General features: G+C 46.2%; 1 protein-coding gene across 1 annotated transcript; it reads right to left on the reverse strand.

The window, feature by feature from the left end:
• Window positions 1-69,482: 69,482 nt before the first annotated feature.
• On the reverse strand, window positions 69,483-406,847 carry atrn (attractin; the record flags this gene model as incomplete). Its single annotated transcript, XM_085967067.1, has 28 exons — window positions 69,483-76,179; window positions 85,194-85,308; window positions 140,646-140,753; window positions 217,318-217,396; window positions 233,191-233,252; window positions 259,367-259,524; window positions 276,049-276,127; window positions 276,778-276,872; window positions 281,192-281,244; window positions 285,243-285,336; window positions 294,883-295,020; window positions 295,174-295,395; window positions 301,832-302,017; window positions 308,387-308,606; window positions 324,110-324,291; window positions 325,600-325,738; window positions 328,997-329,118; window positions 330,463-330,683; window positions 332,531-332,615; window positions 346,292-346,446; window positions 352,666-352,849; window positions 361,587-361,830; window positions 362,568-362,658; window positions 363,936-364,098; window positions 369,924-370,129; window positions 383,397-383,525; window positions 395,278-395,391; window positions 406,759-406,847. Coding segments are annotated over 28 exons (3,858 nt in total), but the record flags the coding sequence as incomplete, so codon positions are not given.
• Between the last annotated feature and the right edge of the window lie 77,086 nt (window positions 406,848-483,933).

Consider the following 483,933-nt stretch of genomic DNA (forward strand, 5'->3'; position numbering starts at 1 on the left):
GTTTATCCAGTCATTGCTGTTTGTGGGACCTTGTGTGGCTACATTACAGCAGTGACTATATTACAAAAGTACTTCATTAGATGTAAAGTGCTTTGGGATGTCCTGAGGTCGAGAAAGGCGCTGTATAAATGCAAGTTCTTTACCACCGCTCTGGCTGAAACCACAACAGGGCTCGGGGATCAGCCCTGTGACCTTCCTGGTCTGTCTGACTCTGGACAACTTACCAACCTAGCCATCAGAGGAGCCACCTCTTTTATTTTTCCTACAATGTATCTTGCATTGGGTCACTTTCACCCTCATCCCCAACATAATTGACCACAAAGCTTTGTCCTTAATCTGTTTAAGCACTGATTGTTAACTCTATAGTAGTCTTTTGCTAATGGTCAACCGAATAGGTTTTGGACCAAATTGATAAACTGAATGCTGGGTCAAAATCCTGGAACTCACTACCTAACAGTATTGTGGGAGCACTTTCACCACATGGGCTGCAGCAATTAAGAAGGCGGCTTACCACCACCTTCTCAAGGGCAACAAAGGCTCGCCTTGCCAGTGATGCCAAAGTCCCAAGAATGAATTTTTTAAATCCACAATTAGTTACAAATACAGAGGTAATTTCTGTTTTAATAATGTCAGCCATTGAAGTAGAGATAAACATTGAACCTTGCACAGTGCAGAAGCATAACTATCTGCTACTAGCAGTGAAAACCAGGGTACAGAAACATAGAAGATAGGAGCAGGAGTAGGCCATTCGGCCCCTTGAGCCTGCTCCGCCATTTAATGAGATCATGGTTGATCATCCAAATTCAGTACCCTGTTCCTGCTTTCTCCTCATGTCCTTTGATCCCTTTAGCCTTAAGAAATATATCTAACTCCTTCTTGAATATATTTAATGAATTGGCCTCAACTGCCTTGTGTGGTAGAGAATTCCACAGGTTCACCACTCTCTGGGTGAAGAAATTCCTCCTCATCTCTGTCCTAAATGGCTTACCCCTTATCCTTAGACTGTGACCTCTGGTTCTGGACTCCCCTGCCATCAGGAACATCCTTCATGCATCCAGTCTGTCCAGTCCTGTTAGAATTTTATAAGCTTCAACAAGGTGGAATGGCAGTGCCTCGTGCTGGTACCACTCCCTGATGTCCACAATGAAGGTGGGCCGGGCCCCAAAGCATATTTTTTCGGTGAGTACGGACAGGTGCGGCCATCTTGAACCTTGTACAGATTTCAGAATTTAGGGATGGATCTGGATCTTCTTGTGGAGTGCAAACGTTAGCAACTGTCAGCAAAAACTTACACTCGCGTAGCACCTTTTTAAAGTGGTGGAACATTCCAGTGTTCTTCAGAAAGGGGTAGACTGGGCACCAAGGAATAAAGGGAAGGCTGGTGGAGGTGACCGAAGACACGGTCAAATAGGTAGGTTCTGAGAATGCATTTCAAAGTGGGGAGCGATGTAGCAAGGCAGTGGAGTTTCGGAAAAGAATTCCAGAGTAGTGTAGTGGTTCGTGTAGATCGCCACTAAATAAGAGAGTTTGACTTCGACGAACTATTAACAAGTTGTTTATTTACAGGAACAGACTAATTACATCAGGTAAGATGGCTGACTGTAGGAGCACCGTGGTATAGGTCTTGTCCCAGCGGGGACTCCACGAGGACTGAGTTCGCAGTCCTGTGGGGAGCGTGATGATGTCATCACGTTCGCGTTTCCCGCGCTTAGGGCGTCACGTGATGCGCGTCGCTGGCCGGGCTGTGCCGGTGCTTGCCGCGGGAGCGGAAGATCGCGTTGCTCCCGTCGGCTGGCCGTTGAGGCCGAAGTTGCGAGGGTGCATCTTAAAGGGGCAACGGCCCCAACAAGTAAGTTAAAGGGGCAACAGCCCCAAAAGGTAAGTTAAAGGGAATTATGTGACTTTATGTAAGGTACAACCGATGGTACCGCCACAGTAGAGGATTATGATGAGTGAGCTCTGCCACTGATGTTGACACAAAAGAGGAGAAAGTGCCAGCTGGGATGTAGGGCTGGAGGACGTCGTGCGGTGAAGGAAGGTTATGGAGCAAGTTCTAAATGAGGATAAGGAAACTGACCTCAGGCTATTTCCTCAGTAGAAAGAAAGCGATCTTTCTGGGCACTGCGACTAAGTGCTCCCCTGAGCTGTTGGGAGAGGGCCTTTGAAGCGGAAAGCAGATGCAGTGGGCAACAACTTTCTCTCGACCATTGGTGACATTTACCTTCGACAAACCAGTGAACCTGTTAATCTGACTCCAACTGGACCCACAGCGGAATGCTTCGGTCCTGACTAGCTGTGGCTTGCATCGCTGAACGGACTGGCTGTGGATGAATTGGTGGCAATTGGTCTCTTTTGAAGCCAGTGAGAGCCGATGTTGAAGCACGAGCACCGAAACTGGTTAAAAAAGGAGCCTTTGCTCCAGGAAGACCCCTTTGGCCAAATGTCTGGCTGGTCCGAAGTCTTGGGGAAAGGATTATTGGAGATCTGGCTTGTTCCCTTCATACTTGGCCATTGGTGGTGGCCCCCAACATATTTAACTGGGTATGTGGCACATATCAAGATCATTGGCACCTCAGAAGGGATGAAATTGGTCAACTGCAGTCGCGCAAAATGGGGCCGGTAGCAAATCAGCAGCCTGTTTCACCCCGCACTCAATTGACTTCAATGGAAAAGAAAACAGGGCGGGGTGCAAAATGGGCTGCTGCTTTCGCTAGCGGCACTACTGGTGTTAATATCCCCCCTCCCCTGCCCCATGGAGAACTGGAAAAAAAAACTAAAGGCTATCATTGGTGGAGGCCCTTTTTCAGAATGTGGGCCTGTCAAGGCTCATAGCATCTTATAGCAGTCACATGAACCCAAAACTAGCTCTTAAAGGCACAGGCGCCCATCTGGTTTGGCCCACTTCAACCACAGTGTAAGGAGTAAATAAAATGATACTGGGATTCAAATAGTTAATTAGGGTTAAATTATAAACAAATTTTAAAAAAGATTTTAATACTGCACTGTAAAAGGGAAAGGCTAGGAGAACATAAATCAATATTACACAGTCGTTGCACACAGCGCTTCAAACTAAACGCGCCGAGCATGGGAATAATCTTGTGTAATACATATGGTAATTCTTTTTCACCTGATATGCACCACTTGCATTGATGGTCCCAAGCCCCATCTGTGATGTTACATGTGGTAATGTCTACATATGGGGACTATTATGTTGTACGTGAGTTCATGGTAAATGCAAAAAGAAAACCTGCAGTCTAGGAGTCTTCTAACCCAACAAAAAAAGATGTTGACCCTGAAATGCTGGGTTCTCCCTGTCTCCTCTCTCAACCCCAGAGGGAAACTGGTGGAACACCCAAAAAATGGCAGAAAACCGGGTTAAGCTGTGTTTCCTCTGATCTCCCCCCGGCTTTATGGGACTGGGAGAAGGGTCGGTGACCAGGGGACACAGATTTAAGGTAATTGGCAAAAGAACCCGAGGCGACATGAAAAAAAATTTACGAAGCAAGTTGTTACAATCTGGAATGTACTGACTGAAAAGCAAATTCAATAATAACTTTCAAAAAGGGAATTGGATAATTACTTGAAAAGGAAAAAATTGCAGGGCTATGGGTGAGTGGGACTATAGCAAAATACTGCAGATGTTGGAAATCCGAAATAACAACAGAAAATGCTGGAAAAACTCAGCAGGTCAGGCAACATCCGTGGAGAGAAACTTGAGTTGACGTTTCGGGTGGAACCCTTCTTCAAAACTGGAAAGAAAAGAAAACAGATCGAAGGCAGGGCTGCGATTGGACAAAAGAAGTGAAAGAAACAAAAGAAGTAAAAGAGCTAGACGAGATGGTAATAGGCTGAGATTAGGTGTGACGTGTACTGGCAGGGCAAGAGATAACTGCCAGGTGTGAGAGAGAAACAAAAGGAAAGTGGGGGGGGGGGGGTGGACTAATTGGATAGCTCTTTCAAAGAGCCGACACAAGCATGATGGGCTGAAAGACCTCCTGCGCCGCATCATTCTGTGATTCTATGAATTCCCACAGAATTTCACAACCATCTTTTCCTTAGCAAAAGCACTTTGCACAAGTAAAACCCTGGTCTGTTGCCACAATTGTGAACTCCCTCCCCGACTGTCATACAACGTTGAAGAGCATCATTTTGTCAGCCATAAACACTGAGGTAATGGAGGTGTCCCTTGCAATAGCAAAACTCCCAACACAAAAGCTCAGTGAAGCAAATGGAGGATAGTATTTCTTGGAATAATGAAGAATCATTTGCACGGCGCTGATGGCTATCTTGGTTTAGGATATAACCTGAATCAATCATCTATTTCTCTCTCAGTAATGAATGTGAGTGTTAGTTGTCACAGTGAATATTAAAAAAATTAAATTATATTTTCCTACAATCCCATGCCTGACCTCCAGCACAAACACACGCACATCCTCACAGACACTAGATTCCAGCTTAAAATTTATTGAAGTATTCAAGGTTGTATTTTTACACAAAGTATATGGCCAATTCTTTGCAGTTGGAGTGTTTAATTATTTTATGTTCGGATTTGCATTTGTACTTTTTTTAAAATTAATTCCTGGGATGTGGATGGCGCTGGCGAGGCCAGCATTTATTGCCCATACCTAGTTGCCCCTTGAGAAGGTGGTGGTGAGCCGCCGCCTTGAACCGCTGCAGTCCGCGTGGTGAAGGTACTCCCACAGTGCTGTTAGGAGGGAGTTCCAGGATTTTGACCCAGCGACGATGAAGGAATGGCGATATATCTCCAAGTCAGGATGGTGTGTGACTTGGAGGGGGGTGGTGTTCCCATGCGCCTACTGTCCTTATCCTTCGAGGTGGTAGAGGTCGCGGGTTTGGGAGGTGCTGCCGAAGAAGCCCAAGCCTCTTTGAACTACGGTCTGTGTAAGCTTAACAAAGGAGGGAAACAAGTGGCTCATCTTGTCAGAAATTCTCTTTTTTTTTTCTTGGAGCACTGTTCTTCCAGCTGGCGGACGTGGGCTAGAATCCACCCAGACTAATGGGATGATAGTCTCCTTTTTCCAAGATACACAATGAGTGGTAGGACCCTAGGAAGTACAGAGGGTCAGAGGGACCTTGGTGTACATGTACATAGATCCCTGAAGGCAGCGGAACAGGTAGATAAGGTGGTTAAAAAGGCATATGGGATACTTGCCTTCATTAGCCGAGGCATAGAATATAAGAGCAGGGAGGTTATGATGGAGCTGTACAAAACGCTGGTGAGGCCACAGCTGGAGTACTGTGTGCAGTTCTGGTCGCCTCACTATAGGAAGGATGTGATTGCTTTGGAGAGGGTGCAGAGAAGATTCACCAGGATGTTACCTGGGATGGAGCGCCTCAGCTATGAAGAAAGACTAAACAGGCTGGGGTTGTTTTCCTTGGAGCAAAGAAGGCTGAGGGGGGACCTGATTGAGGTGTACAAAATGATGAGGGGCATAGATAGGGTAGACAAAGAGGAACTTTTCCCCTTAGTAGGGGGGTCAATAACAAGGGGGCATAGATTCAGGGTAAGGGGCAGGAGATTTAGAGGGGATTTGAGGAGGAACTTTTTCACCCAGAGGGTGGTTGGAATGTGGAACTCTCTGCCTGAAAGGGTGGTAGAGGCAGGAACCCTCACAACATTCAAGAAGCATTTGGATGAGCACTTGAAATGCCATTGCATACAAGGCTATGGACCAAATGCTGGAAAATGGGATTAGACTGGACAGGGATGGATGGGCGGCGCAGACACGATGGGCCGAAGGGCCTCTTTCTGTGCTGTAAAACTCTATGACTCTATGACTCTATAAGCAAAGGCCACAAGTGGAATGTGTTTTGGACAGTCGCAACCCAATGCCTCGTGGGTATGAATTCATAGCACCAAACAGGCCAGAACAAAATTCAGTCAGGAGGCAGGGATGGTTGCTGTGGGAACATAAAAACATCACATAGGTACTCTTCAGAGGTTGGTAGCAAGACCCATTGGGGTATAAATCTGTTCTGGGCGGTAGCCCAAAGCAACTGATAGCGAATCGACAGTCCGTTTGGCACTCCACCCGATTAACATGAACGGTAAAGTAAACCGGCTGGAGTGCAAAATGGGCTGCCGATTCACTCTCGGCTGCTTTGCGATACCGCCCAGGACTAACTTCTACCCCATGGCTGAAGCAAAGTAGAGGGAGTTTTATGTTGCATTTAGGTCATGCTGTACCTGATCTGGGAGCACTTCATCCTGACACTGGATGCAAAACGGGGAAACTTTTTAAAATGCCCAATAGGGTCATCCCTCACCTCAACCAGCACAAACTTACTCTTCCCCACCCCCCCCATAGAACCTTCTCCTTCTGCTTTCAAAGATCCCAAGTGAAATTAGCCTTAAACCAGTTCCCAATGACAATCGATAATAGAAACTTAATTCTAAAACAATCAAATTGAGCAGTTTCACTTAGCTGAGCAAAACGACAATGATTGTGTGTGATGTAGTGGGAGGATTCGCAGGCTGATTAACAGTCTGACGTTAATGCTCCTTCCATGACCGTGACCATAACCATCTTTATATCACCCCATAGGGTACTTAGAACTAGAGGGTTTTATCAGCTTCCAGAGCCCATACAGTGAGGGGGAGACACCCACACCCACCGGGCACAAATATCCCGCTGGATGTCAACTCAGAATTCAAAGCCAGAACTGTCTGGATCAAGGTTTGTACCCCCTGCATCTCCTGACTCCGAGGCGGGGATTGCTACCACTGGTTGGAGACACCTTATTGGTGCAGTGCAGAGAGAGCTCGGAACTATCGCCTTGGCCTGCCTTCAGTTGTTAATTGGTACAATGTTGAAAGTGACCCATTTGTTGAAGTGCTCTCTCACACAAATATTACAGAAATTGAGGCGCTGGGTTGGGAAAGGGACATTGACCTGTGAAGCCTTGTAGCAGTGCCTACTGAGACCTCCCCCCCTGACACAGCTTGTCCTGCAAGGGCCACAGGCTAGCGGCATTGCGGCAGTTTATGAAACATTATCAAACATATTTTCTAAAATTCTAGATTTTTCTGTGCAGAAGGTCTTAAAAACAAGCTGATTTCCTGAGGATATATGTGACCACCTTCTATGACGCAAGCAGGTGTATATGTTAATAATGTTCCTGGTTGGTTTTGTCACTGATGATATAGGGGTGGGAAACTGAAAGGGTTAACATTGCAATTTAATGTATTACCATTCCTCTCACGCAATACTTTTTCTTTTTCCTTTAAATGTCAGTGTACTGATTTGGAATCTGGATGTCCAGTTATGTGGTGTATAATGTCTATTCTGGAAAATCTCTCTTCACCCCCACTCCCCCCTCCCCCCCCCCCCCCCCCACCGTGCAAAACCATTTTCTCCACACTCGTGTTCTCGTTATGGCAACAAGTCCTCGTTGTTAGAAAGCTATGTATGAATTTTGTTTTTGATTGTTATGAGTGATTTTTATTATCCATATTAAAATGTAAACAAATGAGGTTTTGTGTGTCCTTTGTTCACATTACATGGCCCTGTAAACACATATAAACAGAGAAGATAGGAGCAGGAGTAGGCCATTCGGCCCCTCGAGCCAGCTCTGCCATTCAATGAGATCATGGCTGATCATCCAAATTCAGTACCCTGTCCCTGCCTTCTCCCCATACCCCTTGATCCCTTTAGCCTTAAGAAATATATCCAACTCCTTCTTGAATATATTTAATGAATTGGCCTCAGCTGCCTTCTGTGGTGGAGAATTCCACAGGTTCACCATTCTCTGGGTGAAGAAATTCCTCCTCATCTCTGTCTTAAATGGCTTACCCCTTGTCCTTAGACTGTGACCCCTGGTTCTGGACTCTCCGACCATCGGGAACATCCTTCCTGCACCTAGTCTGTCTAGTCCTGTTAGAATTTTATAAGTTTCAATGAGTAAGAGCCTAGAGGTTGGAATGACAAAAATCCATCAGTCCTGTTCTTTCTGCAGTCAATGCATGACGACCTCATTTATGATTCCCCACCTCCCAAGATATTTCTCCTCACTTCCTAATCCCCATGTGAATCAAACCAATCTATTAATAGCTCCATAGTCCTCGCTCCCCTCTTCCCCATTGGGATTGATCCAAGTTCTTTTTTTAAAAGTTCCAATTGACTGAGTGAACTACTTTTCCATGCTGTGTTCCACACACCCATTATCTTGGTGTGGGGAGGGGAAACAAAATAATCTGCTGATCATGCACAAGGTTTGTGAATTTTGTAATTGTGTCCTCAAATTCTGTGCTCATTGCCCCAAGTTAAATGGCCACCTAACTTTAGCTATACCTTTCGTTATTCTAAAGACATGCATCCTTTTATTTGTGAGCCTCGTCATTGAATCTCAGCAGGCTCTTTGACCATATCTCTGTAACCTCCTCCAGCCCTACAACTCTCCGAGAACTCTGCATTCCAAGCACTGTTCCCCCTCATTTTTTTTGGGTGCGAGGTCCCTTTAAGGAGCTGCGCAGCCCATTCAGAGTTTCACGCATGCGAGAAATTTCACATTTGAAAAGCCAGTCCTGGGCTGCGCGGGTCCGGCAGACAGCTACGTGACCGCACAGCTTAGAGGGAACGTTGATTCCAAGAACACTGCCCTCTTGCGCATCCACCACACCCTATGCCCCACCATTGGCAGCCATGCATTCAGCCATTAAGCCCCTAACCTATGGCATGTCCTCCCTAACCCTCACCATCTCTTCTCCTTTAAGACCCTTCTTAAAACCAGCTTGTGACCAAGCTTCTAGTCACTGCCTAATATCACCTTCTTTGGCTAGATGTCAATTTTTGTCTGTTTAAGATGCTGTAAAGCCCCTTGGGACGTTTTCCTATGGTACTATATAAATGCAAGTTATTATAGGCAGCATCATCGTTGAATCAATCGTGACCTTGTTTGTTACACTTTTTATCAAGCATCATTGGATAGCAATCAGGAGCAGGAACTTTGGCCTTTATTTCTCCCACCCTGTGACACTCAGGATAATAATGTTCCCAACACTGCTTTAGCCCAGGTTAGCTAGCTCCGCACTGATCTGGGATCTAGCCTGTGTGGCCCATTCGCATTTATTTACTAAATCACCAGCAGGTGCTGAAAATAGATGAAGACCGTCTGCTCCACCCGTCAGCTTTACTGACTCCAACCTTGAAGTTTTTCACTATGTTTTTCGACTAGCGATTGTCCCTGTTGTTAAACTTGACAGTGAGTGGCAACAGCCTATGGAGAGCATCACAACCGAGTCACCTTGCCCTCAACCGACACTCCCTGGCATGCAGATTCCAGCAGGAGATACTGGAAAGTGATGATGGGTCGGAACATTTCTCTCTCTCTCTCTCTCAAGGACTAAAATGTTGAAGGTGGCAGGGCAGGTTGAGAAAGCAGGCTTACGGGATCCTGGGCACAAAAGTGTGGCAATTATGATGAACTGGTTCGGCCCCAACTGGAGTATTGTGTCCAATTCTGGGCACCGCACTTTAGGAAGGGTGTGAAGGCCTTAGAGAGGGTGCAGAAAAGATTTACGAGAATGATTCCAGGGATGAGGGACTTCAGTTATGTGGATAGACTGGAGAAGCTGGGGTTGTTCTCCTTGGAGCAGAGAAAGATTGAGAGGAGATTTGATAGAGGTGTTCAAAATCATGAGGGGTCTGGACAGTGTAGATAGAGAGGAAGGCAGCAGCAGCCAACTTCCTGGCACCAGGGGTGGCTCTGCTGCACAGAATGGGAGGAAAAAGAGGGGTAGAGCTATAGCAATAGGGGATTCAATTGTAAGGGGAATAGATAGGCGTTTCTGCGGCCGCAAACGAGACTCCAGGATGGTGTGTTGCCTTCCTGGTGCAAGGGTCAAGGATCAGAGCATCAGACCTGTGAAGGGGCATCAGACCGATCAGAGCATCAGAGCATCGGACCTGTGAAGGGGCAGTGACCGGCGGCAGTTAAAAGCGGCGGCAGATTCAAATCGGCGGCAGTGCGAGGTGAGGCCCGATCAGAGCATCGGACCTGTGAAGGGGCAGTGACCGGCGGCAGTTAAAAGCGGCGGCAGATTCAAATCGGCGGCAGTGCGAGGTGAGGCCCGATCAGAGCATCGGACCTGTGAAGGGGCAGTGACCGGCGGCAGTTAAAAGCGGCGGCAGATTCAAATCGGCGGCAGTGCGAGGTGAGGCCCGATCAGAGCATCGGACCTGTGAAGGGGCAGTGACCGGCGGCAGTTAAAAGCGGCGGCAGATTCAAATCGGCGGCAGTGCGAGGTGAGGCCCGATCAGAGCATCGGACCTGTGAAGGGGCAGTGACCGGCGGCAGTTAAAAGCGGCGGCAGATTCAAATCGGCGGCAGTGCGAGGTGAGGCCCGATCAGAACATCGGACCTGTGAAGGGGCAGTGACCGGCGGCAGTTAAAAGCGGCGGCAGATTCAAATCGGCGGCAGTGCGAGGTGAGGCCCGATCAGAGCATCGGACCTGTGAAGGGGCAGTGACCGGCGGCAGTTAAAAGCGGCGGCAGATTCAAATCGGCGGCAGTGCGAGGTGAGGCCCGATCAGAGCATCGGACCTGTGAAGGGGCAGTGACCGGCGGCAGTTAAAAGCGGCGGCAGATTCAAATCGGCGGCAGTGCGAGGTGAGGCCCGATCAGAGCATCGGACCTGTGAAGGGGCAGTGACCGGCGGCAGTTAAAAGCGGCGGCAGATTCAAATCGGCGGCAGTGCGAGGTGAGGCCCGATCAGAGCATCGGACCTGTGAAGGGGCAGTGACCAGCGGCAGTTAAAAGCGGCGGCAGATTCAAATCGGCGGCAGTGCGAGGTGAGGCCCGATCAGAGCATCGGACCTGTGAAGGGGCAGTGACCGGCGGCAGTTAAAAGCGGCGGCAGATTCAAATCGGCGGCAGTGCGAGGTGAGGCACACCAAATCAACAGCAGAGGAGAGAGGTAAAAAGTAATCAGAGTGTGACGTCACCAGGGAGCAGGTAAGTGATTGGTTGGTGAGTATTTCTCTTTTTTAAACTTTAACTCTGTAGTTTATAGTTACTAGGGTCTTTTCTGATCTAGCAGGGACTGTTGGTAGACTATACAAGCGCCTTAGAGATATTTTTAATTGGTGGTAGTAAATTAATTTAAATTAAGTAAAGGGAAGCTCATGCCAGGTGAGCCCAGCCCCGTGATATGCTCCTCTTGCTCTATGTGGGAATTCAGGGACCCCGGTGCCCCTGATGACCACGTGTGCCAGAGATGCATCCATCTGCAGCTACTAGCAGACCACATTGAGGCGCTGGAGCTGCGGGTGGATGGGTTGTTGAGCATTCACGATGCTGAGAGGGTTGTGGATAGCACGTTTAGTGAGTTGGTCACACCGCAGGGAAGGGCTGCACAGGAAGACAGGAAATGGGTGACCACCAGGCGGAGCAATAGAAGCAGGCAGGTAGTGCAGGAGACCCCTGTGACCATTCCCCTCTCAAACAAGTATACCGCTTTGGATACTGTTGGGGGGGATGACTCACCAGGGGAAGGCAGCAGCAGCCAACTTCCTGGCACTGGGGGTGCTCCTGCTGCCCAGGAAGGGGGGAAAAAGAGTGGGAGAGCAATAGTGGTAGGGGATTCTATAGTAAGGGGAACAGATAGGCGTTTCTGTGGCCGTAGACGTGAATCCAGGATGGTTTGTTGCCTCCCTGGTGCCAGGGTCAAGGATATCACTGAGCGGCTGCAGGGCATTCTGGAGGGGGAGGGTGAACAGCCAGAGGTCGTGGTCCACATTGGTACCAACGACATAGGTAAAAAGAGGGATGAGGTCCTGCAGCAAGAATTTAAGGAGCTAGGTGAAGGATTAAAGAGCAGGACCTCAAAGGTTGTAATCTCTGGATTACTCCCGGTGCCACGTGCTAGTGGGTATAGGAATAGGAAGATAGAACAGATGAATGCGTGGCTAAAGGGATGGTGCAGGGGGGAGGGCTTCAGTTTCCTGGATCACTGGGTCTGCTTCTGGGAAAGGTGGGACTTGTACAAGTCGGACGGTTTACACCTGAACCAGAGGGGAACCAATATCCTTGCGGGGAGGTTTGCTAGCACTGCTGGGGGGGGGTTAAACTAACTTGGCAGGGGGATGGGGTACAGAGTGGAGCTATAGTAGGGGGTGATTTACAGCCAAATACAGAGGAAAAAACAAGTCAGCTGGGAAGGCAGAGCAAATATGTGAAGGCAAAAGGGAATATGGCAGGGCTGGAAGGCATTTATTTTAATGCAAGGAGTCTTGCAAATAAGGTGGATGAACTGAAGTTGTTGTTGAACACATGGGAGTACGATATTGTTGCTTTCACGGAGACATGGTTGAGGGAGGGTCAGGACTGGCAGCTCAATATTCCGGGGTATAGAATCTTCAGGCGAGACAGAGGGGGGTGTAAAAGGGGAGGGGGTGTTGCAATATTAATTAAGGAGTCAATTACTGCTGTAAGGAGGGATGATATATTAGCGGGGTCCTCTAATGAGGCCATATGGGTAGAACTTAAAAACAAAAAGGGGGCAAGCACTTTGCTGGGAGTGTACTATAGGCCCCCAAACAGTCAGGGGGAGATAGAGGAACAGATATGTAGGCAAATCTCAGAGAAGTGCGAAAATAATAGGGCAATAATAGTGGGGGATTTCAACTTCCCCAATATAAATTGGGATAGTCAGAGTGTGAAAGGCTTAGAGGGTGCAGAATTCTTAAAGTGCATCCAGGAGAGCTTTTTGAGCCAACATGTAGAAAGTCCTACAAGAGAGGGGGTGGTACTGGACCTAATTCTGGGGAATGTTGCCGGGCAAGTGGTGGAAGTATCAGTAGGAGAGCATTTTGGCGACAGTGACCATAATTCGGTGAGATTTAAGGTGGTCATGGAAATAAGGGTTCTAAATTGGGGGAAGGCCGATTTTAATATGATAAGGCAGGATCTGGCCAAAGTGGACTGGGAGCAGCTACTTATAGGAAAATCCACATCAAAACAGTGGGAGACTTTCAGAAGGGAAATAGAGAGAGTACAGCGCCAACATGTTCCTGAAAAGGTCAAGGGTGGGACCAACAAGCAAAGGGAACCTTGGATGACAAGGGATATACAAAAATGCATTAGAAATAAAAGGGGGGCTTTTGGCAGTTACAAAAGACTAAAGACGGAAGAAGCCTTAGAGGAGTATAAAAAGTGCAGGGGCATACTTAAAAAAGAAATTAGGAGGGCGAGGAGGGGCCATGAAATAACACTGGCGAGCAAAATAAAGGAAAATCCTAAGATGTTTTATAAGTATATTAAGGGCAAGAGGATAACCAGGGAAAGGGTAGGGCCCATTAGGGACCAAAGTGGCAATCTGTGTGTAGAGCCAGATGATGTAGGCGGGGTTTTAAATGAATTTTTTGCATCTGTGTTCACTATGGAGAAAGACGATGCAGACATAGAAATCGGGCAAGGGGACTGTGACATACTTGAACATATTAGCATCGAGAGGGAGGAGGTGCTAGCGGTTTTAGCAGGCCAAAAAGTGGATAAATCCCCAGGCCTGGACGAGATGTATCCCAGGCTGCTGCGGGAGGCAAAGGAGGAGATTGCAGGGGCTCTGACACAAATTTTCAGAACCTCTCTGGCCACAGGGGATGTACCAGAGGACTGGAGAACAGCTAATGTAGTACCATTATACAAGAAGGGTAGCAGGGATAAACCAGGGAATTACAGGCCAGTGAGCCTAACATCTGTGGTAGGGAAATTATTGGAAAAAATTCTGAGGGACAAAATTAGTCTCCACTTGGAGAGGCAAGGATTAATCGGGGATAGTCAGCATGGCTTTGTCAAGGGTAAATCATGTCTGACAAATCTGATTGAATTTTTCGAGGGGGTGACTAGGGGGGTGGATGAGGGAAATGCTGTGGATGTGGTCTACATGGACTTCAGTAAAGCCTTTGACAAAGTCCTGCATAGGAGACTGGTCAAGAAGGTAAGAGCCCATGGGATCCAGGGTGCCTTGGCGCGTTGGATCCTAAACTGGCTGAGTGGCAGGAGGCAGAGGGTGATGGTCGAAGGTTGCTTTTGTGACTGGAAGCCTGTGTCCAGTGGGGTACCTCAGGGATCGGTGCTGGGTCACTTGTTGTTTGTGATCTACATAAATGATTTGGATGAGAATGTAAAAGGTATGATCAGCAAGTTCGCAGATGACACGAAAATTGGTTGGGTGGTCAATTGCGAGGAGGAAAGCCTCAGGCTACAGGACGATATAAACGGGTTGGTCAGATGGGCGGAAAAGTGGCAAATGGAATTTAACCCTGAAAAGTGCGAGGTGATGCATTTTGGACGGACAAATAAGGCAAGGGAATACACAATGAGTGGTAGGACCCTAGGAAGTACAGAGGGTCAGAGGGACCTTGGTGTACATGTACATAGATCCCTGAAGGCAGCGGAACAGGTAGATAAGGTGGTTAAAAAGGCATATGGGATACTTGCCTTCATTAGCCGAGGCATAGAATATAAGAGCAGGGAGGTTATGATGGAGCTGTACAAAACGCTGGTGAGGCCACAGCTGGAGTACTGTGTGCAGTTCTGGTCGCCTCACTATAGGAAGGATGTGATTGCTTTGGAGAGGGTGCAGAGAAGATTCACCAGGATGTTACCTGGGATGGAGCGCCTCAGCTATGAAGAAAGACTAAACAGGCTGGGGTTGTTTTCCTTGGAGCAAAGAAGGCTGAGGGGGGACCTGATTGAGGTATACAAAATGATGAGGGGCATAGATAGGGTAGACAAAGAGGAACTTTTCCCCTTAGTAGGGGGGTCAATAACAAGGGGGCATAGATTCAGGGTAAGGGGCAGGAGATTTAGAGGGGATTTGAGGAGGAACTTTTTCACCCAGATGGTGGTTGGAATGTGGAACTCAATGCCCAAAAGGGTGGTAGAGGCAGGAACCCTCACAACATTCAAGAAGCATTTGGATGAGCACTTGGAATGCCATTGCATACAAGGCTATGGACCAAATGCTGGAAAATGGGATTAGACTGGACAGGGATGGATGGGCGGCGCAGACACGATGGGCCGAAGGGCCTCTTTCTGTGCTGTAAAACTCTATGACTATGACTCTATGACTCTATGTCTCCGAGCGACTCCAGAACATCTTGGAAGGGGAGGGTGAACAGCCAGTTGTCGTGGTGCATATAGGCACCAACGATATAGGTAAAAAGCGGGATGAGGTCCTAAAAGCGGAGTATAGGGAGTTAGGAGATAAATTAAAAAACAGGTCCTCAACGGTAGTAATCTCAGGATTGCTACCAGTGCCACGTGCTAGTCAGAGTAGAAATAGAAGGATACTTCAGATGAATACGTGGCTAGAGGAATGGTGCCAGGGGGAGCGATTCAAGTTCCTGGGACATTGGAAATGGTTCTGGGGGAGGTGGGACCAGTTCAAACCGGACGGTTTGCACCTGGGCAGGGCTGGAACCAACGTCCTAGGGGGAGTGTTTGCTAGTGCTGTGGGGGAGGGTTTAAACTAAAATGGCAGGGGGTTGGGAACCTGAGCAGGGAGACAGAGGAAAGGGAAACAAGGATAAATGCAAAAGATAGCAAGGAGAAAAACAAAAGTGGCAGTCAGAGAAATCAACGGTTTAAATCAAACATGGCCACAGTAAATAAAAATTCTAATAGGTCTAAGAGCGTTAAAAAAACAAGCCTGAAGGCTTTGTGTCTTAATGCGAGGAGCATTTGTAATAAGGTGGATGAATTGGCTGCACAAATAGAAGTAAACAAATATGATTTGGTTGGGATTACGGAAACGTGGCTCAAGGAAGGCCAGGACTGGGAACTCAACATCCAGGGGTATTCGATATTCAGGAAAGATAGGCAAAAAGGAAAGAGAGGTGGGGTAGCATTACTGGTTAAAGAAGGGATTAACACAATTGTAATGAAGGATATTAGCTCTGATGAGGTGGAATCTGTATGGGTAGAATTGAGAAATACTAAGGGGAGAAAAACGTTAGTGGGAGTGGTTTATAGACCTCCAAACAGTAAGGCGGGGGTTGGGGATGGCATTAAAAGAGAAATTAAAGAAGCGTGCAATAAGGGCACAGCAGTCATCATGGGTGACTTTAATCTACATATAGATTGGGCCAACCAAATGAGTAACAATACTGTGGAGGAGGAATTCCTGGAGTGTTTACGGGATGGTTTCCTGGACCAATATGTCGAGGAACCAACCAGAGATCAGGCCATCTTAGACTGGGTATTATGTAACGAGAAAGGATTAATTAGCAATCTTGTTGTAAGAGGCCCCTTGGGTCGGAGCGATCATAATATGATCGAATTCTTCATTAAGACGGAGAATGAAGTAGTTGACTCGGAGACTAGGGTCCTCAATTTAAATAAAGGAAACTATGATGGTCTGAGGAACGAGTTGGGTAGGATTGATTGGGGAATGGCACGCAAAGGGTTGACGGTGGATAGGCAATGGCAAACATTCAAAGACCGAATGGATGAACTACAGAATTTGTTCATCCCAGTTTGGCATAAAAATAAAACAAAAAAGGTGACCCAACCGTGGCTAACAAGGGAAATTAGGGATAGCATAAAGTCCAAGGAGAGGGCATATAAATTGGCCAGAAAAAGCAATAATCCTGAGGATTGGGAGCAGTTTAGGATTCAACAAAGGAGGACAAAGGGATTAATTAAGAAAGGGAAAATAGAATATGAGAGTAAGCTTGCAGAGAACATAAAAACTGACTGTAAAAGCTTTTATAGATATGCGAAGAGAAAAAGATTGGTGAAGTCAAGCGTAGGTCCCTTGCAGTCAGAATCGGGGGAATTTATAATGGGGAACAAAGAAATGGCAGACCAACTAAATACATATTTTGGTTCTGTCTTCACAAAGGAGGACACAAATAACCTCCCAGAGATGCCGGGGAACATAGGGTCTGATGAAAGGGTGGAACTGAAAGAAATCAGTATTTGTAGGGAAATGGTGTTAGGAAAATTGATGGGACTGAAGGCCGATAAATCCCCAGGGCCTGATAATCTACATCCCAGGGTACTTAAGGAAGTGGCCCTAGAAATAGTAGATGCATTGCTGGTCATCTTCCAGAACTCGATAGACTCTGGAACGGTACCCATGGATTGGCGGGTAGCTAATGTTACCCCACTATTCAAAAAAGGTGGTAGAGAAAAGGCGGGGAATTATAGACTGGTAAGCTTGACATCGGTAGTGGGGAAAATGCTAGAGTCCATTATAAAAGATGTAATGGCAGAGCACTTGGAAAGCAGTGACTGGATCGGACAAAGTCAACATGGATTTACAAAAGGTAAATCATGCTTGACTAATCTACTGGAATTTTTTTAGGATGTAACTGGTAGAATAGATAAGGGAGAACCAGTGGATGTGGTGTATTTGGACTTTCAGAAGGCTTTTGATAAGGTCCCGCATAAGAGATTAGCGTGCAAAATTAAGGCATATGGGATTGGGGGCAAGGTACTGACTTGGATAGAGAACTGGTTGGCGGACAGAAAGCAAAGAGTTGGAATAAACGGGTCGTTTTCCGAGTGGCAGGCAGTGACTAGTGGGGTACCGCAAGGATCGGTCCTAGGACCCCAGCTGTTCACAATATATATTAATGATCTGGACGAGGGAATTGGATGTAATATCTCCAAATTTGCAGACGACACAAAGCTGGGGGGGAGGGTATGCTGTGAGGAGGATGTCGTGAAACTCCAGCACGACTTGGACAGGTTGGGTGATTGGGCAGAAATATGGCAAATGCACTATAATGTGGATAAATGTGAGGTTATCCACTTTGGTGGCAAAAACAGGAAGGCAGATTATTATTTGAATGGTAATAGATTGGGAGAAGGGGAAGTGCAAAGAGACCTGGGTGCTCTTGTACACCAGTCGCTGAAGGTAAGCATGCAGGTGCAGCAGGCGGTTAAGCAGGCAAATGGTATGTTGGCCTTCGTAGCAAGAGGGTTCGAGTACAAGAACAAGGATGTCTTGCTGCAGTTGTACAGGGCCTTGGTGAGACCACACCTTGAGTATTGTGTGCAGTTTTGGTCACCTTACCTGAGGAAAGACATTCTTGCCATGGAAGGAGTGCAGCGAAGATTCACCAGGCTGATACCTGGGATGGCAGGAATGACATATGAGGAGAGATTGTGTCGATTGGGCTTATACTCACTGGAGTTTAGAAGATTGAGAGGGGATCTCATCGAAACCTATAAAATTCTGTCAGGCCTGGACAGACTAGATGCAGGAAGGATGTTTCTGATGGCCGGGGAGTCCAGAACCAGGGGTCATAGTCTAAGGATAAGGGGTAAGCCATTTAGGGCTGAAATGAGGAGGAATTTCTTCACCCAGAGAGTGGTGAACCTGTGGAATTCTCTGCCACAGAGCGCGGTGGAGGCCAGTTCATTAAGTATATTCAAGAAAGAGTTGGATATATTTCTTAAGGCTAAAGGGATCAAGGGATATGGGGAGAAGGCAGGGACCGGGTACTGAATTTGGATGATCAGCCATGATCTCATTGAATGGCGGAGCAGGCTTGAAGGGCCGAATGGCCTACTCCTGCTCCTATCTTCTATGTATCTATGTAAACTGTTCCCCTTGGCAGAAGGGTCGAGAACCAGAGGACACAGATTTAAGGTGATTGGCAGAAGAACCAAAGGCAACGTAAGAAAAAACTCTTTTACGCAGCGAGTGGTTAGGATCTGGAATGCACTGCCTGAAAGGGGGGTGGTGGCAGACTCAATTTTATCTTTCAAAAGGGAGTTGGATAAGTACAGGAAGGAAAAAAAATTGCAGGGCCACGGGGAAAGGGCAGGAGAGTGGAACTGGCTTCGAGTCGGTATGGGCCGAATGGCCTTCTTCCGTGCTGTAACCATTCTATGATTCGAAGGACACTGGGGCTAAATTGCAGCATCCACCTGCTGCACAAGCCCAGGATTGGCAACCTACTGATTGGCGCGGAACTACACTGGGAGGTGCTTCAAAGTCGGCGGGGGGTGGGGGGGGGGCGGGGCGGGAGAGATTGATTGTAAATACTTGGATCTGTGGAGGTTGGAGACTGATCCTGGGGGCGTACCACTACCATTAATCACTATCATTTGTTTCTAATGATTTAGCTAATTTATTATCCAATTCACAACAATTCTCCTTCATCCTAGCAATTTTCAGTTTTAGTCACAGGTCTCTTGTGAGGGACCCTTATCGAATTAAAAAGACAACAATGTCTAATAAGCACCAGACCTGTAAATCTGCAAGGCCCAAAGTAGCTTTTATTAATCACGTTGGCTTTGAATTGTTGTCTTTAATCTTTTTTTAATGCACTTGAATCACAGACTTTATAATTGACTCCTTTATACAGGCCTGGAATTCCCAGGATTGTATTTGACCTTTTTCTTTTGAAAATTGGAGCATTAGCTATTTTCCAAGCTGCTGACACTTTCCTGTATTTAATGAGGCCTTTCTCTGATCCCATGTGTAAACACTACAACTGATAATGACTATTCTCCAACAACCTGCACTGAGTTCAGACTTTGTATCGACGTGTCTTGATTGCAAACCTTGGCATTTGTTGGTGCAGGATGTGCAATGATGCATTTCTGTTGCTTGTAAATGCTCGGTGCTTTTTCTCTGATGGTTAACTTCTAAGTGAGGCTAAAGACATGTAAATGGGCACAAGCCTCCACCATAATATCGGTCAGGGGTCCTGCTCTTCCTGTTACACAGGAACAGGAGGAGGCACCTCGAGCATGTTCCGCCATTCAATTAGATCATGGCTGATCTGTACGTTAACTCCATTTGCCTGCCTTTGTTCCACATCCCTCAATACCCCAACTATAGAAATATCTATCAATCTCAGTTTCAAAATTTTCAATTGCCCTCCCCCCCCCCCCACCGTCCCCCCTACCCCCCACTCATGAGTCTCAACAGTTATGTGGGGGGAGAAAGTTCCAGATTTTCAAATCGTGTTTAACTAACTTGATCGAGTTTTTTGATGAGGGTAATAGAGAGGGTTGATGAGGGCAATGCGGTTGACGTGGTGCACATGGACTTCCACAAGGTGTTTGATAAAGTGCCACATAATAGGTTTGCCAGCAAAGTTAAAGCCCATGGAATAAAAGGGACAGTGGCAGGGTAAGTGACAGGAAACAGAGAGTAGTGGTGAACGGTTGTATTTCAGACTGGAGGAAGGTATACAGTGGTGTGCCCCGGGGGTCGGTACAAGGACCACTGCTTTTCTTGATATATATTAATGACTTGGACTTGGGCACAATTTCAAAATTTGCAGATGACACAAAACTTGGAAGTATAGTGAACAGGGAAGCGGATAGTGATGAACTTCACGAGGACATAGACAGGCTGGTGGAATGGGCAGACACGTGGCAGATGAAATTTAACCCAGAAAAGTACAAAGTGATACATTTTGGTAGGAAGAACAAGGAGAGGCAATATAAACTAAAGGGTACAATTCTAAAGGGGGTACATGAACAGAGAGACCTGGGGGTGTATGTGCACAATCGTTGAAGGTGGCAGGGCAGGTTGAGAAAGCGGTTAAAAAAGCCTATGGGATCCTGGGCTTCATAAATAGAGGCATAGAGTACAAAAGCACGGAAGTTATGATGAACCTTTATAAAACATTGGTTTGGCCTCAACTGAAGTATTGTATCCAATTCTGGGGACCGCACTTTAGGAAGGATGTGAAGGCGTTAGAGAGGGTGCAGAAAAGATTTACGAGAATGATTCCAGGAATGAGGGGCTTCAGTTACGTTGATAGACTGGAGAAGCTGGAGTTGTTCTCCTTAGAGCAGAGAAGATCGAGAGGAGATTTGATAGAGGTGTTCAAAATCATGAGGGGTCTGGACAGAGTAATTAGAGAGAAACTGTTCCCATTGGCGGAAAGGTCGAGAACCAGAGGACAGAGATTTAAGGTGATCGGCAGAAGGATCAAAGGCCTGGAACGCACTGCCTGAAAGGGAGGTGGAGCAGATTCAATCGGGGCTTTCAAAAGGGAGTTGGATAAGTACCTGAAGGAAATAAATTCTGCAGGGCTACGGGGAAAGGGCGGGGGAATGGGACTAGCTGAGGTGCTCTTGCAGAGTGCCGGCACGGGCTCGATGGGCCGAATGGCCTCCTGTGCTGTAACCATTCCGTGATTCTCACTACCCTTTGTGTGAACAAGTGCTGCTTCTTGACATCACCCCTGAACAGCCTAGCTCTCATTTTAAGGTCAGGCTCCCTTGTTCCAGACTTCTCCACCAGAGGAAATAGTTTGGGCAAGAAATTCGTCTTGGGTGGTGACGCAAAACGGGCGGTATCGGACTGGCCGCCCGTTATACGCAGCGCCTGATATTCAGTTCCACAGCAGTCAGCTGTGTATAACGTCGGGCAGACGTCGACGACGAAGTCCAACACCGCCTTCAGTGTGCCAGTGCAGCCTTCAGTCGCCTGAGGAAGAGAATGTTTGAAGTCCAGGACCTCAAACCCAGCACTAAGCTCATGGTCTACAGAGCAGTAGTGATACCCGCCCTCCTGTATGCCTCAGAGACATGGACCATGTACAGCAGGCACCTCAAAGCACTGGAGAGGTACCACCAACGCTGCCTCCGCAAGATCCTGCAAATCCATTGGCAGGATAGGTGCACCAACGTCAGTGTTCTTGCTCAGACCAACATCCACAGCATCGAAGCTTTGACCACGCTCAATCAGCTCCGATGGACGGGTCACATTGTCCGCATGCCCGATACGAGACTCCCAAAACAAGTGCTCTACTCAGAGCTCCAGCACGGCAAGACAGCCCCAGGTGAGCAGAGGAAATGCTTCAAGAACACCCTCAAAGCCTCCTTGAAAAAGTGTAACATCCCCACCGACACCTGGGAATCCCTGGCCCAAGACTGTACAAAGTGGAGGAGAAGCATCCGGGAAGGCGCCGAACACCTCGAGTCTCTTCGCCGGGAGCAAGCGGAAGCCAAGCGCAGGCAGCGCAAGGAGCGCACGTCAACCCAAGCACCCCACCCACCCGCCCCTTCAACCACCGTCTGCCCCACCTGTGACAGAGACTGTAGGTCCCGCATTGGACTCATCAGTCACCTGCAAACTCATTTTTAATGTGGAAGCAAGTCATCCTCGGTTCCGAGGGACTGCCTAAGAAGATAAGGGATGGCCGATTCGATACCGCCTGTTTTGAACCATCGCCCGAGATTAATTTCTAGGTTTTAATCTCTATGTACCCCATCAAAGCCTTCAACCATCTTAAACATCTCAATTAGTTAACTGCTTAATCTTCTATACTCCAGGGAATACAAAGCTAGTCAATGCAACCTATCCTCATAATTTAACCCTTCTAGCCTCGGTATAATCTGCACTGCACCCCCTCCAAGGCCAGTATATCCTTCCTGAGGTAGGGTACTTAGGACTGAACTCAGTACTCTGCATGCGGTCTAACCAGAGCCTTATACTACTCTAGCATAACATCCACCCCTTTGTATTCCAAAGTGGTGCTTGAGGATGGTCGTGTGGGGCTGGGTCTTGGGTGTGAGGCTCTTTGTGATCTAATAGCTCGCCGTCACTGACCGTTTAGGCTAACGCGTGAAGAATAGCCACTTGGGTGAGGTACCAGCGGTCTGCTAGATCAGGAACTCCGCCCCCCTCCGCCCCTGGAGAGGAGATAGCAGTTGGAGGGAAAAACAACAGATTACCCTTGGTAGCAATCAACTATTTTCACGGTGCTTTGCTGTCAGCTGTATTCAGTCAATGACACGAAGCGATTGGTGCTGCCTACCTACTGTGTGACACAACAATTACTGCCAGACTCGAAAAGGACTTGAATCCTTTGTTGTAAGCTCATCCCTTCACCACAATGCACTTTGTTCCCCCACAAAACGCACGGAAGCTGCTAATCTGATACTTGGCTGTAAAGTTGCCCGCCCTCCTGCTGTCAACTTCAGACGATTCCAAACATTACTGAAGTTACTTGGTCTTACTACCAAAAAAAAGCTGAGTAAAGAGGGAGGAGGGCGCTGCGCTGGAGACCATATCCATAGACGGGTCTTCAGGGAGAACTTCTCCTACCTTACCTTACCTTCACTGAGCAATGTGTCAGACGCCTTTCACTTCACCAAGGAGAATATCACTGAGCCATGTCACCTTCGATAACCGCAACTGGAGTCTCGGGCCAGGGTATCCATAGAACTCTCTGCGGCCGTGGCCATTACCTTTTATGCCACATGGGGCATTCCAGGCTGCATCAGCCACATCTCCTGGTTTGTTAACCCTTGTATCAAGGAGGTCACCGAGGCTCTCTATGCCAGGAGGAAGTTGCATTACTTACCCAATGGACAGAGTGAAGCAAGGTGAAACATAGAAACATAGAAAAATAGGAGCAGGAGTAGGGCATTCGGCCCTTCGAGCCTGCTCCGCCATTCAATATGATCATGGCTGATCCTCTATCTCAATAAGGTGAGAGAGCACGAGGCTTCCCCCGCATTACGAGCTTCCCCAGGGTGCAAGGTGCCATAGCTTTGATACTCCCCATCACCGGCCTGGCATCTTTCTGAATAGAAAGGAATTCCGTTCCCTCAACGTCTAGCTGGCAGTGCATCCTGTAGGTCTTTGCCCGGTTGAAGAGTCATAACGGCACAGAAGGAGGCCATTTGGCCTATCGAGTCCGCGCCGGCTCTCTGTAGAGCAATCCAGTCAGTCCCACTCCCCCGCTCTATCCCCGTAGCCCTGCAAGTTCATTTCCCTCAAGTGCCTATCCAGTCTCCCCTTGAAAACATTGAGTGTCTCCGCTTCCACCACTTCCGTCAGCAGCGAGTTCCAGGTCCTCACCACTTGCTGCGTAAAAACGTTTTTCCTCACATCCCCCCTGTATCTCTTGCCTAAAACCTTAAATCTGTGTCCCCCAGTCCTTGTACCATCAACTAGTGGGAACAGCCTTTCCCCATCTAGCCTATCCAAACCCGTCATAATCTTGTACACCTCTATCAAATCACCCCTCAACCTCCTTTGCTCGAATGAAAACAAATCCAGCTTCTCCAACCTGTCCTTGTAGCTAAGACACCCCATTCTCGGAACCATTCTGGTAAATCTCCTCTGCACCCTCTCAAGTGCCTTCACATCCTTCCTAAAGTGTGGCGACCAGAACTGGACACAATACTCCAGTTGTGGCCTAACCAGTGCTTTATAAAGGTTCAGCATAACTTCTCTATTTTTGTACTCAATACCTCTATTTATGAAGCCCAAGATCCCATATGCTTTGCTAACCCACTCTCTCAATATGTCCCAGCACCTTCAGGGACCTATGCACATTAACATGATTTTTTGTACTCAAGTCTCTTGGAGTGGAACATGAACCCAGAACCTTCCTGACTCAGAGGTGAGAGTGCTACCCACTGAGCCACAGCTGACACCAAAACAGGAGCCCGCCAGCACTAGACAAGACAAGACAGCACCTCACAGCATCCTGTGTCTCTCTCACAGCAACGCTTGCGAACACGAACAAGGCTGCACACATCCCTTACGTGGCCCATTCTGCTAGCCTTTCTATGTCCTGTTGCAGTCGATTGGTATCATTCTCACTGTTTGCCACACCCCCAAGTTTAGTATCATCGGCAAATTTAGAAATTCTACTCTGTATTCCAATATCCAGGTCATTTATATATATCAAAAAAAGCAGTGGCCCCAGCACTGACCCTTGGGGAACACCACTGTCTACCATCCTCCAGTCTGAAAAACAACAATTTACCACAACTCGCTGTTTTCTGTCCTTAAGCCAATTCCTTATCCAAGCTGCCACTGACCCACCTATTCAATGAGTCTCAATTTTGTTAACCAGCCTTCTATGTGATACTTTGTCAAATGCCTTCCTAAAATCCATGTAGACAACATCCATTGCATTCCCTTCATCAATCCTCCCTGTTACTTCGACAAAAAATTCAATTAGATTAGTCAAACCCGTGTTGGCTCTCTTTAATTAGCTTAAACCTCTCCAAGTGCCCGTTAATTTTTTCCTTGATTATTGTTTCTAAAACTTTACCCACCACTGATGTTAAACTGACCGGCGTGTAGTTACTAGGATTGTCTTTACACCCTTTCTTGAACAATGGTGTCACATTTGCCATTTTCCAATCCTCAGGCCCCTCCCCCGCATCTAGGGAAGATTGGAAAATTATGGCAAGCCCTAATTGAGTTTTTTAGTATGCTTTTGAACATAGGGAGAGTTATGAAGGCAAAGTGCTTTTGGAAGAAAGTTCCAAAAGGCAGGAGGCAATAGCTGGAATGATTACCCTCTGATGCTGGAGTGGAGAGAGTTGGGAACAAGCAGTGTGAGGAATGGTGAAGATCAGGAGACCAGGGAATAGATAATTTGAGCAATTGATCTACATGGCGATGAAGGCATGGGTGAATTTTTCAGCAGCGGTGGGGGGTGAGGTAGATGTGTGAGTGAGCAATGTTCTTGGGGGCAAGGTACTGACTTGGATAGAGAACTGGTTGGCAGACAGGAAGCAAAGAGTTGGAATAAACGGGTCTTTTTCCAAATGGCAGGTAGTGACTAGTGGGGTACCGCAGGGATCGGTCCTAGGACCCCAGCTATTCACAATATATATTAATGATCTAGACGAGGGAACTAGATGTAATATTTCCAAGTTTGCAGACGACACAAAGCTGGGTGGGCGAGTGTGCTGTGAGGAGGATGCCGAGAAACTCCAGTATGATTTGGACAGGTTGGGGGATTGGGCAGATGCATGGCAGATGCAGTATAATGTGGATAAATGCGAGGTTATCCACTTCGGTGGCAAAAACAGGAAGGCAGATTATCTGAACGACAATAGATTGGGAGAAGGGGAAGAGCAACGAGACCTGGGTGTCCTTGTGCACCAGTCGCTGAAGGTAAGCATGCAGGTGCAGCAGGCGGTTAAGAAGGCAAATGGTATGTTGGCCTTCATAGCGAGAGGATTCGAGTACAGGAGCAAGGATGTCTTGCTGCAGTTGTACAGGGCCTTGGTGAGACCACACCTTGAGTATTGTGTGCAGTTTTGGTCGCCTTATCTGAGGAAAGATGTTCTTGCCATGGAGGGAGTGCAGCGAAGATTCACCAGACTGATACCTGGGATGGGAGGAATGACGTATGAGGAGAGATTGGGTCGATTAGGCTTATATTCACTAGAGTTTAGAAGAATGAGAGGGGATCGCATTGAAACTTATAAAATTCTAACAGGACTAGACAGGCTAGATGTAGGAAGGATGTTCCCGATGGCGGGGGAGTCCAGAACCAGGGGTCACAGTCTAAGGATAAGGGGTAAGCCATTTAGGACTGAGATGAGGAGGAATTTCTTCACCCAGAGAGTGGTGAACCTGTGGAATTCTTTACCACACAAGGCAGTTGAGGCCAATTCATTAAATATATTCAAGAAGGAGTTAGATATATTTCTTAAGGCTAAAGGGATCAAGGGATATGGGGAGAAAGCAGGGACAGGGTACTGAGTTTGGATGATCAGCCATGATCGCATTGAATGGCAGAACGGCTCGAGGGGCCGAATGGCCTACTCCTGCTCCTATCTTCTATGTTTCTATATGTTTCTGAAGGTGGGAGGAGGCATTGTTGATGACAGGCTTGACGTGGAGCTTACAGGTCAACTCATGGTTGAATAGAATGCCAAGTTTAGTCAGCCAGGGAGGCTGATAGAATCAGAACCCAAGCTGAGTGAGAGCCAACTGCTGGCTTCAGTCTTGTCATTGTTGAGCTGTAGGGAATTTCAGCTCATCTGGGACTGACTCAATAGGTTGTTAATTCATGGAGCAACATCCCTAGAGTTAATGACGGTTGGGGTGGGCCAGAGACGGGTGTGATTGCTTTCGTGTGCCAGCTGACTCCAATGTCGCCTGGATAGACCAAGCCAAGCTATTTCACCTTGTCCAGAACAGTAGAAGCGGAGGACACGACCTCCAGTGGGTGGACCCAGCTTAAAACGTACTTTGCCAGGGTCCTTGGATTGAATTTTCAAGGGGACCTGTGCCAGCTCCTTCAGCGGGTGGCCATTCACAGGCCCCAGCGTCAGTATGGAAAATTAATAGAACGAAAGATCTTCTTTAGGTAGCTGGGCGGTTGCTATCTTTTCCAGTGGGGCAGGCTCCTGAGGCTCTGCCCCCACCTCCCCGAGCTTAGTGTAAACCCCCCATTGAAGGCTAGGGAAGCCCACCTCTCATTGTGAACGACCCTGGGGCCAGAACCACAGCCAAGATCAGGGGGCAATTCTGAGGCGGGCAGAAATTACACCCCACTGGAGATCCACTCAGCCATCTGAAAATCCAAGCCCATGTATTTACAGGAAATATGTGACTTCCTTTTAACAGATTGAAAATGCCATAGATGATTTGTCTTGTGTCTGAAGTTTAGGAAGCCGATAAATAACTGTGCTTTCTAACAAAGCCCTCTGGGCATATCAGTGTCGTGGATCTTACCTTACTGGGCTCCAATCCAAGTTTCATCTCAAAGGGATCCTACTTGCTGCACAGACTGTCTTCGTCGAAAGATTTTATGACAATCTGTGTCATCGCATCTCGCATCAGTCCATTGAAAAACCAAATGACCAGCTTACACATTGATGGTGCTGAATGTCGAACTTCCCTCCCCCCCCCCCCTGAACTGGACCATCCGGCTGGGGGCACATGGCCCTCCCAATAACAAGGAGGCTGTCAAGGGCAATTGAGACCCTCCTTTACACCTTTTTGACTTTCTATAGTGACACTCGACCCCTCAGTGCCACTCGACCTCTCAGTGACACTCGACCCCTCTGACACTTGACCCCTCAGTGACACTCCAGCTCCACCCCTCAGTGGCAGATGAAAGGTCATCGACCTGAAACCTTAACTCTGTTTCGCTCTCCACAGGTGCTGCCGGACCTGTTGAGTGTTTCCAGCATTTTCTGTTTTTATTTCTACATTTTTAATATTTTGTCCTGGGAGTGTGAAACATGGCTTGTATAGTGACCACTTTAAATAAGTTACTGAATAGCTGAGAACAGCCAGTCTAATTTTATTTGGACTAGGACCCTAACCTATTACTTTTTAGGAAACTACATGCGACTACAGAGTAGTTACGTGAGGGTAAGGTATCTCACCTTACTGTTCAAAAGTAGTTGCCATGGTGTCAGCCTTTCGCGCAGTTGGTAGTACATGCACCTCAGTCAGAAGGTTTGTGGGTTCAGATGCCACTCTATAGACTTAAGCACATAATCTCAGCTGACACTCCCAGTGCAGTGCTGAGGGAGCGCTGCACTGTCGGAGGTGCCGCCTTTCGGATGAGACGTTAAATCGAGGCCCCGTCTGCTCTCTTACCTGAATGAAAAAGATCGCAAGGGCACTGTTTAAAGAAGAGCAAGACAGGTGTCCTGGCCAACATTTATCCCTCAACCAACACCACCAAAAACAGATTATCTGATCATTTATCTCATTGCTGTTTGTGGGAGCTTGCTGTGTGCAAATTGGCTGCCATGTTTCCCTATATTACAACAGTGACTACACTACAAAAGTAATTTTTTGGCTCTGAAGTGATTTGGGAGAGAGAACAACACACTGGGGAGGAAGAGAGTCACAAACTGGAGGAGGGAGAGAGAGCAACACAAACCGGAGGAGGGAGAGAGAAACAAACTGGGGAGGGAGAGAGTCACAAACTGGGGAGGGAGAGAGTCACAAACTGGGGAGGGAGAGAGTCACAAACTGGGGAGGGAGAGAGTTGATGTGCCTCAATAATTCCGAGACTCGAAGGTAGCAGAACAAAACAAGGCTTTTATTAACTTAGAATGAAACACGTAAGCGAGAGAGATGTCGTCCTTCTGGAGATTGGGGCTAGACTGAAGCTAGCTTACAAACGGGGCCAGGTATGGGCGGAGCCCTACACACAGCACATTCCAGTATACAATACAGCACATTCCAGTACACAATACAATGAGGTCTGGGGGAAGGGAAATGACACTGAAACCGATCTCAGTCACAGGCAGTGATGAATGGAAATATTTCATCACATTCACCCCTTCTATAGATTTAGTCTGTTCGGGGGTTTGATAGTCCTCTGCGACCGACGTGGCTGTTGCGGTGCCGCGGGTGTCGGCTGGGTGTCCCCGGTAGCCTCCTGGGTCTCTGCCGGGGGTGCCGCCAGGGTTGTTGAAGGGGTAGTTGGTGGGGGTGCCGTTGGTCGGTGTTCTTCCGGGGGTGATGAAAGAGTAGTGGGTGGGTAAGAGTTGCTGTGATCGTCGTTGCCGCTATTGCCGTGGTTGTTGTCGATGCCGGCTGGGGCGACGTCTTTTATGGACACGGTGTCCTCCCTTCCGTCGGCGTGCCGGACATATGCGTATTGGGGGTTGGCGTGGAGTAGGTGTACTGGCTCCACGAGAGGGTCCGTCTTGTGGCCCCTCACATGCCTTCGCACGAGTACCGGACCTGGGGTGGAGAGCCATGACGGCATGGATACGCCTGAGGTGGATTTCCGGGGAAAGACAAACATTCGTTCATGAGGCGTGGTATTAGTGGCCGTACACAATAGCGACCGTATCGAATGGAGCACATCCGAGAGGACTTCCTGCCAGCGGGAGATAGGGAGGCCCTTGGTCCTTAGAGCTAGAGTGACTGCTTTCCATACTGTCCCGTTCTCCCGCTCCACTTGGCCGTTACCCCGGGGGTTGTAGCTGGTGGTACGGCTCGTGGCGATCCCCCTGGACAGCATGTACTGGCGTAGCTCTTCACTCATGAAGGACGCCCCCCTATCCGTATGGATGTAGCTCGGCATACCGAACAGGCAGAACAGGCTGTTGAGGCATTTAATGACCGTGGCGCTGGTCATGTCTGGGCAGGGGAAGGCGAATGGGAACCGGGAGTATTCGTCCACAATGTTCAGGAAGTAAACATTGCGGTCGACGGACGGGAGGGGGCCCTTGAAATCTAAGCTGAGCCGCTCAAAGGGCCGTGTAGCTTTGATTAAGTGGGCTCTATCTGGGCGGTAGAACCGAGGCTTGCACTCAGCGCAAGTGCAGCAGTTCCTGGTCAGAGACCGAACTTCCTCAATCGAGTAGGGTAAGTTACGGGACTTTATGAAGTGGAACAGCCGCGTGACCCCTGGGTGGCAGAGGTCGTTGTGGAGGGTCTGTAGCCGATCCCCGGTGGCGCTGGCACACATCCCTCGTGAGAGGGCGTCAGGGGATTCGTTAAGGGCCCCTGGCCGGTAAATGATGTCGTACTCGAAGGTGGAGAGCTCGATCCGCCACCTAAGAATCTTATCATTTTTAATCTTCCCCCTCTGTTTATTATTGAACATAAACGCTACCGACCGCTGGTCGGTAAGTAGGGTGAAGCGTTTGCCGGCTAGGTAGTGGCGCCAGTGGCGCACTGCCTCCACGATGGCTTGGGCCTCCTTTTCCACGGAGGAGTGTCTGATCTCGGGCCCTTGGAGGGTCCTCGAGAAGAAAGCTACGGGCCGCCCCGCCTGGTTGAGGGTGGCCGCCAAGGCGAAGTCAGACGCATCACTTTCCACTTGAAATGGAGTGTTCTCGTCCACTGCCTGTAGCGTGGCCCGCTCAATATCCTGCTTAATGCTTTTGAAGGTGGCGTGGGCCTCAGCAGAGAGCGGGAAAGAGGATGCTTTCAAGAGGGGGCGGGCTTTGTCGGAGTAGTTGGGGACCCATTGGGAATAATAAGAAAATAACCCCAGGCATCTTTTCAGGGCTTTGGGAGTGTTGGGCAGGGGCAGCTCCCGTAGGGGGCGCAATCGGTCGGGGTCTGGTCCGATTTCCCCATTCTCCACCACGCTGCCTAGTATGCAGAGGCGCGTGGTGTTGTAAACGCACTTGTCCTCGTTGTAGGTGAGGTTGAGTTTTTGTGCGGTTTTCAGGAACCTCTCGAGGTTCGAGTCGTGATCCTGCTGGTTGTGACCGCAGATGGTGACGTTGTCGAGGTAGGGGAAGGTTGCCTGCAAGTGGTGGTCATCGACCATGCGGTCCATCTCCCTCTGGAAGACCGAGACCCCATTCGTCACCCCAAAGGGGACTCTGAGGAATTGGTAGAGGCGTCCGTTCACCTCGAAGGCGGTGTACGGGCGGTCCTCTGGTCTGATAGGGAGCTGGTGGTACGCTGACTTGAGGTCGATGGTGGAGAACACCCGGTATTGGGCGATTTGGTTCACCATTTCTGATATGCGGGGTAGCGGGTAGGCGTCTAGTAGGGTGTACCTGTTGATCGTTTGACTATAGTCGATCACCATCCGTTTCTTCTCGCTACCCCTTACCACTACCACTTGGGCGCGCCACGGGCTGTTGCTGCGTTCAATAATGCGCTCTTTCACGAGCCTGTCTACCTCGGTCGCGATAAACCGCCTGTCCTCCCAGCTGTACCTCCTGCTTTTGGTCGCTATTGGCCGGCAGTTAGGGGTAAGGTTCGCGAATAGCGAAGGCGGCTTTACCTTCAGGGTAGCCAGACCGCACACTGTGAGGGGCGGCTGGGACCCACCGTACTTGAGCGTGATGCTTTGGTGGTTGCACTGGAAATCCAGGCCCAAGATCACGCTCGCACATAGGTTCTTCATGATTAATACTTTAAAATTATCATATACAGTTCCGTTAACGCACAATTGTACCGTGCAGTAACCCAGAATGGTCGATGTCTGGGTTTTGTCAGCCATAGAGATGGTACCCTGAGTAGGGACCACCTTTAGGGAGAGTTGTTGTGCCAGTTCTGGGTGGATAAAGCTCTCCGTGCTTCCACTGTCAATTAAGCATTTAACCCGGCACCCGTTTACCTCGATGTCCACCATTGATCTGGATAGCGGGTGCGGCCTGGTCTGGTCCACTGTGACCGATGCCACTGTAGGGCCCTGATCGATACAAGATGGCGTCCACGCTGTCTGCTCACAAGATGGCGGACCCCACGAGGTCGGGCAAGATGGCGTCCAAGATGGCCGCTCCCACGGCGCACACGCGGCGGTGGCGGGTTTTCCGGCGGTTGGTTTTCCGGCGGGGTTCCCTCTGCACACCTTCCCGAAGTGCCCCTTCTTACCGCACTTAAAGCAGGTGGTGCCTTTCGCCGGGCACAGGTTTCTGGTGTGCTTTGGCTGCCCGCAGAAGTAGCAGTTGGGTCCCTGACGCGTCGCGGCTGTCGTAGGGCTTCTGGGGGGAGAGCGGGGCCCAGCCGGTGTCGGGCTGTCGGGCGGGGAAGATGCCTTCCAAGATGGCGGCGCCCTCGGTGCACACGTGGCGGCGTGGACGGCGCGGGCTGAAGAGTAGGCGTCCGAGTTTCTCTGGGCCACATCCAGGGATCGCGCGGTGTCCGCAGCCTGTTTCAGGTCCAACCCCGTTTTTTCCAGCAGTCTTTGCCGGATGTAAGTGGAGCTGAGGCCTGTGATGAAGGCATCGCGAACAAGCTCGTCAGTGTACACCGCGGCTTTTACATCTCGGCACTTGCAGTCTTTGCCAAGCATTTTCAGGGTGCTTAGGAACTCCTCCACCGATTCCCCAGGCCGCTGTGCGCGGGTGGCGAGCAGGTGCCTAGCATACACCTCATTCGTAGGCTGCTGGTGATGCGCCTTTAAGATGTCGCAGGCGGCCAGGTACGTCTCGGCGTCTTGGATGAGGGGGTAAACCCGGTGGCTTACCCAATTCCGCAGAATTCCGAGTCTCATCCTTGCAGCGTCCGTAGCGTCTTTGACGGCTGCGGAATTGTCCAGGAAGAATTCCATACACTCAAACCAGTGTCCGAAGCGTGCTGATGCGTCCGGAGCATGTTGATCCAAATCCAAACGTTCGGGTTTCAGGAGTTGATCCATAGTGTTGAAAAAATAAGTTAATAAAATTGATGTGCCTCAATAATTCCGAGACTCGAAGGTAGCAGAACAAAACAAGGCTTTTATTAACTTAGAACGAAACACGTAAGCGAGAGAGATGTCATCCTTCTGGAGATTGGGGCTAGACTGAAGCTAGCTTACAAACGGGGCCAGGTATGGGCGGAGCCCTACACACAGCACATTCCAGCACATTCCAGTATACAATACAGCACATTCCAGTACACAATACAATGAGGTCTGGGGGAAGGGAAATGACACTGAAACCGATCTCAGTCACAGGCAGTGATGAATGGAAATATTTCATCACAAGAGTCACAAACTGGAGGAGGGAGAGAGTCACAAACTGGGGAGGGAGAGAAACATACTGGAGGAGGAAGAGAGAAACAAACTGTGTTGCGTTTGCGAAGATAATCCAGAGGCCGTATGCAGAGCTCAGTTCATGTTGCATTTAATGGCTGATCCAAACACACACTACAGGGAAAAGCAATCGAATACCTATATCCAATGTCAGACACAATACAACAATAACAGCACTATCAAACTCCATGTGCTCAGGCCAAGGCAATCGAGTACCTATCACCAATGTCAGAAATAACATTTCCTCCCCCCTCACAGAATTTCAAACATGAAATGTAGTGACAAAGTCCTGTAGGTGGCCAGGGCGAGAACGTGTACAAACAGGCTGAGGTGCGGACTGGTGAAGAGCAGGCCGAAGTGGGGACTGGTGAGGAGCAGGCCGAGGTGGGGACTGGTGAGGTTTTGGCTGAGGCACAATATCTGCTTGAGAGTTGGCTGGCTGAGCCACATGTGCATCCCGCCACTCTGGGGGTAAAGCTTGGGGATTAGGTTCGTATAATCCCGCATCAGGGGGTGCTGGCACCTTCCGAAGGCAGCTGGCATGCCACCGAGAGCCGTCAGTGAGGCAGAAAGTGGCTGGTCCAAGTTGGCGGCTGATTTGGAGAGGGGAGGACCAGAATGAGGCCATCTTATCGTTGCGGTGAGGCCTGCGGACTCTGACCCAATCGGAGACTGAGATGTTGGGCGCCTTGGCCCTCTTTGACGAGTCGAAGCGGAGTTTCATCTTCTCCTGCTGTCTAGCGACTGTGGCTTGAGCCCGTGGAGCAGGGCTCTGAGCTAGCGAGGGGCGGAGCCTGCCAAGGAGCAGCATGAGCTCACGGCCTAGCATGAGGGATGCGGGTGAGACCCCTGTAGTGGAATGCTGGGAGGCTCTGTAATGCAGCAGTGTGTGGAGGAGGGCCTTGTCAAACGCAAACCCCTGGGATAGGTGTGCTCTGAGGCCATTTTTCAGTGTCTGGTTAAAACGCTCCACCCCCCCCCCCATTTAACTCAGGGTGGTAGTACGCTGTGCGTATGTGACGGATGCCCTTGCTCTCAAGGTAAGAGGAGAGTTCCGAAGAGACCATTTGGGTACCATTGTCTGTGGTGATGGCCTTTGGATGCCCCCAGCGGGAGAAGAGGGACTCAAGGATATCGATGATGACCCGAGAGGTGACGGAGCCCACGGCAGTTACCTCTGGCCATTTTGAGTGCAGGTCATAGGTCACCACTAGGAACCGTTGATGGTGGGGGACACCATGGATCTCCCCGCAGACGTCCAGCTGCAGGTGCTCCCAGGGCTGAGATGGCCAGGCAAGGGGTTGCAGGGGTGGGGGAGATTGGTGGCCAGTCTTGCCACTTACAAGGCAGGCTGCACAGTCCTTGACCAGGGCCTCGATTTCCCTGTCGATACCCGGCCACCACACTAGGTCTCGGCATCGTTGTTTGAGCTTCACTATGCCCAAGTGGCCCTCGTGCGCCATGGATAAAACACGCGCACGAAGGGCACTTGGGACCACAGTGCAGAGCCCACGTGCAACACAGGAGTCATTCCAGCAGGAGAGCTCCTCTTTAACTCTGGAGTAGGCAGACAGTTCCTCAGGCACCTTGCGAGGCCAGCCATCTCTGATGAAGGTGCACAGCTGGGAGAGGGCCGGATCCTGTTCAGAGGCCTCTTTGAGCTCCTGGAGAGAGACTGTGGTTTGGAGAGGCGTGTGCAACATCTGGACGATATCCTGTTCCACATGTTCAGACCCGACGAGTGGGGCTGGGGCAGAGACAGTGCGGGAAAGCAGATCTGCGACAACATTGTCACGTCCTGGTGTGAACTGGAGACTGAAATTGTATTGGCGGAGGCGGTCAGGCCAGTGGTGTAGACGCAGTGGTCTGTGGCCCGTGCCGGATGTCGACAGCAGGGCAGTGAGAGCCTGGTGATCGGTTCGCAGGGTGAAGGCACGGCCATACGTGTACAGGTGCCACCGCTCACATGCCCAGACGCACACCAGCGCCTCACGCTCGCCTACTGAGTACTTCTGTTCAGTGGGGCTAAGGGCTCGGGAGGCAAAGGCGATTGGTTTCTCCACTCCATTCTGTATCTGAGATAACACTGCCCCCACAGCTGCAGCGGACGCGTCGCAGGTGACGAGGGTGGGGCTGGCGACGTCAAAGTGAGCCAACACTGGAGGCGACGTGAGCTGCGATTTGAGGAGGCGAACAGCTTCCGTACAGGCTTGTGACCACACCCAGGGCTCATCCTTTCGCAGGAGCTGGCGCAGTAGGGCTGTGGTGGCTGAGTACTGGGGCAAAAACTTCAGGTAGTACCCAGTCATGTCAAGGAAGGAGGCAACCTGTGCTGCAGAGCTGGGTTCTGGGATGCTGTGAATGGCATCCATGTTTGACTGTAGTGGGGATATACCATCAGCCGACAACCGAAACCCCACAAATTCAATCTCTGAAACAGCAAAGACTCACTTTTCACCATTCAGTGTGAGCTTGTGTTTTGCTAGAGCCGTGAAAACTCTGTGAAGGCGTTCGTCGTGAGTGGAGGTCGAGGGCCCATGCACGACGATGTCATCCAGGTAGACGGCCACCCCAGAAATGCCCGCGAGCACAGAGGACATCACCTTGTGGAAGCAGCTGGGTGCAGAGCTAAGTCCAAATGGCATCCTGGTGTACCGAAAGACGCCAGCATGTGTCACAAAAGCAGTGAGGTCCCTGCTGCTGGGGTGGAGGGGAACCTGTAGATAGCCCTGTCGAAGGTCCAGTTTCGAGAACAGGATGGAACCATAGAACTGCGCTGTGAGTTCCTCTGACGTGGCCAGTGGATATTTGTCAGGGATTACGGCCTTATTCACTGCTCAAAGATTGACACAGACGCGTAGACCACCTGACTTTTTCATTGCGACCACCAGGTTGGAGATCCCTGGGGAGGCATCAACTGGTTCGATGATGCCAGCTTCCAGTAGCTGCTTTCGTTCAGCTGTGACCTCGTCACGGAGAGCAAGCAGGATGCGGAGCAGTGGCTGAATGACAGGGGTAACGGTGGAGTCAGCCATGGGCTGGTGGGTGAAGGCAGTCAGGCAGCCCAGACCCTCGAAGAGTGCTGGCCATGTTTGGCGCCACGGTGAGGCGACGTGCAGAATCGCAGACCCGCCGGTGTCCAAGAGAGAAAAACCCAGGTCAGTGAAAAGATCCAGTCCCATCAGGTTAGCTCCTTGGCGTGCCACATGAAAACAAAAATCTGGCAAAACTTTTGTTCCATAGCGTACAGTGAGGTTGACTGAGCCCACTAGTCCAATTTTCGAATTACCATACCCGCAAAGGGCAGTGGAGGGTGCAGAGTGTGGCAGGGAGCTGAAAAAACGTTTGAATGTGTCCACATTCAGCAGTGAGACGCTGGCGTCGGTATCCAACAACAGAGGGATGCACACATCATTCAGGTTAATTGTGCATGACTTGAAAGCCACTACTGGCCCAGAGCTCACGTTGTGAATTATAGTGCTTGAGGACTGAGAGTGTTCATTTGTAGCAACCGGGGCAGAGCGGCAGACATTGGCAAAGTGATTTTGTTTTCCACAATTGCGACAGGCTTGGCCGCGCGCGGAGCAATTCTGCGCTCTGGTAGCATGTGAACGAGATCCACAGTTTCCACACTGTTGCCGCGGTAGCGCGCGTTGCTGCCATCGCGCGAGCATTACAGTGTCAGAGCTGTCGGGGCCGAGGGCGCCGTCACTGGGTGTGTGTGCTAGTTTCGCTGCACATTCAGCTGCAGACTCCACTTGAAAGGCAATGTTAACTGCCTGTGACAACGACAGATCGTCGGACTCGAGTAACAGTCTTTCACGCACTCTCACGTTGTTGGTGTGCTCTATTAGTTGATCACGCACCATCTCGTCTTGTAGTGCACTGAACTTGCACGAGCTAGCTAACCCCCTCAAATTCGCCACGTATTGATGCACAGACTCGCCGGGAAGTTGGTGACACTGTCTAAAAATGACTCGCCGCAGGAGGGCATTTTGTGGGGCAGAGAAGTGTGTGCTTAACAGAGCCACAGCCACATCATATGTTTGAATTGAGTCTGCTGTGCCTAATGTCCCAAGAACACGCTGGCCCTCCACTCCCAAGCAATGGGATAACAGTGCCTTTTTCCGTGCTGTACTCACATTTTCTAGTCCGAGAGCGGTGAGGTAGGTTTCAAAGGACTGTAACCAGCGAACCCATGGGATCGGGGGCTCACCGGGTAGTGCGAGGAAGGGAGGAGGTGGTGGAAGAGAGATTTCAGCCATCCTCGTCGCCAAATGTTGCATTTGCGAAGATAATCCAGAGGCCGTATGCAGAGCTCAGTTCATGTTGCTTTTAATGGCTGAGCCAAACACACTCTACAGGGAAAAGCAATCGAATACCTATATCCAATGTCAGACACAATACAACGATAACAGCACTATCAAACTCCATGTGCTCAGACCAAGGCAATCGAGTACCTATCACCAATGTCAGACATAACAAACTGGAGGAGGGAGAGAGAAACAAACTGGAGGAGGGAGAGAGAAACAATCTGAGGGAGGGAGAGAGAAACACAAAGTGGGGAGGTCCCACAAACAGCAATATGATAATGACCAGCTAATCTGTTTTAGGAATGTCGTTTAAAGGCTAAATATTGGCCAGGACACTGGGGAGAACTTTAATTCGAAACAGTGCCATGGGATCTTTAGCGTCCAACCGAGAGGGCAGACGGGGCCTCGGTTTAACGTCACATCTGAAAGAATGCCACCTTCAATAGTGCAGCACTCCCTCGGTACTGCACTGGAGTGCCAGCCTGAACTGTGTGCTCAAGTCTCTGGAGTGGGACTTGAACCCAGAACCTCCTAACTCAGAGGCGAGAGCGCTACCCACTGAACCAACATTCATAGAAAGCGCAGAAAGTCAATCACATGACAGTATTTCTTAAAAAAGTGTGACTGTGAACATCATTCTGGCTACTGCAAACAGTAACCATATTCAGTATAAAACTATTAAAATTCAAAGTAGAACAAAATCCTTTCAACTTAAAGAGTACACTTCAAAGTACTGTATGACCATGGCTGTGCACTGCCAGCATATTGGGCCAGTAATTCCGGTCCCAACGCGTGAGTACGGACGGGGTACTCACGCGTGGGCCCGTTGGAAGTGCCGGATTTCAGCATGCACAGCGCATGCGCGGGAAACCGGCATTTCCTCCAAGGGTTTCAGAGGTCCAACGCGTGCACGCAGGACTCGGCGCGCACGAGTTGAACTTCCTTCTTTTTGACAGGTTTGCCCGTGTGCAAGGGCCTGAACTTTTTACACATATAAAAAGGAGGTGTAAGGACTGGATTCTTGAAGGTAAGTGGTCTATTATTTAAAATTATAACATTTTTTCCACAGCTTTATTGTTTTTAAGGACTTTACAGTAAGGTAAGTTTATTTTTAGACCCAATTTCTTAAAAAAATATTTTTTGCAAAAATTTGATTAATTGTTTAAAATAGTTTTTTAAACTTATTTATAGTTTATTTAATTATTGGGATGTTTTTTAAAATTTTATTTAAAGTTAAACTAGTGTTTTGGGCGCCCGTACTTTTCATGAGTTTGACAGTTCTTGCTATCAAACTCATGAATGAAGTTTCCCCTCCCCTGATTGGCTGCACAGTGCTCACCTGATCCCAGCCGGCACATCGCACTAACTACGCCGCTGGATCAGGTAAGCACATCGCGCCGACATCTGAACCGGGCCAGTGACAGGAATTCCAAGCAGGCCCAGGCTTCAGATGTCGGCGCGCAGGGTGAGTGCACATCGGGGGCTTGCACGCGCGGCAAGCACCCAATCCTAATTTCTGGCCCATTGTGTTTTAGTTCGTATGTTGTTTATATTTCCAGTTTGAATACATTTGTTTTACAGCATTTTTCTCTTTGGTGTGGTGGTTGACACAGGGGTAGCTTGTCCCCAACTAGCTCAACACCAACACTAACAAAGAATCTGATGACAGCAAGTCACTTATGGTATTTGTCATAACAACAGAAAATGCTGGAAATACTCAGCAGGCCAGGCAGCATCCGTGGAGAGAGAAACAGAGTTAACGTTTCAGGTCTGGGACCCTTCATCAGAACTGGAAAAAGCTGGAAATGTAACAGATACTAAGCAGGTGCAGAGACAGGGGGGGGTGGCGGGGGGAGAGCGGTTTAGGTGGGGAGGAAGGAATTGAAAGAACATACTGTGAAAATGTTGCAAAAGGGAATGGCAAAATCATACAGCATGAAAAATGGGGGCAGGGATTATTATCTGAAATTGTTGAACTCAATGTTGAGTCCGGAAGGCTGTAAAATGCCTAATCAAAAGATGAGGTGCTGTTCCTCGCGCTTACGTTGAGCTTCATTGGAACAATGTAATAGGCCAAGGACGGAGAGATCAGAGTGGGAGTGAAGCGGTGAATTAAAGTGACAGGCGACCGGAAGCTCAGGGTCACCCTTACGGACACCCTTAACGTAAGCTCGAGGAACAGCACCTCATCTTTCGATTAGGCACTTTACAGCCTTCTGGACTCAACATCGAGTTCAACAATTTCAGATCATAATCCCTGCCCCCATTTTTCATGCTGTATGATTTTGCCATTCCCATTTGCAACATTTTCACAGTACTGTATATTCTTTCAATTCCTTCCTCCCCTCCTAAACGCCCCCCCCCCCCACCCCCCCCCACCGCCGTCTCTGCACCTGCTTAATATCTGTTACATCTCCAGCTTTTTCCAGTTCTGATGAAGGGCCCCAGACCTGAAACATTGACTCTGTTTCTCTCTCCACGGATGCTGCCTGGCCTGCTGAGTATTTCCAGCATTTTCTATTATTTCAGATTTCCAGCATCCGCAGTATTTTGCTATTGTATGGTATTTGTCACCTGCCCGAACATCTCCTTATGTGGCTCGGTGTCAAACGTTGTTTTTTTTTTAAAACACTCCTGTTGAAGCGCCTTGAGCCGTTCTATTACGTTAAAGGTGCTATATAAAGAAAAAAAAGACTTGCATTTATATAGCGCCTTTCACGACCACCGGTTGCCTCAAAGCGCTTTACAGCCAATGAAGTACTTCTGGAGTGTAGTCACTGTTGTAATGTGGGAAATGCGGTAGGCAATTTGCGCACAGCAAGGTCCCACAAACAGCAATGTGATAATGACCAGATAATCTGTTTTAGTGATGTTGATTGAGGGGTGAATATTGGCCCAGGACACCGGGGAGAACTCCCCTTCTCCTCTTCGGAATAGTGCCGTGGGATCTTTTACATCCACTTGAGAGAGCAGACTTGGTTTAACATCTCATCCAAAAGACAGCACCTCCGACAGTGCAGCACTCCCTCAGCACTGCACTGGAGTGTCAGCCTAGATTTATGTGCTCAAGTTCCTGGAGTGGGACTTTGAACCCACAACCTGTTGTGTATGTACCTTTAAGAGAATAACTGGTTTCAGACTGCAGTACCGGCAGTGACCACCCCTGTATAAAAGGCGCTAGTGAGTCTCTGTTGTTTCAGTTTCACTATTGACTTCCATCAGTAAAGACGTGTTTTGTTCAACTCCTGCTGTCCGTGTCTCAATCATTCACGGACGTAATACTGGCGACGAGCAGATACGAACCTACCTACAGTCTGCACCACCTCCTGGGACCCATTCCTACAGCGAAGTGAGCAGAGGTCGAGGCCAGAAAGAAAAGAAAGTAAGAGGCAGTAGAAACGGGCGTCGACCGTGGGCATCCGCCCCTGTGTTTGCGGAGTTGAAGACTGCTGGAGAAGCTGTCAGAAGCGGGGCCTGGGTCCTGTCGACGGTGCTTCAGCTAATCGGGCTGGTGGCAGGTAGTGCACTGATCCTTCCTGGGCTGCGGCGGTCGCGAACTCGAGCGGGTGGCTTGCAACGGGGCCGAGCAGTGTTGTCGGGAAGAAGAGAGAGCGAGGGTGGAGCACACAGGGCGCGGCCGGTGCTACGAAGCCGGGCTGCGTATAGACCCGCGAAGAGGGAGGCAAGAGTCCCACAGGGTTGTTCCACGACGGGAAGATAATAAAAAAATATATATATATATTAAACGCGCAAGAAACCGCGAGGAGCTGCAGGTTGCAACGGGAACCGCGGAAAGCAGCGCTAACAACAGCGGGGAAGAAGGCAAAGCGTGGGAGGCGCCATTTTAATCAGCGGGGAAGAAGGCAAAGCGCGGGAGGCACCATTTTGTTAAATCGGAGAAGAAGGCAAAGCGCGGGAGGCGCCATTTTAGATTTGCAAGATGCCGAAGACTGGCTGTATCACTGCTTTTGATAATACAATAGAGGACTGGACCATGTATGTGGAAAGAGTCGAGGTATATTTCGAGGCAAACGAAATAGCGGAGGAGAAAAAGGCATCGATATTGCTAAACTTAATGAGCGCTAGAACGTACGGCCTATTGCGGGACCTGATTAATCCAGCCAAACTGAAGGCGAAGAGTTTTAACGAAATTGTTGCTGTCCTACAGGAACACCTAAACCCTGCACCGCTGTTGATAGCAGAAAGATTTAAATTCCACAGGAGAACTCAGCATAAAGATGAGAGCAATGCTGAGTACCTTACGGAACTATGCAAGCTATCAAAGCACTGCCAGTTCGGAGCAGGACTGGCAGATACCCTACCGGACAAATTTGTCTGTGGACTCCTGAGTGAAGGAACACAGAAGAAGTTACTCTCAGAGAAAGAGCTGACGCTAGATAAAGCTTTCAGCGTGGCAGTATCGTATGAAGCAGCAGCCAGGGGAGCTGCAGAAATTCAACAAAAACCGCAGGAATACGGCACCCACGAAATGACACGGGGATTTGAAAATGTTATCGAACTAACCATGACCAGAAGGGCTGCTGGTCCAAAGACAAAATATGCAGGCAATGCGGGAAGATGGGACACATTGCACGAGTTTGCAGGTCTGGGAAGAAGACCAGCGACAACAAAAAGGCTACTAAGGAACCGTACAAGAAAGTACAAAAGATGACGGACAGTAGTTCCGAAGACCAGATGAGCGATAGTGAATCCGGGAACAGGAGACTAAGCTGTCTCAAACTTCACAATGTAATCGCAAAAGAGGATCACCGAACCATTTGGGTCACCCTCACGATAGCAGGATCCCAAGTTAAAATGGAATTGGATACAGGATCAGCGCTAACCGTCATGAATCGACAAGACTACGAGCGGCTATTTTCACACATACCCTTGAGAGAGACATCCATCGTCTTGACGACGTATACGGGGCAAAAAGTATACCCCAGAGGAAAAATAAGGGTGCCTGTCGAATACAACGGCAAGAAAATACGGAAATTGTATCTCTACATACTGCCAAACGGTGGACCACCGTTATTGGGACGGGAATGGATCAGGAAGATAAACTTAGATTGGCACTCCATTCATGCAATGACGGTGGACGGTAAAAAAGATGAAGACATCACTCCTGGACGATTGTCAACAATCTTAGCTAACGCCAAAGAGGTATTTCAACAAGAACTGGGCACGCTTAAAGGCGTAACCGCCTCGATAAAAATAGAAGAGAATGCAGTTCCCAAGTTTTTCAAAGCAAGACCGGTACCATATGCAATTCGCCCAGCCGTCGCGGCAGAGCTGGAGAATCTGGAGAAGGCAGGCGTGTTGTCTAAGGTCGACTGGAGCGAGTGGGTGACACCCATCGTTCCTGTCATGAAGGAAACGTTAAGCAATAAGTCCGGGGAGCCAAGGAAGATTCGCATCTGTGGGGATTTCAAGGTGACGGTGAACCCAGTCCTTCACACAGTACAATATCCTCTTCCAAGGATAGAAGACATCTTCGCCTCACTGTCGGGAGGGAAGCGTTTTACAAAAATTGACCTAGCACAAGCATATTTGCAGATGGAGGTGGAAGAGTCCTCTAGGAAGTATCTCACGATAAACACTCACAAAGGCCTTTACCAGTATCATCGATTGGTATTCGGAGTAGCATCGGCTCCGGCGATATGGCAAAGAGCGATGGAACAAGTCCTGCAAGGGATTCCGGGGACTCAGTGTTACTTGGACGACATCCTTGTGACAGGTGAAGATGACAGTGAACACCTTAACAACCTAGAACAGGTGCTCACTAGATTCCGGGAACATGGGCTGCGAGCCAACCGCCCCAAGTGCGAATTTTTTAAGAAACAGATATCGTATTGTGGCCACGTGATTGATGAAGAAGGGTTACATAAGTCCCCTGACAAAATTGAAGCGGTTGTTAAGGCCCCAGCGCCTGAAAATGTGTCGCAACTGAGGTCATTCCTCGGATTGGTGAATTACTACCATAAGTTTTTGCCGAATTTGTCGACAATTCTGCACCCACTGAACGCCCTGCTACGAACGGGGGTAGCATGGAAATGGAGCGATGATTGTAAGCGGGCCTTTCAGAAGCGTAAGGACTTAATCACTTCAAGGGAAGTATTGGCTCATTACAACCCAGCACTGCCGATCAGACTGGCATGTGATGCGTCTCCTTACGGCATTGGGGCGGTACTGTCACATAAATTCCTTGATGGTTTAGAGAGGCCAATAGTTTTTGCGTCACGCTCGTTAACTTCTGCCGAGCGTGACTACGCCCAGATTGACAGAGAGGCCCTCAGCCTAGTGTGGGGGGTGAAGAAGTTCAATCACTACCTGCACGGTCAAAAATTTACTCTACGAACCGATCATCAACCTCTTGTCTCCATTTTCAACCCTCAGAAGGGCGTACCGATAATAAGAACATAAGAACATAAGAAATAGGAGCAGGAGTAGGCCAATCGGCCCCTCGAGCCTGCTTCGCCATTCAATAAGATCATGGCTGATCTGATCCTAACTGCCAATCCACTATCACAGAACCATCTCCTGCACCTAACAGAATTAGACACACGAAATAGGAGCAGGATCAGGCTACACGGCCCCTGGGCCCGCTCCGCTACCCACAGGGCCATGACCGATCCAAACCTAGACTCATGTCCAAATTCCTGCCCGCTCCCCGTAACCCTTAATTCCCTTTACTTCTAGGAAACTGTCTATTTCTGTTTTAAATTTATGTAATGATGTAGCTTCTACAGTTTTTTGGGGCAGCATATTCCATGGACCTACCACCCTCTGAGTGAAGTAGTTCCTCCTCATCTCAGTTTTGAAAGAGCAGCCCCTTATTCTAAGACTATGCCCCCTAGTTCTAGTTTCACCCATCATCGGGAACATCTTCCCTGCATCCGCCCGATCCAACCCCTTCACAATCTTATATGTTTCAATAAGATCGCCTCTCATTCTTCTGAACTCCAATGAGTAGAGTCCCAATCTACTCAACCTCTCCTCATACGTCCATCCCCTCATCCCCGGGATTAACCGAGTGAACCTTCTTTGTACTGACTCGAGAGCAAGTATGTCCTTTCTTAAGTATGGACACCAAAACTGTACGCAGTATTCCAGGTGCGGTCTCACCAATACCTTGTACAACTGAAGCAATACCTCCCTATTTTTATATTCTATCCCCCTAGCAATGAAAGCCAACATTCCATTGGCCTTCTTAATCACTTGCTGCACCTGCATACTAACCTTTTGAGTTTCGTGCACCAGGACCCCCAGATCCCTTTGTACTTCAGTACTTTCCAGTTTCTTGCCATTAAGATAATAACTTGCTCTACGATTTTTCCTGCCAAAGTGCATAACCTCACACTTTCCAGTATTGTATTCCATCTGCCAAATCTCTGCCCACTTACTTAGCCTGTCTATGTCCCCTTGAAGGTTTTTTATGTCCTCCTCACTCACTACTTGCCCCCCCATCTTAGTATCATCTGCAAACTTTGATATGTTACACTCGGTCCCCTCCTCCAAATCGTTAATATAGATTGTAAAGAGTTGGGGACCCAGCACTGACCCCTGCGGAACACCACTAGTTACTGATTGCCAGTCTGAGAATGAACCATTTATCCCAACTCTCTGCCTTCTGTTAGATAGCCAATCCTCTATCCATGCCAGAATATTACCCCCAATCCCGTGATTTTTTATCTTAAGCAATAATCTTTTGTGTGGCACCTTGTCAAATGCCTTTTGGAAGTCTAAATACACTACGTCCACTGGTTCCCCTTTATCCACCCTATATGTTACTTCCTCAAAGAACTCCAGCAAATTTGTCAAACATGACTTGCCCGTCATAAAACCATGCTGACTTTGTCCTATTAAATTATGATTATCCAAATGTCCTGTTACTGTCTCCTTAATAATGGACTCCAAAATTTTACCTACCACAGATGTTAGGCTAACCGGTCTATAGTTTCCAGCCTTCTGTCTACTACCCTTTTTAAATAAGGGTGTTACATTAGCAGTTTTCCAGTCTGCCGGGACCATTGCCGAGTCCAGGGAGTTTTGGAAAATTATTACCAATGCATCCACAATCCCTACCGCCACTTCCCTCAAGACCCTAGGATGTAAGCCATCAGGTCCAGGTGATTTATCCGCCTTGAGTCCCATTATTTTACCGAGTACCACTTCCTTAGTGATTTTGATCGTGTTTAGCTCCTCCCCCCCTTTAGCCCCCTGTTTGTCCAGTGTTGGGATATTCTTAGTGTCTTCTACTGTAAAGACTGATGTAAAATATTCATTCAGTGTTTTTGCCATCTCCATATTTCCCACCATTAATTTCCTGGTCTCATCCTCTAAGGGACCAACATTTACTTTAGCCACCCTTTTTCTTTTTATATAACTATAGAAACTCTTACTATCTGTTTTTATATTTTTGCTAATTTACTTTCATAATCTATCTTCCCTTTCTTAATCAATCTTTTTGTTATTTTTTGCTGTCTTTTAAAGTTTTCCCAATCCTCTATCCTCCCACTAGATTTGGCTACCTTATATGCCCTTCTTTTTAGTCGAATACTATCCTTAATTTCTTTACTTAGCCACGGATGGCTGTCTTTTCTTTTACACCCTTTTCTTCTCAGTGGAATATATATTTTTTGGAAGTTGTAAAATAACTCCTTAAATGTACACCACTGATCATGTATCGTCTTACCCTTTAATCTATTTTCCCAATCCACTCTACTCAATTCCGCTCTCATACCTTCATAGTCTCCTTTATTCCAGTTTAGCACGCTTGTTTGAGATCCAACCTTCTCACCCTCTAATTGAATATGGAATTCAACCATGTTATGGTCACTCATTCCAAGGGGATCCTTTACTAGGACATTTTTAATTAATCCTGTCTCGTTACACAGGACCAGATCTAAGGTTGCCTGCCCCCTGGTCGGTTCAGTTACATACTGCTCAAGAAACCCATCCCTAATACACTCAATGAACTCATCCTCAAGGCAGCCCTGCCCAATTTGATTTGTCCAATTAATATGATAGTTAAAATCCCCCATAATTATAGATGTTCCCTTATTACAAGCCTCAACTATTTCCTGATTGATACTCCGTCCAACCGAGTTGCCACAGTTCGGAGGCCTATAGACTACGCCCACTAGTGTTTTTTTCCCCTTATTATTCCTTACCTCCACCCAAACTGTTTCATTGTCCTGATCTTTTGACCCAATATCATTTCTCTGTATTACAGTGATTCCTTCCTTTATTAACATAGCCACCCCACCTCCCCTTCCTTCCTGCCTGTCCTTCCTGATCGTTAAATAACCTGGTATGTTTAATTCCCAGGCATTGTCACCCTGCAGCCATGTTTCTGTAATGGCCAGAAGATCATACCCATATGTAGTTATTTGTGCCATTAACTCATCTATTTTGTTACGAATGCTACATGCATTCAGATAGAGAACTTTCAAAGATGTTTTGTGACACTTAGTTCCTGCTTTTGCCCTTTTTATTACTTTACCTTTTACTCCATACCTTCTGCCCCTTCCTGACATGCTCTGGTTTTTAATTTCCCCACTGCTACCTAAGTCTATGACCTTCTCTGTTGTCATTTGTATTATTTGCTCTCTAGGAACCTCCCCCCCACTAGTTAGTTTAAAGCCCTCTCTACAGCCCTAGTTACATGATCCACCAGGACTCTAGTCCCAGCACTGGCCAAGTGAAGCCCGTCCCAACGGAACAGCTCCCTCCTGCCCCAGTACTGGTGCCAGTGCCCCAGGAAGCAAAACCCATTTCTCCCACACCAGTCTTTGAGCCACGCATTTAACTCTCTAATTTTATTTGTCCTAGCCAAATGACAGCACAACGGCTGCAGAGGTGGTCCCTTTTCCTAGGGGCACACCAATATGACATCGAGTACAAAGGAACTAAACAGCATGGAAATGCTGATGGATTGTCATGCCTACCGTTGCCGACGGTGGAAGAAGAAGACCTTGCAGTGGATCCAATGGAGTTATTCCACTCGACCATAGTCGAATGTCTCCCTGTGACGAATGCAAACATAGAAAAGGAAACACGGAATGACCCGACACTATCACGGGTCTATGATTTAACGGTGAAGGGATGGCCAGCACATGGCGAACCACTGCTGCCAGCATTCTCGCCGAGAAGAGAACAGTTGTCAGTGTGCAGAGGAACCTTGATGTGTGGATCCAGAGTCGTAATTCCACCTAAGTTGACGGATAGAGTGCTCAATGAGCTTCATGAGGGTCATCTGGGTGGGGTAAAAATGAAGAACTTAGCCAGAGCGTTTGTGTGGTGGCCGGGAATCGATAGAGAAATCGAAGAGATGACCAAGAGCTGTGCAGGGTGCCAGAAGGTTCAAAATGCCCCACCACAAGCTCCTCTGCATCCATGGGAGTGGCCCTCATCTCCATGGCAAAAGGTGCACATTGATTTTGCTGGTCCCTTCATGGACTCGATGTTGCGGTGGATGCACATTCAAAGTGGCCAGAGGTAATAAAAATGTCCTCAACCACCACGGAAAAAACTATCACAGTTTTACAAACCATATTCGCCAGGAATGGGCTGCCTGAACAGATTTGCTCTGACAATGGACCACAGTTTGTGTCTGAAGAGTTCCGGAGGTTCTTAAAGAACAATGGTGTTAAGCATTACACATCTGCCCCATATCATCCAGCCACTAATGGATTGGCCGAGAGGTTTGTCCAAACATTCAAGAAGGCTATCAAGGCAATGTGTAATGAAGATATACCCCTACAACACAAGGTGGACAACTTCTTGTTTGCCTACCGGAATGCGACACATGCGGTTACCAACCAAACTCCAGCCATGATGTTCTTCAATCGAAGACTACGATGCCGCTTGGATTTGGTTAAGCCAAACGTCCGAAGAGATGTGGAGAACAGGCAGTTTCAGAATATGAATGAAAGGCCGACCAGGAGTTTTAAGATAGGTCAACCAGTTTTGGCCCGGGACTACCGCACTGAGAAATGGCAGCCAGGGACAATTTGTACATGACAAGGAGCTCTCATGTATACCGTGGACGTTGGGGAGAGCATTGTAAGATGCCATGCTGACCAGATTCTAGAGTCACTGGAAAACGTCAACTCCACACCACGATCTGATACACCTGGTAATGAAATCGACGTTCCAATTGCAGCTACCGCAGAACCGGTAATATTGGAAGCAGATGAACCAAACAACGACATTGATCCCGACTCAACATTGCCAGAAGAACCTGATACCCCAAAGAGGCGTTATCCAGACAGAATCAGGAAGCCTCCTCAAAGACTGAACTTATAATTGCTTAAACTTAACCAATGTATCTAGCAACCGTAATTGTGATTGTAATTAGTTATCATTTAGTTGTTAAATGAATGTTATGTACTGTTTATCTAAAAGGGGAGGAATTGTTGTGTATGTACCTTTAAGAGAATAACTGGTCTCAGACTGCAGTACCGGCAGTGACCACCCCTGTATAAAAGGCACTAGTGAGCCTCTGTTGTTTCAGTTTCACTATTGACTTCCATCAGTAAAGACTTGTTTTGTTCAACTCCTGCTGTCCGTGTCTCAATCATTCACGGACGTAATACAACCTTCTGACTCAGAGGCGAGTGTGCTACCAACTGAGTCACAATTAACACATAAATATAAGTTGTCGTTGTTGTTGACACCGACTTGAGTGTTCTTGAGCACCATGCAGACTGATGCACGGGTAGTGCACAGTATATCTATTTTCACAAGGTATCCGCAATTCACAAGGGAAAGTGCTCCCTTGAAAATTGGCACAAATTGGCTCCAGTGTGTGAGAGATGATTGGCACTTTCCTCACTGATGCACAGACAGCTCTCAGTCTAATGAGAAGGAATCACTTACCACAAAGCAAGGGGCAAACACCCCCCCCCCCCCAACTAGCACAAGAGTGAAAGGCACTTGAACAGATTCACAGCTTCATCAGCTAAAAGTCACAGTGTTTGCAGGCATGTCACATGGTATACATTGTAAATATAATTTCTCCCTTAAATGCCACAATTGGCACCTATCATGTCAAAAGCAGTTTGATTTCGTAGCAAATATCGAGTTATATGTTGCAATAGGACACCGCCCAATCACTGACTAAACTGACTGAGGGACCCGAATTCTGCTGTGTTGTAGGAACGGAGGTTCCTATCTGAATAAGGTATTCGACTCGATGAATCAAATCAACAGGTTTTAATGAACAACGAAGTTAACAGGGAAACTACAGGAGAAACGGTACACAGGTCTATTCAGCTTGCTGGGCACTCGACGACTACTGGAAGATTCTGGAAGCTGACGTCATGACATCATCGTGTTCTTTGCGCCACTGGTGGTCACGTGATCGGCGTCATGACGTCATCACGTGGAGTGCAGGAAAACACAATACAGTACAGTTAACAGGCAGTTTAAAGGTGCAGTCCGCGCACTGTAGTTAAAGGGATTATTACCAATTGTTCTGAGACCCTTGGTGGCTCCGCCACAGGCGCCCCCCCAGAATCCACTTTAACGGACATTGTCAACCGAGTAGGAGGCTTAATGATCCTGGCCGAACGGCGACGAAATTCAGGCAGCGGAAACGGGGCATGAGTAGAAGGACCAGTGCCGGATTGCGGCAGAAGCGGCGTCTCGGGCGAGGCAGAAACGGTAGTCAAAGGTGCAGGCGCGTCAGAGGCCGAATCGGGCTGTTTGATGGTGGGCTGGTGCACGGCTGGTCTGGCGGCTAACGGCGGTCGGCCGCGACAAGGCGGTTGGGCAGCCACGACAGGCTCACTCCAATCCAGGTGGGCTGGTTTGAGCCGGTCGATAGAGACGGTATCAGACTTTCCACCGACTTCGATTGTGAAAAACTTTTCCCCTGATGTGATGACACGAAAAGGTCCGGTATACGGTGGCTTGAGTGGGTCTCTGTGACCGTCCTGTCGAATAAAGACATAGTCCAAACTCATGAGCTCTGTCGGGACGTGAGGCCTCTGCAGGTCATGGTGCGAGGTTGGGATGGGCAGGAAATTCCGAGCCGCCTCCTGATGAAGTAGGAGCTGTTGAGCTGCAGACCATGGTTCGGTGTGTGGAGGGAGAAAGTCACCTGGTACTCTGAGTGTCTGGCCATAAACCAGCTCAGCCGATGAAGACTGAAGATCCTCCTTTGGTGCTGTCCGGAGGCCTAGCATCACCCATGGGAGCCTGTCCACCCAGTTGGGTCCCCTCAAGCTGGCACGGAGGGACGCTTTGAGAGACCGATGGAACCTTTCGCACAGGCCATTCGCCTGCGGATGGTACGCGGTGGTACGGTGCAGCTTGGTACCCAGGCCTTGTGCCACTGCGTTCCACAGCTCTGATGTGAATTGCGGACCGCGGTCCGAGGAGATGTCCGATGGCACCCCGAACCGAGCCACCCATGACGAAAGAAACGCCCTGGCGACGTCTGCTGCGGTGGTAGCGGCCAAGGGAATCGCCTCTGGCCACCTGGTGGTCCGGTCTACCACCGTCAGGAGGTGTGTGAATCCACACGACCCGGGAAGGGGACCTACTAAATCCACGTGAACGTGGTCGAAACGGCGCTCAGGCACTGGGAAGTTGGCCACCGGAGCCTTGACGTGACGGTGGACTTTAGCTTTTTGGCAGTCGACGCAATTGTTTGTCCAGTCCCGGATGTCCAAATGCATGCCTTTCCAAACGAATTTGCGGGACAGTAGCCGTTGAGAAGCCCGCATCCCCGGGTGAGATAACCCGTGGATTGCCTGGAATACTTTCTTGCGCCATTCGACCGGCACAATGGGCCGGGGCACTCCCATGGATGTGTCACACAAGAGCGTGATTCCTGCCGCTTGAAATGGTACGTCTGCAACCTGCCAACTGGAAGGCGTGGTCCTAAACGCTTGTACCTCTGGGTCTGCCAGTTGATCCTCTGCCAGTCCGACGAAATCGATGCCCAGGTGGACTGCCTGGACTGGAACCCGGGAAAGGCAATCTGCCATGAGATTATCCTTGCCTGACACGTGCCGCAAATCCGTGGTGAATTCGGATATAAACGTGAGGTGGCGCTGCTGCCGAGCTGACCAAGGTTCCGCCGTTTTGGCCATGGCAAAGGTGAGCGGCTTGTGGTCCACGAATGCAGTGAACGGACGGCCTTCTAGCAGGAAACGGAAATGCCGGATGGCCAAAAACAGGGCTAGCAACTCTCTGTCAAAAGTGCTGTACTTTCGCTCGTTCTTGCGCAGTTGGTGGCTGAAAAAGGCTAACGGCTGCCAACCCCCGTTGACCCACTGCTCTTGAACCGCTCTGATGGCATAGTCAGAGGCATCCGTTGTGAGGGCAACAGTCGCGCCCGGGAGTGGGTGTGCTAGCATAGTTGCATCTGCCAACGCCGCCTTGGTATCGCGGAATGCTTGTCCATTTGCGGTGTCCAAGTGAGAACATCCTTGCCCGACTTCCCTTTTAGTGCTTCGTACAGAGGTTGCATTAACCGGGCCGCCTTGGGGACAAAACGATGATAAAAATTTACCATCCCCAAGAACTCTTGTAGGGGTTTGACCGTGTGAGGCCGCGGGAATGCGGTAACTGCCTCTACCTTGGTGGCTAGCGGGACGGCGCCCTCTGGGGTAATCCTGTGTCCCAGGAAATCAATGCTGGATACTCCAAATGTGCATTTAGCCAGATTGACAATAAGGCCGTGTTGGCTGAGTCGGGCGAAAAGTGTACGTAAATGGGCCATGTGAGCTGTCGTATCCTTGCTGGCTATTAGGATGTCGTCCAAATATCCGAAAATGAAGGGCAGGTCCCGTAAGACAGAGTCCATCAACCGTTGGAATGCTTGCGCTGCGTTTTTCAGACCGAAAGGCATGCGGAGAAACTCAAAAAGGCCGAACGGAGTGATGACTGCCGTTTTGGGGATGTCTGGAGGGTGCACCGGAACTTGGTGATATCCACGAACGAGATCCACTTTAGAAAATATAGCGGTGCCAGCCAGATGTGCCGAAAAATCTTGGATGTGGGGAATAGGGTACCTGTCCGGTGTCGTGGCGTCGTTTAAACGTCGGTAATCCCCGCAAGGTCGCCATCCGCCACCTGGTTTGGGTACTATATGGAGTGGGGAGGACCAAGGGCTGTCCGAACGCCGGATGATCCCGAGGCGCTCCATGGTCTGGAACTCAGCCTTTACGGCTGCCAGCTTGCCGGCTTCTAATCGCCGCGCCCGAGCGTAAACGGGTGCTCCGGTCGTGGAGATATGGTGCTCCACCCCGTGCCATGTGCTTGCAGCCGAAAAAGTAGGCCTGGTGAGCTCCGGGAATTCGCCGAGCAGGCGCGTAAACCCGTCTTGTGGCGGAACCGCACAGGCCACCGACCAGGACACGGCGGTGCTGCGGTGGCAGGGCACTGCGTGGAAAGTGGACGCATTAATGAGTCGGCAGTGTCGGACGTCGACCAGCAGACCGTTTGCACAGAAAAAATCAGCACCCAGGATGGCCTGTGAGACCTTAGCTGTAATGAAGTCGCAGGCAAAACGCTGACCGGCGAAGGTTAAGTTTACCGTCCGTTTCCCGAACATACGCATGGCAGCGCCATTTACTGCCACGAGGGAAGGCCCCTGGCCGCCGGATAGTAGGTCCAGCTTTGAAGCTGGGAGGATGCTGCACTGGGAACCAGTGTCGCACAGGAATCGTCGGCCTGTAACGGAATCCGTAACGTAAATGAGTTTGCCCGCTGAGCCCGCCGCCATAGCTAACTCGCTGTGCTTTTTAGACCTTGTCGTCCGTCCGGTAGGACGCGGGCTTGTTGGAGTTTTTTTTTCTTGAGGGAAACTGCAAGGAGGCCGGCAGCATCAAGCTTTGGCAGCCAAAACGGGCGTGGTACGCGCACCATCCTGCTGGGGGAGGGCTGGGCTTCGCTCGCGTGGGGGAAAGGCGCCTCGTGGCTGCACAACATTGCTGAGTAACAGTAAATATCTTGTCTGCCTCTGCAGCGAGTTCAGCACCGTCTGTGATGGCAGTATTGGCCAATGCCGCCTGAACCGGTTCGGGTAGCTGGCAGAGGAAAAGCTCACGGAATAAAAAGCATTGGGGTTCCGCGCCCAACAGCGTGAGCATTTGACTCATCAGCTCTGACGGTTTTGAGTCCCCGAGGCCGGGCATGGAAATAAGCTTGCGTGCCCGCTCCGACTTATTAAGATCAAATACCTGTAGCAAACGGGCTTTAAGCGCTTCGTACTTGCCCTCCTCAGGTGGGCTTCCAAGGATGCTGACGACCCGCGAGGCCGTGGCACTGTCGAGAGCGGCAACCACGTAATAATAACGGGTCGCATCCGCTGTGACCTCCCGGAGAGCGAACTGTGCTTCTGCCTGGAAAAACCATGCTGCTGGCTGCTGTTCCCAGAACTGCGGCAGTTTAAGGGCGACGGCGTTCGTGTTCATCCTCGACGAAAGTTGTCCGACGAGATCGGGGTCACCAATGTAGGAACGGAGGTTCCTATCTGAATAAGGTATTCGACTCGATGAATCAAATCAACAGGTTTTAATGAACAACGAAGTTAACAGGGAAACTACAGGAGAAACGGTACACAGGTCTATTCAGCTTGCTGGGCACTCGACGACTACTGGAAGATTCTGGAAGCTGACGTCATCGCGTTCTTCGCGCCACTGGTGGTCACGTGATTGGCATCATGACATCATCACGTGGAGTGCAGGAAAACACAATACAGTACAGTTAACAGGCAGTTTAAAGGTGCAGTCCGCGGTTGTACTACACTGTAGTTAAAGGGATTATTACCAATTGTTCTGAGACCCTTGGTGGCTCCGCTACAGTGTCGCAGTTTACACGTTGAATAAATATTATTTCACCAGTGGTCACATCAAGTTGGCTAACATGCTGTTTCATGACGACAGGAATGCCATGCCGTGTAGTACGCGTATTTTGTGAAGCCGTGTTTAGGCGGGCAGTCCCTTTAAGCCCCAATTGCTGCAAATCCTGTGGTCACTTTAGTGGTTAATTGTTGTGGGTGAGGGAAATTTGCAGATCAAGAAATGGTTGGTAATTTAACATGGCATCTCTTTGTGGATACCAATGATCGATCATCTCTTGTCGTGTATAGGTAGCATCTGTGCTGTGTAACTTTTGTGTGTTTTCACAAGTACGAAGGAGCTAAACTCACTCCCTACCATCACCACAAGCTGCATATCTTACCCTGAAAATTGCAACTAAAATATGGTGAAATGATGAATGAATTTATGCGCTTGACAAAACAGATTTTATTGGGATCTAATCTGGAACATCTAGATTTGTGGCAATTCCATTACGTTTGATCCATTATATAGTTTTGTATTTCCATAATTGTCTTCCTCAACACACAATTTTTTCTTGGTCAAGCGGGTGTCCGATGAACACAGAATCCCATCACGTTTAAGAGTCTCCAAAATCCCTACTCAGATGGACAGGTCTATCTCTTCAGATTCCATTATTGAGCCAGGTAATCATCAACAGTGCCCTGGAATACTGTCGATCTGCCTGACTGAGGTACTGGATTACCAAGTCAGCCAAGAAGATTCATTTAGTTCATAACTTCCATCTTGGAGTCACCTTGACTCCCCCCAAAGTGGTTCCATTTACCTGTTCCCAAGGAAGACTGTCACTAGCTGGTCATTAGACAGCGACAAAGAACCTCTAATTAGACAGCACTTTGTCACAGCCTCAGGGCATCTGGAACTGCTTCACAACCAATTAATCGCTTCACAATCAATCAATCGCGACACAATCAATTAATTGCCTCACAACCAATCAATTGTAAAAATAAGTTTGCGCCCTCACTGAGTGCAGGTCCTCACTTGAGTGGCACGGTGAGCAGTGTAATTGAACATAAAACATGTGAGTGGGCTAGAAGGTCTTTCATTGCATGCCCTCGGAGACCATGTGGATATGTAATATATGCCACAAACATAACCTGCAAAGAAAGGTGAGAAAGAGATAAATGTCCTTAATTTGATGGGAAGATTTAAGGGACATAGTCAAGGTTCCCGCTTGCGCCATGCAAAGCCATCTCACACCACCACATCTCCACAGCTCAGTAGCGCCTACATAAAAAGGAGTGCTACGGTACTTAGTGACAATACCGGAACAGATAAATGAGGCTGTTCCTTACGATGCCATCCAAAACATCATTGAAGACGACTCTGGGCCAGATTTTGCTGTGGCGGGGTAGTTAACGGCATTTGCCCGCAGACAGACTTGCCCTTGCACGTTTAGGCTTTTAAATTTTTTGCGTGGCAAGTTGCTGAAAGTACCAGCTGATTGCGGCGCAGAGAGGGAAATGGAGCATCTGGGACCTGAGTGAACTAGAGCAACCAACAGAGTACCTCCTCAGATAGCGCTTTATCACAGCTTCAGATTAAAGGATTGGGAAATAAACAGCGGAAAGACTGAGGAGGAAGTGTAAATTAGAGGGGGTGAATTCAATGTCAAATCAGGTACAGAAAGAAAAATAAAGAGGGAAATAAAGATTGGATAATGAAAGAGAAAAAAAGACAAAGGAAATGTAAATATAAAAAAAATTAAATATTACACTTTGTTTAAATCTGCAACAATTAATACCAGAAGGAATGAGACGCCACACTTCTAATAGTTTTTTTTCTGTGCCAGAGGTTGATTGGGAGTAATTAACAATTATCACATCGTTAAAAGTGTACTTACAATTGAAATGACAAGACTTAACCTTCTGTGGTGAGTTTAGTCCATATCTATCATGCAAATACAGCATCTTCACGCCACTCAATGCATTTCAAAGGTGAGGCAGACAGCAATCTGCCATTTTCGCAAAGCTAATGGTGGAGCAGCGCAACTCAGACAGCGGCATTTGGATATTCGCATTTAACCACGCATCTGCCCCTCGCCTGAAGTTGCCGTACCATTTACACATAAATAATGGCGAGAGCCATTAGCCTCACTGTTATTTTGACAGCACATTCTGGCCCATTGGGTGGTAGTGGAGAATTTTGCCATACTCTTGCTTTTGAGAGAGACAGCTCTCCTCTAACATTATGTGGATCTTGGAGCTGGGGTACAGATCCTGGATAAGATCCAAGATTTGGCCATGTAGTTCCAACGCTTCCAGCTGATTAACAAAGCCCCCATGAAGCATTAAGTCAACTCATGCAAATTGATCAGTGACATAAGTGGGTTTCCTCTGAGCCATCCAACATTCTGCAATCCTGTATAAAGCCACAACCTACACATTTCTCACCAGGACGGACTCATCCTGCTCCTTTCTGAATACTCCACAGGCTTCAATAGCCAATGTGTATGCCGAAGAATCACCACCTTGAGTGCCAAGGATACCAGTGAGATCTCTTGCTAGATTTCAGGCTGGAAACCATAATGTGCATTCTGATACACCGAGGGAATGCGTGGCTCAATTCACCAGCTTCAGAAGGGCAAGGAGTTGGTTCCTGGCCTACTCTCCTAGACCTTTGCCATTCATCCAGCTTTTACCTAGAGCAGCTTTTACAAATTGAGCGGGAACACTGTAGTGTATGTACCCGTCTACCTTTAAGAGAACTATTGTATGTAACCGTTCACCTTTAAGAGAACTATTTTAGGTGTGGCACTACTTCGTTTGGCTTCTGTATACGGTAATACCGACGGTGACCACACCAGTATATAAGTGTTGTGCCAGGAGTTATTGGGCAGATTCGCCCTGACCTTCGAATAGTAAAGTCCTGTTTTAAGTTACTCTTGGAGTCTGTGTATTAATTAACTAAACAACCCACAGACTTTACAGTGGCGACGAGTCCGATCGTACCCTGCGGCAACAATAATTCCGAAGCAGTTAACGAGCGTCGAGAAGAGGCAACCGCCCTCGTCATTCTGCTGGGAGAAAACTCGAGTCTGCAGAGCTGGAAAGGAGGAAGAATTCAGAGACAAAGACTTCCATCAGCAACAGGCACTGACTGTCCCTTCTGCCACGGTGAGGAGTGAGCCGATCAGCACGAGAAGCAAGGCGGCCACGGTGACTGTAAGGGAAAAGTAAAAAGAATAACCGGAGGATAAGGGCGGTGCACTCGACCACGGTCGAGGGGGAAAGGAGCCGGACAGAAGTCGGGCCCAGAGGCGCTGAGACTGGGGCAGCGTGGAGCAAGGAAGCCGCGGTACAGACAGGCTGGGGACGCAACGGCATCGTGAGACAGCTAGACCGCGACCGGCGAAAAAGGCCGGGCAGCGACCGAAGCCACGAAGCGCTGCGACCGGGAGCGTAGGCGCGGGAAGATATAAAAACTCAGCCGCAGCCGGGGAGGGAAGCACCGGACTGCGAGACGGCTGGGAGAGGCGTTTGGGAGCCGAGCGAGCGGGAGAGGCAGAGCCGACCAAGGGAGACTGCGCGAGAGCCAGTCCAGCGGCTGAAACTGTTCTCTGTCAACGGGGTGTACCCAGCGCCGGTAGAGCCGAGCGAGCGGGAGAGGCAGAGCGGACCAAGGGAGACTGCGCGAGAGCCAGTCCAGCGGCTGAAACTTTCTCCGTCAATGGGGTGTACCCAGCGCCGGTAGAGCCGAGAGAGCGGGAGAGAGACCGAGCCCGAGCAAGGGGAACTGAGCGAGAGCCAGCCCAGCGGCTGAACCTGTTTGCTGTCAACGGGGTGTACCCAGCGCCGGTTGCCTTGCCGAGAAAAGGGAAAGCACTGAAGCCGACGCGCAGGCTGTGAATCTGAAAGCCAGCGGCCGTCGCCTGTGGGGGAAAGTGTACCCCTCCCGCTAGGGAAGAAACGCGGGAAGCCGCCATTAGGGGGGGAAGAAGACAGAAGCGGGAAACCGCCATTGAAGTGGGCAGGGAGAGAAGATAAGCGCGGGAAACCGCCATTTTCGCGGGAAAACCGCCATCTTAGAGAAAAAAAAAATAAGTTAAAGAAATAATTCGGGGTGTTATCAGAAAGAGAGGAAGATGCCTATGCGTGGTAACATCAACGATTTTAATGCCGAGGTAGAAGACTGGGCCACGTACGTGGAACGCATCGAGATCTATTGTGAGGCCAATAAAATAGAAGAAGATGACAAAGCTATAACCTTGCTAAACTCGATGGGCGCGAAGACATACGGGCTCTTGAAGCATCTACTATCACCAGCTAAACCGGCGGATCAGACTTTCAATGATATTGTGGCTGTTCTGAAGGATCACTTGAACCCCACACCGTTGATGTTGGCGGAACGATTCAAATTCTATGCAAGAACGCAACGGAAAGACGAAAGCAACGCAGAATACTTGGTCGAACTGCGTAGACTAGCGTAATACTGCCAGTTTGGAGGGAATCTGACAGAGGCATTGCGAGACAAGTTTGTGTGCGGGTTGGCAAAGGAAGGAACGCAAAAGCGACTACTCGAAGAGAACGACCTTACACTTGACAGGGCTGTCCTTATTGCAGCATCGCACGAAGCCGCAGCGAAGGGAACTGCGGAAATGCAGCTAAAGACAGCAGCACTAAGTGTGGATCAAATTACCTCGACAACAACAAAATGCTATCGTTGTGGGAAGACAACACACGACCAGAACCAATGCTGGTTTAAGAACCAGGAATGTAGGAAATGTGGCAAACTGGGTCACATAGCTAAGGTATGCCGGTCAGGGAAGAAGACCAACAACCAAAGGACCAACAACCAAAGGAAGCCATCACAGGAAAAGTACAACAAGGTACACAAGGTGGCTGAGAAGAGTTCAGACGAACAGAATTCAGACTCAGACCCAAACGGCCAGGAGCTGGGTAGTCTGAGAATTCACAATGTGAGTAAGGAAGCTGACCTACAAACTATCTGGGTCATGCTAAAAATAGCTGGAATCCAAGTGAAAATGGAGTTGGACACTGGATCAGCTCTATCAGTCATAAATCGAAGGGATTACCACCGGCTATTCTCACATATACCCTTAAGAGATACCAAGTTTGTATTGCAGACATACACGGGGCATAAAGTATACCCCATGGGAAAGATAAGAGTCAAAGTGAGAGATAGGGGTAAAGAACACCCAAGAATGAACTTATACGTACTACATGAGGGAGGACCACCACTTCTAGGATGGGAGTGGATCAAGAAAATAGACATGGAATGGCACTATCTAAAAGCCATAACGAGTGAGGACTCGGTGCAGACAATCAGCTCAGATTCTGAAACGGATGACGATAAGACCAACCCAAATATGAAAGACAAGGCTGAAATGGACTTGCCGACGAAGGTTGGAAAAACGAAGGCATGCATAAAGGCTTATGCTCCAGAGAAGAACAAAGTTTCAGAGCAGAACTCCACCGAACGACGACAACCTAGTTTGACAGAAAATTCTGAGCCTGTTCAAGTTACGGACATATCCATGACGGAAGAACACCGAGCTCGGACTCAAACTTATTTCAAATTACGACAACAATTAGAACAATTGAGTTACCGTCTCGTACAAGAGATGAAAACAATGAAAAAGTTCTATGACACCGAATGGGAGAATCTGGAAAGACAACAGAAGCAGCTAGCTCAAGCAGAGAGCGACCATAGAGCCATCGTGACCAATTACCGATCACATCTCCCTTATGCTGTTCAGGAGTTAGAATATTTGCAGGAAGAAGCAAATGAAGAGGAATCTTCAGGAAGCCAGGATTTTATTCCAGTTCTTCTCTACGACTCCTTACAAGCAGAGTGTGAGAAGTTGAAAGAACAGTATGAACAGGCCCAGGCTACAATTCTGGAAGGGGTTAACTCGGCAACCTCCGAAAAGCTAGTTTCAGTGGAAGCATATGAGCAACTGAAGGTTGAACATGAGCAAGAAGTCCAAAGGCTGCAGGAAATTCTTGATGAGCTCAAGGCCAAGACAGACTCATCGGTAGAAGTTCCATCCATAGATGAGAAATTAGAGGTGAAAGACATGGCAGAACATGAAAGACAAGATGTACAAGAACTCATAAAAATATTAAAGGAAACCCAAGACAAATATGGGGCGGCAATGACCGAGATTCAACAACTTGAAGAACAGATTCAACTGGGAATCCGTTCAGTGGAAGAAAAGGGAACTGTAAGAAACACAGAGACTGTAAGAATGGCCTCTGAACATGAGCTAGAGAGCATCAAGGCGCAACTTCTCCGAGCGCTGGAAGCCAAAGTACAAGAGGAAAAGAAGGTGAAAGCATTGGAGGAAAAGGTGGATGAAATGGAGAAGACTCTGACCCACAGTGTTCCCGTGGAAGAGTTAACGGTCAGCCAACTCCTTCATATGCTGAAGGACAAGACTCTACAATGGGAACAATCTGAACACGAGCTTCAATCTTCAAAGGGAAGGAGTTCGGAGCTCTCAAAAGTTATGGAAATAGCTGAGGTTGCAACACAGATTTTACAGGGATGCCAAAAGTACACTGAATCACGTCAATGTGAACAGCAGAATGTTGAAACAGCTGCTCCAGTAGAAGGATTGAATAGCCTGATCAATCAATCCCCGAGGGAAGGGGAAGTATTGAAATCACAAATGAGGTAATTAGTGAAGGATTTGCAGGAAACCCAGGAAGAGCGGGATGAATATGAACGCATGAAGAAGTCTCTTCAGGAAAGATGTCTAGGGAGGGAACAACAGTCGGCTAACGTCCAGTTGGGTACGGAAGAAGTAGCAGGCCCTCTCGCTAGACTAGCTCAGGACGACACCGAATATTACCATGACCTGTTGAGTGACACGGAATATTACGATGACTTGGTCTGCCCAGCTTGTGATGAAAACTCCCAAAGTGCAGAAATCAGGACGAAGCACTTAAAGTCTAAGGAACATAGGGAGATGGTGGCGCTACAGCTGGCAGCGGATAAGGGAGCCCCGAGAGTCTCCAAGAAGCAGAAAAGAAAAAGACGAAGCAGAAGACGATAACCATCTAAATCATTATCACTTCTATCAGATCATGCACGTGGGCCCACGAAGGGGGCCAGATCAGTTGGAAAGTAGGAAAAATTACCAAGGCAGTTCAGCTGTTTGTAAAAGTCAGCACTGCTGGTTCAGCAGGACGGAAGTTCAAGCTGTTAAGCCAAGGGAAAGACTATTGGATGAGTCACGCTAGAAATGTGAACCGGCTACACCACAGAGATGTTGTTCGGACCGAGTCAAGACCAGAGACTGAATCTGTGAACTGTTCCCGCAGAGACTGAATCTGTGAACTGTTTCCCGCAGAGACTATATCTGTGAATTGTTTTACATGAAGTTGATTATATGTTATGTTTAATGGGGAATAAGTATGTTGTAAGCTAAAAAGGGAGGATTGTAGTGTATGTACCCGTCTACCTTTAAGAGAACTATTGTATGTAACCGTTCACCTTTAAGAGAACTATTTTAGGTGTGGCACTACTTTGTTTGGCTTCTGTATACGGTAATACCGACGGTGACCACACCGGTATATAAGTGTTGTGCCAGGAGTTATTGGTCAGATTCGCCCTGACCTTCGAATAGTAAAGTCCTGTTTTAAGTTACTCTTGGAGTCTGTGTATTAATTAACTAAACAACCCACAGACTTTACAAACACTGTCCAAGTAAGCCACACTGCCGTTAGTTGGGTGACAGTGTGGAATCCATTGCCTCCCACTGAACTGGCTCATTAATCTCCATTCAGAGCAGCGCACGCCAGCAGATTTTTTGAAGTTCATGAAATGGGTCCCAAATATAGCATGTTGTCAGCGATGCCAGCTTAATGTAATGCTCTCTCCAGACCCCGTGATGCCTTCAGCCATTTGTTGGAGAGCACCCAACTGCTCACTGGCACTGGCCCAGAAAAACCGCTGTAGGATACAGGATTGTTTTGGGTCATTTAATTGTCATGAACCTTTGACTCTTTGTCTACTGGAAAACCCAGGCTGCAAGTTAACCACAAACTACAGCCTCTTGTCTAATGCTGAGGAAAACAACAGAAAACAGGAAAGGTCGTGACTTTGGACACTGCAACAAAAAAATAACGAGGAAAGTTTATGGGAGTCGGCAACAATAAGAGTAAGCTTCAATAAAACTGTATAAAAAGGAGAGGCAATCATCAAGAAGGGGCAATGAGGAAAAGAAAGGACAAAGACAAGGAAGAATCGCTTCGTTAGACACTCTCGGCCTCTCCTCCAGAACACGGGTCAGGTTAATCTGCGTTCTGAACCATGCTCGCAGTTTGGAGTGTTGTTTAGAACTGTTACTTGTTTGGCAATTGAATAAAGTGTTTAGTAATCTTAGTACAGAAAACTCTTTGGTATCCGGCACCGACGGGACCGGGATGGTGCCGGTTGATTAAAAATTCTGGATGACGGAGAGGGTTATCTACCGAGGCTATTTTTAACAAACAAAAATAAAAAAATCAAGAAATGGGCAGTATACAGTAATTGGGTACTCACCTGCAGAATGTTGTGTTAAAGAGACTACCGGCAGCGTGGGAGAGTCAGACTCCCGTTATTGAGGTGTTCGGACTTCCGACAGCGCCAAGAAGCCGAGTAGTGGCAGTTTGGAGAACTACCCCCACTGACTAACTCGGCCACTGCGGGAGACTCGGACTCGGCAACATTGCCGGTTATTGAGGTGTTGTTTTCGGAATATGAATTTTGCCGGTTAGTAGAGAATTCCGGATATTTAGGTGCCGTTAAACGAGAGTTTCCTGTACTAGTTTCTGTGGTTGTTGTCTCCACCGTGATTAGAACTCGTAATAGGGTTATTTCCCCATAGAAACAAATTAATAATAATCCGACACACCTTTGCCCATAAATAACATAACACAGTTTTCATACAAATTCAAACCACTGAGGCAGCTTCATCTTTCTAATGACCCTCTTTGACCTCACGACACGCTGCTATTCTGTACCTCGATTGCTCAAAAGGGGGTTTCAGGTCATTCTTTAAAAACTCTCTGCTTTCACCTAACCGTTCTCCTTCTCTTTGAGGTTACCTCAACAGGCTGATGCTTAGTGGATGGGCAGCTGGCTGGCAGGCTGCTAGCTTCGAGTTTATTTGTAACTTCAGCTGCAGAGGCAAGGACCTCATCAGCTGCCAACAGACCTAGGCCAGTCTTCACAGTGAGCAAGATCCTCCTCCTCCTAGCCGAGCACGCTGGCCCAATCGACACATGGCAGATGAAATTTATACGCAGAGAAGTGATCTCGGAAAGCACAGAAGCCATCAGCCACCCCGAACTGTTTGTCGAGCTTTGTCTCCAGATAGCCAAGTGCTGCCCTTTTAACTGAGGCAAATTGGAACAAACATTGCAGGTAAAGATTTTCTTTAATTGATATCCTTCTAACCAGTAATGAAGACATTCAAAGCCTGCAGTCGAATCATTATAAATTAGAAAGGAACTCAAACTGAACTTGTGCTCGACCCCAAAGTCAGCACCATAATTTCCCATGGATCATAGAATCTGACAGCAGAGGAAGCAGCCATTCAGCCCATGGTGCGTGTGCTGGCTCTATGAAAGAACTGTCCAATTAGTCCCACTCCTTCCCCATAGCCCTGCAAATGTTTCCTTTTTAACAGTAAATCCAATTTCTGTTTGAAAGTTCCTATTGAATCTGCTCCCACCACCCTCTCTGGCACTGCATTCCTTCTCCTCGTGGAGGTGCGGATAATTGTAACATCACTTCAGCAGAGTACCAGGATTATCCCCTAACTTGATGCATATGGGGACATTGTCAGCAAGCTCCCTGAAAGGCATTTCAGTTTAGTAATTTGACATACAAGCTGCATGCGCTTGCACTTTGGCCTTCTGCACGGCCCTCTGCTTTCTGCTCCAATTTTCTGTCCTCCCCATCTCTCCCGATTTATGCACAGTACAACTCTAAAACCCGCCAGCAACTGGCTCAAGTATTTATTCATTGCCTCAGACTAAGGGGTCAGTCATTTAGGACTGAGATGAGGAGAAATTTCTTCACTCAAAGGGTTGCGTCTTTGGAATTCTCTACCCCAGAGGACTGTGGAGGCTCAGTCGTTGAGTATATTCAAGATAGAGATCAATAGATTTTTGGATACGAAGGGAATCAAGGGATATGGAGACAGTGCGGGAAAGTGGAGTTGAAGTAAAAAAAACCTTGCATTTATAGCGCCTTTCACTGGACATCCCAAAGCGCTTTACAGCCAATGAAGTACTTTTGAAGTGTAGTCACTCTTGTAATGTGGGAAATGCAGCAGCCAATTTGTGCACAGCAAGCTCCCACAAACAGTAATGTGATAATGACCAGATCATGTTTTTGTTATGTTGATTGAGGGATAAATATTGGCCAGGTTACTGGGGATAACTCCCCTGCTCTTCTTCGAAAGTGTGCCCTGGGATCTTTTACGTCCACCCGAGAGAGCAGACGTCCTCTCAGATGGTCGTTTAATGTCACATGCGAAAGACGGCGCCTCCGCCAGCCTAGATTTATGCGCTCAAGTCCCTGGAGTGGGACTTGAAGCCACAACCTTCTGACTCGGAGGCGAGGGTGCTACCCACTGAGCCACAGCTGGCACTCTAAGGTTATGGAATGGGAACGTAACATTCCTGGCTATAATGTAATCAGAAGGAGTAGGGAAGAAATAAAAGTGGGTGAGTGGCGGGGGGGGGGGGGGGAGGCAGCCGTATTGATCAAAGATACTGTTACAGCTCTGGAAAGGGATGATGTGCTTGAGCGTTCAAAGCCAGAATCTATTTGATTCGAGTTAAGGAACAGAAGAGGAACAGTTACGCTGCTGGGTGTTTGCTATAGACCAATAAATAGTAGGAAGGAGATGGAGGAGCAAACCTGCAAGCAAATTTCAGAAAGATGTAAAAATAGAGTAGTGAGAATCAGGGACTTCAATTCTCCTAATATAGACTGGGAAAGAAGAGTGTAAAGGGTTAGGAGGGGAAGGAATTTCCTGAAATATGTCCAGTAGGACTTTCTTGAGCCGTATGTTTCCAGCCCAGAAGAAGGAAGCTGTGCTGGATCTAGTTTTGGGGAATGAAGTAGGCCAAGTGGAGCATGTTTCAGTGAAGGTACTGTAGGATTCGCAAAATTGAACTTTATATTATAAAGGGTCGAATGGCAGAAGAGGCCATGATTTTAAAGACTGTTTTAAAAGAAGCCTAGGAAAAAGGGGCATTCAAAGTGGCCGCCAGACCCCGTGACCAACTTATTGGGACACTTTAAAATGATTCCTACAGTCCTCAGACAGCTTTGTGGATTCAGCCCACAGTAAGTTCTGGAAGCCGTTTCTGAGAGAACGAAACCAGACACCCACATCTATCTATATATATAAACGGATACTTCTTTCTGTCTGTCTATCTGTCTGTCCTCACATGTGCGTCTGTCCGGCTATGCGCTCGAAAGTTATAGAGCGTACCTATGCGCGCGTTACCTCCGAAGAAAGCTTACGCTTCCGGGACGCTCGTAAGCGTATTTACTTTTCGGTTGGATGAAAATTGTTCGCGCCTTATGCAAAAAACCTTCAAAATTAAACTCATTATCTGCTACTTAGCATTGATTGACTGACGTCAAGGTTCGACCAATCCTGTGCCGTCACGATTGACCAATCCTACAGTACAGTCCCCTGATGGTTGGCCAATCGGTGTGTGTGTGTGTGGGCGGGACTAATCGTTTTCATCTCAGGGATCTGGCAGCCATTGTTTCACTGCCATTACTTCAGCTTCCAGCTCAAACTACTTTGATCATCCAGCTTTGAAAAAGTTAGTATCTCTTTTAAAAATAACATAAGATTTACCAAAAACGTTTTATAAGTACTTTCACTTTCATCTTTCAAGGTATTAAAAGGTAGAAATGTTGCCCGGCAGAAGATTCACAAAGGGACACAGACAGGGCCCAAAAGCCTGGGACTCGATTTAAAATGTTGCCCGGCACCAGATTCACAGAGGGACACAGAGAGGCCCCAAAGCCTGGCACTCGATTTAAACCGCCCGGCCCAAAACAGCCCTGGCAAAGCCGGGCTCCCCCCAGCTAGTATTTATATATATAAAACAGTATGTCTCTCTGTCTGTCTGTCTCTCTGTCCAGCTATACAATCAAAGGTTATAGAGCGTACCTACACATATGTTATATCAAAAGAAAGCTCATCATTAGGGGACTCTTGTAGGCATATTTACTTTTTGGTCAGGCAAAAATTGTGCCGACGGTATCCAAAAAACGTTCAAAATTCCGCTCATTAACATCGAGTGACGTGAAGGTTGACCAATCGTACAGTCGAGCGACTCAACGGTCGACCAATCGCTGTGTCACGGGGGCGGGTTCATTGCGTGTGCGGGCGGGCCATCCTACAGTCGAGTGACTGGACGATTGACCAATCCTACACTTCAGTGACCTGACGGTTGACCAATCGGTGCGTGTGTGGGCGGGCCTAATCATTCTGAACTGAGGTGAGTGGCTGCCATCTTGATTCCAAACTCTTCATTTCTTTTTCCCGCTTTCTGCGTGTTTCTTTTCAAATCTACATTTCCAGCAAAAAAAAAAGTTGCTTTTAAAACACAAATTGTTTTAAAAAAAAGTTAATTCATTTGTAAATCTTTTCTCTAACCTCTATAATTTTCCTACCTTTCACCGTTTTTGCAGGCCTCGAAGCCTGGGCCTCTGTTGCCCAGCCACGCCCAAGCTACGCACCAGCCATCCCGCTGGGCCCGATTCCGAACCAGTGGCCAGCCATCTTGGTAAAGGCTGGCTGGGCGCACGGCTGGGCTCACTGCAAGCTGCTCGCACTTGATTCGCGCTTGCGCTACAGGGCCCACAGAGCGCAGGCAGAGGGAAGCGAGGTTACCGGGGGGGGGCGGGGCTCGGGAGGGGGAGGGGGGTAGCGGGAGGGGGTAGCAGAGAGGGTTACCCCAGCAACCGGGCTCGGCCAGCCGCAATCGGCAGTCTCAAGCCGCTCAGGCCTGGAGATCGGGAGGGCGGAGAGGGGAGGAGGGTTACCCCGGCAACCGGGCCCGGCCAGCCGCAATCGGCCGTCTCAAGCCGCCTCAGGCCCGGCCTCGGGAGGGCGGGGCTCGGGCTGACCGGGGCACTGCGCTCGGCTGGGCCATGTCAGTGCGTGGGGTGGCACGGAGCTCTGTGGAGCCATCGTCGGCAGAGGGGAGAGGGTCTGCTGGCTCCCCCCCTCCCTTCCCCCCCCACACCTTCCCCCCCCCCCACACACCCCCTCCCCCCGCCTCCCTCCACCTCCTGATAAGTATATCTGGGAACCCAGAGGTAGAAAGTATGCATCGTGGAAAACGGGAGGAAGCCATAAATGGAGCGGCCATCAGAGGGGAAGAAGACGACGGTTCGAGCCGCCGTCCCGCCCCGGGGTAAAACATCGGGAGATCATCGACCAACCCCAGGCCGTTGACGAAACGAGAGGCCATCGACCCGCTCCGGCTCGGGAGAAGAGATAAGAAAAAACTACAGAAAAGATGATGGGGACCAGCCCAAGGCTCCTCTGACCGGGGTCGAGCAAACGATCCCCAACCCCGCCGACATCCAGACCAGCCGGTGTCCAGCCGTCCCCGTCCCCGACCTCAGGAGAGAGGTGTGGCGCAGTTCGCTGGGGCTCCAACAACCACATGGAGACAGGACGCCTGAAAGGATCAAATGCAGACCTGTTTCAAAACCTTGCACTTCCTAGTTGGATTGGTGAGCGTGTTTCTGGCCCTTCATAATCAGATCTAGATAGGTTTAAGGGGGTGGACATTTAAGGGTATAATTAACATGAGTTGTCCCTCGATGTTCCGTGTGTTTCCCCCATTTCATGATGATCTTTGTAGAGTATAATATGCCTGTATTTGCCTGTTAGTACTGTGTCGTTATGATTTGTTTGTGTTTTCCCCTCCCACGTACTCTCTTATTTGCTTGCATTTGATTTGTTTTAGATTATGCAATAAAATTCCATTTTGTTTCATCAAACTTGGTCGATAAGAGTTTTCTCCACATTGTAGTTCCTGCCCCAAAGTCCAGAGTACAGAATCTACGGGGCGAGTGGGTCGAACCACTCACGGTTTTACTGTGTGAGAGAGAGAGGCCTCTAGAGAGAGAAACCACTGCAATCTTAAAACCCCTTCCAGTACTCCACTGGAGGAGGGCTAATTTCGGTGAGTTGAAAAGAGATCTGGCCCAGGTGGATTGGAAACAAAGACTGGCAGGTAAAACAATCGGAAAGAAAGAACATGCATTTATATAGCACCTTTCCCGACCTCCCAAAGCACTTTATATCCAATGAAGTACTTTTTGAAGTGGAGCCACTGTTGTAATGTGGGAAATGCAGCAGCCAATTTGCACACAGCAAGCTCCCACAAACAGCAATGTGATAATGACCAGAGCATCTGTTTTTGTTATGTTGATTGAGGGATAAATATTGGCCAGGACACCGGGATTAACTCCCCTGCTCCTCTTCGAAATAGTCCCGTGGGATCTTTTACGTCCACCCGAGAGAGCAGACGTTCTCTCAGGTGGTCGTTTAACGTCTCATCCGAAAGTTGGCACCTCCGCCAGCCTAGATTTATGCGCTCAAGTCCCTGGAGTGGGACTTGAACCCACAACCTTCGGACTCGGAGGCGAGGGTGCTCCCCACTGAGCCACAGCTGACAGCTAGTCAGCCATGATCTTATTGAACAGCAGAACAGGTTCGAAGGGCTGAATGGCCTCCTCCTATTTCTTGCATTCTTCACCGGCTAGTCTCCAGTATTGGAATGCTGCTCAACCAGGACAGTCATCATAGTCCAGCCTGATCCTGACCTCTTCTGAAGTCGTGTCTTACCACATGAGAATAGTGTGAAATTAAGTGAATTTGCCTGGGGATGTAACAAGTGGTATGATGATGCAATTTACCTCTTTCTGCGAGTGTAAACCAAAAAAGGGCGTGCTATCGCCAACACACATTTTAAAACACGAGCCTTTTGTGACAAGGAACACAAAGAAAGGAGCTGCTTTTACATGGAGCTTTTCATGACCTCCAGACAGCCCAATGTCCGGTACAGCCAATTAAATACTTCTGTGAAGTGTAGTTACTGTTGCAATGTAGGAAATCACCTTCGTATTCAGAGCACCACAATCGGAACTGGTTTTATTTCAGTGAGATTTCATCCTTTATTTACACGTGTAGTACAGGCCTCCCCACCCCACCCCCATGTTGAAGTCTTTCATTATTTTCATTTCTATTCAAATTTCAACCATTAAATTAGCTGTTATTTTACAATACAAAATTTTTTCGAAAAAGTACAATCTAAATGTCCTCCCCCGCCCGCAATCCCCCTCGCAGTGAAACAGTTTACAATACTTACTCAATATTTACATACCAGTGCAATCGATGCTAAATTATACATATTAACAATCTACTAATTTTATGCACATGGAAAGAAGAGTACAGGAAGAACATTCTGGAAGCAGTAAGTTAAGACTTTACAGAAAAATCAGCCGCTGGCTTCGACGGTGCCTTTTTTTTTAATTGTGCGTTTTCACAATTCATGGTTCCGGGTGAACACCTATTCAGGGATCAGGGAAATGGTACATCAGAAAAGAGTAGTGAGCAACTGGGCCCAAGCTTGCACTACAAGTGTTCTGCTGTATGCCTCTGTGAAGACAGGGTAGGTTTTACAGGATTTTAAAAAAGGGGAGGAGTGAGGAAGAGGGAACTGGGCACTATTTGCTGATGACAGTAATTTGGAAGGACTCGGTATCTTTGCCATCATCATTGGAACAGCAGCAGCCCCGTATCCATTATAAGCAAGGGCCACTGGTTTTCCATTTACAGAAAAAAAAGGGACAGAATCCCCAAAACATTGGTGTTATTTCCAGAAACCCAAAATGGAATCTGACTTATTCAGTCACCATAAGCCCCGAGATGCCAGTGACCTACTGATATATATATATTTTTTGCAATGCGGTACATGTGTTAAACATGGTTGAATTACGCCAGAAACTACCTCCACTCCTTCCCCCCCCACCCCACCCCCAAAAGGCTGCTTTTCACACTGCTGAATTCTCCTCTCTGGATTCCCCAAGATAGTACTGTAGTTTTCCAAGTACAGGCCCAATGTTTGTACTGATTTGTCACTTTTTATTGAAAAAAAAAGTTTTAGCTATTCTTTTCCGTAAGATTAGAATTGGGTTCAGGAAGACCAGACCAAGTAAAAACACAGGACCAGGTGGGTTCCAGAATGATGTTCCACTTGTCTTTGCTTTTCAACATAGCCCATTTGACTAAACTCGGCGATTGTACAAAGCGAAGATAACTGCATCATCCAAAAGACAACAATGCGTACACTTTCAGTCGTGCACAACAGGTGGAATTGTGTGGGCATTTCAATAAAATGTGCTGTTCATGAAGCATCATTGTTCAGTCTTTTTACAGTGATGCCACGAGAACTAACCAACACCCCCAAGCTTTCCTTGAATCACATCTCACGATAATTTAGTCTGCATTCGAGTGACTAACCGGGCTAACCCCGTTCAACAAGCAGACGAAGATGAAGGAGATTTTTGTGGGGGAGAATTACGTGCAGCCTATGATGAAAATCTGAAATAAAAACACAAGATTGCTGGAAATACTCAGCAGGTCCCATCAGCATCTGGAAAGAAAGGCGACGGGTTAACGGTTTTTCAGAAGTCCCAATTAGCTGACTCGTCTTTTCTCTCCCCACCTGCTGAGGTCGGACCCGCTGTGTATTTCTAACGTGTTACTGCCAGGTGCTACGCTTCCATATCAGTCATTTAAAATAAACCCCCAAACTTACTGCTTTCTCAGCAGTGCAAGCACATTATAGGACTGCAGGACCTTACGATCCCGACAAGAGTTTTCTATGGCAACCCTCCCCAGCTAATAGGAAAAAAAAGCGAGAGATCACTGCTTTTACATATTATATAAATGATGCACCCTGCAACATACTCTGAGGCACATTTTCAGCGATGTCACCTCAATCACTTGCTGTTAAAACACACTGCAACACACAACAGGCTGCACATTCTTCTATACGTGTTAAGAAAGGGGTTTTCCCAAAGCAGAGCTTATTGGCTCCCAGAAAAAATCTCATTCAAAAGAAATGACACACTAAAAATGTACAGTTCCGAGCTCTGGTATCTGCAACTCATCGGCGCTCAGACTTCAAGGTTCGATCCAAATTAGTAATTTAAAAAAATCTCATGTCTAATTTTACTTGATTGCTACAGTTAATTAGAATATTTTAAACCGTTAGTAAAAGACCTGACAGCACACTCTCTGAACTCCCCTCTCAAGGAGTTTAAAGTATTTACATTTCCAATTCTAATAATTATCTCTCTCCAATGTGTTTTTAAAAAGTATAAATTCCCAGTTAGCTCAACATACTGCACCCAATTAGCATAATTACAATTCTCACTATTGCTTTGAAGGTGACCTGTGGGGTTTCTTTAGAAAAGGGACCGCTACAAGGTAACAGGAATCGAGTGACTAACTGGATGAGTAAAAGGTGACACTTGTTCGAAAGGTTAACAAGTCGCACAGTGCATTCTTCATATATGGTTCTGTAAAATGTTTAATGCTTCTTTTGAAAATACAAACCATTTGTTAATGACATAATCCTCTTGCTTATTTTACATTTATATATAACAAATAAGATTGGATTAAAAAAAGAAAGTTGAATAGGTTGATTATCTTCATTCTGGAAAATTCAGTGTTTTAAAACTTGGGTTACCCACTAAACCCAAAAGGAAAGCACCCGCTAATTTAAGGTAGAAACTCCTTTTACTGGCCGATACAGCATGTAAATTCAAAATGCTGAGATCAGGTACTGAAAGGGTGAAACATGCCAATAGTCTATGTGTCAACTGAAAATGAGTCTCATTGGCAGTGTATGGGGGGGGGGGGGGGTTGGAAGGGAAGAAAGAAACAGGGACTGGAAGAAAAAAAAATTAGCAGTCGAGCTGCCCATCAAAAAAGTTTTCAATTACAGCCAAAAAGTGGGGTTCATGGAGTCATTCTGTCCTGCAAAGAAACTTCCACTGTGGCTAATTTCAACTAGTTCTGACTGCCAGTTATGTCAAACATTCAGCCCTGCCCAATCTCTCCAAGGCCCTGCCCTGCAGTACTGGAGAAAGAAGCTTTATCAGCTGAATAATTATTTTTAAAAGTTCTTGAATTTTAGGAAGAAATAAATCAGAGGCAATAAAATGTTAGTATGGGCAAGGAGCGAATCTCTAGGGTGGGAGGAGGGGCAGCTGGTGGCCTTAAAGGGTCAGATATAGAAGGAAAAAATAAGAGAGGAAACCATCATCAGCAATGGCCGGATAAATGCACTGATGATACTTGCGAGCTAGCCAATTGCAAAAAGTCCCTCTCTTCTTGGCTCCCATGATATTGTCCAGCCAGAAGCCCCGAGAGGTTCCGGTGCGTTGACTCCTCTCCAGGCCTAATGCCGTTTACTAGAAAAAAAATGAATCTGCATTTACATAGCACCTCATCACATCCCAACGTGCTTTACAATCAATGGGTTGCTTTCGAAGTGCAGTCAATGTAGGGACGTACAGCAGCCACTTTGCGCATGGCAAGATTCCACAAACTACTAATGACTGAAAGACCGACCTGTTAATCTATATCTGGTGGGGAGGGAAATGTTGGTCAGCACACTGGGAGAACTCTCTGCTCCTCTTTTACGTCTCCCCGAGCAGGCAGACAGGGCCTTGGTTTAACGTCTAATTTAAAAGGTGGAACATCTACAATTTTATCCCTCCAAAAGCGAACCAGGAGCTGCTCACCGTTCTCTTTACTGCAGCCGCATCGTTGCCTCTACACATTTGGATATTAAAGAATTTCTTTTTTTTTTTTAGCTTTGACTGAGGAAATGGAACCTCAGCATCTAGCGAAGTAGAGTTGAGTCTTGGTGAGAGTACAGATTTCATTTATTTCAGCTGGGACCTGTAAAAACATACCAAGTTTCAGATCTGAACAGGAAGGTGCTGTTTTCTCTAGTGTAAATTGGTACTTGCGTCAGGTTCAGTGCAGCCAAGGTTACAGCTCAGCATCCTCGGCTGATTCAAATGTGCCCACAGAGGCACGTTAAAGAACAATGCCATCGCCATGCAGGCTTACATCATCGAGGTAAAGGAAAGTTTGAATGAAGCAATGAAGTGTGTTACTGTGGGATAAGAGGATGCATTGCATTGAACTAACACCTGGTGGCACAGCATTAAGGAATGCAGGCTGATTCCCCAGAGACTTGAGTTGATAAGAGACAATCAGAGCACAGTTTGACATGGTCAGTTAAAGAGTACCCCAAGCTGTCTTGTCCTCACTCCCGCCCCCGTATGTATAAATAGGAACAAAAGTCACCTATACGACAAACTGGCTTCCCTGGTGCCAAATATTCAAGTTTTTCCACAGTGTACATGAATTTCTGGAGTACACGGTTTGGGCACTGGCCTTGGCAGGAACTCTGGGTTGAACGGCTGAGATGAATGGTGCCAGTACATAGACAGTGCACTGTTGACACTGTTGCAAAATGTTTAAGTATTCTGAGTTTTTGCAACAGGTCAACTTTCTTGCACGGTTTGTGACAATTATGAATCATTACAATTTACACAGCTTTAGAAGCGACCGAGCCTTGTCTGTACTTTTTAAATCCATTTTTAGTCAGTTCTGAAAGTACCTACTTTTAAAACGAGTCTCTGTCCACCTTTGTATCACTGAGTCGGATAGCAATCAGCAGCAGTCGTAATTATATTTCTGGGTCACTCGAATCCCATGAATTAAATTTCTGATAATTGAGTCTTGGAATGGGTGAATTCAATACTTTAATCATGTGCTTACGTTGCTTTTTAGGTTAGTCAATTGCGAGATCGACAGTTCAGCGGGGGAAAACGAAGATGGAGAGATTCGGAGATAGCTGCAAATTCTGAATTTTTTTTTTATTATCAGGAAATGTCGGGAGCACACTGCAGGCTTTTCGGCATCTGAAAGAGAAATGGAAGGTTAACATTTTTAGCTGTAACTTATCGTCAGGACCAGTTCTGATGAAGGGTTACACCTAAATCATTAACCTATCTATCTTTTTAAGATACTGGTCAAACTGAAGTGATGGTCAGTTCGACAGGAGAACCAGGCCTGAATCACCGACCTATCCGCACTCTCCGCAGCTGCCGACTGACTTGCTGTGTGTTTCCAGCATTCTCCATTTTTCCACTGAGATGTCCACCATTTGCAGTTTTAAAATGTGCAATTACAACATTAATGGCTCAGCAGAATTGACCAGGTGGTTCAGTTGCTCAGCAGCAAAGAATGACCTACAACATCAACGACTTAGCAAGCATTCAGGTCTCGCTACCAACTAGCGCTGGACCATCAGAGTTTGTATATCAAGGTTTCCTGTAAAACAGCAAAGTGTGGCAAGATTTCCCCCCCCCCCCCCCGGCCCCCAACATCCAGTAAAGAAACAGTTTTCACAATGGTACAGAAAGGCAGAGAACGGCATTCTGTTCAACACAGTCTTGCAGGGGGGGGGTTGGCTGGAAGTGTTTTAAAGACATGATGTACAGCGCAGAGCCCCCAAATCACAGAGCGACCAGCCCACTACGGACGATATCATGTTTTATTTCTGTCCCTCAAAAGTTCCTGCTCAAGCCTTGGTTTTGACCCAAGCTCCGCGAGACATGCAAACCACTTTCACAGGTGAACGACTCCTTTATGTGCAAACAAGACGGCGTCACGAGGATCAAGCGCCAAATCGAAACAGACCATTTCTCTTACTCCAAGGTCCTTGCTAACTTTCATTGTTTAGGGTGAAGGTATAAAATTCACTGCCGAGTTTCCTTCATTAAAAACAATGCAGATCACCTTCCCTCCCCATTTTGATTCTCTTACCAAATTATCCTGTGGAATAAATATGCACGTGGCTGTCTGCTCGCCTGGACACAACTACAGAGGAAAGAATGAAAATCAGCAAGTAGTGTTATTCAAGAATAAGTTGTGTTTTGTAGCTTGGAAGATTCTTGGATGTTATTAAAGTTGTGATGTAGCAATTTTGAATGACTATTGTATTTTTATATATATAAGCTGAGGTATGTTATAAGTGTCCCTGTGTAGATGTGATCTGAGATCATTCTGAAACAAGCCAAAGATGGTATCCCGGGCAACTTGGGACAGACAGTACTCCCATCCCCCCTCCCAACAAGCGAGCTGCACTTTGTTACAATGGTCAAAACCATGTAACGTCACATCCATTAACGTCACACCACATTTTTTTTTATATATACATCATGAAATTTATAAAGTCCGCTCTGGCCCCCTCTCTCGCCTGAAGTGCCGAGGGAGGAATAAAAAAGGTTTAAAAACCAGATATTGCCTTTGATGATCGTTTCCTGTTTCTCTGAACAATGTGATCTTTACTGGTTTTCACTAAGTGAATGCAAAAGAAAAAAGAGGTGTGACATGATGAGAAACTCTGCCTCAGAAATATAGACACTAGCACATAATCTTCAGCGAGCAAATCTCACACATGCACAGTAGAGGGGGCAGATGGAGAGATCTGTGTTTCTCAAAATATTCTTAGTCTCTTTTGGCCACAGTCTCCGAACGGAAGTGGACCGGCACTGCAAGCTAAGTTTTTAAAAAAAAAATCCTTCAGGATCGACAAAATGAGGTCTTGCAGCGTCAAATGCAGGTGCCTGGCTGTGCAGGGGGGAGGTGTTTCCGATTCCTCACGGCTCCGGACTTTTCTTTGTGATCCATTGACTTTTGTTGGGAAATGTCAACTAACGCGCTGGCGACAGCAAGACCTAATGAAAGGACAAAGCAAAACAACACAAATTTAGCACATCAAAAGCTATGACATGGCTCGTGACAAGCTAACACGATGAGCGTGGCCGGCATGGTGTCGCATTAAGTGCGGGCAGGACATGGGTTTGCAGGTGCGGTTTCCCACACAGGGAGTTCCTACTCTCAGATAGGCCGTTGAGGGTGAGGTGCGAGAAGGGGGGGGGTCAAGTACTCCCCCCCCAACCCCCCCAACCCCCCGCCGGTGGAGCGAAGAATCTAAGAACATAGGAGTAGGCCACTGAGCCCCTCGAGCCTGTTCTGCCATTCGTTGAGATCATGGCTGATCTGCGACCTAACTCCATATACCCATCTTCACCCCATATCCCTCAACAAAAAGCTATCAATCTCAGATTTAAAATTAATTGATCTAGCATCAATTACTGTTTGCGGAAGAGAGTTCCAAACTTCTACCACCTTTTGTGTGTAGAAGTGTTTCCTAATTTCACTCCTGAAAGGTCTGGCTCTAATTTTTAGACTAGTCCTAGAATCCCCAACCAGCAGAAATAGTTTCCCCCATCTGTTTCCCTTAATATCTTTGATCAGATCGCCCCTTAACCGTCTAAATTCTAGGGAATCTTGCGGGGGGGGGGGGGGGGGGGGGGAAAGAGAGAAAGAAAGAGAAGCGGGTGCCACCTTCACACACCTACAGCAGGTACATCGAGGGGTATCTGTAGTCTCCTATCAATACCCTGCGGCAGACATGGCTCCCCCACCCAGAAAAGATCCCTGGGAAGAAGGATTTTTCTCTCTCCAAACAATGGGTTTTAGGGCTGTGGGAAACCACTGTTTGTATTCCTGTTTGTCCTGTTTGTATTCCACTGTGTACATGCCTGGACATGCCTCGGCTGACTCCTCCTACAGGTCCCAGTATAAAGGTGACTGCTCCCCAGCCCTTTGTATCCTGGACCGGTCGACCACGCGAGGCAGACCTCCATTCTGTTGTTAATAAAAGCCTTTAGTTACTCTTCTAACTCTCAGTCTTTTATGAGTAATTGATAGCGCATCAAGGGCACAGAATACTTTACCATGAGTAGCTTTTCCGTCAATCATGACACTTAAACATTAGGAAAAAGGTGCTGAAAGGTATGAGGAGAGAACAGGGAAATGGAATTAGAGTAGAGCGTTCAAGCGAGGGACAAAGACACAGGTACAGTGGGCCAAATGGCCTACTTCTCTACTGATATTTCGAAGATCCAAAAAGGGGAGAAAATAGGGCTCATATTTTAAAACGCCTAAAATTTCTATTTGCATAAAATGAATTTAGTGTTTCACTTTTCAAAACAACCTCTGCTGGACTTGTAATAAGCCTCATGGGTAGACTTATTCTGGGTCATTTTGGTCAATAGTGAACAATACTGTAGTTGATTTTTTGGGGGAGGAAAATGATTTCTAGATGCCAGTCAGTGAAAGAAGGGGAGTGATTCTCAGGCCTGCATACCTACATCCCCTGTTCCTGAAAAGTAGACTTAATTTGGGGAGAAAATTGAGAGGGAGATATAAACACTGTTGTAGCAAGGGATATCAAAAATTAACGAAAAAAAACAGGAAAAATGGGAAGCACGACTCATAGAATGATAGCACAGGAGGAGACCATTCGGCACTCTGCCGGCTCTTCGAAAGAGCTATCCAATTAGTCCCACTCCCCTGCTCGTTCCCCAAAGCCCTGGAAATGTTTTCTCCATTTATCTAATTCTCTTTTGAAAGTTACGATTGAATCTGCTTCCACCGCCCTTTCAGGCAGCGCATTCCAGATCACAACAACTCGCTGCGTAAAAATATTTTTCCTCATCTCCCCTCTGGTGCTTTTGCCAATCACCTTAAATCTGTGTCCTCTGGTTACTGACCGCCACTGGAAACAGTTTCTCTTTATTTACTCTTTGAACACCTCCATCAAATCTCCTCTTAACCTTCTCTGCTCTAAAGTAGAACAACCCCAGCTTCTCCACGTAACTGAAGTCCCTCATCCCTGGAAGCATTCGAGCAAATCTCTTCTGCACCCTCTCTAAGGCCTTGGCATCTTTCACTAAGTGTGGTGCCCAGAATTGAACACAATATTCCAGCTGAGGCCTACCATAACTTCTGTACACTATGCCTCTATTAATAAGGCGAATGATCCCATATGCTTTTTTATTTAAACAAAAAAATCCTTCCCAACTTGTCCTGCCACCTTCAAAGACTGTTCCAAAAAATTGGACCGGTTTGTATGTGAAGGCACAAAGCATCCAAAACACAACTGGAAAATTTGAAGCATCAAAAACTTGAGGGAGAAGATCTAGTTGCTGTAATGGAGACACAGCTTACGTTTGGACAGGCTTTGGAACTTAATATTCCTGGTTAGAACATTTTCAGGAGAGAACGGGAGGGGAAAGGTGGGATGGTCGTGTTAGTGAAGGATTCAGTCACAGTGCCAGAACATAAAGATGTCCTAGGGGGATTATGTTAAGACAGGATCCATATGGAGAGTCAAGAAATAGAGAGGGTTCTTGGTGTGTATTACAGGCCACTAAACAGTGGAGATGAAACAGAGGCAGGAGATCTGCAAACAGTTGTGGAAAAAAGAGGGTAATACCTTTGGATGATTTTTAACTATCCCAAGATAGACTGGAATAAAGGTAATGCATGACATCAAAGTGGGGGACACTTTTTAAAATGCATGCAGCAGTGCTTCTTAGATCAGCATGCTTCTAGTCCAACAAAGGTATAAGCATTGCATGATTTATTTAGAGGAACTTTAGTGCAAATAACGGATGGAGCAGAGAACAATTGGGAAATAGTGACCACAACATAGTTAGGTTCAATGCAAGAATATAAAATGGTAATGAAGAGACAAAGGTAAGGATGCTGAACTGGAAAAAGGCAAAGTTCAGAGAGTTTAAAAGGGAGCTGGCCCAAAATAACATGGCAGAGAAATAGGAGTTTAACAGTGGGGAATCTTTAAATATGACATGCACAGTGTCAAAAATAAATATATTGGTATAAGGCAAAACGCATGAGTACAAGGTGCCAAGTATAGAGTTCTGTGGACAAAGATTCAAACTAAACAACTTTCATTTATACAGTGCCGTTAACATGGTAAAATGTCCCAAGGCGCTTCACAGGAGCGTTATCAAACAAAATTCGACACCGAGCCACACAAGGAGATATTTGGACAGGTGACCAAAAGCTTGGTTAAAGAGGTAGGTTTTAAGGAGCGACTTAAAAGGAGGAAAGGGGCGCAGAGGTTTAAAGAGGGAATTCCAGAGCTTAGGCAGCTGAAGGCACGGCCACCAATGGTGGAGCGATTAAAATAGCGGATACACAAGAGGCCAAAACTTAAATGGCAGGTTTATGATAACAATACTGGAGCATGGAATGTTTTGAGGCAGAGACCATTCCACTTTTAAAAGGAAAATATGTAAATATTTATGAAGTGGAGGAAGATGCAGGGATATTGAAGGACAGCAGGGTAGTGAGGTTAATTTTCAATTGCTCTTGGCCATAAAGGAGTGAAATCAGGAAGCACTTTTTCCACACACAATAGAAGAAATTTGGAACTCTCTCCCCCAAAAGGCTGTGGATGCTGGAACAATTGAAGCCTTCAAAACGGAGATCGATAGATGTTTATTAGGCAAGGGGATCAAGGGACATGGTGATATACCTATCAATTCAGTTCATGAAAAGCGACGAGTTAAGTTAGTAACTATAGGTTTTTATTGGCTAAATAACAGAGCCCACCCTCGTGGGTGATCGGATCCAACAAGGAGGAATACCAGCCAGTCGACCACCTTTATACCTGGGCAAGCAGGCGGAGCCATGGGGCGGAGTCAGCTGTGGTCAGCCCAGGTATAACAGCGTGACAAGAGGTGACCTCGTGTAGTGATACAACAGTGTAAACAGTGATAACCATAGTGTAACGATAGTGAACGATAAAAGTGGTTTACCACATTCACCCCTTGTTTAAATTTGAGTCCGGCGGGGTGAAGTGTACTACCAGTTCGGGTATGTCAGTCTGTCCGGAGGCCTCGTAAGCCTTTCTGATTGGCGCAGCAGCGGCGGCGGTGATGCAGTATCCGATGTTAATGCTGGTGTCTGCGTGGTCGGCGAAGGCTCGTGGGGTTCCGGCATGCCGTCTACCTGGGCTGGATTTGGGGGGGGTGGGGGGGGGGGGGGGGTAACGGTGGTGTCTCAGGGATGCCCGAGGGTGCGAGGTCTCGTAAGGAGACTGTGTCCTCCCGCCCGTCTGGGTATGCCACATAGGCGTACTGGGGGTTGGCATGCAGGAGGTCCACCCTCTCGACCAGGGGGTCCGTTTTATGGGCCCTCACGTGCTTTCGCAGCAAGACGGGCCCCGGAGAAGTCAGCCATGTTGGTAGCGAGGTTCCCGTAGTCGACTTCCTGGGGAAAACAAACATTCGTTCATGGGGGGTGGCGTTAATGGCCGTGCACAGCAGTGACCGGATGGAATGCAGCGCTACCGGGAGGACTTCCTGCCAGCGAGAGGTTGGGAGGCCCTTAGACTTTAAGGCTAAGAGAACGGCCTTCCAGACAGTCGCGTTCTCTCTTTCCACCTGGCCGTTCCCTCGGGGGTTGTCGCTGGTGGTCCTGCTTGCAGCAATACCTCTCGCTAGTAGGAACTGGCGAAGTTCCTCGCTCATGAAGGATGAGCCCCGGTCGCTATGTATATAGTTTGGGAACCCGAACAAGGCGAAGAGGTCGTTCAGGCATTTGATGACCGTGGCACTGGTCATGTCTGGGCAGGGGAAGGCAAAGGGGAAACGGGAGTACTCATCAATAAATGTTGAGGAAGCACACATTACGGTCAGAGGACGGGAGGGGCCCCTTAAAATCGATGCTCAAGCGCTCGAAGGGGCGGGTGGCCTTGATCAGGCTTGCTCTGTCCGGCCTAAAGAAATGCGGTTTGCATTCGGCACAGGTTTGGCAGTTCCTGGTCATGGTCCTGACCTCCTCGATGGAGTAGGGCAGGTTGCGGGCCTTAATGAAGTGGTAAAGTCTGGTGACCCCGGGGTGGCAGAGGTCGTTGTGGAGGGTCTGCAGTCTATCAATTTGCGCGTTGGCGCATGTACTTCGTGATAGAGCATCTGGGGGTTCGTTCAGTTTACCAGGCCGGTACAAGATATCATAATCATAGGTGGAGAGCTCGATTCTCCACCTCAAGATCTTGTCATTCTTGATTTTGCCCCTCAGCTTGTTATTAAACATGAAAACGACCGAGCGCTGGTCGGTGAGGAGGGTAAATCGTTTGCCTGCCAGGTAATGCCTCCAGCGTCGTACTGCCTCCACGATCGCCTGGGCCTCCTTCTCGACCGAAGAGTGTCGGATCTCAGGGCCCTGGAGGGTCCTTGAGAAGAAGGCCACAGGTCTCCCCTCCTGGTTAAGGGTTGCAGCTAGGGCGAAGTCGGATGCATCGCTCTCCACTTGGAAAGGGATAGACTCATCCACCGCGTGCATTGTGGCCTTAGCAATGTCTCCCTTTATGAGGGAGAAGGCAGCGCATGCTTCTGCCGTCAGGGGGAAGGAGGTGGACTTCATGAGGGGTCTGGCTTTGTCCGCATAATTGGGCACCCATTGGGCATAGTAGGCGAAGAGCCCCAGGGTTCTCTTCAGCGCCTTGGGACAGTGGGGGAGGGGAAGCTCCATGAGGGGGCGCATTCTTTCGGGGTCGGGGCCGATGACTCCGTTCTCTACTACGCAGCCGAGGATGGCAAGACGCGAGGTGTTAAACACACATTTCTCCTTATTGTAGGTGAGGTTCAGCTGTTGGGCCGTACGGAGGAATCTCTCCAGATTAACATCGTGGTCCTGCCGGTCGCGGCCGCAGATGGTGGCGTTATCTAGATAAGGGAACGTGGCATGCAGCCCGTTCTGGTCAACCATCCGGTCCATCTCCCTTTGGAAGACCGAAACCCCGTTGGTGACGCCGAAGGGAACCCTAAGGAAGTGGTAGAGGCGGCCATTCGCCTCGAAGGCGGTATACTGGCGGCCCTCAGGGCGGATAGGGAGTTGGTGGTAGGCCGACTTAAGGTCGATGGTAGAGAATACCCGGTACTGTGCAATCTGATTGACCATATCAGATATGCGGGGAAGGGGGTATGCGCGTCCAGCTGGGTTTACCGGTTTATGGTTTGGCTGTAGTCGATGACCAGGCGGTTTTTATCACCGGTCTTAACGACTACGACCTGGGCACGCCAGGGGCTGTTGCTCCTCTCGATGATGCCCTCCTTCAGGAGACGCTGCACCTCAGAGCTAATAAAAGCTCTGTCCCCGGCGCTGTACCGCCTGCTCTTGGTAGCGACGGGTTTACAGTCGCAGGTGAGGTTGGCGAACAGGGAGGGGGGCGGGACCTTGAGGGTGGATAGGCCGCAGGTGCTACGTGGTGGGCGGTTTAAAAGCTGCTGGTTGTCGACTGAGTGGGGGGAGGGGTCCACCGTATGCCAAAGTGACACTTTGAAGGTGGGATTGGAAGTCCAGCCCTAGTAGGACGGCAGCGCAGAGCTGGGGCAGGACGAGAAGTTTAACATTTTTATACTCCGTGCCCCTAACCGACAGGGTCACAACACAGTAGCCGCTGATGTCTGTAGAATGGGACCTCGACGCCATCGAGATCCGGTTGCGCGTTGGCCGGACAGTGAGGGTGTAGTGGCTCACCGTGTCTGGATGGATGAAACTCTCCGTGCTTCCGCTGTCGAACAAGCAGGTCGTGGCGTGGCCGTTTACTTTGATGTCCATCATGGACTTGACCAAGCTCGCCCGCATCACCTGTCCAAGTGTGACGGAGGCTAGTGTATGGCTGAGCGAGCTGCTGTAGTCTGCGGGTGAGGCGGTGGTCGGGTCTGGAGACAAGGTGGCGGTCGAGTGTGGTGAACAAAATGGCGGTGCCCACGACGTTGAATAAAATGGCGGAGAAGATGGCCGCCCCCACAACTCACGAGGCACGGCCGGCGTCGGTGGCCTTGATCAAAGATGGCCGCCCCCACGACTCACACGAGGGGATACTGGCATCTGTGGCCTTGATGAAAGATGGCCGCCCCCACAACTCGCATGAGGCACTGCTGGCGTCTGTGGCTTTCCCCCTGCAGGCCTTCGCGAAGTGGCCTTTCTTGTGGCAGTCGGAGCAGGTCGCGTTTCTTGCAGGGCAGCGCGCCCTCGGGTGTTTCGCCTGGCCACAGAAGAAGCAGCCGGCGGCCCGATCGCGGGGCTCCGATGTCGCAGCCGGTACCGGGGGTGGCGGTCCCGATCGGTTCCGGGACGCCGACGCTGAGGTAGGTCCCAGAGGCGGCGGTGTGAGGGGTATTGCGGCCGGGGTCGGGCCAGAGTCCCAGGGTCGCGCAGCACAGTATCTGGAGTACGCCTCGAGGTCCCGATGGGCCACTTCCAGAGAGCGAGCGAGGGCTGCAGTTGTATTCAAGTCGAGGTCCTTTGATTCGAGCAGTCTTTGCCGTGAGTAGTCGGACCGAAGGCCTTTCACGAAGGCATCGCGGATATTCCCTTCAGTATTTTCTGCAGCCGTTACAGCTTCAAAGTCACAGTCCCTGCCGAGTGTTTGTAGCGCCCGTAAAAATTCATCTACAGACTCTCCTGGCTGTTGCGAGCGGGATCTTAGGAGATGTCTGGCATACATAGAATTTACAGGGCTCCGGTACTGCTCTTTCAGCAGGTTGAGGGCGTCCTCGTATGTAGCAAGGTCCCGGATGAATGCAAATACCTTAGGGCTCACCTGGGCGGTCAGAACTCTTAGTTTGGATCCCGGAGGCACGCCGGATTCTCCCAGGTAGGATTCGAAACAGCTCAGCCAGTGTTCGAAGTCGAGGGCTGAGTTCGCTGCCTGTGGGTTTAGATCCAGGTACGGCGGTCGGAGGGCTCGCAGCCAGGCCGGCTGCTGTGGCTATTGTAGATGGCCGTTTGGCTGAGGCTGTACGTCTGACTGGTCGTTTGGCTGCTCCGTTGAAGACATTTCAAAATTTAGCCAATAAAATTGATATACCTATCAATTCAGTTCATGAAAAGCGACGAGTTAAGTTAGTAACTATAGGTTTTTATTGGCTAAATAACAGAGCCCACCCTCGTGGGTGATCGGATCCAACAAGGAGGAATACCAGCCAGTCGACCACCTTTATACCTGGGCAAGCAGGCGGAGCCATGGGGCGGAGTCAGCTGTGGTCAGCCCAGGTATAACAGCGTGACAAGAGGTGACCTTGTGTAGTGATACAACAGTGTAAACAGTGATAACCATAGTGTAACGATATAAACAGTGATAACCATAGTGTAACGATAGTGAACGATAAAAGTGGTTTACCACACATGGATCAAAGGCGGGTAAAATGAAGTTGAGGTACAAGTCAGCCATGATCTAATTGAACAACAGAACAGGCTTGAGGGGCTGAATGGCCTACTCCGGTTCCTATCTTCCAGCAAACAGCCGGCACAGGTACGATGGGCACAACACCTTCTGTGCTGTAAGCTTCTATGGTTCGAACTTGTCATTTACATTCCTACACAGGATTTAGATTTAGTTGTTCACACAGCTTCCAATATTGTATGCACAGCTTAAAACGTATGGAAAGGATATTCTTTAATTGAAAGCAGGATTCCATTTGGAAGCAAAGAGCACATTAGTATTAAATGTCAGAACGCCCCACTGGTGCACATGTAGTCCTCCCCTCAGAGGGAAAAACTTCACATATAGGCCATACAGCAAACCAAACTTTATTTCTGCATTTTTTTTTTGAACAAGCGCTGTCTCTATGCAATTTAATACAGTCACCACTAATCCTCACTCCTACCCTAGTCAAAGTGTCCATGCATCAAGACAACACGACCCTTTCCCGTACCCTCACACCGTAAAAAAGGTCATTTGGGGCCCGCACACCACTAAGATTTTACATAAGAACTGTTTGGCAATGGGTAGAATTGAACATTTAAAATATATCCAGGAGCTAAAGGTCTTTGTAAATTAGGCAGGGGGAGTGTCACTGACCTGACTGTCCTGGTGGTGGGATTCCTCCCAATCCTCTCGGTAATCGTACAAATATTGATAGGATAGCTGCTTTATTGCCAAAGCACGGCTCTAATGCGATGGGTTTAGGGATACTCTGCAAGAGAAAAAAGGAATAAAATATTTACTTCATTATACAAGAAAGATAGACTTGCATTTCTGTAGCGCCTTTCACGACCTCAGGACGTCCCAAAGCGCTTTACAGCCAATGAAGTACCTTTGAAGTGCAGTCAGTGTTGTAATGTAGGAAATGTGGCAGCCAATTTGTGCACAGCAAGCTCCCACAAACAGCAATGTGACAATGACGGGTCATTTTTTTTTGTGATGGTGATTGAAAGATAAATATTGATCAGGAGAACTCCCCCACTCTTCTTCAAAATAGTGCCACGGGATCTTTTATGTCCACTTGAGAGAGCAGATGGGGAGTAGAGAGCACTTTAAAACTGGTGGTGGGGTTTGAGGGAGCAGAGACGTAAATTGGATTGGAAATAATTAATCTTTACGTGACTGACTTACCCAGACTAAAGTCTAAAACAAATGATTTAATAGCAGCTGTTTGGCACTGGATTGAGTTTATTATTGAGGAGAAACAGGTTTACATTCAGCACCACTTATTATTAGCCTTTTCTTGAACAAAACGTTAGAGAAAGCAGTAGCCCAGTGAATACTGTTGAAATAGATTGTGCACAAATAAATCTGTAAACAAAACTCGGAAAGCAATCTTCCTGGAAAAATCGTGCCTGTTCACCTAATAAACCATCTTCTTTTTGCAAAAGTGAGATGTAATGCCTTGTCAGTGCTGAGACCCACTGCTGTAAATTTGGCTCAGCAGCTTGATTTACACAGATGGGTTGGCGGGGCTGCCTGTTTACATTGGCAGCTGCTCTGTGAAGTGATTTGTACAGCTTCTAAATTAAGCTGCATATGCACACATATAGGCACTTGTTAATGTTCTCCCATAGTGGCAAGGAGTCAGCAGTGAGCACAGGAGGCAATAAGCAATGAATGGGAGGAGGTGGAATGAATAGACCCCTGTCTGCTTCTGTCTACTGACTGTAAGATAGACTTTTTGCCTCCCACCCCTTCTAATGGAATCAACTCCTTGTTGGGTTTTGATTCTACGTGTGCTGCTAGCCCTCTGGTACCTTATCCAAGTGACTTTCCGCCCCCCCCCCCCCACCCCACCCCCCCGTGTGATCAGATGATGATTGTCAGCAGGATATTCGACTGCAGGAGTCATCATGCCTAAGCCCGATTCTGCCCTCAAGCGACACATGCACACTTCCAGTGGGGGGTTGCTAAATAGTGATCGGGAACAGGAACCCCAAGTCAATTTCTCTCTCAATCGAGGGGCTTGGAGGTCAATTGTAGGACTCGAGTCATAATTTTCAGAATTATGTGCTAGATATTTGCTCAGGTTCAGGGTCATTAGACACTCCTATAAGCAGACCTCATATTCCCGATGATCCGGAGTACATCCTTTCTGCTCAACATCTAGACAAATGGATAGCACAATCCAGGGATTGCAACAGAGAACCATTACTTCATACACCGATAACACATGTTGCTGCTGCATAAACACAGACCACTCTGTCTTAGCAAGAAAGAGAGACAGCCTCTCTGTGAACCCTCACGTTTAAGTCAAGGAGGTGGGTATCAATCACATTCAATAGCCTTTAATATAGTAAGAAGCTCCTGTTAGGCCCTCCACTGTGCCAATGGAACACAACACCTTGACTCTCAAGTGTCGCAAGGAGCCATCTTCTCACAACAGCTGGACATGTTGGACATTTTCCGTAAGGATTCTCTGAGTAACTAACTAAAGCTTCAAATCCCGATTGTAACCAGTCTGATTCCACACAGTTAGATGAAATACAATACTGAATCAAACATTACATGAATATTGTAAGTAAAAAAATAATTTCAGTCAACATAGGTAAAGTCCAATTTGCCACATACCCCAGCACAGCCTTAGCTAGATCAGCTTACATGGGACCGTCCTGGTCTGTACAGCTCAGCTACTTATTGGATCAACTCACTGAGCAAACATAAAATACTGCTATCAGTAGGTTAGAGGAGGAGGCAGGTTAGAAAGCATTGGATGTTTCAATAACATGGAAGCAAACATCCTGAAAGCTGTCACACAGCGTTTTTTAAAATTCGTTTGTGGGATGTGTGCATCGCTGGCAAGGCCAGCATTTATTGCCCATCCCTAGTTGCCCTTGAGAAGCTGGTGGTGAGCCGCTTCCTTGAACCGCTGCAGTCCGTGTGGTGAAGGTGCTCCCACAGTGCTGTTAGGGAGGGAGTTCCAGGATTTTGACCCAGCGATGATGAAGGAACGGCGATACATTTCCAAGTCAGGATGGTGTGTGACTTGGAGGTGATGGTGTTCCCATTGTGCCTGCTGCCCTTGTCCTTCTAGATGGAAGAGGTCGCGGGTTTGGGAGGTGCTGCCGAAGAAGCCTTGGCGAGTTGCTGCAGTGCATCTTGTAGAGGGTACACACTGCAGCCACACCAAAGTAAACTCAGTTAAAGTTTCCAAATCACACTGGCTGACAGCTAAATGAAAGAGAAGATGTTGAAGAATCGCCACCTAACGATGGTTGAGGAACAACGAAGCACACTCTTTTTGTGCCATATCCTAAGGCAGTGCTTTTCTGACCCTGTGTGTTTGTTATTACCCTCCTGGGTAATGCACATCCTGCTGCTTATTAAGCAAAGTAGATAGTTTGCTTCCAAGTCGACATTACTCTTGGTACCACTGGCAATTTTTTTCTTTCCCTCTTAAGCAGCAGCAATATGGTGCTTTCTGTTTTGCCTGCAGCGACATGGCCAAGAATGGGACTCAGTGGAGCAGGAGAATGCCGAGGAAAATTTCCAATATCCTGACTGCGCCTTAATGATAAAATGAAGGTTATTACTAGAAGTATACTCGGTTAAAAAAAATACTAACACCATCTTTTCCAAAACGAGAAACATTTTGGAATCAGGACTGAAGCCAGCGTATCTAGACTCTTTTGCGTCTTAAAACTCACATACTGTATAGTTGCTGCAAAATTGATTCTGCTGTTGCAAAGTACATTAGCAAACATTCCAGCAATTCGTTCAGTTGAAAACGACCCAGAGGCTATTTAGTGACATATAACTCTTCACATGTGTGCTGATTATATCACAGATTCCTTGAAGGAATTGCTGAGGTTGGTAATGTGAGGCAGCTGAACTACCAGACAATTGAAGCCAAAGTAGATCCCCTCGCTGGGTTTACGATTAATCTCTTGTTCATGTGATGTGAAATACATAAGAGGTCACAACTCGGAAACAGGCCATTCGGTCCACTAGACTGTGCCAGTGTTTACCCTCCATGAGAACAAACTGTTCCAAGCGCAGACACACCTGGGGGTTCAAATACATAATTCCTACTTGGTTTCCACATCCCTTGAAACCCTTCTCCTTCATCCACCTATCCAATCTAATCTTCAATGCTGACAATTTCTGCCTCTACCAACAATAATTGCACAATTAAAAAAAAAATTGTATAATTTATTCAACTTATAAAATAAGGACATAAGGATGTTGAGGAACAGGAAAAGGGCAGTTAAGTCCAACAAGTCCATCCTTTTTGATTACTTCCAAGCTCGCCTTCATAACATTTTTTTCTCTCTCAAAATGCATCCAAGTGCCGACAAAACCCATTGAAAGTATCAACATCAATGTTCAAACGTGGTCATTTATTCTATGATCATATTACTCAATGTGTTAAAATAAAAAGTCGTCTAATTTTTAGGCGGAAGGGTCGGTAACCAGAGGACACGGATTTAAGGTGACTGGCAAAAGAGCCAGAGGCGACATGAGGAAACTTTTTTTTTTAAACGTAGAGTTGTTGTGATCTGGAATGCACTTCCTGAAAGGGTGATGGAATCAGATTCAATAATAACTTTCAAAAGGGAATTGGATAAATACTTGAAGGGGAAAGATTTGCAGGGCTATGGGGAAAGGGACTAATTGGATCGCTCTTTCAAAGAGCTGGCACAGGCATGATGGGCCGAATGGCAGCCTCCTGTGCTGCATCATTCCATTAATCTATTTATCTTGTTGCTTCTGGTATTTAAACCCCTCATCACAGGGAACAATTTGCATGGATCAACTCTGTCAAATTGTGAAAAAGGTCAATGATGGCACCTGGAAATCTGCACTTTTCCCCCCCGAAGAGATCAAGCTGAGCTTCCGTAATCGCTACTCATAACTGAAATTCTCAGAGTCGTCAAAGTTTACAGTGCAGAAAGAAGCCATTCAGTGCATCATGTCTGTGCCATCTTTATACTAGAATAACCCAAAACAAATCGTCCCGCTCCGCTCTCTCGCCATTGTCTGCTTCCTCTGCTTCATTCAAATTTCCCTGAAAGGATGCAATGGTCCCTGTTGCAAACAGTTTCATGCTCCAACAATGCTCTGTGCAAAGAAATTTCTCCCAGCTGCTCTCCCCGTTCTGAACATTTTAAATTCACGACCCCTTGTCAGGATCTCCCCAAACCAGAGCAAACTATTCATAATTTTTAAAACCTCCATTAGATCTCGTAGCCTTTCACTAAAATGCAATGGTCAGGTACAAAAACAAAATGGTTAATGGAATGTTAGCCTTTATAACTAGAGGGCTAGAATATACAGCGGAGGAAGTTTTGCCACAGCTATACAAAGCCCTGGTGAGACCACACCTGGAGCACTGTGTACAGTTCTGGGCACCGTACCTTAGAAAGGATATATTGGCCTTGGAAGGAGTGCAGCGCAGAGTCACCAGAATATTACCAGAGCTCCAAGGGTTAGATTATGAGGGGAGATTATATAAACTAGGCTTGTAGTCCCTGGAATAGAGAAGGTTGAGGAGTGATTTGATTGAGGTTTTCTCGGATTTTAGAAGGAATTGATTGGGTAGATAGAGAGAAACTTTATCCGCTGGTGGGGAAGTCATTCAGGCGAGAAGTTAGTAAACACTTCTTCACACAAAGGGTGGTCGGAGGGTGGAACCCTCTCCCACAAAAGGCAGGCGATGCGAGCTCAGTTAATAATTTTAAATCTGAGTGAGAGACTTTTACTAGCCAAGGGGAGTAAGGGATATGGAACCAAGGCAGATGGATGGAGTTAGGATACAGATCAGCCATGAGAGGGGCTGAATGGCCTACTTATGTTCCTATGTCCTCTGCTCCAGCGGAAATAGTCCAAGTATCTCAAGTCTCTCCTCATAAGTATAGCTGCCATCTCTGGCATCACCTTGATGAATCTATGTTATACACTCTCTAGGGCTTTAATGTCCTTTCCATAATGGAGTTCCCGAGACTGCACACAGTACTCTGTGATCTAACCAATGTTTTTGCATAAATTCATCATTACAACAGTGACTACACTTCAAAAATACTTCATTGGCTGTAAAGCGCTTTGAGACGTCCGGTGGTCGTGAAAGGCGCGACATAAGTGCAAGTCTTTTTAAAATTACTTCTTTACACTTGTACTTTATGCTATTTGCCTTTTATGGCTTTATCTACCTGCGCTCATACTCCCAAGGAATTATTTGAGTCCCTAGTTCTGTTCATCCACACCTTTCAGTGTCTTTCCAACAACTTGCATTTATTGAACACCATTAATTCTGAAAAACATCTCCAAGTGCTTCATGCACAGAATTTGATTTATTTCAGTTGGTATAAACCGATATTCCCAATTACAAACACAGAATCACTGAATACAACAATCCCCACAAAGCTGGTTAAAAATCCCAGAATCACATTGAATAGAAACTGAATTTGGTTTAGTCACCATAAATCAGTGCCCTCAATCATGGCTGACTGCGTGCCAGCTTGGGAGTAAATTAGAATAGGTTGAAATGTTGTCCATTTCACCTCTGGAACCTGGGTGAAGGGACTGTTTCCATAATGAAAACAGGCCATCAGCCTGCCGGCTTCAAAGGATGAGGGGTTTGCGCGACAACTCAAATAATGACAGCACTGAAGCCCTCGGGGTTGCTTTGCTAAGCAACTGTAGCATTTGTGTTATGTGTTGTGTTGCATATACACAACCAAAATGTTCCCCACACTGTCGACTTTAAAAGAGGGAATGCTCTTCAGGGGCTTGAGATTTTCTTGTAACATTGATTGGAAGAGTGGGGAAATTAAAATGAAACTTAAAAAAAGCCTGCAACAAATCTGGGGTTAATAATACAAAAGAAAATAAAGCCGAATATAGAAAGCAAGAAAAGTGGAAGCAACCAAGATTAGAAAGGTGAGTCTGTTTTGGGACCGCTTGTTTAATATCTTCATAAATGATCTGCAGCTAGGAGTCACAAGCACAATGGCTAAACCTGCAGATGGTACAAAGCTAACGCAGGTGGAAAGACTCCAAAGCTGAACAGGATAAGCTACAGGAGGAACTGAATATACTTGGGAATTAAGCAGACAAGTGGCAGATGAAATGCAAAGCGCTTCACAAGGGGACAAAATAATCGAGGAAGGGACGATTACTAAAACAGAAAGAAAATAATGTGCACAGAAAAATGGAAAATCTGGGGGACCAGATTGTCAATAAATCGAAGTTATTGCAACAATGCTCGGCAGCAGCGAGTAAAGCGAATCAGATTTTGGGATGTATTAAAAGATCACCATTGAGCCGAAATAGCAAGGTGGTCCTACAGAAGAGAGCAAGCTCAATAATTGAGGGGGATGAAGGAATTGAAATATGAGGAGTGATTATCCAAATTGGGCATGCTCCAATTGAATCATAGAATGGTTACAGCACAGAAAGAGACCATTCTGCCCATCGCGTCTGTGCCGGCTCTCTGCCCGAGCACTTCAGCTAGTCCCACTCCCCCGCCCTTTCCCCGTAGTCCTGCATTTTTTTCCCCCTTCAGGTACTTATCCAACTCCCTTTTGAAAGCCACGATTGAATCTGCCTCCACCACCCTTTCAGGAAGTGCATTCCAGATCCTAACCACTGGCTGCCTAAAAAAGTTTTCCCTCACGTCGCCTTTGGTTCTTCTGCCAATCACCTTAAATCTGTGTGCTCTGGTTTTTGACCCTTCTGCCAATGGGAACAGTTTCCCTCCATCTACTCTGTCTAGAACGCTCATGATTTTGAACACCTCGATCAAATCTCCTCTCAACCTTCTCTGCTCTGAGGCGGACAACCCCAGCTTCTCCAGTCTATCCATGTAACTGAAGTCCCTCATCCCTGGAACCATTCTTGTAAATCTTTTCTGCATCCTCTCTAAGGCCTTCACATCCTTCCTAAAGTGCGGTGCCCAGAACTGGAAAAGAGAAGGTAGAGAGGTGACATGATTGCTGCTTTTAGGATTCTAAAAGGACTAGACAATGTAGGCCAGGACAAGCTGTTCACCTTGCCCAGAACAGTAGAATCAGAGGACACGGCCTGCGCCTGAAGGGGGTAAATTCAAAACTAAGCTGTGGAAACATTGGGGGGAACTTTGCCAGCCCTGGGGAGGCAAGTTTGGAAGCAGGACTGCCGGGAAAATGACAGAATCTGGGAGCGGGCACTGAACCCGCCCCCAACCTGCCTCCGCGCCATCTTCCCGGGAGGCGGATCACTGACTCATGCTGGAACCTGTCTCCTGGAGGCGGGAATGGGATTACAGCCGCTTAACTGCCTGTGAACAGGTAGTTAACAGGCAGTTAAGAGGCTTATCCCCATTTTACCAACAGAAGTGTGGGCTTCCCGATGTCCGGAAACCCAGCCAGGGTTAGCGAGGCGAGCAGTGGGTCTGCAGGGGTCAGAGGGGTCGAAAAGTGTGCTGTGGAGGTGAGTGATGGGTGCAAGTGTGGAGAGGTAAGTATGTGAGGCGAGTGAAAAGTGTCAGAAAAAGTTTCCTTACCTTTGTTTCTTCCTGCAGGCTTCAACCCTTGGGGATCCGGAGGCTCCTCATCTCCACAGCAGAGATGACAGAATGGTTGCTGCATTCTCCGATGCAACAGCCATCTGATTTCTGCTCAGGAAAGAGGTTTGGTGAGTGTCGAGTACAAAGACACACCAAAGAACAGAGATTGCCAGTGTTTGACAGCTTCTCAAAGCTGTCAAAAGATGACAATTCATCTGTCAAAAGACAGATGAAACGTCATACGCTGACGTACTCTGTCACTGGCTTTCCCTTAATTGGCCTGCTAAGCCCACAGGGTGGGCTTAACAAGGTCAATCAAGGGAAAATAGCCTGGGTTGGCCGGACGTCGTTGGGGGCAGGACTGAAACCCGACAAGCGGCAGTCCCGCCCCCAACGCGCCGCCATTGATAAAATTCCCCCATTGTTTCAGTGAGCAAGTGGTCCAATCTATGGAACAGACTCACAAGGGAGCAGATAGTGCTGATTCATTCAAGTTAGACAGATTCCTTTTAGAAACGATTATATTTTGGGATTGAGTAATCTGAGACATGACAAATGGAAAGTGCAGCATGCTTGGGACGAACAGATGACTTTGGGCCTATGGTTCCCAAAGCTCTCCACCCCAGGTGGTTTTTCTCACCTCGTGTCTGGCTCTATTGTAGCCTGCTGTAGATTTATTTTAATCAACAGTCCATTATCATTATATCATGCAACTACCAGGATGGCAAAAGGCAAACTAGATGGACCGTGGTCTGTTTTCATCCGGCAGTTCCTATGCGCCAGTATTAAAAGAACAGGGAAGTTGGTTTTTCAGGTATGAATCCTTCATTTAAACAGAGCCGTTATATTGGCACAATGCAGAGAACGTTTCCAACATTTCCCGTAACTCTGCCAATGTAAAACCTCTGTTCAAAAAGAGAGAAAGGGATACACAGTAACTATATACCAGTTAGCCATATGTCAGTAATATGTACAATTAATATTCACTCAGAAATGATTTAATTAAAGACAGCCAGCATGGATTTGCTTGACAAATTTAATTGAGTTCTTTGAGGAAATAATGGAGTGTATTAATAAAGGAAATTAAATTGATGTTGTGCATATGGATTTTCAATCCATGTATGATAAGGTACCTCATAGGAGAACTGTTAACGTAATTAGGGCAGGCACGATTAAAAGGAATGTTTGAGCATGGATAGGAAGTTGGCTAAAGGACAGAAAAAATGAGCTCGCTGTGGCTGATGGATGTTTTTTGGACTGGAGAGATGGAAACAGTGATGTCCCCACAGGAATCAATGTTGGAAGCATTGTTCTACTAATAATCTGGACTCGGATGTTGAGGGGGTCGGGGTGGGAGGGGGGCAGTTAAAAAAAAAAAATGGAGAACATGGCTAACTGTGAAGAGGACTAAGCAACTTCAGAAGAAAAGAGAGAGAGACTGGGCAAATAGAGGTCACATGACATTCCATACAGAGAAATGTAAGGGAGGAAGAATTAGGAGAAAATGTAAACTAAATAGAAGAACTTTAAGAAGAATAGAAGAGCAGAAAGATTTAAAAACACAATTCGTTTAAAAAAAAAAAAGCATCTGGGATTTTCGGTTTTATGAACTGAATATAAAAGCAATGGAGTAATGCTAAACCTATACAGATTATTTGTTAAGGCTGCAGTTAAATGGCCGTGCCCAATTTTGGACACTTTATTTTGAGAAGATATCAAGGCCATGGAGATGGTACAGAAGAAATTTACTCGGATGATACTAGGGATGAGATTTATGATGAGAGTAACCAGTCATTTCTTCACTAGAACCGAGTGGTTATAAGGAGATCAGAGGGGTGCTCAAACTTGAGGTTTTTTTTTTTTTTAATATTAAAAGGTTATACAACTCTTTCCACTGGTCAGTGAGTTGGTAACTAAATGGCATACATTCAAGATCACAATAAGAATGAAAGGAGAGGTGAGGAGAACATTTTCTGGAGCAGATGCTTATCATCACATGGAATGCCCTACCAGAAAATGTGATGGAAGCAGAATCCATAGTAGGTTTTTTTTTAATAAAGAGAATGGTTAAAACATTTTAAAAAAAAGGAACCGGTGCCATTGGCAGAATGCCCTCCTTCCCACTGTAAGATTCTGAGATAGTTTATTGTTGTCACGTGGTACTCCCAAACATCAACATACAATATATCCTTCTGAAGGTGTGGTGCCCCGAACTGAATGCAGTACTTCAGATGGAGTCTGGCCAAGGCTCAATACAACTGAAGCATAACTTGCTCCCCTTTGCATTCCAGCCTCCTCGAGATAAAGGCCAACGAACATAAGAACCTAAGAACTAGGAGCAGCAGCAGGCCATTCGGCCCCTCGAGCCTGCGCCGCCATTCAATGAGATCATGGCTGATCATCCAAATTCAGTACACTGTCCCTGCATTCTCCCCATATCCCTTTAGCCTTAAGAAATATATCTAACTCCTTCTTAAATATATTTAACTAGCTGAAGTGCCCGGCGGTGCCGAGGCTTTTTCGAGGGCATGTTGTTGTTGGAAGAGAGAGAGAGAGCGCGCGCGACTGGGGGGGGGGGGGGGGGAGAGAGAGAGAGCGACTCGAGGGGAAGGGAGGGGGGAAGGGAGGGCGAGGGGGGGGAGAAGGGAGGGCGAGGGGGGAAGAAGGGAGGGCGAGGGGGGAAGAAGGGAGGGCGAGGGGGGAAGAAGGGAGGGCGAGGGGGGAAGAAGGGAGGGCGAGGGGGGAAGGGAGGGAGGGCGAGGGGGGAAGAAGGGAGGGCGAGGGGGGAAGAAGGGAGGGCGAGGGGGGAAGAAGGGAGGGCGAGGGGGGAAGAAGGGAGGGCGAGGGGGGAAGAAGGGAGGGCGAGGGGGGAAGAAGGGAGGGCGAGGGGGGAAGAAGGGAGGGCGAGGGGGGAAGAAGGGAGGGCGAGGGGGGAAGAAGGGAGGGCGAGGGGGGAAGAAGGGAGGGCGAGGGGGGAAGAAGGGAGGGCGAGGGGGGAAGAAGGGAGGGCGAGGGGGGAAGAAGGGAGGGCGAGGGGGGAAGAAGGGAGGGCGAGGGGGGAAGAAGGGAGGGCGAGGGGGGAAGAAGGGAGGGCGAGGGGGGAAGAAGGGAGGGCGAGGGGGGAAGAAGGGAGGGCGAGGGGGGAAGAAGGGAGGGCGAGGGGGGAAGAAGGGAGGGCGAGGGGGGAAGAAGGGAGGGCGAGGGGGGAAGAAGGGAGGGCGAGGGGGGAAGAAGGGAGGGCGAGGGGGGAAGAAGGGAGGGCGAGGGGGGGAAGAAGGGAGGGCGAGGGGGGGAAGAAGGGAGGGCGAGGGGGGGAAGAAGGGAGGGCGAGGGGGGGAGAAGGGAGGGCGAGGGGGGGAAGAAGGGAGGGCGAGGGGGGGAAGAAGGGAGGGCGAGGGGGGGAGAAGGGAGGGCGAGGGGGGGAGAAGGGAGGGCGAGGGGGGGAGAAGGGAGGGCGAGGGGGGGGAGAAGGGAGGGCGAGGGGGGGAGAAGGGAGGGCGAGGGGGGGAGAAGGGAGGGCGAGGGGGGGAGAAGGGAGGGCGAGGGGGGGAGAAGGGAGGGCGAGGGGGGGAGAAGGGAGGGCGAGGGGGGGAGAAGGGAGGGCGAGGGGGGGAGAAGGGAGGGCGAGGGGGGGAGAAGGGAGGGCGAGGGGTGGAGAAGGGAGGGCGAGGGGGGAGAAGGGAGGGCGAGGGGGGAGAAGGGAGGGCGAGGGGGGAGAAGGGAGGGCGAGGGGGGGAGAAGGGAGGGCGAGGGGGGGAGAAGGGAGGGCGAGGGGGGGAGAAGGGAGGGCGAGGGGGGGAGAAGGGAGGGCGAGGGGGGGAGAAGGGAGGGCGAGGGGGGGAGAAGGGAGGGCGAGGGGGGGAGAAGGGAGGGCGAGGGGGGGAGAAGGGAGGGCGAGGGGGGGAGAAGGGAGGGCGAGGGGGGGAGAAGGGAGGGCGAGGGGGGGAGAAGGGAGGGCGAGGGGGGGAGAAGGGAGGGCGAGGGGGGGAGAAGGGAGGGCGAGGGGGGGAGAAGGGAGGGCGAGGGGGGGAGAAGGGAGGGCGAGGGGGGGAGAAGGGAGGGCGAGGGGGGGAGAAGGGAGGGCGAGGGGGGGGAGAAGGGAGGGCGAGGGGGGGAGAAGGGAGGGCGAGGGGGGGAGAAGGGAGGGCGAGGGGGGGAGAAGGGAGGGCGAGGGGGGGAGAAGGGAGGGCGAGGGGGGGAGAAGGGAGGGCGAGGGGGGGAGAAGGGAGGGCGAGGGGGGGAGAAGGGAGGGCGAGGGGGGAGAAGGGAGGGCGAGGGGGGAGAAGGGAGGGCGAGGGGGGGAGAAGGGAGGGCGAGGGGGGGAGAAGGGAGGGCGAGGGGGGGAGAAGGGAGGGCGAGGGGGGGAGAAGGGAGGGCGAGGGGGGGAGAAGGGAGGGCGAGGGGGGGAGAAGGGAGGGCGAGGGGGGGAGAAGGGAGGGCGAGGGGGGGAGAAGGGAGGGCGAGGGGGGGAGAAGGGAGGGCGAGGGGGGGGAGAAGGGAGGGCGAGGGGGGGAGAAGGGAGGGCGAGGGGGGGAGAAGGGAGGGCGAGGGGGGAGAAGGGAGGGCGAGGGGGGGAGAAGGGAGGGCGAGGGGGGGAGAAGGGAGGGCGAGGGGGGGAGAAGGGAGGGCGAGGGGGGGAGAAGGGAGGGCGAGGGGGGGAGAAGGGAGGGCGAGGGGGGGAGAAGGGAGGGCGAGGGGGGGAGAAGGGAGGGCGAGGGGGGGAGAAGGGAGGGCGAGGGGGGGAGAAGGGAGGGCGAGGGGGGGAGAAGGGAGGGCGAGGGGGGGAGAAGGGAGGGCGAGGGGGGGAGAAGGGAGGGCGAGGGGGGGAGAAGGGAGGGCGAGGGGGGGAGAAGGGAGGGCGAGGGGGGGAGAAGGGAGGGCGAGGGGGGGAGAAGGGAGGGCGAGGGGGGGAGAAGGGAGGGCGAGGGGGGGAGAAGGGAGGGCGAGGGGGGGAGAAGGGAGGGCGAGGGGGGGAGAAGGGAGGGCGAGGGGGGGAGAAGGGAGGGCGAGGGGGGGAGAAGGGAGGGCGAGGGGGGGAGAAGGGAGGGCGAGGGGGGGAGAAGGGAGGGCGAGGGGGGGAGAAGGGAGGGCGAGGGGGGGAGAAGGGAGGGTGGGGGGGAAAGGGAGGGGGGGAGAAGGGAGTGGGGGGAGAAGGGAGGGCAAGGCGGGGGGAAGGGAGGGGGGAAGGGAGGGGGGGGAGGGGGGGGGAAGGGAGGGCGGCCCCCCCCCCTCCCCCCCGAGGGTCGCGCCCCCCCCCCGAGGTGAAGACCGCCGATTGTGCGCGCAGCAGGAGCGGAGACGCGGCGTCTCTCTCTGGCTCGGCCGGCGGGCCCGGTTGCCAGGGTAACCGTGACGCTGACCAAGCCCCGCCCCCCGGCCGAGCCAGAGAGAGAGACGCCGCGTCTCAGCTCCTGCTGCGCGCGCACCCTAGCGGCGCTGGGCTGAGGCTCGGCCCTCCAGCCTTCGAGTGGGGCCGGGAGGTGCCTAGCTCGGGCGTGGGTGCGAAGGAGAAGCCAAGGCTTCGAGGCCTACCTGGAAAAACGGGGAAAGGTAGGAAAATTAATGAGATTAGATAAGTTAATTCGTTTCTAAATCATTTTTTTTTTAAATATGTGTTTTAAAAGCAACGTTTTTTTTAAAGACGCAGAAAGCGGGAAAAAGAAAGGAAAAGTTTGGAATCAAGATGGCGGCGACTCACCTCGGTTCAGAACGATAAGGCCCGGCAACACACGCACCGATTGGCCCGGCCGCATGCGGAAGCAAGCCGCCGTACGATTGGTCGAGCTCGAGGTCACTCTGTCGCTAATGAGCGGAAAGTGAGATGCTAATGAGTGGAATGTTAAGGTTTTTCGGATACCGCGGGCGCGGTTTTAGCCCGGCCGAAACGCAAATACGCTTAAAACCGTCTCGGAAGCGTAAGCTTTCTTTGGAGGTAACGCGCGCTTAGGTACGCCCTGTAACTTTCGAGCGCATACCCGACAGACGCACACGCGATGACAGACAGACAGACAGAAGTACCGATATATATATATAAATATAATATAAGATGAATTGGCCTCAACTGCCTTCTGTGGTAGAGAATTCCACAGGTTCACCACTCTGGGTGAAGAAATTCCTCCTCAACAGTCCTAAATGGCTTACCCCTTATCTTTAGACTGTGATCCCTGGTTCTGGACTCCCCCGCCATCAGGAACATCCTTCCTGCATCTAGTCTGTCTAGTCCTGTTAGAATTTTACAAGTTTCAATGAGATCCCCTCATTGTTCTGAACTCCAGTGAGTATAAGCCCAATCTCTCCTCATATGTCATTCCTGCCATCCCAGGTGTCAGTCTGGTGAATCTTCGCTGCACTCCCTCCATGGCAAGAACATCTATCGATCTCAGTCTTGAATATACTCAAGGATTCAGCATCCACAGCCCTCTGGGGTAGAGAATTCCAAAGATTCACAACCCTCTGAGTGAAGAAATTCCTTCTCATCTCAGTCCTAAATGGCCGACCCCTTATCCTGAGACTGTGACCCCTGGTTCTAGACTCTCCAGCCAGGGGAAACAATCTCTCAGCATCTACCCTGTCAATCCCCCTCAGAATCTTCCATTAGCCTGTTTGATTGCTTCTGTACCTTTTAATGATTTGTATACATGGGCACCCAAATCTCTCTGCTCCTCCGCAGTTCCAAGTTTCTCACCATTTAAAAATTCAACTAGATTAGTCAGCTGTGGTCTACCCTTCACAAATCCATGCTGACTCTCTTCGATCAGCTCAGACTTGTTGAAATACTCAGCCAATCGGTCAGTCCCTGATGACAGATTACAGTAACTTTCCTACAACTGACATAAACTGAGGGCTGTAGTTTCGCCCTCCCGCCCCTCTTAAGTAACGAGTAACATTTGAAATTTTTACATCCAAAAGCACAATTTTCAGAATCTAGAGAGCTTTAGTAAATTATGACTAATGCATCTGCAATTTCCTTACCTATTTCTTTTAACACCTTGGGGTGGGAACCATCAAGTTTTGGAGATTTGTCTATCTGAAGTCCCATTATTCTCTCCATTACCATTTAAAAAAAACAACTTGTATTAAATTCACTAAGTTCCTTCCCTTGAATTATTTCTCTCCAGTAAAATCAGATATAAAATACTAATTTAACAAGTCTGCCATTTCTTACTATCCATTATAGTTTTGCCAGTATCTATCTTTAATAAGGTCCACATTTCCCGTCACCCTTCTCTTTGTCTTAATATATTTATAATAATTTTCACTGTTCGCTTTGCTAGCCCTTGCAAGTTTTTTTGTTGTTGCATATTCCCTTTTTGCACCTCTTCGAGCTTTCTTTGTATCAGGGGTGCTGTTCTGACCATGGGGATAGGGCACACTGCTTTGGCAGAATACAAAGAGCTTTACGCCTGTGCCAGATTTTGAGCGAGTGAGACCAAACCGATCTCTCTGTGCTGCTCTTCCATATTTACACTATATTCTATGCTTGCTCAGAAGATCTGTTCTCCATTTTCCCTATCCACCTCCAATTGGCTTATCGGAGAGTAGAGGCACAGGATTGTTTCAACGATTTGAGTCCTCTTTCGAATTGAAGAAAAAATACATTTCTGTAATGAAAGGAACCTGGGGGACTGGCTGGAAACAGGCACTGAGCCAATTGTGTGTTGCAGCACAAGCACCCTGATGCACTGAATTGTTTTCAGGGAGTTTAGAAGAGCACAAGAGGAGGTCATTTGCTGGGGCAGCGAATCATAGACCCATGAACGAGTGCACCTCGATGACCTCTACCAGAACAAGGTATGTTAGGCGATTCTTAGCCGAGTGGAGCCGACAGTGTTAGAACTGTGCATTGGCCGTTGAATACACAAGTCCCTTTCATACTAGTGCTTGTTTAATTTGGATCCCGGAGGCAAAATAGTAGGTCCACAACTGGGGGTGTGCGGAGCCAGATTTAGCAGCGTATATGTAGAGTACTGGCTCATTGGTGCCAGACTCCCACAATCCCAGCTAAAGTGAGTGCCAGTAAAAAAGCAGCACGAGAGATAGCGCTTTGCTTCTGATGACTTCGGCATGATCACCTGACACAGATGTCAAGTTTTCCTATTCTTCACTCAGCTTAAACATGAAAATTCACACAGAAAAATAAAGAGGCATTTACATTGTATATGCTGCAAATTCTACATTTTTTTTTGGAAGGCTGTTGTAATAGCAATGAGGGAGCATAGGGAAACTATAACACAGCTTTTGGACAACAGAGATAAAATGAATGATGATGCAGAAAAATCGAAACCAGAAAAGCTGACAGCACAGTAGATGGATCAGTGCCTGAAACAGAAAGACAGATTAACATTATGGCGAAAAGTTCTGACAAATGGTTTTACCTGAAACTTTAAGCTGTCTTCACTTTCAGACACTGAGTGAGCATTTTATGTGAATTATGTTATTCTGTATTTTCTGTTATTCAATGGCTCAATATATAACCGCTACATCAAGAGTGCCCTGCGAGCCTTGCGAGATGGGTCATTTACATGGCTATAACAATGTAGGCTGAGTCTGCGACCCTTGCTCCATTCCTTGGGCGGCTCCGTGCAGAGCCTTGTAAAACATGCAGATCAACTCCATGTTCCCATTAATTTGCATAAATCTTAAATTGCTGACACGAACATGTGCTCATTAAGGATTTATTCCACCAACAGTGCTGAAGACGATCCTTCCCAAACCGGCAGGCCCATCACATTTAACCAGCACAAACCAGCAAATAGATACAAGAAAGAATGAACAAGTCCCAAAGCGTTTCAATCAATTAGGTACTTCTGAAGTGTAAGCACTGTTGTAAAATAGGGAAACAAACTTGCAAACAGCAAAGTCCTGCACTCGGCAGGAGATAAATAAACAGATAATCTGTTTCAACACCATGAGATCTTGTCCGTCCACCCGAGAGGGCAGCACCCCCTACAGTGCAACACACTCAGTACCACACTGAACCGTCAGCCGAGATTACGTGCTCAAGTTGGTGGAAGTGGGGCTTGAACCCACCGCGTTCGGACCTCGAGATGAGAATGCTACCACTGAGCCCGTGAGGTTGCACGCTCACCTGAGTCAGAAGGTCGTTGGTTCAACAGTAAATAGGGCCGACTCCCCTGGGTTAGTGAGGGGCAGTTTGCCAGGACGCTCAAGCTGCATGCAGCCCAGGAGCTTAGTTTGAACACTTGCTGCTCAGTATGTCTTTCTGCAGAACAGTTGAGCATACCCCTATTAGAGATATTCCACATTGAAAAAAGTGCAAAGTATCGCGTGTAAATACATCAATCTTTGTTACAATGAAATATCCACCTGCTTGTAATGAAATTCCACGTCTTAATCATCTATTATTTAGCCCATCTAAACAGGTGCAGAATAAACTCCTCAATAAATGAAGTGTGATTCCTTCAGTCAGCATGTGCTCCATCTCGGTCAACACACTGACTGAATCTCTCAAGAAGACCCTTTTTAAAGCGGTCATTTCGATTCAACTGGCGCGAACTGGCCATCTCGGGGGGGGGGGGTGCAGTGAAACCCCTTTGATGAAGTACGCAGTCAGTTTCAGGTTACAATCTTGATGAGAAATTGACTACATATTTCATCAAAAAGTTGCAACCCCAAGACTGCCTGTTTACTGTAATTAAACTTGAAGCTTTCACTATTCCATCAACCTGTCAGTAAGCAAGGCTCAGTCATTCAAGCTTGTGAGATGCTGAAATGTTGTTGTGGATAAAACTTAATGACAAAATGGGCGGTGGGGAGGCGGGTGGACTCGAGCTGCAAAATAAATTGGACTCACAAACACTTGCTGTGCTGGGGAGCCAGAGCCGGCCGCTGGATTGGTTCATTATTATGGCAAAAAGATAATAATGGCATAATTTCAATATCTAGCAAATCAAGTGAGATGCTGTGCAGGCCACAGAACTGTGAGTAATCATCTGCAAACATGGTCAACAGTATAATCAGTTCTCAGTGTACAAAATTTACAGCATTAGTGACAGAAAACTGAATCTTCTGATGTTGCACATGAAATGTTTCAAATTTTACGTGCCGCGCGGTTTTCTGAAATTACAATTGGATTACCAAAGGTTTTAATAAGCTGCGAAAATTGCATACACCCACCCCCCCCAACAACTCAATCCACCCGACAGCAATGTCACCTAGACTGGTCACATCAACAACTGCACCTTCTATCACTCATCCGTCTGCAGCAGAGAATGCGATAACACTTGCCCCAGGAGACACATAAATCTGTCTCTGTTGAAGATGACGTCTAAGACAGCAGAAAGTTCCTAAGGCATTCAATATGTACGCTTGACTGCACTAGCTAGCCTTTCCTGACGTGATAGGAACAGCGAGAGGGAGTCAAGAAGACACAGCGTACTTCAGAGTGTAAACTTCTGACAAAGCAGAAAGCAAAGTTTGCACAATTCAATAGAAAGTTAGGAATATACACATACAAAATTTATAAGGACCAGATGCTTTCACTCCTCTGCAAGTTAACGTGGCCTTAAAAGTCACACTTCAAAATAAAATCTATATCGCAGTTTATTTATTGTTGTGTAGGCAACTCAACAGTGAAGTCAATTGGTCTATTTTACTTCAGTAACCTGCAATTATGAATTAAAAAATACCCCTGTAATGATGTAACAAATGGTAAATTGCCTTTGGAACTCCGTAATAGCTGATCATCATTTTTCTAAAACTACTTACAAAGTAAAGGAACTTGGAGTCAGTGTTCATCAAATACTTATTGTTTGTACACTGCACACGTGGACAAGGTTTTACAGTCATTCAGTGGCTTCATCTGGTTAACTTTGGCTTCATCTGGTTAACTTATCATTTCCAAAGTGAACACAACTGGTCACACGGTGCTTTATCAGTTCTGCAGAGTTGCAATTAAATTGCATGAAACTGCTCGTGCTGCAGCTAATCACAACCACAAACACTCGATCCCTCCAGAAAATAAATATTGGTTTCAGTTAGTTTTTAACATAAGAACATAGGAAATAGGAGCAGGGGTCGGCCATTTGGCCCCCCGAGCCTGCTCCGCCATTCAATAAGATCATGGCTGATCTGCGACCTCAACTTCACTTTCCTGAACTATCCCCATATCGCTTGATTCCCATAATATTCAAAAATCTATCGATCTCTGTCTTGAATATACTCAGAGTCATACAGCACAGAAAGAGGCCCTTCGGCCCATCGTGTCCGCGCCGGCCATCAAGCCCTGTCTAATCTAATCCCATTTTCCAGCACTTGGTCCGTAGCCTTGTATGCTACGGCATTTCAAGTGCTCATCTAAATGCTTCTTGAATGTTGTGAGGGTTCCTGCCTCTACCACCCTTTCAGGCAGAGTTCCAGGTTCCAACCACCCTCTGGGTGAAAAAGTTTTTCCTCAAATCACCTCTAACTCCTGCCCCTTACCTTGAAACTATGCCCCCTGGTTATTGACCCCTCTACTAAGGGGAAAAGTTCCTTTCTATCTACCCTATCTGTGCCTCTCATAATTTTGTACACCTCAATCAGGTCCCCCCCTCAGCCTTCTCTGCTCTAAGTCTCTCTTCATAGCGGAAGCGCACCAGCCCAGGTAACATCCTGGTGAATCTCCTCTGCACCCTCTCCAACACAATCACATCTCTCCTATAGTGTGGCGACCAGAACTGCACACAGCATTCCAGCTGTGGCCTAACTAGCGTTTTGTACAGCTCCATCATAACCTCCCTGCTCTTATATTCTATGCCTCAGCTAATGAAGGCAAGTATCCCATATGCCTTTTTAACCACCTTATCTACCTGTCCTGCTGCCTTCAGGGATCTATGTACATGCACACCAAGGTCCCTCTGATCCTCTGTCCTTCCTAGGGTCCTACCATTCATTGTGTACTCCCTTGCCTTGTTAGTCCTCCCAAAATGCATCACCTCACACTTTTCAGGGTTAAATTCCATTTGCCACTGTTCTACCCATCTATATTGTCCTGTAGCCTGAGGCTTCCTTCCTCGCTATTTACCACTCCACCAATTTGAGAGTCATCTGCGAACTTACTGATCATACCTCCTACATTCACATCTAAATCATTAATGTACACTACAAACAGCAAAGGACCCAGCACTGATCCCTGCGGTACACCACTGGACACAGGCTTCCAGTCACAAAAACAACCTTCGACCATCACCCTCTGCCTCCTGCCACTAAGCCAATTTTGGATCCAATGTGCCAAATTGCCTTGGATCCCATACTCAACAACTGAGCCTCCACAGCTCACTGCGGTAGAGAATTCCAAAGATTCACCACCCTGAGTGAAGAAATTTCTCCTCATCTCAGTCCTAAATGATCGACCCCTTATTTAAAGACTGAGACTCCTGGTTCTAGACTCCCCAACCAGGGGAAACATCCTCCCTGCATCTACCCTGTCAAGCCCTGTAAGAATTTTATATGTTTCAATTAGATCACCTCCCATTCTTCTAAACTCCAGAGAATATAGGTCTAGTCTACTCAATCTCTCCTCATAGGACAATCCCCCCATCTCAGGAATCAGTCTGGTGAACCTCTATGGCAAGTATATCCTTCCTTAGGTAAGGAGACCAAAACTATACACAATACTCCAGGTGTGGTCTCACCAGGGCCCTATATAATTGCAGTAAGACGTCTACTCTTATACTCAAATCCTCTTGTAATAAAGGTCAACATACCATTTGCTTTCCTAATTGCTTGTTGTATGTTAACTTTCAGTGATTCGTGTACAAGGACGCCCGGGTCCCTCTGAACACCAACATTTCCCAACCTCTCATCATTTAAAAAATACTCTGCTTTTCTATTTTTCCTACCAGTGAATAACTTCACATTTCTCCACATTATATTCCATTTGCCATGTTCTTGCCCACTCACTTAGCCTGTCTATATCCCCTCGAAGCCTCCTTGCATCCTCCTCACAACTTTCATTCCCACCCAGCTTTGTATCATCAGCAAACTTGGATATACAGGAAACTCTCGATTTACTGGCACCTAAATAACCGGAAATCTCTGTTAACCGGCAAAATTCAGGAGTAAGTTCAGGTAAGTTTAACTTCATTAGTGGCCGTTCCTGGATCTGTGGCTGTGTAACCGGGGTTCCTGCACCTGTTGCTAAACAACAGGGACAGCTGGAACTTGTGGCCGGGGTTCCTGCAACTGTTGCTAAGCAACAGGGATGCCTGGATCTTGTGGCCGGGGTGCCTGCACCTGTTGCTAAGCAACAGGGAAGCCTGGATCTATTGCTGTGTACGGGGTTCTCGTACCTTTTACTATACCTCTCTGTAATCCGGACTTTTTGATAAACCGGCACCATGCCGGTCCCGTTGGTGCCGGATAAAAAAAAAGAGTTTCCTGTATTACATTTGGTCCCCTCATCCAAATCATCGATGTAGAATGTGAATAACTGAGGCCCAAGAACTGATCCTTGCGGTACCTCACTAGTTGCAGCCTGCCAACCCGAAAATGACCTGTTTATTCCTACTCTCTGTTTTCTGTCCGTTAACCAATCCTCAATTCATGCTAGTATATTAACCCCAATCCCATGAGCTCTAATTTTGTTTAATAACCTCTTGTGCGGCACCTTATCAAATGCCGTCTGAAAATTCAAATATACCACATCCACTGGTTCCCCTTTATTTATCTATTCTACTAGTTAAAACTGCAAAAAACTCAACAGATTTGTCAAACACGATTTCCCTTTCATAAATCAAACTCAAAGAGGATAAAACCCCTGGTCCGGATGGATTGCATCCACGCATTTTAAAAGAATCTAGGGGAGAGATAGCAGAGGCATTACTACGCATATTTAATAGTTTGTTAGAAAGAGGTATAGTGCCAGAGGACTGGCGGATAGCTAACGTAATACCGATATTTAAGAAGGGATATTCATGCACTGGATGTCCAAGTGCATGAATCGCAAAAGGTTAGTATGCAGGTACAGCAAGTAATTAGGAAAGCTAATAGAATGTTATCGTTTATTGTGAGGGGAATTGAATACAAATGTTATACAGGGCATTGGTGAGTCCACAGCTGGAGTACTGTGTACAGTATTGGTCACCTTATTTAAGGATGGATGTAAATGCGCTGGAAGCAGTTCAGAGAAGGTTTACTAGGCTAATACCTGGAATGGGCAGGTTGTCTTATGAGGAAAGGTTGGACAGGCTAGGCTTGTATCCGTTGGAGTTTAGAAGAGTAAGAGGTGACTTGATTGAAACATATAAGGTCCTGAGGGGTCTGGACAGGGTGGATGTGGAGAGGATGTTTCCTCTTGTGGGAGAATCTAGAACTAGGGGGGGGGTCATTGTTTAAAAATCAGGGGTCGCCCATTTAAGACAGAGATGAGAAATTTTTTCACAGAGGGTCGTGAGTCTTTGGGACTCTCTTCCTCAGAGGGCGGTGGAAGCAGAGTCTTTGAATATTTTTAAGGCAGAGGTAGATAGATTCTTGATAAGCAAAGGGGTGAAAGGTTATCGGGGGTAGGCGGGAATGTGTAGTAATCAGATCAGTCATGATCTCATTGAATGGCGGAGCAGGCTGGAGGGGCCGAGTGGCCTACTCCTGCTCCTAATTCGTATGTTCGTATTGATATAGAACATGTCCAAGGAATTATAGACCAGTCAGCTTAACATCGGTGGTAGGAAAAATAATGGAATTCCTACTAAAGGAGAAAATAGAACATCTAGAAACCAAAAATATAATAATGAATACTCAACATGGATTTCAAAAGGGAAAGTCTTGCTTGACCAACCTTATTGAATTTTTTGAAGAGGTAACAGAGAGAGTAGACAAGGGTAGTGCAGTAGATGTAATTTATCTGGATTTTCAATAGGCCTTCGATAAGGTACCCCATAATAGACTGCTGAACAAGGTCAGAGAATGCGGAGTCAGGAGACAAGTAGCAGAATGGATTGCTGGCTGGTTTCAGGACAGAAAGCAGAGTAGGGGTAAAGGGTAACTATTCACAGAGGCAGAAGGTGGGTAGTGGTGTTCCACAAGGATCAGTGCTGGGACCACTGCTGTTCACAATTTAGACTTTGGAATCAAAAACACAATTTCTAAATTTGCAGATGACACCAAATTCAGGGGGATAGTCATAACTGAGGAGGACTGCAACAAGTTACAGGAAGACATTAATAAACTTGCAGAATGGGCATATAATTGGCAAATGAAGTTCAACACAGATAAATGTGAGGTATTACATTTTGGTAGGAAGAATAGGGAGGTCACTTATCACTTGGAGGGTGAGTGTCTCGGCAGGGTAGAGGAACAAAGGGATCTCGGAGTACAAATACACAAATCACTTACAGTTGTGACGCAGGTTAGCAAGGCCATAAAAAAAGCAAACCAAGCACTAAGATTTATTTCTAGAGGAATAGAATTGAAAAGTAGGGAAGTTATGCTAAACTTGACCTAATAGAGGTCTTTAAAATTATGAAAAATTTTGAGAGTGGATACAGAAAGAATGTTTCCACTTGTGGGGAAGAGCATAACTAGAGGCCATTAATATAAGATAGTCACCAAGAAATCCAATAGGGAATTCAGAAGAAACTTCTTTACCCAGAGAGTGGTGAGAATGTGGAACTCGCTACCACAGGGAGTGGCTGAAGCGAATAGTATAGATGCATTTAAGGGGAGGCTGGACAAGCATATGAGGGAGAAGGGAATAGAGGGTTACGCTGATAAGAGTTAGATGAAGAAAGACGGGAGGAGGCTCGTGTGGAGCATAAACACCGGCATGGACTGGTTGGGCCGAATGGCCTGTTTCTGTGCCATATATCCTATGTAAATCAGTGTTAACTCTGTCCAATCCTATTATTATTTTCTAACGTCCTTAATAATAGATTCTAGCATTTTCCCTACTACTGATGTCAGGCTAACTGGTCTGTAGTTCCCAGTTTTCTCTCTCCCTCCTTTCTTAAATAGTGGGGTTATATTTGCATCAACATCTGACGTAAATGGAAGACGGTTAAATAGCAGTATTTCAAATTCTAAAGAGTCAGTGCTTTGTCATGGAAACCTATGGGAATACAGAAATTCAAACCAAGCTATCAATTCTCCTTGGAAATGATCAGCTTAACTCCATTACCTGGTTTGTTCGACTGACAGGCTTGTAGTCAAAGATGCCACATAAAAGTGGTCAGATACGCAGCTGGGCTACTATTCTAATCAGCTATTTTTCTCTGCTCTAGTTTCTCCTTAGACTTTTCTGTAAGATGTGACTGGTATTGGGGGTACAGTTCTGCTGGGGGTTACAGCTATGCAGTTCTTCACTCAGGACGCTGTTCTGCATGTGTAGCCGTACAGTCTGCTGTCCACATACATGCCTGCAAGCACAATTCCAGCAACCGCCACAAGGATCTCTGGCTGAGGTTCTCTCCTCTGGCCCAATAACAGCAAGGCAAGCTGCAGAATGCAGCGCCACCAACTGGGAATGGGCAACTCCAAACAGACCAGAAGCTGAGACATTGCTTAGTCTGTAGGCTCAGTGTAAGAAACAGCTATTAGATTTATAGATGAGTTTGACTCTTAGAACAGAAATTAAAACTGAAGGGGGAGGGTTAGTAAGGCCAGTTAACAAACACCAAAATGATAATGTGGTCATAAAATGCAAGGAAACAGGGAGGATAGCACCTCCTAGATAATAAGGAGCCACGAAGCCATAACATGCCCTTGAAGAAACTTGACAAAACATTCCTCAGAAAGACAAGAGGAAAGGGCTCGGCAGCCATGTAGAAAGAGACAGTGAGAGATGTTTTCCCGCATCACACTTGGGATAAAGATTAGTATTGGTGATTGACATTAAATAAATCACAGCCCACCGAAATAACTATAAATATAGTGGGCTGAGAGCAGAAGTCAGACAGGAAGGGGCGAAGGCTTCTTTGAGGTGGAAAATCAATGCTGGGTTAGGCCTAACACCTCCAACAACCAGGGGGATGAATCAACAGAGGCGACTGCTGTTGCTGACTGCAGAGACTTGCTGACCCAAGACCTCCACGCTGCCTCATCAGACATCCAACCAACCATCCGTCCGGTTGTGGCATTCCGCTTCGCGAGTCGTAGATCGCTTCCTATTGTCGCGGGTTATATGTCTGTTATACTCAGCTTAAACCATATGTAATATCTGATTATGCTTTAAAACTGTAGCTCTTTAATAAAAGCCTTACAACTTCTAAAGCCCTGTTAGGTAATCTGTGTGTGAGCCTGTGATCCTAATCTTACATCAGAGCCACATCGTGCTGGCCAAGCAGTCATCTTGATTGAGGTGGGGTGGGAGGGGAGGACATATGAAGCAGCATTCTCTTCGATCAAGTGTGCATGTTACATATGATGTCCTAATTATTCAGTTGATGATGGGAAAGAAAACATGGACACAGCTCTCAGGACTTTTGAGTTGTCCCAAGTTGAGTTGATTTCTAGGTGAAGACAAACAATTAGAGATATCCTAACCAGTTTGTAATAAGTACGGGAGTGTTACGAAACTTCTGAAAAAACTAAATACCTGTTTAAGAAAGATTTATTCTGTTATCTTACCCTGTACAAAACTTGGCTTAACATCAGGATTGTGAAACACGGCCCCCTTTATGAAAAAAATGACTAGCGATCTCCAGTGGTGTTACTCACTAATTAAGACAGGACTGTTCTCAATAGAGCAGCTGCTGTTTCTTAATTTGTGCAACGAGGCTTCGGTTTCCCCTTCTGCACTGGCTCAAAGAAAGGCCTGTCCTCCCAATTCCGGACCCATTCACAAGAGCCGTGCAGTTCAAGCAGAGCAGTCAACCAAATCCTGCAGCCACAATGAAAACAGTAACAACTTGATCGAGGTTTTTTGTGTCCTCCCCTCAGTTCTCCCTGGTCCTAGCACTGCCCAAATATACTTCCATACACTGGCCAGACCCAAGCTCTCCCCTCAACAGGGTCTCTCTCTTCATCATTCCACTAATGGTACCATAATGCACCTTCTCCCCCCGCCCCAATTCTTCTCCACCCAATCCCGAATGCTAAAGAGTCTAGATTTTGCAGTCATACAAAAGTGCAGTGAGCACAACCCTTGCCAACTCCATGCCACGTTGATTCCAAACTCAAAAGAATTGGCAGCGTATGTCACAGTGGTCTTCTGCACAATATATCCAATTCACTAGGTTCCGAGGGACCTTCACAGAACTAAATGTATAGAAAAATGACAAAGGTCACACAATATCACAATTCATGAATACAATGAAAACTAAACTGACAGTTTTAGTGCTTCAGGAGTGTGTTGACTGTACGACTGTCCTGGCAGCACATGAAGAATGGTCACTTCAGCAAGGTACAAGGTGGTTTCTGGTGCTGGTGGCACCATAACCCAGCACCTTCAGGAGACAACGATAGACTTTTTTTTTGGGGGGGGGGGGGGGGGGGGGGTGGGGAGGCATATGGAATTAGCCTCAAGAAAGCTCCAATCTGTACCTTTGTATGGGCAATCAAAATAATGTTGAAGTATTAAAGTATGCCTCTAGGCTTACACAAATCAGAATGAGACTACAGTAGAGAGACTGGACTCTGGCTGACGCTTCAGTGCATAGCTAATGACTGCATCCGAATGTGACCTTGCAGGTTCTGACAGGTCAAGCTTGTATTGCACAGGACAGTATAAATGCCAGCTGCAGCAGTGAATATTAACTCTTCATTCATGTTATTAGGAGAAGATCCACTGCATTGACAATGAGCTGGAAATTATCAGCATTGCCCAGTACAGTTACCATAGTGAAATGAATATAGCATCAAATGTTCTCCGATTCTTCCTCTGTCAACTCACAGAAGCATCAAAAGTGAAAATTTAATACCCCGGGCAACTTTGTTTGAACATTTGTATCTCTAACGTTACATGAATTCCAGCTAGCAAAGCGAGGCAGCTTAGGTTGCAGTTTATGCAATCTCAACATTTTCTCAGGTTAGGGATTTACCGACATAAAAACTGCTGCTTTTAGACACTTTTCCCCCCCAAACGTGTTGAGGCTCCTACGTCAGTCAGAGACATAAAGCTGGCAGGGTAACTTTTGAAGAATGTCTGTTAGATTTTCTAAGCTTCAGGGATCACCTGAAGAAGTTGCAGACTATCACAACATTAAACTCAAAAGAAAGAACCTGAAATTCCCAACAGCTGCCTTGGACACGGGTAATTTCAACAGTGATATTAGAATTTATTCAGCAAGTCACTTTCCCTAAATTCAAGGTTAGCATTTGCCTCAGTCATAACAGGACAGAAGGTGGCCACTCGGCCCATCGAGTCCTTGCCAGCTCTCTGTACAGCAATCCAGTTAATCCCATTCCCCCGCTCTATCCCCGTAGCCCTGCAAGTTTATTTCCCTCCAGTGCCTATCCAGTCTCCCCTTGAAAACATTGAGTGTCTCCGCTTCCACCACTTCCGTCGGCAGCGAGTTCCAGGTCCTCACCACTCGCTGCGTAAAAAGTTTTTCCTCACCCCGCCCTGTATCTCTTGCTCAAAACCTTAAATCTGTGTCCCCTAGTCCTTGTACCATTGAAATGAAGAATAGATTTGCCTTTCTAATCTAGGCTTTATTAACTTAAAAATCCTGTAGCACATCTTTCAACACCCAGTCCCAACTAAAGGCTGGAAAGAAATGAATTTAAGATGGCCACCACAAATCACATGACATCAACTACCAATGAGATTACAGCATATATCCCAAGGCAGGAAACAAACAACCAACCAATCACAATACTTCTTACTAAACATAAAGAATAATCACCACATTCACCCCTCCTTTTAAAATATACTCCAACCTAAATAACCTATACAATTTATAATTAATTATTTACACCTAAAACTATGCACAGACAAAATAAAACTATTCAACATGACACAATACTAAGTGAGCAACAACAAATAGTAACATTGCACATAAGTATTAAGTATCTCTCAACTAAAACAATATAATATAATATTTCAACAATTTTAAAACATTACTATCAATTTAAAAGTCCATTTTCAATCGGTCGACTGGATATCTTGTTCGTGTCGACCTTCTTAACCTTGGTGAAATTCCTTGCCCTCCCACACCATAGAGTCATAGAGTTAGAGTCATAGAGTTTTACAGCACAGAAAGAGGCCCTTCGGCCCATCGTGTCTGCGCCGCCCATCCATCCCTGTCCAGTCTAATCCCATTTTCCAGCATTTGGTCCATAGCCTTGTATGCAATGGCATTTCAAGTGCTCATCCAAATGCTTCTTGAATGTTGTGAGGGTTCCTGCCTCCACCACCCTTTCAGGCATTGAGTTCCACATTCCAACCACCCTCTGGGTGAAAAAGTTCCTCCTCAAATCCCCTCTAAATCTCCTGCCCCTTACCCTGAATCTATGCCCCCTTGTTATTGACCCCCCCACTAAGGGGAAAAGTTCCTCTTTATCTACCCTATCTATGCCCCTCATTATTTTGTACACCTCAATCAGGTCCCCCCTCAGCCGTCTCTGCTCCAAGGAAAACAACTCCAGCCTGTCCAGCCTCTCTTCATAGCTGAGGCGCTCCATCCCAGGTAACATCCTGGTGAATCTTCTCTGCACCCTCTCCAAAGCAATCACATCCTTCCTATAGTGAGGCGACCAGAACTGCACACAGTACTCCAGCTGTGGCCTCACCAGCGTTTTGTACAGCTCCATCATAACCTCCCTGCTCTTATATTCTATGCCTCGGCTAATACATAGATACATAGATACATAGAAGATAGGAGCAGGAGTAGGCCATTCGGCCCTTCGTGCCTGCTCCGCCATTTAATGAAGGCAAGTATCCCATATGCCTTTTTAACCACCTTATCTACCTGCTCCGCTGCCTTCAGGGATCTATGTACATGTACACCAAGGTCCCTCTGACCCTCTGTACTTCCTAGGGTCCTACCACTCATTGTGTATTCCCTTGCCTTATTTGTCCGTCCAAAATGCATCACCTCGCACTTTTCAGGGTTAAATTCCATTTGCCACTTTTCCGCCCATCTGACCAACCCGTTTATATCGTCCTGTAGCCGGAGGCTTTCCTCCTCGCAATTTACCACCCCACCAATTTTCGTGTCATCTGCGAACTTACTGATCATACCTTTTACATTCTCATCCAAATCATTTATGTAGATCACAAACAATAAGGGACCCAGCACCGATCCCTGAGGTACCCCACTGGACACAGGCTTCCAGTCACAAAAGCAACCTTCGACCATCACCCTCTGCCTCCTGCCACTCAGCCAGTTTAGGATCCAACGCGCCAAGGCACCCTGGATCCCATGGGCTCTTACCTTCTTGACCAGTCTCCTATGCGGGACTTTGTCAAAAGCTTTACTGAAGTCCATGTAAACCACATCCACAGCATTTCCCTCATCCACCCCACTAGTCACCCCCTCGAAAAATTCGATCAGATTTGTTAGACATGATTTACCCTTGACAAAGCCATGCTGACTATCCCCGATTAATCCTTGCCTCTCCAAGTGGAGATTAATTTTGTCCCTCAGAATTTTTTCCAATAATTTCCCCACCACAGATGTTAGACTCACTGGCCTGTAATTCCCTGGTTTATCCCTGCTACCCTTCTTGAATAATGGTACTACGTTAGCTGTTCTCCAGTCCTCTGGTACATCCCGTGGCCAGAGAGGTTCTGAAAATTAGTTTTCAGAAAACCAGGAGACACAGAAGTATCTTCTGCAGGAAGGCTATCCATATCCCGATTTTCAACGGTTTCCGGATTAGAAATCCCATCAGGAGGTAAACTGGGACGGTCATGAACATCCATCGAGGGCTGACTAATAGAAGTATAATTATCTGCAGTCGGATTGGAAATATTCCTAGTATCTGTAACAGCATCCACATTATCTGAATCATGACTATTGTTAATATCCTCAGAAGAGGGCTGGCCACCACAAGGAGCCAAGTCTTTAATTGAAACGGTACTTTCTTTCCCATCTTGGAATCGAATATGAGCATATTGGGAATTTGCCTCCAACAGCTCCACCTCCTCCACTAAAGGATCATATTTTGACAATCTAACATGGCGTCGAAGCAGCACAGGTCCCTGCATAGTAAGCCATGAAGGTACCGAATATCCCGTAGTAGATCTCCGCGGATAGTTAAAGAGCCTTTCATGGGGGGTCACATTAGTAGCCGTTGAAAGCAATGATCTAATGGAATGCAGGGCATCAGGCAGTACCATTTCCCACTGTGTATTCTTAAGGTTCCGGGATGTCAAAGCCAACATAACTGCCTTCCAGATCACCCCATTGTATCGTTCGCACTGTCCATTACCCTGGGGATTACACGGGGTAGTTCTGCTAGTAGAAATTCCCCGACTCTGAAGGTATTCCTTCAACTGGGAAGACATAAAAGAACTTCCCTGATCCGAATGGATATACGCAGGCATCCCAAAGATGACAAAAAGTTGAGTCAGACATTTGATAACTGTAGCAGCTGATACATCTGCGCAAGGAAAAGCAAAAGAGAACCTTGAAAACTCATCCACAACAGTAAATATATATCGGTTTTGAGTAGTTGAAGGAAGAGGCCCCTTAAAATCGACGCTCAAACGTTCAAAAGGAGAAGTAGCCTTTATAAGATGAGCTCGTTGAGGCTTAAAGAAATTCGGTTTACACCGAGCACAGATAGAACATGATGAAGTCATCCGCTTGACGTCTTCAACTGAAAAGGGCAAATTCTTACTGCGTACGAAGTGTATCATCCTCGTAACCCCAGGATGGCATAAGGCATTGTGAAGATTAATAAGCGTATCTCCGTGAATCACAGAACAATAAGCCCTCGACAGCGCATCAGCAGCAACATTATCCTTCCCCGGATGATAAACTATATCAAAATGGTAACATGCCAACTCAATCCTCCACCTCATTATTTTATCATTCTTAATCTTTCCAAAATGTTTGACATCAAACATAAAGGACACAGACTTTTGATCAGTTACCAACGTAAAATGTCGCCCCGATAAATAATGTCTCCATTTACGCAGTGCTTCTACTATTGCATACGCCTCTTTCTCTATTGAAGAATGCCTTTTTTCACTATTGTTCAAGGTACGTGAGAAAAAGGCCACAGGTCTTCCATTTTGGTTCAGAGTAGCCCCAATTGCAAAATCAGAAGCGTCCGTCTCAATCACAAAAGGAACCTGCTCATCAATAGAATGCACAACTGCTCCTTTTTAAAATTATCAAAACACGTCCTGGCCTCCCATGATAGAGGATATGTCGTAACCCGAATAAGAGGCCGGATCTTCTGTGAAAAATTTGCAATCCAATTAGAATAGTAAGAAAACAGTCCAACAACTCGTTGCAAAGCCTTAGAATTAGTAGGACAAGGTAAATCAATCAATGGTCGCAGACGTTCTGGGTCTGGTTTAATCTTGTTTCCCGAGATAATGTACCCCAGTAGATTTACCTCAGTGGTCGAAAAGGTACACTTCTCTTTATTGAAAGTTAAACCAACTTTTTCCGCAGCTTGAAGGAATCTTTCTAAATTAGAATCATGCTCCACCCTTGATTTGCCACACACCGTGATGTCATCCAAGTATGAAAAGGTGTCAGAGAGAGAGTTATCACTTATAAAAGCATCCATTGCCCATTGAAAACAAGCAACACCATTAGTAACACCAAATGGTATTCGGCAAAACTGATACAGCTTTCCACCAGCCTCAAAGGCCGTATATGGTTGATCCTTCTTAACAATAGGAATCTGATGATAAGCACTCTTTAGGTCAATAGTGCTAAAAACCTTATACTGAGATACTTTATTGATAAGCTCATCAATCTTAGGCAAAGGGTACGCATCTAATTGAGTATACCTATTAATAGTTTGGGAATAGTCTATCACCATTCGTTTCTTATGTCTCTCGTTAGTCGTGACAACTACCTGTGCCCGCCAAGGCGAACAACTAGGTTCAATGATTCCTTCCAATAAGAGACGTTGAACTTCAGAATTAATAAATTCTCTATCCTGACTGCTATACCTTCTTGACTTGGTAGCAATTGGCTTACAATCCGGCATGAAATTGGAAAAAAGTGATAATGGAGAAATGGATAAAGAGGTTAATCCACAAATAGATAAAGATGGCTTAGTCCCTCCAAATGAAAGACTGAGAGACTCGCGTAACTGAAGCACATCATGACCAATCAAAATATCCGCACAGAGATTAGGTAAAACAGATAGGCGTATATCAGTATACGTATTACCTAGAAGAATCAATTTCACAAGGCAACAACCAGCTACTTGTGAAGTGAGAGTCGTCTGAGCCATACACACATGATAGGAAACAGGCGAAATTTTCAAATGCTTCTCCTTTGCAAACTGAAGACTTATAAAACTCTCGGTACTGCCCGTATCTATAAGGGCCTTCACTTCCAACCCATTAACTTGGGCCGTAACTATAGCTTTGTTTAGGCCATGAGCAAATGCAGCAGAAATTGATGCAATAAACGCCCTATCTACAGGCTGAATAGTCACAGAGGAGGTAATTAAACCTGATGATTTACACACACGTGCGTAATGACCTCTCTTGCTGCATTTACTACACACAGCCTCCCGAGCAGGACACTTCAGACGAGGGTGCCGGACGTTCCCACAAAAATAACACTTCTGAATCCCAGAGGCAACAGCCGCTGAAGTAGAAACTGTTTCAGAATCTAGTAAACCACTCCTATTAAGTCCACATAATTCCTTTTCATCCGGAACTGCCAAAACCACAGTCACAGGCCGATTAAAAAGAGCATAAGAATCCGAACTTCTCTGAGCCACATCCAATGTATAAGCTTGCTCAAAAGCACTCTTAAGATCCAAAGTCTTATTTTCTAACAACCGCTGACGAATTGATCTAGACAGTAATCCATTAATAAAAGCATCCCGTACCGATTCTTCCTTATATTCTTCAGCCGTCACGGCCTTATAATTACAGTTAACACTAAGGCACCGAAGTGCTTGCAAATAAGTATCCAAAGATTCTCCCACCTGCTGCCTACGGGCAGATAGAAGGTGACGTGCAAATACCTCATTCTTTGGTTTAACAAAAATCTTTTCCAATGTAGAAATAGCCACTTCGTAAGTTTTACAGTCCAAAATATACTTATACACATCCGGAGCAATGTAGTTGATCAGCATATTCAGCTTATTTAGAGACTCTTGATCCAACACGCCCAAAAAGTTTTTAAATGTACAATACCAGTGTTTCCATTTATCATCCACTCCGGCAGAATTAGGGTCAGCATTGAATCGTTCTGGTTGAAGATATCGCTCCATTCTGACATAAAGTTAATAAATTGAAATGAAGAATATAGATTTGCCTTTCTAATCTAGGCTTTATTAACTTAAAAATCCTGTAGCACATCTTTCAACACCCAGTCCCAACTAAAGGCTGGAAAGAACTGAATTTAAGATGGCCACCACAAATCACATGACATCAACTACCAATGAAATTACAGCATATATCCCAAGGCAGGAAACAAACAACCAATCACAATACTTCTTACAAAACATAAAGAATAATCACCACAGCCATCAACTAGTGGGAACAGCCTTTCCCCGTCTAGCCTATCCAATCCCTCTCCTCTTATTTCCTCTCGATCTCCTAAACCATGCCAAAAAAAAATTGCAAGGAGGAAGGTGGGGAAGCTGTACCCAGTATCCCCACCAATCCCTCTCTGAACTGGCAGAAGCATGGCCCTCCTGTGGCTAACAGCTTGCTTTAGGGGTCAGCCTTGGCTCAGTGGTCACACTCTCAAGAGTTATACAGCACAGAAAGAGGCCCTTCGGCCCATCGTGTCCGCGCCGGCCATCAAGCCCCGTCTATTCTAATCCCATTTTCCAGCACTTGGTCCGTAGCCTTGTATGCTATGGCATTTTAAGTGCTCATCTAAATGCTTCTTGAATGTTGAGGGTTCCTGCCTCTACCACCCTTTCAGGCAGTGAGTTCCAGATTCCAACCACCCTCTGCGTGAAAACGTTATTCCTCAAATCCCCTCTAAACCTCCTGCCCCTTACAGAATCACAGAAACCCCACAGTGCAGATAGAGGCCATTTCGGCCCATCGAGCCTGCACCGACACATATCCCACCCGATCCCCGTAACCCCTACACCAACACATATCCCACTCTATCCCCGTAACCCCACGTATTTAATCCCCCTAACACTAAGGGTCAATTTATCATAGCCAATCAACCTAACCCGCACATCTTTGGACTTACCTTGAAACGATGCCCCCTGGTTATTGACCCCTCAACTAAGGGGAAAAGTTTCTTTCTATCTACCCTATCCTGCCCCTCAGAATTTTGTACACCTCAATCAGGTCCTCCCTCAGCCTTCTCTGTTCTAAGGAAAACAACCCTAGCCTGTCCAGTCTCTCTTCATAGCGGAAGCGCTCCAGCCCAGGTAACATCCTGGTAAAGCTCCTCTGCACCCTCTCCAATGCAATCACATCCTTCCTATAGTGTGGCAACCAGAACTGCACACAGTATTCCAAATATGGCCCAATTAGCGTTTTGTACAGATCCATCAAAACCTCCCTGCTCTTGTATTCTATGCCTCGGCTAATAAAGGCAAGTATCCCATATGCCTTTTTACCTTATCTACCTGTCCTGCTGCCTTCAGGGATCTATGTGCATGCACACCAAGGTCCCTCTGATCCTCTGTCCTTCCTAGGATCCTACCATTCATTGTGTATTCCCTTGCCTTGTTAGTCCTCCCAAAATGCATCACCTCACACTTTTCAGGGTTAAATTCCATTTGCCACTGTTCGGCCCATTTAACCATCCCGTCTATATCGTCCTGTAGCCTGAGGCTTCCCTCCTCACTATTTACCACGCCACCAATTTTCGTGTCATCTGCAAACTTACTGATCATACCTCCTACATTCATATCTAAATCATTAATGTACACTACAAACAGCAAAGGACCCAGCACCGATCCCTGCTGTACACCACTGGACACAGGCTTCCAGTCACAAAAACAATCTTCGACCATCACCTTCTGCTTCCTGCCACTAAGCCAATTTTGGATCCCATGGGCTCTTACCTTCTTGACCAGTCTCCCATGTGGGAGATTGTCAAACGCCTCACTGAAGTCCTTGTAGACTACATCAACTGCACTACCCTCATCCACACACCTTGTCACCCCCTCGAAAAATTCAATCAAATTGGTTAGACATGATCTCCCCTTGACAAAGCCATGCTGGCTATCCTTGATTAATCCTTGCCTCTCCAAGTGGAGACTAATTCTGTCCCTCAGAATTTTTTCCAATAATTTCCCTACCACTGATGCTAGGCTCACTGGCCTGTAATTCCCTGGTTTATCCCTACTACCCTTCTTGAATAATGGTACTACGTTAGCTGTTCTCCAGTCCTCTGGCACCTCCTCCGAGGCCAGAAAGGTTCTGAAAATTTGTGTCAGAGCCCCTGCAATCTCCTCCCTTGCCTCACACAGCAAGCCTGGGGGATACATCTCGTCTGGGCCTGGGGATTTATCCACTTTTAAGCCCGCTAAAACCGCTAGTGCCTCCTCCCTCTCAATAGTAATTTGTTCAAGTATATCACAATCCCCCTGCCTGATTTCTATGCCTATATCGTCCTTCTCCATAGTGAACACAGATGCAAAATATTCATTTAAAACCTCACCTACATCTTCCGGCTCTACACACAGATTGCCACTTTGGTCCCTAATGGGCCCTACTCTTTCCCTGGTTATCCTCTTGCCTTTAATATACTTATAAAACACCTTGGGATTTCCCTTTATTTTGCCCGCCAGTGTTTTTTCATGCCCCCTCTTCCCTCTCCTAATTTCTTTTTTTAAGTACCCCCCTGCACTTTCTATACTCCTCTAGGGCTTCCACTGTTTTTAGTCCTTTGTATCTGCCAAAAGCCACCCTTTTTTTCCTAATCCATTCTTGTATATCCCTTGACATCCAGGGTTCCCTGGGCTTGTTGGTCCCACCCTTGCCCTTTACGGGAACATGTTGGCGCTGTACTCTCTCTATTTCCTTTCTGAAAGACTCCCATTGCTCCGATGTGGATTTTCCTACAAGTAGCTGATCCCAGTCCACTTTGGCCAGGTCCTGCCTTATCATATTAAAATAGGCCTTCCCCCAATTTAGAACCATTATTTCCAGTCCATCTTTGTCTTTTTCCATGACTACCTTAAATCTCACCGAATTATGGTCACTGTCACCAACATACTCTCCTACCACTTGCCCGGCTACATTTCCTAGAATTAGGTCCAGTACCGCCCCCTCTCTTGTAGGACTTTCTACATGTTGGCTCAAAAAGCTCTCCTGGATGCACTTTAAGAATTCTGCACCCTCTCAGCCTTTCACACTCTGACTATCCCAGTTAATATTGGGGAAGTTGAAATCCCCTACTATTATTACACTATTATTTCTACACTTTTCTGAGATTTGCCTACATATCTGTTCCTCCATCTCCCCCTGACTGTTTGGGGGCCTATAGTACACTCCCAGCATGCCCCCTTTTTGTTTTTAAGTTCTACCCATATGGCCTCATTAGAGGAACCTACTAAAATATCATCCCTCCTTACAGCAGTAATTGACTCGATTAATAACGCGACACCCCCATCTCTTTTACAACCCCTCTGTCTTGCATGAAGATTCTATACCCCAGAATATTGAGCTGCCAGTCCTGCCCCTCCCGCAACCATGTCTCTGTGATAGCAACAATATCATACTCCCATGTGTTCATCAACACATTCAATTCATCTGCCTTACTCGCAAGACTCCTTGCATTAAAATAAATGCCATCCAGCCTTGCCATACTCCTTTGTGCCATTACATATTTGCTCTGCCTTCCAGGCTGAGTTGTTTTTTCCTCTATTTGACTGTGCATCACCCCCTACTATAGCTCCACTCTGTATCCCATCCCCCTGCCAAGTTAGTTTAACCCCCCACCCCCCAACAGTACTAGCAAACCTCCCCACAAGGATTTTGGTCCCGTTCAGGTGCAACCCGTCCGACTTGTACAGGTCCCACCTTCCCCAGAAGCAGACCCAGTGATCCAGGAAACTAAAGCCCTCCCTCCTGCACCAACTCTTTAGCCACGCATTCATCTACTCTATCCTCCTATTCCTATACTCACTAGCACGTGGCATTGGGAGTAATCCAGAGATTACAACCTTTGAGGTCCTGCTTTTTAATCTGCTACCTAGCACCTTAAATTCTTGTTGCAGGACCTCATCCCTCTTTCTACCCATGTCGTTGGTACCGATGTGAACCATGACCTCTGACTGTTCACCCTCCCCCTTCAGAATGCCCTGCAGCCGTTCGGTGACATCCTTGACCCTGGCACTAGGGAGGCAACATACCATCCTGGAGTCACGTCTGCGGCCACAGAAACGTCTTATCTGTTCCCCTTACGATAGAATCCCCCATCACTATTGCTCTCCCACTCTTCTTCCTCCCCTCCTGTGCAGCTGAGCCACTCCTAGTGCCACTCTCACCTGAGCCAGAAGGATGTGGGTTCAAGCAGGGGAGAAGTCCAGGCTAACATTCATCCCTCTATTTATGCCACCAACGTCACTAAGACAGATGATCTGGTCATCATCTCGTGATTTGTGGGACCTTGCTGTGTGCAAAATGACTGCCGCTGCATTTCCCTACATTATAATATAGTGAGTACATTTCAAAAATACTTCATTAGGTTTGAAATGCTTTGGCATGTCCTGAGGTCATGAAAGACATTATATAAATGGCGCTTTCAAGCAGCAACATATTAAAGATTAGAAACATAGTGGACTGAGGCATAACAGAAATAAACTCATCTATCACTGCATAATGCCACCCAACAAGCCAGTATTTTGATAACTTGTCGTAAGTTTAGGTACTGAAAGTCCCTAAGAAAGCATCAAACTACAGACAGAATCACAAATTTCACAAACTATGAAATGAAATTCAAGAAACTAAGCTCATTTTAGGCTTTAATGCTATTTTATATTTCAAAAGAATAAATCCAAGCTTACAATATAAATGGCTGGAAGAACATTTTTTTTTTTAACATATTAATCATTTATAGCATTTTATGTTTCATTACAAAAAAAAATCAATTACACAAAAAGGAACATTAAATGTGCCAAGTCTATCTTTATTGAAATTGGATGGTGCTTGTATTTTACATTTGGACACCCAATTGGCATGATGTGGTATTGCAAATTACAACTTCTCTGACCGGGTACGGAGGTAGGAATGAATTAGCAAAAACATGTTGCTAGTGTTCCTCTCACAAGGCGGACTCATAAGACGGACAAGCAGGTACCAAGAGCTCCTCAGGAGGAACCTGGCAAGCCAGGCACTCAATACAATGTGTCCGCATACCGCTGTGCACCTGACCACGGCACGGACACATACTATACTCCACTGGCTGACACTGGGAGAATTTCTAATAGACTAATAGCATCGTTTACAGCCACCTGACCAGACAAATGGGATCCTGGTTTAACACCCCATTTGCAAAACGGCACTGTGAAGAGTGTAAAGCTCCTTCAGTACTCCACTGGCATGGCAACTTCGACAAAAATCAACTGTGGGAACAGATGCTTCTTGCATCCCCCCACTGGCACCTTTGAGAACCCTCATGAGCCAAGCAAAGACATAATGCCATAATTGGGGGCACTCATTAATTATCATAGATCACAGAATGTTACAGCGCAGGAACAGGCCATTTAGCCTGCGTCAGTGTTTTTCTCCTTCAGCCAGCTAGTCTATTTACACGCTGATGCGCTATCAATTACTCATAAAAGACTGAGTTAGAAGAGTAACTGAAGGCTTTTATTAACAACAGAATGGAGGTCTGCCTCGAGTGGTCGACCGGTCCAGGATACCAAGGGCTGGGGAGCAGTCACCTTTATACTAGGACCTGTGGGAGGAGTCAGCCGAGGCATGTCCAGGCATGTACACAGTGGAATACAAACAGGAATACAAACAGTGGTTTACCACATTCACCCCTTGTTTAAAATTGAGTCCGGCGGGGTGAAGTGTATTAAAAGTTAGTGTATTGGAGTCTCTCCGGAGGTCTTGTCTGCCGCTGTGATCGGCGTGGCGACGGCAGGGGTAGTGAAGCTTCCGGCGTCGAGTCCAGCGCAGGCTGTGGCACAGGCGTGTCGTCCTTGTAGATGTCGAGCGGGTCGCGGGGCCCAGGCCTGCCGTCTGCTGGGGCTGGATATCGGATCGTGGGGGGGGGTGGTAGTGGGTAGTGGGTTACTGTGGTCCCCGAGGGTGCAAGGTCTCTTATGGAGACTGTGTCCTCCCGCCCGTCCGGGTATGCGATGTAAGCATACTGGGGGTTGGCGTGGAGGAGGTCGACCCTCTCGACCAGGGGGTCCGTTTTATGGGTCCTCACGTGTCTTCTCAGTAGGACCGGCCCTGGGGACGTCAGCCATGGCGGTAGCGATGTCCCTGATGTGGACTTCCTTGGGAAGACAAACATTTTCTCATGAGGGGTGGCGTTAGTGGCAGTGCAGAGCAGTGACCGAATAGAGTGGAGCGCATCGGGGAGCACATCCTGCCAGCGGGAGGTTGGAAGGCCCCTAGACTTTAAGGCTAGCAGGACGGCCTTCCAAACTGTCGCATTTTCTCTTTCCACCTGTCCGTTCCCCCGGGGGTTGTAACTGGTGGTCCTGCTTGTGGCAATACCCCTAGTTAGCAGGTACTGATGGAGTTCGTCGCTCATAAACGATGAGCCCCGGTCGCTATGGATATAGCTGGGGAAGCCGAACAGGGTGAAGAGGTTGTTCAGACATTTAATGACCGTGGCACTGGTCATGTCCGGGCAGGGGAAGGCGAACGGGAAACGGGAGTACTCATCAATAATATTGAGGAAGTACACATTGCGGTCGGAGGAGGGGAGAGGCCCTTTAAAATCAACGCTCAGGCGCTCGAAGGGGCGAGTGGCTTTTATCAGGTGGGCCCTGTCTGGTCTATAAAAGTGTGGTTTGCACTCAGCGCAGACTTGGCAGTTCCTGGTCATGGTCCTGACCTCCTCAATAGAGTAAGGCAGGTTGCGGGCCTTGATGAGGTGGAAGAACCTGGTGACCCCCGGGTGGCAGAGGTCATTGTGGAGGACCCGTAGTCTATCGATCTGCGCGCTGGCGCAGGTGCCACGCGATAGCGCATCCGGGGGTTCATTTAGCTTCCCGGGCCGGTACAAGATCTCGTAGTTGTAGGTGGAAAGTTCGATTCTCCACCTCAAGATCTTGTCATTTTTGATTTTGCCCCTCTGCTTGTTGTTAAACATAAAAGCAACTGAACGCTGGTCAGTGAGCAGGGTAAATCGTTTTCCGGCCAGGTAGTGCCTCCAATGACGCACAGCCTCCACAATCGCCTGGGCCTCCTTCTCAACAGCGGAGTGTCTGGTCTCCGGGCCTTGGAGGGTTCGTGAAAAGAAGGCCACGGGTCTCCTCGCCTGATTGAGGGTAGCGGCCAGGGCAAAGTCGGACGCGTCGCTTTCCACCTGGAAGGGGATGGATTCGTCCACTGCGTGCATGGTGGCTTTGGCAATGTCCTCCTTGATACGGTGGAAGGCTAAGCGGGCCTCTGCCGTCAAGGGAAAAGAGGTGGACTTGATCAGCGGACGGGCCTTGTCCGCATAGTAGGGGACCCACTGGGCGTAATAGGAGAAAAACCCTAGGCACCTCTTCAGGGCCTTGAGGCAGTGGGGCAGTGGAAGTTCCATAAGGGGACGCATCCGGTCGGGGTCGGGGCCGATGACTCCGTGTTCCACAACACAGCCAAGGATGGCGAGGCGGTTTGTGCGGAATATGCACTTCTCCTTGTTATATGTCAGGTTTAGGAGTTGGGCGGTGCGGAGGAATTTTGAGAGGTTTGCGTCATGGTCCTGCAAGTCACGGCCGCAGATGGTCACATTGTCCAGATATGGGAAAGTGGCCTGCAACGCATTTTGATCTACCATCCGGTCCATCTCCCTTTGGAAGATGGAGACCCCGTTGGTGACGCCAAAGGGAACCCTAAGGAAGTGATAGAGGCGGCCGTTTGCCTCAAAGGCAGTGTACTGGCGGTCCTCAGGGCGGATGGGGAGCTGGTGGTATGCTGATTTCAGGTCAATGGTCGAGAAGACGCGGTACTGTGCGATCTGGTTGACCATATCAGCTATACGGGGGAGTGGGTAGGCGTCCAGCAGGGTGTAGCGATTTATTGTCTGGCTGTAGTCGATGACCAGGCGCTGCTTCTCGCTGGTCTTAACGACCACAACCTGGGCTCGCCAGGGGCTGGTGCTGCCCTCAATAATCCCTTCTTTCAGGAGCCGCTCCACTTCGGTTTTAATGAAAACCCTGTCCCCGGCACTGTATCGCCTGCTCTTTGTGGCGATGGGCTTACAGTCGGGGGTGAGGTTAGCAAACAGTGGTGGGGGGGTGACTCTGAGTGTGGAGAGGTTGCACCTGGTGCGCGGCGGGCAATTTGGAAGCTGCTGGCTGCGGACTGTGAGTGGGGGTAGGGGTCCACCGTACGCCATCGTAACACTTTTAAGGTGGCACTGAAAATCTAACCCCAGCAGGACGGCAGCGCAGAGGTCAGGCAGGACCAGAAGTTTAAAATGATCGTACACGGTCCCGTTTACTACGAGTGTCACCACGCAGTAGCCGCCGATGTCCGCCGACTGGGACTCGGAGGCCATAGAAATCCGCTGTTGCGCAGGCAGGACTGGGAGAGAGCAACGCCGCACCGTGTCGGGGTGGATGAAGCTCTCCGTGCTCCCAGAGTCAAAAAGGCAGATTGTATCGTGACCATTTACCTTAATGTCCATTGTGGAACTGGCCAGTTGGTGCGGTCTCGCTTGGTCCAGTGTAACGGATGCCAGCGTAGGGGTCGGTGTGTCGCTGCGGGTATCAGATGAGGCGGTGTCGGGGGCCTGCTGCGTCCCGGCTGTCGTCCAAGATGGCGGCGTCCATGATCCCCATGTGGCTGGAGGCGTCCAAAATGGCTGCTGTACCGGTGATTCGCACACGGCCGGGGAGGTCCAAAATGGCGGCCCGCATGGCCCACACGCGGCGCTGCTGGGGTTCGGGGTGGCTTTGGCCCTGCAGACGCTAGCGTAGTGTCCCTTCTTCCCGCAGCCCGAGCAGATCGCGTTTTTCGCCGGGCAGCGCGCTCTGGGGTGTTTTGCCTGGCCACAGAAGTAGCATTTCTGGCCTTGGGGCACTGCTGTCTGGCCTTGGGACACTGCTGCGGTAGTTGGGCCGTTGTTGGGGTGTGGCTGGGGTGGCACGGCGCTATGAGGCGGTCCTACCGTGTCCCAGGCTGTCATTCCCCGCGGCGTCCACGGTGCAGAGGAGTAGGCATCCATGCCCTGGTAGGCTGCATCCAACGATAGTGCGAGTTCAGAGGCCTTGTTGAGGTCGAGGTTACTCTGCTCCAACAGTCGCTGTCGTGTGTAATTGGATCTGTGGCCCGCTACAAAAGCGTCCCGGATAAGTTCCTCTGTGTACACGGCGGCCTTTACATCCTTACAACCACAGGCCCGGCCAAGCACAGACAGTGCCTGAAGGTATTCCACGGTCGATTCCCCAGGTTGTTGTTTACGACTCCCCAGGAGGTGCCTGGCGTACACTTCGTTCACTGGGCGCGTGTACTGGTCCTTGAGGAGCTTGATAGCATCCGCGTACGAGGTCGCGTCTTGGATGACCGAGTACACTCGGTGGTTCACTTTGGAGGTCAGGACATCCAGTTTGTCCTCGTCCGATTTGATTGCTTCGGAGGCGGTCAGGAATTTTTCGAAACACTTAAGCCAGTGAGTAAACTTGGTGGATGCGTCCGCCTCCCGATGATCTAAGTCCAGGCATGCTGGTGTGAGGATCTTCTCCATTATAAAAATGTTGTTAATAAAATTGATGCGCTATCAATTACTCATAAAAGACTGAGAGTTAGAAGAGTAACTGAAGGCTTTTATTAACAACAGAATGGAGGTCTGCCTCGAGTGGTCGACCGGTCCAGGATACCAAGGGCTGGGGAGCAGTCACCTTTATACTAGGACCTGTGGGAGGAGTCAGCCGAGGCATGTCCAGGCATGTACACAGTGGAATACAAACAGGACAAACAGGAATACAAACAGTGGTTTACCACACACGCTCCCGCTTTACTCTCCCAAACATAGACTCTGCTTCAACAGCAGTCGTGGCAGGGAATTCCAAATTCTAGCCACCCTCTGTTAAAAAATAAAAATCCTAATTTCCCATTTAATGAACTGTGTGATTAGTTTAAGTTTGTACCTTTTTGTTACTGCCTTGTTGACCGATGAAAACAATCATAACCAATGTTCCTGCTAAGCTACACGGCCGCGCAGTCGTCAGAGAGGTCCCGCGCAGGCTGCTCACCGGCTTTCACACCGGGGGAGGCAGGCAGGCCGCACAGGAGGCAGTGCGGCTTACGGGGGACGTGGATCATAAACCTTCATAACATTGAAGGCCTCCATCAGGTACCCCATTCATTCTCTTCTCAAGTCTAGTGAAGAGAGAAATCCTCATACTTGGCTGCGTTTCAATGAATCTACACAGTACTTTTTCCATACTTCCTATAATGGAATACCTAAAACTGCACACAATACTCCAACTGCAGCCTAAATAAGGTCTTGTGCAAGTTCAAAATCAAGGATTCCATTTGCCCTTTTCATGGCCATGTCCACTTGCGTTACCATCTGTCATAACCTCGGGATCTGAACACCGAGGTTCTTCCAATCCATTTAAAATTTCACCATTTACAGCAGTTTCGCTTTCCGCATTCCTCATTCCAAAAGGTGCGATCACATTGAACGGCATCGACCAACCACCTGCCCATCCCATAAGCCTATGTCCTCCTGCAGTCTTTCACAATTTGCGTCACAATTTGTTGTATCCCCCGACGTAAGAAAAGTACTAAGCACTTGGTTTGAGTATAAAACAAGGCTTTCATCAACTGTTTCACAACCATCAGCTCTAGTTACATCACTAGTTCCTGGTTACAAAAACGTCCTGAACAAGCTGGGCCCACGCCCGAGTATTTATACTTTCCTTGGACGGCGCCACCAGCTGGCCGCCCAGTGTTATCTCATGAGTCATTTCTACATGAATGGCAAGATTCATGACATCCCCTCCGCCCCCAATCTTTATCATCACAAACTACTGTTCTTTCAATTCCGAAGATCTGATCATTTATATAGAAAGGAAATATAAGATTGGTCCCAATACACACCTCTTTGGACCACCAATCGCATGACTTCCCTGTCCGAGAAACTTGCTTTTACCCATACCCGTTTGGTTTTTTCCCCATCTAACCATGTGGCTCGCTACCCAAGGGGCCAAATATTCACCTCAGCCCATTCTTCAACTGCAGCTTGAATTTACATCACGTCTTTAATGTAGAAAACACCTCAAAGGTGTTAAAAAATGTCCCACGGCACTAAAAGTACTGGGTAGCGTGCGCTAGAACCCCTTTTTTCTGATGCCGCTAACCTCATGTAGCCACGCAGGAACTACCTATTCTTCATGCGTGAGCCTTGACTCGGAGTGTCCACTGGCTATTCAATTCATCTACACAGCTCAGCCTGATCCTGTTCAGCCAATGTCCACAAATTCACACTTCGCAGTGGTGGGGAGGGTCACCGCAAAGAGAGATGGAATGGCTGTTAGAATCCTTGGCTCGGGGGCAGGGAACAAAGAGCAACTGTACACGAGAACTACACATTAGCCACATAATTCTTGGAAAATGTGAAAGCTGGCAAGGCTTTGCTTTTACCTGAACTCTCAAACTTACCAAGAAAAAAAACCCAAAGACTACACCAAAACACAGTAGTGTTGCTTGCAGCAAACCCTGTCAAGCAAAGAGGAATAAAACTGCTGTTAACATTTTTCTAAAAATAATAAATCTGGCAGGTTAACACATGGGACTCAATTAAATGTCCACATCAATGATTTTTCTGTGCATTATAAAAATGTGCAACACTAACAAAAATACAAATACCAGCGTGAACAGAGATGAGGCATGTTTCACAAACCACTTCTATTTGTCCAGTGGAAGGTTTTAGTCGGTGAAAGTATTTGATGACTGACAGAAAGCAAACTGTAGAAATTTTGGACACTACCCTTTTTCATATATTGTAAAATCTGTGTTAAACAACCACTGGCATAAAGCAGCCGTAGAATCTCATCCCATTGAGTGATCAAAATTCTCCATGAGGATCAAGCTGGACGATAGTGACCACCTACCCCGGCGACAGCCCAAACTCTGACTTACTTCTGTCCCCATGGCATTTCTCCACCCATTCTGAGCAGTTGAGAGTGATTACATGGGACACAGGAACAGGAATAGGCCATTCAGCCCCTCGAACCTGTTCCACCATTCATGGCTTATCTGTGATCCATAGCCCTCCATACCCCTACCTAATAAAAAGCTGTCACTCAGTTTTGAAAATTTCAATTGACCCAGCATTTACAGCCCTTTGGTGGTTGGGGGGGGGGGGTGGTAAAGAGAGAGATAATTCCAGATTTTTACTACCCTTTATAGCCAAGTACTTCCTGATTTCACTCCTAAATGGGCAAGCTCTAATTTTCCCTCAGGAGGAAATAGTTTCTCTTTTATCTACCCTATCAAATCCTTTTATAATGTTAAATACCTCAATTCGATCACCCCATAACGATTAAAACGCAAGGGAATACTAGTCAGGTTTCTGCAACCTGTCCTCATAATTTAACCCTTTGAGCCCTCGTATAATTCTGGTGAATCTGCACAGCACCACCTCCAAGGCCAATATATCCTTGGGTGTTTCTGAAAACTGTTGGGGTCTGACCGCGGCTCTGTACAACTGAAGTACAAGTTCCTTCCAAAGTGGAAGTCAGAGAAATCAAGGGTGTAAATCAAACATGGCCGCAGTAAACAATAATTCTAAAATGTCTAAGAGTGTTAAAAAAAAACAAGCCTGAAGGCTTTGTGTCTTAATGCGAGGAGCATTCGTAATAAGGTGGATGAATTAGCTGCGCAAATAGATGTAAACGGATATCATATAATTGGGATTAAGGAGACATGGCTCCAGGGTGACCAAGGCTGGGAATTTAACATCCAGGGGTATTCCAATATTCAGGAAGGACAGGCAAAAAGGAAAAAGGCGGTGGGGCAGCATTGCTGGTTAAAGAGATTAACACAATAGTAAGGAAGGATATTAGCTCTGATGATGTGGAATCTGTATGGGTAGAGCTGAGAAATACCAAGGGGCAGAAAACGTTAGTGGGAGTTGTATACAGACCCCCAAACAGTAATGCCGAGGTTGGGGATGGCATTAAACGGGAAATTAGAGACACGTGCAATAAGGGCACAGCAGTTATCATGGGTGACTTTAATCTACATATAGATTGGTCTAACCAAATTAGTAACAATACTGTGGAAGAGGAATTTCTAGAGTGCATACGGGATGGTTTCCTGGACCAATATGTCGAGGAACCAACTAGAGATCAGACCATCTCAGACTGGGCATTATGCAATGAGAAAAGATTAATTAGCAATCTTGTTGTGCGAGGCCCCTTGGGTAGGAGCGATCATAATATGATAGAATTCTTCATTAAGATGGAAAGTGAAGTAGCTGACTCAGAGATTTGGGTACTGAATTTAAATAAAGGAAACTATGATGGTATAAGGCGCGAGTTGGCTAGGATGGATTGGGGAATGTTACTTAAAGGGTTGACGGTGAATAGGCAATGGCAAACATTTAAAGATCGCATGCATGAACTACAGAATTTGTTCATCCCGGTTTGCCATAAAAATAAAACAAAAAAGGTGACTCAACATTGGCAAACAAGGGAAATTAGGGATAGCATAAGATCCAAGGAGAGGACACATAAATTGGCCAGAAAGAGCAGCAAACCTGAGGATTGGGAGCAGTTTAGGATTCAGCAAAGGAGGACAAAGGGATTAATTAAGAGGGGGAAAATAGATTGAGAGTAAGCTTGCAGGGAACATAAAAACGGACTGTAAAAGCTTTTATAGATATGTGAAGAGAAAAAGATTGGTGAAGTCAAGCGTAGGTCCCTTGCAGTCAGAATCAGGGAAATTTATAATGGGGAACAAAGACATGGCAGACCAATTAAATACATACTTTGGTTCTGTTCACAAAGGAGGACACAAATAACCTCCCAGAGATGTCGGGGAACATAGGGTCTACTGAGAGGGGGGTCTACTGAGAGGGAGGAACTGAATGAAATCAGTATTTGTAGGGAAATGGTGTTAGGGAAATTGACGGGATTGAAGGCCGATAAATCCCCAGGGCCTGATAATCTATATCCTAGGGTACTTAGGGAAGTGGCCCTAGAAATAGTAGATGCATTGCTGGTCATCTTCCAAAATTCGATAGACTCTGGAACAGTACCCATGGATTGGAGGGGAGCTAATGTTACCCCACTATTCAAAAAAGGTGGTAGAGAGAAAGCGGGGAATTATAGACCGGTAAGCCTGACATCGGAAGTGGGGAAAATGCTAGAGTCCATTATAAAAGATGTAATAGCAGAGCACTTGGAAAGCAGTGACAGGATCGGACAAAGTCAACATGGATTTACAAAAGGTAAATCGTGCTTGACTAATCTACTGGAATTTTTTTGAGGATGTAACTGGTAGAATAGATAAGGGAGAACCAGTAGATGTGGTGTATTTGGATGTTCAGAAGGCTTTTGATAAGGTCCCGCATAAGAGACTAGCGTGCAAAGTGAAAGCACATGGGATTGGAGGTAAGGTACTGACTTGGACAGAAAACTGGTTGGCAGACAGGAAGCAAAGAGTTGGAATAAACTGGTCTTTTTCCGAATGGAAGGCAGTGACTAGTGGGGTACCGCAGGGATCGGTGCTAGGACCCCAGCTATTCACAATATATATTAATGATCTAGACGAGGGAACTACATGTAATATCTCCAAGTTTGTAGACGACACAAAGCTGGGTAGGCGTGTGTGCTGTGAAGAGGAGGCCGAGAAACTCCAGTACGATTTGGACAGGTTGGGCAATTGGGCAGATGCAGTATAATGTGGATAAATGCGAGGTTATCCACTTTAGTGGCAAAAACAGGAAGGCAGATTATCTGAACGGCTATAGATTGGGAAAAGGGGAAGTGCAGAGAGACCTGGGTGCCCTTGTGCACCATTCGCTGAAGGTAAGCATGCAGGTGGTTAAGAAGCCAAATGGCATGGTGGCCTTCATAGCGAGAGGATTCGAGTACAGGAGCAAGGATGTCTTGCTGCAGTTGTACAGGGCCTTGGTGGGACCACACCTCGAGTATTGTGTGCAGTTTTGGTAGCCTTATCTGAGGAAGGATGTTCTTGCCATGGAGGGAGTGCAGCGAAGATTCACCAGACTGATACCTGGGATGGCAGGAATGACGTACGAGGAGAGATTGGGTCGATTGGGCTTATATTCACTAGAGTTTAGAAGAATGAGAGGGGATCTCATTGAAACTTATAAAATTCTGACAGGACTGGACAGACTAGATGCAGGAAGGCTGTTCCCGATGGCGGGGGAGTCCAGAACCAGGGGTCACAGTCTAAGGATAAGGGGTAAGCCATTTAGGACTGAGATGAGGAGGAATTTCTTCACCCAGAGAGTGGTGAACCTGTGGAATTCTCTACCACAGAAGACAGTTGAGGCCAATTCATTAAATATATTCAAGAAGGAGTTAGATATATTTCTTAAGGCTAAGGGGATCAAGGGATATGGGGAGAAAAAAGGGACAGGGTACTGAATTTGGATGATAAGCCATGACCGCATTAAATGGCGGAGCAGGCTCGAGGGGCCGAATGGCCTACTCCTGCTCCTATCTTCTATGTTTCTATGTATTACAGGCCTCTTGAGATAAAGATTTCATTCGCCCTTTTGATTATATTTTGTACCTGTTCACTGTATTTTAGTGGCTTGTGTGCATTGATAACCAAATCTCTTTGATCCTCCACAGTTCCTAGTTGCTTACCATTAAGAAAATAGGTATCTTTCTTGGATCCAAAGTGGATGACCCACATTGAACTCCACCTGCCATAGTTTTGCCCACTCGCTTAATCCGTCTATGTCCCGTTGTAACTTCCTGCCCCCATCTGCACAACTTACTGTGCCTCCCAACTTGGTACGCAGGAGTTAACGTGTGCCTAGTAACACAAACGGAAAGTGTGCGTGCAAAAGAAGCTTCTCCCCAGTGGATTTCTGCACACGACAGGTAGAGATACTGAGGCACTTGCACAGAAAACAAGTGCCACAAACAGGGCAACACGAATGAGCTAATTACTGAGAAAATATAAACAATGTGCAAAACAGAAACAGTCGAGTTAAGTTAAATATCCCATAAATGTTGGTAATGTTGCAAATGTTTCGATGCCATCTGCCCGAACCCCCATGCCCCCTCTGAGCTTATCTTGTCCATGAGACCCACTTCCTCGCCACTCAATCCCATTCCCACTAATTTGCTGGCCACCCAACTTCCCTTCCTGGCTCCCATGCGAGTTAAGATAACTTGCCAAGGCCGCTATCACCCATTCTCCTCAAAATAAGACAAACACGCATGCCCGTGGAAACTACCATTCCACCTCCAACCTCCTTTCCGTATCAATGGGTTGTTGCCTCTCAGATCCATGCCCAGCTATCCCGCAACTCCCAGTTTGAATCCCTCCAATCAGGTTTCCACCCCATCACAGCGACGACAGAGCCCGAACCAAAGCAACGAGCAACATTGTGACTATGGTGCATTATCTGCCCTTGCCCTCTCTGCAGCTTTAGACACAGTTAACCAACTATCCTCCTCTAACATCTCTCCTCCACTGTCCAGCTCAGTGGGACTGCCCTTGCTTGTTTCAGCTCTAACCTAGCATTCTTAGCCAGAGCACCTTTATCAATGGTACCATCTAACTTCAAGAGCACCTCCCCCCCGCAACCTCGGTGCCCTCCTCTTCTGCATCCACATGCTGCTCCTGAGCAACATCATCCACAGACATGGGCTCAGCTTCCATATATGCTGATAACAACCAGCTAAACCTTTGCACCAACTCTCTTGACCCCTCCACTGGCTTTTGTTCCCGGACAGCTTGTCTGACATGCAGTCTTGAATGAGCTGCAATTTCGTTCTGCTAAACAACAGGAAGAGACCAAAGCCATTATATTTGGCCCCCACCACAAACATCGTACTGTCAACACCGACTTCATCCTCCACTGTCTCAGACTGAATCAGGCTGGTCATAACCATTGCATCCTTAACTTATCCCAAGCCTATGGCCCTGATATGGCCTATGGACCAGTTGGTCCATTCATGCTCTTCATTTCTGTATGCTTACATGTCAAGAACTTATTACTGGATGTCATGGTAACCAAAGGTAAGTTGGCCAATTTGGTCTCCTTTTCAGAGGCAAGAAAGCAGGGAGAAATCTGAGAGAGATGGCGGATCCCCAAACCTCTGTGCTCTCTTCCACTGAGGAGGAAATGCTCTGAATCATAGGGAGGGAGGCCAGAGAGATGGGAAGTAGTACTTTTGAGTTCATGATGACATTCTGCATCTTTTCTGACATACTATTGTACCTTACCTGAAAGGTCACTGAACTAGATCATGAAAACCCTTTGATCATTCCTTTCACTTAAAGTAACATGAGCTCCGCTCTTCAGGAAACCATTTTATGGTCACTTCCTTTTCTTCTACATAAGAACATAAGAAATAGGAGCAGGAGTAGGACATTCGGCCCTGCTCCGCCATTCAATAAGATCATGGCTGATCTTCCACCTCAAATCCACTTTCCTGAACTATCCCCATATTCCTCGATTCCCTTAATATTCAACAATCTATTGATCTCTGTTGTGAATATACTCAATGACTGAGCCTCCACAGCCCTCTGGGGTAGAGAATTCCAAAGATTCACCACCATGAGTGAAGACATTTCTCCTCATCTCAGTCCTAAATGGCCGACCCCTGGTTCTAGACTCCCCAGCCAGGGGAAACATCCTCCCTGCATCTTCTCTGCCAATCTCTTCCAGGGGTAGGAGCCTAGCCCTAATGAATCAGTAAAGCCAACATTTTACAGCACCATCGGCTACTCGATCCCATGCAGATGGGGATGGAGGCAGGCAATGTTATGGCTTACCAATCTCCGAGCTCAGAGGGAGGGAGAGAGAAGAGTAAAAAGTAATCGAAGTGTGACGTCACCAGAAAGTAGGTAAGTGATTGGTTGGTGAGTATTTCTCTCTCTCTCCTTTTTTCCAAACTTAAATTTTGTGGTTTATAGTTTATAGGGTGTCTGTGGTGTAGCGGGGACTGTTGGTAAACCAGGGCCCTTAAGTATATCATTTAATTGTAGTGTAATTGGTGGGATTGATTTGATTTAATTTAATTTGAATTAATTAAAGGGTAAGTCATGGCAGGAGAGCTCGGCCCCGTGGTATGCTCCTTCTGCGCTGTGGGCAATCAGGGACGCTTCCTGTATTCCTGACGACCATGTGTGCAGGAAGTGTATCCAGCTGCAGCTACTGACAGACCGCACTGCGGCGCTGGAGCTGCGAGTGGATACATACTGGAGCATTCGCGATGCTGAGGAGGTCGTGGATAACATGTTCAGGGAGTTGGTCACACCACAGGTAAAGGCTGCACAGGCAGGAAGAGAATGGGTGACCATCAGGCAGAGTAGTAGGCGCAGGCAGGTAGTGCAGGGGTCCTCTGTGGCTATCCCTCTCTCAAACAGATATACCGCTTTGGATGTTGGTGAGGGAGATGGCTTATCAGGGGACGGCAGCAGCAGCCAACTTCCTGGCACCATGGGTGGTTCTGCTGCACAGGACGGGAGGAAAAAGAGGGGCAGAGCTATAGTAATAGGGGATTCTATTGTAAGGGGAATAGATAGGCGTTTCTGCGGCCGCAAACGAGACTCCAGGATGGCATGTTGCCTCCCTCGTGCAAGGGTCAAGGATGTCTCAGAACGGCTGTAGAACATTTTGGAAGGGGAGGGTAAACAGCCAGTTGTCGTGGTGCATATAGGTACCAACGATATAAAAAAAACGGGATAGGTCCTAAAATCTGAATATAGGGAGTTAGGAGGTAAATTAAAAAATAGGACCTCAAAAGGTAGTAATCACAGGATTGCTACCAGTGCCACGTGCTAGTCAGAGTGGAAATAGAAGGATGAATACGTGGCTAGAGGAATGGTGCAAGGGGGAGGGATTCAAATTCCTGGGACATTGGAACCAGTTCTGGGGGAGGTGGGACCAGTACAGACCGGACAGTTTGCAACTGGGCAGGACTGGGACCGATGTCCTCGGGGGAGTGTTTGCTAGTGCTCTGGGGGAGGGTTTAAACTAAAATGGCAGGGGGTTGGGAACCTGAGCAGGGAGACAGAGGAAAGGGAAACAAGGATAGAAGCAAAAGAAAGGAAGGAGAAAAACAAAAGGTGGCAGTCAGAGAAATCAAGGGTTTAAATCAAACATTGCCACAGTAAATAATAATTTTAAAAGGTGTAAGAGTGTTAAAAAAACAAGCCTGAAGGCCTTGTGTCTTAATGCGAGAAGCATTCATAATAACGTGGATGAATTAGCTGCGCAAATAGAGGTAGACGGATATATGATATGATTGGGATTACAGAAACATGGCTCCAGGGTGACCAAGGCTGGGAACTCAACATCCAGGAGTATTCAATATTCAGGAAAGATAGGCAAAAAGGAAAAGGTGGTGGGGTAGCATTGCTGGTTAAAGAGGGGATTAACACAATTGAAAGGAAGGATAGCTCTGATGATGTGGAATCTGTATGGGTAGAACTGAGAAATACCATGGGGCAGAAAACGTTAGTGGGAGTGGTATACAGACCTCCAAAAAGTACTGCGGAGGTTGGGGATGGCATTAAACGGGAAATTAGGGACGCGTGCAATAAGGGCACAGCACTTATCATGGGTGACTTTAATCTACATATAGATTGGGCTAACCAAATTAGTAACAATACTGTGGAGGAGGAATTCCTGGAGTGTATACGAGATGGTTTCCTGGACCAATATGTCGAGGAACCAACTAGAGATCAGGCCATCTTAGACTGGGTATTATGTAATGAGAAAGGATTAATTAGCAATCTTGTGTGAGGCCCCTTGGGTCAGAGCAATCATAATATGATAGAATTCTTCATTAAGATGGAGAGTGAAGTAGTTGACTCAGAGATTAGGGTCTTGAATTTAAATAAAGGAAACTACGATGGTATGAGGCGCGAGTTGGGTAGGATTGATTGGGGAATGCTACTCAAAGGGTTGACGGTGGATAGGCAATGGAAAACATTTAAAGATCGCATGGATGAACTACAGAATTTGTTCATCCCTGTTTGGCATAAAAATAAATCAAAAAAGGTGACTCAAACGTGGCTAACAAGGGAAATTAGGGATAGCATAAGATCCAAGGAGAAGACATATAAATTGGCCAGAAAAAGCAGGAAACCTGAGGATTGGGAGCAGTTTAGGATTCAGCAAAGGAGGACAAAGGGATTAATTAAGAAGGGGAAAATAGAATATGAGAGTAAGCTTTCAGGGAACATAAAAACTGACTGTAAAAGCTTTTATAGATATGTGAAGAGAAAAAGATTGGTGAAGTCAAGCGTAGGTCCCTTGCAGTCAGAATCAAGGGAATTTATAATGGGGAACAAAGAAATGGCAGACCAATTAAATACATACTTGGGTTCTGTCTTCACAAAGGAGGACACAAATAACCTCCCAGAGATGTTGGGGAACATAGGGTCTAAATGAGAGGGAGGAACTAAAAGAAAGCAGTATTTGTAGGGAAATCATGTTAGGGAAATTGATGGGACTGAAAGCCAATAAATCCCCAAGGTCTGACAATCAACATCCTAGGGTACTTAAGGAAGTGGCCCTAGAAATAGTAGATGCATTGCTGGTCATCTTCCAAAATTCGATAGACTCTGGAACAGTTCCCATGGATTGGAGGGTAGCTAATGTTACCCCACTATTCAAAAAAGGTGGTCGAGAGAAAACAGGGAATTATAGACCGGTAAGCCTGACATCGGAAGTGGGGAAAATGCTAGAATCCATTATAAAAGATGTAATAGCAGAGCACTTGGAATACAGTGGCAGGATCGGACAAAGTCAACATGGATTTCCAAAAGGTAAATCGTGCTTGACTAATCTACTGGAATTTTTTGAGGATGTAACTGGTAGAATAGATAAGGGAGAACCAGTGGATGTGGTGTATTTGGACTTTCAGAAGGCTTTTGATAAGGTCCCGCATAAGAGATTAGCGTGTAAAGTTAAGGCACATGGGACTGGGGGCAAGGTACCGACTTGGATAAAGAATTGGTTGGCAGACAGAAAGCAAAGAGTTGGAAGAAATTGCTCTTTTTCCGAGTGGCAGGCAGTGACTAGTGGGGTACTGCAGGGATCGGTCCTAGGACCCCAGCTATTCACAATATATATAAAATGATCTAAACAAGGGAACTAGATGTAATATCCCCAAGTTTGCAGATGACACAAAGCTGGGTGGGCGTGTGTGCTGTGAGGAGGATGTCGAGAAACTCCAGTATGATTTGGACAGGTTGGGTGATTGGGCAGAAGCAGTATAATGTGGATAAATGCGAGATTATCCACTTTGGTGGGAAAAACAGGAAGGCAGATTATCTGAACGGCAATAGATTGGGAGAAGGGGAAGTGCAACGAGACCTGGGTGTCCGTGTGTAACAGTCGCTGAAGGTAAGCATGCAGGTGCAGCAGGCGGTTAAGAAGGTAAATGGTATGTTGGCCTTCGTAGCAAGAAGGTTCGAGTACAAGAACAAGGATGTCTTGCTGCAGTTGTACAGGGCCTTGGTGAGACCACACCTTGAGTATTGTGTGCAGTTTTGGTAGCCTTATCTGAGGAAGGATGTTCTTGCCATGGAGGGAGTGCAGCGAAGATTCACCAGGCTGATACCTGGGATGGCAGGAATGACGTATGAGGAGCGATTGGGTCGATTGGGCTTATACTCGCTGGAGTTTAGAAGAATGAGAGGGGATCTCATTGAAGCTTATAAAATTCTAACAGGACTGGACAGACTGGATGCAGGAAGGATGTTCCCGATGGCCGGGGAGTCCAGAACCAGGGATCACAGTCTAAGGATAAGGGGTAAGCCATTTAGGACTGAGATGAGGAGGAATTTCTTCACCCAGAGAGTGGTGAACCTGTGGAATTCTCTACCACAGAAGGCAGTGGAGGCCAATTCATTAAATATATTCAAGAAGGAGTTAGATATATTTCTTAAAGCTAAAGGGATCAAGGGATATGGGGAGAAAGCAGGGACAAGGTACTGAATTTGGATGATCAGCCATGATCTCATTGAATGGCGGAGCAGGCTCGAGGGGCCGAATGGCCTACTCCTATCTTCTATGTTTCTATAAGTTAGTCAAATATAGTACAGCTCAGCACCACAACTCAAACACTTGGGTACAACTGGCCATTTTGTAAATAGAACAAAAGCAGCAAAACAAACACCAGCTAGACAAGTAGAGATTTATCAACGGTTCCCTTCCTTTTTAACACAACAGGTAAACAAAGCCACTACTGGTTACCTTGATGCTTCCTCCAATGAGATCAGGCGGCTCCTCTTCTGTCTCCAAGGCAACATTGATGGTGGCAAAAGGGCGACTGGCCATCTGCTGCATCTCTCGTAGAAGTTGCTAGGAGACACAAGTAGACACAGAAGGTTTACTGAAGGTAAACAGCAAAGCCCGCAGTACTATTCTTAACGATGCACCATGCTTCTCTAACAACCATCACTCTGGCTTCCCAATGACATTACAGCTCGTTTAGCACAGCAAGTATATTATCAGCTCTGCTTCGCACACCCAAACTTATATTCCTTTGTAGCTGCTGTGATTTCTTTGTAGAAGTGGGGGAGGGGTAGACAGAGAGGGGTGCAGCAGTGACTGCCGACGCTGTATATATATTATGCTAATTTGTTTCACGTGCACTTCATTTTTCAAGAAAAAAGGGCTGTTCCTCACCAGTGTTCCCTGTGAGCTGCGCTTTGTTCTGCGCGGTATTCACGATGTAAAAGCCGGTGAGCAGCCTGCGTGGGGCCTTGCAGATTACTGTGCGCGCATCTTAGCGGGAGCCTTGTTCCGAACACATCTTTCAAATATTTAAGGCTACTCCACATATCGGAAAAGTGACTGATCCTAATTGCAATAATAGGCCAGATTTTGCTGTAGCAGGGCGCCTGCCGTTAGACTTACTCCTGCGCCCTTTGGCTCAAAATGGTTTTTGCACACTAAGTTGCTGAAAGTGCGAGCTGATAGCGGCGAGGGAAACAGGGCATCTGAGTGAATAGGGCAACCGACAGGGTATCTCCTGAACCAATCAGATTGAAGGATTGAGAAATAAACAAGGGTTGAGAAGGAAGTGTAAATTAGAGGGGGTGAATTCAATGTCAAATCAGGTACAGAAAGAGAAATAGTGAAGGAAAGAAAAATTGGACTGAGAGATAGAGAAAAAAAGATGGAAAAGAAAAGTAAGCTTTTAAAAAAATTTGACATTTAAAATTAAACAATGAGACAAGGAATGAGACTTCAACTTGTAATAGTTAATTTTCAGTACCAGGGAGGTCGATTGGCAGTAATTAACAGTTATCACTTCATTAAAACTTGAAATGAGAAGGCTTAACTTTTCTGTGGTGACTTTAGTTCGTATCTACCGCGCAAATACAGCAACTTCACGCCACTCAACGAGTGTCAATGACGAGACAGTGAAAAGGCATCTTCGCGAAAATGGCAGAGCGACGCATCTCAGACAGCAATGTCTGGATATTCGTATTTAACCGCACATCTGCCCCTCACATGAAGTTGCTGTACTATTTACGCACAAATCGCAGCGAGCGCCATTTGCCTCGTCGCTATTTTGACTGCAAAATCTGGCCCAATGTTTCTCCATTTAAAAAATTTAGAAAACAAATTTAAAAAAGAGTGGTAGAAATTTTTCAGAATCCATTGTACATTTGACACAAGGCAGAGGAATCTGACCAACTGGATAGCGCTCTCGGAGATAAAAACAGAAAATGCTGGAAATACTCAGCCGGTCAGGCAGCGTCTGTCGAGAGAGAAACAGAGTTAACGTTTCAGGTCGATGACCCTTCGTCAGAACTGGAAAAAGTAGGCGATGTAAAAGTTTTTTAAGCAAGTGTAGGGGCAGGGAGAGGGGGGAGGGGAGGAAAGAACAAAAGGGAAGGTCTGTGATTGGATGGAAGGCGGGAGAGATTAAGAGACAAAAGGGATGATGGTGCAAGGCAAAAGGAGATGGTAATGGGACAAGTTAAGAAACAAAAGATGACTCTAGATGAAGTGTCAATGGCAATGGCAGGATCATCAACAGCTGCCATGTGAGAAAAAAATATGGGGGCCGAGGTTATAGCCTGAAATTGTTGAACTCAATGTCGAGTCCAGAAGGCTGTAAAGTGCCTAATCGAAAGATGAGGTGCTGTTCCTCGAGCTTATGTTGAGCTTCATTGGAACAGTGTAAGAGGCCGAGGACAGAGAGGTCAGAGTGGGAGTGGAGCGGAGAATTAAAGTGACAGGCGACCGGAAGCTCGGGGTCACACCCTTACAGACTGAACGGAGGCGTTCCGCAAAGCGGTCACCCAATCTGCGTTTGGTCTTCCCAATGTAGAGGAGACCGCATCGTAAGCAGCGAACACAGTCTACTAAATTGCAAGAAGTACAAGTAAATCTCGGAGAAACGGTGCAGCTATGCTGGGCCAAATGGCCCCCCTTGTGTGTTGTAAAATTCTATGCTTCATATGGACCTAAAGGTCAAGCAGGCTTCATCCAAAAATATAAAGGCTTGCACATTTCCAAATGTAGACTTCAAGGCGATCCAAAGCTGGATAAGTCCTGGGAAACTCTATGGACAATTTTTCAAACTGTCTACTACATAGTCTGTATGCACTGTGTATATGCTGCACCCAAGCGTCAACCCTCACACCAGGAAAAATGATTCACACATGGGTTAAACTATTATTTGAAATTGGCCAACGCATGAGTCAAATACTAATTGGAGTGGACGGAGAGAGAGAGAGAGAGAGGGAGAGAGAGAGAGAGAGAGAGAGACAGACCATAACCAAATAAATGTGTACCTTAAACTTTCTGCCCAAACTACAGACACAAAAAAGGAACACAGTAAGCTACATAAAATAAACCAGACATACAGATGGGCCCCAGACAGTGGAGATAAATTCATCACAGCACTAAATTCACCTGATCTCACAAGTAAAATTTCAAAATTTAAAGAAAATCTATATGAGATCACCAGAGATGGTGTAAACACGGCCATAGAGGATATAAATATGATCTTCCATGAGGCAGCTGTAAAAGCCGACCTCGTGAAACAGAAGAGGAAGCATCACAAAAGACAAAATAAAAATATGAAATGGTTTGACCACGAATGCAAAAATGCCAGAAAAGACCTGAGAAAAATATCAAACCAAAAGCATCGGCAACCAAACAATCCGGACCTACGTACTAGATACAATGAAACCCTCAAAAGATATAAACACACCATTAGGAACAAAACACAAAACTATACCCACAAAATACTCGAAGAAATTGAAAACTCCACCAATCCAAAACAATTCTGGGAAATGTGGAATAACCTGAGTACAACACAATTGCAAGCATTACCAATCCAAGATGGCGACATCTGGAGAACACATTTTGAAAACCTCTACAAAGACATCCCAAAAAACAAAACAAACCCAAGTCAACATCAGGTCACAGAAAAACTCCACACATTAGAAGCAACAATTAAAGACAACCAAAACCCTCTAGACTCCCCAATCACATGGAAAGAACTGGCCACAAAAACAAAATCTCTCCACCTAAAGAAAGCCTGTGGCCCAGACAACATCAAAAATGAAATGCTAAAGTTCAGCAATATGGAGATGCAGGGTGCGATACTCAAACTATTCAACATCATATTACGCTCAGGCTGTTTTCCCGATATCTGGTGCCAAGGACTAATCTCCCCCATATATAAAAGTGGAAACAAATCAGACCCAAATAACTACCGCGGCATCTGTGTCAACAGTTGTCTAGGGAAGTTATTCTGCAGTATTCTAAATAGTAGATTACTTGATTTTCTTAACAAACATAATATCCTCAGAAAAAACCAAATAGGCTTTCTTCCAAAACACCGCACCGCCGACCATATCTATACCCTTCACACCCTCATTGAAAAACATAAACACCAAACAAAAAATGGGAAAATATTCGCCTGTTTCATCGACTTCAAGAAAGCCTTTGACTCTATATGGCACGAAGGGCTCTATTATAAACTTCTTCAGTGTGGAATAGGGGGCAAAGTCTATGACCTTATTAAATCAATGTATCTGAAAAACAAATGCGGGGTCAAAATTGGAGACAAACGCACCGATTTCTTCACCCAGAGAAGAGGCGTCCGGCAGGGCTGCAATTTGAGCCCGACCCTGTTCAACATATACATAAATGAATTAGCAGACATGCTGGAGCAAAGCGAGTCACCAGGTCTCCGTCTCCTGGATGGAGAAGTGAAGTCCCTGTTCTATGCGGACGACCTGGTTCTGCTGTCTCCCACAGAACAGGGATTACAGCAACAACTAGACCTACTCGACAAATACTGCCAAAATTGGGCTCTAACAGTAAATCTAAAGAAAACCAACATCATGATTTTTCAGAAAAGACCCAGATGTCAGGAAAACAAATACCAGTTTACCCTCAGTGATACCACTATAGGACACACTATGAGCTACACCTACCTTGGTCTAACTATTACAGCATCAGGGAGCTTCAGCATAGCAGTGAATGCACTAAAAGAAAAAGCCCGAAGAGCCCTATATGCAATAAAAAGAAAATTCTACAACATCCAAATCCCAATCAAAATCTGGCTCAAAATTTTTGACAGCATAATCCTGCCCATTGCACTGTACGGTAGTGAAGTATGGGGCCCGCTAAATCACCAAAGCTACACTAAATGGGAAAAACACACAATAGAAGCCCTACATGCAGAATTCTGCCGAAGCATACTTCGCACCCAAAGAAAAACGCCAACAAATGCATGCAGAGCCGAACTAGGCAGATACCCACTGATAATAAACATCCAAAAACGAGCACTAAACTTCCTAAATCACCTCAAATCTAGCTCCCCAGACACCCTTCATTTCAAAGCCTTTCAGACCCAAGAGCTAAACCCAGAAAAGAGTCCCCTGAGTCAGCTGCTACTGAAACTAAGTACTCAGCCGGACCCTGACCAGCCCCAGACCAACACAGCCGTCCAAACACCAATCCGAGTGAACCAAATCATTAAAAAATGCAAAGAAACCTACCTGGAACATTGGAACAAAATAACCGAAAGCCAAAGCAGATTAGAATGTTACCGGGCCCTAAAAAGAGAATATAAACTGGCAGACTACCTCACGACCATCAGAGACACAAAACAGAGACAGACCCTCACCAGGTACAGACTAAGCGACCACCAACTGGAAATTGAAAAAGGCAGATACAAGAAATCCTGGCAGCCTAGAGAGAATAGAATATGCGATCAATGTCTGGCTGGCGAGGTTGAAACAGAAATGCATTTCCTCCTAAAATGCGAAAAATTCAACACATCAAGAAACATATTATTCAACAAGCTAAGCCAAACAACCCCAGATTTCAAGGAATTGGATGATCTGTCAAAATTGAGATTAGTCCTAGGAGGAGACAGACCATACCTTGGGACTAAATATGTAACAACATGTCACAACCTGAGGACTGTTTAAAAGTAAGACTGTTTAAAATTAATATTGAACGTACCAAATGAAGTAGAAAGACTGTTTAAAATTAATATTGTTTAAAAGAAATATTGTATATACCCAACAAATGTCAAATCGATTGACACCTACAGAATGTTGGAAAACTGTACCTTTTTGCTATGTAAGCTTTGGCAATATGGTTCTCTGTAAACTTTCATGCCAATAAAGCATTTGAACTGAACTGAAACTGAGAGAGAGAGAGAGAGAGAGAGAGGGGGAGAGAAAAAAGTAAAGCAAATGCTGCTCCATCAAGATTAGCAACAAAAAAAAATTCCTTTGGCTAGAAATTTTGAATCTCAAGAGCCTCCTGGAATTAAAAGGCAGAAATCAAGAGCAGGAGCCCTGGGATGATTTTTGCTCTCTCTCTCCACAAGGACATTGCTGCCCAGACGGAGACTAAATAAATCAGGAGAGAGCAGGGATCATACTTGAAAGCTGTCTGGTCTGTCTCAGTACCACCCACAGGGGGCCCGATCCACTGAGCAGCCACCATAACTGGGCGCCGATATTTTAAATCCAAGTTAAAGGCATCAAATAATCAAAGCTATAGATAACATGAAATCCTATTACAGTACTGTAGTTGGATTTTTACGGTAATATTGTTCCACATCTCACTTGAGTTTTTCCTTTTCCTTTAAAAGATTCTTTATACCTCACCACTGACATGGAGCCAGGAAACCAGTGTGTGCTGTCTCTCCCTCTAACTTAACCTTACTGTATGTACATAACCTACTTATATATGTATAACTTACCTGTTAGGGCCGTTCCCCTTTAACTCACCTTTTAGGGCCATTGCCCCTTTAAGACGCGCCTTAGCGCGCTGACGTCACGCCACGTACGACGTGACGTGCGTGAGGCGGCTGCCGGCCCGACTCGGCTCAGCCCGGCCTAGCGTCTTCGGCCGCATTGATCAGCCGCCGGGAGCGCCGCTGTCTTCCGCTCCCGCGGCAAGCACCGGCCCAGCCTGGCCTCCAGCCCCGCTCCCGACTTAGGCCCCAACGGCCAGCAACGCAACGACCGGCAAACGTGACGACGTCACAACCCCGAGCGTGATGAGGTCATCACGCTCCCCATGGGACTGCGAGCTCATTCCTCGTGGAGCCGCCGCCGGAACAGGACCAGCAGCACAGGCTCCGGGCAGTTGTATCATCCCCATGCTTGAGTCTTGGAAATTGTTTGTCTGTAAGTATTTTAGAATGCTATAGATGATTAGTGTACACTGTATGTTGTAGAAAATGTTTAGTTGTAACTTTTCTCTGTCTAGCTGGTTAACTAGTAGCTGTATTTTGATACACTATGTACAGGGCTAATTTAAAGAGAATGCCTCCCAGTTTGCTAAATGTATATTCATTGCTAAATGTACTGTGTTGCTCAGGTGTACCTAAAATTGTGTATACATATCAGTTATGCGTTTGTATACTAATGTGTGCTTCCATTTCTGTGTTGTATTTCAGTTTTACAATAAGAATCTTTCAGTAAAGTTTTACCAGAAAAGTCAAGCCTTGTGATTTTTATGGGAAGATATCAAGTTGTTCGCTATCTGTCTAGCTCTGCATAGGATCGCGTTGCGAGGGCAGAATACAGTGAAATAATGCTTTTCACACGGTTTACTTGGCACAGATGTATTTTCTAAATCCAGCTTTAAAAGTTGCTTTTTCTGACAATTTGTTGAAATCCAGTGCATTCATTTCTTGGATTTTAATAAACTAGAATAACTGCTTTATCTCTTTCCAATTAAGTAGAATTGTAGTGTGCCTGATTTTGTACAACTGGGTTTCAAACAGCAACATTCAAACTCCATTGGAACCTCGACTATTGCCAAGAATTTGAGGCAGTCAGTTCATCAGTGGGAGTCAGGGCTCCAGCAAGTCAGGAAAAAGACTTGCATTTCTATAGCGCCTTTCACGACCACCGGACATCTCAAAGCGCTTTACAGCCAATGAAGTACTTTTGAAGTGGTATCACTGTTGTAATGTGGGAAACGCGGCAGCCAATTTGCGCACAGCAAGGTCCCACAAACAGCAATGTGATAACAAAAACAGATTATCTGGACCTTCCACTCTCTGACCCTGAACGATCAGTCCTCAGCAAAGGCCTGAGCTTCATCCCCTTACGCCCCCACCTCAATGAATTTCGAGCTCGGCACGATGTTGAGCTCTTTTTCCGCCGCCTTCGTCTCCGTGCCCACTTCTCTGGCCAGGAGTCTTCCCCCCCGCACAACTGACCCTTTCTCCCGCTTGCAGAATTCCCGTTCTACCTGGACCCCTCCCCCTGGCCTCTTACCCTCTCTAGATCTTTTCATCGCTAACTGCCGCCGTGACATCGGCCGTCTCCATTTCTCTGCTCCCCTCACTCACTCCAACCTACCTCCCTCTGAACTTGCAGCACTCCATTCTCTTAGATCCAACCCTGACATTGTCATTAAACCCGCTAACAAGGGTGGTGCTGTTGTTGTTTGGCGCAGACCTCTATCTAGCGGAAGCTGAACGCCAACTCTCCGACACCTCCTCCTACCTCCCCCCTCCCCCTGGACCATGACCCCACTACCGAACATCAAACCACCGTTTCCAAGACTGTCACTGACCTCATCTCCTCTGGAGATCTTCCCCCCGCTGCCACCAACCTCATAGTTCCCCAACCCCGCACAGCCCGCTTCTACCTCCTTCCCAAGATCCACAAACAGGACTGCCCTGGTAGACCCATCGTTTCAGCCTGTTCTTGCCCCACGGAACTTATCTCTTCCTATCTTGACTCCATCTTTTCTCCTTGTCCAGTCTCTTCCCACCTACATCCGCGACTCTTCGGACGCCCTCCGCCACTTTAACAGTTTCCAGTTTCCTGGCCCCAACCGCTTCCTTTTCACCATGGATGTACAATCCCTCTACACCTCCATCCCCCACCCGGATGGCCTGAGGGCGCTCCGCTTCTTCCTTGAACAGAGGCCCGACCAGTCCCCATCCACCACCACTGTCCTCCGCCTGGCTGAACTTGTTCTCACATTGAACAACTTCTCCTTTAACTCCACTCATTTCCTCCAAATCAAAGGTGTTGCCATGGGTACCCGCATGGGTCCTAGCTATGCCTGCCTTTTCGTGGGCTATGTGGAACAATCTTTGTTCCAGTCCGACTCGGGTCCCCTCCCTCACCTCTTTTTCCGATACATTGATGACTGTATCGGTGCAGTTTCCTGCTCTCGTCCCGAACTTGACAATTTCATTCACTTTGCCTCCAATTTCCACCCTTCCCTCACCTTCACATGTTCCATCTCAGACTCTTCCCTTCCCTTCCTCAGCTTCTCCGTCTCCATCTCTGGGGATAGGTTATCGACCAATATTCACTACAAGCCCACTGACTCCCACAGCTACCTGGACTACACTTCCTCCCACCCCGCTTCCTGTAAGGACTCTATTCCATTCTCCCAGTTTCTCCGTCTCCGCCGTATCTGCTCCGACGATGCCACCTTCCACACCAGTGCTTCAGACATGTCTTCCTTTTTCCGTAACCGAGGATTCCCCTCTACCGTGATTGACACTGCCCTCGACCGTGTCAGTTCTTTCTCCCACACTTCTGCCCTCACCCCTGCCCCTCCCTCCCGGAACCACGATAGGGTTCCCCTTGTCCTCACCTTTCACCCCACCAGCCTTCACATTCAACGGATCATCCTCCGGCATTTCCGCTACCTCCAAAGTGATCCCACCACCAAACGTATCTTCCCCTCCCCTCCCAGCATTCCGCAGGGACCGCTCCCTCCGAGACACCCTAGTCCACTCCTTTATCACCCCAAACAGCCCGTCCCCTTCGCCTGGAACCTTCCCGTGCAAGCGGAGGAGATGTAACACCTGCCCCTATACCTCCCCCCTTCCTACTGTCCAGGGCCCCAAACACCCCTTCCAGGTGAAACAGCAATTTACTTGTACTTCTCGCAATCTAATATACTGTATTCGCTGCTCACGATGCGGTCTCCTCTACATTGGGGAGCCCAAACGCAGATTGGGTGACCGCTTTGCGGAACACCTCCGTTCAGTCCGTAAGGGTGACCCCGAGCTTCCGGTCGCCTGTCATTTTAATTCACCGCTCCATTCCCACTCGGACCTCACCGTCCTTGGCCTCTTGTATTGTTCCACGGAAGCTCAACGTAAACTCGAGGAACAGCACCTCATCTTCCGATTAGGCACTCTGCAGCCTTCCGGACTCAATATCGAGTTCAACAATTTCAGATCATAACCTCGGCCCCTATTTCATTTTTTCTTGTAATTTTTCCACTCCTTTCCACCCCCCCCCCTTTTCCTTTTGTTTCGCTCTCACACCTGGCAGCTATCCCTTGCCCTGCCAGTACACTTTACACCTAATCTCAGCCTATTACCATCTCGTCTAGCTTCTAACACCTTTCATTGTCTCTTTTTTACTGCTTTTGTTTCTTTTATCCTATCGCAGCCCTGCCTCCGATCTATCTTTTCTTTCCAGTTTTGAAGAAGGGGTCGACCCGAAACGTCAACTCAAATTTCTGTCCATGGATGTTGCCTGACCTGCTGAGTTTTTCCAGCATTTTCTGTTGTTATATCTGGTCATTAAGTTGGTTGAGGGATAAATATCAGCCAGGACACCGGGGATAACTCCCCTGCTGCTCTTCGAAATAGTGGCCGTGGGATCTTTTACGTCCACCTGAGAGAGCAGACGGGGGCCTCGGTTTAACGTCTCATCCGAAAGACGGCACCTCCGACAGTGCAGCGCTCCCTCACACTGCACTGGAGTGTCAGCCTTGATTTTTGTGCTCACGTCTCTCGAGTGGGACTTGAACCCACGACCTTCTGACTCGGAGGCGAGAGTGCTCCCCACTGAGCCACGGCTGACAATAGAGCTGTAGCTTTGGGCCCGGGAAGAAACGGTGATCAATTCTAACCGACCTTGTTGCTTTCTGCATTTCATAAAACTGTTGGTTATTGATAAGTAACTGAAGGAAAAACATTTGCAGGCTACGGGGAAAGGGTGGGGGAGTGGGACTAGCTGAAGAGCTCTTGCAAAGAGCCGGCACGGGCTCGACGGGCCTCCTTCTGTGCTGTAACCATTCTACGATGCTCGAGCCACCAGCTCCCCAGTGTGTGTACGGCACTGTTGTTGTGCCGAGAAGGAATTGATTCAGGTAAAAACAATCCAAAAATCAAGCCCTCCAATGTTAAAAACTCCATAATAATGACAGGGTGCTGGCAAATTGAACTGACTTCGGCTGGCAAGGGTTCCATGGAGCTGACATACATCATCTCCAACAGCAAGCAACTTCTCAGGCGAATAAGAAGCCGAGACACGTAGTGCGGGAAGTCACGGAGATAGAGGGGGAGAAGTGCACAAACAGAGGTAACACAACTCCCTCTTAAAATGCCGAGTTCTATGGGTGACGAGGAAAGTATCACTTTGCCAGCTGACCCAGGCTGCACTGAGCAGAAACCGACAGAAGGAAAACCTTGGGTAATTTTATTCCACTTCCTGCATGGCAGTTTTATGGTTGACTGTACAGAGGGCCAGTGAGAGTGCTTAGCCGGAGACAGGGGTGTATGCTCAAGCCAGTCAAATGGAGTCACACTAACCACAAAATGGGCCAGTGTTCATCTGCCCATTAATTAAAATTTCTTTTGAGATTACATTTCCTGCACTGGGAGAAATTTCAATGCAGAAGATTCTTCAGTTGCTATCCAAATTTGTCCTGCTAACCTACTGTAATATATATTTCCAGAGAATGTCACGTGAGGCGTGCACCTTTTAACTCCTGTGCCATAATGATGCCTCACCTTTTCAGATTTATTACTGTACTCTATCCACTGACTGCATAACGGTTTAAAATATCAACTATTATACACATCAGAGGGGAGCTTAGAATAATGCGATCTGGCTGCTCGCTTGACGTTCAAATGGCTCACTTTGCTCACAGTTCACACCGTTATAAGCGGTGCTTATTTATAAAAAAAATATATATAAAACAGACAAAAGAAAAGTGCCAGTAATTCACTCTTGAAGAGCGAATATGATTTTGCCACTTGCGCTATCATATTTTATCTTAACAGCTGGCTTTCTGGTTGTGATGCTGTCAGGAAAAAGCACTTAAGAGTCGCTTTAGGGAATAATTACACTAAAGAATGAAGCAATCTGCTCATCACACTCATACTTTGTCGTCATTTCAACAAAAAAAACACAGGGGGTACAGCCCACGGACTCGAAGCACTAGAGAAAGGGGGGGGGGGGGGAAGACGGACAGACATGTGACAAACCACCAAGGGGCTTTTGTCTGAAAGGTCAAAACGTCACACTCAATAATTCAGCTGGAGCTTACATTACATTGAGAAAGGCACGGTGGCCCATCAATATCCGTTACTCTTCAACATCTGAAATACCCGTGCGAATGCATCAGTTCAAGCATGTGCAGCATATGCCAGGACTCATGAACTCACAAATGGTTGAAGGGAACTGGGGGGGAAACTAAATACAGGAAACTTTCTGGTATCCGGCACAGATGGGACCGACCTGGTGCCGGTCCATCAACAACGCCGGATAACCGAACGCTATAGTAAAAGATACGGAGCTCAGAGCTCCATATAAAGCAACAAACCCTAACAGCTTCAAAACAATCGGCACAAGTTGCAAGCGTCTCTGTAGCTTAGCAACAGCTTCAGCTGCACGCTTGCACAGCCACAAATGGAGTAAAAAAAGTAACTAAAAGTTAAAAAAAAAGTTATCTGAACCGACTCCTGAATTTTGCCGGTGGATAGAGCGTTCTGGTTATTTAGTGGCCGGCTAATCGAAAGTTTCCTGTATTAACCTGATGCACGGCATCAAGCAGCAACAAAATCTTGCCGAGTCCCAATGATGTTGCAGCAAGCCAAATTTATGACGTACTTACTATACAGTTGCGGGGCATTATTGATCACAATACCATCTTTTTTTTTTAAAAAGCCGTTAGTTCACAAAAGACACTTTCACACTTAACTGCAAATTGTTCCCATTGAAGGAAACTTAGCTCTGTGCTCTGCTGTTCTCTGTTCACCTTTCCTAAACATGTGAATTCTATAATTTAGGGTCTCCTGTAATGGTTCACTACTGGGATGGTGCAAGGAAACAAATATTGGCTGCCGCAGTCGAACAGTTTAAGTAATAAATGCTTGTAGTGGTGAAAATGAACTGGATAATGTATCTACTCCAGACTATATAAAATCATTAATACAAAAAGAAAATACTGCAGATGCTGGAAATCTGAAATAAAAACAGAAAATGCTGGAGATATTCAGCAGGTCAGGCAGCATCTGACAAAAGGTCATCAACCTGAAACGTTAACTCTGTTTCTCTCTTCACAGATGCTGCCTGACCTGCTGAGTAGCTCCAGCATTTTCTGTTTTTATTTTATATTGTATATAAAATCATACCTGGCTGCTTTTTTGGGAAGGGTGCGGTGGGGGGGGGGAAGAAGGTATGGGGAGGGGAAACAGAAGAAAATCAAGCAGGACAATTAAAAGTTACTCTCACATCTTGAGGGTGTGAACACTACAGTCCTAGTGGCTGCACAATCACTGAAGACTTGGTGCTTCCTTTAGATCTACCATTTCTATGATTTACCTTGATTGTTGCAGAATTTATTTCTCACAGTTTAAGCTCATTGCCCAGAGACTTCAACGCTCTCGTCGAATGATTGGAACAAAAACCTGAGGCAGTCTGGGTACAAAAGCTAAAATGCCCCTTGTAACACGAACAAAAGGCCATAATACAAATCCCCCACCATCAACATGGCGGGGTCACCATTGACCAGAAACTTAACTGGACCAGCCACATAAATACTGTGGCTACTAGAGCAGGTCAGAGGCTGGGTATTCTGTGGCTTTCACTCCCTCCACCAACTGGCACACTGTGGCTGCAGTGTGCACCATCTACAGGATGCAATGCAGCAACTCGCCAAGGCTTCTTCGACAGCACCTCCCAAACCTGCGACCTCTACCACCTGGAAGGACAAAGGCAGCAGGCGCATGGGAACAACACCACCTCCAAGTCACATACCATCCTAACTTGGAAATATATTGCCGTTCCTTCAGCGTTGTTGGGTCAAAATCCTGAAACTCCCTTCACCTCATGAATTGCAGTGGTTCAAGGCGGCGGCTCACCACCACCTTCTCGAGGGCAATTAGAGATGGGCAATAAATGTCGGCCTTGCCAGCGACGCCCACATCCCATGAATGAATAAAAAAAACCACAGTATAATGTAAGACTTGTCCACTGGATAATTACATTCGGTTGAACTACCCTCTCCCAACATTACCCCTGTATTTTGGTAACTATCACACTGGAATATAACAAAGTGGGGCTAGTATGCTGTTCAAGCAATGTGGCTGCTCGCTTTGTTTCCCACATAATGACCTTTGGTTTTAACGTGCAATTAAAAGGAAATAACCAGTTCAATGAATATTTAATTTCCCATAACCTTTATCGGGGGGTGGGGGGGTTAACAGGCACAATCAGATGTACTGAGATGAGTTGAAAATACTACAATAATGTAACGGAGCGCGAGCTGACCCAGGCAGAGGTTAAGACTTCAGAGGAACAAGGGTGTTATAACATCTCCTTTTGCATCTTCTCCCAGTCCTGACGAATACCAAAAATTCCAACAGGAAAGAAACTGCATTTTTTGTTTGCCTGTGTTGTGCGCTTTCAAGGCCATTTTTGTAAACTTTACAGAAATAGTCATCCTGCACTGTGAGCCTTCCTTCTAAAGAGCGAGGGCCGACACAAACACCAGCCATCTGTCAGTAAAACACCAGCATGTCCAGACATGAACTTTCTGTAACAACTTGCTAAGCTAGTCAGTTTATGGGTTATTTTTAAAATTGTTTATGGGATGTGAGCGTCGCTTGCAAGGCCAGCATTTATTGCCCATCCCTAATTGCCCTTGAGAAGGTGGTGGTGAGCCACCTTCTTGAGCTGCTGCAGTCCGTGTGGTGAAGGTACTCCCACAGTGCTGTTAGGGAGGGAGTTCCAGGATTTTGACCCAGTGACGATGCAATCTATCTATATATATATATACCTGTCTGTCTGTCCACTATACACTCAAAAGTTATAGCGTGTACCTACACACGTTATATCAAAAGAAGGCTTATCATTAGGGGAGTCTAATAGGCGTATTTACTTTTTGGTCAGACAAAAATTGTTCGGACACTATACAAAAAACGTTCAAAAATCCTCTCATTAGCGGTTGACCAATCCTACCGCTCATTAGCGTTGAGTGACGTGATGGTTCACCAATCCTACAGTTCAGTGACCTGATGGTTGACCAATCCGCCGTCTGTGGGCGGGCCTAATCCTGCAGCCTGCCGAAACTTCGCCGCCATTTTTTTCATCCCCACAGCGACAGCACCAGCCAAACAAACCCCCACATTGCGGCTCCGGGAGCGGGAGGCAAGTTGGAGTCACTCGGGCCGGGCCTCACAACCGCTCGGCCCGAGACACAGAGCAGGCGGGGGAGCGTCAGCAGCCGTCCATAAACCGCGCAACCCGCGGCGCGGCTGCCGGGCGCACCAGGTAATCAGCTGGGGTCTGTCTCGGCCCTGGAGCCCGGCCGGGCCTCAACCGCTAGGCCCCGCACGGCCTGGCTCAATTTTCAAAGCCCTTCCCCGGGTGCCAAAAGACGGGGAGGGAGGGAGATCAGAGGGGGAGAGGGGACATACATGGGCAGGGAGAGAGAGAGAGAGGGGGGGGGGGGAGAGAAAGAGAGAGAGGGGGCAAGGAGAGAAAGGGGCAGGGAGAGAGAGGGGGACGGACAGAGAGGGGGTCAGGGAGGGAAAGAGTGACAGAGCACAGGAGCGACAGTGCCCAGCCGTAAACCGCGCGGCCCAAAAAAGCCCTGGCAACGCCGGGCACCCCCAGCTAATATACTTATAAGTCAGGATGGCATGTGACTTGGAGGGGAACTTGGTGGTGGTGGTGGTGTTCCCATGCGCCTGCTGCCCTTGTCCTTCTAGGTGGTAGAGGTCACGGGTTTGGGAGGTGCTACTGAAGAAACCTTGGCGAGTTGCTGCGGTGTATCTTGTAGATGGTACACTGCAGCCATGGTGTGCCGGTGGTGGAGGGAGTGAATGTTTAAGGTGGTGGATGGGGTGCCAATCAAGCGGGCTGCTTTGTCCTGTATGGTGTCGAGCTTCTTGACTGTTGTTGGAGCTGCACTCATCCAGGCAAGTGGAGAGAATTCCATCAGACTCCTGACTTGTGCCTTGCAGATGGTAGAAAGGTTGTGGGGAGTCAGGAGCTGAAACACTCGCCACAGAATACCCAGCCTCTGACCTGCTCTTGTTGCCACAGTATTTCTGTGGCTGGTCCAGTTAAATTTCTGGTCAATGGTGACCCCCAGGATGTTGAAGGTGGGGGATACGCCGATGGTAATGCCACTGAATGTCAAGGAGCGGTGGTTAGACTCTCGCTTGTTGGAGATAGTCATTGCTTGGCACTTCTGTGACACAAATGTTACCTGCCACTTATCAGCACAAGCCTGAACGCCGTCCAGGCCTTGTTGCTTACAGGCATGGACTGCTTCATTTTCTGAGGAGTTGTGAATGGCACTCAACACTGTGCAGTCATCAGCAAACATCTCCATTTCTGACCTTATGTTGAAGGTCATTGATGAAGCAGCTGAAGATGGTTGGGCCTAGGACACTGCCCTGAGGAACTCCTGCAGCGATGTCCTGGGGCTGTGATGATTGACCTTCAATCACAACAACCATCTTCCTTTGTGCTAGGTATGACTCCAGCCAGTAGAATGTTTCCCCGCCGATTCCCATTGACTTCAGTTTTACTAGGGCTCCTGGATGCCACACTCGGTCAAATGCTGCCTTGATGTCAAGGGCAGTCACTCTCACCTCACCTCTGGAATTCAGCACCTTTGTCCATGTTTGGACTGAGACTGTAGTGAGGTCAGGAGCAGAGTGGTCTTGGCGGAACCCAAACTGGGCATCAGTGAGCAGGTTACTGGTGACTAAGTGTCGCTTGATAGCACCGTCAATGACAACTTCCATCACTTTGCTGATGATTGAGAGTAGACTGAGGGGCGGCAATTGTCCGTTTTGGATTTGTCCTGCTTTTTGTGGACAGGACATACCTGGGCAGTTTTCCACATTGTCGGATAGATGCCAGTGTTGTAGCTGTACTGAAACAGCTTGTCTCGAGGCATGGCTAATTCTGGAGCACAAGTCTTCAGCACGATAGCTGTCAGGGCCCACAGCCTTTGCTGTATCCAATGCGCTGAGCCATTTCTTGATATCAGGTGGTGTGAATCGAATTGGCTGAAGATTGGCTTCTGTGATGTTGGGGACCTCAGGAGGAGGCCAATATGGATCATCCACTCGGCCCTTCTGGCTGAAGGTGATTGCAAACGCTTCAGCCTTGTCTTTTGCACTCACGTGCTGGGCTCCACCATCATTGAGGATGGGGGTATTCATGGAGCCTGCTCCTCCTGTTAACTGTTTAATGGTCCACCACCATTCACGACTGGATGTGGCAGGACTGCAGAGCTTTGATCTGATCCGTTGATTGTGGGATCGCTTAGCCCTGTCTATAGCATGCTGCTTCCACTTTTTAACATATATGTAGTCCTGTGTTGCAGCTTCCCCAGGTTGGCACCTCTTTTTAGGTCCGCCTGGTGCTGCTCCTGACATGCTCTTTTACACTCCTTATTGAACCAGGGTTGGTCCCCTGGCTTGATGGTAATGGAAGAGTGAGGGATATGCCAGGCCATGAGGTTACAGATTGTGGTGTAATACAATTCTGCTGCTGCTGATGACCCACAGCGCTTCATGGATGCCCAGTTTTGAGCTGCTAGATCTGTTCTGAATTCATCACATTTAGCAAGATGGTAGCACCACACAACACGATGGAGGGTGTCCTCAGTGTGAAGACGGGACTTCGTCTCCACAAGGACTGTGCGGTGGTCACTGCTACCAATACCATCATGGACAGATGCATCTGCAACAGGTAGATTGGTGAGAACGAGGTCAAGTAGGTTTTTCCCTCGTGTTAGTTCTCTCACCACCTTTTGCAGGCCCAGGCTGGCAGTTATGTCCTTCAGGACTCAGCCAGCAGTGATGCTACCAAGTCACTCTTGGTGATGGGCATTGAAGTCCCCCACGCAGAGTACATTTTGTGCCCTTGCTACTCTCAGTGCTTCTTCCAAGTGGTGTTCAACATGGCGGAGTACTGATTCATCAGCTGGGGGGGGCGCAGTAGGTGGTAATCAGCAGGAGGTTTCCTTGCCCATGCTTGATCTGAAGCCATGAGACTTCATGGGGTCCGGAGTCAATGTTGAGGACTCCCAAGGCTACTCCTTCCCGACTGTGTACCACTGTGCCACCAGCCCTGGTGGGTCTGTCCCGACAGTGGGACAGGACATACCCAGGGATGGGGATGGAGGAGTTTGGGACATTGGCTGAAAGGTATGATTCTGTGAGTGTGTCTAAGTCAATTTTGGCATAAGTCCCCAGATGTTGGTGAGCAGGACTTTGCAGCTGTGCTGTGTCCGTAACCGGGTGGTCCGTCTGCTTTATTTTTTATTATTTTGTTTCATAGCGGTTTGTTACAACTGAGTGACTTGCTGGGCCATTTCAGAGGGCGGTTGAGAGTCAACCACATTGCTGTGGGTCTGGAGTCACATATAGGCCAGACCGGGTAAGGACGGCAGATTTCCTTCCCTAAAGGACATTAGTGAACCAGATGGGTTTTTACGACAATCCGATAGTTTCATGGTTACCATTACTCATGGTAGCTTTTTATTCCAGATTTATTTCATTAACTGAATTTAAATTCCCCAGCTGCCGTGGTAGGATTTGAACTCACGTCTCTGGATCATTAGTCCAGGCCTCTGGATTACTAGCCCAGTGACATTACCACTATGCTACCGTTCCCATGCTGGGACATTTAACATTTCTGGAGGGGGGGAAAAAAAGAGAAAGATCCATATTTGGTTAAGTGCCAAAAGAGAAAGAAATGAATTGCACACCAACAAGAAAAAAAAGTGAAAAATATATTTTTTCCTAAGGATGTTTTTGTGCGCAAGATATCCTTGGAGTTGGCAGGGTAGAGTGCTATTCACGTGCTTTTACATTGCAGTGGGGATTTAGGGAAAGCAGTGCCGTACTGCTTAGCCTTGTTGCCGAGAGATTTCAGCTTTCTTGTTTGAGCAACAAGCCTGAAGAAGACGGAGGACACAAGTCAAAATGCCCATTATAGAACAAAAGCCGTAATACATATCCTGTACATCGAGCAATTACATATCATTCCAGTCGTTCAACAGCCCCTCACCCTCAATACCCCACATTGTAACTATTGTGGAGCATCATAAAATAGGGTTAATCTGCAGTTTGTGCAGTGTGTTGTGGCTGGTTGATTTGCTTCCAATTACTTTGGGTAGGCAGCCTCCTGTTCCAATACATTCATGTATTCCTCTCAGTATTCCTTCAAAAAATAAACTATCATTTTCCTTTTCCCCCAGTCCATGGAACCGCAGAGGTTTAAAGCACAAAAGGAGGCCATTCGGGCCAGTGTGTCTGTGCTGGCTCTTTGCTCGAGCAATCCACAACTAATCTCATCACCTCACACTCTCCCCATCACCCTGAATCTGTCTCTGCTTCAAATATTTATCCAACTTTTCCTTTAAAAGATCCCTCGTAGCAAAGCATTCCATGCTTCAAAAATCCTCTACGTAAAGAAATTTCTCCTCACTCCCTCACTGATGATTTTAAATTGATGACCCCACATCACCGACTTCCCCAACCAAAGGAAATTGTATTTCCCAACAGCAAAATCCTGAATTTTGTTTAAAATTTCTTAAATTTCCTCTTGGCCTTCTCTGCTCCAGTGGAAATAGTCCCAATATCGCAAGTTTCTCCTCAATTATAGTTCCCCATACTTGCTATCATACGGGTGGGATCTACGCTGTCCTATATCCATGGATTTTATGTCCTTTCTATTGTTTGATGTCCTTATCTCAATTTTCCTCACTTTTACTTCTGCTTGCTTCATTTGTTGTTCTTATGTTCTTATCAGGCCCTTGAGTGAAATGAACTTAAGAATTAAGAGCAGGAGTAGGCCATTTGGCCCTTCGAGCCTGCTCCTCCATTCAATATCATGGCTGATCTTCTACCTCATCTCCACTTCCCTGCACTATCCCCATATTCCCTTGATTCCCTTAATATTCAAAAATCTATCGATCTCTGTCTTGAATATACTCAACAACTGAGCCTCTACTGCCCTCTGGGGTAGAGAATTCCAAAGATTCACCACCCTCTGAGTGAAGAAATTTCTCCTCATCTCAGTCCTAAATGGCCGACCCCTTATTGAGATGGTGACCCCTAATTCTAGACTCCCCAGCCAGGGGAAAAAATCCTCCCTGCACCTACCCTGTCAAGCCCTGTAAGAATTTTGTATGTTTCAATGAGATCACCTCTCATTCTTCTAAACTCCAAAGAATATAGGCCTCTTGCGAGGCGTCTTTGGGTTCAACTGAGGTAACTGGAGCCAGCAGATACCGGTGCAATATGTGACACTTGCAAAAGGTTGGGTCTCTCTGCTGATGACATTACAGGACAAGCAAGGCAGTTTATCATAGGACAAGCCAGTATGTATTTATACTGCAGCTGACGATGTGTCCAAGTCATTGCTGGCTGCAGTAAATGGCTTTAAACACCAACACTTAGCCCCTTTTGATAGTGCTCCAGCTGCTAACTCAATCCCACGCTTCTATTTTTGTTGCCTGAAGTCTGATCTTGCTGCTTTTGCTTATGAAGGGACTTTTAAAAAAAAAAAATGAATCTCTTTGTAATTGGAGTAGTGATAATTTACTGCAATGAATGGCTTTAATTACACTGCCGTGGATAATGCAGAGCAGTGAAATATGCAGACCCTGTGGAATAGGAGATGTCTGTAAACACCACAGACAAGTGAAAAGGATGCTATCTCAATGGAGGAGATTACACTTGTTCTCTCTCTACCTGCTGCTTCATTAACTATTTGTAATACTCCACAACCTCATCCTGCGCATGAGTAATTAGAATGAATTTCAAAGGGTGGGTTTTCACTCTCATCCTGGTATTGAGTAAGATTACAGGATCACTCTGGGTACCAATGTAGGGTGAGCAAAGTTAAAAACAGAAAATGATGGAAATACTCAGGAGATTGGGCAGAGTTAATGGGCAGGATTTTCATTGGGCCATGGAGGCGGGATTGGAGGCATGTGGGGGGTTAAAATCCCGAAATCGGGGGTCCAGGCACCATCCCGCCCCCAACCCGCCTCCATGCCAGTTTCAAAGGAGGCGGGTACCCGCCCCGCACTGGGACCCGCCTCCGAGGCGGGAAGGGGATTAGTGCCAGTTAACAGGCAGTTAACAGGCAGTTAACAGGCAGTTTTTAGCCTAATCCCTATTTTTAAGGTTGAAGTGTGGGATTCCCGACAGCTCCAAACCACGCCAAGTTAGAGGAGGCGGACCGTCGGGATGAAGGGGTCGAGACATCCGGTGTTCAGCTGAGTGATGGGTGCATGAGGTGCTTGGTGTGTGTAAAGTGTTTAAATAAGTTTTACATACCTTTACTTACTTTTACAGCTTTCCTTCCTTCAGGTCTCGGGAGTCCCTCATCTCACCGGCACAGAAAGCAGAATGGCCGCGAGCTGTCAAAAATTGCAGCATTCAGCTTTCTGTTCTGGAGAGATCTCTAAATCAGCCTGAGAGGAAGGAATTAACGGAGTACAGATTGTCAGTGTTTGACAGCTTCAAACAGCTGTGAAACGCTGATATTTCATCTGTCAAAAGGTCTTGACAGATGAAATTTCAATCTGTGACGTCACCTGTTGCCGGTGGCCCTTAACTGGCCTGCTGAGCCCGCTGGGCGGGCTCAACAAGGTCAATCAAGTGAAAATCGCGTGGGTTGGCTAGAACTCTATGGAGGCGGGACTACAACCCCGAAAGTTGTAGTCCTGCCTCCAACCCGACTCCTCAATGAAAATCCAGCCCAATGTTTCAGGTCGGTGACTTTTCATCAGACGTCAGGACATCAACCTGAAATGTTCACTCCGTTTCGTTCTCCGCAGGTGCCACCTGACCTACTTAGTATTTCCGGCATTTTCTGTTTTTATTTCAGGTTTTGAGCATTCATAGTATTTTGCTTTCGTATTGGTCTGAGCAGAACCTGGTTTTAGGGTCAGTGAAAATTTGGGATCTAAAAAGCCTGGGGAAAGCAAGACCTAAACTTCCCTTGTAGGGCCTGTATGAGCACACCTGCTTCTCCTGGCCCCGAAAGAAAAGTTTAAAAAAAAAGGTTTGCGATTGGGGTTCTTCTGGCTCCTCTTCCCGCTGGCTTAACCTGGTGGGAAAGCCACAATGCCTTTCCCGCTCAGGCCACCAGTTAAAATTGCAATTGGGCCTGAAGACATCGTCAGACCCCAATCTGCATATTAGAAGAAGGACCCTACCGGTTTCCGTTGGGTGACGTTGGCTTCTGACCAGAAGGCCAGATTGAAATAGAAGACAGCGGGAACTGAACAAGAGGATTCGAATACAGGAGCAAGGATGTCTTGCTGCAGTTGTACAGGGCCTTGGTGAGACCACACCTTGAGTATTGTGTGCAGTTTTGGTCACCTTATCTGAGGAAGGATGTTCTTGCCATGGAGAGTGTGCAGCGACGATTCACCAGACTGATACCTGGGATGGCAGGAATGACGTATGAAGAGAGATTGGGTCGATTAGGCTTATAGTCGCTAGAGTTTAGAAGAATGAGAGGGGATCTCATTGAAACTTATAAAATTCTAACAGGACTAGATGCAGGAAGGATGTTCCCGGTGGCGGGGGAGTCCAGAACCAGCGGTCAGTCTAAAGATAAGGGGTAAGCCATTTAGGGCAGAGATGAGGAGGAATTTCTTCACCCAGAGTGGTGAACCTGTGGAATTCTCTACCACAGAAGGCAGTTGAGGCCAATTCATTAAATATATTCAAGGAGGAATTAGATATATTTCTTAAGGCTAATGGGATCAAGGGATATGGGGAGAAAGCAGGGACAGGGTACTGAATTTTGGATGATCAGCCATGATCTCGTTAAATGGCGGAACAGGCTCGAGGGGCCGAATGGCCTACTCCTGCTCCTATCTTCCATGTTTCTATGATACATTGACAGGCAAGTCTTCGGGCAGATTGGAACTGCCCACCAGCTTGGGTAAAACTGAAATCGCCCCTTGAGTTTCCGTTTTAAAAGCTGACAGATTGTTGGAGGAAGAGGGGACAAGGACCTGTAGGGAATGAAACCTGCGGTCCTTATATGTGACTCCAGTCCCACACCAACGTGGTTGAATGTTAACTACCCTTAGAAGTGGCCTAAGCAAGCCGCTCAGTTGGCCCACCACCACCTTCACTGGCCAACCAGAAACGGGCAATAAATGCCCATCTTGCTGGCAACGCCAACATCTCAAGAATGAATAGAAAAGAAACATGAAGAGGCAGGCTGTTAGCTTCAATTATGTATAGGTTAGCTCCTTCACACAACCAGGCTCAACTCCGACTTCAAACCAGTTGCACAATGACATGAATACTTGCTAGTAGAAACAGAAATATGCAAAAGATTGGCAAAAAGTGGTTGCTTTTTGTTTGAAGCGGTCACAAATGACACTTTCATGCTTGAAATAGCAGATTGTAACTTCAGCCTGAAGCAGTTTTAGGCTTGGTGCGGTGATACTGTGTACGACTGCAGAAAGAAGATAATAAAGCAGTAAAGAAAAATCTTGCATTTATATGCCACCTTATCACGTGTCAGAAATGTCCCGTAGCAGTTCGCATACAATGTGTAGTTATTGTTACGGGTTGTTTTCATTAGAACAGAGAAGATTAAAGGGTGATTTGACAGAGTTGTTTAAAATTGTGAAGGGATGCGACAGAGTAGATAGAAACAGTGATTGAGGGGTCTATAACAAAGGGATATAGATTAAATGAGACACGTTTAGGATAGAGAGATTTTTTTTTATACACACACACAATTGTGAAGCTGTCGAAGGTTCTGTCAGAGTGAGTGATTGAAGTAGAGACCATGTCAACATTTAAGAATAGCTTAGGTAGGTGGTTGAAGGAAAGGGGAAGAGATATATAGGAACAGGGCGAGCACATAATAATAGGACTACTACTTGTGTGTAGGATAAAAACCAACACAGATGGGTTGGGCCAAACGGCCTGTTCCTGTGTTGTAATTCCTCTGCAAAAGTAGCAGCTATTCTGCGCAGCAAAGTCCCACAATCAGCTATGAGATGAATGGCCAGTTATTCATTTTTTGGTGGTGTTGGCTGTTGGAAGAATGTTAATTAAGGAAGTGGGAGAACTCCCCGTTCCTCTTCAAATAGTGCTGCCGGACGGACATTAAACATTCAGTTGATGCACCAGAACAGGCAGAGTCTTGTTTCAAGGACAGCCTCTCCGGCAACGCAGCCCTCAACGGTCAACTGAGATTGACTTCCAATTCTGGAGTGGGGCTTAAACGCACCAGCTTCTCATTCAGAAGCAACAACACTGCCAATTTAGTCAGGCTGGCACCTTGCTTGGTAATAAGGGAGCCGAGATACATTTTGGATGCATAAAAAGGAGCAGCTTAGCATTGCCACCTCCCTGTGGGCTGTTCATGGAGCACCACAGACAGGGAACAGTCAGCTAACACTCAATCTGCTGAATATAATCCAGTGTGTTTGGAGGAGCAAACTGGGATTGACTTCCACCTTAATTTTTTTTTCCCCAACCTGTTCAGATGGTTATTAAAGATCTCATGGCACTTTCTAAAGAACAAGCAGCTCTCCTGATAACCTGGCAACATTCCTCCCTCAACAACAACTTGTCTTTCTATAGCGCCGTTAACATAGAAACATAGAAGATAGGAGCAGGAGTACGCCATTCAGCCCCTCGAGCCTGCTCCGCCATTCAATGCGATCATGGCTGATCATCCAAATTCAGTACCCGGTCCCTGCTTTCTCCCCATATCCCTTGATCCCTTTAGCCTTAAGAAATATATCCAACTCCTTCTTGAATATATTTAATGAATTGGCCTCTACTGCCTTCTGTGGTAGAGAATTCCACAGGTTCCCCACTCTCTGGGTGAAGAAATTCCTCATCTCTGTCCTAAATGGCTTACCCCTTATCCTTAGACTGTGACCCCTGGTTCTGGACTCCCTGACCATCGGGAACATCCTTCCTGCATCTAGTCTGTCTAGTCCTGTTAGAATTTTATAAGTTTTAATGAGATCCCCTCTCATTCTTCTAAACCCCAGTGAGTATAAGCCCAATCGACCTAATCTCTCCTCATACGTCATTCCTGCCATCCCAGGTATCAGCCTGGTGAATCTTCGCTGCACTCCCTCCATGGCAAGAACATCCTTCCTCGGATAAGGTGATCAAAACTGCACACAATACTCAAGATGTGGTCTCACCAAGGCCCTGTACAACTGCAGCAAGACATCCTTGTTCCTGTACTCAAACCCTCTCGCTACGAAGGCCAACATACCATTTGCCTTCTTAACCGCCTGCTGCACCTGCATGCTTACCTTCAGCGACTGGTGCACAAGGACATCCAGGTCTCATTGCACTTGCCCTTCTCCCAATCTATTGCCACTCAGATAATAATCTGCCTTCTTGTTTTTGACACCAAAGTGGATAACCTCGCATTTATCTACGTTATATTGCATCTGCCATGCTTCTGCCCAATCACCCAACCTGTCCAAATCATCCTGGAGTTTCTCGGCATCCTCCTCACAGCACACATGCCCACCCAGCTTTGTGTCGTCTGCAAACTTGGAAATATTCACTCGGGCCTCACCGTCCTTGGCCTCTTGTATTGTTCCACGGAAGCTCAACGTAAACTCGAGGAACAGCACCTCATCTTCCGATTAGGCACTCTGCAGCCTTCCGGACTCAATATCGAGTTCAACAATTTCAGATCATAAGCTCGGCCCCTATTTCATTTTTTCTTGTAATTTTTCCACTCCTTTCCGCCCCCCCCCCCCTTTCCTTTTGTTTCTCTCTCACACCTGGCAGCTATCTCTTGCCCTGCCAGTACACTTTACACCTAGTCTCAGCCTATTACCATCTCGTCTAGCTTCTAATCTCTTTTACTTCTTTTGTTTCTTTTATTCTTTTGTCCGATCACAGCCTGCCTTCGATCTAGTTTCTTTTCTTTCCAGTTTTGAAGAACGGTTCGACCCGAAACGTCAACTCAAATTTCTCTCCACGGATGTTGCCTGACCTGCTGAGTTTTTCCAGCATTTTCTGTTGTTATTTTGGAGATATTACATCTAGTTCCCTTGTCCAGATCATTAATATATATTGTGAATAGCTGGGGTCCTAGGACCGATCCCTGCGGTACCCCACTAGTCACTACCTGCCAGTAACGTAATAAAACATCCCAAGGCGCTTCACAGGAGTATCATAAGACAAAAAATGACACCGAGCCACATAAGGAGAAATTAGGGCAGGTGATCAAAAGCTTAGTCAAAGAGGTAGGTTTTAAAGGAGGAATGAGGAGGAGGAGAGGTTTAGGCAGGGAATTCCAAAGCTTAGGCAACAGAAGGCATGGCCACCAATGGTTGAGCGATTCTGCTAAAGAGGGTAGAATTAGAGGAGCACAGATATCCGGGGGGGGGGAAAGAGGGGGGCTGAAGGAGATTACAGAGATAGGGAAGTGCGAGGCCATGGACAGATTTAAAAACAAGGATGAGAATTTTGAAATCGAGGCGTTGCTTAACCTGGAGCCAATGTAGGTCAGCGAGCACAGGGGTGATGGGTGAACGGGACTTGGTGCAAGTTAGGATAAAGGCAGCCGAGTTTTGGATGACCTCAAGTTTACGTAGGGTGGAATGTGGGAGGCCAGCCAGGAGTGCGTTGGAATAGTCAAGTCCAGTCTAGAGGTAACAAAGGCATGGATGAGGGTTTCAGCAGTGGATGAGCTGAGGCAAGGGCAGAGACGGGCGATGTTACAGAGGTGGAAGTAGGCGGTCTTAGTTATGCTGCGGATGTGGTCAGAAGCTCATTTCAGGGTCAAATATAACACCAAGGTAGCAAACAGTGCGGTTCAGCCTCAGACAGATGTTAGGGAGAGGGATGGAGTCAGTGGCTAGGGAACGGAGTTTGTGGCGGGGACCGAAAACAATGGCTTCGGTTTTCCCAATATTTAATTGGAGAAAGTTTCTGCTCATCCAGAACTGTATGTCGGACAAGTAGTCTGACAATTTAGACACCGTGGAGGGGTGGTGAGGTAGAACTGGGTGTCGTCAGCGTACATGTGGAAACTGATGCTGTGTTTTCAGGTGATGTCGCTGAGGACCAGCATGTAGTTGAGAAATAGGAGGGGGCCAAGGATAGATCCTTGGGAGCTCCTAGAGGTAACGATGTGGGAGCGGGAAGAGAAGCTGTTGCAGGTGATTCTCTGGCTACGATTAGATAGATAAGAATGGAACCAGGCGAGTGCAGTCCCACCCAGCTGGACGATGGTGGAGAAGCGTTGGAGAAGGATGAAGTGGTCAACCGTGTCCAAGGCTGCAGACAAGTCAAGATGGACGAGGAGGTATAGTTTACCTTGGTCACGGTCACAAAGGATGTCATTTGTGACATTGAGAGCAGCTGTTTCAGTACTGTGGCGGGGCGGAAACCTGATTGGAGGGATTCAAACATGGCGTTGCGGGAAAGATGGGCACGGATTTGGGCGGCGACAACATGTTCAAGGACTTGAGAGGAAAGGGGGGGCGGTAGTTTGCAAGGATGGAAGGAGCAAAGGTTGTTTTTTTGATGAGAGGGCGATGACGGCAGATTTGAGGAAGAGGGGGACAGTACCCGAGGAGAGAGAACCGTTAACAATATCAGCCAACATAGGAGTCAGAAAAGGAAGTTGGGTGGTCAGCAGTTTGGTGGGAATAGGGTCGAGGGAGCAGGAGGTGGGTCTCACGGACAAGATGAGCGCAGAGAGGTCATGAGGGGAGATCGGAGAGAAACTGTAGAAAGATGTGAGTTCAGGGCTAGGGCAGGGGGTAACCTTAGAGGAAGTTTGGCCCGGTGGGCTAGGGGAAGGAAGGGAAGTGGCAGAGGCAGCTGAACGGATGGTCTCAATCTTAGAGACAAAGAAATCTAGATAGATTTCTAGACGCAAAAGGCGTCAAGGGATATGGGGAGAGCGGGAATATGTTATTGAGATAGAGGATCAGCCATGATCATATTGAATGGCAGAGCAGGCTCAAGGGGCCGAATGGCCTACTCCTGCTCCTATTTTCTAAGTCCATGAGCTCCTCACACTTGTTGGAGTTGAGGGTGGAGACGGGGGAGGGGAGGGGTTTAAGAAGACGGTTAGCAGCGGTGAATAGGAGCCAGGGTTTCTCTTTGCATTCCAGAATGGTTTTGGAATAGTGAGCAATTTTGGCAGACGAGAGTAGGACCCGATAATGCTTTATACGGTCCAGCTAAATCTGGCGGTGAATGGCTAAACCAGTTATCCGCCATATTCATTCAAGTCTGTGTCCCTTGAAAGAAAAAGACTTGCATTTATATAGCACCTTTCACGACCACCGGATGTCTCAAAGCGCTTTACAGCCAATGAAGTATTTTTGAAGTGCAGTCACTGTTGTAATGTGGGAAATGCGGCAGCCAATTTGCACACAGCAAGCTCCCACAAACAGCAATGTGCTCATGACCTGATGATTTGTTTTTGTTATGTTGGTTGAGGGATAAATATTGGCCAGGACACCGGGGAGAACTCCCCTGCTCTTCTTTGAAATAGTGCCATGGGATCTTTTACGTCCACCTGAGAGCAGACGGGACCTCAGTTTAACGTCTCATCCGAAAGACGGCACCTCCAACAATGCAGCACTCCCACAGTACTGCACTGGAGTGTCAGCCTAGCTTTTTTTTTTTTGTGTGCTCAAGTCCCTGGAGTGGGACTTGAACCCACAACCTTCTGACTCAGAGGTGAGGGTGCTACCCACTGAGCTACAGCTGGACTTAAGGGAGTGACGAGGAGGGCCGTACCAGGGGGAACGGCCAGAGTGAGAGAGAGTGTAATTGTTTTTAATAAGGACTGGGGCATCAAAGGTGGTGGTGCGGCTGTGGTTAAGCAGATCAGTAGCTGCAGAAATGTTCTGGTGAATGGAGGGCCAAAGGATGGACAGCTGGGATTTCGTAAGTGCAGTTGGGAGAGTTTTTTTTCCAGGGGCGGACAGTAGGGTTAGGTGGAGGGAAGGGGGATGTGGGTGTAGAGCGATTACGAGTGGTCAGAGAGGACACGATGGGAGTAGCGAGGCCACGAGAGATGGCAAGGTCGAGGGGATGGCCGTGAATTTGGGTTGGGGAGTTTACCTGGAGGGAGAGATTAAGGGAGGATAGGAGGCTAGTGAACTCAGGAGAGAGAGAGAGAGAGAGAGAGCGCATGATGAATTGAGATGGAGGTTGAAATCACCGAGGATGAGAAGTCGCTCGGTGCAGAGGCTGAGGGAGGAAAGCAGTGAAGATATCTCGGTAATAAAATTTTTACGGTACTTGGGTGGGCGGTAGAGAACGAGAATTTTAAATGAGAGGTGAGAGGGGTGGAATAAGGCAAGATGTTCAAAGAAGCAGAAAGTTCCGGAAGAGTGGGGGGACAGACCCAGGTGTGATTTGGTGACGAGAGCCACACCGCCACCACGGCGGACTGGGCGGGGCAAGTGGTGGAAGGTATAGACAGGCAGGGAAGCTTCATTTAAGGGTAAGGTGTCATCACCCCTCAACCAAGTTGAAGGATAAATATTAGCCAGGAAACTAGGGATAGCGCCCCTGCTCTTCTTTGAAATAGTGCCGCGGGATCTCTTACATCCACCCGAGAGGGCAGACGAGGACTCGGTTTAACGTCTCAACCAAAAGCCGACACCTCCGACAGTGCAGCGCTCCCTCAGCACTGCACTGGAGCGTCAGCCTAGATTTTTGTGCTCAGATCTCTGGAGTGGGACTTGAACCCACAACCTTCTAACTCAGAGGCTAGAATCAAATACTCATCAGTAACAACATGATGATGCAAGGTGCTATTCGAGTGTCAATCTATCGTTCTTTTTCAGATGCAGACTGTCCACTGTCCTTTTCCTGTTTCTACTACAGAAGCATAAAAGAATCATGAAATAAAAATAAATTCTGGAAAAACACAGCATGCCCATCAACACTGGAAAGGAGATGTTGACCGCTTATTTGTAACATTGTGTGTTTTTATTTCCGATGAACAGTGTTACAAATTTTCTTTTTTATCTTTGCATTAAGAGTTCAGTATTCTTCAAAGATGCGATTTGGATTTTCTATTTGTTGAAATTGAACAGCACAAAAAAGCAAGAAAAGTGGTAACTTAATTCCTATTGCCACAAACTAGCGATATCTTAATTTCCCCACCTCCTGTTATATTCCATTAACTCAAGGGAACTTTTTAAGTCTCTAAATAACTTAGTGAGCAGATCGTTCATGGCTCCAGTTTTATCCGGGGAATTAAAATCATGTTTCAAAGACAATGCTCACCATGCTCTGAGCGCACCCATTACCTGCGTTAGCATTCAGCACCATATGCCACAGTGGCTGATCAACACTGGAATCTAAAGACTTCATACTCTTGTGCACCTCAAGTCATTAACACTTAAAAGTTGCTCCACCAGGAAAAAAAACTATTGTCTGGCAAAGACAGGCACAGCCCGCCCACTACACCATAATCTCTCCAAATCTCTTACTCGCTGGAAACACGTATTTTATGTTTTGACCAGGTAGAGTATTACAGTACATCTATCGATATATATATATATATATATAAAAAAGGATACTTCTGTCTGTCTTGAATTAACTTGAAAGTTAGAGCGTACCTACACATGCGTTATGTCGAAAGAAAGCTGACTATTCCAGAACCGTCCTAAGCGTATTTAAGTTTCGGCCGGACAAAAATTGTTCACGCGTTATGCAAAAAACCTTCAAAATTAAACTCGTTATCTGCTAAGTAGCATTGATTGACTGGCGTCAAGGTCGACCAATCCTGTGCCGGCACGATTGACCAATCCTACAGTTCAGTCGCCTGATGGTTGGCCAATCGCTGCGTCTGTGGGCGGGACTAATCGTTTTCATCAGGGATCTGGCAGCCATTGCCTCAAGCTAAACACCCCATTTACTTCCAGCTCAAAATCTGCTAATCCAGCTTCGAAAAAGTTAGTATCTCTTTTAAAAATAACAAGATTTACCAAAAACTTTTTATAAGTACTTTCACTTTCAAGGTATTAAAAAGGTAGAAATGTTGCCCGGCAGCAGATTGAGAGGGGGACACAGACAGGGCCCAAAAGCCTGGGACTCAATTTAAAATGTTGCCCGGCAGCAGATTCACAGAGAGACAGAGAGAGGCCCCAAAGCCTGGGACTCGATTTAAACCGCCCGGCCCAAAACAGCCCTGGCAAAGCCGGGCTCCCCCAGCTAGTAGTTTATAAGGCGGCCTCGGGCCGTAATCCAGGCTCTGTATTCAAATTAACTGTCTCTAAACTATAAAGCAGTTTCATGAACTGAAGGGGTGGGTGGGTGGGTGGTCGGTCGGTAGGATGGGCTGCTTCGCCCTTCTGCCACGTTCACCATGCCTTGGGTTTACCAAAGATGTTATTCTGTCACGCCACATTTAGAATCATAGAATCTTTGTCATCCCAGTGTACCTTCACCGGTCTCTGAAAGAGCAATCCACTCAACCCTTCCCCTCCCATATCCTTTAAACATTCTCCCCGCCCCCCCCACAAGTATTTACCCCTTCACCTTTAAAAGCTATAATGAATTCTGTTTCCACCACTGTTCGTTAGGGGAACAGTCCTCTGCCTAAAGAGGTGCGGGCTGGTGCTTGGGTTGGGCATCCCACGACCAGCGGGGTGATCCGCATCCCTGGGGTCTGCATAACTATCGCTTCCACATTCCTGGGACACGGTAGTCTTGTTCTTTTCGCTAGATTTTTCATGCTTCCATCCCCCTCTGCTATTCTGCTGTAGCCATTTACACCTCCTCTGAACCCATCCTTTCATTTCTTTACTTGTCCCATTATCACCCCCTTTTGCCTTGCACCATCATCCCTTTGTCATTTGAGCACTCCACCCAATCACAGACCTTCCCACTTCTGTTCTTTTCCCACCGGCTCTGTACTTGCTTAAGAGCTGTTAATCTCCAACATCTTCCAGTTCTGACGAAAGGTCACCGACCTGAAACGTTAACTCCGTTTCTCTCTCCACAGATGCTGCCTGACCTGCTGAGAGTGTTTTCCAGCATTTCCTGTTTTTATTTCAGATTTCCAGCATCCGCAGTATTTTGCTTTTGGAGTACTGAGGGAGTGCTGTATGATCAGAACAAAGAACTGCCTAAGAAGAAGTATGATCAGGGGTGCTGTCTTTTGGTCGCGATGTTAAACCAAGCTCCTGGTCAGGTGTATCTGAAAAGATGCCACGGCACTTTTCAAATAGCAGGCTGCGTACTCGGTCTACTTGGCCAACATTTATTCCTTAATCAACATCACCAAAAAAGATTAACTGGTCATGCATTAATTTATTGTTTGTGGAACCTTGATGTGCACAAACTGGCTACTACATTTGCCTACATAACAGCAACTATATTTCAAAAGTAATGCATTAGTCCCGAGGACATGATAAGGGACTGTACAAATGCAAGACCGACCATTATTACTCTATTTGTAGAAGTCATTTTGTTCACAATTTTTGCTGAAGTTTAAATCTTCATTCAGAGATTTGTGGCACAATAAGGCCCATGTAGCACACACACAAGTCATGCTAATCAGTGTGAAAAGTGAAGAGATTTACATTATTAAAATTATTAGACAAGAACAACAAAAAAAAATCCACTCCCAGTTCGAGGATTACATGAAAAACAAGCTTCTGATTTGCAGGTTTAGCACCAAACCCATGATTAATGTGTCCCCAAATCTCATTTTGTGTCAGACAAGAAAAGCTAAATTTCGTTCATGCATTTATTTTTTTTTACAGAAAGAGCCTTGTGCCAGGGGTGAGTGGACCATACAGTGAAGACTGTCAGTAACAAGCAGCGAGCTTTTGATGGATGGCCATCTTAATGGCACTGGAAAATGCAAGACAGCAACCTGCTTGTTCTGTAAATGACATTCCTACATCAAAAAAACACCAGGCTACAAAAGACCTATGTTTAAAAATATTTTTTCCCCCCAATGATTGCTTCATGAAGATTTAAGTTGAAGGAAGTAGAACTCTCAAATCTCCTTTCGGTGGACGATTTGGTTTGTTCAAACCACACAAAAGTCAGAGTGATTTGCACCCTGCTGCTCTTCTCATACAAACATTCTAAGATAAGGGCACTCCCCGCCCTCCAACCCTTTGGATGCAGAAGTGTTCTGTGACTTAAACTGGCAGGGATTTTTTGAGCTACATGCCTCATTTTTCTCTTCTCTCTCAACTTCTTGAATGACAGATTGTCAGATAGAGGGCAAGAACAGAGGAAGTGCTTGTGGTAAATTAATCACTTTTTTCCCCCCCCCCGGATTGCGGAGAGATACAGGATGAATAAAAGATGAACTGCTATAACTTTGCTGGATTGCTAAACGCCGGTCTTCGAACTCAATTCACGGGCACATGTCTCCGATCCAAGATTCACACAACTGCAAGGTGTTTATGGAAATTAAAAAATATGAAATCAGAACTGAAGGCAACATGATATTAAAAAAAAAAACTGGTTAGCAATTTGCACCAAGGTCTGCTGCAGAAATCTCTGTTGCAGCAGTTTAGAAATCGTAGAGTATTTATCAAATAAGTGTTGCAAGCTTACCATCAGAAAAATAACTTTTGCTGTCAGAGTAATAAGTCGTCGCTGGCAAGTAATTTCATATCAAAACATCAACATCAAGCAGAGTCAGTCAGTTATTTATTTGTTCTGATCTGCGGCACACATTTCTTCTGTGAGCAGAACTAGAAAGAGTAACTAAAAATATAATAAAGACAATTATATATTTGTCCTCCACAGTTGTGTTGTCAGGAGAGACTAGTTTGAGTGGGAGACACGAGCATGAAATATTTCTAAAGCGAATTGTACAGTGGAATTAAAATGTTAAAATCAAGGAGAAAACACTGGAAATGCACAGCCGTTCCATCAAGACAGATGATGAACATTTCTGACGAAGGGTATCTACCAATGTTCCAGTTAAGCTGTGCGGCCGTCCAGAGGTCCCGCGCAGGCTGTTTAACAATGGAAAAACCGCGCATGCGTGGAAATTTGAAGGGGCCATGTACCCAAAAAAAAGTTAAGAGGTAACATTGGTACCTACCCAAAACTTTAACCTGTCTTCTCTTTGCAGATGCTGATGGACTTGCTGTGCGTTTCTAGCATTTCCTGTTGTTTGCAGCATTAGCGGGTGGCTTTACTTGATAACCCATTGGCCCCCGAGTCAGATGGTTATAGGTTCAAGTCCCATTCCAGGTGGGACAATCGTACATAAAAAATCTCTTCACACACGTGAGGCTCAAATGCCTTAGCTCCTCAATTTGTTTGTGGCTTATTTCTCTCTAATCAAGCGGATTCATCTAATTTCTCTGCAGTGCCTCATGGCCCACTGATGCCACAGAAGCATTGAATCTTACAGCACAGGAGGCGGACATTTGGCCCATCGGCTCTTTGACACAGGTATCCAATTAGTCCCATTCCCTTGCTCTCGCCCCAAAGCCCTGCAAATCTTTCCTTTAAAAGTATATATCTATTGCCTTTTTGAAAGTTACTATTTGACGTGGGGAAAGAGTTAAAATAACATCGCTGGCAGCTCACCGAATGGTGTAAGAAAAGACAGTTGCTGACATGAAAGACCACATCCATAAGGTGTGGTCAAGATAACTGACCGTTGAGACTAAAAACAACTCAGTTGAGACATGATGTCTAGCACTTCAGCTGCCCTGAGGGTTTTGTTATCTGGGTCACAATGCTTCCAAGTTATCTTTTAATCAGCATTCAGCAGTTTGGGCTAATAATTGAGTATGCAGCTTAGACATGTTTACCTTATCACATGTAACCCAATCCGTGAGGGTGCATGCGGGCCAAAATCCAATCAGGTTGCGGGAATGAATTGTGCATGAGGCCACCATGCTTATTTGAATGTATAAAAATGTAGGGCTTGCTGTAACAATTTGGAGAAGTCTGGCTAAAGACAGAGCAGATTGTCTCCCCACCAGAGTAATAAAGACAACTTGGCCATCAATCTGAAAACCTTGTGTCAAGTGTTGGTTTAAAATACCTCACGTCACTATTGATTTTGCTTCCACCATCCTTTCAGCTAGTGCATTCCAGATCATCATAACTTTGCTGCATAAAAAAATTCTCATCTGGTCATGCTGATCAGAATTTTATGCAGTACCCCAGGTTCAGCCTGATGAGAGCACTGTGCAGCATGACTTCTCAGGGATTTGAATTAAATTTTGCATTGGTTACCTTTCAATGCAATCAAAAACTAGCCCAGTCATTACGTGGATGGAAATTATTGGTCCAATGTCCAATTTTAAAACAAAATACTATCATCCTGTCATGTGATTTATCTTGTGTTTATGTGTCCCAATTAATACAAACTAAACTACGCATGTTCCATTTTCTTAGCACCACCATGACACCAGAAATGGTGTCAAGTGCCACAGAAGTCAACAAGGCCCAGTTAAGATGCTTTTTATTGCAGTCTCCTGAGGAAACTATGACCTCAGCAGCAATATAATTTGGGAAGCATCCATCTTTTTTAAAACTCAAAAATGATTTCTTTTAGCAAAGATACTATTCTCAAAATGGCCTTGCAAAAAATGGCAAGCTAGGAGACTGGCTTTTGTTCTTGTAACTCTGTTCGAAGTATATTATCAGCAAGATGCAGGTCAAGCAAATACTAAAGATTACTCTGTGCCAATACTGTGTTATGGAGCAGAAAGAGAGTCACAAAATACAATCACAGATTACGTTGCACAAATGTCTTGCTTCAAGTCATCAGTACAAGCTTTTCTACGGGAACTGACTTTTGTTTCGGGCATGAGAAAAAGAATAGGTGGGTTGAATAAAGGAGTAAACACGATGGGTACATGGGGTTAAGACTCCGGCTCGTGTGGAGGATAAACACCAACGGCCCATTTCAGTGATGTGATTTCAATATAATTCTAGTGTTGGAGGTGATGAGGTAGAGACACTGGAATCGTAGCAACCACCTCAATCTGCATCCACTACAAATGATGAAATCTATATTTTACGCTCGAGTCTACCACTCAAAATGGACTCTCCAAATAAAACTTTGGAAGGAAAAAAATATAATACACAATACGAGAAGTTCACCAGTCACCATTGCATTTAATTGACTTGTAGAGCTAGAAAAACAAAGGTGTGGTTACACAAAAATTCCACAGGGCCACAATTATTGCTCCACTGAATTCCTATTAACATTGACTGACAGACTTCTAATTTGTTTATGGGATGTGGGTGTCGCTGTCAAGACCAGCATTTATTGCCCATCCCTAATTGCCCTCGAGAAGGTGGCGGTGAGCCGCCACCTTAAACCGCTGCAGTCCCTGTGGTGAAGGTACTTGCAGTGCTGCTAGGGAGGGAGTTCCAGGATTTTGACCCAGCGACGATGAAGCGTCAGCCGATACACTTCCTAGTCTGGACCGTGTGGGACTTGGAGGTGGTGGTGTTCCCATGTGCCTGTTGCCCTTGTCCTTCGAGGTGGTAGAGCTCGCAGGTTTGGGAAGTGCTGCCGAAGAAGCCTTGGCGAGTTACTACAGTGCATCTTGTAAATGGTACACGCTGCAGCCACGGTACTCCAGCGGTGGAGAGAGTGAATGTTTAAGATGTTGGATGGAGTGCCAATTCTACTGCAGATATATCTTGCTTTCCTAAAACAGGACTAGGTAAGTTTACTAAATTGACTTGGGATACCGAGTCGTACATCAATAATACCCTGATCATTTTTTATTCTATTGCTAGGTTGTCCAATTCACGTAGCTTAAATGTCTGTGTTTAATTGGAAGATCAACCATTCACTGGATTGCAGGGCACACAACCAAGATTTAACATGAAAGAGCTCTTGTTGGACAGCAGTTAGTATATTAGTACCAATATACCAAAGTGGGCAAGAAAAATCATTCAAACCAATATACTTCAATATTGTATTTTATGATTCTTGAGAGAGTCTAAATACATCAGCACGGTGGCATAGTGGTTAGCACTGTTGCCTCACAGCGCCAGGGACCCGGGTTCGAATCCGGCCTCGGGCGACTGTCTGTGTGGAGTTTGCACATTCTCCCCGTGTTTGCGTGGGTTTCCTCCGGGTGCTCCGGTTTCCTCCCACAGTCCAAAGATGTGCGGGTTAGGTTGATTGGCCATGATAAAAAAAAAATTGACCCTTAGTGTTAGGGGGATTAAATACGTGGGGTTACGGGGATAGGGTGGGGTTGGTGTAGGGGTTACGGGGATCGGGTGGGATATGTGTCGGTGCAGGCTCGATGGGCCGAAATGGCCTCTATCTGCACTGTGGAGTTTCTGTGATTTCTGTGATCACCTCAAATAGCTTCCAACACTAGAATAGAGAAAACAGAACAGGCTGTTTGGCCCAACCAGTATGCGTTAGTGTTTATCCTCCACACAAGCAGTAGTCCTAACCTCATGTGCCCACCATGTTTCTTTACCCCTTTGTTCCCCATTCCTTCAACAACCGATCTAACCTCTCTTAAATTTTTGACATGGTCTGTTACCAACTCCGGTAGTGTTAGCACAGCCTCACAACCTTGTGTAAAAAAAAAAAGTCTCTGTCCTAAATCCCGTACATTTAATCTTATATCGACGTCCCCTCATTCGAGATCCCTCTAATTTGTCCCATACTGTTATAATTTTCAACACCTCTATCAAATGAATCTCCCTTGTTTTAATGAAAACAGTCCCAATTTTTCATGTCTTTATTTGTACTCTCTCACAGCAGACAGCAGCCGAGTGAATCGGCGCTATTGCTTTCCAGTAGTATGGAGACCAAAAGCAAAACCTATGGCATGGGTACATAGTGAGAAAGTACAAGTCTGAAAATGACTCTGCCTGGTCCGAAAAACTAGTATTGTACCTATCTAGCAGCTATTCCCTCAATATCGATCTAATTCTCCTTTAAATTTTTCCACACTAGCCTCACTTCTCTGCACCAATGTCTCCTTCAACAGTCCATTCCACGCATTCATCATCTGGGATTTGTGCTCTATCCCTCTGGCTATCTTCTGTTTCTGCACACTGCTGTTGCTTTTAGTGAGCTATCCAATAACCTAGATCGCCATCCTGTATGTTTTAATTTGCATCGCCACTGTTGATGTTCCTTCCCTAGTTTAATTACTGTACATTTATCCACATTAAATGCAATTTGCCACTCACCAGCCCATCTTCCAAACCTGAGCACACACTTTTTTATTTGGTTTGCTGGTCCCTATTGTATGAAACTTAACCAACTTTTGTCTGTCTACAACTCCAAATTGTTCACAAACTGGAAACAGTAATGGTCGACACGACAAGGGGTCACCTGCTAGTGAAACATGGTCAAGTTGACATACCTCCTTACCCAAGTACCTTTCACTTTCTCTGATTTAGCCCATTTCCAAACCACATACGGCCTTCTATTCCATGCTTTTCTATTCTGTGGCTGAATTACTTTGTGGTATGGTAAAAAAAAAGCCTTTTTGAAACCGAAATTAAATTGCATTCACAGAACTTCTGTTGACAAGCTCTGTAATTTCTTTGAATGAAGCACTTTCAAAATATAAATCACTTGTAAACATGGAAGCCAATTTTCACTCAGGAACGTCTCACAAACAGCAATGAAATAATTGACCATATATACCTTTAGTGGTGTTGGTTGAGGGATAAATATTGGCCAGGACACCAGCAAAACTCCCGTTCTTCTTCAAATAGTGTCATGGGATCTTTTATGTACATCTAAGCTCGGTTTAACATCTCATTTGAAAGATGGCACCTCTGCTGCTACAGGAAACTTTTTTTTTTATCCGGCACGGACGGGACCGACGTGGTGCCGGTTCATCAAAAATTCCGGATAACCGAAAGCTATAGTGAAAGATACGGAGCCGAGAGCTCCGTATAAAGCAACAAAGTTCAGAACAATGGCCACAAGTTCCAAGCGTCTCTGTAGCTTAGCAACAGCTGCAGCCACACCCTTGCACAGCAACAGATGGAGGAAGGTAAGTAATAAAAGTTACCTGAACCGACTCCTGAATTTTGCCAGTTAACCGAGATTTCCGGTTATTTAGGTGCCGGTAAATCGAAAGTTTCCTGTAGAATGTTCTCTCAGTACTACCATGAAGTATTCAGCCTCCATCATGTGTTCAAGCCTCAAATTTTTATGCCAAGACCTTCCTCCCATAAATGCATGGCAACTCCCTTTTACATTACCATACCTGTCCAAGCATTTCATTATCTCCTCTGTCAGGATGCTTTCATGTACTTTACCCACAACACTGGCCTACAGTTTTCTGGGTCTTCCCTAAGGCCTTTTTAAAAGATTACAATAGCAAAATACTGCGGATGCTGGGAATCTGAAACAACAACAGAAAATGCTGGAATTTGGATGATCAGCCATGATCTCATTGAATGGCGGAGCAGGCTCGAGGGGCCGAATGGCCGACTCCTGCTCCTATCTTCTATGTTTCTATGAAATACTCAGCAGGCCAGGCAGCATCCATGGAGAGAGAAACAGAGTTAACGTTTGAGGTCTGGGACCCTTCATCAGATGAAGGGTCCCAGACCTGAAACGTTAACTCGGTTTCTCTCTCCACGGATGCTGCCTGGCCTGCTGAGTATTTCCAGCATTTTCTGTTATTTCTTTTTAAAAGATTGTTGCAGGTAGCTATTTTCCAATTCTAGGATATTACTCTAGTTTCTAATGACCCTGTTAGTGACAAAGGTATTTACAAATTTGCTAGCCACTCCTCAAAGTACCCTTGAGTAAATTCCATTTAGAGCTGGTGCCTCGTCTTCCTTCAACTTCTTCAGTCTACCTAGGCTGACACTCCAGTGCAGCACTGAGGGAGTGCTGCACTGTCGGAGGTGCCGTCTTTCTGACGAAATGCTAAACCGATGAGACCGAGGTCCCATCTGCTCTCTCAGGTGGATGTAAAAGATCCCATGACACTATTTCGAAGAAGAGCAGGGGAGTTATCCCCGGCGTCCTGGCCAATATTTATCCCCCAATCAACATCACAAAAACAGATCATCCGGTCATTATCACACTGCTGTTTGTGGGAGCTTGCTGTGCGCCAATTGGCTGCGGCGTTTCCTACATTACAACAGCAACTACACGTCAAAGTACTTCATTGGCTGTAAAGCGCTTTGAGATGCCCGGTGGTCTTGAAAGGCGCTATAAAAATGCAAGTCTTTTGTTTAACACTGACTGTTTATCTGAAACTTCTATTTCTTTCAGTACTTTCAACACCCTTCCAGAAATTCAACTTCTTTGCTGAGGAGACTGCACCATGGGGCCCCCTGCCTGAACACATAAGAGTAATTCATTTAGTATGTTTGCTGTACCTTGCTCGCTTGTAACCTTGGGTATATTTCAATGGCCCCACGGTTATTTTTTTGTTAACCTGGTTGCTGCAAATATATTGAGACACATGCCTGGAATTTATTCGAAATATTCCCCACCAGCTTGACCTCATTTTCTGTTTTAGCTTTTGTGAGCAGTTACTTAGCTTCTTGTACCTCAATTTTAAAATTGTGTCGGTCCACTGTGCCACCAAAAGCTTTGTACTTTAGAAACAAGCTTCTGCTTTTGTTCCCTGCATTACTTCCATTGTTGCCCACATCAGTCATTTCTCTCAGTTACCCTTCTTCCCTATTGGTATATATTGGTTCTGTATGGTATTTTTAAACATGGTCCACTTTCCTTGAATGCTTTTCTCCTCAAACCATTCAGTCCAGTTTTCTTAACTCTTTCTAATCCCTTCAAAATCTACCTTTGTAAAATTGGTGGTTTCTATTGCATTCATACTTATTTTCCCTCATAGTAATTCTCCAAGAATAAAGCTGCACTGCAGGCCTATCTTATTTTTTAATTTAAAATGTTGTTCCTCAATATGTCAATAGTAATTGACCCAACAACTCCTTATACTGTCTTAATTGTGCAAATTTATCTAAATCAGGCAGAGATTAAAAGGCCATTTGTCATAATCCTACTTCAGGATACCATGAAACAATACCCTCCATTTAAGAAAATGAAAATCAACCACTAATGAGATGTAGATCAACCACTGCGGTTGGTTTATTAGCATTCAAATACAGCCCACACAATTATGTAGGAGAGATCTGTTATTGAAGTGCAAAGATGTGGAAAATTCTCAGTCATTTCAGATACAATCATTTTGAACTGCTGCATGCTCAATTACCCTTTGTTTGTGAATACGTTGGTGAATGCAGTGGAACACAGAGGAGTCGCATCCTGATATTTCCCCCTCTTTACCATTATATTTAAGTTTGCTTATGGATTCCTTAAAGCCAACGTGTTGGGAAATATCAGAGACCGTGACACTGACACACAAAAGCATGAGACACAGATTTCAGGTAGAATTATTGGAGTCTAGGAGGGCAGAAGAGATTTCCCCCCCTGGTTGGTTTGGGGGGGGGGGGGGGGGGGGGGGCCGGAATCTGGTGCGTAACTCCGTTCTGCTCAGATTCAACACTGTTTGCAGTAGCCCTCTGAAATTCCGGTCAGGGGATGCTATGCTCTCCACACCCAAGTGCGCTGGTTACCGCTGGGATAGCCCAGTGAGTTCCACTCATTCCGCCCTCATTTCCACAGGGAAATTCATGCTAGCCGAGAGCTGACAAAAGGGCCTGAAAAAAATCCCAATCTCCAATGAGAAAACATTTTTTTTTTTTTTTTTTTTTTTTAATTCATCCATGGGATGTGGGCGTTGCTAGCAAGGCCAGCATTTATTACCCATCCCTAATTGCCCTCAAGAAGGTGGCGGTGAGCCACCTTCTTGAACCGCTGCAGTCCGCAAGATGATGGTACTCCGATAGTGCTGTTAGGGAGGGAGTTCCAGTATTTTGGCCCAGTGACGATGAAGGAATGGCGATATATTTCCAAGTCAGGATGACGTATTACTTGGAGGTGGCGGTGTTCCCATGCGCCTGCTGCCCTTGTTCTTCTAGGTGGTGGAGGTCGTGGGTTTGGGAGATGCTGTCAAAGAAGCCTTGGCGAGTTGCTGCAGTGCATCTTGTAGATGGCGTTGGAGGAAGTGAATGTTTAATGCTATGCAGCAAAGCCCCTTGGTGGGCCCTTACATGGCTTCTTCTAACCACCAGAGTGGCATGGTGATGTTTAAATATTCTAACCGCTGGTTTGAGGCAGGCACTGCCGACGTACCTGCCTCAGCCATGCAAAGGACCCCGGTCCTGTAATCTGCAACATCAGGCACAAGAGATTCCATGTAGGTTCGAATCTCAATGGCGCAGGAGCAACGGGCCAATTGATTTCCACTGTGCTGTAATTTTATGATTCTATTAGAGGCATGAGATACTTGACAGTCAGTTAATAGGCTTACTAAAAATCTTGAGCGATTTCAAGGCAATCATTTAACAGCCAGATGCTGCAATGGAGGGGGTGGGGGGGACTGTCTGCTCTTTCTGCTAAGGTAAGGCAGGATGGGCTGAATGGTCTTCCTTAATGATCTTGTAAAAGTAACAGGTGGAGAAAGCAAGAGGCGCACCTCCACAGAATTTTCCCACAGCCTCCAATGATTTTAATTTCTAATAATTTATGTATTTTGCCAGAAAGGTGAAGATCCTCAGTTCTGCTGTGTGCAATTTTATTTCTCCTTTTGGTCCAGTGTCAGGGTCAAATAAAGCACAATTCAGATGTGGAACACAGGTTCTTCCAACTCTGCCCTCACCGGTCTTAACCCCAATCTGACAGGTGCAACCTGGACTGCAGCAGTATGCCATTCCCACTTCTCACGTCAGCCACACTTGTAGGTTCTGAATAAGGCCAACAATTCAGTGCTGAACATGTCCAGTTTTGTACGGTGATCGAGGTCGAGACAGCCCCACACTATTTCCCCGCAGTTATTTTTAGCCAGCAGAGAAACGAGACTTCCAGCCATCAGCCCGACTCAGATTTAAACAGATCCTAGAGCACAAATCTACAGTTCACGGTGGCTGTAAAAAAGCCTTACGATAGATAGCCAAAGTACAGTCACAGGTAAACAAATCTATTCAATAAAATATTAGATTTGAGCCTTGCCCTGAGCGCACTGGTCGTCTCAACAATTTTTGCTACCAGTGTTAATAAATTATGCACTTTACTTCAGAGATGAGTTACTTCAAGGTCTTGAATAGCATGTCATTTTAGTTAATGCCCCACTGTCAGCAGCCATCCCAGGAAAGGCTCCTCTGGATAATAAAGCACTTTATATAAAATTAATCGCAATTATCATAGAAACTGCAGCACAGAAGGAAGCCGTTCGGCCCATCGTGCCTGCACCAGAGATGAATCTTCAACTGGAGCTATCTAGTCTAATCCCATTTCAATGCTTGTTCCCTGTAATGAAAGCTCATTACCTTTCCTCTCTACAAGGGAACACAACTCATCAGTTTTGTAAAGGCGATGCCACGTTCCAAACCAAGAAACCTCCTTGTACGAGACAGGTACTTTAGGCCACCACATCACGTGCCAAACCAATTAAATTAAAACAGCAGCAGTGTATAATTATGGCAAGACTACTTACCAGTGACAAATTTTAATGCATGTTTTAATAGATTTCAAGTCACAACTAAAATCTTATCACACAATCGGATGACTAATAAAAGCAGCAGGTTTCAACTGGCCTCCAGTATATTACAAGCACTAATGTCGTGGGAGATGCAGTTTTCCCCCTGCTGTCACCTATGCTCCACTCGCATTGCAAGACAGCACAGTTCGCAGAGGATGGTGAGACATTTGTATGTGTGAACATGCCAATGCTTTCTGACAGTGCTATTATCTGTTTACCCAAATGGTTTACATTAGTCTTTTGGGTACTGGAGTTTCTGAATATACACACACACACAACATATAAAGCAGTGTTTACCACACAGCAAGTTTTGTTCAACCACTGGAATGCTGATCACGTCGAGTACATCATCTGCGCATCATTTGCTGAACGATCAACTTCGTTTTTTAGAAAACAGATTTCTACCCTAACCTGAAGACATTGACGCCTGCTGGAATATTGTTTCGTCAGCACAGCCAGATCCTTTCGCAACTTGCCCAATCTTTCGCACAGAAAACAGAGAGTCGGGATAAATGGGTCATTTTCAGGTTGGCAAACTGTAACTAGCGGGGTGCCGCAGGGATCAGTGCTGGGGCCCTCAACTATTTACAATCTATATTAATGACTTGGATGAAGGGACTGAGTGTAATGTAGCCAAATTTGCTGATGATAAAGATAGGTGGGAAAGCAAATTGTGTGGAGGATGCAAAGAATCTCCAAAGGGGTATAGATAGGCTAAGTGAGTGGGCAAAAATCTGGCAGATGGAGTTTAATGTGGGAAAATATGAGGTTATCCACTTTGGAAGGAAAAATAAAAAAGGAAATTATTATTATTATTTTTTTTTTTTTTTAAAGTGGGGAGAGATTACAAAATGCTGAGGTACAGAGGGATCCGGGGGTCCTTGTACATGAAGCACAAAAAGTTAGCAAGTAATTAGGAAGGCAAATGGAGTGTTGGTCTTTATTGCAAGGGGGATGGTGTTTTAAAGTAGGGAAGTCCTGTTACATAGAAACATAGAAGATAGGAGCAGGAGTAGGCCATTCGGCCCCTTGAGCCTGCTCCGCCATTCAATGTGATCATGGCTGATCATCCAAATTCAGTACACGGTCCCTGCTTTCTCCCCATACCCCTTGATCCCTTTAGCCGTAAGAAATATATCCAACTCCTTCTTGAATATATTTAATGAATTGGCCTCTACTGCCTTCTGTGGTAGAGAATTCCACAGGTTCACCACTCCCTGGGTGAAGAAATTCCTCCTCATTTCTGTCCTAAATGGCCTACCCCTTATCCTTAGACTGTGACCCCTGGTTCTGGACTCCCCGACCATCGGGAACATCCTTCCTGCATCTAGTCTGTCCAGTCCTGTCAGAATTTTATAAGTTTCAATGAGATCCCCTCTCATTCTTCTAAACTCCAGCGAGTACAAGCCCAATCGACCCAATCTCTCCTCATATGTCATTCCTGCCATCCCAGGTGTGAGCCTGGTGAATCTTCGCTGAACTCCTTCCATGGCAAGAACATCCTTCCTACAGTTACAACTGTACAGGGGGTTGGTGAGACCACACCTGGAGTACTGCGTACAGTTTTGGTCTCCTTATTTAAGGAGGGATATACTTGCTTTGGAGGCAGTGCAGAGAAGGTTCACGAGGTTGATTCTGGAGATGAAGGGGTTGCCTTATGAAGAAGGGTTGGGCCTATACTCATTGGAGTTAAGAAGAATGAGAGGGGACCTTATTGAAACATAAAAGATTCTGAAGGGACTTGACAGGGTAGATGCAGAGAGGATGTTTCCCCTCGTGGGGGAATCTAGAACTAGGGGGCATAATGTCAGAATAAGGGGAAAGCCTTTTAAACCGGAAGCGAGGAGGAATTTCTTCTCTGAGGGTCGTGAATCTTTGGAATTCTCTTACCCAGAGAGCTGTGGAGGCGGAGTCATTGAATATATTTAAGGTGGAGATAGACAGATTTTTGAACGATAAGGGAGTCAAGGGTTGTGGGGGATCGGGCGGGAAAGTGGAGTTGAGGCCAAGATCAGATCAGCCATGATCTTACTGAATGGCGGAGCAGGATCCGAGGGGGCAAATGACCTACTCCTGCTCCTACGTCTTATGTTATGTGCCAGTCTAACCCTAGAGGGGAGACAGGCCATTTTTAAAAAATTCGTCCATGGGATGTGGGCGTCGCTGGCAAGGCCAGCATTTATTGCCCATCCCTAATTGCCCTCGAGATGGTGGTGAGCCGCCTTCTTGAACCGCTGCAGTCCGTGTGGTGAAGGTGCTCCCACAGTGCTGTTAGGGAGGGAGTTCCGGGATTTTGACCCAGCGACGATTAAGGAATGGCATCACAGTTGAGTTATTTGCACTCAAAACGTATGCGCGGAAACATTTTCCAACATTGGTCACCAGATAGCAATCAGGAGTGGGAAGTCTGGCTTTTTGGCACTCTTGCCCCGCATCCCCACCAGGGCGCACCGAGGTCTCAACCTGTACCTCAAGTGCTGCGTCGGCTGAGATTAGCTAACTCAGGCAGCGGAGGATTATATCTCAGCTTTATGCCAGCTGTGACCAGAGTACTTCCTTTATTCAGTCTTGCCTTCGCCTGCAGCCTCTTGAAGCCCAAGCATGGCGTCATCAATTCATTATTACTACACTGAGCTAATCTTCCCTCCTACCTACCCTTCTAAATCTGAGTGATAGCCTGCATGATTGGCCCTGGGTTCATTGCAGTTGAAGTATGAAACTGAAGGCACAAACCAAAAAAGAGAGTACTTCATAACTGAACTTGGTGGTGCAGACCTCAACCATCCAGAAGGACAAGGGCAGCAGGCACATGGGAACACCACCGTCTCCAAATTCCCTTCCAAGTCACACACCATTCTGACTAGGAAATATATCACTGTTCCTTCATCGTTGCTGGGTCAAAATCCTGTAACTCTCTCCCTAACAGCACTGTGGGAGTACCTTCACCACAGACTGCAGTGGTTCAAGGCGGCGGCTCACCACCACCTTCTTAAGGGCAACTATGGCAATAAATGCTGGCCTTGCCAGCGACGCCCATACCCCAGGAACGAAGAAAGAAAATAATGGAGAAAAAAAACGGAAATCCGCACACTCAACAGTAAAAGTAGGCAATGTTATTCATTGAAGCAGCTCAAAGAAATAATGACTCAATCCTCCAATTTTATATAAAACATGACTTTCTCTGCCAGATTACCAATACCCATTACAAATCCATTTGCAGGATTAGCAACAAGAACAATTTATGGGTAGACTCACGCAGCAAGTCTAAAATGTGTCAACAAAACAGCAACATCACGATACAAATGAATAGTTCAAGTGGCAAGATTAAACAAAAGCAGCATCACTGTTCGCAACAAATACACGGCCCACTTAATGTCAGCAGATTAGCCAGGACTATTGAATGCAGTGCACCATTAGGGGTGAAAATTGAGAACATTTTCAACAACTGTAAAACTTCCCTTAAAATTCCACCCCCCACCCACCCCACAAATATTTAGTCACCAACAGAACTTGTGCTTCAGCACAAGCTGCACCAGGAACAAGGCCCATCGAGAATAAGGTTTCAGGAACTGAAGCCGCAAGAAATTCCTTGAAGGGAGACGCTATCCCTTTATAAATTCGAAGTAGGAGAACACTAATTCCAGAATGCAGAACCTCAGCAGATTTGAGAGAATGGTACCAAGGATGAGGGACTTGTGTTATGTGGAGAGACTAGAGAAGCTGGGATTGTTCTCCTTAGAGCAGAGAAGGTTAAGGGGAGATGCAATAATGGCAGTCAAAATCATGAACGGTTTGGACAGAGTAAATAACGGAGAAGCTGTTTCCACTGGCAGGAGGCTCGGTAACCAGGGGACACAGGTTTAAGATAACTGGCAACAGAGCCAGAGGAGAGATGAGGAGACCAGGCAGCATCCGGATGTTGCCTGTCCTGCTGAGTATTTCCAGCATTTTCTGTTGTTATTTCAAATTTCCAGCATCCGCAGTATTTTGCTATCGAGAGATGAGGAGAAGTGTTTTTACGCAGTGAGTTTTATGATCTGGAATGCACTGCCTGAAAAGGTTAATGGAAGCAGATTCAATATTAACTTTCAAAAGGGAATTGGATAAATACTTGAGGGTGAGAAAAATGCAGGGCTATGGGGAAAGAGTGAGTGAGTGGACCTAACTGGGTAGTTCTTTCAAAGAACCAGCACCGGCACAATGGGTCAAATGGCCCCCTTCTGTGCTGTAAGATTCTATGATGTTATTCTGTGCTCGGAGTGCATCTATATTCAGCCCAATTCTCCAGAAGCACCTTCAAAGTCTAGAAAATGGTTTTGGTTTGAATGTTTCGGGGCACAAAAGCATTGGTGAGTCATTACCATTGGGAATATAAGTTCTTGTGTAACTTGAAATTATTACGAAGTGCTCATTTACTGTTAAGGGTTTAATTTTTATAGCCAGCTTCAAGCAACCAGTCCTTGCAGATAATACCACTCTAATCTGCACTTGGGTACAGTATCTGAGGAGCAAGTAATTTTGTCTGAACACAGAAAAGCATGATATCCATTTCAGATTTCTCCAAGCAGCACAGCTTCCCCAGTTCTCGATAATAATTATCATTTGACAAAAATCACCATGAATGGTGGCATCACAGGCCTGTCATTCATTTTTGCTTCAAGTATTAAATTTTTGTTGCTGTTAATCCAAGCAGTACAGGGGAAGTTTTTTCGGGGAAAAGTATTTAAAGTATAGAAAGGACTTGCAATATGGTTGAAGGGCGAGAACATTCCCATTCCAAGAACATCTCTAAAATATCCCAATATGTTTCAGATACCAATGAATTACTTCAAAATGCAGAAAACACATAAGAACATAAGAATTAGGAGCAGGAGTCGGCCATCCGGCCCTTCGAGCCTGCTCCGTCATTCAGAAAGATCATGGCTGGTCTTCGACCTCAACTCAACTTTCCCGCCCGATCTCCATATCCCTTGATTCCCCTAGACTCCAAAAATCTATCGATCTCAGCCTTGAATATACTCAAGGACTCAGCATCCACAGCCCTCTGGGGCAGAGAATTCCAAAGATTCACAACCCTCAGTGAAGAAATTCCTCATCTCAGTCTTAAATGGTCTACACCTTATCCTGAGACTATGCCCCCTGAAGAGCTCCCTGCTCTTCTTCAAATAGTGCCAGGAGATCATGAACGACCTAAACCCCTAGAACAAGCAGAGAGCACCATGGTTCAATGTCTCTTCCCAAGAACAGTACTTCTAGCAATGTAGTCCCTCAATACCGCAGTGAACCGTTAACCTGGATGATGTGCTCAAATCCCAGCTGGCTAAATTTCACACAGTATTCTGACTCGGAAAAGGGAGCGTTATCAACTGAGCCAAGCTGATATTTCGTAGTTTAAAATGAGCTCCTATGAAGTCCTATTTGAAATGAGTTTGAATAGTCTTGATCGGATTCTTCAGGTGCATGTGTTCAAGTACTAAACTACTGTTATTTCAGCACTAACTGGTTCTAAATTGGCAATCTCGCACAGAGCTGCCACAGCATGGCTAATACGGAGAACAGTAAACTGGCATATTGGTGCAGTTGCGACCTAGGAGGCTGATGCACAGCACAGGAAGCTTTACTGCACCTACACCTGACCCGGGAGTGCTTGATACAGACAACAAATGCTCTAAAATAGAAAAATGTTCCATTCTCCAGCACCAAGAACCCACAACATGAGCACAAGTTTCCCAAAGAAAAGTTGCATCTTTGGTTACAGTGACTTTTTGCATCTTTTCTAACCTTCTTGCTCTAAATTATTTTGGCTTTCATATCTTAGATCACACGCACAAACGAGTCTCAACCAGCCACGCCGTCGAGAGCCAATCCTTGCCTTGCGATATGGGTAAGCTTTTGCTAACACATCCAGATAAATGGGACTGCCAACAATATTTGGTAACTGCTTGTAGATACCAGACTATCTTATTCCTCCATGAGATTCCATTTCACTCTTCAAAAGTGGTACGGCAACAAATTAGGCCTGAAGCAAATATATTATACAATCAGAATAGTACAGCACAGAAGGAGGCCATTCGGCCCATTGAGTCTGCGCCGGCGCTTTTGAAGAGCAATCCAGTTAGTCCCACTCCCCGCCCTTTCATGTGAATAATAAACAGGCAAATACTATGACGGCGATGGCTTACCTAACTTAGAATCGTAGAATGGTTACAGCACAGGAGGGGGGCATTCGGCCCGTCGCGCCCGTGCCGGCTCTCTGCAAGAGCGCTTCAGCTAGTCCCACTCCTCTGCCCTGCAAATTTTCTTCCTTCAGGTACTTATCCAACTCCCTTTTGAAAGCTGTAACTGAGTCTGCCTCCACCACCCTTTCAGGCAGTGCATTTTGAGTAGACAAAATAATAAAAATCACAACTCTGAGAATTAAACTAATCTTTTGCAAATTATTTAAAGAGACAGTTTTTATCCCGTCCTTCATGAATATCAACGTGTCTCTTCAGAGATTTTCCAACAGGCTCTTGACTTCTGGGATTTCTGTTCTCCCATTGGATTTTTTTTTTAGCTAATTTTAACAGTACAGATTGTTTTTATATCCTGGAAAAGTGTTGCCGGCACTTCCTGGATTTTGAATACCTGACCCCTCAAATTTACGAATGAACTGTCAAGTATAAAGTGAACCAATCATGAAATCTGTATATATTTGAAAATTACTTTCCCACAAAACGTGCAACACGGTGTTGCAGTAAGCTTGGTGCAAACATTGGAATAGCAGTCAGAATATATCGCTTGAAAAGGGTTCCTTCCCTACATGAAGTGGTAAGTGGAGAGGAGCAATTGGACTTTTGGGGAAACCTAGCTCGCTTTAGGAAAGTCAAGGGACTGGGAAAACTGTGCTGCAGTTCTCGTTACAATGACATTGTGCGCAAGCAACAGAACAAAGAGCTTCTGCAAAGTTTTACTCAGAGCACTGTGCTTTTGTGAGCTGAATAATATTCCCACAAATATTTTGTCCCTTTAAAGCATTCAAAAACCATTCACAAAAAGGGACAATGTGTCACCCTACCTAGAGATGCAACTTGGTTTCGGTCAATTGACCGATTGTTACTTTTCAATCACATTGCCAACCCCATATAAAGATCTCAAGGTCAGCAAATGAAAATTGCGAGACAAAATAAAATCCATCTCCAGTTGCGACTCATTATAATAAACACTTAAATGATATATTAAGAGCAAAGGCACCCATTGATGGCTGTTAACTACCACAGGGGGGATTAATTAAATCAGTTGCTGTGAAGGCACATTTGTATGTAAAGTAAAATCAAGGGCTGCACATTGGCTTACGGCCTTAATTAAAATCAATAATGCTACAAAACACTTAACAAGCTGGTTTTGCAAGGGAGCATTTACTGATTTTTAAAAAAAAACTTGCATCACTATTTACCTTCCTTCAACTTTGGAACTCAGTGAACTGTAAAAGGCAACAAATTCACAAAGCTTCAATCAACCGGAATAAAGTTCCTTCAATTTTAGCAGCAGTGTTCAAACTCTTAAAAATTCATACATTATGCACTGTAAAAATAACTTGGTTAAAACAAACATTAGAAAGATTAAATAAATTGACACGCACAGTACAGCTTTCACTGACGTATGCAAAGCAGATAAATGCCACTTTGACGTCCAAGCCAACAAGACAGATAAGGAGTTTTATTGTCTCTGGACAGCCACGTGCCAAATTATTAGCGAAGTTCAAAATGCATCAAAACAGATTCAGTTCACATCTGTCGAAAACACTAACTTGCATTTATATACAGTATTGGCTTTGACGTAAAAAAAATATTCCAAGGCACTTCACAGAAGCCCAATGAAACAAAAAATCAACAGAGCCAAAAGAGGGAGATATTAAGGAATGGTAACTAAAATATTCGTCGAAAAGGTGGGATTGATGGAGGGTTCTTTAAACCTCTCCACCTCAGAGTGAATTCCGTAACAGGGCTTCAGGCATCGACAGGCACGGCCGCCAATGGTAGAGCGAGGAGCTGCACGAGCCAGAGTTGGAGGAACGAGAGTTCTCGGGGGTTACACGGTGGAGAACTTTAGAGATTAGGTAGGGATGAAGTCATGAAGGCATTTAAAATTTTAAATTTGAAGGGTCGGGGACTTGACACGGGATAAGGTAAGGGCAGCAGAGTTTTGGATGAGCTCAAGTTCATGGGGAAGGGAAAGGAGGGGAGACCAGCCAGGATGGCTTTGGAATAGTCGACAAAAGCATGGATAAGGGTTTTAGCAGTAGATGGGATAAGGCGGAGCGGAAACTTATCTCAGGGTCAAACAGGACAAGAAATGCTGGCCTTGCCAGTGACACCCACATCCCAGGAACAAATTAAAAAAAAGGACGCCAAGGTTGTGAACAATCTTGTTGGCGGGGAATGAAAACGATGGCTTCGGTCTGCCCAATCTTTATCTGGAGAGAATTGTGGCTAATGTCCCACAAGCATGGAGGAGATGGAGAGGCAGAACTGGCCGCCATCAGTATAGATGTGGAAGCTGAATCCATGGGCTAGAAATTCAGTGCATTTGTGCCTCCCGTCAGCGCTTCCGGGGGCCGCGAGCGACTTTTCGCCTGGGCGCGGCACCGCTAACGACTCCGGCTAAATTTATCAGGAGTTTAGTGGCAGCGGTAACCAGTAGCACCCTAATCCACAACGTCGTCACCATGTGCAGCGCCCCGCCTGCAAAATTGGCCTGCGCCCCCTGAATCTGCGCCAGGCACAAAGTGGCAGGAGGCTCACGGGGTGGTAAGTAATGGGGAGGTGGCAGGCGGAGAAGGGGGGGTGGGGGGAAATGAATCAGCCGACTTACTTGTCGTGGCCCGTTGCGTCTTTCAATGCGGGGTCTGTGTCGCGATCTGGCAGCTCGCCACTCCGAGTGCCGGGCTGCTGGCTCGGCACCCTGCTCCCGTGGTCCAGGTAAAGCCCTGCAGAGTTGTGGGCTTCGGCCCTCCCCTTTAATGAGAGGAGAAGTCCTAACCATGCGGCAGCGCTACGTGGCCCAGTGCGGGGTTAGCGCTCTAAGAAGGAAGTGGGGCACTTGAATTAGCCCTCCACCTCCCTCTTGGGGCACTAAAACTGAAGTTAGCGATCGCCGGCGCTATTCTTTGTGATGTTAGTGACCGAAAAAGATCGCTAACAAAAATTTCCCCCCATGTCCTCTAATAATATCACCAAGAGGCAGCATGCAGCTGAGCAAAAGGAGGGCGCCAAGGACCCTGGGGGCGGGGTGGAGGAAGAGAGACGGGCTCCACAGGTAACAGTACGGGTGCGTAATGAGAACCCATTGCTGGAGATGTTTTGGCTCTAACTGGATAGTGAAGAGTGGGGCAGTCCAACTCAGCTGGACACTGGAGGAGAGGCATTGGAGGAAGATGGTGCAGTCAACTGTCAAAAGCTGCAGAGTGGTCGAGAAGGACGAAGACAGAAAGTGCACCATGGTCACATTCACAAAGGATGTCATTTATGATTTTGATTAGGGCCGTTTCAGTGCTGTGGCAGGGGAACAAAACCTGATTGGAGAGATTCAAATATGGAGTTGTGGCAAATATGCGCATGGAATCGGGAGGCGACAACACGTTCAAGGACTTTGGAGAAGAAAGGAAAGTTGGAGGTAGGTTGATAGTTTGCAAGAACAGAGAGGCAGAGGGCAAATTTTCTCAGGAGGAGGCTGATGACGATTGTTTTGAAAGGGAAGGGGACAGTACCGGAGGATAGGGAACCATTTACAATGTCAGCTAGCATGGGAGCCAAGAGGATAAGTTGGCCAGTCAGTAATTTAGTGGTAATGGAGTGAAAAGAGCAGGACCTGTCTCTCAGGGACAAGATGAGCTCGGAGGGTTTGTGAGGGGGTGGGGAGAGATAGAGAAATTAGTAGGTTCAGGGCTAGGGCAGGGGAATGGGTAGGGGCAGTTGACCAGATGCCCTCAATCTTAGTGACAAAGAAGTCCACGAGCTCCTTGCATTTGTTGTTGGAGTTGAAGGTGGTAGGGTCAGGGGAGAGGAGTTTACAGAGAAGGTTGATAGTGGAGAAATGAAGCCGGGGGGTGGGGGGGTGGGGAGGTGGTCATCTTTGCTTTCGAGGACAATCCTGGAGTAGTGAGCAGTTTTGGCAGAGGAGAACAAGGCCCGACAGTGCTTGATGTGCTGCAGCCAGAAGGGCTGGACAAGTCTGTTAGTTGTAACATTATTACATTGTTCTTCTGAAGCAGCTCTGGGAGCATTCAGACTGCAACTGCAGCGTTGTGTCACAATGACAGTGTAAATGCAGCCTAAATCTGAAGTCTGATCTGACGTCTCAAAGAAGAGCAAGATTTCCTGGAAGAGTGTGGTCTTGCTCGGTTTCGCTTCAAAATCATTCCAGGTCTCGATACAAGTTTGGCATCAGTGCAAAGGCACAACTGCTTCGCACAGTTTCTCTAAATCTGTAATGTTAACTACAAAAACCAATGCAACAGCTTTTCCTAGGACAATATTTAAAATATTGCAAATAAGTCAGCTTAAGTACTGTATTACTGCCTCAGCTTTTGGCACTTACAAGAACAACCTCTATTTCTGACTGACTGTGTTTGCAATGCATGTGTTGCTGTTTTCACAGCTTCACATTTTGCTATAGCTGATAGCAGTGGTTCTTGTTTTGCCTTCTTCACTTCTTGGCTTTTTATCTTATCCCTTGCTGCCAAGTGTCAGCCTCCTGCTGACCAAAAAAAATGAAGCATAGAAACATAGAAGATAGGAGCAGGAGTAGGCCATTCGGCCCTTCGAGCCTGCTCCACCATTCAATGTGATCATGGCTGATCATCCAAATTCAGTACCCTGTCCCTGCCTTTTCCCCATATCCCTTGATCCCTTTAGCCTCAAGAAATATATCCAACTCTTTCTTGAATATATTTAATGAACTGGCCTCCACCGCCCTCTGTGGCAGAGAATTCCACAGGTTCACCACTCTCTGGGTGAAGAAATTCCTCCTCATTTCAGTCCTAAATGGCTTACCCCTTATCCTTAGACTATGACCCCTGGTTCTGGACTCCCCGGCCATCAGAAACATCCTTCCTGCATCTAGTCTGTCCAGACCTGACAGAATTTTATAGGTTTCGATGAGATCCCCTCTCAATCTTCTAAACTCCAGTGAGTATAAGCCCAATCGACACAATCTCTCCTCATACGTCATTCCTGCCATCCCAAGCATTGCCAATATCGAAGCTCTGAGAAAACAGAAATGAAATCACCCTTTTTTTTACACTAAGGTGATAATTAAGAGACATGGGTGCCACATAAGAAATAGGTAGCAGGAGTGGGCCATTCGGTCCTTCGAGCCTGCTCCGCCATTCAATGAGATCACGGCTGATCTTCTGCCTCAATTTCATTCACCGGCCCTATCGCCATATCCCTTGATGCCCTTACTAGTCAGAAATCTATCGACTTCTGTTTTGAATATACCCAATGACTGAGCCTCCACAGCCCTCTGGGGTAGAGAATTCCAAAGATTCACCACCCTCTGTGTGAAGAAATTTCTTCTCATCTCAGTCCTGAATGGCCTACTCTTTATCCTGAGGCTGTGGCCCCTGGTTCTAGACTCCCCAGCCAAGGGAAACATTCTCCCAGCATCCACCCTATCAAGCCCTGTAATAATTTTGTATGCTTCAATGAGATCCCCTCACATTCTTCTGAATTCAAGAGAGTACAGGCCTAGTTTACTCAATCTCTTCTCATACGACAGTCCCGTCATCCCAGGAATCAATCTCGTGAACCTTCGTTGCACTCCCTCTATGGCAAGTATATCCTTCCTTAGGTAAGGAGACTAAAATTGTACACAGTATTCCAGGTGTGGTCTCACCAAGGCTCTATATAATTGGAGTAAGACTACTTTACTCCTCTACTCAAATCCTCTTGTAATGAAGGTCAGCATACCATTTGCCTTCCTAATGGCTTGCTGCACCTGCACATTCACTGACTCATGTACAAGGACACCCAGGTCCCTTTGAGCATCTGCATTCCCCAATCTTTCACCATTTAGGAAATACTCTGCCTTTGTTTTTTTTCTACCAAAGTGGATAACTTCATATTGATCCACATTATATTCCATCTGCCATATTCTCGCCCACTCACTGAGCCTGTCGACAGTCCCTTGAAGCCTCTTCACAACTGCCACCTAGCTTTGTATCATCAGCAAATTTGGAAATGTTACATTTAGTCCCCTCATCCAAATCATTGATATCGATTGTGAATAGCTGGGGCCCAAGCACTGATCCTTGCGGTACCCCACTAGTCACAGCCTGCCATCCTGAAAAAGGCCCGTTTATCCCTACTCTTCGTTTTCTGTCTGTTAGCCAATTCTCAATCCATGCTAGTATATTAACCCCAATTCCATGTGCCCTCATTTTGTTCACCAACCTCTTGTGTGGGACCTTATCGAAGGCCTTCTGAAAATCCAAATACACCACATTTACCGGTTCCCCTTTGTCTACTCCACTAGTTACATCCTCAAAGAACTCCAATAGGTTTGTCAAACATGATTTCCCTTTCAAAAATCCATGTTGACTCTGCCCAATCTTACTATTAGTTTCTAAGTGCCCAGTTATTGCATCCTTTATAATAGATTCCAGCATTTTCCCAACTACTGATGTGAGGCTAACAGGTCTGTAAGTTCCCCGTTTTCTCTCTCCCTCCTTTCTTAAATAGCGGGGTTACATTTGCTATCCTCCAATTTGCAGGAACCGTTCCAGAATCTATAGAATTTTGGAAGATGACAACCAATGCATTCACTATCCCAATGGCCACCTCTTCCAAAACCCTAGGATGTAGGTCATCCGGTCCTCGCGATTTATCGACTTTTAGTCCCATTAATTTTGCCAGTACTGTTTTTTTTTACTAATAATTTCTTTAAGTTCCTCATTCTCACCACACCCTTGGTTTGCTCATTTCTGGGAGGTTTTTTGTGTCTTCCTCTGTGAAGACAGAAACAAAGTATTTATTTAATTTCTCTGCCATTTCCTCATTTCCCATTATAAATTCTCCTGTCTCTGACTGTAAAGGACCTACATTTACCTTCACCAGTCTTTTCCTTTTCACATACCTATAGAAGCTTTTACAATCCGTTTTTATATTTTGCGCTAGTTTGTGCTCATATTCCATTTTCCCTTTCTTTATCAATTTCTTGGTTCCCCCTTTGCTGATTTCTAAAGAGATCCCAATCCTCAGGCTGACCGCTTTTTCTGGCAACTTTATAAGCTTCCTCCTTTGACTTAATACTAGCTTTAATTTCTTCTGTTAGCCATGGTTGGATCACTTTTCCTTTTGGGTTATTATGCCCTAGAGGAATATATGTTTGTTGCAAATTATGCATTATTTCCTTGAATGTCCACCTTCATACCTTTTAGTGTAGTCTCCCAATCTACCATGACCAACTTGTCCCTCATACCCTTGTAGTTTCCTCTGTTTGGATTGAAGACCTTAGTTTCAGATTGGACTACATCACTCTCAAACTTAATATAAAATTCAATCATATTATGGTCACTTGCCCATAAAGGCCCCTTTACCACAAGATTATTAATTAGCCCTTTCCCATTACCAGATCCAGAATAGCCTGTTCCCTGGTTGCTTCCTCCACATACTGATCCAGGAAACCATCGCGCATGTATTCCAAGAATTCGCCCTCTACACCATTCGTGGTAATTTGATTTGCCCAGTCAATATGTAGATTAAAGTCCCCCGTGATTACCGTACTGCCTTTGTTACATGCACTTCTAATCTCTTGATTGATACTGTGCCCTACATTACCACTACTGTTTGGTGGCCTATACGCAACTCCCACCAATGTTTTCCACCCTTTGCTGTTTCTTAGTTCCACCCAAACTGATTCCAGTTCTACATCACGATCTGCCAAGCCAAGGGGCCAGAAATTCGGGTCCCCACGGGTGAGTGCTGTGTACTCACGCGTAGGGCCAACGAAAGTGCCGGTTTCGTGCATGCACTGCACATGCGCGGGAAACCGGAACTTCCGTTCCCTTGAAGGAAGGGATTCACAGGTCAAACGCGTGCGCCGGAGAGGCAGCGCATACGCCTGGAACTTCTGATTTAAAAAAAAAAAAAAAAAAAAAAAAAAAAAAATTTTTCAACAGGTTTCTCCGAGCGGGTAAGTCCCGAGCAGCTGCGCTTGGAAAAAGCAGGCGCAAGGCCTGCTTTTAACAAGGTAAGAGGTTAATTAAGTAAAATTAAAACATTTTTTCTACAGGTTTATCATTTTGAAATACTTGAAAGAAACGCGAGTTTATTTTTAGCCCCGTTAAAAACTTGAATTAATTCTCAAATTTAAATTTTTATTTAATAGTTTATGTAATTTATAGTTATTTTGAAAATGTGATTTTTATTAAAATTTATTTGAAGTTTTACTTAGGTTTTGGGGCCGATCTCTATTCATAGATTTGACAGGTCTTCCTGTCAATTCTATGAATGGAGATTCCCTGCTCCGATTGGCTCCCCATGGCCCACGTGATCCCAGGGGACGCTGCGAACTAACTGCGCACCTGGGATGCGCAAGCACTGTGCGCCGGCAGCTGGAGGAGGCCCAGGATCGGAATCCCACGCGGCCCCACAGCACATGCGCTATGTAAGTGCAGGTCGGGGGCTTGCGCCCGCGGGAATCCTCCAACCCGAATTTCTGGCCCAAGATCTTTTATCTCTACCATACCAATCTCATCCCTTATTAACAGCGCTGTGCCACCTCCTTTTCCTTTTTGTCTGACCTTCCTAAATGTTGAGTACCCTGGAACATTCAGTTCCCAGCTTTGGTTACCCTGCAACCATGTCTCTGTAATGCCAATTACATCATACCCATTTACTTCTATTAGTGCCATTAATTCATCCACCTTGTTGCAAATGCTATGTGCATTTAGATAAATTGCCTTCAACTTTGCCTGTTTAATATTTTTCTGCACTTTCACCCTCTTTACTGTTGGCCTTTGTTTCTGCTCCCTACTAGTTTTGCCGACTACTTTTCTAACTTGCACTTCCAGCTTTGTCTCTCTCCGTTCTGGGCCCACACTTCGCTTTCCAGCCCCCTGACAAACTAGTTTAAATCCTTCCCAACAGCACCAGCAAACCCCCCTGCGAGGATATTGGTCCCGGTTTTGCCGAGGTGTAACCTGTCCAGCTTGTACAGGTCTCACCTTCCCCAGAATCAGTCCCAATGCCTCAGGTATTTAAATCCCTCCCTTCTACACAATCTCTCCAGCCACGCATTCATCTGATCTATTCTCCTATTTCTGCTCTCGCTAGCACGTGGCACTGGGAGTAATCCGGAGATTACTACCTTCGAGATCCTGCTTTTTAATTTATTTCCTAGCTTCCTATATTCTGCTTGCAGGACCTCGTCCCTCTTTCTACCTATGTCGTTGGTACCGATATGGACCACCACCTCTGGCTGTTCACCCTCCCCCTTCAGAATGTCCTGCAGCCACTCGGTGACATTCTTGATCCTGGCACCAGGGAGGCAACATACCATCCTGGAGTTACGTCTGCGGCCACAGAAACGTCTATCTGTTCCCCTTACGATAGATTCCCCTAACACTATTGCTCACCCACTCTTTTTCCTCCCCTCCTGTGCAGCTGAGCCACTGATAGTGCCACAGACTTGGCTCTTGCTGCATTCCCCTAAGAATCCATCTCCCCCAGCAATATCCAAAATGAAAAATCTGTTGGAGAGGGAGATGGACCCAGGGGACTCCTGCACTACCTTCCTAGTTTTTACTCTGTCTGGCAGTCACCCATTCCCTTTCTGCCTGTGCACTCTTTACCTGTGGTGTGACCACCTCGTTAAACGTGTTATCCACGAAGATCTCAGCCTCACAGATGCTCCACAGTGACTCCAGCCGCAACTCCAGCTCCAAAACGTGGATTTAGAGTAGCTGCAGCTGGAGACACTTCCTGTACACGTGTTCGCCCTGAACACCGAAAGTGTCCCCGACTTCCCACATAGCACAGGAGGAGCATTCCACGCTGCCAAACTGCCCTGCCATGTCCTACCCTTAATTTACTCCCTTTACTTTCTCTAAATTAAAGAATATTAAATACATTAGGGACCTTGCTTCACTTTACACACTACTGACTCTAAACTAGAGACCTTACTTTTACTTTAACGACTGGACCGTAGAAATACCCAACAGGTTCTGCTTACGAATCAGCTTCTTCCCTGGTTGTGACGTCACTTTAGCGGTTTTGCAGTTGTTGTTGTTTGACTGCTCCCGCTCTCGGACTGTTTCCTTGGTGTAAAGTAGGAACCAAATCCTACAGGGTGAAAAGTTAGGAAAAGCAAAGGCGAAGCAAGGGAGCTCCTCCTTCCACTCCTCACCTAACTCCCCGACTCACCCAACTCCCAGCACTCTGTTCACACCGCACTCATTGCAAATCGCACTGCAAAGCCTGTTTTTATAGGCCCTGAAACAAAGGAGCTGGCTAAGCCACGCTACAGGAAAACCAGTTTAATCTAGTTTCCCTAATTACCTGCCTTCAGCTGCTCTGAATTGTCGGCCTTGTATATCCCTTTATAACCCTGCTTAAAGCTGGGAAATGTAGAATTTAAACAGTAAATGTGAAAGAAACAAAAGCTTGATTTTAGCAAACAGTTAAGACTCCCTGACTCACCCAACTCCCAGCACTCTGTTCACACTGCACTCAGGCTTGAGCACCAATTCTTTTGTCGTGTTGTATGTTTTTAAACAAACTTTCCTGAAATTATACTGGTCCAGACCAAAGACTTTTTAAAAAATATACAAAAAATGATTTATTTATGCACTTCCCCACGTGTTGCTGTGTGGAGAGAATTTATTTTTAAGCCTAATTTTAAATATGGCAGGAGAATGTGAATTTCAAGCTACAGTCCACTAGAAGTACTAAATGGAAGAGTGGGACAGTTTTGTTGATGCAGGTGGTCACCGCGTTTTCACAACTGCAAATTTGGTTTCTGGAATCCAGCAGTTTTACTGCAAGTCCTCCAATTTCAATTGGTTTCTGCTGGTACAAGGAAGCCAGTTTGACTAGCTTTTGCCCACTACAAGCAAGACATAAGACGTAAAGTAACTTGCCCACCTCAGCTCTCGATCTGCCCAAGTGACATTTAAGCAAAGTGCTGGAAGCTCCCCGTTAATCTGCAACAATCTTCACAGTTAAACACATAGGCCCCACAAAGTTCAGCTTCCACAGAATAGAACACATTTCAGAAAGCTCCAGGAACATTCCCCAGAGCCAACCTGTCAATTACTTTGCAACAAAATTCACCAACTGCAAACAGAGTCAAAAGTAAGGCTCCTCAGTTGCATGTAGCTAAACTCGATCAACTAAAAAAAATCTGGCGGTATTATACTCCACTCTATCATTTAAGAAAATAGGAAGCAGACTATTTTTGACATACTTCAAGGCTCAATTAGCTTCACTGCTGTGTAGAAGTGTGAAGCTGACAAGAAAATCCAAGTGTTTTTCTTTTTTTTTAAATCCCGACTGAAACGAGTGCAAGGAGAATACAAAAACGTTAGCTGTTTCATCAATACTCCAATGAGATCAACATCATTACAAACTACTTTACATCAAATTTAAGTACCACTTTAGCAGAAATACACACTCCAAAGATAAATGGTTTGTATAGCAATACACAAATTCTGTATAATCCTTCAGAAGATTACAATAATGACTTAACAACAGCAGCCGCTCAACTTCAAAAAAAATTGAACACCTGGTCAGCCTAGTGAAGCAAATGACCAAAATAATTGCACCCAAGATGGAGCACATACACAGGCGTTAATTTCAAACTATACCACTTGGCTTCGCAAGTTGTAAAGACTTTTTTTTTTTTTTTTTGCTTGTCTACCTCAAAATCAGCTTTAAATATATGAATCCCCACAGGGTAAAAATCAGAGCTCTGGCAAAGACATCTCGGATACGTGGGAACACGCATGACTAATGTACTCTGTGCAACATCTTCTCTCAGAAGACCACCAACTGAATCATTTGAAGGTAATATTGCATTCGAAGAGACTGAGAGAAGCAAATTTCTGCAAAAGGGTACATTAACCCCGTCAACCCATTCCAATTCCATTGTTGTATGGTTTGGTGCCTATGTCTTTTTTGCTTCAATCTGTTGTTCCAACTGGAAATTAATCTGGCCGAGAAGTTTAGCCTGTGGACAACAGGCAAGAATTAGGAGAGGTGAGGGGAGGTGAGGTGATCAGGGTTTGAAAAGCCTTTCTAAAGATGGAGAGAGAAGTAACAAGGCAGAGCAGAAAAATGTCATGTTGGCGGCCCTGACGGCGACAATGGGGGTTGTGGGGATGGGGGAAGACACACAGAAGATCAGAGTCAGAACAGCAAAGGGTGGACGTTGGGCCGTAGGGTTTGTGAAGGCAACAGAAGAATTTTGGGGATTTAAAAGGAAGACAGACTTGCATTTCTACAGTGCCTTCCACGACCTCAGGACATCCCAAAGCGCTTTACAGCCAATGAAGTACTTTTGAAGTGTAGTCACTATCGTAATGTAGGCAACGTGGCAGCCAATTGTGTACAAGCTCCCACAAGCAGCACTGTGATAATGACCAGATAATCTGTTTTTGTTATGTTGATTGAGGGATAAATATTGGCCAGGACACCGGGGAGATCTCCCCTGCTCTTCTTCGAAACAGTGCCATGGAATCTTTTACGTCCACCTGACAGCAGACGGAGCCGAACTGAAAGACGGCACTTCCGACAGTGCAGCACCCCTCAGCAGTGTCAGCCTAAATTGTAAAATACTACAGAACAAAGGACAGAATACATCTTTATTTAACATTACAAACATAAGAAAGATGGCCATTGTGTACTGCATTTTAATTTATATTAATTTACATCTGTTTATTTAGGTAACAGTGGAGCCAACAATGGTAAAACTAACAAACAGGCAGCAGGGCAAAGCTTTTGATGCTGCTTGGCAATGATAATGCAATAAGAATGGATATCAAGCTGTACACAGCCACCACATTATTAGTTTAGTGGTGTGGTGGAGAGGCTTTGATCTGGAGGTCGGGGGATGCAGAGAGATTTGAGGTTTATGATAGGAATTTCTGACAATGGACCCTTAAGCATCAACTGAAGAGAAAACTCAAACTCCATCAATAAGCAGGGAAAGAGCGAAAGGATCAAAACTGGCATTTTGAGACAAAGACGACAAGATTATTGAGGTTTTTCTTTCTGCCTTGACTTCAGTTTTGTGATAAATACAACTTTTTATCCCTCACCACACTCTAAATTTACAGTTTAAAGTTAAGTCATGTTCCCACATTCAAGGTACGGTTATTTTAAGAAGACTATCTGATCTGAGCATCCCTGTTGCTTCCAATTCCACACTCCTGTGCCATCTGCTTATCTTCTACAATTTTAAGTTCCCTGTGTACACTTCTGCTAGAATGAACCAAAGGCAACTGTCGTCGTTTATAATCCAACCATATCTGTAATGTTTTAAATATTTCACTACTAAACTTTTTTTTTTTGTTAAGACATAGGTCAAACTTGCAATTACTTAAAAATAACCCTCTCAAAACATTTTTTGAAGAAACCTTAAACGTCATTACTTTTGGTATTGGGAAAACTGGCTTAGTGAAGGCAACAGGGTGAGGTAATGGAAGATGTACAGTTTCCACCCCCCCCCCCCCGACCAAGTCTAGTGATTGACCAGTTTTCACACATCAAGGCTGGGAAGTCCATGAGATCTACTTGGATGATGTCAGCATGTGCCTAATTTAGTTAACACACAAAACATCCATAAGAAGCAGCTTACTGAACCTGACAGAAACAAACTCGAATTTACTACAATTAATCTCAAATAATCTTAAATACTGAAACATTATAAAAAGAAAAGACGTGCATTTATATAGTGCCTTTCACGGCCACCGGACGTCTCAAAGCGCTTTACAGTCAATGAAGAGCTTTTGAAGTGGAGATGCTGTTGTAGTGTAGGAAACGCGGCAGCCAATTTGTGCACAGCAAGCTCCCACAAACAGCGAAGTGATAATCTGTTTTAGTGATGTTGGTTGAGGGATAAATATTGGCCAGGACACCGGGGAGAACTCGCCTGCTCTTCTTAGAAATTGCACCATGGGATATATTATGTCCACCCAAGAGCGCAGACAGGGCCCTCGGTTTAACGTTTCATCCGAGAGACGGCACCTCCGACAGTGCAGCACTCCCTCACACTGCACTGGAGTGTCAGCCTATCTTTACGCGCTCAAGTCCCACAACCTTCTGACTCACAGGCGAGGGTGCTACCCAGTGAGCCACAGATGACACTCTCCAAATATACAACCCAAAAGAGAAAGGAAACATACAGTACAGCTTACCACATGCTATTGTAATGTCTATTAGAAAGAGAGAGAAAGAGAAACGGGAGAGAGAGAGAGAGACAGGGATAGATAAACAAAGATCCCACAGACTGCAATTTAGAGTTCCACTCTTCGCTTCTTTTTGCTGAAAAGAGCTGATTGGACAGAATGTTAATATGCATTGGTGCTACAGTGACACTAATTTTGTTTGATAATTCTCCTGTGAAGAGCCTTGGGACATTTTACTACCTTCAAGGTACAAGTTTATATAGGTTTCACCTCCATTTCACCGAGTTGCTCAAGTCAGCTACAGTAAGATGTCATTTGAGGAGATGTTGAGCAGAGACCAGACAGCTTCACAAATGGATTTAAAAAAAAACCCTCAGAGTTTATCTCTTCATCAGTCTGCTTTCCTACATCTCCTGACACCTCCTACATCAACTGAAGAACAGTACCAATGAAGGTAAATGGAGTACGACAGCTGTGACAAGTGTGTGGCTTGGGGATGCCAAATGTGGGGAAAAATGGCAAGAATTAGAGAACTTAATGAGAAAAAGGTGAGTGGAATCCATATTTTGCAGCATGAAGTCAGGCAATGAGAGCCAAAATATTTGAAGCTGCAGTATATTAATTTCCAGAAAATAATTAATCGCAGCATGCAAGCAAAATCAGCACAGCTGCTATTTAAACAAAAATCTACTGCTCATCTCCTAGCTGCCTGTGAAAGTTTTGATGGGCCCTCTCCTTGACCACTGTAGCCCCGCTCGAGACTTCAGCACGTAATCCCGGCTGACACTCCAGCGCAATGCAGTACTGAGGGAGTGCTGCACTGTCAGAGGTGCAGTCGATCGGATGCGACGTTAAACTGAGGCCCCGTCTACCCTCTCAGGTGGACGCAAAAAGCTACCATGGCTCTAAGAAACGTGGCAGCCAATTTGCACCACAACAAGGTCCCACAAACAGCAATAAAATAAATCACCAGATAATCTGTTTTAGTGATATTGGTACAACCAATGAGGCTCGCGGTACTGTCGTGCCAGCATATCGTAAGCAGCATGTGGATGAGTCTGCCCAATCGGCACTGAGGAGTGACAGGAGAAGGTCCCTGGTTAAGACAGGTTCCCAGCTGCTGTGCAGTGGGCGAGTTGGTAAATCCAGTAGTGCAATGAGTCAGTCACTGAGTGCAAGAGACAAGGCTGAAGCGTTTGGAACCACCTTCAGCCAGAAGTGCCGAGTGGATGATCCACATCGGCCTCCTCCTGAGATCCCCACCATCACAAAATCCAGTCTCAGCCAATTCGATTCACTCCACGGGATATCAAGAAATGGCTCAGCACACTGGATACAGCAAAGGCTATGGACCCCGACAACATCCCAGCTGTCGTGCTGAAGGCTTGTGCTCCAGAACTAGCCGCGCCTCTAGCCAAGTTGTTCCTGTACAGCTACAACACTGGCATCTATCCGACAATGTGGAAAACTGCCCAGGTATATTTTGTCCACAAAAAGCAGGACAAATCCAACCTGGCCAATTACCGCCCCATCAGTCTACTCTCAATCATCAGCAAAGTGACGGAAGGTGTCATCCACAGTGTTATCAAGCGGCACTTACTCACCAATAACCTGCTCACTAATGCCCAGTTTGGATTCTGCCAAGACGACTCAGCTCCCGACCTCATTACAGCCTTGGTTCAAACATGGACAAAGGAGCTGAATTTCAGAGGTGAGGTGAGAGCGACTGCCCTTGACATCAAGGCAGCATTTGACCGAGTGTGGCATCAAGGAGCCCTAGTAAAACTGAAGTCAATGGGAATCAGGGGGAAAACTCTCCACTGGCTGGAGTCATACCTAGCACAAAGGAAGATGGTTGTGGTGGTTGAAGGTCAATCATCATAGCCCCAGGACATCATTGCAGGAGTTCCTCAGGGCAGTGTCCTAGGCCCAACCATCTTCAGCTGCTTCATCAGTGACCTTCCCTCCAACATAAGGTCAGAAATGGGGATGTTTGCTGATGACGGCACAGTGTTCAGCGCCATTCACAACTCCTCAGATAATGAAGCAGTCCATGCCCGCATGCAACAAGACCTGGACGACCTTCAGGCTTGGGCTGATAAGTGGCAGGTAACTTTCGCGCCACAGAAGTGCCAGGCAATAACTATCTCCAACAAGCGAGAGTCTAACCACTGCCCCGTGACATTCAACGGCATTACCATTGCCGAATCCCCCACCTTCAACATCCTGGGGGTCACCATTGACCAGAAACTTAACTGGACCAGCCAAATAAATACTGTGGCAACAAGAGCAGGTCAGAGGCTGGGTATTCTGTGGCGAGTGTCTCACCTCCTGACTTCCCAAAGCCTTTCCACCACCTACAAGGTACAAGAGTAAGGAGTGTGATGGAATACTCTCCACTTGCCTGGATGAGTGCAGCTCCAACAACACTCAAGAAGCTCGACACAATCCAGGACAAAGCAGCCCACTTGATTGGTACCCCATGCACTACCTTAAACTTTCACTCCTTCCACCACTGACGTACCGTGGCTGCAGTGTGTACCATCTACAAGATGCACTGCAGAAACTCGCCACGGCTTCTTTTGCAGCACCTCCCAAACCCGTGACCTCTTCCATCTAGAAGGACAAGGGCAGCAGGCGCATGGGAACACCGCCACCTCCAAGTTCCCCTCCAAGTCACACACCATTCTGACTTGGAAATATATCGCCATTCCTTCGTCGTCGTTGGGTCAAAATCCTGGAACTCCCTCCCTAATGGCTGTGTGAGTACCTTCACCACACGGACTGCAGCGGTTCAAGGCGGCGGCCCACCACCACCTTCTCAAGGGCAACAAGAGATGGGCAATGAATGCTGGCCTTGCCAGTGATGCCTACATGCCATAAACGAATAAAAAAAACGGAGGTAGGTGCTTGTGAGTTATAAGCCCTGCTTCTCCTTTCAGAGGGCTCTTATTGAAGGAAATCCTGTCATACTGGCCCCTTCAGTTGTGTGCACTGCCCATTTCCAAGGTTAATTTCCAAGCTTTTGCCAAATCCAGGGTTCCTATTAGTGGCGGATTTCAACCCGAGTGGACTGCAGTAAACCTATGATGTGGTGCATCGCAACTTCCAAAAGGCTTTTGATAATGTTCCACATGAAAAGGCCATTAATTAAACTCAAAGCTGTGGGGATTCAGGGTAAGCTTTGGGAGTTGGTAAGGAACTGGTTGAAGCTTGAGCAACAATGTATTAGTGGAGATATATCAGAGTGGAAGTGGTGGTGGGGAGGCGCAGGCGGGTAAAGAGGGAGTAAGGAGTGGGGTCCCTCAGGTCCAAGGACTGGGAACACTGCTGTTTCTAATTTATAAAAAAGACACCTTGATTCAAACTCAATTCAAAATGGACAAATTTGCAGAAAATACCAAACTAGGAGACAGTGGAATGAGAAGAGGCAGTTCGGAATTACAGAATGAGTTGGACAAGATATGTAAGCGAATAGATCAGTGGTGCATTACATTTAAGGTGGGCAAGTGCAATGTGCTATACACAAGAAAACTAGATGACAAGCATCAATGGCCTTGAACTAGCGAAGGATGAAGCTAAAATAGAGATCGAAGAGTATTCGTAAACACGGTGCCAAACATGATCGACCGATGCAGAGCAGCAATGAACAAAGCCAATAAAGGTCACAAACTATTGAACCAAAATGGTAGGATACAAGTCACAGGAGGTGATGATCAAACGTCACAGTGCTCTAGTCAGAGCCCACATTGAATACTGTAACAGGTTCTTGTCGCCAAGAATTGAGAGATGGTCACGCAATGGAGGGGGTGCAGAAAAGAGTCTGATCCCCAGCTACCAACGAGCAGCAGTAGTAGTAACTAAATAAAAGTAAGTACCAATGCCCATGGCAAGTGCCAGGATCTCAGATCAGGACCTCTCCCTGCTCCAATACACAATGGAGGGTAATTTTCCCAGCCCTGAGGAGGCGGGACAGCCGGGAAAATGGCAGAAACTGGAAGCGGGTACCGAACCCGCTCCCAACCTGCCTCCATGCCATCTTCCTGGGAGGCGGGTCCCTGACTCATGCAGGGATCCATCTCCTCGAAGCGGGAAAGGGATTAGAGCCAATTAACTGCCTGTTAGCAGGTAGTGAACAGGCAGTTTTGAGGCTTATCCCCATTTTACCCCTGCAAGTGCGGGCTTCCTGGTGGCTGCGAACCTCGCCAGGGTCAGTGAGGCGAGCAGCGGGTTTGCAGGGGAGAGAGGGGTCGAAAAGTCCGCTGTAGAGGTGAGTGATGGGTGCAAGTGTCGAGAGGTAAGTATGAGAGATGAGTGTAAAGTGTTGTAAAAAGTTTCCTTACCTTTGTTTCTTCCTGCAGGCTTCAACCCTTGGGGATCCAAATGTGCCTCATCTCAACGGCAGAGATGACAGAATGGCAGCTGCATTCTCAGATGCAGCAGCCATCTGATTTCTGCTGAGCAAAGAGGTTTTGGTGAGTCTTCTGTGCAAGGGCTCACCTTAGAACAGAGATCGTCAGTGTTTGACAGCTTCTCAAAGCTGTCAAACGATGAAATGTCAAAGGCTGATGTCCTCTGTCACTGGCTTTTCCTTAATTGGCCGGCAGGGCGGGCTTAACAAGGTCAATCAAGGGAAAATCGCGTGGGTTGGGCGGACGTCATTGGGGGCGGGACTGAAACCCGAAAACCAGCAGCCCCGCCCCCAACGCGGCCCCATTGACAAAATCCAGCAAAATGAGTCTGACACCCATGGTTGAAATTAAGCAGAATGCTGCAGGTGGATTTATTTTTGGTCTCTTAGGTATGCATTTCTGCAAAGACGGAGTACAGAAAAAGAAGCACTTCAGACTTGTAGGGGATGAAGTCTGCTCATAGGCACTGCTGTTAGTCCTTTGGAGATAAGACAGTTTAAGTCTTTTTTTTTTCCAAAATGACAAGCCAAGGCCCATGGTGCAGAATATTCGCATTAAAAGGACATATTACAACACGAAGCTGTGATTGGGTGAGAACTGTAGGTTTTAAAAGCCAAGTCGTAGGAGGATGAGAGTGAGATGAAGAGTTCCACAGTTTTAAAGATGGAATGAATTCGAGGAAGGAGCACCTATTGCAAGGCGGTAAGCAGGGAGGAAGGAGAAACTGTACATAGGACAGCATATTTGCAGCTTAAAATGCACAAGGGAAACAAGTTTAGAAAAATAAACTCTCAAATTTTCCAAAATTGAACCCCTGCCAAAGTTTCTCTCTCCCAAATTAACCAAAACTCACTTCACAGACATGCATTTGTACTGTTTAATTCTGATGATCTTATAACCAAAAAGATTTACCAGTGGTATATCACGTCATGACATTTTTGTAGGTCACTGAAGTAATTTAACAAATTAAGAAATATTTGAGCAATAATGATCCTAATTAAAATTTGAGACACTCAGCAATTGATCATTTCTGCCCTCCAGTATCAGACATTGGCTGCTCAGGAACCTTACCGACAGGCTAATTCTTCCTGCATATTAAAATGGACATTTTACAAACATTGATTTTGTCATAATTTATCCAAACGTTGCGCTTTGGATGAGGAGCAATATTCCGAAAGCCGATTCTAGGTGTTTTTTCTAATTTCTAACCACACCTTCGCAGGGTTAAGAATGAAGACAAGGATAGCTGACGAGCACATCATTTTGAAATGAATGCTAGCATCTACTATAGCAGTAAAAGTAGACATAGAAATCTTCCATGCACCAGTTTTTGAACCATTCTATTCACTTCCAGCGAGCCACAAGAATCTGCAACTCATTCCTAATGCTTAAAATTCAAGTGTCCACCTTGACCAGCTCCGCTGGCAATAATGAAAAAAATCCATGGCAACTTACTCTGCTCTTCATGTAATGGAATCTTTTCCCCAAACCAACAATACAGTATTTCTGTGCTGCATAAGCCAGTGCTAAATGCCTCGTTAGCCTTGGTGCAGCCGTGGCTTTCCTTTCTATCTTTCTCCCCGATCAGCTCTTCTCCATGGCTCAGGGGAACCTTAAACTAACCTTCACCAAACTACAGCAGAATGAAACCATAGCACGATAGCTCGTAATTTAACGGTTACAAGGTTACTAAATAGCCCACTGTAGAATAGTGCAAGACATGAAGAACACCTTTAATATAAAACTGTCACAAAGCCCTCACCCTCTGCAGACTGCAGTGCAATCTCTACTCAATATATTGAAATATTAATTTTCCCCCAGATACTGCAAGTAATTGCACCGACTTACATTTTTCCCATTATGGCATCAAATATTCAACTTCTCAAATCTTCTATCGTTTGAGCTCCTAATGCTTTCAAAATTATTCCCCTCCCCAGCTTTTTCTAGAGTACAGATGTAGTTTGGTAATTTCACCAATGTACCTCACACTACCGAATGATTCTCTGATAATCCTCCTGCTATTATAACGCTGGAAGAGATCTTTACTGTTGCATTTGCATTAAAAAGCTGTGCTCATTTCTACTTCCCTCTTTGACTGACTTTTATAGTAACAGAAGTAGGCCATTCTGCCCCTCAAGTCTGTCCTGCCACTCAATTAGATCATGACCAATCTGTACCTTAAACCCCATCTACCCTCCTTGGCTCAGTAACTCTTAGTACCCTTGCAAACAAAAATCTATCAATCTCAGTTTTGACATTTTCAATTAACCCCCATCATCAACAGCTTTTTGGGAGCAAGAGTTCCAGATGTGCATTGCCATTTGTATGAAGCGCTTTCTGACATCACCCCAAGTGGCCTAGCTCTCATTTTAAGGATATGCCCCCTTGTTCTGGACTCTCCCCACCAGAAGAAATAGTTTCTCTCTATTTACCCTATCAACTCCTTTGATCGCCTTAAACACCTCAAAGTGATCATCCCATAATCTTCTATATTCAAGGCAATACAAGCCTAGCCTATGCAGCCTGCCTTCATAGTTTAACTGTTTTAGCCCCAGTATCATTCAGGCGAATCTGCGCTGCACCCCTCCATGGCCAATATTTCCTTCCTGAGGTGCGGTCCCCAGAACTGAATGCAGTGCTCCAGATGGGGGTCTCAGCAGAGCTCTGTACAGCTGTAACGTAACTTCCACCCCTTTGTATTCCAGCCCTCGAGATAAAGGCCAACAGTCCGTTAGCTGTTTTAATTACTTTTTTGTACCGGTCCACTAGCTTTTTAGTGATTTCTGCACTTGGGCCCCTAAATCTCTGCTCATCCACAGTTCCTAGCTTCTCACCATTTAGAAAATACTCTTGATCCATCTTTCTTAGGTCCACAGTGGATGACCTCACATTTTCCCACATTGAACTCCATTCTACCACAGTGTGGCCCACTCACTTAATCTATCAACGTCCCTTTGCAACTTTCTGCTCCCATCTGCACTATTTACTATGCCAGCTAACTTAAGTGTCATCAGCAAACTTACACATACGGCTATTTCTTCCTCCAAATCATTTATGAGCATAGTATAAAGCTGAGGCCCCAGTTCAGATCCCTGGGGGACACCAATCGTCACATCCTATGTTATTTTGTGGAAGTTCTGCTATTTTTCCCAGTGGTTTCCCTTACCATTCTCCCTGCAGACATTAGAGTTTGTTTTTCTTTCTTGTTTCAGTGGTGAACCTGTGGAATTCTCTACCACAGAAGGCAGCAGAGGCCAATTCATTAAATATATTCAAGAAAGAGTTAGATATATTTCTCAAGGCTAAAGGGATCAAGGGATATGGGGAGAAGGCAGGGACAGGGTACTGAATTTGGATGATCAGCCATGATCTCATTGAATGGCGGAGCAGGCTCGAGGGGCTGAATGGCCTACTCCTGCTCCTATCTTCTATGTTTCTCTTCATGCTATCTTAATAATTCATTTAGAGTCACATTTCTTCATTGAACAGTTACTAATCCTTGGTATCCACTCATCCTACAGAGTAGAATGTCATTCAAAATGTTTCAGTTGTTAACAGAAGTTTTCTTCAATGTAACCAGTCAATTGGTTTAATCTAGAGTGGGACTTGAACCCACAACCTTCCGATCCAGAGGCAAGAGTGCTGCTACTGAGCCACCACTGACACGATGAACCTACCCTTTGTGTGAAGAAGTGCTTCCTGATATCACCCCAGAACTGCTTAGCTCTAATTTTAAGGTTATGCCCCTTTGTTCTCGACGCCCCCCCACCCACACCAGAGGAAATATTTTCTCTACCATATCAACTTGATCACTTCAATTAGAGCACCCCTTAATCGTCTGTACTCAAGGGAATACAAGACTAGAAGGCAACCTATCCTCATAATTTAACCTTTTTAGCCCCAATATCATTCTGATGAATCTGCACTGCATCCTGAATATAGCCTTCCTGAAGTGCTTTTTTTTAATTACTTATTCGTTGCTGGGATGTGAATGTCGCTGGTAAGGCCAGCATTTATTGCCCACCCCCAATTGCCCTCGAGAAGGTGGTGGTGAGCCGCCTTCTTGAACCGCTGCAGTCCGTGTGGTGAAGGTACTCCCACAGTGCTGTTAGGGAGAGTCCCAGGATTTTGACCCAGCGACGATGCAGGATCGGCGATATATTTCCAAGTCAGGATGGCGTGTAACTTGGAGGGGAACTTGGAGGTGGTGGTGTTCCCATGCGCCTGCTGCCCTTGTCCTTCTAGGTGGTAGAGGTCGCGGGTTTGGGAGGTGCTGCCGAAGAAGCCTTGGCGAGTTGCTGCAGTGCATCTTGTAGATGGTACACACTGGAGCCACGGTACGCCGGTGGTGGAGGGAGTGAATGTTTAAGGTGGTGGATGGGGTGCCAATCAAGCGGGCTGCTTTGTTCTGAACTGAACGCAGTACTCCAGATGGGGGTCTAACCATAAATTCTACCCCTTTGTATTCCAGCCCCCTTGAGATAAGGGTCAACATTCCTTTAGTCTTTTAACTTATTTTTTGTACCTATCCACTAGCTTTTAAACAAAACTCTGCTCTCTGGTTTAATTCTCTGCAAAAACATGGCAATTCTGGAATACATGTCCCCCTGAAATTTCACAACACAGTTGGTGTCCTTTTAGGCCAATCACTTCAACCTTTGACCTAAAAATGTTTTTTTTTTTGTTTTTTTTAAAAAAGTGATTCAAATAATCATACTTGATCCAATATTTGCATTCATATAAAGCATCACAGAACAGATTGTAGGTTAAGAATAATTAGGAAAGAGGGAGTAAGGATTTTATAGGATCGTCTGATTCAAGGAGTATAGGAAATAAAATAGGTAAGCTAGAAGCACTGGTACACATGGAGGAAATAGATGTTGCAGAAGTGACTGAAACCTTGTTTGATAGCAAATGACAATTGGGGAGTTAACTTCCAGGGTGGTGTGTGTTTCAGAAAGGACCAGGAAGGTACGGCAGCTTTACTTGTTAGATAGGGGCTAGTTACAATGGAATCGAATGCTCAAAGCGGTACTGAGTCTCTGGAGAGAATGAAGAGACAGCAAAAGGAAAATGTTAGCAATATGCTACTGGCCACTGAATAATCAAAGGGAGGCTGATGCAGTTTTGTGGGAGACAATAAGACAGACGAGTGCCAAGACTTCAATAACAATCCTGTGGGATTTCAATCTTCCTCATATTGTCTGAAGTGCACAAAAGGGAGAGTATGCACAAGGGCAGTTTATTGAAACTGTGAGGGACTCGTTTCCAAATCTGCACATTAGGGAACCCACAACGGGTAATGCAATATTGGAATTCGTTCTGGCAAGTGAGGGGGATGGGAAAAATGAAATTCAGGGAACATGTGCGATAATTTTCTGACATTCAGAACACAAAAGGATGGCAATTAAAAGCTAAATTTTAAACATTAATGGTATGAGCGAATGCATGGAAGATCTATAAAGATAGACTGAGGATTGCCAAGAAACTGATGAGAGCAGCAAAGAGGATCAGGAGGAAAATATAGCTGGAAACAGTGAAGCGTTCTTCAGGTATGTCCAGAGGAAACTAAGAGGGGTTGGCACACTAAAAATGGCAATGGGGAAGCCGGTGTCCAAAAATAGAAACATTGCTAAAGGTACTTAATCCACTATTTTTCAACAGTGTGCACAAAAGAAATGGGGGTACAGTTTAAAGATGAATGTAAACTGAAAAAAATGAAAATCACAGGAGAGGTTGAATCAGCTCACAAGCAGATAATACTCCTGGCTCTGACAACTCAGGGTTCTGAAGGAATTGTTTCAATTGATTGCAAATCTTTTTTTCAGAGCTCACTGGACTCGGGCCAAATCAAAGAGGATTAGAGAATACAAAATATGACTCCCATCTTAAAATGAAATAGGACATGAAATGTGCTATATAAATGTATGTTCTTTCTGTCTCTTTCTCCAATAACTCATGAAAACCCAAGTACCATATTACTCGCATCTCACTTCAGCATTAAATATTTATGCACAAGTGATAAAAACGACCTCCATTTTCTGCCTGCATTTCTTGTTTCCTGGAATAGTTATTCCTATATAAAATAGCCATGATCCAGGTTTTAAACAGCAGGACTGTATCTGACTTTTGGGGCTTCCACTTCAAACAACATATTCCCAAAGTGTGGGTTTCTAAGAATTGTTGATTTGGAAGGTCAAAATTTGGAGCAAAATCTGGGAAGAAGCTCTCTCAGCTTCTCACCGGTGTACCTCGTGTAAAGTTTGTTTCATGTATTACCTAAGAACGGATATACTTGCCATAGAGGGAGTGCAGTGAAGGTTCACCAGACTGATTCTGGGGATGGCAGGGCTGTCGTATGAGGAGAGATTGGGTCGACTAGGCCTGTATTCACTAGAGTTTAGAAGAATGAGAGGAGATCTCATTGAAACGTATAAAATTCTGACAGGGCTAGACAGACTGGATGCCAGGAGGATGTCTCCCCTGGCTGGGGGGTCTAGAATCGAGGTTTCAGGATATGGGGTAGGACATTTAGGACTGAGATGAGGAGAAATTTCTTCACTCAGAGGGTGGTGAACCTGTGGAATTCTCCGCCACAGAAGGATGTGGAGGCCAAGTCACTGAATATATTTAAGAAGGGGATAGATAGATTTCTAGACACAAAAGGCATCAAGGGGCATGGGGAGAGAGCGGGAATATGGTATTGAGATAGAGGATCAGCCATGATCATATTGAATGGCAGAGCAGGCTCGAAGGGCCGAATGGCCTACTCCTGCTCCTATGTTTCCAAGTCTTATTTAGTCAACCACAGTGAATGGATGCATACAAGAAAAAAGACTGAAAAAGACCTGATACTTACACAGTCAAACCAAGAGCACATACAGATCTATCTATCACACACCTAACCTTGCACAGCTCAGTAAGCTGAACCTAGAATAATAGTCTGAAGTTCTGTTTGTATGTAAGCTTCCCACAACAAAACCAAAGACATGCAAGAGACCTAAACTACGTGCAACATTGTGCAAATTTGTGTTTCCATGTCGGATTCAAAAACCACTGCGCTTCAAGACTTATATAAAAGTTATAATCAGATAACGTATTGCCACATTATTTAAAATTAATTTATTCCATGGAAAGCAACTCATATAGACCAGGCCTGATGACCCATCAATAAATGTACTATTATGGTACAGCAAAGAGGCATATAGCAGGTTCAATCCAGGGTCTGTGCTGTTGGCCAACCTTCGACACTGTGACATTACAGTTAGTTTCAGCATTCCTGGGATAAGGGAGAGATAAATACCGCCACACATGAGCTGGAAGTATCTGTACGTGGACACCAAGTGAAGGCCGACTTGGGCTCGTTTGCAATAAGAACATAAGAAATAGGAGCAGGAATCAGCCACTTGGCCCCTCGAGCTTGCTTCGCCATTCAATAAGATCATGGCTGATCTTGGGCTCAAATCCACTTCCCTGCCCGCTCCCCATAACCCTTCACTCCCTTATCTTGCAAAAATCTGTCTATCTCCACCTTAAATGTATTTAATGACCCAGCCGCCACAGCTCTCTGGGGCAGAGAATTCCACAGATTTACAACCCTCAGAAGAAATTCCCCCTCATCTCAGTTCTAAAAGGGCGGCCCTTTATTCTAAAACTATGCCCCCGCGTTCTAGATTTCCCCACGAGGGGAAACATCCTCTCTGCATCTACCTTGTCGAGCCCCCTCAGTACCTTGTATGTTTCAATAAGATCACCTCTCGTTCTTCTAAACTCCAATGAGCATAGGCCCAGCCTGCTCAACCTTTCTTCATAAGTCAACCCCCTCATCTCAGGAATCAACCGAGTGAATCGTCTCCAATGGTCTGCATGGCCAAATATCCTGATACTCACCATTCTGACTCGCATGAAGAAAGGGCACTTGGGCAAAGACATGGAGTGTCACATGAAACCACACTCAAACACAAGTTGCTGCCTTTAGAAAAGCAGCAGTCAGGGAAAATCTGGAGAAATGCTAACTAAAGTCCACTTGCTGCAATGTGCGCACGATTTATCTTAATTCATCAAGGCATTATCCAAATACCGCAGCATTGCGCATACACATCATATATATAGTGACCTCTGTTTTAAGTTGAGGTCTCACTGAAAGAATTGGTTAACATGTTATCCAAGTTTTTGGAAAAATATTTTATGGTTTTAATTATGCCAGTTTACAATAATTTCACTATTTCCTCCAACCCACCTCCACACCCCCCCCCCCCCCCACACGTTCTATTCTATTGGACAAGTATTAAGATATTACCAAACAAAACTAATTCCAGCTCAGTCTCATCTTGTGAACTTGTTATTTCTTCGTTTTAGTGGCCAGATTAAGTCACTTAACACAACTTTGTAGCACAAAAACATGGCGATTGCTAAGTAGATATATCATTTGCACTCATAAAAACCAACATAGTCTGGGGCAATAAAACTTCCAAAGATATTACTGCAACAACTTTGATGACCACAATCAGGTATCCTATTGTTTATTTTTGTGTCTGTTTACACGTGACTGATTAATGTGGCGTCTAATGGAATTACGATGATGTGTTCCAGGAAGAACTGCCCAAACCCGCACAAAAACAACACATTTAAATGCGGTTACTATTCTAGGAGAGCGCGCAATGTGTAATCTTGTATTGGAAACGAGCAACTGATTAATGGTTTGAGGACAAATACACAAGTGTAATTTAGTGGTGGTGAGGCGAGGGGGAGTCAGTTGGTATTTCTACGAACACAAGCTTACCTCTCTCCGCCTCGATGCCCAGCAGCTTTGTTTAATCTTCCACACCACAGCAGCCACCAACAGTAACGACAGAAAACAACTGCAAAATATTTTTAAAAAGAACAGTCAACTCTGAGAAATAGATCCAAACTAATACACACTGCCTAGCAGGCAATTTAATGCACTGAACGAGACATAGAAACATATAAGATAGGAGCAGGAGTAGGCCATTTGGCCCATCGAGCCCGCTCCGCCATTTAATGAGATCATGGCTGATCATCCAAATTCAGTACCCTGTTCCTGCTTTCTCCCCATATCCCTTGATCCCTTTAGCCTTAAGAAATATATCCAACTCCTTCTTGAATATATTTAATGAATTGGCCTCAACTGCGCTGTGTGGCAGAGAATTCCACAGGTTCACCACTCTCTGGGTGAAGAAATTCCTCCTCATCTCAGTCCTAAATGGCTTGCCCCTTATCCTTAGACTGTGACCCCTGGTTCTGGACTCCCCCGCCATCGGGAACATCCTTCCTGCATCTAGTCTGTCTAGTCCTGTTAGAATTTTATAAGTTTCAATGAGATCCCCTCTCATTCTTCTAAACTCTAGTGAATATAAGCCTAATCGACCCAATCTCTCCTCATACGTCATTCCTGCCATCCCAGGTATCAGTCTGGTGAATCTTCGCTGCATTGTCAGAAACAGTCAGCTGAATGACCCACAGCGAAGGTCAGCCAGTTTTTAAAACTAACAACGACGCCAACTCAAAATGATCAATTTTGATATTCAAGGGGCATTGTTAGACCAATAGTTCAGGGGACCTGTGAATCCCCTGCAAATACCAAGACATCTGCAGACTTCGATTCAAACTTCTGAAAGGCAGCATTAAGTCCCTAAAGATTGTTATTGCAGAAAATGTTTCTTTGAATACAGCAAACAAATAGATTGATGACTAACAGGAGAATTCTAGAGACACTGTGCTCGGGGCATGCCCTGACCCAAATAGACCAGATACTGATGAGCTTGCTGATCTTCAAAGACCCTGCATTAAATCTCTAGGATCTGCTGCTCCCAGTTTCAAAACTTGCTCTCCAGTTCATAGCCAGACAACACTGCAAAAATTGATTTGTAAAGTCAACTTAGCTCAGATTGTAGCAGGGACACTATGATCAAACCCCAGTCTTAGTAGGACTCTAGCTCGACACTCCAGTACAGTACCAAGATATGGATAAAGGCGCTGTCTTTTGGGAAAAATAGTAAACCTATTCCCAAAAGTTCAGATAGGCATTAACAATCCCATGGCACTGTGTGAAAAGCATGGAGTTCTCCCAAGTGTCATGGCCAAGATTCCTCCTGCAACCAAGAGAACAAATGTTCATCTCAGGGTTGCTGTATTTGCCTAAAATTCAAAATACATGAAGCTCTTTGAGATTTCAGGAAAAAAGTGGTACGGTGATATATGCGCACAAGTCTTCATCAATATCGCTCAGTAAATTGATTCAAACATTGTATATTTAGTTATTTTTACATTTCAGGATTTTTGATTGGCAGTGAAATGCGTGAAGCTATTTTTCCATGTTCAATCACAAAAGGAGCTTTGCAGACTAGCTGGTACACAATGAGTAGTTCCAGGATTTTGACCCAGCAACGATGAAGGAACGGCGATATATTTCCGAGTCAGGATGGTGTGTGACTTGGAGGTGGTGGTGCTCCCATGCACCTGCTGCCCTTGTCCTTCTAGGTGGAAGGCTTTGCGGGTTTGGGAGGTGCTGCCGAAGAAGCCTTGGTGAGTTGCTGCAGGGCATCTTGTAGATCTATCTTGTAAATCACTAAATATGATCTTAAAATGCAAATGAGGATGGTGATGGGACACGAGGCAGCAACTTGTCATTACTAAATCCTGGCTACAGCTAGTAGCTACAAATTACTCGTAGTCCTTGAGAGATGACCCTATAATTTGGTGAATATAATAAAATGTGAAATCTCAACTATTTGCCACTACAAACTTGTAATTAGTTTGGGATAAAATGCAAGTCAATTGCTTTGGCCTACATTTGTGCTTTTATTGCTTAATTTCATTTCTTACTTTTGGCAAGCAATAAGCTTTTCAGCCCAAGTGGTACTCCGTAAATTAAGTGAACAAATGCTGTTTAGATAGAATATACGGCACAGAAACAGGCCATTCGGCCCAACCAGTCCATGCCGGCGTTTACGCTCCACTTGAGCCTCCTCCTGTCTTTCCTCATCTAAATCTATCAGCGTAACCCTCTATTCCCTTCTCCCTCATATGCAACTATACTATTCGCTTCAACCACTCCCTGTGGTAGCGAGTTCCACATTCTCACCACTCATTGGGCAAAGAAGTTTCATCTGAATTCCCTATTGGATTTCTTGGTGACTATCTTATATTGATGGCCTCTAGTTATGCTCTTCCCCACAAGTGGAAACATTCTCTCTCTATCCACTCTATCAAAACCTTTCATAATTTTAAAGACCTCTATTAGGTCACCCCTCAGCCTTCTTTTTTCCAAGAGAAAAGAGGCCCAGCCTGCTCATCCTTTCCTGATACATATACCCTCGCATTTCTGGTATCATCCTGAAAAATCTTCTCTGCACCCTCTCCAGTGCCTCTATATCCTTTTTATAATCTGGCGACCAGAACTGTACGCAGTACTCCAAGTGTGGTCTAACCAAGGTTCGATAAATGTTTAGCATAACTTCCCTACTTTTCAATTCTATACCTCTAGAATAAACCCTCGTGCTTGGTTTGCTTTTTTTATGGCCTTGCTAACATGTCGCAACTTTTAGTGATTTGTGTATTTGTACTCCGCGATCCCTTTGTTCCTCTACCCCACCCAGACTCGCACCCTCCAAGTGATAAGTGACCTCCCGATACTTCCTACCAAAATGTAATACCTCACATTTATCTGTGTTGAACTTCATTTGCCAATTAAATGCCCATTCTGCAAGTTTATTAATGTTCTCCTGTAATTTGTTGCAGTCCTCCTCAGTATTGACTATCCCCCCGCCCACCCAATTTGGTGTCACCCGCAAATTTAGAATGTGTGTTTTTGATTCCAAAGTCTAAATCATTAATATAAATTGTGAACAACAGTGGTCCTAGCACTGATCCTTGTGGAACACCACTACCCACCTTCTGCCACTGTGAATAGCTACCCTTTACCCCAACTCTCTGCTTTCTGTCTTGAAGCCATCTGGCTCTCCATTCTGCTACTTGTCCCCTGACTCCGCATTCTCTGACCTTGTTCATCAGTCTATTATGGGGTACCTTATCGAAGGCCTTTTGAAAATCTAGATAAATTACATCTACTGCATTACCATTGTCTACTCTCTCTGTTACCTCTTCAAAAAATTCAGTGAAGTCGGTCAAGCAAGATTTTCCCTTTTGAAATCCATGCTGACTAATTCATTACTATGCTTTTGGTTTCTAGATGTTCTTCTATTTTCTCCTTCAGTAGGAATTCCATTATTTTTCCTACCACCGATGTTAAGCTGACTGGTCTATTATTCCCTGGACATGTTCTATCCCTCTTCTTAAATATAAGTATTACGTTAGCTATTCGCCAATCCTCTGGCACTACACCTTTTTCTAATGAAATATTAAATGTGTGTAGTAATGCTTCTGCTATCTCTCAGATTATTTTAAAATACATGGATGCAATCCATCTGGACCAAGGGTTTTATCCTCCGAGTTTGATTAGTTTATTTAACATAGCCCCTCGTTTTATTTTAAGTGCACATATCTCATTAATAATCTCATCATCCAATGTCATGTCCACCTGTTCTATCTCCCTGGTAAATACTGAAGCAAAAAAAAAAAATATTTCTGCCATCTCTCTATCGTTACCTGTGTTATTGTCCTGTCTACCCCTTAATGGCCCTATTCCCATCCCAACCTTCCTTTTTTTAATTGATGTGTCTGTAAAATATTTTACTATTTTGTTTTATTTCCCTTGATAATTTAATTTCATAGTTCCTCTTTGCCTTCCTAATTGTTTTTTTCATTATTTCTCCTAATCTCTTCATATTCTTCCATATCATGCATTCCCCTGCTGTCTATGTACTTAATGTATGTCTCTTTCCTTACCCTAAATTGTTTCCTTATGGCTTTAATCAGCCATGGAGTCTCATCGGTGTTTAGTTTGTTCTTTCCTTTTAGTGGAAAATATTGTTCCTGCACTTCGTTTTAAATGTTTCCCATTGCTGTTTGCCAATATTGTTGCCCATTTTATTTTCCCAAGTTCTATTCTCAGCTTCTCAAAATCAGCTTTTATCCAATCTATTACCCTGGCTTTCGTCATACTTATGACCTTCTCGATTATCATCTTAATTATTATGGTCACTATTGCCTAGCTGTTCCCCTACTTTTACTTCTCTTATCTGCTCTGGTTCATTCCCCATTACTAGATCCTATAGCAAATCCTCCCTTGTTGGGCTTTTTACATATTGGGTTAGAAAGGAGTCCTGTACACATTGTAGGAACTCCATTCCCTTATCCCATTTATCTACCTCTTCTGTCCAATTAATATCGGGGTAGTTGAAATCCCCCATGATTATTATTCTATGGGGGAAAAATTGGTTTGGTTTGCGCCGCTCTTTAGTGCTCCCTAGGGGTGCATATCCCCTAGTGCCCAGGCGCCACTAACACCTCCTGAGAAATTCAACGGGAGGCTAGCGGTGGCGGTAGCGCCCTGCGCCGCCGGCAATGACATCTTCGCCGTGCATGGCTCCCCGCTTGCGCCTCGACCGCAAACTTCCCTTGCGCCCCCCTGACCTAACACCGGACGATATGTCCAACGGGGCGTTTCTGCAGCAGCGGCGGCAGAGGTCCTTAAAGGGCAGGTGTCGGGCGGCCATTTTTACTTTGGCCGACTGCCAGCACCTGCCCGTCACTTTTTTATGCGGGGTGCCAGCCGCGAGTGCCGGGCTGTTTTCATGGCACCCCGCTCCCCGGTGGTCCGGCAGGGTCCCGGTGCGCGCAGCGTTAGGCCCCTCCCCTTTAATCCGGGGAGAAGGCTTGCAATGATGCGGCGGCACGTAGCACCGTGAAATTCAGTAGCAGCGCCCCAAGGAGGAGGTGGAGTGCTTTCCAGTAGTGCAGCACCTCCTGCTTGGGGCGCTACTACTGAATTTACGGCGGAGGGGCGCCCGGCAACATTAGCGCTCCAAAATGGCCACCACCCAATTCCCCCCCCATGTTTTTTTTACTAATTTGTCTGCATATTTCTTCCTCCACCTCCACCTATTAGTTTGGAGCAGGCAGATTAGTAGCCTACAAGCTTAAAAAGTCCTCTTTCTCAACAATCTCCAGATACTCTGCACTTCAGAACATTTTTCAGCACATTTCAGGAAAATTACACCACTTTTCTTCCTCCTTAAAAAAAAATACAATTTTAGAAGCTGTACGAATAGAGTGCAACTATAATTGCAGAATAAAAGTGAGTGCGTGCATGATTGCGTGGAACTTCCACACAGTTCAGCAAATGTGGGAAATAAGGCACATAAGCGAAACTGAAAAGGAATCTTAGAAAATTTTTCAAAATGCATTTTTCAAAGCAGAGAATAATTGGGGGCATGACGGCTTTGGGTCGCTTGTACTTCCAATCAGTAATGTAATATTGTCAAACAGCATTATTCTATCACGTAAGGAGGCAGACTGATATAATTGTATATTTTAGGAGCTACGCAAGACCCTCTTCTGTTGTGACTAAAACAATATTATCGACGGAAAGCAACCAGTCATATTTTAATAGTGGAGCTGTGGAAAAGAAAGAAAAAGACTTGCAATCCTACAGTGTCTCATCAGAACTCAAAACTGTCCGGATGCACTTCACATACAATAAATTCTACAATTATTTATGTAAACAAATGTGGCAGTCATTTTCTGTACAGCAAGATCCCATAAAGTAACGAGATGTTTGGTCTTGGCTAAAACCCAAAACATCTGGGTCGGTTTATGACAATAATACACAATCAGCTCAGACTACCATACGCAGTGACCCAACTCTGGTAGATTCCAACATCATTACTGCCTGCTGCTGTAACTCTAGAATGTAGTGCCAAGCACAACCCAACATCCTGGGATTGGAGGGAAAACCCAGCAAACAATACAGGGGAGCAACCCAGCAAACTGCAGCAAATCACCAAGGTTACTTCGACAGTCAACTCCCTCCCTTGTGACACCTACCACCAGGAAGGACAAGAGTAACAAGCTTGTGGGAATACCATCACCTCTTAAATGCCTTTTCAAGCCATACACCATCCTCACTTCGACATCGGTCACCGCTCGTTCATCGGTCAGCATCTTGCAATTCCCTACCCATCGTTATGGGAGCACCGCCACTAGGAATGGGCAATAAAAGTAGCTTTACCAGCATCATCTAATCCCAAGGACAAGTAAAATAAAACAATGCAGTGGGTTACTACGACAGAGGTCCTGACCCAATTTGCACACTAATGTGTAAAACAGAAGGTCTGTTGGGTACTCCTAAAAGGCACGACAAAAATTCTCTGAGGCCTTCCAATGTACCTCATGAACTGATGCGGAACAACCAACAATGTAGATACTCTGGTTTGTGTCAAGTGTGGCTGAATGACTCTAAATTGGCCATCTCATACTGATGGCTTGTAACCAGAGAAGTGTGCCTGCCTCCCAATGTTCATCCGAGATGACAAACTGAGTTATTTCCCCATGCCTGCCTGCAGCTCTCCAGGAACAAAGTTAGTCTTCTGACAGTAAGAAAGAGATGAGCTTCTTCTGCATCCACTGTTTACTTTTTGCGGGGAAATCTATGTTTGATCAAAAGCAGAATATCCAGAGGTAACCGCGAAGATGGCATTGATGCAGAAGGGATGCGCCATCACAATGGTGATAGCTAGTTTGATCAGGCTTAAGAATTCTAAGAAAACTTCTGGCTTTTTTATTTTATTTATTCATTCCTGGGATGCAGGCGTCGCTGGCAAGGTCAGCATTTATTGCCCATCCCTAATTGCCCTCGAGAAGGTAGCGGCGAGCTGCCTTCTTGAACTGCTGTAATTCCTTGCGCTTTGTTACAACCGAGTGGCTTGCTCGGCCACTTCAGAGGGCAGGTAAGAGTCAACCTCACGGCTGTGGATCTGGATTCACATATCGGCCAGACCGGGTAAAGGGCGACAGATTTCCTTCCCTCAAGGACATTAGTGAAGCAGATGGGTTTTTACAGACAATCCGGTAGTTTCATGGTGACCATTACCGACACTAGCTTTTTATTACAGATTTATTCAACTGAATTTAAATTCCACAGCTGCCGCAGTGGGATTTGAACTCATGTCTCTGGATCATTAGTCCAGGACCCTGGATGACTGGTCCAGTAACCTAACCACTATGCTACGCCAGTGACCGAAATCTCAGCATTGAGCCACAGGGGTGCGTTCACAGACACGAGACAACTTTTGCTCAGACTCCTGTTGATCATCCCGAGACGTCTAGTAACATTCAATTCTGCACCACAAGATATTGCCAGAGATATTTTTCTCCTGATTTTGCGCTTTAACCCTCTAGGAAAAAAAAAATCTGTAACCGTTACCTGACAAACTGCAGAGGGTATGGGCAGCTTTAAATGAAAACACTTTTTTTAAATGCCACACAGGCTCACATAAATGAAAGCTGTTTGTCACAGCTGACACCAAGCCAGTTCAGTAAGTCCTATTACTCTCCTGCACCTCCTGAAAAATGACAGCTCTATTAAAAGGAAGAATTCTTTTGATGTACCTGTCAAAGCCTGCACCTGCGAGAAAAGAGAAATCTCACATTTCAGAGGTACTTATTCCAGTTCTTCCCTCTGTGATAGCTAGCAGATTGTGCTTGACGAGGTTTACTTGTAGACAGCACCTCCTTGTGGACAATAATGGTGCTGAATTATAAAGCAACCTTTCTGGTTTATATTTCATCAATACAACTATGTCTATTACTCCTCTAAACTTTTTTCACTTTGTCCTAAATTGAATATACATTCTTCCCCCTACCCGTGTAAACATCAAGACTTATTGCCTGCTCAAACTCATCCCAGTATTTCAATATTGTAGTGTGCTTTATTTCCCGCAGCGTCAGCCGCGGCTCAGTGGGTAGCGCACTCGCCTCCGAGTCAGAAGGTTGTGGGTTTAAGTCCCGCTCCAGGGATATGCGCACATAAATCCAGGCCGACACTCCAGCGCAGTGCTGAAGGAGTGCTGCACTGTCGGAGGTGCCATATTTCGGATGATACATTAAACCGAGGCCCCGTCTGCTCTCTCAGGTGGACGTAAAATATCCCACGTCACTAGCAGGGGAGTTATACGTGTGTCCTGGCCAATATTTATCCCTCAATCCACGTAACAAAAAAAGATTATCTGGTCATTATCACATTGCCGTTTGTGGGAGCTTGCTGTGCGTAATTTGGCTGCCGCGTTTCCCACATTACAACAGTGACTCCACTTCAAAAGTGCTGCATTGGCTGTAACACGCTTTAAGACGTCCGGTGGTCGTGAAAGGTGCTATAGAAATGCAAGTCTTCATTTCTTAGTTTTTCTACCTCCTACAGGCTTAAGACCTCAAACCGAATTACATTTGCATACATTCTCTGCTTATGTAAATTGTACAAAGTTTTTGGAAGACATCACTCTGACCTCTGCTTAAATTTCTGGAAGAACTCAACCAGCATCGCCGAAGTGCGACTAGATTTATTGTGTCTGCTTTCCTTCATTGCGTCCTATATTTTGGACCCTGGCCTTTCAGCTAGGCTTCTCAATTTTAAAAGTAGGCCCTCCTTCAGCAGAGGTCAATAACTAGGGGGCATAGATTTAAATTAATTGGTAGACTGAGTAGAGGGGAGTTGAGGAGAAACCTTTTCAGCCAGAGGGTGGTGGGGGTCTGGAACTCGCTGCAGAAACGAGTGGTCGAGGCAGAAACCTTCACCGCATTTAAAAAGCACTTGGATGTGCACTTGAAGTGTCGTAACCTACAGGGCTACGGACCAAGAGCTGGAAAGTGGGAAAAGGCTGGATAGCTCTTTTTTGGCTGGCACAGAAACGATGGGCCGAATGGCCTCCTCCTGTGCTGTAAATTTCTATGATTCTAAATTATTTCAGGATTTAAAAAGTTTGCATAGAGTCTGTAGAATACGTACCACATTATAGCTGTGCATGTGTTTAACCGTTCAACAGAATCAGCCAGTCTACCGGTTGATGCAAATCACGTGGCAGTTTTCAAAGACGGTGATGAGATTGTAAATCCTAAACATTTACTCTAACTGCACTTTAAAGACTTCTTTGAAACGATTCAAATTGCTTTGACCTCTTTAGACACTTGGCCAAAAAGAACTCGACAGAGTTGAACTTCTGGCATCTTCATCTTACCAACATGTTGCTACAATATCCGCCCCCCTAAACCGCAGCAGCAGCTTAAGCACTTCTCAGCCATTATCTTCATACATCACCCTGCCTCACTGCTCTCCAAATTACATAGCACTTTGAACAATCTTCAGCACATAAGCTGGTCATTTCATACACACATCACCGAGAGATCAGTGTGACCTGTCTACCCACTCATTTCAACATAACTCGAGTCTGGGGGATGGGGGGGCTGGTGTAATACTCCTTCGTCAGCCTACAGTTTGCCACAGTAGGCTCTTCCTTCACTGGGAAAATGTTGTACATAATTGCAGAGAAAACCTAAAACTTTTGGTGCTGGCTACTTCTCGGCACTATGTGAAAATAAACTATTTGAATGAGGTTGCATTGACACTAAGCATACAAGGCCAGACGGAGTAGTTATAAGGTCATTGTTTAGTTCATTCTTATTAAATCATGAATATCCAAGCTTTCTTGTCTTCCATGTTACCATCCTATATTACAGGAAAAATGTGAATGCACTAGAGAGTACAGCAGAGATTTACAAGGATGTTGCCAGGAATGGGGAATTTTAGCTATGAGTAAAGATTGGATAGGCTGGGGTTGTTATCTTTGGAACAGAGGAGGCTGGGGGGAGATTTAATTGAGGTGCATAACATTGAGGGGCCTAGATCGAGTGGATAGGAAGGACCGATTTCCCTTGGCAGAGGGGTCAATAATCAAGGGGCGTAGATTTAAAGTAATTGGTAGAAGGATTACTGCACCTCCATCCCCCACCAGGATGGCCCGAGGGCGCTCCGCTTCTTCCTTGAACAAAGGTCCAACCAGTCCCCATCCACCACCACCCTCCTCCGCCTGGCTGAACTTGTTCTCACATTGAACAACTTTTCCTCTGACTCCACCCACTTCCTCCAAATTAAAGGTGTTGCTATGGGAACCCGCATGGGCCGTAGCTATGCCTGCATTTTCACGGAGTATGTGGAAAACTCTTTGTTCCAGTCCTACTCAGGTCCCCTCCCTCACCTCTTTTTCTGGTACGTTGATGACTGTATCGGTGCCGTTTCCTGCTCTCGCCCTGAACTAGGTAAGTTCATTCACTTGACTTCCAATTTCCACCCTTCCCTCACCTTCACATGGTCCATCTCCGACTCTTCCCTTCCCTGACTTCTCTGACTCTATTTCTGGCGATAGGCTTTCGACAAACGTCCACTACCTCTCACAGCTACCTGGACTACACTTCCTCCCACCTCGCTTCCTGTAAGGACTCTATTCCATTCTCCCAGTTTCTCCGTCTCCGCCACGGTCTGTTCGGACGATGCCACCTTCCATACCAGTGCTTCCGACATGTCTTCCTTTTTCCTCAACCGAGGATTCCCCTCTACTGTGGTTGACACGGCACTTCTGCTCTCACCCCTTCCCCTCCCTACCAGAACCACGATAGGGTTCCCCTTGTCCTCACCTTTCACCCCACCAGCCTCCACATTCAACAGATCATCCACCGCCATTTCCAACGTGATCCCACCACCAAACACATCATCCCCTCACCTCCCCTTTCAGCATTCCGAAGGGACCGCTCCCTCCGTGACACCCTGATCCACTCCTCAATCATCCCTAACATCCTTCTCCTTTGCCTGGCACCTTCCCGTGCAAGCGCAGGAGATGCAACACATGCCCTTTTACCTCCTTCCTTCCCACTGTCCAGGGCCCCAAACACCCCTTCCAGGTGAAACAGCGATTTACTTGTTGTACTTGCAATTTAATATGCTGTATTCGCTGCTCACGGTGCGGTCCCCTCTACATTGGGGAGACCAAACGCAGATTAGGTGACTGCTTTGCAGAACACCTCCGTTCAGTCTGTACGGGTGACCCTGAGCTTCCGGTCGCCTGTCACTTTAATTCACTGCTTCACTCCCACACTAATCTCTCTGTCCTCGGCCTATCACATTGTTCCAATGAAGCTCAACGTAAGCGCGAGGAACAGCACCTCATCTTTCGATTAGGCACTTTACAGCCTTCCGGACTCAATATCGAGTTCAACAATTTCAGACAATAATCCCTGCCCCCATTTTTCATGCTGTATTATTTTGCCATTCCCATTTGAAACATTTTATCTTTCCTACCTCTTAGATAAGCACAGTATGTTCTTTCAATTCCTTCCTCCCCTCCTAACGCCCCCCACCCCCACTGTTGCTGCACCTGCTTAATATCTGTTACATAAGAACATAAGAAATAGGAGCAGGAGTAGGCCAATCGGCCCCTCGAGCCTGCTCCACCATTCAATAAGATCATGGCTGATCTGATCCTAACCTCAAATCTTCCATAACTCTCCATCCCACCCGAAACCATGTGATCTCCCGGGAGAGGCGAAAAACCAGATAAAAAAACCCAATGGCCAATTTGGGAGAAAAAATCTGGGAAATTCCTCTCCGACCCATCTAGGCGATCGAAACTCGTCCAGGAGATCACTCTGTCCCTTTATTTTCTACAGTACTTACCTTCTGTAAAAGGCGATCTCCACCCCAACCAGGAACAGGAATAGAACCATCTCCTGAAATCTAACAGAATTAGAACACCAGAAGTAGGAGCAGAACCAGGCTACACGGCCCCTGGGCCCGCTCCACTACCCACAGGGCCATGACCATTCCGAACCTAGACTCATGTCCAATTTCCTGCCCGCTCCCCATAACCCTTAATTCCCTTTACTTCTAGGAAACTATCTATTTCTGTTTTAAATTTATTTAATGATGTAGCTTCCACAGCTTTCTGGGGCAGCGAATTCCACAAACCTACCACCCTCTGAGTGAAGAAGTTTCTCCTCATCTCAGTTTTGAAAGAGCAGCCCCTTATTCTAAGATTATGCCCCCTAGTTCTAGTTTCACCCATCATTGGGAACATCCTCACCACATCCACCCGATCAAGCCCCTTCACAATCTTATATGTTTCAATAAGATCGCCTCTCATTCTTCTGAACTCCAATGAGTAGAGTCCCAATCTACTCAACCTCTCCTCATATGACCACCCCCTCATCCCCGGGATTAACCTAGTGAACCTTTTTGTACTGACTCGAGAGCAAGTATGTCTTTTCTTAAGTATGAACACCAAAACTGTATGCAGTATTCCAGGTGCGGTCTCACCAATACCTTGTACAACAGCAGCCTCACCAATACCTTGTACAACTGTAGCAATACCTCCCTGTTTTTATATTCTATCCCCCTAGCAATAAAAGCCAACATTCCATTGGCCTTCTTGATCACTTGCTGCACCTGCATACTAACTAACTTCGTGCACCAGGACCCCCAGATCCCTTTGTACTACAGTACTTTCCAGTTTCTTGCCATTAAGATAATAACATGCTCTATGATTTTTCCTGCCAAAGTATATAACCTCACACTTTCCAGTATTGTATTCCATCTGCCAAATCTCTGCCCACTTACTTAGCCTGTCTATGTCCCTTTGCAAGTTTTTTATGTCCTCCTCACTCACTACTTTCCCTCCCATCTTTGTAGCATGTGCAAACTTCGATATGTTACACTCGGTCCCCTCCTCCAAATCGTTAATATAGATTGTAAAGAGTTGGGGACCCAGCACTGACCCCTGCGGAACACCACTAGTTACTGATTGCCAGTCTGAGAATGAACCATTTATCCCAACTCTCTGCTTTCTGTTAGATAGCCAATCCTCCACCCACGCCAGAATATTACCCCCAATCTCGTGATTTTTTATCTTGAGCAATAATCTTGTGTGGCACCTTGTCAAATGCCTTTTGGAAGTCCAAATACACTACGTCCACTGGTTCCCCTTTATCCACCCTGTATGTTACTTCCTCAAAGAACTCAAGCAAATTTGTCAAACATGACTTCCCCTTCATGAAACCATGCTGAGTTTGTCCTATTAAATTATGTTTATCCAAATGTCCCATTACAGTCTCCTTAATAATGGACTCTAACATTTTACCAACCACAGATGTTAGGCTAACAGGTCTATAGTTTCCAGCCTTCTGCCTACTACCCTTTTTAAATAAGGGTGTTACATTAGCAGTTTTCCAATCTGCCAGGACCTTTGCTGAGTCCAGGGAGTTTTGGAAAATTATTACCAATGCATCCACAATCCCTACCGCCACTTCCCTCAAGACCCTAGGATGTAAGCCATCAGGTCCAGGGGATTTATCCGCCTTGAGTCCCATCATTTTACCAAGTACCACTTCCTTAGTGATTTTAATCGTATTTAGCTCCTCCCCCCCCTAGAGCCCCCTGTTTGTCCAGTGTTGGGATATTCTTAGTGTCTTCTACTGTAAAGACTGATACAAAATATTCAGTGTTTTTGCCATCTCCATATTTCCCACCATTAATTTCCCGGTCTCATCCTCTAAGGGACCAACATTTACTTTAGCCACCCTTTTTCTTTTTATATAACTATAGAAACTTTTGCTATCTGTTTTTATATTTTTTGCTAATTTATTTTCATAATCTATCTTCCCTTTCTTAATCAATCTTTGAGTTATTTTTTGCTGTCTTTTAAAGACTTCCCAATCTTCTATCCTCCCACTAGATTTGGCTACCTTATATGCCCTTGTTTTTAGTCGGATACTATCCTTAATTACTTTACTTAGCCACGGATGGCTATCTTTTCTTTTACACCCTTTTTTCCCTCAGTGGAATATATATTTTTTGGAAGTTGTAAAATAACTCCTTAAATGTACACCACTGATCATGTACCGTCTTACCCTTTAATCTATTTTCTTAGTGCACTCTAATCAATTCCGCTCTCATACCTTCATAGTCTCCTTTATTCACGGTGGCACAGTGGTTAGCACTGTTGCCTCACAGCGCCAGAGACCCAGGTTCGAATCCAGCCTCGGGTGACTGTCTGTGTGGAGTTTGCACATTCTCCCCGTGTTTGCGTGGGTTTTCTCCGGGTGCTCCGGTTTCCTCCCACAGTCCAAAGATGTGCGGGTTAGGTTGATTGGCTATGATAAATTGACCCTTAGTGTTAGGGGGATTAAATACGTGGGGTTACAGGGATAGGGTGGGACATGTGTTGGTGTAGGGGTTACGGGGATCGGGTGGGATATGTGTCGGTGCAGGCTCGATGGGCCGAAATGGCCTCTATCTGCACTGTGGGGTTTCTGTGTGTGATTTCTGTGTGATTCTGTGTGAGCACGCTTGTTTGAGATCTAACCTTCTCACCCTCTACTTGAATATGGAATTCAACCATGTTATGGTCACTCATTCCAAGGGGATCCTTTACTAGGACATTTTCAATTAATCCTGTCTCATTACACAGGGCCAAATCTAAGGTTGCTTGCCCCCTGGTCGGTTTAGTTACATACTGCTCAAGCTTTTCCAGTTCTGATGAAGGGTCCCAGACCTGAAACGTTAACTCTGTTTCGCTCTCCACAGATGCTGCCTGGCCTGCTGAGTATTTCCAGCATTTTCTGTTGTTATTTCAGATTTCCAGCATCCGCAGTATTTTGCTATTGGATTAGAGGGGAGTTGAGGAGAAATTTTTTTTCACCCAGAGGGTGGTGGGGGTCTGGAACTCACTGCCTGAAAGGATGGTAGAGGCAGAAAGTACTTGGATATGCACTTGAAGTGTCGTAACCTACAAGGTTACGGACCAAGAGCTGGAAAGTGGGATTCGGCTGGATAGCTCTTTTTCGGCTGGCACAGATACGATGGGCCGAATGGCCTCCTCCAGTGCCATAAATTTCTGTGATTCGATGGTCAGTGCGCATATCATTCAACATGAGCCACATCCGAAGTTTAAATCATTTCTCACTAATTTGCATATATCTCCATTTGTGGTTAACAGATCTACTACGAGTTATCCACGAGCAAGACTGCAGTGATCAGAACTCCTCTTTCCAAACCTCCGTCACAAATTTCAAACTGGACCAAACCAGAGCAGAAGGAATAGAAACACACACAGGATAGAATGCCAGCACTTTGTGAATTGGACTGACAGAACTTTCAGGCTGTGTGTAACGCATAGGTGCAGCTTGGCACCCCTGTTTTAAATACATCTATTATAGAGTACATGAAAAATGGTGCTTGGCTGCATCATTCCACCAAAGATATTGCACTTCTAGATGGCGCTGAGCATAGCACTGTGTGACTTTGTACCCTCAATATAGTATTCAGCCACTATTAAAACAGCTAACGTTATGTGACAATTAACATTTGGAAAAACCACCGAGTGCCACCCTCAGGTGTAACTGGTACTTCCCGACATTTTTGCATTGAAGAGTCCTATGTCATACTAAACCAATGTGTTTTGAAATGGCATGCTGCAACCCACTCAACGATTTCACGATAAAACAGATATTGTTTTGGTAACTCCAGGTTATCAGCTGAACTTATGCACTGCTGTGCAAAGAACAAATACTACAGCAGTATTTGAGAGATTCTGCAGAATTGCGCATTTGAATGAGATGAGTGCAAGTGAAATACATTTAAAAAAAAAATCAGCAATACATTTTTACGTGAACCAGATGTATATTTTTGACTCACCTGAAAAACGTGACAAAGAACTGCACAAGGTCCATGAAGTTGCTGTGCTGAGAAAAGGCAATCTAGAAAGACAAAGGGACACGCATGAAATTTAAAAACACAGCTAACAAACGGATTTAATATGTCATGACCATAAAGATATCGAATATGATAAAATCTTTTAAATAAATTATGCAGATAATAGAATTCAGTGTACTCTCTCGGAGTAAGAACAGACTCCAGAATTACAATAATCAGGGCCCGTGTAACATTAAGATAATTTCACTGATCTCATTCTTAGCACCGAGCTGGGCTAGAAGGGAACTTGGGTCGGAAATAGTGCTGCAACCCAGCTCCCTTTCAGTACGGCTCCTTGTGGGTGATGCGAGATCGGTGAACTCGCGCTATTATTTGGAAAAGTTAATTTTCAACATTGTCAGGATTTCTGAAGCTGAGATACTGCACTTCTTTTAACTTGCAACCTGTCTAGAGTCAAGTAAATTCAAAAGAATTCCAGGGTTAAAAAGGACCTGGAATATACTTAATTAATTTTCTCTACAATTGCCAGCCCTGAGGATGAAGAGTGCCCACCCTTGACCAATTCAACTGAGAGATCAGTCGCATCCATAAAAGGAGTGCACTGCATTTCCAAAATGCAATTTGGTCCACAATAAGGATCACTACCCCTTAGGCAGAAGTCTTCCTTTTAAATTTAAACAATTTTTATTTAGCAAATTCTTTTCTTCTATAAAATGGATCAGGGTTTCCCTGTAGCCATCCACTGACCTTTTCAAATACTTACACAACATTTTTGTTAATGTCATAAATCATACAACATTGGTGAGATGGCGATAATGTTAATTCCCCTGCCTTTTTGAAATTCTCATTGAACGATACAAATTTACAGACAGGATGTCATTCCATCCCATGGTCACTGTACTAGCTATCCCCTGAAAGCTACTCCAATTCCACTTTCCCTGCCTTTCCTCCTCTCTCTGATCAGACAAGTAAAACTGTTTGTCTTTCAAGTATTACCAGTAGCACACAACATGAAATGTGATGTTTTATGATGCAAAGTGAGGTACAATCATCACAGAATTAAAATCAAATTGTTCCAGATAGACAAACAGTTTTGGAACACAATTGCATTGAGAGAGCAGCTGGCAGTCAAAAGGACAAATGGAAACTGGCTATATAAAATTCCGCATTTCCAATTACCGTGATTCAAACAAACAGAAGCGTACTGGAAGAGAATTCAATACAATGCAAAATGGTTAAGCATGACATTTAATGGAGTAAAATGCTCCCGTGCTTTAAAACAAACCTACCACAAACAATATAAACATACTGAAGGTCTTACCTCATCAACATCCAGAACATTGCTTCACAGTAAAATAATTTTTACCATTCTCCACTGTTATTAAAAAGTGCAGCCCTCAAATTGCTTGGCAACTTTTGTAAGAAAACAAGATTCCAATTATCAAACACTAAGGGCAGCAATGTGACATGAAATGGAGAAGAATATGGAAAGGATGAAAATCACAATGACATTCATTGTAACTTGCATCCAAACACTGCACTCGGAGCCCAGATAAAGTTTGAAAATACTGTCAAGAGAAAAGCGAGAAGGGACAGTGCTAAGACAGGCTGGAAAATTATCAGGCGCACGGGATAAAACTCTCAGAAGGTAGGCGCTAGACAAAGCAACAAATTCCATTTGTTCCTTTCAGGAAATTCAACGCCTTTCTCTGAACCTCCCGTTTCCTTTCCTGCTAAACCCCGTACTGCAGCCCAAAGTTAACCCTTTCATACTACATCGCGAAAAGGTGCACAACACAGGTTTAGATGAAGGCAGTCCAGTTGACTTCATCCTTCCAGTATACCAACCCTGTAGCCTTCCCATTATAGCATCTCCTGCCCGCCTGAATGGGCAGAAAGGACCTCGATTTAAAGAAACAAACAAACAGAGGAACAGAAGGAAGCCCTTCAGCCCATTAAACCTATTCCACCATTCAATTAGATCATAGTTGATCTGTACCTCAACTCCATTTATCCAAGTTTGTTCTATATCCTTTGATAAAATTATCTAACCAAAACCTATCGATTTCAGTCATGAAAATTTCAATTGGCCCAGCATTCACAGACTTTTGGGGAGTGAGTTCCAGTTTTCCACTATCCTTTGTGCGAAAACGTGCTTCCTGATTTTACTCCTAAATGGCCTAGCATCTGAGAAGGCAGGTCGGGCTTTACTCACAATTCCATCTGAAAGACAGCACCTCCGACAGCGCAGCACGCCAACGCACCAGCCCAAACAATGTTCTCCAGTCTCTGAAGTGGAGCCCAAACCCACAGCCTTCCAACAGAGGCAAGAGTGTGATCACTGAGATGTGGTTGACACCTCAGCACTTTGGCACGATTTGAAAAACAGCAGCGTTCAGGCCAACATTTCTCCCTCAACTACCACCACTTCATCTCATGTGCTGTTTGTTGGATGTTGCTGTGCACAAATTGGCTGCTGCATTAGTCTATAAAATAAGTGATTACACTTGAAAAGTAATCCATTGGAGTGAACCGCTTTGATGTGGCTTGCGATGGATTTTTCTTCATTTCATTAATTTCCCTCACACAAAAAAAAAGTTGCATGCAAGTAAGATGTCAGTCTTTCAACTCTCCTCCCTTGGACCTTTTATAAAGAAAACTACAGATGCTTAAAATTCTGAGCAACACCCATCAGAAATCAAAATATTTTAACGTTGCGGGCTGTGCAGATCTCAAATTTCCCCACAAGAACCAGAAAACACGACAGAAGGGGAAGAGACAAAACAATGGGAAACGGTCCAGACCACTTAGTTGGTGCTGCCAACTGTGGAACCGATACCTACACTGCCAGATTAGATGCTTGGTCTATGATGGGTTAGCTGAACTTAGCCATGAGGCGATAGCAAAATACTGCAGATGCTGGAAATCCGAAATAACAACAGAAAATGCTGGAAACACTCAGCAGGCCAGGCAACATCCGTGGAGAGAAAATAGAGTCAACGTTTCGGGTCAAACCCTTTGTCAAGACTGGAAAAGCACAGGAAATGAAATAGATTAAGAGGCCAGGCTGAGAGAGAACAAAAGAGAAGTGAAGAGACATGAAGAGGTATTCAAAACGAGACGAGATGGTGATCGGACTAGTGGAGACAAAAGACGGCTCTAGATTAGGTGTGAAATGCACCGGCAGAATGGGAGACAGCTGCCATGTGGGAGAGAAAAAAAGGGGGGGGTGGGAAGGGCCAAAACAAAGGTGTGGATAAAAAATAAGTAAAAATATAATGGGGGCCGAGGTTATGATCTGAAATTGTTGAACTTGATATTGAGTCCAGAAGGCTGTAAAGTGCCTAATCGGAAGATGAGGTGCTGTTCCTCGAGCTTACGCTGAGCTTCAGTGGAACAATGCAAGAGCCCGAGTACAGTGAGGTCTGAGTGGGAATGGGGCGGTGAATTAATAGCCATGGGGCACTATATTTGGCTTAGGGCGACGAACAAAATAGCTGGTGTTTGGGCAGGATTGGGCTCACTTGTGATGCGTCCACAGTCAAGTAGCCTGATAACACACTCAGTGTCTCACTTCACATACCAAAGAATGTTCTTTGCATTAGACTACCAGAGGATCTCTGGCACCCATGGGACTGTGCGCCAAAGTCAGAGCTTTCAGGAGCGGTGGGGTGAAAACACAGTGGAGAACATTCAAAGTCAGCAACAATTTATATACAGTAAACTGCCAATTTAAACAGAAAATGTAACAATTATTCTCAGGAATCACTAAGTATTATGGTTAAATTACAAAATCCTAAATAGAGAGATAGACATCCATGAACAACAGCTTGATGCAGCAAATTCCAATTAAGATTGAAAATTAGCAAGTAAATTGCATGCAGCATTATTGGTATGAAACGCGAACAGGGCCTACAGCACCACCATCATCACACAACACCTGATGAAAAAGAGCTGCAGAGAAAGTCTGCAAGCATTGGGCCGAAGAAAGCTGGTTGAGCGTTCGGGAGCTGGATTCAGAGGGAGTTGAGGGGACAGAATGAGAGTCTCGTGGAGGAGCTAACTATTATGTAATTGGGAATGGGGGCACACTAAAAGAGACACACCTTGGAGACCCAGGGTGGAGAAGTGGTGCTGCAGAAAGAGGCTTTTCATCAGCCATGTTGGCTGGCATCACACCCTAACTTATACATCCACAAATTAGATTTGTATAGCATGACAAACATAAAAAATAAATTATTCAGAGTAATAAATAATCCATAAACATCCCCGTTCAATCTTAGAAATGTCTGGAATGATTTTCTCCTAAATTGGCCTATCTCTCGGTATTTCATACAAGGAACTGTACTGCCAACAACACAGCACTCCCTCAGTACTGTACTTGCGTGGCAAGTAACATTCATGCCACACATGTGCCAGGCAATGATCATCGCCAACAAGCCAGAGCCAAACCACCTCCCTTTGATATTCAATGGTATGACCATTGCCGAGTCCCCCCCATTTTCAACATCCTTGGTGGTCACTTATTGACCAGAAACTCAAACCAGACTCAAATGCCGTGGCTACTCGAGCAGGTCAGAGGCTGGGCATACTGTGGCGAGTGGCTCACCTCCCAACTCCCCAAAGCCTCTCCACCATTTGCAAGGCACAAGTCAGCAGTGGGATGAAATATTCTCCACTTGCCTGGATGGGTGTAGCTGCAAAGACACTCAACCACCACACAGGGCAAAGCAGTCCTCTTAATTGGCACTTCATCCACTAGAAGTGAACATCCAGCACGGTGGCATAGTGGTTAGCACTGTTGCCTCACAGCGCCAGGGACCCGGGTTCGAATCCGGCCTCGGGTGACTGTGCAAACTCCACACAGACATTCTCCCCGTGTTTGCGTGGGTTTCCTCCGGGTGCTCCGGTTTCCTCCCACAGTCCAAAGATGTGCGGGTTAGGTTGATTGGCTATGATAAATTGACCCTTAGTGTTAGGGGGATTAAATACATGGGGTTACAGGGATAGGGTGGGACATGTGTTGGTGTAGGGGTTACGGGGATCGGGTGGGATATGTGTCGGTGCAGGCTCGATGGGCCGAAATGGCCTCTATCTGCACTGTGGGGTTTCTGTGATTCTGTGATCCACTCCCTCCACCACTGGCGACCTGTGCCTGCCATGTATATTATCCATAGGAGACTCTGCAGCAACTCGCCATGGCTCCCTCGGCAGCACCTTCCAAACTCGCAACCTCCACCACTTAGAATGACACGGTTCTCCTCCAAGTCACACACCATTCTAGCTTGGATATACATCGCCACTTCGTCAAAGACAAGCCAGAGACAAACCACCTCCCTTTGATATTCAATGGCATGACCATTGCCGAGTCCCCCCCCATTTACAACATCCTCGGTGGTCACTTATTGACCAGAAACTCAAACCAGACTTCTTATAATTCTTTTTATAAGAGGATCTCTTGAAGCTAAGCATGGACTATTCTGGGCTGCCGCACATACCCACACTGCTGTCATTCACAGAAATCATGCACAACGATAAGACTAAGCATTTTTTAAATGAAGTATAGGTCATTGCTTTTCAGACCCGGAAACTAATACCAAAGCAATGTGCAAAACGCATTATGAAATATGCCTCTAAAATTATGCTGGGGATATTGGCTGGACAACGCTTACCACAATTGTTTGAAATTCCCCTCTGTGCTATTTTGGCTGGGGCAAAAACTGTTTAAAATAGTGCAGACAAGAGTTCCAGGCCACTTGAATACCACAACATAATTTCAAGGCTTACAAATTCACAGTTTTTTGCTGAGCACAAGGGAAATTAGATAAAATGGCTGGAAAAACTGCAAGCATCCACAGGAAGTGTCACGGATGGAACAGTAAACACTCCTTTCTGTGTACACCCGCCCCTCCCCGCCTTTCCTGTTCTGAAGAAACTGAAAAAGGTTTCCTTGATCTACTCCTCGGCCAATCCACCCGTTCCAGCACATACCATACGCACTTCCAGTCAATTTGATTATGGCCACAAAGACACCGCTAAAGACGGGCAAGTCTGGAGAGATATGCAGCTATTTCCATTGTGCTCCATTTCGGACAGAAAACATGCAACATATTTTGAAAAAAATGTTTTACCTAAAAAGTCAAAAGCATGTGCGCCTTTTGGAAAAGAACTTGGCTAAAACTTGTCAATTGTTAAAAGCCGGACAGTGTTGGTCTTTCCAGTCAGCACTCGACAACAGGAAAAGAAGCTTCAGCTAGCAATTTTTTCCCATAACAAAAGTGCATTCCTGATTTATTTAAGTCACAATATAGCCAAGCTGGTTTGATCAAGAGCTGGAAACTGCACACAGGTCAAAATAATATTCTCCAAAACAGCCTCATTGGAGCAAAAAGAGAGAGAAGCTGGTGTTAACTAAGCACTTGCCAAACTAAAAGTATGTCGAAGGTTTTAAAGATTCCCCGCTGAAGATGTTTCGAAAAGAACCCCTGCTTTTACAAAAAAAGTCACTCTGTCTCTATGTAAAGCCCTTAGCTTACAAAAGTTGAGGATATGGGAAACCGCCTTTTCAAAACATTTCCTGCAGCTAACAGAGGAAATAGTTGCAATGCGAGTATATATGATGGAGGGGGGGGAAGGGGAAGAGAGAGGGGAAGAGAGGGGGCAGGGAGAGGGGGGCAGGGAGAGGGGGGGAGGCGGGAAGAGGAGAGGAAGGAGGGAAGGAAATAGTCGAGAGAGTGATTTGAACCCACAACCATCTGACTCAAGAGGTGAGTGTTGAGCCAAGTTGGCACTCCAGCATGATTTATATAGAGAGACTTCTGAATACTTCAAAGTGTGGTGGGCACCAAGCAAGTCAGAGAACTGTTGAACAGGAAAGTCACCATCAGATTTCTGAAGAGTTGTGACGTAATAAAACTCACTACGCACTTGGTTTGAGTATAAAGCAAGGCTTTAATCAACTTGTTTCAGTACATGGAGGTCTAGTTGTACTTCACTAGTTCCTTGTCTTACAAAATGTCCTTGGCAAGCTGGGCCCATGCCCGAGTATTTATACTCCTTGGACGGCGCCACCAGCTGGCCGTCCAGTGTTATTTCATGAGTAGTTTCTTTATGATGATATAAGATTTGGAAGTCCGACGACTTCCTCTTAACGGATTAGGTGGACCACAAATAGCCGCAGTCTTTTAGATCTTTGTTTATGGCTAGAAGGCAAGTCTCCCCGGACCATGTCTTGGTCCCTGGGCTGCGTGATCTGTACCGGTGGATCGACAGGGCCCGTGTTGCCCCGAGCGACCCGAGGGAGGCTGGGGAGATCGTGACTCCGGGTGCGGGTACTCACAGGCGCAGAGCTGGCTTCATCTTGTTGGATAGCCAGGGATTGACCGGCGTCCTGGCCTCGGGTGGCCATCCCACGGGGAGCGCTCGGCTCAGAGTGGATCCGCTGGGGCAGCCAGCAGATCTCTCGATGTCCCAGGTAGGGCGTCATCTTCAAGGGAGCGCAGAGTGTCGGCATCATCACCGTGGGTCCCTCCATCAGTTGGGTCCGTGGGACCAGTTGGACAAGGAGCCAGATCTCAGTGAAACGGTGAACTCTTGGCCATCAGGGTACCGCACGTGTGCGTACGTGGGATTGACGCCCGTGAGTTCTACCTCGTCGACGAGGGGATCGTTTTTAGAAGATCGGACGAATCTTTGGAGCAGCACGGGGCCGGGAGCTGCCAACCATGACGGTAGGGACGTCCCATGAGTGGAGCGACGCTGGAACCTGAAGAATCGCTCGTGAGGTGTGACATTGGTGGACATAGAAAGAAGGGACATGATGGAATGCAACACGTCAGGGAGCATAGTTTCCCACTGCTGGTCTGGTAGGTTGCGTGACCTCAGTGCAAGACGAACAGCGTTCCAAATGATAGCGTTGTATCTCTCAACCTGTCAGTTACCGATGGGATGGTACGGTGTCGTTTTGCTTGTGGCGATTCCCCGTTGGGAAAGATAGCTTTTGAGTTCGCTTGACATGAAGGAGGGACCCCGATCAGAGTGGATGAAATTGGCCGTACCGCAAAGGGAAAAGACTTGATCGAGGCATTTGATCACTGTGGCATTAAGCATATTGGGACAGGGGAAAGCTTGAATATTCGTCCACCATACTAAGTAGGTGTTTCGCGTTGAGGAAGGCAATGGCCCTTTAAAGTCAATGCTGAGTCGCTGCATAGGCTGCATAGCGTGTATGAGCGAGCCATCCGATGGACGGAAGAATTGCGGTTTTAATTCTGCACAAATTCTACAGGAGGAGCATGTTCTTTTCACATCTTCCATAGAAAATGAGATTTTTTTAGATCGTGCAAAGTGCAACAAACGGTTAACGCCAGGATGGCATAAGTCAGTATGAAGATCCGCAAGAGTCGAAGTTGACATAGAAGAGCAGAATGCCCGCGTGAGGGTATCCGGGGCCACATTCTCTTTGCCGGGTCGATAATGTATGGTGTATCCAAAGGCGGCCAATTCCATCCTCCAGAGTTGTATTTTGTTATTCTTGATCTTAGTGCATTTCCGGTTATCCAACATAAAGGTCACGGAGCGCTGATCGGTTATAAGTGTGAAATGGCGACGAGCGAGAAAATGACTCCATTTACATACAGCTTCGATGATGGCCGTAGCCTCCTTTTCGACAGGAGGATAATGGAGCTCGCTACCCTGCAAAGTTCTGGACAGGAATGCAACGAGTCGACCACCTTGATTCAAGGTAGCAGAGATCGCCACATCCGATGCATCGCACTGGACCACGAAAGGAAGATTTTCATCAATGGAACGAAGCGTGGCTTTTTCCAGTTGTCGCTTGGAGGTTGAAAGCTGAAATAGCCGTTGCCTCCAATGGAAATGACTTTGCGTGAAGCAGGGGCTCAACCTTGTCGGAGAAGTGGGGTATCCATTTCACATAATAGGCGAACATGCAGAGTGCCCGACGAAGAGAGCCGAGATTTGTAGGGGGAGGGAGCTCCTGAAGCGGACGAAGTCGCTCCGGATCCGGTTTGATGACACTGTTGCCCACCCAGTAGCCAAGGATGTGGACTGATGGTACTGATTTCACAGATTTGGACTCATTTAAGGTTAAGTTGCGATGATGGAGAACGTCAAAAAATTTCTGGAGGTTGACATCATGCTCCTTCAGGTTATGACCAGCAATGGTGATATTATCCAGATGTGGAAAAGTGTCCGTTAAGTTCTCCTGTTTGGCTAGGCTATCCATTGCCCGTTCAAAGATGGCCACCCCATTGGTGACCCCAAATGGAAGGCGACAAATCTGATAAAGCCGACCATTGGCTTCAAAGGCCGTATACTTTTTGTCAGAGTCCTTTAACGGTATTTAATGATATGCGCTCTTTAAATCAAAAGTTGAAAATACCTTGTAGTTGGCAAGGTTATTGACCATGTCATCGATGCGTGGTAGTGGGTAGGCATCCAGGTCGGTACACTGGTTAATAATTTGCGAGTAATCGATGCAAAGACGTTTCTTGTGTTGCTTCAGAGGATTTTTAAAAAACGACAACTTGAGCCCGCCAAGAAGATGAACATGGCTCAATGATACCGTCAGCTAGTAGGCGAGAGATTTCTGCCTCGATAAAGGATCGATCAGCTTGGCTGAAACATCGTGATTTAGTGACTATGGGCTTACATCGGGGGGGAAAGATTGGCAAACAAGGAGGGCTCGTCGAGCGAAGCCGCCGAAAGCGCACAAAGCGGTACTTTGGAAACAGTAAGCTCCGGTTTTGACCCTCCAAACTCAAAAGTGAGTCTTTTGTGTTGTTTCTGGAAATCCTGTCCCAGGAGCACATCACTGCATAGGTTTTTGAGCACCCCGAGCCGGGTGGAGAAATAAGTGCAGCCATTGAGAATAAGGTCGACAAGACAAAAGCCGGAAGAATTGGTGGTCAGTGTCGTCAGAGCCATTGCAATTTCCCTGTCCGAGGGGTAAATACGCAGCTTTAACTTACTGACAGCCCGCTCACTAATGAAGCTGTCAGAGCTGCATGAGTCGATTAGTGCGCTCAAAATGTGTCCATTTACCGAAACCTTCGTGGCTGCATGGGACAGACTTTGGGGAAAAACAGCTGTAATGGGAGGAGGGGCAGTTTTACCCGTAACAGCTGTAACTTTGTAAGAAATAGCTGTTAGATTCAAAGATGGGTTTTAATTCTTAGAACAGAGACTGACAACAGGCAGCGGAAAAAGACAGCATAAATGTCAGCAAGGTCAAATAACAAACACTGAATGGCCTGAAAGTGATAAGGGGATCATAAAATGCAAGACAACACAGGGTGGTGGTACCATATAGCTAGACAAAATGAAGCCGAAAAGTCATGTCCTTAAAGAAACATAACAAAACATTCCTCAGAAAGATAAGAGGGAGGCTTCATCAGCCATGCAGAAAGGGACGGCGAGGGATGCCTTCCCGCTTCACAATTGGACAATAGGATGGGGATCAAATGATTGACACCAGGCGATTACCAGCCCACCGAAATAACTATAAATATAGACGACCGAGAGAGGGAATCAGGCAGTCAGGGGCGAAGGCTTCCCCGAGGTGGCTACGGCCTAACACCTTGGTCAAGTTTAGCCTCTGAGGTGGCTGATGGCCTAACACCTCCAACAGCTTGAGAGATGACCCAAAGAAAGTGACCGCTGCAGCAGACTGCAGGAATCCACCCAATCCGAGACCACCATACTGCCTCCTCATCTGTCCGGTCGTGGCATTCCGATTCGGGAGTCGTAGATCACTCCTACTGTCACGGGTTGTATGTCTATTGTACTCGGCTTAAACCATATGTAATATCTGATTATGCTTTAAAACTGTAGCTCTTTAATAAAAGCCTTGCAACTTCTAAAACCCTGTTGGGTAATCTGTGTGAGCCTGTGATCCTGAATCTTACAACCTTAGCAATGGTTCTTGGGGGAGGAGCAGTTTCATACATAGTAGCTGCAAAACTATCAGGAGCTCTCGACCAGTATACCTTAGAAAAGTGGCCTTTCTTGCTGCAATGAATGCAGGTTGCGTTACAAGCAGGACAAAATTTCCTACAATGGAACACACCTCCACAGAAGAAACACTTCCTTCCAGATTGCCAAGATGCCGCTAGGGCGGGGTCATGATCAGTGAAGGCTTCTAGGGTAGGGTTGGGTTGTCATCCGCTAGGTTAGAGTCATCATCAGTGAGGGCTTCCGCCCGAGGCCTATCGAAGGAGTCATTAAAAGTGATAGCAGCAGCCCGTGCACGAGGTAAAAGATAGGTATCTGCATTCCTCTTTGCTACGTCCAGGGTACATGCCTGGTCATAGGCAGCCTGTAACTCGAGGGTTTTATTCTCCAACAGACGCTGGCGTATGAAGGAAGACGCGATCCCATTAATAAAGGAATCACGAATGAACTCCTCCTGGTACTGCTCAGCTGTGACAGCTTTAAGATTACAATCCTTGCTGAGTCTGCTAAGTTTTTGAAGGGATTCGTCAAGTGATTCCCCGGGTTGTTGTCGAGTTGTGGCCAGTAGATGCCGAGCAAAAATTTTGTTTGGGGCCTTAACATATAGTTGCTGTAATATTCGGATAACGGAGTCATAGCCTACACAGTCTTCGATATAGTCAAACACATGAGATACATACATAATTGGCAAGTATCTCTAATTTAGCAGGAACATTCTCACCACACACCCTGAGGAAGTTGCTGAAAGTACGATACCGGTGTTTCCATACCTTAGCAGTTGTAGGTGAATTCGGGTCCAGGTCAAGACAGGCGGGTCTGAGTAATTTGTCCATGATGGATTGATTACTATGCTGGAGTTCCCTTCTGCCGTTGAAGTCGTAGCTGGCTGTTGCCGAAATCACCGAGCGTGGAGTCGATATCAAGTTGATTAAATTGACGTAATAAAACTCACTACGCACTCGGTTTGAGTAGAAAGCAAGGCTTTAATCAACTTGTTTCAAAACATGGAGGTCTAGTTGTACTTCACTAGTTCCTGTCTTACAAAATATCCCTGGGCAAGATGGGCCCACGCCCGCGTATTTATACTCCTTGGACGGCGCCACCAGCTGGCCGCCCAGTGTTATTTCATGAGTAGTTTCTTTATGATGATGGAGATTTATAACAAGTTGTAGGTCAGAACATAGATGCTGAAGGAGAGAGTCCCAGAGGGCAAGGCAAGGTAGTTGAATGGGTGGGTGCAACATTGGCGAAGCAGAGCAGCAGTGGAGGGCTGGACGCAGATGTGGTTGGAAGATGCAAACCGAAGAAACAACGCAAGGGTCATTTTGTATGCTTGAATCCCTGTAAAGTTCATTTTGCCACATCCCAGGCATCAACAGTTCTCTGGAGCCTCAAACCCCGCCAAAAACAGAGAACACTCTAGAAAGAACCAATCTACAGTCATGAACGAATTGACAGTTAATTTGAAAGCAGTGCCTGGATTTTCACTCCAGCCCTCAGTATCAATCTGAACAGTCAAAATAGTTTGTAAATTAAGTTTTCTCCCACTTGCTGTGGGAGGAGCAGAGTGATGTATTCGGGTCTGCCGCAGATAACTTCAGGTTCAGATTGCTTACATCCACGTCTTTTCCACAGGGAAATGGCAAAAAATCCCAAATTGCAATGGGTGGAAATCTGATCGGATCCAACTCGCACCAAGTCCCGTTCACCCATCACCCCTGTGCTCGCTGAACTACATTGGCTCCCGGTTAAGCAACCCCATGATTTTGAAATTCTCATCCTTGTTTTCTAATCCCTCCATGGCCTCGCCCCCCCTCCCTATCTCTGTAACCTCCTCCAGCCCTAAAACCCACCAAGATCTCTGTGCACCTGCAATTCTGGCCTCTTGCTCATCCCCGATTTTAATCACTCCACCATTGGCGGCTGTGCCTTCAGCTGCCGAGGTCCTAAGCTCTGGAATTCCCTCCCTAAACCCCTCTGCCTCGCTATGTCTTTCCTCCTTTAAAGCATTCCTTAAAAACTACCTCTTTGACCAAGCTTTTGGTCATCTGAACGAATATCTCCTTTTGTGGCTCGGTGTCAATTTTTTTAATTATTTTTTTTATAAATAACGCTCCTGTGAAGCTCCTTGGGACATTGTACTACGTTAAAGGCACTATATAAATTCAAGTTGTTGTTGATTGGAGGGATTAAAACAGGGTCTTCTTGCTAAGGTGGGCTCACACTTGAGAAGTGACATGTGCAAGGACTTGAAAGTGAAGGGAAGTTGAAGATGAAGATGGGGCAGTAGTTTGCAAGGGCAGAATTCAACTGGTCATCTGTTTCAATCTGCGTTGGGTGGTAATGATTGGTCAGGCCACAAGCAGAACCGCTGCTCCTCTTCAAGGAGTGAAATTGGATCTTCAACACATATATGAACCAACTGAACAGGCATACAGTGTTCAGTGCAGGGAGACAGAGCCTCGGTTTAACACCTTATCCAACATATGTGCATTACAGTGTCAGACAGTGAATTTCTGCTGTTCAGATATCCATTGGCACTGTGTTCCTGGAAATTAGCAATATTAAATACAGTGATTATTTTTACTTATGCCCCTTTGGATGATTCACTAGGTGAAAGGCACTATATAAATGCAAGTTGTTGTTGACAAGCTAGAAGCTCTGCACAATTTTTGTCCAAAGATATTATGGTCAGAAATGAGAGAACATATTACATCAATGCTCAGTACCTATATCAATTACTGCTACTGCAATACATTAAACAGGGCTTCAATGGTATAATTGAGTTTTGGGTTAAAAATAATCAGGTCAGCTTTTCTTTAAAGGAGGGTGGAAGGGGTTAATAAGGGCAGTATCCAATGCTCTAAAATGCTTGTTAGTACTCGTGCTAAAGCTGTTGAGTGCAGTCCTAGCTATAGATGATTGCAAATCCAGTACGTGTGTATATCTATCTATCTATATATATATATAAACGGATCGATCTGTCTGTCTATCTGTCTGTCTGTCCGTCCGGCTATGCGCTCGAAAGTTATAGGGCGTACCTACGCGTGCGTTACGTTGAAAGAAAGCTTACCGCTCCAAAATGGCCGGACGAAAATTGCGCCCGCGGTATCCGAAAAACGTTCAACATTCCGCTCATTAGCATCTCATTATCCGCTCATTAGCGATAGAGTGACCTCGAGGTCGACCAATCGTACGCCGGGTTCCTGGCGCGTGCGGGCGGGCCCTCCTACAGTCGAGTGACGGGATGATTGACCAATCCTACGCTTTGGTGACCTGACGGTCGACCAATCGGTGCGTGTGTGGGCGGGCCTTATCGTTCTGAACCGAGGTGAGTAGCCGCCATCTTGCTTCCATTCTTTTTCCCGCTTTCTGCGTCTTTCTTTTCAAATATACATTTCCAGCAAAAAAAAATTGCTTTTATTAAATTGTTTTTTAAAAAACTTCATTCATTTGTAAATATTTTCTCTAACCTGAAGATTCTTTTTCCTACCTTTCCCCGTTTTTGTAAGGCCTCAGAACCTAGGCCTCAAAGCCTGGGCCTCTCCTGCCCAGCCACGCCTGAGCTAGGTAATTGTCCCACGGCTTCTGCTAAGCTCCCCCCCCACCCCCGGTGTCACGTTACCCGGGGCAACGGCGTCAGCCACGAGGGTCACAGGACATACACAGGGTGCGCGCGCAGCAGGAGCAGCTGAGACGCGGCGTCTCTCTGTTCCCCGCTCGGCTCGGGCGGGGCTCTCGGGAGTGCGGATCTCGGGCGGGGCTTGGAGAGCGGGAAGGGTTACCCCGGCAACCGGGCCCACCGGCCGTCTCTCAGCCGCAATCGGCGGTCTTGAAGCCAGCTCGGGAGGGCGGGGCTCCGGAGGGCAGGGCTCCGGAGAGCGGGAGGCCGGGGCTCGCGACATCGGGAGGCGGGACATGGGGGGGGCGGGGCTCGGGGACTTCCCCTCTCCTCCCCCCCCCCCTTCCTCTCCCACCCCCCAGTCGCTCTCTCTCTTCCCCCCCAGTCGCTCTCTCTCTTCCCCCCCCAGTCGTTCTCTCTCTTCCCCACCCCCCAGTCGCGCTCTCTCTTCCCCCCCAGTCGCTCTCTCTCTCTTCCCCCCCCCCCAGTCGCTCTCTCTCTTCCCCCCCCAGTCGCTCTCTCTCTCCCCCCCCAGTCGCTCTCTCTCTCCCCCCCCAGTCGCTCTCTCTCCCCCCCCCCAGTCGCTCTCTCTCTCTCTCCCCCCCCCCAGTCGCTCTCTCTCCCCCCCCAGTCGCTCTCTCTTCCCCCCCAGTCGCTCTCTCTTCCCCCCCCAGTCGCTCTCTCTCCCCCCCCCCAGTCGCTCTCTCTTCCCCCCCCAGTCGCTCTCTCTTCCCCACCCCAGTCGCTCTCTCTTCCGCCCCCCCAGTCGCTCTCTCTCTTCCGCCCCCCCAGTCGCTCTCTCTCTTCCGCCCCCCCAGTCGCTCTCTCTCTTCCGCCCCCCCAGTCGCTCTCTCTCTTCCGCCCCCCCAGTCGCTCTCTCTCTTCCCCCCCCCCAGTCGCTCTCTCTCTTCCGCCCCCCCAGTCGCTTTCTCTCTTCCCCCCCAGTCGCTCTCTCTCTTCCCCCCCCCAGTCGCTCTCTCTCTTCCCCCCCCCAAGTCGCTCTCTCTCTTCCCCCCCCCCCCCAGTCGCGCTCTCTCTCTTCCCCCCCCCCCCCAGTCGCTCTCTCTCTCTTCCCCCCCCAGGCGCTCTCTCTCTTCCCCCCCAGTCGCTCGCTCTCTTCACCCCCCCAGTCGCTCGCTCTCTTCCCCCCCCAGTCGCTCTCTCTCTGCCCCCCCCAGTCGCTCTCTCTCTTCCCCCCCAGTCACACTCTCTCTTCCAACAACAACATGCCCTCGAAAAAGCCTCGGCACCGCCGGGCACTCCAGCTAGTATATAGATATAGATCACGGTTTGTGCACAAAAAAAAAACGACAGTCCATTGCAAAACAGCAAACCATTAGAGTGTCATTTTGCAAAAGGAACAAGTGATGAAATGACACAAGATCGCCCCGAGACAAAATGTCTCCACAGTTTGATTTTCAATTTCATCCTCAGAAACTTTAAAGAGCAATCTTTAAAAAAAAATAGTATCATTGCACAATTACTGAAAAACCCATACTGCGTGTTCATTACGCCAACATAAAATTCTGTGATGCAACGTCAATAAGGTCACATTGTCCATCATTAGAGTTTTTTTGAAAAGCCATTGAATAAATTTTTAAAAAGCAGGGATTAAATCAACCAACGTAAATGACAGCATCAGTGGCTCCAGGCAGCAAACGACATGCTCCATATAACTGAACTGGGCACAGCTGTTAGGCTGATTGCAAGTTAAAGGATAAAGCACAGGAGAAACTATAATATAATTCAGTTTTCGGCTGCAGCAATTGGGGCCAAGATAATTTAATGTCAACTCCAATTAGCTCCATTTGATTAAGACACTGTAATTCACCAGAAGAGATTATAAATGGTCATTTTACGGTCACAAATCGAAGAACAGCCTTCGCAGTGGCGCTGTTCAGCAGCAGTGATTAAAATACAGCACATTTTAATGAAATGTGAGGACTCTTAAAGTGTTTTGCTGCTAAGATAATCAGTCACAGTTTAAACATCAATTAGAAAATTGCCAAATAGCTGAATACAGAATACAAATATTACTAGAAAAGAATCATCCTTCAATTTGAAGCTGGTGAGTTAACCTAGTCTCACATCTCCAACAGGAACGGTAGCATAGCGGTAACGTTACTGGGCTAGTAATCCAGAGGCCTGGACTAATGATCCAGAGACGTGAGCTCAAATCCCACCACGGCAGCTGGGGAATTTAAATTGAGCTACTGAAAGCAATCTGGAATTAAAAAAAAAAGCTAGTATCAATAATGGTAACCATGAAACTATCGGATTGTCGTGGCTAACAAGAGAAGTTAAAGATATTCTTAGATCAAAGGAAGAGGCTTATAAAGGTTGCCAAAAAGAATAGTAAGCCTGAGGATTGGGAGGATTTTAAGAATTCAGCAAAGGAGGACCAAGAAATTGATAAGGCAAGAGAAAAAAGAATGAGAGTAAATTAGCAAGAGACATAAAAACAGATTTAAACATTTCTATAGGTATGTAAATAGGAAGAGATTAGTAAAGTAAACGTGGACCCATTAGAGGCAGAGACAGGAGAAATCGTAACGGGCAATAAGGAAATGGCAGAGACATTAAACAAATACTTTGTATCTGTCTTCATGGTAGAAGACACAAAACACATTCCGGAAATAATGGGGAACTTGAAGAAATCAGTAAAAGTAAAGACATAGTATTGGAGAAATTAATGGGACTAAGTTGGGACAAACCTGATGACCTGCATCCTAGGGTTTTAAAAGAGGTAGCTAGAGATAGTGGATGCACTGGTATCAATCTTCCAGGATTCCCTAAAGTTCTAGGATTGGAAGGTAGCAAACATAACCCCAATATTTAAGAAAGGAGGAAGAGCAAAAACAGGGAACTACAAACCAGTTAGATTCTAGCATTTTATGTCAGGCTATTATTAGGGACGTGGTAACAGGGCACTTAGAAAATCATAATATGATTAGGCAGAGTGAACATGGTTTTATGAAAGAGAAATTGTGTTTGACAAATCTGTTAGAGGGAGTGCAACAAAGGTTCACTGGACTGGTTCCTGGGATTGCCCTATGAGGAGAGACTGAGTAGGCCAGGCCTATATTCCCTATAATAAAAACAGAAAATGCTGGAGACACTCAGCAGGTCAGGCAGCATCTTTGAAGAGAGAAACAAAGTTAACGTTTCAGGTCGATGACCTTTCGTCAGAACTGGAAAAAAGCAGGAAAAGGAACAGAGTTTTAATCCAGTGTAAGGGCTGGGAAAGGGGAGAGGGGATGAAAGAACAAAAGGGAAGGTCTGTGATAGGATAGAAGGCAGGAGAGGTTAAGCGACATGAAGAGATATTCAAGGCAAAAGTTAAGAAACAAAGGATGGCTCGAGATGAAGTGCCAATTGGCCTATTCCAGCTCCTATTTCTTATGTTCTTGAAACTGCGCCATGCATCATCTACCTATCCTCGATAAAATGTTAACCTATTTTGAACAGGATAACACCTTTGTTAAAGCAGCAGAATCAGGAATTCCCATGTGAATAAATTAACTGTCTGCACACTAATATTTGCTCATCATCATTTCAAGGCCTCAGCAGCAAATATTGCAAGCCAGCCACAGTGCAGGTTAAAACGTTTCAACGATTTAATGCATAATTTCCAATAGGAATAAAAAAAATGTAGCTAAATCCTGTCAAATTAAAAATGCAAGAAAAGAAAATCAGCAATGTTTTTAAATTCCTTGAAATTGATATGAATAAAGCTAAAGACAAAGCAACTGGACTTGAGGCCTTTGAGAGCCACTGTTACCTTCATGTAAGCTTCCAGGAACATGACTTTCTACTCTCATCAGACCTTTCTTTGTACTGGTGGTACTTGTTATGGTCTGTATTGAACTGTACTGGGTTTGTACTGCTAACCATGCACCAACCCCGCACCGCCCACCGCCCCCTTCATCCCCATCCCTACCCAAGGCTGGGGAGTGGAAACACAGTTTGTGAAAAAAAGTCTCAGGAATTTTCATTCGGTTCACCAAGATTGAAAGAGGAAAGAATGTCTTGGGAGAAAAAGTCTTTGCTCTCGCCAAACAACTCTGTTCAAAATACAAAAAATCCACTCTAGATAATGTTGTATCCGTGTGTTAATGGAGACATGGAATGCAGGAGTTGGTTTCACAGGTGTTTACTGAACAAAGTCTGGAGATGAACTAACAGATACAAGACACTATACAGCCTTATATAGCCCAAGTGGCCATTACCGGCATTACAGTACACAGGGGGCTCTTAAAGGCACATGCACCACAATGCCTCCCCTTTTAGACAACCAGTACATAATATTTTAAGTAATCATTAATTAACATGTTACAAGAACAATAATCTACACATTTGCTGCAGTTAATCAATTATAAGTCAGTCTCTCTGGAGGCTTCCTGACTCGGTCCGGATAACGCCTCGGTGGTGTAGTAGTTTCTGGTGGTGTAGTAGAGTCAGAGGTATACAGCACAGAAAGAGGCCCTTCGGCCCATCGCGTCTGCGCCGTCCATCAAGCCCTGTCCAATCTAATCCCATTTTCCAGCATTTGGTCCACAGCCTTGTATGCAATGGCATTTCAAGTGCTCATCCAAATGCTTCTTGAATGTTGAGGGTTCCTTCCTCTACCACCCTTTCAGGCAGCGAGTTCCAGACTCCAACCACCCTCTGGGTGAAAAAGATCCTCCTCAAATCCCCTCTAAACCTCCTGCCCCTTACCTTGAATCTATGCCCCCTTGTTATTGACCCCCCTACTAAGGGGAAAAGTTCCTCTTTATCTTCCCTATCTATGCCCCTCATCATTTTGTACACCTCAATCAGGTCCCCCCTCAGCCTTCTTTGCTCCAAGGAAAACAACCCCAGCCTGTTTAGTCTTTCTTCATAGCTGAGGCGCTCCATCCCAGGTAACATCCTGGTGAATCTCCTCTGCACCCCCTCCAAAGCAATCACATCCTTCCTATAGTGAGGCGACCAGAACTGCACACAGTACTCCAGCTGTGGCCTTACCAGCGTTTTGTACAGCTCCATCATAACCTCCCTGCTCTTATATTCTATGCCTCGGCTAATGAAGGCAAGTATCCCATATGCCTTTTTAACCACGTTATCTACCTGTTCCGCTGCCTTCAGGGATCTATGTACATGTACACCAAGGTCCCTCTGACCCTCTGTACTTCCTAGGGTCCTACCACTCATTGTGTATTCCCTTGCCTTATTTGTCCGTCCAAAATGCATCACCTCGCACTTTTCAGGGTTAAATTCCATTTGCCACTTTTCCGCCCATCTGACCAACCCGTTTATATCGTCCTGTAGCCTGAGGCTTTCCTCCTCGCAATTTACCACCCCACCAATTTTCGTGTCATCTGCGAACTTACTGATCATACCTTTTACATTCTCCTCCAAATCATTTATGTAGATCACAAACAGCAAGGGACCCAGCACCAATCCCTGAGGTACCCCACTGGACACAGGCCTCCAGTCACAAAAGCAACCTTCGACCATCACCCTCTGCCTCCTGCCACTCAGCCAGTTTAGGATCCAACGTGCCAAGGCACCCTGGATCCCATGGGCTCTTACCTTCTTGACCAGTCTCCTATGCGGGACTTTGTCAAAAGCCTTACTGAAGTCCATGTATACCACATCCACAGCATTTCCTTCATCCACACACCTAGTCACCCCCTCGAAAAATTCAATCAGATTGGTCAGACATGATTTACCCTTGACAAAGCCATGCTGACTATCCCCGATTAATCCTTGCCTCTCCAAGTGGAGACTAATTTGGCAAGGTTCTTTTGGCAAGGTCGATTCGGCTTGAATGCCAGTGTCGGGTTCATCTGGTTCCAGTATCACCGGATCGGAGGTAGATACTATGGGTATCTCTGCTTCATCATCAGGTGTATAGAGTTGTGGTGTAGGTTGTCCCTTTTCGGATGACTATGATCTGGTCAGCATGGCGCCTTATTATGCTTTCTCCAATGTCCACGGTATACATCAGCGGTCCTAGTCGTGTGCAAATAGTTCCAGGCTGCCATTTCTCGGTACGGTAGCCCCGGGCCAAAACTTGTTGACCTATCTGGAAGGTTCTAGTTGGCCTTTCATTCATGCCTTGAAATTGCCGGTTCTCCACGTCCCTTCTGATGTTTGGCTTGATCAAATCCAGCCGGCATCTTAGGCTTCTATTGAAGAACATCATGGCGGGAGTTTGGTTTGTAACCACGTGTTGCATTCCTGTATGCAAACAAGAAGTTATCTACCTTATGCTGTAGATTTATGTCTTCATTACCCATGGCCTTTATGGCCTTCTTGAAGGTCTGGACAAACCTTTCAGCCAATCCATTGGTGGCGGGATGGTATGGGGCGGACGTGTAGTGCTTAACCCCATTGTTTTTTAAGAACTTCCTGAATTCTTCGGACACAAATTGCGGTCCATTATCAGAACAGATCTGTTCAGGCAGCCCATTCCTGGCAAATATGGTCCTTAATACTGTGATGGTTTTTTCCGTGGTGGTGGAGGACATCTTTATTACCTCCGGCCACTTGGAGTGTGCGTCAACCGCGATTAAGAACATTGAGTCCATAAATGGACCAGCAAAGTCGATGTGTACCCTTTGCCATGGAGATGAGGGCCACTCCCACGGATGTAGAGGGGCTTGTGGTGGGGCGTTTTGGACCTTCTGGCATCCTAGGCAGCTCTTGGTCATTTCTTCGATGTCTCCATCGATACCTGGCCACCACACAAACGCTCTGGCTAGGTTCTTCATTTTCACTCCACCCAGATGCCCCTCGTGAAGCTCTTTTAGCACTTTATCCTGGAGCTTGGGTGGAATCACCACTCTGGATCCACACATCAAGGTTCCTCGGCACACTGACAGCTGTTCTGTTCTTTGCGAGAATGCTGGCAACAGTGGTTCGCCATGTGCTGGCCATCCCTTCACCGTTAAATCGTAGACTCGTGAGAGTCGGGTCATTTCTCGTTTCCTTTTCAATGGCAGAATTTGTCACTGGTAGACATTCCACTATGGTTGAGTGGAACATCTCCACTGGGTCCACTGTAGGTGCCTCTTCTACCGTTGGCAACAGTAGGCGCGATAAACCGTCAGCATTCCCATGCTGTTTTGATCCTTTGTATTCTATGTCATATTGGTGTGCCCCTAGGAAAAGGGACCACCTCTGTAGCCTTTGCGCTGTCATAATGGGAACACCCTTTTTAGGGTTAAATATGGAGACGAGGGGTTGGTGGTCACTCAACAAGGTAAATTTTTGTCCGTGTAGGTAATGGTTGAATTTCTCAACTCCCCATACCAGGCTGAGTGCCTCCCTGTCGAACTGGGCATAGTTACGCTCAGCTGAGTTCAATGAGCGTGACGCAAAAGCTATCAGCCGCTCCGAGCCATCAGGGAATCTATGCGATAATACCGCTCCTACGCCGTAAGGGGATGCATCGCACGCCAGTCTGATTGACAGTGATGGGTTGTAATGAGCCAAAGCTTCCTTGGGCGTGATCAAGCCTTTGCATTTATGTAAGGCACATTTAGTCTTCGCTCCATTTCCAAATTACTCCCATTTGTAACAGTTCGTGAAGAGGGTGCAGAACAGTTGACAAGTTCGGTAAAAATTTATGATATTAATTTATCAATCCCAGTAACGACCTTAATTGTGAGACATTTTCAAGTGCTGGGGCTTTTATGACTGCTTCAATTTTCTCAGGTGACTTATGCAACCCTTCCTCGTTAATTATGTGGCCACAATATGATATTTGTTTCTGGAAAAATTCGCACTTGGGGCGATTTGCTCGTAGGCCCCGTTCTCTCAGCCTAATGAGTACCTGCTCCAAATTGGCAAGGTGCTCGTTGTCGTTTTCTCCTGTTACAAGGATGTCGTCTAGGTAGCATTGAGTCCCCGGAATCCCTTGGAGGACTTGCTCCATAGCTCTTTGCCAGATAGCTGGAGCTGGTGCTACTCCGAAAACCAGTCGATTGTACTGGTACAGACCTTTGTGTGTATTAATCGTGAGATACTTTTTAGAGGCCTCTTCAATCTCCATCTGTAGATATGCTTGTGCCAAGTCAATTTTGGTGAAATGTTTCCCTCCGGATAGCGAGGCAAAAATATCTTCTATCCTCGGAAGAGGATACTGTACCGTGAAGGACCGGGTTTACAGTCACCTTGAAGTCCCCACAGATGCGAATTTTTCTCTGTTATTCAGATTTATCATTATTCAACGTTTTCTTCATGACCGGGACGATGGGTGTTGCCCACTCGCTCCAATCTATCTTGGATAACACGCCTGCCTTTTCCAAATTCTCCAGCTCTGCCTCGACTGCTGGACGAATTGCGTATGGCACCGGCCTTGCCTTAAAAAACTTGGGAATTGCCACATCTTCCACTTTTATTGAGGCGGTGACGCCTTTCAAGGTTCCTAGTTCCAGTTGAAACACTTCCTTGGCGTTGGCCAAGATGTCTTTTAATCCTTCAGGTATGACGTCATCATTTTTTTTCTTACTGGTCACCGTCAGTGCCTGAATGGAGTGCCATTCGCCTAAACGTATCTTCCTGATCCATTCACGTCCCAGCAGCAGTGGACCACCATCTTGCAGAACGTATAAATACAACTTCTGTATTTCCTTGCCGTTGTACACAACGGGCACCCTTATTTTCCCTTTGGGGTATACTTTCTGCCCCGTATATGTTTTCAAGATAACGGATGTGTCTTTCAAAGGTATATGCGGAAATAGCCGCTCGTAATCCCGTCGACTTATGACGGTCAGAGCTGATCCTGTATCTAGCTCCATTTTAACTGGGGACCCCGCTATTGTGAGGGTAACCCAAATGGTCTGGTAATCTTCTTTGGCAATTACATTATGGAATTTGAGACAGCTTAGTCTCTTGTTTCCGGAGTCGCTATCGCTCTTCTGGTCTTCGGAGCTACTGTCCGTCATCATTTGTACCTTTCTGTACTTTTCCTTATTGATTTTTTTCCTGTCCGTGGATTTTTTTGTTTCCAGATCGGCATACACGTGCAATGTGTCCAATCTTTCCACATTGCCTGCATGCTTTGTCCTTGAACCAGCAGTCCCTCTGGTCATGGGTGGATCTGCCGCAGCGATAACATCTCTCGAAACCCTGTGTTATTTCATGGGTGCCAAAGTCCTGTGGCTTTTGCTGTATTTCTGCAGCTCCTCTTGCGGCTGCTTCGTATGATACAGCCACACTAAAAGCCTTGTCCAGTGTCAAATCTTTCTCAGAAAGTAGCCTTTTCTGTGTTCCTTCACTTCGGAGACCGCAGACGAAGTTGTCTTGTAGGGAATCTGCCAGTCCTGCCCCGAATTGGCAGTGCTTTGACAGCTTCCTTAATTCGGTGAGGTAATCAGCGTTACTTTCATTCTTGTGCCGATTCCTCCTGAAGAATTTGAATCGTTCCGCTATCAGCAGCGGTGTTGGGTTTAAGTGCTCCTGTAGGGTATCAACAATCTCCTTAAAATTCTTGTCCCTCTGTTTGGCTGGAGTGATTAAGTTTCGTAACAGCCCGTATGTCCTTGCGCCCATTAGATTTAGAAGTACTGATGCCTTTTTATCATCCTCTATTTCATTTGCTGTGTAATATACCTCCACTCTTTCCACATACGTGGTCCAATCCTCTACAACGCTATCGAAAGCAGTAATATTGCCAGTCTTAGGCATCCTGAAAAAAAATGGCGCCTCCCGCACTTTCCTTTCTTCCCCGCAGAAAAAAAATGGCGCCTCCCGCGCTTTCCCGCCGCTGCTGACAACGCTGTTCTCCGCGGTTTTTATTTACACAGGTATTTTTTTTTTTTTTTTTAAATAGGTGGAGACTCGTTCCCGCCAGACACTCTGGGACTTTTCCCTCCCTCTGCTTGGTCCGAACGCCGACCTGCTTTGCAGCGCCGGCCGTCTCCCGAGTGCTCCACCCTCTGTCTCGGTTTGCCTCCGCCTTCGCTGCTCGGCCCCGCTGCAGAGCCAGCCGATGGAGCCCCAGCCCGCCGCCCAGGAAGGATTATTGCAGTACCTGCCACCAGCTCGGCTAGCTGGTGAAACCAGTTTTGTTTTTTTTCTTTCTTGTTTTTCTTCGACTTTCGTCTGAGGAATCCATCTCCTTGAGGTGCTGCCGAATTGCAGATAAGTCCGTTTCCAATTCGTCGCCACTGTTGTATCCGTGTGTTAATGGAGACACGGAATGCAGGAGTTGGTTTCACAGGTGTTTACTGAACAAAGTCTGGAGGTGAACTAACAGATACAAGACACTATACAGGCTTATATAGCCCGAGTGGCCATTACCGGCATTACAGTACACAGGGGGCTCTTAAAGGCACATACACCACAGATAAAATCCAACCCAACCAACAGAGTGCAAGTCTCCTCCATATTCTGTCTCTGTATATATTCTATCTGGTTCCTACAGCACTGCCCCTAAATTAAATTAATCAGACATGGCTGGTGAGAAAAATAGTAAAATGTCCCAGTGGTACAGCGGACGATTCTATTATGAAGTTTGCATGGAGAAATATCTGTTAGGGTACAATAGAAAGAGCTGTGTTCTGTATTGCGCGGTATAGCATCTGATCTTGGAGTGCTTAATGCCAACACTGCTTGGTTAAAATACAGTGTTCCTTTTTCCAACAGTAACATCTCGCACCTTGAGCACCAAGTTATGTCAAAAAAGTGTGTTTAAGGCTTCAAGCTATTAGCCTATTTGCCCAGTGTTAAACAGCTCCAGTGTGTCTCCCAGGCTGGTCCAAAGCCAAACACCGCTGTTGCAATCAATGCACCGACTCCAGGACATATAGGGCTCTTATTCATCAGCACAGCTCCTGCTGTCCTGGAGTTGAGGAGACACAGGGTGTCCTGGACTTGTTAGATGTAGGTAGCGCCCCTAGTGGTAGTTATTGTATAGCAGCGTGTTATTTGACCTTCTTCCTGTCTGCATAGGAAGTAGTATTCGAGGAAGTGTTTTCTCAGTTGTGAACAAGGTCCAAGTGTGGCAGCTTGTTTTCTATCCTCCTCCATCCTTCCTCATACGCTAGGCAAGACGCAATGTCTGTGAGTATCCTTATTTGGTAACATAATAACCTTGTCGGTATAGTATTTTGACAATACTTTGTCAATAAGAAGTTTATTAGCTGCTAGCTACTGAGGGTTAGCTTCAGTGCTATTTACTTATACAGTTACCTACTTATGTGTTAAGCAGTCTGTTCTGTTTTCATAAACATGTTTTTGCATCTTATGTAACATCTAATGTATAGTACTTACCTGTGTTCAAAACATACTTTGTCTTTGTTTACAGTTTCACATTTTCATTCAAGTAAAGCTTCAAAACAGCACCCTGCTTCTCGAGGAGTTATTTGAATGAGTGTTTAGCTGACTGGATAGCTGGATAGGAGTTACATCTAGTGAGACCAGTACACAGGGACTTCGGTTTAGTTCAGAAATGTGATCATTTTTTTTTAAACTGTCAAGGCTTTTCTTAAAAAAAGAGCAAAAAAGTACTCTGCTAGACTTTCTATCCGTTAAAATAACCCAGATGAAGCAAGGCTGAAAGAAACAAACCTGTATCTTAATGGGCCAGGTGAAGTTGTTGACGTACACAAAGAAGGTGATATTGGGATTGTTGCGAAAATCGAACTTCTCGTTGGAGAAGCTGTCCTTGTATTCCTTGATGTTGGTCTTTGAAACAATTGGCATTTCTTCTCCTGGTGGTGTGCCTGCTGATGTACAGGAAAAGGAATCAAAATCACAATTGGTTTAAAGAAAAAAATCTTGTAATGTACGTGAAAATAGGAAACTCAATACTGCTGGTGAAGGTTAAAAATGTCATTCCAGATAGTAAAAGAGCTCATGTGTAAAACACAGAACAAAAACGTGAAGCCAAATGTATTTTTATACAACCATTGTAAGATTTGGAGCGGTGAGAGAGCACTTTTACACACAGCTGCTTTGATGCGAAACACAGCATGAAATCACCAATAAGGTTGCCTCACACCATGCTGTGCAGACAACACTGGAAACAACCAAGGTCACTGACCATCTCAGAAACAAAAAAAAATAAAGCAAGTTCTTGAAACACAGTTTTATTTCTGCCCTTGCTTTTTAACTAACTTGCTCCAAAAAATTTCATGAACATCTTCTGCAGGCACTCTTCAGGTTTCTGGTTTGAACACCGACTGCCAACAAATCCAAATTTATCATTGTTGCCAGATTCTCCCAATAGATGTCATTCACTTATCCACGCCCACCCTTTCCCCCCTTTTACTTTAGAATCATGTCTCATCACCCTTTCTTCCTCCAACGCCTTTTCAAATGCATGATAACTGTATACTTATGCAGTATACATCAGGGATGTCCAACAGGAAGCATCTCAAGCCCTGGCAATCAGTGCTTGAAGCCCAAGCAGGTCAGGGTTTTTTTTTGCACTTACATTTTATCATTTGAATTTTGTGGGCACTCGGTGTTGGAAATGGCTGTTCCCTATTTGGATAAATCCTAAACACCTGGATTTAAACGTGAGTGGAGCCCATGAATCCAAAAGCATGGGCACCCCCTGGTCAACAATATTTTATGCCCTTTTCCAAATTTTTTAAAAACGTGTTAGTTAAATGCGTTAGTTTTCTATGAAATCAGTTGCGGAATTTCAAGTTACGGACTGTACCTGTTGTTTTCCCTTCTGTTTTCAGTCTTGGAAAAGGAGCAACTTAAGCTGGACCACCAGAGTCGTGAGAAAGACGACAACCTATAACATTAAACTTTGTCTCTCACATACAAACCTTGTCTATTTTGGCTTCAGAAGTTGCATGACTTAAAAAAAAAAATTATTTTGCTTCCTAGTCTTGTGTTCTCACCTGATTACTTGTTTTTATTTCTCACTTTCACCACCCATCTACTTTACTGCTAAAAGATATCCTCCTTATCACCGCTTCTTTCCCACCATTCCTACCCTGCACCATCTCACATTCCCTCAATCGTGCATGATTTCCACTTGCTTACCGACTGCAGTATCAGTAACTTATTTGCCCAGCAAGAACAGTAGTTCTTTACAATCTGTACCAATACATTCCCTATTCAAAAACATTACACTCCAGTAAGATACATTTATGTTGCTAGCAGACTAGATAATGCATCTGTAATGTCATTCCTTTACTGTTATGCAGCTGGGCACATTTATTGTACTACCCCAAAATGTGCACTTTTTTTTTGGGGTGTTGGCGCCAAAGTATACATTTTACACTATTCTAAGCGCTGGACATTTTTGACATTGTGCAAGCGATTGGCAATCTTGCATGCAAAAACACTATTTTCCCCTAAAACCAGTTGCAGGACAACATTCATACAGGCCAGAAATATGAAGTCCACCACCAATGTGGCTTGTACCAGTCAGGGTGAAACCTCAGGCGGTCTGTGAGTGGAACAAAATAATGGCCCCAGTAGCAACTATTTGCATTTACCTCTGAGGGTACATGGCCTTCAAAGGCAGAAACCCTTGCCATGTGGCACTCTGCATCTCACTGATATTACAGCACTTTGTTCAAAGGCATAGGTGAAAGCATAGAAACACAAACAGGAGAGGCCATTCAGCCCTTCGAGCCTGTTGCACCATTCAAGTAGATCATAGCTGATCTGTACCTCAATTCCAATTCCCCACCTTTGATCCATATCCCTTGATACCGTTACCTAACAAATATAGAAATAAAGAAGATAGGAGCAGGAGTAGGCCATTCGGCCCCTCGAGCCTGCTCCGCCATTCAATTCGATTGTGGCTGATCATCCAAATTCAGTACCCGGTCCCTGCTTTCTCCCCATACCCCTTGATCCCTTTAGCCTTAAGAAATATATCAAACTCCTTCTTGAATATATGTGGTAAACCACGTTCACTATCGTATCACTGTTAGTAGTTAGCACTGTTCACCACTGTTCGTTATAACTGTATCACTGACCACTATTGTATCACGGTACGAGGTCGCCTCTTGCCACACTGCTATACCTGGGATGACCACTGCCGACTCCGCCTTGGCTCCACCCACCAGGCCAGGTATAAAGGTGAGCGACTGGCTGGTATTCCTCCTGCTTGGATCGGATCACCCACGAGAGTGGGCTCTGTTATTTAGTCAATAAAAACCTTTAGTCACCTTCGTAACTCTTCGCCTTTTATTGGAGGAATTGATAGGTATATCAATTTTATTGACTAAATTTAATGATGTCCGACAACGAGTCACAACCGGCGGAGGAGCCACCAGCGCAGCTCCCAGGAGCACAGCCACACCAGCCAGCTTGGCTGCGAGCCCTCAGACCGCCGTACCTGGACCTGAACCCACGAGCAGCAAACTCAGCCGCAGACTTTAAACACTGGCTGGTCTGTTTCGAATCATACCTGAGAGAATCCAGCGTCCCTCAGGCATCCAAACTAAGTGTCCTGCAGGCACAACTGAGCCCGAGAGTATACACTCTCATCGAGGACATGACTACCTACGAGACCGCCATCAACCTGCTGAAACAGAAGTACCGGACCCCGGTAAACTACATGTACGCTAGGCACCTCCTAAGATCACGGCCGCAACAGCCAGGAGAATCAGTAGCCGAATTCTCACAGGCGCTATATGCACTCGCCAGGAACTGTGACTTTAAATCGGTGTCGGCAGCCGAAAATACTGAAGATAATATCCGCGACGCATTCCTGAAAGGCCTACGGTCCGAGTACTCACGGCAAAGACTGCTGGAAGCTAAAGACCTCAGCATGGAAAAAGCTGAAGCCCTCGCTATCTCCCTGGAAGTGGCCCACCAAGATCAGGAAGCATTCACCAGGTACTGCTCGCGACCCTGGGACTCGGGCCCGACCCCTACCACAGCACCCTTCCCAGCGCCGCCCCCGGGACCTACCTCTGCGTCGGCGTCCCGGACCCGACCGGCCCCGCCACCCCCGGCACCGGCCCCGACATCGGGCATCCGCGATCGGGCCGCCGGCTGTTTTTTTTGTGGCCAGGAGAAGCACCCGAGGTCGCGCTGCCCAGCCAAGAACTCCATATGTAAAACCTGCCTGAAGAAAGGCCACTTCTCCAAGGCCTGCAGGAGCGGATCCTCAGAGGCCAGCAGTGCCGCATGCGAACTATGGGGGCGGCCATCTTCGTTTAGGGCAACTGAGGCCAGCATCCCCACACATGAGTCATGGGGGCGGCCATCTTTGTTTAGGGCAACTGAGGCCAGCATCCCCACACATGAGTCATGGGGGCGGCCATCTTTGTTTAGGGCAACTGAGGCCAGCATCCCCACACATGAGTCATGGGGGCGGCCATCTTTGATTAAGGCAACCGACCCCAATAGTGCCTCATGGGGCCCTACCTCGTGGGAGACGCCATTTTACTCACCACGCCCGACCGCCTCGCCCGCAGATGACAACGACTCGCTCAGCTACACACTAGCTTCCGTCACCCTGGACCAAGCCCGCCCGCACCATCTGTCCAAGTCAATGATGGACATCAAAGTGAACGGCCACGCCACGACCTGCCTGTTCGACAGCGGAAGCACGGAGAGCTTCATCCACCCAGACACGGTGAGCCACTACTCCCTCTCTGTCCTACCAACGCGCAGCCGAATCTCGATGGCATCGAGGTCCCACGCCACGGACATCAGCGGCTACTGTGTCGTGACCCTGTCGGTTAAGGGCACGGAGTATAAAAACTTTAAACTCCTCGTCCTCCCCCATCTCTGCGCTGCCGTCCTACTAGGGCTGGACTTCCAATCCCACCTCCAAAGCGTAACCCTAGCATACGGTGGACCCCTCCCCCCACTCACAGTCAACAACCAGCAAACGTTAAACCGCCCACCGCGTAACACCTGCAGCCTCTCCACCCTCAAGGTCCCGCCACCCTCTCTGTTTGCTAACCTTACCCCTGACTGCAAACCCGTCGCTACCAAGAGCAGGCGGTATAGCGCCGGGGACAGAGCCTTCATTAGCTCTGAGGTGCGGCGCCTCCTGAAAGAGGGCATTATCGAGGGGAGCAGCAGCCCCTGGCGTGCCCAGGTCGTAGTCGTAAAGACCGGCGATAAAAACCGCCTGGTCATCGACTACAGCCAGACCATAAACAGATATACCCAGCTGGACGCATACCCCCTCCCCCGCATATCTGACATGGTCAATCAGATTGCACAGTATAAAGTATTCTCGACCATCGACCTGAAGTCGGCCTACCACCAACTCCCTATCCACCCTGAGGACCGCCAGTATACCGCCTTCGAGGCGAATGGGCGCCTATACCACTTCCTTAGGGTCCCCTTCGGTGTCACTAATGGGGTCTCGGTCTTCCAAAGGGAGATGGACCAGATGGTTGACCAGAACGAACTGCAGGCTACATTCCCCTACCTAGATAACGTCACTATCTGCGGCCGCGACCGGCAGGAACATGACGCGAATCTGGAGAAATTCCTCCGTACGGCCCAACGGCTGAACCTCACCTACAATAAGGAGAAATGCGTGTTTAACACCACGCGCCTTGCCATCCTCGGCTGCGTAGTGGAGAACGGAATCATCGGCCCCGACCCAGAAAGAATGCGCCCCCTCATGGAGCTACCCCTCCCCCACTGCCCTAAAGCACTTAGGAGAACCCTGGGGCTTTTCGCCTACTATGCCCAATGGGTACCCAATTACGCGGACAAAGCCAGACCCCTCCTGAAAGCCACTTCCTTCCCCCTCACGGAGGAGGCGTGCGCGGCCTTCTCCCTCATTAAGGGAGACATAGCCAAGGCCACGATGCACGCAGTGGACGAGTCCATCCCCTTTCAGGTGGAGAGCGACGCATCCGACTTCGCCTTAGCCGCCACCCTAAACCAGGAGGGGAGGCCAGTGGCCTTCTTCTCAAGGACCCTACAGGGCCCCGAGATCCGACATTCGTCGGTCGAGAAAGAGGCCCAGGCGATCGTGGAGGCAGTACGGCGCTGGAGGCACTACCTGGCAGGCAAACGATTTACCCTCCTCACCGACCAGCGTTCGGTGGCTTTCATGTTTAATAACAAGCTGAAGGGCAAAATCAAGAATGACAAGATTTTGAGATGGAGAATCGAGCTCTCCACCTACGATTATGAGATCTTGTACCGGCCAGGCAAGCTGAACGAATCCCCTGATGCCCTTTCACGAATGACATGCGCCAGCGCGCATATCGATAGGCTTCAGACCCTCCACGACCAGCTCTGCCACCCCGGAGTCACCAGACTCTACCATTTCATTAAGGCCCGCAACCTGACCTACTCCATCGAGGAGGTCAGGACCATGACCAGGAACTGCCAGACCTGTGCGGAGTGCAAACCGCACTTCTATAGGCCGGACCGAGCAAGCCTGATCAAGGCCACCCGCCCCTTCGAGCGCCTGAGCATCGACTTTAAGGGGCCCCTCCCGTCCTCTGACCGTAATGTGTACTTCCTCAACATCGTTGATGAGTACTCCCGTTTCCCCTTTGCCTTCCCCTGCCCCGACATGACCAGTAGCACGGTCATTAAGTGCCTGAATGCCCTCTTCGCCTTGTTCGGGTTCCCGAACTATATACACAGCGACCGGGGCTCCTCCTTCATGAGCGAGGAACTCCGGCAATTCCTCCTAGAGAGAGGTATTGCAGCAAGCAGGACCACCAGCTACAACCCCAGAGGTAACGGTCAGGTGGAAAGAGAGAACGCGACGGTATGGAAGGCCGTCCTCTTAGCCTTAAAGTCTAAGGGCCTCCCAACCTCCCGCTGGCAAGAAGTCCTCCCGACAGCGCTGCACTCCATCCGGTCATTACTTTGCACGGCCACTAACACCACCCCCCATGAACGAATGTTCGTTTTCCCCAGGAAGTCGACTACGGGAACCACTCTACCAACCTGGCTGACCGCCCCGGGGCCGGTCTGGCTGCGGAAACACGTGAGGACCCATAAAACGGACCCCCTGGTCGAGAGGGTGAACCTCCTGCACGCCAACCCCCAGTACGCCTACGTGGCGTACCCAGACGGGCGGGAGGACACTGTCTCCCTACGAGACCTCGCACCCTCAGCCGATCCGGAAACACCGCCACCACCCCCCCCAACCTCAGTCCAGGTAGACGGCATGCCGGAACCCCACGAGCCCTCGCCGACCACGCAAACACCAGCATCAACACCGGATAAGGCACCAGCACCGGATAAGGCAACACCACCGCTGCGGCGATCGGAGAGGCTTACGAAGCCTCCGGACAGACTGACCTACCAGAATTGGTAGTACACTTCACCCCGCCGGACTTAATTCTAAACAAGGGGTGAATGTGGTAAACCACGTTCACTATCGTATCACTGTTAGTAGTTAGCACTGTTCACCACTGTTCGTTATAACTGTATCACTGACCACTATTGTATCACGGTACGAGGTCGCCTCTTGCCACACTGCTATACCTGGGATGACCACTGCCGACTCCGCCTTGGCTCCACCCACCAGGCCAGGTATAAAGGTGAGCGACTGGCTGGTATTCCTCCTGCTTGGATCGGATCACCCACGAGAGTGGGCTCTGTTATTTAGTCAATAAAAACCTTTAGTCACCTTCGTAACTCTTCGCCTTTTATTGGAGGAATTGATAGGTATATCAATATATTTAATGAACTGGCCTCCACCGCCTTCTGTGGTAGAGAGTTCCACAGGTTCACCACTCTCTGGGTGAAGAAATTCCTCCTCATTTCTGTCCTAAATGGCCTACCCCTTATCCTTAGACTGTAACCCCTGGTTCTGGACTCGCCGACCATCGGGAACATCCTTCCTGCATCTAGTCTGTCCAGTCCTGTCAGAATTTTATAAGTTTCAAATGAGATCACCGCTCATTCTTCTAAACTCTAGCGAGTACAAGCCCAATCTCTCCTCATACGTCATTCCTGCCATCCCAGGTATCAGCCTGGTGAATCTTCGCTGAACTCCCTCCATGGCAAGAACATCCTTCCTCAGATAAGGCGACCAAAACTGCACACAATACTCAAGGTGTGGTCTCACCAAGGCCCTGTACAACTGCAGCAAGACATCCTTGTTCCTGTACTCAAACTCTCTCGCTACGAAGGCCAACATACCATTTGCCTTCTTAACCGCCTGCTGCACCTGCATGCTTACCTTCAGCGACTGGTGCACAAGGACACCCAGGTCTCGTTGCACTTGCCCTTCTCCCAATCTATTGCCATTTAGATAATAATCTGCCTTCCTGTTTTTGCCACCAAAGTGGACAACCTCACATTTATCCACGTTATATTGCATCTGCCATGTTTCTGCCCAATCACCCAACATGTCCAAATCATCCTGGAGTTTCTCGACATCCTCCTCACAGCACACACGCCTACCCAGCTTTGTGTCGTCTGCAAATTTGGAGATACTACATCTAGTTCCTTTGTCTAGATCATTAATATATATTGTGAATAGCTGGGGTCCAAGGACCGATCCCTGCGGTACCCCACTAGTCACTGCCTGCCACTCGGAAAAAGACCCGTTTATTCCAACTCTTTGCTTTCTGTCTGCCAACCAGTTCTCTATCCAAGTCAATACCTTGCCCCCAATCCCATGTGCCTTAACTTTACACACTAATCTCTTATGCGGGACCTTATCGAAGGCCTTCTGAAAGTCCAGATACACCACATCCACTGGTTCTCCCTTATCTATTTTACCAGTTACATCCTCAAAACATTCCAGTAGATTAGTCAAGCACGATTTACCTTTTGTGAATCCATGTTGACTTTGTCCGATCCTGTCACTGTTTTCCAAGTGCTCTGCTATTACATCTTTTATAATGGACTCTAGCATTTTCCCCACTACCGATGTCAGGCTTACCGGTCTGTAATTCCCCGTTTTCTCTCTGCCACCTTTTTTGAATAGTGGGGTAACATTAGCTACCCTCCAATCCATGGGTACAGTTCCAGATTCCATCGAATGTTGGAAGATGATCAGCAATGCATCTACTATTTCTAGGGCCACTTCCTTAAGTACCCTAGGATGTAGATTATCAGGCCCTGGGGATTTATCAGCCTTCAATCCCATCAATTTCCCTAACACCATTTCCCTACAAATACTGAGTTCTTTCAGTTCCTCCCTTTCATCAGACCCTATGTTCCCCGGCATCTCTGGGAGGTTATTTGTGTCCTCCTTTGTGAAGACAGAACCAAAATATGTATTTAGTTGGTCTGCCATTTCTTTGTTCCCCATTATAAATTCCCCTGATTCTGACTGCAAGGGACCTACGCTTGACTTCACCAATCTTTTTCTCTTCACATATCTATAAAAGCTTTTACAGTCAGTTTTTATGTTCCCTGAAAGCTTACTCTCATATTCTATTTTCCCCTTCTTAATTAATCCCTTTGTTGAATCCTAAATTGCTCCCAATCCTCAGGATTATTGCTTTTTCTGGCCAATTTATATGTCCTCTCCTTGGATCTTACCCTATCCCTAATTTCCCTTGTTAACCATGGTTGAGTCACCTTTTTTGTTTTATTTTTATGCCAAACTGGGATGAACAAATTCTGTAGTTCATCCATGCGGTCTTTGAATGTTTGCCATTGTCTATCCACCGTCAACCCTTTGAGTGACATTCCCCAATCAATCCGACCCAACATCAAACGCACTACCCTCATCGACCCTCCTTATTATCTCCTCAAAAAATGTGATCAAGTTAGTCAGACACGACCTTCCCTTAACAAATCCATGTTGACTGTCCCTGATTAATCCATGTCTTTCTAAATGAAGATTTATCCTGTCCCTCAAAATTTTTTCCAGTAATTTTCCTACCACCGAGGTTAGGCTGACTGGCCTGTAATTACTCGGTCTATCCTTTTCTCCCTTTTTAAACAACGGTAGCACGTTAGAAGTCCTCCAATCCTCCGGCACCACAGCTGTTGCCAGAGAGGATTGGAAAATGATGGTCAGAGCCTCTGCTATTTCCTCTTTTACTTCTCTTAACAGTCTGGGATACATTACATCCGAGCCTGGGGATTTATTCACTTTCAAAGATGCTAAACCCCTTAATACTTCCTCTCTCATTATGTTTATTTCATCTAATATTTCACACTCCTCCTCCGATTGCAATGTCTGCATCGTCCCTCTCTTTTGTGAAATGTAGGGGTTTCGCAAAATTCCCCTAATTTCCCTGAAGATAAAAGAAACATTGGTCCACATCGTGGATGAAGATTTATGTGTTTTGAATTGCCTCTGGGTCAGATCAATGTTTTAAAGCATACTCAGAACCACGAAAGACTGCTGAGCTGGACTACAATGGAATCGAGGAAATTTGTGAAAATATTCACACACATTGAGACAGTACATCTTGATTAAAATTTGTGCCTTTGAGCCCGGTCAATCACAAAGGTTTTAAAATGGCCATCAGCAAAAAGCATGGCAAAAACAGCTCGGCAGCTTGTAATGTGTCTGTGTGAAAGACCTGTCAATCAAACCAGGGAGGTCAGGAGTTTCCCACTTGACCCGAGGCCGCAGAGACAGGTTATTATGGCTGGCTATGTTTAAACAAGCAATTTAGCAACCAATCACAGTCCTTTTTTTTGTGTACTGGAACTTTAGGCGGGAATTTTCCAGACAGAACGGCAGGAGCACACAGGTATAAAGATAGCTGCTGAGAAGCTATCTTTCTCTTTTTTACTTGGCTGGACCACAGGTGAGCAGGGTGTTCTGACTCCTCAACAAGACAACCTAACAAGGAGTTTGGGGTGGTGATTTAAGGGAATTGCTAAGATTGTTTAAGTAACATTGCAGCCATTGTATCCCTCATTTTCGCCGTCTGTACCCTCCCCCCCCCCCCCTCCCGTTATACACTTTTACTGCATTTACTGTGTTCGTGTGGTACAGTTTATATTTGATTATGGTTTCTTTAGTTTAATAAATGTTGACTTTTCTCACATCCAAACCAATTGTCCGTTTTAATATCATTAATTATAAGTCCTCCAGTCAGAACTGAAAGGTGGGGTAGCGATTCAGGACCGCTGTTAAAATTGGTTTACAGTGCAGCAGGCAAAAAGGCTGCTGGCCAGGTATGTTACCATAAACCAGTTAATAGATGCCCCCCTACAGAAAACAGACGCATAGTAGTCATTAACAACCATACCATGTCTTCCACTTCCACTCACAGGTTACCTTTATGGTCCTTAATAGGCCCTACTCTTACTTTAGTTATCCTCTTGCTCTTGATGTATTTATAAAACATCTTTGGGTTTTCCTTGATTTTACTTGCCAATATTTTTTCATGCTCTCTCTTTGCTTTCCCAATTTCCTTTTTAATTTCACCCTTGCACTTTCTATACTCCTCTTGGGTTTCTGCAGTATTGAGCCCTCGGTATTGGTCATAAGCTTCCCTTTTTTCTTCATCCTTCCCTGTATGCCCCTTGACATCCAGGGAGCTCCAGATTCGTTAGTCCCACCCTTTTTCTTTAAGGGAACATATCTGCTCTGCAGCCTCACTATCTCCTCCTTGTATGCCCCCCACTGCTCTGACACCGATTTACTTTCAAGTTTGTCTCCAGTCCGCTTTGGCTAAATCACATCTCAGCTTAGTAAAATTAGCTTTTCCCCAATTGAGAACTTTTACTCCTGGTCTATCCTTGTCCTTTTCCATAACTACTCTAAATCTAACTGAATAATGATCACTACCACCAATATGCTCTCCCACCGATACCCTTTCCAATTGCCCAGCTTCATTCCCGAAAACTAGGTCCAGAACCACCCCCTCTCTTGTTGGGCTTGCTATGTACTGTCTAAAAAAGTTTGCTTGAATGCATTTTAAGAATTCTGCTCCCTCTATACCTTTCACACTAATTTTATCCCAGTTAATATTAGGAAACTTGAAATCCCCTAATACTACTGCCCTAATTTTGCACATCTCAGAAATGTGCCTACATATTTCCTCTTCTATCCCCCTCTAAATGTTTGGGGGGGTCTATAATACACCCCGAGCAGTGTGATTGCCCCTTTTTTGCTTTTCAGTTCAACCCATATGGCCTCGTTTGATGATCCTTCTAAAATATCATCCCTCCTCACAGCTGTAATGGTTTCTTAAATTAATACTGTGACCCCCCCCCCTCCTTTTTTACCCCCCTCTCTATCTCATCTGAAAATCCTGTAACCAGGAATGTTCAGCTGCCATTCCTGCCCTTCTTTCAGCCATGTCTCAGTAATAGCTATATCATACTCCCACGTGTCTATCTGTGCTCTCAGCTCATCTTGCATTGAAGTATATACCATTTAGCACAGCCAAACTCCCTTGTTGTCTGTTTTCTAGCCTGTTCCCTCTGCCTTCCAAACTCACTTACTAATTTTCTGTCTTCCATTTCCAGCTTTGCTTCTCTCCCTTCAGAATCTACTCTCAGGTTCCCATCACCCTGCCAAGCTAGTTTAAACCCTCCCCAACAACACTAGCAAATCCACCCCCCCACCCCCCCGCGCGAGGAAATTGGTCCCGGTCTTGTTGAGGTGTAACCCGTCCGGCTTGTACAGGTCCCACCTCCCCCAGAAACGGTCCCAATGCCTCAGGAATCTAAAGTCCTCCCTCCTGCACCATCTCTCCAGCCACGCATTCATCTGCTCTATCCTCCTATTTCTGCACTCACTAGCACGTGGCACCGGGAGTAATCCGGAGATTACTACCTTTGAGGTCCTGCTTTTTAATCTCTTTCCTAGCTCCCTAAAATCTGCCTGCAGGACCTCATTCCCCTTTCTACCTACGTCGTTGGTACCGTTATGAACAATTACCTCTAGCTGTTCACCCTCACCCCACTCAGTGACATCCTTGACCCGGGCACCAGGGAGGCAACATATCATCCTGGAGTCATGTCTGCGGCTGCAGAAACGCCTGTCTGCTCCCCTAACTATCGAATCCCGGATGACGATTGCTCTTCCACTATTCTTCCTCCCTCCCCCATGCAGTTGCGCCACCCATGGTGCTGTGGACTTGGCTCCAGCTGCACTCCCCAGCGGAACCATTGCCCCCACCAGTATTCAGAACTGAAAAGCTGTTTGCGAGCGAGATGCACTCAGGGTATTCCTGCCCTACCTGCCTGCTCGTCCTCTTTTGTCTGGCGTCACCCATTCCCTCGCTGCCTGCACACTCTTAAGCTGCGGGGTGACCACCTTCTGAAACGTGTTATTCACGAAGTTCTCAGCCTCGCAGATACATTGCAGTGACTCCAGCTGCTGCTCAAGTGCCAAAACCTGGAGCTCGAGCTACTGTAGCTAGCGACACTTCCCGCACACGTAGTCATCCAGGCCACGAGAAGCGTCCAGAACTTCCCACATGGCACAGGATGCGCATTCCACAGGGTTGAGCTGCCCTACCGTACCTTTACTTTATAGACTACTAGCTGGGGAGCCACGCGTTGCGAGGGCAATTTTGGGGCACTTGGTCTCCCTGCCCCTGTGTGTCCCCCCTCTCCGTCATGTCCTCTCCCTGTCCTATGCCTCCCTCCCCTCCCCTCTCTCCCTCCCCCGTCTCCCTCCCCTCCCCTGTCTCCCTCCCTCCCTCCCCCACACCTACCCTTCCCCACCCCCACCCCTCGCCCACCCCCTCCACACGGAAAAGCGTCGGCGCAGACGTAAACGGGAATGAGAGACAGTTTTTATTATTTACCGGAATTCAGCGGACCGGAGCTGAGGTCCCCCGCGTATCGCGCGGCTGATGGGCGGCCAGGGCATGCGCGGGCGGCGCGAGGCGGCCCGCGGGGAGCAGGCAAGGGCGGCTTGGCGGCCGTTAGCGAGCGGGAAACTTCGGGCGGCCCGCCCGCGCTACCGTGAAACCTGAGAGGGGGAAAGTAGAGAGAGACAGAGAGGGAAGAGGAGAAGGGGAGAGAGGGAAGAGGAGAAGGAGAGAGAGAGAGGGAAGAGAGAGAGAGAGAGAGAGAGAGAGACATTTTTTGAGCTTCAGGCCCCGAGTCCCCCCTGCGCGAGGGTGAGGAGGGGGGGGGGGGGGGTTGCTAAACACAATATAAAACTCAAATAAATTGTTAATTAATTCCCTAACACATAATTCAAATATTGACCTTACTTCCCTAACACACAAAGTGTGGGGAAAAAAATCGTGAAAAATCAAGATGGCGGCCACTCACCTCAGTTCAGAAGGATAAGGCCCGCCCACACACCGGTCAGGTCACTGAAGCGTAGGATTGGTCAATCGTCGAGTCACTCGACACTCAACTGTAGGAAGGAACCCGCCGTCCGATTGGTCGACCTCGACGTCACACGGTCGCTAATGAGATGCTAATGAGCGGAAGGCTGAACGTTTTTCGGATACCGCGGGCGCGGTTTTTGTCCGGCCGAAACGTAAATACGCCTTTGACCGGTCCGGAATCGCAAGCTTTCTTTTGAGGCGACGCACGCGTCGGTACGCTCTGTAACTTTCAAACGTATAGAGAACGGACAGACAGACAGACATCGGGACAGGCAGACAGAAGAGCCGCTTTATATATATAGATTAAGAACATAAGAAATAGGAGCAGGAGTAGGCCATACGGCCCCTCGGGCCTGCTCCGCCATTCAATAGGATCATGGCTGATCCGAACCTAGACTCACGTCCACTTCCCTGCCCTCTCCCCGTAACCCCTAATTCCCTTATCAGCTAGGAAACTGTCTATCTCCGTTTTAAATTTATTTAATGTCGCAGCTTCCACAGCTCGCTGAGGTAGCAAATTCCATAGATTTGCTACCCTCTGAGTGAACAAGTTTCTCCTCATCTCAGTTTTGAAACGGCAGCCCCTTATTCTAAGATTATGCCCCCTAGTTCTAGTCTCACCCATCAGTGGAAACATCCTCCCCACATCCACCCGATCAAGCCCCCTCACAATCTTATATGTTTCGATAAGATCGCCTCTCATTCTTCTGAATTCCAATGAGTAGAGGCCCAACCTACTCAACCTTTCCTCATAAGTCAACCCCCTCATCTCCGGAATCAACCGAGTGAACCTTCTCTGAAAAGCCTGGAGAGCAAGTATATCTTTTCTTAAATATGGAAACCAAAACTGTACGCAATATTCCAGGTGTGGCCTCACCAGTACCCTGTATAACTGAAGCAAGACTTCCCTGCTTTTATACTCCATCCCCCTTGCAATAAAAGCCAAGATTCCATTGGCCTTCCTGATCACCTGCTGTACCTGCATACTAACCTTGTGTGTTTCATGCACCAGGACCCCCAGATCCCTTTGTACTGTAGCACTTTCTCTCCATTTAGATAATAACTTGCTCTTTGATTTTTTCTGCCGAAGTGCATAACCTCACACTTTCCAACATTATATCCCATCTGCCAAATTTCTGCCCACTCACTTAGCCTGTCTATGTCCTTTTGCAGGTTTTTTATGTCCTCCTCACTCACTGCTTTCCCTCCCATCTTTGTATCGTCGGCAAACTTGGATACGTTGCACTTGGTCTCCTCCTCCAAATCGTTAATATAGATTGTGAAGAGTTGGGGTCCCAGCACTGACCCCTGCGGAACACCACTAGTTACTGATTGCCAACCCGAGAATGAACCATTTATCCCAACTCTCTGTTTTCTGTTAGATAGCCAATCTTCCACCCATGCCAGTATATTGCCCCCAATCCTGTGATTTTTTAATCTTGTGCAGTAATCTTTTGTGTGGCACCTTGTCAAATGCCTTCTGGAAGTCCAAATACACCACATCCACTGGTTCCCCTTTATCCACCCTGTTTGTTACATCCTCAAAGGATTTGAGCCTCAAAGGATTCGAGCAAATTTGTCAAACATGACTTCCCCTTCATAAAACCATGCTGACTCTGTCCGATTAAATTATGCTTATCCAAATGTCCTGTTACTGCTTCCTTAATAATGGACTCCAACATTTTACCAACCACAGATGTTAGGCTAACTGGTCTATAGTTTCCAGCCTTTTGTCTACCTCCCTTTTTAAATAAGGGCGTTACATTAGCAGTTTTAACTCGACACACTTACCAGTTACTCACCAATCAGCTCCTTCCCTGGTAGTGACGTCACTATAGTTGTTTTGCTGTCGTTGCTTTGCTTGTTTTCTTCGCTGGTGGTTCTCTGCCTCTTCACTGGAGTCTCCTTCATCCTGCTCCGCTCCTTCTGGTCTCGGGCCTCCTCGCTGGCGCTGCCTTTACCCTGCTCCACTCACGCTCCTTCTGGTCTCGGGCCTTCCCGCTGCCTTTATCCTGCTCTGCTCCCGCTCCTTCTGCTCTCGGGCCTGCTCACTGGCGCTGCCTTCATCCTGCTCCGCCCCTTCTGGTCTCGGGCCACCTCACTGGCGCTGCCTTTATCCTGCTCCGCCCCTTCTGGTCTCCTCCCTGCCGCCACCTTCATCCTGCTCCGCTCCTTCTGCTCTCGGGCCTCCTCGCTGGTGCTGCCCTTACCCTGCTCCGCTCCCACTTCTTCTGATCTCGGGCCTCCTCACTGCCGCCGTCTTTACCCTGCTCCGCTCCTTCTGCACTCGGGCCTCCTCACTGCCGCCGCCTTTACCCTGCTCCGCCCCTTCTGCTCTCGGGCCTCCTCACTGCCGCCGCCTTTACCCTGCTCCGCTCCTTCTGCTCTCGGGCCTCCTCGCTGCCGCTGCCTTTATCCTGCTCCGCTCCTTCTGTTCTCGGGCCTCCTCACTGCCGCCGCCTTTACCCTACTCCGCTCCTTCTGCTCTCGGGCCTCTTCACTGTCGCCGCCTTTATCCTGCTCCGCTCCCGCTCCTTCATATCTTTACCATTTAAGCCCTGGTATCATTCTGGTAAATCTGTGCTGTACCCCCTACTACTGTAATATAATGGAGTCAATGTTCCCTTTAAGCTGCGCAGCGCTCCAGGGTTCCCGCGCAGCCAGCGAGCCGGCTTTTAAATTGAAAAAAAACAGTTCACGCGCGGACTTTTGAATGGGCCGTACAGCCCATTAAAGGGGCTGCGTGGCCCAAAAGAAAATTAAGGGGACATTGAATAGCGAGTTCGTTTAGTTTCATCAGTTGGTATCAGAGTGAGTAAATCAAGTGGGGAAGCACTCCTTGCAGAATGGTAAAGCAGTCTGGTCTGACTGCTGATCGCCAAGCAAAAAAGACCATTGTGCCCCACCATCTGGTCGTTAACAGAAGGGAAATTATTTTTTTCCTCATTCTCTCATCAGGCAGCAGCCAAAGACTGCTGTAGGGCTAGTCTACAACATTCCAAGGTCTAAACCAGCTAAATTATAAATTGTTGCTTTCAGTTTCAGCAGAGACATTAGAGTAAAAAGGTTATCAAATCCTTAATACATTTAAATTGCCGTTCTCAATCTTACCCAAAAAGCTACTGGACCACGTGATGTTGAGGTTGAAATTTTTCGATGCATTAATAAACATGTCCAGGTCTCGGTTTTGCTGAAACAGAGAATGTGCAAAAGGGTGCTTTTTAAAAAAAGTTTTCAGAGAATAAACAGTTAACTCTCAAGGGGCGAAGAGAAGAATAAGCAGTGCTGAGGATTGCAAGACTATGGGTCACAGTTGAAAAATGTTGACGCATTTCCAGAATGTACAACACAAAAACATTTTTTTTTTTTAATAAATGAAAGCAAATTTCTGAAACCATAAAAAGCTAAACAAGTTGAAAGAAAAAAATACGGTAAAGGGGTCATAAAATAGGAGTAGGCATCACAAAACGCACGTGCAATGAATGTAAAAGTTCTCAAGACCAAGCACTGGGCATAATTGAAGACTGGCAAAACTTCGAGAGCAGCCAAGATCAGAACACAAAAGCCCAGACTAGCCAGACTACCAAATTGGCCAAGTCTTCATTTGAAGCCTATACATGTTTCCATCTCCTTCAACACTTGCGATTATTTCCAAATTTCTTCATCCCTGCAGGATCTCTAAACAGGATTGTCAAATGAGCAGCTATTAGTGCCGAATGTGATTTTGTATCCTGCGGATTTGTCTGCAGGAAATAGGCCAAAGACTCTCAAACTCATTTCCAACTGAGACACCGAACTAGATTAACGCCCAACCTAAATTCAGTCACTGGGAATACTTACCTCCTCAGGGGTGGCTACAAAGTTGATGGCAGTGTAGTAACGATCATCATCTTGAGAGAGGCTGAAGGTGAACTGGTAGTCAATCAGCAGAGTGTCTGTGAAAGAAAAGAAACTAAAATGATGTACTACAATGTTGGACTACACCAGTCAGGAACAGAAACATCCATATCAAATATTAAGGTGTGTATTTATATCGGGCCTCATCACATCTCTCAAAAATATTCTAAAGCACTTCTCATACAATCAAATACTTTAAATTGAAGTCACTTTTGTTACAAACAAAAATACTCAAATTTTAACACCTTGGGAAAAAAAAGAAATGCTTCAAAAAAAATCAACCCTTAAAAAAACAACTTGCAACTTCTAAGGCTACTTCACATCTATTGCTGGTGCTAGCTTCCAAGTACAGGAAGCTTTGTGCTATCCGGAAGTTGAATGTCCGGCAACTTTGATTTAACGGCAGAAATCAGCAGCCGTTTTGGTTAGGTGTTTTTTTTTCTCCTAGCATTCTTTTCACAGGCAGGCTCTGGAAAGCGTCTTTGTCGCTTAGCAACAGCTTCAGAGACGCTTCCAAGCCACGGGCCGAGTGTTTACAAGCTGTTGCTGAGCAACAGTGTTTGTGGTCAGACACGGCAGGCTCTAGAAAGCGTCTCTGTATCTTAGCAACAGCTTCAGAGACACTTCCAAGCCACGGGCTGAGTGTTTACAAGCTGTTGCTGAGCAACAGTGTTTGTGGTCAGATACTGCGATGAAAAGCTCCTATCTGATAACATTGACGCTGGTCTATCCGGAGCTTTTAAAAAAACGGCAGTAGCTCGGTCCCATGGGTGCCGGATAGCACAAAGTTTCCTGTACATATACAAAATTAAAGACCTAACAGCAATTTCTCAAGTCAACACAACAAATTATAAAAAAACTGAATCTTGAAGTAATCTTTTACTTCAGGCATGCTTCAGCAACAGAGCTGCCAGACTGAGCTTGCAGCAGGGGGTGAGCGAACCAACACGAGGGAATAACCTAACTGACCTTGTCCTCACTGATGCGCCTGTCCATGACAGCATTGGTCGGAGTTACTACCTTATTTTCCTCATGGAGATCAAGACCAGTCTTCACATGGAAGACACCCTTCCATTGTGTCGTGTGGCATTATCACCATGTTAAATGGGACAGATTAAGAACATATCAAGCAGCTCAAAACTGGGCATCCAAGTGGTGCTGTGAGCCATCAGTAGCAGCAGAACTGTATACCACCACAATCTGTAACCTTGTGGCCCAGCATATCCTGCGCTCCAGGTGACCAACCCGGTTTCAATGAAGCGTGTAGAAGAGCGTGCTGGGAGCAGCACCACCAGTACACTAAAAAGAGCCGTCGACCTGATGAAGCTGCGACTCATAACCAAATGCATGCTAAACAGTGGAAGCAGCATGCTAAACGATCCCACAACCAACGGATCAGGTCAAAGCTCTGCAGCCCCGGCCACATCCAGTCGTGAATAGCAGTGGGACAATTAAGCAATAAATAGGGAAGCGAAAGCTCCATGAACAACCCCATCCTCAATGAAGGTAGAGCCCAGCACGAGTGCAAAAGATAAGGCTGAAGTATTCATAATTATTTTCAGTCAGTAGTGCCGAGTGGATGATCCTTCTATGCCTCCTTCTGGTGTCCTCCACCATCACAGATGCAAATCTTCAGCCAATTCGATTCACGCTACGTGACATCAAGAAATTGTTGAGTGCATTGGCCATATCAAAGGCCACTGTCCCAGACAACATCCCAACTGTAGCTTTGAAGACCTGTGCTCCAGAACTAGCCGCACCCCTAACTAAGCTGTTCCAGTCCAGCTACAATACTGACATCTACCCAACAACGTGGAAAATCCAAGAAGTCGGCCCACTACCACCTTCTCAAGAGTAACTAGAGATGGGCAATACATGCGTGCCTTGCCAGCAACACCCACATCACAAGAATTTTAAAAAAATGTTTTTTTTAAATAAAAGTACAGCAGTTTAACTTAACACAGATAATTGGATAGATCAACATCACAGGTTCAGTTCTGCTGCTCCGCATCTCAGTATGATTTTCTATGGAAGTAAATTAACCTGCATTGCTCTAGTTATTGTGATCAAAACCTCAAATCCCATGCTTCCAGCCCTGGACCCAAACATGGCTCAGACCAGTACCTGCTTGGTGCCATGCAGAATGTGATTTTGGATCCAGTTCCCAACTCTGCAGCACTTTTGGCAAGCAAAAGTGTTCACACCACACATCACCAACTACCAGCATCTAAAGGCTAGTTATGCCCTTAAGGTGCAGTAAGAAAGCTGGCTACAAAAGCAAAAGACTGCAGATGCTAGAAATCTGAAATAAAAACAGAAAATGCTGGAAATACTCAGCAGGTCAGGCAGCATCTGTGGAGAGAGAAACAGAGTTAACGTTTCAGGTCGATGACCCTTCGTCAGAACTGGAAAAAGCTGGCTGTCAGATTCGAATAGTCACCAACCCCAAAATTTGCATAGGTTTAGCATTACCCCTTTGCTTTTGTATTCTATACCCCTATTTACAAAACCGAGCACTACATATGCTTTTCCTTTTAAAAACAGCTTTATCACCTTATCCACCCATTTTATAGATCTCTATCCAAAATGCCATGTCTCTCTTCTGCTACTCCTTTGAAGTTTTAGCATTAAGTGTACAAGCCCTCTTGTCATTCTCCCTCCAAAAATGCATTTGCTACATTTATTTTAAAAATTAATTGGGTGAGTTTCCCCATTGTTGCCAATGTGCAATAAAATCTTATAATTCCTTTATAAAGAACGGTTTTGCTACAAATACAAAGGAAACCTTTGCTAATTATGTTTAAGGTCGTAATACAGCTCTTCAAAGCAACTTTCAGCCCCGGGTCTCACCAATTTCTTAAATACATACCCTGGCATCGCAACAAACTTCAAGTCATGGTTCAAAGAACAATTAACACAGTTCAATAAAGAAGCTTTCACAGGTAACTGAAGAATACAGATAAAATGGGGCAAAATATACCAAGCTGTGCACCATTTCTCAGAAACTCAAATTAAAGGTTTGCTGCCAGTAGTTCATTTTAATTCATGTGTGGCGGAGGCCACAAAGGGACAATAACACAATGTGTACCCAATGCTGTTATATGTACCTAACACAATTCACTTTGTATAGCAATGCTGTGGTATGTACATGCTGGGTTGGGTTATTGGTGCAGGGCGTTCATCAGCACTTGGGTCGCCCGGTTCGGCGCCCCATCTGACATTTCCTCCGACCGGGGGCCCCAGTTTACGTCAGAGCTCTGGAACGCCGTCGCCCAAGGCCTCGGGTTGAAACTCCACCGCACCACAGCTTACCACCCTCAGGCCAACGGGTTGTGCGAACGGTTCCATCGCTCCATGAAGGCCGCGCTCCGAACCAGCCTCCGGGACGATAGCTGGATCGACAGACTGCCGTGGGTCATGCTGGGACTCAGGACCGCTCCCAAGGAGGACCTCCAATCCTCGTCCGCCGAGCTCGTCTACGGACAGCCGCTGCGGGTTCCCGGGGATTTCGTCCCCAACGCTATGGAGCCTTGGTCCGCAGCCCGACCTTCTAGACAACGCCAAGGTTTTCGCTCCGGTGCCCACGTCGCAGCACGGCCTCCCGCAGTCCCACATTCCACTCGACCTTCGTGCGGCGGAGTACGTTTTTGTCCGCCACGACGTCCACCGGGGACCTCTGCAGCCACCCTACGATGGGCCATTACACGTCTTGGAAACTGGGGACAAGACCTTCGTCGTAGATGTCGGCGGCAAGCCAGACTGCATTTCCGTCGACCGCCTCAAGCCGGCCCACCTGGATCTGGACCGACCCGTTGAGTTGGCACAACCCCCCGAGATGGGGCCGACCTCCGCTTTCCACGCCCTCCGTTCACCACCAAGCGCCCGAGGTCCCCCCGACGAACCCCCCGGTCTCCACCCCAGAATCGAGGAGCCGTTCCAACCGATTGATCCGGCCCCCCCGACGACTGACATTGCCAGTACTTGTGAATTCTGGGGGGGACGTATGTGGCGGAGGCCACAAAGGGACAATAACACAATGTGTACCCAATGCTGTTATATGTACCTAACACAATTCACTTTGTATAGCAATGCTGTGGTATGTACATGCTGGGTTGGGTTATTGGTGCAGGGCCCCTTTAAGAGTGTCGGGCCCTTTAAGAGTGTCGGGTTACGTGATGACTCATCAGCCCCTGCTTGTAACCCTGCACGGGGCTGAGGTTTTGCAGTCCATGTGGAGATGTGATAAAAGCAGGACACGTTTTGTCCTTTACCAAAAGAAAGTCTCAGCCTGTTGATTTCTGTCGATCCCAACACGTTTATTTTTCTTCCACTTTCCCAATGTGCACAATATACTTACAGTAACAGGTTCCTTTCAGTGGGTTGCCCTGGTATCGTGTTTCAACATCGCATCTATAAGCGAATTTGATACAGTTTAATCAAGGTAATAATTAATTTTCTCCCATTTATTTTGTTTTGCATTGTAACTATATAAAATTTATATATTTGTAAACGTTTTACTTTCCAAACACAAAAAATAACAGATCGTATAACCAGAGGGCTGAAATATGAGGTTTTGCCACAGCTATACAAAGCCCTGTTAGGTCACATCTGGAGTACTGGGTACAGTTTTGGACACGGCACCTTGGAAAGGATATATTGGCCTTGGAAGCAGTGCAGTGCAGATTCTCCAGAATGTTACCAGGGCTCCAAGGGTTAGCTTAGGAGGAGAGATTATATAAACTAGGCTTGTATTCCCTTGAATATAGATTCAGGGGTGATTTGATTGAGGTTTTTAGGAATTTAGAAGGAATTGATAGGGTACTCAAAGTGTTTCCACTGGCGGGGGGAGTCCAGGACAAAGGGACACAGCTAGGCCATGAAGTAGAGAAGCTAAGAAACCCTTCTTCATGCAAAGGATGGTAGAAGTGTGGAACACTCTCGCACAAAAAGCAGTAGATGCTCGCTCAATTAATAATTTAAAATCCGAGATTGATAGCTTTTTGCGAGCCAAGGGTATACAAAGAATATGGAACCAAATTAAGTGGATGGACTTAAGATACAGATCAGCCATGATCTCACTGAATGGCGGAACAGGCTCGAGGGGCTGAATGGCCTACCCCGTTCCTCTGGTAGATTGCTAGTGAAACGTCAGTGGCCCTGCTCATAGTGAGTCAGAGGATGCACATACTTATTATTAGGGCTATTAATTTATGATTGAAAGTAAAATTGCACAGTGCTATAGAATAGCCAGAGGGTGGATCCTGCGTCATAAACTGATGTATCAGAAATATCGCACTGACAAACCCCAGCGGGTAGCCTATATACTGAAAGGGCATTAGGTGACCCAGTCCAATGATATTGATTACTGACCAAACGAATATTACAGTCCAACACTGAGAAGGGCAACTTAACTCTGAGCTGCCAGAGGTGAAGAGCAAAGCAAACAGAGAAAGAAATTTGTCACCAACACCACTTGATTTATCTACAGGTGCAGAGGTAAAGTCAATGACAAGCTAACGTTAAATATTATTGATTACATAAGGTAACTTAACTGTAAGCCACCATATCAAAGCATCGGCTGGGTCTCCCTTAATAACAGAATTATATTTGCTGTTTGAGATTACAGAAACATTTTAGAAAGTTTACGTTCAAAGTTGACATTCTACATTCGAGCAGGAAAGCTTCACAAAAGAAACTTCAGGCCTCCCCTGCCCCGGGATCCTCCCCTGCCCCGGGATCCTCCCCTGCCCCGGGATCCTCCCCACGACTGAGCATGTTTCCAGTGACTGTGCCTTGGGTGTCAGCCTCTTGCCACCCAAAAGTCATCTCCCGCCACCTGTTTTAGGCAGGCCGCTCGCTGTCTGATGGCATGTAGTTGAGGCCCTGGAGTTAAAATCACCCAGGCCACTCGCTGCTAAGGTAGAATGGGGCCGGGGTACGGGGTGGAGAGGGGGGTGGTTGGATTTGGTGCTTTCCTCTCCCAGGTAAAATTGGGGTTAGAGTATCTGCACTGAAACCGGTCACGACTGTCTAGTTCATAATTTTTAATCCACGGTCTCTCGACCCTAAGAAAGAACTGTTTGCTTTCAACAACTTGAATTTATACAGCACCTTTAACATAGTAAAACACCCCAAGGCGCTTCACAGGAGCGTTATCAAACAAAATTTGACACAGAGCCACAGAGAGAGATTAGGACAGGCTTGGTCAAAAGTAGGTTAGGGAGAGAGGGTGAGGTAGAAAAGTGGCGAGGCCGCCGCCACTGGTGGAGTGATGAAAATCGGGGATGCGCAAGACACCAGATTTGGAGAAGTGCAGAGATCTCGACGGGTTGTTAAGCTGAAGGAGGTGACCGATAAGAAAGTTTCTGTGTAGAGTGAACTGACAAATACCAAAATTCAAAGATATGTAGTGCCATACTTTTGGAAAAAAAATCACTAATTAATTAACCCCTTTTACAGACACAGCTATATTTCCATATAATGGAATCAAGTTCTGTAATTAGGTCTCACTTCATGGAAATCAAAATCAGTGGTTTGTTTGCACTGAATTTTATGTCCTACCCTTTAAGTCTAGGGTACACAGCAAGATGTAAGCAAATATTTGTTTTACGCAGTGAGTTACGATGATCTGGAATGCACTGCCTGGAAGGGTGGTGGAAGCACATTCAATAGTAATACAAGTGCCCATTCTTTACAGGTAAAGTTAAAAGTGGTCACTTGTATAAGGCTTCAAACAGTAGACGGATTCTGCAGAATCCCCCTGCATGAGACAATTGCGGGGAGCAGGAGTTCAGAAGAAAATACTTTATCCCACCCATTAGCGTGCTTTCACAATGTCCCAAGACTCCAGATTAGCTCTCAAGCAGGTTCAAAGTCACAGTCACTGTTGTTTCAAATGGAGATGTGAGATATTGCCAACAGGAATGATCCCTTGGGGGCCCAGAAGGAATGGTTTCTATGCTGCTGAGAAAATTAACATTTTTAACTCTGCATCCCCAATTTTCTCCTCTCCTCGTTTGAAGGCTTCAACTGATGTACCAGCAGAGCTGCCTCTGGGGACCTTGTCCAAATAGGCATTCATCAGGCGCGAGCCGAGAGAAATAAAACATTCAACTTGCAGCACAACCAAAATCAATCTTTCTCTCCCTCGAGGTCCACATACATATACACCTTCCATAAGGAGGTGGTGCATCACAGAGTCATACGGCACAGAAGGAGGCCATTCGGCCCATCGAGTCCATGTCGACTCTCTGTAGAGCAATCCAGTCAGTCCCATTCCCCCACTCTATCCCCGGAGCCCTGCAAGTTCATTTCCCTCAAGTGCCTATCCAGTCTCCCCTTGAAAACATTGAGTGCCTCCACTTCCGTCAGCAGCGAGTTCCAGGTCCTCACCACTCGCTGCGTAAAAAAGTTTTCCTCACAACCCCCCTGCATCTCTTGCCCAAAACTTTAAATCTGTGTCCCCCTAGTCCTTGTACCGTCAAGCCTATCCAAACCTGTCATGATCTTGTACACCTCTATCAAATCACCCCTCAACCTCCTTTGCTCTACTGAAAACAAATCCAGCTTCTCCAACCTGTCCTTGTAGCTAAGATCCCCCATCCCCGGAACCATTCTGGTAAATTTCCTCGGCACCCTCTCAAGGGCCTTCACATCCTTTCTGAAGTGTGGTGGGAGACCAAGCCACGTGGGCCATAAAGGCTCCTGCATTGATTTTCAGTCTGTGCTGAGCTAGTTCACTGTAGGCAGGAAGTCAGTCAGAGTGCTATAATTAGCACGCCTTTCTGGTCTGGGTCTGGGGGTCACGGTAATAGCTAAAACGGATTAATAAACTGATGACATACCACCTCTGCTCTGGAGTCGATGGTGATGTTTGGCTAGCAATCATCTATTCCCCCCACCCCCCCCATAATAGATATTCCACAGTAAACCCATGCTGACTGTTAAGAAAGTAGCTAGCTCTGCATGGATCATAAAGACCAATTTTTAAATCGTTGAACTTCTTGGATTACATAAATTTAAACTTAAGGTTCATTGATCATTTTTGCTGGTATCTCTGCATCAGAATAAAGCCTTCATAATATCAAATACAGAAATCCATAATAGATGCTTAACACAACGTTGGGTGAGAAGACTGAATAATGTAACAAAGCATCTTAAATTGTGGTGAGAAATGTATTGAATAACATCCTCCCGCACTTGGTGTATCTCAGAACAACAGATGCCTGCAGTTTATGAGGGGTTCTTTTTAAATTACTCTCCAAACACTCAATTTGATTGTGTTAGCTTGCTCATTAATTGAAAATGTCATGGTCACAAAGTGGAACTGAAATATATGGAAATTTTATAGCAGCCATAAACCTCCACCAAAAGCAGCGCGCACATAAAAAGCGCTGAATGTAACTTACAGCTGACACTTCTCGCCTTTGATTCCTTTAGTCGTGCAGAAGCATTTTCCTGTCTGGGTATTGCAGATGGATGCGTGTCCATTGCACTTGCAGGCTTGGGAAACAGTAAACAGAATTAAGAATGCAGCAAGTGAAAAATTACAAAAACAAACCTTTATCTTTTCTCGACGATAGCAAAATACTGCGGATGTTGGAAATCCGAAATAACAACAGAAAATGCTCTTTTCTCACTGTACATTAGCTTGAAGAGAACAGGCTCATTTATGTGGGGCCTTTTATTACCATGCTACCTGCACCAAGATAGGCCTCAACCCTAACTTCAGGAAAGGACCGAATGCTGCACCAGTGTAACAGTTCCATTTCCCACACCAGCTCCTTGAGATGGTAAATGCACGGGGAATTGTGGGCCGTTTCATGCTCGTGCCTGGGTTGAGGTTGCCCCAGTTCATCTCATCTATGCCCCCTTCAGGCTGCGAGCAGATCGTTGATCAGTCTGAACGGGATTCAATTTGTGAACAGAGATGAAAGGACAGTGAGCCAACATATTACCCCACCCAGTCAGACATGATGAAATCTTAATCAGCTCGAATACATCATGGCCGAGCAGAGAAGGCTCCCCACAGTTTCAGGCGTTCAACTGAAGTGGCCATATCTATTCTATCATGGCATGATGCAACATAGAAACATAGAAGATAGGAGCAGGAGTAGGCCATTCGGCCCTTCGAGCCTGTTCCGCCATTCAATGAGATCATGGCTGATCATCCAAATTCAGTACCCTGTCCCTGCCTTCTCCCCATATCCCTTGATCCCTTTTGCCTCAAGAAATATATCCAACTCTTTCTTGAATATATTTAATGAACTGGCCTCCACCGCCCTCTGTGACAGAGAATTCCACAGGTTCACCACTCTCTGGGTGAAGAAATTCCTCCTCATTTCAGTCCTAAATGGCTTTCCCCTTATCCTTAGACTATGACCCCTGGTTCTGGACTCCCCGGCCATCAGAAACATCCTTTCTGCATCTAGTCTGTCCAGACCTGACAGAATTTTATAGGTTTCGATGAGATCCCCTCTCAATCTTCTAAACTCCAGTGAGTATAAGCCCAATTGACACAATCTCTCCTCATACGTCATTCCTGCCATCCCAGGTATCAGCCTGGTGAATCTTCGCTGCACTCCCTCCATGGCAAGAACGTCCTTCCTCAGGTAAGGTGACCAAAACTGCACACAATACTCAAGGTGCGGTCTCACCAAGGCCCTGTACAACTGCAGCAAGACATCCTTGTTCTTGTACTCGAACCCTCTTGCTACGAAGGCCAACATACCATTTGCCTTCTTAACCGCCTGCTGCACCTGCATGCTTACCCTCAGCGACTGGTGCACAAGAACACCCAGGTCTCTTTGCACTTCCCCTTCTCCCAATCTATTGCCATTCAAATAATAATCTGCCTTCCTGTTTTTGCCACCAAAGTGGATAACCTCACATTTATCCACATTATAGTGCATTTGCCATGTTTCTGCCCAATCACCCAACCTGTCCAAATCGTACTGGAGTTTCACGACATCCTCCTCACAGCATACCCTCCCACCCAGCTTTGTGTCGTCTGCAAGTTTGGAGATATTACATCCAATTCCCTCGTCCAGATCATTAATATATATTGTGAACAGCTGGGGTCCTAGGACCGATCCTTGCGGTACCCCACTAGTCACTGCCTGCCACTCGGAAAACGACCCGTTTATTCCAACTCTTTGCTTTCTGTCCGCCAACCAGTTCTCTATCCAAGTCAATACCTTGCCCCCAATCCCATGTGCCTTAATTTTGCATGCTAACCTCTTATACGGGACCTTATCAAAAGCCTTCTGAAAGTCCACATCCACTGGTTCTCCCTTATCTATTTTACCAGTTACATCCTCAAAAAATTCCAGTAGATTAGTCAAGCACGATTTACCTTTTGTAAATCCATGTTGACTTTGTCCAATCCTGTCACTGCTTTCCAAGTGCTCTGCTATTACATCTTTTATAATGAACTCTAGTCCAAAGATGTGCGGGTTAGGTTGATTGGCTATGATAAATTGACCCTTAGTGTTAGGGGGATTAAATACGTGGGGTTACGGGGATAGGGTGGGATATGTGTTGGTGTAGGGGTTACAGGGATCGGGTGGGATATGCGTCGGTGCAGGCTCGATGGGCCGAAATGGCCTCTATCTGCACTGTGGGGTTTCTGTGATTCTGTGATTTTCCCCACTACCGATGTCAGGCTTATCGGTCTATAATTCCCCGCTTTTTCTCTGCCACCTTTTTTGAATAGTGGGGTAACATTAGCTACCCTCCAATCCATGGGTACTGTTCCAGAGTCTATAGAGTTCTGGAAGATGACCAGCAATGCATCTACTATTTCTAGGGCCACTTCCTTAAGTACCCTGGGATGTAGATGATCAGGCCCAGGGGATTTATCGGCCTTCAGTCCCATCAATTTTCCTAATACCATTTCCCTACAAATACTGATTTCTTTCAGTTCCACCCTTTCATCAGACCCTATGTTCCGCGGTATTTCTGGGAGGTTATTTGTGTCCTCCTTTGTGAAGACAGAACCAAAATATGTATTTAGTTGGTCTGCCATTTCTTTGCTCCCCATTATAAATTCCCCCGATTCTGACGGAAAGGACCTACGCTTGACTTCACCAATCGTTTTCTCTTTACATATCTATAAAAGCTTTTAGTCAGTTTTTATGTTCCCTGCAAGCTTACTCTCATATTCTATTTTCCCTTTCTTAATTAATCCCTTTGTCCTCCTTTGTTGACTCCTAAACTGCTCCCAATCCTCAGGATTATTGCTTTTTCTGGCCAATTTGTATGTCCTCTCCTTGGATCTTATGCTATCCCTAATTTCCCTTGTTAGCTACGGTTGAGTCACCTTTTTTGTTTTATTGATGTTCGTTCATGCCATAACTTGTTGATCAAGTGAGCTCCTGGGGAGGGTGGGGGGAGGAAAGGGCAAACCACATAATACCCAGTTACTTCCCCAAAAGAGGGGAGGCCACTGCTTTCACATATCCTCAGTGGACATTTAGATAGCAGCACTGAGAGCAGACCATCCGCCCATCCTTCCAACTGAGGGATGTACATGACGTAGAAGGGACGTTTCTGTAGAAATGATTCCGCAACGCGGTGCAAAGTGCACCTCCCACAGGGAGGACAGAATCACCATTGGAGAGATTTCAGTGGGGAAAGGAAATAACAAGCAACTCAAAGACAAAGCCTTTCGAAAAAGGCTTTTTCACCCAGACTGGATGCTCGTGTAATTTGAATGTCCCTATTGAAAAGACAGGGAAAATGCCCTTATTCTTGCATGCTTGTTTTCTGTCTTTATCCATCATAAGTTCTAACCAAATGTCTTGACCATTAGCTTGAGTTACCACCAAATTCACCCCTTCCATTCCCACTGCTTCCTCACTGAGAAAAACTCTTGTCAAGTGTTCCGATTTCTGCTTTCTATGTACCTTGGAACAGAGCCCCTTGGCTTGGCGCCTCTATCACAGCCAGAAGTAAATCCAAGGTGGAAGGTTAAAGCTAACAGCGGGACTGTGCTCAGGAAACCCTGAGTGACAATGGACAGACAGCTGCAAGAGCTAGCAGATGGTAGAGCGTGACAGCAAGGCCTTGTGCCATCTAGAGAGAGTCTGGTTATTACTGATCAATACACCTCAAGACGTTCATCTTTCTTTCAATAAAACCACACGTGTGAGGATAAAAACTTACTTTCAAACAGTTACTCTGAATTTCTCATTTCAAACTACTATGCTAATATCTGAAAACCACCTTTTCCCTTCAATTAAAATGTGTGAGCTGGAGCATTTAATTTAACAATGGTCTGTAACTCCAACTTTGTGAGGCATGATGCAAGTAGGTTGTAACTCTTGAACACATGGGGGATCTTAGCTACAAGGACAGGTTGGAGAAGCTGGATTTGTTTTCATTAGAGCAAAGGAGGTTGCAGGGTGATTTGATAGAGGTGTACAAGATTATGACAGGTTAAGGCTGTTCCCACTCGTTGATGGTACAAGGACTAGGGGACACAGATTTAAGGTTTTGGGCAAGAAATACAGGGGGGATGAGAGGAAAAACTTTTTTACACAGCGAGTGGTGAGGACCTGGAACTCGCTACCGACGGCAGTGGTGGAAGCGGAGACACTCAATGTTTTCAAGGGGAGACTGGATAGGCACTTGAGGGAAATGAACTTGCAGGGCTACGGGGATAGAGCGGGGGAATGGGACTGACTGGATTGCTGTACAGGGAGCCGGCGCGGACTCGATGAGCCGAATGGCCTCCTTCTGTGCTGTTATGACTCGATGACATATGCATAACAGTACAGCACAAGATATTCTGAAATAAAATCAGTTGCCTGCTGGTATTTAACAGAAGTATTTTATCATTCTAATCATAAGTAGTAAATTAATTTTTGTACAAACGCAACATTCGACTCGCAACAAGTTCAGTTCAACAGAACAACATTACCATGGGAGCACGAACAAACGGACGTTATATAACTCGAACCAAAATACATTGTAAAACAAACCTCTCGCAGGTCTGTAGGGTTTGGCCGAAGGATTTTTTGGACTTTCAAAATGGAGACGCACATGGGCTGCGTTCCATAATGGAGTTTGGGCTTCTCCACTTTAAAAAAAAAAACAGGACTGACTTTTGGTTTCTGTAAAGACAGCAGGAACTGTCTGTCTTTTGGGTTGCCATGGGACCAGTCTCAATGCAGACGTCATGAAAGGCAGGGCTCTTTTATAATTCGAACTTGTGAGATTTGTGGAAAAACACCTTTTGTCCATGGAGCCGGAATGTCTGGATGGACAATAAGGTTTGCAGGCCAAAAGTAACACCTCTGGACTCTTTCAATGAAGGAGCAGTCAAGAACTTAAACAGTTAGCACTTCGAGAACTGCTCATCCACAGTAATGGCCTACCATTGTTTTCATCAAGATGGCCAATCCAGGACAAAGACGTCACCGGGAAGATCAACTAGCGTCTCTGCGACCATGGTAACCAGGAATCGGCCAGCCAGTTGTGTGTATTATACGGGGTATAAATATGCTGAACTTTGGCGGTTCGTGTTTACTTTTCTTGACCATCTGGAGCGGGGTTCTCCATGTAGTTACGCGTCTGTCAACTCTCCAGGAACGCCCGAAGTTAGTGCCTCGCCGTATCGCCTGAACGTAACTCTCTAGGCCTCATCGCATGCCTGTTAGGCACGGTTTTGTCTCTGGAGTCAAACGGACCCGGGACCACGTGAATCAACGACAAGGGCTGGTCATTATCATAGAGTCATAGAGTAATACAGCACGGATAGAGGCCCTTCGGCCCATCGTGTCCGCGCCGGCCATCAAGCCCTGTCTAATCTAATCCCATATTCCAGCATTTGGCCCGTAGCCTTGTATGCTATGGCATTTCAAGTGCACATCCAAATGCTTCTTAAATGTTGTGAGGGTTTCTGCCTCCACAACCCTTTCAGGCAGTGAGTTCCAGACTCCAACCACCCTCTGGGTGAAAAAGTTCTCTCTCAAATCCCCTCTAAACCTCCCGCCCTTTACCTTGAATCTATGCCCCCTAGTTATTGACCCCTCTACTAAGGGAAAAAGCTCCTCAGCATCCATCCTATCTATGCCCCTCATAATTTTGTACACCTCAATCATGTCCCCCCTCAGCCTCCTCTGCTCCAAGGAAAACAAACCCAATCTGCCCAGTCTCTCTTCATAGCTGAAGCGCTCCAGCCCTGGTAACATCCTGGTGAACCTCCTCTGCACCCTCTCCAACGCGATCACATCCTTCCTGTAGTGTGGCGACCAGAACTGCACACAGTATTCCAGCTGTGGACTAACCAGTGTTTTATACAGCTCCATCATAACCTCCTTGCTCTTATATTCAATGCCTCGGCTAATGAAGGCAAGTATCCCATATGCCTTTTTTACCACCTTATCCACCTGTTCCGCCGCCTTCAGGGATCTGTGTACTTGCACACCCAGATCCCTCTGACCCTCCGTCTTGCCTCGGGTCTTTCCATTCATTGTATATTCCTTTGCCTTGTTAGTCCCCCCAAAGTGCATCACCTCGCACTTTTCCAGGTTAAATTCCATTTGCCACTGTTCCGCCCATCTGACCAACCCATCCATATCGTCCTGCAGACGGAGGCTACCCTCCTCGCTATTTACCACCCTACCAATTTTTGTATCATCCGCGAACTTACTGATCATACCCTTTACACTCATATCCAAGTCATTAATGTAGACCACAAACAGCAAGGGACCCAGCACCGATCCCTGTGGTACCCCACTGGCCACAGGCTTCCAGTCACAAAAACAACCTTCGACCATCACCCTCTGCCTTCTGCCACTAAGCCAGTTTTGTATCCAATGTGCCAAGGCACCCTGGATTCCATGGGCTCTTACCTTCTTGACCAGTCTCCTGTGCGGGACTTTATCGAAGGCCTTACTGAAATCCATGTATACCACATCCACTGCGTTACCCTCATCCACACACCTAGTCACCCCCTCAAAAAATTCAATCAAATTAGTCAGACATGATCTTCCCTTGACAAAGCCATGTTGACTATCCCTGATTAATCCTTGCCTCTCCAAGTGGAGACAAATTTTGTCCCTCAGGATTTTTTCCAATAATTTTCCTACCACTGATGTTAGGCTCACTGGCCTGTAGTTCCCCGGTTTTTCCCTACTACCCTTCTTGAATAATGGTACTACATTAGCGGTTCTCCAGTCCTCTGGCACATCCCGTGGCCAGAGAGGTCCTGAATATATGTGTTAGAGCCCCCGCAATCTCCTCCTTTGCCTCACACAGCAGCCTGGGATACATTTCATCCGGGCCTGGGGATTTATCCATTTTTAGGCCAGCTAAAACCGCCAATACCTCCTCCCTCTCGATGTTAATATGTTCGAGCATATCACAGTCCCCCCGCCCTATTTCTATGTCTACATCGTCCTTCTCCATAGTGAAAACAGATGCAAAAAATTCATTTAGAACCCCTCCGACATCTTCCGGCTCCACACACAGATTGCCACTTTTGTCCCTAATGGGCCCTATTTTTTCCCTAGTTATCCTCTTACCCTTAATATACTTATAAAACATCTTCGGATTTTCCTTCATTTTGCTCGCCAGTGTTATTTCATGGTCCCTCCTTGATCTCCTAATTTCTTTTTTAAGTATCCCCCTGCACTTTTTGTACTCCTTTAGGGCTTCCTCCGTCTTTAGCCTTTTGTATCTACCAAAAGCCCTCCTTTTTTTTCCTAATCCATTCTCGTATATCCCCTGACATCCAAGGTTCCCTGTGGTTTTTGGAACCACCCTTGACCTTTACGGGAACATGTTGCCATTGGATGATCTCAATCTCCCTTCTGAAAGCCTCCCATTGCTCCGATGCGGATTTTCCTACAAGTAGCTGATCCCAGTCCATTTTGGCCAGATCCTGCCTTATCCTATTAAAATCGGCCTTCCCCCAATTTAGAACCTTTATTTCCGGCCCATCCCTGTCCTTTTCCATGACCACCTTAAATCTTACCATATTATGGTCACTATCACCAAAGTGCTCACCTACTAGCACTTTTTCCACTTGGCCAGCCACATTCCCTAGAATTAGGTCCAGTACCGCCCCCTCTCTTGTAGGACTTTCTACATGCTGGCTCAAAAAGCTCTCCTGGATGCACTTTATGAATTCTGCACCCTCTCAGCCTTTCACACTCTGACTATTCCAGTTAATATTGGGGAAGTTGAAATCCCCCATTATTATTACCCTATTATTTGCACAGTTCTCTGAGATTTGCCTACATATCTGTTCCTCTATCTCCCCCTGACTGTTTGGAGGCCTATAGTACACTCCCAGCAAGGTGCTTGCCCCCTTTTTGTTTTTAAGCTCCACCCATATGGCCTCATTAGAGGACCCTGCTAATATATCATCCCTCCTTACTGCAGTAATTGACTCCTTAATTAATATTGCGACACCCCCTCCTCTTTTACCTCCCCCTCTGTCTCGCCTGAAGATTCTGTACCCCGGAATATTGAGCTGCCAGTCTTGCCCTTCCCTCAACCATGTCTCCGTGATAGCATACACCTCTAGACCTGGGAATCCCTGGCCCAAGACCGCACAAAGTGGAGGAGAAGCATCCGGGAAGACGCCGAACACCTCGAGTCTCTTCGCCGGGAGCAAGCGGAAGCCAAGCGCAGGCAGTGCATGTCAACCCAAGCACCCCACCCACCCGCCCCTTCAACCACCGTCTGCCCCACCTGTGACAGAGACTGTAGGTCCCGCATTGGACTCATCAGTCACCTGAGAACTCATTTTTTAATGTGGAAGCAAGTCATCCTCGGTTCCGCCTAAGAAGACACCTCTAGAAATCCCAGGACCGCCCGAGTGTTTGGCTGCTGAGGAACAGCAAGCGTCCAAGACGCAGGCTAACACGTGTGTGTGCGCGCGAGGAGGCTTCCAAGTGTGGGTTCTGACCAAACCGGGAGAGAGGTTTAGTTTGAAGGGTTTTTTTCCCATTATCTAGGCTTAGATTCTGTGAAGGGGGTTGGTTCGGCATAACCGACAGGGTGGGTATTTTAGTCTAAGGTTATAAGCTAGTGTCCACTGTCACCTACTCGTTATGCCGTAAGCGAAAGGAGTAAGGGTTGTTGTTTTGTGAGTGTAATAAAAGGAATCGATCTTTGACCAACCTGAACCACTTCCTTTCGTCCGAGTCAATTATAATCTATCCACAGAACTCCTTGGGTCCAAACTTGGGGGTTGTGGGGCTTCTGGTTCGCGGTATAATTCCGAAGACCAAACAGGTGGCATCCGGTCACAGCCGGGTTACACAGTAATCCCGCTGGGGACGCTGCACATCGGGCGTAGGAGAAAACCTATTTGGCCTTGGTCTCTCTCTCTCTCTGTGGGATTACTCGCTAATCGACGGGCTAGGCAGGGACTATTGGCAAAAGCTCCTGCCGTCACAGAAACCCCACAGTGCAGATAAAGGCCATTTCGGCCCATCGAGCCTGCAGCGACACATATCCCACCCGATCCCCGTAACCCCACGTATTTAATCCCCTAACACTAAGGGTCAATTTATCATAGCCAAATCAACCTAACCTGCACATCTTTGGACTGTGGGAGGAAACCGGAGCACCCGGAGGAAACCCACGCAGACATGGGGAGAATGTGCAAACTCCACACAGTCCAAGGGAAACAACCCAAAGCGGGGAGTTTTTAATGCACGGGTCGACTCGAGGGAGAGTCATAGAAACACGGGGCACGCAAAAACACCCTACAGATCAGAAAAATCTGATTTATTCACAATCAATTATTTCTCAACAGTATAGCCACTGGTTAAGTAGAATCGTACGCCATTCCTAATGGCTCAACAAAGTTATGTCGGGAGTACCCAAGCCATAAAGGCATCAGATTTGATTGCCAGGACCTTCCTGGTCATAGTGGAGCTTATCAGATGAAGGGTGGTCACTTTGATTTCGCCTGCAATGCGCCATTGGACAGCTGGCACCTATGGAACTGTGCCCCAGCAAGGAGTCCTGACCTCGGGAATAGGAGGAAATTGCGAGAAATTGAAAAATCATTAAATTGGCACTTACATTGGCAACTCCCTCCATTTGTAGGGTCTCCATAGTAACCAGAGATGCAAGTTTCACATTGGTTGCCAGTTGTTAGGTCTTCACATTTCTCACAGATGCTTTCATTAACACACTTGCTATGACCATTACACTGACAAGCTAAGGGAAACAAAACAAAAATGTTGTCATTCCATGTGTGATATGCAAGGACAAGCTCCAGTTCCTTCTCCTCCCCCACATCTCCCATTTCCTCTCGGACTGTATACACAAGAATGAACAGTCCGTATTTGTCTGTGATAGGTCTTTACTAACCTGGACACTGGATAAAGGACCAGTTGTATTTTGTTTCTGCTGGGCACATGCTGATATTCAGAATGGGTGTATAGTGGGTATTTACTGTGGGGATTTTCACTGGCCCTCGGTAAGATCCTTCTATACACTGCCCCTTTCCTGTATTGCTGGGGTCTGTACACCATCCGCATCCTGGTGGTTCCAAGCACTGACTGCATGTACGATAACCAGAACAATTCTCAGCTAAGACAACAAAAAAGACATTCATCAAAAGCATGTTCCGATTCCACCTTCATCTGTAATTCCACACAAAAAATGTTTACGCATTACTCATGTGCACGAGGGTAGAGTGTAATAAGACAAAACTTGGCCAAAGGCACTTCACAGGCAAACAATCAGACAAGAATTGACACTGAGCCAAAGGAGGAGATATTAGGAGGTGCACTAAAAGCTTGGTCAGAGGTAAGTTTTAAAGGAGGGTCTGAAAGTTGGAGGAGTGGTTTAGGGAAGGAAAAGCTGCTTAAAACAACTCTTGGACCATTTGGCCATCCCTGCTAATATCTCCTCCATTGGCTCCGCGTCCAATTTCCTCATTTACGTCTGTGTGAACCATTGCAGTACTTTTACTACATTCAAGATGCTATATAAATGCAAGTTGTCGCTGTCGATTTTATAAGGCTTGAAACGGTTTGGCAGGAGGCAGAAATCCTCATCGCATTTAACAAGTACTTAAATGTGCACTGGAAGGGCAGTAACCAGGTTGATCATAGAATCATAGAAATTTACGGCACAGAAGGAGGCCATTCGGCCCATCATGTCTGTGCCGGCCGAAAAAGAGCGATCCAGCCTCATCCCATTTTCCAGCACTTGGTCTTGTAGGTTACAGCATCTCAAGTGCATATCCAAGTGCTTTTTAAATGCAATGAGGGTTTCTGCCTCCACCACCCTTTCAGGCAGTGAGTTCCAGACCGCTCCCCAACACCCCACCCTCTGGGTGAAAAAAGTTTTCAACTCCCCCCTAATCCTTCTACCGATTACTTTAAATCTGTGCCCACTGGTTATTGACATCTCTAAGGGAAATATGTCCTTCTTACCCACTCTATCTAGGCCCCTCATTTTATACACCTCAATCAAGTCACCCCTCAGCCTCCAAAGAAAACAACCCCAGCCTATCCAATCTTTCCTCATAGCTGAAATTCTCCAGTCCTGGCAACATTCTCGTAAATCTCCTCTGCACCCTCTCCAGTGCAGTCACATCTTTCCTGTAATGTGGTGACCAGAACTGTACACCATACTCTAGCTGCGGCCTAACTAGTGCTTTATACAGTTCAAGCAGAACCTCCCTGCTCTTATATTCTACGCCTCAGCTAATAAGGGAAAGTGTCCCACATGCCTTCTTAACCACCTTATCTACCTGTCCTGTTACCTTCAGGGATCTGTGGACATTCACTCCAAGGTCCCTTTCTTCCTCTACACTACTCAGAGTCCTACCATTTAATGTGTATTCCCTTTCCTTGTTAGCCCTCCCCAAATGCATTACCTCACACTTGTCCGGATTGAATTCCATTTGCCACTTTTCTGCCCACCTGACCAGTCCACTGATATCTTCCTGCAGTCGACAGCTTTCTTCCTCAACCACACGGACAATTTTTGTACCATCTGAAAACTTCTTAATCACGCCTCCTACATTGAAGTCTAAATCATTGATGGATACCACAAAAAGCAAGGGACCTCGTACTGAGCCCTGCGCAACCCCACTGGAAACAGCTTTCCAGTCACAAAAACATCCGTCGACCATAACCCTTTGCTTCCTGCCAATGAGCCAATTTTTGGATTCACTTTCCCTTGTATCCCATGGGCTTTTACTTTTCTGACCATTCTGAGGATGCATTAAAAAAAACAATTTTATGAAGCAGATTTGCCAGATCCTCTTATTGTATCTTTGACTACCGGCATAATTGTAATAATTGGGCATTTTTAACTTTGGTAGTGTGTAACATGCAGAAATACAATTTCATCATTTAAATATTTAATCTACCCAGCACGAAGTAATTTCCATTATAAAATTACATAATTAGCTACTTAAATTGAAACTCTCAGTGCTCAGACAATGCTGCCTAGTTAAGGTCAACTGCTCTGACATTAAGCCTGAAACGGAGATAAAATGGTTCAAATTTGAGTACAGATGTATATGGTATGGGCACCATCTAACATTCCTTAGCTTGTGAAACCCATCAATAAAATGCAGGCTTCCCGGGACTTGTATTTTTAACAGAGCAACAGTGATGGCAGCCATCAGTGGGACAAGCCGATCTCTCATGTGTATTAGTCACCCTCACAATGCAGGACATTCTTGAGCACATAGGGAAGGGAAGCTTTGAAGCATGATATTCTAGGTAGAGAAAAGGAGGTGCAAAAGTTCCAACTAAGGATGAGAGGAGGGGAGGGGCAACAATCAAAGTTGTGCAATTGCCACAAAACAGGATGACTGATGTTTCCTGCTGTACTGGGATGGTAAAATAGATTTTGGCCTCTGTTGAATTATTTAGAATTTGCATTGTATTGGCAGAATCAGTATGCAAGGCGTTATATCAGCATCACGTCATTCTGAAGTTTGGGGGGGGGGGGGGGAGGGGGTTGACTGACTGTTTGACAACTAGGAGTCCTTTGAGAAGGGTACAGGGTCCCTGATTGGCTGGAGCCCACTGATTGGCAGCTCAGTGGGCTGAAGGTTAAGCGCAGATTTATTGCAGACATTTCAGCCAGAGAAAAGCCAGTGAGCAGGTTTGTAACTCGCAGTAATCAGCTGTAATGCGGTGTGGTTTAAATTTCAGTGCAAGACTAAAACAAAATACGGTCTTGTCTGAGGTTGTAGTTAAACACTTAAGTTCGAGACTGGATTTAGAGAAAAACAAGTGTGTCTTGGTTGGAAAAATATCTCACTGAAAATGTCATTCATCTAATTCACACAAATAAACCATTTTTTCGTTTAATGCCCATGTCTTGATTAGCTAAGAGTGCTATCCAGTTTGCTGTCCGTATGGTGGGATAGGATACATTCCAATAGCCGGTGTACACAGCAAGGGTTCTCATGATTACTGGGCCATGGTATAATTTATTTGGATAGAGGGCAAGAAAAATGTGCACGGTCCACTTACAGGAATAATTTCTAGCTTAAAAAGCCAAAACTGTGATGCTGAGCAGCAACAATCTGGAGCAGGAACTGAAGGAATGTAAAATTATTGCTTTGTAAAATGTAGAGTACATTAAAAAAAAGTTCCATCATTGATATATTAAGATTATTACATACAAGCCTTGGAGAGTGTGCAGAGGAGATTCACCAGAATGAAAGGGAGGACAACCAAAGCCAGAGCTCCCTGGGTGACGAAGGAGTTGGACGAAGCAGGAAAAAGGGGGCGTATGACAGACAATGATAATACAAGGGAGAATCAGGCTGAACATAAAAAGTACAGAAAAGTGAAAAAAGGAAATAAGAGTGGTAAAGAGACAGTACGAGAATAGACTGGCAGCTAATATAAAAGGGAATCCAAAGGTCTTCGATAGGCATAGTAACAGTAAAAGGGTGGTCAGAGGAGCGGTGGGGCCGATTCAGGACCAAAATGGAGAACTACTGATGGAGACGGAAGGCATGGCTGAGCTACTAAATGGGTACTTTGCATCGATGTTTACCAAGGAAGAGGACTTTGCCAAAGCTATGATTAACGAGGAGGTTGCCTGGATACTGGATGAGATAAAAATAAATAAAGGAGGTACTAGGGAGACTGGCAGTAATGAAAGTGGTTAAGTCACCCGGTCCAGATGGGATGTATCCGAGGTTGCTGGGGGAAGTAAGGGTAGAAATTGCGGAGATGTTGGCCACAATCTTCCAATCCTCCTTAGATACAGGGGTGGTGCCAATGGACTGGAGGACTGAAAATGTTACACCCTTGTTCAAAAAAAGGGGAGAAGGATAAACCTGGCAATCACAGGCCAGTCAGTTTAACGTCGGTGGTGAGGAAGCTTTTAGAAACAATAATCCGGGAGAAAATTTAACAGCCACTTGGATAAGCATGGACTACTACAGGAGAGCCAGCATGGGTTTGTTACGGGCAAATCGTGTTTGACTAACTTGATTGAGTTTTCTGATGAGGTAATAGAGAGGGTAGGTGAGGGCAGTGCAGTTGATGTTGCATATATGGACTTTCAAAGGGTATTTGATGAAGTACCACATATTAGGCTTGTCAGCAAAATTGAAGCCCATGGGATAAAAGGAGCAGCAGCAGTCTGGATAGAAAATTGGCTAAGGGACAGAAAACAGTTGTGGTGAATGGCTGTTTTTTGGACTGGAGGGAGGTATACAGTGGAGTTCCCCAAGTTTCAGTCCTGGGACCACTACTGTTTTTGATATAGATTAATGACTTGGGGTACAGGACACAATTTTCAAATCTGCAGATGACAAAACTTGGCAGTGTAGTAAACACTGAGGAAGCCAGTAATAGACTTCAAGAGGACATAGACAAGCTGGTGGAATGGACCTCCTTCTGTGTTGTGCATTCCAAATCCTAACCACTCGTTTCGTAAAAAAGTTTCCCCTCATGTTGCCTCTGGTTCTTTTGCCAAACACCTTAAGTCTGTGTCCTCTGTACTTTTGATATTCAGCCTGAATCAGGTAACTGTTTTTCTCTGTAGGGGGAAGTGTGGAATAAGGTAGCATAATCTTAAAATTAGAACTGGGCCAGTTAGCAGTGAAATCATGAAACATTTCATCACACGAAGGGTGGTGAAATTCTGGAATTCTTCCATTTGTGCTCGTGTTGGTTGAAGGAAGAACAGAGAGAACTTCTTGCTCTTCTCTGAATGTTGCCAAAGAATCATCTGTGTCCACCTGAATCATCAGAACAGGCAGACAGGGCACCTTGGTGTAACTGAAGAACAACACCTCCAGCAATGCAACACTCGATTAACAGCACACTAGCTTAGTTGCTCAACTCCTGGAGCCGGACTTGAATCCACAGCCCTCAGGCTCAGCAGTTAAGCGTTCTACCAAACGAGCGATTCTGTAGTATGTATATACACAACTAATACATGTTTAAGCACAGGAACACAGGGGAGGATGGGTGGCGAGAGTCTATTTTATTTTTGGAAACCTGACTTCATTGCCTTCAAGAATGTGTAATGTATGTCACTATGTTCAACATCTTCGTAATGTATGAATGCAATTTAGCATTCTAACTGTCAAGTTGGCAATGAAGAAAATATAGCCATCATCTTCATCTGCTAGATATGCAATATGCCAACGCTGAACTCAGGGATCTTGCTTTCTACAGCGACAGCAGATGCATCTCACCACCAGACAGCAGAAGCTATTGGTTAGTCCTTCTGAGATTCTGGAATCACAATTTAATGGACCTGTTACTTGCTTTGTTGTGTTAAGTATGTAGTTTCCTTTTGCAGCAACTGGTGGGTTTACCTGATTATATACTGTCAAGGCAAGCCAGACGTGTGTGAATAAAGCACATCATGCGTTTTAAAATGAGTGATTGCAACTTCAGTTGGTTATATCCAAGGCGGCCAGTTTTCCAAGTACGTATCCAGGTAGTTTGAAGAGCTCAAGTGCACAACAGGTGCCAATAGTCGTACAACTGCACAGTTCAAACTCATCCAATGGCTCAGGAAATGCACTAATTGGCGCTGCAATGAACCGTACCGACCAGAAAGGTCTCCGCTTCAGTCCCTGATCTGCAGTTTGTTAATCTCAGGTTGGACAGCAATATGATCACCACAACTGATGTCCCTCAGCTAGGAATGAAGGAAGAATGAAAATGTATTCCTACTTTTGCTCACTACCCAAGGAGACTATGTTGGAAGTTTGTGCATGCAGACATCCTTCAACAGCACCTTCCAAACCCGCGAGCTCTACCACTTAGAAGGACAAGGGCAGCAGACGCATGGGAACATCACCACCTACAAGTTCCCCTCCAAGCCACACACCATCCTGACTTGGACCTGTATCGCCGTTCCTTCACTGTCGCTGGGCCAAAATCCTGGAACTCCCTTCCTAACAGCATTGTGGGTGTACCTACACCATATGGACTGCAGCGGTTCAAGAAGGTGGCTCACCACCATCTTCTCGAGGGCAATTAGGGATGGGCACTAAATGCAGACCTAGCCAGCCAGCGACGCCCACATCCCATCAATGAATAAAAAAAAAAGCAAGCTTGGCGATCATAGCCCTCAAGACTATACACCGTCTACACTCATGATGTACGTTCACATGTGGAATGCCCACTTATGCAAGGTACAGAAGGGATATCAGTGCCCACAGAGTGCCACCTTCTGTATAGGTCACTTCCTTCAAGAGAACAGTGGAAAAAAATGGGGGGTGAGAGAGAAGAAGAATGCACAGTTTCCACAATCATTTTTGGTTCAATTATTAAACATGGAACAAACACTTCCATACTTTTTCGGTGTATGAAAACAGAATTTAAGCAAATAAAATTCCTTAATATAGCATTGACAACTAAATTTCACAGGGTCACGAGAGCTTTAACGAAGACTTAAAAATCTCACCCACAAGAACAATCATCTTCAACTTGACAGCAAATTAAAAATCATAAAAGTAAACTCAAAGTTTACACTGGCAAGAACCACAATGGCAATAAGATTTATTTCTACTCACGCGGACAGCTGCTCATGGTGTACCACTCCATACACTGGCCAAATGGAAAGGAAGCCACATACGCATTGGCGTCCACACACTGCTTCATGTTGCTGCACCACATACACTCGGAGTTGCTGCTGGTACACTCGCCGCAGGTCATCCTCAGCGCACAAGGCATGCGGCACTGCTTCGCACTGTGGTTCGCTGTGAATTGAAAGAGTTACCACTTTGGATTTCAGTGACATTTTAATTCCCTGCCCTCTTTTCACCTTGATGCATCGTCCTCCAGCTGAAGGATGGTCATTTGAAAACATCGATTCCATCGCTTAAAAAACTCTTGGCAGCAAGGTAAATTGAACCATTTTTCCCCCCTCAGACTTTTCCACACATCCCCTCCCCCCCCCCCCACCTCCAGGCCGGGGTCGGCCATATTCTTTATTTTATACTGCAATGTTTACAGGGTTGCAAATATAAACAAACATTGTCATCAACCTAAATTCCAGTAAGTTTCTGATGCCAAGCTGAGCACTGGAAAAGAACAATTCACATAATCTGTAAATAATGCGCGAGAGATCTATTCGTTTTAAACCAAAAGGTAAGAGCTATTTTAAGGGTGTAAGCGCATCTCGATGTTCAGTTGACTATTATAAACCACTTGAGATTTATTTTTCCAATTTAGAAAATCACCTGGCCAAATCAATGAGATTATTCCTGTATAATTATTCCCAAATGTCCATTATTCTCTGCATCAAAATTTGGGGAGATTGCTAATCCTTTGAGCTTCCAGTGGGCCAAAACTCAACTGAAAGATTTCACTCCGACCAGATTTTCAGAATAAATGTCCATTTGAGGCCCGAAACAGACGATCCAGGACCAACTCAAACTGGAAAGGAGACTAAACATTTTATCGTTTTAGGGTACTGAATTTGGATGATCAGCCATGATCTCACTGAATGGCGGAGCGGGCTCGAGGGGCCGAATGGCCTACTCCTGCTCCTATCTTCTATGTTTCTATGTTTAAACAGGTAAATTCAGTATCTCCTGGTAACGTTAAGCCAGTTCAGACTTAGGTGCCTTAACATTGGAAGAGTGGGAGAGGTGACACAGGAAAATAAAAATTACATTTTCCTCGCATCACAATAGCAAGATCTGAAGGGCTTGTAAAGTATATAAATTGTCCATCAACATCTGTCCACCAACTTTCTCCCACTTAATCCGAGCTTTCATTGTGAAAAGACATTCAGAGGTCAGCTTGACCCTCAGTGCTATTATTTCCATTATCCTAGTTGTTCTCAGGTTTTCACTTAGTCATTTATTTTTATCCCATTGAGTGTTTATTTTTTTTTTAAAAAGCTGAAGCATTTTCCAGGTCCAGCGTTAAAGAACGCCTTTTGATTGATGTTAATAATGACAACCATGCAACATACAGACGGTGCCTCGCATACTAATCATGCATCAGCTTTCAATTCCATTGCCATACCCTCCACCCCCTCCCCGCCCCCACAACCCCAATGGAATTCCTATACTACTGTACACATCAAAATCAAAACTGCACTGACAGTGGAAAGAAAATTTACATGGCACATTTTAACTCTCTATTTGAAAACTTAAAGCCTGCATATATTAATTCATAGCTCCAACAAGCCTGTCAGAGAGAAACCTGAACGGGGGTATAAGAACATAAGAAATAGGAGCAGGATTAGGCCATACAGCCCCTCGAGCCTGCTCCGCCATTCAATAAGATCATGGCTGATCTGATCCTAACCTCAAATCAAATTTAAGGTCTCTTTGCTAAGTTCCCACTCCTCTCAAATAACAAAAAAGTGTTCACGTACTAAAACTTTTACAGCCATTCCCATCACATTCTGTACATAAACCCACTTGAGTGCAACCCTGCAATTTCACTGTCTTTCAGCCAGTAAAATTGCTTTGTGACATTTTCAGCTAGTACGCGCTGACACACATTGACATTTAGCAACTATTGTTTTACAAAAACGCAAGACTCCCAAAATGTCAGTTGACTGAATGAGAAGTTCTCTTTTTTCTGGGAAAGAAAAGTCAGTTTGAAATTGCAAAAGCTCGGAAACGGACATAACTAAACTTAATTAAGTGTGAGCACCATGAAAGCACAGACGAGAAAAAAAAAGCATGACACACAAAAAAAAAATCATACAAAATTCGACCTTGGCCACTGGTAGTACTTGAAACGAGTCCCAGTGCAGACCAGGCCTAGCTACCAACCTGGGTCCATTCTAATAAATCGCTGATCATGCAACCAAATAGAGTACCCAGGCCCACATACCAGACCTAATGTTATCAGCTGAATTCAAACCCCCTCACTTAAATTTACTTTTATTTTTAAAGAAAGAGCTTATGCATGCAATGTTTAATCATTTTAAATGCTGATGCTACAACAGGACAGTTCTGCTTAATCAGCATGTGTGGGCTTGATGGCTGAATCCAGAGCCGGTTGTCAAAGGGATGAGGCTGAGACTTGGTCATATTAAACCCACCTACAGTTTGAAACTCACCCAATTTACAATGTGGTTCAGTCAGTTCTGATTTCAATTATTGATTTTTAAAGGAAAAAGTTTAATTCAAAAGCAGCTCTTTCTCCCACCCCCCCCTCACATTCACCCCTTACGTTTCCATTATTCTTTTCTCCCAGAGTGTTCCAGATTGGACCAATGGACAACTTGAGAGTTGGTATCAAAATGTTGGTACCTTGATCACTACTTGTACAATGATTCTATTTGGGTTTGTGATCTGCCACGATTGACGTCCCGAGAGCTGTACTTTTTACAAAAATCAGAAGATAAATCGAGATGAGGACGATTGGGTCCAACCATCCAGAAAAAAACATGCCTTTCCCCAGCCCAATCACAGAATTCAACTATTTCTTCAGAGCTTGTGTCTTCATTAACCTAACTGGAAATCCATTCCCAAGTGTTGGTCACTCTGTGTGAAAAGCTTTCTGACATCAGTTTGAGCCTCTGCCTCCCTTTTCCATCCATTATGGTTTAAAGTGACATATTATGCCAGATTTACTTTACCCATTCCATTCACCCTCGTGTATATTTCTGTAATAACCTTCTTGGCCTCCTTCAAAGATTGAAATACCCCAGTTTCTCCAGCCGTTCTTCATAACTTAATGCTCTGCAGGACATCTGCCTTCAGACTCTTCTCTGAGTAGATTCCAGGAGAAACATGTCCCGTTGGGTCTCAGTAACCAAAACTAGGCAACTTATTCAAGGATCTCCTTGCGGGGAGGTTTGCTAGTACTGTTGTGGGGGGGGGGGGGGGGGGGGGGAATGGTTTCAACTAACTTGGCAGGGGGTGGGATACGGAGTGGAGCTAGAGGAGGGGGTGATGCACAGCCAAATACAGAGGAAAAAACAAGTCAGCCTGGAAGGCAGAGCAAATATGTAATGGCACAAGGGTGTGTGGCAAGGCTGGATGGCATTTATTTTAATGCAAGGAGTCTTGCGAGTAAGGCAGATGAATTGAAGGTGTTGATGAACACATGGGAGCATGATATTGTTGCCATCACATAGACATGGTTGAGGGAGGGGCAGGACTGGCAGCTCAATATTCTGGGGTATAGAATCTTCAGGCAAGACAGAGGGATTGTAAAAGAGATGGGGGTGTCGCAATATTTATCAAGGAGTCAATTACTGCTTTAAGGAGGGATGATATCTTAGCAGGTTCCTCTAATGAGGCCATATCGGTAGAACTTAAAAACAAGAAGGGGGCAAGCATTTTGCTGGGAGTGTATTTTCGGCCCCCAAACAGTCAGGAGGAGATAGAGGAACAGATGTGCAGGCAAATCTCAGAAGTGTAGAAATAATAGGGTAGTAATAGTAGGGGGTTTCAACTTCCCCAATATTAACTGGAATAGTCAGAGCGTGAAAGGCTGAGAGGGTGCAGAATTCATAAAGTGCATCCAGGAGAGCTTTTTGAGCCAGCATGTAGAAAGTCCTACAAGAGAGGGGGCGGTTACTGGACCTAATTCTAGGGAATGTAGCCAGGCAAGTGGTAAAAGTGTCAGTAGTAAAGCATTTTGGTCACAGTGACCATAATTCGGTGAGATTTAAGGTAGTCATGGAAAAGGACAAAGATGGACCAGAAATAAAGGTTCTAAATTGGGGGGAAGGCCGATTTTAATATGATACGACAGAATCTGGCCAAAGTGACTGGGTTCAGCTACTTATAGGAAAATCCACATCAGAGCAGTGGGAGTCTTTCAGAAAGGAAATAGAGAGTGTACAACGCCAACGTGTTCCCGTAAAAGTCAAAGGTGGGGCCAACAAGCCCAAGGAACACTGGATGTCAAGGGATATACAAGAATGGATTAGGAAAAAAAGGGAGGCTTTTGGCAGATACAAAGGACTAAAAACAGTGGAAGCCCTAGAGGAGTATAGAAAGTGCAGGGAGGTACTTAAAAAAGAAATTAGGAGAGCAAAGAGGGGGCATGAAAAAACACTATCGGGCAAAATAAAGGAAAATCCCAAGGTGTTTTATAAGTATATTAAGGGCAAGAGGATAACCAGGGAAATATTAGGGCCCATTAGGGACCAAAGTGGCAATCTGTGTGTAGAGCCAAAAGATGTAGGTGAGGTTTTAAATGAATATTTTGCATCTGCGTTCACTATGGAGAAGGACAATGTAGGCATAGAAATCAGGCAGGGGAATGTGATATACTTGAACAAATTAGTATCGAGAGGGAGGAGGTACTAGCGGTTTTAATGGGCTTAAAAGTGGATAAATCCCCAGGCCCAGACGAGATGTATCCCAGGCTGGTGTGCGAGGCAAGGGAGGAGATTTTGCAGGGGCTCCGACACAAATTTTCAGAACCTCTCTGGCCACAGGGGAGGTGCCAGAGGACTGGAGGACAGCTAACGTAGTACCATTATTCAAGAAGGGTAGTAGGGATAAACCAGGGAATTACAGGCCAGTGGGCCTAACATCAGTGGTAGGGAAATTATTGGAAAACATTCTGAGGGACAGAATTAGTCTCCACTTGGAGAGGCAAGGATTAATCAAGGATAGTCAGCATGGCTTTGTCAGTCTTAACCAATTTGATTGAATTTTGAGAGGGGGTGACTCGGTGCGTGGATGAGGGTAGTGCAGTTGATGTAGTCTACATGGACTTCAGTAAGGCTTTTGACAAAGTCCTACATGGGAGACTGGTCAAGAAGGTAAGAGCCCATGGGATCCAGGGCAATTTGGCACATTGGATCCAAAATTGGCTTCGTGGCAGGAGGCAGAGGGTGATGGTCGACAGTTGTTTGTGACTGGAAATCGGTGTCCAGTGGTGTACTGCAGGGATCAGTGCTGGGTCCTTTGCTGTTTGTAGTGTACATTAATGATTTAGAGATGAATGTAGGAGGTATGATCAGTAAGTTCGCAGATGACAAAAATTGGTGGAGTGGTAAATAGCGAGGAGGGAAGCCTCAGACTACACGACGATATAGACGGGCAGAACAGTGGCAAATGTAATTTAACCCTGAAAAGTGAGGGGTCATGCATTTTGGGAGGACTAACAAGGCAAGGGAATACACAATGAATGGTAGGACCCTAGGAAGGACAGAGGATCAGAGGGACCTTGGTGTGCATGTACATAGATCCCTGAAGGCAGCAGGACAGGTAGATAAGGTGGTTAAAAAAGGCATATGGGATACTTGCCTTCATTAGCCGAGGCATAGAATATAAGAGCAGGGAGGTTATGATGGAGCTGTACAAAACGCTAGTTAGGCCACAGCTGGAATGCTGTGTGCGGTTCTGGTCGCCACACTATAGGAAGGATGTGATTGCATTGGAGGGTGCAGAGGAGATTCACCAGGATGTTACCTGGGCTGGAGCGCTTCAGCTATGAAGAGAGACTGGACAGGCTGGGGTTGTTTTCCTTGGAGCAGAGAAGGCTGAGGGGGGACCTGATTGAGGTGTACAAAATTATGAGGGGCATAGATAGGATAGATAGAAAGGAGCTTTTCCCCTTAGTAGAGGGGTCAATAACCAGGGGACATAGTTTCACGGTAAGGGGCAGGAGGTTTAGAGGGGATTTGAGGAAAAGCTTTTTCACCCAGAGGGTGGTTGTAATCTGGAACTCACTGCCTGCAAGGGTGGTAGAGGCAGGAACCCCCACAACATTCAAAAAGCATTTAGATGAGCACTTGAAACGCCATAGCATACAAGGCTACGGACCAAGTGCTGGAAAATGGGATTAGAATAGACAGGGCTCAATGGCCGGCACTGACACGATGGGCCTCTTTCTGTGCTGTATAACTCTGTGATTAAGTGGAATAGGAGCATTTTGTCCAACGTGTACGCTACTAACTTGGTCATACAGTTCAGCATTTTATTTATTTATTTGATTCTTGCTCTGCAGTGACTGGATTTGTTAAGTGGCCAGTCTACCAACACCCCGAGATCTCTAAACTTTACCCTTTGCTATCGCACCAGTTATGGATTTTTATTCTTGCTCTTAAGCACGCGATTTAAGAAATTACTGCACTCTTGGGAAATTCAGGAAACAATTGAAACTTTTTGCACATGACTTGTTAGAACACTTACCTGGTCTTTCACACACACTTCCATTCACTGGGTTGATGCAGGTAGCTGCCTTCAAACCAGCATAGTTAGGTTCTGCCAAATAACCACAGAATCCTGCGTCACTTGGCTCCTCTGCCATCCACTGCAGTGATGTGTTTGTGAAGGGCGACATATCTTCCCAGCACCAATATGAAACATTGATTTTCCGTAATCCAACCCATGGGGTTATGGTAGCTTTGTACTGTAACGATAAACAATTGTGTCAATGTTAACATGGATAACATTTGCTAACATAGGAGCAGAAAAGACTGCACGTCAGCCAGAATTGGGTGGAGACTTCTGAAGCATTAACCTGGCTTTGCTTTTTCAGGTGCTGACTTAATGGCTGCAAATTTCCAGGATGTTTTGTTTTTATTTCAGATTAGATTTTTTTCCATGGCTTTACACAGGAACATTCCGGAACAGGAGTAGGATATTCAGCCCCTCGAGCTGGTTACAGCATTCAATTAGATCATGGCAGCGCTGCACCTGAACTCCATTCACTTGCCTTTTCTCCATATCCCTTGATACACTTAGCTAACATTACAATACCTACACTTCAAAATGTGGCTCATTGACTATAAAGTGCTTTGGGAGGTCCTAAGGTCATCAAAGATGCTATATAACTTTTAAAATTTTATTAATTCACAGGATGTGGGGGTCACTGGCAAGGCCAGCATTTATTGCCCATCCATAATTGCCCTCGAGAAGGTGGTGGTGGGCCTCCTCATTGAACCGCTGCAGTCCGTGTGGTGAAGGTACTCCCACAGTGCTGTTAGGGAGGGAGTTCCAGGATTTTGACCCAGTGACGATGAAGGAACGGTGGTTTTCCCATGTGCACATTTCAAATGACCCAACAGCCAGTCTTTTGGGAAAGAGGTCCACATTTCCATTACTTTGTGAAAAAAATCCTTCCTGTTTTCACTCCTAACTGGTCTTGCTCCAATTCTACGGTTACACTGCCTTGTTCTGCATTCCAGCATGAGGAAATAGTTCCTCAGTATCTACCTTATTGAATAGTTTTACAGTTTAAAAATAGCCTGATTAGATCACCGCTCAGCCATCTCACCTCAATGGAAGACAAACCAAGTTTATGCAACTTGCCCTCATAATTTAACCCTTTAAGCCCTGGTATCATTCTGGTGAATCTGCACGGTATCCCTTCCAAGGACAACGGCCCGTAATTTCCAATAGGAGGCTTCCTATGTGCGGATGCCTCCTGTCGGAAAAAAATCTACGCTCCCGAGGTCCAGACACTTCCGCTCCTGGGCCTCTCCACAGTCGAAACGCGCAGGGCCCACGTATCCCAGGGGCGCATGCGGTTCGCAAGCGTCCCTGGGATCACGTGGGCCAGGCGAGCCAATGAAAGAAGGGAATCCCTCTTCATACTTTTGACAGATAGACCTGTCAAAAGTATGAATGGGGATCACTGAAAAAAGACACTAAAGCATTAAATACATTTTTTAAAAAACCATCACGTTTTTAAAATGAGTTAAAATTACATTAAATTAAATATTTTAAACAAAAATTAATTTTTTTGAAAAAAATAATTTAAGTTTTTTACAGGGCTAAAAATAAACTTAACTTTTTAAAAAGTATTTTAAAATTATAAATGAGTGAAATTTGAAAAAAAAAACTTTTTTTAAACTCTTACGCTGGTAAAAAGCAGGCCTTACGAATGCTTTTACCAGGCATAAGATTTCTAAGGGTTTTCAGCAGAACTCTCCCCCCGCAAAGGCCCTTCTCCAGGGCAGGCGGAGGATCTGTCAAGAGCATTCAGCGCATGCACTTCGCAGGCCTGAAACCAGCTTTTCCGATGTCCCTTTGGGTGTGGACACACCTCGCACACATCCGTGGGGGTCGGAAAATACGGGCCTACACCTCCTGAAGTTTGGTGCCCAAAATTCCAGATGGGGTCTGGCCAAAGCTCTGTCGAACTGCAGCATCACTTCCTCACACTTGTATTCCAACTCCTTCAAGATAAAGTAGAACATTCCATGAGCCTTTTTGATTGTTTTTTACACCTGTGTACTAAATTTTAGTGATTTCTGTACATGAACACCTAAACCCCTTTGCTCCCCTACAGTTCCTAGTATCTTACCATTGAGAAAATATTCCAATTGGTCTTAGATCCAGAGTGGATAGCCTTACACTTCCCCACATCGAACACCATCTTCCATACCTTTGTCCACTCACTTAGTCTGCCCATATCCCGATAACCTCCTGCTCCCATCCACAACTTACTGTGCCTCCTAACTTAACTCCTGGGGAACACCACTGCTCACATTGTAACAGAGAATATTCCTTTTAATCCTACTCTGTCTGAAGGTTATGTTCAATTCCGTGCACTTTAATTTTTGATGATCTCCTACATGGAACCATATCAAATGCCTTCTGGAAGTCCATATAGGCAGCATCAATGCACACGTCCCATTTTTGCACCTCATTACCGTCTTTGTATCCCTTTGTTTCATTTTGTAGCTCTCCCAGTCTGATGGATTTAAACTTTTCCTTGCATTTGTGCAAGCCTTTTCTTTTAGCTTAATACTGTCGCTCACCTCATTTTTTGTATAGTTATGCAACCATGGACAAGCAGAGCCTTCACCTTTGAGGTAAAAGACAGACCTGCATTTCTGTAGCGCCTTTCACAACATCAGAACTTCCCAAAGCGCTTTACAGCCAATGAAGTGTAATCACTGTTATAATATAGAAAACAGCAATGCGATAATGACCAGATAATCTGTTTTTAGTGATGTTGATTGAGGGATAAATATTGGCCTAGGACACTGGGAATAATTCTCCTGCTCTTCTTCAAAATAGTGCCCTGGGAGCTTTTCTGCCCACCTGAAAGCACCAACAGGGCCTCGGTTTAACGTCTCATTCGAAAGATGACATCCCCAACAGTGCAGCGCTCCCTCAGCACTGCACTGGAGTGTCAGCCGAGATTTTTGTGCTTTTTGAACCCACAACCTTCTGACTCAGAGGTGAGAGTGCAACCAGCTGACACTTAAGCTATGTACTAGTTCTCTGTATTGTACCAAATACTTTCCACTATTTATCTGTATGTTTACCCGTTAACAGTTCAGCCCAGCTTACTGTCGTCAATTTACTTAAATTTAAAATGTTTATTGATATCTCCCTTCTCCCCCTCAAATCTACTGTCAAATTCAATCACATTATGGTCACTATTCCCCAGGTACTTCCTTACTGTCAGATTGTGAACTAATTCTGGTTCTTCACTCACTGAATCTAGTATGGCTTGTTCGTTTGTCGGTTCTAGAATACAGGAAACTCTTCTTTTATCCGGCACCGACGTGGTGCCGGTTTATCAAAAAGTCCGGATTACAGAGGTATAGTTAAAAGGTACGAGAGCTCCGTACACAGCAACAAGTGCAAGAACCACGGCCACAGACCAAGCGTCCCTGTTGCTTAGCAACAAGTGCAGGAACCCCGATTACACAGCCACAGATCCAGGAACCGCCACTAATATGAAGTAAAACTTACCTGAACCTACTCCTGAATTTTGCCGGTTAACAGAGATTTCCGGTTATTTAGGTGCCGGTAAAGCGAGAGTTTCCTGTACATTGTTTTAGAAAACGGTTACGAATTGTGGTAAACCACTGTTTGTATTCCTGTTTGTCCTGTTTGTATTCCGCTATGTACATGCCTGGACATGCCTCGGCTGACTCCTCCCACAGGTCCTAGTATAAAGGTGACTGCTCCCCAGCCCTTGTATCCTGGACCGGTCGACCACTCGAGGCAGACCTCCATTCTGTTGTTAATAAAAGCCTTTAGTTACTCTTCTAACTCTCAGTCTTTTATGAGTAATTGATAGCGCATCAATTTTATTAACAACATTTTTATAATGGAGAAGATCCTCACACCAGCATGCCTGGACTTAGATCATCGGGAGGCGGACTCATCCACCAAGTTTACTCACTGGCTTAAGTGTTTCGAAAAATTGCTGACCGCCTCCGCAGCAATCAAATCGGACGAGGACAAACTGGATGTCCTGACCTCCAAAGTGAACCACCGAGTGTACTCGGTCATCCAAGACGCGACCTCGTACGCGGATGCTATCAAGCTCCTCAAGGACCAGTACACGCGCCCAGTGAACGAAGTGTACGCCAGGCACCTCCTGGGGAGTCGTAAACAACAACCTGGGGAATCGACCGTGGAATACCTTCAGGCACTGTCTGTGCTTGGCCGGGCCTGTGGTTGTAAGGATGTAAAGGCCGCCGTGTACACAGAGGAACTTATCCGGGACGCTTTTGTAGCGGGCCACAGATCCAATTACACACGACAGCGACTGTTGGAGCAGAGTAACCTCGACCTCAACAAGGCCTCTGAACTCGCACTATCGTTGGATGCAGCCTACCAGGGCATGGATGCCTACTCCTCTGCACCGTGGACGCCGCGGGGAATGACAGCCTGGGACACGGTAGGACCGCCTCATAGCGCCGTGCCACCCCAGCCACACCCCAACAACGGCCCAACTACCGCAGCAGTGTCCCAAGGCCAGACAGCAGTGCCCCAAGGCCAGAAATGCTACTTCTGTGGCCAGGCAAAACACCCCAGAGCGCGCTGCCCGGCGAAAAACGCGATCTGCTCGGGCTGCGGGAAGAAGGGACACTACGCTAGCGTCTGCAGGGCCAAAGCCACCCCGAACTCCAGCAGCGCCGCGTGTGGGCCATGCGGGCCGCCATTTTGGACCTCCCCGGCCGTGTGCGAATCACCGGTACAGCAGCCATTTTGGACGCCTCCAGCCACATGGGGATCATGGACGCCGCCATCTTGGACGACAGCCGGGACGCAGCAGGCCCCCGACACCGCCTCATCTGATACCCGCAGCGACACACCGACCCCTACGCTGGCATCCGTTACACTGGACCAAGCGAGACCGCACCAACTGGCCAGTTCCACAATGGACATTAAGGTAAATGGTCACGATACAATCTGCCTTTTTGACTCTGGGAGCACGGAGAGCTTCATCCACCCCGACACGGTGCGGCGTTGCTCTCTCCCAGTCCTGCCTGCGCAACAGCGGATTTCTATGGCCTCCGAGTCCCAGTCGGCGGACATCGGCGGCTACTGCGTGGTGACACTCGTAGTAGACGGGACCGTGTACGATCATTTTAAACTTCTGGTCCTGCCTGACCTCTGCGCTGCCGTCCTGCTGGGGTTAGATTTTCAGTGCCACCTTAAAAGTGTTACGATGGCGTACGGTGGACCCCTACCCCCACTCAGTCCGCAGCCAGCAGCTTCCAAATTGCCCGCCGCGCACCAGGTGCAACCTCTCCACACTCAGAGTCACCCCCCCACCACTGTTTGCTAACCTCACCCCCGACTGTAAGCCCATCGCCACAAAGAGCAGGCGATACAGTGCCGGGGACAGGGTTTTCATTAAAACCGAAGTGGAGCGGCTCCTGAAAGAAGGGATTATTGAGGGCAGCACCAGCCCCTGGCGAGCCCAGGTTGTGGTCGTTAAGACCAGCGAGAAGCAGCGCCTGGTCATCGACTACAGCCAGACAATAAATCGCTACACCCTGCTGGACGCCTACCCACTCCCCCGTATAGCTGATATGGTCAACCAGATCGCGCAGTACCGCGTCTTCTCGACCATTGACCTGAAATCAGCGTACCACCAGCTCCCCATCCGCCCTGAGGACCGCCAGTACACTGCCTTTGAGGCAAACGGCCGCCTCTATCACTTCCTTAAGGTTCCCTTTGGCATCACCAACAGGGTCTCCATCTTCCAAAGGGAGATGGACCGGATGGTAGATCAAAATGCGTTGCAGGCCACTTTCCCATATCTGGACAATGTGACCATCTGCGGCCGTGACTTGCAGGACCATGACGCAAACCTCGAAAAATTCCTCCGCACCGCCCAACTCCTGAACCTGACATATAACAAGGAGAACTGCATATTCCGCACAAACCGCCTCGCCATCCTTGGCTGTGTTGTGGAACACGGAGTCATCGGCCCCGACCCCGACCGGATGCGTCCCCTTATGGAACTTCCACTGCCCCACTGCCTCAAGGCCCTGAAGAGGTGCCTAGGGTTTTTCTCCTATTACGCCCAGTGGGTCCCCTACTATGCGGACAAGGCCCGTCCGCTGATCAAGTCCACCTCTTTTCCCTTGACGGCAGAGGCCCGCTTAGCCTTCCACCGTATCAAGGAGGACATTGCCAAAGCCACCATGCACGCAGTGGACGAATCCATCCCCTTCCAGGTGGAAAGCGACACGTCCGACTTTGCCCTGGCCGCTACCCTCAATCAGGCGGGGAGACCCGTGGCCTTCTTTTCACGAACCCTCCAAGGCCCGGAGACCAGACACTCCGCTGTTGAGAAGGAGGCCCAGGCGATTGTGGAGGCTGTGCGTCATTGGAGGCACTACCTGGCCGGAAAACGATTTACCCTGCTCACTGACCAGCGTTCAGTTGCTTTTATGTTTAACAACAAGCAGAGGGGCAAAATCAAAAATGACAAGATCTTGAGGTGGAGAATCGAACTTTCCACCTACAACTACGAGATCTTGTACCGGCCCGGGAAGCTAAATGAACCCCCGGATGCGCTATCGCGTGGCACCTGCGCCAGCGCGCAGATCGATAGACTACGGGTCCTCCACAATGACCTCTGCCACCCGGGGGTCACCAGGTTCTTCCACCTCATCAAGGCCCGCAACCTGCCTTACTCTATTGAGGAGGTCAGGACCATGACCAGGAACTGCCAAGTCTGCGCTGAGTGCAAACCACACTTTTATAGACCAGACAGGGCCCACCTGATAAAAGCCACTCGCCCCTTCGAGCGCCTGAGCGTTGATTTTAAAGGGCCTCTCCCCTCCTCCGACCGCAATGTGTACTTCCTCAATATTATTGATGAGTACTCCCGTTTCCCGTTCGCCTTCCCCTGCCCGGACATGACCAGTGCCACGGTCATTAAATGTCTGAACAACCTCTTCACCCTGTTCGGCTTCCCCAGCTATATCCATAGCGACCGGGGCTCATCGTTTATGAGCGACGAACTCCGTCAGTACCTGCTAACTAGGGGTATTGCCACAAGCAGGACCACCAGTTACAACCCCCGGGGGAACGGACAGGTGGAAAGAGAAAATGCGACAGTTTGGAAGGCCGTCCTGCTAGCCTTAAAGTCTAGGGGCCTTCCAACCTCCCGCTGGCAGGATGTGCTCCCCGATGCGCTCCACTCTATTCGGTCACTGCTCTGCACTGCCACTAACGCCACCCCCCATGAGAAAATGTTTGTCTTCCCAAGGAAGTCCACATCAGGGACATCGCTACCGCCATGGCTGACGTCCCCAGGGCCGGTCCTACTGAGAAGACACGTGAGGACCCATAAAACGGACCCCCTGGTCGAGAGGGTCGACCTCCTCCACGCCAACCCCCAGTATGCTTACATCGCATACCCGGACGGGCGGGAGGACACAGTCTCCATAAGAGACCTTGCACCCTCGGGGACCACAGTAACCCACTACCCACTACCACTCCCCCCCACGATCCGATATCCAGCCCCAGCAGACGGCAGGCCTGGGCCCCGCGACCCGCTCGACATCTACGAGGACGACACGCCTGTGCCACAGCCTACGCTGGACTCGACGCCGGAAGCTTCACTACCCCTGCCGTCGCCACGCCGATCACAGCGGCAGACAAGACCTCCGGAGAGACTCCAATACACTAACTTTTAATACACTTCACCCCGCCGGACTCAATTTTAAACAAGGGGTGAATGTGGTAAACCACTGTTTGTATTCCTGTTTGTCCTGTTTGTATTCCACTGTGTACATGCCTGGACATGCCTCGGCTGACTCCTCCCACAGGTCCTAGTATAAAGGTGACTGCTCCCCAGCCCTTGTATCCTGGACCGGTCGACCACTCGAGGCAGACCTCCATTCTGTTGTTAATAAAAGCCTTTAGTTACTCTTCTAACTCTCAGTCTTTTATGAGTAATTGATAGCGCATCACGAATCCATTCTAGAAACTCACTGTCTTTACTGCTCGAGCTGTTCTCCTCAGAGTCCATGTAAAAATTAAAATATTCCATTCTGACCACTTAGTTTATGCTACACGCTTCCTTGATCTCCACATTTATACACCAAACCCCAACCCTGCTATTAGGAGGTCTGCAGACAGCTCCCATCGGAAACGTGTATCATTTGTAATTCCTTAATTCATAGTTGTTTTCACAGTCTGATCACCTTTACTGAAACCCCTTCCTTCCACTAATTGTGTCTTTTATCAATATTGCTGCTACTCTTTTTCCAATTCCTGTCCCTTCTAAAGATCCTATAGCCTGGAATACTTAGCTCCCAATCATGTGCAGCTTTGTTAATGAAAATTTTTATTTTCAAAATGTAGGAATTGAATAAAAATGAGGTGACAAGCTGCAACACAGGACTACATGCATGCTAAACAGCAGAAGCAGAATGCTACAGACAGGGCTAAGCGATCCCACAACCAAAGTATCAGATCAAAGCTTTGCAGCCCTGCCACATCCAGTCGTGAGTGGTGGTGGACCATTAAACAACTAACGGGAGGAGGAGGCTCCATGAATATCCCCATCCTCAATGATGGTGGAGCCCAGCTGACACATTTGCAACCATCTTCAGCCAGAAGTGCCGAGTGGATGATCCATATCGTCCTACTCCCGAGATCCCCACCACCACAGGAGCCAGTCTTCTGCCAATTCAATTCATTCCACGTGATATCAAGAAGCGGCTGAGCAAAGGCGGTCGTGCTGAAGACTTGTGCTCCAGAACTAGCCGCGCCTCTAGACAAGCTGTTCCAATACAGCTACAACATTGGCATCTACCCGACAATGTGGAAAACTGCCCAGATATGTCCTGTCCCCAAAAAGCAGGACAAATCCAAGCCAGCCAATTACCGCTCCATCAGTCTACTCTCAATCATCAGCAAAGTGATGGACGGTATCGTCAACAGTGCTATCAAGCGGCACTTACTCACCAATAACCTACTCACTGATGCCCAGTTTGGGTTCCGCCAAGACCACTCTGCTCCCGACCTCATTACAGCCTTGGTCCAAACATGGACAAAGGAGCTGAATTCCAGAGGTGAGGTGAGAGTGACTGCCCTTGACATCAAGGCAGCATTTGACCGAGTCTGGCATCAAGGAGCCCTAGTAAAACTGAAGTCAATGGGAATCATGCGGAAAACTCTCCACTGGCTGGGGTCATGGCACATAGGAAGATGGTTGTGGTTGTTGGAGGTCACAGCCCCAGGACATTGCTGCAGGAGTTCCTCAGGGCAGTTCCTCGGCCCAACCATCTTCAGCTGCTTCTTCAATGACCTTCCCTCAATCAGGAGGTCAAAAGTGTGGATGTTCGCTGATGATTGCAGTGTTCAGTTCCATTCGCAACTCCTCAGATAATGAAACAGTCCATGCCCACATGCAGCAAGACCTGGATGACATTCAGACTTGGGCTGATAAGTGACAGGTAACATTCGCGCCACACAAGTGCCAGGCAATGACTGTCTCCAACAAGCGAGATTCTAACCACTACCCCTTGACATTCAACTGTATTACCATTGCCAAATCTCCCACCATCAATGTCTTGGGGGGCGGTAGCATAGTGGTAATGTTATTGGGCTCGTAATCCGGAGACCTGGACTAATGATCCAGAGAAACGAGTTCAAATCCCTGATATACCTATCAATTCGTCCAATGAAAAGCGACGAGTTAGGAAAGTAACTATAGGTTTTTATTGACTAAATAACAGAGCCCACCCTCATGGGTGATCGGATCCAACAAGGAGGAATACCAGCCAGTCGACTACCTTTATACCTGGGCAGGTAGGTGGAGCCATGGGCGGAGTCAGTGATGGTCAGCCCAGGTATAACAGCGTGACAAGAGGCGACCTCGTATAGTGATACAACAGTGAGAACAGTGAGAACAATATAACAGTGATAACTATAGTGTAACGATAGTGAACGATAAAAGTGGTTTACCACATTCACCCCTTCTTTAGATTTGAGTCCGGCGGGGTGAAGTGTACTACCAGTTCTGGTATGTCAGTCTGTCCGGAGGCCTCGTAAGCCTCTCCGATCGTCGCAGCGGCGGTGTTGCATTATCCGGTGTTAATGCTGGTGTCTGCGTGGTCGGCGAAGGCTCGTGGGGTTCCGGCGAAGGCTCGTGGGGTTCCGGCATGCCGTCTACCTGGGCTGGGATTGGGGGGGTGGTGGGGGGGGGGGGGTAAAGGTGGTGCCTCCGGAGTGCCCGAGGGTGCGAGGTCTCGTAAGGAGACAGTATCCTCCCGCCCGTCTGGGTAGGCCACGTAGGCGTACTGGGGGTTGGCGTGCAGGAGGTTCACCCTCTCTACCAGGGGGTCCGTTTTATGGGCCCTCACGTGCTTTCGCAGCAAGACGGGCCCCGGAGAGGTCAGCCAGGTTGGTAGAGTGGTTCCCGTAGTCGACTTCCTGGGGAAAACAAACATTCGTTCATGGGGGGTGGCGTTAACGGCAGTGCAAAGTAGTGACCGGATGGAATGCAGCGTTGTCGGGAGGACTTCCTGCCAGCGGGAGGTTGGGAGGCCCTTAGACTTTAGGGCTAAGAGGACGGCCTTCCATACCGTCGCGTTCTCTCTTTCCACCTGGCCGTTCCCTCGGGGGTTGTAGCTGGTGGTCCTGCTTGCAGCAATACCTCTCGCTAGCAGGAACTGATGGAGTTCCTCGCTCATGAAGGAGGAGCCCCGGTCACTATGTATATAGTTTGGGAACCCGAACAAGGCGAAGAGGTCGTTCAGGCATTTAATGACCGTGGTGCTGGTCATGTCTGGGCAGGGGAAGGCAAAGGGGAAACGGGTGTACTCAGCAACGATGTTGAGGAAGTACACATTACGGTCAGAGGACGGGAGGGGCCCCTTAAAGTCGATGCTCAGGCGCTCGAAGGGGCGGGTGGCCTTGATCAGGCTTGCTCTGTCCGGCCTAAAGAAGTGCGGTTTGCACTCAGCACAGGTCTGGCAGTTCCTGGTCATGGTCCTGACCTCCTCGATGGAGTATGGCAGGTTGCGGGCCTTAATGAAGTGGTAAAGTCTGGTGACCCCGGGGTGGCAGAGGTCGTTGTGGAGGGTCTGAAGTCTATCACTTTGCGCGCTGGCGCATGTAATTCGTGACAGAGCATCAGGGGGATCGTTCAGCTTACATGGCCGGTACAAGATATCATAATCATAGGTGGATAGTTCGATTCTCCACCTCAATATCTTGTCATTCTTGATTTTGCCCCTCAGCTTGTTATTAAACATAAAAGCGACCGAACGCTGGTCGGTGAGGAGGGTAAATCGTTTGCCTGCCAGGTAATGCCTCCAGCGTCGTACCGCCTCCACAATCGCTTGGGCCTCCTTCTCGACCGACGAGTGTCGGATCTCAGGGCCCTGTAGGGTCCTTGAGAAGGCGGCCACTGGTCTCCCCTCCTGGTTAAGGGTAGCGGCTAGGGCGAAGTCGGATGCATCGCTCTCCACTTGGAAGGGGATGGACTCGTCCACTGCGTGCATTGTGGCCTTGGCGATGTCTCCCTTAATGAGGGAGAAGGCTGCGCACGCTTCCTCCGTAAGGGGGAAGGATGTGGACTTCATGAGGGGTCTGGCTTTGTCTGCATAATTGGGCACCCATTGGGCATAGTAGGCGAAGAGCCCCAGGGTTCTCTTCAGAGCCTTTGGACAGTGGGGGAGGGGTAGCTCCACGAGGGAACGCATTCTTTCGGGGTCGGGGCCGATGACTCCGTTCTCTACTACACAGCCGAGGATGGCAAGGCGCGAGGTATTAAACACACATTTATCCTTATTGTAGGTGAGGTTCAGCCGTACGGAGGAATCTCTCCAGATTAACGTCATGGTCCTGCCGGTCGCGGCCGCAGGTGGTGACGTTATCTAGGTAGGGGAACGTGGCATGCAGCCCGTTCTGGTCAACCATCCGGTCCATCTCCCTTTGGAAGACCGAAACCCCGTTGGTGACGCCGAAGGGAACCCTGAGGAAGTGGTAGAGGCGGCCGTTCGCCTCGAAGGCTGTATACTGGCGGTCCTCAGGGCGGATAGGGAGTTGGTGGTAGGCCGACTTAAGGTCGATGGTCGAGAATACTCGGTATTGTGCAATCTGATTGACCATGTCAGATATGCGGGGGAGGGGGTATGCGTCCAGCTGGGTGTACCTGTTTATGGTCTGGCTGTAGTCGATGACCAGGCGATTTTTATCGCCGGTCTTAACGACCACGACCTGGGCACGCCAGGGGCTGCTGCTCCCCTCGATAATGCCCTCTTTCAGGAGGCGCCGCACCTCATAGCTAATGAAGGCTCTGTCCCCGGCGCTGTACCGCCTGCTCTTGGTAGCGACGGGTTTGCAGTCGGGGGTTAGGTTAGCGAACAGGGAAGGTGGCGGGACCTTGAGGGTGGATAGGCTGCAGGTGTTACGCGGTGGGCGGTTTAACATTCGCTGGTTGTCGACTGTGAGTGAGGGGAGGGGTCCACCGTATGCTAGGGTGACACTTGAGGTGGGATTGGAAGTCCAGCCCTAGTAGGACGGCAGCGCAGAGCTGGGGGAGGACGAGGAGTTTAAAGTTTTTATACTCCGTACCCTTAACCGACAGGGTCACAGCACAGTAGCCGCTGATGTCCGTGGCGTGGGACCTCGATGCCATCGAGATTCGGTTGCGCGTTGGCAGGACAGGGAGGGAGTCGTGGCTCACCGTGTCTGGGTGGATGAAGCTCTCCGTGCTTCCGCTGTCGAACAGGCAGGTCGTGGCGTGGCCGTTTACTTTGATGTCCATCATCGACTCGGACAGGTGATGCGGGCGGGCTTGATCCAGAGTGACGGAGGCTAGTGTGCAGTTGAGCGAGTCGTTGTCGTCTGCGGGTGAGGCGGTTGTCGGGTCCGGAGGCACGGTGGCAGTCGAGCGTGGTGGGTAAAATGGCGTCTCCCACGAGGTTGGACAAAATGGCTGCCCCCATAACTCACATGAGGCACTATTGGTGTCGGTTGCCTTGATCAAAGATGGCCACCCCCATGACTCACGTGTGGGGATGCTGGCCTCTGTTGCCTTGAAGGAAGATGGCCGCCCCCACAGTTCGCATGAGGCACTGCTGGCCTCTGAAGATCCACTCCTGCAGGCCTTAGCAAAATGGCCTTTCTTCCTGCAGGTTGTGCAGGTGGAGTTCCTAGCTGGGCAGCGCGGCCTCGGGTGTTTCTCCTGGCCGCAGAAAAAGCAGCCGCCGGGGTCCGACGCTGAGGTAGGTCCCGGGGGCGGCGCGGTGAAGGGTATTGTGGTAGGGGTCGGGCCCGAGTCCCAGGGTCGCGAACAGTACCTGGAAAACGCCTCCTGGTCCCGATGGGCCACCTCCAGGGAGAGAGCGAGGGCTGCAGCTTTGTCCAGGTCGAGGTCCCTTGCTTCCAGTAATCGCTGCCGTGAGTAGTCGGACCGTAGGCCTTTCACGAAGGCATCGCGGACGTTGTCTTCCGTATTTTCTGCCGCCGTTACTGCTTTAAAGTTACAGTCTCTGCCGAGTGCTTGTAGCACCCGTAAAAATTCCTCCACCGGCTCCCCTGGCAGTTGCGGGCGGGACCTTAGGAGGTGCCTGGTATACATGGGGTTTACCAGGGTTTGGTACTGTCTTTTCAGCCGGTTGATGGCGTCCTCGTATGTTTTAAGGTCCCGGATGAGCGCGAATACTTTAGGGCTCAGTTGGGCGTTCAGGACTCTTAGCTTGGATCTCTGAGGCACGCTGGACTCTTCCAGGTAGGCTTCAAAGCAGCCCAGCCAGTGATCGAAGTCGAGGGCTGAGTTCGCTGCCCGTGGATTTAGATCCAGGTACGGTGGTCTGAGGGCTCGCAGCCAAGCCGGCTGCTGTGACTGTTGTGGCTCGGCGTCTGAAGGCTGCTGTGGCTGGGCGTCTGGCTGGTCAAACATCTTAAAATTTAGTCAATAAAATTGATATACCTATCAATTCGTCCAATGAAAAGCGACGAGTTAGGAAAGTAACTGTAGGTTTTTATTGACTAAATAACAGAGCCCACCCTCATGGGTGATCGGATCCAACAAGGAGGAATACCAGCCAGTCGACTACCTTTATACCTGGGCAGGTAGGTGGAGCCATGGGCGGAGTCAGTGATGGTCAGCCCAGGTATAACAGCGTGACAAGAGGCGACCTCGTATAGTGATACAACAGTGAGAACAGTGAGAACAATATAACAGTGATAATTATAGTGTAACGATAGTGAACGATAAAAGTGGTTTACCACAATCCCACAACAGCAGCTGGAGAATTTAAATTCAGTTGGAATAAAAGGCTAGCATCAGTAATGGTAACCATAAAACTATTGGATTGTCGTAAAAACCCATCTTTACTCATGTCCTTTCAGGAAGGAAATCTGACGTCCTTACCTGGTCTGGCCTATATGTGACTGCAAGCCAACAGCAATGAAAACAGTTGACTCTTAACTGCCCTCTGAAATGGCCTAGCAAGGCTGCTACGAAACACATTGGCCCAGAAATTCGGGTCGGGGGCTTCCCGCGGGTGCAAGCCCCCGACCTGCACTTACCTTGCGCGCCGGCCGTTGAGCTGTGGGCCCTCGTGGGATTCCGATCCTGGGCCTCCTCCAACTGCCGTCGCACAGTGCTTGCGTATCCCAGGGGCGCAGTTAATTCGATGCGTCCCCTGGGATCACGTGGGCCATGGAGAGCCAATCGTAGCAGGGAATGCTCCATTCATAAGTTTGACAGGAAGGGCCATCAAACCTATAAATACTACGAGCCCCAAAACATCACTAAATCTTCAAATAAATTAAAAACATCACATTTTTTAAATAAACTATAAATTACATGAAATAGCTTTTAAACAATAATTTAAATTTAAAATTTTTTTTTAAATTTTCTAATGGGGCTAAAAATAAACTTACCTTTCTTTAAAGTATTTAAAAATAATAAACCTGTGGAAAAAGTGTTTTAATTTTAATTAATTCACCATTTACCTTGTAAAAAGCAGGCCTTGCGACTGCTTTTTACATGTCTTCTGGAGACTTACCCTCCCGGGAAAACCTGCAAAAAAACCTAAGTTCGATGCGCACGCGCTGCCTCTCCTGCGCACGCGTTCGACCTCTGAACCCCTTCTTTCAGGGGAACGGAAGTGCCGGTTTCCCGCGCATGCGCAGTGCATGCAGGAAACCGGCACTTCCATTGGGCTTAAGGGCGAGTACCCCGTGTGTACTCACCCGTGGAGACCCGAATTTCTGGGCCAATAACCTTCACCACACGGACTGCGGCTCACCACCATTTTCTCGAGGGCAATTAGGGATGGGCAATAAATGCTGGCTTTGCCAGTGACACCTACATCCCAGGAACGAATAAGACAAAACAGCCAATACTTAGGACCCAACCAGTTCATAAATTCAGATTTAGGCCTTGTTCTAAGCTCTGGATTTATGTTGTCAGTTGAAAATTTATGTCGAGTTGAGCTTTCAAATTGGAACATTTAAATAGTTAACAGTGGTTTTACTTTCCTCCCATTTTTAGCTTCGGACTATAATGCCTGCCTTGTGTGCTTATTGTAGAAAATATTCTTGGATCTGCTCAGTCCCAAACCACATAATTGATCAAAGCACATGAACAAATGTTTCAGAATGGAGAAAAGTTTATCTGTTTAACCCAAAACTCTCAAGTAAAATCTGCTCAAAGCCAGTTATACTCACCAACACATGCATGATCTGTAATTCCTTGAGAACAAATTCAACTTTCTTCTGTGACGTAAGTGAGGCTAGTGCTGCATTCTGACCCCTGCAGAACAGCTTTGCGTTATCGTAGTTATCTTTCGCAGTGGTGATTGTCAGACACGAGTTTCCCACCAAGTGCCAGCCCTCTCCACAGATGGTTTCTGTCGTTCCCCAATTTGAAAAATTAAAAACTTCAAAATGAAATACATTACAGTTTCCATCTATTTTCATTTGAAATTCAAAGACACATAACCACACCCGCATTAGGAAGACCTCTGTTTCGAGGTTGCTCAATGACGATATGCATTGTTCTGCCAAGCACAAACGCTGCTCATCCATGCGAGGTAAGTGACAATTAACAGGCTAAGGTGGCAGCAAGTTTCTTCACTCCCCCCCCCCCCCCCCCGCCCCCACCAACAACACTGTTCCTCTTTCCCTCCTCCACAGGTCCACTTTACATACTATCAATCACACCAACACACACACACCCACCCACGAGTTGAAAGAGCAAACAGATCAGCTTCCTTACAGCAGGCTGAAATGGGAATTATTTTATACTGTGCGCACAGAATCACTGCTCCCTTCCAAAGAAAACACACACATTAATGTATTCAAACTTCAGACGCAGGTTAGATCAGCTGTGAAGCCCAACTTAATAAGCAGAGGTTTGCGCTCAAGAGTGAGGATATGTTGCATATCCTGCAGGCAGGCTGACTTAATCACTGATGATACTGATAATTCACAAGCAACAAAACTGCAAATAAGATCAGCACCAAAAGTGGGATATGAAATTGTGTGTCGTGGCTCTTCACAATAAATACTGTTTCGATATGGTACAATTTAGAATTACAGGCAAGTAATTTTAAATGCAAAATATACCACTGTGCTGCTTGTGATGTTACTGGGACTAGTCCACAGAGAACCATTTCGATATTACACTCTTTCATGTCAATGTCATCTTTGTGAAAAACGTTCCATACAGGTGACACCGCTACATGCAATGCAACAGATATTGGCAGTTAAGCAAGGGTGAAGACCAATGTTCCTCTTAAGGTGCGCGGCCGCACAGTAATCCGTAAGGTCCCGCGCAGGCTTTTACATCATGAGTACCACGCATGCGCAGAAATTTAAAGGGACCGTGCATTAAAAGAAACAGGCCGCGCAGAACAAAGCGCAGCTTACAGGGAACACTGGTGAGGGGGCTGTAGTTCCTCAAATAACCAACAGATGAAACAGTCAGGATCAACTTGATATCAAGAGTGGCCACCCACTAAATGTACACACTACCCTCACCACAATTGTCAAATTTCAGGAGTATTTCTTCTTTAACTATTGTTATTTATTATATTCCGGGCAGAACACTTGTAACATCAAGAGTTGGGAGCTGGCGCAGGTCATCAAGGAAACCTTGGACAGATTGGGAGCATTGCAAGGTATTCAAACTGTGACGAGCAAAAAACAAAACCTACCAGGTAACGGGATGCATTCTTGGTTCCTGGGTTCCCACTGACAGTTCTGGTCCATGGCACAGCTTTTGCAACTAGTCAGTTTATTACAAACATACTCAGGTTTATCTTTCGGACAGGCCTCATAATCCCAGATTGATCCCTGAAAGGAACATAGTCACCGTCAATACAAGACAGATAACAAGCGTCCTGTTACAGGCCTGCAATTAAACTTTGTGCGGCATCATGTACCGTAAGATTAAAATTACTTCCTGAAACACTCAGCCCAATGTAAACTTTTTTTTACATTTACCTTTACCTCGCATGACTGATGCTTTATCATACGAATATGAACTAAGGTTTAAGATCAGGACACTTGAAGGTACATGGCATTACATTATCAGTTTGTTACCTCTAGACTCGACTATTGAATGTTCTCATGGCTGGCCTCCCGTCTTTTACCCTCCGTGAGCTCATCAAAAACTCTGCTGCTCACATCATAACACGCACCAGGAGAGCATTCAAATAGTCGAGTCTAGAGGTAACTCGCACCAAATCCCTTTCACCCCTGTGCTCGCTGACCTACATTGGCTTCCAGTCTGGCAATAGCTTCCATCTTAAAATTATCCTCCTCTGGTTTAAAACCCTCCATGGCCTTGCCCCTCATCTCTGTAACCTCCTACAACCCTTCGAGATCTCTGCGCTCCTCCAATTCGGGCCTCTTACGCATCCCCGATTTTTATCAGTACACCAGTGGTGGCCATACATTCAACTGCTGGGTATCCTGACCTCGAATTCCTTCACTAAACCTCTCTCACCTCCTTTAAGACGCTCCTTAAAACCTACCTCTCATCTGTCCTAATATCGCATGTGGCTCGGTGTCAAAGTTTGATTGATCACACTCCTGTGAAGCGCCTTGGGGCACTTCACTATGCTAAAGGCGCTATATAAATGCAAGTTTTTGTTGTTTCACTTTCTCAGCAACAGAATACAAGATATAATACGTATTCCATCTCACAGCTGATCCCTCTTTGTCACAATCTTTCACAGTCTATTTTTATCAGTGCTACCAATGGTAGCGCTCTTCCAAATTTGACTCTATTTGTCCTCCGACATTCCAAATATGCTATCCGAGATGCACTTTATTCTGCATGAAACCTGTGCTAAAATTAAACCTATCAATCTTGCACTCATCGTTTCCCAGGAACTCAAACCTGTGCAAATCCTTACTTCTCCTCTGTCTTTCCATCCTCCTGCAACTTTCAAGGTTGGTGCTACCTAACCATTGCTTGTTGATCTATCTTATCCTGTCTCCTATCTTTCCAAGTTGGGTGACATCTGGCACAGTGGGTCTTAGCCCTTCAACTACGCTTGCTGATTAAATATTAAATACAATATTGCCACTCTACGAATCAATCACACAAAAATATATTTGTAAAGATTTAAGCAATTTATTTCTATTAAGCCCTCCTTGGTTGCAATCTCTTCACCAGTATGATTCACTTAGAAAGCTACTGTTTAGTACTAACTATTAATGCCTCGTTACAGGGAATGCATGTGGTGTCTGCTTATCGTTGGAAATAGCATTTTTGCTGATTGCACAGAAATCATTGACTGTAGGCTTATTAATGATTTACTGTCTGAATAAACAGAATTGAGGCCATGTTTGCAAACAGAAAGTAAAGCGGATACGTATCTGATCTATAAACCACTAAATATCCACTTGGATTTCAGCAGATTGTGGATTTATACCCCCCAGAAATGTACAATATGTCAAGACATGGATAACTTAATATTTCTTGTGCCACAGTTCTTTGTAGTTACTGAGGATGTCGGCGAAGGGTCAGCTTTCAAAGGCTGTGGGCTCAAGCCCTGCTTCAAGACTTCAGCTGACATTCGAGTGCAGTGTCACAAGGGAGCTGCATTTTAAGACGAAACACCGAATGGCCCGGATTTTGGGGTCAGCAGTGAAGTGACAGTGCTCGCCGCTGACCTCAAAGGCGGCTTCCCACAAAGATCTAGCGATCCGTGACGTCGATTGCACATTTCCCGGCGTCATCATTCTGGCGCCAATTCTAGGATCCCCAGCGTCCAGCAACAGTGATGTCATCAAACAGGCTAAGTAGCCAATCACATTGAAGGATTCTCAGATAGCAAACCAGGAAGTAAAAAGCACTGATTATCCTTCACTTTTTATAAATAAATAGAGCAAAATAAAGACTGAGACACACACATGGGATTAAGAGAGAAGCTGAAATATCATACTTTAAAACAAAAATAATGTTTACTACATTAAAAACCTACGGAATTATCATATTGGAAAAATTTGACATTCCGTAATTATAAAATGTGTTTTTCAGTGCCAGGGGTGTTGTTCAGCAGTAGTTACGACTTCGTAGACTGCTATAAACCCAGTTACTCATTTAACAAGGCTTAACTTATACAGGGGTTTTTAACAGTAATATTACTGCATGTAAGGGGAATGTCACGTCAGATCAATTGATTTCTCAAGACTGCCGTCCACCAAGACTTCAACAGCGCACTGTGGAGGAGCAGGGAATCAATGACATCAACTTATGGATTTCCGCATTTAACTGCGCATGTGCAGACGCCAGAAGTTGCTGTCAGTTTCAGAGAGAAATGACGCTAAACGCTGGCAGCTTCGCCGTCAACACAACTGCAAAATCCGGGCTATTATACCGGACGTAAGAAAACTACTAGGCACTTGGTCTAAGCGTTAAACAAAGCTTTCATCAACTGTTTTACAACATGGAGGTCCAGTTGTGTCCTTCACTAGTTCCTGTTAAGGATGTCCTGCGCAAGCTGGGCCCGTGCCAGAGTATTTATACTCTCCCTGGACAGCGCCACCCGTAGGCCGCTCAGTATTATTTCATAAGTCTTTCTTTCATGAATGACTGATTCATGTCAATACCCAGACCCCATCTGCCGGTATAGTTGGTTCAGGTGGACATTAGTTAATCCTAAGCAATTATCTGAAGGGGTGTAGGGGAGATTCCTCTGCTGTCCTGGCTAATCTTCCTCTCTCAAATACCACCACCAGAAACAGACCAAGTGTTGTGCATCGCATTATATGTTGTGGGATCCTGCTGTGTGAAAAGTGGTTGCTGGGTTTGTCTACCAAACAGGCACCACTCTAATTCTTGAGGTATTCTAAAAGGTACTATACAAATGGAAATCTTCCTTTCTCTTGGTAAATGTTTTGTACCAAGATGAAGAACAATGCATATGTGTTAATCAGATTCTGAAGTGAAACAAGTGCCAGTGTCCAATATTGTCATTTTATTTCGCCTCAACAAGAAAGAGCTTATTTTACAGTAAAAAAGACTGTCCTTCTAGAAGAATGATCGTTTGAAGTACAACTGATTAAAACCCACTCTGAAGGGTTGGTTGCTATACTCACAGTGGCCTCCGTGCAGTTACTGCTCTTAGACAAGCACTTATCATGGCACCACTGACAACCGTTTGTGTTCACCGTACAGCTGTAGCAATCAGTATACTGATCACACTTTTCATTATCTGCATCTGTGGAGTGGGGGTAGGGGCAGGTGGAAAAACATTTTTAATTTATATACAAACAACATGTTCAAGTGCTGACATTTTCCTCCCATTCATTTCTACGGAAATCTGCTCTGCTAACCATCTAATAAAGATAATTTCATCTTGACTGCACACACTCTGCATTCCTACCACCAGCAGGACCTGTGATTGTTCTGCTGTTACAACGCCAGGCAGTTTCCAAACTGAACTTGATCCAAAACAGTTTTGCAAACATCAAACGATTTCCATATAAATTGGTTTTTGCACTGCAGCCCACCTAATACATATTCTTAAGTGACGACTCGTGGTAAGTGCATTATAGAAACTGTGTGCAAATAGGTCTGACCAGCAGGAGGACACTAACTATAAATGAAGTAAACCCCATTCTACTGTACACTCTGATCTGTTGTAATCAAGTATTATATACTGTTACCACAAATAAAGTAGCAGTATTAATATCGACTTTTATTGTATTACCTTCCCCCATGAACAAGATCAAATCATTTAGCTCAGTGTTGTACAACACTGCTCTCTTCACAAACACAGCAATTACAAGCTAGCCCTTTCATTGATTCTGTTGATGTACGATACAAGCGAGAAATCAGACTCCACCTCAAACCCTACAGAGGGAAGAGCAAAGTTGTTAATTTCTCGATGCCGGCAGCAGACTTCAGAACTTGCCTCCGCTAACCTGAACTTACAGGGAGAGGAAAAGTGGAAGAAAAAGGCCATCAGACCATTTAGTGCTCTCAGCCTCATGTACCATCCTCCCCAAGTGCTTTTGATGCCAACTTCCAGGGGTGGGTGGGGGGAAACCTGTGGTGCATTTCGAAGGACTCTGGGAAACCTCTCCCCAGCTCTCTAAAGCATTCAAGCAAACTCCAGGTTAACACGGTTATCCAAAACACACGAGTCGATAGAACGCCACCACCACCCCAATATGTTCCCACATCCTAAGGAGCAGAGAAGCCCATTTGTAATCTCACTCCTTCACAGGTGTAGGAAATCAAATCTGCACTCTGAATAAATCACTTCACCAAGACTTGGGGGGACACAGAGAAAACAATGAAAGGCAAATGTCCTCGCCAACACTATTTCACCTCCTACTCGCCCTCGAGGAACACCACCAACGGTGGTCTGTGGCGGTCGTTGAGAGTCTGGTCTTTCAGTTGGAGAACAGAGGCAATTCGAAGAGCCATTGAAAAATGAAAGCATGTAGCACAAGAAATTTTTTTTTTTTTTTTTTTTTTTTTTTTTAAAAAGGTCAGAAGCACGAATGCAAAAATCGACTTCACATTACAGATGACAAAAATAATAATAAAAGCGTACATGTCTTGTTGGGGCACGTGTCGAGAATCTGACGCTTTTCTCTTGCTGTTGCCATTTCCCAGGGCACACATCGCAACATACTGGTGTTCCACACACAGCGGATTCCAGGGCCTGCACCAGCACATGCCGCCTCATCTGAGAAAGCTTCACAGCTGGCTGGGGTGAACATCAGGACGTCGCTCAGCAGAAGACTGTTGAACCCACCAAAAATATACATTGCGCTGAGAACAAGGGGGGGGAAATACAAAACATGTCAGAATCCTACATTCGCCCTGGAGATTTCTCCAACAATCTTTCATAAGACGCTGAAAGAAAAGATAAAATCCCGAGTGGGAAATGGCTATTCCAAGTCCACTCCATCCAGAGCGCTTGTGATTATTCGATATTCGCCTGTTGATGCACTACTTCAGGGAATGTTAACCCTATGTCTTTCTCTGTCCACAGATGCTGCCTGACCTGCTGAGTGTTTCCAACATTTTCTGTTTCAGCTTTCCAGCATCTGCAGTATTTTGCTTATTGCAACCTAAGCCGCAGGTATGCCCATAAACCTCGTGCATAAAAGTCTGAAGGGGATACAGGAATTGTAAACATGAAACGTATTTTCGAAGAGGCTCTAGAGCAGGCTTTCCGAAAAAGCATTGAACTTTTGACTCTATTTGGTGCCCTGTCCAGTAGTTTGGAGTCTACAATAAACACGGGCACTGATTTTTATTTTAAATCTGAAAAAAATGGGAATATTTGCTCAATTTTATTGAAAATAACTCTTATTTGCTATTTAGAAATTATTTTTCTTGATACTTAAAATTTCTGGTTTCTAATAGGAGAGAAACGATTATTAGGAGTAAAAAAAAACTTTCATTCATTTTCCTTTTAAAAAAAAATCCAGCTGGAGGAGAGAGAGAGAGAGATTGAGACCTGGTCATATTGTAAGACAGGACCATTCCAGTCAGGGCTGTCAGCGGCAAGTTTCCAAATGCTGCGCCCTTCCATCCTACAGGAACTAGCACGGTGGCATAGTGGTTAGCACTGTTGCCTCACAGCGCCAGGGACCCGGGTTCGAATCCGGCCTCGGGTGACTGTCTGTGTGGAGTTTGCACATTCTCCCCGTGTTTGCGTGGGTTTTCTCCGGGTGCTCCGGTTTCCTCCCACAGTCCAAAGATGTGCGGGTTAGGTTGATTGGCTATGATAAATTGACCCTTAGTGTTAGGGGGATTAAATACGTGGGGTTACGGGGGTCGGGTGGGATATGTGTCGGTGCAGGCTCGATGGGCCGAAATGGCCTCTATCTGCACTGTGGTGTTTCTGTGATTCTGTGAATTTCAAAGAGGGTCGGGGGCCAGCTTTGAAAAATTTTGATTAGATGCTGCAATGAGGGAACTGCAGGGATGTTCTGCATGGTGAACTAGAATTGGCCAGAATGGCCTCCCTTATTGGTGATTATCCTAGGATCTTTATACATCACAACTGTTATATCTATATTTTCAATAAATCAACCAGAACATCACTTCCTCTAAAACCACATCAATAAAAAAAAACTTGCATTTATATAGTGCGTTTCACGACCACAGGACGTTCTAAAGCGCTTTGCAGCCAAGTAAGCACTTGTGAAGTGCAGTCACTGTTGTAATGTCAGATATTTTCACACAGCAAGATCCCACAAACAGCAATGTGATAATGGATCAGATAATCTATTTTAGTCATGTTGGTTGAGGGATAAATATTGGCCCGAAATAAGTGTGCCGTGGGATCTCTTACATTCATCCAAGGGGGCAGACGGGGCCTCGATTTACCGACTCATCCGAAAGACTGCACCTCCAACAGTGCAGCACTCCCTCAGTACTGTACTGGAGTGTCTGCCTGAAGCAGTTGGGACACGATTTTTTAAAGGAAAAATGGATACTGATAAACATTTTTTCCCCCCCTAGCTGTACTGGAACATTTAATGCGTGATGCACCCAACCATGCAGAGGACTCCTCAAAATATTCAAACAACTCCAGATTTAAATAGACAAAGTCTTAGTTGCCGTTGCTGCCAATGTTAACAGTGAAATAAATCTCTGTCCCTTACCCATTGCTGAATACAGCTGAGTGACCAAACCGGTTGACATTGTGAGAAAGATCAGGTGTAGGCAGCACAGACCACTCATCACAAGCTGTGGACAAACAAAAGCAAGTCAACCACCATCAAGATTGGCCATGAATTAAATGAACCAAAATAAGTAACAATGAGCGAAACATTCACTCTAAACGTGGCCATGATTACACTGGGATTGATACATTATTACACGGTTAACTTTAGACATTGAAAACTTCCGCTGTATTTTGCACAGTAGGCTCAATAATTATGTGCTACTTTTTAAATGTTCTTGGGCCAGCAAGAAAGAACGACTCCGTCAAACATCAGATGAGAGACACCCTCTGCATTGTCAGACACCTACACCCAGCCACCTAAAGTCAAGAAAGAGCTTCATGAACAGTGTTGTTCTATTACAATCAACCTCATCTGAAGCCCGCATCGCCTTGTGGAAAGACCGGCTCGCCAGTCTTGAACAACCCCCAGCGATGGAAATTTTACTTGATGAAAGCCTTCCCCCAGGAGCTAATTGCAACTGGGCAACCTGGAAGTGCCTTAACAGACTCAGGACCGGTGTAGGTTGCTCAAAGGTGTCACTAAGCAAATGGGGATATTCAACCAGCCCGACAACTTGTGAATGTGGAACTGAGGCACAGACTACGCAACATCTCCTGCAATGCCCATCGTTAGAGGAACCCTGCACTGTTGCAGATCTTGCCGAATTCAACAAGAAGGCGCAAAAATGTGTCCAGTTCTGGCTGGGCTATGTATAGACTGTCCGTGGACACGATAAGAAGAATACATTATTTATTGCCCACCCGTAGCTGCCCTGAGGGCATTAAGAGTCAACCACAGTGTAGGCATGGGGTCACATGCAAACCATACTACAGGAAACTTTTTTTTAATCCGGTACTGACGGGGCCGGCGTGGTGCCGGTTGATCAAAAAGTCCGGATTACAGAGAGATATACTTACTAAGGTACGAGAGCCCCGTACACGGCCACAGATCCAGGCGTCACTGTTGCATGGCAACAGGTGCAGAAACCCCGGTTGCACAGCCACGGATCCAGGAACCCCAGTTACACGGCCACAGATCCAGGCGTCCCTGTTGCATGGCAACAGGTGCAGGAACCCCGGTTACACGGCCACAGATCCAGGTACCCCGGTTACACGGCCACTAATATGAAGTAAAACTCACCTGAACCTACTCCTGAATTTTGCCGGTTAAGAGAGATTTCCGGTTATTTAGGTGCCGGTAAAAAAAGTGTTTCCTGCAGTTGCTTACCGCAGTGGGATTAGACTTCACTATCTCTGGGTGACTGGTTTCCTACCATAACTACTACGCTGCCATGGCCTACTTTGATTTAGTTTCATGAACCTGGATTCATGTCCTGTTTCTCCACTTACAGGCTGAAATTATTGACTCACTGAATCCTGACGCTTAAAAACCAGAATGCACTGACAGGCAAAGAGAGAATGCGGCTAACGTAAAGGGGAATCCAAAGGTCTTCTACAGGCATAAACAGTAAAAGGGTTGTCACAGGAGTGGTGGGGCCAATTAGGGACCAAAATGGAGGTCATAGAGTCATAGAGTCAGAGTTTTACAGCACAGAAAGAGGCCCTTCGGCCCATCGTGTCTGCGCCGCCCATCCATCCCTGTCCAGTCTAATCCCATTTTCCAGCATTTGGTCCATAGCCTTGTATGCAATGGCATTTCAAGTGCTCATCCAAATGCTTCTTGAATGTTGAGGGTTCCTGCCTCCACCACCCTTTCAGGCATTGAGTTCCACATTCCAACCACCCTCTGGGTGAAAAAGTTCCTCCTCAAATCCCCTCTAATCCTGCCCCTTACCCTGAATCTATGCCCCCTTGTTATTGACCCCCCCACTAAGGGGAAAAGTTCCTCTTTATCTACCCTATCTATGCCCCTCATTATTTTGTACACCTCAATCAGGTCCCCCCTCAGCCTTCTCTGCTCCAAGGAAAACAACTCCAGCCTGTCCAGCCTCTCTTCATAGCTGAGGCGCTCCATCCCAGGTAACATCCTGGTGAATCTTCTCTGCACCCTCTCCAAAGCAATCACATCCTTCCTATAGTGAGGCGACCAGAACTGCACACAGTACTCCAGCTGTGGCCTCACCAGCGTTTTGTACAGCTCCATCATAACCTCCCTGCTCTTATATTCTATGCCTCGGCTAATGAAGGCAAGTATCCCATATGCCTTTTTAACCACCTTATCTACCTGCTCCGCTGCCTTCAGGGATCTATGTACATGTACACCAAGGTCCCTCTGACCCTCTGTACTTCCTAGGGTCCTACCACTCATTGTGTATTCCCTTGCCTTATTCGTCCGTCCAAAATGCATCACCTCGCACTTTTCAGGGTTAAACTCCATTTGCCACTTTTCCGCCCATCTGACCAACCCGTTTATATCGTCCTGTAGCCGGAGGCTTTCCTCCTCGCAATTTACCACCCCACCAATTTTCGTGTCATCTGCGAACTTACTGATCATACCTTTTACATTCTCATCCAAATCATTTATGTAGATCACAAACAATAAGGGACCCAGCACCGATCCCTGAGGTACCCCACTGGACACAGGCTTCCAGTCACAAAAGCAACCTTCGACCATCACCCTCTGCCTCCTGCCACTCAGCCAGTTTAGGATATTGGTGGAGGCAGACGGCATGGCTGAGGTACTAGCTGAGTACTTTGCATCGGTGTTTACCAAGGAAGAGGACTTTGCCAAAGCTATGGTAAACGAGGGGGTTGCTGCGATACTGGATGAGATAAAAATCGATTAAGAGGAAGTACTTGGAAGGCTGGCAGTACTTTAATTAGATAAGTCAACCGGTCTGGATAGGATGCATCCGAGGTGGCTGAGGGAAATAAGGGTAAAAATTGCAGAAGTGTTGGCCACAATCTTTCAATCCTCCCTAGATACAGGTGTGGTGCCAAAGGACTGGAGGACTGAAAATGTTACACCCTTGTTCAAAAAGAGAAGGATAAATGTGGCAATTACAGGCCCGTCAGATTGTCGGTGGTGGGGAAGCTTTTAGAAACAATAATCTGGGAGAAAATTAACAGCCACTTGGACAAGTATGGACTAAAAGGCAAGCCAGCATGGATTTGTTAAGGGCAAATCGTGTTTGACTAACTTGATTGAGTTTTTTGATGAGGTAACAGAGAGGGTGAATGAGGGCAGAGCAGTTTATGTTGTGCCTATGGGCTTTCAAAAGGTGTTTGATACAGTACCACATATTAGGTTCATTCGCAAAATTGAAGCCCATGGGATAAAAGGGCCAGTAGCATGGATACAAAATTGGCTAAGAGATAGAAAACAAAGTTGTGGTGAATGGCTGTTTTTCAGACTGGAGGGAGGTATGCAGTGGAGTTCCAAGGTTCAGTACCAGGACCACTGCTGTTTTAGATGTACGTTAATGACTTGGAGGTACATGGCACAGTTTTGAAAGTTGCAGATGACACAAAAATTGCAAGTGTGGTAAACACGAAGGAAGATAGTAACAGACTTCAAGAGGACATGGACAAGCTGGTGGAATGGGCGGGCACATGGAAGAGGGGTGAGGGGATACATTTTGGTAGGAAGGATGGAGGAGAGACAATACAAGCTAAATGGTACAATTTTAAAGGGGGTGCACGAACAGAGACCTGGGGGTGTTTGTGCACAAATCTTTGAAGGTGGCAGGACAGGTTAACAAATGTCTTAATCTAAATGTACACTCTCGGGAGCCGCAAGCCTACATTTCGTTGTACTGCACTTGTGCACTAACAATGACAATAAAGTTGATTATGATTATGATATGGGATCCTGGGCTTTATAAATAGATGCATAGAGTACAAAAGGCAGGAAGTTATGCTAAACCAATATAAAACTAGTTCGGCCTCAGCTGCAGTATTGTGCCCAATTCTGGTCACCACAGGGTACAGAAGAGATTTACGAGAATGGCTCCAGGAATGAGGGATTACAGATATGTGGATAGACTGGGTTTGTTCACTTTAGAGCAGAGAAGGCCAAGAGGAAATTTTGATGGAGGGGATTAAAATCATGAAGGGTTTAGATAGAGTAAATAAAGAAAAACTGTTTCTAATGGCCGAAGGGTCAATAACCAGAGAGCACAGATTTAAAGTGATTGGCAAGAGAACCAGAGGCGACCTGAGGAAAAGTTTTTTTTTTTTTTTTAAACACAAAGAGCGGTTAATTGGATAAATACTTGGGGAAAAAAAATGCAGGGATATGAGGAACGAGCAGGGGAGTGGGACTAACTGGATTCCTCTTTGAAAGAGCCAGTGCAAGACTCGATGGCCTGAATAGCCTCCTTCTGTGCTGTACCTGTGCTATGATTCTAACCCATTATAGATGGTACCAACCCATTCAATCACCCGAGGGATAGTTCCGTGCAAATGCGCTCCAATCCCTAAAAGTAAACAAATCTCAAATATCTATCCACTCCCACATCCGTGTTCAGGATTGGTCTATTGCCAACCACAGATAATTACTCCCACCCCAAAGAGCACAGGAAAACAATTAAGGCAGTCAACTCTCCTACAGATTACTGAAGTTATCAAGCACAATCACATTTGGGAATTATTATAGGAAATATATGAGCACTTCCCAATATTTGACAGCATCAAAGGGCTAAGCCACAAACAACCAACACAAAACAATTGCTGGGTGCATCTAGTAACTTGGTGAAAACACCAAACGCATGGTCTGCAAAGTGATGGTTTACTCTGCTGGCAAGAGGCAAAACTCTCGTAACAACACTGTGGGGAAGTCGATGGATATGGGGGGGCGGGCAGGGAAGTGGGACTAACTGGATTGCTCTTCGAAAGAGCCGATGTAGACTCGAAGCGCCGAATAGCCTCCTTCTGTGCTGTACTGCTCTAAGGGAGCAGCTGGCCACCCTTTGCAGCTGAAACTCTACCCAGACAACTTGGACTGGTACAGAATATTAAGGTGCAACTTCAGAAGCGTTCGTGATCCTGCTATAAATAGGAAGGGTGGATTCAGTGCCAGCAACTCGTGCTGCCGCTCCAGTCATACCGTTGCAGAGGAAGGACCGGTCACCTGATGCTGAACAGAGTGAGACAACTTTGTAACAGAGCACACCATCATCCTCAAGTCCCCTGGTCTGCCTGACTTTGATCAATAGGGAGTCCAAGTACAGCGGAGTTCTCAACGCAGCCTGCCAAACACGGCTACAATAATCCCCACAAGATGGAGCTTCATTGTTGCACAAAGATTCTAAGATAACAAGGAGGGCATGTTATTGATGATGTGAGAAAAACAGGAGACAGCGGGGAATATTACCTGGGGACACACAAAGGGTACGTTTCAGTGTACTCTCTAGTCTGGCTATTTGATTTAAAAATAGCAATTTGAAGAGTCATTGGAGAATTTTTTTTAGTTTGATTTAGGGATACTCTCAATCATATTTATTCTGTACCTCGCACAGTAACACACTCATCAGTCAAACTGAGACCTCGCCATGTATAATTTGCACTTGGCATCAAAAACCAGCTCACTGGTTTTCTTAAAATAAAGTCATTCATACTCGGTCACTAATCTCCTCCGATGGGATAGCGGGTAAATACATCACATGGGTTGTGGACGCCAGGCGAGATCAGGATCGTGCTCAGCTGTGCAGCAGCACTCCACCCTTCCTCGCACACAGACTCGCAATACTCGAGGCAGTGCCCATGGAAGCACACCACAGCCAGAATCATTCCCTCAGTAGAGGAGGGAAAAGCAAAGCCACGGGCAATTCAAATACTGCACCACTGTTCCGTTAATCATTCAGCTTTCTGTTGATTAGCTTTTCGATCAATTAAACCAGGACAACACCAATTAAATTCAATACTTGCAACCGATATTCCCCATGTTGCAGTGATGCTGCTGGTGCGAACTGCAAGTGCCCAAATATTTGGAATCATTTTACTGAACGAGTACAAATAGTGTTCTCTCTAGACAAGATAAAGTTACAAAACAAAGACAAATGTAGACCAAGATCACTATCTGCCAAATTACTTAATTTACCTTACTACTTGCAAAGTACAAACTACTTACAGCAAAGCTAAACTAGCTGGTGCCAGCAATAAGGCTTTCCTTCACACCACAAACTTCACAAATATCACCTCATTTGCATGTTGCAAGTTAAAAGATAAATACGTCTTGGCTAAACAAGTTAACACTAAAAGGTTAGCATGTGCAGTGTCGAGCAGTTCCTATAATTAGATACAAAATGAAGACATGGGAGGAAAAAAAATGAAATTTCTGTACAGGAAACTTTGTTATCCGGAGGCTAAATGTCTGGCAAGCTCGAGCCACCGGCAAAAATCAGGAGCCGTTTTGTTAGGGTTTTTTTTCTTCTCGTGGCTTTTTTTTCCCCCAACAGTCAGGCTCTGCAAAGTCTCTCTAGCTTAGCAACAGCTTCAGAGAGACGCTTTCAAGGTACGGGCCGACTGTTTAGAAGCTGTTGCTAAGCAACAGTGTTTGTTGTCAGATACGGAGATGAAAAGCTCCGTATGCTTCAACATTAACGCTGGTGTGTCCGGCAGTTTTGAGGGAACGGCAACAGCTCGGTCCCGTCGGTGCCGGATAGCACAAAGTTTCCTGTATTATAGAGTTAAGTAACAGACACCACATTCACATGCTAACAGTCAAACTGCTCCTGAGTTTCATTAAGGTTTGGACCGCAACTTCACCTACACATCCCAAATAGAATTAGATTGTGCAGCGACATCAGGGCGTACGTGCACAAAGCAGTATTTTTTAAAATTAAACATGTTTTTAAATCTCATTAACCCCAGGAGGAATAATCAATCACCCCTATCCTCTCTGACTGACATTGGTTCTCAGTCCACCAACACCTCAAATGTAAAATGCTCCTCCATAGGCTTGCCACAACCCCCACCTCTAACACCCCCCTCCCCCCCAGTGCTACAACTGCCTCCAGCAAACTTTCCTTTCCTCGGATTCTGGCCTCTTGGTCAATCCCCTACCCTTCGCCTCACCATTGGCAGCCGTCCCTTCAGCTGCCCAAGCCCAACGCTCTGGAAATCCCATCCTAAACGCTCAAATTCCCTCTCTATCTTGAAAATCAGCCACTTTTTCGACCAAGCATTTAGTCACCCCTCGCAATGGCTCAGTGCGCGTTATTTTTCCTAAATGCCTCTGTGAAGTGCCTTTGGACAGTGTTAAAGGTGCTGTATAAATGCAAGTAGCTGCTGCTGAAACCCCCAGGTGCTGAATTAAATCTGCCATTAACCTTGTGTTACATTACAACAGTGACAGCACTTCAGAAATACTTCATTTGGCGCTTTGGGATATCCTGAAGAGCTGAAAGACACTATATAAATGTAAGTTCTTTCTTTACATATCATCTTTAGCACTGCCTGCTCTGTGGCAATGCTACGAATGGAGTGTGAATGCACTCAAACACAAAGTAAGCCATCCAGAAGACTTCATACAAACAGCATAACCTCCTGCCTTACAAAAGCATGCACTACATTTAAATGGCAATGCTGCCCTCTATTGGCATGTTATTGCGCTGTCCTACTGTACATAAAGTGCCTTCATTAGGTCACAGCAAAGTCAAGGCATTAATTAAACGACACCTTTCTGCTTAATTGAGCAGAACCTGCTCCTGATTGACTATTAGCCCCCTAGCACTCAAAACACTCAAAATGCAATTAAGGAAACTTTTTAACAAATTTATCACCAATTACAAAAGGGAGGAGTGAAACGTGGTGCGTCAGGGCAGAAGTGAAACTCAAAACTATTCATCTTCAAACACTGCAACAAAATACTTTTTGCACTAACCAAGGATTACATTGGGGCAGCAGTGGAATCCCAAGTTATCTCACAAGTTTGCCCGGCGGAAAGCTTCGTTTTTTTTTCTGGAGGGGAGGGAGCAGCCTATCTGCGCGTTAATACAGCGAAGTAACAGAAAGGCACCCAGTCAGTATCTGAAAGAGAAACGCAGAAAATGCTCGATACACACAGCAGGTCATTCAGCATCTGTTTAAAGGAGGCAAGTTTGGACATTTTGGCGCGATGATCCTTAATGAATAACCTGCTTTTTTCCCCCGATGCTGACTGGCTTGCCGTGTGTTTCCAGCATTTATCAGTTTTTAATTGCAGTTTTCCGACGTTTGCAGATTCTCGTTATTTTAGCATCTGAAAGAGAAAACCTGGTTAAATTATCTTCCCCGTTTCAGATGCTGAATGACCTGCAAATGCATTTCCAGCATTTTCTGTTTTTATGCAACATTCGGAATGGCCTTTCTTTTCAGTTCAGTAAATAAAGATAGTAGTTGTACTGCACGAGTGGGCTCTATTTAATGTGGACATTTATCTTCTTCTGCACTGTGCTTCATAAAACCCTTCCACATGGAAAGAAATACTTTCATTTATACAGCATCTTATCGAATCAAAACAGCTCAAATCACTTCACATTTTTTAAGCACTGTGGATATGGATTAAACTATAAATGCTATAAACACTCAAAGACAGGTTACAGCTACAACTTAAATATTTGTTTTTAACTCAAATTACTTGCAGATGCTCTGAATTGCTCAACATATCATTTTGTGCATGATAATTATCAAGTATCAGCTGAAAAAAAAAACTTGAATGTAATTTTTCATCAATGCATTTAGGATTCAGTTGTACTGCTGCCTTGCGAGTTGGTGTGAAGCAGCTTCTAATTTGCAGTAAAACGGAGTCATTTCTCAAAGCGACTGTAAGTAGCATTGTGACAGCCATTCAGGGAGGGTGCCCCATTGTATGGGCATGACATTGCATGGGGTTCAGGAAAGCTCCAATGCAGCATCTAGCTTTGTTTAATAAGTGGATCCCTGGGCACTTGGGAGACTCCAGAATAGCTGATGAAATGCTTTGAAGATGTGGATACACCTACCCCCCCCCCCAAGCTAGGAGCAAAACTCGGTTCCTGCACGTGAGTGCGTGCGCGGAGCTCTCTCCTGGTCACAAGAGTTGGATTGGCAGCTGGGCAGTACAAGGTGCTGCAGGCTGCCAATCAATACAGCTCGGAATCTATTGATCAACAACTACAGCACAGCCGCTGTATTACTGGAAAAAGAAATGAGTGCCAGAGACAAAAACTTCCGCCAGCCCTCACAATCCATTTCTCACATTGATCTGTCACCCAGACTGCTGTCCATTTCACTAGAGTGAAGCAGGATTTTCTCTGATGGCCAACACGTACTCACTTGAAAGCACCGTAACCCTGTCTCTGAGACCACCTTAAGCTTCTTCAAATTCTTCCAGTGAAAATATAAACAAATTCTACGCTTTTTCTATTTTTACCCATGAATGTTTCTATCCCTACATTTTTAATAACAATCTCAATCTTGTCATCTGCCATTTAAAAGAAAGTCTTGCATTTATATAGCGCCTTTCACAACCTCAGGACGTACAAAGCGCTTTACAGCCAATGAAGTGCTTTTGAAGTGGAGTCACTGTTGTAATGTAGGAAACGCAGCAACTAATTTGCGCACAGCAAGCTCCCACAAACAGCAATGTGATCATGACCAGATGATCTGTTTTCAGTAATGTTGGTTAAGGGAGAAACATTGGCCAGGACACCACGGATAACTGCACTGTTCTTCAAATAGTGCCATGGGATCTTTTACTTCCATCTGAGAGGGCCTCTGTTTAATGTCTCATCTGAAAGACGGCACCTCCGACGGTGCAGCACTCCCGTGCCACCTGCACTGGGAGTGTCGGCCTAGATTTTGTGCTGAAGTCTCTGGAGAGGGGCTTGAACCTACAACCTTCTGACTCAGAGGTTAGAGTGCTATCCACTGAGCCACAGCTGACAGTAGGGTGTACGGAGGAGCACAGTGCAGTCCCATCCATCCAGTGCCATGCACTCTCTCCAACAACTCTCAATTAACTTCTAGGTATAGCTATCCAGTTGCCTCTGGACTTGGCTGACACAATCTATTCCACATGTGTAAAGTGCTTAAATCTAAACGGTATGTTCGCCTTCAAGTTTGAGTTCATAGAACCTTGTAGAGTTGTAGTGAAGCCAAACATATTACAGGAAACTTTCGATTAACCGGCACCTAAATAACCAGAAATGTCGGTTAACCGGCAAAATTCAGGAGTAGGTTCAGGTAACTTTTATTACTTGCTTTCCTCCATGTGTTGCTGTGCAAGGGTGTGGCTGCAGCTGTTGCTAAGCTACAGAGACGCTTGCAACTTGTGGCCATTGTTTTGAAGCACAGGGTTTGTTGCTTTATACGGAGCTCTCAGCTCCATATCTTTTACTATAGCGTTGGGTTATCCGGAATTTTTGATGAACCGGCACCACGTCGGTCCCGTCCATGCCGGATAAAAAAAAGTTTCCTGTACTAAGGTTCAATAAGCGAAGGGTGAACCTGGTACCAGGGCCTCTCCAGTGCCACCTCAGCCAGCCAGTAGGAGGTGCCTAACATTGAGTTTCTCTCTTCTCTTGGAGGAGGCACATGGCCTTTGCTTGGCATTTCCCCAGAGCGGGACAGCTAAATGACCACGGTGGACAGCTCAGAAATAAGGAGAGAATGGAGTCCTGGTCTTCCCACTGCTGGAGCACAATAGGCTGGTGCCGCAAATGGGGAGGACGTTAAGTGTCAGCTTCCAAAGGTCTTGTGGTTTGAGATTTTGAGGAGCAAGTCAGTGACAGCAACATAGGCAGGGTGCATTAAAAAAAAATCCCTTACATAATTTGCATTTTGGAGTAAAACAGTTCACCATCTTAACTGATCTTTTTGCCCGTTTATAAAAAAGTACATTTTTTGCTCTTCTATCCAGCACCTGCCTCAGTAGGGCGGTGGCGGATTTATTTTTAGCACTGCAGCGAGCTCTTGCTTTGGGCCAATTCACTTAACCTGACCTTCATGCACAAGTGATGCCGAGGAACAATCAACAAATGATGCTGGCCAATGTAAAAATACTTGCTCTGCTCTCAACCTGACGCAAGGCTAGAGTGCGCTGAACTGAAACACACATTATCGGCAATAAATAGACGAAATTTCTCAGATGCTGCCCTTTGGGTGAAATGTTAAACCTTAGTTCCATCAGCCTGTTCCAGTGCATGCCAACAATCCCAGTGCATTATGTGAACAGGAAGATCTGGCAGTGTCCTAGCTGACATTATTCCCTCAACCACCACTAGCAATTGCATTAATAAAAACAGAAAACGCTGGAAATACTCAGGAGGTCAGGTAGCATCTGTGGAGAGAGAAACAGAGTTTCAGGTCTGTGACCTTCCATCAGAACTGGAAAAAGTTCGAGAAGTAACAGGTTTTAACCAGGTGCAGAGGCAGGGAAAGGGGGGGGGGGGGGGGGGGGGGAGGGAAGGAAAGAACAAAAGGGAAGGTCTGTGATAGATCTCTCCACAGATGCTGCCTGACCTGCTGAGTATTTCGAGCATTTTCTGTTTTTATTTCAGATTCCAGCACCCGCAGTATTTTGGTGTTGTACTAGCAATTGGGTATTCATCTTAAAACTATTTGTGGAAGCTTGTGCACAAAATGGTTGCCCCATTTACCGATGTACCAACAGAGGCTGCATAGTTTATATATGTGAAAGACTTTGAGATGTAATAAGGTCACTTTGTGCAAGTTCTTTCTTGCTCTGCAGCAAGGGACAGTAACTGGCAAAGGCCTGCAGTTATCTATCTGCTGTACTCTTCCTAAACAGCTCAATGCAATGTGTAGTATAAAAGACTTGCATTTATATAGCGCCTTTCATGACCTCAGGATGTCCCAAAGCACTTTACAGCCAATGAAGTACTTTTGAAGCACTGCTGTAACATAGGAAACGCAGCAGCCAATTTGCACACAGCAAGGTCCCACAAACAGCAATGTGATAATGACCAGATAATCTGTTTTGATTATGTTGATTGAGGGATAAATATTAGCCAAGACACCTCTTCGAAAATAGTGCCCTGGGATCTTTTACGTCCACCTGAGGGAGAGCAGACGGGGCCCTCGGTTTAACAGCTCTCCAAAAAACGGCACCTCCGACAGTTGTGTGCTCCAAGTAAGGATGTTAATGTTAAAAGAATGGAACATTTTCGATTTCGGGCACTGGGCCAACGACATACCTTATTCCCAACCTCAAGAGGCAGTATTCCCACCCCCAGTGCCATATTCCAGTTCTCACACCAGCCATGCTGCTTAGAACGAGACTGCTAATTCAGTGCCAAATTGGGAGCAGTTTTTTGCACTGTGGGCCGGTGCCTGCTTGGGACTAGATTGAAACTAGACAAAGTCACGCAGAATCATCACAGCCAGAGGAGACTTGCAGTCTGGTCTAAACCTGGAGCCCAGGGCGAAAGGCCAGCATCACTGCACCACCCAGTCCCGTTGAGTGTCGTGACTATGATGCACGTGCTCATCACAACCTTCTGGATGGAGACAAGATCTTTGGGCCCCCTTCAGTTTTTGCATCAGATGTTACATACAGCTTTGAAAGCAAGGATAGAGAACATGGCCGATCAGCGTGCGTGGCTGGCCTCCTCCTGTTGCTTCCGATACATACGGCGAAGTGACTAAAGTAAGGAGCTTCTCCAGCCGAGAAAGGAGAAATCTAACCTGCCTCCTCTCTTCTCCAGTGCACCCAATCGCAACTTTTGGGATCAACTAAAGTGTAAATTAGTGGATGTTATTTTAATTAGTTGACAAAACATCCAGTCGATGTCTGATTCTGCTACCCAATGCAGCATACAATTCCAGCATGAATGTCTACCATCACTTAATTTATTAGGCATTGTCCATGTTCCAGAATGTCTGCAGTGCAAAGTATATGGTATTTATAATTCTCATCAGTTTTTTTTTACAGCAGACAGCACTGGCAAGTAGCAAGTAACCCAACAGCTTCCACCTATGAAAAGGGATAAACAAAAAGGTACTTTTGAGCCTTGCCATTATTAGCTGTACTGAAAACCAGGTGAATATGTGTGTCACTAAGGAAGCGGCACTTTGTTTAGTTTAGAAAAGCAAAGATCCACACTGGACACTCAAAGGATGACCACACTGGACACTCAAAGAATGAGTAAAACAAGGTAGCCACAATGGCTCATTTGGTCAAGGCAATGGGTTCGAGCCATATGAACCAGAAGGTCCCAGGTTCGATCTCCAATCTACGCTCTGGTCAGCCGATCTCAGACAGGGTGGGAGAAGTGATTTACAATTGGACAGAGAGCAGCAAACCAACTAGGGTCCTTGCTCCTGAAAACATTTTTTTTTAACCCTTTCTGGAAAGTGCAGAAGTAGGAACATCAGGTGAGAGCAAGATTGAGCTTGGCTGTGATGCTTCCCACACTCAAATAGCCTGCCCAACTCACTGTCCAGGTTCACACACGAAGAGTTAGCCCTTGGGGGGAAAAATATTGCAGGCCAGCAGGCACAGCTGTGCCCGAGCAGATGTCAATCCCTCCAGGGAGGAGGAGGAGACAAAAGTATCAAAGACGACATGAAGAAAAACTGGCTGGGGGAATCTCAAGCCTGGGCTTTAACAAGGAAAGAAAGATATAAAAATAAAAGTTCAAGACAGTCATAGTAAGTGAGGGGCAAGCTAAAGAAAGGGAGAGAAGGGAAAAAGGTCTGAAGACCATCTCAAAACACCTTTGCAGTAACTACCCCAGTCGATGTACATGTTTAGAAGCATTACTGTTGAATCAAGCTCTCCGTAATATAAAACACAAATTCCCCAGCAGCTTACCCAAGTCATAAGCCATGAAGTCCGAAGAGAAGCACTTAGCTCCATGGCTCATTGAGGTGTCATTGTGAGTGTTGCCACCAAATACCAACATGGTCCCGCTTTCAATAATGGCAGTGTGCAGGTAACGGAAGAAGCCTCTGTCCTTCAAGATCGTCCTTTTGAAATGGAAAAAAATGGATATCATTCCTCATTTCTTTAACAACTTAGTTCTGTTTTAAACCGATGGTTTTTCAAACTTTTGCATGTGTGGGGAGTGAGGGAGGCTCCTCTGCAACATCAACACAGTTCTGGAGACACATTTGCAAACAGTGACATTTCTAGGAGCTCCCCTCCCATAAAATAATACGCTTCCAGGAAACTTCTGTAAACATTGGCACATGCTCGGTAACTCCCTGCCAATACTGACACACTCCCAGTGACCCTGCAAATATCAACACACTGCAGGAGAGCCACTGACGCACACCCATGGAACCCCTGCATTGATTTTTCGAAAAGACAGCGTCAGCTACGCAAACAAAAACATTATTAGAGCAAAAATATTTTTAGTATATAGAAAGATTAAACAAAGACAGAAAATTACAAAATACACAGCCCGAAATTTTGTGCTCACTGTACATGGTACTCCTGGCAGCAAATGGACAAGAAGCTACAAACAATCTCTCAGACTCTGAAGGTCCACAAGCCCGTGTTTTAACCAACGGGGCAAACTATTTAACAGCAGCCTTTGTCCGATAATCTCACGGTGAAAGTAGACAAATAGCGATAGCAGGAATGCCAATCTTAGGCCAGTTACTGATAGCCAGTGAGCTGCTGCTCTTCAGTAGAAATTGCTTTGTTCTTTAAGCGTTCTGATGTAAGGCCTTCATTATAATTACATTGTATTTGAAATTGTATTGCCTACTGTTTTCACAGCTTTGCCATCACAGGGTCATCTGCTGCAAAATGGCTTTGGAGAGATTTCACATCGAGAGTCTGTGACCCTTTGCGAGGAAAGCTGCAATTTGCCCCAAATACCACACATTGTTTGGTGATATGTTATATACAATCATAGAAAAACACAGCACAGAAAGAGGCCAATTGGCCCGTGCTGGCTCGTTGAAAAAGCAGTCGTACTTAGTCCCACATTCCTGCTTTTTGTCCGTAACCCTGTAAGTTCCTCATCCTCAAGTATCTGTCCAGCTCCCTTTTAAAATTATTAATGGAATCAGCTTCCACCACCTTTTCAGGTACAACGTTCCAGATCCTCTCAACTCCGAGTGAAAACATTTCTCCTCATCTCCCCTCTAGATCTTTTTCCAATCATTTTAAATCTTTGACCTCTGGTTATTGATCCACCCGCCGAGAGAATAATTTTTCTTTATCTACTCTCTTAAAACTTATCTGGAAAACCTCTATTTGGTCACCTCTTAACCTTCTCTGTTCCAAGGAGAACATTCCTAACTTTTCCAACCTCTCCTCATAACTGAAGTCCCTCATCCCGGGTAACATCCTGGTAAATCTCCTCTGTACCCTTTCTAAGACCTTTACATCTTCCCTCAAGTGTGGTGCACAGAATGGTCCACAACACTCCAGCTGAGGCCTAACCAGCGCGAGCATGATCTCTTTGCTTTATATTCTATTCCTAAACCCAAGTAGCCCACATGCTTTTTTAACCACCTTATCAACTTGCCCTGCCACCTTTAAGGATGTGTGTATATGGACACCAAGGTCTCTCTGCTCATCTACACGTCACAAAATTGTTCAGCAATTTGTCTTAAGGCTACATCAAAACACATTACTGAACATTAGGTCTTCTGTGAGTGAAATTAGTGTTTACTTTGAGAAACGCAAGGCCTTGCTTGGAGGGGAGGGAGGTGCCAGGCAGTGACCATTTCCAAAAGGAAAAAGCCAAACCACCTCCCCATGAACTTCAATGACACCATCATCGCTAAGTTCCCTCACCGTCAGTTTCTTTGGAGAGACCACAGACCAGAAGGTTAACTGGGCCAGCCATGTCAACATCACCTCCACGAACAGTGCAGAGGTTGGGTACTCTGAAGATGGCTCGCCTCCTGATCCTTCAAAGCCTCACAGCCATCGGCATTTCTCATCAGCAATATGTAGGAATCCTCAGTTGGATGGGAGCAGCAAAAATAATTAAGCAGTTTGACACCATCTAGGTGCATCCACTTGATCAGCACCCATCTCTGGACTCAATATCCACACTCTGCCAGGGAGAGTATATACACTAACAGGAAGCACTGCAGCAACACGCCATGCTTAGTTCAACACCGCATAATATAGAACACTCAGAAGGACAAGTCATGGAAGACAACCACTCCCATTCTGACTTGGACATGTATCACCATTCCATGCCTTTGTTGTCTCCAGGTAAAAACCCTGGGGTTCCTCAATGTGGATTCCATTACTACAGTGACTGCAACAGTTCAAGAAGACAGCCCACCATCTTCACAGGACAATTAGGGATAAGGACTAAATGTAGCCTTGCTAGTCACCCAAATTCCCACAAATAAAAGAAAATTGCCAATTCAAAGCATCGACTCACTTCTACACTCTGTCCCCTATTCATGGGCTACATTCCATTCAACAACACGCGACTTAATTTTTTCACTAAGTCTATGAGGCACCTCACCAATCACCTTCCAAAATACATATATACATGATCTAGTGCATTCCCTTCATCTGTACACACTACGATTTTCTCAAAAAAATTCAAATTCAGGGTATGACATTGTAGCCATTATTGAGACATGGCTGCAAGATGGTCAGGACTGGGAACTAAATATACCAGGTTATAAGGTCTACAGGAAAGATAGGGAAAATGGCAGGGTGGGGGGGCGGGGGGAAAGGTAGCCTTAGTGATTAAGGATGAAATCACTTCAATGATAAGAGAGGATATAAAGACTTTATGGGGAGAATTAAGAAATAGGAAAAGATTTTAGATTGTAGTGGAAGTTGTGTATAGGCCCCCTGGTAGCAGCTCTGAAGTGCTAGATTAATGCAGAGATTAGACAAGCATGTAGCAAAGGCAGAGTAGTTTTAACAGGGGATTTTAACTTTCATATACAGATTGGGATAAGCAGACTAGCACCTGTCAGAAATGGAGTGAATTTCTTGTGTGACCAGGATAGCTTTCTACAACAATATGCCCGAGAGGCACCAAGGGGGCTAGACATATTAGATTTAATAATGAGTAATGAGCCAGATTTAGTTAACATTTATCCAATAGTGATCATAACATGATCGAGTTCAACGTAGCATTTGAAGGGGAGAAACGCAAAACAGCTAAGATTCTAGATTTAGGCAAGGCCTACTTCAACGGGATGAGGCAGAGCTAGACTGGGCAAATCTGTTAATGGGTAAAACGACAGATCAGTGGGAGATGTTTAAAAAAGAATTTAATGTGATACAGAACCAGTTTATACATCCGAGGGGCAAGAACTCTACCTGCCAAAAAAAAAGCCATGGACGACTAGAGGTAAGGGACAGCATAAAACTAAAGGAGCGGGCATACAAAAATGCAAAAAATAGCACAGATCCTGGCGAATGGGAAAGAACAGCAAAGGGTCACAAAAAGGGAGCATGAAAAGAAACTCGCAAGGAATATCAAAATCAACATGAAGAATTTTTACAATTAGGAAAAAGAGGGTCGTAAGGAGCAATGTTGGCCCCTTAAAAACTGAAAGCGGTGATATTGTCAATGATAATGTGGAAATGGCGGACATGTGCAGAAGAAGCACGCCAGAAATCCCAAGTAAAGTAACATTGAATCGGGACAGGGACTCAATAAAATTAACTTCAGTAAAGTAACAGTAATGAAGAAAATAATGGCACTAAAGTGACAAATCCCCGGGACCAGATGGTTTCCATCCCAGGATTTTAAAGGAAGTAGGTGAACACATTGCAGATGTCCTAACTATAATCTTCCAAAGTTCTCTCGATTCAGGAACCGTCCCTTTAGATTAGAAAGTTGCACATGTTACTCCGCTATTTAAGAATGGTGAGAGAGAGAGAGCAACCAGGGAATTATAGCCTAACATTTGTCGGGTAATTATGGATAGGGTGATTGAACACCTCAAAAATTTTCCAATGTTCAGAGAGAGCCAGCATGCATTTGTGAAAGGTAGGTCACGCCTGACAAACCGGATTTAATTTTTTGAAGAGGTGACTAAAGTAGTGGACAGGGGAATGTCTATGGATGTTATTTATATGGAATTCCAGAAGGCATTTGATAAAGTCCCACATAAGAGACTGTTATTTAAGGTAGAAGCCCACGGAATTGTGGCAAATTATTGACCTGTCTCGGAAATTGGCTGAGCGGCAGGAGACAAGAGAGTGGGGATAATGGGTAGGTACTCAAATTGGCAGGATGTGACTAGTGGTGTCCCGCAGGGATCAGTGTTGGGGCCTCAACTATTCACAGTATTTATTAACGACTTAGATGATGGCATAGAAAGTCATGCATCTAAATTTGCCGATGACACAAAGATAGGCAGCATTGTAGGCAGTGTAGATGAAAGCATAAAATTACAAAGGGATATTGACAGATTAAGTGAATGGGCAAAACTGTGGCAAATGGATTTCAATGGAAGCAAATGTGAGGTCATCAACTTTGGACCTAAAAAGGATAGAACAGGGTACTTTCTAAATGGTGAAAAGCTAAAAACAGTGGAGGTCCAAAGAGACTTGGGGGGTCCAGGTACATAATCATTAAAATGTCATGAACAGATGCAGAAAAAAATCAAAAAGGCTAATGGAATGCTGGCCTTTATATCTGGAGGACTAGAATACAAGGGGGTAGACGTTATGCTGCAGCTGTACAAAACCCTGGTTAGACCACACCTGGAGCACTGGGAGCAGTTCTGGGCACCACACCTTAGGAAGGATATATTGGCCTTGGAGGGAGTGCAGCGTAGGTTTACCAGAATGATACCTGGACTTCAAGGGTTAAGTTACGAGGAGAGATTACACAAATTAGGGTTGTATTCCCTAAAATTTAGAAGGTTATGGGGTGGTCTGATCGAAGTTTTCAAGATATGCTCAGAGAAAGAGAGCAATTATTTCCGCTGGTTGGCGAATCTAGGACGAGGGGGCATAGTCTAAAAATTAGAGCCAGACCTTTCAGTAGTGAAATTAGGAAATATTTCTACAAAAGGGTGGTAGAAGCTTGGAACTCTCTTACGCAAACGGCAATTGACGCTAGATCAATTGTTAATTTTAAATCTGAAATTGATAATACCTTTGGTTAACAAAAATCTAAGAGATACGGGCCAAAGGCAGGTATATGGAGTTAGATCACAGATCAGCCATGATCTCACTGAATGGGCGGAACAGGCTCGAGGGGCTGAATGGCCTACTCCTGTTCCTAAATGCACAGAAGTACCAGCTGCCCTCCCTTTGTAAATCCATGCTGACTGCCTGTGATTAGACTATGCCTTTCTAATTTCTGTGATTTGACCATGTCTTCCTAACTGTTCACCAATCTCATATGGCCATAAAGCTCACTCAGATAATGATTTTATTTGTGCTCTCGTGTGAAAAAGGGTGAAAAAAATGTAACCATGATTGGATTAATTATGGATTGGGTGTCCTTGTGCACCAGTCACTGAAGGTAAGCATGCAGGTGCAACAGGCGGTTAAGGCAGCAAATGGTATGTTGGCCTTCGTAGCGAGAGGGTTTCAGTACAGGAACAAGGATGTCTTGCTGCAGTTGTACAGGGCCTTGTTGAGGCCACATCTTGAGTATTGTGTGCAGTTTTTGTCGTCTTATCTGAGGATGTTCTTGCTTTGGAAGGAGTTCAGCGAAGATTCACCAGGCTGATACCTGGGATGGCAGGAATGACGTATTAGGAGAGATTGGGTCGATTGGGCTTATACTCGCTGGAGTTTAGAAGAATGAGAGGGGATCTCATTGAAACTTATAAAATTCTGACAGGACTGGACAGACTAGATGCAGGAAGGATGTTCCCGATGGTCGGGGAGTCCAGAACCAGGGGTCACAGTCTAAGGATAAGGGGTAGGCCATTTAGGACAGAAATGAGGAGGAATTTGTTCACCCAGAGTGTGGTGAACCTGTGGAATTCTCTACCACAGAAGGCAGTGGAGGCCAATTCATTAAATATATTCAAGAAGGAGTTAGATATATTTCTTAAGGCTGAAGGGATCAAGGGATATGGAGAGAAAGCAGGGACCGGGTACTGAATTTGGATGATCAGCCATGATCGCATTGAATGGCGGAGCAGGCTCGAGGGGCCGAATGGCCTACTCCTACTCCTATCTTCTATGTTTCTATGTAAATGTTGCTTCAGGCAAAACCATTGGCAAAAACATCAACCACTTGTATGCAATGCAGCAAGTTACTGGAAAACACTCACCATGTACTGGTATCCACCTCATATTTGTACAGGTCGTCCGTGAGGCCATACTTATTGGCGCTGACAGCTTTGTATCCACCATGTATGTAAATGGCCCTTGTCTTGGGATCATAAACGCTGCTGTGACCATATCCTCCTTGAACCAAGGCCCCATTTGTTTGCAGTATATGCCACGTATTTTTACCTGTTCAGACAAAAGAATGACTGCATAGTACCTCTAACTATTACCCTCAAACACAATCAACATTCATGTTATGAGTCTTAAAATACTGCAGGCCTACATTACAATACAAGAGGCGACCATCTGGTTCATTTGCAACCTGTGCCGCCATATACTTAGTCCCTTTCCCCTGCCTTCTCCCTGTACCCTTCAAAGTCGTTTTTTGAAAGCGGGTTCGAATCCGGCCTCGGGCGACTGTGTGGAGTTTGCACATTCTCCCCGTGTTTGCGTGGGTTTCCTCCGGGTGCTCCGGTTTCCTCCCACAGTCCAAAGATGTGCGGGTTAGGTTGATTGGCTATGATAAATTGACCCTTAGTGTTAGGGGGATTAAATACGTGGGGTTACGGGGATAGGGTGGGATATGTGTTGGTGTAGGGGTTATGGGGATCGGGTGGGGTATGTGTCGGTGCAGGCTCGATGGGCCGAAATGGCCTCTATCTGCACTGTGGGGTTTCTGTGATTGTGATTCAACAGATGCTTTTCATGCAGGTCTTGTAAAGAAAAACACATTAAATCACACTCAGACCAGCTCCATAGAACATTCATTTCCTCAGTGAACAGCTAAATATTAACAGCAAATAAAAACAAACTACAAGGTGCCCTCACTGACTCATTTGTAAGTGCACTACCATCCCAGCACACCCGCTAACATCTGTTTGGATCTGAGCTCTAGAGGCCAAAGAAGTCCCAAGTTCAACCCCCTGCCCTCAGACAAATCATAGAATCAGCAAGATGCAGCACAGAAACAGACCATTTGGACTAAGTCTGCGTCAGTGGGCTGGATTTTAGCTCGGGTGTTCCGGGGGCTGTTATGAAGTCAGGAAATCCGGGTTTCCTGAATGTCCACATCTTCAAATTATTTTCTGTCGGTTTCCTGCCCACAGCCAGCCTGATAAGCCTGCAACACAAGGACGCAACCGAGCTGGCCCGAGAGCAAATGGGGGGGGGGGAGAGAAATAGTGGGGGGTGGTGTTCCGGTGGTAGTTGTGGGGGGGGGGGGGGGGGGGGGGGCGGCGAGAGCGGCGAGATGGTGGTTTACTGGGTAGCTTGTTGGGACTGGAGGAAACACTCCTGCTCCTCTTGGCCCGCAAGCAGTGCTGTAAAGGCACTTACCCTCATGGATTCAACCCTCGTTTCCTCCTTTCACCTGCCGGGTTTCCCAAGGCCTGGGAAACCGGGCCTCCTGTGGTTTTAAATAGAATCCCTGCGAATGAAGGCAAGCAGCCTCATTAAAATATTTAAATAACCAGCCTGCCTCCTTAGCTTATCTATTTTAGGTGTACCCACTAGATGCCGACAGACACCTCAACGATGAGCCAAATGAACCTGCTGCCCTCGTCACACCACCTAACATAACCCTGATTCAAGCAGAAAATATCCCAAATTATCCAGTATTTTAAGCTCAGCAACACCAGTGAGGCCATCATTAGATTTCACCTCACAAAGAGATGCCTTCCAGGTCTGACCAATGCTACGTGGAATGGTTGTCACTTTTTGTTCAGATTGGTTGAAGGGATGATTAAATGGGCTCTGGTAGAAGGATCTGCACATTTGGCTATTGTTTAAATTTGAAAGAAATCCTGACAAGTGAAGAATGTCCGACCAAACCCGATTTCCAATTTCACTGGAACTCAAATATGAAGAGATTACTTATCAGATCAGGAAGTGTATTTTATATGGTTTCATCGCTGGTCTGGAACACCACCGTGGGAAAGAGACGCAATTTTAATCACCCGCTGAAGCAGCATCTTCACACAAAAAGTTTCTTTGATTCCCATCGTTCAGTCGTACTGATGATATAGCCCAAGAACAATTTACAGGTCACCTCTCCTTCAGCTATGACTTAGAGGAGAGCGGCTGCTTCATCCATGTCTGGACTCCACAGATGTTCACCCAGTGCGATTCTCTCTCTCTCCAGCAAATTGTAGAGAAAAGGAAACACTTTTATTCCAATTTCCATACAAGTAAAAAGGTCCCCTGAAAGCTACTTAACACAGCAATTGGGTCCAATATCTTGCCTTCCTGTTTTTCAGGTGGGGGGGGGGGGGGGGGGGAAACGCAGGTACTAAGTGTCGAGCCTCCGCTTGACAACTGCCCAGTGGTATGATTGAAAGCACAAACTCACGGTGCAGGGAGCTAGAGATTCAGACCAGGGTTCCATCACTCTGGTGCAGCCTTTCTGAAGGTAGACTACGAGCAAGGCAGCAATGTGACAAAAAGCTGGTACACCTGCCGTAGCCACTATTGTACGAGAAGGCGAAAAGAATAAAATTAAGATAATGTTCCACTCCCTATTAATAGAGCACAAAACCAGAAATTCTCGAGACAATAGGCTGCCTTTTGAATTTATCAGAGAACACCCGCCACAAAGCATTTTCAGAGAAATACATTTATTAAAATTACAATTTTGACGTGAATGTTGCGCTCATCAAGAAAAAAGCTTGCATTTATATAGCGCCTTTCACGACCATCGGACGTCCCAAAGCGCTTTACAGCCAATTAGGTACTTTTTGGAGTGTAGTCACCGTTGCAATGTAGGAAACGCAGCAACCAATTTGCGCACAGCAAGCTCCCACAAACAGCAATGTGATAATGGCCAGATAATCTGTTTTAGTGATGTTGATTGAGGGATAAATATTGGCCAGAACACTGGGGAGAACTCCCGTGCTCTTCTTCAAAATACAGGTAGTGCTGTCGGCTCTTTTACGCCCACCTGAGGGCAGACTGGGCTTCGATTTAACGTCTCATCCGAAAGATGACACCTCTGACAGTGCAGCATTCCCTTAGCACTGCACTGGAGTGTCAACCTAGATTTTTGTGCTCAAGTGTCTGGAGTGGGACTTGAACCCACAACCTTCTGACTCAGGTCGTGGCAAATGGAAAAGTTTGCAGTTGGAGTTGGCATCAAGCGCTCCAAGATCGGCCAGAGCATGGTTAGGAGCTTAGTCAAGCTTGTTCAACTCTGTCCAAATAATTGTAGCTCAGCCAGAGCCTCAGAAAAGCTCAATTCCTGCATCCGGTGAGCGTGCTGGGTAAGACTGGCAATTAAGTGTCAAATGATGAGGTGTTTTGTGCTGTAGGGCCATGTCCATGAGGTACTTGTTTTGGGACTGCCCAAGCTCATCAGACAGGATCCTTGGAGCCAGCAGACACAGAAATCTTTCATCAGGCGGTGTTGGATTTGAACCCAGGTCTCGGGGGTGAAAAATCTACACTATATTTCTTCATATGGATAGCACAGAACATGTTACAGTCATGATGATATGAAAACTATCGAGTTACTGAAGGAGGAGCAACTACTGCTTTTCTAAATCAATATCGAGCATCGAGCAGTTTGTAAAGTACAAACATATGATAGTCAACAAGATGGCATTACAATGAACATCCTTGGGGGATCACCATTGACCAGAAACTTAACTGGACCAGCCACATAAATACTATGGCTACAAGAGCAGGTCAGAGGCTGGATATTCTGTGGAGAGTGTCTCACCTCCTGACTCCCCAAAGCCTTTCCACCATCTACAAGGCACAAGTCTGGAGTGTGAGGGAATACTCTCCACCTGCCTGGATGAGTGCAGCTCCAACAACACTCAAGAAGCTCAACACCATCCAGGACCAAAGCAGCCCGCTTGATTGGCACCCCATCCACCACCTTAAACATTCACTCCTTCCACCACCGGCGTACTGTGGCTGCAGTGTGCACCATCTGCAAGATGCACTGCAGCAACTCACCAAGGCTTCTTCGACAGCACCGCCTAAACCTGCAACCTATCATCTAGAAGGGTAAGGATAGCAGGCACATGGGACCACCAGTACCTGCAAGTTCCCATCCAAGTCACACACCATCCTGACTTGGAAATATATCGCTGTCCCTTCAGTGTCGCTAGGTCAAAATCCTGAAACTCCCTCCCTTACACTGCTGTGGGAGTACTTCACCACATGGATCACTAAGGAAGTGGTACTTGGTAAAATAATGGGACTCAAGGCGGATAAATCCCCTGGACCTGATGGCTTGCATCCCAGGGTCTTGAGGGAAGTAGCGGTAGGGATTGTGGATGCATTGGTAATAATTTTCCAAAACTCACTGGACTCAGCAAAGGTCCCGGCAGATTGGAAAACTGCTAATGTAACACCCTTATTTAAAAAGGGTAGTAGGCAGAAGGCTGGAAACTATAGACCTGTTAGCCTAACATCTGTGGTTGGTAAAATGTTAGAGTCCATTATTAAGGAGACAGTAACGGGACATTTGGATAAACATAATTTAATAGGGCAAACTCAGCATGGTTTCATGAAGGGGAAGTCATGTTTAACAAATTTGCTTGAGTTTTTTGAGGAAGTAACATACAGGGTGGATAAAGGGGAACCAGTGGACGTAGTGTATTTAGACTTCCAAAAGGCATTTGACAAGGTGCCACACAAAAGATTATTGCTCAAGATAAAAAATCACGGGATTGGGGGTAATATTCTGGCGTGGGTGGAGGATTGGCTCTCTAACAGAAAGCAGAGAGTTGGGATAAATGGTTCATTCTCAGACTGGCAATCAGTAACTAGTGGTGTTCCGCAGGGGTCAGTGCTGGGTCCCCAACTCTTTACAATCTATATTAACGATTTGGAGGAGGGGACCGAGTGTAACATATCAAAGTTTGCAGATGATACAAAGATGGGAGGGAAAGTAGTGAGTGAGGAGGACATAAAAAACCTGCAAAGGGACATAGACAGGCTAAGTAAGTGGGCAGAGATTTGGCAGATGGAATACAATACTGGAAAGTGTGAGGTTATGCACTTTGGCAGGAAAAATCATAGAGCAAGTTATTATCTTAATGGCAAGAAACTGGAAAGTACTGTAGTACAAAGGGATCTGGGGGTCCTGGTGCACGAAACTCAAAAAGTTAGTATGCAGGTGCAGCAAGTGATTAAGAAGGCCAATGGAATGTTGGCTTTTATTGCTAGGGGGTTGGAATATAAAAACAGGGAGGTATTGCTGCAGTTGTACAAGGTATTGGTGAGGCCGCACCTGGAATACTGCATACAGTTTTGGTGTCCATACTTAAGAAAAGACATACTTGCTCTCGAGTCAGTACAAAGAAGGTTCACTCGGTTAATCCCGGGGATGAGGGGGTGGTCATATGAGGAGAGGTTGAGTAGATTGGGACTCTACTCATTGGAGTTCAGAAGAATGAGAGGCGATCTTATTGAAACATATAAGATTGTGAAGGGGCTTGATCGGGTGGATGCGGTGAGGATGTTCCCAATGATGGGTGAAACTAGAACTAGGGGGCATAATCTTAAAATAAGGGGCTGCTCATTCAAAACTGAGATGAGGAGAAACTTCTTCACTCAGAGGGTGGTAGGTTTGTGGAATTTGCTGCCCCAGAAAGCTGTGGAAGCTACATCATTAAATAAATTTAAAACAGAAATAGATAGTTTCCTAGAAGTAAAGGGAATAAAGGGTTACGGGGAGCGGGCAGGAAATTGGACATGAGTCTGGGTTCGGAATGGTCATGGCCCTGTGGGTAGTGGAGCGGGCCCAGGGGCCGTGTAGCCTTGTTCTGCTCCTACTGTGTTCTAATTCTGTTAGATTTCAGGAGATGGTTTTATTCCTGTTCCTGGCTGGGGTGGAGATCGCCTTTACAGAAGGTAAGTACTGTAGAAAATATAGGGACAGAGTGATCTCCTGGAAGAATTTCGATCGCCTAGATGGGTCGGAGAGGAATTTCCCAGATTTTTTTCTCCCAAATTGGCCATTGGGTCTTTATCTGGTTTTTCGCCTCTCCCGGGAGATCACATGGGTTCGGGTTGTTGCAGAGTGATAGAAGATTTGAGGTTAGGATCAGATCAGCCATGATCTTATTGAATGGTGGAGCAGGCTCGAGGGGCCGATTGGCCTACTCCTGCTCCTATTTCTTATGTTCTTATGACTGCAGCAGGTCAAGAACAATTAGGAATGGGCAATAAATGCTGGCCTTGCCAGTGACGCCTACATCCCAGGAACTCATAAAAAATAAATTTTACAATGTCCAAACAACTTGAGCATAATGGCCCAGATATTCAGGTCTCCACGGGTGAGTACGCACGGGGTACTCACCCGTAGGCCCATTGGAAGTGTCGGTTTTGTGCATGCACTGCGCATGCGCGGGAAACCGGAACTTCCATTCCCTTGAAAGAAGGGGTTCAGAGGTGGAACGCGTGCGCATTGAACTTACGTTTTTTTTTTCCAGGTTTCTCCGGGAGGGTAAGTCTCCAGGAGCTACACATATAAAAAGCAGGCGCAAGGCCTGCTTTTAACAAGGTAAGTGGTGAATTAATTAAAATTAAAACATTTTTTCCACAGGTTTATTATTTTTAAATACTATAAAGAAAGGTAAGTTTATTTTTAGCCCCATTAGAAAACGTAATTAATTTTTTCAAAAATCTAAATTATTGTTTAAAATAGTTATTATTTTATATAATTTATTTATTTTAAAAAAGCGATTTAAAAAAAAATTATTTGAAGTTTTAGTGATGTTTTGGGGCTCATAGTATTTATGGTTTTGACAACTCTTCCTGTCAAACTTATGAATGAAGCATTCCCTGCTACCATTGGCTCCCCATGGCCCACGTGATCCCAGGGGACGCTTCGAACTAACTGCGCCCCTGGGATACGCAAGCACTGCGCGCCGGCAGTTGGAGCAGGCCCAGGATCGGAATCCCACGCGGGCCCACAGCTCAACGGCCGGCGCGCTAGATAAGTGCAGGTCGGGGGCTTGCACCCGCGGGAAGCCCCCGACCCGAATTTCTGGGCCAATATGAAACCTTAAAAAAGGTGTTGAAACTGGCATCTGATAATTTGGTTTTGTTTTTCTGCTGTCCCAACTGCCCATGTGTCACTTTTTGCAGGAAAAAACACTGCTGAATTTATTTTAACCCATGTTCAATCATACATCTTACAAACAATATACATTTTGTTGCACTATTATCTGATTGAAACGATTTTCACAGAACACCAAACTGAATAACATTCCAAAAACAATAACAAATCCCATCTGGCAGTAACACAATTTGCTTGATTCGATCACCAGAAACGAACGGCGCTGACTGTGATGAATAGCCTGTTCTAGGAAAGAGCACTGGTTTTCAGTTTGCCCAGAAAAGTGGACATAATTATGGAACGTGCTCCCCTGAGCACCAGTAGATATCCCAGAGTTGCATACAAAGTGGAATTTGATTTCTTTGGCCATCGTAAATCAGTGGTTGAGCCGACTGTAAAACAACCACACTGCAACAGGGACTGGTTGTACACAACACTTAGCCGACCGAAGGACCGCACATCCTCAGGCAGTTTCACTCGAGTTGCTCAATTAAACACTGCATGTCCATTTGATGCCAACTTGTCAGCTGTGGCTCAGTGGGCAGCACACTTGCCTCCGAGTCAGAAGTTTGTGGGTTCAGGTCCCACTCTAGGGACTTGAGCACATAAAGCTAGGCTGACACTCCAGTACGGAGGGAGTGCTGCACTGTCCGAGGTGCTGTCTTTCAGATGAAGCGTTAACCCGAGGCCCTGTCTGCTCTCTCGGGTGGACGTAAAAGATCCCATGGCACTATTTGGAAGAGGAGCAGGAGAGTTTATCCCTCAATCAACATCTCAAAAACAGATTATCTGGTCATTATCACATTGCTGTTTGTGGGAGCTTGCTGTGTGCAAATTGGCTGCCGCGTTTCCCACATTACAATAGTGACTCCATTTCAAAAGTACTTCATTGGCTGTAAAGGGCTTTGAGAAGTCCGGTGGCCGTGAAAGGTGCTATATAAAATGCAAGTCTTTCTTTTCTTTCAATTTTGAAGACTAGCAAAAGCTGGGCAGCAGCTTCAACAACAAAAAAACACTGATGCAGATTCGGCAAAAGGTGTTCACTCAAAAACAGCCCTGAATATAGGCCTGTTACACATGATTATACCGAAAGTGCAGTGGGGCAAGGCTGGTCATCTAAATGGCAGGTACAACTGACATTCCAACACTTGTACAGGGGAATGACCGTTAGCAACAATGGTGGAGATTTTCCCTCATTTCTTGCACAGAAACACAGGTCTATATTGGCGCTCTCTGTTGCTAATTCGGATTGTTAAATTGTTCAAAAATTCTTTTGTGATTGCCAGACAGAGAGGCGCCCATAACTCTGTCTTCCTCATCCCATTTCATTCTGGCAATCTTCACAATGCCTTCCGCAAATGCAGGCGAGCAGTTACCAAACCACTGCGGGTCGGTAAAACCCAGGTACAGTAGTTGACATTCATGAATCTAACTAGTTCCTCACACACCTATTCTACAAATTTTCTTAGCCCAACAGGACGATTGTGTGCGTGCAGAACTAATATTCAGCCAGCAGATGGTGCCATCAACAATGGAAAGAACCACGTTTAAAAAACACACTGCACGAAATGGTTGTAAAGACTGCAGTTGAAGCAACTTAGCTGCCTCTTTTTACCTGCTTAAATGGGAATGGAAGCTTAGCTTGCTCGCAGTTGATGCTAGGTCAACTGTTAATTTTAAATCGGAGATTGATAGACTTTTGTTAACCAAAGATGTTCAGGGATGTGGGCCAAAGGCGGGTGTACGGAGTTAGGTCACAGATCAGCCCCGATCTCACTGAACGGTGCAATAGGCTCCGGAGGCTAAATGGCCTCCCTCCTATTCCTACGCTTTTCTCATCTTGTCAGCACTCACCGAGATTGTATCCTTGTATTTTGCTGATGTAGCCATAAAGCGGACAGTACCCAAAGATGACCAACATCAAAACACTGCCGTCCTTCAACTGTACAATATGTGCGGAATGGCCCACGACTGCGTATTGTTGCTTTGCTTTTGGAGACAGCTGCACCCATGATTGATCCTGAATGTGAAACACCCATAGCTGGTTCGTGACATTGCCTGTCGAATCGATTTTACCTCCATACATATAAATGTTGTCCTAAAAATTGAAAAAAAAATCAAGATCAGCATCGGCTGCATTTATGCAAATAAAGGTAAAACATCCACATTCATGTAAGGTTTAGGTAAATTTAACATGAATAGAACACACAGTTAAACCAGTTTCACCCAACCATTGTGAAGTTCAGCTAACAAAAAGAAATGGAAAGCTTCTAAGCTTCATCAAATCTAAGCATGATTTTAATTGCATTCTGCACAAAAGATAGCCAAAAGCAACTACAAAAATGACAAGTCAAACAATTTTTTCTGTGCTGCTCGTTAGGAGTACAGGAGGGCCAGGTAAACTGTCCTGGGTTAGAGGTGGGCGAGTCCCACAGAAGCCCCACCACCGAGCAAGTGCTTTAGTTCAAACCGTCACGGTTAAGTCCTCATTTTCAAGTTCACTGGTTTTTATTTGTAGGATCATACTGGCGCAGAATGGCCCATGCATTATGCAGACATGTAATGCGCAGACAGGCGGAGGAGGGTCAGCGCACACCCCACACGCAGGCCGAGGGGAGGAGGAGGAGGAGGAGGGTCAGCGCACACCCCACACGCAGGCGGAGGGGAGGAGGAGGAGGGTCAGCGCGCGCCCCGCATGCAGGCAGAGCGGCAGGCAACACCAGGAGCACTGCCAGAAGCAAACTGCACGGCTAAAAGAAAAAACACAACTTTGCAAACGCTGCAAAAAGCCTCCTTGCTGTTAGGCAGCACTGCTGGGAACTCAGTAATATTAACCTTGTACAAAGCCACGGAATGCCCATATCTCCCAACCACTAGGTCCGCAGATTTCTTCAATGGAAACCATTTCAGATCTCTCAGATCATATCTGTGGGCAAAAAAATACAGGAACAAAATATTTTGACAGCTGTTCCTATTGCTAACAGGTCTGCTGGATTTTTCAATGCAGTTCACAATTAAGTACAAAAATTTCTTTTTTAAATCTGGGACAGATACAGAAGGGGAGAAAAGGTCTATAATTGCAAGTTACTGCCATCTTTGTAATGCAAACTGCAGCTTCACCCTTCATCAAATCTTAACCGTCATACATTATAATTCTGCACGGCTCTGGAAAGACAAAATGAAGCAAAACAAACTGAAAATGCTGGAAATACTCAGGTGGTCAGGCAGCATTCTGTGGAGAGCGAAACAGAGTTAACGTTTCAGTTCGATGATCTTTTGTTAGTTCATGAGGTACATTGCAAGACCTCAGGGGAATTTTTGTCCTGTCTTTTGCACAGACCTTCCATTTTGCACATTAGTGTGTAAATCGGGTCAGGGCCTCTGTAGTTGTAAGACACTAGATTTTTTTTATTTTGTGTTCTTGGGAATAGATGGTGCTGGTAAAGCCACTTTTGTTTTGCCCATTCCTCGTGATGGGTAGGGAATTGCAAGACACTGAGCGATGAAGGAGCATTGACAGATGTCAAAGCGAGAGTGAGACCCTGTCCATGACACTATTATAATTCCACAATTAGTAAATGCGGAGGCACTGCAGATCCAGCAGGGGGCATCTGCTCACAGAATTTGCATGCATCAGAGCCTGCCAAAGTTTGCAGGAAAGAAGCAATTACAGTACTTAACTTTATCTTGTAGATAGAGCTCAGATGAACTAAATAGGCGTTGGCGTATTTAAGGCAAATAAGTTACATGTACCCTTGATGGCAAGATCCAGTTCAAGGATACATAGCATTGGATTAAACAGTCAACTAAACTTACAACTGCTGATTCAGCAAGGTACAGCATTACTGATAAAAGAAAATTCTAATTAGATCTGTTGCTATTTTATAAATAAACAATGCTATCTCAAGAATGACATCTCAGAGACATTGCTTCTGCAGACGTGTGCTGCATAAACAACTTTGGAACCACATGAGATGCCACTACCCAAACTCATGCAAACCTCTTGTTGAGGGGAAAGGCGGTGGTGCTTAAAAACTTACACACACACACACACTCTGCAATGTTTAGAACAGGACAGGGGAAGGGTATACTGGCGTGAAAACAATGACAGACTGAACAAAAGCGGCAGTGTACTCACAACAAGGTTAACCCCACAACAGTGTGGTGATTCATTTCAGCTCAGCATGGATTTGCTCTACTTACGCTGCAACCATCTGGTACTCTGAGTAATTGAACACGTAGCCTCCAATAACCCACATGACATTGTCGCTGACGACAGCCTTGTGGGAAGCCCGGGCGAGCATAGGTACCCCATACTCTTGCGAATCCCAAAAGGGCTGATTAGCTGGAAATGAGCAGTCAGGACCTGTAGGGTTTTTTTTATATAAAAAAAGGTAATCATTATAAACATACCTTTGCAGAATGCATTAATGTAACAACATAAGAAATAGGAGCAAGAGTACACCATTCAATATCATGGCTGATCTACTACCTCAACTCCACTTTCCCGCACTATCCCCATATCCCTGGATTCCCTTAGTATCCAAAAATCTATCGATCTCTGTCTTGAGTATACTCAACGACTGAGCATCCACAGCCCTCTGGGGTAGAGAATTCCAAAGATTCGCCACCCTCTGAGTGAAGAAATTTCTCATCTCAGTCCTAAATGGCCAACCCTTGTTCTGAGACTGTGGCCCCAAGTTCTAGACTTCACAGCCAGGAGAAACATCCTCCCAGCATTTCCCCTGACAAGCCCCTTAAGAATTTTATACGTTTCAATGAGATCGCCTCTCATTCTTTTAAACTCTAGAGAATATAGGCCTAGTCGACTCAATCTCTCCTCATAGGACAATCCCCCCATCCCAAGAATCAGTCTGGTGAACCTTAGTTGCACTTCCTCTGTGGCAAGTATATCCTTCATAGAAACATAGAAAAAGAGTAGGCCATGCGGCCCTTTGAGCCTGCTCCGTCATTCAATATGATCATGGCTGATCCTCTATCTCAATACCATATTCCCGCTCTCTCCCCATACCCCTTGATGCCTTTTGCATCGAGAAAGCTATCTATCTCCTTCTTAAATATATTCAGTGACTTGGCCCCCACAGCCTTCTGTGGTCGAGAATTCCACAGGTTTACCACCCTGAGTGAAGAAATTTCTCATCTCGGTCCTAAATGTCCTACCCCGTATCCTGAGACTGTGACCTCTCGTTCTAGACCCCCCAAGCCAGGGGAAACATCCTCTCAGCATCCAGTCTGTCTAGCCCTGTCAGAATTTTATATGTTTCAATGAAATCCCCTCTCATTCTTCTAAACTCTAGTGAATACAGGCCTAGTCGACCCAATCTCTCACACGACAGTCCTGCCATCCCAGGAATCAGTCTGGTGAACCTTCGCTGCACTCCCTCAATGGCAAGTATATCCTTTCTTAGGTAAGGAGACCAACACTGCACACAGTACTCCAGGGGTGGTCTCACCAAGGCCCTGTATAACTGTCGTAAGACATCCTTGCTCCTGTACTCAAATCCTCTTGCAATGAAGGCCAACATACCATTTGCCTTCCTAACTGCTTGCTGCACCTGCATGTTTGCTTTCAATGACTGGTGTACAAGGACACTCAGGTCCCTTTGTACATCAGCATTTCCCAATCTAGCACCATTTAAATAATACTCTACCTTTCTGTTTTTCCTACCGAAGTGGATAACTTCACATTTATCCACGTTATACTGCATCTGCCATGTATTTGCCCACTCACTCAACTTGTCTAAATCGCCTTGAAGCCTCTTTGCATCCTCCTCACAACCCTTCCTTAGGTAAGGAGACCAAAACTGTACACAATACTCCAGGTGTGGTCTCACCAAGGCCCATGTAATTGCAGTAAGACTTCTTTACCATTGTACTCCAATCCCATTATATAAAAAAGGCGAACATACCATTTAATTTTCTTTACTTGCTGTACCCGCACGTTAACTTACTGTGATTCGTGTACAAAGACTCCCAGGTCCCTCTGAGTACCAACATTTCCCAGTCTCTCATTTAAAAAAGATTCTGCTTCTCTATTTTTCTTATCAAATTGGATAACTTGACACTTCTCCACATTATATTCCATTTGCCAACTTACTGCCCACTCACTTAACAGGTCTATATCCCTTTGCAGCCTTTTTGTGTCCTTCTCTCAGCTTACTTTCCCACCTAGCTTTGTATCGTCACCAAACTTGGATACATTGCACTCGATCTCTTCGTCTAAGTCATTGATATAGATTGTGAATAGCCAAGGCCCAAGCAACGGTCCTTGCCGTACCCCACCAGTCACAAGCTGCCAACCCGTTTATCCCTACTCTGTTGGCTGTCCTTTAAGCAATCCTCAATCCATGCTAATATGTTACCCCCAATCCCAAGAGCCCTAATTTTGCATAATATCCTCGTGTGTGGCACCTTATCAAATGTTGTTTGAAAATCCAAATCCACTGGTTTCACCCATGTGTACCCTGCCAGTTACAACCTCAAAAAACTCTCAACACATTTGTCAAACTTGATTTCCCCTCCATACATCGGTGTTGACCCTGCCCAGTTACCACGGCCCAAATAGATTCTAGCATTTTCCTACAAATGACGTCAGGCTAACTGGCCGACAGTTCCTGTTTTCTCTCTCACTCCTTCCTTGAACAGCGATCACCAATTAAAGATGCACACACATTTCAAAGCCAAACAGTCATCAAACCTGTCAGATCAGTGAGTTAGCCACCTCATCAGTGTTTGAGAAATAAATCACAAGCATTGGCAAACATTCAAGCTTCATTAACAATAACACATGATAGAATCTCCTTGGTACACCAACACCTACACAAAAATTACAATAAGCACCGTAAATAAAAGGGGGGGGGCAACAAACGGATCAAGTAAATTTGTTGCCTTCCCTTGCACAAGCATCTATGAAGAGACTCAGTCAGCCGTGGCTCAGTGGGCAGCACCCTCGCCTCTGTCAGAAGGTTGTGGGTTCAAGTCCCACACCAAAGACTTCAGCACTAAAATCTAGGCTGAGACTCCAGTGCAGTGCTGAGCGAGCGCTGCTCTGTCGGAGATGCCGACTTTTGGATGAGGCCTCGTCTGCTTCCTCAGGTGGACGCAAAAGATCCCATGGTACGATTTCGAACAAGAGCAGAGGAGTTATCCCCGGTGTCCTGGCCAATATTTCTCAATAAAACGTCACAAAACATGTCTGGTCATTATCACACTGCTGTTTGTGGGAGCTTGCTGTGCAAATTGGCTGCCACGTTACCTACATTATAACAATTACTACACTTCAAAAGTTAGTTAATAGTCGAATAAATAAAGGCATGGCAGGGCAGCTCGGTCCAGTGGAATGCACATCCTGTGCCATGTGGGAACTCCAAGATGCTTCCCGCGTCCTGGACAACCACGCGCGGAGGTGTCGTCAGCTGGGGGAGCTCGAGCTCTGGGTTTTGGAGTTTGAACAGCAGCTGGTGTCACTGCGGTGCATCCGCGAGGCTGAGAGCTACGTGGATAGCACGTTTCAGGAGGTGGTCACATTGCAGCTAAGGAGTGCGCAGGCAAAGAGGGAATGGGTGACTGCCAGTCAGAAAGGGAGGATCAGGCAGGTAGTGCACGAGTCCCGAGTGCATCTTGCTCTCCAACCAGTATTCTGTTCTGAGTACTGGTGAGGGCAATGGTTCCTCTGGGGAGTACAGCCAGAGCCAAGTCCACGGCACCACAGGTGGCTCAGCTGGACAAGGGGTTGTGGGGGGGGGGGGAAAGGAGGAAGAGAGGAAAAGCAACAGTGGTCGGGGATTTGATAGTTATGGGATCAGTCATTTCTGCGGCCGCAGATTTGACTCCAGGATGGTATGTTGCCTACCTGGTGCCAGGGTTAAGGAGGACACAGAGCAGCTGCAGAACATTGAGGTGGGGGGGTGGGCGGTAAACGGCCAGAGGTCATGGTCCATATCGGTACCAACGACATAGGTAGAAAGAGGGGCGAGGTCCTGCAGGCAGACTTTTGGGAGCTAGGTAAGAGATTAAAAAGCAGGACCTCAAAAGTAGTAATCTCTGGATTACTCCCGGTGCCACATGTGTGAGAGTACAGAAATAGGAGGATAGAGCAGGTGAATGCATGGCTGGAGAGATGGTGCCGGAGGGAGGGCTTCAGATTCCTGGGGCATTGGGGCCAGTTCTGGAGGAGGTGGGACCGGTACAGGCCGGACGGTTTGCACCTCAACAGAGCTGGTGCCAATATTCTCATGGGGAGGTTTGCTCGTGCTGTTGGGGAGGGATTAAACTAAGTTGACGGGGGATGGGCAACAGGATGTAGCATTAAAAAGGAGAAACAATGGGTACAAAGGATCGAGAGAGACGCAAAGCACTAAATTAATAGTAAGGTATTAGGTGGGGTCAGACTAAGAGAAAACACAAGATGATCTAAGATAGGTTTACAGTGTAAGTAAGTGAACGCATGAAGCAGAGTAAATTAGGTTGGTGAGCTGCAGGCGCGAATAGCCACATGGGAATATAATGTCGTGGCAAGGACGGAGTCCTGGGTCAAAAAAGGGCTGGATTGGGTTTGAAATATTCCTGGATAGGGTTTGAAATGTTCCTGGATAAAGGGTGTTCAGGAAAGATAGGAGGTGGTGTGGCAGTATTAAGGAGAATGCTACATTGCTGGAGAGAGATGATGTCCTGGAGGGGTCAAGGGCAGAATCTATATGGCTAGAGTTCATAATAGAGGTGCCATTACACTACTAGGTGTATTCTATAGGCCACCAACTAGTGGGAAAAATATAGAGGAACAAGCTTGCAGAGAAAATACAGAGATACAAGAACTATAGAGTAGTAATAATTGGGGACTTCAACTATCCTAATATAGACTGGGATAGTAATAGTGTAAATGGCAGAGAGGGGGAAAAATTTCTGAAGTGTGTTCAGGAGAACTTTCTTGATCAGTATGTTTCCAGCCCAACGAGGAAGGAGACATTGCTGGATCTGGTTCTGGGGAATGAGGTGGGTCAAGTGGAGCAAGTGTCAGTAGGTGAACATTTAGGGAACAGTGACCACAGTATCATAAAGTTTAGATTAGCGATGGAAAAGGATAGGGAGCAATCTAGAGTAAAAATACTTAATTGGGGGAAGGCCAATTTCAGTGGGCTGAGAACAGATCTGGCCCAGGTAAATTGGAATCGAAGATTAGCAGGCAAAACTGTAGTGGAACAATGGGCTGCATTTAAAGAGGAAATAATTCTGGTACAGTCGAGGTACATTCCCACTAGAAGGTAGTGATATGACTTCAAGAGGACACAGACAGGCTGGCGAAATGGGCCGACATGTGGCAGATGAAATTTAACGCAGAAAAATGCGAAGTGATACATTTTGATAGAAAGAATGAGAAGAGGAAATATAAACTAAAGGGGTGCATGAACAGAGAGACATGGGGTACATATCGTTGAAAGGTGATAGGGCAGGTTGAGAAAGCAGTTGAAATAGCTGACAGGATCCTGGGCTTTATAAATAGAGGTAGAGTACAAAAGCATGAAAATTAAGATGAACTTGTTCGGCCTCAACTGGAGTAGTGTGTCCAATTCTGGGCACTGCACTTTAGGAAGGACGTGAAGACCTTAGAGAGGGTGCAGAAAAGATTTACAAGAATGATTCCAAGGATGAGGGACTTCAGTTACGTGGATAGACTGGAGAAGCTGGGGTTGTTCTCCTTAGAGCAGAGAAGGTTGAGGGGAGATTTGATAGAGGTGTTCAAAATCATGAAGGGTCAGGGTAGAGTCGATAGAGAGACACTGTTCCCACTAGCAGAGGGGTCGAGAACCAGAGAACACAGATTTAAGGTGATTGGCAAAAGAACCAAGGGCGACATAAAAAAAACCTTTTTTTAGGCAGCGAATGGTTTGGATCTGGAATGCACTGCCTGAAAGGGTGGTGGAGAGACTCAATTTTATCTTTCCAAAGAGAGCTGGCTAAGTACCTCAAAGAATTTTTTTTTGCAGGGCTAAGGGGAGAGGGCGGGGGAGTAGGACTAGCTGAAGTGCTCTCGCAGGGAGCCGGCATGGGCTCGACAGGTCGAATGGCCTCCTTCCGTGCTGTAACCATTCGATGATTCATTGGCTGTAAAGCGCTTTGGGATGTCCTGAGGTCATAAAAGGTGCTACATAAATGCAAGTCTTGCTTTCTCACCTTGCCAGCCATCACTGCACACACACGCTTTGGTATCGTTCAGGTCACACTTGCCACGATCTGGATACCCACAATTGTCTCTGCAGTAAGGGATATCACATGATTCTCCTTTCCAGTATTCACTGCATACACAGTATACAGTGCTGTTGTCCGTACCTTCCTGGCATTCTCCGTGGCCGGAGCAGTTGTTTGGGCAGGAATTGATGCTGTTTGAAAGCAAGGTAAGAAAAAAAAAATTGAACAGATAAGCCATAACTGAAAAACACAAGATAACGCATCAGCACTGAAGCCGTTCAGTTCTCTATTATTAATCACCCTGAAATATCGACATGGTCCGAGTCTTCTTTCCAGAAAACAAGCTCCCCTGCAGGTACAACGGCCATTTGCCCATTTGAGAAGGTACTGCACCATATAGAGCAGGAAGACAACAGGTATTACCTCCCCAGCAATGCGTTTCTGCCGAGTTAGCTGATCATAGCTGAAACAGCAGTAGAGGTGCTAAAAGTTCTACAAATGTCTCCAGGCAAAGTGGGTGATGCAGGATGGGGAGTAGCAATCAGGAAGTTTTTGCTCCCAATGATTCTCCAAAGCACGAGAATCAAAATTTGCTCACAACACAAAAGTCGGGGGTTTGGCACAAACCAGAAAGGACAGTAACAGACTCTCGTGTGTAGTGTTGGGTGCCATATTATAGAAAAGACATGAAAGCTGTAGAAAGCACACATCATAGATTCACGAGGATGATACCAGTGAGAAACTATCGTTTTCAAGAAACAGTTAAGATAATCGGACTTCAGCAAAGACTAAGAGGAAGTTTAACAGAGGTTTCTAAAATTATGAAGGGTTTTGATAGTGAATAAGCAAAGACCAGTTGTTTTGATTGGGAAGTCAATGAAAAGGCATTAAGTTAAAAGGAGGAACATAAGGCACAGGAATTCAGCCCCAAGAGCCTGCTTCGCTAATCAATTAACATCATGGCTAATCTTCAAGTGACAATTTTGAGATGCAGAACAAGGCGAGAGTTTTCAGAGGAATCTCTTTAGAGAGAGACTGCTGCATCTTTTAAAGACCAGGTAAACATTTGAAGCAGAGGAAGATACACGGGTACAGAAGGACAGCAGGGGAGAGAGATTAATTTTAACTTGCTCTAGCAAACAGCTGGTACTAAAGCAATGGGCTAAATGGCCTTCTTTAATGCTGTAAATGTCTGAGGCTCCAAGACCCCTGCTTATACGAGTGTGCACACATCCATACAACCCATGTGGATACTGCCCGAGGTCCAGATCAGGCTTAGAGTAAAGACCAATACATCAATATCTGTCGAGGAGCTGGCCAACATTCACTGTCCCAACTCCCTCATTCATGAATAATGATGCTTGTAAAAGATATACAAGCGCTGCTACCACCTTGCAGAATGTAAACTCGAGAACGTCATCACCTCCACGAGGAGAGAAAATATATAGAAATCTCAGGTTCTGCATCTTGTGCAATTACAGCATAGAAAACGGCACCAGCCTCCCAGCTCCAGGGCCATTAGAAACATAGAAGATAGGAGCAGGAGTAGGCCATTCAGCCCCTTGAGCCTGCTCCGCCATTCAATGAGATCATGGCTGATCATCCAAACTCAGTATCCTGTCCCTGCTTTCTCCCCATATCCCTTGATCCCTTTAGCCTTAAGAAATATATCTAACTCCTTTTTGAATATATTTAATAAGTTGGCCTCAACTGTCTTCTGTGGTAGAGAATGCTACAGGTTCACCACTCTCTGGGGGAAGAAATTCCTCATCTCAGTCCTCAATGGCTTACGGCTTACCCCTTATCCTTAGACTGTGACCCCTGGTTCTGGACTCCCCGCCATCAGGAACATCCTTCCTGCATCTAGTCTGTCTAGTCCTGTTACAATTTTATAAGTTTCAATGAGATATTATCAAGTCATCGGACATAAAATGACAAGACATGAAACCATTTTTTAAGTGCTACTGCAGGAGGACAGCAGATCTCCATCAGTCAGCTACAGCCCACAATATAAACATCCCAGCATTCAGAGACCAAAGGCATCGCAGACATTTCAAAATCTGGGCCTACTAATGAGTCATCAGGCTAAGGGGCCAGTTTCAGCAACATAGATATTAAGACCCCCGTCCGTGCTTTTTACATACTGCGCAACAGTACAGCCCAGGAACTGATTGCAAGGTAAAAGTAGGAACAGTCACGCACGAGATCCTGCTCCCTGTACAGAAGCAATAGGAAGCAGGCAGTGCACAGGAATCCTATCTGTTTTTTCATGTGTGGGTAGGAAAGCAATGGACTGTTTCTAGAACCAGACCTCAGAAAGCTTTGCTGCATACTAAACATGCATTTGGGACTTGGAATTTCCCCTTCATAAATAGCAGTGCAAATGCCTCTGAATGCACATAAACCTGTTTAAACGCCATTAAAATTCTGTCTCATTTCCCATCGCATAAACCAGTTTCAACAGAGCAGAAAATCTCCTTCAAGCATTTTCTCCCCCACATTGTATTGCCACCAGCTGAGTGCTCCAGATTTCAGTGTGTTTGCTTTAACAATGAAGCAAGTGGACTAAAGAGAAGTATCTGGTTCTCTCTGGAACAAAAAGGATCGCATTTCGTATCAGTCACCTGCAGATTAATGTTTGGTTTAAAAAAAAAAGGTACACCTTCAAATTAATCAAATTTCATTTTCAAAATACTGACAGTAGGCAAACATGGCAATTTCTGATGGACGCTTCTTTAACTCCAAAACTTAAAAGTTACAAGAGATGAACGTGAAATATGAAGCACCATTTTAAAAAGGCTAACTTACAGCTTCACTGCCCCCAAAATACCATTTGCACCATCAGGATTGGGCAAGTGTCCAAAAGAAGTGCTACGTCACTAGAATGTTTCACTTCTCCATTCAAAGCAGAATACTGGGAATATAACCTTAACCTCAGTTGTCTTTATCTCAGATTGAAACATAGAAACATAGGAGCAGGAGTAGGCCATTCGAGCCTGCTCCGCCATTCAATTTGATCATGGCTGATCCTCTATCTCAGATTGGCAGCTAAAGTAATGATTTACAACCAGCAGCACCTTAATTATACTGCCAGCTGCGAATCAACAATCCCAGCTGCAATGTTAATGTTTTGACACTGTGGAAGATGATGGTAAATCTAATGTTCACATACCTTAATATTGTATGTGAAATGTTATAAATCTCATTATAAAGAAACGACTCATGAAATAACACTGGACGGCCAGCTGGTGGCGCCGTCCAAGGAGTATAAATACTTGGGCATGGGCCAGCTTGCCCAGGATATTTTGTAAGACAGGAACTAGTGAAGTACAACTAGACCTCCATGTTCTGAAACAAGTTGACTAAAGCCTTGCTTTATACTCAAACCAAGTGCGTAATGAGTTTTATTACGTCATGCAGCAGTTTGAAAAGCATGGTCAAGTACATGGGCTATGGTGAAAAATTGAAACTTGGAAAAAAAAACATGTTCTTTGGAGTCGTCTTCTTTCTGGCTCGACAGTGCAGGGTCATGCTCCATTTATATAACTTGCAAATTATTTCAAAAAGCCTTCATCATGGCAATTCCAATTCCCCCCACCCCACCCCTCCCACCCCACACAGCCAAGACACCGCGACAGCCTGGGTATAGCCTCCCCTGTGCAAGCTCGATTCTGGGTTGAACGGACCCAACTTCACTCCAAAATCTAGAGTCTCCTCCATATCATGCTCCGGCACTGGCCGGGAGCACCAATCCCAAAGTCCCATTCTCGGGTGGTTTCCACCAGCAGCTCCCAAGTTTCTATCTGAGCTTAGCTTGGCAGGTCCTCAGGATTTGGGGCTCAGTACAAGGTGAAGAGAAAAAATAAATAAGTTATTCTGGGCAGAACAAAAAGAGGATGAAGAGGACCAACACAGAAAAGACTAATGAAGAGGAAAGAAAAATGAGGGACCGACAATAGGAGGGACAAACCGAAAAGGAAGCAGGGAGGACAAAGTAAAAAACAACTAGATGGAAACCTTACCAACCCCAAGGACAAGGCAGCAATTGCCCCACTTACTGCTCACTTGGGGACTTCCTCAACTAAGCTCAGATGACAGTACTCTCATCTGAGTGACTGTAGGACTTGAGCACATTCTATACAATAACCCTCCAATGCAATGCAGAGGGAGCGCTGTATTGTTGGAGATATCTTTCTGCTGGAGAGACATTAAGCTAAAGACCGGTCTGTCTATTCCAGTGGCTTTTAAACAATCTAATAATGTACTACCTGAAGAGCAGTGAACTCTCCTCGTGTCCTGGGCAACATTATTCACTCAACCATCACCATCAGAAACTGTTTAACTGGTTATTCTTCATATTGCTGTGCAGAAATTGGCCATCACACTTGCCTAAATAACAGACATCTCACTACAAAGTAAATCATTCTACCCGACGAGCTGAGGCAATTTCATCAGACACACAACAGGCGTTATACAATTGCAAGCCTCACATTAATGTCTTAGTTTTCATTGACAATTTTATCTGCAAGCAATGAAAGGTACGCTGGTCATTTAAAGTCTCTGGGCGGTCATGTTGAGCTGCATTAACATTAGCGATATGGAAGTGGTATGATGAGTTGCACATTAACCACCAATGGGTTACACATAAACTGCCAATGGCTAAAGCTGAAGGTCTTAAATGAGAAGTGTTATTATCGACACCATTCACCCTCTCATCCACCCCACGCAAAGAAACATTTTGGAATTTCACCAACTGCCCTCATTAAAAAGGAACTTCAAAGCACAATACTTTCATGTAATGCACTGATCGAGTCATTTACTAGCAGTGATTACAATTTTCTAACTTTGTCTTTTAAGAATAAAGGTTGATAATCTGGGTTTACCCTCCACATCCTGCCCAAGGAGCCAATCGAGGTCAGCGGTCGGATGAGGAAGATATGGGAAGTGAAGAACTGCGAGTATATATATATATATTGGGCACCTCCCCTAATTCTATTACTAATGTTCAGTATCACATTTTCTTTCCTGCCTCATTAAGTATCTTTGGTGTTTACTATGTTAGCTGAGGCTCAGTGGGTAGCACTCTCGCCTCTTCAGTCAGAAGGTTGTGGGTTTAAATCCCACTCCAGAGACTTGAGCACAAAATCTAGGCTGACACTACAGTGCAGTACTGAGTGAGTGTCAGAGGTGCCGTCTTTCGAATGAGACATTAAACCGAGGACCCCATCTGCGCTCTCAGGTGGACGTAAAAGATCCCATGGCACTATTTCGAAGAGGAGCAGGGGAGTTATCCCCACAGTCCTGGCCAATATTTATCCCTCAAATCAACACCACCAAAAAAAAACAGATTAGCTGGTCATTATCACATTGCTGTTTGTGGGGAGCTTGCTGTGTGCAAATTGGCTGCGGCATTTCCTACATTACAACAGTGACTACACTTCAAAAAGTACTTCATTGGCTGTAATGCGCTTTGGGACGTCCCGAGGTTGCGGAAGGCGCTATATAAATGCAAGTCTTTCTTTGGTATGAATACAAGCTGTATTGGTGAGCTAGAACCAATGAGAAAGAACACGATTGAACAATTTTAACCACAGATGAAAGAAACAATTCCCTCGTGCAATAGAATGAACCACCGTCACTGGGTATCTGAAGTGTGTTGCCAGAGTCTCAGCCGCAGAAAGGGTGGGGAGGGGAGAAAAGCCACATGTGCTGGTGCGACTACTGTAACGTTCCTATGAACAAAAGCTCTGATAAAGTGTTGGTACTTCTTTGGGTTTAGCCAGGGTATTGAACTAAATTCAGCTGTATGCCTTTCCCTCTTTATGAAAAATAAATCTATGAATAAAACCAGATATTACTGCCTAGTGCACTTTCTCGCCTCAATACCAATGTCCAAATGAATGCCAGACGTCCCTAATCATTAAAAATGACTTCATTTTAATAAGATTGAAAACACACTCATAATAGAACCAAATTAAATACAAGTCACGGTACAGTTCTCCCGTATCACTGGGGATATATGCAGCAAGCAGACAGTTTATACTGGGATAAAGCAATCTTAAGCTGCAGTAAACTAAATTTAGCTTTGAACAAACAGCATGCAGGCATCACTATTCCACATTTATTTACATGTACTTCTCCAGTTTGAGCAAGCCACATCTATGCATTTTATCTGGATGAAAAGCTCAGGAATCAAATCCAATCCAATACAAAATTTTAACCCAGATTTTTTGTTTAAAAAAGGGCATACATAATTTGTTACTTTTTTTTTTAACCAAGTGCTCAAACAGTTCAAGTTTTAAGAAAATAAGAAATAGGAGCAGTAGGCCATTTGGCCCCTCGAGGCTGCCCCTTCATCTCTGGAATTAACTTCGTGAATCTTCTCTGAACTGCCTCCAATGCAAGTATATCCCTCCTTAAATAAGGAGACCAAAACTGCACACAGTCCTCCAGGTATGGTCTCACCAGCACCCTGTACAGTTGTAGCAAGACTTCCCTACTTTTATACTCCATCCCCCTTGCAATAAAGGCCAACATTCCATTTGCCTTTCTAATTACTTGCTGTACCTGCATGCTAACTTTGTGCTTCATGTACGAGGACCCCCAGATCCCTCTGTACCGCAGCATTATGTAGTCTCTCTCCATTTAAATAATAATTTGCTTTTTTACTTTTCCTACCAAATAATAATAATAATAATAAATAATAATCAACTTCATTGTCATTGTTAGTGCACAAGTGCAGTACAACGAAATGTAGGCTTGCGGCTCCCGAGAGTGTACATTTAGATTAAGACATTTAAGCATTCAACATTCATTTGGCTTGTAATACATTAACATAACCAAATAAAGTGCATTGGCAGATGTGCAGGCTTTAGAGTTTATTTGTGGAGTTCAGTAGGATGACAGCCCTGGGAAAGAAGCTGTTCCTAAATCTGGTCATACGGGTGCGAATGCATCTGTAGCGTCTCCCAGATGGCAGGAGGGCGAACAGACTGTGGCTGGGGTGGGTAGGGTCTTTGATGATGGTCCGTGACCTCCGTAAACAGTGTTTCTGGTATATGTGCTCTATGGTCGGTAGCCGGTAATGCGTTGGGCAGTTTTGACTACCCGCTGCAGGGCTTTCCGGTCATAGTAGCTACAGCTGCCATACCATACTGTGATACAGTTTGTCAGGATGCTCTCTATTGTGCAGCGGTAAAAGTTAGAGAGGAGTTAAAGTTAAAGTGGAGAACCTCACATTTTCCCACATTATACTCCATCTGCCAAATTTTTGCCCACTCACTTAACCTATCTATATCCCTTTGCAGACTCTCTGTCCGTCTCACAACTTGCTTTCCCACCTATCTTTGTATCATCAGCAGATTTGGCGACAGGACACACAGCCCTTCATCCAAGTCATTAATATAGATTGTAAATAGTTGAGGCCCCAGCACTGATCCCTGTGGCACTAGTTATAGTTTGCCAACTGGAAAATTACCCATTTATCCCGACTCTGTTTTATGTTAGCTAGCCATTCCTCTATCCATGCTAATATATTATCCCCAACCCCGTGAGCTCTTACTTGTGCAGTAACCCTTTATGTGGCACCTTATCGAATGCCTTCTGGAAATCCAAATACACTACATCTACTGGTTCCCCTTTATCCACCCTGCTCATTACAGCCTCAAAGAACTCTAGTAAATTTGTCAAACACAATTTCCCTTTCATAAAACCATGTTGACTCTGCTAGGTTGTATTATGATTTTCTAAATGTCCTGCCATTACTTCCTTAATAATGAATTCCAGCATTTTCCCAATGACAGATGTTTGGCTAACTGGCCTATAGTCTCCTGCCTTTTGCCTCCCTCCTTTCTTGAATAGGGGCGGCGTTACATTTGCGGTTTTCCAATCCGCTGGGACCTCTCCAGAATCCAGGGAATTTTGGTAGATTACAACGAACGCATCCACTTCTTATAAGACCCTAGGATGTAGGCTGTCAGGTCCAGGGGACTGGTCAGCCTTTAGTCCCATTAGTTTGCCTAGAACTTTTTCCTCTAGTGATAGTCATTCTTTTAAGTTCCTCCCTCCCAAAAGCCTCTTGATTATCAATCATTATTGGGATGCTTGTAGTGTCTTCTACTGTGAAGACCGATACAAAATATTTGTTCAAAATGTCTGCCATTTCTCCGTTTCCTATTATTAATTCCCCAGTCCCATCCTCTAAGAGACCAACGTTTACTTTAGCTACTCTGTTCCCTTTTTTCTACCTGTAGAAGCTCTTACTGTCTGTTTTTATATTTTTTGTTAGTTTACTTTCCTAATCTATCTTCTCTTTTTTTTTTTTAAAGACATCCTTTGCTGGTTTCTAAAAAATTTCCCAATCTGCTGGCCTACCACTAATCTTCGCAACAGTGTATGCCTTGTCTTTCAATTTGATACCATCCTTAACTTCCTTGGTTAGCCATGGTTGCTTCATCCTTCTAGTAGTCTTTCTTTCTCACTGGAATAAACCTTTGCTGAGAGTTATGAAGTATCTCCTTAAATGTCTGCCACTGCTTATCTATTGTCTCACCCTTTTATCTATTTTCCCAGTCTACTTTAGCCAACTCTGTCTTCATACCTTTAGAATTGCCTTTATTTAAGCTTAGGACACTGGTTTCAGACTCAAGTTTCTCACCCTCAAACTGAATTTGAAATTCTATCATGCTATGATCACTCTTCCCTAGAGGATCCTTCACTGTGAGATTAATTAATCCAGTCTCATTACACATTACCAGATCTAAAATAGCCTTCTCCCTGGTTGATTCCACAATGTATTGTTCTAAGAAACCATCCCGAAGACATTATATGAACTCGTCCTCAAGGCTACCCTTGCCAATTTGATTTGTCCAATCTATATGAAGATTAAAATCGCCCATGATTATCGCAGTACTTCTCTTACAAGCCCCTATTATTTCTTGATTTATACTCTGTCCTACAGTGCAACTACTGTTAGGGGGCCTGCAGACGACTCCCACCAGTGACTTATTTCCCTTACTATTTCTTATCTCCACCCAAACTGATTCTACATCTTGCTCTTTTGAGCCAATATCATTTCTCATCCTTCATTAACAGAGCTACCCCACCTCCTTTTCCTTTCTGCCTATCCCTCCGAAATGTCAAATACCCCTGAATATTCAGTTCCCAGCATTGGTCACCTTGCAAACACGTTTCTGTGATGGCCATCAGATCATAGCCATTTATTTCTATTTGTGCCATCAACTCATCTATCTTGTTATGAATGCTGCATGCATTCAGATAAATAGCTTTTAATTTTTTCTTTATATCATTTTTACCTACTCTCAAACAATTTGCTGGCGCACGCTTATGTTAGTACACTGTCTCCTCCTGTGTCGCTCTGGTCATCATTACCCCTTTCGCTTTCCTGCACTACTGCCTTCTCCTTTCTCTTTGACTTTCTAAACTCCCCTTCACCTGAAACCTGCCCCCCCGCCAATATTTATGCTCTCCAAGAAAAAACATTAAAATTGAGGCTTTTAAAAAATATATATATATATATATATATAGAACAATTTGTACTCCATCTGTAATTGCTGTATTTCATCGATCACTAATAGAATAAAAATTCAATCTTCTGCGAATAATTCTTTCACCACATTGATTCCCACCTGCAATCTATTTCACACAGAATCACAGAAACCCCACAGTGCAGATAGAGGCCATTTCGGCCCATCGAGCCTGCACCGACACATATCCCACCCTATCCCTGTAACCCCTATACCAACACATATCCCACCCTATCCCCGTAACCCCACGTATTTAATCCCCCTAACACTAAGGGTCAATTTATCATAGCCAATCAACCTAACCCGCACATCTTTGGACTGTGGGAGGAAACCGGAGCACCCGGAGGAAACCCACGCAAACACGGGGAGAATGTGCAAACTCCACACAGTCACCCGAGGCTGGATTCGAACCCGGGTCCCTGGCGCTGTGAGGCAACAGTGCTAACCACTATGCCACCGAGCTGCTATTTGGAGCTCACGTTCAAAAGCATCTGTTTCTGACCCCATTTATACAAGAGATGGCAGCAATATCAAACTGTCTGCCAACATTTACTAACAAATAAAAAAGGTAATGAAACTAAAAATCACCAGGCCGAGATGGTATGCATCCCACAGTACTGAAGGAGGTTGGCAAAGAGATTACAAAGCCACTAAAGATAATTTTCCAAAATTGTTTGCACAAGAGGACTGTGCTAAAGGAAGAGAGAGTAGCAACATCCCTGTTAAAGAAAGTGGAAAGGGATAAACCAGGAAATTATAGGCCGAAAGCCCATCCAAAAGCAAGGCAAGACTAGTTGGACCATCAGTTTAAGATGAAATTAGTGAACACTTAAATGGTCAATCAGGATTTCTAAATGATGGGTCACACTCTACTTTTAATTATTTGAGCAAGTCACGGTGCCTAGATAAAAGGGAACGCAATGAAATCTGTATATGCATATTTTTTAAAGCAGTTAACAGCTTTCTACACAAGAGACTTGTTATGAAAATCTAAAGCATATGGCATTATAGGGGATGTGCCACAGGTTTACAGGGGCAGCTAGAGTCAGGAAGCACGGAGTAGGGATAAACCACGGTTTTCTGGATTGGCCAGATGTGGCTCGTGCCCCAGGGGTCTGTGGTGGGACAATTTTTGGTTTTCCACTTATACAAATGATTTGGACTTCGAAAAAAATAAGTTACGAAACTGAAGTTGGCTGGCACGGCACACTACAATGAATTATGCAACAGACAAATTAGCAGAGTGGGTTAACATGCGAAAGATAAAATTTAATGCAGAAGAAATGTGAAGCACCATACTTTGGGAAGAACTACAAGGAAGCACAGCCTAAATGATAAGATGGAAAAGTGAAGTTTAAGTGTCTCCTCCAGCCCCCACCACCCCCCAAGGATCTACAATTGGACCCTTCCTATTTCTCATCTACATACTACCCCTCGGGAACATCATCCGAAGACACAACGTCAGGTTCCACAAATATGCTGACAACACCCAGCTCCACCTCACCACATCTCTCTCGACCTCTCCACTGCCCTATGCTGTCAGACTGCTTGCCTAACATCCAGTCCCGGATGAGGTGACATTTCCTCCAATTAAACAATGGAAAGGCCAAAATTGTTGTCTTGGGCCCCCACCACAAATTCCATTCCTTCGCCAATAATTCTATCCCCCTCACTGACCACTGTCTCAGGTTGAACCAGACTGCTCACAACCTGTTTGACATTGAGCTGAGCTTCTGACCCCTATACCCTCTCCATCACACAGACCAACTGACATGAATCAGTCAGTCATTCATGAAAGAAAGATTTATGAAATAATACTGAGCGGCCTACGGGTGGCGCTGTCCAGGGAGAGTATAAATACTCGGGCACGGGCCCAGCTTGCACAGGACATTCTTAACAGGAACTAGTGAAGGACACAACTAGACCTCCATGTTGTAAAACAGTTGATTAAAGCTTTAACGCTTAGACCAAGTGCCTAGTAGTTTTCTTACGTCACCAATTACTCCCACATCCATAACATCACCCCCCGTCTCGCCTCAGTCCATCTGCTGTTGCAACCCTCATTCATGCTTTTGTTGCCTCAAGACTCAGCCATTGCATCTCTCCCCTGGCAGGCTCCCATCTTCCATTTTTTTGTCCGATTACACCTACCTTAAAGGCACTGTATAAATATTAGTTGTTGTAATAAAATAATGGTCGCAGAGCGAGAGGAAGATATCAGGAGGGGTAACCAAAAGCTTGGTCAGAGATGGCTTTTCAGAAGGGTAGTGAAGGAGGCAAGGGAAGTGGAGGGATTTCATTAGTGAATTCCATAGCGTGGGGTCTTGGCAGCTGAAATCATGGCCACCAATTGTGTGGCAAAGATAACATTTTCTGCAAGCTACTGTATAATTATTAAGGAAAGCATCATAAGCTTTGTCTGAAGATTGTGTAACCTTGTTTAGATGGTACATCTTTCACGAAACCACATAGTAAGAGACCCTGTCTCCACTGGTTATCTTGTATCTATGGGATCGTGGCATGGAAACTGTTAGTTGTCGGTTTCTGTTTATTGTGAATGTGCGGGAGTCAGCAGGTGGCAGTTTGGCTTGGGAGACATTGAAATTTATTGACATGCGGCTCAAGGTCCCGTAAACTGATGGGTGCTTTTGATATATACAAGCCTGGGCTTAAAGCATAGATGTTAGAACATTCTCAGAGCGAAACTTGATAAAGTCTCTCAATCTGAGATTGATAGATTTTTGATTAAGGGATGTGGGCCAAAGGCAAGTATATGGAGTTAGGTCGCAGATCAGCCATGATCTCATTGAATGGCAGAACAGGCTCGGGGGGCTCAATGGCCGCCTCCTCTTCTAATGTAACTGGACACGCTTAAGTGACAGCAAGGCCACCTGGGTTTGATCACCTCAGAACCTTGTGGATGATGAGCTTTGCCAGGTTGTATCTCAACATCTGTCTTAGTATTTTATAATGTATGCTTTGTATTTTAATATCTTCACTTCTTGTATGGTTGCTTCTAATGTAACTGTGGGACATTCTGCAAATGATAAAGAATTACATCTGCAAGGGAATCTAACACGCTGGCTACTTTTTATGTCAAAGAAAAACATTCAACTTCACAGAAACAGAAATATTCACCAACCACAGAGTAAAGCATCGTGCTATCCTTTAAATTATGGGTTTGGCACTCTCACTGAATTAGAGAGGACTGCAGAATAGCGAGATGTGATTTGTGTTCAACAGCTGTAAAGCCTCACTTCAAGGCTAAAGCACATAATTTCAGAATACAGGAAACTTTTTTTTATCCGGCACCGACGGGACCAACGTGGTGCCGGTCCATCAAAAATTCCAGATAACCGAAAGCTATAGTAAAAGATACGGAGAGCGGAGAGCTCCGTATAAAGCAACAAACCCTGTTGCTTAGCAACAGGTTCAGAACAATGGCCACAAGCTCCAAGCGTCTCTGTAGCTTAGCAACAGCTGCAGCCACACCCTTGCACAGCAACAGATCGAGGAAGGCAAGTACAATATGAAGTAAAACTCACCTGAACCTACTCCTGAATTTTGCCGGTTAACCGAGATTTCCAGTTATTTTTTAGGTGCCGGTAAATCAAAAGTTTCCTGTAGCTTAAAAAGGATAAACTATGACACTGGGCAGTGGTGTCTTCTAGTTGGGAGTTTTGAGCTGCCCTAGTGTTCCTCTAACTGAATAAACAACAAGAATTCAAACTCTCATCATGCAATTTACTAATGAACAGCAAGTGTGGTGTCGTCCTTGAAGTCTTATTTACTGAATCATCATCAAAATGTCTTCTTTTCATTCCTCTCTCTAAGAATTCTCTGTTGTGAACTGTAAACACACTACATTTACATATTGCTTGCTATCTACATTGGCATATTGCTTGATACTTACTTGTAGGTTATGTTAAATCCAGTCAGATTATAGGCAGCATCGCTGAAAAAATGTAGCAAAGCATAGCCAGATCTTGAAACAACTTCAGGTATAGTCTCATTCCCATTCTTCTCAGGTACGATTAAACCACTGAGGGAGAAAAAGGAGAACACAAAAAAAAATTAATTGGTGTTTTGGAAATGACATTGCACTCAATTTGAAGGGATCATGAAGTGTATATTTCAGGAAATTTATACAACTTGGGCATCCTGATACCTCAGTGCACCTGCCCAAGGAGCAACTGAGCCATAGAAACATAGAAGATAGGAGCAGGAGTAGGCCATTCGGCCCCTCAAGCCTGCTCCGCCATTCAATGCGATCATGGCTGATCATCCAAATTCAGTACCCGGTCCCTGCTTTCTCCCCATACCCCTTGATCTTTAGCCTTAAGAAATATATCCAACTCCTTCTTGAATATATTTAATGAATTGGCCTCTACTGCCTTCTGTGGTAGAGAATTCCACAGGTTCACCACTCTCTGGGTGAAGAAATTCCTCCTCATTTCTGTCCTAAATGGCTTACCCCTTATCCTTAGACTGTGACCCCTGGTTCTGGACTCCCTGGCCATCGGGAACATCCTTCTTGCATCTAGTCTGTCCAGTCCTGTCAGAATTTTATAAGTTTCAATGAGATCACCTCTCATTCTTCTAAACTCCAGCGAGTACAAGCCCAATCGACCCAATCTCTCCTCATAAGTCATTCCTGCCGTCCCAGATATCAGCCTGGTGAATCTTCACTGAACTCCTTCCATGGCAAGAACATCCTTGCTCAGGTAAGGCGACCAAAACTGCACACAATACTCACAACAAGAAAGATTCCAGATGTGTGCTGATGCAGCTGATCTCAGCATGAGCAGCTAAGCGAGTACGAGAATAACCTCAGCACTCAAGGGGAAAGAAAGAAAATCAACCAGGGTTGCCGACACCTGACCGCTACCCAGAAGTGCAACTCTCCTGGATAGTGATCAGGAGCAACTGGTAGTGGACGAGTGACTGTGGCATTGGCCTTGACCATAGCCATGATGCCCCCAATCACGTGACAACACTCAATATCGAGCCTCTTGCATAAATAATGGCAGACTTGGGCAAGATACCAGGGGTAACCAGTGTTCCTAATATCGGAGCATGCACAAGAATAAAATTGGGATGACAAAAGAATTAAAAACCTGCAACAAAAAAACAAGTACCTGGCAATGAGGCTGGAGACACAGCAGAAACTTATGACACCACAATCTTAATTACTCTTTCGCCTACGTTACATTGCTTCTTTTACCGAACTGAGCTTGTTCTACGACAGTTTCAAAAACAAGTCTCAACAAAATATCTGGCAGTGAATTTAAGGTTGCAATTCAATCAAATAGCCTTCTGGCACTCACCACCAAGGCTCATGTGAAGAATAACCAATTGGGTATGCTTTCAGAGGGCAAGTGACACCCATTGAAGCATACCCTGGGAGAAGTCAAAGGGAGGGGACAAAACCGCCGTGGCAAAAACATTTTTGTTTTTGAAGAGTTAGACCAGCGGATTCTTGCTTAAACAATCTAAATGTCAAGTTTGTTTAAATCATTACATGAACTACACAGGACATTCCCCAGGGTCAATCAATGACATTTCAGAAAAGCTTCAAATTCAGAACAAGGTGACTCGTTCACCACATAATTCCTTCAGCATTCAAGGAACATAAATCACTTTTCTTCTGGCTTTTCAAATTACTTGATTCATTGCTATAATGGTCCATTAAATAAAGCTGAGAACTAAAGTCGTAACAGCTCTTGAAATGAATTAACCATGATTCAGGAACTTGTAACTATCAGCAACAGGTAGAGTTCAACTATGGTTTTTCATTAAACAAGATACACAGGCTCATTATCAACACAAAAATCAACTTATGCCAATTGTTGGGTTAATATATTAGCATGATGAATAGAGGATTGGTTAACGGACAGAAGACTAGAAATAAACAGGTCATTTTCGGGTTAGCAGGCTGTAACTAGTGGGGGTGCTGCAAGGATCAGTGCTGGGGCCTCCGCTATTCACAATCTATATCAATGACTTGGATACATCACACTCGGTCCCCTCATCTCAGTTTGGTGGCGATACAAAGTTAGGTGCGAAAGTAAGCTGTGAGGAGGCGGCAAAGAGGGATATAGACAGGTTAACTGAGTGAGCAAGATGATGGCAGATGTAGTATAATGGGGGGAAATGGGAGGTTATTCACTTTGCTACGAAGAATAGAAAAACAAATAAAATTTAAATGAGAGACTAGCAAATGTTGGTCTGTAAAGGGCGTCCCTGTACCCGAATCACAGGAAGTTAAAATGCTGGTGCAGCAAGCAATTTGTAAGGCGAATGATGTTATCCTTTATTGAAAGGGGGTTGGAGTATAGGAATAAGGGAGTCTTGCTACAATTATGGAGGGCCTTGGTGAGACCACACCTGCAGTAGTGTGTACAGTTTTGGCCCCCTTAACCAAGGAAGGATATACTAGCCTTAGAGGGGTTGCAACAAAGGTTTACTAGATTGAAAGAAAAAGATTTGCATTTACATACAGTACCACCTTTCATGACCTCAGGACGTCCCAAAGCGCTTTACAGCCAATGAAGTACTTTTTAAAGTGTAGTTACTGTTGTAATGTAGGAAACGTGGCAAATTCCCACAAACAGCAATGTGATAATGACCAGATAATTTGTTTTTAGCGATGTTGTTTGAAGGATAAATATTGGCCAGGGGATATCTCTCCTGCTCTTCTTCAGAAGAGTGTTCTGCAATCTTTTACGTCCACCCGAGAGAGCAGACGAGGCCTCGTTTTAATGTCTCATCTGAAAGACAGCGCCTTCAACAGTGCAGCACTCCCTCAGTAAGTGTCAACCTAGATTTTTGTGCTCAAGTCTTTGGTGTGGGACTTGAACCCACAACCTTGTTATAGCGAAAGTGCTACCCACCGAGTAGAATGGGCCTACATTCTCTGGCATTTAGAAGAATGAGAGGTGATCTCATTGAGTGGGCTTGACAGGGTAGATGCTGAGAGGGTATTTTCCCTGACTGGAGAGTCTAGAACTAGGGGGCGTAGTCTCAGGATACAAGGCCAGACATTTAGGACTAAGAAAAGGGGAAATTTCTTCACTGAGGGTTGTGAATCTTTGGAATTCTCAACCAGAGGGCTGTGGGTGCTCAGTCACTGAGTATATTCAAGGCCAGCACGGTGGCATAGTGGTTAGCACTGTTGCCTCACAGCACCAGGGACCCGGGTTCAAATCCAACCTCGGGTGACTGTCTGTGTGGAGTTTGCACATTCTCCCCGTGTTTGCGTGGGTTTCCTCCGGGTGCTCCGGTTTCCTCCCACAGTCCAAAGATGTGCGGGTTAGGTTGATTGGCCATGATAAAAATTGGCCCTTAGTGTTAGGGGGGATTAAATACGTGGGGTTACGGGGATAGGGCTTGGGTGGGATGGCTGTCGGTGTAGGGACCGGGTGCTAGGGTTTGGATGATCAGCCATGATCTCGTTGAATGGCGGAGCAGGCTCGAAGGGCCGAATGGCCTACTCCTGCTCCTATCTTCTATGTTTCTATGAGATAGATAGATTTTTGGGCACTAAGGGGATCAGCCAGGAGAGTGGAGTTGATGTAGAAGATCAGCCGTGACCTTATTGAATGGTGGAGCAGGCTCGAGGGGCCGCTCCTATTTCTCATGCTCTTAGGTTTATGTTCTGACTAAAATCCCTGATAATCTGCTAATAAAAAGAAATTTGAATATACAGTTTGTGGAATGACGCACCTCCAAAATCAGACACATAATTTCCCTCCAATACCTACACAGACAAGAACATTAACAGCATTGAATGATTGATGTGATTCAGAGATTTTTCTTCTGAACTGAAGAGCCAAGGCAACCACCGAGATTGAAAAGTGAACCAAACAAGGCAAGACAAAGCAAATGGTAACTAAACGCAGCCAAACTTGGGGTTTAAAAAAGTGTCGCGAAAGGGAAGCCCGAGAAGAAGTTCAACAAATTTACAATTCTGACATTGAGATGAAAGAAATTAAGTGGCAGAGAATAAGAATAAATGTTGCAAGTTGTACAGAAGGCAGACAGGCCAAGGGTTTCGAACTGTACACCTGTGTGAACTGTCAGATAAAGTCACTCACCCAGGAATCGCTCAAACTAACACGGGACCACGTATCTATTAATTCACTACTGACTATCCACAGTTCTAAGAAATACTTAGTACTGCGGAGTAGGATACTGCTTTTAAATACAAGCTTATGCTGATAGCCATGTCTCCTCTTCCGTTAAATTAATTTGGCAATCCACTTTGTGGGGGGGTGGAGAAATGCCTCTCCCCCCTGGGAAATAGTGACCTCCACTCTGTTAGCAGTATGCCAGGGTCAGAAAGTAAAATTAAGCCACTGCACTTCAAAGAAAGCAAACGCTAATAGTGTGTTTCACGAAACAGACGCTCTGTGGAGACGTAAAATTTGATTTGGAATCATAGGTGTTTCCAGCAGTCGGCCACCTTTGGCAGAATTGTTTACGTGCCAGCTCTTATCCACAACAAACCAAAACTAATGCCATTGCTCCGGGCCCTCCCCACAGCACTCCATCTCTGCTTCAAATATTTATTGTGTATTAACTTTGGAATATAAAGCACAGGTAATGTAAAGGTCATTCAGCTCATAAAACTTGACTTTTCCCCAGACCGAGAACAATCTGCCCCGTCACAGACTGCAACCTATTCCTGAGGCAAGCGTGTGCACGAACGTCCTGATGCCCAAAAGATGGTTCAAGAATATTGTAAAGCAACACAACATCTTCACTCTGGAATCTTGGCATGCTGCTCTTCATAATCATATTTTAGGCAAAAACAGCTGAATTCAAACAATGAATAGGCCTTGACCGCCAAACATCTGATTAAAAGATAAACAACATTTGTTTCCTTCTTTTAACGAGCAATGTCTAAAATAACCCCACACAGTATGCAGACACGACAGGGAGCACAGCCAGTAAAATCAGATCTCTATACAATAAAACCATGCATTAACATGCTGCACCTTTATAATGTGAAGACTGCTGCTAATTTTTGAAATATAATCAGGAGGAAAAGACTGCATATTGACACTCTGGCCCCAAAATCTTAATGGGCTAGGAAATTCCTGCCAACAACATTTTTAACCCTGAAGTTCGCATGGGTCATTCGAGTGATTTCCGATACTGGCTGCAACAATGATAATAGATCCCCTACACGGATACAAAAGTCAAAATACTGTGCAGATTGTAAATAGCTGTATTGAGTGGCGACTTACGCACCAACTTATGTGGAGCTGATCATTAGTAGCCAGTCTTTGGGCACTGCTGTAGGTCGCTAAGCAAGAGTAGGATCACTATTAAATTATAGGAACAAACAATATACGGGGGTAAAGGAAGGTTGACGGTTAAGGGGGGGGGGGGGGGGGGGGGGAGGTTTAACTACTCGGTGAAAATCATACGCAGCAAAACACATTTTTCAGCGAAAGGGAGAAAAGGGATCATGGCGTCAACACAAAAGTGCTTCTGCACACAGCAGAGGCCATATCTGGGTCAATGAGCCTCAGAACAGGGAGGAAGCCTTCCACACCAAGACTGTTACATTATAATCAACACTGTGGCGTACATCAGAGTAAAAGAATAAAATAACTCCAGCAAATCTAATTCTAGATTCAGATTCCAGCATAGGTGATTTTAAATCCATGAGTGTTGAAATTAGAAGATAGCGATGGCTTTAAAAAAGGGAAAACACTGAATGGAGTAGAATGACAAAAATAATTTGGATAAAAGATACGATAAAAAGTCGATGATTGAAACAAAATGATGATTTTTTTTTACAATTCCATAACAAATGATTTTTTCACTGCCATAATTAAATTGTGATTTTTAAATTTCCGTAACAGCGCTCACCAGAGGAGACTGTGGCGCGCCGCTGGTGGTGTATCAGGTAGAACCTAATTCAGGAAAAATATAGAACTGACACAATTATGCAAGAGGTAAATTAAACAAGAGCAAAAAGTTATAAGGAAACTTCAGTGCTCAAAATGCAACACGACTCGACAAAATACACCCAAATCCACTGAATGCAATGAAGTTATAAATGGGCTGGAGCTGTGGCTTAAACTTTTTTCAGTTGTTTATATGCAGGGGAAAAAAAACAGGCAACTGGGAAATAGCCTACATTGTTTCAATTTTTCAAAAAAGGTCAAAAATTGATCTTGGGTATTGTGCACCTGTTACCTGACATATACTGCTGCAAAGTCACTGGAGTCAGGAAGGAATTGAAGTGATTGACTGTGATCAATGATTCCAACCCGGTCTGGATTTCAGGTTCTTTTCCTACTCCTGAAGGCACTGACACAAACACTCGTCAACCCACTCCAGGGACTTGAGCACATAAAGCTCGGCTGACACACCAGTGCAGTGCTGAGGGAGAGCTGCAGTCTTTCGGATGAGACATTAAACCGAGGTCCCATCTGCTCTCTCAGGTGGACGTAAAAGATCCCCTGGCACTATTTCGAAGAAGAGCGAGTTCTCCCTGGTGTCCTGGCCAATATTTATCCCTCAACCAACATAACAAAAAAACAGATCATCTGGTCATTATCATATTGCGGTTTGTGGGAGCTTGCTGAGCACAAACTGGCTGCCGTGTTTCCCACATTACAACAGTGACTACACTCCAAAAGTACTTCATTGACTGTAAAGCACTTTGAGACGTCCAGTGGTCTTGAAAGGCGTGATATATATGTAGGTCTTTCTTTCTTTTCTCCGTTATCCTGTCTAATTGTTTGTTTATTTATTTATGCATGAGCCGAGGAGACTATTCAACTGCAAGGGCATCATTGCCAAGCTGCCCAATCACATACGCACAAATCCTGCACAACAATCAACAACAGGAACCCGGGTTTGCCATGGCTGATTTTAAAATCATTGTTGCCATTACAATTGAGTCGAGATAACTCCGCATAAACACAGGAGATGGAATCTGAGGCTTTGAGGTCTGCACAGGTTGCTGAGCCAGCATGGAGAGATGTTCAACTGAACTGGTAAATGTTACAAATCTTGGCTTTCAAAAAGCATTTCAAGATGCCTTAGAAGAGTGCTGCACCTAATGTAAGCATTCTTAGGATTCAGATAACTAATAATATAAAAGGGCTGACAATTAGCAAGAGACTCAAACGGGATATCAGTGTGGGGACTGCTTCACAAAATGCTTGAAATTATATTTTGCTGATGAATGCACTGAAAACAGAGTCCTCGGTTTTACAATAGCATTGAGGGTGCTCATTCATTTTAATGGGTTGTCAGTGGCATTATAATTGGAAAATCGAGGCAGTATTTGTCTGTAAACAATACCAGATTATGAAGAAAAGCATAAAGTTTTTAAACACAAACAAACTTACTGAAGCTTAATTGTCAAATGAATCAAACTAGCAGTTATTGAGAAATGTAATAACGAAATAAAAACCAAGAAACAAACCAAGAACTTGCATTTAACGACTGCACCTCATCATATTGTCAAGGTGCCCCAAGTGCTGCATAACCAATGGAGAAATTCTGAAGCGCAGTCACTGGTGTTATGTAGATAGGGGCGGATTAACGCACAGGCCTATGGGGTCCACGCAAAAAATGGGACCCTCGGTAAAATTCACCATAACAAGGGTGATCGACCCTCCTGGAGTCTCCAGAAATGAAAGATTAATATCGGACACTGCTGTGAGCAAACCGGAAGACTATAGGGAGGGTCGAGCTCACCGTTCGTGCATCGCACCCGTGGGTTTTCTTTGCTTGCTCACAACGGTCTGCGAGTTCTCGGAACTTGGGGTTAATGGGTAAACCCACAGAGGTCATGAGTAGTAGTAGTATTTGGTACAACACAAAACCAGTACCTACCCCTAAAAGGCAAAGGCTCCACTTGCATAGTTAAGCAACCATGGTCATCAAACGAGGCATGATACAGTATCAAGCTGAAAGAAAAGGCTTACACAAACGCAAGGAGAAGTGGAAAACCAGCAGACTGGAAGAGTTATAAAAAGCAAAGGGATACAAAGAAAGTAATGAGGTACAAAAAGGGAATATAAAAAAAACTTGCAAGGGATACAAAGCTAACTACAAAAGCTTTTGCAAATATATTAAGAGAAAGAGAGTGGCAGTGGGAAATGTAGGCCCATTAAAGATAGCAAGACTACAATTGATAGAAAATATTAGACTTGACAACGGAGTACTTTGTATCATTTTCAATAAGGACAAAATACCAGTGGTACAAGGGAACCTAAAAATAAGTCGCCATGGGGAGAAACAAAGTAGATTTAATACAAGTTTTTAAATGGTCATGGAGAAAATAATGGGACTCGAGAGAGAAATCTCCAGGACCTGATGGTTTCCACCCAGGGTAATAAAAGAAATGGCAGAAATTGCAGGCATATTAGTCAGAATCTTCCAAAGCTCTCTAGATTCAAGAATTGCACCTCTGGATTAGAAAATTGCAAATAAGGGAGGGAGGGAGAAACCAGGTAACTACATACCTGTCTGTTTTGACCAAGAGTCCACACCTGCAATGTATGGGTACAATCGATGAGTGGATGAGTAACCCAGAGGTCATGAGTAGAAATCCTACCATTGTAAGTTACAAAATAGAATTCAATAAATTTGTTGGCTAGCACCTGAAAATGGCCATGAAAGTTGTTGTACTGTCGTTAAAAACCCAACTGTTTCACTAACATTCTTCAGGGAAGGGAACCTGCCACCCTATCTGATCTGGCCTACATGCGACTCCAGTCCAACATTATGCCGCTCACTTTTAAATCAGTCACGGAAACTCGGGATGGACAATAATTACTGCCTGGGCATAGTCGCCGAAATACCAAAACTAAATTTTTTTATAAATGTTAACTCATTTGTCCTCGCCACTGATGCTGCCTGACCTGCCGAGTGCTTCCTGCATTTTCTGCTTGTGTACCAGAAGAGCTCCTGGTCTTCTGTTAATACTGCCGTGAAATCTTTTACAATTACTTGAGCCAAGAGACAGAGTTTCAGTTCCATTTCTCATCTAAAAGGCATGACTTCCAACGATAGCCGACATTGGGCCTTGAACCCACAACCTTGTAACTCAGAAGCAAAGAATGCTGCCACTGAGCAAAGCACAAGAACATAAGAAATAGGAGGAGTCGGCCATACAGCCCCCCCGAGCCTGCTCCGCCATTCAAGATCATGGCTGATCTTCGACCTCAACTCCACTTTCCTGCCCGATCCCCATATCCCTCAATTCCCTTAAGAGTCCAAAAATCTAGCGATCTCAGCCTTGAATATACCCAATGATTGACCACTTACAGTACTCTGGGGTAGAGAATTCCAAAGATTTACAACCCTCGGTGAAGAACTTTCTCCTCATCTCAGTCTAAAACGGCCGACCCCTTATCCTGAGACAATGCCCCCTAGTTCTAGATCCCTAGCCAAGGGAAACAGCTTTTCAGCATTTACCCTGTGACGATCTCTCAGAAACTTGTATGTTTCAATGAGATCACCTCTCATTCTTCTGAACTGGAGAGAATATAGGCCTAGTCTACTCAATCTCTCCTCATAGGACAATCCCCCCCATCCCAGGAACCAGTCTGGTGAACCTTCATTGCACTCCCTCTATGGCAAGTATATCCTTCCTTAGATACTGAGACCAAAACTGTGCACAATACTCCAGGCGTGGTCTCACCAGAGCCCTGTACAATTGCAGCAAGACTTCCTTACTCTTGTACTCCAAGCCCCTTGCAATAAAGGCCAACATGGCAAAGCAACAACCTTTAGTGATTAAAAAATCGTGAGCATGATTATAAAATGAAGGGTTTATTAAACAAGTGGTCGAGAAAATGATTTAGGTGTAACAGCCAACCAAGCATTTAAGGATCTACAAAAACATTGAGTTGTGTTATCAGATCGACAAAACATGAGGAGGCACTTGAAAAGGGCGGATTTGCAGGGACAGTGCCTTTCCATGCATCAGGCACATCTAACAGCACTTCACACATGATAAATTAATTTGCAAGTGCAGCCACAGTTTCAATGTAATGCTGTTTTTGTGTCAACAACCAGGCAGCCAACTTGCACACACATAGCAAAATCAGAAGAATGACCAGTTGGTCTGTTTGTGGCTTTGGCTGAGAATGTCTCACTTATTTGAACGGTGGCACGGCACTTCAATTTTCCACTTGAGCTACAGATGAAGCCACAGTTTAACATCTCATCTTAACGCACCTCTGACAGTATAACACTTGCTCAGTACTACTTGGAGTGTCAGCCTGCAACGGGCGCTCAGGTCCTGGGTGTGGCTTAAACCTACAATCTTCTAACTAGCACAGAAATTGCTGGAAACATTCAACAGGTCAGGCAGCATCTGTGGCAAGTGGAGTTAACTTTTCAAATCGATGCGACCCGCAGTTACAGTATTTTGCGCTTTAAAAAAAAACTTTGAATTAGTGTGGTGTTCAGTTGTGGTTACCAAGAAAGAGTAAATGGAGGCTGTGAAAAAAATTCAGAGGAAGATAACAAAAATAAACCCAAGTTCTCAGTATTTCAGCTTTGTAGAAACACAAAGAATCTAAATCTGTTATTATACAAAAGAATATATGAGGAACAGAATACAAATGTTTAAAAAGGTGTTAGCCGTGGTTCAGCGGAAGCACACTCGCCTCTGCGACAAGAGGTTGTGGGTTCAACTCTCCCTCCAAGATTTGAGCACAACATCATGGCTGACACTGCAGGACAGTACCTCGGGAGTGCTGCACTGTCAGAGGTGCCTTCTTTCGGCTAGGTTGTTAAACTGAGGCCCTGTCTGCTCTCAGGCGGAGCTAAAAGTTACCATGGCGTTATTTCCAAGAGCAGGGGATTCCTCCTCGGAACATGTTTATCCCTCAGCCAGCATCACGAAAACAGACTCTCGGGTCATCATCACATTGTGTGGTTTGAGACACCTGTCGGTTCTCATATTGGCTGACACATTTCCAACATTACAACACTGACTTCACTTCAAAAAGTACTTCATTGTGCTGTGCAGCGCTTTGGGACGTCCGGAGGTCGCAATAGGTGCAAGTCTTTCTTTAAAATAACGAAGGACTTTTACCAAAAAGAGAAAAGAACCAAGGAATGTAATAAACTGAGAAAGAATCTTAAGAATCAACAACTTTAAGGACTAGATTTGTGAACTAGATACTGGCTCAAGTTAAGCATTCCCGACTTAAAAGGTACCTGGAAAGCAGAGCAAGTTGCAGTCCACAACGTGCTAATGCAATGAGTACCAATTATGAAACCAGCTTTATAAATTCAGGGAACTTGTGAGTTTTCAACAGTTAAATCAGCAAGTCGCACATGGCAGAATCAACAAATCTCTACTGACTCTTATCCAATGAACACTGTGCAGATATCAAAAGTACAACTCTAAACTCTAATTACTCTGAATTACTTCACCTGGTCCCATATGCAGAGCTGTGGCAATCTATTAACCGTGCGAATCATTACAATGTAGTCATTTAATAGTCAAGTTTAAATGGCGTCAACCATGAAAGCAAATCTATTATGAACTGTCATCCAAGGCCCAAGATCAAATTAAGGCTTTATAATTGCCTTCAGCTCCAATTTTACTACCAGATTTTATTCCATAATTTTTTCACGCTCACAACCAATTATCTATTTCTTTCTTTGATGTTTAACACCATTAGCATGGCACACCCGGCATTGGGATATTATTGCTGCAGTTTTAATCGACTAAGGATCTGCATTTACTGGGAAATTCCACAATCAAAGCATTCTAAATCCAGCTGAACAACTCTCCTTACCTGAACACAGCTAACAATGGTGCATAAACCGAGTCCCCATCATACACATATAAATGATCCCAGCTGCACTCCGTGGCAAAGTGGATGAATCGAAGCCTTAATATAGTATTTGGCCTAGATTTAAAACACAAATTCAGGTTAAGGCAGTCTTGATTTATAATCAGCATTAAAAACTGAGCAAAAAGTTCATCTCCCATCAACCTCAATAACTCTGAACACGAAGATGCAGTACTGAACCACACGGACCAGGAGAGGTTGACCATACAACCTCTGATTTGTGTTCAGTTTTCTCAAATCCACAAGGGTGGTAGTGAGCTTGTTCCAATTGTTCTCAATGTCCCTGGACGAGTCTGGATAGGTTGGAGGGGATAATTATGAAGCAGAGGGAGGGAAGACAAATAGGGAGACAGAACAACCACCAAGCAGGATTCTCTATTACGGCTGCTAGCCGTGAGCCTCCTCTGGAAACATGCATATGCAGGCAGAACGCCTTGCCCCTCCCCAACCCCCTAATCTGAAGAAAGTGCTGACACTTACTGTTTAGGCTCACGCTGAAAAATGCTACAGGAAACTTTGGTTTATCCGGAGGTTGTATGTCCAGAAACCTCGATCTACCGGCAGAAATCAGGAGCCGTTTTGTTTGGTTTTTTTTCTTCTCGTGGCTTTGTTTTCAACAGTTGGGCTCTGGAAAGTCTCTCTGAAGCTGTTGCTAAGCTACAGAGACGCTTCCAAGGTACGGGCCGACTGTTTACAAGCTGTTGCTAAGCAACAGTGTTTGTTGTCAGATACGGAAATGAAAACCTCCGTATGCTTCAACATTAACTTTGTATGTCTGGCAGTTTTGATAGATCGGCAACAGCTCGGTCTCGTCAGTGCCGGATATAACAAACTTTCCTGTACTTGGATAAAGTATCAGAAGCTTCGCAGTAGCATTGGAACTGTACACCACATGACTTTCCAGCTTCATGACAGGATGTGTAATGGGATTGGGGGGGAAATAAGGATCAAGGGAAAACAGAGCAGGCCATGAAGTTTAATTTGCTGAGTGTACAGGTAATTATGGACCCGAATCCACAATAGAAAACAGACCAAAATTCAGCAAGATTGGGCAAAGATTTACAGAACAGCTGAAGAGTTGCGTTAGAGCAGAAAATACTTCACAGAGGAGTAATTTATAAAAAGTCGACACCAAGCTCAAGAAGGCAATTACTGGGAAAGGTGACCAAAGATCTGGGTCTTAAAAGGAGGAGGGGTTTAGGGAAGAAATTACAGACCGTAGGGCTCAATGAGCTGACACCGGTGGGATGGAAGGAGGGGGAGAGGCACAAAAGACTAGAAGAATTTAAGTCAGGGGTGTTGTCGGGCTGGAGGAGGTTACAGAGATTGGGAGGAAGGCCATGAAGGGATTTAAGCACCAAGCTTAAAAAAGCATTTAAAGGCGAGGAGTTGTGGGTCGAGGAGCCAATGCAGCTCAGTGAGGGCAGGGTTGATGGGCAGGCAGGACCTGGTAGGAGACAGAATACAAGCAGCATAGTTTTGGATGAGCTGAAGTTTATGGAGGGTCAGTGGGTGTGAAGTGTGTGGAGGGTGGAGGGTGGGTGGGTGGCCTGCAGAGCACTGGAACAGTTGAGCCTGGTGGTGACAAAGGCATGGATGAGGGTATCAGCAGCAGATGGGCTGAGGCAGAGGTAGGCGATGTTAGAAAGATGGCATAGTGGTTAGCACTGTTGCCTCACAGCGCCTCTATCTGCACTGTGGGGATTCTGTGATTCGGGCCTTTGTGATGGAGAAAACACAGGGTCAGAAGTTCAGTTCAGGATCCAAGTGAATGGGGGCTGAAGAAAATTGAGGTTCATCCATTACAATTCATTAAATATATTCAAGAAGGAGTTAGATATATTTCTTAAGGCTAAAAGGATCAAGGGATATGGGGAGAAGGCAGGGACAGGGTACTGAATTTGGATGATCAGCCATGATCGCATTGAATGGCGGAGCAGGCTCGAGGGGCCGAATGGCCTACTCCTTGCTCCTATCTTCTATGTTTCTATGGATGTCAAACAAGCAGTCTGACAGAAGAAGCAGTGAATGGAATGAGAGGTGGTGGAGAGATAGAGTTGCACATCATGTTACCAAGGGGTAGCATGTAGACAAGGAAGAAGAGTGGCACTCCATAATGTAACGATGTGAGGGTTAGAAGAGAAGCCATTGCTGGAGATGCTCTGGCTATGATCGAATAGGTAAAAGCACAACCAAGTGAGGGTAGTCTCACTAAGCTGCACAACAGAGGACAGATGCTGAAGGTGCATAGAGTGGTTAACTGTGTCAAAGGCTGCAAAGCGCTTGAGGCTGAAGAGTGATAATTCACAGTCAGAGAATGTCCTACGTTTAAAGAGCAGAGATATTTTTTCTGTCCCCAGCAAAAAAGTGTGGTTTCTAAGACCTGAGGCATTCTTCGCACTTGAGCTTGCAACCATAATCATAGAAAACTAAAGCACAGAACGAGGCCATTCGGCCCATCTTGTCTGCGCCGGCCGACAAAGAGTTATCCACCCTAATCCTACTTTCCAGCACTTGGTCTGTAGCCCTGTAGGTTACGGTACTTCATGTGCATATCGAATTAGTTTTTAAATGTGATGAGGGTCTCTGCCTCGAACATCCTTTCAGGCAGTGAGTTCCAGACATCCACCACCCTCTGGGTGAAGAAATTTCTCATCTCACCACCAATTACTTTAAATCTATGACCCTGGTTATTGACCCTTCTGCTAAGGGAAATAGGTCCTTCCTATCCACTCTATCTAGGCCCCTCATAATTTTATACACCTCAATTAGGTCTCCCCTCAGCCTCCTCTGTTCCAAAGAAAACAACCCCAGCCTATCCAATCTTTCCTCATCGCTAAAATTCCCCAGCCCATGCAACATCCTCGTAAATCTCCTCTGCACCCCCTCTAGTGCAATCACATCCTTCCTGTAATGAGGTGACCAGAGAGTCATAACGGCACAGGAGGCGGCCATTCGGCCCATCGAGTCGGTGCCGGCTCTCTGTAGAGCAATCCAGTCAGTCCCATTCCCCCGCTCTATCCCTGTAGCCCTGCAAGTTTATTTCCCTCAAGTGCCTATCCAGTCTCCCCTTGAAAGCATCGAGTGTCTCCACTTCCACCACTTCCGTCAGCAGCGAATTCCAGGTCATCACCACTCGCTGCGTAAAAAAGTTTTCCCTCACATCCCCGCTGTATTGCTTGCCCAAAACCTTAAATCTGTGTCCCCTAGTCCTTGTGACATCAACTAGTGGGAACAGCCTTTCCCCGTCTCGCCTATCCAAACCCGTCATAATCTTGTACACCTCTCTCAAATCACCCCTCAACCTCCTTTGCTCCAATGAAAACAAATCCAGCTTCTCCAACCTCTCCTTGTAGCTAAGATCCCCCATCCCCGGAACCATTCTGGTAAATCTCATCTGCACCCTCTCAAGGGCCTTCACATCCTTTCTAAAGTGCGGTGACCAGAACTGGACGCAATGCTCCAGTTGTGGCCTAACCAGCGCTTTATAAAGATTCAGCATAACTTCTCTACTTTTGTACTCAATACCTCTATTTATGAAGCCCAAGATCCCATATGCTTGGTTAACCACTTTCTCAATATGTCCTGCTACCTTCAGGGACCTATGCACATTAACGCCCAGGTCCCTCTGTCCCTGCACACTCTTTAAAACTGTGCCATTAAGTGTATATTGCCTCTCCCTGTTCCTTCTGCCAAAATGCATCACCTCACACTTCTCTATTAAATTCCAGTTGCTCCTTGACTGCCCATTCTGCTAGCCTTTCTATGTCCTTTTGCAGTCAATTGATATAATCACTATTTGCCACACCCCCAAGTTTGGTGTCATCGGCAAATTTAGAAATTCTACTCTATATTCCAATATCCAGGTCATTTATATGCATCAAAAAAGCAGCACTGATCCTTGAGGAACACCACTGTCTACCATCCTCCAGTCTGAAAAACAGTCATTTACAACTCGCTGTTTTCCATCCTGAAGCCAATTCCTTATCCAAGCTGCCACTGACCCACCTATTCCATGAGCCTCAATTTTCTTAACCAGTCTTCTATGTGGTACTTTGACAAACGCCTTCCGAAAATCCATGCAGGAACATCCATTGCATTCCCTTCATCAATCCGGTTACTTCATCAAAAAATTCAATTACATTAGTCAAACACAATCTTTCTCTTACAAACCCGTGTTGACTTTCCTTAACTGCCTTAACTTCCTTAACAAGACCAGAACTGCACGCAATACTCTAGCTGCGGCCTAACTCGTGTTTTATACAGTTCAAGCATAATCTCCCTGCTCTTATATTCGATGCCTCGGCTAATAAAGGCAAGTATCCTGTATGCCTTTTTAACCACCTTATCAACCTGTCCTGCTACCTTCAGGGATCTGTGGACATGCACGCCAAGGTCCTGCTGATCTTCTGCACTTCAGTGTCCTACCATTTATATAGTGTATTCCCTTGCCTTATTAGCCCTCCCCAAATGCATTTCCTCACACTTCTCCAGGTTGAATTCCATTTGCCACTGTTCTGCCCGCCTGACTAGTCCATCGATACCTTCCTGCAGTTGTTACACAATGAGGATTTTCCATTCCCAGTTGTGTTACCACCTATGACAACAGAGCAGGAAAGCACCGATTCAGCAAGTGGGCCACACAGGAGCACTGATTTGAATGGCCAAAAGAAGTCATAGTATTTGAAAGGACAGTGGCGGTGTCAAGGAGAGGAAGTCGGGGCAAGAATGGTTAACTAAACAAATGTAGGTAGCATACCATACTGAAACACAGACTCATTATGACTCATGCCAGAGAAAGAAAACACTTTCCCCACCCCCCCCCACATCTACTGATGGATATACTGCATTATTAGGTTATAGATCCAGCACCTTCCAATACCTCGGCCAAGTGATTATTTATGCGTGAGTCTTTATAATGAGTGGCAATTTGACCATTCTAAGGGCTAAAGACATCACAGGCGAGCCACACTGGGAAGGCCACATTTATTGCCTAACCTAGTTGCCCTGCAAAGTGTTGCAGCAGCATCCATACAAGCAACTGGTGAGTACTGACTCAGTCCTGACTTGAGCCTCATCGATAGTGGAGTGGCTTTGGCAGAGTCAGGAGGTGGGCCATGCATTGCAGAGTACCCAGCCTCTGCCTGCTCTTGTAGCCAGTGTGTTAATTTGGCTGGTCCAGTTAAGTTACCGGTCATGGTAATCTCCAAGACGTCGATGGTCGGGGACTGGGCGATGGGGTGCCACTGACGGTCAACAGTAGAACGGCTGTGTAGCGAACATGGATAAGGTAGTGGCTATGTTACTGGTCTAGCAGTCCGGAGGACTGGAACAATAATCCAGAAAACCCAAGTTCAAATTGCACCATGGCAGTTTCAGAATTTAAATTCAGTTTTTTAAAAATGTGGAAATATCGGTAAAAAACTGACCATGAAGCTGTCAATTGTTGTGAAAACTCAACTGATCCGCCAATATCCTTCAGGGAAGTAAATCTGCCATCCTTACTTGATCTAGCTTACCTGTGATTCCCGTTCCACACCACTCTTCACTGCCCTCTGAAATGGCCTCGCAAACTACTTAGTTGCTTCAAACTGTACAAAGGATACGGATTTCAGTGGTTCAAAGCCTACCACCAACTTCAGAGCACCTACAAATGGGCAATAAATGCCAGCCTTGCCAGTAATGCCTAAATCTACGAACGGATTTTTTTTTTTTTTTTTTAAATTGGATATGGCTGGCTTCCTTTTAATGAATTGGCCTCAACTGCCTTCTGTGGTAGAGAATTCCACAGGTTCACCACTCTCTGGGTGAAGAAATTCCTCCTCATCTCAGTCCTAAATGGCTTACCCCTTATCCTTAGACTGTGACCCCTGGTTCTGGACTCCCCCGCCATCGGGAACAGCCTTCCTGCATCTAGTCTGTCCAGTCCTGTTAGAATTTTATAAGTTTCAATGAGATCCCCTCTCATTCTTCTAAACTCCAGCGAGTATAAGCCTAATCGACCCAATCTCTCTTCATACGTCATTCCTGCCATCCCAGGTATCAGTCTGGTGAATCTTCGCTACACTCTCTCCATGGCAAGAACATCCTTCCTCAGATAAGGTGACCAAAATTGCACACAATACTCAAGGTGTGGTCTCGCCAAGGCCCTGTACAACTGCAGCAAGACATCTTAGCTCCTGTACTCAAATCCTCTCGCTATGAAGGCCAACATACCATTTGCCTTCTTAACCGCCTGCTGCACCTGCATGCTTACCTTCAGCGACCGGTGCACAAGGACACCCAGGTCTCGTTGCACTACCCCTTTTCCCAATCTATTGCTGTTCAGATAATAATGTGTCTTCCTGTTTTTGCCACCGAAGTGGATAACCTCGCATTTATCCACATTATACTGCATCTGCCCCATCACCCAACCTGTCCAAATCATACTGGAGTTTCTCTGCATCCTCCTCACAGCACACACGCCCACCCACCCACCCAGCTTTGCAAACTTGGAGATATTACATCGAGTTCCCTCGTCTAGATCATTTATATATATTGTGAATAGCTGCGGTCCTCGCACCAATCCCTGCAGTACCCCACTAGTCACTGCCTGCCACTCGGAAAAAGACCAGTTTATTCCAGCTCTTTGCTTCCTGTCTGCCAACCAGTTCTCTATCCAAGTCAGTACCTTACCCCCAATCACGTGCTTTAACTTTACACGCTAATCTCTTATCCAAGTCCTGCGGTAGGCTGGTATGGGTTGCTTCATGATCAGAGAAGCTGAACACTGTGGAACCAACTGCAAAAGACCCACTCCTGACCTCATAACCGAGAGAAGGACATTGACTATTGTTGGGCCCAGGATGCTTCCAAGAAACTCCCGCAGTGATGTCCTGGGGCTGCGATAACTGGTCTCTGACAACTACAACCATCTTCTTTTGCATCAGGTATGACTTGAATTTTCCCTTCGTCACCATCTGCATTAACCTCAGCTTTGCTGGAGCTCCTTTACAATACTTAGCTGAACAATGCCTTGATGTCAAAGGCAGCTAATATCACCTCTCCTCTGCCACTGAGCTCTGCCATCCATGTACAGATCAAAGTTGTGATGAGCACCACTGATGACTCCAGCCATCACTTCTCCTGATTATTGAGAGATGGTTGATGGGGCAGCAATTGGCCAGGATAGATATCCAATTTTTTTGTGGATAGAACATAACTGGGCAATCTTCTGCACAGTTGGGCAGATACCAGTGTCAAAGCTGCACTTGACCAGATTGGCTACGGAAGCAGCTAGCTCTGGTCCACATGTCTTCAGCACTACAGCTGTTTTGGTCCATAGCACTCAGTCTCTTCTTTGCAATGTACCAAATTGGCTGACATTGGCAACTATGGTAATAACACTTCAGTTGGACTGAAAGTAGGATCCTCCACTTGGCATTTTTGGCTGAAGACACTTGCAAACATCAAAGCATAGAAGATAGGAGCAGGAGTAAGCCATTCGGCCCATCGAGCCTTCTCCGCCATTCAATGAGATCATGGCTGATCATCCAAATTCAGTACCCTGTCCCTGCATTCTCCCCATATCCCTTTAGCCTTAAGAAATATATCCAACTCCTTCTTGAACATATTTAATGAACTGGCCTCCACCGCCCTCTGTGGCAGAGAATTCCACATGTTCACCACTCTCTGGGTGAAGAAATTCCTCATCTCAGTCCTAAATGGCTTACCCCTTATCCTTAGACTATGACCCCTGGTTCTGGACTCCCCTGCCTTCGGAAACATCCTTCCTGCATCTAGTCTGTCCAGACCTGACAGAATTTTATAGGTTTCGATGAGATCCCCTCTCAATCTTCTAAACTCCAGTGAGTATAAGCCCAATCGACACAATCTCTCCTCATACGTCATTCCTGCCATCCCAGGTATCAGCCTGGTGAATCTTCGCTGCACTCCTTCCATGGCAAGAACATCCTTCCTCAGATAAGGCGACCAAAACTGCACACAATACTCAAGATGTGGTCTCACCAAGGCCCTGTACAATTGCAGCAAGACATCCTTGTTCCTGTACTCGAACCCTCTTGCTGCGAAGGCTAACATACCATTTGCCTTCTTAACCGCCTGTTGCACCTGCATGCTTACCTTCAGCGACTGGTGCACAAGAACACCCAGGTCTCTCTGCACTTCCCCTTCTCCCAATCTATTGCCATTCAAATAATAATCTGACTTCCTGTTTTTGCCACCAAAGTGGATAACCTCACATTTATCCACATTATAGTGCATTTGCCATGTTTCTGCCCAATCACCCAACCTGTCCAAATCGTACTGGAGTTTCATGACATCCTCCTCACAGCATACCCTCCCACCCAGCTTTGTGTCGCCTGCAAATTTGGAGATATTACATCCAATTCCCTCGTCCAGATCATTAATATATATTGTGAACAGCTGGGGTCCTAGGATCGATCCTTGCGGTACCCCACTAGTCACTGCCTGCCACTCGGAAAACGACCCGTTTATTTCAACTCTTGGCTTTCTATCCGCCAACCAGTTCTCTATCCAAGTCAATACTTTGTCCCCAATCCCATGTGCCTTAATTTTGCACGCTAATCTCTTATGCGGGACCTTATCGAAAGCCTTCTGAAAGTCCAAATACACCACATCCACTGGTTCTCCCTTATCTATTTTACAGTTACAACCTCAAAAAATTCCAGTAGATTAGTCAAGCACGATTTACCTTTTGTAAATCCATGTTGACTTTGTCCGATCCTGTCACTGCTTTCCAAGTGCTCTGCTATTACATCTTTTATAATGGACTCTAGCATTTTCCCCACTACCGATGTCAGGCTTGCCGGTCTATAATTCCCCACTTTTTCTCTACCACCTTTTTTGAATAGTGGGGTAACATTAGCTACCCTCCAATCCATGGATACTGTTCCAGAGTCTATCGAGTTCTGGAAGATGACCAGCAATGCATCTACTATTTCTGGGGCTACTTCCTTAAGTACCCTAGGATGTAGATGATCAGGCCCTGGGGATTTATCGGCCTTCAGTCCCATCAATTTTCCTAACACCATTTCCCTACAAATACTGATTTCTTTCAGTTCCACCCTTTCATCAGACCCTATGTTCCCCAACATCTCTGGGAGGTTATTTGTGTCCTCCTTTGTGAAGACAGAACCAAAATATGTATTTAGTTGGTCTGCCATTTTTTTGTTCCCTATTATAAATTCCCCTGATTCTGACTGCAAGGGACCTACGCTTGACTTCACCAATCTTTTTCTCTTCACATATCTATAAAAGCTTTTACAGTCAGTTTTTATGTTTACTCTCATTCTATTTTCCCCTTCTTAATTAATCCCTTTGTCCTCTTTTGTTGAATCCTAAACTGCTCCCAATCCTCAGGATTATTGCTTTTTCTGGCCAATTTATATGTCCTCTCCTTGGATCTTATGCTATCCCTAATTTCCCCTGTTAGCCACGGTTGAGTCACGTTTTTTGTTTTATTTTTATGCCAAACTGGGATGAACAAATTCTGTAGTTCATCCATTCGGTCTTTGAATGTTTGCCATTGCCTCTCCACCGTCAACCCTTTGAGTGCCATTCCCCAATCAATCCTACCCAACTCGCTCCTCAGGTCATCGTAGTTTCCTTAGTTTAAATTTAGGACCCGAGTCTCTGATTCGACTACTTCATTCTCCATCTGGAAGAATTCGATCATATTATGATCGCTCCGACCCAAGGGGCCTCGTACAAGATTGCTAATTAATCCTTTCTCGTTACATAATACCCAGTCTAAGATGGCCTGATCTCTGGTTGGTTCCTCGACATATTGGTCCAGGAAACCATCCCTTAAACACTCCAGGAATTCCTCCTCCACAGTATGGTTACTAATTTGGTTAGCCCAATCTATATGTAGATTAAAGTCACCCATGATGACTGCTGTGCCCTTATTGCACGCTTCTCTAATTTCCCTTTCAATGCCGTCCCCAACCTTCGCATTACTGTTTGGAGGTCTATATACCACTCCCACTAATGTTTTCTGCCCCTTGGCATTTCTCAGTTCTACCCATACAGATTCCACATCATCAGAGCTAATATCCTTCCTTACAATTGTGTTAATCCCTTCTTTAAGTCTCTTACACAGACGTGCTAGGTCTCACATGGTTAGAGTCAGATGGTATCAGCGCTGGCCATCAAGCCCTGTCTATTCTAATCCCATTTTCCAGCACTTGGTCCGTAGCCTTGTATGCTATGGCGTTTCAAGTGCTTATCTAAAAGCTTCTTGAATGTTGTGAGGGTTCCTGCCTCTACCATCCTTTCAGGCAGTGAGTTCCAGATTTCACCACCCTCTGGGTGAAAGGTTTTCCTCAAATCCCCTCTAAACCTCCTACCCCTTACCTTGAAACTATGCCCCCTGGTTATTGACCCCTCTACTAAGGGGAAAAGTTCCTTTCTATCTACCCTATCTATGCCCCTCATAATTTTATACACCGCAATCAGGTCCCCCCTCAGCCTTCTCTGCTCTAAGGAAAACAACCCCAGCCTGTCCAGTCTCTCTTCATAGCTGAAGCGCTCCAGCCCAGGTAACATCCTGGTGAATCTCCTCCGCACCTCTCCAATGCAATCACATTCCTCCTATAGTGTGGTGACCAGAACTGCACACAGTACTCCAGCTGTGGCCTAACTAGCGTTTTGTACAGCTCCATCATAACCTCCCTGCTCTTATATTCTATGCCTCGGCTAATGAAGGCAAGTATCCCATAGGCCTTTTTAACCACCTTATCTACCTGTCCTGCTGCCTTCAGGGATCTATGTACATGCACACCAAGGTCCCTCTGATCCTCTGTCCTTCCTAGGGTCCTACCATTCATTGCGTATTCCCTTGCCTCGTTAGTCCTCCCAAAATGCATCACCTCACACTTTTCAGGACAGGGATGTCCTGAGTCGCCTCCTCCTTTCAGTTGCCTGGTTGTCACTCTTCTCAACTGGATGTGGTGGGGCGATAGTGTGTTGCTCTGATCCATTGGTCTGGGATTACTTAGCTGTCCATCGCCTGCTGCTTTTGGTTTTTAAGCTGGTAGCTTCACTAGATTGATTCCTCATTCTACGGTACATTTGGTGATGCTCCTGACATACCATAGCATGAGGAATTGAACAAGGATTAGTCTCCTGGCTTGATAGTGATCAATGACTGGAGGGAGTGCCAGGGTGTGAGAGGAAATAGCTTGGCAATCATCTACACTCTCAGGTAGATGATCCATGTCTGCACTTGCAACAGGAAATAATTCTGCAACTGCTAATGGCCCACAGCACTTCCTGGTACAGATCCCACATCGCCCCCCTCTTATCAACTGTTGTCCTCAGCTCAGAAAAGGGAAAATTGAGGCAAAGATTTGCATACAAAATTAGACAGCGTGCATTGAAAGGGGAAGACCAAATACTCACTGTCCTTCAATGAGCCATGTACATTTTGTTTTGTATTTGTAGTTCCCAGGTCCATCAGTAAGATATCCAAATGGCCCAGTTAATCTGTAAATTAAACAAAATTAGTTATTTCATTAAAAAAAGGCTTCTTTTACAGTGTGACACAAAAAGGTATGATTAATTATCAACTTCTGGAGGGGTGGGGCAGGGGGGACACAGGGTGCATCGAAGAAAGAGAGGGAGAATAGTACAGCTAAAGGACGACTAACCACACAAATATCCTTGGCTTACGGCAATTTTTCCTGAAGGCTCCAGCTACCTATACATTAATTAAGGCTATTGACAACACCCTGTCAGATAAATGACAAGGAGAACAACTACTGCAGTCCATTATATATCTGCACTACACAGGGGAAAATTGTTCAGCACAGAAGAGCAAAAACATTTCACTATAAACTCTGGGAAGTGAAAACCATGATTGGATTGCTATCTTGCATACTTACATTTTGAAAAATCCAATAATTCTACAATTTATTAAAACAGCTCTGCGAACATGCATTAATTACACAGTTAATGCAGAATAAATTTGTTAACCCATATCTGCAGTCGTACAATGCAGGATCTAAGACTGACCCCAAAAATTCTCTCTCTTTGGCAGTCCCTTGGAACCGAGGATGACTTAAATTACCCCAAGAAATACCAGAAGAATACACTCACTGCAGCTCAGGTCTCAAGCCCCTGATAGCACGTCATAGCAGAAAATTCAGCAGCAGGTAAAGATCTTCCCCCCCCAAGAGTTTGGTTTTGATTCAGACCTGCCAATTCAGATCATGTAAGATGACAAGCAGAAGTCATGTTTCAGGACAGTGATCTTTCACAACTATAGGTAAGGCTGCAGCTGCCTTGAATCTATCTTTTTTTTTTAAAGAGGAAAAGCAGTACTCATGAAAGTCACTAATGGAAATTCGCAGTTTCATGTAAACCATGGGAGATATTCAAATGCTGGAGCCACGAGGCTAATCCCCCACGTCAGGAACCTGAGTTACTGTGTTCTTTTTAACAGCTGGAACACTGCTCATATTTCCGCGACTCCTCTGCCATCAGGAATGCGCTGCTCTGCTGGACGTCACTGTGGGCCACAGCTGCTGTGACTCTGCTCTGCACCTCAACCGCGTGAAGTTTAACGTAACCCATTCCAGTCTACTGCGATTGCCTTCTGGGCTTCAGGATTCGCAGCTTTACTCTGGACGTAACGACGTCTCCTAGGCTGATGTCCATTTCTCTATTGGCTTCTGGACTCTACTGTGACATCGTTCACTGCCAGTTTCTACCGAGACTATTTTCTGTTCGACTGCCTCCATTTCACTACCTGGTTTGCTTCTTTGGGTTCAGTTTTCTGCTCCCCTGCTAGGAATGATTTTACTTGAAACCGAGCTAGCTTTGTTCTGTCCCATCTGCTCCTCGTCCCAAGTGAGAACCAAGGATGGAGCTCTGGGCATACCGACAGCAACAGTGCAAGCATGAGAGAAGAATTTTCAATCTGAGATGGTAGACTTTTGTTAACCAAAGGTATTAGGGGATACGGGGCAAATGCAGGTTTTTTTAAAAAAAAAATTATTCGTTTACGGGATGTGGGTGTCGCTGGCAAGGCCAGCATTTATTGCCCATCCCTAAGTACCCTCGAGAAGGTGGTGGTGAGCCGTCTTACTGAACCGCTGCAGTCCGTGCGGTGAAGGTGCTCCCACTGTGCTGCTCGGGAGGGAGTTCCAGGATTTTGACTCAACGACGAAGGATGGTGTGTGACTTGGAGGGGAACTTGGAGGTAGTGGTGTTCCCATGCGCCTGCTGCCCTTGGTGGTAGAGGTCGTGGGTTTGGGAGATGCTGCCAAAGCCTTGGCGAGTTGCTGCTGTGCATCTTGTAGATGGTACACACTGCAGCCACTGTATGCCGGTGGTGGAGGGAGTGAATGTTTAAGGTGGTGGATGGGGTGATAATCAAGCGGGCTGCTTTGTCCTGGATGGTGTTGAGCTTCTTGAGTGTTGTTGGAGCTGCACTCATCCAGGCAAGTGGACAGTATTCCATCACACTCCTGACTTGCACCTTGTAGATGGTGGAAAGACTTTGGGGAGTCAAGAGGTGAGACACTCGCTGCAGAATACCCAGCCTCTGACCTGCTCTTGTTGCCACAGTATGTGTGTGGTTGCTCCAGTTCAGTTTCTTGTCAATGGTGACCCCCAGGATATTGATGGTGGGGGATTCTGCAATGGTTATGCCGTTGAATGTCAAGGGGCAGTAGTTAGATGCTCACTTGTTGGAGATAGTCATTGCCTGGCACTTAAGTGGCAGGTAACATTTGCGTCACATCAAACCAAGCCTGAATGTCGTCCAGGTCTTGCTGCATGTGGGCATGGACGGTTTCATTATCTGAGGAGTTGTGAATGGCACTGAACACTGTGCAGTCATCAGCAAACATCCCCACTTCTGACCTTATAATGGAGGGAAGGCCAGTGATGAAGCAGCTGTATCCAGTGCGCTCAACCGTTTCTCACAATCAAGTGGAATGAATCAAATTGGCTTAAGACTGGATTCTGTGATGATGGGGATCTCGGGAGGAGGCCGATACGGATCATCCACTCGGCACTTCTGGCTGAAGATGGTTGCCAACGCTTTAGCTTTGTCTTTTGCACTCAGATCACAGATCAGCCACGATTGCATTGAATGACGGAACAGGTTCGAGGGGCTGAATGGCCTACTCCTGTTATGTTCCTAACAGCATTGCGAGAGTACCTTCACCACATGGACTGCAGTGGGAGAAAGCCCACCACCACCTTCTCGAGGGCAACTCGGGCTGGGCAACAAATGCCGGCCTTGCCAGCGACACCCAATTGAAAACAACCTAACATTTTTAATCATTTTATTTCATTTAAGCGAGTATAATTATCAGAAAACTGCACTGACCGCTAATTCGGACAACCCAAAGCAGCATGATAAAAATATTACATCAAATTACCAGAGGTCATGCAAATGAAAAGAAATTGTACCAAACTGATTTGTAGCACTTGCACGGTTATGAATGGCACTGTCTTTCTGGTTTCAGTTTCTTTGGTGCAGATCAAATGGGATTGAGTGAAACTTTGGTATAAATACGTAATTCAGAAGAAAATTTAACCGCAGGGTATTACTGTGCTGTTTGAAGTGAGGTTCTCGGAGGGCTTTTTATTACAGTGATGCACTCAGTATTCCACGGACACTCATCTATGGCACTCAAGTTACTTTGATGCTCTTGTAACACTGAACTACACTGTCCTTCAGCATTGAACGACGCTGCTTCTTTCCAAACTATTACTGAAGAAAAACTAACAGCAGTAAGTAAAAAGATCACAAGTTAAGAGTGATGATTTGATCCATCTTAGTGAATCCATTTGTAAAAAAGACAGCCCCCTCCATCACAATTTGGACATAAAACACAAATGAAAGTCTCAAAATGACACTGCTTCCACTACCCAGCCCAGAAGTGCGCTCCAAATCACGATAGGTTTGGAAGAACAAAGTCGTCCCAGAACACCAACCTTCAATTTTCCAATTACAGCATCTAGCTGTTTGTCAATTAAACCCAGCGGCCTGGACTCAACTATCCTTCCTGGTAACCCACTAAAGCTGATCACGCTGTGCAGAAATATTCCTCGGTGTCTGCCCTAAACATTTTCTTCACAGCCCTGAGCTTGCACATTCTCTCCTGCTGTCTCTGCATATCTGATCGTAATGTTTCAGTTTTACCAAGTATCTAGTAAGAATGTTGATAACTTTTTATGCAAAGAGCTTCCAGCTTTTCTGCAACCCTAAATTTTCCTTTCACCAGTTACACCCAAGTGCCCTTAGCCGACAGATAACTCTTCGCACAAAATATAAGCAAATGAGATGGCAAACTCATTCGGGGCGGGGCTGGGAAAGAAAAAAAAAAAGAGTTCCATATGTTGTTGTGCAAAACTCAAATAAACTCAAGTTTATAGCCTGTACTTAAAAAAAGCTTCAAGTTCTTGGAATACAAAAGAGATGAGGGACTTAAGTTATGTGGAGAGACTAGAGAAGCTGGGATTGTTCTCTTTAGAGCAGACAAGGTTATGGGGAGATGTTATGAAGGGATTTGATGGAGTACAGGAAACTTTGGTTTATCCGGAGGTTGTATGTCCGGAAACCTCGATCTACCGGCAGAAATCAGGAGCCGTTTTGTTTGGTTGTTTTTCTTCTCGTGGTTTTGTTTTCAACAGTCGGGCTCTGGAAAGTCTCTCTGAAGCTGTTGCTAAGCTACAGAGACGCTTCCAAGGTACGGGCCGACTGTTTAAAAGCTGTTGCTAAGCAACAGTGTTTGTTGTCAGATACGGAGATGAAAACCTCCGTATGCTTCAACATTAACTTTGTATATGTCCGGCAGTTTTGATAGATCGGCAACAGCTTGGTCCCGTCGGTGCCGGATATAACAAAGTTTCCTAAATATAGGAAGAAACTTTTTTCATTGGCAGGAGGGTTGGTAACCAGAGGACAGATTTATGGTAATTGGGAAAAGAACCAGCGAGAAGATGAGAAGAAATTTCTTTACAATAAGTTATGATCTGGAATGCAGTGCCTCAAAGGGTGGTTGAAGCAGATTCAACAGTAGCTTTCAAAAGGGAATTAGATAAATACTTAGGGGAAAAAACTGTAGTGCAATAGGGGAACGGGAGTGGTACTAATTTGATAGCTCATTCAAAAAGCCAGCACAGGCACGATGGACCCCAACAGCCTCCTTCTGTGCTGTATCATTCTATGAAAAATAAGGTGATGATGAATAAGACATTAATTATGCCACAGCTGGGAGCACGCTGCACGTTTTACAGAAATGGTGAAAAAGGTGCAACATAGATTCCCTGGGATGATCACAGGACAGAGTTGGGTTCGAGACTTGAAAAACGAGGCCTCAAGTCGCCTCGGGAGAGGTGGTCACAAAGGGCATCTCAAAGATATGTTCAAAGTTTTGAAAAAGACTCAAGACACTAAACAGTCAACTTTTATTTCTACTGGTTGGTGAATCACTAATAAGGGGACAAACAGGATTATACTAAAATCAAAGGGAAGGGGAGGTTTCAAGATAGAGGGCAGAACTTGAGATGCATAAACAGAAGTAGCCAAAGATACAACCATTTAAAAAGGGAAAGGGATATTAAAAAGTTGTTGGAACAGAGCAGAAAGTGAGAGAGAGCAGAGTAGATCGAACCAATGTAAAGCAAGCTCTGGCAAATGTATAACATGCCAAGTGACGACCTCCTGCACTGAAATGTATGAAATTCCCATTTTACAACATATCTGGATTTTATGGGGATGATATTGCATCAGTTTTTGTTGGCCAGTGGCAGGTGCCACAGCAGATGCCAGCAGGCAGGGTCGCTGGCGCACTGGGCAATCCACAATGCAGGATTAATGTAATCACTGCAGCATTTTTCTGCTTTACAGGAAACTCTTTTTTTTATCCGGCACCGACGGGACCGGCGTGGTGCCGGTTTATCAAAAAGTCCGGATTACAGAGGTATAGTTTAAAAGGTACGAGAGCTCCATACACAGAAACAAATCCAGGCTTCCCTGTTGCTTAGCAACAGGTGCAGGAACTCTGGCCACAGACCAAGCGTCCCTGTTGCTTAGCAACAAGTGTAGGAGCCCCGGTTACTCGGAAACAGATCCAGGAACGGCCACTAACATGAAGTGAAACTTACCTGAACCTACTCCTGAATTTTGCCGGTTAACAGATTTCCAGTTATTTAGGTGCTGGTAAATCGAGAGTTTCCTGTACTTCCTAGTGTTGTTGCAGTGGTACTTCCACAGTGACGAGATGGAAACCATGTAACACTGGATAAAGGAACAGGAAGACACCATCAGATCTGCCCTGACAATGTTAGTCATGGCAGTTCTACGTCGTCACCCTAACTCCCTGCCTTTTCTCCATATTCCTGAAAACCCTTATTTCCGAAGTAAGTGGAACTATTTCTAGCGGAGAAAACTAAGATTTAATAGAAGTTTTTTTTTTTTTTTATAAATGAAATGGAAAAGACTATTTCCTCCGGTTGGCAAGTCAGTGATTAAAGGGTTATCATTTTAAAATGGTTGGTGAGAAGAGGGTTTAGGAGAAATTTCTTTATGCAGAGAGTTGCTACAGCATGGAATGCTTAGTCACAGGCCAGAGACCATGGATTCCTCGAAGGGAAAATTGTATAAATATTTAAATCAGAATCTCTCAGCACAGAAGGAGGCCATTCGGCCCATTGTGCCTATGTCGGCTCTTTGAAAGAGCTACCAATTAGTCCCACTCCCTGACTCTTTCCCTATAGCTCTGCAAATATTTTGCTTTTCAAGTATTTATCCAATTCCCTTTTGAAAGCTACCATTGAATCTGGTTCCACCACCCTTTCAGGAATGCATTCCAGATCACAGCAACTCGCTGCGTAAACAAAATTCTCCTCATCTCACCTCTGGGTCAGTTAAAAGTTGGTCGTGCTTTTGGAGTCAAGGACACTACATCCCGTGCAGAGTCAGACACAAGGCTATCGTGAGTAAGTGAGACAGTGGCATTATTTTGGACTGTCGTAGCAAAGAGCTGGTACAGACAGAATGGTCCAAATAGCCTCCTTCTGTGTTGTAAACTTGTATGGTTCTAACTATCTATCTCCCTTTTAAACATCTTTACATAGGATCTAGAGCACAGAAACAGGCCATTGAGCCCAACCAGACCATGCCGGTGTTTATGCTCTCTCTCTCGAGCCTCTCCCATCTTTCCTCATCTAGCGATCAGCATAACCCTGTATTCCCTTCTCCCTCGTGCTTATCTAGCCTCTCCTTAAATGCATCGATAATATTCGCTTCAACCACTCCCTGTGGCAGCAAGTTTCACATTCTCACCACTCTTTGGGTAAAGAAGTTTCTTCCGAATTCCCTATTTGATTTCTTGGTGACTATCTTCTATTGATGGCCACTAGTTTTGCTCTTCCCCACAAGTGGAAACACTCTCTCCATGTCTATTCTATCAAAACCATTCATAATTTTAAAGACCTCAATTAGGTCTCTTTTCAGGGTGACCTTAGTTGACTGCATGTATGACCTTCAGAGAGACTGTACTTCTCATTCTCTTAAGCCTCTGAATGAATACGTTTTCTGCTAACAGGGATACTTTAGTTATTTGGAAAGACTAGAAGAACTGGGGATTTTTCATGATGGCAGATATCAGATGGGGATAGGTGTTCAAAATCACAAAGGGTTTTGATAAAAAGTAAATAGGAGAAAAAGTATTTCCATTAGTCAGTGAGAGAGTAACTAGAGTAATAAGATCTCAGTCATTAAGAGAACAAATGGAGGGTTCAGGATTATCATCGTTCTGGAGGGTTGTTAGAAAATAACATGCCCTACCAGAAACTATAACAGCTTTTAAACGGGAAAGTGGATAAATATTTGAAAACAAACATTTTTATAAAAACGGAATGGGGAAAGAACATAGAACGTAAGAAATAGGAGCAGGAGTAGGCCAATCGGCCCCTCGAGCCTGCTCCGCCATTCAATAAGATCATGGCTGATCTGATCCTAACTGCCAATCCACTATCACAGAACCATCTCCTGCATCTAACAGAATTAGACACACGAAATAGGAGCAGGATCAGGCTACACGGCCCCTGGGCCCGCTCCACTACCCACAGGGCCATGACCGATCCGAACCTAGACTCATGTCCAAATTCCTGCCCGCTCCCCGTAACCCTTAATTCCCTTTACTTCTAGGAAACTGTCTATTTCTGTTTTAAATTTATGTAATGATGTAGCTTCTACAGTTTTTTGGGGCAGCATATTCCATGGACCTACCACCCACTGAGTGAAGTAGTTCCTCCTCATCTCAGTTTTGAAAGAGCAGCCCCTTATTCTAAGACTATGCCCCCTAGTTCTAGTTTCACCCATCATCGGGAACATCTTCCCTGCATCCACCCGATCCAACCCCTTCACAATCTTACATGTTTCAATAAGATCGCCTCTCATTCTTCTGAACTCCAATGAGTAGAGTCCCAATCTACTCAACCTCTCCTCATATGTCCATCCCCTCATTCCCGGGATTAACCGAGTGAACCTTCTTTGTACTGACTCGAGAGCAAGTATGTCCTTTCTTAAGTATGGACACCAAAACTGTACGCAGTATTCCAGGTGCGGTCTCACCAATACCTTGTACAACTGAAGCAATACCTCCCTATTTTTATATTCTATCCCCCTAGCAATGAAAGCCAACATTCCATTGGCCTTCTTAATCACTTGCTGCACCTGCATACTAACCTTTTGAGTTTCGTGCACCAGGACCCCCAGATCCCTTTGTACTTCAGTACTTTCCAGTTTCTTGCCATTAAGATAATAACTTGCTCTACGATTTTTCCTGCCAAAGTGCATAACCTCACACTTTCCAGTATTGTATTCCATCTGCCAAATCTCTGCCCACTTACTTAGCCTGTCATGTCCCCTTGAAGGTTTTTTATGTCCTCCTCACTACTTTCCCCCCCATCTTAGTATCATCTGCAAACTTTGATATGTTACACTCGGTCCCCTCCTCCAAATCGTTAATATAGATTGTAAAGAGTTGGGGACCCAGCACTGACCCCTGCGGAACACCACTAGTTACTGATTGCCAGTCTGAGAATGAACCATTTATCCCAACTCTCTGTCTTCTGTTAGATAGCCAATCCTCTATCCATGCCAGAATATTACCCCCAATCCCGTGATTTTTTATCTTAAGCAATAATCTTTTGTGTGGCACCTTGTCAAATGCCTTTTGGAAGTCTAAATACACTACGTCCACTGGTTCCCCTTTATCCACCCTATATGTTACTTCCTCAAAGAACTCCAGCAAATTTGTCAAACATGACTTCCCCTTCATAAAACCATGCTGACTTTGTCCTATTAAATTATGATTATCCAAATGTCCTGTTACTGTCTCCTTAATAATGGACTCCAAAATTTTACCTACCACAGATGTTAGGCTAACCGGTCTATAGTTTCCAGCCTTCTGTCTACTGCCCTTTTTAAATAAGGGTGTTACATTAGCAGTTTTCCAGTCTGCCGGGACCATTGCCGAGTCCAGGGAGTTTTGGAAAATTATTACCAATACATCCACAATACCTACCGCCACTTCCCTCAAGACCCTAGGATGTAAGCCATCAGGTCCAGGTGATTTATCCGCCTCGAGTCCCATTATTTTACCGAGTACCACTTCCTTAGTGATTTTGATCGTGTTTAGCTCCTCCCCCCCCCTTTAGCCCCCTGTTTGTCCAGTGTTGGGATATTCTTAGTGTCTTCTACTGTAAAGACTGATGTAAAATATTCAGTGTTTTTGCCATCTCCATATTTCCCACCATTAATTTCCTGGTCTCATCCTCTAAGGGACCAACATTTACTTTAGCCACCCTTTTTCTTTTTAGATAACTGTAAAAACTCTTACTATCTGTTTTTATATTTTTTGCTAATTTACTTTCATAATCTATCTTCCCTTTCTTAATCAATCTTTTTGTTATTTTTTGCTGTCTTTTAAAGTTTTCCCAATCCTCTATCCTCCCACTAGATTTGGCTACCTTTTCTGCCCTTGTTTTTAGTCGAATACTATCCTTAATTTCTTTACTTAGCCACGGATGGCTGTCTTTTCTTTTACACCCTTTTCTTCTCAGTGGAATATATATTTTTTGGAAGTTGTAAAATAACTCCTTAAATGTACACCACTGATCATGTATTGTCTTACCCTTTAATCTATTTTCCCAATCCACGCTACTCAATTCCGCTCTCATACCTTCATAGTCTCCTTTATTCAAGCTTAGCACGCTTGTTTGAGATCCAACCTTCTCACCCTCTAATTGAATATGGAATTCAACCATGTTATGGTCACTCATTCCAAGGGGATCCTTTACCAGGACATTTTTAATTAATCCTGTCTCGTTACACAGGACCAGATCTAAGGTTGCTTGCCCCCTGGTCGGTTCAGTTACATACTGCTCAAGAAATCCATCCCTAATACACTCAATGAACTCATCCTCAAGGCAGCCCTGCCCAATTTGATTTGTCCAATTAATATGATAGTTAAAATCCCCCATAATTATAGATGTTCCCTTATTACAAGCCTCAACTATTTCCTGATTGATACTCCGTCCAACAGAGTTGCAACTGTTCGGAGGCCTATAGACTACGCCCACTAGTGTTTTTTTCCCCTTATTATTCGTTACCTCCACCCAAACTGTTTCATTATCCTGATCTTTTGACCCAATATCATTTCTCTGTATTAGTGATTCCTTCCTTTATTAACATAGCCACCCCACCTCCCCTTCCTTCCTGCCTGTCCTTCCTGATCGTTAAATAACCTGGTATGTTTAATTCCCAGGCATTGTCACCCTGCAGCCATGTTTCTGTAATGGCCACAAGATCATACCCATATGTAGAAAGGGTCGGGGAACGAGGACGAAGTGGGTAGCTCTTTCAGAGCCAGCACAGGCATGATGGGCTGAATGACTTCTGTCTGCGCTGTAAAATTTGATAATTCTTGAAGTATAAATGGACTTACTCATCCTTCTACTGAGATAGAAAGGGAAGAGCAAATATTTCAAAGCTGCATTTTCTCATACAATGAAATCAGTGACAACTTGGGACAGTTTAATCGAACAAAGTTCAGTGCCATCCAAATTCCAACTACGCGAATTATAAAGTACGGCTTAAAATTGAGCATTTACCTTAAGATACATCTGTAGCTTAGGGGTGCAGGGAAAGTGGAAAGGAGAATTTTTTTTTATAAACAGGATTGCAGGTGTTGGAGAAGTCAAAGAATTTTTTTTTTTTTTTTTTTTTTTTAAATTGTTTTTTGGGAGAGTTTTTAAACTTCTACACATTCCTTCCAAAATATATTTGTGCAGGTTTTGGCTTCTAGTTTATGTACATAAATAATTCTGCCAGTTGGAGGGACTCTGTCATTGAGGAATTTATTTATCTAAATTGGTTGCATCGTCATTTTGCAAACGGCTACGTCAATGCCTGCAGGGGATGGGACCAGATCACTTGACTGTCAACTCAGTCAGCTAAGGTATGAGGAAACAACTCTGCGGAAAAATAAAACTCTTCCCACTCAAGCGGTCACCGTTCATTTACACAGTTGCTGAAACTACTCCCAGCGTATAATTAAATGAGCTTCATTGTGCAGGCCGAAATGTTGCGCTGCCAGATTAACAAGTTGCTGGTTGCAAGTTCATATGGATTCCTTTATGATCCAAACTACAAGGAACTAATGATCATGACAACATCTGACAGGCATGTGCTGCTCCGTGCCACATGGACATCTGGAGGCAAGTGATACAGGGCACCTGCAGCAAAAGGTTCTTCAGTCCGAGAACTTTGTTTTTCTTGCCAATTTTCTCCATTATGATACTCACCTAGGGAGCCCTTCCTCGGCTACAGTTCTATGGGTGAAAGATTATTTTTTCTGATTGGGGAGTCAGTGGATGAGGAGACACGAAATTTAAAATTGCTATAAAGAGTGAGGAGAGGGCTTAGGAGAATTAATCCCACCCCCCTGCCCCCCCACAGATGGTTGTTCCAGTAGACAATGCTTGGACACATGGAGTGGTTATGGCCAAGACCATTCCTTCTTTTAAAAGTATGAAGATTTGAAAAAGATATAGGGCGATGGGGGAGAGTGGGATAAGTTTTGAATTGTTCTAGCGAAGAGCTGGCAGAGACATGCCTGACTTAATGGCCATCTTGTGTCTTGTCAACTTGTGTGGGTGCTAGCTGTTCTTTGTTACCTTTGCCCCAAGTGGTCAGTATTCATACCTGAAGCTTAACAAGGAGGGTCAGAAGTCTATTTGACTGTTTCAGCATCTGTTCAATCAATCCCGTCCTTCAACAGCCACTCACTTTACAGCAGGGGACAATAATCAGGAGCGAGTCAAATTATGCACCCTAACCCGGCGTCACAGGCCAATTGTGGCACCCCATGGAATCAAAATTGGAACTACTCCTGGTCTTTATGGCTGAGTTGCTAACTGGACAAACTTGCTGAGCTATCGTAGCAGCTGGATCATTTTAAATTGTAAGATCTTACTCCGTGGATTTCAGTTTTTTTTTTAAATCATTTGGACATTTAAGTTAAGTTAGGTGAAGATTTCAAAGTCCGTAATATCCTGGAAATATTTTATCCCCAAATAGAAACCACCACACCTCCAGGACCATGAGCTTTCGTCCCCCTCAAAATAGATTCAAAGCGACAACAAAAGATAGTCCAGTTACCTTTATTTGGTGGCGAAATCCTCAAAGGGTTAAACTCTCCCGCTCTCAACACTGATCTGTTAATTTTGCTCATAAACTTGAACAATACCAAAATACATCGACAATCTTCACTGATCTATTTTCATGCATGTGACCTCAGTTACATGGATTCCAGAGTTTATTTCACATACAAGATAACCCAGGGACAAAAACTGTTTTTCTCATGAGCTATAAGCAGCTGTGTGCTTACTCTCAGCTAACAGCTGGAACCGTGGCAATTCCCAAGCAGGACCATCTGGGATTCTGCAGCATAGGGTGTCAAAAAACACACAAACTTCATTTGCACTCGAGGAAACTACTAACTTGAGAATTTTTTTGATATATAAAAGCATACTCTTTCCCCTCAATAACTCATTTCTATTCATGCGGCACTTCTCTCACCCTCAGAATGTGCCAAAGTGCTTTACAACCAAGGTTGAATTTTGAAGTGCTGTCAATGTTTTGCAGGCAAACATGGAACCAATTTAGACACAGCAAATTAATTAATCTGTTGTTGGTGGCGGTGGTGAAGGCACGAATGTTCGCCAGGACACCAGGTGAACTTGCTGCTTTTTTTGAAATAGTGCCATGAGATTTTGACCTAAGCAGTTAAATGAGGCCTTGGTTTTAAAACTCTTAAGTCGAGAGACGGCACCACCAACAACCTTACAGAGCGGTACTGATAGTGTCAGCTTAAATTTCACGCGCAAGTCCAGTGAAGCCAGAACCCACAACTTTCTAACTCAGAGCAGAAAGTCCCACCAACTGAGCCAAACTCAACTCCTTCCAAGGTTTGACTACTGATCCCATCTTTGGGAAGGCCTTCAAGTAACTCATGTAGTCCTGGACAGGACACAAGAAAATACATCATCAGATGGGCACTCAATTAATCTCTCACCTCTAGCAGAACATTTCCAGCTTACATCTGTTACAGTTTTTCCTGGTCTTTACTTGATGCGGTTGTGCTGGGTGCTCTTCTGAATTTTCTAATCTTGTTCCTTCTAAGCGGCCAAGATGCTGAGCTTCACACCCTTGCTACTGACATAAGAACATAAGAAATAGGAGCAGGAGAAGGCCATTCAGCCCTTCGAGCCTGCTCCGCCATTCAATGAGATCATGGCTGATCTTCTGCCTCAACTCCATTCACCGGCCCTATCGCCATATCCCTTGATGCCTTTACTAGTCAGAAATCTATCGACTTCTGTTTTGAATATACCCAATGACTGAGCCTCCACAGCCCTCTGGGGTAGAGAATTCCAAAGATTCACCACCCTCTGTGTGAAGACATTTCTTCTCATCACAGTCCTGAATGGCCTACTCTTTATCCCGAGGCTGTGGCATAGGAACATAAGTAGGAGCAGGAATAGGCCATACGGCCCCTCGGGCCTGCTTCGCCATTCACAAGGATCATGGCTGATCCGAATCTAGACTCACGTCCACTTCCCTGCCTGCTCCCCGTAACCCCTAATTCCCTTATCTGCTAGGAAACTGTCTATCTCCATTTTAAATTTATTTAATGTTGCAGCTTCCGCAACTCTCTGGGGTAGCAAATTCCATAGATTTACTACCCTCTGAGTGAAGAAGTTTCTCCTCATCTCAGTTTTGAAAGGGCAGCCCCTTATTCTTAGATTATGCCCCCTGGTTCTAGACTCCCCAGCCAAGGGAAACATTCTCCCAGCATCCACCCTATCAAGCCCTGTAATAATTTTGTATGCTTCAATGAGATCCCCTCACATTCTTCTGAATTCAAGAGAATACAGGCCTAGTTTACTCAATCTCTTCTCATACGACAGTCCCGTCATCCCAGGAATCAATCTCGTGATCCTTCGTTGCACTCCCTCTACGGCAAGTATATCCTTCCTTAGGTAAGAAGACCAAAATTGTACACAGTATTCCAGGTGTGGTCTCACCAAGGCCCTAAATAATTGGAGTAAGACTTCTTTACTCCTGTACTCAAATTCTCTTGTAATGAAGGCCAGCATACCATTTGCCTTCCTAATGGCTTGCTGCACCTGCACATTCACTTTCAGTGACTCATGCACAAGGACACCCAGGTCCCTTTGAGCATCTGCATTCCCCAATCCTTCACCATTTAGGAAATGCTCTGCCTTTCTGTTTTTTCTACCAAAGTGGATAACTTCACATTTATCCACGTTATATTCTATCTGCCATGTTCTCGTCCACTCACTGAGCCTGCCGAGATCCCCTTGAAGCCTCTTCACATGCTCTTCGCAACTGACACTGCCACCTAGCTTTGTATCATCAGCAAATTTGGAAATGTTACATTTAGTTCCTTCATCCAAAGCGTTGATATCGATTGTGAATAGCTGGGGCCCAAGCACCAATCCTTGCGGTACCCCACTAGTCACAGCCTGCCATCCTGAAAAAGACCCGTTTATCCCTTCTTCGTTTTCTGTCTGTTAGCCAATTCTCAATCCATATTACCTCCAATTCCATGTGCCCTCATTTTGTTCACCACCCTCTTGTGTGGGACCTTGTCGAAGGCCTTCTGAAAATCTAGATACACCACATCTACCGGTTCCCCTTTGTCGACTCCACTAGTTACATGGGACATTGGAACCGGTTCTGGGGGAGGTGGGACCAGTTCAAACCAGACCGTCTGCACCTGGGCAGGGCTGGAACCGATGTCCTAGGGGGGAGTGTTTGCTAGTGCTCTGGGGGAGGGTTTAAACTAAAATGGCAGGGGGTTGGGAAACTGAGCAGGGAGACAGAGGAAAGGGAAACCAGGATAAAAGCAAAAGATAGGAAGGAGAAAAACAAAAGTGGCAGTCAGAGAAATCAGCGGTTTAAATCAAAAGTGGCCACAGTAAATAATAATTCTAATAGGTCCAAGAGCGTTAAAAAAACAAGCCTGAAGGCTTTGTGTCTTAATGCGAGGAGCATTCGTAATAAGGTGGATGATTTGGCTGCGCAAAGAGGTAAACGATTATGATTTGGATGGGATTACGGAAACGTGGCTCAAGGATGGCCAAGGCTGGGAACTCAACATCCAGGGGTATTCGATATTCAGGAAAGATAGGCAAAAAGGAAAGGGAGGTGGGGTAGCATTACTGGTTAAAGAAGGGATTAACACAATTGTAATGAAGGATATTAGCTCTGATGATGTGGAATCTGTATGGGTAGAATTGAGAAATATTAAGGGGAAGAAAACGTTAGTGGGAGTGGTATATAGGCCTCCAAACAGTAAGGCGGAGGTTGGGGACGGCATTAAAAGGAAAATTAAAGAAGCGTGCAATAAGAACACAGCAGTCATCATGGGTGACTTTAATCTACATATAGATTGGGCTAACCAAATTAGTAACAACACTGTGGAGGAGGAATTCCTGGAGTGTTTACGGGATGGTTTCCTGGACCAATATGTCGAGGAACCAACCAGAGATCAGGCCATCTTAGACTGGGTATTTTATGTAACGAGAAAGGATTAATTAGCAATCTTGTTGTACGAGGCCCCTTGGGTCAGAGCGATCATAATATGATCGAATTCTTCATTAAGATGGAGAATGAAGTAGTTGACTCAGAGACTTGGGCCCTCAATTTAAATAAAGGAAACTACGATGGTCTGAGGAGCGAGTTGGGTAGGATTGATTGGGGAATGTTTCTCAAAGGGTTGACGGTGGATAGGCAATGGCAAACATTCAAAGACCGAATGGATGAACTACAGAATTTGTTCATCCCAGTTTGGCATAAAAATAAAACAAAAAACATGACTCAACCGTGGCTAACAAGGGAAATTAGGGATAGCATAAGATCCAAGGAGAGGACATATAAATTGGCCAGAAAAAGCAATAATCCTGAGGATTGGGAGCAGTTTAGGATTCAACAAAAGAGGACAAAGGGATTAATTAAGAAAGGGAAAATAGATTATGAGAGTAAGCTTGCAGGGAATATAAAAACTGACTGTAAAAGCTTTTATAGATATGTGAAGAGAAAAAGAATGGTGAAGTCAAGCGTAGGTCACTTGCAGTCAGAATCAGGGGAATTTATAATGGGGAACAAAGAAATGGCAGACCAACTAAATACATGTTTTGGTTCTGTCTACACAAAGGAGGACACAAATAACCTCCCAGAGATGCTGGGGAACATAGGGTCGGATGAAAGGGTGGAACTGAAAGAAATCAGTATTTGTAGGGAAATGGTGTTAGGAAAATTGATGGGACTAAAGGCCGATAAATCCCCAGGGCCTGATAATCTACATCCTAGGGTACTTAAGGAAGTGGCCCTAGAAATAGTAGATGCATTGCTGGTCATCTTCCAGAACTCGATAGACTCTGGAACAGTACCCATGGATTGGAGGGTAGCTAATGTTACTCCACTATTCAAAAAAGGTGGTAGAGAAAAAGCAGGGAATTATAGACCGGTAAGCCTGACATCGGTAGTGGGGAAAATGCTAGAGTCCATTATAAAAGATGTAATAGCAGAGCACTTGGAAAGCAGTGACAGGATCGGACAAAGTCAACATGGATTTACAAAAGGTAAATTGTGCTGAACTAATCTACTGGAATTTTTTGAGGATGTAACTGGTAAAATAGATAAGGGAGAACCTGTGGATGTGGTGTATTTGGACTTTCAGAAGGCTTTCGATAAGGTCCCGCATAAGAGATTAGCGTGCAAAATTAAGGCACATGGGATTGGGAGCAAGGTATTGACTTGGATAGAGAACTGGTTGGCGGACAGAAAGCAAAGAGTTGGAATAAACGGGTCGTTTTCCGAGTGGCAGGCAGTGACTAGTGGGGTACCGCAAGGATCGGTCCTAGGACCCCAGCTGTTCACAATATATATTAATGATCTGGACGAGGGAATTGGATGTAATATCTCCAAATTTGCAATCGACACAAAGCTGGGTGGGAGGGTATGCTGTGAGGAGCATGTCATGAAACTCCAGTACGATTTGGACAGGTTGGGTGATTGGGCAGAAACATGGCAAATGCACTATAATAATGTGGATAAATGTGAGGTTATCCACTTTGGTGGCAAAAACAGGAAGACAGATTATTTTTTGAATGGCAATAGATTGGGAGAAGAGGAAGTGCAAAGAGACCTGGGTGTTCTTGTGCACCAGTCGCTGAAGGTAAGCATGCAGGTGCAGCAGGCTGTTAAGGCGGCAAATGGTATGTTGGCCTTCGTAGCAAGAGGGTTCAAGTACAGGAACAAGGATGTCTTGCTGCAGTTGCACAGGGCGTTGGCGAGACTGCACCTTGAGTATTGTTTGAAGTTTTGGTCGCCTTATCTGAGGAAGGACGTTCTTGCCATGGAGGGAGTGCAGCGAAGATTCACCAGGCTGATACCTGGGATGGCAGGAATGACGTAGGAGGAGAGATTGGGTTGATTGGGCTTGTACTCGCTGGAGTTTAGAAGAATGAGAGGGGATCGCATCGAAACTTATAAAATTCTGACAGGACTGGACAGACTAGATGCAGGAAGGATGTTCCCGATGGTCGGGGAGTCCAGAACCAGGGGTCATAGTCTAAGGATAAGGGGTAAGCCATTTAGGACAGAGATGAGGAGGAATTTCTTCACCCAGAGAGTGGTGAACCTGTGGAATTCTCTACCAGAGGACGGTGGAGGCCAGTTCATTACATATATTCAAGAAGGAGTTGGATATATTTCTTAAGGCTAAAGGGATCAAGGGATATGGGGAGAAGGCAGGGACAGGGTACTAAATTTGGATGATCAGCCATGATCTCATTGAATGGCGGAGCAGGCTCGAAGGGCCGAATGGCCTACTCCTGCTCCTATCTTGTATGTTTCTACCCTCAAAGAACTCCAATAGGTTTGTCAAACAGGATTTCCCTTTCATAAATCCATGTTGACTCTGCCCAATCTTACTATTAGTTTCTAAGTGCCCATTTATTGCATCCTTTATAATAGATTCCAGCATTTTCCCAACTACTGATGTGAGACCAACAGATCTGTAGTTCCCCGTTTTCTCTCTCCCTTCTTTCTTAAATAGCGGGGTTACATTTGCTATCCTCCAATCTGCAGGAACCGTTCCAAAATTCTACAGATTCTGGAAGATGACAACCAATGCGTCCACTATTCCAATGGCCACCTCTTCCAAAACCCTAGAATGCAGGTCATCCGTTCCTTAGGATTTATCGACTTTTAGTCCTATTAATTTTGCTGGTACTGTTTTTTTTACTAATAATTTCTTTAAATTCCTCATTCTCGTCGCACCCTTGGTTTTCTCGTATTTCTGGGAGGTTTTGTGTGTCTTCCTCTGTGAAGACAGAAACCAAGTATTTATTTGGTTTCTCTGCCATTTCCTCATTCCCCATTATAAATTCTCCCGTCTGACTGTAAAGGACCTACATTTACTTTCGCCAGTCTTTTCCTTTTCATATACCAAAAGAAGCTTTTACAATCCGTTTTTATATTTTGCGCTAGTTTGTGCTCATATTCCATTTTCCCTTGATGAATTTCTTGGTCCCCCCCTTGCTGATTTCTAAAAAGATCCCAATCCTCAGGCTGACCAGTTTTTTTGGCAACGTTATAAGCTTCCTCCTTTGACTTAATACTAGCTTTAATTTCTTTTGTTGGACATGGTTGGATCACTTTTCCTTTTGGGTTTTTATGCCCGAGAGAAATGTGTTTGTTGCAAATTATACATTATTTCCTTGAATGTTAGCCATTGTATGTCCACCTTCATATCTTTTAGTGTAGTTTCCCAATCTACCATGGCCAACTTGTAGTTTCCTCTGTTTAGATTGAAGACCTTAGTTTCAGATTGGACTACATCACTGAAATAAAGAATAGATTTGCCTTCCAAAACTAGGCTTTATTAACTTTAAAATCAGCAGCACATCTTTCCACATCCAGTCCCAACCAAAGCTGGAAAAGAACTGAATTTAAGGTGGCCACCACACATCATGTGACATCAACTACCAATGAGATTACAACATGTATCCCAAGGCAGTTAACAAACAACCAATCACAATACTTTTACTAAACAAGGAATAATCACCACAATCACTCTCAAACTTAATGTAAAATTCAATTATATTATGGTCACTTGTCCCTAAAGGCCCCTTTACCACAAGATTATTGATTAGCCCTTTCGCATTACACAGTACCAGATCCAGAATAGCCTGCTCCCTGGTTGGTTCCTCCACATACTGATCCAGGAAACCATCTCACATGCATTCCAAGAATTCATCCTCCACACCATTAGTGGTAATTTGATTTGCCCAGTCAATATGTGGATTAAAGTCCTCCATGATTACCGTATTGCCCTTGTTCCATGCACTTCTAATCTCTTAATTGATACTGTGCCCTACGTTACCACTACTGTTTGGTGGCCTATATACAACTCCCACCAATGTTTTCTGCCCTTGGCTGTTTCTTAGCTCCACCCAAACTGATACCAGTTCTGCATCACGATCTGCCAAGCCAAGGTCTTTTATCTCTGCCGTACCGATCTCATCCCTTATTAACAGCGCTATGCCACCTCCTTTTCCTTTTTGTCTGTCCTTCCTAAATGTTGAGTACCCTGGAACATTCAGTTCCCAGCTGTGGTTCCCCTGCAACCATGTCTCTGTAATGGCAATTATATCATATACGCATTTACTTCTATTGGTGCCATTAATTCATCCACCTTGTTGCGAATACTACGTGCATTTAGATAAAGTGCCTTCAACTTTGCCCGTTCAATATTTTTCTGCACTTTGACCCTCTTCACTGTTGGCCTTTGTTTCTGCTCCCTACTAGTTTTGCTGACTACTTTTCGAACTTGCACTTCCAGCTTTGTTACTCTCAGTTCTAGGCCCACACTTGGGTTCCCAGCCCCCTGACAAACTAGTTTAAATCCTTCCCAACAGCACTAGCAAACCCCGCTGTGAGGATGTTGGTCCCGTTTCTGCCGAGGTGTAACCCGTTCAGCTTGAACAGGTCCCACCTTCCCCAGAATCGGTCCCAATGCCTCAGGAATTTAAATTCCTCCCTCCTACACCATCTCTCCAGCCACGCATTCATCTGGTCTATTCTCCCATTTCTGCTCTCGCTAGCACGTGGCACTGGGAGTAATCCTGAGATAACTACCTTTGAGGTCCTGCTTTTTAATTTATTTCCTAGCTCCCTATATTCTGCTTGCAGGACCTCATCCCTCTTTCTACCTATGCTGTTGGTACCGATATGGACCACGACCTCTGGCTGTTCACCCTCCCCATTCAGAATGTTTTGCAGCCGCTCAGTGACATCCTTGCCCCTGGCACCAGGGAGGCAAAATACCATCCTGGAGTCACATCTGCGGCCACAGAAACGTCCATCTGTTCCCCTTACGATAGAATCCCCTATCACTATTGTTCTCCCACTTTTTCCTCCCCTCCTGTGCAGCTGAGCCACTCGTAGTGCCACGGACTTGGCTCTTGCTGCATTCCCGAGAAACCATCTCCCCCAGCAGTATCCGAAACTGAAAATATGTTGGAGAGGGAGATGGACCCAGGGGACTCCTGCACTATCTTCCGAGTTCTTTTACTCTATCTGGCGGTCACCCATTCCATCTGCCGGTGCACTCTTTACCTGCAGTGTGACCACCTCGTTAAACGTGCTTTCCACAAAGATCTCAGCCTCGCGGATGCTCCACAGTGACTCCAGCCGCAGCTCCAGCTCTGAAACGCAGATTGAGTAGCTGTAGCCACTTCCTGCACAGGTGTTCACCCTGGACACCGAAAATGTCCCTGACTTCCCACATAGCACAGGAGGAGCACTCCATGCTGCCCTGCCATGTCCTACCCTTAATTTACTCCCTTTACTTCCTCTAAATTAAAGAATATTAAATACACTCGGGACCTCACTTCACTTTAAACACTACTTACTCTAAACTAGAGACCTTACTTTTACTTTAACGACTGGACTGTCGAAATACTCACCAGGTCCTACTTGCCAATCAGCTCCTTCCCTTGTGCCAACGTCACTTTTGAATATTACCTGTTGAGGTCCGCTCTTGCTGCTGCTCCCAATAGCTCGGTCTGGGCCTCGAGCCTCGGGCTTTGTTTCCTCATTCCTCCTTCACAGGTCGGTCCGCTCTCCCCATTGTGTTGAAAGCAAGACTGATCAGTTTCCTACTTGAACCCATTTTTTCCCAGGACATCAAAATTGCAGAACTCTTCAGCTCCCTCAGTGTTTCCCTTGTCCCATAACCTTCAAGATGTTAAAATCCAAACTTAGCAATAATGCTCTCTAAATTGGCTTAGATAGAATGGCATTAGCTACTCACTAATTCACGATTTGTCTCGTGTTCCCTTTTACTCTTTCCAGTCTCTGGTGATTTGAACTACGGATCTTGGCCTTTCACCATTGTTTATCAGTGAAGTCATATAAATAACTTATGAAATTACTGAATCCCATTTTATTCCATCGAGAGTATTCAGTGTTTTCAGATTTATTGCTGAATTGCACAGAATAGCACCTGTGCCAATTCAGTTATCTTGAATTCAGGCTGCTGCAGTGATCCTGGCTATTTTAATTTCTTGGAATAAACTTAGAGAGAGTAACAATCCTGCACCTCATTATGATGTCTGAAGGACCATGTGACCAAGAGCAAAGCATTTCAAAATTTAAGCTGTTGTAGCGGTTTGTGTAGATCGCCACTAAATAAGAGAGTTTGACTTCGACGAACTATTAACAAGTTGTTTATTTACAGGAACAGACTAATTACATCAGGTAAGATGGCTGACTGTAAGAGCACCGTGGTATAGGTCTTGTCCCAGCGGGGACTCCACGAGGACTGACTAGAAGTTTCCGAGCTCAACTGCTAGCAGGTTCCGAGCTCAACTGTTGCAAGGTTCCAAGCTCTGACGTCATGACGTCATCACGTTCTTCCTGCCGTTGAGGAGTCACGTGATGGACGGCGTGATGTCATCACAGAGTACAGGAGAGAAGCCCGAGTATAGTAACAGATACATACAGTAAGGTAAGTTAAAGGGAATTATGTATCTCAATGTAAGGGGCAACCGGTGGTACCGCCACACTGTGATATTTAGAAGCAAATGTGCAGAGACTTCGGAAATGTCTTAGCATTTTAAATGCGACCGCCTCTTAACCGCGGCTCAACCATTAAGCGTTTAATCTAGATATTTTTCAAGGTATTATGCACAGTACAGCGTTGTCTCCAGGATTTCAGTCAAGTGTAATGGTGCTGTGAAATTTTCATACTGTCCTGATTTCAATTGAAAACGCCCAGGAGAATTGGTACAGCTTACCAACTTGCAAAAGCATTGTGAGCTGTGCAAGAGTCTGGCGAAATGCTACTGCTTGCGTGCGTCACAACAGAGTAATTAATTTGACGTGATAATTTAAGGACATCAAAAGGAAGCATATGGGCTCAGTGATTTTTCCCATAGCATACTGGTATTAATACAATAAATATGCTAACTGATAATATGCAACACAGTTACCACCATTTATTTGGAACATTTAGTAACATTAGAACCCACTAACAAGACACACAAACTGAAAGCGTCATGTATTGTGATAACAAGCCTCCAGAAACCTTTCATAGAGGTGGTGATGCGAGCAACAAATTATCGAAAAAAAACAATTCCACAAAGGGCACAACTGATGCAAGTCCAAAGATGTGCGGGTTAGGTTGATTGGCTATGATAAAATTGACTCTTAGTGTTAGGGGGATTAAATACGTGGGGTTACGGGGATCGGGTGGGATATGTGTCAGTGCAGGCTCGATGGGCCGAAATGGCCTCTATCTGCACTGTGGGGTTTCTGTGATTCTGTGAAGTACATCCACGTGTGCAGTAATCTACATAATGCAAACATTATAGTGCTGCACGGGTATAGAGCTATTTGTAGCATTTCACAGATAAGAGTTTCCAGTGATTCAGTGTTCAGCACAATAAGTGTCAGAAGATTGTGTGGTACAGTACAGATTGGTGCAATTAAGGAAGGCATTCTCCTGTAGTTGTTGGCACATGGTTGGTTTTCATAACTTAGCACATTCATTGCAGTACTGCTGCAGAACGTCACAGTCCAAGAGTCCCCAATTAGCAAGTTCTAATACAGTACAAACAAGTCTATTTAGAAAGCCCATTTTGGAGGACCCAAAAAGCTAGATACAAAGCTGGAAGGGAGGGACTTATGAATTCTCCAGAGTGCGTGAGTCACTCTGGCTATTTGTAAATGCTATTTCTAGAAATTTCTATTGCAAAAGAAACATAACAGCATTTCTCTCAACCCTGGGCAGGGAAGTGAAAGTTTTGATAGTTGGACCTTCTGACACATTGAACCTCCAACAACCTTTTGTGTCGGTCTTTATTTTTATCCTTAGTGCCTCACAACATACCTCTCTTAAACTCCAAATAAACAAATCTACATGAAAGACTTTGAACAGGCAAGTTGTGAGGGTAAATATTGGGAGGTTGCTGCCACTGGTGAGTAGAACAGTAACAAGGAAGTATAGAAGTAATATACTGTATCTAGACTTCCAAAAGACCTTCGATAAGGTACCACGTAACAGACTAATGAATATGGTCAGAGCATGCGGATGGTGATCTGGCTCCAAGACAGAAAGCAGAGAGTAGGGCTAAAGGGCAGCTATTCAGAGTGGCAGAAGGTGGGAAGTGAGGTCCCACAAGGATCAGTGCTGGGACCACTGTTCATTTATATTTTGGAATCAAAAACACAATTTCTAAATTTGCAGACAACACCAAAATGGGAGGGATAGTCAACACTGAGGAGGACTGCAACAAATTACAAGACATTAATAAACTTACAGAATGAGCGTATAATTGGCAAATGAATTTCAACATGGAGAAATGTAATACTTCACACTTACCTAAGAAAACTGAAGAGGTCACATATTACTTGGAAAATAAGAATTTAAATGGGTTGGAGGGGCAAGGGATCTGGGAGTATAAATATATAAATCACACAAGTTGCGACGCAGGTTAATAAGGCCGTAACAAAGTCAAACCAAGCACTTGGGTTTATTTCTAGAGGAATACAAATTAAAAGTAGGCAAGTTATGCTAAACTTGTATCGAATCTTGGTTAGACCACACTTGGAGTGCTGCGTACAGTTCTGGTCGGCGGGATTATAAAAAAGGATATGGAACACTGGAGAGGGAGCAAGCAAGATTTACATGGATGACCCCAGAACTGCGAGGTTATGCCCATCAGAAAAGTATGAACAGCCTGGAAGAGAAGGCTGAGGGGTGGCCTAATTGAGGTCTTTAAAATTATGCAAGATTTTGATAAAGTAGACACAAAGGCAGTGTTTCCACTTGTGGGGAAGAACTAAACTAGAGGCCATCAATATAAGATAGTCACCAAGAAATCAAATAGGGAACTGAGAAGAAACCTCTTTACCCAGACAGTGGTGAGAATGTGGAACTCGCTGCCACAGGGAGGAGTTGAAGCAAAAAGTATAGATGCATTTAAGGGGAAGCTAGATAAGCATATGAGGGAGAAGGGAATAGAGGGTTACGTTGAGAGAGTTAGATGAGGAAGGGTGGGAGGAGGCTCGAGTGGAGCATAAACACCGGCATGGGCTGGTTCTGTGCAGTTTATCCTTTTTTTTTTCGTTTTATGGGATGTGGGCATTACTGCCCATCCCTAATTGCCCTTGAGGGGGTGGCGGTGAGCCGCCTTCTTGAACCGTTGCAGTCCGTGTAGTGAAGGTGCTCCCACAGTGCTGTTACGAAGGGAGTTCCAGGATTTTGACCCAACGACGATGAAGGATCGGTGATATATTTCTAAGTCAGGACGGTGTGTGTGACTTGGTGGGGAACTTGGAGGTGGTGGTGTTCCCATTGCACCTGCTGCCCTCGTCCTTCTAGGTGGAAGAGGTCGCGGGTTTGGGAGGTGCTGCCGAAGAAGCCTTGGCGAGTTGCTGCAGTGTATCTTGTAGATGGTACACACTGCAGCCACGGTATGCCGGTGGTGGAGGGAGTGAATGTTTAATTAAGGGATGGGGTGCCAATCAAGCGGGCTGCTTTGTCCTGGATGGTGCCGAGCCTCTTGAGTGTTGTTGGAGCTGCACTGATCCAGGTAAGTGGAGAGTATTCCATCACACTCCTGACTTGTGCCTTGTAGATGGTGGAAAGGCTTTGGGGAGTCAGGTGGTGAGACACTCGCCACAAAATACCTAGCCTCTGACCTGCTCTATGTAAGTAGCTGAAGCTGTTTCTCCAGAGCATTATTACACAATATAAAACCCAGCACTCTCACAAACTGATAGGTTTTTTTAAAAACCTATTTAGTACAAGTCCAAGAGAATGACAACACATTTAAGCACATTGAAATTGGAAAAGGGTGTTCCTTTCAGGTAAGGTCTTCTTTCGTCATTGGACTGGTCAGGACACCAAAATAATTGGATTATTAAGCAATTTAAATCAATTTTGAGAGCGTGCGGCAGAAGTACACAGGGTCAAACTAGCAAAAAGGTGAATTTAAGATCTATCAAGAAGTACTTCTTCAGAGTGATCAACCCAGGGAATGGATTTCCAGACAGAGCAATGAAGGCAAAAACCCTGGAAGCATTCAAGAAAAAAAGGACCTTGTGAAATGTGGGCTGCGAGGGCTTGCGGGTCTTTTTCTATCGATAAGTTAAGATGGGCCAAATAGCCTTCCTCAGCTATGCGTGTATTGTGTTCCTGTTACCACAAACAATTTCAACTCCCAGCTGATTTGGATCTGCACTCTGTTTCACTCAAAAATCCTTCATCAAAACAGAAACTGCTCGTGATCCTTCTAATTCAGGCAGGTTTTATCTTGGGTCAATGACGGGCCGATACAAAGTATTCAATTATTTATTTTGGAGATGGGCGGAATTAAACAGTAAACGTTACTGCTCAGCCTGTAACTGCCTCAACAAGTGACCAGGACTACTGCAAAATGTATCCCTGGTGTGTGCTAAATTAGCTGCTGTCAACTCAAGCAGCAGTTACCTGATTATCTCTGGAATGGGGTGGAAAAAAAAAGTTTGTCCTTCCAACTGCTATTTATAACTACTACTGGAAAATTTGTTTTGATGACAGACAGACCGACAGACCCAAACTAACATGTGAATTGCCAGGCAAACGACCTGCTAACGCCAAGTACTGAGGTTCACACATTTAACAAGCTGCCACTGGCTGCCAAAGCTCGCCAACCTGCACCACAACACCTTGCTTTCAACACAAATAGAAAACTGGGAAACAATGCTCAAAATGAAGGATGCAAGCAACCAGACAGCATGGATCACCTGCTGGACACTAATCTGCATTTTACATAAAAAATATCCAGGGTAACCAAACCAAACCTCAATTTAAAAAGTGTACTTATGCATGCAAACAATTGTGCAGTCAATTTGTAAAATGCACAGGAGCTCTTGTGGAGTGCTCTCAAACATAAAACAAATACGAGCACTGAAATGAGCTTGCTGATCTGGACCAGCCTCTCTCCCAACATCCTCAGCCTGGCAGTTAATTCCAAACTCCGAAGTCCACTTTGTGCAAACACTGCTTAAAAAAAACAACCGATTTATAAACAATTTACTATCAACGCTCCAGAATATCTTATCCTAGTACAACAACTGTCAGTACCCAATAAAAAGTCCCCAGTTTGGACACGGATACTTGTAATACAGGAAACTTTGGTTTATCCGGAGTTTAACTGTCCGGAATGCTCGAGCCACCGGCAAAATTCAGGAGTCAGTTCAGTAAGCTTTTTATCTTTTCGTTGTTTTTTTTTCCACCAGTCAGGCTCTGCAAGGTCTAGCTAAAGCTGTTGCTTAGCTACAGAGACACTTGCAAGCTACGGCCGACTGTTTCGAAGCTGTTGAGCAACAGGGTTTCTTGCTAGATACGGAGCTCAAAAGCTTCCGTATGTTTTAACATTAGCGCTGGTTTGTCCGGCAGTTTTGATGGGACGGCAACAGCTCGGTCCCGTCGGTGCCGGATATCACAAAGTTTCCTGTAGTTCCCAGGGCCCATTTATCAACATACTTACCAGTTACCAATTACCCTTAGCAGCCTCAATTTACAGCCTGCCACTGGAGAATTTTAGCTATGAGGAAATATTGGATCGGCTGGGGTTGTTTTCTTTGGAACAGAGGAGTCTGAGGGGAGACTTGATTGAGGTGTATAAATTTATGAGGGGCCTAGACAGAGTGGATAGGAAGGGCCTATTTCCCTTAGCAGAGAAGCCAATCACCAGAGGGCACAGATTTAAAGTAATTAGTAGACGGATTAGAGGGGAGATGAGGAGAATTTTTTTCACCCAGAAGGCAGTGGGGGTCTGGAACTCACTGCCTGAAAGGGTGGTCGAGGCAGAAACCCTCACCGCATTTAAAAAGTACTTGGATATGCACTTGAAGCACCAGAACCTGCAGGGCTACGGACCAAGAGCAGGAAAGTGGGATTAGGCTGGAGAGCTCCTTTTCGGCCGGCACAGACACAATGGCCTGTATGGCTACCTTCGGGGCTGTAACTTTCTAAGATTCCACGGTGGTGCGTTAGGGAGATTTCTTTTCAATTTTAAAAGAATTCAGTACATGGAATTGCTTTATGGTTAGTCTATAAGAGTGGCCCTTGACAAAAAGTGAGTAAGCTTGAGTCAACAGCAATCAAAGACAGAATTTTGAGTGGTCTTAACATTTACCAGTAAACAAACAGATGTGGCTTTTCAACTTACTTTTTACTCTAGATCTAACTTAGGTTTTCGAAGTCAATCAGACTGAATGGAGACACAAAATCAATGCTGAAGAATTACTTTTTTTTGGTTTGGAGTGGACTGTGCTTAAACTCAATCACAGCAACAACAGAAAAACAACTAGGGATAGTAGCAAGATTTCAGCTCAGTCTGATCAATATGAAAAAAACATGCTCCAGGGGATTGCATGCCCGACTGCTGTTCCACCACAATCTAGTTTCAATTTGATCCAACCAGTCATTAAATCTAATACTTGGCATACAAAAGTACGTTCTTGGTTACCTTTTTTAACCTGTGCTTTCTAAAGGTTAACCCAACAGTGCTCGGCAATATTTAATCGCACCTTTAACAAAATGTTTGTGTCTGTGAATTTAAATGCAATTCTAGATTTAATTTCACACCAACAAAGAATGAATTTGCATTTATATAGCACCTCATTAGGTCCTCAGGACATCAAAGCACCTGAAAGCCAATAATTACTTTTGAAATAACAACAGAAAATGCTGGAAAAACTCAGCAGGCCCGGCAACATCCGTGGAGAAAAACAGAGTCAACGTTTCAGGTCGAAACCCTTTGTCAAGACTGAAAAAGCACAGGAAATGGAACAGATTAAAAGGCCAGTTTGGGGGCTGGGAAATGGGGATGAGAGAACAAGAGAGAAGTGCAGAGACATTAAGAGGTATTCAAAACCAGACGAGATGATGACAGGACTGGTGGAGACAAAAGACGGCTCTAGATTACTTTTGAAGTGCAGTCAACTGTTGTCGCATAGGCAAAAGGGGACAATAATATGCATACAGCAATGTCTTACAAACAGCAAATTAATATATTGCCAGATATTCAGTTTTTCCTGGTGTTGGTTAAGGGAGGAGCGTTGGCCTGGATACCAGGAGAATATCCCACCGTTCTTCAAATACTGTTTATGGGATCTTCTGCATCCACCCGAGTATCAGAGCCTTGGTTTAACATCTTATTTGAAAGATGGCACCTCCAGCAATGCAGCACTTGCTCAGTATTTTACTACTCTACCATCTGCTCCATATAGCAACTTTTAGTCTTTTTCAATAAATTGTTCAGGCTGGGGCCAACGCGAGCAATGCTATATAGAAACATAGAAAATTAGGAGCAGGAGTAGGCCATTTGGCCCTTCGAGCCTGCTCCGCCATTCAATATCATGGCTAATCCTCTATCTCAATACCACATTCCGGTCCTCTCCCCATACCCCTTGATGCCTTGTGTCTAGATATTTACTGTGCCCGAGAAGGCTGTGAACCTTCAGCAACTGAGAGGCTCACGAGGCAACTTCAGAGGGTCTGAAGTCAGTGAGAGACTGGAATCATACAATGGCCAGCCTTGGTAGGGGTGCCAACTCAATCGTGAAGTCCCACACAGGCCGCTCACTAGCTGCTGCCACTGGAAGAGATACCGCGTAGCAAATTTAAATGGACCACACATAGGGTTGCAGAGGGGTGGAAAGTTTCCGGTAAATTTCCGGAAATTTTCCACGGGAAGTTTAGCTTGGGAATTTTGCCCAAAAAAGCATATGCTAGCATAATATTGTTTTTTTTGTATTTCTTTCTTTCTTTTTTTTTTTCCCCCACAGGTCCTCTCTTAAAATAACTAAGAGATGGAATCTTAATTATTAAGGAATTTCTTAATCAATATATGTTTATCTTCTTACTTGGCTTGTTCTGTGTGTGACTGTGAACAAGTGTGTCCTGATTGGTTGGATGAGTGGATGAGCGATTAGCTCCCTCTATTTGTAATATTTGCATATCGAATTGTGATTGGCCTGCAGGCATCTGTAAGACTGCTATAGTTTTTTTTAAGATCCAGGTTAGGGGTCCTGAGGGAAGTCATTTTGTTTTCTGCTGATGTTGTGATGATGCAGTAAGTAAATCAGACTTTATACCAAATAAACCAGTTACTTGTTGAACTCTGTTGTCCTTCAATTTAAAATATACAAAATAATACACGATTGGTGATGTAGCGTCGTGTGTGTACAGGTCATGCTTCCATCACATGGAGCATCAGCAAAAATGTACTCACCCTGTTGCAATCGTGCTGATCGACCGCAGTTCGACACAGAGATGAATGCCCTTTATTTCTCTGCATAGAACAATGCCACGTTTACCGTCGGATGTGTGGAAGCATTTTACCCCAGGCATTAAAGATGGAAAGACTGTGTACATGTGCAAACACTGTAGAAAGCCATATGTAAAGAATGCCACAAAGATGCAGCAGCATTTATCCAAATGCAACAACTTCACTCAAAGCTCACAGCAGTCAACCCAGAGTTCCTCTGCTTCCATTCAAGAAGATGATGGTTCTCATTCAGCATCAGGCTCCTTATCATCAGCAACTCCTGGCCCACTTGGAGGGTTCTTTGATACAATGGATAACCATAGCCAGAAGAATGCAGATGAGTGCCTTGCTCGAGCTGTATATGCAACAGGCTCACCCCTCATGCTCACAGCCAATGTGTACTGGAAGAGATTTTTCAATGTTATTCGCCCTGCACACTGTCCTCCCACCAGACATGCTTTGTCTACTTATTTGCTGGAGGCTGAGTATAACAGAGTCCAAGGAAAGCTCAAAGAAATGATAGCGATGGCAGACTGTGGTGCAGTTATCTCAGATGGGTGGTCAAATGTACGAGGGGAGGGCATCATAAACTACATCGTCTCCACTCCTCTCCCAGTGTTCTTCAAGAGCACAGACACGAAGGACAACAGACACACAGGCACATACATTGCTGATGAGCTGAAAGCAGTCATCAACGATCTTGGATCACAAAAGGTCTTTGCAGTAGTTACTGACAATGCTGCTTGGGCTCAAGTGGAGGAGGCCTACCCTCATATTACGTATATTGGGTGCGCAGCTCATGGGCTTAACCTGCTTCTCAAGGACATCATGGGTTTGAGAACCATGGAAGCACTGTACAAGAGAGCCAAGCAAGTTGTTAAGTATGTCAGGGGAAAACAGGTAGTTGCAGCAACCTACAACTCCAAGCAAATGACAAAGAACAAGAACACCACACTGAAGCTGCCCAACAACACTAGATGGGGTGGTGTTGTCATAATGTACAACAGCCTTCTGGAGGGTAAGGAGTCGCTGCAAGAAATGGCAATATCCCAGTCTGGGGATATGGAAACCACCATCAAGAAAATACTGCTGGATGATGTGTTTTGGGAGAGAGTGGTTAGCAGCCTTAAACTACTCTCACCAGTAGTATCTGCAATTGCTCAGATTGAAGGAGATGACGCTGTCTTGTCAGATGTTCTCAGGCTTTTTACTGATTTAAAAGAACAAATCAGCATTGCCCTACCCACATCCCTGCTGCTCAAAGCAGAGGAGAAGGCAACTGTTCAATTCATACAGACGCGTCAAGGATTTTGTGTCAAGCCAATTCATGCTGCAGCATACATGCTGGACCCAAAGCATGTTGGGAGACCAATACTTTCTGGAGAACAGATCAACAACGCTTACAGTGTGATTTCTACCCCCTCACACCATCTCAATCTGGATGTGGGCAAAGTTCTGGGAAGTCTGGCAAAGTTCTCTACCAAGCAAGGTCTTTGGAATGGGGATGGGATATGGGAATCATGCAAGCATATCAGTGCACATACCTGGTGGAAGGGACTTTGTGCATCTGAGGCCCTGTCACCTATTGCATCGGTGATACTCCAAATCCCACCTTCATCAGCGGCCTCTGAACGAAACTGGTCACTTTTTGGGAATACGCATACAAAGGTGCGCAACAGGCTGACTAACAAGAGAGTGGAGAAACTGGTGGCTATCCGGGCGAACCTACAACTTATTGAGCCAGATACAGAAGTGTCCACCACACAGCTAGGCACTGACACAGAGGAGGAAATGGACACGTCAGAGCCAGAATCAGAGAATCAGGAGGAGCAATGAGGAGTAGAAGACTCAGAAGGGACAAAATAAGGACAAATTACAGGCTAAATAAGCTGACGCTCTTTTTATTTTATTTTAGATGGGTCTTTTTTGTGGGGGTTCAATAAAGTTCAAAATTATAACCTAAATAAAGTTTTGAAAGCCTGTTTTTATTTGTATGGAACAGTATGTCTATTTTGACGACAAAGATAATATAAGGGTCAGAGACAAAAACCATCAGTGTGCAAAAAAACTCAAAATTCCCATAAATTCCAAAAATTCCCATGGAAAGTTTCCTCTTTTAAAAATTCCCAGAATTTTGCAACCCTAACCACACATGAAAAACACAGAGGGAGCATTGGTGCCAACCCATCTGAATCAGCACAGATTAGAGTATTTAAAAAGAAAAATTGTTCTCTGAAAGCGAGCATCGCTGACAAGGTCGCATTTATTGCCCAACCCTAGCGATTAGTTTGTACAGTTCAGTGGCTTGCTGAGCTACTTCAGAAGGAATCAACAGTTAACTATGAAACGTGGACTCGATTCACATGTAGGCCAGACCAGATAGGGCGGACATTGATAAACAATCAGTTGCCTTTATAGGACCATCCGGCAGCATTCATGCTTATTTCACCCATTGCTAACCCACAATTTACGAGTGTCATTTAATTCAAGTTCCCAATATGCCATAGTGGGAGTTGAACTCATGATCGCTGCGGTACTGATCCAAGTATCATAAGCACTGCAGTAACACAGCTTTGCTCAGTTGAAGAATATCCTATTCACAACAACATTATAATTTGGCTCACTTCAGACAAATACAAGAAAAAGAGAATGGAAATGATGCACATCGGAACCAAAATGGAGATGGTCTTGTGAAGGGAGAGTGGATGGCTGAGGTACTGATGAAGTATTATGCATTTTTCAAATCTCCAACAATTAATACCTGAAGGAATGCGTCGCCACACTTGTTAATTTTCAGTGCCAGAGAGGTTAATTAGCAGTAATTAACACTTATCACGTTGTTAAAAGGGTACTTACACTTGTAATGACAAGACTTAACTTTGTGTGGCAAGTTCAGTTCGTATCTACCACACAAATTCAGCAACTTCACGCCATTCAATACATTTCAAAGGTAAGACAGACAGCAAGATGAAGTTTTCGCAAAGCTAACTGCGGAGCGTCACATCTCCGATAGCAACAATTTGAATATTCGCATTTAACCGGGCATCTACTTAATGTACCATTTGTGCATAAATAACACCATTAGCCTCAACAGTATTTTGAGAGCAAAATCAAGCCCAGTGTCCCCAATTCTGGGCACCACACTTTAGGAAGGATGTCAAGGCCTTGGAGAGGGTGCAGAGCAGATTTACTAGAATGGTACCAGGGATGAGGGACTTCAGTTATGCAGAGAGACTAGAGGAGCTGGGATTGTTCTCCTTGGAGCAGAAAAGGAGAAGGGGGGGGGATTTAATAGAGGCGCTCAAAATCATGAAGGGTTTCGTTCCAGTAAATAAGGAGAAACTGTTTCCACTGGCAGGAGGGCCGGCAACCACGGGACACAGATTTAAGGTAATTGTCAAAAGAGCCAGAAGTGAGATGAGGAGAAATATTTTTACCCAGCGAGTTGTGATCTGGAATGCACTGCCTGAAAGGGTAGTGGAAGCAGATTCAATAGTAACTTTCAAAAAGAGAATTGGAAAAATACTTGAAAAAGAGAATATTTTCAGGGTTTTTGGAAGAGCAGAGGAGTGGGACTAAGTGGGTAATGACGTAAGAAAACTACTAGGCACTTGGTCTGAGTATTAAACAAGGCTTTAATCAACTGTTTTTCAACATGGAGGTCTAGTTGTGTCCTTCACTAGTTCCTGTTAAAGAATGTCCTGAGCAAGCTGGGCCCATGCCCGAGTATTTATACTCTCTCTGGACAGCGCCACCAGCAGGCCGCCCAGTATCATTGCATAAGTCATTTCCACAGAAATGACACGATTCATGTCAGGCAGCTCTTCCAAAGATCCAGCACAGGCACGATGGGCCGAATGGCCTCCTTCGGTGCAGTATGATTCTATGATCAGTGCCTCACAGTGGTGCAGGAGCCTGTTGAGTGGCACGATTAATTTTGAAGTTAAGCTCAGAAAGCTTAAAATTTGCCAACAATAATTTAGTGTAGCAAGGAACCAAAACTTCAATGCAGGACAAAAGAAAAAAATAATTGAAATTTATTCTTGGTCTATTGCAGTTGGCCGTATTAAACAGTATGATCAGACAAACCACATCCTTAAGATGCTTATGTATATTTGAACATCACTGAAGAAAAACCATGAAAAAAATTACAACTCAATTTTTATTTAGTGTAGCTTTCTTGTCATGCAAAGTTCATAGTTACTGAGTGTAACAAAGGATGAGTAATCACTTAAGCGCTACAAATCATCAAAACAACTTGATGATGGGCAACCTCTGATAATGCAACTGCGTCATATTAGACCGTGGATACAAATGTTAGAGACGGGGAAAAGAGGTTAATAATTCAACATGTGTTTTAACAAAAGGGAATGATCATTTCTATTTTATGATGCTAATTGCTATGATACCAGATCTAGAGTGCTTAAGTGCACATTAAAGATAATACTAAGTTTATATTCGAGCAACTTGTACTTGAAGTCGAATCATGAAATCTGCCCTGATATCACTTGAATCACTGCGTATATGGAGTTATTGAGCAGTGGCGTGAAGAGGCATGGGTCATTAAACAGGCAAAAATAGCAACAAACGTTGCTCTGAAAGAAAAAAAGGGAAACACTTGCATTTATACAGCAACTTTCACGACCACCGGATGTCGCCAAGTGCTTTACAGCCAATGAAGTACTTTTGAACTGTCGTCACTGTTGTAATGTAGGCAACGCGGTAGCCAATTTGCGCACAGCAAGCGGCCACAAACAGCAATGTGATGCTGACCAGATAATCTGTTTTTGTGATGTTGTTTGAGGGATAAACATTGGCCAGGACACAGGGGAATAACTCCCCTGTTATTCAAAATAGTTCCATAGGATCTTTTACGTCTACTTCAGGGGGAAGACGGGGCCTCGGTTTAACTGTTCATCCAAAAGACAGCACCTCTGACAGTGCAGCACTCCCTCAGCACTGCACTGGAGTGTCCAACAGCATCAGGAAGAACCTCATTCAGTCCAGACTGCTTCAGAGGCAACACCATATCAATTGGCCACCATTCATATTCCAAATTTTATTTTCATTTTCCAGCTCTCTAACTGAGCTGCATCTACCTAAAGCCAAAATTTAAAGCGAATTTTCATGCATCTGTCAATGTTGTAACAATGAATCTCAAGAACAATACATTTCTGACTGCTTTCTTCAATTGAAACTTAAACTTGTGCTGTCGCAAGTGCTGAAGTTAATCAGACAATACGTAAAGCTTGAACAGGTACCAGGCTTTGGTTATGCAGCATTGGAAAACCAGTCTGCTGCTACATCAGATTGCATCACTTCTAAACTTAATGGCCCGCATAATTTGCTGTCAATAAAACGATGAGGCTGATGGCATCGTTGTTATTTATGCGCGAATGCCACAGCAACTTCAAGCATGCACAGAAGCGCAGTTAAACACGGAAATCAAAGAGTTGCTGTCCGAGATGCGAAGCTCCGCCATTAGCTTTACGAAAACTGGATCATTGAACAGTGAAGTTGCTGTATTTGTGCGAGCTAAACCCGCCACAGAAAATGAAGTCTTATCCATTTCAGTCGAAGTGCCCTTTCAATGACATAAGTGTTCATTACTACCAGTCAACCTTTCCAGCACTGAAAATTAACGATTAAAAAAGTGTGGAATCTCATTTGCTCAGGTTTTAATTGTTGTTGGAGATTTTTTTAATGTAAAATTTTAATTTTTTTTTTTTTTTTTAAACTTTTCCCGTCTCTCATCCTCTCTGTACCTAATTTGACATTAATTCACTCACTCTAATTTACACTTCCTTCTCAGTCCTTGGGATGTTAATTTCACAATCCTTCTAGCTGATTGGTTAAGGAGATACCCTGTTAGTTGCTCTGTTCACCCAGGTCCCGGATGCCCGGTTTCCATTGCTGCGACATTATCAGTTCGCAATTTTAGTGACTTGCAATGCAAAAAAAAACTTTTAAAACCTGAACAAGCATGGGCAAGTCTAGCCAACGGCAGACGTTGTTAGATTCACTCCAACAACAAATTATGGCCCAATATTTTAAGGATGATTCTCATATGCGTAACAGAATTTAAATTCCTGTGTGTAAACCACACTACTTGCTTGCCACAGTTTTCTGTAATCCAACTAACGGGTTCCAAGGCAGCTCTCCAGCAGCTGCTTCATTCAACAGCAACGTGTATTTATATAGCACCTTTAACGTCCTAAAATGTCCCAAGGAGCTTCACAGGAGTGTTGAGACAAAAATTTGACACTGAGTCACATAACAAGAAATTTAGGCAGATGACCAAAAGCTTCATCACCAAGTGACAATCCTGAAAAGTATTAAAAATCAGATGAACTAGACACACAACCCTCAATTTGCTAAATCTACTTCAAAATTATCCAACAAAATCAAACAACTCGTTCCATAGTCCCCATGCACCAGTTCTCCCACTTTGATAGCACCCCAGCAATCAGCACACTTCGTCTGAATAGATTTTATTACAAGTGCTCAAAAGCAGTCCTCATTTCCTTTCAACAGGATACTGTACTCCTCCACCGAACCCGACACACAGCAGAATAAACATAGCAACATTTCCACTTCTAAATTCTTGCAACAACTTGTATTTAAATAGCACCTTTAACGTAGTAAAGCGTCCCATGGCGCTGACCCCATCCAATTGCTGCGGTTTCAACCCCACCCTTACAAACTACGCTGCGATTGTCTGTGAAATTGGAACTGAAAGGGCAAGAGGAAAGGAGAAAAATCAATACTTTAAACATGCATTGCTGCTTATTGTGGCATCTTAATGGCACTACAGCATTAACTTGTACAATCGAAATAGTGCATTAAGAGTCAGAGAGAGTTGATTTTGCATCGTCAAGTTCAGTTTCTACTAATGAGCTTTGTTGGACAGTATTCAAGCTTCTCTATAACCAGAAACTTAAAACTGTTTTTTTTTAAATAAAAGGGCTCTGGTCAGCAGAAATCCAGGGGCCATGTTTGACGAAAAGTACAGGGCAGGAAAATACTACCGGCTCTTTGAGAGCCTCTACCTGTCATCATACTGTACCGTTCTCTCCTTTTGTACCCCGAATGCGGAGAGCCACAGAACTAAGCTCTTGGCATGTAGTTGGCCTCGTTGTCCATGACCAGATCTCCAGCAATACTGCAGGCCCCTTTCTGCAGCTAAATCCTCTCACTATCCAGGGGCATCCTGGAAGGAATGGACAAGGCTAGTTTTCTCTTCTCAATGGCCGCTTCCTCTGGTGCCATTCTCCACCTCCTGTGCCTTAACCTCAGACACCAAGTGCAAGCAGCTTATGGACTTAAACCATCATATAAGTTGTGACTGCGGCCACGACTGCCCTCCTCCTTCCCACCCAAGATCAGCCTAGCCGCTTCCCTTATCCTCACCCCAAGCCTCCTTACTCCGTAGCTTCTCCATCTCCGTGATTTCAGAATTTCATTCTGCTGCCCAACTCCACGGGCTCTCATCCACAATCCACTTCTGGAGCAATTTCCATCACTCCCAATACATTTTTTTTTTAATGTTTTTTATTCGTTTATGGGACGTGGGCATCACTGGCAAGGCCAGCATTTATTGCCCATCCCTAATTGCCCTTAAGGTGGTGGTGAGCCGCCGCCTTGAACCGCGGCAGTCCGCGTGGTGAAGGTCCTCCCACGGTGCTGTGAGGGAGGGAATTCCAGGATTTTGACCCAGCTACGAAGGATCGGCGACATACTTCTAAGTCAGGATGGTGTGTGACTTGGAGGGGAACTTGGAGGTTTCCCTCCCCCCCCGCACCCCCCCCCCCATTCCCATTGACTTCAGTAATTTAAAAAATAAATGAAGTTGCAGCAAAAAAAAAGCCCGTTCAGCCCGTCAAATCTATGCCAGTGCTAGCTTTTTATTTGAAGTTTGTACCATTTTCTGCACTCTGTATCCGTTTACAATCTTCCTTCTTCAATACTTTAACCACTTCCTTATTAATAGACACTTAAGGTCAATAACTCCATGTTGCAATAACAGAGAAAAAAACTAACTTCCACTTTTTCTCATTACCAGTGGAAACAATCTTCCACTACTGAACATCTTGAAACATTTCATAATTTCGAAAACCTCCACCTGATCCCCTGAACTTCCTCTGCTCCACTGAAAAAGACAATTTTCCTAATCTTCTTCTGTAACTGTAATGTGCCATTCTTGCCATCATTCTAGTGAACCTGACAGTACCTTTTCAATAGGTCCAATATCCTTCCTATAATGGAACAATCGCCAGCAATTCCTAGTCACCCAGCCCTTGCTGGTGTGCCCCAAGGCTCCGTACTTGCCCCAGCCTTTTCCTCATTTGTATTTTCCCCTTGGTGATCTGATCCATGCATCAGTTTCCACAAATGCTCATGATACCCTTGTCTCAACTCCAGGATTTACTCGATACTGTGAAATTGCCCGTCATGCAAGTGATGTACGAGACAGAACTTCCTCTAATTAAATCATGACAGGATCGAAACCAGTTCACGCCACAATCTCTGCACCTTTGCCAGCAGCCGCACCCCCCAGCTGCTCAGTCTGCTTGAACGAGTCGTCGTGTAACTTCAGTGCTGAGCTTCAAGAAGACTGATTACTTCTATCTCCATCTCATTCCTCACAGATACTGCTGCTGAAATTATCATCCACACTTTTGTTACCTCTATAATCAACTTGTCTGGGGGCCGGGGGGGGGGGGGGGCAATGCAAAATATAGAGCAAGCACAGCTTAGTTTCCAATTCTAGATCACCATTCAGTAACCACTGGTGAAAATGCCTATATGGATGTTGGGTGGGGACAAGACTGGGCTTGTCTGGTGTGACATCTTCAGACTCTCGCAGCCCACCAACTTCACGGCCAAGGCTTAAACATATATTTAAATATTTCTTAAGGCTAAAGGGATCAAGGGATATGGGGAGAAAGCAGGGACGGTACTGAATTTGGACGATCAGCCATGATCTCATTGAATGGCGGAACAGGCTCAAGGGGCCGAGTGGCCTACTCCTGCTCCTATCTTCCATGTACCTATTATATAGAAAGGCTGCTTTGGACAAGTACTGTACCTGGGGAAGAGGGGGATAGCAACCTATGGAAGGTACTGTGCCTCAATATAACTCACATCAAATCCATCTTATATAGCCTAATAATCGTCTTACTTCAAAGTTGCTCAATTCAAATTATCTGATAATTTAATTTCTTAAGCTTAAAATGCCCACTGTGCTGCTCAATTCAAACTAATGAATTGACGTTTTAGCATAAGCATGTCCTAAATGAATCAGAGAATGTTGTTTAACAAATCTCAAACCTGTGACTACTTCAAACATGTCTCACCACAAGAGGTCATTTGAAGTCACAAACTGATCTCTTCACACAGCCAATTCTGGTCAACTGTGCCTTTGCAAGATTGAGGTTTCTGAACATCCTTGCAGTCCACAATGTTCGTACCAAGCCATTTCTTTGCTTATTTTTCTTTGCTTTCACATTTCCCAGCCAATTTAGAACAAGCTTTCTTGTCCCCTTCAGATGCCCTGCATTACTAATCATTGCCTCACCTCAACAGCAATAAGGGAGATATGTTCATTGGCCTCTCTGGCTCAGTAGATGGACATGAAGAAGTCTGCAAGTAGTATGGATTATTTTTTTAAAACCACCCTTCAATGAAATGAAATGCCTATTTACTTTGCACATTTTTTTAAATGTCAACCAGCACTAATTATAGCACGTTCCAATATCGACACTACCATTTATAGGAAGCTGGAGCAACAGCTAACATAAGGTTCCAGCGAACATAGTTAAGTCAGCAGCATTATAAAGTCACAGCTCCAGTATCTGAGAAATTCCACATTTTGCACAAAGCTATCACATTAACCATCTCAATACAAAGGCGCAAGTCAGATACCCACACAAGATAGCACCAACTGGCATCAAGGCAACTTAAATTGGAGACCCCAGTTCCTGCAAGCAAGTGTTACATTAGTCCCAGTTCATCTCTGCTCACCATAACGAACTTTCATCCTGTTAGCTGGTTTAATCTCAGCGGCTCTTCGCCACTCTTGAAGAGGTGTGTAAACCTGCTCAAATTTGCCAGAGTGAAAGATCCGATTGATTGCTTTGCCTCAAAGGTAGCCCTCTTGCTTTAAAGTCAGAAGGTCATGGGTTGACGCCCCGCTCTCGAGATGAGCACATAATCTCGGCTGACACTCGAGAGCAATACTGAGGAAGTGCTGCAGTGTCGAAAGTGCCGTCTTTCAGATGAGACTTCTGCCCTTTAAATAATTCTAGGAGAGATTAATTTGAAAGGGCACGTAACTTCTCCCAGTATCCTGGACATTTATCCTTCAGCCAGCATCACAAAAAAAAAACCTGTAAACTGGTCATTTATCTTGTTGCTGCTTGTGTGCAAATTGGTTGTCACATTTCCCTACGTTACAACAATGACTACACTTCAATGGAAATGCATTGGCCGTGAAGCCCTTTGGCATGACCAGTGGTCCAGAAAGGCTCAATACAAATGCTTTCTTTATCACTGTAAAGGAAGACCTCAGCTGAGGAAAAAAGAAGGCATTTTAGAAGCTCTGATGTGAAAATGGGATAAAGTGATGGAGTCCATACCAAGAAGCATAACCAGTGGGTGAGAGTTTCCTTTTCTTCATTCACGGGGTTTGGGCGTCGCTGGCAAGGCCAGCATTTATTGCCCATCCTCAACTGCTCTCGAGAAGGTGGTGGTGGGCCGCCTTCTTCAACCGCTGCAGTCCGTGTGGTGAAGGTACTCCCACAGTGCTGTTAGGGAGGGAGTTCCAGGATTTTGACCCAGCGACGATGAAGGATCGGCGATATACTTCCAAGTCAGGGTGGTGTGTGACTTGGAGGGGAACTTGGAGGTGGTGGCGTTCCCAAGCGCCTGCTGCCCTTGTTCTTCTAGGTGGTAGAGGTCGCGGATTTGGGAGGTGCTGCTGAAGAAGTCTTGGCGAGTTGCTGCAGTGCATCTTGTAGATGGTACACACTGCAGCCACGGTGTGCCGGTGGTGGAGGGAGTGAATGTTTAAGGTGGTGGATGGGGTGCCAATCAAGCGGGCTGCTTTGTCATGGATGGTGTCGAGCTTCCAGTCAACGGGCTACCAATCATTGTTTGTGAATAGCTCATCGGCCAAGGTAACAGTTCAGAAAGGGAAGAGAGGAGCCAGAAATAGAACGTGAAGGTGAGGGATGGGTGGAAATTAGAAGCATAGTAAAAGAAATTCTCCAAATCAAAGCAAAAGCAAGAATCAGAATCAATATACCAGAGGAAAAGGTTAATGAGGGGACCAGCGTAGGAGTAGAATAAGCAGTATTTCAAATAGCCAACAAGAGGAGAATCCTAGCTGCAACTCATGAGGCAACCCATGAGAACTCCCAGCGACTCCTTCGATCCTGGAGAAACTGGTTAGAGTTAGAGAAGTTGTTCAAAGTAACTGAAAGTTCAACCAGGCAGATAAGGAAGGTGGTGAACGGAGACTTACTGAGCCGAGGTTTGGAGAAAAGACAGAGCATGAAGACCACGCTGGTGAGGAATGAATATAATTTGAAACCATTAACGCAGTGCAGAACATTTGAGGGGTAAGAGACGCAAGTGGATAGGGACCGAATGCTCTCATTGGGGTCCTGGTGTGCAAGGTTAAGAGGGGCAGTCGTCAGAAAGCTAGTGTTCGGCTTCATCCAGGAAAAGATCCTTCTGCGATACAAGAGGCTTCCCTTCCACGGGGAAATGCGAGGTCATCCACTTTGGATCTGAGAAAGGCAAATCGGAACTTTTTCTTCATGGTTAGAGACTAGGTGGTGGTAAAGAGCAAAGGGATTTATGTGTCCAAGCACACAGGTATAAAAAAAAATCAAAAAGGCAAACAGAATGTTAGACTTCATCTGAAGGGAGTTAAAATTGGAAAAAGTGATGCTTCAGTTTAACAGATCCCACCTGGAGTACTGTGTTCAGTCTTACACATCGAACCTCAGCAAAGATATAATGCCCTTGAAAGGGGTACAGTGCAGATTCACCAGAATGATACCAGGGCTTAAAGGGTTAAATTATGACGACAGGATGCAAGGCTTGTATTCCCTTGGGACAATTGACATTTTCAAGACGGAGATAGATTTTTGTCGGGCATGGGTATAAAGGGATAATCGAGCAATGGCAGGCAAATGGAGTTGAGGAACAGATCAGCCATGATCTAACTGAATAGGCTAACTGGCCTACACTTGTCCCTCTGTCAGCAGGTTCTGTCAGCATCCAGGTTGGAGCAGAGAGATCGGGGAACTAGAAGTTCAGACAGATAGATTGCAGTGGCTGAGGGGATTAGAGAAACTAACGGCCAGTGTCACGGCAGCAGTGCTTAATACAAAGATCAGTTGATAATCTCGGGTTGACCCTCCAGTCACGCACTGCGGGAGTGTTGCATCGTCTGGAGAGCCATCCTTTGCATGAGAAGTTAACGTGATATCCCGTCACCCTATAAGTGAATGTCATCGCGCTATTTTCAAGAGCAGAGAGTTCGCTCAGCTCACACCACAAGAAAAAGATTAACTGGTCATTGCAGTTGCGGGATGTTGCTGATGCAGATTGGATCTCGAGTTTGCCTCATAACTATTGGTACACTCCAAAAGAGCTTTTGACAATGTGGCAAGACAGTATAAATGCAGAAAATTCTTCTTGCTTTGTACAGAGTCAACACACCTACTGTGCTTCATTCAAAACTAGAAATCAATCAGTACACAATTTTTATAAAATTACAAAGAACCTTGTAATAATTTGCTCATACCCAAGCACAGAACTCCAATTTCAATATTGACTCAGTTCATTAAGTACAGCACTCCCCACCCTATGAAAACACCTCTAACACCAGTAGTCACAAGCTGAATGAACTGCACTGGTATCAATATGCTATAGGACAGAGTGTTTCAACTGCGGTCAAGAGCCCAGACCATCCGGCCTTTGATCCACTGCCTTGTTTTCCCACTGACAGCCAATCTTACACCAGGCAACCCTGTACGAGAGAATAAAAGACAGGTGGAAATTAAGCTTTGGCTGAGTCATCAGTTAATCAATAAATTTGTGGCGGGTGAAAATCTCATGAATGCATACATTGTCCATTCTGAAGCCTTGAGCAGCCTTGGTAAGGAAGCCTTACTCATGCTACGTAACCAAAACAGTGGGTTGGTTCCTTCTGGTTTGCGATTCAGTTTCATCTTTTGAGAGCCAGGGAAGGCTTTTTAATACACAGGTCAGAAGGACTGCAGATGTGAGCTTTGGAACTGACAGCATCAGCTGATTTCCCAAGTATTGATCCTACTCAGCAAAGAGCTGATCCTTTTCTTATTGAGTGAGCCGGTGCACCCACTTAAAACTGCCATCTTGCTCTGCACCAGCAGCCCACTATATCCATGGAGAGAGACTGGGTCGATTAGGCTTGTATTCGCTAGAGTTCAGAAGAATGAGAGGGGATCTCATTGAAACTTATAAAATTCTAACAGGGCTGGACAGACTAGATGCAGGAAGGATGTTCCCGATGGCCGGGGAGTCCAGAACCAGGGGTCACAGTCTAAGGATAAGGGGTAAGCCATTTAGGGCAGAGATGAGGAGGAATTTCTTCACCCAGAGAGTGGTGAACCTGTGGAATTCTCTACCACACAAGGCAGTTGAGGCCAATTCATGAAATATATTCAAGAAGGAGTTGGATATATTTCTTGAGGCTAAAGGGATCAAGGGACATGGGGAGAAAGCAGGGACAGGGCACTGAATTTGGATGATCAGCCATGATCTCATTGAATGGCGGAGCAGGCTCGAGGGGCCGAATGGCCTACTCCTGCTCCTATCTTCTATGTTTCTATGAACAGGTACCAGCAAGGTCCGTGGGCCCTAAAAGACCGAGTAGCCAGCAAGAGACAGACCAGAGGGAAGTCGCACTCCTTGTGACAAGTTCGCTGCCTCTTTACCCAACAGATCATTTTGAGGAATATAAAGCCCATTTACAAAAAAAAACCAAAATTGCTCAATCATGACTTATGTCATCCAGGAAAAGATTCTAATTGTTGCTCATTTTTGTATTTGTGAAATAGTATTTATTTGAAATGCTTCTCCACAGATAAAAAAAAGTGCAAAAATTCCCTGCACTGAGTTTTTCATTGCAAGTGTTAAACATGGAGTACTGTGGACCACATATAAACAGCTGCAGTGGCCCGCAAAGAAAAAAAATGTTTTAACATCCCTGCGGAGAAGAAAACAAAACTGCACTTAAGCAAAGATCCCCAGTTACAGACCACACCAAATTGGAGGGTGAAGTTAATGCAGAGAATTACTGCGGCAAAATACAGGAAGGCAGTAATAAACTTGTGGAATGGACATGTAATTGGCAAATGAACTCCAATATAGGAAAGTGTGAGGTGGTACAATTTAGTAGGAAAAATAAAGAGACCACATACTCTTCGGAAAGTAAGTGTCTAAATGAGGTAGAGGAGCAGAGGGATCGGGGGTACAGATACAAATGGGAGGAGGCTCGAGTGAAGGAGCCAGCATGAACTGGAGGGGCTGAATGGCCTGTTTCTCTGCTGTATATTCTATGCAATTCTACAATATCAGAACTGAGAGGTTAAAGATTGAACAGGTTGGAATTCTTCTCTCTAGAAAAGAAAAAACTGATGGGTTGCCTGATAGCAATCTTCAAGATGATGAAGGGTTTGATAGGGTAGACATAGAGAAGATGTTTCCACTTGCAAGAGAGACCAGAACTAGGGGCTATAAATATATGAGAGTCACTAACAAATCCAATAGGGAATTCTGGAGCAACCTCTTTACCCAGAGAGTGGTTAGAATGTGGAACTCGCTACTACAAGTAGTTGAGGAGACTGGCATAGATGCTAGATAAACACGAGGGAGAAAGGAATAGAAGGATATGTTGATGGGGTTACACGACGAAGGAAGGGAGGAGGCTCGTGTAGGGCATAAACACCGGCATAGACCTGATGGGCCGAATGGCCTGCTTCTGTGCTGTGAACACTATGTAAGCCAAGTTGCTTTGAGAGATATTAATTCTCCCACCAGTGACAGACCACTGAACATCAGTGGTTCACTCACAGTTATAACATTCTCCAAGTTCTCTCTGCACAAAACCCAAGTGCGCAGCTGTGTATATTTTCGTACTTCAAGTGGACACAATACAGAAATTTTACACATCTAAAAAAATGTAATGTGAGAAAACGTCACATAAGAACATAAGCAGTAAGAGCAGGAGAAGGCCATATGGACCCTCGAGCCTGCTCCGCCATTCAGTAAGATCATGACTGATCATCGACCTCAACTCCACCTTCCCGCCCGATTTCCATATCCCTTGATTCCCCTAGAGTCCAAAAATCTATCGATTTCAGCCTTGAATATACTCAAAGACTCAGTATTCACAGCCCTCTGGGGCAGAGAATGCCAAAGAGTCACAACCCTCTGAGTGAAGAAATTCTTCCTCATCTCAGTCTTAAATGGCCAACCCCTTATCCTGAGACTATGCCCCCTAGTTCTAGACACTCCAGCCAGGGGAAACAACCTCTCAGCATCTACCCTGTCAATCCCCCTCAGAATCCTGTATGTTTCAATGAGATCACCTCTCATTCTTCTAAACTCCAGAGAGTATCGGCCCATTCTACACAATCTCTCATCATAGGACAGACCTCTCATCCCAGGAATCAATCGAGTGAACCTTCGTTGCACCGCCTCCAAGGCAAGTATATCCTTCCTTAGATAAGGAGACCAGAACTGTGCACAGTACTCCAGGTGTGGTCTCACCAAGGCCCTGTACAATTGTAGCAAGACTTCCTTACTCTTATACTCCAACCCCCTTGCAATAAAGGCCAACATGCCATTTGCCTTCCTTATTGCTTGCTGTACAAGGCACTTAGCCACACAGACTGGATTGAACTGTTGAAGAATTAGGAGAGTCGACCAACAGCATGGTGAAAACCAAAGGGTTTGAGGAGCCATTAAAGGCTGGGAGCAAATTTCAGAGAGCTGAAACTAAACTTATTAAAAAAATGTATTTGTTCCTGGGATATGGGTGTCACTGGCAAGGCCAGCATTTATTGCCCATCCCGAATTGCCCTTGAGAAGGTGGTGGTGAGCTGCCTTTAACCGCTGCAGTCCATGTGGTGAAGGTACTCCCACAGTGCTGTTAGGGAGGGAGTTCCAGGATTTTGACCCAGCGACGATGAAGGAACGGCGATGTATTTCCAAGTCAGGATGGTGGGTGACTTGGAGGGGAACTTAGAGGTGGCGGTGTTCCCATGCGCCTGCTGCCCTTGTCCTTCCAGATGGTAGAGGTTGCGGGTTTGGGAGGTGCTGCCAAAGAAGCCTTGGCGAGTTGCTGCAGTGGATCTTGTAGATGGTACACACTGCAGCCACGGTACGCCGGTGGTGGAGGGAGTGAATGTTTAAGGTGGTGGATGGGGTGCCAATCAAGCGGGCTGCTTTGTCCTGGATGGTGTCGAGCTTCGAGTGTTGCTGGAGCTGCACTCATCCAGACAAGTGGAGAGTCTTCCATCACACTCCTTACTTGTGCCTTGTAGATGGTGGAAACTGATATCCTAATGAGAATACTGATGGTTGATGAACAAGGTTGCCTACCAAAATTTAATGATGGAACTAGGGAATGACTGCAATGGTTGCAAAGCGGATGATAGCTGAAATATTGGAACACATATGTTGAGAACTTTTAAAGACAAGGAAGGTCAGGAGAAGCACGTTTTGTTCCAAGTATTCTCCATTTAAAGAAAATCGTATAAATTTTTCCTTTTTAAGCTTTCCCCAATCTTTGAAACCCTCGAAATAGGCCCTTCCTCCCTGAAAAGGTATTGCAGTGACAAAATTTACAGGTAATAATCCAGAGTGGCTTTGCTGCTAACAGCTGGGGCGTGGCTTCACACTAGGCTGCCAGACCCAGTCCATCCCAGGAGGCAACAGTGCAGGTAGGGAAATCTGCATCCGTGCGGTCTGCAGTGGGGCTGGCTCCCGAGTGACTGACCACGCATTGCTGTTTGCATTGAACCGAGCAGCTGCCAAAAACTGATGATGCTGAAGCAGCCTAGCAGGAAGACACTTGTTTTTTAAAAAACCATTGAAGAAATGTCCTGTCAATCTTATTTTCATCTGAAGACAGACAGACTTGCATTTATACAGTGCATTTCACGACCTCAGGACGTCCCAAAGCGCTTCGCACCCAATTGAGTACTATAAAAAGAGCACGTCTCGGAGCAAAAATGACTTGCCTCGAGACTTGCCTTTCCCATTACCTGCCAAATTACCCAGGAAAGCTCACAAATACAATTTTCTTTCCTGCATATTACTCCTTTACAGTCTAGTCTTGAGGTTAGCCTCTGCTCTTTGAAGCTGTAATAGAATATTAATGCGATTTTTGACAAAAATGGATTTATTTTGGAAAGTGCCGATTGAGATTCAAAAGAGAAGTGCAGCTCTCGAGCATTAAAGTCATTGATTGATGGGGCTCACACTTCAATACGCATCAAATGACAGCGAATTGCGTAAATTTAACGTTCAAAATAATCTGCCCTTGAACCCAACTTTCCCAGGACCAAATATAAAGCTATTGTCTTATTCGGATCCCCATAGCACATTCTTGTAGGAATCATGGCAACCAGCTAGCAGAGGAATAAAGCAGCTTCATTCCAGCACATCTAATAGGAAGCCAGGCAGCACTATAGGCTACGAGGCTGCAAGTGCAATCGATGACCTTTTCAACAGGGCCCCATTCACATTCCTCATGCTTTCCCCGCTTGCTGCCTTGGTTTCCGTGGGAGTTAGCGCACAGCCAACTGCTCTGCAAACTTTCCAGTCCAGTTCTTTTTTGCTTTTCAGGATGCACGAACAGAGAAGTAAGAGACACGAGAAGAGAGAGAGAGAAACCGAGAGCCAAATAAACTTTTTTTTTTTTTTTTAAGTCCAAGATAAGCAAGTAAAAAATGATCAACTTCAGAGAACTCGGATCACAAAAAAATACTTATGCACATTCTGTAGAGGACTGCTAAATAATTCAGTTAGTCAATTGTGAACAATGGTGGCATTTATTGTTAGGTTGAGCTTGGCACCAAGCTGTGCGCATCTAGAGATACAAGCAATATTGGTGTGTGCTGAAATCCCTGAATGATCTACACTATTGAATTGCTTACAAACTTGTTTTGTAAATTGCGAGCCTTTTTTTTAGAATCATAGAATGGTTACAGCACAGAAGGAGGCCATTCGGCCTATCGAGCCCGTGCCGGCTCTCCCTGCAAGAGCACTTCAGCTAGTCCCACTCCCCTGCCCTTTCCCCGAAACCCTGCAACATTTTTTTCCTTCTCCCTTTCGAAAGCCACGATTGAGTCTGCCTCCGCCACCCTTTCAGGCAGCGCATTCCACATCCTAACCACTCGCTGCGTAAAAAAGTTATTCCTCATGTCGCCTTTGGTTCTTCTGCCAATCACCTTAAATCTGTGTCCTCTGGTTCTCGAGCCTTCTGCCAATGGGAACAGTTTCTCTCTATCTACGCTGTCTCGGCCCCTCATGATTTTGAACACCTCTATCAAATCTCCCCTCAACCTTCTCTGCGCTGAGGAGAACAAGCCCAGCTTCTCCAGTCTATCCACGTAACTGAAGTCCCTCAGCCCTGGAACCATTCTTGTAAATCTTTTCTGCACCCTCACTAAGGCTTCACATCCTTCCTATAATGTGGTGCCCAGAATTGGACACAAGACTCCAGTTGAGGCCGAAATTTCTTCATTTTCTTGTAAATGCAATAAAAAGTGAAACGTCATTTATCATTTTTCTGCTGCTCTCAGCTGCTCAACAAACCTTCTTTTGACTTGCTCTATATCAGAGTCATCCCTGAACACACGAGGCGCTGACAACTGCTGGAAAGGTTGTGATTTCATCTGGATTGAGCTATTCGGTGAGAAGACAGGTGGAACTGAAGCATCAAGAGAGCGTTGGTCATAACCACCTTTTCGTGTTCCTAAAAATTCTCACCAACGTTTTAAAAGTGCGAGAGAGCGCAACAGTTTAATTTTTAAGCGGTTTCTTGTACACACTTGGAACAGGACTTCCATAGACTTCATAAAATCATATAAATTTATGGCAGAAGGCAGCCATTCGGCCCATCGCGTCTGTGCCGGCCAAAGTTCATCACCTCAAATTGCTCCGACTAGCACCAGTGACAACCCTGTAACAACTAGCATTTACAATACAATACCCAAAGAGTAGTTGGAATCCGGAATTCTCGGCATCAAAATTGTGGAAAATTGGAGCTTTCAAGAGTGGGTTCGATAGGTCTTCGTTAGGTAAGGGTATCAAGATATACGTAGCTATGGTGGATAAACAGAGTTGAGGTACATCGAAAAATAGGAGGAGTAGGCCATTCGGCCCTTCGAGCCTGCTCTGCCACTCAATATGATCATGGCTGATCCTCTATCTCAATACCATATTCCCGCTCTCTCCCCATACCCTTTGACGCCTTGTGTCCAGAAATCTATCTATCTCCTTCTTAAATATATTCAGCGGCTTGGCCTCCACAGCATTCTGTGGTAGAGAATTCCACAGGTTCACCACCCTCTGAGTGAAGAAATTTCTCATCTCAGTCCTAAATGTCCTACCCCGTATCCTGAGACTGTGACCCCTTGTTCTAGATGCCCCAGCCAGGGGAAACATCCATCCTGCATCCAGTCTGTCTAGTCCTGTCAGAATTTTATACGTTTCAATGAGATCCCCTCTCATTCTTCTAAACTCTCGTGAACACAGGCCTAGTCGACCCAATCTCTCATACGACAGTCCTGCCATCCCAGGAATCAGTCTGGTGAACCTTCGCTGCACTTCCTCTATGGCAAGTATATCCTTTCTTAGGTAAGGAGACCAAAACTGCACACAGTACTCCAGGTGTGGTCTCACCAAGGCCCTGTACAACTGTAGCAAGACATCCTTGCTCCTGTACTCAAATCCTCTTGCAATGAAGGCCAACATACCATTTGCCTTCCTAACTGCTTGCTGCACCTGCATGTTTGCTCTCAGTGACTGGTGTACAAGGACACCCAGGTCCCTTTGTACATCAACATTTCCCAATCTATCACCATTTAAATAATACTCTGCCTTTCTGTTTTTCCTACCGAAGTGGATAACTTCACATTTATCCACGTTATACTGCATCTGCCATGTATTTGCCCACTCACTCAACTTGTCTAAATTGCCTTGAAGCCTCTATGCATCCTCCTCACAACCCCACCCAGTTTCATGTCATCAGCAAACTTGGAAATATTACATTTGGTTCCCTCATCCAAATCGCTGATATATATTGTGAATAGCTGGGGCCCAAGCACTGATCCCTGCGGTACCCCACTAGTCACCGCCCGCCACCCTGAAAAAGACCCATTTATTTCTACACTCTGTTTCCTGTCTGTTAACCAATTTTCAATCCATGCCAGTATATTACCCCCAATCCCATGTGCTTTAATTTTGCACACTAACCTCTTATGTGGGACTTTATCAAAGGCCTTCTGAAAATCCAAATACACCACATCCACTGGTTCTCCCTTATCTATTCTACCAGTTACATCCTCAAAAAACTCGGAGATTTGTCAAACACGATTTCACTTTCATAAATCCATGATGACTTTGTCTAATCCCGTTGATATTATCTAAGTGCCCTGTTATCAGATCCTTTATAATAGACTCTAGCATTTTCCCTACTACTGATGTTAGGCTAACCGGTCTGTAGTTCCCTGTTTTCTCTCTCCCTCCTTTTTTAAATAGTGGGGTTACATTTGCCACCCTCCAATCTGCAGGAACTGTTCCATAATCTAGAGAATTTTGGAAGATGCCAACCAATGCATCCACTATTTCCATGGCTACCTCTTTTAGTACTCTGGGATGCAGATTATCAGGCCCTGGGGAATTATCAGCTTTCAGTACAGAATGGCGGAGCAGGCTCGAGGGGCTGAATGGCCTACTCCTGTTCCTCTTATGGAGCCAAGCCTGCCCTATAATAACTGCGAGGAGTGCCATATCACAACTTATTAAATAAAGTGCATTATTCCACACAAGTCAGCATTGTGGTATTATACAGTTCAAAGGCTTCCCAGACAACCTGTTTAGAAAAACAAGCTGTCTATCTTCACTGAGGCATTTTTCACAATTTAAGCACAGGAAGCCCCAAAAAATTCACACACTTAGTGACATCCTAATAACAGCACTGTAATTAGCTGCAGGGGATCGTACCCACCAAGCTTTCTGCTGAAATGAAGTGTAGCCCAAAATCTCGCATAACTCAGGGCAGCTCGACAGTACTCATGGGATTTAGAAAACTGACAACAGGAGACCAGCCATATATAGTTCCAGCTGTGAATGCCTCGACTTATCCACGCTGTCCAGGCATATTGTCAAAGATGGTGATCCAGAACCAGGGGTCACAGTCTAAGGATAAGGGGTAAGCCATTTAGGACAGAGATGAGGAGGAATTTCTTCACCCAGAGAGTGGTGAACCTGTGGAATTCTCCACCACAGAAGGCAGTAGAGGCCAACTTATTAAATATATTCAAGAAGGAGTTAGATATATTTCTTAAGGCCAAAGGTATCAAGGGGTATGGGGAGAAGGCAAGGACAGGGTACTGAATTTGGATGATCAGCCATGATCGCATTAAATGGTGGAGCAGGCTCGAGGGGCCGAATGGCCTACTCCTGCTCCTATCTTCTATGTTTCTATGTAATGTTTAATCAAAATGTCCCAATTTTCATGAAATGTCCCAATTTTTATGCTCTATTGACATTTCTGAATAAAACTAAAACAGCACCTTTAAAAATCTCAATTCTGATGATCTTACTGTTTTTTTTAATACAACTCACAATAAATTTGCAATTTCATCCAGACCAATAGCAAAAGGCACAAATGGGAAATGGAAGGGGTGGCAAAGATGGCACCAAAGCCCGCATCTTGAAGAATCCAAAGCTCAGAGAACTGTAAGCAAGCCAGCGGAGGTGCGCGAGACTAGGGAGTCCACATACATAGACTAAAATGTCCTGGGCACCGACAGAAAATCATCAAAAAGGCTAATGGAATGCTGGGCTTTGTATCTAGAGGACTAGAATACAGGAGAGTAGAAATTACACTACAGCTATACAAAGCCCTGGTTAGATCACAGCTGGAGTACCGAATAGCAAAATACTGCGGATGCTGGAAATCTGAAATAACAGAAAATGCTGGTCAGGCAGCATCCGTGGAGAGACTTGGAGTACTGTGTTCAGTTCTGGGCATCACACCTTTGGAAAGATGTATCGGCCTTGGAGGGAGTGCAGCGCAAGTTTACCAGAATGATAACCGGACTTCAAGGATTAAGTTATGAGGAAAGATTACAAAAACCAGTGCTGTATTCCCTAGAATTTAGAAGGTTAAGCAGTGATTTAATCAAGGTGTGTTAAAATATTATGAGGAACTGATAGGGTAGAGAGAGAGAGAAACTATTTCCGCTGGTTGGGGAGGCTACGACTAGGGGACATAGCCTAAAAATTAAAGCCAAGCCTGGTGAAGTTAGGAAACACTTCTATACACAAAGGGTGGTAGAAGTTTGGAACTCTCTTCCTCAAACAGCAATTGATGCTAGATCAATTGTTAATTTGAAATCTGAGATTGATAGATTTTTGTAAGCCAAAGGTATTCAGGGATATGGGACAACAGCATGTATATGGAGTCAGGTCACAGATCAGCCATGATCTCATTGAATGGTGGAACAGGCTAAAGGAGCTAAATGGCCTCCTCCTGTTCCTATGTTCCGAAGCCAAATCAATTTTTTTTCTAAAAAGAAAACAACTAGGAATGAGAGTTAACAGATACCCTTAATTTAACATTGTACTTCGCACAATAATTCTTCGAAGCTACTGGAAGATTTTAATCGACGATATAGGGGTCACCTTGTGATTTACTTTACTACAGGTGAGCAGTTGGCCAAACAATTTAATTGAAAATAAAAATTAATCAGTTAAGTACAATACAATAGGAAGGCTACAAATTCCAAAGGGTTTAGAAATAATTCACCATCTTAAAGCAAACTTTTTCTTTCAAATCTTTGACAAGAATTATTGAGTAGAATGGACCTATATCCTCTGGAGTTGAGAAGAATGAGAGGAGATCTCACTGAAACATAAAATTCTTCAAAGGATTGACGAGGTAGATGCTGATAGGTTGTTTCCCTGGCTGGAGTGTCTAGCACCAGGGGTCACAGCCTCAGGCTGAGGGGTCACAGTCTCAGGATAAGGGGTGACCGGGATGAGGAGACCATTCTTCACTCAGAGGGTGGTGAATCTTTGGAATTCTCCACCACAGAGGGCGGTGGAGGCTCAGTCGTTTGTATATTCAAGACTGAGATTAATACAATTTTGGGGCACTAAGGAAATCAAGGGATATGCGGATCGGGTGGGAAAGTGTTGTTGATATAGAAGATCAGCCAAGATCTTATTGAATGGTGGAGCAGGCTCGAGGGGCTGTATCGCCTATTCCTGCTCCTATTTCTTATGCCTGAATACAACATTTATCGACACAAGAGAAAAGAAAGAACCTGCATTTATATTACCTCATGACCTCAGGGGGTGAGAGAGAAGGGGGGGGTGTGGGGGGGGTGAGAGAGAAGGGGGGGGGGGGGGGGTGAGAGAGAAGCAACTCATTGTCTTGGGCCTGAAACAGAGCAATACACATTGCTGACTTGCCCTAGACCATGGTAAAGGATAACAAACTGAGAAGAACCTTGACAAGGTACAGACTACTTAGCCTCGAACATACGACATCGAAAAAGGCAGACACAGGCAGACCAGGCTGCCAAGAGAGGACAGGATATGCTCTCACTGCAGTCAGGGAGTGGTGGAGACAGAGATGCACTTCCTCACAGCCTGTGGAAAATATCAGGGCATCAGGGAATTTCTACCAAAAATTCTCGAGCAAATATGCCCTGATTTCAGAAATCTGAATGACAACCAAAAACTCCCATTCCTACTGGGAGAGGAGAGAAGCTGTATAACAAGGCGCACACTATGTTACAGCTTGCCATGAACAGAGGGACCAGTAAACTAAGAAAAGAATATATATAAACAATGCAATGTATTATACTCAGGATATACCTGTTATACACTGTATGAATAGAACTGCGTATGTTGCTAAACCATAATGTATTTGATGCTTTGATCACCATATGATTTTGAATGCTTTATGTGCTAAAGCATGTTTGATGATTGTGAATTGGGGGTGGGGGGTGAGAGAGAAGGGGGGGTGGGGGGGTGAGAGAGAAGGGGGGTGGGGGGTGAGAGAGAAGGGGGGGGTGGGGGGTGAGAGAGAAGGGGGGGTGGGGGGTGAGAGAGAAGGGGGGGTGGGGGGTGAGAGAGGAAGGGGGGGTGGGGGTGAGAGAGAAGGGGGGGTGGGGGGGTGAGAGAGAAGGGGGGGTGGGGGGTGAGAGAGAAGGGGGGGGTGGGGGGTGAGAGAGAAGGGGGGTGGGGGGTGAGAGAGAAGGGGGGGTGGGGGGTGAGAGAGAAGGGGGGGTGGGGGGTGAGAGAGAAGGGGGGGTGGGGGTGAGAGAGAAGGGGGGGGTGGGGGGTGAGAGAGAAGGGGGGGTGGGGGGTGAGAGAGAAGGGGGGGTGGGGGGTGAGAGAGAAGGGGGGGTGGGGGGTGAGAGAGAAGGGGGGGTGGGGGGTGAGAGAGAAGGGGGGGTGGGGGGTGAGAGAGAAGGGGGGGTGGGGGGTGAGAGAGAAGGGGGGGTGGGGGGTGAGAGAGAAGGGGGGGTGGGGGGGTGAGAGAGAAGGGGGGGTGGGGGGTGAGAGAGAAGGGGGGGTGGGGGGTGAGAGAGAAGGGGGGGTGGGGGGTGAGAGAGAAGGGGGGGTGGGGGGTGAGAGAGAAGGGGGGGTGGGGGGTGAGAGAGAAGGGGGGGTGGGGGGTGAGAGAGAAGGGGGGTGGGGGTGAGAGAGAAGGGGGGGTGGGGGTGAGAGAGAAGGGGGGGTGGGGGTGAGAGAGAAGGGGGGGTGGGGGGTGAGAGAGAAGGGGGGGTGGGGGGTGAGAGAGAAGGGGGGGGTGGGGGGTGAGAGAGAAGGGGGGGTGGGGGGTGAGAGAGAAGGGGGGGTGGGGGGTGAGAGAGAAGGGGGGTGGGGGGTGAGAGAGAAGGGGGGGTGGGGGGTGAGAGAGAAGGGGGGGGTGGGGGGTGAGAGAGAAGGGGGGGTGGGGGTGAGAGAGAAGGGGGGGTGGGGGGTGAGAGAGAAGGGGGGGTGGGGGGGTGAGAGAGAAGGGGGGGGTGGGGGGTGAGAGAGAAGGGGGGGTGGGGGGTGAGAGAGAAGGGGGGGTGGGGGGTGAGAGAGAAGGGGGGGTGGGGGGTGAGAGAGAAGGGGGGGTGGGGGGTGAGAGAGAAGGGGGGGTGGGGGGGTGAGAGAGAAGGGGGGGTGGGGGGTGAGAGAGAAGGGGGGTGGGGGGTGAGAGAGAAGGGGGGGGTGGGGGGTGAGAGAGAAGGGGGGGTGGGGGGTGAGAGAGAAGGGGGGGTGGGGGGGTGAGAGAGAAGGGGGGGTGGGGGGTGTGAGAGAGAAGGGGGGGTGGGGGGTGAGAGAGAAGGGGGGGTGGGGGGTGAGAGAGAAGGGGGGGTGGGGGGTGAGAGAGAAGGGGGGGTGGGGGGTGAGAGAGAAGGGGGGGTGGGGGGTGAGAGAGAAGGGGGGGTGGGGGGTGAGAGAGAAGGGGGGGTGGGGGGTGAGAGAGAAGGGGGGTGGGGGGGTGAGAGAGAAGGGGGGGGTGGGGGGTGAGAGAGAAGGGGGGGGTGGGGGGTGAGAGAGAAGGGGGGGGGTGGGGGGTGAGAGAGAAGGGGGGGTGGGGGGTGAGAGAGAAGGGGGGGTGGGGGGTGAGAGAGAAGGGGGGGTGGGGGGTGAGAGAGAAGGGGGGGTGGGGGGTGAGAGAGAAGGGGGGGTGGGGGGTGAGAGAGAAGGGGGGGTGGGGGGTGAGAGAGAAGGGGGGGTGGGGGGTGAGAGAGAAGGGGGGTGGGGGGTGAGAGAGAGGGGGGTGGGGGTGAGAGAGAAGGGGGGGGTGGGGGGTGAGAGAGAAGGGGGGGTGGGGGGTGAGAGAGAAGGGGGGGTGGGGGGTGAGAGAGAAGGGGGGGTGGGGGGTGAGAGAGAAGGGGGGGTGGGGGGGTGAGAGAGAAGGGGGGGTGGGGGGTGAGAGAGAAGGGGGGGTGGGGGGTGAGAGAGAAGGGGGGGTGGGGGGGAGGAGAGAAGGGGGGGTGGGGGGTGAGAGAGAAGGGGGGGTGGGGGGTGAGAGAGAAGGGGGGGTGGGGGGGTGAGAGAAGGGGGGGGTGGGGGGTGAGAGAGAAGGGGGGGTGGGGGGTGAGAGAGAAGGGGGGGTGGGGGGTGAGAGAGAAGGGGGGGTGGGGGGTGAGAGAGAAGGGGGGGTGGGGGGTGAGAGAGAAGGGGGGGTGGGGGGTGAGAGAGAGGGGGGGGTGGGGGGTGAGAGAGAAGGGGGGTGGGGGGTGAGAGAGAAGGGGGGGGTGGGGGGTGAGAGAGAAGGGGGGGTGGGGGGTGAGAGAGAAGGGGGGGGTGGGGGGGGTGAGAGAGAAGGGGGGTGGGGGGTGAGAGAGAAGGGGGGGGTGGGGGGTGAGAGAGAAGGGGGGGTGGGGGGTGAGAGAGAAGGGGGGGTGGGGGTGTGAGAGAGAAGGGGGGGTGGGGGGTGAGTGAGAAGGGGGGGTGGGGGGTGAGAGAGAAGGGGGGTGGGGGGTGAGAGAGAAGGGGGGGTGGGGGGTGAGAGAGAAGGGGGGGTGGGGGGTGAGAGAGAAGGGGGGGTGGGGGGTGAGAGAGAAGGGGGGGTTGGGGGGTGAGAGAGAAGGGGGGGGGGTGGGGGGTGAGAGAGAAGGGGGGTGGGGGTGTGAGAGAGAAGGGGGGGTGGGGGGTGAGAGAGAAGGGGGGGTGGGGGGTTGAGAGAGAAGGGGGGGGTGGGGGGTGAGAGAGAAGGGGGGGGTGGGGGGTGAGAGAGAAGGGGGGGTGGGGGGTGAGAGAGAAGGGGGGGTGGGGGGTGAGAGAGAAGGGGGGGTGGGGGGTGAGAGAGAAGGGGGGGTGGGGGGTGAGAGAGAAGGGGGGGTGGGGGTTGGAGGAGGGAGAAGGGGGGGTGGTGGGGGGGTGAGAGAGAAGGGGGGGTGGGGGGTGAGAGAGAAGGGGGGGTGGGGGGTGAGAGAGAAGGGGGGGTGGGGGGTGAGAGAGAAGGGGGGGGTGGGGGGTGAGAGAGAAGGGGGGGTGGGGGGTAGAGAGAGGGGGGTGGGGGGTGAGAGAGAAGGGGGGTGGGGGGTGAGAGAGAAGGGGGGGTGGGGGGGTGAGATGAGAAGGGGGGTGGGGGGTGAGAGAGGGGGGTGGGGGTGAGAGAGAAGGGGGGGTGGGGGGTGAGAGAGAAGGGGGGTGGGGGGTGAGAGAGAAGGGGGGGTGGGGTGGTGAAGAGAAGGGGGGGTGGGGGGTGTGAGAGAAGGGGGGGTGGGGTGAGAGAGAAGGGGGGGGTGGGGGAGTGAGAGAGAAGGGGGGGTGGGGGGTGTGAGAGAAGGGGGGGTGGGGGGTGAGAGAGAAGGGGGGGGTGGGGGGTGAGAGAGAAGGGGGGGTGGGGGGGTGTGAGAGAGAAGGGGGGGGTGGGGGGTGAGAGAGAAGGGGGGGGTGGGGGGTGAGAGAGAAGGGGGGGTGGGGGGTGAGAGAGAAGGGGGGGGTGGGGGGGTGAGAGAAGGGGGGGTGGGGGGTGAGAGAGAAGGGGGGGTGGGGGGTGAGAGAGAAGGGGGGGTGGGGGGTGAGAGAGAAGGGGGGGTGGGGGGTGAGAGAGAAGGGGGGTGAGAGAGAAGGGGGGGTGGGGGGGTGAGAGAGAAGGGGGGGTGGGGGGTGAGAGAGAAGGGGGGGTGGGGGGGTGAGAGAGAGGGGGGGGTGGGGGGTGAGTGAGAAGGGGGGGTGGGGGGTGAGAGAGAAGGGGGGGGTGGGGGGTGAGAGAAGGGGGGTGGGGGGTGAGAGAGAAGGGGGGGTGGGGGGTGTTAGAGAGAAGGGGGGTGTGGGGGGTGAGAGAGAAGGGGGGGGTGGGGGGTGAGAGAGAAGGGGGGTGAGAGAGAAGGGGGTGGGGGGGTGAGAGGGGGGGGGGGGGTGGGGGGTGGGGGGGGGGGGGGGTGGGGTGGTGGGGTGAGAGAGAAGGGGGGGTGGGGTGGGGGGTGAGAGAGAAGGGGGGGTGGGGTGGGGGTGAGAGAGAAGGGGGGGTGGGGTGGGGGGGTGAGAGAGAAGGGGGGGTGGGGTGGGGGTGAGAGCGAAGGGGGGGTGGGGTGGGGGGGTGAGAGACCAGGGGGGGGGGGGGGACACACACACCAGAGGAGGGGGGGAGGGGGGGGGGTGGGACACACCACCAGAGGAAAGGGGGGGGGGGAAAGAGATAAACCAGAGGAGGGAGGGGGGAGACACACCAGAGGAGGGGGGGGGGGGACACACCAGAGGAGGGGGGGGGGAGAGACACACCAGAGGAGGGAGGGGGGGACACACCAGAGGAGGGAGGGGGGGGACACACCAGAGGGAGGGAGGGAGGGAGGGACACACCAGAGGAGGGAGGGGGGGGGAGAGGGAGGGAGGACACACCAGAGGGGGGGGAGGGGGAGACACACCAGAGGAGGGGGGGGGGGGGGGGAAGAGACACACCAGAGGAGAGGGGGGGGGGGGGGGGGAGACACACCAGAGGAGGGGGGGGGGGGGGGGGGGGGGGGGGGGAGACACACCAGAGGAGGGGAGACACAATTCACAATTCACATCGCTTTATTGGCATGATAAGTTACATCTTATGTTGCCAAAGCATCAAAGTACATTTATGGTTTAGCACATAAACGCAGTTCTATTCATACAGTGTATAAACAGGTATATCCCCGAGTGTATAAATATACATTCGCATTGTTTATATATATTCTTTTCTTAGTTTACTGGTTTTCTCTCTGTTCATGGCAAGCTGTAACATAGTGTGCCGCCAGTGTTACACAGCTTCTCTCCTCTCCCAGTAGGAATGGGAGTTTTTGGTTGTCATTCAGATTTCTGAAATCAGGGCGTATTTGTGAGAATTTTTGGTAGAAATTCTCCCTGATGCCCTGATATTTTCCACAGGCTGTGAGGAAGTGCATCTCTGTCTCCACCACTCCCTGACTGCAGTGAGAGCATATCCTGTCCTCTCTTGGCAGCCTGGTCTGCCTGTGTCTGCCTTTTCGATCGCTAGGCTATGTTCGCTAAGTCTGTACCTTGTCAATCTTCTCAGTTTGTTATCCTTTACCATGGTCAGGTAATCAGCTATGTTGTATTGTCTGTTTAGGGCCAAGTAGCAATTGAGTTTGCTTTGGGTTTTTGTTGTTTCTGCCCAATATGTCAGATATTTTTCCTTTTGCTTAGCGACGATTGTGTTGGGTCGAATTTTTTGTGTTACCCTGTCACTGTCCTGGGGCTGGTTATTGTTAGTATTGTTAGTAGTTACTTCACTGAGTCCCAGGACTAGTTGACTGAGGGTATTCTTCTTTATGGTCAGCTCTTGGCATTTCAGGGCGTCGTAGTGATAGCATTGGGGGTTGCTCATTTGTAGGTGGTTCCAAAATTTGGTGGCTCTTTTTTGGATAGTGATTATTAATGGATATTGGCCTAGTTCCGCCCTGCATGCATTGTTTACTGTTTTCCTTTGAGTCCGGAGGATACTTTTACAGAATTCTGCATGTAGGATCTCAATTGGGTGTTTGTCCCATTTTGCAAATTCTTGTTGAGTTAGCGGTCCCCATACCTCACTGCCATAGAGTGCAATTGGTTCAATTACTGATTTGAAAATTTTGAGCCAAATGCTAATTGGGATTTCTATTTGGATTGATTGTTTGATGGCATAGAAAGCCCTTCTTGCTTTCTCTTTCAGTTCATTCACAGCCAGTTTGAAGTTTCCCGTAGAACTGATTTTTAAGCCCAAGTATGTGTAGTTAGTGGTTTGTTCAATTTTGGTTGTTCCTACTGTGAAATTTATTTTGGGTCCCTGATGTTTGGATCTTTGCTGGAACACAAGGACTTTGGTTTTTTGGGGATTTATTGTCAGGGCCCAAGTCTGGCAGTACAACTCCAGCAGGTCCAGGTTCTGCTGTAGACCCTCTTTAGTTGGTGACAGCAGAACCAGGTCGTCTGCATGGAGGAGGAACTTAACCTTGGATTCATATAGGGTGAGGCCGGGTGCTGCAGATTGTTCAAGTAGCTTTGCCAATCCATTTATGTAAATATTAAAGAGTGTCGGTGAGATTGGCGAGCCCTGCGTCACCCCCCGCCCGTGGGAAGTATTTTGTTTGTTTGTCTCCAATTTTAACTGCACATTTGTTGTTTGTATACATTGATTTAATTACATCATATGTTTTCCCTCCTACCCCGCTTTCGATAAGTTTCAGGAATAAACCGTCATGCCAGATGGAGTCAAAAGCTTTCTGGAAATCTACAAAGCATGCGTAGATTTTGCTTTTGTTATGGTGAACGTGTTTGTCAATTAGGGTCTGTAGGGTGAAGATATGATCGGATGTTCTATAGTTTGGCAGGAATCCAATTTGGCTTTTACTCAAGACATTGTGCTCCTCAAGGAAGTTTATAAGTCTTTTGTTTATGATGCTACAGAATACCTTCCCCAGGTTACTGTTTACGCAGATGCCTCGATAGTTGTTTGGGTCGATTTTGTCCCCATTTTTGTATATGGGCGTTATGAGTCCTTTGTTCCAGATATCAGGGAAATAACCGACACTCAGAACCAAGTTGAAGAGTTTTAGGACAGCCAGTTTCATTTTGTTGTCTGTGTGTTTAATCATCTCGTTTAGTATGCCGTCTGTCCCGCAGGCTTTTCCTGGTCGCAGGTCCTTGAGTTTTTCAAGAAGTTCTTTTTCTGTTATTATGGCGTCTAGCGGGTTTTGGTTATCTTTTATGGCCATTTCTAGCTTTTCCAGTTTTTTGCACATTTGGTGTTGCTCTGGTCTTAGTGTGTTTTTCTGGTATAATTTTTCAAAGTGGTTTACCCATGTGTCCCCATTTTGAATGGCCAAATCGTCGTGTTGTTTTTTGTGTAGTGTTTTCAAGTTTTCCCAGAAACAATTGGAATCAATGGATTCCTCCATGGAGCTGAGTGTATTCTTAATATATTGCTCTTTTTTGGTTCTGAGTGTGTTTCTGTATTGTGTTAGTGTCTGACAATAAGTAAGGCGTAATTCCTCGTTTTCTGGGTGTCTGTGTTTTTGGTTTGATATTTTTCTCAGTTTTTTCCTCATGTTATGGCAATCTCGGTCAAACCATTTTTCATAGTTTTTTGTTTTGGGTTTGTTCTTGCGAGCTTTCAAGTTTGCATTTGTTGCCAAATTATCAAAAATATTGTTTAGTTTAATAACTGCACGGTTTACGCCTTCTTTATTGTGAGTGTATATGTTATCCAGAAAGGTGTCTAAGAGAGCTTGAGTTGATGCATTGCTAATTGTTTTCTGGTATTTTTCCGTGTCGTTTTTGGCCCATCTGTACGATTTTTTGGTGTTGTACAGTTTACTGGGTTGTGTTTCTACGTTGTTCGTTTCTGTCTTTTTGAGGAACATAGTAATTTGACTGTGATCTGACAGTGTTGTTTGTGGTTTTGACTGTGAATGCTCTGAAAGAGGATGGGTCTAAGTCTGTAATCATATAGTCTACTGTGCTGCAGCCAAGAGGTGAGCAATAGGTCGATCTTCCTAGGAGGTCTCCTATGAACCTACCATTGACAATGTACAGACCCAGGTTTCTACAGAGCTGTAGTAGCTGTTTTCCATTGGTATTTGACTGCTTGTCGCAGTTATGCCTGTATGGAAGGGAAGGGATGTCAAAGTGGTTATTCCCGAAAACGTAATTGTTTCCCTGATTATTGGTGAAGTCTGGTTCTTCGCCCGTTCTTGAATTGAGGTCCCCACAGATCAACACGTTCCCCTGGGCCTGGTATTGGATAATTTCCCCCTCCATGTTGGAGAAGGTGTCCTCTTTAAAGTACGGGGAATCGATTGGGGGGATATAAAGTGCGCAAATAGGTAAACATCTTGGGTGTTTGAGATAATCTCCCTCTCAAGTTGAGCCACATATGGTTTTCTCCCTTTGGTTATAAATTTGATGTAATTCTTAAGGTTCTGTTTAAACCAGATCAGACTCTCACCACCTCTCCACGACAACCACACACACACACCCCGACTCTCCTCACACACTCCCCCCCTCTCCCTCACACACTCCCCCCCTCTCCCTCACACACTAGACCACCCCCTCTCCCTCACACACTCCCCCCCCTCTCCTCACACACACCCCCCCTCTCCCTCACACACTCCCCCCCTCTCCCTCTCACACAGGCCCCCTCTCCCTCACACACTAACGAACACAGCTCTGCCTCTCACACTCCCCCCCCTCTCCCTCACACACTCCCCCCCTCTCCCTCACACACTCCCCCCTCTCCCTCACACACACACTCCCCCCTCTCCCTCACACACACACTCCCCCTCTCCCTCACACACACATCCCCCCCTCCCTCACACACACTCCCCCCTCTCCCTCACACACACACTCCCCCCTCTCCCTCGACACACACTCCCCCCTCTCCCTCACACACACACGCTCCCTCTCTCACCCACACCAGCACACACACACTCCCCTCTCCCTCACACACACACTCACTCTCACCCCACACCCCTCTCAACACACACTCCCCCCTCTCCCTCACAACACACACTCCCCCTCTCCCTCACACACACACTCCCCCCTCCCTCACACACACACTCCCCCCTCTCCCCTCACACACACACTCCCCCTCCTCCCTCACACACACACTCCCCCCTCTCACTCACACACAACACTCCCCCTCTCCCTCACACACACACACCCCTCTCCCTCACACACTCACTCCCCCTCTCCCTCACACACACACTCCCCCCTCCCTCCCACACACACACTCCCCCCTCTCCCTCACAACACATACTCCCCCCTCTCCCTCACACACACACTCCCCCTCTCCCTCACACACACACTCCCCCTCTCCCTCACACACACATCCCCCCTCCCTCACACACACACTCCCCCCTCTCCCTCACACACACACTCCCCCCTCTCCCTCACACACACACTCCCCCCTCCCTCACACACACACTCCCCCCCCCTCCCTCACACACACACTCCCCCCCCTCCCTCACACACACACTCCCCCCCTCTCCCTCACACACACACTCCCCCCCCCCTCCCTCCCACACACACTCCCCCCTCTCCCTCACACACACACTCCCCCCTCTCCCTCACACACACACTCCCCCCCTCTCCTCACACACACACTCCCCCCTCTCCCTCACACACACTCCCCCCTCCCTCACACACACACACCCCCCCCTCACACACACACCCCCCCCCTCACACACACACTCCCCCCCCTCCCTCCCACACACACACTCCCCCCTCCCTCACACACAACACTCCCCCCTCTCCCTCACACACACACTCCCCCTCTCCCTCACACACACACTCCCCCCTCCCTCACACACACTCCCCCCTCTCCCTCACACACACACTCCCCCCTCTCCCTCACACACACACTCCCCCCTCTCCCTCACACCTCTCCCTCACACACACACTCCCCCCTCTCCCTCACACACACACTCCCCCCTCTCCCTCACACAACACTCCCCTCTCTCCCTCACACACACTCCCCTCTCTCCCTCACACACACACTCCCCCCTCTCCCTCACACACACACTCCCCCCTCTCCCTCACACCTCTCCCTACACACACACACTCCCCCCTCTCCCTCACACACACACTCCCCCCTCTCCCTCACACACACACTCCCCCCCTCCCTCACACACACACTCCCCCCCCTCACACACACACACACTCCCCCCCTCCCTCACACACACACTCCCCCCCTCACACACACACTCCCCCCTCCCTCACACACTCCCCCCCCCCACACACACACACTCCCCCCCCGCCACACACACACTCCCCCCCTCACACACACTCCCCCCCCACACACACTCCCCCCCCCACACACACTCCCCCCCCCTCACACACACACTCCCCCCCTCCCTCACACACACACTCCCCCCCCTCCCTCACACACACACTCCCCCCCTCCCTCACACACACACTCCCCCCCTCTCCTCACACACACACTCCCCCCTCTCCCTCACACACACACTCCCCCTCTCCCTCACACACACTCCCCCCTCTCCCTCACACACACACTCCCCCTCTCCCTCACACACCACACTCCCCCTCTCCCTCACACACACACTCCCCCCTCCCCCCCTCACACACACACTCCCCCCCTCCCCCTCACACACACACACTCCCCCCCCTCTCCCTCACACACTCTCCCTCACCCCCTCTCCTCTCCCTCCTTTTCCTTTCTCTCCCTGCCTGCCCTCTCCCTCGCTAGCGCCTCAGGCCCGGCCGGACTCCCCTCGGTAGCAGAACGGAGTCACTCCGACAACGGGAGGCCGGGTGCCCAGCGCTCCGAAGCAAGCCCGGGGTTCCTGCTGGTGAACGCGGCAGGCCTTTGGACCCGGTTGGCCGGGCTGCAGACTCCAGTGTCCGATTGCGATCGGGGACAGCTGTTTGAAAAGCGCCGGTTTTGCCGGTCCCGCACTCACGGCAAGAGAGAGAGGGGGAAGTTGAGAGAGAGAAGGAGAGAGAGAGAGGGGGGAGAGGAGAGAGAGAAGGAGAGGGAGAGAGGGAAGAGGAGAAGGAGAGAGAGAGAGGGAAGAGGGAGAGAGAGAGAAATTTGTTGAGCTTCAGGCCTGCCTGCAGCGGGCGGAGAGCAGCCCCGAGTCCCCCCTGCGCGAGGGTGAGGAGGAGGGGGGGGGGACGGCGGCGCTTAGAGCGGAGCGCTGAACTCGAGGCCCAGGCTTCCCGCGCTGCTAGGCCGCGGCTTCGCGCATCCACTACAATAAAGGGATTCCTAAATATTAATGTTCAGGTTTTTAAGCACCCCATAGCTAAGAAGACAACTGCACAAAAGAACCTAAAGCGGTACACACAGAAAGTGGGAAAAATAAAGACACAGAAAGTGTGGGAAAAAAATCGTGAAGAATCAAGATGGCGGCCACTCACCTCGGTTCAGAACGATAAGGCCCGCCCACACACGAACCGATTGGTCAACCATCAGGTCACTGAACTGTAGGATTGGTCAATCGTCCTGTAACTTAACTGTAGGATGGCCCGCCCGCACGCGCAATGAACCCGTCCCCGCGACGCAGCGATTGGTCGACCGTCGGTCAACTGTCAGGTCGCTCGACCGCACGATTGGTCAACCTTCACGTCACTCAATGCTAATGAGCGGAACTTTTCCCATTTAATGAGCGGAATTTTGAACCTTTTTGGATACCGTGGGCACGATTTTTGACTGACGGAAAAGTAAATACGCCTATTACCGGTCTGTAATCGTAAGCTTTCTTTTGATGTGACGCGCGTGTAGGTACGCTCTATAACTTGCGAACGTATAGAGAACAGACAGACAGAAGAGGTCTTATATATAGACTAGCTGGGGGGGGGGGGGCCCGGCGTTGCCAAGGCTTTTTTGTAAAACGGCAGTTTACAGGGCCACGCGGTTTACGGCCGGCCGCTGCCCCGCTCTGTGTCTCGGGCCGCGCGGTTGTGAGGCCCGGCCCGAGTGACCCCAACTCACCTCCCGCTCCGGCAGGCCGGGAGCGGGATACTGAGCCAGAGCCGCACTGTGGGGGTTTGTTGTGCTGGTGCTGTCGCTGTCAGTATTAAAAAAAATGGCCGCGACGTTTCGGGAGGCTGCAGTATTAGGCCCGCCCACACATGGAATGAAACGCCCCCCGTGATGCAAGAGAGAGAGAAAGACTGGGGGAGACAAGAGAGAGAGGGAAGGAGAGAAAGGGAAGGAGAGAGAGACAGAGAGGGAAGGAGAGAGAGACAGAGAGAGGGAAGGAGAGAGAGAGACAGAGAGAGAGGGAAGGAGAGAGAGACAGAGAGAGGGAAGGAGAGAGAGAGACAGAGAGAGAGGGAAGGAGAGAGAGACAGAGAGAGGGAAGGAGAGAGAGAGAGAGAGAGAGAGAGAGAGAGAGACAGACAGACAGAGAGGGAAGGAGAGAGAGAGACTGGGGGGAGAGAGAGAGAGAGACTGGGGGGAGAGAGAGAGAGGGACGGGGAGAGAGAAAGAGTAGAGAGACTGGGGGGAGAGAGGGAGAGATAGAGAGAGACGGGAAGATAGAGAGAGAAAGAGAGAGAGAGAGAGACTGGGGAGTCAGAGAGAGACTGAGGGGGGGAGAGAGAGAGCGACTGAGGGGAGAGACTGGGGTAGAGAGAGAGAGACATGGGAGAGAGAGAGAGAGTAGAGAGACGGGGGGAGAGAGAAGAGAGAGACTGGGGAGAGGGAGAGAGAGAGCGACTGAGGGGGGGAGAGAGAGACGGGGAGAGGGAGAGACTGGGGGAGAGGGAGACTGGGGAGAGAGAGAGAGAGAGAGACTGAGGGGGGAGAGAGAGCGACTGAGGGGGGAGAGAGAGCGCGACTGAGGGGGGAGAGAGAGAGAGAGACTGGGGGAGAGAGAGAGGAGAGAGACTGGGGAGAGAGAGAATGGGGAGATAGAGAGAGAGAGACTGAGGGGGAGAGAGAGAGAGAGAGAGAAAGACGGGGAAGGGAGAGAGACGGGGGAGAGAGTAGAGAGACTGGGGAGAGAGAGAGAGAATGGGGAGATAGATAGAGAGAGAGAGACTGAGGGGGAGAGAGAGAGAGAGAGAGAGAGAGAAAGACGGGGGAAGGGAGAGAGAATTAGCAGACATGCTGGAGCAAAGCGAGTCACCAGGTCTCCGTCTCCTGGATGGAGAAGTGAAATCCCTGTTCTATGCGGACGACCTGGTTCTGCTGTCTCCCACAGAACAGGGATTACAGCAACAACTAGACCTACTCGACAAATACTGCCAAAATTGGGCTCTAACAGTAAATCTAAAGAAAACCAACATCATGATTTTTCAAAAAAGGCCCAGATGTCAGGAAAACAAATACCAGTTTACCCTCAGTGATACCACTATAGGACACACTATGAGCTACACCTACCTTGGTCTAACTATTACAGCATCAGGGAGCTTCAGCATAGCAGTGAATGCACTAAAAGAAAAAGCCCGAAGAGCCCTATATGCAATAAAAAGAAAATTCTACAACATCCAAATCCCAATCAAAATCTGGCTCAAAATATTTGACAGCATAATCCTGCCCATTGCACTGTACGGTAGTGAAGTATGGGGCCCGCTAAATCACCAAAGCTACACTAAATGGGAAAAACACACAATAGAAGCCCTACATGCAGAATTCTGCCGAAGCATCCTTCGCACCCAAAGAAAAACGCCAACAAATGCATGCAGAGCCGAACTAGGCAGATACCCACTGATAATAAACATCCAAAAACGAGCACTAAACTTCCTAAATCACCTCAAATCTAGCTCCCCAGACACCCTTCATTTCAAAGCCTTTCAGACCCAAGAGCTAAACCCAGAAAAGAGTCCCCTGAGTCAGCTGCTACTGAAACTAAGTACTCAGCCGGACCCTGACCAGCCCCAGACCAACACAGCCGTCCAAACACCAATCCGAGTGAACCAAATCATTAAACAATGCAAAGAAACCTACCTGGAACATTGGAACAAAATAACCGAAAGCCAAAGCAGATTAGAATGTTACCGGGCCCTAAAAAGAGAATATAAACTGGCAGACTACCTCACGACCATCAGAGACACAAAACAGAGACAGACCCTCACCAGGTACAGACTAAGCGACCACCAACTGGAAATTGAAAAAGGCAGATACAAGAAATCCTGGCAGCCTGGAGAGAATAGAATATGCGATCAATATCTGGCCGGCGAGGTTGAAACAGAGATGCATTTCCTCCTAAAATGCGAAAAATTCAACACATCAAGAAACATATTATTCAACAAGCTAAGCCAAACAACCCCAGATTTCAAGGAATTGGATGACCTGTCAAAATTGAGATTAGTCCTAGGAGAAGGAGACAGACCATACCTTGGGGCCAAATATGTAACAACATGTCACAACCTGAGGACTGTTTAAAATTAAGACTGTTTAAAATTAATATTGAACGTACCAAATGAAATAGAAAGACTGTTTAAAATTAATATTGTTTAAAAGTAATATTGTATGTACCCAACAAATGTCAAATCGATTGACACCTACAGAATGTTGGAAAACTGTACCTTTTTGCTATGTAAGCTTTGGCAATATGGTTCTCTGTAAACTTTCATGCCAATAAAGCATTTGAATTGGAATTGGAGAGAGAGAGAGAGACTGGGGGAGAGAGCAGTGAGTACGGGGCCTGGGGAGGGCCTGGAGAGCGAGCGAGTCCGGGGATTGGGGAAGGTCGCGAGCAGGGAGAGGGAAACACCAAACCCGGGGCCCCAGAAAAGCTTATTCTAAGATCAACAATACTTTCTACCTCTACACTTCCAATAATGAGCGAATCAGAGGAGCCACAGCAGCTCCCGAGGCACACTGAGAGCAACCTCTTCCAGATTCCCCCCAACACCAGAAAAAATGCTATAAAATCGATCAAGCATGAGCAGCCGAGAGAAAAACCAGAAACTCTTTTTGCTGACCGGTACAGCACTGGGAAAAAATGTAATCTCATTTTTTACTCAGATCAGCCAGCGGCTTGGATCACAGCAATAAAATCACACTATACCAGGGTTAAGCAGGAAAGAACCGCTAATGGGTCCAAACTGAAAATTAAGAAACCAGGGGACAGAGCAACCACGACTGTCAACATGTACGATAACGGAACAATATTAGTGCAAGGCAACCTCGACAACTTTGAAACGGCCTTCAAGACACTGAAAGAAATAACTGAGAGGGGAAGGAACAGCCCCAGAGTGGCTAACAGGGGAAAAGCGACCCGCACTCCCCCCACCATTGACAACTCACCAGGAGTAAATCAGCCTGGTCAGGAGGTGAACGAGCCACACAGTTCTAACCAGACACTAACCCCGGGGCCCCACAGCCACATGATACAGCTGACTAACCCCAGCGTAATTACCAGAGAGGAAGCCACACATAGTCCCCCTACCAATTCCAGCTCACCAAGAGAAGAGCAGCCTAGCCAGGAAGTGAGTGAGCCCTCCAGGGCCGACCAGACACATACCCCGGGATCACACAGCCAGATACAACTAAAGGATAAATTTAATCAGTTAGAGACAGAGATGGTTAAACTTAGAGAGGAGGTCCTTAAACTGAAACACGAACAAAAGCAAGAGAGGGAGAGATACTGGAGAGAGCTGAATCGACTTGAGAATCAGGTGAAAGAGCTGCAGGAAAACAAAGAGAGCCATAGAAGAGAGATAGCACCATTAGACCAGCAGCCAGAGGCTAGAGATAAGACAATACAGAGCCCAACTGTACAGCTGCACTCCCACACTGAACAACAGCAGCAGACACACAACACAAGGGGTGCCACACAGACCGACCAGCATACTGAAGCTCAGTCTTCCCCCACCACTGTGGAACCACAAGCGAGCCGCTCACAAGAGGAGCGCACACACCAGACACGACCACCCCAGCCCAACAAACACGCTATGAGTCCAGGCGAAAGCCACCAGACAAGTAAACACAAACAAGGCTGACATCGTAATACTCATAGACTCAAATGGGAAATTTCTAGGGGAGAAAAAGCTCTTCCCTAGAAGTAAAGTAGAAAAGATCTGGTGCCCAACAACAGACAGAGCCCTGGAATGGCTGACCAAAACCCGATTAGGCTCCCCCCAAGACATAATAATACACACGGGCACAAATGACCTAAAGGCCAAGCAGAAAGGGGTAGCAACATCGCTCAGAGCAGTGATTAAGGCAAGCAATACATTTCCAAACACTAGAATCACTGTCTCCACAATATTGCCGAGAACAGACTTTAACAGCAACACAATTCATGAGATAAATGCCAGCATAGCAAGAGACTGAATCAAAACACAACGTGCACCTGGCCCAACACCCCACCCTCGATGTGGAATGTCTTTACGACCGCGTCCACATCCATAGGAAACGAATATCGATCTTTGCTAAAGCCCTGAAGGACGTCACTTTTAACCGGGTCCATACCCAGAATCCAGGAGGACCCCCCCCCAACCACCAGAGATCAGCGGGCTACATACCAGGACTACAACAGAGACCGCCACCACACCAACTGGGACCAGAGAGGATCCCCATGCACAACATCAGACCTGCACCACCCCTGTCCTACAGGGGAACAGGACCGCTCCCAGCCAGACAGAGGGAGAGATGCACAGGGCGTACGCAATACCTCAGACAGAGACAATCCATTAAGAGACAATAAGCAGACGTGCAGCAGCATCTACTTCCGCCTTATAGATCAGAAAATGAAAAAAATCATGGACTAATTAATAGTAAGAATTGTAACCAAATAGTATTAGCATTTATAGACAACTGAGATGGTCTTTTTTTCCCCACATTTAGACACGACAAACACATATCATTCTTTAACATATCATAGTAAAAGATCAAACTTAACATGAAATCTATATATATAAACGGATACTTCTTTCTGTCTGTCCTTCTGTCTGTCTGTGCTTCTGTCTGTCTGTCCTCACGTGTGCGTCTGTCCGGCTATGCGCTCGAAAGTTACAGAGCGTACCTACGCGTGCGTTACGTCGAAAGAAAGCTTACCTTTCCGAAACGCTGGTAAGCCTATTTACGTTTCAGCCGGACGAAAATCGCGCCCGCGGTATCCGAAAAACCTTCAACATTCCGCTCATTAGCATCTCATTATCCGCTCATTAGCGACAGAGTGACCTCGAGGTCGACCAATCATACGCCGGGTTGCTGGCGCGTGGGGCCGGGCCCTCCTACGGTCGAGTGACTGGACGATTGACCAATCCTACGCTTTGGTGACCTGACGGTCGACCAATCGGTGCGTGTGGGCGGGCCTTATTGTTCTGAACCGAGGTGAGTAGCCGCCATCTTGCTTCCATTCTTTTTCCTGCTTTGTGCGTCTTTCTTTTCAAATATACATTTCCAGCAAAATAAAATTGCTTTTATTAAATTGTTTTAAAAAAAACTTCATTCATTTGTAAATATTTTCTCTAACCTGAAGATTCTTTTTCCTACCTTTCCCCGTTTTTGTTAGGCCTGAAAGCCTGGGCCTTTCTTGCCCAGCCAGGCCCGAGCTAGGTAATTGTCCCACGGCTTCTGCTAAGCTCCTCACCCCCCGCCCCCCCCTGGTGTCACGTTACCCGGGGCAACGGCGTCAGCCACGAAGGTCAGGGTGCGCGCGCAGCAGGAGCAGTTGAGACGCGGCGTCTCTCTCTGTTCCCCGCTCGGCTCGGGCGGGCGGGGCTCTCGGGAGTGCGGATCTCGGGCGGGGCTTGGTGAGCGGGAAGGGTTACCCCGGCAACCGGGCCCGCCGGCCGTCTCTCACAGCCGCAATCGGCGGACTTCAAGCCGGCTCGGCCGGGGGGGGGGGCTCAGAGAGCGGGGCTCTCGGGAGTGCGGGGCGGGGCGGCTGGGGCTCGGAGAGCGGGGCTCTCGGGAGTGCGGGGCGGGGCGGCGCGGCCGGCGCTCGGGAGGACGGGGGCTCGGAAGGGGGGGGAAGGGTTACCCCGGCAACCGGGCGTGGCCGTCTCTCAGCCTCAAGCCGGCTCACGCCTGTTCTCGGGGCTTGGCTCCATTTGCGGCCGCGGGCCACTCGCCCTCTCTCTCTCCTTCCGTGTCTCTCTCCCCCCCTCCCCCCCTTCTCTCCCCCACTCCCTCCCCCTCCCTGCCCTCCCCGCCCTCTCTTTTCCCCCCAGTCGCTCTCTCTCTTCCCCCCCCGTCGCTCTCTCTTCCCCCCAGTCGCTCTCTCTCTTCCCCCCCGTCGCTCTCTCTCTTCCCCCAGTCGCTCTCTCTCTTCCCCCCCAGTCGCTCTCTCTCTTCCCCCCCAGTCGCTCTCTCTCTTCCCCCCCAGTCGTTCTCTCTCTTCCCCCCCAGTCGCTCTCTCTCTTCCCCCCCAGTCGCTCTCTCTCTTCCCCCCCAGTCGCTCTCTCTCTTCCCCCCAGTCGCTCTCTCTCTTCCCCCCCAGTCGCTCTCTCTCTTCCCCCCCAGTCGCTCTCTCTCTTCCCCCCCAGTCGCTCTCTCTCTTCCCCCCCAGTCGCTCTCTCTCTTCCCCCCCAGTCGCTCTCTCTCTTCCCCCCCAGTCGCTCTCTCTCTTCCCCCCAGTCGCGCTCTCTCTCTTCCCCCCAGTCGCTCTCTCTCTTTCCCCCCAGTCGCTCTCTCTCTTTCCCCCCAGTCGCTCTCTCTCTTTCCCCCCAGTCGCTCTCTCTCTCTCTCTTCCAACAACAACATGCCCTCGAAAAAGCCTCGGCACCGCCGGGGACTTCAGCTAGTCCTTATATATTTCGACCTGGAATATCCAAGGTCTACGCTCTTCGGTGCTCGACGTGAAGAGTAGGACCCCAGAGTTCATAGATGAAGCTAAAGATCTAGATATTATCATTTTACAGGAAACTTGGTATAAAGGAAAAGGACACACTGGCCGTCCCCAAGGGTACACAGAGCTGGTGGTCCCCTCCAATAAATTACCAGGAGTAACCCAAGGCAGAGACTCCGGAGGCATACTGATTTGGTTTAAAACAGAGCTTAAGAATTGCATCAAATTTATAAAAAAGGGCGAAAACCACATGTGGCTCAAAATTGAGAGGGGGATTATCTCTAACACCCAAGATGTTTTCATTTGCGCACTCTATATCCCCCCAATGGAATCCCCGTACTTTAAAGAGGACACCTTCTCCAACATTGAGAGGGAAATTATCCAATTCCACGTGTTGATCTGTTGTGACCTCAATTCAAGAACTGGCGAAGAACCAGACTTCACCAATAATCAGGGGAACAATTACATATTCGGGAATAACCACTTCGATATCCCTTCCCTTCCATACAGGCATAACTGCGACAAGCAGACAAATACCAACGGAAAACAGCTCCTGCAGCTCTGTCGAAGCCTGGGTCTGTACATTGTCAATGGTAGGTTCATAGGAGATCTCCTAGGAAGATCGACCTATTGCTCACCTCTTGGCTGCAGCACCGTAGACTATATGATTACGGATTTGGACCCATCCTCTTTCAGAGCATTCACAGTCAAACCACAAACAACACTGTCAGATCACAGTCAAATTACTATGTATCTTAAAAAGACAGAAACAAACAACACAGAAACACAACCCAGTAAACTGTACAACACCAAAAAATCGTACAGATGGGCCAAAAACGACACGGAAAAATACCAGAAAGCAATTAGCAATGAATCAACTCAAGCTCTCTTGGACACCTTTCTGGATAACATATACACACACAATAAAGAAGGCGTAAACCGGGCAGTGAATAACCTAAACAATATTTTTGATAATTTGGCAACAAGGTCAAACTTGAAAGCTCGCAAGAACAAACCCAAAACAAAAAACTATGAAAAATGGTTTGACCCAGATTGCCACAACATGAGGAAAAAACGTAGAAAAATATCAAACCAAAAACACAGACATCCAGAAAACGAGGAATTACGCCTTACTTATTGTCAGACACTAACACAATACAGAAACACACTCAGAACCAAAAAAGAGCAATATATTAAGAATACACTCAGCTCCATTGATTCCAATTGTTTTTGGGACAACTGGAATACATTGCACAAAAAACAACACGACGAATTGGCCATTCAAAATGGAGACACATGGGAAAACCACTTTGAAAAATTATACCAGAAAAACACATTAAGGCCAGAGCAACACCAAATATGCAAAAAACTGGAAAAGCTCGAAATGGCCATAAAAGATAACCAAAACCCATTAGACTCCATAATAACAGAAAAAGAACTTTTTGAAAAACTCAAGGACCTGCGACCAGGAAAAGCTTGCGGGGCAGACGGCATACGAAGCGAGATGATTAAACACACAGACGATAAAATGAAACTGGCTATCCTAAAACTCTTCAACTTGGTTATGAATGTCGGTTACTTCCCCGATATCTGGAACAAAGGACTCATAACGCCCATATACAAAAGTGGGGACAAAGTCGACCCAAATAACTATCGAGGCATCTGTGTAAACAGTAATCTGGGGAAGGTATTCTGTAGTATCATAAACAAAAGACTTATAAACTTCCTTGAGGAGCACAATGTCTTGAGTAAAAGCCAAATTGGATTCCTGCCAAACTATAGAACATCAGATCATATCTTCACCCTACAGACCCTAATTGACAAACACGTTCATTAAAACAAAAGCAAAATCTACGCATGCTTTATAGATTTCCAGAAGGCTTTCGATTCCATCTGGCACGACGGTTTATTCCTGAAACTTATCGAAAGCGGGGTAGGGGGAAAAACATATGATGTAATTAAATCAATGTATACAAACAACAAATGTGCAGTTAAAATTGGAGACAAACAAACAAAATACTTCCCACAGGGGCGGGGGGTGACGCAGGGCTCGCCAATCTCACCGACACTCTTTAATATTTACATAAATGAATTGGCAAAACTACCTGAACAATCTACAGCACCTGGCCTCACCCTATATGAATCCAAGGTTAAATTCCTCCTCTATGCAGACGACCTGGTTCTGCTGTCACCAGCTAAGGAGGGTCTACAGCAGAACCTGGATCTGCTGGAGTCGTACTGCCAGACTTGGGCCCTGACAATAAATCCCCAAGAAACCAAAGTCCTTGTGTTCCAGCAAAGATCCAGACATCAGGGACCCAAAATAAATTTCATACTAGGAACAACCAAAATTGAACAAACCACTAACTACACATACTTGGGCTTAAAAATCAGTTCTACGGGAAATTTCAAACTGGCTGTGAATGAACTGAAAGAGAAAGCAAGAAGGGCTTTCTATGCCATTAAAAAATCAATCCAAATAGAAATCCCAATTAGCATTTGGCTCAAAATTTTCAAATCAGTAATTGAACCAATTGCACTCTATGGCAGTGAGGTGTGGGGACCACTAACACAACAAGAATTTGCAAAATGGGACAAACACCCAATTGAGATCCTGCATGCAGAATTCTGTAAAAGTATCCTCCGGACTCAAAGGAAAACCGTAAACAATGCATGCAGGGCAGAACTAGGCTAATATCCATTAATAATCACTATCCAAAAAAGAGCCACCAAATTTTGGAAACACCTAGAAATGAGCAACCCCCAATACTATCATTACCAAGCCCTGAAATGCCAAAGAGAGGACCATAAAGAAGAGTACCCTCAGTCAACTAGTCCTGGGACTCAGTGAAGTAATTACTAACACTACTAACAATAACCAGCCCCAGGACAGTGACAGCGTAACACAAAGAATTTGACCCAACACAATCGTCGCTAAGCAAAAGGAAAAATATCTGTCATATTGGGCAGAAACAAAAACCCAAAGCAAACTCAATTGCTACTTGGCCCTAAACAGACAATACAACATGGCTGATTACCTGACCATGGTAAAGGATAGCAAACTGAGAAAAACCTTGACAATGTACAGACTTAGTGAACATAACCTGGCGATTGAAAAAGGTAGACACAGGCAGACCCGGCTACCAAGAGAGGACAGGATATGCTCTCACTGCAGTCAGGGAGTGGTGGAGACAGAGATGCACTTCCTCACAGCTTGTAGAAAATATCAGGGCATAAGGGAGAATTTCTACCCAAAATTCACAAAAATATGCCCGGAATTCAGAAATTTGAATGACGACCAAAAACTCCCATACCTACTAGGGGAAGAGAGAAATTGTGTAACACTAGCGGCACACTATGTTACAGCTTGCCATAAACAGCGGGACAACCACTAAATATAAGAAAAGAGTATATATAAATTATATGAAAGTATATTTATACACTCAAGGATATATCTGTTTATACACTGTATGGATAGATCTGTATTTTTGTGTACAAACATGAATGTTTTTCGATGCTTTGGCAACATAAGATGTAACTTGTCATGCCAATAAAGCGATTTGAATTGAATTGATGAGAGAGGAGAGAGACTGGGGAGAGAGAGAGACTGGGGGAGAGAGAGAGACTGGGGGAGAGAGAGAGACTGGGGGAGAGAGAGAGACTGGGGGAGAGAGAGAGAGAGACAGGGGAAGGGAGAGAGAGACTGGGGAGAGAGAGACTGGGGAGAGAGAGAGAGAGACAGGGGAAGGGAGAGAGAGACTGGGGAGAGAGAGACTGGGGAGAGAGAGACTGGGGAGAGAGAGACTGGGAGACAGAGAGAGAGAGAGACTGGGAGACAGAGAGAGAGAGATAGAGAGACGGGGAGCGAGAGAGCGATTGGGGGGAGAGAGAGACTGGAGGAGGGAGAGACTGGAGGAGAGAGAGAGACGGAGAGAGAAGAAATAGAGAGAGGAAGAGGCCTGGCCCGAGTCACCCCAGCTGAGTAGGCTGGGCAGAGTGAAAGCATTGATTTCTTTATGACAGCACAAAAACTGCTCTGACATCATAGCAGCTCTTCGACAGCATAGTCACTCAATGCAAATGAGCGGAATTTTGAACGTTTTTTGGATACCGTCGGCACAAATTTTGTCTCACCGAAACGTAAATACGCTTATGACCGCTCCGGAATCGTAAGCTTTCTTTTGATGTAACACACGTGTAGGTACGCTCTATAACTTTTGCGTGTATAGAGAACGGACGGACAGACAGAAGAGGTCTTTTATAGATATATACTAGCTGGGGGTGCCCGGCGGTGCCGAGGCTTTTTTGAGGGCATGTTGTTGTTGGAAGAGAGAGAGCGCGAGCGAGTTGGGGGGGAGAGAGCGAGCGAGTGGTGGGGGGGGGGAAGAGAGAGAGCGACTGGTGGGGGAAGAGAGAGAGCGACTGGTGGGGGAAGAGAGAGCGCGACTGGTGGGGAAGAGAGAGCGCGACTGGTGGGGAAGAGAGAGCCGTAGGGGAAGAGGGAGCCGTGGGGGAAGAGGGAGCAGTGGGGGAGGAGAGAGCCGTGGGGGAAGGAGAGGGGGGTGAGAGAGCCGGGGGGGGGGGGAAAGAGAGAGACTCTGCTGGATTTAGTTCGGAATTAGCCTGGAGA

Source organism: Somniosus microcephalus, chromosome 2 (assembly GCF_052327205.1).
Source record: "Somniosus microcephalus isolate GS21.2 chromosome 2, FLI_Smic_1.0, whole genome shotgun sequence".
Lineage (NCBI taxonomy): Eukaryota > Metazoa > Chordata > Chondrichthyes > Squaliformes > Somniosidae > Somniosus > Somniosus microcephalus.